Source organism: Vanacampus margaritifer, chromosome 8 (genome assembly GCF_051991255.1).
Source record: "Vanacampus margaritifer isolate UIUO_Vmar chromosome 8, RoL_Vmar_1.0, whole genome shotgun sequence".
Taxonomy (NCBI): domain Eukaryota; kingdom Metazoa; phylum Chordata; class Actinopteri; order Syngnathiformes; family Syngnathidae; genus Vanacampus; species Vanacampus margaritifer.
The window spans coordinates 6,455,001-7,006,856 of NC_135439.1; the positions used below are offsets into that span (position 1 = coordinate 6,455,001).

The 551,856-nt window shown below is 39.6% G+C and overlaps 17 protein-coding genes and 2 long non-coding RNA genes across 34 annotated transcripts in view; 10 read left to right on the plus strand and 9 right to left on the minus strand.

Moving 5' to 3' along the window:
- The window catches only part of LOC144056896 (A-type voltage-gated potassium channel KCND3-like), a 78,592-nt gene extending 8,580 nt beyond the window's left edge, over positions 1-70,012 (minus strand). Inside the window, exons 1-8 of the mRNA XM_077574023.1 lie at positions 69,988-70,012; positions 59,237-59,281; positions 56,809-56,893; positions 53,213-53,270; positions 49,275-49,671; positions 46,064-47,223; positions 5,593-5,755; positions 61-162 (exon numbers count right to left, since the gene is read on the minus strand). Of these exons, the coding sequence (XP_077430149.1) occupies positions 61-162; positions 5,593-5,755; positions 46,064-47,166 (1,368 nt within the window). The 5' untranslated portion in view covers positions 47,167-47,223; positions 49,275-49,671; positions 53,213-53,270; ... (1 more) ...; positions 59,237-59,281; positions 69,988-70,012. The remainder of the gene's footprint in view (positions 1-60; positions 163-5,592; positions 5,756-46,063; positions 47,224-49,274; positions 49,672-53,212; positions 53,271-56,808; positions 56,894-59,236; positions 59,282-69,987) is intronic.
- Positions 62,039-74,785, plus strand: LOC144056897 (CTTNBP2 N-terminal-like protein). Its single transcript, XM_077574024.1, has 7 exons — positions 62,039-62,183; positions 65,853-65,957; positions 70,942-71,169; positions 72,222-72,329; positions 73,023-73,211; positions 73,295-73,465; positions 73,533-74,785. Exons 1-7 carry the CDS (start codon positions 62,178-62,180, stop codon positions 74,346-74,348), a joined length of 1,623 nt encoding a protein of 540 aa, XP_077430150.1. The 5' UTR covers positions 62,039-62,177; the 3' UTR covers positions 74,349-74,785.
- A 2,912-nt stretch (positions 74,786-77,697) lies between these two features.
- Positions 77,698-89,653, plus strand: LOC144056292 (protein Wnt-2b-A-like). The gene is made up of 5 exons (XM_077572938.1): positions 77,698-77,825; positions 81,430-81,650; positions 84,512-84,789; positions 85,501-85,765; positions 89,210-89,653. Exons 1-5 carry the CDS (start codon positions 77,698-77,700, stop codon positions 89,437-89,439), a joined length of 1,122 nt encoding a protein of 373 aa, XP_077429064.1. The 3' UTR covers positions 89,440-89,653.
- Positions 89,654-99,006: 9,353 nt separating this feature from the next.
- Positions 99,007-114,131, minus strand: st7l (suppression of tumorigenicity 7 like). Its single transcript, XM_077572643.1, has 15 exons — positions 113,945-114,131; positions 113,445-113,527; positions 112,785-112,944; positions 112,654-112,708; positions 112,453-112,568; positions 112,253-112,331; positions 111,773-111,861; positions 110,281-110,381; positions 110,060-110,174; positions 109,910-109,982; positions 109,724-109,826; positions 104,311-104,461; positions 103,986-104,078; positions 103,464-103,603; positions 99,007-101,733 (listed from the first exon to the last, which is right to left on the minus strand). Exons 1-15 carry the CDS (start codon positions 114,111-114,113, stop codon positions 101,638-101,640), a joined length of 1,623 nt encoding a protein of 540 aa, XP_077428769.1. The 5' UTR covers positions 114,114-114,131; the 3' UTR covers positions 99,007-101,637.
- A 4,501-nt stretch (positions 114,132-118,632) lies between these two features.
- LOC144056150 (uncharacterized) lies at positions 118,633-230,522 on the minus strand. 2 transcript variants are annotated; one of them, XR_013295011.1, is made up of 6 exons: positions 230,490-230,522; positions 229,931-229,987; positions 229,482-229,827; positions 216,158-216,377; positions 172,073-172,133; positions 118,633-118,987 (listed from the first exon to the last, which is right to left on the minus strand). It is a non-coding gene; the product is annotated as an uncharacterized LOC144056150 (long non-coding RNA). The 2 variants fall into 2 exon arrangements; XR_013295010.1 differs by lacking the exons at positions 118,633-118,987; positions 172,073-172,133; positions 216,158-216,377 and adding an exon at positions 228,899-229,411.
- Positions 136,193-242,329, plus strand: tox2 (TOX high mobility group box family member 2). 2 transcript variants are annotated; one of them, XM_077572641.1, is made up of 10 exons: positions 136,193-136,333; positions 162,069-162,161; positions 182,745-182,804; positions 203,855-204,205; positions 226,052-226,345; positions 228,645-228,875; positions 234,050-234,130; positions 237,512-237,922; positions 238,156-238,295; positions 239,586-242,329. In XM_077572641.1, exons 1-10 carry the CDS (start codon positions 136,241-136,243, stop codon positions 239,626-239,628), a joined length of 1,797 nt encoding a protein of 598 aa, XP_077428767.1. In that variant the 5' UTR covers positions 136,193-136,240; the 3' UTR covers positions 239,629-242,329. The 2 variants fall into 2 exon arrangements, with proteins under 2 accessions (XP_077428767.1, XP_077428768.1); XM_077572642.1 differs by lacking the exon at positions 226,052-226,345.
- Positions 242,330-250,590: 8,261 nt separating this feature from the next.
- On the minus strand, positions 250,591-280,771 carry snta1 (syntrophin, alpha 1). The gene is made up of 8 exons (XM_077573583.1): positions 280,483-280,771; positions 274,923-275,108; positions 256,810-257,005; positions 256,556-256,745; positions 255,512-255,642; positions 255,060-255,256; positions 252,982-253,169; positions 250,591-251,981 (listed from the first exon to the last, which is right to left on the minus strand). The coding sequence occupies exons 1-8, from the start codon at positions 280,769-280,771 to the stop codon at positions 251,889-251,891; spliced, it is 1,470 nt and encodes a 489-aa protein (XP_077429709.1). The 3' UTR covers positions 250,591-251,888.
- cbfa2t2 (CBFA2/RUNX1 partner transcriptional co-repressor 2) lies at positions 280,685-345,256 on the plus strand. Of its 2 annotated transcripts, XM_077573582.1 has the most exons (13): positions 280,685-280,833; positions 282,309-282,366; positions 286,345-286,438; positions 331,535-331,705; positions 331,826-332,067; positions 332,143-332,232; positions 336,445-336,629; positions 336,713-336,966; positions 340,066-340,151; positions 341,684-341,870; positions 343,768-343,836; positions 343,918-344,108; positions 344,568-345,256. In XM_077573582.1, the coding sequence occupies exons 4-13, from the start codon at positions 331,561-331,563 to the stop codon at positions 344,892-344,894; spliced, it is 1,776 nt and encodes a 591-aa protein (XP_077429708.1). In that variant the 5' UTR covers positions 280,685-280,833; positions 282,309-282,366; positions 286,345-286,438; positions 331,535-331,560; the 3' UTR covers positions 344,895-345,256. The 2 variants fall into 2 exon arrangements, with proteins under 2 accessions (XP_077429708.1, XP_077429707.1); XM_077573581.1 differs by lacking the exons at positions 280,685-280,833; positions 282,309-282,366; positions 286,345-286,438 and adding an exon at positions 315,327-315,695.
- Positions 345,257-346,957: 1,701 nt separating this feature from the next.
- LOC144056433 (cell division cycle-associated protein 7-like) lies at positions 346,958-350,092 on the plus strand. Its single transcript, XM_077573256.1, has 8 exons — positions 346,958-347,217; positions 347,562-347,855; positions 347,953-348,045; positions 348,513-348,656; positions 348,728-348,868; positions 349,192-349,341; positions 349,614-349,750; positions 350,000-350,092. Exons 1-8 carry the CDS (start codon positions 347,110-347,112, stop codon positions 350,043-350,045), a joined length of 1,113 nt encoding a protein of 370 aa, XP_077429382.1. The 5' UTR covers positions 346,958-347,109; the 3' UTR covers positions 350,046-350,092.
- Positions 350,093-352,155: 2,063 nt separating this feature from the next.
- Positions 352,156-359,606, minus strand: sp1 (sp1 transcription factor). 4 transcript variants are annotated; one of them, XM_077573250.1, is made up of 6 exons: positions 359,496-359,606; positions 358,864-358,931; positions 356,809-358,186; positions 354,362-354,503; positions 354,070-354,260; positions 352,156-353,063 (listed from the first exon to the last, which is right to left on the minus strand). In XM_077573250.1, exons 1-6 carry the CDS (start codon positions 359,500-359,502, stop codon positions 352,768-352,770), a joined length of 2,082 nt encoding a protein of 693 aa, XP_077429376.1. In that variant the 5' UTR covers positions 359,503-359,606; the 3' UTR covers positions 352,156-352,767. The 4 variants fall into 4 exon arrangements, with proteins under 4 accessions (XP_077429376.1, XP_077429375.1, XP_077429378.1 ...); XM_077573249.1 differs by having other exon boundaries at positions 354,070-354,263; XM_077573252.1 differs by having other exon boundaries at positions 354,070-354,263; positions 359,474-359,547.
- On the plus strand, positions 354,088-365,109 carry LOC144056434 (protein ITPRID2-like). Of its 3 annotated transcripts, none has more exons than XM_077573257.1 (7): positions 354,088-354,175; positions 362,695-362,734; positions 362,879-362,929; positions 363,178-363,386; positions 363,841-364,532; positions 364,711-364,749; positions 364,859-365,109. In XM_077573257.1, the coding sequence occupies exons 3-7, from the start codon at positions 362,886-362,888 to the stop codon at positions 364,955-364,957; spliced, it is 1,083 nt and encodes a 360-aa protein (XP_077429383.1). In that variant the 5' UTR covers positions 354,088-354,175; positions 362,695-362,734; positions 362,879-362,885; the 3' UTR covers positions 364,958-365,109. The 3 variants fall into 3 exon arrangements, with proteins under 3 accessions (XP_077429383.1, XP_077429384.1, XP_077429385.1); XM_077573258.1 differs by having other exon boundaries at positions 354,127-354,175; positions 362,647-362,734; XM_077573259.1 differs by lacking the exon at positions 354,088-354,175 and adding an exon at positions 358,669-358,865.
- Positions 365,110-365,919: 810 nt separating this feature from the next.
- Positions 365,920-368,851, minus strand: tarbp2 (TAR (HIV) RNA binding protein 2). The gene is made up of 7 exons (XM_077573260.1): positions 368,640-368,851; positions 367,959-368,273; positions 367,804-367,885; positions 367,608-367,725; positions 367,360-367,487; positions 366,484-366,679; positions 365,920-366,343 (listed from the first exon to the last, which is right to left on the minus strand). Exons 1-7 carry the CDS (start codon positions 368,690-368,692, stop codon positions 366,186-366,188), a joined length of 1,050 nt encoding a protein of 349 aa, XP_077429386.1. The 5' UTR covers positions 368,693-368,851; the 3' UTR covers positions 365,920-366,185.
- A 144-nt stretch (positions 368,852-368,995) lies between these two features.
- On the plus strand, positions 368,996-389,614 carry LOC144056437 (uncharacterized). 2 transcript variants are annotated; one of them, XR_013295066.1, is made up of 4 exons: positions 368,996-369,335; positions 370,105-370,161; positions 379,208-379,327; positions 389,307-389,614. It is a non-coding gene; the product is annotated as an uncharacterized LOC144056437 (long non-coding RNA). The 2 variants fall into 2 exon arrangements; XR_013295065.1 differs by lacking the exon at positions 379,208-379,327.
- Positions 385,002-387,403, minus strand: sp7 (Sp7 transcription factor). Of its 2 annotated transcripts, none has more exons than XM_077573254.1 (2): positions 387,368-387,403; positions 385,002-386,315 (listed from the first exon to the last, which is right to left on the minus strand). In XM_077573254.1, the coding sequence occupies exons 1-2, from the start codon at positions 387,401-387,403 to the stop codon at positions 385,002-385,004; spliced, it is 1,350 nt and encodes a 449-aa protein (XP_077429380.1). The 2 variants fall into 2 exon arrangements, with proteins under 2 accessions (XP_077429380.1, XP_077429381.1); XM_077573255.1 differs by lacking the exon at positions 387,368-387,403 and adding an exon at positions 386,426-386,440.
- Positions 389,615-414,803: 25,189 nt separating the features above from the next.
- igsf8 (immunoglobulin superfamily, member 8) lies at positions 414,804-430,049 on the plus strand. The gene is made up of 8 exons (XM_077573958.1): positions 414,804-414,966; positions 415,061-415,200; positions 417,966-418,346; positions 419,769-420,230; positions 423,506-423,684; positions 425,025-425,277; positions 425,336-425,779; positions 426,694-430,049. Exons 2-8 carry the CDS (start codon positions 415,146-415,148, stop codon positions 426,819-426,821), a joined length of 1,902 nt encoding a protein of 633 aa, XP_077430084.1. The 5' UTR covers positions 414,804-414,966; positions 415,061-415,145; the 3' UTR covers positions 426,822-430,049.
- A 730-nt stretch (positions 430,050-430,779) lies between these two features.
- Positions 430,780-520,594, minus strand: LOC144056298 (kinesin heavy chain-like). 5 transcript variants are annotated; one of them, XM_077572946.1, is made up of 30 exons: positions 520,147-520,594; positions 496,124-496,211; positions 492,808-492,881; positions 492,463-492,567; positions 492,186-492,234; positions 490,744-490,799; positions 489,232-489,319; positions 489,021-489,145; positions 486,833-486,937; positions 485,375-485,523; positions 483,596-483,744; positions 477,818-478,014; positions 477,242-477,310; positions 475,168-475,374; positions 469,902-470,048; positions 469,205-469,393; positions 466,536-466,653; positions 463,015-463,076; positions 461,784-461,893; positions 460,746-460,847; positions 459,276-459,336; positions 459,122-459,193; positions 458,031-458,135; positions 455,676-455,892; positions 453,359-453,575; positions 451,286-451,335; positions 447,846-447,873; positions 447,019-447,125; positions 440,635-440,777; positions 440,389-440,447 (listed from the first exon to the last, which is right to left on the minus strand). In XM_077572946.1, the coding sequence occupies exons 1-29, from the start codon at positions 520,273-520,275 to the stop codon at positions 440,761-440,763; spliced, it is 3,192 nt and encodes a 1,063-aa protein (XP_077429072.1). In that variant the 5' UTR covers positions 520,276-520,594; the 3' UTR covers positions 440,389-440,447; positions 440,635-440,760. The 5 variants fall into 5 exon arrangements, with proteins under 5 accessions (XP_077429075.1, XP_077429074.1, XP_077429072.1 ...); XM_077572945.1 differs by lacking the exons at positions 440,389-440,447; positions 440,635-440,777 and adding an exon at positions 443,909-446,368; XM_077572947.1 differs by lacking the exons at positions 440,389-440,447; positions 440,635-440,777; positions 492,186-492,234; ... (2 more) ...; positions 496,124-496,211; positions 520,147-520,594 and adding exons at positions 443,909-446,368; positions 490,891-490,966.
- Positions 520,595-521,799: 1,205 nt separating this feature from the next.
- Positions 521,800-530,795, plus strand: dctn2 (dynactin 2 (p50)). The gene is made up of 14 exons (XM_077572448.1): positions 521,800-522,064; positions 522,343-522,411; positions 525,334-525,430; positions 525,865-525,926; positions 526,115-526,213; positions 526,301-526,461; positions 526,681-526,834; positions 527,598-527,663; positions 527,825-527,863; positions 527,973-528,050; positions 528,891-528,962; positions 529,045-529,147; positions 529,822-529,913; positions 530,176-530,795. The coding sequence occupies exons 1-14, from the start codon at positions 522,029-522,031 to the stop codon at positions 530,260-530,262; spliced, it is 1,215 nt and encodes a 404-aa protein (XP_077428574.1). The 5' UTR covers positions 521,800-522,028; the 3' UTR covers positions 530,263-530,795.
- A 3,817-nt stretch (positions 530,796-534,612) lies between these two features.
- Positions 534,613-540,488, plus strand: ddit3 (DNA-damage-inducible transcript 3). 2 transcript variants are annotated; one of them, XM_077572450.1, is made up of 4 exons: positions 534,613-534,708; positions 537,248-537,309; positions 537,991-538,201; positions 538,985-540,488. In XM_077572450.1, the coding sequence occupies exons 3-4, from the start codon at positions 538,046-538,048 to the stop codon at positions 539,732-539,734; spliced, it is 906 nt and encodes a 301-aa protein (XP_077428576.1). In that variant the 5' UTR covers positions 534,613-534,708; positions 537,248-537,309; positions 537,991-538,045; the 3' UTR covers positions 539,735-540,488. The 2 variants fall into 2 exon arrangements, with proteins under 2 accessions (XP_077428576.1, XP_077428575.1); XM_077572449.1 differs by lacking the exon at positions 534,613-534,708 and adding an exon at positions 535,539-536,162.
- A 71-nt stretch (positions 540,489-540,559) lies between these two features.
- mars1 (methionyl-tRNA synthetase 1) overlaps positions 540,560-551,856 on the minus strand; it is a 13,953-nt gene continuing 2,656 nt past the window's right edge. Inside the window, 18 exon segments of the mRNA XM_077572447.1 lie at positions 540,560-541,106; positions 542,100-542,222; positions 542,477-542,503; positions 542,734-542,805; positions 543,552-543,747; positions 543,965-544,069; positions 544,202-544,333; positions 546,129-546,342; positions 546,465-546,582; positions 546,998-547,093; positions 547,648-547,818; positions 547,918-547,992; positions 548,084-548,285; positions 550,162-550,365; positions 550,648-550,764; positions 550,835-550,944; positions 551,120-551,307; positions 551,514-551,589. Coding sequence (XP_077428573.1) covers positions 540,957-541,106; positions 542,100-542,222; positions 542,477-542,503; positions 542,734-542,805; positions 543,552-543,747; positions 543,965-544,069; positions 544,202-544,333; positions 546,129-546,342; positions 546,465-546,582; positions 546,998-547,093; positions 547,648-547,818; positions 547,918-547,992; positions 548,084-548,285; positions 550,162-550,365; positions 550,648-550,764; positions 550,835-550,944; positions 551,120-551,307; positions 551,514-551,589 — 2,376 coding nt within the window. The 3' untranslated portion in view covers positions 540,560-540,956.

Below are 551,856 nucleotides of genomic sequence, written 5' to 3' on the forward strand. Positions count from 1 at the left end.
GAACTCCTTCACTATTCTACGTCATTGTTGGTGTTTGAAGAGTCAGAGGTCATCCCTCACCGTCAGCTCCAGCAGCTCGTGTAGGAGTCCGTTGCGTTTGCTCAGCAGGAAGGCGTTTGCGCTGCCGGACTTGGCTAAATGTATACGGGCCATTCGCGCTTTCTGGACACAGTAGAAAGAAGAGAAGGTGAGCAGCATCTTACAAAGAATGATTTAGGCTTCAATTAATGGAGAGCTTCCAACTCAAGCTTTAGCTTAATAGCATAGTTGCCCAAATTATATTTGAATGTTTTGGGAAAATGAGAAAAAAAATTTTGGGGGGGAAGATTTAATTTAAAAAAATTTTTTTTTATTTTTTTTTTTTTAAATAACAGTAACTTAAAAATAACTGAAATGTTACATTAAACACTTTGTATTCCTTGAAAACTGGCTGCAGGTACAACTAGATTTTTATTTTTATTTTTTTTATTATTTTTTTTTTTTTCCTCTCCAGGAAAAAAAAAAAAAACAACTAGATATTTTTAATGGTATTTATACACTGGATATTTGCACTTGTATTTTATTATTATTTATTTTACTAATTTTAACGTGCATTCTACAGTATATAAATTGTATAAAGAAATTAAGACAAAATAAAAGGAATTTGCCATTAATTTCATGTAATTTTAAGGAAAAATACTATAACAGGATATGTATGCCTATCAGGATATAAAATGGCCTATATTGGGATATACTTTTTTCCAGATCAGACATTTAACAGTAAATATTTGCGTTAAAAACAGCTCAAAACATTGCGTACTTAGACTGAGATCACCCAGAAAAAGACGACCATGCATTTATTCTAGTTATATGTAACCAACATGAAAACCAGAGAGCTTACGTTACAATTAAACAAAATATTTTTTTTTAATGCAAAACACTTCAAGGGCCATAAGTAATAAACAACAAAACGAAAAACGGTAGGTAAAGTGCTAACTGAGCGTATTTTTGACGGTACTACGCTAACTAGCCGCTGCACGCCGTACGCAAAATCTTGACTAGATCTGTGTTTGCTGTCCATTTAAAAACACCTCACAGCTAAGCTATGACTTAGATTCCACCGCGTGACATCATTCCTCTAAAGTTGCTTAACCCGCACGCTCTCCTGTGTCCCGCGTTCTAGTCGCCGCTTTGAAGAGGGTGAAAAACGCCACCGGAGTTTTCTCTCCCTCTCGCTGTCCCGAGGGAGGCTCTGCACTAAAATAAACGAGTCAGCCGCTCGGATAGATGGATCTGATAACTGGAGGGAGCGCGATCGAGAATGATGCGGAATGAGATAGAGATGATATCGGAATGAAATTTGCTCAAATGAAGAGGACATTAGAGCAGCTGCGAAAAATAGGAAGCCGCCTTGAGTGCTTGTAAAAGTGAGCGATCTCCTCGACCCGAGTTCTGCTCCTCACGCGGCCCGATAAACCAGACCTGACATAACTCATAAAGCCACTTGAATTAGTTTGGGAACTTTTTTGAAATGTTAGCCGCCGATACCCGTAGAATGATCACAAGTGTGCGTTGCATGTGTAATGAATGGACCGTGTCCGTCTGTGTTGAGTTCAGTTAACGAGAAAATGAGTTTGACAGCGAGAATGCGGCCTCGCGCTCGTCTCGGTTGATCAAAGGTTGCGCTTGACACGGGGAGGAAGCGTGTGAGGGAATAAAACGGACTCTGATCCGGCAGGAAGTCGATGGCGATTGGCTGGGCTCGCCAGCATCTGTCACTCTTTTGACGGTCGATCGGGTCCTAATGGAGGTTGAGTTAAGTTTGCGGAGCTCTGACTTTGTCTGAGGTCGGGTTTGGTCAAAATCAACGTCATTCATGATGAGCTATAAAGATCAGTGTCGGCGAATGGAATAGTACGAAAGAGTAAAAAAGGAAAAAAGTTGTTGCATTCAGAATGTGAGAAAACAAGAAATTGGAGATTTTTTAATGTGGGCACAATACTCCAAAAATGAAGTTAATGAGAAAGATGTCGTAATGTTGTGAATGTAACGTTATTAGCTCATTTGCTCCTAAAAACGTTCAAGTTTAAATATTGTCATGGACCCCAAAAATTATTTATACAATTTTTTTTTAATCTTTAAAAAAAATTCTTTTTTTATGCTAGAGCATACAGAAGGCTTCGATGCAGCCTCTGAACTGAAGAGAACGGCCAGCAGGTAGCAACAGAGTATAAGAGATCAACCAGGGCCATGTTGCAAAAAGCTGTTTTCTTCACAGTTTTAAAAAGATTTGTGAAAAATGAAGAAAGAAGCTATATTCTTAATGCTAATTGTAGCAAAAGGGAAACAAATGGAAATATACTTTTTTCCTGATGAAAGAAGAGATTCTAATCTTTTATTTGGTGGGTTCTATGTTTTTATTGCAATAGAACACAATATTCTGTGGGCCTTGAAAAATCCGTCAAAATCCAGTAAAACAGCGAAGCGAGCGAAGGGGGTTGCTTCAGTAAAAATGGCTGGGAGGGAATGAGTTAGAAAGTTGTAAAGTTACGGGAATGAAGTTAGAACAATAAAGTCCACATCACTGAATTTAAGTTGTGAAACATTTAATTCATTAGAATAAAATACGACAAGAATGATGTTGCATGTTGTGAGAATAAAGTTGTGAGACAAAGTTTTGAGAATGAGATTGCACAATAAAGTCATAATGTTGCAAGAATGAGGTTGCCAAATTACAAAAAAAGAGACTTATGTTTTGAGAATTTGAATTTAGGAAAAGAAGACAAAAATTGTAACGTTACGAGAATGATGTCGGAATGTAACAAGAAGAGTTGTAAGTTACAACAATGAAGTTGTTCCAAGAATGTTAGGGAAAATAAGTCATAATGTTACAGGAATACAGTTGTTAAGTTGTGAAAATGAAGTTTTAATGTTACAACAATAAATGCGTATGAAATAATAAGAACAAGTTTGAACGCAAATGAGAATAACTTCCTGTTATAAAAGCAATGAAATTAATGCCAGCATTATTCTGAATGCTGTAATAAATGAATGCCGCGCCTCCGCATGTTTAATGGTGCGTGTTTGCGTTTGCCGCCCGCTGAAAGAATGTTACCAGCATCCACAGTAGTCGTTTGCTCATGACGATTGTCTCTTTACCCCTCCGTCAGGGAACGTCAACACACAAGGCTTGTTATATTCTTGTCATGAAACTTTTCAAGCTGGGAAAGTCAGCAGAAAGTCGTCTTGAGTCAGGGAAATCTCTCAAATCAGTGGCTTTGAAATAACTGACAAAAACTCAACTCTGAAATTTGAAAGCGTAATTATATTTAATGACTGGATCTTCTTCCTGCTGTGGGATTGATTGCTTGAGGGAACGCGGTAGAGAGACGGGGTTCTCAGTTCCATCCTACAGCGGATACGTAACCCTGATTTATACTCAAATCGGAACGGACACCCGTAGTCTAACACTAACGCGCTAGCACGGTAGCAAAGTGCTAATTGCGATAAAAATTTGCATGGAAAACAGCTCATAACATCAAAAGTTGGTAACTAAGGCCAAGACTACATTTATGCTAGTTAGCAGTCTGACAGGGACTACGCCCAAAGTAAAAAAAACTAATGAAACCCACATGAAAACCGACAAGCTGTCCTTGGTGAAAAACTAGCAATTGTCAAGTTTGAGTACAGCGATCTTCAGTTTACGAGAGTTCTGTTCCTTTCGAGACTATCACTAGCCTACGTGCTATCACTAGCCGATGCTAACAGAGTCATAAAGTAATAACTAGAGCTGCGAGTAGCTTTTGTGTAAGATAGATTGTTCATGACTATTTTAATTATTTGGTGTCTTGTAAGCCCATTTAAGCTGGGCATATTGCTTTATGCATGACATAATCATAAAAATGCCAACTAGCAAGCCAATCGGCATTCCGGATAGTTGCCCAATAGGATCGTTCCGGGACACTTGCCTCTTTAACGTCCGCATTCGGACTTCATTGATGTCCGCCTTTCCTGTGCAGGGAGTCCTGGAGTTTCGCCGTACGCGACCTATATTGTACATTGTATACTTACCCGTAGCAATTTATTTTTCGTTAATTTCCCACAGTAAAATTTCGCCATTTTAAAGTTGTGTTGTTTTAACCTACAGCAGCGGGCGTCCATCGAGCAGGTCGGCTCGTCACATTTAGGCGGTTTCCAATTGGTCCGCTTTGCCATCCGTCAGCAATGAACGTCCGTGCAGAAACACAAAATATTGGTTCCGGTTCTTCCGGGTCACGCAAATATTAAAAAAAAATATTTAAATTACTGTACAAAGTATTTTGATGTAAATATCGATTTTTAACGGTGAAATCCGACTTAACCCTGGAGAACCTAAGAACCCTTTTCTTCTTTGGAAAATTATGAATTATACATTAAATGACTGCTGTAAATTCACTGAACACCAAAATATATGTTTTTTCAATTAGGGAATTAAATTTAGGATTAGGGCAAAATTTGACCCATTTAGGGGTATCATTTCGAAAAATCAGAATAACAAAAACTGTCAGTAAACTATTTAGAATTTAAGAAAATAATCAATCAAATACACAGCTACATTGAACAATATAATTTTTGGGTTTTATTTGTTGCATTTTAGCCATCTTGTCACCACCACTCTGGCTCATGTAAGTGCAATATTCATCCACTAGATGGCCCCATGCAGGGGTCAGAAGTGGCACTCTGGACTTTTGAAGTTAAATTTGTAAAAAAAAAAAAAAAAAGGTCTTTGTTATTTGAGTAGCAGAATTTATAGAGGCCAAATTTGACCCGGTGGGTTCTCCAGGGTTAAGTCGAAATTCGGGTTACATCGCCAGCGTCGGGACGGAACTCGTCCGTATCTCGAAGACTCCCCGTGTATACATTGATGATGTGTTGCTCCTTACAACTGGTCGCCCCGGACATGATCGCCAAAGAGAACGAGTGGAACGTAACTGTTTATTTGCACACATGTGATCATCATTTCATATACAGGAAAAGTGGACGTGAAAGTACGAAAGCGGTCGTTAAAAGAGGCAACGGGATCGCGAAAGGTCAGGCCTACCAGGTGCGAGCAGTGAGTGGATAGCTAACATTTAACACTCGGCAAACAAAGTGCATGCGTGTGTGTGTGACACGTACAAGAATGTCAAATAAAAGGGCAACGCTTTTCTGAGATTTGGGGTGTTTGGCTAATGGTGGATTGAGGTCAAATCTTTTGACCTTGATACTTTTTTCTCATAAAAAAAAAAATCAACTCAGAGATGTAAAACGAAAACATAAATAATAATAATAATAAAAGCAAAACTGGACAAGTAAAAAAAAATAACAATTAGTTAAACCAATGAAAAAATAAATAATAATAATAATAAAAGCAAAACTGGACAATAAAAAAAAATAACAATTAGTTAAACCAATGAAAAAATAAATAATAATAATAAAAGCAAAACTGGACAAGTAAAAAAAATAACAATTAGTTAAACCAATGAAAAAATAAATAATAATAATAATAAAAGCAAAACTGGACAAGTTAAAAAAAATAACAATTAGTTCAACCTGCCATGCACTTTCCTTATGGTAGAAAATCAAATTCTTTACCTTCTGGGCACGGCGTTTGTCTGCCCTCTGGTTCTGGTGGTAGATGCGGCTGAAGTTGGAAACAATGACGGGCACGGGGAGGGCGATCACCAGCACGCCGCTGAGCGAGCAGATAGAGCCGAAGATCTTCCCGGCAATGGTTTTTGGCACCATATCGCCGTACCTGCAGATGACACGATTACAGGTTGGAATTCGTTCGGCCATAGACCACTCAAACTTGAATTAAGTCGCGGTGAGTCCTTTTTAATTTTTACGAAAAAAAAAATGCTTAAAACATTGCTAACAATTGTCTGGGTAGATTTTCAGTAATCTTCATTGATATTGACTTTTTTTTGCTGTTGCTGTCTTTATCCCTCCCCCACCACCATCCTGACGCCATAAGACTCGTCAGCCACAGGCGTAGGCAGGTGTCGGACTTTTTCCTGAGCCTTGAAGCTCTTGAGTCTCGGCGCTGAAAAGTGCACTGAGGACCGGATTATTGGATCAACTTCCTCCTGCGCAGTCTGCTGATTCCTCCAAACTTCGGCTTCATAATAGCAAATTAAGGATGCCTCTCCATACGCACACACACACACACACAGTACATTATCTCACAAAAGTGAGTGTACCCTTTACATTCCTGCAGATATTTCAATTATATCTTAAGACTGAAGATAGCAGTGTAAATGTATTGTTCTCTTAAAATAACTCAAAATATAGCCATTAACTAATTCGCTTACAGCCATTTTTACTGAAGCAACCCCCCTTTGCTCCCGGCTGTTTTACTGGATTTTGACTGATTTTGCAAGGCCCACAGAATATTGTGTTCTATTGCAATAAAAACATACCAAAAGAAAAGATTAGTCTTTTCTTTAACTCTTTGACTGCCAAAAACGTTAAATAACGTTTTGTAAAATCCTATGGAGGAGTGCCAAAGACGTTAAAAGACGTTTTTTTTTCAAAACAGAGGTGAAACTAACCATTTTCTATTGTTGATTACTGAAAAACGGAATAAGGTAGAAACAAACTTTTTTTTCTGATGAAAGATGAGAGTCCAATCTTTCATTTGGTAGTATGTGTGTTTCCATAGTCCAAACACATAATTTTCTGTGGACCTTGAAAGATCAGTCAAAAATGCTTAAATCGGCTGGCACCCACGGCATCCCTTTTCTGAAAACGTCTGGCAGTCAAAGAGTTAATCAGGAAAAAAAAAAGTATATTTCTATCTATTTCCGTTTTGCAGCAATTGGCATTAAAATATAGCTAAGTTTCTTCATTATTCACAAATGTGTTTAAAACTGTGGGGAAAATAGCTTTTTGCAACATGGCCCTGGTTGATCTCTTATACTCTGCTGCCACCTGCTGGCCGCTTTTGTAATAACTACCATTGCTTCAATCGTTCTTTGCAGTTGAAAGGCTGCATCAAAGCCTTCTGTATGCTCTATCATAAAAAAAAAATATAAAAATAATGCGTTTTTGGGAACATGATAATATCTAAAATATAACGTATTCATACGTTTTTGGGAGCAAAGGTTAATAGTTAAACTCCTGGCTACAAAAGTGAGTACACCCTTAAGGGAGAATGCTCAGGATGTGTGGAAAATTGTGGCCCTGTCCATCACAAAAGTTGTGTGGCTAAAAAATTGTAAAAAAAAAATAAATAAATAAATGGATGACCTTATCTTGAAAAGTGGGACCAAAAAAAGAAAAGAAAAATATGTAATCTTAACATAAAAAAGACATTATAAGAAATTTATGTAAATGTGCTTCATGCTTGTTAAATCCCTTCTTTTTTTTTGTCAGAAACGCGTTTGGAACAGCATGCTCCAAACGGATGATACAAAGAAAATCAAATCGAGGCGCACCGTGAAACCAAAGAAATCTATCCGTCCGATCCGCGTTCTTCTCCCAAGAGACGGGAAAAAAAGCAACAAGCCAAGTCGCACTTTGTTACAACGGCGATGAAGATCATCAACTATCGGCGTCGCAAGGGCAACCAAAGGACGATGAAACGTTTGTGTTATTGTTGCCTTGACAGGTGTAAAGATCTCACACGGTAATTTGTCACTTTTATTTATTTCACCAAGATTGATGGCTTCAACGGCAGAATGTGAAAATCCGCTGTAAACACATAAAGAAGCAGAGTTGCTGGACCCGCAAGTCATCAATCACTCATACACGCACACACACGCCGTCTTAGCGCGTAAACCTTACATCAACAACATATGAATTTTACTGAAGAATGCCTTAACAACTAGATGGGATGTTACACTTTGAGATGCATGTTTCCGTAAGTGGGTCATTTTTTACTTGAATCAATTTTTTTTTATGGAATTTTGGCTTAAAAATAATTATTTTTATTATAGCTGATTTTGTTCATGATTCTGTTTTTATTAGGGTCTAACCGATTAATCAGCTGGCCAATATTAGCGCTTTTAAAATAGTCACACACAAAAATCTGCCATTTTTACAAGGTTCTATAAATCAAATCAAAAGCTAATTTAATTAAATGATCTGTCAGCCATTTCTCCGCCACCCGCAGCCCCGAAGGCGGCCATTTTGCCACTTCTTGTCGAGTGAAAATGAAATCATTGTTGCTCAGGTCTCAGGTAACAACCAATCACAGCCCGGCTTCAGAAAACAGGTGAGCTGAATTTATAGAAACATGGTCTACGTATATAGAATTTTTTAACCTAATTCTGGTTACTTAATTCTGTCTGTTAGCGAGAGCCACTACATCGTGATAACTTACATTGATGTTTCTGCATTTGGCAATTCATTATTATATTATATTATTAGTATGGGATTTTTTTTTAATGGGCTTTAGGTGAACTGATGAATACACACACGCACGCACATGCATATGCTCACCCACATACAAAATATATATATATATATATATATATATGTGTATATGTATATATATGTATATATATTTTTAAAAAAATATATATATATTTTTTTTTTTTTAAAAAGGAGAGCAATGATGATGTCAAATCGAATGAACAATACTGAGCTCTCCTGAGAAAAAAAAAAAAAAAGAAAACATGTGAGCTGTGATTGGTCGTTTGCCTGAGCCCTGAGCAACTGTGATGTCATCTTCAGTCGACAGCAAAGTGGCAAAATGGCCGCCCCTGGAAATGGATCAAAACGGTTAGATTTGGCCGCATAACTCATATTCCACAAATGTAATATTAATCAGAATGAAGTTAAATCACATTTAACCTATTATTGTCCAAAATTGCTTTGGGTATATTTTTGAGTTTTAACTAATATTATGGGGGTGTCCATTACTGATACATTTTCCCAATAGTGCAGAATAGTGAATGGTGCTTAACTTCTTCGGTTTCTTCTTCTTCCACTACACTTTGTTCTTCAGCCAGGGCACAGACAAATTTCATTCACCATTCTAAGGTCATCATCATCATTTCTGACATCACCCTTCAACAAATAAAGGCCAAAGAAAAAAGTCAACCACACTTTCTTCAAATCTTTTTTCAGTTGACCAAGTGAAAATGTGAGGATCCACGTGACAGCGGAGGTGATAAATGGACTTGCAGTACTTGGCAGCTTGTCGACTGGATGAATATTAAGCAGCACAATGTGTGCGCTCTGGGAAAAGTTTGGCTCCAAATAAGACGAGACGAAGACAAATGTCTTAATTCTCGGCACGGACTGTTGTTCGCTTGTTGCTCTCTCAATGAGTCACGTGGCCGCATTGAGCGCTTTAAATGAAGTGTGCGAGGCTCGGGCCGAGAAGCCGACGTTAAAGCCCTCAGCCTCGGATGTAAACGCGGGTCGTGATGGATGGCGTCGGCGTCTGCGGCGGCTTTAATATCCCCGGTGTAAAAACAGCACTTTTGTTTCTTTACCTCCCCTTTAGTAAAAGCCCATTCCCTCCTTTCAGCGGCGGGAATTATATCAATGCAGCAGGTGGTGTGCGGTGCCGCCTTGTCTCCGCCCACATTTGATTGATGGTCAACCGTGTTATTACTCATGTTCACTTTTGGTGAGGTGGAGAGTTTCAAAACAGACGAGAGTAATAAACAGGTTGTGTTGTATGCAATGCAAGAATTTAGTAGAAAATTATATATATAATATTATTTTCCGTAATGTGACGATGTTTTCATTAAATTTAGAACATTCATTTCATTTAGAATATTTAAGAGAGTTTAAGAGACGTGTCCTGACTTGCTCTGGATCACTGGAAGTATGAAGTCATAGGTAGTCCATATTTGGGTATAGGGGGGAGGGGTCAAAACAGAACATGTTGGAACATGTTTAGACATGTCCCGACTTGTTCCGGATCATTGGAAGTACAACGTCATAGAAAGTCCGTATTTGGGCATAGAGGGCGGGGTCTAAATAGGAAATATTGGGACATGTTCTCAGCCACGGGAAGTATGACATCATAGGAAGTCCATATTTGGGCATAGGGGGCGTGGTAGAAAGTATGACATCATAGGAAATGTGCCCATATTAAAGGGACGGGACCAGAAGGCAAGGGGCGGGACAGGAAGTGATGTCACACCTGTAAAAAGTTTGACGAGAAGTAGATACTCTCAAATAATATTTGCTTTACATAATACAGTATATTATGATATCAATTGTTACTTTAATGATGTAGGCTACACAGTTTTATTTTGTTTTTTTTCAAACTAAAACGTAACAATATTACAGACAAAAAAGGAAATACAATTAATTTCAGTTATTCACCGATATGAATGGCTATTGAGCTGTCATTCAGATTTGAAAATGCATTCAAATGTCACAGTATAAACTATAAACATTCAAACATGGCTAAATTGGATTTCCAGAGGGTATGAAATAATGCTTTGGAGCTAAATGCAAATTTGTCCCTAGCATTTCTTTTGCCGGTAATGATCATAAAAGGCTGGCATTTTGCTTGCTTTGTTTGGCCACTCGTCGGGAAAGTGGACTGACATTCTCCAAACTGCCCCGTAGCCTTTTTCCCGTTGGCCTTATTCAACATGGATGCTGGGAGGATACCAACAGTCTCGTTCCGACTTGGAGCAAGGGATTATAAAATGTGCGTGGTTTTTTCCCTTCTTGTTTTTGAGGTAAATCCTTCAAAGAGAAGAAGAAGCGACATTCATGTTCAGTATACCTAACTGTGTCTTTCATGCGTTTACTTTGACGTGCAAAAAACGAGCTAATTAAAAGGATTTGTCGGAATCCGTCTTGTCGCGACAATTCAAACGGCCCACGAAGCGCTGCTGTGACGAAGCTTTTTTCTTTTCTTTCTTGCTGGAGTTTCAAATCTGTTGCGCCAGATGGGCATCAGAATCATCAAGGAGCATTTGAGGAAACAGCCGTGAAGTTTTTATTACTTTTGAATTTGTCAATTAATCAATTGTTTGCTTTATTTCAACACATGAGCCCCTTATGTTAAAGCTAGTGCTAATAAAAGTCACTGTTAATGAGTAGAACTAACAATTCACAATTATAGTTTATAATTATATGTATTATGTATTATAATTATCATCAATATTATCCAAAACTGCCAGGTGAGTACTTTAACAGTAATTTAGTTACTTTACTGATTGATCGATTTTAAAAGTAAGAAAGTTAGACTACAAGTTACTTTATTAGTTACATTCAACAGATGGTGATGACCCCGCTTAACATAAAACCGATAAATGGTTTTAGTTCATTGGAAGTGCATTTTTATCAGTGACGTTTGACAATAAAATGTAGTTTGTTTTATTAAAGAAAATAAAGACACATTTTAGAGAAAAAAAAATGAGTCTATGCATTTCACTGAACAAACTATAGGAGTACTTGTTTTTTGTTTACATCACTTATGTTGTTTCTAACCTTTATTCAATACGATTATTATAACATTTTATTCTCCTCACTTTTTTTTTTGCCAAGAAACGCATTCAGCTTTCAACATTCCCACGCAATTTCTGCAAAAATTGCACTTAGTCTAGTAAAAAAAGAAAGAAAAAAAAAGTTTGTTTTGAGTTATATGGCAAAATTTAAGATTTTTAATACAATGTTTATAAATATAATGATTCTATTTGGGGAGCTCATGCAGTCAACACAGCCGAGTAGATCTTTGTCTTTAAGCAGTAATGTGCTGCAATACAGTTTTTTTATGTACTGGTAATGTTTTGGAAAAAATTGTCAACAGCTTAGAATGTGCAACATACTTTTTTAAATGTTACTTTTAAGTTGAGTTGAAACAAACTCAATTAGTGATTGGAATTCCAGCTTGTAACCGTGAATATCGCTCTTTCCTGTTTTTATTTCCATCACACGGCGCATATATGTGACGGCGCTCTCCTCGACGGGAAGCAAATTGTGAAGTCCCAGAATGCTTCACTTCAAGCTGTAGACGCTGATGTTCCCCTTTCTTAACTCATTCACTGCCATAAATTCATCCCCAAAAAAAAAGATCATAAAAAATTAGGGGCGACAGACAATTAAAATTGTAATTGTAATTACTGACTTCACTAGTTAATTCATGATTAATCACAAATTTTATATCTGTTCTAAATGTACAATAAAAACAATTCTAAGTTTTCATACTCTTGTTAACAAAAGAGGGGAAATAAAGTTAAACTAATAGAATTAATCAAAAATATATTTTTTTACGTGTATAGCCGTCAATGGCAGTGAAAGATTATTAAAAATTAGGGGTGACAGGCGATACATTTTTTTAAATCATAATTAATCAGGTGACTTCATTAGTTAACTCACGATTAATCAAAAATTGTATGCCTGTTCTAAAATATAATTAAACAAAATTCTAGGTTTTCATTCTCTTGTTAACAAAAGTGGGGGAAAATTTAATAGAAATAGTTCAAATGAATTTTTGACGTTCAGAGCCGTCAATGGCAGTGAATGAGTTAAGTATTCTGTAATGTGTAGATTTTTTTTTTTTTTGCGTGATGCAGTCTTCATCATGCACGCGTGATTGTCAAATGTGACCTTTTTCATTCGTGTGCCACTTTTATATAATCATTTTTTGCCTTTCAATATTGAGTTCAATACTATACTTTGACTGACATACACCAACATTCTGTGATATTTAGAGTATGATTCAGCTTCAAGAATCTTCATAGAATCTTTGATATGTTGAACCCGAATGTTCATCAGATGAGACAATTAACCCCAGTCGGCCTCTCAGTGCATCACTGCGGATTTCTTTCTTTTCTTTCTATTCTTTGGCCATTTTGTCAGTCCATGCACTGAAGGCTTTGTCTGCTCTTGGAAAACTTTGGCTGACTTGCTAATCACGCGAACGGTGCGCTCTTTGGAGGTGAAGGCAAATTGCTGATAAATGAATGCTATCGTTCTTTTTGTGAAAAGCGGCCAGGCAACAAGACATTGAAGGTGGGAACTGTTCCGAGCCCCTTTATCTTTTTTTTTTATTTTTAATAATAATTATTCATTTTGAATCTGAGGTGGCTTATCTGAACCTTCCACAATTTATTCTGTTTCTTTTATAGTTTAAAAATGAGCACAATGACACTAAATTAAGCCACAATAATCTTAGGATTTCAAACTATGCCAATTTGAGCACCCCCCCCCCCACCCCCACCCCACGCAAAGTGAGAATTAGCGTCGCTGAATAGCGGACAGATTTATGGAGCTGAGCGGTTAACATTTCGATGTGCGTGGAACATGTCAAGATGATGAAATAATCGGTAAATTCGGAGCAATGTTCTGCAAGGTCGAAGAGAGTTTTTCAATCGGCAGCAGATGTATTTGATTGGTTGGTGACAAAGACTGACTGTTAGGGAGCCACGGAATGAAACGGTCCCGACTGGTTCCAGTGAACCCGGGCGTCTCCTGTTATTCGAGGGGGATAAGAACCAAGCCTTGTTGCGAAAAGTGAAATCCACGAGAAATTGACACCCACCCTAAAATTTGCAATTTCCTATACAAAAGCACTACTTTTGTCTAAATGAAGCTCCTCAATGCACATAAAAAATAGTTTCTCAGCGCCAAGATGCCACGAGACTGTGCCAACGCACTACTTTTGTCTAAATGAAGCTCCTCAATGCACATAAAAAATAGTTTCTCAGCACCAAGATGCCACAAGACTGTGCCAACGCACTACTTTTGTCTAAATGAAGCTCCTCAATGCACATAAAAAATAGTTTTTCATTCAGCACCAAGATGCCACGAGACTGCCAACGCACTACTTTTGTCTAGATGAAGCTCCTCAATGCACATAAAAAATAGTTTCTCAGCACCAATATGCCACAAGACTGTGCCAACGCACTACTTTTGTCTAAATGAAGCTCCTCAATGCAAAAAAAAAGTTTCTCAGCACCAAGATGCCACGAGACTGTGCCAACGCACTACTTTTGTCTAAATGAAGCTCCTCAATGCACATAAAAAATAGCTCCTCAACTCACTTAAATGTAGTTGTAGATGATAACAAAGCATGACCCGTCGAAATCAGAGTTGTCAAACGTATGGCCCGTGGGCCAGAACCGGCCCAATAGGAAGTCTAATCTGGCCTGTGAGGACGCAACACAAACTGCGTTGTTTTTTTTTTCAAATAAAATTAAATGTTGTTGCTAATTTTGTTCACTGTAGGGTGCACTGATGACCTCTTACTACTCAAATTTGGTGCAAACATTTTTATTTCAAATGACTCTTTTGTAATTGAAAAAATGGTCTAAATGAAGCTCCTCAATGCACTTTGACATCGTTCCTTGACACCAAGGTTCCACACTATGGTGGCAAAGCACTGCTTTTGTCTAAATGGAGTTCTCTACTCACTTCAACATAATTCCCCTGCACCAAAATGTCAAGAGATGACAGCAAAGCAAACTTTTGTAGTTGGAGCCCTATTTTTTTTTTGTCTAGCTGTCTCATTGCAAATCATAGAAGGGAACTTTTAAATTTGAGCTGTTAAAAGACAGACACTAGGAAATGAAGTGAGAGCTGTTTGATGGGTCCATAAAAAATGGCAGGTAACCTTTATACAAGCGACGCCTCATGAGTGAAGGCAACCGGATGACTCATTAACCACAAACTTTTGAGACTTTCTAAAATTCAAAACAACAACTTTAAGCCCCCCAAAGACAGGTGAGCATCATATTTTGGATAGTAAGGTATTTGTGCCACTCCCATGTGGCAAAAAAAAAATCCCTAAAATATGATCATATACAAGATGCTATCCCTCCGGAGGAGATGATTTTTGCAGGGAAAACTAAAAGAAAATCGAGAGTCAGGAGTTTTTGTTTTTTTTATCCTCCTCAGATGCTTTGCAGCATGACAGCATATGAATGTGCTGAGTGGTTTATTACTTTATAGTGACGCCTGTGGACAATTTAACTCTCCAAGCAGCTGTTTGAACACACGCCGTCTTCAAAATATGTGATTCTGACCGTAACTGACGATGCTAAGGGACGATCTCATCAAATCCAAGTACTTGGAGCAAAAAAGAAAATGCCTAATTCTTTCATTATTGGGATGGAAACTAATTGGGCGATGACAGGAGATGAATAATTCGATCAAACCCAGAATTTAACCCCTGGGCGTTATTTGACCATTTTTTGGCTTTTTGTTGATTCTGACCAAGCCATTTCAAAATAAAATAACGCATGATAATCATCACCTTTTAAAAGCACTAAAATTGTTCTTATTGATTTAAACTATTCAACTACAGCTTTGTAGTAATTATTGGATCTGTGTAACACAACAAAATGAGGGAAGAATATGTCACAATTTCACCCCAAAATAGCAGCTTCCAATTCACATGATTTTTTTTTTTGGGGGGGGGGGGGGGGTTGATTATATTTGTTTCTATATTAATTGACCGTTAATTTCCCCCATGGTCGACCTAGACAAAGAAATCAAATGCCCTGCCCCTATTCGAAGAATTGACATGCGAAATGACTTTTAACAAAATTGAAATTTCTCAACTGACCTTCAAAGTAAAAGAAATGATCGTTTGGATTATAAGAGCACGGATCCAATAAATATGACCAGATCTCATATCTAAGGGCAACCATCACGTTTATTGCCCCATATATAGTAGTTCACCCAGTTTCCTATCGGAGAGACAGAATCCTATTAATTTTAATACCCCACACAGGATGGCCACAGTAAAATGTCAAATCAATAGTTGAATTCCACTCTTCTGCATCTCACACTTTTCAACCAGTCATCATCTGACTTTTCGGGTTTCTCATATTTTCAGCAACAACAACAAAAATCCATTCCTGCACCATGCAGTGCAGGTGCTCTTCTGAGGTCTGTCAAGCAAAAAGGAGACCTCTGAACTTGCCCCCGTCACACCACACTCGACCGACCGTGTCTTCCGAGAAACATTTGAGGCCAATTTGGCACCCACCTGCTCTCTCGTCATGCGGACCCGTGAAGTGGGATGCCACTTCTCTGGAGCGATGCAACAGGAGCTCCTTGGGCCTCCCGAGCCTCCTGCGGCAGCCTACTTTCTCCTCTAACCTACTTAGAAAGCTTTTTAAAAGATCCCAAAGAAAGCCTTGTTCATTTCTGGCCTCATCATCTCGGGTGCTCCGGCGGAGACAGCTGATTGGAGGGTGGGACGTAAGCAGGGATAGACCATCGGCGAGGGGTAGCCCAGTGGGCGACTCAGTGGAACAGCGATACCTTTTTTAGTACAGTACAAGAGATTAAACTTGTGCTATTGTAATAAAGTAGTAAGAAACCAAATTAACAAAAATTTGGTTTTGACAGTGTTAGAAGACTATCTTTTGTCTTCTGCGTGTTCGTTGTTGTTCGGGTAGAGAGAATGTTGATTTTCTGAATACAGACTGGAGATCGGTGAACAGGTCCTACGAAGGATTTATCTTACAGAATATTCCGGACACAAGCAAGTTTACAGACAAATGGCTGCAGTTCCTCTCGCAAGTGTGTAGTTACAGCGGACTCACAGCATTCTTATACTATCTTGAAAAGCAGTATTCCAAACCCCCCAAGCCCCCAGGAAACAGCCTTCAATACACACGACGACAGCCGGAAGTAGATAAGACTTTTTTTACACTTTTACAGCATATCATCCAATACACATTGAGTTCAACCCCAGACACTGGCCCAGTGATGTGGAAACAGACGAGGTCCTTTAGACATGATGACATGAGCAGAAATTGCGACAGAACTTACAAAGACACATCCGCAGATAAAAGTTCTACTGAGGAAATAAGTCAATTAAAACACTTATGACTAAATCTATGCAGAAGATCCTCTTCAACAGTGACAGTGTTAGAATAAATGTACAAAAGTTATCCCATATTTACTCTTATAGCATTACAAAGCATGACTTTGGCTCCGGCAGATATGGGAAATGTCTGACTTGGTTTTTTACGTATTTCCCAGTTTAGCGAGCAACAGCAGCATGTAGATAATGATTTCCCCGAACATTCCGGCGACATGCAAGCGCGATTATCCTCACCTCAAGCATCCCAGACAAATTCGACATCCCCACGTGTCCTTTCTTTCCATATTTCTGCCTGCCGTAAAAGGATTTCAGCAAAGCGTATCGGCAGATCGCGCACGATCTTGACTAAAGACGGTTGTTTTTGTGACAATCACATCAAAGTATGACAATCTACATGCCCATTTTTTTTTTCTTTTGATAGTTCAACCTTGCATAATGTGAGTTCAGCGAGTCATTGCAGCCATCACGCACCGTCTTGCATCAAGATGATATCTTTATTTCTGTGAGCGTGTCATCAAAGTACACGTCGAGTGTATAATGTCGTGAAGACGTTCATCTTCTCCTTCCTTTGTAAGAATAAATCAGCATATAGTGCCTTTGTTTCAGATTTTTTTTTTTCCTCACAATTCTAATCCCCATTACAATTGAATTACGCTATGTGGCTCTGACAGTCACGAATAATTGCCTTTTCATCTCGTGGACTCCAACTCTGAAGTGCAATTTATGGATAAGCCACTTTGCTGAAGCAACAGACATAGTCAGAAATGAATGCTAAAGCTAATTTTCTATCAAAATAAACAATGTTAGAACTGTCCTTTCTTGTCCCCCAATGCTAAGAGACCACTAGTACCCTATTGTTAATCCCGTTAACGAAAACTAAACAAAAATATTTTTGTCAACACACATTTTTCACCGGACAAAAACTAGACTAGACTAAAACCTTCTTTAATAAACAATATCTGGAACTAAATCAGAATGCATTTTTGTCGAATAATGAAGACGAGACGAAAATGTACTTCACTTAATATAAACTGGTCTAAAATCTGTGCACATTTGAATTCATGAACAAAGACGAGACGAACATGATATGATTTTGTAAAATCCTGTTTCTGCTAATCGGTCACGTGACACACAGTGACACGCCCCCTTTCAAATCTGCAGCTAGCGAGTGTAAAATGCATCGACACTGGACAGACAGGAGGTGGATTCACGGTGGAAGGCTTTAAAAAAAGAAGTAAATTACAATCTTAACATTAATCCAACGGCTATAACGTTTCTACAATAATGTTAATGTGACCGCTAACTAATGCTGGCTAACGTTTTAGCTTGTAGCATGGAACCATAGTAGCCACTGAAATTCTGTGTGAAGTTGTTTTTTTTTTATCAAAAAGATGAGAGGAAATTTTATGTGAAATAGTTTTAGATCTGAAATGTTCAACATTATCTGCTGACAAAACAAAAATAAATATACAGGCGTAAAATGATTTTCCTGACTAAAACTTGACCAAAACTAGGCGAATAAAATTATGTTTTCTTGGACTAAAATAAAGACTAAAATGCTAGATTTATAGTCGAATAAAAGTTGACTAAATAAAAACGGGATGACGATAACTAACTTTGATAAAAAATTAACAAGCGTGACTGAGGCTAAATTTAAAAAATGGCGGCTAAAATTAACACTGTTAGTTCCTCCGTTATTATTTTTTTTAGACAATAACAAGTGCAAATAGTTTAGTTACATTTGAGTAAGGCTGCTTGGTTAAAAAAAAATGGATTGCTTCAGCGCAAGAGAAGTAGTCAGTAGTCAGTCTCCAGGAAAAAATAAATAAATAAATAAAAGAGAAGTAGTCAGTCATGAAGATAAATGCATGAAAATTCATTTCTGCCCATTAAACTGCTTAGTCAGCTTGATTCATTTGTTGCATCGCTCCTGCTTCTCAGAGAAAGAGTTTGTGAGGAGGGTTTAACCACAATTGCTTGTTTTTGCGAATCTGAAATAATAATTGAAGCGCATATTTGTACCAACAAAAAAAAAAAACACACTTGTCAGCCATAAACATAGATCATAAACAGACGACCCCCTGAGGTGAATGAAAGTGAATCAACGCCACATTGACGGGTTGCAACCACTCCATTTTCCCTCCATTGCTTGAAGATGCCATCAATCCATCCACTGCTCCCGCCCATCCCTTTAAAAAAACGACGACAATCATACCATTTAATCCTCGTGTTAAATTCAAATAAGCTGCCTCGAGTCTTTTCTTGGATAAGACAACTAATAAAAGGTAATGTTTTAACGTTGCTAACACGGAGCCATAAAAAGACACTCCTAATTATTGTTTTTGCTTACGTGCACTTCAATGCGCCATAAAAACCAGAGCGCCATACGAATGTAAAATCCCCCCCCCGCGAGTGAGAAGTCGTTACTTCCCACTCAAACATTAAACCTCCTCATGATTTAAAATTGTTCTTTCAATTTGATGATAGAAAGAGTAAAACAAAGGTGTTGCCAGCTGTGTCGTTCCACTTCAGTGTCGACACTCTGATTTATCACAAGGACTGTTGCTATCGCTTTAAAAAAAAAAAAGCAGCCAAGCGCTCTAGCAAAACAAAAAGATGGGCCCTTTAATGGGAGATCTTAATTAAAGTCTTGAGACAAACATGGACTCTAATTAAATGATAACAGTCTTTTTTTTTTGTGGGGGTGGGGGGGGGGGTCTTTTTATGAGGTTACAGCGCTAATGAGAGAACTACATATACACAACGGAAGCGCAGCATCGCATCTGAACGGTGCAAAAACAATGAGCTGCTTTATTAAAAGACACGACAATGAGTCGTTCCACAGGATGTTCTTTAGGTCTGTTACTCAACTGAATCAAATGTAAAATATCAGTAAATGAGGTTTGTTCTACCAAAGATGCAATAACACACTGCACCAAATAAAATACAAAAGTACAGTAGTGAATATACAAAAGTAAAAAAATATATACAGCACCTCTGTTTAGGTTTTTCTTTAGCTTTTTAACATGAAAAAAAGAATATTCACAAATAGCCTATACACATTAAAACTTTTTTTTTTTTAAGTGGTTATAACTCATTCACGCCCAGCCATTTTCTGAAGCAACCCTCTTCGCTCCCGGCTGTTATTTTACTGGATTTTAACTTTAAAAGATTAGCGTTTCTTCTTTCATCAGGAAAAAAAAGTAGATTTGTACCTGTTTTCGTTTTGCAGCAATTAGCATTAGAATATAGCTAAGTTTTGTCAATATTCACATTCCTGGTGAAAATGAGCTTGTTGCAACATGGCCCTGGTTGATATCTTATGCTCTGCTGCCACCTGCTGGCCGTTTTTTTTTTTTTTTTTTTTAAATAACTGCCATTGCTTTACGCCACCTCTTCGTGTCAAAAGCTGCATCAAATGCTCTTGCATAAATTAAAAAAAAAAAAAAAAACATTATAAAAAACAAAAAAGTGTAGACACATTTTTGGGAGAAAAGGACAAAGCATTTAAAAACGTTTTTACACGTTTTTGGGATGGAATGAGTTAATTAGAATAAATCAAGTTTTCCAAAAGCTACACTTTTTCACTTGAGAATGTGAGTGTGATTGCTTGTTTGTTTCTCCGTTAACAGTAGTTAGCCTTTATGTTAAAAAATTTCAAACGTAACAAAACATTGCCCCCACAGTTACAAGCTTTATGACGCTGACACCGCGAATGAGCGCTGAGTGTAATTTGTCTAATAAATGAAATTGTTTGTAATGAACCCAAACACGGACACAATCTCGCTTGTTTCTTTTTGTTGCTCTTCTTCTAAGCCTAAATGTGCCCACTAGCATCTGTGGAGTTCATTCACAAGAGAAACAATACCCCCTCCCTTCCTCCCAGTCCCCTCCCCTCCCCTCCCCTGATCTTCCTAATTAAGGCATCCAAGTATTTTGTTTTCCCCGTGTTACTTCAGTAAATGTAGCCCTCTAGCTTGTGGGATGAGAGGAAAGCAAAACAGGGGATCCTATTCTCTCCCTCTCACTCTCTTTTTTGAAGATTCTGTAAATGTGATAAATATATATATATATATCGGCATCATTAAAAGTAATAAGAGGAATGAGATTCATTAATGGAAATGCGGCCTCGCACTATTCATCTGCGTTTGCGCCTGGTTACTTCATATCGGCACTTTTTAATATTTTGCCCTTTATACAAGTTTGTTTTGTGTATAAGCAACTACTGCTTGTTTGCTGGTGAGAGACGGAAAGAAGAGTGCAGAGTAAGCAGGATTTTGATGATATTTTGTGAATATGGATATTAGAACTTGGCTCGCATAACAGAACGGCTAAAAAAGTCGGAGGGGCTTTTGATCGAAATTCAACAGAAAGTTGGCAATTTTGCTTGGATGCTTTTCACTGATTTTATTGTTCTCTCACTTTCCTTTCTTTTCTTTGATCCTTCCTCGGGTCTCCTGACGGCCTCACGACTCTGGCTGGAAGTGTTCGGTTTAGGTGAACGGTATGGGATTTTTTTTAATAGGTTTTAGGTGAACTAATGAATACACACTCGCACGCACGCGCGCACATACACATTTTCACCCACATAAAAAAAAAAAAAAGAGAGAGCAATGATGATGACATGTCATATCGGTAAAATTACCGAATGAACAATACTGAGCTCTCCAAAAAAAATAAAAATTGTTCTCTCACTTTATTGTGATTTTCCTCTTTTTTTTATCTTACCCTTCCTATTTCCTTCCATGTTTAGCCTAATTTGGTTAAGCTTTATTTTCTGTAGATGGAGCTATTTTGGGAGTTTTTCGGCTCCGTTCCCCCCATCTGTAGCTTCAACTTTTTTTTCTGAAGACTTCCTAGTCTAGACCTAACAAGACTCCCCTCAACTACTGATACGATTCAAATGTAGCCTTTGACACGTGTCACCCGTATACGTATGCTTGTTTACACAGCTGTGGTACTCCTCATCCCATTAGTAGAGAAACCCATCATCCGTGCAAACATGTTTTTGCCCATGCATGTTTACAGCGCAGATCATTATTTCTGATGGATAAAAAAAAAAAAAAAAGACTCAGCCAGGCATGGAAAACATGTCTGAAATAAGTAATGCAACAGTGGATGGAAAAAGGTTTATAATAATAATAATAAAAATTTTAAAAAATCTGCTTAAGTGTTTTTATGTCAAAATTAATGAGAAACATCAGTTACAACCACACTTTATCTTTGCTTTATACTAATAAAACTCTTCTGAATGATTGTATTGAAAGTATAAAATTTTTGAATGTATACTTTTTAAATTTAAAATGGGAAAAAAACATTTAATTAAGTAAAAAAAAAGCTACATTAAATACATTAATTTTTTTTATGTTTATATACATTAGGGATGGGTGAAACCAGGTATTAGTATCAGGCCGAAGGTATCGGCACTTGCGACGGAAGTTGATACCAGAATTGGCCAACTGATACGATCAGGAACTAAAACAATATCATTATTTTATTTTATAATTATTATCATTCACTGCCATTGACGGCTATAGACGTAAAAAAAAATAATTTTAACTATTTCTATTAGTTTAACATCTTTTTCCACTTTTGTTAACAAGAGTATTTTCATTGCACATTTAGAACAGATATAAAATTTGTGACTAATCGTGAGTTAACTAGTGAAGTCATGCGATTAATTACGATTTAAAAAAAATTATTACCTGACACCCCTAATTTTTAATAATCTTTTTTTTTTTTAATCGCATCAGGCGTCATAATTAATCGCATGACTTAAACTAATGAAAATAGTTCAAATGAATTTTTGACGTCTATAGCCGTCAATGGCAGTGAATGAGTTAATTTAAGCAGTGGAATAAGAAGAGTTGAAGTTGAGACGTGCATTGGGGTCATCCGGAGACAGTTTCCATCCGTTTGAGTCCGTCTCACCGCGTACCCCCCCCCCCCCCCCGACCTTTACACCGACAACAATCCTCCCGCTGCTTCCCCCTCTGTAAACATCTGCTCAGCTGCGATAGGTTTTGAAATATTCGGCAGCGAAGCCTCCCTGAGCGAGCCGCCACTTGGAGAATAAATTACATCAGACTTTTTTTTTTTTTTTTTCCCTCAGGAGCGATTGTGAGGGGAATCGGCACCGCGGGAAAACGGTTTATTTCCCGGTGTTATTTACACACCCGTTGATTACCTTGCTTGTATTTGTTCTCTCTCCATCACGCCGACTGTGATCTCTCAAGGCAAGTTGAAATGAATGAGCACACGTTACTCACCTCCCTGTGATTTTACCTATTAACTCTTATCGTATTTTTTAAAAACGTTCAAGTCATGCCTCAAGTTTAAAAGCATGACATCGTTCAACCGATGACGGTATCAATTCTGAGCTTGGACTGGAGTTTCATTTATCTTTCAATACCGTATCCAGAGAAATCACGAAAAGGATTACTGGATGGCTTGCAGTGTTAATTTTGACAAGAAATTTTAATTTGACTAAAATTAATTGTTTAAAAGTTTTAGTCATAATTCAGCCATCTGAGTTTTAACAGACTGATACTTACTAATTTGGTCTGTAACATGTCAGAGCATTACATATGAAAAAATGTTGATCGCTAAAAGCAGACGTTTGCAAATGTGCAAATGATGAGATTTAGATCATTTGAAATTAAAAACAATATTCAAACGATTAATGGAGCATCAAAAATAATTATAAATGAATTTGGCAGTTGACTAGTTGTCAAGCAACCAAATAATCGTTGCACAGAATCGAATCGAACCGAATCGTAATCCTACTGAATCCAACCAAACCGAATCGTTCCATTTTAAAATCGAACCGTCCTTGCATCGGATCGAGATGCGTATCGAATCGTCTTGATTGCACATAGCAACTGTCAGGTAATAACAACGCCTCATTTTAGCGTCTGCACAAGAACTGACAAATGCACTTGTCATTGGTGGAAAACAAAGCCGGGGCAAAAAGCATTCAAGAAAAGTCATTAATCCTGCTTCTCCACTGAAATAACTCGGTCAACCTTTGCCATTCGCCTATAGAGCAGCCGCCCTGTAATTTACACGTCACTTTTTTGTTTTGCTGTCTTTGGGCGTCATCGCCGTTGGACTGAAGAGACCTTTTTGTTTACCACAATCACCACAGAGTCCGCAAATTACTTTCAGCCACTTTCACCGTGCCTCGTTCTCCACTGGTTTGTTCTCCCCCCCCCCGACAAAAAAAGTCTCTAGTGGCTCCAGAGGACACACCTTGAATAAGTTATTCTTTTGCAGAGCATGAGCAGCAAAAATCAATGTCAGGACACAATGCATAGAGGAGGTAGAAGTCACTGTGGATTCCTTTTGCGTTCTCTTTTTCTTCACTTGCTTACCTCTGCTTCACCTTTTCTTATAAGAAGAACTTTGTGGGTGTTATTTTTTGGTACTATCTACACCTTGTGCTCCCCCTCTAACGGGTCTGGCCTTGATGTGGTGAGACGGCTTGTGCGTTCCAACGACCCTGGAGAGCGTTACGGTCGAGAGCTGGCTCCTGGTAGGGTCATCCCAGGTCTCCAGGACGGGTTCCAGACAAACCAAGACCCCAGCATGTCGGTATGCTGAGTTGGCAGCCTGCGGAGCTGGCACCAGGGAGACCAAGTGTCCTCTTTTAGGAGGACATACCATTTTTCTTATGACCTTGACCTCCAAGTGACCCAACTTTCGAGTTTTCCAAGTTACGTGCCATCGCTTGGTCGATGTTATCGCTTTGCGTTGCGAGCAGAAAATGAAGTTAGAAGCAAATTTATTTTCTTTGGTCCTTCCTCGGGTCTCCCGACGGCCTCACGACTCTGGCTGGAAGTGTTCGGTTTAGGTGAACGGTGTGGGATTTTTTAATAAGTTTTAGGTGAACTAATGAATACACACACACACATTCTCACCCACATACAAAAAAAAATAAAAATTAAAAAATAAATAAAATAAAGAGCGCAATGATGATGACATGTCAAATCGGTAAAATTACCGAATGAACAAAAAAATAGAAAAAAAAGAAGCAAACTTTTGATACACCGCTGCTTACGAGATTCTCACACTCCTTGTGTTTTTTATGAAGAGTTTAAATATGCGCTAAATTTGCTGAGGAATGTTATAATCGTCTTTGAGGCCTCAAGTCAAGGTAGCACTTACTGTACACGGTTCTTTGCAGAAATGGCGGCATTGTGTGCCGAGGCGCAGCAATCAGTCCCAGCGGTCGATGACGATTGCGCATTGAAACTTGGCCACATTGAATTCTTGGTGTTCACGGACGTCTCGGGGGGGGGGGGGGGGGGGCGCCGAACACTGAATTCTACCGAGTCATCTGGCACAAGCCTCAGCGCGGAGGCACAACAGCGTATGAAAGACGAAAGCGACGTGAACAGATGGACTTTTTTGGCGGCGGCTCTTTAGGCAATGCCATCGAGGCTCCCGGTTTTAATGTTTCATGATCGCTGCTTTGGGTGGGTTCGGGCCGTCTGTGGTGCGCGGCCGTTAAAATGTTGAACACCTGTGGTGTCACAGACAACTCAATTATTTCTAATTAAAGGTTAGGCAGCCGAGAGTTCGGGCATTTTCACAGACGTTCAACGGCAATCAATTGGATTTGATTGGAATGAACTCACTCGGGGAACTCATTCTAACTTTGCAATGTAAGATTTTAATCCTGTTAAATTTGCATTGTAAGACTTGTTTTTGCTTTCGTAAACTGTGGCATGCAAACTATCCAGTTCGTGTAGTGAGTTGAACCAACATGTCGGCGTGGCGACTTTACCACTCCGCAATGTTGTCTCTAGTTTGAAATCGATTTATTTTTTATTTTTTCCCTGGAGAGCTCAGTATTGTTCATTCGGTAATTTTACCAATCTGTCATGTCATCATCATTGCTCTCTTTTTTTTAAATTTTTTTTTATGTGGGTGAAAATGTGTATGTGCGTGCGTGCGTGCGAGTGTGTATTCATTAGTTCACCTAAAACCTATTAAAAAAATCCCATACCGTTCACCTAAACCGAACACTTCCAGCCAGAGTCGTGAGGCCGTCAGGAGACCCGAGGAAGGACCAAAGAACAGAAAGGAAAGTGAAATCCAGCACCGACCAGACGCCACCAACCAGAGTCCTTCACCAACCCCAGAGACATCTAAATTCCAACAAATCAGTGAGACCTCAAGAAACCAAAGGAGAGACTGAGGAAAGGAAGGAAGGACATACGAAGACAGTTTGAAGTCGATTAATCGCCAGTCACATTTTGGCATTAACAGGTGAAATCAACAGGTGGTGTGATTGTAAGCAACGGTGCTTCGAGTGTGCAATATTTGACCTAAATGAGATTTGTAGCGCAGTCGCTTGCAAAATATGTACAGTACTCTTAAGCTTAACCACAAATCTAATCATCGCACGGCCAACTGAAAAGGCAGCCGCTAATGCTAGCCTTGAATTGTCACGTGAGTCGTCAACGAAAATCACCAAACAGCCACACAAGACGAAAAGACAGACGATAAACTGTTCTGCTTTAAATGACGGGACTAAGACAAGTGGCGGTCGATCGATATCCTCATTATTGCAAAAAATGAATTATTAACAGAATTATTATTAAAAGAACGCCTATTCAATTACCGCTGTATTTGCTCTTTGACATGAGATTTTTTTCACGGAATGTCCGTTCATCAATGAAATGTGTCGTTTGTTTCCCCCGTCGTCCATCAAAGTCGTTAGTCTAACGCCCTTTTCCGATTGCTATATTTTCCTCCTAGTTACGGTTCTTTTCTATGATGTGCGATAATCATCATCGCTCCAGACGCACTTAACCTGCCGCATGCATCTTCATAATGACAAAAGGTGTATCGTTATTTTCTTCCCGAGTGCTGAGTTGAGATAAAGCAAGCGCAGGCCCATTGATTTTCCGCAAAGACGTAAACATTCCCTGAGGTCTATTTCCAGCTCCTACAATTAGTTTGCTATCTTCCGCCAATAAACGCTGCGTGTTGTTCACCTTAAATACCCTCCCGAGATGATAGGCCATTTCGTCATAAATATCGCACGCTTTACAATATTTGTATTGCATGCGATGTAAATGCAAATTAATTACCGGCGTGCACACTTTTAGGTTCTTATTCAAATTTGGCTCCATTTTTGATACTAGTGGACAATGTAAAAAAAAAAAAAAACATTGATTACCCAAGACAGCCGAGTTGGCTGAGTTCAAAGGTGAAATCAATACATGTTCCTTTTTCGAAAAAAATTCAGGGACGACAGATCAAAGTCGACGCAAGAACAGCACTGATTTGAATGAATATCTGAGCCAAGATGGCCGAGGTTTAATGCCAGATCGTTCTGTACATCTCGGCAGATGGTAGGCCCAATTGTCGACTAATCTTCGTCCAGCTTTAAGGAATTAATTTGCATAACATATACAAGAACCACAGCTGGGGGGAATTTTTGAGAATTATTTTTAAATTCATTTATTTGTCAATATTTTCAGGTTTTCTTATAGTCTAAAACAGTGGTTCTTATTGCGCCCTCTTGTTGTATACCAGAGAATTACTTAATCAAACATTCAAATTATGCATGATGCTAGAATAGCATACCTTTTTCTTTTTTTTTTAATCAAGTAAATTCAGTTTAGTTGTATTTCACTTTAACGTATCCCACTGAGCGGCGGACGTTTGCGAGGGTTGATTTCAGGTTCGTTCAAGGTCGCAAACAACCTATGAACGAACCCTGACGATTTTAACCCTAGAGAACCCAAGAACCCTTTTTCTTCTTTGGAAAATTATGAATTATACATTAAATGACTGCTATAAATTCACTGAACTCCAAAATATATGTTTTTTAAATTTTAACTCTTTATTCCCTAATTTAGGATTAGGGCGAAATTTGACCCTTTTGGGATCATTTCGAAAAATCTGAATAACAAAAACGGTCAGTAAACTTTTTAGAATTTAAGAAAATAATCAATCAAATACACAGCTACTTTGAACAATATAATTTTTTTGTTTTATTTGTTACATTTTAGAACTGGATTTTGAATGTACAAACACAGATGCTGGAAAAAAAAAAAGAAGGTCTTTGCTATTTGAGTAGCAGAATTTATAGGGGCCAAATTTGACCCCGTGGGTTCTCCAGGGTTAATGTTGGTCATCATGTTGGCCAAGGTGTTAAAAGTTTGAGAAAGCAAAAACTCTCGGCCCTACGGATCACATGACCCAAGTAGCTGGAGACCCTTTTACAATGTGATTTTTCCTGAATTGGCGTTTCAAGCTACGCCATGACTATTCTGTTATGGCTCTGGTTGAGCTATTTTGAAACATCTCTTTGTGAAAGAGTTTTCTTCGTCCGACTTATTTTAATATTTTACTCCTCTTACAAAAGGACTTCCTCCAATAAATGCCACTCTGTCTAATAAAGGCTTAAATGTCAAACGTATTGTGTTTCTGAACCAAGCCTGCTTTGTCCAACTGTTTGCACAACCGATCCTTGAAAGCGATGATGAGGCTTAGCGAATAAAATGGCGGCTGATTATGAGAGTGGGCTGACAAAAAAGAAAGCTGCGGAGGAGAGCTTGACGCGCTTGCTGATTTCATATGAACGCCGTGAAAACAGCGGCTGTATTCGTGTGGTCCTCTAAACAAGGCCGAGCCATTAGCGGCGACCACTCCATCTTTCACAAAGCAACCGCCTGTGTTTGCAAAGGCTCGGGCGCTGACACTCGACACACGTGAATGAGGGATGCGGAGGAGCTGTGTGGAAAAGATGGCCTGTAAACAACACTCGAGGGCTTGTTGGGTACACATGAGGACCATAAACTATTGTCTAGTGGCGAGTATTGAAGCGAGCACAATGAATGGTAAGCGCTATTGTCATTCAGTCAACGAGCAATCTAGCAGTGACAAACATGCGTTATTCAACTGTAAAATATGTTCAGTACAGTGGAGCCGAAAAACTAAAGCATAATCCAGTCTAGGATGTTAAGACCGAAGATTTGTTCAGATTTTTGCTTTTATTTACTGTACAAGGAAGAACATTTTAAAGTATCATTTTGACCATCTTAACTAATTCACTGCCATTGACGCCTATAAACATCAAAAATTCATTTGAACTATTTCTTTTAGTTTAACTTTTCCACTTTGGTTAACAAGAATATGAAAAGCTAGACATTTTTTTAATAATCTTTTTTGGGGAAAAAACAGAGAAAAAATTAGGGGCATCAGGCGATTTTTAATTGTAATTAATCGTATGACTTAGTTATAGTCAACTCACGATCGATCAAAAATTATATATCTGTTCTAAATGTACAATATTTTTTTTTCTAGGTTTTCATACTCTTATTAACAAAAGTGGAAAAAAATGTTAAACTAATAGAAATAGTTCAAATGATTTTTTTTACGTCTATAGCCGTCAATGGCAGTGAATGAGTTAATTAAGCTAGCTAGCTAGCTTGATAGATAGCTAGATAGATAGAGAAGAGGGTCTTCTGCCCAGATTTAGTCATAACTGTTTTAATTTCCTTATTTCTTCAGTAGAGCTTTGTTCTGCGGATGTATCTTTGTGAGTGTTATCGCAATTTTTGCCAGGTGCCGTCATGACTGAAAAACCTCCTCTATTCCACAACAATTGGCCATTGTCTGTGTTTGAAGTCAATGTGTTTGAATGATGTCTTTGAAGTCTTATCTCATGTCCGGTGAACTCCGGTTGGGCTGTTTGCTGGGGGCTTTGTGGTGCCGCCCTTCAAGATAGTATAAGAATGTTGTAAGTCCTCTGTAATCTTCGCACTTGTGAGAGGCTGCAGCCATTGTCTGTAACTCACTTGTGCCCGGAATATTATGTAGAAATAAAAGCTTCGAAGTAACTGTTCATCGATCTCCAGCCTGTATTAGGATAACGCGGAGGAAAAGATCTGCCTCCTCAACAATAGATAGATAGATAGATAGATAGATAGATAGATAGATAGATAGATAGATAGATAGATAGATAGATAGATAGATAGATAGATAGTATTCCTTTGTCATTTAATTTCTAAAAGTGCTGTTTCAAGGTCTGTTCTTAGGTGCCAGGTGAATAATCATGTGAGTTTATCGTGGCTAACATCCTTCCATCCATTTTCTGCGCTTGTCTTAAGAGCCCTGAGTAAGCTTGAGAATAGCCCATCTCAGACTTTTGGTGAAAGAAGCAGGGTCTTCACTGCACTGGTCGCCAGTCAACGGTTTATATTTATTGACAACCAATCACTCACTCACATTCACTGTGCATGGAGTAAAGACTGTAAATTGTACATGGGTGAGAAATTAAAAACTTTGAAATGGCTGCTGTTGTACATGAATGACGTATTTTTTCTAGCTTGATAAAGTTCACAAAATCAATTTCAAATGGGTTTAGACAAGGCTACCTGACGAAACACAAACATTTCCCAGGGTAAACGACAAAAAAAAGTCTTGAGTGTTTGTGACTATTGTGTCGAGGACGGTGAAACATTGCACACTGTCAAGGAGACTGAGGCGTTATGTTGCCACCTTTTCTTCTCCTCCCTCTAAACAGACAATGACAGAAGAGAAAAGTCTCTCTGAGTCGTGGTTGGTCCGTCTCCATGGTGATTTCTAAAGAGCTATCTCCTCCAGTGATGTGTTCAGAAAAACCCTAAACACACTGCATGGTTCATGTGGTGGTCAATGAGTTATGGGGTCATTAAGATGTTCATGTTGAAGGATTACCTCCATTGCCATCTAAGGTCAAGCACTTATTTTGATGAAGTACATATGTTTCATGTTTTAGTGCTGTGTAACTTCCTTAATGGATGTTTACATTAAATATCGGTTGGAATCAGAAAATAAATTTAAAAAAATCCCAATTGCTTATAAAGATATTGTACCTTGAGATCCAATGTTGGAATTAAGGGTGAGCCTAAAAGGTGCTATTTTTTTTTTTTTTTTTTTAACATTTTCGACTTTCTGTTCTCTAAAAAAAAGAGCTGGACAACAAAATTCACAACAGGTGTTTAATCCATGAATCGAGCAATATATTTCCTTGTTCATTTCAAATTAGTGTTTTTTTTTTTCGTCTTTTTTTTTTCTTCTTCCTGGAGAGCTCAGTATTGTTCATTCGGTAATTTTACCGATTTGACATGTCATCATCATTGCTCTCCTTTTCAAAAAAAAATTTTTTTTATTTTATTTTTATTTTTTTTTTAAATTGTATGTGGGTGTGTATGTGTATGTGCCTGTGTACGTGCGTGCGTGCGAGTGTGTGTGTATTCATTAGTTCACCTAAAACCTATTAAAAAATCCCATACCGTTCACCTAAACCGAACACTTTCCAGCCAGAGTCGTGAGGCCGTCAGGAGACCCGAGGAAGGACCAAAGAAAGGAAAGGAAAGTGAAATCCAGCACCGACCAGACACCACCCACCAGAGTCCTTCACCAACCCCAGAGACATCTAAATTCCAACAAATCAGGGAGACCTCAAGAGACCTCAAATTAGTTTTTAAGAGACCAAGACGATACCGAACAAATTATCAACAGTTCAACTGAAAAAGTTGTATTTATAATGCGTTCATCCGAAAGTGTCAAATTTGTGCGCGTAATGTATTTGTACATTTGTATGTCAGTAAAATGATACTAAAAACATTCAAAAAACAAAAACTTTATAATGGGAACTGAAGTAACTCATTGCTGACACTGTGCCTTATTAACTAGGACACTCTCTCTGCGAGCACAGCTTGGGCATTTCCATTGAAAAGTGGCCACGGGAGAGTTTTAACAGAGAGGACAGATGGACATATTAAGGATCATAAATTTCCAACTAAAGACTACAAAACCAATCAAACCTTTTTAATTAGAGTCCCGGTAATGGCGCTCATGATCACAAAGAGCCATTTGCCTGACAAACTTGAACATTTATAGCTCTGGAGTGGTTTGCATTGAAAGAGTTGTCACTTTTGTAGTTAGTACGTGAAGCTCGCAAGCATTACAAGTCATATTTATCTATTTGCTATAGCATTTGTCCTCATTAGTTTCGCCAGTGAGCTGGAGAATGTCCCGGATGACTTGATCTGGCCACCGAACCGATCGCTGTACAAATTAAAATATTGAAATGAAGTGTAGTTGCCAACTACTTCCTGTAACCTTGACACCACCAACTCTTCTAGTGGAAAAGTTAATAGATAATCAAATTCCAGTTCAACGTTCATTGCATGTTTTGCTCCTGTGAGATGCTCAGCTCAAGGTAAATCGTTTCAATCTCCCATAACTATTAGCCAAACAGTAATTTGGATTTCAGAGTTAATGGAAGTAAAGCGTACACTGTCAAAAAAAAAAAAGAAGTTATGCCTGAATGCACTCACTGACAATTTGATGTTATGAAGCGTATTAAATGTATTCAGAATAAGCAAGGGGGACCTTGGTGCCTAATTAAGGGCCTAATGGGAATATTCTGAAACCACACTGGTACACAAACAAGCAGATCAAAAACACACCAGAGCATCCAGAGACCAATAAAACACTTAAGGGTCCTGAAATCAAAAGCCTGAGGGCGATATGGGATTATTATCTCATTGCATAAAAATGCAAACTATATAGAAATGTGGTGTGAATTTTTGAAGTCATAAACCAGTATGTTGGTACTGCATTACTCCAAAATGTGCACATTTTTCAAGTAACGACGAATCTAACACGTAACTTTTTTCTAGTTAAAGTGGAAGTCAACTTTAAACATTTTTTGACAATAATATGTTATTATGTTAATATTAATTAATTAATATATTAATATGTGACCTCACTAGTCTAAACATGACATTCTGATAAATATTATATTTGTGGAATATGAGTTATGAAGCAAAATCCAGCCATTTTTAGCCATCTCAGGGGGCGGCCATTTTGCCACTTGCTGTCGACTGAAGATGACATCAATGTTGCTCAGCTTCAGAAAACAGGTGAGCTGTGATTGGTTGTTGCCTGAGCCCTGAGCAACATTTATGTCATCTTCAGTCGGCAGCAAGTGGCAAAATGTGTTTTTAAAGGTATTAATTGTACATGAAAAAAAAACGAAGGTATCAAATTAATTATAGACAACATATTAACTTTTTATTGCTGAAAATGGCAAAAAGAGTCATGTATCCCTTTAAATATTGTGGCTGGCATATGACAATAGATATAAGTAGAACAGGTAGAAATAAAACAGTCAAGAAAAACACTAAAACTAGATATAATCCAAAATCAAAATGGCCGCCACCTGAGATGGATAAAAATGGCTGGATTTTGCTGCTGAACTCATATTCCACTAACACAATATCAACCAGAATACCATATTTAGACTAGTGGGGCTGCATAGAACATATTATTGTCCCCAAAAATTGGGGTGGGGGTTGACTTCCTATTTAAATAATCAGAATAGGTTAAAAAAAAATACACAAATAGATGAATCATTAAAAAAAAAAAAGATAGCCTATACGTCACTAGTGTCGCGTAAATAAACATGTCATTTTATTTAACTTTGTTGATGGTTACAATATTTTGGGTTGAGCATCCGTTTCAAGTGCATCTAATAGGACAATTTTTGTGCCTTTATGAAGCAATCAATGGACCATGAAGTTCCAGCACATTTCGTTTAAAAGACCATCAAATTCCAGTTTTTTTTCACCGCCAAACAGAACAACGTGACACACTGTGACAAGCTGATGTATTATTTCATTGTTGGCACCCAATATTACCGCCATGACACATTATTACTCTGTTGCTCATTAGAGAAGCAATCTGCCGGTCCAGGCGTGAGAATGTAAAAATGAACAGCTGTCGCGGGCTGTTGCTGTTGTCATGAATCTCGCTAATACAACAACGCTAACCTACACAACTTTTATGTTCTCTTTTACGCTGAATCACTTCGCTTGTGATTGTGTTTTGCTCCACTTGCTTTTTGGCATTCCTAAACGGTGGGCATCGAGCAGAAGAAAACAAATGGCCGAGAGCGAGGCATAAATCACACTTTTTTTTTCCCCCGACGTGCGCCGTTGTAAACATCTCGGCGCCGCAATGAAGAAGCAATTGGAATTCATTTGTGGTTACAAGTCTTACCTGAGGGAGATTTCGTGTCCCTCCGATGAGAATTTGCTCCTTGTTTTCACACTCCAGACAGTTGAAACTCCCAAAATAGATTAGATAGTCGGTGAAGTGAATTCCACAGACGCAGTTTATCACGCGTCAAAAAATTGGCACTTTGAAGGCTTTTAAAAATTGCGGCGGATGACAAGTGAAATGGATTGCGTCTCCGCCGATAAAATAAGTGGCCAATCTTCACCACAGCTGTTTGTCAAAATGTAATGATCCCCTTGTTAAAAGTAGTCTGACTCTAATCACTACATTGACACTTTACTACAATGTTTCCCCAACTTTTTAAACCGCGCAGCTTTCAAATCACCTGACAACGATATTCTCGCTGTCTAAAATTAATGAAAAGAATTAAGTGTAAAAAAAACAAAAACACATCTATGGACAATTTACTCTTCAATTAAGTTAGCATGCCATTTTTGGAACGTGAGAGGAAGCAGGTGTCCCTCGGGAAAACCCACACGAGCACAAGAAGTACATGCAACCTTCACGCAGGAAGGCCGGACTCAAACCCGTTCCTCAGAATTGAGAGGCAGAGATGCTGACCACTAGGTCAGTGTGCTGCTTAATTGATTAGCTGACTGCTGACTTGCTGGGTTTACCTTAGACTGATTGCCAGTCAATCGCTGGGACTAATTGGTTTTAGATTCTAAATGAATTGATTGTAAATGTTCCACATATTTATAAACAAGTATATAGCATCAATAATTTGTTGAAAATAAAATAAAACATGTAACACGGTTGTCTTGTCATATGATATAATTCAAAATACAGTTCTTGCTATTTATCACATCAGTGAATTATTGGATGAAAAAGGCCCGTTGAGTGCTAACCATGAAAATGTCCTTATATGACCTCTGAATTTTATGGATTTAATTTTCTCTTCCTACTCAGACTGCAAGCGGAATAAAAACCTTTCACAAACAGCAGCGTGGATCCATTAGTTTTATTGTAGAACCAGTGTTTCCATAAAAGCCCGTTAAAAGGCCTGTGTGTCAAGGAATATGTGTTTTTAAATATTACTAGATGGACAACCTATAAATGCACTTCATGCGCTGAGTTAGAACAAACACTTTGCTCCCGATATGAAAATCTGCCGTCTGCGGGCGCACATTGCCAAGTCTTACCGCTCGAAAAACAAAGCAATTTAAAAATCAGCACAAGCAGTCATGCAAGCTGCTCTCTCCCTTCGTGCCGCTCCCAATATCTCGAGTCGCGCCATTCAAAAGCGGGACACTAAACATGAGCTTATTTTCATGTATATTCTTCAACTGTTTTTGGAAATTGTTTCATGAATTTCTAATGTCACATTACAGACACTTTACTCTTTACTGGAACAGTGAAACGGTTTTCAATTTGGAACAGACTTGGAAAGAAGAGGTATGAACTTGACGGAATGCAAGTCCTATCGTAATAAGCCGTCTGGGGTCGGGGTGGGGGGGTGGGGGGTGTCCTACTCCAAGATGGCACAGAGTTTGGGAGAAGAAAGACTTTCACATCTTTTTGATGTAGAGAGAGATTTTTTTGTGCATTCTGTTTGATAACTACATCACTGAACATTGAGACAAACTCTCAATGTAAATACTGGACAGTTGTATTATTTACGGTTGCCTGATCTGACCATTTCATAAGCAGGGCAGGGAAGAATTTAGCGTACATCACAGGATAATCGCTCAGGATAATCTTCAAGAGTCATCCGAGAAGCGGCCCTTTGCTGTCTTTGATTGAAAAGGATGGAACATGTTCAAAGAGCCGATTGTCAGTCGCCGTGCGTCTTAGGCACCGTTGTAGAATCTAATGAGAACAAATATCTAAAAACGCTGCTGGAGGTGTATCCGTGTTGCAATAGTTAGTAATGGCAGTTATAGTTTGCAGTGAGCACTGAGACAGAATTCTTCTGAGAATGAGGATGGCGTGGTTCAGGTGGTCGAGTGATCGCCTCCCAACCCAAATGTTGTCGATTTGCTCCTCAGTGATTACGTCCAAGTGTCCTTGAGGAGATGTCTTTTTCCGTCTCTTTATTTTTCTAGTCTTGCCCCTTCACCTTAAAGGTATGATGACCCGTCCGTATCTTCCGTCGCAGTACGTCGAGAGTTATCAGTCGTTTTTTTTTTCTACAGTATACCTCGTACCCAGTCAGACCCGTTGCCGTCTGTGTTGTGAGATAAGGGCCAAGCCGCTAAAAATAAGCCAGGAAAAAAGAGCATGTGGTGTCATTCAAGGTTCTTCTTTGTGTCCCGATGCTAACCCCTTCAGATAGGAAACTTTGCCAGGAGGCATTAAAAGGCTCTTACTTCCTCACAGGCCTCTCACATTCTTTATAGCCTTCATTCCACAATGCGTCTTGTACCTGTCTTTTATCAAAAGTCCTCTCATCTATATGCTCACTTTGTCTTCCTTTGCTGATTATAACCTGAGCTCGGTTGGTTTAAACAAATGTTTCTAGTTGTCAAGGTAAAACCTCAAGCACGGAGGGATCCTTCATCTTCTGAGCCAACTTCAGATTCCTTATTCACTAGGCCACTCGTGTACATATATCGGCAAGACTTAGGCTTTCATATAGTTATCTAAGGGGCAAGATGAGGAAAAAAAAGAATGGATGGACTTTATGGTGACACACCAAGTAGATTTACTGTAGAGCAAACAGTATTCAGCCTTCAAAGTACTCAAAGACCCCTCATCAATCCAGGAGAAGAGGTTTCAACCTTCCTGTCACCAGGCCAATCACCAGAACCTTAACGGCAAAAGGGCTCAAGTACTCAAAGTTGTTTTCTGTTTCTTTTTACTCTAATGAAAGATGAGCTGATTTTCCTGACTCAAGGTCCTCAATGGAGCCTCCGCTAGCATCAAACCTTAAAAATAGGTACCCTGAGATCCATCTGATCCTTAAAAAGGTAGTCGGTAATGCTCAACCACTAAGGGACTCAGGGACAGGGATTTTTATTGTCAATGTCATTAAGGAGAAACCTGAATTTCTTCGACTTTAGTTCCTCAATGGAGCATCTTCTGGCATTGATACTTAAAGGAAGGCATTGACCTTCTCGCTTCCAAACCAACAGCCAAAACATCAACCACAAAGGTAGTCCAAGTTACAAGGTTCTTATCTGAAGTCATACACCTTACCCATCAGGCCATGTACTTGACAGCAGTTTTCAACCTTCAGGGTACTGATCTCTCACATGGATACATGAAAGAGGAGGGCTGGACCTTTCTGTTATCAAGCCAATCGCTAAAACCTTAACCACAAAGGGACTCAAACCTTCAGTCTTGTTATCCAAGCTCAGAAACCTTTTCCATTAGGCCATTCGCTCACATGAAGTACAGCTCGTTGGCAGCAGCTTCTAACCTTCAGGTTACCCAAAGACCTGATCTTGTAAAGGAGGTCTGGAGCTTCCTGTTACCAAGCCAATCGCTAAAACCTTAACCACAAAGGGACTCAAACCTTCAGTCTTGTTATCCAAGCTCAGAAACCTTTTCCATTAGGCCATTCACTCACATGAAGTACAGCTCGTTGGCAGCAGCTTCTAACCTTCAGGTTACCCAAAGACCTGATCTTGTAAAGGAGGTCTGGAGCTTCCTGTTACCAAGCCAATCGCTAAAACCTTATCCACAAAGGGACTCAAACCTTCAGTGTTGTTATCGAAGCTCAGAAACCTTCTCCATTAGGCCATTCACTCACATGAAGTACAGCTCGTTGGCAGCAGCTTCTAACCTTCAGGTTACCCAAAGACCTGATCTTGTAAAGGAGGTCTGGAGCTTCCTGTTACCAAGCCAATCGCTAAAACCTTATCCACAAAGGGACTCAAACCTTCAGTGTTGTTATCCAAGCTCAGAAACCTTCTCCATTAGGCCATTCACTCACATGAAGTACAGCTCGTTGGCAGCAGCTTCTAACCTTCAGGTTACCCAAAGACCTGATCTTGTAAAGGAGGTCTGGAGCTTCCTGTTACCAAGCCAATCGCTAAAACCTTATCCACAAAGGGACTCAAACCTTCAGTGTTGTTATCGAAGCTCAGAAACCTTCTCCATTAGGCCATTCACTCACATGAAGTACAGCTCGTTGGCAGCAGCTTCTAACCTTCAGGTTACCCAAAGACCTGATCTTGTAAAGGAGGTCTGGAGCTTCCTGTTACCAAGCCAATCGCTAAAACCTTATCCACAAAGGGACTCAAACCTTCAGTGTTGTTATCCAAGCTCAGAAACCTTCTCCATTAGGCCATTCACTCACATGAAGTACAGCTCGTTGGCAGCAGCTTCTAACCTTCAGGTTACCCAAAGACCTGATCTTGTAAAGGAGGTCTGGAGCTTCCTGTTACCAAGCCAACAAAACCTCAACCACAAAGGGACACAAATATGGGTTTTCTTTTCACTCCCAGAGCTGAACTTCCCAAACCGTCTCAATGGAGTCTCCTCTGGCATCCATCCTTGAAAGAAGGTCTTCACCGTCCTGTTGCTAAGCTAACAACCAAAACCTGGCCCACAAACAAACTCAAATCCTCAATGTTTGGATCCAAAGTCACACAAAACTTGTACTTAACAGCAGCTTTCAACCTTCGGGTCTCAACCTTCCTGCTACCAAGCCAACTGCCAAACTCTAAACAACAAAAGGGACTTGGCTAATCAAAGACGTCTGGATTTTCCGTGTCTTCTACTTTCCAGACCTGCTACACTAACATACAATTATGAGTATACTTGTGAAGCTTGTGATTCACAAACTTGCTAAAAAATGCTTAGACAGATGGAAGGAGCATCAATTGAGCTGTGGTCATTTAGGTCACTTAGTGTTACAGTACCTGCAATCCTTTACAATAATTGAATTTTTTTTTTCAAATGAATTTTTGGAGTGGAATGAAATAACGCTGGCCCTGTGTTACATTACATTGCTATTATTAGAAAGGCCCATAGTGACAAATTGGCTGCAAAGAGCATCTTTGGCCCAATAAAGGCAGCAATATTTCCAATTTCCTACAAGCGGCACTCATTTTGACCTCAGGGTTCAACGAGGCGACAAAATCGCCCAATTATTCATGCCACTGAATTGCAACACAACCTCTGAGAAGAAAGAAACGAAGATGCTGTTGGCAGAATTGTTATTATCATTGAAGACTCTATTTAATGGCATCCAAATACATATTTTTCTTGTTGTAGTAGTTGTTTGGAAATGTTACTGGAACGTCAATAGACCCCGTTTACAAAAAAAAGATGGTGCAGTAAAGCAGTTAAGTGTTTTGCTTTTTGTTCTTTCATAGCCCAATAATAATTGTATTATTTTAAGAGAGGAAAAGGCAATAACAAGTTTATTATGTGTTGAAAGATTCAATTTCCCTTTTACCAGTCCAAAGCCCCCGTTGAGCGCCTCGTTGTTTACTTCCATGTTTGTTTGGCAATATCCGAAATGGCTAAGGCTCCCACCTCCTGGGAGCCAAAGGCAAGCTACATTTAAGAACAATGAGTGTCGCTCTGCCTTTCTCATCTTCCTTCTCCCGTATTCCTTTTGAATAAGGAGGTCCAATAAACGTCTGACCTCTCCCTTTTTCTGACGCTGGCCCCTGGGCCCGGTCCACTTAGTCTAATAGAGACGTCGAGGCGAACGCACACAGGGAGGCCATCTTAAAAGTCTCTCAGAAGAAAGCGGATTATATATAGCTACTGATTAAGGCAGCGATGGGAACATGACCTACATGCATGGCAACATTTTTTTTTTTCCTCACTTTGCCACTACAGAACAAACCTCACGTCCAGGATCGGGACTTTACAACTGGGAGGCTCACTCTAATTATACCAACCAAGTCAGATTCCGCTGCACACCTCATTAATATTTTCTCATTATTGGGTTAATCGTGTTTTCTGAGGTGTGGAAGACTCGGTCGAACATACGCTCTCACCGTACTACCTGCCATGTGAGTATTGTCTGGATCATGTATCAAATTAGCAGATTCCAATTGAAATGCATCACTGCCTTTCACACTGCTCTAAAATTAGCTCATTGAGAATCATGAGGAGGAAGATCAGTCTTTTACAACCAGTGATGCCATCAAGCAGGCTATCCGTCCGACAGAAAGCCGAGTGGACCTTGCTTTTGTTCAATGCAAAGCCTTTTATCAGCCACCTGAGCTTGATTTAACACCCTGGACAGACCTAAGCCTCGTTTCCACCTTCGCTTCGCCTGTCCATATCTCCCCCAGCACCGGCCCATTACCCAAGCATCGCAGACGGGGTGAGGATGCCCATAAGGACAAACAAGACCAAATTTACTATGACGGAATCTGAGAGTATGTGAGGGCATCAGCACATCTCGTGTCATGACAGCAGTTGTGGCAAACAGGGATATACGAAATGTTCTGTGACAGAACTTTAAAAAAAGAAAAAAGTTACAGTATTAAATAATGAATGTATTTCTTGATTTAAGCAAAAATAATCTGCCAATGACGTTTACATGTTTTCTGTTTTTGTTGGTTTTCTCGTTTTTACAAAATCGTTCTCCAATAGTGTAAAAATACCGTGAAGCCGGTTACACACGAGAAATTTTGAGCATACCCTGCTTCCAATAAAATTCAGCAAAGGCCCAATTGTTGGTTGTCTCCAAAAAACTATCCTGAGTGATTATGCTGTGGTTTGGTGGTGCGTTCATTGCACAGGTCTGCATTCCATCAGTCATGGCAGATGCCCGGTTTGTTGACAAATGACGGGTAACTTAGAAAAATGACAGACTAAGGCCCAATCCGATTACTTCCTCTTCACCCTGCAACCTTTTGTCTCGTTTATCTCTCCCCTCTCCCTTCTACTTCTTTGGGAACGCAAAAAAACCCCTCTAGAATTGGGAACGTACTATCGCTATCCAATCCGCTACGTCGCGACAATAGCGAGAGTTTACCAAAACACACAATTGTGCCAATTCCTGCGAAAGCATAGAACATTTAATAAAACCACTATTATTGCTATGACTTTCAATAAATATTAGCATACTTTACGTGTCTCCTGCGTTTTGTTATTTCCTGGTATCGCCATTACTCCCTCCTGTGTTGCCGAGGGGGCGTGACTGTAGTAAAGGAGAACCGAGGGAAGTTGGGATCTATCTTCGTGAAAAGGGACCTGCAGCCCTCGTCTCTAACCGTCCCCCTACATTTTACGGAGAATTGGGAAACTCCTTTGTCCGCGTGAACGCGCATTCAAAAGGGAGAGGGACGAGATGAGGGGTAAGGCACGGTATTGGGATTGGGTCTTAGTTTTCGTCTGTCACCGGAATAGTCACTAACTGGGTCAGTACCAACTCAGTTCCTGTTCTATATTTCCAATGGCAATTTTTTATGTGTATGGTCATGGTTTGGTTGAATACGGGACGACTAGATCTCATCATCAGTCATTCACTATAATAAAAAGGACAATGAGAAGAGTTTGCAACCACAATGTCGTTACCAGATAAGCTAACACTAAACTTAGCTTCTTCTATTTCTCCTTCTAAAACTTCTCTTTCTTCTCATATATATTTGTCATCTATCTGGAAGCCCTGCTGCCTCTCACAGGTCAGTCTTTGTATTATAGCAGACATCTTGTTCGGTTTTGTTTGATGCTCTGTGTTGGTCATCTCGCATACACCTAACGTTTTTTTTCCCCTCGTAATGTGTGTGCTGCTGTGATTGACAGGCAAACAGTGGGGTGTGGTTAACGTACATGTGGAAAAAGTATATAAAAAGTGAGGTATGGAAGATTTCATATGACTCCATTCAGGGAGCTAAAATAAAAACGTGATACCAGTAGCCTTATGTGGACTGTGAATTATTCATGAGCGTGTGCATAATAAACTGATAATCTAGACTTTGTTAGATACTGTATGGCCATGTTGCAGGCAGCAGGGAAAGGCAAAGGGAAAAAAAAAAAAAGGGAAAGGGGAGACAAAAGACGAAATGAGAATGTGTTATGGAAAGGAAAGTATGTGGTGTTCTTGCACAGTAATACATCGTCGGTAAGGAAGGCTTTAGTCAGGATTTATAGCTTCTTCTCCATCTGCCTGTCGCTAGCTCTCCAACTTTATCCAAGTGCAACAATATCTCGCTAAGTGTCTCTTTAAATTGCCTCTAGCTATGGTCACATGATTTGGACCAGGACTGTCAAACAAAAGCTGCTCGTTATTGGTTTCAGTATAACCTGACAATGTCATTGTCCATCCATCCATTTTCTTAACCGCTGATCTGTGAATAAATCAGCTTTATCTGGCCACTTCTCATGCCAATAATATGATTTGAAAGAGACTTGAGGAAAAACAACCAGAGACAGAAGGTGTGACTGGCGTGGTGTCACTCACAGCCAGCACATCGTGTCATGATCTGTGTTTTTGTTGACTTTGTTTAGAAGAGATTTACCAGTAGTTTCATTTCATAATTTCTACCAGTTCTCGTCAGTCCTGTTCCTTGTGTCTACCAATCAGGTCTCTCCAGCCACTCACTTTGTGTCCAGATGTACCTCGTTGTCTCATCGATTTGTTTGTATATAGTTTCCTGGTTTGTTTCATTCTGTCAGTTCATAGTAGTGATGGGCATGACAGTTCTTTTAAGTGAACTGAATCTTTAGAATCAGTTCACTGAAAAGATTTGTTGTTTTTAAACGAAACGTACGTGAACGTCACAACACTAGTTCACAGCTTTTTTCATCCTGCCTTCGGTCCTTTACTTTTTGTCACCAGCCTCACCACGCAGAGCTGCTTCTTTGACATATCCACCTCCCGAAAAAGAAAAAGAAGTGCCCATCTCCATTTGCACCCATCTATCATTTGCCAACAACGAGGCATAAGACTAGCAAACAGAAGCAGATTGAAGAGATCAACGTCTGGCAGCTAGCGAATTAATTGAACGAATTAGCAAACATTTCTGCTTGACAGTTAGGTTGATCACCTCTTATTCATTTTTTAAATGACTTTTAGCTACATTAATAAAACAGTTAAACATCTAATTGATAACATCTAATGTTATAGTAACATTCCAATACAAAGCATGACATGTGACCAACATATGGTAGCTGTCTTGGCTAACATCGGCTTGTTTACAGTGCTAATGCTAGCTTAGTATTGTTAGCGCTGCTATTATTACACATTCTCATAATCACATACGATTATATAAGAAAACAAAACATGTTTGAGAATCACACTGATTTTGGCCTTGGTCAGACTGGATGGGTAGCGGAGCTTACAGAAGTGATGCTACATTGAACAGCTAGCTCATCTAGTCAAGTCAAGTTTATTTATATAGGCAGTCATGTTAAGCATAGCCCACCAAGCTATGTTTGTCACCTCAATGTATAAAAAACATTCTCAAGGAATATACTGTATTGTAGTTACAATGAGTCCGTTCACAATAAATATATTATATTGACAGATGGGCATATTGAACTCATCCCCCGTGAGCATATGCACATGATTGGAAGGCTTGTTGTTAATTCCAAGCATCAGCCATGAATAATTTTTTATTTACACCTACTGCTGTTTTTCTTTGAACAGCTTGGCTTGGGGAGATTGGTTTGAAAATAATAAATAAAAAGACAGCAGTACAAAGTTAGCGGGGAAAAGAAGACAAGGACGTTTTAGTTATTACGATCAAAGGCGGGTGGGAGAGTAGTGGGCTGCCAGCAACAGAATAATGAGAGGATATTGCTATTATCAGTTGATGTGGAGGCTGTGCTGGAACTAAGTTTAGCATTAGAAGATGAAACTACATTAGTCCAAATAGATTCTCACCTTCAGACTATGAATACTAAAAAACAGATTGTGGTTACTTGATATGATTTTTGTCAAATTGTATTTCTTTATGCCTGAGCCTTGAACATGCATCCAGTATTATTTTTTCTGAGGATGTCCTTGGATGGCAATGCGGCTGATTTTTTTCCCTCCTTTCTCTCTCTCCTCAGAACACTTGGATAGACTCTATTGTGGCTTGGACATAATCCCGTCTCACTCACAGGCATTGTTTGCGGATCACAATTGTGCATCATACTTTCAACTTGGCATTTCACAGTTTTTTTTTTTTTTTAATGCATGATACCAAAGACTACGGAAAGGACCTTTCCGATGCAGAAATACATGCACAAATAGTGTGGAACAAGAAAAGTCAGGCAGTCTTCAACTGAAGGGAATCTCAAATTCAGTTTTGGATTGTGAATTACGATTTGTATCAACCCTCACAAATTTGCGTATAGAAAGACAAGAAAATGACAACCACATCATCCACTCTGCAGCAATGTTGATCGTGTAAGCAGTGCAAATCAGCAGGGATGTGATTTTAACTACGGAAGTTGCTAAAAAAAAAAAACAATTTAAGAAAAATCAACCTGACAAATAAACTCGGCTCAGTATTGATAGCCAGTACAGTAAATCCCGGCTAATCACCCAGCCAGCTCACTTCCATTCTGGTGAACATTAGATTTGATCCAGAAAAAACAAGCACGAGCATCGAGTACCGGGTCTGTAAAAAGTTACAAGGTCACATCATGCTTTTCATTACGGACTAAATGAGGTGCGACATGACAGATCATCCCGTCTGGACTGGTTGGCTTGAGTACAGCCCAGTAACGACTTGGACCTCCACCTACTTTTGCCTTTGTGGCTTCGGAACAGTAAAGTTAAGAGATGCTAAATAATGCAGTAAAAGTGAGGGTTGGCAAACTCCAGTAAACAGCAGCAACTTTTCCAGTCATTGCGCTTTGTGTTTACCTGGACTCATTGTTTATGGACATTAGAGGTGTTGACTGTATTTACAAATGCAACTCATACTTATATTGTGTGTGTGTGACAGGAAGCAGCAGCAGTGGAAAATCAATTGAAAATTAAAACTGGAAAAAAAAAAAATCCAGCAGCCTTTCCAGCTGCCAAGGTGGCTACAAATACAAGCCATGAATTATATTTCTCAATTTGCATACCAAGCGTGTCTTGAACTGCAATAGTAAAACCTACCTTTTGATATACAACTGATGTTTAACTAAGTTAACTGGAAACATGAGATCGATATCCCAAAATCAAAATGGAAGGACACACTTCATTAGGTTGCACCCGCACAAGCTAATGAGGTCCATTTAAAAGATTTATGGCAAAAACTGCCTTTAAAATAATCATATTGTATTGACTCTCATTAAAAGAAAGTGTAGGGACTCATCACTCATTCACTTTGCTGCCAAACTTTCGCAGCACGTTCCCGCTCGCCCCGCGGGTCACGGCCGCCGAGCTCGGCGAGCTTGTGAAATATTAAGCATGTTGAATCATAATAAATGTGACAGAAGAAGCCTCCCGGGACTCTTTGCCTTCGGGCTCAAAACATAGTGCTGTGGACTTTATGGCGCCTTTAAATCAATTGCTCACAAAGCAGTTGTTATTTTCTTACACTGAACTCCACGGCCGTAAATATGTTCCTTGTGGGAGGTCACAGGTTGGTATAAACCACAATAAAAAAACAACCACTCATATTTCATTCGTCTGTAATAGTGTGTATTAAAATGGTTGTTATTTATTTATTTATTTTGACGGTGTAAGAAAATTTGATTGCGATGTTTACGTTTACTAGTTGTCAATTTGAGGTGTAACTGCATGACTGCATTGAAAAACACTTTGAAATGAAACGTATGTGCTCAGCGGCTGAAAGCACAGATGGGCCAATTTGTGGATGAGGTTAAATTTATTTTTGAAATTATATTTATTATTTCTAATAATAATAACTAAAGCTGCAGCCCGAGCCACTTTGGGGCACTGACACATTGGATTTTGTATTTTTTTTGCAGTAAAATGTAACCTTGTGGAAAGGGCGGTAACTACCACCGAATCCTGTTCATCAAAACCGTCCCCGAGACCAGCTCAGTGACCTAGCGGTACAGTGTCCCCCCTGAGACTGGGAGGTCGTGGGTTCAATTCCCGGCCCGGGTCATACCAAAGACTATAAAAAATGGGACCCATTTCCGCTCAGCTTGACACTCAACATTAAGGGTTGGAATTGGGAGGTTAGATCACCATATGATTCCCGAGCGCGGCTGCTGCTGCTGCTCACCGCTCCCTCAAGGGATGGGTCAAATGCGGAGAATGAATTTCGCCCCACTTAGGTGGGTGTGACAATCAGTGAATCTTATCTTATCTTATCTTAGACGTGGTGGTGGTTGGAGAGTGCCCAATGGTGGCCAAGTAGCTCCACTGCAGCTCTACGTGAGAATGTCATTTCAATGACTTACCCCAGTGTGGTCATGGTGACGATGGTGTACCAGAAGGAAGCCGGAATGCTGGTAAACTTGCTGGAGCTGGAGCCTTTCTCGGCGTAGAACATAACCGTGGCGAAGATGATGATGGCCATGGTGAGCGAAAAGAGCAGGAAGCCAAGCTCCGAGGCGCAGCTCTTGAGCGTGTAGCCCAGGATGCGCAGACCCTGCGAGTGGCGCGAGAACTTGAAGATGCGAAAGACACGGAAGACTCGCAGCGTGACGAAGGCGCCGCTCACGTCCTCGTTGTCGGTCATCACCAGGCCGATGTAGTACGGCAGGATGGCCACCACGTCGATGATGCTCATCACCGAGCGCATGAAGCGGTAGCGGCTCGGTGCGGCGAACAAGCGCAACAGGTACTCCACCGTGAAGATCATGACGCAGGCCGTGTCCATGCAGAAGAACGCCACCGTGTAGCGTTCGCCGCACGGCATGTCTTTCTGGGTGGCGGTGGAGCCGCACGGCACCGTCTCCACCACGTTAGTGATGACAGAGATGGCGATGAAGAAGCCGGTGACGTAGTAGAACACCAGCGCCATCGTGGAGGTATGAGGGTTCTCAAATGCTCGCCACATGGTCTCTCTGAAGTTCATATGGGGCAGCTTGACATCCTTGTTCTCCTCCTGGTCGTCTTGAAGTCGCTCCAGGTTCTCCCGCTTCCGATCCTTGTACTCTTCGTAGCAGCAGTCGCCGATGATCTCCGGGATGATGCCAAAGAAAGTCAGCTCCTCATCGTAGGCCGAGATGCACTCGTGCCGCGGGTAGTGCAGCTTCCCGGTACGGTAGAAGTTCAGGATGCTCCGGAAGGCATCCGGGTCTCGGTCAAAGAAGTACTCCTTTGATTCCTCGTTGTAGAAGTAGTCCTTTTCCGAGCTGCCCAGCAGGGTGTCCGGGTACCTGTCCAGAGTGGTCCTCCAGGTTTGGAATCGACGGCCACTGACGTTGAGGACAATGAGTTCGTCTTGCCGGCGGCGGTGGTCGAGCGGCGCCACCGGCATGGGGCAGCTGGCGACAGGCATCCAGCCGATGGCGGCCGCCCGGGCGAAGGGGAGCCAGGCTGCCACTCCCGTAGCCATGGCGAGTCTTGGAAGAAGCGCTCCTCACCTTCAGGCTTCCTCGAAATCAGCGGACATCTTCAGGATGAGGGTGGGGGGATAAAACAGCATTAGAAGCAGCATAGTAGAGTAATTAGATTGTGTTTTTACCACTATATGTAGAGCCGGTACAGTAAAGCCCCGCTAGTGGAGGGTGACGGGGAGTGAGGCTTGTTGTGAATAGTGAAAAACCGCAAGTAATTGGAATCACTTCAGCATAGTTCCTCAGCAGCATGACAGGGCTTTTGGGGCCATCTTTTGGCAGCGTAGGGCTATTAGACGGGGCTTTGAAACCATCTTGTAGCATCTTAGAGTATCCCTTATCACTCCCCCTATTCTCGTGTGCTTCATGTTCCTGATTAGGCCAGCGGAGGCCGTCTCCATGGCAATGAGATGATATGTTTTGGCGTGGCAGCTGGGACATTTGACATGACATCATTCCACACAATGCATACACATGGCTTTCATTGGCTTTAACGCACCTTCCTTTTCCCAGTGACGGCGGTGTCTGGGTTGTCATGACCCCCCCCCTCCCCCAACTTGTGCAAGTCCTAGAGTTCTGTTGTAATGTCGTTCATTATGTGGCTGTTTGTACTGTTTTTTTTTTCCAGGTTCATGCTGTGCTCCCCCTTTAAAAGAGCAGAAGATGAGCCTTAACCCCCAGCACCCTTCCTTATGTTATCGTTTCTCATCTAAGAAATTCGGGGCGCTCATAGCGGTCCGGCAGGCTTCCCGTTCTGTCTCCCTCTGTTGGTTATTGTTAAGTTGAATGTTTCTTGGAAGGGTTGTGACTGTGAAGACAAATTCCTTGTGTGTTTTACATGGCCAATAAAGCTGATTCTGATTGTGCAAAGCATAAAATCAGTGAAGAAGCGTTTTGTTTTTGTTTTTTTAGCAAATAGGGAACTAACAAAAATCTGAAAATAGATGCATTCACAAAAATCCAGAATACAAATATTTGTCTGTTTTCAGGAGAGCACTGTGCTTTTTTTTTTTAAATAGATTTGCATCTGTGGATTTCCATCCATTTCTGATATCACTTTTCTTCATTAGGGTCTCGCAGGCAAGCTGGAGCTTATCCCAGCTGACTTTTGGCAAGAGAAGCAGGGTTCACTCTGAAATGTTTGCCAGCCAATTGCATGGCTTATAAAGGCAAACAACTACTTATAGTCACATTCACACCTATGGAGAATTTAGAAGCTTCAATTAACCTAACATTTTTATGGAACGTGGCAGAGAACCGTAGTACCAGAAGTAGAGCCAAACGGGAAGAGACATGCAAGGATGGTCGGAGCTACTTGTAGCCCTTTGAGATCTTGCGATGTAAAGGGCATTATAAATAAAATCCATTATTATTTATTATTATAGCTGAGATTCAAACCCAGAACCTCTCCACTGTGAGACAGATGTGCTAATCACTGCATCCACTGTATGTGCTGCGGCTGCCTTATTTTATCACATTCACACCTATGATCAATTACAGTCTTCTGTGAGAACCTCTTGACTGTGAGGGAGACGTTCGAACCATGATCCATGCTGCCCCATCTGGGTTGGATGAACCAACATTTGTATTTACAAGCATAATGGAGAGCATGCTAACTCCATATACAGTTGGAAGGACTGAGATTTGAAACCAGAACCCTCTTTACTGCGAGGCAGATGTGCTAACCACTATACACTAACGTGCTGCCACTTAAAAAATAAAATTAAAAATAAAAATTAAAAAATAAAATTTAAAATAAAATTTAAAATAAAATTTAAAATAAAATTTAAAATAAAATTTAAAATAAAATTTAAATTAAATTAAATTAAATAAAAAAATTGAATAAAAAATTGAATAAAAAATTGAATAAAAATGTTCATCTTCATCTGTTGAGCAGTAATAAGGGTTTCAACCCGTTAAGTCTGATTTAAATTCAGATTTTTGAAGCATAAATCATTAGATTTGGTCAATTTATTGGAGAGGAAAAAGTAAATGAGAGAATTTTTTTTTTTAATCAATTTCTTTGTTGCTAATATGTAAAGTTTCCCATCACCCTAACGCGTTCGGAGAGACGCATTGGCAGTCACAAAGAAAGCAATGATCTCACCGTCAAAAAGTGGGTGGGAGTCAAATCCGAGCTGAGATGGCGGTCCATCCAGCGGGAAGAAGCGGCGAGCAACACCTCTCCTCTGCCGGCGGATCGACAGCCTCCTGCGCCGATGGAGGAGCCGAGCGCATTCAGCTGCTGGATGGATGGAGAGAGAGAGGAAGAGAGAGACGACCAGAGTCTGTCCGGTGGGGAGGGCAGGATTGCTGTGCCGTCTACATCCTGACTTCTGGATTTTTGTTTCAAGCATCGATGATTGCAAAGTGAAGAGCACGTTGCGCTTTTCTGAAGGCTCCCTGGCCAAAGTGAAAGTGTGTGCGCTTCTCTGGATGCCTGATGGTGTCATCAGCTCCCCCTCCTCCTCCTCACGACTCAGTCCCGTGTGGCACAAATTACGCTGTCACATTTGATACATTCAACAAGTTAGTGCCCTACAACAGAACGGTTTCATACCACTTCTACTTCACTAAGATTATTATTTTTTTTAAACAAAGTTAAAACCGTGTTATAAGATGTGATTTTTTTTAAATTTGTATTGCAGTTCAGGTACGTTTGTGTTTTGGCCGCAATTTTGATAGACAACTAAAGTAGGTCATAAAAGCCAGATTTTTCCGAATTTAATAAAATAAATATGACCAAAGCAAAAAAAAAGTAGAATGTGGCATGCTAAGAAACACAAATTAAGTTTAATCATTTTAATGTACATTTTCTTTAAAAAGGACCAAAAAGAGTCATTTGTCCTCTTTTTCAAGACCTTGACCAAATCTCTCTTATCAATCAAGGAAATGTGTTGTTCTTGTGCTTGGGGAAAAAAAAGTGTGAAGTCAGAAATGAAGTAAAGTTTCAAATTAATATAGCACTACAAACAAGGGACGTGTTTTTTTTTCTTCCTTTATTTAATTTCCTCATTAAATAACTGGTTAACTGATGTAATTACATACTCTAAAAAAAAAGCTTCCAATCTAGTAGTGTTAAGCTCATATTGGCTTGATTAGCCAATAAATTGGTCAGACATTGACCATTCAGGCTGGTTTCGGGCATACCAATTTTTTGGGTTAGCCAAACAACCAATGAAATTGGTTACAATAGAAAATAGGTCTAGATAGATCACTTGGAAATATATTTATTGTATCAATTTATTTGTATTCTAAATGTATTTATTAATTATTATGTGTTATAAGTGATTCAAATAGTGTGTAAGTCAATCCCTGGCTGGGTCATACCAAAGACTATAAAAATGGGACCCGTTTGCCTCTCTTGCTTGACACTCAGCATTAAGGGTTGGAATTTGGGTGTTGGATCACCAAATAATTCCCGAGTGCGGTGATGGGTCAAATGCGGAAAACGAATTTCACCCTACTTAAGGTGGGTGTGGCAATAATTGGTACTTTTTTCCCGGGGAATCCCGTGACCCGTGGGATTCCTGAAAAAAAATGTCAGCCTCGAACACAGATTACCCGATCTCTTGGTCAGAATGACCAATTTGTATCGGTCGGCCCACTCGCCAATATAGATTTGTTGAAAACTCCTACCATTCTAGAGTGGTTGTTTTTGGTCAATTTTAACTTTTTGGGGGGGTCAATTTGACCAATCTGTTTTTAGGGTGCAGCTGTATTAGAATCTATAAGCAAGGCAGCCCATTTAAGGTATCTGATTCATCAACCATTACTTTTTTCAAACTTGCTTTTGAAACTTTGCACAACTGAGGAGGTGTTTTCCTTTTATTAGGGGGGGGGGGGGGGTGTGAAGAAAGAAATGCTAGCCCCCTTCACCAAACCACCAGCCCCGTACGGATGGTTTTGTAAAGCTTTCATCATCAAGTTAAAAGTGGGCAATGCCTGAAGTCTCTCACTTCAATCCGAGGCAGTGGGGCGAGCTAGCCAGGGACCTCGAGGGAATGCTCTTGAGGGATAAGCCCTGCCTTTGAATGGAGGGCCTTGTGTGTGTTCCAGGAGAGAAAGCAAATAAAAGTGAGAGAGCCAGCGTCATAGGACTGAAGGACCATTGATGCTCGCTGCATTGAGACGTTCAAATCAGCTTCTGGCACATCATGGAAGACGTCCGGGAATTGAGACCTGAGCTTGCGCTTCATTTCTCACCTCTTGAAGATTGATCCCAAGCTATAATATGATGACCTCCACTGATTGGTTGCTTTTTACATTAAATGACTGCTATAACTTCAATGAAAACCAAAATATATGTTTTTTCAATTAGGGAATTAAATTTAGGATTAGGGCGAAATTTGACCCATTGGGATTTAGGGGTATCATTTCAAAAAATCAGAATAACAAAAACTGTCAGTAAACTATTTAGAATTTAAGAAAATAATCAATCAAATACACAGCTACATTGAACAATATAATTTTTTTGTTTTATTTGTTGCATTTTAGCCATCTTGGCACCACCACTCTGGCTCATGTAAGTGCAATATTCATCCACTAGATGGCCCCATGCAGGCGTCAGAAGTGGCACTCTGGACTTTTGAAGTTCAATTTGTAAAAAAAAAAAAAAAGGTCTTTGTTATTTGAGTAGCAGAATTTATAGGGGCCAAATTTGACCCCGTGGGTTCTCCAGGGTTGTTAAGATATAAAATGTCGGTGGTGCAATTTTCAACAAAACCAAAAGTATCAAGAATTTTAGACACTTTTCTATTTTTTTACTTCGCTATTAATCACACAATATAAAGACAATAAAAGCATTTGAACTCGTGGATGAAGCACTTCAAATGTCTAACCGAGTGGTTCTTAACCTGGGTTTGATCGAACCCCAAGGATTCGGTGAGTCAGTCTGAAGGGGTTTGGTGAATTTGGAGAAAAAAAAAAAAAGAATTCCGAATTAAATCAAGCATCCTTGATTGATCCTTGATTAGTGCAGGTTATGTTAAACGGTGCATGGATGAATGGACGCTGCAATTAATTTCGTTTCGTAAATTCGTTTACTTGTTGTATGTTGAACAACGAGAGGCGCTTTGTGCATTTTTAGCTAAATAGAATCGTGCTTTCGACGAAAACGACATTTTCATCCGTGGCCGTGATTGGTCGAAACAAACGTGTACAAGATGCCGCATCGTCCAATCAGCTCCAAGTATTGTACAGAATGTCACGAATCAACGTGGAGCAGTCCCAGTCCCAGTCCCCCTCTAGAAAAATATATTTATAATAAGCCGTCGTATACTTGTAATACAGTATGTGGAGTTGAGATTTTTCATCAGGCTGTCCTGCACCTGAGGCCAAATGTTAACCACAAAAGAAAGTGCAGCCACCCCGTGAGAGCTCATCTGCGCCAATTTGTCTGACTTCTTGTCTTGTTTTCAATTAGAGTGATTCTCCTCGGAATGTTTATTAAACGAGACCTTAGACAATCGTTCCCTTGGAATGGGAGGGATTTTCTCTGTTGGTGGTTTTGAAGGGCTTGTGTACAGATCCGGAGGAGGCGCTCGGCAAGGAAAACACAGCGTCTTCAAAAAGACTTTTGCGGAGTTTCGTCTGCAATTTGCAATCATTCCTTTTCTTCAGTGCGTGAATAGCTTCTGTCTACACTCCCAAAGATGATGAATGCCGTTGCCGGATGAAGCCCAGCACGGCTGACTGGTTAATCAGATATGCAATTGGCATCAGGGGGAGCGCTAAAGTCAAAACAAATCGAACACAATGAATCCTGGACCTGACACGGGTGAACAAAATAAGCTTTTCACCCCTCCGACCCAAAGTGGCTCTGTTGCTATATTTATAACACGTCCGAGCAAGATCAATCTGATAACAATGCATCAGCAAACGCCGCGCCACGCAGCGTGGTCTGGTTGGGCGCCAGTGAAAAGATCAGCAAGAAAAGTCCACATCATCAGCAGGATATGTTTTTAAATTGGAGCCATCCGTCTCCAAACTTGCCACTTGCCTTCACCTGCAAGTCAATATCTTGGGACGAGACCAAAAACACACCTCCGATTGAAGATTTTTCCAGCATACTTTTTCACACTCTTCAAACGGTTTCCGATTCCTAAAAACAAGACAAACTTATTGTTACCTCTTTCCCAAAAAGTGTGTTCTTTCCTAAAAATGAAAGATTTAAAGGTGCCTTGTGCCGTTTAAAAATGTAACGTTAAAGCTTTTTCTACATCATGCATGCTCCACCAATGCCCAGATGAGTACAAAGAGCCCAGACTGTTTTACTCTGACCGCATCTTCCCTTTATAATAGAGTGTGCGGACCCTGCACACTCCACAGTTTCTTTGGGGAGGGGCGGAGTTTTTCTTTCCCCATTTGAAGTCATGTTTTCATTTGTCAACTGTGGCTGTCGCGTACTCGCACGCGCACCATGAACGAGCCTGACACACATGCTGCAGTTACGTTTTGGGCCAGAGGTGGCAGTCGTGAGTAAAAAAGTGACAAACTGCACAAAGATCCTTTAAGTGGTTCTGTATTATAAATACAAGTCACCGAAAAGCTACTTTTAGCAGGCCATTAAGGTGTGAAATACATTTTAATAAATATTTAATCTGTGTCAACCCCAAATAAACTCTACTAAGAACTATTTTTTTGTGAGAAACTTTTTTTGACATTTTGAAAAACATTAACCCTCCTGATGTGATGATTTCATTGGTACAAATAAAAATGTCATAGGTCAACCTGAACTGCTGCCTGATTAGATAAAAATGAATGCAAAAAAACAAAACAAAAACAAGGCCAGTGTAAAAATTTCAATTTTTAATTATTTCCTGTAAAACAAACCCACAACATATCAGGAGGGTTAAATGAAGCCCTCGCCACTTTTAACAAAAGCTGCTTTCAAATTCAGTTGAAAAATATTATTATTTAAAGTCAACCCACGCAACCCATGAAAAACAAAGACCGCTTACGATTCATCATGCACACATCTCGCGTGGAATCATTTTTTTGAGGGGAAAAAATACACCCCTCGCTGTGTAATCCAAGAGGATTTCACATGATCTAGTATCCTGTGGTCTTGCCGCCAGGCCACAGGCTTGTGAATATTCATCACGAGCAGGAGCAGCGCTGTAAATATTGAGTGCCGCTTTATTTGCCCTTTCATCAGCCAAACGGCATTGGCTATTTTCTTCTGAAAGTGATGACAATGCATGTAGCACAGTATTACTTTTGGTTGAACCCATGCATAGCTGTGGGTCTGTAGAGATTTTGAGTTCTCCGGGCCATGCCAATCTGCAAAGGTTAAATCAAGACAACTGGGTTATTTTTGTTCGTTGAGTTTGTTTGTTGTGAGGATGTTCATTTACGAGGGCTTTACGGTGTTTCTGGAGATTCCCATGAAACAAAAGTCACCCTGCAGGTTGGCTACTCTTGCCCCCTCCGTCTCTTTAAGAGTCTCCATAGTGTACATCATGGCAGTAGCTAGCTGTGAGATTTCGAGCTGTTTCTCAGATCACGTTATTGTCTTGCGTCCTTGTGATCTCATAATAACGGTTCAAGTCGTGGTTCAAGTACTGAACATGCACATAAAGCAAGAACAAGTGGCAACCAGTCCAGGTTGAACCCCATTTCTCTCACCCATAATCAACTAGTATATTAGCATGCTAGCCACGCGGTATTTTGAACAAGGGGTATAGAAAGTGAATTAATGGAGGTTTCGTTGGCTTGGTTGTCAGTGTGTATTAGTGTTAATTTCGTCGACAAAAACTAAACAAAAATAATTTCGTCAACACACATTTTTCACCAGACTAAAAATAGACTAGACTAAATACCTCATTAATAAACAATAACAGGGACTAAATCAGTATGTATTTTTGTAGACTAATGAAGACGAGACAAAAATGTACTTCACGTAAAAACTGGACTAAAATATGGACATTTTAGTTCATAAAAAAAAAACAAGATGAAAATGATATGATTTTGTAAAATCTTGTCTGCTAATCTGTCACTGTGACACATTCCCTTTCAAATCTGCAGCTAGCGAGTGCAACATGCACAAACAGATGGGACAGACAGGAGGTGGATTCACAGTGAACGGTTCAAAAAAAAAAAGAAGAGTAAATTATTATTATTAATGTAACATCAATCAACAGCTATAACGTTCCAACATTTATGCTAATCCAACCGCTAACTAATGCTGGCTAACTTACTAGCTCATAGCATGCAGCCATGGTAGCCACTTGTTGATATACTGTAATTGTGTGTCAAGTTGTTTTTCATTAAAAAGATTAGAGACAATTTCATGTGAAATGGTTTTAGATCTGAAATGTTCAACATTATCTGCTGACAAGATATATACAAGGGTAAAATATAACGATCCAACATTTATGCTAATCCAACCGCTAACTAATGCTGGCTAACTTACTAGCTCATTGCATGGAGCCATGGTAGCCACTTGTTGATATACTGTAATTGTGTGTCAAGTTGTTTTTCATTAAAAAGGTTAGAGACAATTTCATGTGAAATGGTTTTAGATCTGAAATGTTCAACATTATCTGCTGGCAAAATATATACAAGGGTAAAATATAACGATCCAACATTTATGCTAATCCAACCGCTAACTAATGCTGGCTAACTTACTAGCTCATTGCATGGAGCCATGGTAGCCACTTGTTGATATACTGTAATTGTGTGTCAAGTTGTTTTTCATTAAAAAGGTTAGAGACAATTTCATGTGAAATAGTTTTAGATCTGAAATGTTCAACATTATCTACTGACAAAATATATACAAGGGTAAAATATAACGATCCAACATTTATGCTAATCCAACCGCTAACTAATGCTGGCTAACTTACTAGCTCATAGCATGCAGCCATGGTAGCCACTTGTTGATATACTGTAATTGTGTGTCAAGTTGTTCTTCATTAAAAAGGTGAGAGAAAATTTTATGTGAAATAGCTTTAGATCTGAAATGTTCAACATTATCTGCTGACAAAATATATACAGGGGTAAAATGATTTCCCTCACTAAAACTAGACTAAAACGACAATTGTTGTCGCCTAAAACTAGATGAGTAAAATTTAGTTTTCTTAGACTAAAATAAAGACTAAAATGTTAGATTTATAGTCCACTAAATAAAAACGGGATGCGGTTGACTGACTATGTTAAAAACTAACAAGCGGGATTGAAAGAGAGACTACGTTTAAAAATGGCGAATAAAATTAACACTAGTGTGTATGAGTATTTACATCATCAAAGAAGGTAACTATAACACACTCGACATGAACTAAGAGTGTTATATTAAAAAAAAGTTGCCCTTTTCAACAATATTAAAATAATGCTGAATTAGCTATTTTGGGTTCTTGTTAGTAGCAAAGCACACCACTTTGAAGAAAAACACATTAAAAACACGTTAAATCCCAGGCAAGTCCTCAAGAGGCATCTTTAGCATGCAACGTCCGCGCGGCTGGAGAGATGAAAATTAAAACTACAATTTAAAAAAAAAAAAAAAAAAAAGCCTTGCTGAAGATGAGCACAATGGCCCAGATCTAGCGGTAGAGACCTTGGAGACCTCTTGCAGTCGTTCTCCAAATTGCTTCTCATGCTGCGTCATCAGACTGTAAATACGCGCTGATGAGACGCTCGGTTACCTGGCACGCTCGCTTCCGTTGATGTCATCAGGCGAAGGACGCAATGTCCACACAATTTTCTTTCATCAGGCACAGGTCGGCGGTCCTACAAGAGATGCCAGATGAGGTCAGTAATGACATTTGCGGGGATATTTTATTGGTCATTTTAAGTTTGAACGTAATTTAACGAGTGCTGTAAGACAATGTTCTCGTCAACGTGGAGGGCAAATGATTCTATTCTTGCCATTAAGAAGGTAATATTTTTACAAGTGTACTTTTCTTATCCTCCATTCTGACAAGTTTTTTTTTTAAATGTGCCATGTGAGCAACAGGTGACAATGGAGGATGTAGTGTGCCTTTTGGCTATTATCTTCCCTGCAAACCTGAACAGGATAAATGGATGTATTAGCAACATTGCCTATGAAATGAATGTATCAAATGTATTAGAGATAATGGTCAACAAATAATCAAGCACACTCCATCCTTGAGTATAGAGGGACTCGATTAAGTCATTAAATCCAATTTTCATTCATTTTGGCCACCATTATATCTCATTCGTCACAGTCGTTTTTCTTTATAACGAGGCTTTCATTTCCAGCCGCATCACATTTGAGCGAAGCGTGACAGACTACCATCAAAATACAGAAATGTTTCGTTTTGTACAATTTCCACCTGATATAAAGTACTCGAGTACTCCTCTCTGTTTGGCCGCTCTGTTCCGTTTCATGCATTTTCGTGAATTCCCTTTAATCCAGTTACAGTCAAAGGCACTGTTTTCCCCCCTATAGCTGCAATTTGTCTGTCATTTTACAGCTTCTACTGATGAAAAGAAGGAATGCAGGGCTTATCCTGGGGATTTTTTGTTTTCAGTCCAAGACTGAATTTCTACACACACAGGGCACTTCAGCGTGCCTGATCAACCCTATGAATCAGTTGGTCTGACGCAGAATCATATTAAAGCTTCGAGGAACTTGGCATGTAATTGTGATCATGCACAGAATGGTGCATAACTATGCAAATGAAAACCTCAAAGTATAAAGAATAGTTCCATTCTTTTGCCCCTAGACTGTAGCGGTATAACTCACTTGGGTCAAGAGCGGATTGACAGAAGCAATTGTCCTCATTATCCATAGTTGAAATGCACACCGCGCGCTTGTTGCATGCGAGGTCGACGTAAGGAATTATAATCCTGAAGAGTGTGGAAACCATTATGTGATTAAAGTACCTCATCATTTTACTATCGGCTGCTATAAATTCTGGATGGTCGCCCACTTGAACGCGTCACTTTGACCACCTTTGTTACGGTGGGACTATTTGAGACAATAATTTCAGTTTGATTTTAGAGCTGTATTGCTCTATTTTTTTTTTTCTGTCACGTTGTCCTTTTGTACGTTTATGACGGATCAACATAGGCCAAGAACATAGAAGGACATGTATTGTGGTGCGTGCCAAGTAAGGAAGATGAGGTTAAGTGTTTGTTACAGTTGTTTTATATTGTGCTCAGCAAAGCTCTGTTAAAGGTGACTTTTTTTTTGTCACAGTTTATAGTCTTCTCAAACTTTTGGGGTTCAGGAGATAAAAAAATAAAATAAAATTCAGGCAAGTAAACATATGCTATAATGACATTAAAAAGTTGACAATTTTGGGGTTGGGATTGCAATATTCCGACACAAAAAATACATATATTTTCTTAGGTACCAGTAATGTTATGACAATAAAATTGTATTTCTACAAACAAGACATTTGTCTAAGGTGCCTTCATATTTCTGATGTCAAATAATGTCAAATACCATGTCTAACCCTCAATACCATGAGAATTAACAAAAAAAGTTGTCTATTTTGAAAGGGAAAAAAATCACGTTATGATAAATTCCTAAAAAAAAAAAAACATACTCACACTCACCCACATACAAAAATAAAAATAAAAAATAAAAAAGAGCAATGATGATGACATGTCAAATCGGTAAAATTACCGAATGAACAATACTGAGCTCTCCAGGAAAAACAAAAAAAACAAAAAAAACATTGTAATATAAGGATAATATTTTTTTCCCCCACGGTAGGTCAGAATATGAAAGTAAAATTTTAACAAGCTAAAATTTAATTTTAAAAATACATGATTTATTTTCATACTCATACTAAAAATAGGACACCATTTGCCTAGCCCAAAGCGTAACTGCAGCATCCCAACTGTGGAAAGTTAGCAGCTCATGCGTGCGGTGTCCTACGCTAGCTAACACCACAGGCTAATGCTAGCACAATGCCACATGTCCGCTACGGCGCGGGGACGCGCATGACGTCACCCTCCACCCCAAAACCCCTCCCCAAAGAAACTGTGGAGTGTGCAGGGTCCGCTGATAGGTGCAGTCAGAGTAAAACAGTCAGGGCTCGTCGTACTCATTTGGGCATTGGTGGAGCGTGCATGATGTAGAAAAAGCTTTAATATTACCTTTTTAAACGGCGCAATGCAGGCATGTCAGATTTATGTGATGATCTGTCAATCATATCAGAGGACAAACATCAATAACAATAAAATTATGAGTTAGTTGATTTGTGTGTGTGTGTGTGGGGGGGGGGGGTGCAAAAAAATCGTTTTAGCATTTAATGGTTTGGTTTGTTGTTAAACGCCAGATCTTTTATACAGGCATAGAGAAATGCATTATGAAAAATGAAAGTTTGGCTATATTTAAGATGACGTAGAAAGTGTATAGCCCCACTGATGAATATTTGTGGGCCCCGCCATCATTTAAGTTGCCCATTCTTGTTCTAATTATTTCAAAGGAGTGCTTCAAGACCAACATGGCCATTAGCAAAACAAATTCAATTTACACTCTTTTCTCAGCTGGAAGTCAGGTGAGTAGACCGCAGAGATATCACCGACAGATTGATTGACTGGCCCGGGATATTGCAGGAAATATAAAAAATAATAAAATAGGAAATATACACATGCATCATGTGTACAGGGAATCCGATGGCAAAAAGGAAAAGGAGGAAGAAAAAGACAGATATGAAGCAATAGACTGAAAGCGAGTGGATGCATGCCAGCCAAGAGAGGCTGATAACCGTCTCAGATGAGGTCCCGGATTGTAGTCCACCGCAGACGCTATATTTACCACTCTTGTCTGATTCTATATGTGCCACCACCGCGGCGGCGATGCTGCCTTCTCCGTATTACGTCTGGCGTGCGAGATTGGTGCACCAGGTGTGAAATTGAGATGAAATATTGATTTGGAATACTTTCCCTTAAACTGGGAAACGGCACAGGGAAGTGAGAAGGGATTTATGCATCAGATTACTCCGTGGAGCGGCAGATGTTTGGCTTGAATGTAAATTGATCCGGTTTTAAGGGAATTTTAGTTCTGGGTGGCAGATTGAATCGCTTGTACTATCAAGACAATTTATTTTTCTCTTTTTGCTCAATAAAGTTGTCATTTTAGAAGTTAAGGTTTTTATACTGAGCTTCAAAATGTTCTTTGCATAAATGAATATTAAGAGTGGAAAAACCTATTAAAGTGAGTCATGGTTTTGATTTAAAAAGCTCGTTTACAAACGAGTTTCCTCCAAACGTAGACTTTGGTCTTACTACTTGCAGACACTGGAATTAAATCATATTTCCCCACTAAAAGTGAATTTTCATATCATCAATTCTGCAACATTTCTAGGAAATCACACTCTCATCATTGTTGAGCTTTTTTTAAGAACATGCCTACAGGCTCATATGGTTCTTGCTTACCCGGGTGCCATGTTGGTAACCTCCGCTGTCGACAAACTCACATCTATGGGTAATGTAGAAGTCTGCAATAAACACACTATGGCTGTTTGGGAAATTTGAGAGGAAGCTGGCAACAGGTAAACTCCATACAGAAAGGCCACAGTTGAGATTTGAACCCAGAACCTCAGAGCTGTGAGCCAATAAGCATCTAACTCACTCTACTGTCTATCATCTGCAATTTTTCTGCAGCCTTTTCAATGATTGTTAGTTACTATGCACCGTCTATTTCCATTAGGAACGTTCATGTTCTCTCTGCGACTCTGACTGAGAACTTGTAAGCGTTGCCCTCTACTGGCAACTTTGGAGTCTCCCTCAACTCTTGTGTTGCTCTCAATTGACTTGTTCAAATCTAAGCTGAACAAATGATGTTGTCGCACCGCATCAGCGGCTCAGCTGCATAATAGCACCAACATAATAACAGATGTCAAATCCAAGCGCTCAACCCCTCTGTAACTCTATGATTTCCCAGGTGAGATCACAAACTCTCTTTTTTTTTCTTCAGATGACTTCAGGCTGGATGTTGTGTCACAAGTATTTTAATAGACTATTCTGCAATAATTAGACATTCAGGCGTGGCTGACATTTGGCTCATTAGATTTATACACCATGCCATTTTTCTTTAAACATTACATCATCCATCCGTCTCCTTTATTATTATTCTTATTATTATTTTTAAAGATCCCCATTAGACTTGTGGGTGAACTGTAGCCTATCCCAGCTGACTTTTGGATAGAGAAGCAAGTTACACCCTGTACTGGTTGCCAGTCAATCTTAAGGCACATCCAAATTGGCCTTTTTCTATGTGACTTGTCCTGAATTGGGTCCTGGTTTAACTAGAGGCAATCCCGTCTGACTTTTTGGTGAGAGAAGCCAGTCAGTCATGGGGGACATGCAGGCAATCAATCACACTCACATTCACGCCAAGTGGCAATTTAGTTGTTATTAATGACCTCAAATGTATGCTTTTGGAATGTGGGAGGAAGTTGGAGCAAAGTCCACACTTAGAGGACTTGAGCTGAGATTCAAACCCGCAACCTCTCCGCTGCGAGGCAGATTTGCCAACCACTATCCCATAACACTGCTCATTGTAGTGTATTTTAGAATGAATACTTCATCGTACAGAAATTACACATGCATACATTTAAATGTGTCGATTTTTGGATTGGATTTGGATCTGATGAGTGCAGATGTACCTAATGTTGTGACCGGTGGGTTTTCGATACAGTGCCATTTGAAGTTCCCGCTTTTGTTCCAAAAAACACGTACTATGTACTCAAATGTTTGAATACTTTTCGTCAGATTTCCAAATAGTCGCCTGAAACATTAAAAGTTTATTTCTTATTAAATCTCCGAGGAGCTCAAGAATGTCAAACAAAGAACTCCAACCAAATCCAAAGGGGCTGGGTGTCATTGTCCCCGCCCATTTTCCTTTATCTCATTTCTCATTGGTTACTTCTCACTCCTGGGTTTCTCCTATTTGCTAGCACGGCTGCCAGTTAAACGACACTTCCATCCAACTCCAGGGTTCCGCTCGCTTCGGAACCAAGACGACTGAAATCAGGGAGAAAAGGAGGAGAAAAGTTCATGTCGGACTTTTTAAAGGAGCTCTAAGGACCACATGAAGGTAAATCGATGTTAAAATGTCGCGGCAGGGGACAAGCGCGAATGTTTTATCGCATGTTCGCTTCGTTTCTTTCGTTAGAAAGACTTTTAAAAATGTGTCGAATTTGTTAAGTTGGGCAACGAGGCAGGCGGAAACCGTTTGTCTGTCTTTTCAGCACATTTCCTCCGATAAAGCCGATTCAAACAACAAAAAGTTTCATTTGATTGTTTGTCTTGAAAATGCGGACGCCGCAAAATATGTGTTGTTTCTCCCTGTGGACGTTAACAAGTAGCCGTGAGAGAGTATAAGTCAATTATATTCTCTAAATCCAATTGGAGCAAGCAGACATCTGCCGAGGCCTGCTGCACATAAACAACAACAAATAATAACACAAATGTATTAAATAAAACACAATTTCTCGTTCATTACTTATTACAAAGTTACAATTGAAACGGCATCCAGACCTCTGCCAAGGCTAAACATTCCTTTTTTTTTTCTTCATGAGGATCAAATAACTAAAATACCCCCCAAAATTATTTAAAAGTAGTGAAAATAATAAGGAATTATATTATTTTAACACAAAAGAAAGAAAATAGAACATAGCTGCCTTGGCTGAGGTCATCACAACCGTGTTTTGTTTTGGTAGATCATAAAACTCACCAGGAGGTGATTATGCCCGGATTATGCAACTTTTCCTGAATGTGCCAAATGTAGAGGGTAACACGGAGGTGATGACGGTTCGTAAATTGAGAGGTTCTGGGTTTGGATTTTTAGAGTTTGCAAAAAGTGCACAGAAGTGAATGTGAATGGTTGGTTGTCATCCTCTAAGATTGACCGGCGACCAGTCCAGGGTGTACCCCCACTTCCCTTCTTTAGCTGCATCACATCGTGCTCATGTACAGGCAAAGCTTCTGCGTGTGTTGTCAGTGACCCGGCCTCAAACAAACCCCCGATTAAAAGATTAAGGGGTCACTTGGTGGAGGCTTGTCGGGCGGAAGTGAAAGCGGAGAGTGTGCGGCAATATTTGGTTTGATCTGTTTTAAAGAAAATCACAAGTTGGTCTGCCATGATCAGGGAGGCCAGTGAAATTAGCAAACAGGGCCTATAAAAGGCAAAGCCAAAGGGCCAACGCGCAAGCTGTCGTTTAATTAGCATTTCGCCTTGCGGTTCAGCTTGAGTGATGGCGAGAACACTGCGGGCCTTCTTTTGCCTTTACGGTGCAAAAGACGACCCGCAGACGGAGTGTCACTCATCGTTTTAAAGCAACTTTATGCAGTCATCCGAGCTTAAACTAACAGCCGGCTAATCATCTCCATGCTATGCTGGCTTGTAATTAGGAGCAGCTCTGTCATTGCCATGCTGGTCATGGATTGCTCAGAAAATGGGTGGGCCGGCCGGGACACGTCACCCCGAGTGATCGGCTTAATTGTGTTTCTGAAAATTTGGGGATGAAAAAAAAATATAGAAAATGAAAAAAAAAAATAGGGGGGGATTGGCCATGTCATTACATACAGTAAATAAATTTAAAAAAAATAAGAAGATAAGATTTTTTTTGGAGAGGAAAATAAAACTATGGTGTTAAACAAGAAACATTAAAAAATGTTGAAAAGAGTTTTTGTAGATGCAAAAATAAAATACTGTACACTCAAATACATTTAATTTTCAGGTATACTGTGAATAATTTAGAACATGTTTTAGGCAAGTTTTGAGTGTACACATTTATTTGATGTTTGAAAAAAAAATGGGGTGTTATGCTATGTGTTAAATCAGATTTTTCCAGCTTTTATATTAAGGGGTAAAAAATTTCAGAAAAAAATTCAGAAAATTTGGAGCTCGACAAAAATGTATATAAAAATATTTTATAAATTTTGATCGAGAATATTTTTGGGACAAAAAGAAAAAAAATGATATTTTCAGATATATTTTTTTATGTTTTAGAATTAGTGCGAATAAAATGTCAAAAAAGAAAATGAATCTGAAAATATTTAAACAAAAAGACAATGTTTCAGAAAATGTGACAATATTGAAGAAATTCTTTAAAAACAAGTAATTTTTCGATAGAATGTTTTTTTTTAAGTTTAAGATTAAATGGACAAAAATCTTTTTTTTTTTTTAAATGTTCGCATTGTAGACAAAAATACTTCAGAAAATGTTCGGACTATAAGAAAATGTTTCAAAAAATTTGATGATATTGAAGAAATTCCGATGTAAATGTTTACTATTTTTTCCATTTTTTTTCTTTTATTTTAGAATTAGGGGATTAAAAAATGAAAATGTTTAATAAAATTTTGTCCGCCCAAAAATATTTGTATGGGTATTTTTTAGGTGAAAAAATATTCCGAAACTATTTCCTGATACCATTTGTGCCCTTTTGTTTTGACATCACAATAAAAAGACCAAATTGTTCAAGTTTGGCGATTGCACCGTTGGGTCTCCTTTTACAGCCAAGCCGTTCGTCCGTTGTCGTTATAAAATATGCCTGGGAAATCTTGCAGCTTTCGTCTGAAGCGAGTCCGGTTGTGTGTTACAGGTGTCAGGTCGTTGTCAGTGGAGAAGACGCAGCTTTTGTACTCTTTAGGGGGATGGCGAGGGTGGGGGGAGGGTGGGGGAATGTCAGCCCGCACATGTTTGACGGTCTTGGAAGCGTGACGGGACATTTGCTCCGCAGAAGCAACACAGCTGTGAGATGACAGCGCGGCCGCGCTACAAAGAGACCACACGGCGTTTTTCACACACGCACGCAAAATTGTGACTGTAACCATTATGAATGGGCCGGAGAAACCAAAACGATGTGATTTACAGTATTTTCTCATACAGTGGTTGAGGGGCGTTTATTTACACTGCTGCACGTCGTGCCAGCAGGCATCTGGTTTGGGGCAAGTTGGAGGCCCGCCATAACACATTGTTCATTTAATATTTAATAACGTGTTTTTGGTTTCACCTGGCAAGTGCGTGTTGTGAAAACGGCGCTAATGGCATATTTGACGGTAATAACAGCCACATAATGGCGCCACCTGTTATTTCGTTTTCCCCACAAGAGTAGGAGAGAGCGTCTATTGGTGGCGTGGCGTGTATTTATTCAAGTGGATGACGCGTCTGGCAATTAATGCAATGCAATCTATTAGAACTGTGCATCGTATTTTCTCAGAAAATGTCTGCCGTGGCGTCTATTTGAGCGGAGCACAGAAAGCAACAGAACGGGATTTACAGTATTTTGTCATGTGGTTATTTGACTGCACAGAGGTCAAATGTCAGATGAGAGGGAGGCCGTTTTTTTTTATGCAAATAAGTGTTCATTATAATATTAAATACTAGCCATGAGGAGGATAACAACAATCCTCTTTCCTTTGGGGTAAGAGGAATGCATCGATTTGAGGTGCGGTGTTTATTTATTCGAGTGAATGTGAAGCGGCGACAATTGAGGGGATTCACAGTATTTTCTCATTTAGTGGTTTGGGGCGTTTATTTACTCAGCTGCACAGTGTCAGACATCACTTATGGCTAAGGTGTTTATTAATTGGGAGGCATTTTATTTGTGTTGTATTTCATGTGTTTGTCCCACATTGGTTAAAAGCTCTACTTTTGTGTGTGTGTTTTAAGAGGTGTTATGTTTCTTATAAAACAGGAGTATTTTCCCCATCCTTTTAAAAGTATGAGACAAAGCTGAAGTGTCTTTTCCTGTCTTCACAGTCCAAGCTGGACATGGAGAGTTTGAGCAAGCAGGAGGTGCTGATGCTTTTCAGCATCCTGGAGGGAGAGCTGGAAGCCCGAGACATGGTCATTGATGCTCTCAAGGTACGTCTGCCTCGAAAAATCGGTTTTAGATTTCACCGAACCGTATCGCTTTCGGGTTATACCGATTTATACCCGGTGCGCGTCTTATAAAAAAAAAGACCATTTGTATCTTAATTTATTGAATGCAACATGATTCAAAGACGGGCCATTTAAAAGTAGAACAATTGGATTCACTTCAATGCAATGAGATTACGATTTTATTCGATATGGCACGGCTCAATTTGAGAATGTATCATGCAATGGATTTCTTGTCATTTCACATATGAATTACTTTAAATATGGCATTTCCTTCCCTAACAACAAAATAGGATGCGCAATTTTTCAATGGCTAGCGGCCACGTGAGTTGTTTTTACTTTGGCGAGCGCCAGTTCAAGTTGAACCCGTGCGCTTTTAATCGTCCCGTTTCAAAGGCTTTGAATGCTTCTTTAAATACGTTCCAACACTCGCGTCCGGTTTATGCTCAGCCCGAGCCAAGACAATTACGCTAAGTAGCTGAATAAACTGCCCCCACTTCCTGCTGCTCCCATGCATCGCGATGTCAAGCTTGTCGAATCGAACCTGTGTGTGTGTGTGTGTGTGTCCTTTGGGATTTTGTCTCATAACCGCATAAATCCTCCTTCTTATGAGCTTTAATGGGGGAAGGTGGGCCGGCCGAATGCGATGAAGCTTCTGTCATGTTTGACGCGTAGCGGCCCGCCCTGACCTGGCTGTGTCTTACTTGACACGGGATTAATGCGGAGTTTCAATTAAAGGATTCTCGGGTTATTTCCCACAGTTCTTCGCTGCGCTGTAGGCCCGCTCGCTCGCATACTTAAGAGTTTTGTTACCTAATAAAAAGGAGCAAGAGAGTGAGAGCGATGGAATTTCCACAAAATAGTGCCCACACCTCTGCGGAAACGTTTACTCTGATGCGCCGCGCTCTGCGAAAGTGTTTTGAGCGCTCCAGAGGCCTCATGCAAAAGCGTCCCGTGTTATGTCTAGACCTCCAGAACCGCATTCCTGTCTCCCTCCCCGGGACGTGGCCATCTAAGGCAAGAAGAGATCCAGCGCGCCGGGTGTCCGATGACGCCAAGCCAGCACATAAACATCAGCCAAACTGTTAACCCATTCAGGTTCAAGCTGGCATCAATGCGCCACTGTTGACTCTACGGAGGGTTCGAATCACTCGCAAGAAAAGCTCTCTTGAGAAAAAGTAGTCACCACTTAGCCTGAGGCGTGTCATGAGTTTGGAGTTGGAGCTTTACTAGAATCTGGTTTCAACCTCTGCCAAAGCCCATTGATTTTTTTGAAATATTAAATATGGCTGCGATATGTCATAAAGGGAAAAGGAAGGTTGTCTGGGAACGGGTTCTTAACTCATTCACTGCCACGGCTATAAACGTCACAAATTCATTTGAACTATTTCTATTAGTTTCATATTTTTTTCCACTTTTATTAACAAGAGTATGAAAACCTTTAGAACAGATATGAAATTTGTGATTTATCGCGAGTTAACTACTGAAGTCATACGATTAAAAACTTTAATCGCCTGATGCCTTAAATTTTATATAAATATTTTTTTTAATTCATTCACTCCCATTGACGTCAACAATTCATTTGAACTATTTCTATTAGCTTAACATTTTTTCCCCGCTTTTGTTAACAAGAGTATGAAAACCTAGAATTTTTTATTGTACATTTAGAACCGATATAAAATTTGTGATTAATCGTGAGTTAACTAGTGAAGTCATGCGATTAAAAACTTTAATCGCCTGATGCCTTACATTTTTTATATACATATTTTTTAATTCATTCACTGCCATTGACGTCAACAATTCATTTGAACTATTTCTATTAGCTTAACATTTTTTTCCCCACTTTTGTTAACAAGAGTATGAAAACCTAGAATTGTTCTTATTGTACATTTAGAACAGATATGAAATTTGTGATTTATCGCGAGTTAACTACTGAAGTCATACGATTAAAAACTTTAATCGCCTGATGCCTTAAATTTTTTATATACATATTTTTTATTCATTCACTGCCATTGATGTCAACAATTCATTTGAACTATTTCTATTAGCTTAACATTTTTTCCCCGCTTTTGTTAACAAGAGTATGAAAACCTAGAATTTTTTATTGTACATTTAGAACCGATATAAAATTTGTGATTAATCGTGAGTTAACTAGTGAAGTCATGCGATTAAAAACTTTAATCGCCTGATGCCTTACATTTTTTGTACACATATTTTTTAATTCATTCACTGCCATTGACGTCAACAATTCATTTGAACTATTTCTATTAGCTTAACATTTTTTCCCCACTTTTGTTAACAAGAGTATGAAAACCTAGAATTTTTTATTGTACATTTAGAACCGATATAAAAATTTGTGATTAATTGTGAGTTAACTAGTGAAGTCATGCGATTAAAAACTTTAATCGCCTGATGCCTTACATTTTTTATATACTGTACATATTTTTTAATTCATTCACTGCCATTAACGTCAACAATTCATTTGAACTATTTCTATTAGCTTAACATTTTTTCCCCACTTTTGTTAACAAGAGTATGAAAACCTAGAATTTTTTATTGTACATTTAGAACCGATATAAAATTTGTGATTAATCGTGAGTTAACTCGTGAAGTCATGCGATTAATTACAATTAAAAAATGTAATCGCCTCTTGCCCCAAATTTTCTAATAATCTTTTTTTTTTTAATGAATTTATGGCAGTGAATGAGTTAATAGCTTCTTTTACTATGTGCCACCGAGAAGCGACATCATCCGTCGACAGACAATAAAAACAGCAACACCGCACGTGTGTGTTATGGAGCAGTATTGATTTCAGGATTTTGGATTCACCTTGTCTTCTCTATTTTATTTCCCCTCTACAGAATTGATATTTGCGTGACGATAAAAAAAGGAGAACACAAACTTCCTGCCCTTTTTTTTTTGTGCGCCACGAAGGAATGCTTGGCGCTCTTTGTGCTCACACTGATGATTATCAGGAGAACAACATCAGCCCAAGTTCTTCTTTCAGGCCGTCCCACACACACACGTCTGTTGAAAGCCACGTAGGTCGTGTGCAAAATGTAATCCACAAATCACCATAATGACAAAGGCTTCTTTCAGATGTTCTCGTCTTTGAATGTGAAAAAGATAAAGAGTACAATCGGGTTAATGGAATTGTGCATTAAGATTTCATATTGCACATCTATCGACGGAATTGTAAAACTATTGCTGCATTTTCTTTCCCCTTTTCATGAGTCACTCTTGCAGCTGCTCGCCTTTGAAAGGGAAGTTGTTCGGGTTTTTTTTTTCTTTCTTTCTCCTGGCAACGCTAGTCTTTGGCCCACAAATCTTCAGTAGCCACTGGGAGGGAATATTGGACTCATTTTGTGCAAAATCCCAAACACGCATATGAAATTTCACATGGCAGCTATTGCTACGAGCGATCCAGTGATGAATTGCTGCAAAGCCGTCCATTAAACTGCACTGAGGTTCAATATATAGTCGGCAAAAGTAGTAGTCGATTCCTTGTGAGGTTCCAAGAGCAGATGCACAGAATGCAGTAAGTAGCGTGTCAGCTGCTACCACTCTTTATTGCGCAGTCAATTCAAGTACGTTTTTGATGTCAAGGTTCAGATTGGTTTGTCCATGACATGTCATACTTTTCTTTTTTTCAAATACATGATTTTTTTTAAAAATATTTATGACAGTTTCTTGAGTAGCAGTTGAGCAGACTAACGGAAACGCGTGCAGACTAAACATCGATTTTCTCACTTTTTTTTTCTTTTTTTTACCCAAACCCGACCGCCGCAGTGATGAACACCGACTAAGTGTGTCCTTGTGCAACACAAGCACCCAGAATGGAAAGTCTGATCTAAGCTTTTTTGCTAAAGTGACACATAAGCACACTGACGGGAACGAGAACGGGATGCGGGATGCGTTTGCAGAATAACACTTGTAAATTAGTCATTACCTTTTTTTTTTTTTTTTAAAGTGGCCTTCTTGACTAATTGAACGAGAAAAAAAATGATGCACTCACCCTTAACTTTGACCAATCTGTAAAAAAAAAAAAAAATGGGGCAGGACTGCTCCTCAGCACCACATTTTTTCAATCACCTAAAAAAGACAAAGGAAAAGTAATCGTCAAGATCCGTATATGGTTCGATTTTTAAGGCGTGAATAGCAAAAATCTGCAATTGCCTATAAAGGCCACAAGAGGGTGACAAAACTGCTTTTGTCAAATTGAAGCACTCAACACACATCAATTGTTTCTTTGGCACCAGAATGGCGCCAAAGCAATAAATATTGTTAGGCCTAAGTCCAAAAAACAGTGAATCGAAAAGTTTGTCAGTGACTAATGGAGATAGAAAATAAGCAAATGCATAACCACAAATATGCAGGGTCCACTGTTGACATGTGGCAAAAGTGCGAGGCAATTACATTTCCTGTCTTGCGTTGAAATTGACACTCGATTATTTGGCTTTCCTGTCTGCTTCGTGCCGAGAGGCCTTACGGTTATTTTTCAAACAAACGTATGTTTTCAGTTAGTGCTTTTAGATTTATTTCTGACAAGAAACAATAAAGTTGCCAAACTATTCCGAGGTAGCATTAAAAGAACGCCACCAGCCAGATCCATAACTTCAGACGCGCCACCCACCGTCCTGACGACGGCGTGCACTTATCTAATAATCTGGCTATCAGTCGTCCGGCGCCCTGTCGTCACTCTACCAAATAGGACGGCGTTCTCTCTAATCTCTTGATCCTCTTTTGTTGAACCTCCCCAGACTCGCTCGCCCGTCCTTTTCACACCACGAAGCGTCTTGGCGCTGCGTCACTTGCCCTAAGACATCCCCTCTGGCTCTGGGCCCGGAAACAGGCCCTCGCCATCTGCCGCTTCTTCCACGTGTCACCGCTGCTCTTTCAGCCACATGCGACACAACGAACCGCGGCCTCCCACAAAGTACCGCGTCGTCAACTCTTCTGTCATCAACAGGCGCAGCGCAAAGACTTCTTCGTGCAGGAGCGCTACGGCCGCTACGACCTCAGCGATCCCTTCCTGGCCCTGCAGAGGGACGGCGAGGCGGTGGGGGCCCAGCGGGGCCAGGACCACCCGGCCACCTCCAACCCGCTGGTGGTGCTCAAGCTGGTGGTGAGCCACTGCAGGAGGATGCAGGAGAAGATGCTGGCCCAGCTGGCGGCAGCAGAGAGCAGGCACAGAACGGTGGGTTTGTGTGGATGAACAGTACGGCAAAACAAGGGAATGATACCGGCAGCTTTTTAACCCTGGAGAACCCACGGGGTCAAATTTGGCCCCTATAAATTCTGCTACTCAAATAACAAAGACCTTTTTTTTTTCTTTACAAATTTAACTTCAAAAGTCCAGAGTGCCACTTCTGACCCCTGCATGGGGCCATCTAGTGGATGAATATTGCACTTACATGAGCCAGAGTGGTGGTGACAAGATGGCTGGCAACATCCTGTTTTGTTGAGCTGGAAATCAATCCAAACAAAACCATCTTCTCAGCAAACCATCAGATGGTAAAATTGTGTTTTTTTTTTGTTAATCTATTTCATATCATGTTGCAGAATGCCTAGGAGTATGTTTTATATATAGATTTGGATAAATTAGCAACTCTGAGCTAGTTAAAAAAAAAGGGCTAAAATTGAAAAAACATATTTTGGTGTTCAGTGAACTTATAGCAGTCATTTAATGTATAATTTATAATTTTACAAAGAAGAAAAGGGTTCTTGGGTTCTCCAGGATTAAAGGGGGAAGTCAACGTTACACATTTTTTTTTGATAGTAATATGTTATATGTGAGCTCACTAGTCTAAACATGACATTCTGAATAATACTACATTTGTGGAATATGAGCGATGCAGCAAAATCCAGCCGTTTTTTATCCATCATCAGGGGGCGGCCATTTTGCCACTTGCAGTTGCTCAGGTCTCAGGTAACCAATCACAGCTCCGCTTCAGAAAACAGGTGAGCTGTGATTGGTGGTTGCCTGACCCCCCTGAGCTGCCTTCAGATATTGATAACAACTGCTGGATTTGGCTGCTTAACCCCCACATATTCTACTAGCGCAATATTAACCAAAATACTGTATTTAGACTAGTGGGGCAGCATAGAACATATTGTCAAGAACATTTTTTGGGGGGGGGTCTGCAGTCTTGGCGTAAAAGTCCAAGAAGCACAGTCACACTGAGTCCGTTCGGGGTGGTCTTACGGCAGTTTGTCTAGCCTAGTTGATCTTGGTCTCCTGTTTTTTAGGTGATCATGGATCTGGAGGAGGAGAAGAGGAAACACGCCGAGGACACGGCCGAGGGCGACGACGTCACCTACATCCTGGAGAAGGAGCGCGAACGCTTACAACAGCAGGTGCGATCTTCCCCGCGTCGCCGGCAAATATCGTCCTGTCCGTCTTAAAAGGAAACACTTTTTTCCCCCCCCTTGTTTAAAACCATCTTTAAAGCTTTCTGACGTTCTTCTGTCAAAATACCTACAAAAATAATCTCACATTAAATCATAATCACAATAATAGATTATTTTTCAAAGCTCGTTTAAACACTGAATATGCCCTCCAAAAATACATTTGCAAGTCGAAAGTTGCAAAGGCGGGGAGTTGCAACAAAGCAAGTTGCCGACTTTCTGGCTATGTCAGGTGACTTCAAATATCCCTATTTAGAAAAAAAACAACAACTAGAAACTAATCGTGGCTCATTTTGTAGTGTTATTCGAGACTCTGAGACTCCTCTCACTAGGCACGCTGACGTGCGTGACTACCAGGGCTTTTCCCTGCTAGGCCTGGGGTTCTGGGGTGTCTGAGACTCCCAGAGAGAGTAATACTGACCCATCCAGACTGCAAATTAATGTCACTTGCTCAAAAAGTGGCTATTTAACTGTATGTATCCAGATAAGGAAAGACTGACATGCTTATTTAATTTCACATTTGATGGGTGGACAGAGATGCCACTACAGTATTTGTATCAAAGCAATTAAAGTCAATTGACCATCATTTGTCCCCTTCATCAAGTTGGATCATGACGTGAGGTGACTCTTGTGTCCCCGCAGCTGGAATTTGAGCGTGGCCAGGTGCGGCGCTCGGAAAAAGAACAACGCCGCGTCACGGATCAGCTGGAGGAGGAGCGAGCGCAGCACAAGCAGCTCTCCTGCGCCCTGGCCAAAGAATGCAAGTGGGCCAGCGCCAGAGCCCTGGAGGAGGGCCACCGCCTCACCGAGGCCGGCCGCAAGCTGGACAAGGTTTTTCGCCGTTTCTGATATTCCTTGTAGGGCCCAAACTTTTGAAACCGATCTGGATTTCACTTTTACGGTTGATCGCTCAGGAGCGGGAGGCCTGCCAAGCGCTGAAGGAGGAGCTGGAGGAGGAGAAGAGGCGAGCGCTGAGGATGGAGGCCAGGGTGGAGGAGCAGCTGGCCGAGTTCGATACGGAGCGAGAGCAGCTCCGCTCGCGACTCAAGAAGGAGGAGGCGCAGTGCGCCAGGCTGCAGCAGCAGGTGGGTTGCATGATGCAGAACGCCAAAAGACAAAAAAACGTTTAACGTCGTTGTTGTCTGTTTGGAGGTGGAGGAGCTTCAGAGGAAGCTGAGTGATGTCAGCGAGGTGGCAGAAGTTCAACAGGAAGGTGAGCAGTGGGCAACAAAGGTTCCTTCAACAAAGAAGATGGCAGAAGCCAAACTGGAACACAACGAGGACGAAGGTCAAAGGGCCGCGGGTACAAAAGTCAACGGGCACCATTTTGCGACAGAGGCCGACGAGATTCCTAATGGCGGACCCCCAAACGGGTCCGCAGGTCAGCAGACTTTGAGTTCCTCCCCTTGCACGTCCCCCGTCCCAACCAAACTTGCCAACGCCCCGGCGGGTGGCAAGTCTTCCTACCAGACTGGAATTAACCAGCGTTTCCACGCAGCCCGCCACAAGTTCCAAACGGCTCCCCCTGAACCCGAGCCCACCCAGCCGTCCCCCGGCAGCTCCCCACCTCCACCTCTGGCCGAGTCCAGTAAGCAGATGGCCCGTAGCACCGTCACTCAAGTCCTGTCCCGCTTCACCACTACGCAGCAGGCACCCAAACTTTCCGCGGCCAACCACTCCCCCTTCGGGACCGACTACCGCTGCCTGGCGGCCCCCTTGTCCCCCGTGGCGGGCCGGGCGGCGGCCCCGCCACAGGGGGTCCGCTCGCCTACGATCCCCAGGGCGGACAGGGGAAACCCTCCACCCATCCCGCCCAAGAAACCTGGCTTGGCTCAAGCCCCGCCCTCGCCAGCTGCCGTCCCGAGGTCGGGTAGCCATTTTAACGACGGCCCCCTTTCGGGCAGCTGCGGCCTAACGTCCACGCAAGATGGCGTCAAAGAACTGGATGTGGTGCTGTCGTCTAATTAACATCTAACACTGTTGCCAGATTTTTGTATTTATTATGGCTCCATAGAAATATGGTTCGGCTCACATGGTCATTGAAAGAGCAAAAACATTGTAAGTTCGATTAGTATCTGCTATAATGTATTATTTGTACTCATATTCTTAATATTCAGTCTTTAATCGTCACTTTTGTCTTATTATGAAACTGTATAGTTTATTTTTTTTCTGGAAAGGTTCTTTACCGACCATATCATAGAAATATAGTTTTATACAATAATGTATAATGTACATAATGGTTATGATGAAGATCATATTGATATTATACACGGTCACAAGCACGGTACAATTATGTATTTTTTTTTAATAGATTAATATTACAGCAAAGTTGCTATTTTGTGCACTCATATCACATTCCTCTTCTGTATGTGCTGGAAGATTAAATAAATGAAACACAACAATGATGTGTAGTTCAATTGTGGTCAACATGTAAAAATGTTTTTAAAAGGCTGTTGCTAGGAAATAATATGCACTTCACATTAAATCATAACAGTCTTTCATACATATGAAAGCACTTTTAGAGAATACAAAAAAAGACAAATCATATTATAATTAATGTATTGGAATGACTTATGTAATATTTTTCTATGTACAAATATAAATGTTAAAAATACTGTACCTAATATGAAAAGCTTGGGTATACATTTTAGCTGCACCTCTAAAGAATCTCCTCTAGGAGTCACTGTTGGATTTAGTCACGAGACATTTTTGAGGCAGCCCTCAACAATGAGCTCTCCAACCACTTACCCAAATAAGGGTCACGGCTCAATAGAAGCCAATCACAGGGCACACAGACAAACAACCAATCAAAATAATAGACATTGAGAGTCTTCAATAAAGCTAACGTATGTTTTTAAAATGTGGGAGGAAGCCGGATTGCCCAAACAGAACCATGCTGCCCGACACATATTTATCTGCATAATTCAAATTAAGTGATTTAATTATGGTATGGTTCGGTTATTGATATAATTTAATTTGACGGCTATAGACGTCAAAAATTCATTTGAACTATTTCTATTAGTTTAACATTTTTTTCTATTTTTGTTAACAAGAGCATGAAAACCTAGATTTTTTTTTTAAAACAGATACATTTTTGATTAATTGTGAGTTAACTAGTGAAGTCATGGAATTAATTACGATTAAAAATTTTAACCGCCTAATGCCCCGAATTTTTAATAATCTTTAAATCGCGTCAAGCGATTACATTTTTTTAATTGTAATTAATCCCATGACTTCAATAGTTAACTCACAATAAATCACACATTTTATATTTGTTCTAAATATACAATTAAAACAAATTGTTTTCTAGGTTTCCATACTCTTGTTAACAAAAGTGGAAAAAAAAAGTTTAACTAATAGAAATAGTTCAAATGATTTTTTTTACGTCTGTAGCCGTCAATGGCAGTGAATGAGTTAAAATTGTATGCAAGAGGGTGTGCACACTTTTGTAACCACATTTCAGTTATTTATTTTTATTTCCCCTCTCAAATAGTTTTTGTATTTTCAATGCGATACAAAGTTTTTAACATATTTATGGTGGGAAAAGTTTTGAAATTGAGATTTATCTTGGTCATTGTTTTTTATATCACAAAACCCTGCCTGTTGAACAGGGGTGTGTAGACCTTTTTTTTAATCCACTGTAGAAGAATTCCCTGTGCACTCATGGGAAGCACTGATATAAATAAAGAAGACTGTCGCTGTCACCATTTTGCTTTATGACTTTGCACAATGGCCACCCTACAATGAAGATACATGATAACATGGCGGTAGAGTTCAAGGAGGGAGGGGGGGGTCATTACCGTCCTCCCCTCCGCCGTCTGACATTCCCAGCATCCGACGGGTCTCCCTCCGCCCCACAAATTTAGCTCGGGGCCATGAGAGCAGCCCAGAATAGGTGCTCGGGACCCCCCGCCCGCCTCTGGGAGCCCCTGGAAAAGCGCAGCTGGCGAACGGGCGGAATGAACCAACTATGACGTCATGACATCACGCAACGCAGTGTGAACAGAAAAACTGGGATTACATTTTTTTGGTACATTTTTTAAAAGTTATTTTGAACAATAAGTCTTGAAGGTTGCCAAAACAAACTGTACTTAGCCTACCCCCAAATAAAAAAAAGCATAAGTCCTCTTCGCCAGTAGTTGCCACTTGACTGCAACGGACACGTCAGCAAATCATCATGTGAATTTGAAAGATTTTTTGGGGGGTAACAATTACTTGCATTGTTAATTAAAATTTGATATATCAAAAGTACTAATGTGGTATCGGTACTTGGTATCGGTGAGCTTGGTACTCAAGAGTGAAAAATCATTATCAGTCAGAGAAATGAGACTCACGGGAGTATGAAAAATGCTAAAAAAAAATACAATAATAATTCATGATAAATTCAGCTTTGACCTCTCATGATTGTCATGTTAAATCATTGCATTTTGATTAATATTAATTTTCATACTACAATGTTGTTATTTTGTTTCGTCCCATTACATTAAAAACAAATATTACAGTATTACTTTTGATTTTGGAATTTTAGTTTGTAAATATTATTTGGATTAATTACTTTTTTATTCTCCATTGAGAAGGCAGAAAGACATACAAATAGATTCCGTACAGTGGTCCCTATAAAGTTAATAAGTGTATTTTGTCTTTTATTGAATCTACAAGCACATTTCCGTTTAACATTCGTAATTATTTCTTACATGTCAAGCTAATTATAGCTAGTTAGCTATATAGCTAGCTAGCTAGCACCATTTTAACATTCTTTTCGTCTAGCCAAGCTAGCTGAATAGTATCATTTTATTCTTAATTATTTTTAGCTAGCGACACAGACAGAGCGTTGAACTAAAAATAGCCCAGATGATTTCTTACTTGTACCTTTCACAGTATGAAAAAAAAAAAAAAAAGGAGGTGATGGGTGGTGGGCTTGGTTGTACAGCGGGGTGGTCGCAGCGGAAGGTGGGTGTGTCACATCCCATCACGTGCGTTTGACGCGCAGCAGGAGGGTGTGCGTGCGTGCGCGCGCGCAGAGAGTTTACGCATCTTCAGACGCGCTCTAAGGATATACAGTATATAAAATATTTTCCACAATGATATACGTTAAACGCTCCCATCGAAACAACTAACCCGATGAACGAATGGCGTTTTAATGATGATCCGGGCGTGAATGACGCCGGCCTATTCAATCGAGCGGACGCCGGGACTCACTGATGGGAGCTTCGCCACACCGCTTAAAAAAAAAAAAAAAGTCATTTGATGCTTTTTTTTTTGTTTTTTTTTGCTCATTAACGATGGACGTCGGACGTGCACCGAGCCGTGACCAAACATGAGAGAGCAATCTGCGGACTCTACGATGGGAAAGAGGACGACGCTGCGCGTAAACTCCAAAGCTAAAGTGTACATGCTCACTTGGCTGCTGCTCGTCTGCACGCCAAGAGTGGATTCATCCTGGTGGTGAGGGAACGTTGACGTTTGCTTCACATTGAACGGCAATTCATTGCATAGTATACAGTATTTTTTTTATGCATGTAGCACCCTGATGAGATACTTTTTTTTTTTTTTTTTTTTACTGCACGTGGACCTAGAATTGTCCAGGAATACTTACTGTACGTCATCCTATTTGCATGCTGAGAAAGACAAATACAGAAATGCGCACGTGGAAAGAACTGTAAATTAAATAAGATAATTTATAATATTATAAAAGGCATACGAGGAAATTAACTAATTACAAAAAGATTACAACATGACACATATTTGAAATAAATGTACAAAGGAAAATAAAATAAAATTATCCATGTTAATAGGCTATATATTAAAATTAATAATTATTAAATATTTAAACCTGTAAAAATTAACATTTACTTAAATAAGTTACAAATAAAATAACTGATAAACCAAAATACATGATCCATAATTAATATGAATAGCAAAAATTAAACAATCAAATTAATAATAAAAACAAACATATAGATAACGGTAATAAACCAAAATAAATATTTATAAAAAAACATATTAAATATATTCATAAAATTAGCTATCGTTACTATTACATAATAATGTAGTATAATAGGAAAGCAACACATGAAAACGAAACAGAACACAATTGTATTATAAATTATTCATCTTAAAAAAATATGAGAAAAAAATAGAAACTATAAGATATTACAAAATGAGTACAACATAAAGTAAATCAATGATAAATACATAGAACCAAATGAAAAACGAACGTTACCATATCAACAAAATAAAAAATGATGCAAATAAATCAGAAACAAAAAATATTTAAAAAAATAAATAAAATTGAGGGCTGTTCCTAATATATCATCGAGGGCCCTCAAACACACACGCAGCATTACAAACACATTCATAAATGTGAGGAAGAGAGTTTTCAAGCGTACCTAATATTTTGGCCCGAGCCTTGATGAAGATGAATGGTGTGGTGGAGGTTGTACATCATCTCCCCTATCCTGTCCCATCCATCTTGAGCTGCGACTGAAGTGTCAGGTGTGCGCGCGACTGCGTGAACAAATGAGCCTTGATCACTCGAACAACAACAGTTCAGTGAGCATCAAAGCAGCAACTTTTGGTCCAAATTTTCTGTAGTCTAATCACAAAAAAAAACTTTTCCTTTAGCTTTAGGTGAAGCCAACTCCCATGAAGTCCTTTTTTTTAACTGCCATTTAGTGCATCTGATAAAAATTCAATGCAGCCCTGCTTACCTTTTGACTTTGACATGATGGCAGGAGGAATGGATGGGTCATGCAGTGTAGAGTCACTTGAAAGTAGCTCTGAATCTTCACCCATCTAAGCTGACCAAGTCACGGGCAGAGAAATGCAGTTTAAAGATGTTTTTTTTTTATGTAAATCAGCCCCGATGTGCATTTTCCCGATACTGTATATAAACGATTGACATGATTGTTTAATTTCACACTTGGATGGTGGACAGGCACGTGTATACAAGCCATCCGTCCGGCCAATTGTCACCACCGTTAGGCGCCTCACTGCGTCTAAGTGTGCGTCCTCAAGTGTCTTTTGGCACAAGTCGCACCCCTGCTCAGCTTTTTTACCACTGACCACACCGTTGCGCTCTGAGAAGCCACGGCCATAACGGGAGTGGAAACTGGGCGACGCGCAGCGATCGAAGGGACTCTTGTGAGGATGTAGACTCGGGTTTTAAACGGTTACTCGTACCGTATGGCGGCATGTGATGGACCCCCTTTCAAGCATTGCAATAAAGTCAGGGGGTTATGCTATCTGAGTGAGCGAGCGTGATTGGAGCAGGTAAGCAAAAAGATTTTGAAGGCCAGGAAACACATGCACAAGGGTTCGGCTTAAAAGTCCACAATGTAAAAAGTTATTGAAGAATTGTTCAAGGGGAGATCCAAGGTGAACTATTTTTGAGCGTGGCTACATTTACACGCAGTTAAGGTCAAAATGACAGTTTCTGAAACATTTGGGATATGCCGATAATGCGTCGAAACCGCGACACACGGACATCGTTACAAAAATAGACGGCATTACCTTCGATAAAAGGCATTACATTCATGTCACGCACAACATTAAAACGCATTCAAACCCATAAATGTATAAAAAAAAATAAAAATATATATATATATTGTCCTTCACTCCCACTCTGACTTGAAGAGGTAGCTTAAAGCAATGGTAGTTATTACAAAAAAACTGGCCAGCAGGTGGCAGCAGAGTATAAGAGACCAGCCAGGGCCATGTTGCAACAAGCTCATTTTGTTTTCAACAGGTTTGTGAATAATGATGCAACTTAGCTATATTCTAATGCTAATTGCTGCAAAACGGAAAAAAGATACAAATCTAAAGCTAAAGCCAAAGCTAAATCAGTCGAAATCTAGTAAAACAGCCGGGAGCGAAGGGGGTTGCTTCAATGAAAATGGCTGAGAGTGACTAATAAAGTAGCTCCAAAATTGCGGTTTTATCCTGCGTCGACAAGTTTCGCCATTTTTGTTTACCTCTGCTTGCGTGTCCGGCGTACGGACTTATATACACACATTTATATAGGTGTGTATATATACACACACACTGCGGCATTTTTTCCATAGGAGACAAAAAATAACGTGAAAACGTAAATCATTGTATTCAAGTTAGGCTCGTTTAACGAGTGGCAACGTAAGATGGCCGCCGCACATACAAGCAGTTCAGCCTAGCATTCCTTGCGACTATAGCAGGCGTGGGCAAACCTGGTCCTCGAGGGTCCGGTGCCCTGCAGGTTTTGGGAGGTTCCCCTCTTCCAACACAAGCTGATTCCAATCAACAGGATCGTTATCAGGCTTATGCCGAGCTTGCTGATGAGCTGATCATATATCAGCTGTGTTGGAGAAGGGAAACATCCAAAACCAGCAGGACTCCGGCCCTTGAGGACCGAGTGTGCCCACCCTTGGACTAGAGTATGCGCGGAGCACAAACCAAGGTTCCGTTTGAAGGAGGTACCCCGATTTATATGACCAAATATTTGGGTCAGAAAAGGTTTTTTTCACGTTTGCATGGAATATTTTATCAATAATCAGGTTTGTTATCGACTGCATGTGAACGTAGTGATTGTGTCCGAATGCGAGCTGTTCTGCACTCTCGCCACTTTCATGATACTTACTTACATAACAACCATCTCCAAGCGCAGTTTTTCCATCCTTGACTTGGACGGGTGAAGATCCAGAGCCACTTTCAAGGGTCTACACACCAGGGTTCACCAATTCCGGTCCTCGACGTCCGGAGTCCTGCAGGTTTTAGATGTTTCCCCCTACTAGCACCCCTGATTCATATAATCAGCTCAACAGCATGCCTGATAACGATCCTGATCTTTAGCAGGACTCTGGACCTGGAGGACCGGAATTGGTGAACCCTGGTCTACAGTCTGAAACATCTATAGGCCCATAGGTGCGACCAGTATCTATATTTGATACGAATACAAACCTGATTCATTTGTGATCAAATTGAACCCATGTTTTTAATGACATAATCTTTTTCATATCTAAACATTTCAATGCTTTATGCAACAATGTATAATGTCCGCCGCCCCCCCCCCGCGCAGGTACATCGGCGCGCTGGGCGCTCGGGTGATTTGCGACAACATCCCGGGTCTGGTCAACAAGCAGCGGCAGCTGTGCCAGCGCCACCCGGACCTGATGCAGTCCATCGGCGAGGGTGCCAAGGAGTGGATCAAGGAGTGCCAGCACCAGTTCCGCCACCAGCGCTGGAACTGCAGCACGCTGGAGCGCGACCACACCGTGTTTGGCAGGGTGATGCTGCGAAGTGAGTCGGGTGCGACTGGGTCGGGGGGACGTGGGCTCTTTTCCAACGTGTGTGAGACACTCCAGTTAATCACCCTTGTAAATGTCGACGGCGCGATCAGATAAGTACATAATGAATGGATGTCTCATGAATAATTCCGCCATATAAACACAAAGAGGTGTTTTTTTTCCTCCTTCCCGGGGAATAAGGGAAAGTGGGAAAGTGGATTTTCTCTCGGAAAAGAACAAGCAGCGCAATTGAGGGATCCACACTGGTGATGTATAAACAGTAATAGGAGATGTAAATATTTGGGGAGATGTTTCTGGCAGCCGGACAAAGCTTGACGGCCTGACATATCGCCTGGGTTCTGCTTGGTTGCGTGAGCGGGAATGAGGACAAGAGTTGGGGCCCGAATACCCCCCCCCCCACCCCCTCCAAATTTCTTCTTTTCTCTTAAATGAAAACAAAGGCCAGTGATTGAGAAAGCCTCCACATGTGCACATGAGAAAAAAGGTGAAAAGAGAGTCGGCCGGGCTGTGATGTCATTGGCCTGCTACAATCCACCGTACATGGACTGTGTTTCATAGGGGCTATGAAAATAAATGTACTATAAACCAACCAAAATGAGCTATTCAAACCATTTTGACCAAAACAAACTACCAGTGGGAATGTACTGAACCAGTCTAACATAAGACTGTTCAGACTTAACTAAACTGTAGACTTTATTCTGACTGTGTCGTCAAATGTGCAAAACCAACCAAACAACAAAACTACTAGACAGTATTTAGATCATACCAAATTACAATCCTTCCTGTATCAACCAATGGTGATGTTCCAAACCAACCAAACAACTAGACAAGGGTTCACGAATTCCGGTCCTCGATGTTCGGAGTCCTGCAGGTTTTAGATGTTTCTGCCGATCCAACACATCTGCTACTAAAGATCAGGATCGTTATTAGACATGTTGATGAGCTGATTATATGAATCAGGTGTGCTAGTGGGTGAAAACATCTAAAACCTGCAGGACTCTGGACCTTGAGGACCGGAATCGGTGAACCCTGATTTACTAGACCATTTTGACCAATACTTGAAAGTCCTTTTTCTTACTGTCCTCTCTCTTTACTGTATCATGATCATCCAATGTCGATGTTCTAAACCAACCAAACAACTAGACAAGGGTTCACGAATTCCGGTCCTCGATGTTCGGAGTCCTGCAGGTTTTAGATGTTTCTGCCGATCCAACACACCTGCTACTAAAGATCAGGATCGTTATTAGACATGTTGATGAGCTGATTATATGAATCAGGTGTGCTAGTGGGTGAAAACATCTAAAACCTGCAGGACTCTGGACCTTGAGGACCGGAATCGCTGAACCCTGATTTACTAGACCATTTTGACCAATACTTGAAAGTCCTTTTTCTTACTGTCCTCTCTCTTTACTGTATCATGATCATCCAATGTCGATTTTCTAAACCAACCAAACAACTAGACAAGGGTTCACGAATTCCGGTCCTCGAGGTTCGGAGTCCTGCAGGTTTTAGATGTTTCTGCCGATCCAACACACCTGATACTAAAGATCAGGATCGTTATTAGGCATGTTGATGAGCTGATTATATGAATCAGGTGTACTAGTGGGTGAAAACATCTAAAACCTGCAGGACTCTGGACCTTGAGGACCGTAATCGCTGAACCCTGATTTACTAGACCATTTTGACTAATAAATTGAAAGTCCTTTTTCTTACTGTCCTCTCTCTTTACTGTATCATGATCATCCAATGTCGATGTTCTAAACCAACCAAACAACTAGACAAGGGTTCACTAATTCCGGTCCTCGATGTTCGGAGTCCTGCAGGCTTTAGATGTTTCTGCCGATCCAACACACCTGATACTAAAGATCAGGATCGTTATTAGACATGTTGATGTGCTGATTATATGAATCAGGTGTGCTAGTGGGTGAAAACATCTAAAACCTGCAGGACTCTGGACCTTGAGGACCGGAATCGGTGAACCCTGATTTACTAGACCATTTTGACCAATACTTGAAAGTCCTTTTTCTTACTGTCCTCTCTCTTTACTGTATCATGATCATCCAATGTCGATGTTCTAAACCAACCAAACAACTAGACAAGGGTTCACGAATTCCGGTCCTCGATGTTCGGAGTCCTGCAGGTTTTAGATGTTTCTGCCGATCCAACACACCTGCTACTAAAGATCAGGATCGTTATTAGACATGTTGATGAGCTGATTATATGAATCAGGTGTGCTAGTGGGTGAAAACATCTAAAACCTGCAGGACTCTGGACCTTGAGGACCGGAATCGGTGAACCCTGATTTACTAGACCATTTTGACCAATACTTGAAAGTCCTTTTTCTTACTGTCCTCTCTCTTACTGTATCATGATCATCCAATGTCGATCCACAAAACCAATCAAATAGCAAAATTGTTTTAGACTCTTAAACCCTCCGACAGCTATTTAGACCAGTGGTCCTCAACCCTGATCCTCAGGGAACGGTATCCAGCCTGTTTGCCATGTCTCCCACAGCCAACACAGGTGGAGATCGTTATCAGCCTTCTCCAGAGATTGCTGATTAGCTGATGATATGAATCACCTGTGTTGGCTGTGGGAGGCATGGAAAACAGGCTGGATACCGGTCCCTGAGGACCAGGGTTGGGGACCTCTGATCTAATGGATTTGCATTATTGTGGACACAAAACAAGTTACAATTGCTATCTATTACATTTGACTTTATACGCGTTTCCTGGGCTCAATAGAAATGAAAGAAAAGGACACAGAGTTGACAGGAACAGAATCATATATAAAAAAAAGGTACTCACAGGTAAATCTACTGCACTGAGTCCCACTTGTTCTTCTTCTCGCCAGGCAGCAGAGAAGCAGCATTCGTGTACGCTATCTCGTCGGCCGGGGTGGTCTACGCCATCACCCGGGCGTGCAGTCAGGGCGACGTCAAGATCTGCAACTGCGACGGGCACAAGCGCGGTCAAGCCAGCGACCACCGAGGCAGCTTCGACTGGGGCGGATGCAGCGACAACATAAAATATGGCATCAAATTTGCCAAGGCGTTTGTGGACGCTCGAGAAGGGATGGTGAAGGATGCCCGGGCGCTGATGAATCTGCATAACAATCACTGTGGAAGAATGGTGAGTCGTCGTACGGTTCTGATTAACTGTTGTATTAGCGTTCCTGCTAATACATTTGGGGTCTGTCCCAATTTAAATGACCCAATCTAATGGTCTACGTCAATGATTGCGTTTCAACCCATGTTAAGTGTGCCAGTCTAGAGTTGTTTTCCAGTTCCGACCAAACTACTAAGCTAGCATCTTTTTTTACATCTTTGAGGTCTGCCGATAGCATACTTCGGAAGGCCCGATCTTCGTGGTCTGCGCAGATGACATTGCGTGCCGTACCTCGTTGAACAGGTCGGGATAGATTTGTTGATAAAACTGCTGCTATCCTATCTTTGGACTCGACCAATAGTGGTCCTCTAAATCTGGGACGGTTATGACACATTCACAGGAACATCTGAAAAAAAGATGAATCCCTTGTTAGAACCATTTGAGAGATTGTTAGCATTAGAATCCTATGGTTTTTGCAAGTCCTGCAAATAGAACTGGCAGTAGATAAAGCGTGTTGAACCTTGTTCATCTTTTTGGTCTCATGCTTAGCAGAGTTCTTAGAGTCCCTGGTTCCTTTTACCCTCACACTCTCGTGTATATATCCCACAGACCATAATTTCCCCTCGAAAGAGACTCACTTAAAAGAAGCAGTGAGCAACCTCAGGGTCGTTCACGCCTTGGCCAATGGCCAACATGGCAGGCTTAACGCCCCGTCAACTCTGACCTCTGCTGCAGGCCGTCAAGCGCTTCATGAAGCTGGAGTGCAAGTGTCACGGCGTCAGTGGCTCCTGCTCCCTGAGAACCTGCTGGCTGGCTATGTCCGACTTCAGGCGGACGGGCGACTACCTCCGGAAGAAGTACAACACGGCCGTGGAGGTGACGATGAACCAGGACGGCACTGGTATCATGGTGGCCGAGCGCGACTTCAAAGGGAGCACCAAAAACGAGCTGGTGTACGTGGAGAACTCGCCAGACTACTGCCACATGGACCGTGCGCAAGGTATCGCAACACTCTTCATACACTTCATAGGCCGATGTTGTCAAACGTAGAGTGGAGGTGAAAATGCTCAAGTGTGGCGGAACCAATTTAGAAAATGTGCAGATTTGTATATTTGTATGGGATGAATTGTCAAAATCCTCATTTGAGTAGGGAATACCTCAAAGCGGTTGGTGGCCAGGTGGGTGGTGGGTGGTGTCTGGTCGGTGCTGGATTTCACTTTCCTTTCTTTGGTCCTTCCTCGGGTCTCCTGACAGCCTCACGACTCTGGCTGGAAGTGTTCGGTTTAGGTGAACGGTAATATAATGCAATTACACACTACAGTCCGTGCTATGCTATTAGCAATATACTGTACTTGTTGGGATTAATTGGACATATAAATATGAGATAAAAGACCCAAAATGGTGTGTGGAAGAAAACAATGGATTTCACTTTCCTTTCCTTTCTTTGGTCCTTCCTCTGGTCTCCTGACAGCCTCACGACTCTGGCTGGAAGTGTTCGGTTTAGGTGAACGGTATGGGATTTTTTAAATAGGTTTTAGGTGAATTAATGAATACACAGACACACTCACATACAAAAAAAAAATAATAAATAAAAAAATAATAAAATTATTATTTTTTTTTTTTTTTAAAGAAAGAGAGAGAGCACTGATGATGACATGTCAAATCGGTGAAATTACCGAATGAACAATACTGAGCTCTCCAGAAGAAAAAAAAAAGGGAATACCTCAAAGCGGAGATGTTCAAGCAAAAGGGGTACCCCAGGCAGTGAATCTGATATAAGTAGTACTATATAATATAATATAAGCACTGCGCAACAACCAGAGTGGATGAATGGTGTGCTGATTTAAGCAGGGGTACCTCCGAGAACGAAGCCCATTTTAGCAGAAGTACCCCAATAAGTGTCCATTGAGTTTGTCATTATTGACCAAGTTGTTTGTCAGGAATGTATTGCTACAATATGCATTCCGAGATTTCGATTGTCCGGATCTACTTTTCGCAGTTTACCATCGATCAAACAGGCACTTGCTTGATGCCATGTCGTCTTCAAACACAAAAAAACCAGAGGCGTGAAGTGAATGTTCGCATTCCATCACAGCTTAAAGTCCACCGATTTGCCCTTTCCCATCCGCTTTAATTCCTGCCATTTGCTTTGCCTTGTTAAGGATCCGTCTCCCTGCTCACATCCAGTCTCTTCAACGGAGCGTGAAGGCACTCGCTAGATGATGTGGTGCACTTTTAAACGGAATACCTTTGCTCCTCCTTGGCTTTGGGCTGATACCTGACGTAATGACTCAAAAGACGGGTTGTTAAAAAGTGATCTTAAAAAGGGAGCTTATGATGCCTCCTCGCTGCTAATCTCTATTGTGTAGGAATTCACGGCCCGGGGATACACGCAGGCTTATTTTTCAAATCCTTCCTTTGGTCACTTTTAAACAGGGATTCCTCTTAGCCTGAGGGAAATATCTTCTCTTATCCCTACTCTTTACATCAGGGACGCTTGGTCATTATTGGCGGCATTTGATCTTCACACCTGAGCACAGCTTTGGGTTCGGGTCGGAGAGTATTCAAATGACCTGTCTGGGAATGTAACCTCTGTGGGAAAGCTGATATTTCACTTGAGTCTCGGATTGAACTTTGACAAATATATTCATTGGCTGGTAGAATGATACGACATTCCATTAGAGTTTCCCTGACATTATTTGATAAACTCTCTGTAAAGCGTAGACTAAAAACACGTACTGACGTTGAGTGCTTTGATAACCTCAGCTATTTGGTGTAAGATTTCTCCAGTATCAAGGTGTCTTTGAATAAGCATTATAGTGAGATAACGCCGTAAAAGATTAAAGACTTTAAAAAAAAAAAAAAATGTGACAGTTATAGAGCACTACCTGGAGTAACGGTTTTGAAATGCCTTGCAATATTATTACACTTCTTAGTTTGACATTGCGGATCATTCCCTGACAGCCTGCAGAAGATCAGTTGAGAATTGTGGCTGTAAAGACAAGACTGGAAACACGTATGTGAGATAAAGCCATAAAAGACCATCAACTGAGATTTGAACTCCCCCGTTCTGATCTGTCTTTTGCAATAAATCAAAGTTAAGAATAGCAACTTGAACATCGACTAAAAACACAAACCAAGACGATTGCTTTCAACTACGTGCAGGGATGTGATTTGACCAAAGTGAAATTATCTGAAAATTTAGCCGGGGGTCTGGGGGCCGCTGGCACCCATCTAGGTCCAGGGCAGTGCCCTGGTGGGGGGACACGGGGGGCAAAGCCCCCCGAAGCTCATGGGTTTTCCGTGTTTTTAAGTACTTTCAATGCACTCACATGACAAAGAAATAGACAAAACAACAGCATAAATTTTCAATGTATATTGAACTATCCCATATAAAATGGCAGTTTTAGTCAACTCAAAATCAGTCACATTCAAAAACATTGGACTGTCTTTGCTTTTAAAAACTATCACTGAGAATATCATCATATCTAACTAATGTGATTACTAAGTTAACACATAAATAATGTTGAAGAGTTCAAATTTCATGAACAAATAATTGTATCATGACCAAATGAAAAGTAACTCATATTAGAGCATACCACAAATGTCTTTGTTATAGCAGAAGATGTTATCTGTCGGAGTCATGTGCATACACAATGAACTACTAAAAAAAATAAAAAATAAAATATATTTTTTTTCTTTTTTTTGGGGGGGGAGATAAAAAACGCGGAATTCCGCGAATTAGCGAAAAATCACATCCCTGTACGTGGGCTATCTCATGTAACATCTTCCAGCATGAACAAAGTTCTTAATTTGACATGAGATAATCTGACTAAACTTTGAAGAAGTTAAGACAGACGAACTGATTATTTCTTGGACTATTTGGTGTGAAATGTCTTACAATGTAAATAGGCGTCTCGGTTTGACAGTAAGTAGTTCAATAAGTGGCTGAGTCAGTTGAGACTTGCGACTGTTCAGCTACAGTATGTGAGATAAACAATTGACAAATCTGACTGTTCAAAGTGTTCACAATGAATTTTGAACTCCTCCACCTTGGTCTGTCTTGTGTAATAAATCATTTAGAAGTAAGTAAGAGTGCTTGTATGACAGACATAATTCAATTTAAGTCTCAAGGAGATTGGCGGAGAATTCGGACTCCTAGAGCACACGGTCTAGAAATACAAACTGACTTGTGAACCTCAACTATTTGTTATACTCCAGTATAAATAAGATTGTTGGTTTGAGAATTCCACCTGAGAATAGTGACTGGCAAAGTTCCAAGGTCGAAATCCCCCATTGAAATGAATGGCGGGCGACCAGGGGTCAAAATCCCCCACAATAACAAACATTGACTGACAGTCATTTTAAAACGTCAAGCTGTAGATTAAGAGGATGTGACACAGCGATAATCATCGATGCTTCTTTTTTTTTTTCCCCTCGGTAGGCTCCCTGGGCACGGCGGGCCGCGTTTGCAACAAGTCGTCGAGGGGCACCGACGGCTGCGAGGTGATGTGCTGCGGGCGGGGCTACGACACCATGCGCGTCAAACGCCTCAGCCAGTGCGAATGCAAGTTCCGGTGGTGCTGCACGGTCCAGTGCAACGACTGCGAGGACACGGTGGACATTCACACTTGCAAGCCCCATAAGCGACCCGACTGGCTGGACTTGACCTAAGGTCGTCTTCGCCTGTGTTGCATTGTGGGATTTTTTTTTTTTTTTTTTTACAATAAACATTTGGCCAAGGACGTTTACTGACTGATGCTAAGACTGGAAAATATGCCCAGTTGTTGATCATGAGCTGCTTGAATGTTTCTGACCATTTGTGGAACTTTGGAAACATTTGTTGAAAATTCTATAAATTACACGTGCTCCAGCAGACAGTAGTGTGAAGCTCCAGATAAATATATATATTTTTTAATGATAACCTTCAATGAAACAGAAATACAGTGCCTCTCTGTACTGTGTCCCTAAACATGGTAGCATAAAATAGATCGCAAATAACCATCTTTAGACGGAAACTTCTGTACCTTACATTGAGTAGCTAGCAGTTAGCATTTGTTGAGCTGGTAAATTCTACCACAATCTGTAACTTTCTCTGCGTCATCTTGAGAGGTTAACCACCCCTGTTTTCTTCGATGTCAACTCCACAAGGATCTTCGCTTGCCTCTCGGACCTCTACTGGAATCTTGCGTCACGCTGCTGCTATACACTGTGAAGCCGGCTAGCTATCAAGCACAAAAAAATTTTTTTTTTTGCCAACAGTTGCACGGTTCTATCGGAAAAAAAAAATGCAAATGGTGACTCAAGAATAGGCAAGGCTTTACTCTACTGATAATAGCCCTGATGTTTAGCAAATTCATCTTTCTTTAGGTAAACACTGACAAGCTTTTCTCCCGTTTATTAAGAGAGCTTCTTAAAATGGCTGCAATTGTATCTCCAACAAGCATGGACTTTTCTTTGCAAAAATCACCAGAGAGCGGCGGGGGGGGGGGCTGGGGAACCATCTTGTGTTGACGTTGGACACTTGCTGTTTTCGCACATTCACTTCTGACGCCTCACTGAAAACTTTGTTCATTTCTACCTCTGGTCCCTTGTCTTTGTTTCCATCTTTGCTTGTTTTGATTCGCACATGCACAACCCCGAGCCTCGTTATTTTCTTGCTCTCTCTCCATGCTTGGATGTTTTCGTTGTGGTCGCAAACTAAATTTCCAAATATTCAGAGTATTCGGGTTACGAAAAACTGCAAAGCCTTGGCAGAGGGCTAAATGTTGGCCTTTGCGTCGCAGTGAGAAAAATCAGCTACTTTTGTAACCGGCAGAGACAGAATGGTCAGTACGCTGGTGTGAAAGAAACCCACAACGGTAACTGAAATAGCTTGAAAGTGACAACTTGAATTTGAAAAAAAAAAAAAATGCATTTTGACAAACCACAACGATAAATGGGCCAAAAATGGAGCTTTGTGGCAAATTGCTTACATTCTGGGGCTGCTTTGCTACATTTGGCAAAGGGTGCCTCAAATCGGAGTACAATGAAATCTCAAGACTACCAAAGCATTCTTAACCCTGGAGAACCCACGGGGTCAAATTTGGCCCCTATAAATTCTGCTACTCAAATAACAAAGACCTTTTTATTTTTTTTTATTTTTTTACAAATTTAACTTCAAAAGTCCAGAGTGCCACTTCTGACCCCTGCATGGGGCCATCTGGTGGATGAATATTGCACTTACATGAGCCAGAGTGGAGGTGACAAGATGGCTAAAACGCAACAAATAAAACAAAAAAATTATATTGTTCAATGTAGCTGTGTATTTCATTGATTATTTTCTTAAATTCTAAATAGTTTCAGATTTTTCGAAATGATACCCCTAAATCCCAATGGGTCAAATTTCGCCCTAATCCTAAAGTTTATTCCCTAATTGAAAAAACATATATTTTGGTGTTCAGTGAAGTTATAGCAGTCATTTAATGTATAATTCATATTTTTCCAAAGAAGAAAAGGGTTCTTGGGTTCTCCAGGGTTAAGAAAAATTGGGCTGCCCAGTGTCAGACATCCTGTTCTCAGTTATGTTCCGGAGCTGCTTTGCTGCATGGAGCACATTTGTGTCTTCAGTCTGTTCGAGGTGCAACCAAAACTTGACGCTAGCAAAGCATTTCAAAGCAAAATTGTGCTGCCAAGTGTCATAAAGCTTGGTCTGGGTTGTGTCCCCGGGGCTGCTTTGCTACATCTGGTACAGGCTTGTACAATGAAATCTCAAGACCATCAAAGCATTCTGGGAAAATGTGCTGTCTGAAATATTACTTTCAATGTCAGAAATCTTGTTCTCGTTCTCATTCTGGAGGGAAATTGTCCTCCCCAGAGTCAGAAATGTTCAAATCACATATGCTCCAATCCGATCATTTTCACAAATTTATTGTCATTTTCAATTTATTTTACATGTACAACAACTATGGCTACAGTTTGAATGCTACATGGTTTTAAGAGAATACTAACAAAATGAGCAAAAATTTGGTCCTTTTGTTAATGCAGTGTACAAAACCAAAAAATGTGCCAACCAAGACTAAAATAAAAAAATATGACTCACTATTTGCCGGAATGCCTTACAGACGGCACATTCCTGCCGGATTACTTTGGTTAAATGTGACCGCTCATCTGGCAAAGGAGACGACATCTGAACTAGTTCCTGTCAAGCTGGAAAGTCTTTCGCAGTAGCCTGTTTGGGGATTTTAGACAACAAGCAAATCATTCATATAATAATGTATTTTCTTTTTCAGATCTGTAAGTAGTATGGCCTAAAATAGGCCGTCTTCATGGCAAAATCTGGTCTTTTTGTGGTAAATTAGGTTTCATTGCAATTTTTTTTTTGGGGGGGGGGGGCAAAACAAAAATCTGTATGCAAAATATTGTTTTCTGTCTGAATATAAAGATATTCTATGTCATATCGTTTTTAACGGTACAAAAATGTTATTTTGAACACAAAATAGAATGTGGTAAATTATTATATAATTATATTATTATTATTATAACTTTCCGCTATTTTGGACTGTAGGATACCTTTATATCCAAACTTGTGTTTGCTAGGTGACCTAACAACAACTGACTTACCACATAAACAATTTCAATCTACACTTGTAGCCCTTACTATCGCTAAAAAAACTATTCTTGTTAACTGGAAAAATAAACAAACTCTGAATATCGACCAATGGTCTAACCTCCTCATAAATCACATTTTAATGGAAAAAATATCTGCCTCAAATAAAAACCAAATATCAAAATTTATAGAAACATGGTCTACGTATATAGAATTTTTTAACCTAATTCCGGTTACTTAATTCTGTCTGTTAGCGAGAGCCACTACATCGTGATAACTTACGTTGATGTTTCTGCATCTGGCAATTTATTATTATATTATATTATTAGTATGGGATTTTTTTTTAATGGGCTTTAGGTGAACTGATGAATACACACACGCTCGCACGCACGCACGCACACACATACACATACTCACCCACATACAAAAAAAGGGGTATATATATATATATATATATATATATATATATATATATGTGTATATGTGTATATATATATGTATATGTATTTAAAAAAAAATAATAAAAAAATTAAAAAAAACATTTATTAAATTTTTTTTAATTGATTTGTTGGATTTTTTAAAAAAAAAAAAAAAGAAAAAAAAAAGGAGAGCAATGATGTCAAATCGAATGAACAATACTGAGCTCTCCTGTGAAAAAAAAAAAAAAAGAATGTGGTAAATTATAAGGCTTCATTGGGGGGTAAAAAAAAAATCAAGCTTTTCAAACAGTACTTCAGTTTTAGCTGAATATACAGATTTTTGAGTCGAATGTGTCGTTTATCTTGAAAAATTGAGTGTTTATGTGGAAAAATATGTCGATTTCAACGTGTTTTTTTTCCCCGCCCTCCCAGACAAGCGCAACAGAGCATACATTCCTCTAGCTCTAAATAGTGTACAAGAAATGAAGTATCAACTGAAACGGAGCCAAGATGGAGCCTCAAATTGGGACTTTCGACATCTGGTTAATGCAGCCAGAAGTCATGTTAAGCCCAACGGAGATTCTCTCGAGGGTGCTTTGACGGGGGCTACTAAATGAATGTGACAAAAAGCGGCGAAATGCGGAGCGTCGACACATTTTTTCCCCGGGAACGAGAGCCAACGTAAAGTGTGTTTTTTTTCTCTGTCATATTTTGAAGGAGGCCAAAAATGACGTGCAAGTCAATCAACACAAAGAGGATGTAAATGATAAGAGTGTGGGTTGTGTTTATTGTAGAACAAGAAGACAAACTTGATCTTGAAATGCACAATGAGAAAATCTCCCAAAAACAGTTTCAGGATGCTGTTTGACAGTTTTTCCCATGGGAAATAAAATGTTGCGAGGGTATATAAAACCAATATTATGGCAATGTTGGCCATTTTACCAATATTAACGGTCACACAAGTGTGAAAATAATTAGCTTTAAAGACAAATGACAAAGACATAAGTAATGTCACCTTCAACATAAACTCAACAACTAAACATTTTTAAGTGAGAAAATGGGAAAAACCCTGATCTAATTACGCTCTAATATCACAAATTCTTACCTTTAAGCTGACGTGTTAAAAAAATAAAATCAGCATGATTTTGAAAAAAATCGACATTTGAATGGCTTGCGCACCAAATCGTCAGGTCTGTGGAGGGGAGCTGCCGTTCTGAATTTTGACAATTGCAACATTATAATTTGGCTAAGTTACAGGGTTACACAAAAAAGGGGACAAATAGAAAATTGTAATTATCTTGTCTACAGGAGCTGGCATTTTTTAACAAAATTGTCCAATAGCGAGCAATTTTGTACTTCCGCCGTATAGTTCCGCAAGTAATTTACATAATCACCACCACACCAAATTCCTCCGTCCTTCATTTGGCCTCTAGGCTGGTTGAAGATCCCGAGCCGCTTTCAAGTGGCAGCTGGAGTCTACATGAACCGATACACCAAAGTGCACAAACACCACACACCCAATTGGTACGACGCCGCTGCTGCGATCACGCAAAAGCCAAAAGGTAAGCAGAGCTGCGAGTTTTGTTGGATGTCAAGATTAGCATTAGCTAACAGCTTCAGCTTCTGATAAGCGGCACAGATTTTCTGTAAAGTTGTCACCTGCATGACATCTCGATTGACATCATGAATGGCGACCATTTTTTTGCGGCACATTTTCCGAAACGTACAAAGCTCAGCAAGGCTTCAACTGCACTACAAAGCTGCCACTGCGCCTTCATAATAACGCTGACGAATCCGTTTCATATTTTGATGGCATGACTCTGGCTCGCGGCCTTTTGGCGGTCCTGGCCGCCATCCGGGGAGGTATTTTCACCTCGGCCAATGCAGACCTTCCTGCGTCTATATTAAACCTTGTTGATCCATCCCGTGTCGCTCCTATTGAGAGCGTCTGCCCGCTTTCTCCTCCCACTCAGCTACTACATGCCATGAATGGGATGGAGACAATGCGAGCACCTACAGTAGGTCGTGCCGTGCTAAATAAGTTCAGCGGGTTCAGTGTCAGGTGACTTTCCAGCGACACACACTGCATAGCAACAGTGTGAAAAAGTCAACTGAATGACAGGCCCCTTCTAACTTCTTAACTGTTGCAGTTACTGTTTAAGTGTTAAAAAAACAAAACTTACTGTTGAAAAGAATACATTAGATAATGAAATGTGTACTCACCCATATCTTTGAGGATGTGCGAGGAACACATGGAGCAGCCTGTACAGAGCGAACAATGGCCGCCATGGGCACAATATGTAGCTTTATATAAAAATCAAGATTTCAGTTGGAAAATATTGCTAGCCAAAAAGCACAGTCGTCCAAGGAAGATTTTTTAAATGTTTTCCATAAACAAGAAAAAAAGCTATTTCTAGCACGTTTGTTGCTATTTATTGGTTTTCTGCAATTATGCTATTAATATGTAGTTTATATGGCAAAATCAAGCATTATAGTGGTAAATGATTGTTAGTCAAATAGCATAGTAGCCTGAGTCGTATATGGTTATTTGTGGGAAAACAAGAAAAATCCCATTTTTAACTCTTTGACTGCCAAAAAACGTTAAAATAACGTTTAGTAAAATCCTATGGAGGAGTGCCAAAGACGTTAAAAGACGTTTTTTTTTCAAAACAGAGGTGAAACTAACCATTTTCTATTGTTGATTACTGAAAAACGGAATAAGGTAGAAACAAACTCTTTTTTTTCCTAATGAAAGATGAGAGTCCAATCTTTCATTTGGTAGTATGTGTGTTTCCATAGTCCAAACACATAATTTTCTGTGGACCTTGAAAGATCAGTCAAAAATGCTTAAATCGGCTGGCACCCACGGCATCCCTTTTCTGAAAACGTCTGGCAGTCAAAGAGTTAACAAGTATGTTGGTATTTATTTTTTTATTTAACATCAGTAAGTTAAAAAGTGACTTGGACAATTATGCTACAAGGCCCATGACTTGAAGTTTGTAAGGCAAAATCCTGTTGTTTAGTGGTAAATTGTGGCGTTTTCATGGCAAAAATAATAAATAAATACAAATAAATGTTAGCCTAAATAGCATAGAAGTCATATTTTAATGTTTTAGTAAAACCAAATTAAAAACTAAAATTAAGCCTTTTAATGGTAGTATATGGAGTTAATATAAAGCATTTCTCCAAATGATTGCCTTTTGGGAACAAACATGTAGTTTTTAAAGTAAAATCAGTGCTTTTATTGTTTAGCCAAAATGCTACCCAAGTCATATATATTTTTTTTTAGAATCAATAAACAAAATGAATTGCCTCAAATGCTGAATCAACCTTTGTGGATTACCATGTTGCAAGACAATTGATTTTTTTTTTTTTTTAATGGTATGACCTTAAGCTTTAAAAGGTTGTGCTGTAGTAACATTCAACACACTTCAAATCAAAGCGCTGTCTATTTGCTGTGAAAGCAGTAAAACAAATAAATCTGTCTCTTCTAAGACACACTGTGATTTAAGTGAGGGGTGTATGTGATGTCATGGGTGTCTGAAAGTTTAACACAACTAAAAAACAATCCCAGTAGAATTTATAAAGTATCTGGAATACTTCTTCATACTAAGCAAAAAAAAAAAAAAAAAGTGATAAAGTGCTGGGTCCCTTTCACAATAAACCCGAAAACGAGCATGTCCGAAGAGCCTGAACTGCAACTCTATTACATGATAAATATATGTCAAGTGGGAACAGTACTGCATATCAAATAAAGTAGTGTATATACAGCAAATGGACAAATATCATGACATCATTCGGCAAAAACGTATTGTTGCAAGTGTGTGCGGTCCGTGTGACCTTGTGATAATGAAGACATTCATTTCAGCTGTAATATAGCTATACTAGTGACTGATGGTATAGATACGGAATAAACAATACAAGTCATCGTGTGACGCACAACACATGACCATTTCGTGTTTTCTCACGTACAGACACACAATCAGGCAGTGTTCACATGTCATTAGTGAGTACAAACTAAACAGACACTACAGTGATATCGAACTAATAATAAGTCTTAGAGACATGTGATGTGTGACTGGCTTTCAAACAAGCTTCTTGGTACACTTTCAGTTCGTATTTGTTTCCTTTTTGAGACTTGAGGGAATATTAGCTATACAGACGCTCCCCTACTTACGAACATTCGAGTTACGAACGACGGTACATACGAACATGTCTGCGCGTTACAGTATGTCGAAAAAATGTTCGGAAAGAGATGCTGTAAGTTCGATTTTGTATTGCGCGTAGTGCTTCTTTCCGCCGCTAATACCGACGCTTGGCGCTGTGAGAGCTCATTGGAGGCTGAGCAACGTGGCGAGGAGGAGGAGGAAGAAAACGCCGGTCCCTATGAAGGAGGAAATAACTTTTGAAGCCGATTCCAGCGACGACGAAGAATCTCTCATGATATAAAAATCCTCCTCTTCCTCCTCCTCCATCATCTCCTTAAGCATCGAGTGCATCTTCCAAAAGTAAGTTAAACTTCATTTTATTTATCTTATTACGTACATGTACATACTGTGTGTGTCTCTCGCTCTCTCTCTCTCTAACATACGTAGTACAGTACAGTACTGTACGTATTCTCTCCATTTTATTAAAAGTTTTTTTCAGTACAAACCAATGCAGGTTACTTGTACAAGCCTTAAACATACTTATATAAACCTTCAATATACTTATATCAGGGATGTGATTTGACCAAAGTGAGATTATCTGAAAATTTAGCCGGGGGTCTGGGGGCCGCTGGCACCCAGCTAGGTCCAGGAGCTCATGGGTTTTCTGTGTTTTTAAGTACTTTCAATGCACTCACATGACAAAGAAATAGACAAAACAACAGCATAAATTTTCAATGTATATTGAACTATCCCATATAAAATGGCAGTTTTAGTCAACTCAAAATCAGTCACATTCAAAAACATTGGACTGCCTTTGCTTTTAAAAACTATCACTGAGAATATCATCATATCTAACTAATGTGATTACTAAGTTAACACATAAATAATGTTGAGGGGTTCAAATTTCATGAACAAATAATTGTATCATGACCAAATGAAAAGTAACTCATATTAGAGCATACCACAAATGTCTTTGTTATAGCAGAAGATGTTATCTGTCGGAGTCATGTGCATACACAATGAACTAAAAAAAAAAAAAATCGATTTTTTTTTGGGGGGGGGGGGAGATAAAAAAAGGCGGAATTCCGCGAATTAGCGGAAAAATCACATCCCTGTTATATAGGCTTTAAACATAAATTATAATACAAAATATAGCACTGAAGCAACTTACGAACAAATTCACCTTACGAACGATCGTCCGGAACGTAACTCGTTCGTAAGGTGGGGAGCGTCTGTATTGTATTGGTCGTCTTCACAGCAGGGATTATTATTATACAGCCGAATCTTACTATAAATCTTACTGCGGTAAACAAACCTTTGTGTATACATAGCAAAATCTAGTCTTAAGAGTGATAAAATGTGCAGTTTTTGTCACATTTTTGTGACAAGATTGTGATATTTCTACACGCGCCATGATTTAATGCTGCAATCCAATTCATTGTGCTGCTCCTTCTGGCCTGATAACCTTGGCCACCAGGGGGCAATATAATACTGTATATCACTGCTCTGATGATAAAGGATACCAGGAGAACAAAACTGCTTTTTAAGGGTGATTTGGGGAGAGCGGATTCTACACGGGTGCATGTTATTCATGGGCCTTGACCGTAATTGATTTCATAGTTTTAATCAGAAAAGATAGTATTTTGTGGCAGGACATATTCGAGCAACAAAAACAGCAGAAGAGAGGACATCAAACAGGTTGTTGTTCTGATCCTTTTTGTGAGTAGCTCGAACCACGGAGATGATGAAGTGACACAAATTTCCCGCGCTTGGGCAACAAGCGCAAACACTCGAGCAGCCTCAGGCAGCCCTCGAAGGCACAAGTGTGCCCAGTGTGAACACGGCACTGATAAGTCGGCCTAAAAGCATCCGCTGATGGTTCTCAAGTGCTATAATCGCAATGACGAGCCCGTGCTAGCGGCGACTGAGCCGCACAGCGAACAGGAAGTGCTTGAATGCAATAAACACAACCCCGTAGGAGGGATTTGACGTTTCCGACTGGTAGACAAATGTGGCGTCATGTGGATGAAAAACAAAAGGAAGCCCAGAATAACACCGGCATAATAAAAACAGCCCAAAACAAATATTCGACTTTCACAGGAGTCATTTTATTGGGAGTTTTGTTTCAAGCGCTTTTCAAACATGAGAACAGTCTCCTGTCTTCAGCATGTACTTTTGCATTTCTGCTTTGTCTTTTTGGTGAGGAAGATTTGACACGTAGATTTGACACGTAGGCCCGCTTTTTAGTGTCCTTTATCAACAATACGATTAAAACAGTGTCAGAGATGAGTCAATGCCTGTTAAGATTGTTTTAGGATGAGACTTAAAAAAAAGGCACTTTAATCAATTTTGATTGTAACCAGCTACGAAATGGTACAATATGAAATCTGGGAATTATGAACAGTTCTGATTAGCAGTCAGTGTTAGCCAGAGTGACCACACGTCCCGTTTTGACTGGGACAGTCTTGTTTTGAGACTTGGTTCCGTGTCCCGGCGGATTTCACCAACCTCATTGTTTTGTCCCATTATCACGCAGGTACCGTCCCCGGCGTCTCTTTTTTTTTTTTGCCATGTGTATGTCAATCACACAGTTGTCATAGCGATTCATAAAACCCATCAAAAGGGAATTTGACCGTTATATTTCTTCCTATTTACTTCCAAATTCACATTTAAGTTTACATTAACATGCAATCTAATCGGTAGAAAGAAGGATTTACGCAGCAGGCGTTGACAGGACCTAGAATTACTTCCTGTTTTTGCATCTAAGAATCATGGGAAATTTAGCCCTACTAGCCACTGCGGTCGCCAATCAGACAACGCAAGCGGAGCTTTCTAGCGGTATCTTTCCTTTTTTTTTTTTTTTCTGGAGAGCTCAGTATTGTTCATTCGGTAATTTTACCGATTTGACATGTAGCGGTATCTTTCCAATGTTACAATGTGTGACTGATGCGGGATAAATGGCACAGCCAGCTTCCAATATCTGTCGGGACCAAGCAAAAAAAAAGTAAGTGCATTGACTTGTTTAGCGTTGTTGAACACTCAGCCTGGATAGCATTTAGCATTAGCAATTAATGTGCATGGTTTTTCACCATTTTATAGCCTCATATTATAGACTTGGCAATTTCATATTATATACTTGGTGATTTTTTTAATGTTTCAAATTAGGCAGGGTTGTTAACAACACTCTTCGCTGTACTGTGCTAAATATACAAGATACAGGGAGTCCTCGAGTTACGTCGTATGCGACCTACGTCGTTTCGACTTTGCGGCGCCTGTGCCTCGTCCGTAGCAGCGTCTTTTTCGTTAATTTCCACTCTGCCGTTTGTCAGCAATAAATGTCCGTGCGGAAACACGAAATATTGGTTCCGGTTCTTTCGGGTCGCGCAAATGTTTTTTTTAAAATTACTGTACAAAGTATTTTAATGCAAATATCGACTTTAATGGTGAAATCCGACTTGAGTCGAAATTCGTGTTACATCGCCAGTGTAGGAACGGAATCGGCCATATCTTGAGGACTCCCTGTACTTATTTTCAATTTGCAGGAACATAGCATATAAGTCGTTTAATACTAGGAGAGAGAGAAAATTTGGAGGAATAAACAATATTTGTATTAAAGGTGTATTCAAGGACTTTCTCATTAAGTAGAAGCCAAACGGCCGTTTGTCACTTTTTAAAAAAGGCGCATGCAGAAGAACATCCTACCAGCTCTCCTGCTCATTCGGGGGAAACGCCAATTAAATGATGGGAACGTGGGGGGCTCATCTTCATCTTCATCAGTCCCTGCAGCCGGCCTCGCTTCATAGACGGATGTCCTCTTGCGGCTCTCGGCCATTTTCAAAGAATGAGGTGGAGCTACAACGATGAATGACTGAGTCCGAAGCTCACCGGCTACATGCTACAAACACTTGGGAGTACGCATACGCACTAGGAACAAGCACGCACGACATCTTTATGTCAGATTGATTGACAGTATCGAGACCCAATCGTTAAAAGATGGCCCACCCGGAAGACGCAGCGATAAGAGATCCCTGAATACACCTTAAGACCCAAGAGGAGTTTAAAATATATTTTTTTAATGTTCTATTATATTATTTACTGAACTGCAGATAAGAGAGTTAATTGTCGAGGGGTTGCATTTATTTGTACATGCACATGGTTCACATGCTTCACCAGGGGCTGCTGTTTTGGTTAGCGACAGAGTTCGAATGCTGCAAATGCTGTTCGAATTTACTTGTCTTAGTGGATGACAACCAATTAGGGCATTATTTAAAGAGTAATTTGTATTTCAGTTCACAGGTGCGCTCAAACACTGTTCCCTCTTCTTCAGTTACATCATTACTAGGATGTATTTGCTGCAGTGAGTTCATTAATATTATACTCTTCTTATCCCTACTGAGGATGACACCCTTAAGTGCTGTGCAAGACCGATAATAGCCATTTGCGACTGCACATACGATTGTGTAAAACAACTTGTTATTGTACCGCCAGCTAAAAAACGGTGTAAGCCATTTCAAATTCCCCTTGTGACAAATAAATGTAAATGTCGAGTTCTTGGACACGCTGCAGGCAGCTGGAAGAGCGAGCGCCTTAAGAGTGGTACTGACTGCTTTGTTTATACGACCCAGGCCAATATAATCAGTAACAAAGCAGCAAGTAGACAGTAATGCTGAGGACAGGAGAGCAACTTTGTTTTTCCCAGTGTGTGTGTGTGTTGGGGTCAGATCCGAGTCAGTTGGTGCCAAAAACTGGACGGCATGAAGCTTTCCATCTTGTCCGCGAAGAAGCCCAGTGGTGCAAAGAGTGTGCTGAAAAACTGCAAAGGGAGGGAAGCTGAGTGCCACTGTGTGACCTATAGAAAGTGACATTCTAACCACTAGTAGAAATTAGGCTTAATTGGCACGGCATGTCCAGGTGCCCTAATCTGATTTAATCCAGAATTTCACAAATGTGTGCAACAGTACACCCCTCACATTTTTGATTATATCTTTTCATGGGACAACATTGACAAAATGACACTTAAATGTCGTCAGGGTACACCTTGTATAATAGAGTAATATTGATGAGGTTACATACAGAACTTCTAGCAACTATTGTTAAGAGAGCCCAAGGCTAATCACACCAAATTTAACACACCTGCTCCACATTCATACCTGAGACCGTTTAACACGTATGGGTCACATGACACCTGGGAGGGAGAATGGCCAATTGGGCCGAATGAATTTGGACATTTTTCACTGAGGGGTGCACTCACTTTTGTTGCCAGCGGCTTTAACGGTCTTTTGAAGAGAAAATACATTTACAGTTAAGCTAGCAAGTAAAAACAAATCTTCAGTTTTTCAAATGATATAATTATTATCAAAAATGTGAGGGGTGCATGGAATTCAGTGAGATCCTGCTAATTATTTTTCTCCTTATTGTCATGCCATGTATCGCATAATCCAAGTTTGTATATAAATTGAAATTTGCTGTCGTAAAGTCAAATTACCCTAAATACTTGTATTTTTAAAGAAAACACACTTCTAGCCATGAATGAAAAACAATCAAATGAAAAACAGTTAGTTTGGTGGTAACTGCATGTGCCTCCTTTTGCCACTGTATCGTCAAGCCACACACTGTTGCATGCAAGTTACAGGACTCTGTACTGTTAATGCACAATGTAAAAAACAAAACAAAACAAAAAAACACAGTTTATTATAACCCTTTATACAAAAATGTTTAACTCTCACGTTAACAGACTGATGATGGGTAGCATAGTTTGATCAATGTGTGGATCATTTCAGGTACATTTCCATGGGAAAATAAATGAAAACTTTTTGGAAATGTACCCTAATAAATCTAATGTATTCTTATAAACCTCTGTTAATTATCATGGAAGGTTTCCAACTTTGAAACAGGTGAACAACGTCTGCCTTTACTTGAATGTTCTTGTCAGGAGTAAGATCTTAAAAAAAAAAAAAAAGGGGGGGGGGGGGGACTATTTTCCCTCAAAAACAGCAAACCCTCCCCCAACTCCGCCGTAGATTTTATGTGCTCATCTGAACATTTACACAAAAGTCAGGGTGCCAAATTTGAAATCCCATCTGCGCCCTATCTTTTCTCAAAACAACAAAATAAAAGTACTCGATGTTCTCAGCGACCGTGTTTCGGCCTCATATCAGTCGGACTAATAAACATGAGGGCCGTGAAGTGAGATGCCCGCCAAACAACACCTTGGTTGTAAATAAACAGCACACGGAAGTCACGCATGCAGTCTTTTAAGCGGCTGTGTTTGCATTTGGCGGCCGGCAATACCTTCGCCTGGGCTCGAGCTTGTGTTGGCGGGGGAAACGCTTTATACATTTTACGGGCCTACGACTCCCATGAGCCTGACGGTAATGCAAGGCGGTAATTACCACAGGAGGCTCACATTGCAAATAAGATTATTTAAACTTGCAAAAGAAATAAAACGTGGGGGGGGGGGGGGTGTCAAGCGGAGATAAGATGAAGTAGTCGTGATTAGCGCTGGAAGGAGCCTTTTAAGGCGAAGAACATGCGGATACTTACTGCTTTGGCGAAGACGCCCATGAGCTCGGGGAACTGATGTGTGAGCATGGCCAGCATGGCGGTGAAGGAGCAAAGGCCCGCGGTGAAAAGGATGAAGAAAGGAAGCTCTTTCTTTGGGTACACCGACACCTCGTGGAAAGCTGGAGGGTGACAAAATGGAGCCATGGTGTAAAATCCATCAAAAAATAGGGAGACATAGCGAACGACTATTTTTGTTTCACGTTTGTTAATAAAGAAAAATAACACTGTGCCGTAAAATATGAAGCATAATAAAACTTAAAAGAGAATATAAAACAAACTGGTTCTGTGTAGTAAGACAGTCACTTGAAACATGGAGGACAATTGTTTTGCACATTTGTGTCTTGTTCAATCAATCAACCCATCAAAATGCAGAACATACTTTTAGACCCATTTTTGGAAAATGGTAGCAACACTCCAAAGACACAACTATTTGCACACAAACAATTTGTTAATATGTCCATAAAATGTCCTCTAACAAGTTGCTTCGGGGCTTTTGCTTACATGGTAGCAGCTCCCGATCTGCCGTTTCTGTGCATCCTGGGTAAGGGTAAAACAGGTGACCCTTCTCCAGTGGGTAAGGAATTATCCGGAAGGCTGAAAATATATATACTCAAATCAATCACATTCAACCGCTCAATTGTATTATTATTTTTTTTAACTTCTAAGATTACATTTGTGATTCAAATTCATAGTCAGCTAGAAATGACCAAATTTGCTGTTGCTAAGTAAAAACCTTGAGAAGGATAAAAATCCAAGCCGGCATAAAAAAAAATGAAGCAATTTGTAATAAAAAGCATACAATAGAGGTAATGGAGATGGCACTTACTGCCCTCCCATGTGCAGTGGAGAAGGTTTAAGGCGCCTTCGGCCCTCTTCCAGTGCTGCAAGTGGAAGAACGCGTATGCCACCGCTTCGCTGTCACCCCTCTTCAAGATGTGCTCCGGCGGCAAGATCAGGCTCTTCATTTCTAATAAGTACTAAAAAAGAGGAAGATGACATCAAATATATGAAACATTCCTCGGGGGAACTGCTGTTTTTAGAGCAAAAAAAATAAAGGCTCAACAATGTCCACATTCAGTATGCTTGAAATCATCTAAAAACACCTAACTTGTAATGTAGGGGCATTTTATGCTTACGTATTCTATTTGTCATTTTAGCTATTTCAAATTTGCCGTAGGACATTTTTAATACACTTTTTTTTTTTCTCCATAGCAATACACGGTTATCATTTCAGTAGTCAGGCACCCTAGTGAAAAACACGAACAGGTGTAAAATTTTGCTTCATGATTTGAATGGGGAAAAAAGTAGCACTTAAAATCGTTTTTCTTTGCCTGGATGGGCGTCTAGACCAGCGGATGTAATTGATTTTTGTGAACTATGGGCCTGTGAATTGCTTTGTCTTTTATAATTGAGGGCTGTATGAATAAAATTGACAACTTAAACTCAAGAACTTTGAAAATGGTTCATTTAGAGAGCCAAATGTTTCTTTCTGATGACCTCCAAAAGTGCTTCCATATCTCGATGATATGACTTCTATTTATAAAAGAAAAAAAGTCTTCCCTTTGTGGTCAAATCAATCTCTTTCCCTTTCTTCCGCCTCACTCACTATATCCTATTGTACAATTCCCCCTGGCAAACTCCCAGCAGACTAAAAACATACTTTGCTCATGTGAAGTATTTAGCAAGAGCCTCCTTTTTCGCAAGGCGGAGGGAGGGCAAGGCTTCCCGAAGAGAGGTGTGTTATTGTTCCACTACAGCACAGGGATTCTGTGCGTGTGTAGCTTCGCACCCACCCACCTTGTTGTAACTTTGTCCTAGTGACTCAGTCGGCTCACTGGCCTGACAAACGTAAAACCCAATTCCACATGTAAGACTTCAGCCATCTGTATTAAAGACGTACCCTGTGGACTTTGATGAACACGCCAAGCTCTATCTGTCATGTCAGTGGTTTCCAATGTGGCAGGACTCCCATGTCAAACAAAACCTGCATTGCACCGCACCCCCACCCCTCGGGCTAGATTCCCGGGCGGCCAAGCTTCACAGCGCTCCGGATCTCAGACACTTTGGGAAGGTTACCCCCCTCGCCCCGTCCCGAGCTAATCCTGTCTAATCCTCTCCCATGGTCACAGGCTCATCCAGCCAACCAGCCAGCCTGGGCGACCATGCGGCCTACGCTTGGCCATCTCCTCCTCCGTTTACCATCTGACTCTCGTTCATCCATGTCAGATGCGTCCTTTCGTCTTGATTTATCCCCTACAGGAGTCCCGTGTCCAAAGTCAAGTCGAGTCAAACCGAAGTGGTACAGCAGAGCCTCAGAAGTCCAACAACACTTCAACCAGGAAACTAGGCTTCAAATAAAATGATTGTTGTGCTACAGCAGCAAATCTCGCAAGCCTTCACCTCGAGTATCTTAAGGTGCAACTTCACAAATATTTCGTTTTTGCTTTTGGTGTTCTTATGCCTCCAGAAAAAATTGATAGCAAATAATGGCTGAAATCAAGGATGATAATACGTTTCATTATATTTAGTTATATTGTCTTTTTAATTAAAATTTTGACAAAAAGCTCCAAGTACATAATTATTTATACTCTTGATATCGTTCCAACAAGTTACCCTTGGTTATTGCTTTTTAATGGTGCAAAGGTGTTGTCAAAATTGTCCAATGAGATCAAAGATTCATCCTAAAGAAAAAAATGTCTAATATCTTTCATGAATATCTCCCAAAGAGGCACAGAAGTGCTGCGATTTCGGTTTCCAACTCTTAAGTCCTGTGTGGCGTTTGCATGTTATCCCCTTGTTTGTGAGTGTTTTCTCCAGCTGCTGTGGCTGATGTTAGGTTCGCTGATGTTAGGTTCATTGATGCCTCTAAATTTCCCATAGGTGTGATCGTGAATGTGAATAGTTAGTTAACATGTGACCTGTTCAGTGCTTCTCTCACCAATAGTCAGATGGGACAGACTCCAGCTCATTGGCCACCCTAGGAAAAGTGCTAAAGAAAATGTATGGATAGATAATTATCACCATTTTTTTTTTAAATTAAAGCCTTTCATACTGTCGTCATTTTGCACTTGAAAAAATAATCACAACATTGAGGGGTGGGGGGGAAATCACAATCAGACTATTTTTCTAAATTGTTCCGCCTCAGCCAAAACGCACAGAAGAAAAGCCCACCATGCCGAGTGCACACGGCCCAAGATTGATCATTGAGAGAGGCTCAGCTGTCCCTGCTTGCATACCGCAGCATTAAACCTGGTGACACCTCAGTTCTCTGCACTGGCCTGCACCCCCGCCCTCCCTCGCTTCTCTTGTTCTCAGATCTGCCTCTCCGCTCGCTGTCGCCTCTTTGATGAAGGGATTGAGTTTCATGTGCTCTCCTTTTATCCCTGGGCACTTCTAAGCCCAGAGCATAACTCATAAGCCGCCTTCTGACTCTAATCTGCAGCCTCTTTTACAATGGAACACCCCGAGGAACAATGGAATCAGGGCCTGTAATTGGCTCTTTATGACTCGTAAAACACGCGCAAAAGTGAATTTCAGAAGTTGAGTAAACACATTTGTGTAAAGTGGCAGAAAACTGTCCTAAAGCAAAATTATTTTGCCTTGAGTCAATCTGTCTTCATTCCAAGAGTCAGACTGTTCCTCCATGTCCATCATTTCTACAAGTGAAGAAAAAGCCAATCTTTTGAAGGTAAACACATCTGAGCAGCTCTTGAATCCGGACAGGAGACGACGGTCAGCCACAATGAGGTGAGGGAAGAAACTGTCAACCAAAGTGGAGCAAACTAGCGAGGTAAACGGGGGCTGAATTGTAAACGTAAAGCAGATTGGCGAAGCCAGGACACTGTATCGATTAATCCAACAAACCGCTTCCAAAACCACGCAGACAAACAGCGACTGATTGAAATGGATGGAAGGGAAAAAAGATGAATGGAATACGGGGGAAACGGCGTCCTTTGGAAGACGAGTACATTCTGCGGTGTGACTCGACGAAGGCGGTCATCTAGTGTCGAGACAGCCGTTAAAATCATTACAATTCTCGCTCTGACGTCAAATAATCCTTGGGAGTTTGAAAGAGACGATCAATTTAAGGAGACAAGTCCACAAAGTCAAAAGAGGAGTTAAACAGGACCTATTATGCACTACACTCCAGAATGTATTCCCAGGTATCGAAATAAAGTCGTGTTTTTTGTCAAAAATACCCAGCGGGGCATTTGTTACCATGACAACCAGGAGTATAGCACCAGGGAGAGGCAACTAATTGGGAAGCAGAGCACTCATTAAACGCTGAGAGCATTATTGTATTTTCACTCATGGAGGTCGCACTTCCAGGGCTCAAAAGTCAGATGGGAGAGGCTCCAAGTCATCCACAACTCAAACAAGGACAAGCTGCATAGAAAATTGATGGATGGGACTTGGCTTCATCACTTCCTTTTTTTTTTGCATGTTTCTTAAAACAATGATACAGTATGTAAACATGTGGACTATACTTCTTAAGCCCTAAATTTATCGAGACAATAACGAGGTGGATAGATAAAATATACAAAAATTGAAGCCGACCCAAGTATCTAAACACGTCTATATTAATTAACACAATATAAATGTATAGAAAATAAAGCCTATGAACTGACCAAAATAAAGCAGAACTAGTTTCCCCCAAAATTTTTGTCTTTGCAATTTAAAAATGCAATTATACTGCACTGCAAATGTCAATTTGAATAGGATTAGTTGTTCAGCCCTACTATATGTTATCCTTATCTGAAATGATTTGTGTTTTGTTAAACAGTTCAACAGCTAAAGAAGACAAAGGGGTCATTTTGTAAAGCTGACAAGGTCCTGATGTGGTTCAGTCTCTGTCGGGACTGAGCAGGTGACGAGAGGGAGATGAGGGCACATGAGAGGCTAAGAAAGGAGATGAGGGTGTCTGATGAGAGGCCTGTTGGCTCACAGTGCTAGCGGGTGGAAAGATTATGAAGATGAGGGCCCTCACACTAAAAAAAAATCAAAAGTTGGATCAAAGCAGCACAGTGACGTCTCCAATCCTCCAAACGTACACAAATACGCCGATTACCTTTTCTCTCTCACACAGATATGATACCCGGCCTATGAAACTGTGCCGTGGTATAGAAGCCAGACCATTATCAAGTAACAGTTTATATGAAAAGATCCAGTTTCATGACTCATGTGCTTGTCTAATAAAAGTCTAACCAGTCAGGAGTGATGCATTTTGTAGTAAATAAATAAAAAAGCTAGGTTTTAGTAATCATCAGTCAGAGCGGTGCTGAACCCAGTGATGTCACACTGCCCTCTGCTGGAGTGATGGTGATAGTCTTACCTACCCTAATGTAGTACAGACGCTCCCCAACTTACGAACGAGTTACGTTCCGAGCGATCGTTAACAAGGTGAATTTGTTCGTAAGTTGCTTCAGTGCTATATTTTGTATTATAATTTATGTTTAAAGAGAATACGTACAGTACTGTACTACGTATGTTAGAGAGAGAGAGCGAGAGACACACACAGTATGTACATGTACGTAATAAGATAAATAAAATGAAGTTTAACTTACTTTTGGAAGATGTACTCGATGCTTAAGGATTTAATGGAGGAGGAGGAAGAGGAGGATTTTATATCATGAGAGGTTCTTCGTCGTCGCTGGAATGGGCTTCAAAAGTTACTTCCTCCTCCGTAACTTCAATGTAGGAAGAAGTTGAGGGTCGCGGAGAAGAAGATGAGGGTTGATGAGTATCTTCCTTGGAGGATTTACTAGAAACTGGCCGAAAGAAGCGATCTAACTACGATTGCACAGTTTTCTTCTTTTTTCATCATAAATGATGCGGTAGCACTGTATGGCATCATTCAATTCATTTGCAACCTTTGTGCAACGTTCAATATTTGGGTCTTGCTGCTCGAAGAGTGCGATGGCTTTATCTATGAGCGACAGGCGTTTCTTCTTCTTCCTCCTCCTCGACACGTTGCTGAGCCTCCAATGCTGGGTGAGCTCTCACAGCGCCTAGCGTGTCGGTATTAGTGGCGGAAAGAAGGACTACAGTACTTGGAAAAAGGTGCGCAATAAAAAATCTAACTTACAGCATCTCTTTCCGAACATTTTTTGACATGCGCGCAGACATGTTCGTATGTACCGTCGTTCGTAATACGAATGTTCGTAAGTAGGGGAGCGTCTGTAGTGGTGACAGTAAATATTTGTATGACAAACACTTCTAGCCCATACGTGTCCACTGACCTTGGGGACATGCGGATTGAACTCCACGGCTCTGTGAATGGCCTCCACGGCGTTCATCTCGGCGGTGCTGAGCCCCCGCCGCGACGCAGCCTCCGGGGAGAACCTGACGAGACAAAAAGGCACTGACGTGATGAAAACTGTCTCTAATATTTTCATCCTCGCTGTGAGAGAGAGAAGGAAACCTACTTATCTGACACGGCCCGCGCTTTCAGCAGGGCGGACGTGTAGCATATTGTGGCCGATTTCGGGAGGCTGATGTCTACGGTGGAAGCAGAGAGGACGCAAAGGAACGTAAGAGATAAAAGGAGATGACGGCGCGGTGCAGTGCGGTCATACCGTCGTATTTGGCGAGGACAGCCTGGACATCGGCATACGCCTGCAGCTCAAGGAGCGCCTCCAGGAGGTTTTCGTGTATATTTAACATTCCTAACAATGGGAACTCCTTCATTAACTGTCGGGGTGTACAAATGAATTAAACGAGACAGCACTCTTTGAAACAGCTCTTGTATTGGATGTCTTTTACAATGCCCAATGTGGTGATTGTGTTCTCCACTTACGTCTCTCATCATTTTCACAGCTTCTTTGATGCGCCCGAGCTTGCGCGCGCACATGGCCAGTCTGCGCTTAATGTAAACCAGCAGGTTGATATCTTTGCCTGCTGCAACAAAACACAACAGATCAATCGACAAAACACACGAGCAATATGTACGGTTCCCGTGCCGAAGCGTTGAATTATAGAGGTACTGAAATGGTTGCAATTAGTGTTAAATGCCATATTTTTGTGAAAAGACTTGAAAGGGACATATTCATGGAATGGAGTCAAATTAGTCAGTTGAATTCTTATTTCACAATCATAATAAAATTACTGTAGAGTACTGTGCTTTGACTAGTGCTGGCACATACAATAGAGTAAAAATAATGGGTTCATCTTTCCAGACTTGTACAAAAGATGTCCCTGCTGTAGAGATCAGATCAACCGATACGATTTTCATAGTCTATGCAAATGGGAGTCAGCATCATTTTCAAGTCATTCAACTGTTAGAGATGAATTTGAATGTTTTTTAACAAATCTCCCAATCATATATATTTTTTTCAATAATAAATAGTTTTTGTTCAAATGCACTTTTCCAAATTATTATGCACAGCAGCGTTTCAAGACATTTGATAGGTTGTAGAGAACTGAAAATTGTCTTTTGTTGAATTTGACAAGATGGTGGATGTCCCAATCATGGGGAAATAGCTGATCGGCCCTTTCTGGGTCCCTGAAGGTATGAAACTAACCCCCTGCTCCTCTTAGTACCATTGTATTACTAGGGTCTGGGGAGAGCAGTGGCTCATTTGCACGAGACAGAACTGTTCCCTTAAAACAAATGACTGATTTCAAATCCAATGTTGTGTTGAATGAAATAAAGGAAAATGGGATCAAGCAGAGCAATCCATTCAAATAACGATGAACGAACTCAGGGATGTGATTTGACCAAAGTGAAATTATCTGAAAATTTAGCCGGGGGTCTGGGGGCCGCTGGCACCCACCTAGGTCCAGGGTCTCATGGGTTTTCCGTGTTTTTAAGTACTTTCAATGCACTCACATGACAAAGAAATAGACAAAACAACAGCATAAATTTTCAATGTATATTGAACTATCCCATATAAAATGGCAGTTTTAGTCAACTCAAAATCAGTCACATTCAAAAACATTGGACTGCCTTTGCTTTTAAAAACTATCACTGAGAATATCATCATATCTAACTAATGTGATTACTAAGTTAACACATAAATAATGTTGAAGAGTTCAAATTTCATGAACAAATAATTGTATCATGACCAAATGAAAAGTAACTCATATTAGAGCATACCACAAATGTCTTTGTTATAGCAGAAGATATCTGTCGGAGTCATGTGCATACACAATGAACTACTACTACTACTACAAAAAAAAAAAAAAAAAAAAAATCGTTTTTTTTTTTTTGGGGGGGAGATAAAAACATCACATCCCTGCGAACTGGATAACTACACACAGCATACCATATGTTCAGATCCATTTCTTACCAATGCTCAAAGCTTTTTTAAAGAGGCGCTCGGCTTCTGTGATTGTTGTGGCTTCTTCCTCTGCGAGAAGCACATAGGCTGCAGCACATCTGCACAAAAAAGAAAAGCTTTCAGTTGGCTACATTCTTTGATGATGATTGCATTTCCTCAAATAGCGGGACGACTATACTTGAGCCCAACTCTGTTGCTAAACAAAACAGTAGCATCCAAGCACCTGTATGTCCTCCTGAGATTAATTCAGGCATGGAGATGTAAAAAAAGACTTCAAAAATTCTCCTACATAATGTTGGGCAGAGCGTATTAATATGTGGTCCCTCCACAATGTTGTGTGGTTTTGCCTTGTCTACCTTTCATCATACAAGTTCATTTTAATAACTGTTACTTGACATCCAATGTGATATACCACTAATGATGTTGTTATAACCCCACGCCCATCTGAAATGTATACCCACAACCATCCGATTTTGGAGTAGGACTCACTCGTGGTTCAACTCTATGGCCTGGTAAGCTGCTCTAATCCTGGCTTGAGGATTTCTCTCCCTCCAGGCCTTCTGCATGACTGTAGGGACAAAAAGAAAGTCATATCGCAACATATTCACTTAGTTATGTGTGCGGGTGTGAGAGAGGGTGTGTCTCTGTTGTTGTACGTGATGTGTGCGTAAGAATGACTTGACACTCACCCGAATCCTCAGGCCTGAACTGCTGTGTGTCTCCTGTGAAAAAGGTCTGATGGTCTTGAGCCGACAAATTCATGTCGTAGTACGTCAGCGGTTCTTTTCCCGTCACCCATGTGTACCTGAGTACAACAAATTAGGGAAAAAAAATAACTACATAATAAATAAATAAAAAGCACCTATCATGTTTTGGGCATTCTTCTTTACCTGTTGTATTCTGCTCCTCGGAACAGGTTCAAAGGATTCCTCCAGACTTTACACTCTACGAAGCGGAACACATAATATTAGTACGGTTAGTATTAAAGATATTAATGTTTAAATGCGTGTGTGTTTGTTACCCGACACGCTGGGTCGAGGCTCTGCCTCCCCGTTGACGGACGAGAACAGGCCGGTGGTGGAGCTGCTCTCAACTCCGCCAAGGAGAGGTCGCAGGTGGCTCACGGAGACCTGCTCGATGAAGGACGTGCCATACTTCCGGAAGTACCACCACTCAAATATCTGTGACGGGGAACATTTACAAAACATGTGACAATACATATTCATAGTTCGATATTCCCCAAATCGCAGATTGTTTTATTTTTAACCTACGGTCCGTGATTTGCTGAATATCTCTGCTATTGGGTATTTTTGCGCTTTTGCGCCAAAACATTAAAATATTACTTCGTCACCATCTAGTGGAATCTTGCTGTCGTTGCTCAGTTTTGTTTAGTATAAACAATATATTATTATTGCAGGAGTTGCACTGAGAATACTGGTCACTTATTTGAACTGAAGTTAAGCCACACTTTCATTCACACGTGTGCATCCGTGCATGCACTTCTTCACTGGTTGCAGAATACCGGGGTTTGCTTCCTGACATTTTATCAAACGCATTTTTTTTTTTTATTGGTATTAAATCATATTATCTATGACTATGCATGTTAATCTTAAATTATCGCCCAGCCCTACTATGTGTATATTGTACAACACAAATGCAATAATAATCACTTGTAACTCACAAGGATGAGTCCAGAGATGAGGGAAGAGGTCCCGGTAAGAGCCACGTAGAACTTGGGGGTCAGTGTATTCAAAAACAGCGACGCTGAAACAGCAGGTTCAGATAGGTGAAATTTATGACAAAAACACAAGACAAACACACATAGACATGATAAAGATGGCCAGACCGATAGAAAAAAAAGTGCACACAGAAGAAAAGCTATGATAGACAGATGTAGTACCACCCTTCAGAATAACGACGTAGCGAAATCTAAATAATCAACTACATGTCTATTATAAAGAATATAGACAAAACACACATTATAGAGCGCTACGAAAGTATCCCGGAATTCGTACCATTGACTTTAAAACGAAACTAAGCTCTTAAAGAAAACAACACAGAAAAAGCAACTAAGCAATAAAACAAGCAGGTGTCACAATACTGCAACATCTCTGTTTGATGACAGCTAGCACAAGCTAGCGGAAGGCTAACAAAAGCTAACGAGCAGAGGCGTCCATTCACCCGAAGTGAGGCTCTCCTGCAGTTTGAGCGGGCTCCACAGCACGTAGATCATGATGAGCACCATGCCAAACCACACGAAGCACACGTACGTCCAAGACCACGAGAGCCACGACTTTAACTTGTCTGTGAAACTGGGAGATTGGGGATTACTGCCAGTGGAGTCCTCCATGTTTTCTCCCCCCCTCCCCGGATGTCTGTAAACACACGACTCACGTGACCAGAAATAAAGACGGCTTCCGTCTTTCTTTACATTTGTATTTCTTATTTTTATTTCACTGAAATGGCGATACACACAAACACAAAGACACTCGATTGATTTGTATAAAACAAAAAAACTAAAGGAAATAATATATTTCTAAATGACCTATCTTTTTTTGTTTCAAATAAATTTTATTTAAACAAATTCATGTATAAGCGGTTAAAAATACACAAATTCAACTGAAAATCTTCAATTAATCTCTAGATTTAAAGAAGAAAAAATAGAAATAAATATTCACTTATATGTAGATGTTCCACTTTCTTTTTTTTAATAGCCACTTTACAATTTCAAATAATTGTAAAATAAATATAGAACACATCACATATAAGTTGTAACACAATAATACAAGTCAATGGATACAAAATAAAATACATTGATGCGAATTAAGAAATTAAATGTTTATAACGTATACATGTAAATCCAAATGCTGTATCAGATGTTCTTTTCGGGTGTTTTTACTTGATTTTATTTTTTTTAATCGATTTGAAGAAACCAAGCCATTCACTTTTGAAGTCTCAAATATTTGTTAAAATTAAAGGTTAGAAAATCCAAACAAATTCGGAATAATTTGAATACAAATGTAGCCTAGATGTGAAAAAATATATATATATTTTTTAAATATATATATATTTTTTTTAAACTGATAAATTGAGAAACTAAATATTGAAAAATGTAAATATGCAGGTGTACAGTAGTTATTAGCTATGGTGGCACAGAAATGACACTAAAACAAAAAAGGCAACATAATATTAGGTTGATTGAACATCAAAATAATTGGATACCCCATTCTATTTATATTCCATTCGGCAGAAAGCGTGAAACACTCGATGTAGTGGATGTTGAGCCCCTTTTTGCACCCCAGGATGTGCTATTATTTACAGCCAGCTGGTGGGGCTATTGCATGTTTAATATATCCAGTTTCATCTGCCCACAGTACTTCCAAATGTGTCTGAGCCATTTCGATGTTCACTAGCTAACATATAAGATATGTGTGTACAAATGAGAAGGCGGACCTTGTGGGCACTGCAAGATTTCAGTCCACTGTGGCACTTCAAATTAACAAGTTCCTGCCGTGTACTTTTATGATACTCCTTTAACTTTCTCATTATTATTTTCATTTCACGAGGTTTAATCTGGCACTGAGGGCCAGACTGAGGGAAATTGGTGGTAATTTACTAATTTTGTGAGTCTTCCACTTTAGAACAATGGTGCCAAATCGTTGTCACCTTCTCACCAGCTTTGGCCTATTTCATTTTCATTATTTAATTTTGGCCCTTTTCAAGGTGACTCAGCTGGACGCCCTCTAAAAAAGACGAGCCGCCACTGCTTCTATGACACCAATTCCTATTCTACTGTATATTCGCTTTGGATAGGTTTCAAAGAAGGGGGGGGAAGTGAATTTATGAATAGGAAGAGGTTTCCTGTGGTTTTAAAATCCCGTAGATGTTTAATATTAAAAATACCACCGCCAAGATAGTATAATGAATTTGCTACAGAGAACAAAAAGCCAACTTTGTACCATGCAAGTGCAGAAAATATGGAGCATAAATGGAAGATACTACCCGAGCACAAGGCCTGTTCCCAGTCACAAACAATTAGCTCAACATTTCCGCGCTCACCTGTGTGCTTAAGGTTCATTTACGATTTTCACATCTGGAATCTATCTAGCATTTTATGTCGTTTCTCAGCGCCTCCTCTGATCATTAATATTTGATCAGGGTTTGCACTTGAATGCATTCACTACTTAAGATGCCTGCTCTTTAAGGTGCAAAAAAGCAAGGCGGCATTGTCCGATTGAGATGTGCAGGAATACATAAAAAATGTCATGTGACTCGACTCAAGCACTGATTTTAACATTTAAGTTCCATTTTGATGAGATTGCAGCCCAAGTGTGTTGCACATGCTCATTTGTCTGCCGGTCCACTGCAGATGACGGCAGAGGTGATGAGCCGGTGAAATCAAACTTTCGGAAACTGCTTCTCGTCTCTCACAGCATTTCCACTCAGCAAGTTTACATGACTGGTCCCTCCCCGCCGCCGCTACCTCCACCACACAACTCATTTCTCTCGAAACACTTCATTTAAAAAAGGAGAAAAATGTGTGTGTTTTTTCGATATTCACCCCCACAATTTTTTTTTTTAGTTTTGACCACATCTGAGTGGAATGGTGCCGCAGAAAAATGACTTTACCCTGGGGCCTCTTTCTCTGTAAAGCCGTAAAAAAAAAAAAAAATCAAGTTTACATATGGTTGCATTGCTTGTAATTGAGCACAAGGGATGTTCCAAACAGCAGCCACACCGTTTTTATATGTGTACAGTATACTGCAAAGCTTATAATTCACAGTATTATTATTATTATTATTATTATTAGTAATAGTAGTAGTAGTAGTCGTAATTTTAAATGTAATTTTATATTACAAATGGCGTTCAAAGGGAATAGTAACAATAAATAACCGTTTTTATCTGCCTTCACAAATACATAATGATGCTTTTATTGTATATTACAATGCAATATGCACTTACAGCAAATACTGACACATACTTATACCTCTCTATTCCCTCATATACTGGAGCAGACTCATTTTGGAGAGTACCAGGTGTCCAAGGACGAACTGAACTGCCATTGCGGAATTTCGGGAGTTTCCCCAAACGGCCAGTCCATTTTTAGGCCGATCTTTCTCCCGTCAATAAATATTAATCGGCCACCGTGCGCATTTCTCCCCCCCCCCCCCAGTTACGATCAAGATTTAGTCATTTTTGGATGCCGGCTGAATATTTTTCCAGGCCGAATTTTGCTCCAAGTCGGTCCCTGCAGGTATAAATTGTAGAGCATATATTAGGGTTAAGGCCGTTATTTTTGCAAATGCATTTTATAGGTACACTTTATAACATAATGCAATATTTTATATATTTTTTCTTTTTATATAACTAATGTTACCAATTTATAATATGTTGTAACTTTTTTTTTTTTACTCTATTACCTCAGTTACTTACCAGGGGTGTTAATTGACTCAACTTCAGAGAATACCATTTGTCTATTAAGCAAGTTGTGTCTTTTAATAACATTCTCCATATTAAATACACTCCCACAATTCCCCCCCGCATTTATTTACTCAACTGAGCATTCCTTTTAAACAGTCACAGCAAAACATGGATAATAATGCACCAATTTGAGTAAATGTGGTTTTATTTACATTTTGATGTGGGCTTTTTTCTGTTGTTTGTGTAATCATGAATCATACAACAGTAATGTATGGTTATGGATGGCGATGCAGCGGGGAGCATGCTGTAACTGCATACAGTGCCCGCTAAGCATAAATGGTTGAGGCAGACACAATAAATAATACAGATACAGTACATATGCTTTACCTTTATGCAGTCAGGATTTATATTTTGCATTCGTTTTTTTTTTTTTTTTTACGCTCGCCCACTCTCTTTCGGGAGAACAATCCAATTAACAATATAACACAAAAGATCAAGACAATTCAACAGGAAGGATTTGAAAGTAAACTGCAGCAGTGGTATTAAAAAAAAGGTGTCAGAATATTTTCCAGGGCTGTTAAAACTGTTGGGGGGGGGGGGGGGATCACACACACACACACACACACACACACAAACAAACTCGCCTCTAACGTTGTTACTGTGTTAGCGACGTAAATGTTTAATATGGTTTGTTTTGAAAGTCCTAAATGCAGCACACGAGCAGGGAGGATGTTTGCTCTCTATCTTTCCATAACAAATTCCAAAGTATACAATTGCAATTATATACCGATCATTTTTTGATTCATTAAAACGTCAGCATGTTCATCTGAGCCTAATTAATAAGCTGCAAGATCACATTAATTTGTTTGCTTGCAATAGAGCATCTTTGTTGTTGGCATGGAGACCCTGAGTAGAGGCCCATAAAACTGAGGTGTGCATTCTTTATATGGCCAATCAAGCATTTAAATTATCAAGAGTCCTGTAATTTTTATTGCAAAAATGTAGCGATTTAACCTCTGAACCTACAGTATTATGTTGCATGCTAAAATGCTAGCGGCTCAAGTGAAGGCTGTAAAAGCCCTTTTGTATTTAATGCCTTATGTTTTTGATACAAGTAATGCTAAATTGAATTTAAATTTATATTTGTTTGAAATTGCCCCAATGAAAATGTTAGCCGTTATGCACAATGTGAATTTACGAAATACAAATTGATTATATTTAAAAAATTAAAAAAAAAACAAAAAAAAACAATTGGTTGTTTGTTACAAGTAAAATTTATGTAAAAATATTGTTTATCCGAATACACGATTATTCTATAGAATTTTCAATAGGATACTCAAATACTGGAATATTCTGCAGCCCTACATTCAACCTCCCGTTATACTGTTGTTATTTTTTATTTATTTAATTAAAGCCTTGCTTCAGGTCCCCGAGATTAACCTACAAAAATTGCTCCTCAAAATGAGTAATTTGCTCTTCAAATGAAGTCATTGATTAGCAAAAATGCTCCTTAAAGAAATAAAAAAAGTCATTGCAAGCTTTTTGTCTATGATTTTAAAATGTGTTTGAACGTGATTCCATAGTGTTATGCGCCTTTTAAAAAAAAAAAAAAAGTAATTTGTCATGGAATCTTCAGCAAAGACACCAGTTGAGGTTGCAAGCGTGTGAAAGCAGACGAGCTTACCATTTGTGTGGTTTGACTCGCTCGTGACAATTGGGGTGCCGGCATCTTGAGAATGGTGTAACCTTTACGGGGCACTTTCGACAGATGACTCAAGGCTGGCGTGAAGCACATGCAGCAAACTTAAAAAAAAATTAATGATCAGAAGAATTGTGTGGGACACGAATGAGGAAAGTCAACTGGCCTTAAACAGCCGATTTAACACTTTCTCTCCATTCAAAGCATGCAGCAAAACTTCACGTTTTAAATGCCTTGAAACTGAGCTTACTAAGCGTGTGTGCGAGATAAAAGTGAAGACTCACACTTGAGGTTCTAATGACAAAAAATGGGAAGCACCTTTGCAGATAAAAGTAAAATGTATTTTACACATATTATTTGCTGCATGCTTTAAATGGGGAAAACATTACCATAAATGACTGCATTAGTTTATGTAATGCCAAATGTGAGATAAAAAAAAAAAAGTACTACAGTATATACTTTATTGTATTACATTACACAACACTGTGGTTTATATGTGGTTAGTACTCCCAAAAAAAAAACATTCAAAGCATGCAGCAAAAATATGATACCTTTAGGGCTCTATTTTTATAGGTAGGCGCATGTGTACAAGGTGTAAAAACTGAAATGAGCTTGAAATGGACGCTTTATTCATATTCCACAAATGCAATATTAATCAGAATACCATGCGACTAAAGGGGCTTAAACTATATTATTGTAAAGAACATGTTTAGGTTGACTTTTTCAAGGATCAGAGAAGTTTTAAGCACAAATGCTGTTTACTTTGGCAAATTTGACCTACATACATGTCTGTGAGTGTGTGTGGGTGTGTGTCATCTTGTTTTTGTTACTTAGTGGGGCCAACATTTCGGGATTTCACAGAGTTGTGGGGCCCACCCGTCCATGTGGGGCCATTTTGCTGCGCCCCACAAGTTTAGACCTCTTTTTGAGGGTCAAGAATTGGTTTTAGAGTTTAGGTGTAAATTGGGTTATGGTTGAGGTTAGGGTAAGGAATAGGGGTAGGCAATCACTTTTGATAGTTGGCCTTAGGGTGAAGGGGCAAGGAAATGCATTGTCAATGAGATGGCCCCACAAAGATAGTAAAACAAACGTGTGTGTGTGTGTGTGTGTCTGTGTCATTCCTCCAGCTCATTTCATTTTCAGGGCATTGAATCAATCTCAACTGGAATGTTCTAGTCGTCTGAGAAGACATTTCATCTCTCATCCGATAGGCTTCATCAGTTCATGCAACAAGGCTTAGTTAGGACAACATTATCCTGGGTTATTATGGGGGGGGGGGGGCTCATGTATATCTACCGCATATACAGTTCCATACAACACTGCCAATGCTCTGGGAAAAAATGTGTTGTGGGTGATTCTTAAGAATTCTCCTACAACTAAATAGTGAACGTGAGTAGTCGTACGTAATTAAGAAGCAGCACCCAACACTGAAAATATTTACAGTACAAGGACAAGCTTTAAACCCCCAAAATATAGGTACAGTATGCCCCTGATTTATGACCCAACTTTAGTAATACAAAATCCTCGCAAGAAACACACACACACACACACGCACACACACACACACACCTTACTGCAGATATTGTACTGTTCGAAACGCAACCGTCCACATCCATCATGAAAAACACAAATATTGCACCTCTCTGATTGATGAGCCATGAACACGCGCGTGACTCGGACGCCGTGCAAGATTTATAGCCTGCACGTGAGCAAAAAATAAACAATATATGAGATTTGACCTATGTAATCATATGGGCAGGTGATAACAAGAATGTTTTTCCCCCCATTCAATGTTGCAGTTGTAACTTATGAATTGTCCAGTGACCATAAATACTTGAGAGTATCCCAGAATCTGAGAAAAGCAGTGAAATAAATACATATTTTAAAATATAGAGGCTCGATTACAGTAATATACTGTATAGGGCGTATTCTAGATAGTCTTTTTTTGTGAAATTTACATGATAGATTATGAGTAGTTGGGAATGGATTTGGGAATTCTAGAAACACAGCTTCCATGTCTGCTGCATTATACAAAATAGCAATCGTGTTAGCATAAATGGCAAGGAATGTTGGAAAGGCGTACAATTAGCTCATTAGCTCAACATGGAAATCATATTGTTTTTCACTTTGGTTTTTCAATAATAAAGTTGAATGAATTTTGTTGATACTTCATAAACAGTTGCAAGCCATTGAGATCAACAGCAAGTATTCAGTTCTACTGCTTCTACCATAGCTAGCCTAATTAGCTTAGCTGGCTAAGTTGCTAACACCACATATCGTAATTGTTTATCATGGCAATCGGGTAAGATAGCATAAAGTAGCAATATACAAAATAAAATGTAAAAAAAAAAAACGTTTTAGTCATAACATCTTTACTAGACCTTATGTTGGTAGCATAACGTTAGCATCTTGGTTGAGCTAACAGCAGCATGCCATTATTTGTACAAATAATACAAAGATTTGTTAAGTACATTGCTCATGTTGGAGCAAACAAGACAGACTTAAAATTACATTATCCAGAGCATGCTTTTATACATGTTATTTTTATGTGAATCGCTTCAACCTCACTAAATCACACAGGGCAACCATAATTGCAGTACATTTCGGGCAGAATAATTGAATAGCTTACCTTTTGGATTCTGGAAAGTTGCCTTCAACTTTGCCGAATAATGTTAGTCAACTAAAACAACAACAACAACAAAATCATAACATCATTATCATTTAATTCAACCAAATCAAGTCAAGCACATCATTCAGACAGTAATGAGAACTCACATTAGAAGTATAACATTAGCATCATGGTCGCTAATGTACTAACAACAGCATACTGTGCATTTTGATTCTTTTTGTTGTTGTTTTTTTACATCGCATAACTTTATCCACTACCTCAATTTATCCGGGTTAGCTTTAGCCTGTCTGCCTCATCACGCCGCTTAACACTTCTTATGAATGATTTTGATAGTGTTTCTTAAATAGCGAATCGTTTTGTTAATGTGTTGTTCCCGTGGAGCTGCTTGCTGTTGCTAGCATGTCTCACACTTTCATGGGAGTTTCCATTGGGGCCGGCCTGGACTGAGTGGATGTCTGTTGCGGTTAGATCATCAGTGAGGTCAGTCCAGTGAACATTACTGCATGGCTGAGTGACATCCTCTCATCAGTGCACAGCCAACTAACTGTGCTCTGACACTAATGTGTGTGCATAGTGTGTGCAGGCATGGACAATAAATCCTTATTTGAATAGAAATGGGCTGCCGGATCTAAAAACTCCATGAGTGGTCTCATTGGATTCTATGGGGAGATTCTGTTCTTCATAGTTAGGTCTTAAGCACCAAAGTTGACTCAACTCACTTCTCCTTGTCGATTTAAAAAATATATATATATTTGGGGGGCAATAAGAGATTAATTTCAATGTTAAAAATGTTATAATAAATGTTTTTTTTGTTGTATTTGTTTGTTTTGTATTCATTCAAATGCATTTATTATATGTTTAAAAAGTGTGTTTTACTGAGTTTAAATGTGTTTAAAGAATGTGGGAAAGGTGAAACTATTTAAAAATATACAACATTTGTATATGGTGTCTGGAACATGCTAAAAATCCATGTTGGGAGGGTTACTTTAGAAATTTATTTTGATATATTAAAATATGTGGTTATTAGTTATAGCTAATAATAAATAAAATAAAAAAGCATATTATTAGTAATCCATCATTTTCAAGTAATGTAAATTGATTAGTAATTAAAAGTTTAAAAAAAAATAAAAAATAATTGTGATGACAAAAATCAAGCATGTAGAGGAAAGCAACTTTTGCAACACTGTCTATTATTAATAATAATTTTTGTATTAGTGTTCAAAATCGGTAGGGCTTGATTTCTACTGACAAACGTTGTTGCTAAGCAGCATGTTTATTATGCCACAAACCATCACGTGAACTTTGTCCCAATATCCTGCCCCTATAGGAAAAGTGCACAAACTAACATACGATTTTGGACTATTTCCAAACTACACCTCATTTATGCACCGATACAGTATACGTGCCCTATGGTTTGCCGCACATGTGCTGACCTCTTCGCTCCAAACACAAGCCTGCGTGTGTTTGTGTGTGTGCGTGTGCTGCAAGCCCATGAGTGGATGTAATGGACTACATTTATCATCATCCACACAGCAGACATTATGTTAAACAAGCCGCATACTGTGTGAGTATTAGAAGAGTCGAAGCAACATGTACCTGAACGCAACGCGCGCTGGCTGTCATTTCGTCTCGTTCCAGCTTGTGAGATCACATTTATAACGCCACTAACTGCTGTTTCATAATAATTATTTTTTTTCACACAGGAAGATTAAACACCCGGCTAATTAATCCTTCCTTTGTGTCTTGATACAAAACAGACAAACACACTTCTATTGTATTCGGTGGATCTTTTCCCTTGGAATAGACAAGCTAAAACACGATTGTGTGTAAAAACATGCTAGGGCATCTTCAATGTTTTAGTGGAGCGATGGGTAACTCAAAAAGAAGAAGTTTGTTGTTTTGTGCTTGTTTTTTTTTTTTTGGGGGGGGGGGGGGGTGGTATTATTATTATTATTATTATTATTTGCAAAATTGCGTTCAATTATTTTTTTTAATCGCTAGGATTTTTCATTTTGTGTCAAAAGTGAGTGGAGATTTATTAGTGGGGGTTTTTTTGACAATTTTTAGGGTTTACAAAAAAAATAGAAGCATTTTAATGAATGTCAATTATATGCAGATTTTCACTATTCGTGGACTTATCACAAGACTTGTGCTGGGTATGAAAGAAGTGCCACAATACACATTCACTGAGAAAAAATAAATACATTTTGAATCAACATCAACTGTAGTGATTGTTCCCCCCCCCCCCCCCATTATTATACAGATATGGTAGGGCCTTGACATGAACTGACAAATGCTGTTGCTAGGCAGCATACATCAGAGTTGCATTAAAGACCATTTCAGTGGTCTTTGTCTGGGTTCCTGATCGGCGCGACAGGGTTGTCTCTCCCCTATCGCGGCTCGCAGACAAGAAATGAGCAAGTGGCTGGGAGGAAGTGATGCGACCACAAAGACATGTAAGAGACGGAACAAGCAAAATCAGCGAACATTGCGGCGGGCTGACCTCAAATGAAAACAAGTTTTTACAACATTCTAAATGTCAGCTTGTGACAATTAGCGCTGATTGTAAGTATAGCAGCTTTAAAAATAGTCGACGTAAGTACTATTAGTAATCCAACGCCGGGTTGCCTTGGGCGCTGTAATGAAGTCCGCTCAAGCAAAGCTAAGTATTTTTGACGGTTTTTCCCTCGTCCTGAATGAACTGTCACAGCAGAGGGAGGAAAGCAACCATCTTGTCACATTGACTTTATTTCAGGATTGTCCTGTCTCGTCCTGTCCGGCTCGTGTCCAAAATTTCACTCCGCCCGTGTTTCAGGATGAGTGCGTGACACCTTGGAAAGTATGACCCAGGAAGACCTCAAGTTTGAAAAGCTTGAGTCTCTACTCGGGCTCAGGCTGCTTTCTTGCGCTAGCATGCAAACAGTTAGCATGTTCTCAATTCTCATTTGATACAGTACCTGACAACACTACTACTCAGGTTGCTATATGTTGCTACATAGCATTAGTAAATTTTTTGACGGCATTGACGGCAATGCAAATAGCCTTAGTAGACTTTTACTTTGAAGTTGGCCCACGTCGCGGCGTGAAGGCTAGCTTGACTTCCCTTTGAGTTGTTTAGGCTTTCTTTACCGTAGTTTCGATCGACATTGTAGTTGCGAACGACATCAATACGCTATCCCAAACTCGTATCCAATCACTAATTTAGGACACAAAGACAACGCAAATTAATTACGGCGTCACTGTACGATGACGGCAGAAGTCTCCGACTTAAGTTGCTAGCAGCTAGCTGTTAGCATTACCTACGAGTGTCAGCTTGAATTCTTTTTCAATATTCTGGACCAAGGATACTTTTTAATTCACTCTCCATGTTTAAAGGAAGGGAATGTGCTTTGAGGTCTTTTCATTAAGGAGGAGGAAGTGATACAACCACAAATAGGCCTACATCCGTGACATGAACCTGCAGTTTGGAGCGTTTAGGTGATGTCATCAGTCTATGCTACGCACACTGCTAATTGCATTATCTGCTCATCTCGAGTCTGGACCTCATGTAATGGTGTTATGTCTCAACCTTTTACAGGATAATATTTTACTTGGAATGTGACCTTTTCTGGGAAAAATAAATACAAATGTAGCACAACTGTAGGACTTTAGGTTGTACAGTATGCCGGCTACCTCCGACGTTTGCTTCAGGGTGAACCCCGCTTCTCTCGCTGAAACATAATGAGGACGAGCACTATGGAAAATAAATGGATGGGTGTGCCTTGTGACTGGCAACCAACTGTCATATTCTAAACACCGCTCTATTATTTCTGATTTGTCAATTGTGTGAAATATTTGGAATCCAGAGTGCACAGTGAAGCTGTTAGGATTTGTTGGCGTGCTGATGGAATAATCATTTTAGTGATAACATAATAATTACTAGCAACTGTTATATTTGCAGTATTCGTGTCCTCCTTTGAGTTTATTAAATGTCTCCCTTCCTGCTACATGGTTGATACCGCAACCAAAAAAACAATAAGCTTCAAGTAGCTACAAAATGAGCCACTTCTATTTTAGAGGCTTTTTAGATCGCCCACGCAAATTAGTCATCTTGCAAATAAGGGAGCCATTCCACTAAGTTTCGCTTTATCGAGAAGACTGGCTTTTTCGATCACTCTGCGGTCGCGGCGAGCCGATGGCGCGGTTACGACGAAACAACACCGGAGAAAAATTTTCACGGCGATGACAGTTATAACTCCTACCTGGCAAATATGCATTTAAAGGAGATACATTGTCATTATTTCATAACGTAAAAACAGTTCCCAGGTGCCGTAATCCGTCAAAATGCACAAAGGATAAAGAAATACATTTAATATCCACTAGCCACATTTTAGTTCAAATCATTCTTTTGAGAGGGGCAGTTTTGTCTCATGTAAATGCAGAGTATGGTTACCAAGACAACTACTACAACTTTGTTATTTTTCCGAACTCTATAGCACAAGGGTCACTAACCTTTGGAATCGAAAGCTACTTCTTGCGTACTGATTAATGTCAAGGGTACCAGTTTGATACACACTTTTGAAATGAATTCACTTACTGGTACATATTATCATCATAGTAAGTATTAGGAAACAGACAAATATCAATATATAAAACTTTTCCCCCATATAAATCTCTGCTAATGTTTACATTTCCAAAAGATCACTTGTACAATATTTACAGGAATTCACAGTGTCCAAGTACTGGTGAGCTATTTATAGAACTGGTCCGTGGGCTTCTCATGTGGTCTTTGGAAGCCACCTGGTGCACGCGGGCGCCGCGTTGGTGAACCCTGCTCCAACGACTATAAAACGTTCAAAAAAAAAAAAAAAGAAGCCTCCCTTATGACTTGCAAATTCGCTTCCAGGCCAGAGAATCGAAATATGATTTGAGAGGGAAACATGTACTGCTGTGCAACAATGGAATAACTTGGATTTTGGAATAACCAACGTAGGGACATTGGCTGGCTTAAAAAAAAAAAGTATAAAGAACTTATATTTAACAGATAGTCTGATGAAAATCGACAATTTCTGGATATGATAACATTTGTGAAAAGTGAATGTTGTAAATAGTCTCTATGATTGTCTGAAATGAAAAATGAACAAATAAAAACAAAACAAACATGCTAGCATAATTTGGTGTTTGTCCATCATATCTTGAAATAAATCTCATAATAAAGTTTTGACATATGCTGCACACAGCTCTAAATAGTGGCATTAGCGCTGTGGCTAGTGCTAACAACATGAGAGGTGTCCTTGGCCACCTACAGTATTTTACCAACCAGTATCTCACATTGAAAACACTTGCATTTTCTTTGTTGCAAGCCCGTTGTATAAACAAGATGATTTTGAAGCGGCAGCATTTTAAGGTGCCATTAGGTGCCATATTGATGCTTATGGTGAATTAGAAAAAAATATTTTTTTATGGTGGGCAGTTCTACAATGTGACAAGAGCGTGGCTTGATTTTTCAGCATTTTGAAGCCTCATTTTCAATATTTTTAGTCATTAAAATCTGGTAGTTAATTTTTTAATTTTATATATATATTTTTTTACTTTGTATGTGCGTGAGTATGTGCATATGTGTGTGAGTGTGTACTTAATTCACCTAAAACCTATTAAAAATCCCATACCGTTCACCTAAACCGAATACTTCAGAATCCAGCTAGAGTCGTGAGGTGGTCTGGAGACCCGAGGAAGGATCAAAGAAAAGAAAGGAAAGTGAAATCCAGCACCCACCAGACATCACCTACTACCCCTCCCCCCCCCCCAAAAAAAATCTGGTAGTTAATACTGTTAATACTTTTTCCTTTGGCGCTTTACACTTATTAGACATTTATTTTCACTTTACAGGGACTTTAAGAATTGTTTTCCATACTGTATGGTGTGGGAAAACAGTGGCCTCTGAAAGCTAAAGTCACGCTGGAATGCAAAATGTGAGGTCTGAAAATGTGAAGAAAACCTGTCAATCACGTCACTCCTCTTTCAATAGGGCCATAATCCCACGCTGAAAGCTGCCACATGCAGTCGACCTGTTGCAATCGGTCATGGAGGAAATGAATAGTAATCCATTTTCCACAGACTGAAAGGTTGGGTAAAAGAAATCATATTTAGGAGTGCGATGCATCCGTGTTCAACTTTTAAAGTCTTTTTTTTCAAAGAAGCGCTTTAAGACAGACCGAATGAAGCCACATTTGGAAAAACAAAAAACAAAGACACGACGCAAATATCGTGACTGTGGACAAATACAACAGGGATCTTATGTAAGGTAGTCGTCGCCATGGCAACAGGTCGGAGATTTGTGTACGGTTGCAGCGAGGTGGTCCATTTGAATTAGGCTGCACCTGTACACATTGTCCACGGAAATAATGGGCTGAAAGCGGCTGGCGCACAGTGAATGGAAACACACTTTTTAATTTCTGATTATATCAGCTCATCATAAAAAAAAACTGTTTTAAAAGTGTTCATTTAAATTATATTTTAGTTTAATTTAATTTTGTAGTCCTAAGACTAAGAAATGATCAGCTCAACATTATACCACAAAGAAGAGTTTTAAATTGAAATTATTATTCAAAAAAACTATTAACATAAATTTTCAATTATCATTATCATTATTATCATTGGGGTGACGTTTTCTCAAATTAATAATTCAGCGTTCAACTCATTTAATTTACATTCCTTCTTTTCCAATTTATAAAATTCCAGTTTGTTTGGTTGCAAGTTTTTAAAATCAGTTTAATAACAAATAAAATAACAACATGAAACGAGAAATTGTGAAGTAAAATGAATGATATTTTATATATATATAAATAAATGATACACTGTACACAAATAGGGTGAGTTATCGAAGAAAATTTTTTTCAGCGCTTATAAACATTGTGCCAAATTAATATTTATGACAGATGCTGCCATTTTTTTTTATAAATATTTAATGCTACCTTACTCACAAAAGGTTCAAAGGGTTTAGATGTCTTCATCTTCATCATCTTCATCACTAAACTTTATTTAATTAAAGAGCACTTTTAAAAAAAATGCCACAACCACAGAATAATCACTGCGGATAATCAAAACATTTACGATTCTGGGAATGCTCAAATCCGTACTGATTGTTGGTATGTATATATTCAATTTTCAAGACATCCGACAATGGTCTCTTTGCCCAAATCCACGACTTCCTGAACTCGATACCACTCCTTCATTTCCTGGTCTTTCATGATTGGACAAACTGATTAAGCCAGGTGTGCCTGACCTCAGTAACCACGACGACAATGGCCAGACACACCTGGATTAATTAATCAGTTTGTCCAATCATGAAAGACAGGAAATAAAGGAGTGGTATCGAGTTCAGAAGGAAAAAAAAGATCACACAATTTGCTATCATAAGTATTGAACCGGTTTAATATTTACGATTTTTCAGCCCTGAGGAAGAAAATAACAAATTACACACAGCAGGAGAATTACTCAAGATCATCTTTTGGAGACATCTGACAACAAGGCCTTCGCTGACCATGATCAGAAATTGCTCAAATTCATCCTGATTATCGTTATGGCCGATGCGAAACCCGCTTAAAAGTGTATCTTGGGCTCGCGGTAAAACAGGGAGGTGAGGTGGTGGAGATAAAAGCAAAAGCCTGTAATGTGGCGCGACACAAGGCTTTAACATGTGCAGTGGTGGAAAGTCATCATAAAAAAAAAATCTTGCTCTGATGATAAAAAAAAATAAAATAAAAAAAAAAAAGCAATGCTGGCTGTCAAATATTAATGATCCTGTGAAAGGCTTTGCAGCACGTCTGAATTTATAAACAGAAAAAGCGGCAAATTACTTTCCCATCTTCTTAAGACCACACCCGAGATCGCACTCACATGCACACACAGTTTATGTTCGGCAACTATGTGCGTGCGCGCGGCCGTGCGCGCTTTGTGTTTGTGCAGCGCTTATTATTCACTTTTCCACTTCCTGCTGTGAGTCACCATCAGTGGAGGAAATACTTTACAGCTGTACCTTTATGATTTTTTTTTTTTAAACATATCATCGTGCACGCTCAGGACAAAAGCAGGAATCTGTGTGGGTACGTTTTTTTTTTTGTTTTTTTTTCCCCTTTTTACTTGAATAGTAGATTCCTTCATTTGCTTTGGCTACTAAAGCTGCATTATGGAGCTGTTACATAAGCACCTTGCTTGTTCAAATGTGGTCATGAGCGGAGAGTGGCTTATGCAACGTTTACAAGACGCCGATCAAATGTGACGCGCCTTTGTTGCCCGCTTATCTTCAAATCCGAGATGCGGCGTTGACGCTGATGAAAATTGCTCTCCGCGGGGAAGGGGGGGGGGGGGGGATCTCAAAGAGACTGTCCGTGATTGCGGCGCATAAGAAGTGGATCGCATCTCATCACACGGTTAAAGTGATGCAGTGGTAGTGGAAATCGAGTTGGAACGAGACAGAATTGGCAAGGAAAAGTGTCGTAAGGGCGTGGCCTCTGCAGAAACACATGCCGTTTAGACCGTGCGTATGTTAACAAAAGTGTGTTGCGCAAGACTGAAAAGTCAATATTGCATTGACTCATTCATGCATTCATACACTGATGACAGATATTGAGGAGCCCCCACCGACACAGCAAATCAGTCAGTGTGTGATCAAATATTGTTAGGATAAAAAGTTACACTATCAGAGTCAATTTGAGAGTGTTGAGGTGCATGTTGAGTGTAACCTGAAAAGCACTTCCTTGAGTGTTAAATTAACCACACCCTCATTTCCGGTGAAGAAGAAACTTTCCAATTTTACATCCAATCGTGGCCGTTGGACTGGAATTCAGGCCCAAACCGAGGACCGCCTCTTCATGCAATTCTGCCTGATGGAAGGTAGCGGTACACACTCGCTCCACTCCACCGTACCACCACTACCATGCAGATGACCTTTTCTATTTTCGACAGCATGTCGGATAAAGGTCGCTGCTGTTTTTGCGATTGGAAATTATACTTGCTCTCTCCTTTCAGACGTATATGTTTCCGTTACGGTTGAAAACAAACACAAATGCAAATAGAATGACAGAAAACAAAACGGGGCTCTGTTGGATTACGAGTTGGACCCGCCCGGGTCCATCCCTGCTTTGCACAAGCATGCCCGGCCTTTGTACTATCACTTGTATCATGTGTAAGGATTTTAAAGTCGAGTTTCCCACAATCAAGAAAAACTAATAACAGAATAGGTGACGCTAGGCTACAAGTTAGCTTACCTGATAACTACATCTTAATGCAAACTCTACTTGACCCATTTTTGGTTTTTCTTCCCGGTCTGCTTACAAAATGGTCGGGCCAACAATCGTTAATTGTGTTCAGTGTTTATGATCACAAACACTTGTAACAGAATGATTTATTTATCATGAATGATTTGTCATTTAGAAGGTTACTGGACTAAAAGAGCATTTGTATGTGTATCACAAGTCATACACTTCCCTTCACTGACTTTGGGAGGAAAATTCTTCAAACTGGCCCGATAATTTTCCCCATGACATCACCTACTGCCATCCATGCTGGAGGTCAAATTTTTTGGTGAGTATTTGACCAAATTGTTCTGTAGATCTCAGCCACCGATCCAAAGAGCAGTTGTAGTGGAAGCTAGGCTAACTGCTAGCTTAACCCCTAGGCGTTATTGTGACCATTTTTTGGCTTTTTGTTGGTTCTGACCAAGCCATTTCAAAATAAAATACTGCCCACGGGTTAATAGATTGCAGTTGTAAGCTTTTCAAATGAACAATGAACTGCTCATTTATGATTTCATTTACATCACAACAAAAGATAATCGCTCAGGTTGGGAAAATGCTCAAACTCTGCCACCCACGCATAATTATTTGCCATATATATTGGACAGGTTTAACATTTACGAAGACGAAAAGGAAATTGCTCTTTACACAGTCAGAAAAATGCTCAAGATACCCAAAAAGAAAGGAAAGAAATGCTACAACAGAAAATGGTTATCAGTATGTGTGTACAGCTTTCGAGATGATTTCATCACTTTTTGTTTTTATTTGAATGATCTGTGACCTTCAACTGATTCATTCAATTTACTGCAACGTTAGACTTTATTTCATTTCATCCCTCTGTCTTCCATTCTGTCATGTCTTTCTCTTTTTAAATCTTGGGCAAAAAGGGGATGAGGAAGGTCTGCAGTTAAGCTAACCCCCCCTCCCCCCACACCCCCACCCTCACAATGAGATGGAAACATTAATCAATTAGGTGGCTCTGAAAGGAGATGAAGCTGCCTCTGCTCTGAAAATGAAATGCCGTAGACTTTTAAATCCAGTCAAAGGGCGTCCCCCCCCCCCCCCCCCTCGACTCACCAGCCCCCAATCTTGTTCTCTTCTTCCAACCCCCCTCCCCTTTTTTTTTTGTTCTCCAGTCCCATATAAGTAGGTCGGCCAATGAGAATATATGAAGACGACAGTTCATTTCGGTGTAGCAGAACAATGACAACGTCATCATAATAATAATAATAATAATTAAAAAGTCTGATCAATGACGTGACTGGTACACTTGCGCATGGCCGTAACCTAATCAAACTTGCGCATTGTTGGTGGCAAAGCAGCTCATTGACAGCGCGGAATATGGGGTCAGAGGTGGAGGGGAGGGCACTTGTTTGAATAGGCCATTGTGCAGTGGAACAAGAGGCGACATAGTGTCATTATGGGAGGTCAGCAGCTAGAAAAGGTTGGCAAAGGTTCACTGCTGACTGCACCTCAACTAAAAAATGAAAAAATAATTAAAAAAGTATTATATAGTACATGATCAATGCGACCATGACATGGTCCACAAACTCTCCACTTAATTAACATACTGTAGAAAAATTGTGTGTGTTTTTACTAGAGATAGTTCGATATGTTTTTTCAGTTCCGATACTAGTCAAGGAGGCAAATACCCAATATTTGAAGCCAATATTTATTTTCAGTATATAAAAAAAAAGGGGGGGTGCGGGGGGGGGTGCTTTAGGCGTAAAAACTTTTTTTTAAATACAAATACCAATCTTGACTCTGTTGTCTTAAAGCATGTTTATTGAACAATTTTTCAGACTTTTCAAAATGTAGAAGTTTTTTTTTTTTTTTTTTTCTGGAGAGCTCAGTATTGTTCCATCGGTAATTTTACCGATTTGACATGTCATCATCATTGCTCTCTTTTTTAAATTTTTTAATTTTTAATTTTTATTATTTTTTTGTATGTGGGTGAGTATGTGTGTGTGCGTGCGTGCGAGTGTGTGTGTATTCATTAGTTCACCTAAAACCTATTAAAAAAATCCCATACCGTTTTTTTTTTAGTTTTTGAACAAAACGTTCAGGGAGCTCCCAAGGTTATCAGAACGTCTTAAAAAGTTAAATAGAAACTTGTGCAAATAAATACCATAGTTCTCTATAGTTTTCTAAAGTAAATATTTTTCCCATAATTGAATAATACTTGAAATCTTAAACTTTCTCATTTCTTTGTTTTAACGTCGAACAAAAACAAATCGTTGAGAAGCATCTCTTATTAAGTTAACTGAATATTTTAATGAATAGCTCCCTGGGATTAAAATGGTTTTAGATTTACCTTATCTTGGCCATCAGATTTAAAAAAAAAAAGGCCGATCTTCATATATATTCATTAAAATGCTCAATATCTATACCTAGTTTTTGTAGATGGTAAAGAGATGACTCATTCTTGTCCATAATCTAGAAAATCATTCAATGTGGTTCAAATTGTGTCCCCAAAAGAAGACTCGACCCCTTTTTGTCTTTTTTTGCCATTAAGGCTCATGAGTTACTGTGACTGCAAAAAGACTCATCAAATGCTTTCTGCCTTTTTTTTTTTTTTTTTTTTATATGAATGACTTTGCTTTTGACTTTCTCCGTCAATGAATTTCCCTTTATATCGTTTAAGCTCAATCAGAAGGCCATTCAGCTCTCTTTAACTTTTCACTTTCGCATTTCCGAGCGACTCCGGCGAGCTAAATGAAAAGCACTTTGGCTTGCTGAGGCCGCTCGTTTTATTCTCAACCCAACATTTTTGTTATTTCGACTCCGAAATTTCAAGCGATGACAAATTGGAGAGACAAAGTGAATTTAAATGCTAAAGGTATTGTGCGAAGACCAATGAAATGAAAGTGACCTATAAGAGGGTTCTAATGACTTTCCATTCCGGTTACCAGGAAGCCGAGAGGCTACTTCTTTGTAATGCCTAAAATAGACACACGCCAAGCACACTTTAACGAGATATAATTGCATGCTGTGTGTTTTTGTACCACTCTTCAGGTGTAATTTGAGACTAAGGTTGTTCTTGTAAGGCATACATTTTGTGATTTTTCTCCTCTACCCTGCATCAATTATCATGTAAATAGAATAGCGGTGACCCAAGACAGTGTATACCAAATTATTTGGCATTTAGCTTTATCTCACATTGGCGTGGCAGAAGAGAATGAGGGAGGGTCGAAATTCAGTATGGAAGATTGTTGTCACCTGTCGGACGCAGCAAGCGATTGTCAGAAATTCACAGCAGCCGTCTGTGGCCTCCCCCAAAAAAAAGGTATATATATATATATATATATTTATAAATAATAATAATAATAATAATTCACAGCAGTAATTTTGATGTATCAAAACTAGAGTGGGGGCAAAATTAGTGCATTAATTTTGAGTTAATTTAAAGTTCCTTTAACGCCACTATATTTTTTAACGTGCAGGAGGAATTCCAGTCGCAATGTAGCAGACACGTCAAAATTGAGCAGTAATAAATTTAACAGTAATGCATATATTTGCGGAGACTGGGGTCCCGTTGACAATTTTAAAAATGTGCAGTATTTCACAAGTTACTCCATGTTAAAGATTGGACAGCTCTTAATATGAAAAGAAAAATGCCGTCACCATCTTACGAATGCAATGATGCCATCTAGTGGCAGAAAAATGACCTCAACACAAATCAATATCCCAAAATGCAAAATGGCCGCCCCCTGAGATGGATAAAAATGGCTGGAATTTGCTGTAAATATTAAATAATATTAAATCAGAATGTCACGTTTAGACTAGTGAGATCACATACACGGTAACATAAGGTTGACTTCCACTTTAGCAATGCTGTATGCCACATTTTTTTTCCAACTGACAAAAACTTAATTAAAAAAAAAAAAAAAACTAAAATTAAAAAACTTAACTTAACTTAAACTGAACGTGTGAGGTTAACATCAGGACAGCTGAGCTACAGCCCAAAGTGCGTCCCCGTGTTGTGCAACGCAACTAACGTGTCATGGAAAAAACATTTTGGCCCTAAGTGTGTTATTTTCCTTCTCGGGGCTGTGCTCGGACATTGTTCTGCACTTACATCCTGTTGTGTCCACCCCCCCCTTCCCCCCCGTATGTGTGTGAGTCTGTTCTGTGTGTATGTGTGAGGGGTCAAGACTGAAGTAGCGTTTAAGGCACCAGAGGTCAACTATGAGTGTGTCAAGCATTCTGGTTAACTTTTTGTAGGGCAGCAATATCCACTTTTGTATCCATCTCAGGGGGCGGCCATTTTGACACTTGTCGACTGAAAATGACATCATAGTGCCTAAGGCCTCAGGTAAGGACCAATCACGGCTTATCTGTTTTTTGGGTTTGGTCATGTGATGTTCACAAGTGGAAAATTAATCAGAATACCGTGTTTAAACTAGTGTGGCCACATAGAATGTATTATTGTAAAGAATTTTTTTGTCTCGAGTTCCCTCAAGGGCAAAATCTGCCGCGATCTATCCAGATACTTTTTCATGCTGTCTAGCAAATTTGTGGGTAATAATTACTTCCAAATAAGCCCTTTATCTTTCTATTTAAAATTAAATCGTAATCTCATCTGCGCTGGACAATAACCCGAAATGATCATTGCTACTGATTTGCTCGCATTAGTCAAATAATGATTTAAACAGATATTTTATGCTCCACTCCACCCTCATTAGTCGTCTCCTCTTTTTGATTATTTTGTCTGATTGAATCAGATAGTGGTTCAATACTTGTGGCAAATAGGAGACGACATGTCCCCTTGTTTGACTCCTCTTTTAAGAGCAAAGAAGTCTGAGAAATAACCATGAACTCTTAGCTTAGAGTCTTAGGGTCTTTGTAAATTATTTTCCTCTATTGTACAGATTCCAGCAGAAATCCAAAAGTTATCAGTGATTGATGTAAAAGTTACATTTCACCCAATCAAAAGCTTTTTTCGCATCCAAACTAAGCAACACAGAGGACGGAACTTCCTGTACTTGAAATGTATGTTTAATATTTTCCTGCTGTTGTTGTTCGCTCACTGCCTACCCGCAATGTAGCGCTCATTAATATACAGTATATGCGTTTTTTCATTTGATCAAATTGTATTTTTTAATTTGTGTGACTACGTTCCTCTACTAAATAACACTTCCCAACAGCCCATTAACAACCAATAAATCTCGACTAAATGAACAGCTATCAAGTCTAGATTTTTTTATTTTTTATTTTTGCTCTTTTGGCCTCCAAATTGGATCATTTCTTGCCGATTTAACTCACCCTGCAAATCCCTATTTGGCCGCACGAGGTCGCAGTTTGCCAGGCGCGTAGAGGAGGAAAGCGCTCTCCTGCAACAGTGCAGAAAGAGAGAGGAAAGGGGGAGGGAGAGAGAGAGAGAGAGAGAGAGAGAGAGAGAGAGATGCACATTCGACTGGATCTCTACTCTCGCCAGTCCCGCGGACCCTGCTATGGACGTCAGGTTCTATCCGGCTCCCCCCTCCAGCGTGGGTGCGTGCACGTTAGCGCCTGACTCCACTTTGGACTATTACCACTCCAACAAGGTAAAAAAAAACAACTCTTTTTTTACTTTCCACCTCCTTATGCATGGCATCCATCGCGAACCGTGACAAGTGCTCCACTTTTCTTTCCTTTTCCTTCCAACAAACAACTGCGCACAGCTTGCATTGGCGCCATAACTTTGTGTTTATAAAATATAATGTAAACAAACAAACAAGCAAAAAAAAAAAAAGGGGGAAAAAAGCCAACATGCACCTGTTTTAGCGTTTATCCGCTGCGTTGTGGTTCTGGGATCGTTTTCAGCGCTGCACTCAATTTTCCCTTACAAGCCTCAATGCATATTTTTTAGTGTGATTTATAGTTCTAGTATTAAAATGCATGAAAAGGTGCATGATTGCTGGCTTTTCTAATTAACTTGGAAGTCCAATAATTAGCTATTTGCGCTATTAGTGCTGACTGAGGGACACTAAATGTATGCACTCACAAGTTGTGCTCCAGGGTGAGCAACCCATAGCTCGGGGGTCATATATGGAATTGCTTTGATTGTGCCAGTGGTGCATTGAGATACGAGTGACTGAACTTTTAAAATTTTCGAGATATGAGCCCTCATTCAATCAATTTGCCGGTTGAAGTTTACTGTCAAACTAAACAAAACACAGAATGACACATTGTGTACTTAAAACCAAAACACCAAAGAAATGCCCTGCTATCTTAACGATAATGCAAATTAATCTATGCGGCCGTTCCTTTGTCTGATAAGTAACAGCTTAAACACAAATGCATTCTTTATCCTCTGCGTAGAACCATTAATATTTGTGCCGTATTGATGAGCTGAGAGATGAGCTGTGACAATATTCCCTTGTGCGTTTCATAATAACGCCTCAATGTACAACAAATGTGTCCGTCTGTCATACAGCCTACTGCCCCCTCGTGGCCAAGTCAGGCACAACACATTCTATTAAATTATGCCATTACTGTTTGATTCTATAAAGTACAATATGGAGTGCACATCTTTTCTCGTTAAAATAACAATTTTTGTTGTTGTTGTTGAAGATTGGAATGGATTACTGGCATTTTCATTCATTTTAATGGGAAAAGATGATTTGAGATACAAATGTTTTGAGTTGCAAGCGTGGTCATAAAACATGCTAAAGTTGTATCTCAAGGCGTCACTGCATGATTTCTATTGTTGCATTTTCGCTGATAGGAGAACATTTGGCTTTGATTATGTTTTTTTTCGTGCCACATGGTTTAAGTATTAAGAGCCAGTAAACATGCATTGACTCATGTAAATATTGTTTTACTCTAAAGCTACATTGTTTATCTCTTTTGTCACTTTCACCATCTATAGCAGGGCAGTTTACTTTTTTTTTGTTATCGTTTATTAATGAGGCCGCGTAGCGGGCGGTTTCGCTCTCCGATGACAATGTGCCCTAACAGCCTTAAAGATAACATAATAGGAGATTTGTTGGCCCCATTGTGCTGATTGAGGCACGCACACAAATGTATGCACTCCTTATTTCTAGCAGTGGCTCTTGGCCAAATAATAAACTGATTTAAAAGCAAGGGGGGGGGGGGGGGGGACATGCTCCTCCTGTCTAATAATTAACATTTGTTGTTTGCATTGTTACATCATACTTTAGATTGATTTAGCACGCCGCTCACAGGAGATATATATATATATATATATATATATATATATATATATATATATATATATATATATATATATATGCTTTCATATTGACACAAACTGAAGGTGGACTTTGCATTTTGATGGCTCACAGAAGCAGAACTTTTACTTTGGAGGGCTCTATAGACACCATCTTGAGTGGTACTGACAATCACGGTATCTGTAACGGTGTTCTAAAGCACCCGGGGGGGGGGGGGGGGGATTCGGGGGTGACGGGTCGCTTGTCCCTCAATGGGAAATTCAGTTTTTGTGGCAGGGATCAAGAAGGAGCCGCGTGGTGCTCTTTCTGGTCTTCTGTTCACCTTCCGGTTCCTGAGCCAAAGTAATAAAAAGGCACAATTGCCAATATTTTTTTCTGTAACGTTGTAGTTACATAACGAGCTGTATAGTTACTGTTATGAGGCCGGCAGGTACACGGCAGTGTCGTATTACTTCAAGTAACAGCTGTGACTGTGCCTACAACTGCGTAACTGTTGAATAACGATGCGCCCCGGCTTTGTTGTGACCTTTCGGCTAAGCGGGTATCCAAAGGGGATGACGTTGCGTCAGGTTGGATTGTGTGTAAGGAATTGATTGGATTTATGAGAAAAACTTTTTGTTTTTCGACTGTAATGGGACAAACGGGCAGCTAGCGCAGTACGTGGCCACAACTGTGGTGTACCTAATGTTGTGTCTGGCTGCGTATAGTGCATGCCAACTAGGATGTGAACATGATATGGTCCACGTTCCATATGTTTATGCATGTCATAATCCATCTATAAAAGCCCCCACTTTCTGCGGTTTGTCAGGGAGCGTCTGCCAATGGGATTTTATGCTCATACATTGCGTTTTGATGTAGGAAGGCATAAAAGAAAGGAGAGCGCATGATGTCTTGATTGACAATGGATATAATCAATATGCGCCCGACCTTACTATTTTATGCACATTTTTTACAAAAAGCTGAGTTAAAAAAAAATACAAAAATGTACCTAGAGGGCATTGCGAGCTCCTCTCAGCTGCGTCCAACTTGTCCGCTGATGCTCGCACAATCACCGTGAGTCATCTTTACATCGGGCCCTGAGATCCTTCCTAATCTTTGTGAAGCCCCCGCGCGTCCTCCCCGAGTGGGAGGCTTGTTTGCCAGCGCTGAAGGCCACTTTCTCTATAAAAATGCCTGTTTTAGCAGCGGGGCTGACTATTTGTCAAATGCATTATGACTTGTGCATATACCACGACCCCCCCGTCCCCCCACCCCCCTCAGGCGCAATCACTCGGCTGCGATGTGAAGTTGGATAGATTACTGGAGCTGCTGCACCGTCGTTCTCTCGCTCTCTCCACCCCCCATCCTTCTTCAGAGGAGGCACTCTGTAATTGTGTGTGTGTGTGTATATGTATGTATATATATATATATATATATAAAATCATAAAATTGAGTTAAAATTAAAAAGATGTACTGTACTGTAAAAAAGAGTGTGATATTGATTTGTATTGAGTCATTGTTCTGCCACTAGATGGCATAACTGCAATTGTAAGACAATGGTGACCTCTTAGCGCATTTTTCTTTTCACATTAAGAGCTATCTAATCTTTAACGTTAAGTAACTTGTGAAATTCTGCACATTTTTAAAATTATAAAATATAAGTTGATACTAGCCTCCACAAATATATGCATTATTATTACATTTATTTCTGCTAAATTTTGACGTGGACGACTGGAATCCCCCCCAGTACAGGCTTTCCAAGTAAGGGGGCGGTCATTAATGGCGCGTTAAAAAAAAATTGTGGCGTTAAAGGAACTTTAAATGAACACACTAATTTTGACACCCAAATATACTGTATATACATATGCTCCTCTCTGATTGCAGCCAGGCTAATGAGAGCAGTGTAGGGATAGGGTTAGAAAAAAAGTGGTTAAAATTATATTTAAAAAAAACAATAACTCGATGAAATTGAAATGAATATCAATGAAATTAATCACCCTGCCCTATTTTAGAGCGCAACTGTAACATACAGTATGAAAGCTCAGTATCCACCAGCCTCAGTATCACCACATTAGACATGCTTTACTTGAGATTATGGCCCAAGCCAGCCTATATATGCCCGCTGAACGAGTGTGTGTGTGTGTGTTATGTTTGGAGCCCAAACATGACTGTGACAGAAACAGAAAATTCCCAGGAGCGCCTCGTCGTGTTCTCACAGATGAAGAAGTTAATTACACGGAGGCGAACATTCTTGCGCCGGCAGCCTTGGACACAGACGTTTTTGGGGTTTTCACATTGTGCCCATTCATAACATTTTGCTGACTGGCCAGGACCGACTTTACTGGCTGAATGTTAACTCATGCGTGGATTGGGATGCGGAAATGACAATGCGGTGCGTTTGCGGAGGAGTATAACGATGCGTTGATTATAGCGTTTAGTGTTTGTGAAGCTTTCTAGCAATCAGGCCCGTTTTTCCTTTACGTTGCCAGAAATAATGTGAAAAGGTCATGTCGACGGGCTGCGTGGCCCTGAGGCTCGCGGTGTCTTTGAGTTAATTAGCTGCACATTAACACTGGGAGAAAGTTGCAGCTTTTTTTTTTTTTAGATACAAGATGTCGGCTTTGAGGCTTCAAGCTGTTTTCTGCCACTCCAAGTTGAAGTTTACTGTCAAACTAAAAAATATATACAGGGTTGTATTTAAAATGGCCACATAACTTTATTTATTTATTTGTTTGTTTTAGATAAGTCCACCTTAATGATAAGAATTTAACATCATAGACGGGTTAACACTTTAGGCAACGGACATTTGAACATAATCTGTGTGAGCACCGTTCAGATTCATGCTAACAAGCAATGCTAATCCACAACTATTGTCAAATGATGTAAGAACACGAAGCTGGGGCTTGTTTCGTTCTACTGTACCCTCAGTATGCATTTGGAGTCGTTAGTCTGGGTAAAATTATTCCACATTGTTCCTTTAAGTCATCCTGAGCATAACTAATGTTTGTGGTAAACAATAACATCACTTTAGCAATTATGCTAGTGCTAAGAAGCAACGTCCTGGCTCGTCCATGACAACATTATCGATCGAAGTTCACCGTGGCAATGCGACAGGTGTGAAATGTACTATTAGCAGATCATTAGTGACAGTTTAACAGGGATGTGATTTGACCAAAGTGAAATTATCTGAAAATTTAGCCGGGGGTCTGGGAGCTCATGGGTTTTCCGTGTTTTTAAGTACTTTCAATGCACTCACATGACAAAGAAATAGACAAAACAACAGCATAAATTTTCAATGTATATTGAACTATCCCATATAAAATGGCAGTTTTAGTCAACTCAAAATCAGTCACATTCAAAAACATTGGACTGCCTTTGCTTTTAAAAACTATCACTGAGAATATCATCATATCTAACTAATGTGATTACTAAGTTAACACATAAATAATGTTGAAGAGTTCAAATTTCATGAACAAATAATTGTATCATGACCAAATGAAAAGTAACTCATATTAGAGCATACCACAAATGTCTTTGTTATAGCAGAAGATGTTATCTGTCGGAGTCATGTGCATACACAATGAACTACTAAAAAAAAAAAAATAATCGGAATTTTTTTTTTTTTTTGGAGGGAGATAAAAAAAAGCGGAATTCCGCGAATTAGCGGAAAAATCACATCCCTGGTTTAAACACAAAAACGGATTATTTTGAAAAGCGCAACTCCCTTTTAATGGTTTTGCTAAACAATAATGTGTTCAAATACATGCTTAGCAACAATGCTAATGCTAAAAGAATGAAATGCCATTGTACTATTAATATGGCATTGTTGTTGTTACGTAGCGGTTACAATTGTTGCCTTCAAATGTCTTCACCCACCTCCATGACTTGCAGGCTTGGCAGTCTCACGCGACAACCGACTGCATGCAAAAAGCGACGCGGCCACATCGCATCACATCCCGAGACGTCGGAGTAATTACAGTTTTGACGCTGATTGCGAGTGGAAGGCCGCCCCTGGCTGGCCCGACTGGTGGCCCTCATTAAATCACATTAACCCTAATTACCATCTATGACCCCCTTCCTCGAAGCCCACGTGGTACAGTCGGCCTTGACTCGTTCTCATCCCTGGCGTCCACCGTGCCATGGTACTCTTTTACAGTATATTCTTGATTGGTTGCGGGGCGGGTTTTAAAAGTGAGTCGGGAGAATGGCACGGTATATAATGTCATTCAGCGACGTGGAAAGCAAAAAATAAAAAAACAAGCCCGGCCGCCAGATGTGCGCCAGCCTCGATAAGGTCTTGAAAGACAGACGTTTATTATTCTGCTGCCTTTGGTGTGGTTCGAAGCCGACCTGCGGGGAACGCTGAGTGATGCCTTTCACTTAGCAATGAAAAACAAACAGGAGAAGTACAGTGTGCATGCTCCACTGGAGATAAGTGCTGCCTGGCTATACGCAGGAGCAAGCGACTATATACATTTATAATGACAACGTATTCAAAGTGCTCTCAATTTGTGTTAAGTAACTTTATGGCCAGCGCAGGATGGATGACCGCAGACGTTATTGTTGACATTTAGCATGCTTATAGGTCAGGAGACTTTATTATAATGTTTAAAACAGGCCTTCCCAAACCCTTTTTTCCCCGACTCAAATTAGAATTGTGGTTCCTCCCTGGGACCAGAACGACATTTGATGTATTGTCGTAACATTGACATGTACTTTACATGAACTAATGATAAACACAACAGAAAGGATTTTGCCAAGAAATTATATCAGAGTGAAGTTAATTACGTGCTTTGTCCCACACTGTGACCACGGTTGGAAACTAATCATCAATGAGGGTGGGGATGATAACGAACATTCCCGATTGGGAATACAGCACCAATTACCCCCATTTGACTTACTCAAAGCCTTTTTTTTTTTTCAATTTGATAACTTCATTATTTTTCATGTATAATTAATTCCTTTAACCCGATGAAGCCTGACACATGAAATATATGAGAGAAATTTCAGATTTTTTATAAATAGAGTATTTATTGGTCCATTTGAACAAACAATTTTATTTATTTATTTTAGCTGAAAATCAACTTCCACATACGACTTTTGATTTGTGTCATATTTGACACAGTCGGTCACAATGTTTTAAATTTGTACACTTATAACTGACAAAAATATAATAATAAACAGACATATCAAATCACGTGTGCTCAGGGCTCAAATTATGACCGATCATGCCAACGTCACGTGACCAAACCCGGAAAAGCAGGTGAGCCGTGATTGGTCGTTACTTGAGCTCTGAGCACCTGTGATGTCATTGTCAGTTGACAGCAAGTGGCAAAATGTGTTTTTTTAAAAGGTATTAATTTTACATGGAAAAAAATATGAAGGCATCAAATTAATTATAGACAAAATATTAACTTTTTATTGCTGAAAATGGCAAAGAGAGTCAAAGTATCCCTTTAAGTATCGTGGCTGAAAAACAATAGAACTCGATAGAATCCAAAAGCAAAACGTCTACTGGAAGTGTGTCCATCAACGTGTTAGTGTAAAGTGACCAAATATTTTTAGTTATTATGAAACCACCACCTTGCACATTAGCAACAATCCACAGCTAGAAATAATCATCACAGTCAAAAGTTCACTTCATACTTGATTATGTGCACGTAACAAAAGGTGCCATACAATTAATGCTAACCGCCAACTTGTACATTAGAAATAATCCACGCAGTCATAAATGACGGTTACGTCAGACCTGCCCAGATCCGACACGAGTTTACATCATGTATAGAAACAGTGATCAAAAACCATCTCTATGTAAGAATGCGCCCGTCGGGTGTTATTAGGCGCGGCTATCGCAAGCCTGGGCAAACGCCAACGGTTGTCTCAGCGTCCTCAGGTATGCCCTGTGCAAACACAAGCTACAAATCCATGCCGGCTAAATGTGCAGACTTTCTCCCAAGTAGACATACAGTACATGAGGACTTGTCTGCACATGCGTCATGTAAATTAACAACCTTCCTCGTGTTATTGCGCAACCCTGTTGTTAATGGATAACACATTTTTGTCAATAAATGAGCTGGTACTTTTTTTTGTGGCGGCTTTTGTATGAGAGTGAGTGAGTGAGTGCATATCATCACAAAGCCACATCTCGCTCCCCCCCCAAGGGCCCCTTACCGCCTGCCTCAGTCCACCAACCGCACCACTTTGGGCACTTTTGGGCTTTGTTCACAAGGTTTTTTTTGCTTGTTTCGTTGCTGCGTGAATCGCCGAACCGCGGTGTCACCGTAACTTATAGTAATAGCATCAGGAGAAGTCCAATCCAAGAGTTTTTGTCTCACTGATGTTGATATGTACTGTACTGTACATCTCAAAGCCCAAAAACCTTCTTTTCGGAGTTTTCAATTTGGTCACATGATGATATATAATCAGTAAACCAGAATAGGATTACTGTATGACTAGCCTATTCAGTATACAACGGTAATACTGTATGTATGCAGACCAAATGTTTCCACATGATCCATAAAAATGCCAGTTTGCTTTCATGAATACATAACTCGCCGGAGCTGCGTTCAAAGTCACCTCTATTTCCTGTATTGATCGCGGACGCACAAAAAACACTTTGTGTCTGTGGCGGTAACTGACGACGCGATGTGTTCCGTGTCCTCACTGTGCAAATATAGCGTTGGCACGCAGTCTGCACGGGGCATGCGGCCCCGTGTGAGTTGACTGTAGTAAAGTCATGGTCCAAATGGGACATACAGCGGAGCGCATGGACTTCACAGGAAGTGCTGACGGAGTTACAGATTGGCCAAAGTGGCTCATTTGCATGGCCCGGCTCCGCCCCTTGGCTCCTTTGATTAGTTTTCGATGAGCGATCAGGAAATGGTTGTTGAAAGCTGTTGTGAAGACTGCGGCCATTTGAAATGTTGTTAAATTTGTTCGGCTGCTAGCCAATCGTTTGTTAGGCTGCCATATACCTGTAGGCTGGATGTGGAATATTTTTAACCCTGGAGAACCCACAGGGTCAAATTTGGCCCCTATAAATTCTGCTACTCAAATAACAAAGGCCTTTTTTTTTCCTTTTTTTTTTTTTTTTTTACAAATTTAACTTCAAAAGTCCAGAGTGCCACTTCTGACCCCTGCATGGGGCCATCTAGTGGATGAATAGTGGTGGTGACAAGATGGCTGTCAACATGCTGTTTTGTTGAGCTGGAAATAAATCCAAACAAAACCATCTTCTCAGCAAACCATCAGATGGTAAAATTGTGTTTTTTTTTTGTTCATCTATTTCATATCATGTTGCAGAATGCCTAGGAGAATGTTTTATATATATTTTTTGATAAATCAGCAACTCTGAGCTAGTTTAAAAAAAAAGGGTTAAAATTGAAAAAACATATTTTGGTGTTCAGTGAACTTATAGCAGTCATTTAATGTATAATTCATAATTTTCCAAAGAAGAAAAGGGTTCTTGGGTTCTCTAGGGTTAATGTGGTGTGCACATTATCAAACTACTTCCTAGTTTGACTTGGACCTAGATTGTCCTCTAAGGAATTACAGTACAGGGCACATCCAACCATTACATTTTATTTTTATATATATATTTTTTTTATATCGCTTGTCCTCATTAAGGTTGCAGCTAGCTGGGTCTATAGATAAATTATCATATACAACTTTAATGTGGAATGCGGGAAGAAAAGTACCCTACCTGCTGACTGTGAAGCGTACGCGCTAACCACTAGTCCACCGTGCTGCCAATATGGCGCACGCTGCACAGCTTAAAATTAGTTTTTGAGGTGACTTCTGTGTTGTGGTTTCCTCGTTTGACATTTCAAAGCGACGCCGCTTTTGAAGATTTACTGCAGTTTTTTTTTTCTTTTTCCCTTCGGTAGGGTTATAAAGTCTCAATTGGCTTCCCTATGGTTGGCGGAGCGAAAAATGCTTTGCAGTAATATTTTTATAGAAATCTTGTTGTGGGGTGTACAAACTTGCACGAAGTTCATATATATATATGAAAAGAAAATGCTTTCAAATGTTCTCGAAACAGTCAACAGCAGTGAAATCTGAGCCGCCGGTTTGCACCTCAAACATCTCGCAGGGAATGTTTTCACATACATCAGCCGAAAATGGGCAGCAGATTTCACACCAGCTGCTTTATCGCTTCACGGGCAAAATAATTACAAGATGAGAAATGTGCGTTAGCGATTTAAAAAGGGTGACGGTGTGTATTCAGATTCAATTTATGTGGATAAAGCATGAATGGAGGGCCGTTTTATTTATTTATTTATTTGGTCATATTTACACTTAAATCAAAATAGGGTTATAGATGGATGGATGGATCTTAGATGATCTATCTTTCTTTAATTAAGATAGCTTGGAAGTTATCTACTTAGCTTATGTCAGTGTAGGTAAGCTAATTATCTTGTTAGCCGGCTCGCTGATTGATTGACAGATTTAACGTGTGCACAAACAAATGCGTTTTCCTTCCATTTCCACCTTAAAATTAAAAAAACACTAGCAAGCTAGCTTGTTAGCTGGCTAGCTTCTAGATGGGAAATAGCAGAAGTTGAAAATATGTGTTTAAATAAAGATAGCGTATATAGCTAGCTAGTTAGCACATGTCTGTGTAGGTAAGATATATGTAATAAGTGGCTATACATTGATAGATAAAATGGAGGGCTGGAACCAAAAACTCATTGCTGTTATTCTTTGATGCCGATTGCTGGTTTGGTTTGTCAACACTAGATATCTAGTTTGTTAGCTGGCTAGCTTCTCAATGGGAGGTAGATAGCAGAAGTTAAAATGGTATGTATAAAGATTAGCTTAGATAGCTAGCTAGTTAGCACAGGTCTGTCGGTAACACTGATCTGAATATATGACTGGATAGCTTTTGAAGTTGCGAGGCCGCCATATTGCTCCTCCCAGGAAACGTTTCTCAGGCATACGATCATATACATTTACAGTATCGAAATTGGAGAACAGTTGAGACAGTACTTAGTCAAAACAGCATGATATATGATGTTTTAAATTTGTTAACATAAACAAGAGGACTTAAGACATTTTAAAACTTGCCTCAAATACATGTATATATTACATGCTTAATGACGTTTGCAGGAGGAAAATTCGGAATATTTTTTTATTAAAATTTTAATAAAAATTCAAGAAAAGATGTCTTGAGCGATAAAAGAAAAAGGGTGTTCTTCAAAGCAGCACATACTGTCCACTTGTTAATTCTTTTTTTTTTTTTTTACTTTATACAGTAGTTTGCTTGCGAGATGGGAGGAGCAAGATGGCCGCCCTGTGACTTCAACGGCTTGCACGGGCGTGTATGGGCTATCCAGGCATATATTTAGACCAGTGGTAGATAAGCTATACGTGCTAGGTGACAATAAATTGATAGATTATGGATAGATAAAATGGAGAAGTAAAACAAAAATCTCCCTTGCTGTTATTCTTTGATCGTAATTACAGCACCACATTGCCAATTGCTGGTTTGGCATGCCCACTACAGTGCTGGTTCTGCGTGTTCAGTCCAATGCCAATCAAAACGATGATCCGATAAAAGTTTTCTAAAAATTGATCAACCTAACATAGGACCACATACTGTACGCCAAGCACAACCAACTCGGAGATAATTACTGTTGTCGTTGCGATCGTAATGTACCGTCAAATGCCCGCTCGGAATTTCTTCTTCTGACTTCCTGCCCGTGTCACTCGTTGGGATTCTCCCTCCTCTTCATCCTTGTTCTCCCCGGGCTGCTTCTCGTCAGCTCGCGTTAGTCGCCAGCGCACAACTAAGTGGCTGTGACAACACTCTCTGATGTTCCAGCTGCCGCAGATTTATGGCGTTATTAAAGCGCTTGTCGTGTGATTAAAAATGTTAATTCTTCCCCTAAGTCACACGCCGTTTTCTTGTTTCTTCTTTTTGGCGGCTCATTCAATTACATGGGAAACCTAAACGAGGATGGATTATTCAATCTTTGCAGGAGCCGTAAATAAGCAGATTGTTTGGTCATGGGGGAAAAAAATGACTATTAAGGTTTGCTTTCTTTTCACGATACAGTACTGTTTATTATGAAATTCACAACACACACAAAACAAAACAAGATTGATTGTCTTATCCATTGCGCGGATTTGATTGATTACGACGAACTTTTGAGGCAATTTGCACCATATTTGTAGGCTAATATGTACATATTTGCACACTTTTGGGCTAATCGGTACCCGAGGCTACAGATAAGGGGATGTGCAACATTACAAAAAAAATGCCTCCCCTACCACACCTGACGGTGCTAAATTGTAATGACTTCATTCATATCAATTGGTAGCACTCGCACCTGTTTATGTCCGTTAGAGAAGAAAATTAAGCTCATCGGGGGGATTTTAATGTTTCGATCACAAGTCACAGTTTTAAAATTTTACGTTACATTTAACAGGGATGTGATTTGACCAAAGTGAAATTATCTAAAAATTTAGCCGGGGGTCTGGGGGCCGCTGGCACCCAGCTAGGTCCAGGGCTCATGGGTTTTCCGTGTTTTTAAGTACTTTCAATGCACTCACATGACAAAGAAATAGACAAAACAACAGCATAAATTTCCAATGTATATTGAATTATCCCATATAAAATGGCAGTTTTAGTCAACTCAAAATCAGTCACATTCAAAAACATTGGACTGCCTTTGCTTTTAAAAACTATCACTGAGAATATCATCTTATCTAACTAATGTGATTACTAAATTAACACATAAATAATGTTGAAGAGTTCAAATTTCATGAACAAATAATTGTATCATGACCAAATGAAAAGTAACTCATATTAGAGCATACCACAAATGTCTTTGTTATAGCAGAAGATGTTATCTGTCGGAGTCATGTGCATACACAATGAACTACTAAAAAAAAAAAAAGAAAAAAAAATCAGATTTTTTTTTTTGGGGGGGGGGGGGGGATAAAAAAAGCGGAATTCCGCGAATTAGCGGAAAAATCACATCCCTGATTTAATTAAGACACACCACAACTCATGGGAAAAAAATAAACATACTTAAACGACAATGTTTAAAAAAAAAGTTTAGTATTGCATCCTGGGAACCGAAGAGTGGGCAAAAAGTACACGAACAACAGAAACATTGCTAGTAGGTTTAAAATGCATTAAGCGCAAGTAAGTTTCTCTTACTGTATATTTGACTATTTTTATTATTTCACATGGCACTTTTGCTTATTTGTACCCTTTAACGCAAACATAAAGGCACAGAAATGGTCCCACTTTGCCCATTTACAGACCTTTTCTAACCATAAACAGTACTTATTTGACTTATTTGTACCTGGGGTTTCAATTGTGAGCCCTACAGGGTACATCCCAAAAAAGTTGTACCTTTGGACAACAAAAATGGACACCCTTTCCTCTGAGAGTGGATGTGGCAAAATTCTTTGCATCTCGGCATTATTTTTGCTCACTAGCAGTGCTGGACATTCAGCCGCTATGCATTTATAACTCCATTTTCCCCTCCTTAAAAAGCAAATAGGCGGTACTAGCCAACGTGACTGTTTAGTCGATTTTCCTCGTGCCTAATCAAGTTTCAAAAAAAATCTTATTAAAATGTGTTTATTTTAATTGTAAATGTAGTCATCCACCCAGCTTGACGTTAGTGCAACTAATGAATTGTTTCCTCTCATCAATGATTCCCTTTCTCCCAAATGGCTCTCGTTATGAATTCGTTTACGTAAAGAGAAACGCCGCAGCCTGGTTGGAGCGATCTCCTTCGCTAACAATCTGTTTTCTCAGATGCTCCCCCCCCCCCCCCCCATTCCAACCAGGCTGTTGCAGTGGAATTCTTGCACACAAGTACACTTGGCCTGAGTTGAACCTCCCTGGCTGGAAATTATTCTAGCGCAAAAGTAATTCTCATTAAAGTAATGAGAGAACTAACCCCCCCCCCCTTGATCGCTTGATCTTTTTGAAGAACTCTTCTGCTGAGCTGCATATAATCGCCAAGCTGCGGCGAGATGACCAGCATGTGGTATTTTTCTATATACTCTTTAGTGTCTCCTGGGCAGCTTCTGCCAGGGATTTTGGGGGGGGCAGAGGGGGGGGGGGGGTAGTTATATGCATTGTGTAAGAATTATGAGTTGTGAATGTTTTTGTAAGTGATTTGTATTATAATTGAAGTAATTTTCATTGATAGAGTGAATCATATCTCATTGTAGTATTTTTATTTTATTTTTTTTTTAAATATAAGTTTGACAGTGCATTAGCCTCAGTGCACATCCGTAGTGTTCACATCAGTTTAGCTCCCAGATGCTGGATAATTTCACAGGCGCTACAAATGAGTCGCGCTCACTGTTATAACCACATCACCGCATGCAAATTGTGCGTAACAAATGCGCAGTGGCAGTGTTTGCAAACATACGGACGCATGTGGCTGATGTTTGATTGGAAAGCTCCCCCGTTCTTTTTCTTGTTCTTGTTAAAGTGATGATTTTAGAGCTCCGAGTAGCTTTTAAAAAAACGCACGCCTCAGCGCGAATTTCACAGGCAGCAGCTTTCATGAACATCTTCTCGAAGGAGCGCAGTGATCTGCTGAAGATTGGGTTTTTTTTTTTTCCTTCCAGAAGCTTTGATTAGGCAAAACTCATTTTTCAATTATCTGGGATTTTACTAAACTAGCATGGTTGTATGTTCGCTAATGATGTATAAAGTGTGCAGGGTGCTCCGCAGAATTTGTAGACTAATGTTCCAGTTTCAAATTGGCCTTCAGAAAAAACTTTATTAACTCTACAGGCAAAGTTACATTGTAGCATTTGTAAAATAAGATAACAGCTAGCAATCGCTAATGCTAAATGCCATCTTGGTTGGGTTTAGAGTATGAATCGCTATGGCAACTGTGTGATTGACATACACATGGCAAAAACAGGATGCCGGGATGGGACCCGTGTAATATCGGGACAAAACAATGATGTTGGCGAGATCCGCTGGGATGCGGAACCCAAGGTTCGAAAACAGGACTATCCTAGCTAAAACGGGATGTCTGGTCACCCTAGGGTTGGAAGAGGAGGCTTACGATTGTTGGTGCAGATATTGTGTAGGGTTGCTCACATTTTGGAAATGGGTTAAGATGTAAAAAATAAATAAATAAATAATCAGTGTGTTCCCCACTTAACTCATTCACTCCCATCCATTTTTCACTGAAGCAACCCCCTTCGCTCCCAGCTGTTTTACTGGATTTTGACTGATTTTGAAAGATCCACAAAATATTGTGCTCTATGGCTAAAACATGGAACCTACCAAAAGAAAGATTAGAGTCTCTTCTTTCATCAGGAAACAAAAAGTATATTTCTATCTGTTTCCGTTTTGCAGCAATTAGCATTAGAATACAGCTTAATTTTAACATTATTCACAAATCTGTTCAAAACTGAGGGGAAAACAGCTTGCTGCAACATGGCTCTGGTTGATCTCTTATACTCTGCTGCCACTTGCATAACTACCATTGCTTCATGCATTCTTTTCAGTTCAGAGGCTGCATCAAAGCCTTCTGTATGCTCCAGCATAAAAACGCACACACATAAAAAAAAAACATATAGATACGTCTTTGGGCGCAATGGTAATATTTAAAATGGAATGCATTTATCTGTTTTTGGGAGCAAAATGAGTTAATTTGCAGCATATATGTGGGGAAAGTCTGAAATCTGCACTTGCATTGTCTCGGACCCTTCTTGGGCAAGTTAGCTTATAGCTTTATCATGTGCGGTTAAGATGCTAATAGTCATGCACAATTTGGGTCTTGTAATACTAATCATTAGACAAAAAAAAAAAAAAAAGACAGCCACTTGTAGCTGAAGAAAACTCACTCATGCCTGGAGTTAATTCTTTTCTCATTAAGGCATTGCAAGATTTTCTGATGCTTGCCTGAGGTTAGCAGTCAATGTTTAACCAGCACCGAAAGCACATTTAAGTGCCTTACATTGACTTTTCACTATTTTTCTTTACGCTAGTCTGCCTTTTGCAACAGCGGATGCCCGTTAATGATGGACCTCAGACTCAGGGAACGGATCGGCAATTGTAAACTATTCAGACTGAACTGATCAGAATCCAATAATCAGCACGTTAGAATGAGTGAGAGGCCCCCCCCAAAAAAAAAAAAGCACCCAAGACTGCTGCGAGTCGAAGGGCTGCATTCCATTAACGATGTCGGGAGTGATTAGAGCTTGGCAACAAAAGGCTGCGCTGCGCAATTAGTGTTCCCAAGCGGCATCAATCCACCTGCTTTTCGTGTACGGGTGGGATGGCGGGTCACAGTGTTGTGTCTCTCGGTGTTACTCGCTGGGCTTCGCACCGTTGATGCGTTTACCTTGTCGATCAGGGAGAGTGAGATGGAAAACAGTCAAGTGTTGATAGCTTATCAGACTCATCGCGTTGGATGTCTGCACTAAGGTAAAGACTCAAATGAAATATTGATTGGTATGTCAGCAAGGTAGCGATGTATTGCACGATTGGTTTATGAATTTAACCTGACGTGCCAGATGGTTTCTTTTAGGAATCTATGAGAAACAGTTTGGACAAGTGCTTTCAAATCAAACTTGGGCGATTGGACAAACATCCTCTTTGGAATTGTTGTGTTTTGGGGGCCTCAACTTGCCCAAAAATACACCAATTTTGCAAGCATGCAGTAAGGATTTTAGGGATCCTGAACTTGACATCCTCCCAAAACTAAGTCATTAGAACCCTTGGAAAGGGGAAAAGGGAAAATCACAGACACCAGTTTCATTGATCAACCCAGAGTTGGGTCGTCATGTCCGTCAGAAGGACGCATGATGGAAACTGATCAAGAAGCCTGCCATTTTAGTTTGAAGCAGCCATTTTGGGACGAATTCCTATGTTTTGTACTTCGACCAACTCCTAGTAGGGAAGTTGCTTAAATAAGCACCAATCAGGAGCTCATGTGTGACCCTACACAGTAACTTCTATAGAGCAGGGGTGCCTAAATTCGGTCCTCGAGAGCCCCTATTCAGTCTGATTTTCATGTTTCTCTCCTAAATTTGACTCTATTTAGAGTGTGACCAAATAAGACTCAGTTTTGGAGTAATATTTACACTTGGAAGAGAGTAAAATAAAGAATTGGGAAAAAATGAATACAAGTCACTCAAGGGTGAAGGAACAAATCACGACCTTGGCTTGGGAGACAGCCGATCTACTGCCTAAGCCATCCAGCTCCTGCTGTGTGTTAGTAAAATACTCATGACAGCTGGAATCTTCTTAACTCCTGCAGAGCAAAAACAATGTCTTTGGTCTCTTGGAGATAATTAAACAGTAGGAGAGCATAGCTCAGGTGGTAGTGTGGCAGTCTCCCAAGTTGAAGGTTGTGAGTTTGTTCCTCAACCCTTGAGGGACTTATATTTCCATTTTTTTCCCCAGTTCTTTAATTAAATCTTAGCCTACTCTAAAACTGAGTCTATTTGGTCCCTATCTAAATAGAGTCAAATTTACTCTACAGAATTTACCATGTAAGGCTGTGCGAAGGACCTCTAGAAATCGTCATCATTCTTCCGGAAAATAATTTGGGGCCAAAACATGCCTGACAACCCACCAATTGTATACATTTGCGAAAAAAATCAGCCCCCTGGAAGGGTAAAAAAATAAATAATAAAAAAATAGCCCTTTCACCATTTCTTCGATTAGCAAGAAATTTGGTGGTCAGGTCAATCCTAACTGGACAAAAAAAAGTCTAAAAAAATAATTTAAACTGAAGTTGGACATTTTGGAGCCGATTCTAGGCCGCGTACAGTAACTCCCTATTAGGGAGTTTAATTGGTTGAAAATTGGGTTTGTTTGAAAAGTCTCAAACACAACCCAGATAAAAACTATTCTGTATCAGCCCCTGGAAAGTAAGAAAAAAATAGCCGCCATCACAAAATATCAATAATCCATCCATCCATCATCTACCGCTTATCCGGGGTCGGGTCGCGGGGGCAGCAGCTTTAGCAAGGAAGCCCAGAGTTCCCTCTCCCCAGCCACTTCAACCAGCTCCTCCGGCGGTATTCCAAGGCGTTCCCAGGCCAGTCGAGAGACACGGTCTCTACAGCGTGTCCTGGGTCGTCCCCGGGGCCTCACGCCGGTGGTACATGGCAGCCGAACCAGATGCCCGAGCCACCTCATCTGGTTCCTCTCAACGTGGAGGTGTAGCGGAGTCCCTTCCGGATGACTGAGCTTCTCACACTAAATAATCAATATCAATAATGACCCATCAAATTTGGTGAACATGTCTATAATGAGAGGACACCCAGATATCTCAATACCCAAGTCCAAAACTTTATTGATATCTGAATTTGTGGATGGCCCATTCAAGTAAAACCATAATAACAGACTGCACCCCTGCTATCATTAGGTCACATTTGAATATGAACACCCCTGCACCCCCAACCAGAAAGGTTATGACCTGCAAAGTGGGGACCGACCTGAGCTGGGGGAGCAATGTCGGAGGGAGAATGGCAGGAAACATGTTGGTGACAAGGGAAAAAGCTGCCCGTGGTATTCGACAGCCCCGATGAGTATAAATAGGCCATTGGGCAAGAAGGCAGGAAACCAGCAGAGCGAGGCCTCAAGTCGGAATTTCTTCTGGGGAGCGCAGATAAGGGATTTAACTCCCTCCTGTCTGGGCCGGCTGACTGCAACATGCCACATGTGATCGCTCGTCACGCATGTAGACGTTGACAGAGGAAGACCAGATTGAGGGATTGGATACACTGATTTGAGTGCTGCGACAAGTACATTGGATGTTTGTTTTCGGGTCCGGTAACTCGGACCAAAGGACCGTTAAGCAGCAAGCCACCGCACTAAAACCAGTTTTAATCTAGTTTCATTTGGGGGCAGCACAGCGGAGTAGTGGTTAGCATGTCTGCCCTCAGTCGAAAAAGTCCTGAGTTTGAATCTCTGGTCCAGGCCTCATGTGAGAAGTTTGGCAAAAAAAAGTGTTTTAGACAAGAAGAAATATAAGAATCATGTCACGTGTTTCTAGGCGGCACTCTAGCCATAACTATAAACAGATTGTGCTTGCTGCCGCTTAGTCAAAATGGACAAACTGACACTGCCTGGCACACTTTGTGGTCTGAACGAGGAGCATTCGAAGCACTTTTAGACCCTAAACACGAGATCCGTTTTAAGCGCGAGGTCAGTCACCGCATTCACAGGAAGTCTTAGAACTGACAAAAACGCTCAGTCGACCATTTGCAACGAACTGGCCCGACATCAATTCCATCACCTTAGAAATGATCACAAACAATAGAAGGCCAACAGTGCCATTAATGTTTGAAAGGAAAACAAGTCCCAATAAATAAAGACTTTTTTTTTGGGTGGCTATTTTGGCTATTGGACAAAAAAAAAGGGGAAACAAAGAAAAAGAAAATCAGCATGCGGCCATTTATTGCTCACTTTCTGCCGTTCTCTTATTCCCACCAATGACCTCTCACCGCCCACCCAAGCTTTGGTCACTCTCTTAAGTGATTGCTGCATTTCATCATCTGTTGAGGTGTCATTATGCAAATGATGGGCAATTCAATTTCAGTTGGTCGTATGAGGAGGAGGATTCTAATTATGGCGAGGCACTCAAGTTGGGGAGAAACATTGCAGAACAGAAAGAAAGAGAGATGCAAATGGGTAGAAGAAAAGCAAAAGTGCTCTTCAGGAAATGGTGATTTCAGCCATCTTGTCAGATATCACACACATCCAATCACAGTCTTGCTCTGACAAAAAAGAAATCCTCCGTGCAGAATAGTTGATGGGGGGGGGGGGGTGTCCAGTTGCACCTACTAAGACAGCAAACTGCTGGAGATTGAAGACTACATTGAGTTGAAAATAGAGTTGTCGATGTACGACAACTCTATTTTTCCAATAATTGAATCAACAATCAATTCCTTACCTCTGACACAATTGTTTACTATGAAGGATTATTAGGACCACGTCGAAAAAGAGAAAAAGGATACATTATGAGATTAAATTATTTTTTGAGGGTGAAGTTGTAAATTTTAGAGGAAAAAGTATATAGGATAACAAGTTATTTAAAAATTTTAGATGAAAAAAATGTAGTATTCTTATATTTTTGAAAATTTATATTTTAAGAAGTTAGTTATTTTCCTGTTTTTAAAAAAAAGTTATTTTTTAGATAAGTGTATTTTTTGGAATTAAGTCTTTTTTTTTGAAGATAAAAAATCGCTTTAATCTTGAAAATGATTCATTTTTTCTTTTGAAAATACAACTTAATTCTCAGTTTCTCTTTTTTGTTTAGTTCATTTATATTTAAGATTAAGATTTAAGTAATTGGATTTGGAGATTCTTAACAAAAATGCTTTCTTTTTTTCCCCTCAATATTCTTGAAATATTACAAGTTTATTATTATGGTTTTCTTTTCTTCCGGTGACCCTAACTACTCCTTTACAAGACCTTAAACTCTTGGGAGAAAAAAAATATTCCACCATCAGTCTACCATAAAAAAACGTTTCTTTCATGTATTCCTTTTCTTTATCTACATATCAGACTTTTTCCATTTTTCTTTGACCTCTGCACACACATGCTGTATTTGAGCATGTGTCGGGATATAGATGCTGCGAAGGCAGGCACGCGCGCGCAGATCGAGCAGAGAGGATTCAGCTGAGCTCAGCGGCTGCAGTCAAATCTCACAATTGGACCCTTTAATTCAAAGCGGCGTAACGCTTCTCTGTGAAACCAAATCAAGTGGCTGTCGTCAGCACATCAACGTCTTCCTCCTCCGTGTCATCTCTTCCTTTTTGCTTGTTATCTTCGCAAGGCATCTCTGTGTCGCTCCATCTCTTTTTATATGCAATTTTAATTACCGATGCCCACCACCAGCGGTAAATGTAGGCCAAGTGCGAAAGCCGCCCATATCAACAAATGATCATGAATATGTGTGCTACGCTGGTTTGTAATTAGGAGGCTGGCTGCAAAAGGTTGTCGGGCCTCTTAAAAGTACTACCCACAATGCATTTTTTAAAATCATCATAATTTACATGTTTAAAGAAAGAGTCTCAAATGATCACACGTGAAGATAGTTGTTGTTATTTGTTGTTACGTTTCTCCTCAGATGCCAAGCAAATCCTCTCCGAATGTCATTTTGGCCCCATCACGCTAAAATGCCGTACGGCGCCATGCAGATGGTGTACGATGTGTTCAAGGAAACCAGATAACATTACACTCACAGGATTTCCTATTCAAGTCGTTTTTCGGCAAGATTCATTCTCTCCAGATGCTGCAGGTAGTTAAAAAAGAAGAAACGTCGAAATCTCCTGACAGCCATCTGTTGTCTTTCGGCGCCGCCAGCCAGCCAGCCAGCGACCGAGGTTTTGTTTGGCCGCTCTGGGCGGTTGTTGCGTTGTTGTAACGCCGGGTTGTTTTGTTGTCGGCAAACCGCCTCGTGAAAAACAGACGAGCGGTTTTCAACGCCACACATGAGTGAAAATGAAAAGTCTATCTTCCTTTCTTTAGACTGTGTGGGAGAAACTTGGGCAATGAGTAGAATGTCATTCATTTCTAAACGTGTCAATTTGTTGGAAAAATCTTGCAGTTACCTTTAAGTCCTGTAGGTGGCAGTATTATGCATACCAAAACGGGGTTTCACCTATAAGACACTGCTAAGATGATAGCTAGCTAGCTAGCTAACTAACTAATGATGTTCCATTACAGTGTTGTAGGTGGCAGTTATGCAGCACTGCGAGTTTTATTTATTTATTTATTTGTTTGTTACCATAGTGCCATCTGATGGATCTGGTAAATCACTATATCTGACCTTTTGGGCCCCAGGGCAAGCGTACAGGTGTCAGATTATTATTATTATTATTTTATGTACCCAAAAATGTTCTCTGATTATATATATTTTTTGCATACAAATTAGCGATGCTATTCTACTCCAGTCCTGAAGGTGGTGATAGTTCACGACAACGTGCCATCTGCCACATACAGCAAGCTACATACAGAGAGCTTTTTTTTCTCCACCATAACGCCATCTGTAGGAACTACTGGGCCACTGCATCACTTGATCCCAATGTGACAAGACATCATAAAAATACATAAAAATATATAAAATAAATAATAACTGAAAATGATTTTGCCAAGTCACGGTTTGTCCACTTGAAGTAAAGTGGGCAATTACAGAGAAGGAAGAGGGACATCTTTTCACATCGACTTCCTGTTAATATTGTAACACAATGGTATCCTATAGCCACCATCCTGTATGTCTTTATGGTATGTATGATGGGAACCTTTGACCCTCAATATGTGCTACAGCAACTGCACAACATCCTCTGTTTGTCATATATTTTCTTATATGACATCATCACATCTGGTTACATTTAAGAACTGACACCACTCGACATAGTGAGTGTCTTAGTAGAGTGTGTAAGTGCCTGTTGTATATACACACATACTGTGAGTTTAGATGCAACTTTGTTAGCCTTATAAATAAATACTTATAAATACTTTAGATGGATGAGCACAAAATGAGGGCAAGCATTGTGCAGCTAATTTCATAATAATACAAATAGATGTTATAATTGAATTTTATAGGCATGTGTCTTACGTATAACCTAATTCTAAATATTGCAAAAAGAGTAAACAACAAAATTATAAATATAAACAAATATAATAAAATAAAATAATGATAATCATATAAAGCAGCTAAGTTTTCACATTTCATTAACCGCTTTAACATTCTGCAACCCAACTGGCAGATTAACGTGATTTATTTTCCTTAATATCAGCAATGTTTTCCACTCTTGCACTTAATGTCATTCATTGGTCATGCATTGCTGAGTGCGTACTGTACATACAAAGCAGTCTCCATAATGTATACACACAGCATGTATACACACAATCGCTGAGTGATGGGATTTCCCCTCGTCTGGGGCAGCACATTCCTCTCATCAGTACGGTGTGATGTGTGTGAGTTTTTTTTTTTTTCTTTTAGCTAAGCCGGGAAGAATGTAGCCTAAAGAAAACACATGTGTTGCATTAAGTGCGGCACATCTGTGCGCCGCATACTATAACGTGAAACGGCTAACGTTACAGGTAACTGTATCCCCTCAGCTGTGCCTGGCGGCTTTACAGTGCCAGGCAAAGCCATTGTTGGAATAGTAAAACTGCATACTAGATGCTTGGCCGAATGAAGATATCATTTGTTAAGTTACAACCAAAGTTAAGATAGAAATTGTATAAAATCAAACGCATGCTGCTGGTAAAAAAAAAATAAAAATAATTACCAGTGTAAGGTGCTAAGGCTGCTAAGAGACAAGTGTGGACAGTTAGCCTACACGCTAACAGCGCAGTACGCCGCACTAGGAATCATAAGCTTCCATTGTAAACATTTTTTTTTTTTACCAATGTAAGATGCTAAGGCTGCTAAGAGACAAGTGTGGACAGTTAGCCTACACGCCAACAGCGCGGTACGCCGCACTAGGAATCATAAGCTTCCATTGTAAAATTTTATTTTTTTTACCAATGTAAGATGCTAAGGCTGCTAAGAGACAAGTGTGGACAGTTAGCCTACACGCTAACAGCGCGGTACGCCGCACTAGGAATCATAAGCTTCCATTGTAAAAAAATTTTTTTTTTACCAATCTAAGATGGTAAGGCTGCTAAAAGACAAGTGTGGACAGTTAGCCTACACGCTAACAGCGCAGTACGCCGCACTAGGAATCATAAGCTTCCATTGTAATTTTTTTTTTTTTTTTACCAATGTAAGATGCCAAGGCTGCTAAGAGACAAGTGTGGACAGTTAGCCTACACGCTAACAGCGCGGTACGCCGCACTAGGAATCATAAGCTTCCATTGTAAAATTTTATTTTTTTTACCAATGTAAGATGCTAAGGCTGCTAAGAGACAAGTGTGGACAGTTAGCCTACACGCTAACAGCGCGGTACGCCGCACTAGGAATCATAAGCTTCCATTGTAAAAATTTTTTTTTTTTACCAATCTAAGATGGTAAGGCTGCTAAGAGACAAGTGTGGACAGTTAGCCTACACGCTAACAGCGCGGTACGCCGCACTAGGAATCATAAGCTTCCATTGTAAAAATTTTTTTTTTTTACCAATGTAAGATGCTAAGGCTGCTAAGAGACAAGTGTGGACAGTTAGCCTACACGCTAACAGCGCGGTACGCCGCACTAGGAATCATAAGCTTCCATTGTAAAATTTTATTTTTTTTACCAATGTAAGATGCTAAGGCTGCTAAGAGACAAGTGTGGACAGTTAGCCTACACGCTAACAGCGCGGTACGCCGCACTAGGAATCATAAGCTTCCATTGTAAAAAAATTTTTTTTTTACCAATCTAAGATGGTAAGGCTGCTAAAAGACAAGTGTGGACAGTTAGCCTACACGCTAACAGCGCAGTACGCCGCACTAGGAATCATAAGCTTCCATTGTAATTTATTTATTTTTTTTACCAATGTAAGATGCCAAGGCTGCTAAGAGACAAGTGTGGACAGTTAGCCTACACGCTAACAGCGCGGTACGCCGCACTAGGAATCATAAGCTTCCATTGTAAAATTTTATTTTTTTTACCAATGTAAGATGCTAAGGCTGCTAAGAGACAAGTGTGGACAGTTAGCCTACACGCTAACAGCGCGGTACGCCGCACTAGGAATCATAAGCTTCCATTGTAAAAATTTTTTTTTTTTACCAATCTAAGATGGTAAGGCTGCTAAGAGACAAGTGTGGACAGTTAGCCTACACGCTAACAGCGCAGTACGCCGCACTAGGAATCATAAGCTTCCATTGTAAAATTTTTTTTTTTTTTACCAATGTAAGATGCTAAGGCTGCTAAGAGACGAGTGTGGACAGTTAGCCTACACGCTAACAGCGCGGTACGCCGCACTAGGAATCATAAGCTTCCATTGTAGTAAGTCCACTTGTAGTGTGCGATGGCTCCGCTCCATTAGCTCAGTATCCTGTTAATATGCGCATTATTCCATCATTGCTAATAGGTTACTGTATATAGCATGCTGTTGCTTTTATCCCCTTGCCCATTATCTTGCATGCACGGTATGGGAAATAAGCTTTGGCATACATTGCTTGTGGCTTTTGCTGCACAGTAATTGCATGGTAATCACTCTGCATTCACAGCAGGCCCATAAAAACAATCTGTTTATAGCACATATAATATATACAGCGAGCGAGGCTGCTTATGCTGGTGTGTGGACTGTATTCTCACTAAAAGGCAATCTGAATGCAGATGTGTGTGTGTGTGTGTGTGTGTGTCACAGTTTGTTTGTTTTTTAAACATATTGTATGTTTTTTGTTGTGTAAGTATAAGTGAGTGTTGACCATCCACATAACGATCGGTTTACGATTGCATTAACTCATTCGCTGCCATTGACAGCTATAGATGTCAAAAATTCCTTTTAACTATTTTTATTAGTTTAACATTTTTTTCCCCCATTTTTGTTAACAAGAATATGAAAACCTAGATATTTTTTTGTACATTTAGAACAGATATATAATTTGTGATTAATCGCGAGTTAACTAGTGAAGTCATGCGATTAATTACGATTACAAATTTTAATCGCCTGATGCCCCTAATTTTTTACAATCTTTTATTTTATTTTTTTAATTTTATTTTTTTAATGTGTTTTTTTAAGAAAAAAAAATATTAAAAATGTATCGCATGGCTTCACTAGATAACTCCCAATTTAAAAAATATATATATTTAAAAAAAATAAAACATTTTAAAGAAAAAAATATTAAAAATTACAAGCGTTTGGTAATTAAAATTTTTAAATGCAATTAATCGCATGACTTCACTAGTTAACTCCCGACTAATCACAAATTTTATATCTGTTCTAATACAAAAAAAAAATCTAGGTTTTGCATACTTTTGTTAACAAAAGTGGGCAAAAATGTCAAACTAATAGAAATAGTTCCAATGAATTTTTGACGTCAATAGCCGTCAATGGCAGTAAATGAGTTCATGAGGAACAAGCAAGCTGCTTCTGTGCAAGTGCAGGATGCAGCCAGTTTGAAATGACTGTTTGTCGTTTTCGTCTCATAACAACATGAATTAAATGTATTGCATAGTCCTAGCCTCCATTCTTGGCTAATAATACTTAAAAGCTATTGTCTGTTGCTTTGTTCTCTCAGAGCAGATACAGCAGCGCAGATCGAGGCGTGAGGCTCTACAGTTCTCTGCCCATGCGCCCCAACCCTGACGGCAAGAGACTGCCATCCTCTGGGGTAAGTCTTGACACATTTGGTCAAAAATAAGAAGAAGCTAGACATAGCATATGGTCTATTTGTAGACTTCAGATCCCGACAGCAGCCAGAAATTGTAGCAAGTTTTTCAGTTTTGATGCTAAATTAAGACATTTTCTCGCTCAACATGTCAAGTTAAACAATTCCAATGAAAAAAGTGAGTCAAATATGTTTCAAAGTATTTTAACCAAAGTTTTGAGAAAAATATGCCCCATTAGTCTAACAATTTCAACCACAATCTTCAAGGAATATATGCTTTTAAAGTCATACAGTTTGAAACCAGAAATTGTGGGGAGGACTTCAAAAGTCAAACAATTTAAATATAAAATATTGGTCAATGTTACATTTCAACCAAAATTTCCAGGTAAATATACCTGGAAATAAAACATAGTTCAAAAAATAAATAAAAAATAAAAACAAACAAACAAAACATAGTTCAGCCATTTTTTGCAAGGAATATTTCCTGAATCTGCAAGCGTGGGGGAAAACGTGCCTCAAAAATCAAACAATTTCAACCAGCGTTTTTGGAGAAACTGTGTCCCAAAAGTCAAATCATTTCCATTGAATATTTTGGAAAATATTTATCCAAGTCAAATAATATCAACCAGAATTTTTGGGTAAATGTTCCTGAAAAGTAAAAAAAAAAAAAAAGGGGGGAGGGGGATAAGAAATACAAATTTTTCACAATTTCAAGACAAAATGTTTTCAAAAATGTAATTTTGATCAAAACTTCAAAGGATAAAATATCCTTCAAAGTCAAACTGTTTCAACCACAATTCTTGTAAAAAATAAAATAAAATAAAAAATAAGTGAAAACTTTTTCTAGCAAAATTTTCAGGCAAATAAATGGATGATACCCCAACTCTGACACTCCTGGACACTATTCACGGGAAGATGGCATCTACCTATGAAAAGCCACAATCGTCAGTCAATTTCTTTCTGTGAAAGTTTTGACTTCTCAGTGGGGAAACTGCAATTTGTCGTACTTTCCCACAAAATCCCACTAAACTCTCGTGGAACAGCCTGTCAATCATGCTAGCTATTTTTTAGACCGCATTGAAATTGACAGCGTTAAACTTTGTGAACTTCTCAATGGCCGCCTAAAGGCTTTCCGATAAAGCAGCCATCTTGACTTGTTTTTGGATTTGTGTGGTGTGAAGCCAAAAAGGCCACCAACTGTTACGTGGTCTCTTTTTTTTCCATCCCAGCTGTTTCGGGGGGCATCAAAGCGTGAAATATTTCACGACAGAGTTTTTCCAAAAACGGATTGTACTGCGACTAATTGAAGTTTTAGCGATGCTGCACTTGCAAATACTTTGACTTTGACAAAGTGCTGCAACGCGACTTTCCTCTCTAAACACCACCACTCTCTTTAGGACATCTTTTAGTATTGCGTGCAAATCATAATTACCATCTAGCTTGCCTTGCTTTTATGTGACAAAGGAGAGACAATGGCGGGAACAATAGAGCAAAAAGAGACAATTTAATTTCATCTGGCGTCGCACTCGTCGCGAGCGCTTTTTGAATTATCTGCCGGCTGCTTCGGGGAACGTTGGGAGCTGCGAGTGCATCAATGCAGATTGTTAGTGCTCACCTTCTTCTTCTTCTTTTTTTTTTTTCTTTTTTTAATTACAACAGAAATCGTATTGATGTTTCATGCCCTACATTATTTATGAAGCGAGAGAGCGCACGAGTGCTAACAAAGCATTTCTAAGAAAGCCACCTGCTCCATATCTAAAGCGAATATTGTTAAGTCGTTCAGCCCGAGAGACGCTCGCAAATCACGGCGATGAGTTCCGTGTCAAAGACGTGCGCCATGTTGTTAAGATTTATATCCGCTCGCGGTGGATTCTCAAACGCTCAAAGTCTGCATGTAAATCCAAGCGCACGAGTTGATCATAAAGCCAAGCATGTTCAAATCATTTTGAAAAAAATACAAATTTAGTGCAATGGTAGATTTGGGGAATCAGATGGCGCTGGTTGAAATAATCAAATCATTTCAACCAGCGCCATCAGCTTTCGGGGGAAAAAAAAAAAATACCCAAAAGTAAAACCAATTCATCTCAAATTGTGTGGGAGGGTGAAAAAGTGCTTTTAATCATTGGGAACACACAAAAAGTCAACCAATTTCAGTAAATCTCATTGTGGGAAAACTGCCAAAACCTGGTACAAAAACTTCCTCAAGTGTTTAAAAAAAAAGAGAAAAAATATATGTCAAATGTAAAATAAATAGATAAAGAAGGTATAAATTTCCACTGACAATTTCAACAATTTTTTTTATGTGCCTTAAAAGTTAAACAATTTCAACCAATTTTTTAGAAAAGATTGGTAAAATTGGTACAAATATCCCCAAAAAGTAATGTAATATATATATATATATATATATAACAACCAAAATATGTGTCAAAAGTCTGTTTTCAACGAAAACTTTTAAGACAAAATATTCCTCAAATATAATTTTTTTTTCAGCAGTATAATATTTCAAAGTACTGTAAAAACAATAACTTACAGTATATTTGAGGGATGAATAGCCACCGCCAATTTCAACCAAATTTGGGGTAAAATGTGCTTAAAAACTCAAACATGTCGAGCAAAATTTCCAGGAAAAACATCACCCAGAAGTCAAATTCTTCCAGAATTTTTTTTGGGGTGGGGGGGGGGGGGGGGAATTATGCCTCAACGAAAACTTTTAAGACAAAATATTCCTCAAATATTAATTTTTTTTCAGCAGTATAATATTTCAAAGTAAAAACAATAACTTATATTTGAGGGATGAATAACCACCAACCATTTCAACCAAATTTGGGGTAAAATGTGCCTCAAAACTCAAACATGTCAACCAAAATTTCCAGGAAAAACATCACCCAGAAGTCAAATTCTTCCAGATTTTTTTTTTTTGGGGGGGGGGGGGGATTATGCCTCAAAGTCCCAGAAATGTTTTTTAAATTGGTAAAAATATTTCCAAATAAAATAAACATGAAATAGCCTTTTAAATGGAACAATTTCAACCCATATTAAAAAAATAATAATAATCATCACCCAAAAGTGAAACAATTTTACAAATAGAGTGGCGTCTCAAAATAACAGCGTTGTGAATAGGACTGAATGCGTTTATCATTATTATTATTATTTTTGTACAATGTATGTAAGTGTCTGAATGCACAACTGTATCCTCCAAAAGTCAAAAATGTTAATTTTAGGAGAATATACCTCCAAAATCAAACAAAATGGTTTGAACCTGGAACAAATGAATCCGCTTTACTAGAGTATTCAATAGTGTTTCCCCCATTTTTGAAATCCGAACAACTTCAAAGCCAACCGGCCTCAGTGAGTATTTCGTGCTTGACATCGGAGGTTAGTGAGCGTCTCTCCTGACCCGTCCTCAGTAAATTATCAGCTTGTATGGAGTGAATGCAAAGCACTTAACATGCAGAAGGAACAGCAGACGTTTTTCCATTGCACTTATCGAGCGCTGCAGTAAGAGAGCCAGTGTCAAGGTGCACTAGCCGCACCGGGTCCCCGCCCCCTCTCGCCCCCACCCCCTCCCCCAGTCCTCCCTCTTCCTTCCCCTTTTGCATTCCCCCCCGATCTGGATCTCTGTCCACAAGCCCCAGCCGCCAGCAGTTCAGTTAAAAGTGGGCTGGGCACTTCCGCCGCAGCCGCCTACTCCGTTTCGAAAACCTCCATCTCCGACACCTCCTCATTTCCTGTCAAGGTGCGCGCGTGAGCAACCTCCCCCCTACTCGGTACAGATGACCTCGATGCTTCCTCGTGAGACAATAAGAACCTACTTGAGGGAATTAAATACGGCGGAACCTTCAAAGTCGAACTGTTCAATTTGATTTCAAATATTTGTTTTTCAATGGAAATAATGGGAACTGATTAAACCACTTACATTGCCTGCCACCAAAGAAATCTTAAATGTTTTAAGTATTATTCAACATCTTACTCCAATTAGAGTAAGATACGGTTAATGCCAGTTACGATACGAATCGCTTCTATTGTGATGTCATTCACTCCGATTACAATATTTGATTCACTCCGATTACAATACATTATAGTTAAATGCAATTGCGATAAGATTCCCTTCAATTACAAAAGGATTTGATCCGGTTACAACCCAAATCACTTCCATTCAAGAGTCAATTCACTCTAGTTCAGAATTACAATATAATTCCCATCAATTACAATGCAATTCATTCTAATTAGCAATTAGCAATTCCCTCCAACTAAGACATGAGTCATTTCAGATATAAACCACTTTGTGGGTGGTGTCTGGTCGGTGCTGGATTTCACTTTCCTTTCTTTGGTCCTTCCTCGGGTCTCCTGACGGCCGCACGACTCTGGCTGGAAGTGTTCGGTTTAGGTGAACGGTTTGGGATTTTTTAATAGGTTTTAGGTGAACTAATGAATACACACACACTCGCACGCACGCACATAAAAAATAAAATAAAAAAAAAGAGAGCAATGATGATGACATGTCAAATCGGTAAAATTACCGAATGAACAATAGTGAGCTCTCAAAAAAAATTTTTTTTTTTTTTCATTAAAATTTAAAAAAAAAATAATAATAATAATAATGCAATTGGCTCCAATTACGATAAGATATGACGCGATTCACTTCAGGTATGATGCAAAATGGTTCCACCAAAGCTACCATACTGCAATGCGATCCACTCCAATTCAGTCATATGAATCCATGTCATTCACTTCAATGACGATATCATTGCTTAAGTTACAATTCGCTACGGTTCGCTCCAGCTATGATATCAATCATATCAATTACATTGACTACATGCAGTCAAAAGTCGGGTGACGGTCAGAATTCCGGTTTTGTGAAACAACCGACTTGAGTATTTCCGGTGCGTTACACGCCAGAAGCACGGACTTACATACTTGTGTAATAGGCGCAAACAAGTCGTGACTACAAAGACCAAGATTCCTTGCGAGTTAAAATAAGCGAAGAAGACGGAGAAGAAAATAAAGATGCATGCGCACAGCTAAAAACAATGCGCCGTTAAATCGAGGTTTTCCAAATTCCAATATCAGCAATAATTTGGGTTGTGAAAGGAGTAACCCAGGGGTTTTATTCGGGTTCTTAACTCTTTAACCACCAAAAAACGTTTCATGACGTATACTAAAATCCCAATGAATGGCGGCAAAATAGTTAATTGACGTTAACTAAGTTTTTTTTTTGTTTTGTTTTTCTCAATGGGCAATGCAAGGTATTGTGCGGTGAAATCTAAAAACACTCACTAACTCACTATTTCAATGGGCTCCCCGTGTATCAAATGACATGAAAACATGGCGGATCTTAAGAAATAAAACGTTTTCAAGGATGATGTGAATGGTCAAAGCACATTAAATCTAATTCACAGAGCATCACTAAACAAAAAATATTGCTGACAAAGTCAACGTTGTGCAGAAAATGTATCTTTTCACAAAAAGCTTGTTTTCTCCTTATACATTTTTTTCGCTTGACCTATTTTCAAACGGTGATTACTAAAGAACGGAATAAGGTAGAAACATACTTTTTTTTAAATGAAAGAATGGAATCCAATCTTTCGTTTATGTAGTCATAGCACACAATATTCTGTTTGCCTTGAAAGAGGAGTTAAAATGCTCAAAATCGAAGTCGTTTTTTTGGGATAACGTTTGGCAACGAAAGAGTTAAAAACCCGAATAGGAGCATTTTCGGGTTATCGTGCACGTGGAAGTCGGCTTGGATGGCCAGTGTAAAAGGGGCGTCCAATTCCACTAATATACCCCATTGATTCCAAGGTTAGGGTTTGTATATTTCCCGGGTCCAAAAAAAGAACCTTTAAGTGTACCAGCCCACTAACAAACATTTCTTAATAGTGATAAAAAGCAAAGTTAGGCAAGTGCTAGTTTGTTTTTTGTAACCGTGTGTTGTGGAAAAACAACTTCCTACACAGGCTTTTTTTTTTTTCTTTTCTGCGTGTTTATACACTGTTGTTGTTGTTGCTGCCGTTTGGGCTTTACACAAATTTGCTAGGTAGGGGGAGGGGGGAGGGGGGAGGGGGTGAAAGTTCACAATGTGCTGTAGCGATAAGACGACGGGATCATCTAAGGATTGCTTTTCTTGCATCGGGATCCTACATATGCTTCTCTCTTGCTGTCTCTTTTCCAAGATGATTTGGAGCCTCGCATAGTCAATTATGCCGAGAGAGAGAAAGAGAGCGAGAGAGACAGTCGGGGCCAGCGTATTCCATATTTTGGTGGGATATTAATATTGCATGAGAGCTGTTCTGTAGCGAATATCTAAGAGAGAGAGCCTATTAAGGAGGCAGGAAAAAAATGTGACACGCACACACAGACACACCGCGCGTGAGTACATTCTTCCGTAGCGCCCATAAGCGGGTTGTTTTAATTAGTGTATGGCAGATTATAATAGGATGTGCCTCAATTTTACTTGGTCAGCCCGGTTGAGTGATGCGCCGCTTTAATTGTGCTAAGAATGGACGATTTCAGGCAATCAACTGTATAAACAAACAAAGCAAAAGCAAGACAATCCCACCCTCTAAAAAAAAAAAAGATCTAATTGTGATACATCAAAGCTGAAACGACGGGACGACAGGATATTTATTTCCTCTGCGTGATGAATGCGTGTCCTCCGTGACAAGCTTTGGATTTGGGGTGCTCAGTGGCGCTGAAGCTGGATGGTCAGTGATTGACGGCTCGTTTCAGGCCGAGGAGGATTGTCAAAAAGCATGGCATTGTAATTAAATGCTTTTTTCCGGAATACGAATACAAAAAAAGGTTGCAAAATCAGGCTTTTTGGTGGACTCCAACCACATCAACAGGACAGCAAAATTCGCTTTTCTACACCTTAAATATTAACTTTGTCACTATGACTAAAAAATTTTTTTGGAGTCATTTAAAAAAAATTATTTTTTTATTAATTCCGGGGAAAATATGTGTCAATTGTAGGGCTGGGTATCGATTCTAATTTACTCAATTGGATTACGATTCGCAAGACTTCAATTTTTATTTTCGATTCACTGCACTTCAGTCCGATATTGATCAATTATGGAACATCAATTCTTCTTAAATATCAAGGAAGAAGGAAACCATCTTCATAATTCTAATTCAATAATTTGCAAGTATACATTAAAAAGATTCTGAATTGTCTTAATGTGCAATAAGTATTTTCTTTCATAAATGAAAGAAAATACTTTGAATTAAATGTGAATAGTAAATTTCAAGAAAACGGTAAGATACAAAAAAATTGTCCTCTAAAATTCAATTTTCTTATGAATTTATGGGGAAAAGAGATATTAAACTAATCGACTCACGGTTTTATGAATCAATATCAGGCTCACAAGGGAAACTCGATTCGATATCAATTATTCGATTTTTTAAACCCAGTCAAATGTCAAACAAATGCCACAACAACCAACATTTTTGTGGGAAAATATGCACCAAAAGTCAAACATCAACAATATTGAGGGGGAAAATGACGCGCCAAAAGTTAAACAATGTCAAACTAATGTAAATGTCCATTTCAAACAACTTTGGGCATGTATCTTCTCTACTTAAAAATAAATAAATAAATGAATAAATAACTTGTTCTTTTTTATTTTTTGCAGATTTTAAAATTGGACAATTGAATCAGATAAATTCATTTAAAAAAATAATAATAATAATAATAATTAAATTAAGATAAATTGGTTGGATTGTAATTATTATTACAATTATTATAATTATAATTATTTTCTACATATATATTTTAATGTACAGCATTGTTTCACATGTAGTTGTAGTTAAAAGTGCTATAAAAATAAAGGTGAAAAAGTAAAAGCTGTTCAATTGACACAAAATCGCAGACTTCAAGTTTAATTTCATGTCAAGTCCTTTAGACATTTCCACCCTATTGCGATGGTCCATTCAATTTTGTGTCGACTAATCAAAATGGTGTCAGAGGGAATTTTGAAATTGGATGAGACGCATACATTTTCATCACAATAGCAATCCCGGATTGCCTGAAACCATACATACGTTTTTTATACACGTGCGCACAATGCTGTTAAAGACAATGATGTCTGTGTAAGTGTTTTTTTTTTTTTCAAACTCTAAATGCTCCATCCGGTTGTGTCAACAGAATACATTCAGACACTGAGGACACATTCGACGTCGTCTCCGGCACTGCCGCGCTCGCATCCAGCCGGAATATTCTATTACCAATCTAATTGCGCACGCCGGCCCTGACAAGAGCTCATTAAAGCGTAATTATACACATGTTGTTTTCTACAAACATCTCCATTTGAGTCTCGCTGCCTTGTAATTGTTCAGCGGGGACGAGCGGCGTAGATTTGCGCAGATTGGAGGGGAAGAGAAAAGCGCTACCGAGAGAGAAAGAGAGAAAGTGGAAGTAGGTCAGGCCTTTCCATAAACAAGGCACGGTTTCTAAAATAATATAGCCATCCAGTGGAAGTAATGCCAAACAAGTGAGCGAATGCAGAGCTCATGTAATATTTACAGAGCACTAATACATAGATGGCGGCTTTTCTTTTTCTGGGGAAGGCCCCTCCCCTTCTAAGCCAGAGGTTTCTTTCTCCTTTTTCATCATCTTTGGCTCTTTTTCTCTCCCCCCCCCCCCTCCAACCCCCCTCCCTCGCTTCTACCATTTGAATTTCTGAGAGAGCCAACTACATTGATATGGCAGGGAATGTGTGTGTGTGTACTATGTTACTTTCGGCTCCCCTCCCCTCCCCCCCTTTTCCATCCTTTATGCTCATTGGCGTCATCCATGCAGTTTCTTGCAGGGTCCTATTTGCAGCATGGCCGATGATACCGCCGCAGAGAATTGGCCGTTTAAATAAGTCTTCAAGGCCCAGCTGGTGCTGTGAGGTCACCAGGCACTTGTTCAGTGTAGGGGGGGGGGGGGGCAGCGTGTGGCCCCCCGAGTGCCGGGGCTAACTGACTGTGTCGACTCCAGGCCATGGCTCTCGGTTTTTTTCTTTTCTTTTCCAGCTGGTTATAAGGCGGATGTGCGAGGGGGGAAAGAGCGTGAAGGAGCAGGTCTTCCGTGTGTTTGCCGTGGGAAATATATCATTTGACTATTGGGGGGGGGGGGGGGGTCATCTATGCTGCTTTCCAATTAAAATGATTTAATATTGAACAATACAAAAATGCAAATATATTTCATAAAATAATACAAGTAAATAAAATGACTACATGCAAAAAACAATTATTTGACAAATAATATATTTTAATAAATAATGTTTCTGTGTATCACCTTTTTTGTTGCATTATCCGTTTAAAAAATGCTCGTGGAAGAGGAAAAAAAAAAAAAGATCCCTCAAGCTATTCTTCCTTTCAGAAAAGCATGTATCTTCGAATTCTCAGTATTCTTTTTTTTTTCAATTTTCCGTTTTTCCTGTAAGAGGTCATATTTGGTTTATTTTTATCCGCTAAACGAATGCGAAATATTTTTTAGTAAATGATTTTGTAACAAAACAATTAATATTTTTAAATAGAAACAAAGTTCTTCTATTCAAATATTGGTTTGGTTTTAAAGTTGGTAAAATAAGAAAATAATATCAAATCTATAAAGAAGTACATAATTTTTTTTGCCCTCCCCAAAAAATAATTTTGGATTGTTATATTTAGCGATTTTTTTGTGGTGTTTTTGTCTAGCTCTGTTTAAATAATAATACATTATCACATCACAACATAGAACAAAAATAATGACGCTCACCCCCACAAAATAAACAAGCAATTGTCGTTTTCTAGCAGCTCATAGTTCATAGTGTAAAACAATGGCCAGAAAAAAACATGGAAAAGTGTACAATACCGGCTGTCAGTTTTATATCCGTAAAGAAGCATGAAAAAAAAGTATAGTCTAAGTGGATGAATAATCCTCTACCTACCTTAACAGAAGCGAATGTCATCGTCGGATCCAGCAAATCTTTGTAGTCTGGGTTGTGTTTTCTGTCAAATAAGACACAGAGCAATTTGTCCGGTGAGCAAACGTTAGCTAGGAAGATGTGACATATCGTTAGCTTGCTAGCTTGTAGCTAAGTTAGCCATCTGCCACGTTTTTTTCCCAGCTTTCTCTCTAAATGTAGTTTGTCCAAACTACACTTCACATGCGTTGTTAGCGTTGAGATGGCACTAAAATGAGCATGGAAGTCATTTGCAACAGTAGGGGAGCGGCCATTTTGTTACCTATACCGGTACACAAACTTAAAGGTAATGCAAATGAAGTGATGTGACCTAAAAAAAAATCCTTTTAATAGCAATTACTATTTCTTCAAAGGCAAATTCAATGATAGCCAAAGACTTCTGTGCTGAAAATTTAAATGACTGACAAATAACGCAGCAGGCATGAATTTATTACAGTTTACGCGCGGCCAAGAAAACGTGCGCCAGCTGTACAATCAGTAAACCAACATTCAGCATTTCATTCTGACAATCGAGCGCCGAGCTCGAACGCGTGACTGTGACTTAGCAATTGGATTTCTCCATCTTGCGCTCACGTGACGACTTGAGCCCATGTTTCATTAAATCCATCCAATACACTTGCATATAACATCACACCGGGCACACAATGGGAACCTATAACCCCCCCCCCCCCTTTCTCTCTTCCCCAGTGAAGTCTACTAATTCACCCGGAGCCCCCGCATCACTTTTTGTTTGACTGCGTGCAGATCAAAGTGCAATTAAGTCACGATGAAACCAAAGCAGAATAAGAGAAGACTCATATTTCTTATATTTTTCCCTCGTCGCTTTCTCAAGGTTCAGTGAAGTCAAATAATTTGTCTTCAGGATGAAAGTGAGCAAAAGGAATGGCATTGGGGGAGCAAATGAGGGCACCTTGTTTGTATGCTTCACTGTTTCTTTGCTATACCGGAATTGTGAACATTGATGGTTATGTTACAAATTCACTGATTATGAAAAGAAAAAACAGCAAATATTGTGGCCGTCCGCAGTTTACTGGCTATGCTTTTGTTTGTAACGTTATGTTAGCATTTTGGTGAGTAGTAGCATACCATTGTTCTTCATATAATACATTGCTTACCTTGGAAGTAGTAAGACTAGCTAACGGTTAGCAAGCGTTATCGAGAGGTTCCATCGTTTGTGTTCAAACGCCCAGATTGTTGAGGCTAACGTTAGCATGTCGGCAGTGTCTTGCATTGATTGATAACATTAAGCTAGGAAAGAACGGAAGCGCCAACGTGGCGTTTCGACCGGGCTTTATCATTCAAATGTACGGCAAAGTCGTTTGAACGTATTGGTAAGTTTTGTTAAAATTGTTCAAACATCTTGGTAAAGTCGTTCAAACATTTTTGAATGAAATGTAGGCTAAATGCTAAAACATAGCATTTTTTCCGGTAACGCCAGAGGGATATTTTCCCATACTGCTACAGGGTAATGCTACATTTGCGCATGCGCAAGTCAATACCCCATGGTATTATGGGGATTTAAAAAAAAAAATGTTTTTAGCATTTAGCCTACATTGTACCAACATGTTAAACGACTATCAAAACATTCAAACAATTTGATCAAGACACAACAATTTTGCTTTTACGTTCGAATGACTTTGCAGCACGATCTAACGACATAGCCTAGTCAAATCTGTTTACGCTACATCTAAACATATTCCATTGCGTGTGTTCAAATGCCTCGATTGTCGAGGCTAACGTTAGCATGTCAACGGTGTCTTGCATTGATTGTTAACATTAAGCTAGGAAAGCATTGAACATAGGCTTTATCACTCGAATGTATGGCAAAGTGGTTTGAACGTATCGGTAAAGTTGTTTGAACGTTTTGGTTAAGTTTTGTTCAAATTTTGATAAAGTTGTTTAAATGTCTTGGTAAAGTCGTTTGAATGCTACAATTGCGCAAGTCGATACCCCGTAGCATTATGGTGCAACGGTTTTAGCATTTAGCCTACATTGTTCCACGCTTCCGTATAAACCTAATCTGTCTTTCCTCAGGCATTATGTTTCTTTTAAATGGGAAGAGCGTGAAGGAGAAAGTGTTAAATGTGAGTTTGGGGAAAGCCTGCACCTGAGTCAAGGTTGCGTATAAATGAGGTTGTTTGAAGGTGCTGGGAGGGGTCATAACTTATTATCAGCAATGCGCTAGCTTTGTTTTCATTGTGTTAACAGCAGCACAATGGTGCGATTGTGCGACAATGTGAAACACTACACCTGGGGGGGGTCCCAGGTTGGGGGGGGGGGGGGAGTGGTTGTGGGGTACATGCATATGCCTTTTAGTTGAAAGAGTCAGAAAGCATCAAATCTTCCTTCAAAATAATGTTGCCTAGCCTGGTAATTCTCTAAATATAAGCCCCCCCCCCCCCACCCCGCCTCAGCATGGGTCTGTAACCTGCCTCATTATGTCAAGGCGTCATTTGCTACCTCTTGAAAGCCCCCTCGGCGTGATGGACAAGACCATAAAGCCCGGCAATAAAGCTAAGACGAATGTTACATCTTAACACTGATAGAGGCAATTAAGTCCATCATAAGCAAGAGGGGGGTAGGGGGGGGGGGGTGCGTCTTCTCCGGGGAAGTCGTTCACTCGCTCGCCTTCTTTTCATTTCTCCTCTCAGCTCACAGCTGACAAGTCCATTACAAATGGAGCTCATGTCTTCCATTCATTGTTTGATTTCCTGTTTGTTTGCGTCTCCCTTATTTTTTTTACTTTTACTTCTCATGCCAATTTTATTAATTGTGTTTTAAAAAAAATATTTTATCACTATAGACAAAAATCCGAACCTTGTTTTGTTTTATTTTATTATTTACGTATAGAGGCAATTTTCTTATCATTTTGTCACCATTTTATGAACTTATTTGTTCGCATTAGTTAATTTTTTTTTTTTATTATAGCAGAGGTGAGTTCATTTTTTACTATATTTGGCACTTTTCTTACATTTATTTTGTACAGTATTTAATGTTATCATTTTATTATTATTATCATTTTATCTTTTTTTGTCATATTTTCTTGAGCGATTTTCAAACAAATCACTCTTTGTTGAACTTACACTTTTTTTGACAATAATTGTCATATAAAACATTTGAGGGTTATTTTTTGTTTCAATTATTTTTAGTTTTTATTTTTGTAATAAAACTAATATTTTTTGTATATTAGTCATTCCCTCCCTTTCTTTTTCTTTTTTTTTGTCACGTGAAACAATTTGTACTTTTTGTAGCTATTTGTTTTTAATTTCCATTTATTTTATCGTCTGAAGGAAGTTGTTTATTCTTTCCCATTACTTATTTACATTTTTAATATTATTTATATAAATGTACGGGTTCTGATTGAAAACTAATAAAGACCGTATTTGTATGTGCTCCGTTGGACCAGTGGGTGTGGTTTTGGCTGTGGGAAAAAAAAAAAATAGAATTCATAGGAAATGTTATCTTCATCTGGCAGGGATCAGCGCTGTGTATTATTGGTCGGGTCCTATTACACAAACAGTGCGGCGGTGTTTGCAGAGAATATATCACATTGAACATGCACATAAGGTGCACACGCAGAGGTGAAATGCAGCAGTGGATACATTCACAAAGGCAATCCATATCTAGTGTGCAGTGCACCATCCCCCCATTACTCTCGCTCCCTCTGTTTGGTTATGCATGCATTTGTGTGTGTGTGTGTGTGTGTGTGTGTGTGTGTGTGTGTGTGTGTGTGTGTGTGTGTGTGTGTGTGTGTGTGCGCGCGCAGCGCACAGTTACTGCGAATGCTCTCATGACCACAATCCTGACGCAGGTATTTGGACTGCTGTCACTTTGCATTGTATTGTCAAATAGTGGAGGTACTGCATTTGGGAGGGAGGTGGTCTCTGGGTTGAATTGAAATTATTGCACAAATCTGCTTTAACCCTGGAGAACCCAAGAACCCTTTTCTTCTTTGGAAAATTATGAATTATACATTAAATGACTGCTATAAGTTCACTGAACACCAAAATATGTTTTTTTTTCTTTCAATTTTAACCCTTTTTTTTTAACTAGCTCAGAGTTGCTAATTTATCAAAATATATATATAAAACATACTCCTAGGCATTCTGCAACATGATATGAAATAGATTAACAAAAAAAAAACACAATTTTACCATCTGATGGTTTGCTGAGAAGATGGTTTTGTTTGGATTGATTTCCAGCTCAACAAAACAGCATGTTAAGCCAGCCATCTTGTCAACCTTACTTTGAAACTCCAATCCTGATTTAAAACCTTAGTTTGAAACCCCAACTCTGTCTTGAAACCTCTACCCTAACACGAAAGCCCTTTGGGAACTCCAACCCTGATTTTGACACCCTACTTTGTAAACCCAACCCTAACTTGAAACTCAACCCTCATTTTTTTTTTCATCCTACTTTGAAACGTTACTTTGTCTTGGCTTAAAACCCTAACCATGAAACACCAACCCTGACACTGAACCCCAACCGTACTTTGAAACCCTTCTTGTAACCCCGACCCTGACTTGAAACCCTACTTTAATGCCATACGTTAAAACATCGACCCTTCTTGCAACTCCAAACCTTGGCTTTGAAACCCCAACCCTGATTCAAATCGCACACACAATAGGTTGAAAAACGACATCACTTTAACCCGGGAGAACCCAAGAACCCTTTTCTTCTTTGGAAAATTACGAATTATACATTAAATGACTGCTATAAGTTCATTGAACACCAAAATATATGTTTTTTCAATGTTTTTTTCAATTTATTCCCTAATTTAGGATTAGGGCGAAATTTGACCCTTTGGGATTTAGGGGTATCATTTCGAAAAAGCAGAATAACAAAAACTGTCAGTAAACTATTTAGAATTTAAGAAAATAATCAATCAAATACACAGCTACATTGAACAATATAATTTTTTGGTTTTATTTGTTGCGTTTTAGCCATCTTGTCACCACCACTCTGGCTCATGTAAGTGCAATATTCATCCACTAGATGGCCCCATGCAGGGGTCAGAAGTGGCACTCTGGACTTTTGAAGTTAAATTTGTAAAAAAAAAAAAAAAAAAAAGGTCTTTGTTATTTGAGTAGCAGAATTTATAGGGGCCAAATTTGACCCCGTGGGTTCTCCAGGGTTAAAATGACAATTATGATTTCCTGTGGTTTTTTTTGCAACATGTTTGACTGGTTCAACTTCCGCTCAGCAATTGTGAAAGAAAATTTCTTAACACTTTCAGTGTTAACATTTTGTGGGCGATTTCTCTACTATTGTACAAATGCGCCACTCTGTATATCATATCGGCCATTTTGTTATTTAAACCATCATATGTATTTACACTGCTCCAAATTAAAATGGAGCATTTCACCTCCATCCGTCCGTCTACAGTATCACTCCAGTCATCCGTCCTTCTCTGCGTGTCTGTTTTCTTCCTTTCCATTGTGTTGAACGCTGTGATTGATGACCACCGAGCGCGGGAAAGCAAACATGCGATGTAACGACGAGGTGCGCCGTTCGCTATTTGCCGTGCGTCAACAGGTTCACGGGGAGTGCGTTGGGACTACTGGAGAAAATATTGATACGCTTCAGGTTTTTTTTTGTTTTTTTTAGATATACACACATTGCTTCGCTAGCGTCAATAATTGAGGTCGCTCAGTAGTCGATACAATTTAGTCCGGGATTGAGGAGTCGTTTTGTGATGGCTAAAAGTTAGAATATGACAAGTAAAAAGTAGCCCAGAGTGTAAATGGAGGAAGAAGAAGTCATAATCTTATGAGGATAAAGTGAAAATATTACATATTGGGGTCGGCATGGATCAGTGGTAGTGTGATTGTCTCCCAACCCAGAGGGTGTGGGTTCGATCCCTTGTCTTTGTGACTATGTCGAAGTGTCCTTCAGCAAAATACTGAACCCCCATCTGATCCTCATGCTGCGTCATTAGTAGGTGAATCAGTGGGAAGAGTTTTGAGTACTTTGAAGTTTAGACTTTTAAACTTACAATTTTGAAATCATTGAGATATTTAAAAAAAAAAAACTGTATTCTGATGAATTGTTGGAATATTATGAAAAAAAGGAAAACATTAATTTTTTATGACCTTTTACAAAAAAATTGATACTTTAATCTCATAATATGAATTTTGTCATACTACATTTTATGTGAAAAAAAGGATAAAATTAATTTTTTTATGACCTTTTACAAAAAAATTGATACTTTAATCTCATAATATGAATTTTGTCATACTACATTTTATGTGAAAAAAAAAGATAAAATTATCTCGCAATACATTTTATAAAAAACAAAAAAATCCTCTCAAGAACTGTGTTTTGTTCCCCTCGTAATATTACATAATTTTTTTCTATAAATAATAGGATTTTATTCTTGTAGGATTACAAATGTCTTTTTTTTTTGCCCAAACAATCGGCCAATTGGGGCCGATTATTTTCCCCTTAAAAAGTTATCGAAGAAAACCGAAGTAGCATTAGCAGCTAGCAAGTGTAGCATATGTTATTCTGGTTATTCTCAAGCGTCCTTTAGGCTGTTTAATGACACCTCAGTTGGAGTTAACTGTAAAACTAAACACACGACTTTAAGAAGTAAATCCATCGTACATTTAAATACAAATGTTTCGTTTTTAAAACATCGCTAGCCTAGGGCTAATGCTAAAAGCAAAAGGAGGAGCCCATTCAAATGCTAGCAGGAAGTTAGCATCGACTTCGGGAGTGTTTTTCCTTCAAATAACGAATGTCCACACACACACATACTCGCAGGGGAGATAACACATATTTTGAAATAATGGGCAGATTGTTTCTGCAAAAAAAAACGGTATCTGCATCAACCTAAAAAAAAATGCATATCAGTCGGGCCCTAGAAAATGTAAAATTTTTACTTTTTTTCCTCGCAGTATTATATAAGTGATGCTGTTGAGCTCTCCCTTATTGAATCTGTATATGATGACATGATTTTTTTTGTTTTCAGTGTTAATGATCAACTAAGCTATTTGGAGCTTTAAGTGGAAATAAGAGAATAAGTCATCGGCCACATTGACGTCAGACTATTAAACTCAATTTAGCAGTGGGTAAACACGACTAACCTGCGAGTATGCGCAGCTTTCATTCCACGTAGAGATCCCGACTGTATTCGTACTGTAACATAATTACAGCCCACTTAGCCCAAATGACCGCTTTGTGACCACAGCGGGGCAGGCGCATTTTTTTTGGAGCCCTCAATGTAGATATTGTGTGTTATTCTGCCCTCGGTGACTCCGCTTTGCTCTTTGCCGGGCTGTATAATTATCTGCTGCTTTTTTTCCCTCCATTCTCCATTGCTCATCGAGCGCCAGTTCGCAGGTGTGAAAATGGGCCACTCACAGACACCGTCGGCTCCGTGGCCGCGCGTTAAGGACGCCGTGTGAAGTCGTTTTTCGAGAGCGACAAAGGAGGCCATTTCCTTTTTTTTTTTTGTTTTGTTTTTTTTTGCCCCTCGCACACCCGATGCAGAATGTGATGATTGTTCCCGATGCCAACTAACGGCGCTCTCGGAATGAAACCATTCGCTGTTCAAGGAACGCTTCCATCACAGGGCCAATGATAACATGGAAATGGAATTGGGTATTTTATTTGAATAATGTGGCAAGAAACTCGGCTGCTTGTTTATGGCGTTCACTGCCTTATGTATAAACACATACATATATATTCATATATATCCATTTTGACATTAACCATATAGATATTCATTTTGACATTAACCAACGAGTCCCAAAGACTTGAATGGGTTACGAAAAAACCCGTCACAGTTCAAAAAAATGACAAATCCAATTTGATCATAATGGTAAATATTAGGGGTGTAAATTGCCAAGTACCCGGCGATTCGATTCGTATCACGATTCATAGGTCACGATTCGATACCGATTAATCCCGAATCTAAAAAAATATTATTGCGATTTTTTTTTTTACTCAAATTTAGAAAATACTAATCAGTAAACTTGTACATGAACACTAAGATTTGTATGAAAATGTATTTATCTGAAAATTCTGGCTTATAACAGCCACTGCATTTAACAAACAATCTGTTGCAATCTGTTTCATGTTTGAACAGCACTGAAATAAAATATTAAGGCTTAATGTTCCATTAATATAACATTTGTAAATGCTTAATGTGTAAATCCTAATCCTAAGTAAGACGTTTTGTTGAATATTCCCATAAAAAAAATAATTATGTTTAAAAATCGATTCGGCGGCATATGGAATCGATTCGAGAATTACGCGCTGTAATATCGCGATATATCGACGAATCGATTTTTTCCTAACACCCCTAGTAAATATTATCCCGTTTCAACAGCCATATTTACTTATCTCATTCAAACGTATCAAAGCATAGCTTACCCCCGGTTTTAAGGTTTTATTTTTAGTTTAAAACTCCAATATCTACTTGGTCCCATTTTAAATCAACAAATCCTCCAACAATAACAACCGTATTGGTCGTTTTACTATGCACCAAAATACGACCAAGTGTCACATGTTCTAGTTTAGCGCCCTCTATCGGCCATGTTGAATAGCGCGAAAATCCAAACGCTAGACTCGAACACTTTGCATTATTTCCCCAAGCCGTTAGCAAACTGGCCTGTGCAGCCCTTTTCTCACAAGACGCTCCAAACCTTTCCTAACTCACCATCAAGGCAAAAAAAAAAAAGCGCAAGCAAGCCCGAAACAGTTTTGCACTTTGCCGTACGGATGACAAGAGGCCAATGTTGCTGATTCACATCTCCCGTTCAAACACAAGCGAGCTTTTTAGGTCTTCCCGAGAAGACCGAGGTGTACCCCGGAGCTAAATGAAAAACCAGCGCGTGGGACGCGGGTGAATGTTTAAGTGGGTGTGCTGCGGCAACGGAGCGGAGACCAAAGTGGCGACGGAGCCTGCGGTTTATTTGGCTGCTGCGCGATTAACGGCGAGGTCGCAGCCAGGGGCCCCGCAGCTTGAAAGACAGACCGCACCAACACAACGCAGACATCGGACCAGATGTCCGTCCGTGTGTCCGTGTCACACTTTTGGCAGCCTCCGTTTTTGAGGAAACAAAGCGCGATGGCTTGTAAGAGCGGAGATGAAATGCGGCTACTGCTGTTATGTCGCCCAACACGACCACTTTGACGCTACCTCAAACTAAAATAAAAATCTCTCTTCAAGCTGCCAAGCCATGTTGAAGAAAAAGGTGGCGTTATCTCTATAAATATATGATTGGTCTGCTAAGCCAACCAGATATATGAAAAAAAATCTCTTTTTTTTCAAGGTCCTCTTACCATATACTGTATGTTTTGATAAAAACAAGCAATAAACTAATCTGTCCTGTAATCATGCAGGACAAACTTGCTATTTTTTTGTAGTAAAATATGATATCAAATTATTTTTTCTTTTAGTGTCATATGAATGTAAAGTTATATTTTTATGAGAACTAAGATTTTTTTGGTCACACAGAATAAGATATACATTTTTATAATAAATATCATTCTAAAAGAAGTTGTTTTTTTTTAAGAAAAAGTGCAATCTTCAAGGATGATTTTTTAAATAAAAATTAATGTCAAGTGTAATCTTTGTATTAAAATGTCATGAGGTTAATTATTTATTTGAACATTTTTAATTTGACAAGAATCCGTTTTTTTTTAGAGAATAGCCAGAATGCCAAAAGAATAAAGTTATATTTTTTTAATCCGTATTTTTTAATAGAAAAAGTGCACTCTCACAAGAATGATTTTTTAAATTTAATATTTATATCAAGTGTAATATAGCCACAAGAATAAAATTACTTATATATATTTTTAATCCGTATTACAAGATAAATGTATATTTCTCTGGGAAAATAATCTCATAAGAATAAAATAATATTTAAATAAATAAATTAATTAATTAATTAAAAAACACCCCTATTTTTCCCATTACAATGTCATCTAAGAAAAAGATTGTATTTGAAGAAAATTTGTAAAATTTACAAGACTCAACTTGTATTTTTTTTTAAAAAGTAGGCTCAGAGTAAAATCATAGATTTTTTTGTACGAAAAACAAAATGAGCATTTATCATGTGACGAACGAAGTCTCTATTATAAATAGGTCTTACTAGACTCAAGTTGTGTTTTTCCGAGAAAAATCATAAGAATAAAATCATAATTTTTGTGACCATAAAAATTCAATACGAGAAGTCTGTCATTCTTTTTTTTTTTTTTTTATAGAAATGCTGTCATGCGAAACACATTTTTGAAGTAGTAACTGCAACTCTTGCGAACGAACCTGAAGTGAGAAAACACTGCAAGAGGAGTGAAATGCTATTTGACAGCTTATCACTCTGTTAGGCTTTTGTCACTTTGTAATTGGCGCACGCACACACACACACACAGTTTGAAGCTTGAGGCACGCTGCGAGCAAAGTGTGACTTACACAAGCTTTGACAAGGCCTAATTACGCGTGTCTCTAATGAACTGTAATTAGTGTCGCGCAACAGCGCGCCGAGGTCCGTAAGCCGACGACTTGTCGTCATTAGGCTGCTGCGCCGCCATTGTTTCTCCGCCGACCGACTGGAGAGCCGTTTGCAGCTCCCTGTTGGGATGCCTCGGCCTCCCGCGCTTGTCTAATTGTTTCCTCTCTTCTTCGCAGTTTGATGGTGACAACATGTACATGAATGAAAACAGCCATGAGTTCCTCCCACCTGGCCAGGTGAGTTCCCGCACGTCTCGTCTCGTCATTTCGGCATTCGCACGCAATTTCTCCCCCCAAAATTTTTCAGTCTTTTTAACCCTGGAGAACCCACGGGGTCAAATTTGGCCCCTATAAATCCTGCTACTCAAATAAAAATACCTTTTTTTTTCTTTTTTTTTTTTACAAATTTTACTTCAAAAGTCCAGAGTGCCACTTCTGACCCCTGCATGGGGCCATCTAGTGGATGAATATTGCACTTACATGAGCCAGAGTGGTGGTGGTTGAGCTGGAAATCAATCCAAACAAAACCATCTTTTCAGCAAACCATCAGATGGTAAAATTATATTTTTTTTTGTTAATCTATTTCATATCATGTTGCAGATTGCCTAGGAGTATGTTTTATATATATATTTTTGATCAATTAGCAACTCTGAGCTAGTTTAAAAAAAAAAGGTTAAAATTGAAAAAACATATATTTTGGTGTTCAGTGAAATTATAGCAGTCATTTAATGTAAAATTCATAATTTTCCAAAGAAGAAAAGGGTTCTTGGGTTCTACAGGGTTAAATGACCAAAAAACAAAAGAGGAGCGGCAACCATGAAGCTACCTCTGACGTTCACATTGACTTTATTTGAATTGTGTGTGGGCTTCACTTTTGAGTGATTCGGGCCTTATTGCAGTGGCGGTTAGAAAGGGGGAAAAGGGGGGGGGGGGGTGAAGTGGGAATAATGTGCATGGCAACCCTGCCTGGCTAGAATCTGTGCAGCAGCACAGCTGGTCCCGAACAACTGGGTGAGCATATGGTTGTGTTTGGACAGGCAGATTTGTCGGAGTTTGGGAAATAAGCCCATCTGACATCCACGGGGGAGTTGGGAATTTGTCTCTGTCAATTGTAATTACGGCGGCCGACTCACGGCCTACACGAGTTGTGCGTCTCTCTTGAATTGACGGCTTTTTTGGGGGTGTTTAATTTCTTAATGCGCCACTTTATTAAAAGCGTGGCTCCGAGCCCGGAATGAGACGAGAGTTGATGGCGCGGCTTTATTTTTTTCTTTGCGTATGATTTATAAAGTCAATTTGGAGATCTCTGGTAATAAATAGACGGATGTCAGAGAGTGATTTTATCCGACATATTTCCCTGGCTGTCAAAGAACTCTTTAGATCCTCCGCTTTTATCATCCATTTGGAAGTCAGCATCTTACAGCACTTGCCACCGAGTGATTACAAGATGTGCTGATGTGCACTCTGCGTTTTTTTGCCGTCTTACTGGCGAACAGATAAAAACCTTGCAAATGTGGCGCGGATGATTGACAGGGGCAGAAAGGTGGGAGTGCACCGAGCCAGTCAAATGGCGTGAAAACTGACGATTTTGCTTTGCCGTCTTTGTTATCCTCTATTTACTCCCGATGACCTCATATTTGACCCGTGCCTCGCTCTGTTTGCTATTTGGCCGAGTTCTGGCCTCTCCTTCCAGCTGACAGCTCGGGTCCGAGAGGGGCAAATTGCGACCAATCCATGGCGTGTAAGCTATTTGTTTGGCCGAGTGTGATGTCACATCATGCTAACGGCTAGTATGCTAGCTAACACTATTGACGAGACTCATGGGAAGGTGCTTTTGTTTGTGTTGAATCATTTAACTACCGAGTACAATATGTGACATGGGTTCGTAATTGTGTACATGCTAGATGCATGCCGTTGATGTTTTGCTGATTATTCTTTACAGTAAATAAATAAATCCAAACAGAATACTGGTGTCAGTTTTAGAAGAAGAAAACAAGTTGAACATGGCTGGTCAATCTGATTGCTGGTGGTTGTGCTATTTTGGCTTCTACGTCATATTCCCGCCCATCCGTGCAAACTAGACTTTATATACAATTGCACTGCCAGAAGCTCCCAACTGGCGTTATGTCTGACTACAGCATTAATCTTACCATGTGATCTGTAATATGGTTAGTTGTGCAATTTTTTTTTTTTTGTAGTTTTGTTTTCCCTGCAGTAGTTGCACTGCTTTGTCACATTTGTCAAAATTCCCAAACAGCTTTCTCACTGGAGCATTTTTGGGAACGGTAGCTCACAAAAAGATTGACTTTGTTGTGCAATTTCACACTTGATGAGTGGGCAGGCACTCCGGAGATCCAACTATTTGTATACAAGCTATTAAAAAAGCCAATTTTCCATAATATGTCCCCTTTAACTTCTTATTGCCTCGTTCTCATTTTCTTCATTAGCCCCATTGCAAACGGAATAAAAAAAAAATAAACACATAATGCCGTGCAAGTTAGCATACAAAGAAATGACAGAGCTATGAGGATATTTCTATAAACTCGCTTAATTCTTGAGAAAAACACTATCGCAGTGTATTCCCGACATGCTGTGGCTTAAAAAAAAACAAAAAAACAAAACCAAAATCGTAGCGCCTAAAGCTCACTTTCCTGTGTTGGCTGCTTTATCTTCTTCTGGTTCTTTGTCTCCCCCTCATTTGCTCCTTTTTCTCGCTAGTTCCTCTCTTTCTCCTTCACACCTCATTGCATTGAAATGCATTTGGGTCAGCAGCTCGGCGTGCGCACCGTGTAGAAAGTGTGGATGCGAATACGCGCGTTCGCACAGGATGTTCAAAGCTGTGAATGTGGCCACGCCCTTTTTTTTTTTTGTTCATTGGTTTTATCTAAGTTGACGCTTACTCTATATCAAAAGGGGGGAAAAGGCATTTATGGGCCATATTTGACATTAATTTCGCCTATTCTTTTTTTTTTGTGTGTGGTCATTTTATTTTATGTTTTAATCATATATTTATTATGCTTTTTTTTTTATTTTTATTACTTAATCTCATTAAATAATTGGCTGATTGACTTGCGGGAGATAGTGAGCAGCCCGGCCGACAAATTGTGAAAATCTGCGTGTTATTGAAGTGCATCATAAATGCAAAAAAATTAAAAATAAATAAATTAATAAAAAATAATTCATAAAATAAATAAATAAACCCCAAAATTCTTGAGATAAAAAAAAAATCAGCGTTTTCCCAAATATTTTTTTAAATATTGAAAAAAAAAACATTGAAAAAAAATAAATATATAAATATATAAAAAAACATTGGAAAAAAAATAGATATAAATATATAAAAAAACATTGAAAAAATATATTGAAAACAACAGGGTTGGGTCCAATCCCCCCCTAACCCTAGCATTTTGGTAATACCAAAGTTGAAAACAAAAATGGACGGACATTGGATGGTTCCGTGTATTCTATGTAGGAGTTTTCCTCAAGTTAATTCCCCCTCACGGTCATGGCTGTGACACAGATTCATGGATCCCATTCTTTGTCTTGCCCAATGACCATTCAATGTCTCCAGGAAAATACCATCCCGCAATTCCTCAAACATAAAAACCTCATCGTTGACGGTTTAATATGAGCAATGAATTTGGAGTGCCTCTTTTCTCCTCCTTGCAAGAACCTTCGACTGAAGTGGGAATTCACTTGCTGATTGTGAACGGAACAACAGGCACATTCAAAGGTTGCGTTCTCGTGGCATGGCGGGCGAACTGGAAAAGAAACTTCATCAGCACTTTACCTTGACGATTCTTCGCTTTGATGTCTTCCTCCCTGACTTATGAATCCGTTTAACGAGAGCGCCGTTTGAGAGGAATATGTCATGGGGGGGGGGGGAGAAATGAGCAAATGGAAGGGTGGAGGCTGAGCGAGTCGGATGAACTGCATGGGGGAATAATTCCGCTAATGGAGTGACTGTTTGGATATTCAGCTGAAGTAGGAATCGGAGATTATGATCTTGCAATTAGTGTAACAAGGTTTTATTGATTGGCTGCCGCTGTAGCGTCTTTGCAGCCCAAAAAAAAAAAAAAGGCTGCATGTGGTTTAAGCATGCGCTACGTGTGGCGTGTTTAGCGCAGCCAACCAGCCTCACTAGTTTCGGAGTTACCATCCGGCTCGCGGCATCAAAGCTGGCACATTATGGATTGCTGAGTTGAAAGGAATGCATTTGCATATTTCTTTCACTTTTAAGTTAATGTGTTGCCCTCCTAGTAAAACGCAGGTACAAAAAGGAAACATCTGGTTGTGAATGATGAATTTATGTTTTAGTGGCTCGTTGGCTTTGACGGATCACTTATTTGTCTTTAATTACTGCTACGTTAAGCAGATGTGGCAACTTACAGTCATGCTTTCATGTACAGCATATGAAAAGACTTGGTAAGCAATCATTTGTGGCCATATGAATTTGATTGCTCCGCTTATAGTAACAGAGTATACAGTAGGGGGCTGATCCCAATTCTAAATTACGAATTTCCATAAACAAGTGACGCACCATAAATATACTGCAAACAATGACTCCAAAACACTTGGATTAGTGAACCAACTTCAGCCTTCACACACACTAATAACCTTTTGCCTTTGGAAAATTTGGTTTAGCGGGACTAGTTTGTTTTTTTGGGGTGCTTATAGCTGAAAGTAAAGCCTGTATCTCGCTGAGCGGTGAATGCTTGCGAACAAAAAATGAATTTAGGGTTTCGTCAAAGTTCGTAAAAGGTTGCAAACATTCACAAACAGTTTTGCTTATGGCAAACAGTTTTCACTAACAGTGGCAAGCGCTTGCACAATCCACAAGTCCTCCAACAATGACGACCATATTGGTGGTTTTACCACGCACCAAAATGCAAGAGTGTCACGTATTGTAGTTTAACGACCTCTAACAGTCGTGATAGAGGTCGCTAAACTAAAATAAGCAACACTTGGTTATAATTTGGCACCTTTTCAAAACGACCTATAGTATGTGGTTGTATTTTTTTGGAGGGCTGTCTCAAATAGTCTTAAGCATTTGTAAACAGTGTTAAGACGCCAAAGTGACTTTTATTCACCAATATTAGAGACTACATGACCATGGTTCCAAATTAGTTCAACCCATTCGCAAATACTTGGATGGATGAGTTAAACAGATTCTAAAAAAATGGTGAAGAATTGAAGAAGACAAGGGGCCAATAGGTAAATACATATCCATAGTATCAAAATGCATCGGGACAGCAGAAAACAAACTAGATGCAAAGTGTGTATTATTTATTATTAGTAGTATTGTTTTGTTTTTACATTATATGCAATTATTAATACATATTGTTATTATTATTGTAGAGTGATACTTTTCTTAATAGATTTTTTTTTTTTTTTTTTTTTTACAATTTGGACCCCCAAGTGGGAATCAAATGGAGCGCGCCTTACACAGAAATTGCGTCAGCGTCATGATGTCACGTGACCAGAGCAGGAAGTGTACGAATCCACTCAGGCTCACAAACGTTGACACGAAATGGAACTTTGATACGTTTTAGTATCTTTTAACTCTTTCATTAGTCAACTACGTGTACTGTATATTCGCCATTTTTGTCTGTTTCCCGTCAAAATCCACGTCACGCGGCTGCGAAAGATATTACGTCAACGCGGAAGTAGAGTTTGACAGCTCGCAGGTGGAGTTGATGATTTCCGGTTTTGCTTTGGGGGGTTTTGGCAATATTTTTGCGCCGATACTGAAGATTTATAGTCAAGCTGTTTTTTTTTGGGTCCCTCCCAGTTGAAGTGTACTATAAAAAAAAGACGATTAATCATTGTATATCTAACCAAACCATTTTATTTGGTATCGAGTATTGGGGAAAGGTTCGTGCACATTTTCATTGGGTTGGATCAACAGATTCGCCTGCTACTGCAGGAGTTGGCAAAAGGTCCCAAAGGTTCCCAACAGTGGTAAAAAAGTGGCAAATAGTTGCTAATCTTTACAATACTGTCCCAAATAGTCGCTAATTGTCAACCATCTTTCTCCCGTGAACACTTTTCCAAACTTTCGCGCATTGTCGAAAGCATTCACCGCTCAGTGAGCTATGAGGGGAATTAACAATAACACAACAAAACAATAAAATGAATATGAATAGGTGAACTGATGAATACACACACGCACGCACATGCACATGCACACCCACATACAAAAAATATATATATATATATATATATATATATATATGTATATATATATGTGTGTATATGTATATATATTTAAAAAAAAAAAAAAAGAGAAAACAAAAAAAAAAACCTTTTTATTAAAAAAAATTTAATTTATTTGTTTTTTAAAAAAAGGAGAGCAATGATGATGTCAAATCAAATGAACAATACTGAGCTCTCAAACACACCGTAGACCGTATTTTGCCATGAATATTAAAAAAACAATATTTTTGGGATTATTTTTGCCTCATTAAAGAATATCATGAATCGGCAAATTTGCCACCTATAATGGCGGACAGCTTCCAAGAAAAAGAATTCACAAATGTCGAAGCGTGAACATGTTTGGGTCCACTTGACTTGACTTAATGGAGACATATTTCGGAACATTGACGTTTAAAAGTGCATGCAAATAGGATTGTCCCTGTGCACACATCCAACGTGAAATTAAGCAAAGCAAGAGGGCACGCGGCGTGGTGTGCGGTTTTGCTATCTTTTCCGCCACTCGAGTAGTCCAATCAAAACAGGATTGATAACATAAACTATTGATGGCTAGGAGAAAAACTAATCAGAACCACATTGTGAGGTGTACTTGTACTTGTGATTTCATAATTAATCGTGTTTTCTTTTTCTCCAGAAAAAAATAAAATAAAAATAATAATAATAATAATAATTAATCGTGTTTTCTTTTTCTCCAGAAAAAAAAAAAAAATAATAATAATAATAATAATAATTAATCGTGTTTTAACATGTGACTTACAGTTAAGAGGTTCTGTGTTTGAATCTCAGCTCAGGACTGTGTGGCATCGGCACGCTCAAAAACATGCATATGAGGTTAATTGAAGACTCATTTGTCTATAAGGGTTGCACTAAAATTCTGCTCGGATTGGTTCAGCCCAGCTGAATGACGATAAGCAGTATAGAGGATGGATAGATGGATGAGTTAAACAAACACAGAGTGTCTACATGGCTGTGTCTGCCCTCACGCTGGCCAATCGGATGCGAGGGCCTACAAAAACACATTAAGGTTGCCATTAGTTTCATCTCATCACCGAGGGCGCCGAGGGGAGGGTTCGAGAAGAGGGCCTTAAACAAATAGACGCCCATGTATGGTGCCATGGAGGACCTGTATTTTTTTTTTTGGGGGGGGGCTTTTAAATGGACATGATGCATTGAGAGAGGGCTTGTAAATGACTGCACCAAGGCCATGGAGAGAAAGCAAAAAAATGAGAGAGTGAGAGAGAGAGAGAGCGAGAGAGCGCTTTCCATCTCTCTGCCGCCGCTACAAATATGCCTGCGCATCTTTTTGCTTTGTCTCCCTGTCCCTGCATTGTCAGCAAGCGGGCTATAGAAATATTTTGGCAGGCTGCTGGTTGTTTTCGTTTTTCACAAAAGATGTATCTGAGGGGGAAGAGATGCGGAGAGAGGAGGCGGGGGGTAGGGGGGTGGGGGGGTTAGGGAAGGTGCAGTCGGTGAGAAATACGGTGTGGAGAGACCGCGTCAAGTCAGGCGGACGCTTGAGCAAAAGCGGGACGGAAAGGGGACAGGATTGCTTGCGGGGAGGAGGAGGAAAAATGAAAAACAGTAGTTGGGGAGGGAAGAGATCAATGTGCAGATGAGGTGAGTCAGGTGAAGGGAGGAATTGGGGTGAGGAATCAATGAAAAAGAGACGGGGGCAACCACTCCAGATCCCCCCCCCCCCCTCCTTCCAATCTAAACAGCGGGAGGAAGCTGTAAATCAACCTAATGTGGCCCAGCTCTAATTCAGACCAGCAGGGTCCGGACGCTGGCGCGGGGCGCCGAACGGCGGGAGTTTACAAAACGCAAGCGCTTTAATCAGCGCACCGATCCAAAGATACCGCCCCCCCCCCCACAACACCCCCACCCCAATCACTTCACTTCCTGTCAGTCACATACGGCTGAAGGTGGACCAATCGCGGAACATCGACGTATCCAGACGTCGCCGGCTTTTTTTTTTTTTTTTTTTTTTTTTTTACTCTGGGCGGCTGCCAGCAAGAGTATTACTCATCCCGATTGGAAAAGGTTGGAATGGGACTTTAATTCAGAACATGGAGGCACAAATGTGAAAGATTTGTTAAAGGTTGGACATAAAAGAGTTCAGGGATCATGTTCTACAATGGCTCATCAGAAACATATGGTGGGAAGATGAGACACACACGGGGGAGGGGAAACCTTCACCAACTCTGCAAGGGCAGAGAAACTGTGAGAGAAACAACTAACAATTGTGTCTTATCTTCGGAATCAGAAGTTGCTGGGAAGTTCTGAGGGTGAAAACTGTGAAAATGATAGTCGCAGCACATTAAATTGCTTTTATGAGTCGGGAAAGGACAAAAATAAAGAGTGAAGAATTTGAAGCTGTGTTGGACATTTTACATCACTGCCCTTAAAATAAATGGCTGTCAAGTTAAAAGATTTTGGAGGGAAAAAAAAAACACCCTGAAATATTTGTAAAAACTGGTTTGCGGTACTATAACGTAGATATTACCCAAAATGTTTAGGTTTAAAAAAAAAAAAATCCAGTGGAACCTGCGGTTGCGGAGGATGAATGAAGTGGATTTCGCAAATAGTTGCAGAGAGAAGATCAAAAAGATTGTGTGGCGGCAAGTGGTTGGGTTTGTCTCGGAGTAATTTAGCGCTACATAATTGCTAGCCTGCTATAAACGGCAGCACGCTATCCATTTCACCGGCAAAAGAGTCCAGCGGTGTCATTAATCCAAGCAACAGAAAAATCAATTCATTAGCCAGTACCTCAATGATCCGGTGGAGCCTCTAGGACCACATTTTCACCACATGTATTTTCTTTAATCAATTTAATTGTTGAAATGTAAATTATTTCTGGCGTTTAATCTCCCTTGGAACTGATTTAGGCAACTAACATTTTTGCTACGCCTGACATTTCAAAAATTTTGCAATACGTTCTATTTTAAATATTACCATGCTCCCAAAGACATAATTAGACGTTTTTTGTTTATTTTTTATGCTAGAGCATACAGAGGGCTTTGATTCAGCCTCTGAACTGAAGAGAATGCTTGAAGCAATAGTAGTTATTAAAAAAAATGCCCAGCAGGTGGCAGCACAAGAATAAGAGATCAACCAGGGCCATGTTGTAAAAAGTTGTTTCCCCCACTGTTTTAAACAGATTTGTGAATAAGATTAAACTTAGCTAATGCTAATTTTATGCTAGAGCATACAGAGGGCTTTGATTCAGCCTCGGAACTGAAGAGAATGCTTGAAGCAATAGTAGTTATTAAAAAAAATGCCCAGCAGGTGGCAGCACAAGTATAAGAGATCAACCAGGGCCATGTTGTAAAAAGTTGTTTCCCCCACTGTTTTAAACAGATTTGTGAATAAGATTAAATTTAGCTAACGCTAATTTTATGCTAGAGCATACAGAGGGCTTTGATTCAGCCTCGGAACTGAAGAGAATGCTTGAAGCAATAGTAGTTATTAAAAAAAATGCCCAGCAGGTGGCAGCACAAGAATAAGAGATCAACCAGGGCCATGTTGTAAAAAATTGTTTCCCCCACTGTTTTAAACAGATTTGTGAATAAGATTAAACTTAGCTAACGCTAATTTTATGCTAGAGCATACAGAGGGCTTTGATTCAGCCTCGGAACTGAAGAGAATGCTTGAAGCAATAGTAGTTATTAAAAAAAATGCCCAGCAGGTGGCAGCACAAGTATAAGAGATCAACCAGGGCCATGTTGTAAAAAGTTGTTTCCCCCACTGTTTTAAACAGATTTGTGAATAAGATGAAACTTAGCTAACGCTAACTGGTGATGAGAGCCAGTTTCGATGAAAAGGTTACTGTCGCTGTTCATTTTGTTCACTAGTAAACCTTTTACCGATGTCTTGATTTTGGAAAAAAATAATAATATATTTTTCGGTAAGGAAGGGTTCTGTGAATGTGCATAGGAAACTGGTGGGGTTCAGGGTTTAGAACCACTGTTCCAGATAGACAGAGTCATAACTGAACTGGGCAAAAAGGCTTTTACATTTTTTGCCCAGTTCAGTTCTGACTCTCTGGACCTGAATCTGTATGCTGTCCCGGTACCGCGGACCATATCAGCTGATCTTTCTACTCTTGTGAACACAAATATGTAAACAAAAGTCCAAGAACCGATTTTATAAATAAAAGTCAGCGCAGTGAAAGAGTGGACGAACATACGACGACGGTGGTTCCTGCCAAAACACGAGTTCATTGACACTACCGGCGAGCCGTCCCCTCCGCTCGCCGCCAGCCTCGCGGCAAACAATGACAACCAAGAACACAAGGGCACAGATGTTAGCGTCCTGCTGGCACCAGCTGTGCCAGCCTCTGATACACAGCCTCATGGACTCTCAGCCTCGGAAGGGGGGAGGGGGGGCACTTAAGAGCCCAGTGACACCAACAAAGCAGCCAAACACGGCGAGTTAAATGTATACTAGAAGAGGGGGGGGGGAATAAAAAATAAAAAATCAGGCATATGTATGGGCTGGTACACTCACAGGAACCAGCCGAGGATTTAACACCCCTCCGTTTGTTTAAAGCGCAGTTATTTGTGGGTGACAGGATCCTAACAATTCTGCGAATAATGCCGGTTTGTCTGCGTGACTGCACCATCAGCGCTCCCTTTGTTATTCTCCACATTGTTCCAGTCACTCACGCAGCGGGCTTTTTTTTTTTTTTTGTAACTTTTTTTTTTTTTTTTTGTATTCTCCATTTACCTTTTCTTGCAACAATAATTTGTTTTGTCGTGCACGCACAGCAGAGCCATTGTGCCCGTGCTAATAGCCGGTTAGGCGGTGGGAGGAAGAAAAGCCTGATGACTGAACTCGCTTTAAAAGAGAGTTGCGGTGATTTGTATTATTTTATTTGGATTGTGCGCTTGAGCGCCCGCTGTGTCGAGCAGATAGTCGCCAATACGTTAAAGAAGTGGAAGAGGAGTAAAGGGAAACGGGGGAATCAAATTGTACGCCCGCCAATGTAATCCTAAATGCGCCCTGTCAGGCAGTGACTGTGATTATGCTCCTCATTTGAAACATCCACTTCCTTCCTGTGCCGGCCCCGCTAAACACACAGCAGCTTCAACGTGACTGAATCGCTCGCGCTGGCTCGTGGTTTGTTTTCATCACAGTTATTGGGGGAGAAATACCAACTCAGAATTGGGCCAAATTTGAGCAGTTCACCCTTTCCGATCAATTAGCAAATCTCTTATCCTGAGCGATTATCCTGTCATGTCGGGTTTGTTAATAAGGATTTTTCATCACTTGGAAAACATTCAAAGGCCTAATAATCAAGGCTCGCTACAAGATTATCCAAAGTGATTATCCTGTGGTGTGTTGTCGGTTAAGTAGGGATTTTTCTGCCCTGGAGCGGTCAGAAAACGGTTGGGGCCGACAATCATACACGGATACATTTTTCACCCCTTCAGGCCAAAGTCAGCAATGGTCCCGATTATCAAATGTCTCTTGTCCTGTGGTATAGGGTGTGTTACGTTAAGAGTGCTTTTTCGTTCCCGATCTGCATGGAAAAATGGTCAGGTCACTTCTGCCTAGCAACAGACCCCATGATCGTAGATTCCACCAATCGCAATGAATCTAAGCATGTTTCCCTACTTTCTGAGCAAAGTCAGAAAATTCCTGATTCTCACGTCTGAAAGATTATCCTGAGCGATTATCCTGTGCTGTAGAGCGTGTTAGGACTGCGGATCGACAAACGTAAACCTGTTAAAAATTTACAATGGCCAATCTTGTTGTGTGTGGTAAACCCTAAATTTGAGCATTTTCCCTCCCATTAAGTCAAAGTAAGTAAAGACCTGATCATTTAATCTCTCTCCTGAAATGATCAGCAATTATCATTTGGTGTGAAATATATAAATATATAATATATTAATACACCACTGTTGACACATGGGAGCAGTGGACATGACAGTACTGAGAACGATCTCACTGGTTATTGTGTTAAAATTATGGATTGTGGACGGACTATAAACAAAATTCGGACTGGGAAAATATTTGTTGGGGGGGGGGGGACGATGGACAACATGCGGCGAATCCTATTTGTCAAAAGGTGGGTGGGTGGGTTCCAGCATCCAGCGATTACTATTCGTCATCTGTCGACATAGAAAGGGAATGCGCACGGTGGCCGGCGACATGCGGCGACGATTCATCGACGGTAGAAAAAATAACTGGAAAAATAAACAAACTCTGAATATCGACCAATGGTCTAACCTCCTCATAAATCACATTTTAATGGAAGAAATATCTGCCTCAAATAAAAACCAAATATCAAAATTTATAGAAACATGGTCTTCGTAATATAGAATTTTTTAACCTAATTCTGGTTACTTAATTCTGTCTGTTAGCAAGAGCCACCACATCGTGATAACTTACATTGATGTTTCTGCATTTGGCAATTTATTATTATATTATATTATTAGTATGGGATTTTTTTTTTAATAGGCTTTAGGTGAACTGATGAATACACACACGCACGCACGCACACACACGCACATACACACATTCACCCACATACAAAAAAAAAAAAAAATATATATATATATATATATATATAAAAATATTTAAAAAAAAATTTTTTATTATTATTATTTTTTGAAAAAAAAAAAAAAGGAGAGCAATGATGATGTCAAATCGAATGAACAATACTGAGCTTTCCTGGGAAAAAAAAAAAAAGGGAATGCGCACGGTGGCCGGCGACATGCGGCGACATGCGGCGACGATTCATCGACGGTGGAGGGTGAGCGGGTTGACCGGCACAAAACTGGACAGTCAGATCTGGAAACTCCCGAAATTCCGGTTGGCCCCTCCAACCATGGTAAGGATGCAGATGATATTTCTGTATCTCGGGAGAATTGAACAGTGTGGCCTTCTGCTACCTCTCATTTTGACATTTAATCAATTCTATTCTAAATGTAGGTCACCGGCGTTGTAGTTCTGTCATTTGACTTGGGTTCGGACATGTGAATGGTCTACACGTGCCCTGCGATTGACTTGAGACCAGTCAAGTCCAGTCCGTCTTCCTTTCGCCCGATATTAGCTAGCATAGGCTTAATAAGCTCCCCGGCAGCCCGGATCAGAACCTCTGCACGTTGGGCAGAAGTTTGGCCCATGTTGTCCCGATCCCCGCGAGAATAGATGTATGTAAAATGGATACTATAAATTTCTGTGTTCCTGCTACACACTAATCAAAGAGAAGAAGCGACAGTGGGAAGCTAAAGCAGCAACAGAAGCGCACGGGAGTTTGTGTTTATTATTTGATAAGGTCTCTCTCGTAACCTCGGTACATGTTGGGCAATCGCCCCGGCTGGGCTTCAGCTGGGCAGCGTGCCACTTTAAATTAGTTGCCGGCAGAGCGAGAGATGGCCCGCCCTCATCTTTTCGCAACATGCATTAGTACGCCACTCAGAGCCTCGTACCGCCCGAGGTTAAACACAAATTATATCATTTCTGTCGTCCAATCAAATCACGCCGACCCCTTCTGACTCGCCGGACACGTAATGAAATATGACATGGCGCAAACGCGGCTGACGCTAATCGGCCCCGACGCGCCATCAGATGGTGTGACCCCGTGAACCCGTCTGACAAGTGAGACGAGCGGCGGGAACGGGATACAACGCCGAGAAGACGGAAAGGAGACATGAAAGACAGAAAGCATTGGTGATGGAGGATGTATGAAATTAGAATGGCGTTTTATTTTTGTTGTTGCTGGGAGCTTCAGCGGACTATACGCATCCGACAATCCGATTCCTGGTGACTTGAATCAAATGTCAGCAAAGGTCCGATTGTCGGATGTCTGTAAAAGATTATCTTGAATTATTACCGTGTGGTAAGATTTTTTTTGCACTTTTGTTTATTTAGGACAAGTTAATCCTAAATCAGAGTGAGCTGTTTTATATATATATTTTTTTTTTGTTTTATTATAAACTTAAGTGCTCTATTACAAAGGGACTTTTCTGCCTTTTGTTAGAAATGAACAGTCTTTATCTAAAATGATGACATTAGTTTATTAGAAATTTCATGCAAATTTGCGGTTTGTATTGGGCGTCTCCCAAGTCAATCACTAAAATAAAAATAAGGAGAATGTTTACTACCACAATGGAGTTACCAGTTCTTCAATTTCTTCTGAACTAATTTGCTCCCAAAAACGTATAAATACGTTCTATTTTAAATATTACCATGGACTTTTTTTTTATTATTACAAACACGGCCAGTAGGTGGCAGCAGAGTATAACGATACGATACGATACGATACGATACGATACGATACGATATACTTTTATTTTCCCGTGGGGAACTTTTTCCTGGACTCCGTCCAGCTGCAGTTTGCAGTAAGGAAAAAACAACAAAATAGAAAGAGATCAAATCACAATTAAATAAGAAGTGCAGCAGTAGTTTACAGTGAGAAAAACAACGGAATAGAGAGAGATAATTAAAATAAATAATACACACACACTCCTATATATATATATTGCACCACTTAGTTAATGTCGGTTATTAAGCAATTTGATGGATGTTGGCAGGAATGAGTTCTTGTAGCGGTTCAGCCTGGTTCTGGGGGCCCTGAATCTCCTGCCGGGAGGCAGTAGCTGGCAGTAGCTAACAACTCAACCAGGGCCATGTTGCAAAAAAAAAAGCTGTTTTCCCACACTGTTTTAAACAGATTTGCGAATAATGATGAAACTTAGCTATATTCTAATGCTAATCGCTGCAAAACGGAAACAGATAGAAATATACTTTTTTCCTGATGAAAGAAGAGACTCTAATCATTTTTTTGGTAGGTTCCATGTTTTTTATAGCAATAGAATACAATATTCTGTGGGCCTTGCAAAATCAGTCAAAATCCAGTAAGACGGAGCCGGGAGCGAAGGGACTTGCTTCAGTTAAAATGGCTGGGAGTGAATGAGTTCATTGGTAAGCAAAACGGGCAAACGTGGACATCTGCATACATGAACTGTTCCCTTTAAGTATTGCACAGTTATTGCCTTCATTCTCCCTCTTATGAATCCACTCCAGCCACGGTGTCGCATCATGTCTTCACGAGACCCCGTGGTCATCGTTGGCGAGATAGCGGCTTTACCGTGTACGTCGGGCACCAGAAGGGAGGCGGGAGAAACAAAAAAGGTATAGAGTAGCTGTAAGCGGACGCCTGGCGCTCGTCACCCTTTGCTGTACTCCTGCCAAGGCAGCTTTTGTAGTGCCTCTGACATGATCGCGTGGCAGAAGATCAGCTCTGGCTTTAATTAAGCCCGACTTGACAGCGAACAGAGATGGATGGCGCTGTAGAATGGGCCTCTCTGCGTTTCATGTAAAGTGGGACTCGAGGAACACTATAAACATGACCATTTGTAAATAAACGGGAAAAAAGAGGAGATGGAGTGCGCCCGACTTTGTCTGGTTGCCTCTTTGGAAGCTGGTAGCGTAGCATCACAGGGTAATGGAAGCGTGAGTGGGGTTTGAAGTGGAATTCAACAATGTGACGGAGCCTTCCAATGGGCAGAAGAGTGCACACGAGTGTTCAGACACATCTGTCCCACTCCCAACAGAGGTAATAAAAGGGTAGGTTATTTTTTTTTCAAATGTACAGTCGTGTGCACGAAACCAAAACTGAAGACGGCGCTTGTGTCGTCACCTCACTCAATGGAAGTGGCTGGTGAAGAGGAGGGAACATACGGATCGATAATCGGACCAATTTTGATCCTGATTCATCGTTTACATCAAAGTCAGCCAAGGTTGGATTATTGGATGTGATTAGCCTGCCCTGGAGTGAGTTAAGAGTGACTTTATTTCCTCTCTGGTTTAGTCGGGAAAACAGTCAGGGCCGACAATAGCACGATTGCAAAACCTTATGTGCGCGGTCAACAATGAAATCCGCCGAGCCAGAACTTTGTTATTGTGACATCAGCCAAACGGTAGTTTGCCTGCTAATTGGCTAAGTGTGAAGTTACGTCATTTAAACTCTGTTACTTTGTAGAACAGCAGCACCTACCTAGCAACGAGTTCCCTTAGCATGATCAATGATGATCTCACGCAATGCAGAAAAGATGTTTTTTTGCCCCGTCAACAATTGCAGTTGACTATGACGTATGGTTGCTCCACAAATTTGTATTTGTTTATGTTCTAGGGAGTTAACGAACATGTTTGCTGTTTCTTTGCATTTGATAGTCTGTTTTTATTTATCACATCAGTCTATCTATCTATGAAGCTAGCAAGCTATCACGGTAGCAGTTTAGCTATTAATCTATCTAGCTAGCTAGTTTTCCAACTAGCTATGAAGCTAGCAAACTATCACGGTAGCAGTTTAGCTATTAAGCTAACTAGCTATCAAGCTAGTGGTCCATCTGTCTATCTATCTAGCTAGCTAGTTATCTAACTAGCTATGAAGCTAGCAAGCTATCACGGTAGCAGTTTAGCTATTAATCTATCTAGCTAGCTAGTTATCTAACTAGCTATCAAGCTAGCAAACTATCACGGTAGAAGTTTAGCTATTAAGCTAACTAGCTATCAAGCTAGTGGTCCATCTGTCTATCTAGCTAGCTAGCTAGTTATCTAACTAGCTATGAAGCTAGCAAGCTATTACGGTAGCAGTTTAGCTATTAATCTATCTAGCTAGCTAGTTATCTAACTAGCTATGAAGCTAGCAAACTATCACGGTAGCAGTTTAGCTATTAAGCTAACTAGCTATCAAGCTAGTGGTCCATCTGTCTATCTATCTATCTAGCTAGTTATCTAACTAGCTATGAAGCTAGCAAGCTATCACGGTAGCAGTTTAGCTATTAATCTATCTAGCTAGCTAGTTATCTAACTAGCTATGAAGCTAGCAAACTATCACGGTAGCAGTTTAGCTATTAAGCTAACTAGCTATCAAGCTAGTGGTCCATCTGTCTATCTATCTAGCTAGCTAGTTATCTAACTAGCTATGAAGCTAGCAAGCTATCACGGTAGCAGTTTAGCTATTAATCTATCTAGCTAGCTAGTTATCTAACTAGCTATGAAGCTAGCAAACTATCACGGTAGCAGTTTAGCTATTAAGCTAACTAGCTATCAAGCTAGTGGTCTGTCTATCTATCTATCTATCTATCCAACCATCCGTATGTAGCACACTTAGACAATACAGTTAAATATTTTTTGCTCGTTTCAACATGTAAATCCATTTTCAACTTGATCTTTATGTATTGTCGGCGTAACTATAACATGATAGAATTATTATACGGCGTAATCGCGTTTTGTCCTGGATGCCGGTACGTGCAAGCATCCTAACAATAATCTAATAAGGGGGGGGGGTCGGGGGTGCAGCTAATGAGCCATTAGCCACAGTCAATATCATCTCCAGAAGGCCTTGACTGCACAGGCAAGGCTACAGAGGGAGGATTAAACGCGTGCCAAAATAAAAAGACAAGCTGGAGCGCTCCCCAATCAATGATATTTCCTCGCTCGGTCCCACGCCAACTGTCTCTTCATCTGTTTCCCTCCGACGAAAGGTGCGCTGCAATGGAACTGTTACGGTCCAGAGACGCGGCGCTTAATTAAAATGTTACAGGCGGCCACCGCAGCTCCCACTGTGGGAGCCAAGTTTCCCAGTCCTTAGTCAAATAATAACCCAGATTGTATATAATTGAACGCTGCAGTAAAAATTGTGTATCAATTCTCATTTTCAGTTTGGTGAAGCATTGAGAGTATTGTTTTAAGTATATGCATTAGCCAGAGTGCAATTTTGAATGCAAAAAAAAAAAAAAAAAACATCCATAAACAATGGAAACATATGAATGATGAAACCGGGAATGTCCTTGGCATATTTATATTTTATCATCAAGGGCAATGGATGAGACTTTGTGCTCGTCCTCATCCAAAGCAGGAAACGATCGCCGCTTTTGTGGATACACACTTAGACAAACGGCAAACAAAAAGGCTGATGAACACACTCCACGATCACTCAAAGATGGCACCCGTCGGAGCACAATGGCGAGGGACGCACACAATGGCTTGGATGTTTACAGCGGACAATCCCATTTCCTTCCAACAATTATGAGGGAAATTGAATCTCAGGAAATGTTGCTTTTCTCATCCATTAGACCAAACAATAACAAGTGATCCCCAAAGGTTTGCACGAAAACCAAAAAAAAGAAGAAAAAACATCTGTCTTCAAAGGACGCGGGCCGAAAATTCATGTCAACCTTTCAAGAGACTAGAGGTGATCACCGTGTTTCTTTCTCATTGAGTGGAAGGGGATAAAAACGTCCAATGAAAAGTCTGCTTCAAAGGATTTCAAATGCATTTCAATTCTGATGAAAGTTATAACATGCTCTCACTCGCTCATGTGTAAAATGATGCGGCTGTTCTATTAGCTGCCCCCCCCCCCCCCCCAACATTGGATGGCCAATGAAACATCACAGAGAGCAATCTCTCTCAAAACACACTGTAGTTTAGTTATTTGTGTGCGTTTTTAAAAAACAGTTTTATTTTATTTATTGTATAACAATAAAGTACTGGATAGTTTTAGTTATTTCGACATATTCTATGTATATATTTAATTTGAATACACATACCTGACAAATTTTCTATTGAAAATTGTGCACCAGTTGCCACTTTAGTTCCACAGGTAGTCCTAGTTTACTTCTTTTTTTTTTTTTTTACTACAGGATTATTTTTTTTGTATTATATTTGTTTTATTATGTATTAAATTCATATTATGTAATGTTATTAAACATGCATTTTAATATTATTTTATTTGATAAATACATTATATAGCTCTATATAATGTATATGTAGGTTAAAAATTTAGTTTAAAAAAATTTAGTTTAATTTCAGATAATACACAAACCCCTTCACATATTTGTGTTTATTTTATTATTTTTTTACTGTTTGATTATTTATTTTTATTTTTATTTATTTTTTTCTGAATAACTTTCTTAAGTGTTTTTTTTTTTTTTTTTAAATTCCATAAGATTTTAATTTTAGATTGTATTATAGGTTACTACACAGTGGAATAGTTGAACGCGGCGAACAATGCGCTCACCTTGAAGAAAAATGACAACGCGTCACATTGTTCTCTCTCTTTCACTCTCTCTCTCTCGCCCATCTTCTTTTTTTCTTCTTCTTCTTCTTCTCCTAAAAGTATCTGCGGCTGAGATAAATGACCACTCTGCCGCCGAGCATGACAGCCTACACAAAGATGATATTGAATTGATTTGAGAAATGTTGCCGGACTGACTGTTTGATGTATGCCGCATGACGTGAATCATAAAAATTCTATTACAAAACCCTTGAATGGCTGACACCAGAATATTATTTGTGATGATTAATTTGACACAGTCATTACAATGGGAGTCGTTTCAGCTCGAGATTGCTTTTTTGCTCCCTGTTGACTCCCCTGGCTATTTTTTTTCCCTCTCCGGGTCTCTTTGTGGAGCTGATTGGACACGCCGTGTTAGCGTTCGAATACGTTTTGTTTTGGGTTTTTTTGCGACACATGACATGAAACAAGTTCAAAGCGGGAATAAAGGTTTTTGAGAAATGCAACAGCACTCTGCAAAATACCTCTGGGGTACGCAAGACTGATGAATAACTGAAAGAGGTAATTGCTTACGTACCGATAATCTGACCGAATTTGAGCTCATTCCAATCAAAGTCAGCAAACGCCCGATTAGCGGATGTCTTTAAAAGATTATTATTATTAAGATTATTATTAGAGGTTGTTGGAATTTCGATGTCTCTGGGGTTGGTGAAGGACTCTGGTTGGTGGCGTCTGGTCGGTGCTGGATTTCACTTTCCTTTCTTTTCTTTGGTCCTTCCTCGGGTCTCCTGACGGCCGCACGACTGACTGGAAGTGTTCGGTTTAGGTGAACGGTATGGGATTTTTTTAATAGGTTTTAGGTGAACTAATGAATACAGGGATGTGATTTGACCAAAGTGAAATTATCTGAAAATTTAGCCGGGGGTCTGGGGGCCGCTGGCACCCGGCTTGGTCCAGGGCAGCGCCCTGGTGGGGGGACAAGGGGGGCCCCGGAGCTCATGGGTTTTCCGTGTTTTTAAGTACTTTCAATGCACTCACATGACAAAGAAATAGACAAAACAACAGCATAAATTTTCAATGTATATTGAACTATCCCATATAAAATGGCAGTTTTAGTCAACTCAAAATCAGTCACATTCAAAAACATTGGACTGCCTTTGCTTTTAAAAACTATCACTGAGAATATCATCATATCTAACTAATGTGATTACTAAGTTAACACATAAATAATGTTGAAGAGTTCAAATTTCATGAACAAATAATTGTATCATGACCAAATGAAAAGTAACTCATATTAGAGCATACCACAAATGTCTTTGTTATAGCAGAAGATGTTATCTGTCGGAGTCATGTGCATACACAATGAACTACAAAAAAAATAAAAAAAAATAAAATAAAAAAATCGGATTTTTTTTTTTTTTTGGGGGGAGATAAAAAAAAAGCGGAATTCCGCGAATTAGCGGAAAAATCACATCCCTGTGAATACACACACATGCACGTATACACATATAAAATAAATTTAAAAAATAATAATTATTTTAAAAAAAAAAATTTAAAAAAGAGAGCAATGATGATGACATGTCAAATCGGTAAAATTACCGAATGAATACTGAGCACTCCAGAAAAAAAAAGAAAAGACAAGTCATTTCTATTCCCACCCTCCCAAAAATAAAAATAAAATTAAAATTGGCTGATTTTGCCCTTTTTCTCTCTCTACTGTATAGTTAAACAAATACTAAAGGACAAAGTACTGCAGTTTTACATGAACTAATGAATACACACACACACATAATCACCCACATATAAAAAAAAAAAAGGAGAGCAATGATGATGACATGTCAAATCGGTAAAATTACAGAATGAACAATACTGAGCTCTCCAGAAGAAGAAGAAAAAAAAAAGATTATCCTGAGCAATTATCTTGTGGCGCAGTGAACGTCGCTTCTCTCGGCCAAAGTCAAAGCCTCCAGCTCACCTTCATCCAGGTCAAAATGTCTCAAAATCACCCAGCGTTTCTACTATTCAAACGTGTGTCTGTCTTTCTCAGACCTACTCAGCTCAGACTGGCGGCGGTAGCGGAAGCAACGGCGGAGGAGCGGGAGGCGGTGGTGGAGGCGGGGGTGGCGGCGGCGGCGGCGGCGGCGGTGGTGGCGGCGGCGGGACGGGCAACGTCAACGGAGCCGGGGACGAAGACTACGAGATCCCCCCCATCACTCCGCCCAACCACCCGGAGCCTCCCCTCCTGCACCTGATGGAGCACGACTCCACGGGCTACCTCTGCCACTCGCTGTCGCACAACGGCCTCATCAACCCTTACTCCTACCCGGAGCTGCCCACGCTCATGATGTCCAACATGCTGGCGCAAGACGGACAGTTGGTCTCCGGCCAGATGCCCTCGGTGAGTACAGCGACTCGGACGCCGGATAGACCAGTGATTCCCAACCACATGACAGGTTGGGAAACACCGGGCTCCACCTTGGTTTATGACAACATTTCAAGATTTCTTTTGAGGGGGCGGGCCTGTCTCATGCAAATGAGTAACTGGTCACCCCATTACCCTCTACTGTGGGGTGTAGCCAGAGGGTTGGGATGAGCCAAACATTTCAGTATGTTTCGTTTATCAGAAGCTACTAAAGGCTGTCCAGGCCAAGATGTGCTTCCAACAAATTTGGCTGCAGCTCTGCTTAGCTTTTATTGGCTTGGGATCTTCCCCAAGCCTAGTTTGCAGTCATGAATATGAGAAACTTTGTGTGGTGGGTGTATTATGTTTATATTTATAGTAATAAGCAACTCGCAACAGATTGACTTGGTTAAATGTGTATAGTATCTTTCGCAACTCTGCATTTCACATTAGCGATTAGCGTTAGCGTATCCATCTCCCGATGTTCTCGCATGCTTGGTGTTGTATGTTTAGTGACTCCTTGTTCGCCTTTGGTGAAAGCAGTACTTGTTAGTAGGGTAGGTTAGTTGTCAGCACAGAGGAGATTTTTTTGCTGCTGACATATATATATATATATATATATATATATGGTGCATTAGTCATGTACTTGATAAATTAATTGCGGTTCAGGATTAAATAATGAATGGGTGGCTGCTGTGTACTGTACTGTACTACTTCCTGTTTACAATGGATTGGCGCCGCCGTACTAACGAAGAAGACGCGTTGTGGGCGGGTATCGGATTTGGCAGTCAAGAAAAGTCTAGGCAAGCACAAGACGAGTTTTTTGACGTGGAAATACTTTAGTTGAGCATAAAGGAACAGTGTATGTTCTTTTTTTTTTTTAAGTAAGTAAAGAGTTACTTTTAATAGTAACACATTACTTTTTTGTGTAAGTAATCATCATAATAATTGAGTTACTTTTAAAATGAAGTCACTAGCAACTGTAACTAGTTGCTATTTTTTTTTTTTAATAACGAGCACAACACTGGTGATGTAGGGATGTAACGATATCCAAACATAATGATATGATAAATAACATATAAACCTCATGATATGATAATTATCACGATATTGTGGGAAGGATGGCAATAAAAAAAAAAGATCATGATACTGTATAAAAACGATATTGTTAAATAAAATTTTAAAAAAAGAGCTCGTATTGGGGGAAAAAAAAGCACAACGTTGTTTTTTGGACATAAATAGTGATAGAGAAAAAGACGTGGCTATGTCTTTGTCTCGTGCCCCAATTGGCTCAATAGTGTTGGGTTCAGCTTTATTTTTTTGACAGAGATGTTGAAAAATATTTGCTAAAATGACTGATTTATAGGTGACCAAAACATCCCTAATTAAAATTAAACTGCACTCATATACTAACCACCAGAGGGGGCTAGAACTGCACAAATGGAATATAATCTCACTTCTTCTTTTTTTTACAGATAACGACAATATTGTGGCAACTTTATATTGCGATATCACGGTATTGCCGTTATCGTTACATCCCTCGTCATCCAGTCTCTCTGCATCTCTGTCATATTAGAGCTGTAACCAGAATTGTGTATAGATGAAATCCCTGATATGATGGCAGTATAAGAGCTTTAATTTCAGTATGTTTACTTCATATGCAGATTTGTCGTTGTAATATCCGGTGATAACCATCATTTGTTTGGCATTTTTAGAGATTAATCCAACTGAAAGGAAGGTATAGCTGACAGCAATTTAGATACTTTAAATAGCTTCTCGATGTTTCTTCGGTGCACACGTTTCTTTTTTTTTTTTTTGATCTTTCAAGCCTGCCTGCTGAAAATCAGAAAGGTCTAAATCAAATAGTCTTGCTGCCTGGCGAAGCTACCAAAGCGTAGCGGAGCAAGGTTCATTTGCGCGGAGAAGGAATTTCTATTAAATCTCTGCCTCACCTTGACACACTCTGTCGAACGGAGTAATTAAGCAAACTCCCAAGTTCAAACACAAGACGGCGTCGATACGAATTGCTCCACGGACAGTAAAGAGGGTTAATTCTTAATTTCGGGCTCTCCGAGATGAGATCATTTCATTTTTGCGGAGGTGGACGATGCGCCGTGGCCCTGCATGTGCATGTGTGTGTGTGTTTGTGTGTGTGTGTGCACCATAAACAATATATCTGCTGTTGAAATGGATCCACTACATCTGGAGGTCAGGGGCTTATATTCAATCTTGAGCACGTTGAAAAAAAAAAAATCCATTAGGGTTCATCTTTCCTGCATCAGCCATTCTATTGTGGTGCTGCAGTGAGATCTGTTTTCATCAGGCAGATTCAATACGTGAGCTGGGCAATGAAAAGAAGAGTGCAATAGACTTGGATGGAGAGAGTGGAGATGGAAGGGCGGGGGCGGGGGTGGGGGGGGAAGAAATTGCAAAGAGGTGACTCTTATTCTAAATGAGCATGTGTGGATTTCATCATTGTGTATTTTAGAAGTAATTCACTTGAGTGAAATAACATCGAGCTTGGTATGGCGCATGTACAAGGGCGATGAGAGTGTTTCGTCGCAGGTGCTCGCATAAAAGCATAAAGCAAATGGGCTAATTATGCGGAGAAATGAGTGGAGGAATGAGTGGAGACCTATTGCGGTGATAGGTAAACATATTCAGGGAGCTATTAGACACATAAGAGGCAGCGCGTGTTTAGTTTGCTAGTTGAGATTGAGTTTTCTCCGGTTGAATTTGCACTCCCGGGGTTCATGGCACAATCACATTTTTTCACACTCAAGTGCCTCTATTTGGATATATATTAATAGTGAATGGATGGAATGAGATATCTTCAGATCAGAACCAAGTCTCTTCCAAATATTGAGAAAAATATGATGTGTATCGGATGTCTGCCAAACAAAGTGAACGGTGAAAGGTCACACGTGCTTGATAGCTAGTTAGCTTAATAGCTAAACTGCTACCATGATAGATAGATAGATAGATAGATAGATAGATAGATAGATAGATAGATAGATAGATAGATAGATAGATAGATAGATAGATAGATAGATAGATAGATAGATAGATAGATAGATAGATAGATACATAGATAGATAGATAGCTTGCTAGCTAGCTTCATAGATAGATAGTTTGGTTGCTAGCTTCATAGATAGATAGATAGATAGATAGATAGATAGATAGATTGCTAGCTAGCTTCATAGATAGATAGCTTGGTTGCTAGCTTCATAGCTAGATAGATAGATAGATAGATAGATAGATAGATAGATAGATAGATAGATAGATAGATAGATAGATAGATAGATTGCTAGCTAGCTTCATAGATAGATAGATGATAGATAGATAGATAGCTTGCTAGCTAGCTTCATAGATAGATAGCTTGGTTGCTAGCTTCATAGCTAGATAGATAGATAGATAGATAGATAGATAGATAGATAGATAGATAGATAGATAGATTGCTAGCTAGCTCCATAGATAGATAGATAGATGATAGATAGATAGATAGATAGATAGATAGATAGATAGATAGCTTGGTTGCTAGCTTCATAGATAGATGATAGATAGATAGCTTGCTAGCTAGCTTCATAGATAGATAGCTTGGTTGCTAGCTTCATAGATAGATAGATAGATAGATAGATAGATAGATAGATAGATAGATAGATAGATAGATAGATAGATAGATAGATAGATAGATAGATAGATAGATAGATAGATAGATAGATAGATAGATAGATAACCAATATTTTTTTTAATGGGTGGACAAATCTATCATAACAGGACGCAGCAAAAAGGACTCATACCTGAAACTACAAAGAAAGTCAGCCATTTTGGTTCAAAGCAGCCATTTTGGGCGAATTCAAGGGCTTGACTTTGACAAACTACGAGGAAATTTGCCCAAATGAACCCCAATCAGAAGCAGGCATCCAAGTTAGATGCATGATGCTAAATTGACAAGCTTTTTCGCCTATGTAATCAGATGTGGGTGGAGTTTCGCATCAAATTATGACCATTTCAAAGATTCGTTTTCATAGTAAGATTGACCATTATTGTCGAATTTTGTCACTGTCTCTCCTCTGCAGACTTTCAACAATATAAAAACCAATAAATTGATTCATTTTGTTAATACTGAATCCCATTTTATATTTTGGGTGTTTCGAAGCCTCCATGACGCCCCCGCTGCACTCAACGGGGCCTCTGTGTCCATGCCCCACTGTCATTACATCTCCAGATTCCAAAACACATTTAATAGCCGCGCTCAGGTTGCACTGATCTTATCAAAGCAGCCGAGCGGAGATGCTCATCTCTGCCGGACTCACTGAGTAGCCTTGTTTGTTGTCCGTCTGTTATCCCGGACTTCGACAACAAAAACAAAAAGAAGAGAACACAAACCACATCTTTGCATGGTTGTGCATAACCTCACAATTGTGCTGGCCGCCATCTATTTGAATGGAGTGCTTCATTTTCTATTAAGCCTTATTGAAAAGAGAAAAAAAAAAAAAAGACGCCTCTGAAATTTAAATGACCTCGGCCTCTTTTGCTCAATGGCGCGGGAGATATTAGCTCTTGTCGGTGTGCCTCCAGTGTGCTCGTTTGAATACGGAAGAGATGATAAATGTATAATCATACCAGGAGACGTCCAACATAGCCTGCTACATATTAGCGTCCACGAAGTGACGTGGAGCTCACTCGCGTTTTGTTTATTTGACTTTATACAGAGATGGTAAGTGTTCCAGTTTGGCCCTATTTTATTACGAGATGTTGCCATTTGATTGAAAATATTCTGGAAATGACCAGATGACGTGCGGTTGATTAAGTTGGAGTTTATAAGTGAATCTGTAACAGGATTATAAAAGTAAGGGAACTTTCATTATAGTAAGTCTTTAAAAAAAAAAAAAAACATTTGTTTTTAAAGCAGGTTTGTTAGTATGAGGTTTTTTTTCTTCTTTTTTTTTTTTTTTTTTATCTTTTTTTTAGTTGTATCTATATTACCTTAATATTAGTTTTAGGTGTTTTTTTTTTTTAATTTAAAAATATTTATGTATATCTAGTTAGCAAGACTTTTTTTTTTTTTAAATCACAGCTAGCTAGCTAGCTAGCTAGATATTTGTAGCAACAATATGGACAATATGACCACTGTAAAGTTAGTATTAAATTGAATTTCAAATAAAATTAAAGTATTTAAAATAACTTTGTCTTTATGGTTGCTCACTTTTGTTGCCCTCCACACTGAGCTCTCCTGCATGTGCACACCACTCTAGTAGCAAGACCCCCCCCCCCCCCCCGGTTGTCATGGTAACAAATGCCAGACTTGCCCTTGGTTCAGCTGTGGGTTGTGATGAGGTTCTGTGTCACGTGCTGATTTCAGCAAGAAAAAAAAAAAGTGTGTAAAGAATGCAGTCATTATTGATCATTGTGTATTTTTGCAAAGGTTGGGAACTGTTTTAATGATAAAATTTTGAATAAACATTTTTCAAATTTGTCTCTGTTTGAACGTGAGAAATGGTTCCGTGCCCAAAGGTCGCTCATCATATTAATCCCGTCGTGTTAAATTGCCCCGCGCGTTGTTTTGTTTTTTTTTCTCCTTCTTCTCCGCAATGGCTTTGTTTTTCCTGGTGAGCAATGAAGTGCTCCTGGCAGGTGTTGGCGGCTCAGCTGAGCCGGCGCGAATGAAATTTGAGCGGCGATGTCAAGTGAACTTGTCACAGACAAGCTGCTGTGAATTAATGAGAAAAAATGGGCAGAGGTGCGTTTAAAAAGCGTTTCCCCATCGCTATCAATGTTTCTGCAAACAAGAAACATGCTGGATTTAAGATAAGCTGACGACACAAAGGAGAGCAGTGCATGCGACTTTTCCAATTTCAAAGTACAATATATTACTTAACGGACTTTCTACTTTTTGAATCATCTTTTTCTTCTTCTGGACTTTCTTTCCGCTCCTTTCAAAAGAAAAAAAAAGATTCTTTGAAGTCTTTTGGTGTCGGGGATTAGAGAGCATGTGCAGGAAAATGATGGTGAACGTTGGGTGCTTTTCTCTACAGTTCATTGAGTCTTAGCGACAGAGTGGAACTTTATTAGTTATTGCCATGTTGATTGCACAATTCCTGTAAAATAGTCATTATATAGATTAATACTTTTGATTATCATTATTAGTAGTAGCAGGGATGTGATTTGACCAAAGTGAAATTATCTGAAAATTTAGCCGGGGGTCTGGGGGCCGCTGGCACCCAGCTAGGTCCAGGGCAGTGCCCTGGTGGGGGGACACGGGGGGCTTTGCCCCCCGGAGCTCATGGGTTTTCCGTGTTTTTAAGTACTTTCAATGCACTCACATGACAAAGAAATAGACAAAACAACAGCATAAATTTTCAATGTATATTGAACTATCCCATATAAAATGGCAGTTTTAGTCAACTCAAAATCAGTCACATTCAAAAACATTGGACTGCCTTTGCTTTTAAAAACTATCACTGAGAATATCATCATATCTAACTAATGTGATTACTAAGTTAACACATAAATAATGTTGAAGAGTTCAAATTTCATGAACAAATAATTGTATCATGACCAAATGAAAAGTAACTCATATTAGAGCATACCACAAATGTCTTTGTTATAGCAGAAGATGTTATCTGTCGGAGTCATGTGCATACACAATGAACTACTACTTTAAAAAAAAAAAAAAAAAAAAAAATCGGAATTTTTTTTTGGGGGGGGAGATAAAAAAAGCGGAATTCCGCGAATTAGCGGAAAAATCACATCCCTGTAGTAGTTGTAGTTGTACTACTAATAGTAGTACTGTGTAGTTACAGTTGTTACTGTATTGAATTATCTTTATATTAAACTAGAATTATTAGAGTTATTATTTCATAGTGTACTACTTTACAATGCATAACAGTATACCATTTGAACCTGCAACCAACCTGCAAATAGCCATAATCCCCATATTATTGACAGCCATTGGGAACCAAAAGATTGAAACCCAATAATTTCTGAATAAATATTTTGGGAAAAAGATTATTATTCAATTATTTTACAAATATATGTTTTTTTGCAAATATTTGTTCTATTGTACAGTATGTGATATTGTATCATCAAACTATATATTACAAATTGTATTATATAAATATGATGAATTCTTATTATTATTATTATTATTAACCATTATATGATTTACATTATACTAGACTACTATTCTATTCTCTTTTAGATCAGATTATTAGATGAGATATTTTGAAAATGATATAAATCAGTGCTTCTCAATTGTTTTTTGTTAACCACCAAGGAAAAAGAAAATATTTCGCACCCCCTCAACCCTAAAACTTGTTTTGCAGAGGTGCTAATACTCTCTTTGACAATGGGAGCACCACTGCCACCTACTGTAGTGGATGTGCATTTACGCTTTATACTAGTACTGTCAACAAAACAAACAAAAAAAAAAGCCCCGAGGTCACACGCGCTCCACTATTTGAGTAGGATATATTTGATTGTGTTATGTATGAAATTGCATGATATATATCTTCTATATCATATTTATACATAATCAAAAATATTCAAATTTATTTTGCATAAATGAAGCCTGAGTGTCCAAACACAGAAATTGTACAACCCAAGAAAGGTTCCTTGGATTTATGTAACACAGTCATGTTTTCCACTTCCTCATTTTAGTACCGCGCTGGTAAAGCCTGGCTAATAAAAGGCTCCTATTAATATGTCCTGTTGCCTAGCGACGGCAGGCAGCGAGTAATAGCATTCTGTGGAAAAATAGATGACCGATAAGGAAGAATTCAATTCTTTTCTCATCTCCCGGGAGAAAGTGGCTTATTTTTTTTTTCTTCTTCTTCTTCTTCCCGGCAGTGTGATATGAAACTGTAGTTGTACATTAAGAAATAGCAGATATTTTCCATTCTCATCATTCGAAAAGGGATATTTATTGCCGCTTAGGTTGGCGCCTCATCTTTTTTTAGCGTTATAAAAGTCAATTAATGTCTTAAGGCAATCAGAGGATATGAGCCCCGACTTCATTTCTTCTGTTTTAATCAGAAATTCTAAAGAGGTCGTATTGAACTTTTAAATTGCATTTCCTTTCACATGGCAGGTGTAATTTCGAGCTATGTACAAACACGGGCTTCAATATGGAAGCGCCACTCAAAAAGAAGCACTTGCAATAATGTTGCTTATCTGGCCCATCGCGGATCATCTCGGCGGAAGAAAATGTTCAATTTAGATAATTCATCACATCGCATTTCAAAAACAACGGTGCGAAAGATGAGCTAGCGCACACCTGTTGTTGTTGTTTTTTTTTGCCGTCGTCGCCGTCTTCATTCCGTGCCGCAGATGTGATCAACGGCGGCACTCAAGTGAAGAAGAAACAGATGCGGCCGCGGCAGATCGCCGGCATTATGAGGCAGATACACGCCGCAGATAAGACGTCTCATATTGGAACCCGCCAAGGGCCCCTGCTGGGCGTTATCGTGCCATGAAATCATGTCCATATTGCACTGTGGCCTATCGCCTCATTCCGCTTTCATCAGCGGGAATATTCTGCCCCCGGTGGTGACGAATAGCCGGCCCATGTCGTCTCAGTCAGAAATGAGCGCCCGCCAGTCTTTCTGCTACTAGCGTCGACTACCCCCTGCTGTGCCACCAGCCGCCATCTCCACAACATGCTCAGTCTGCTCCAAAAGGTACAACATGAAGTCATGTAGCCAAGATTTTGGTACATTTAGGGGAAACCCTCTTAATTCCAATCTAGGCCTGTGAATATTATTATTCATTCAGGTCATATCATCTCAGGGCACTGAATACAGAGTTGCTAAATAAAATACAAATAATTGGTTTCTTCAATTGAGTACAATTTTGGGGTATCTATACTTTTTTTCTTCCTACTCTAGTAGTAGTAATCGTCACATTTCTTTATTTTTTTGGGGCGATTTTCACTGAAGCAACCCCCTTCGCTCCCAGCTGTTTAACTGAATTTTGACAGATTTTTCAAGGCCAACAGAATATTGTGTTCTATGGCTATAATAACATGAAACCGAGCAAAAGAAAACTTAGAGTTTCTTATTTCATCAGCAAAAGAAAGTATATTTCTATTTGTTTCCGTTTTGCAGCCATTAGCATTAGAATATAGCCAAGTTTCATCATTATTCACAAACTTGTTGAAAAAGAGCTTGTTGCAACATGGCCCTGCTTGATCTCTTATGCTCTGCTGCCACCTGCTGGCCGTTTTTTGTAATAACTACCATTGCTTTAAGTGACCTCTTAAGGTCAGAGGTTGCATAAAAGTCTTCTGTATGCTCTAGCATAAAAAAACACACAGAAACAACGTATAAATACGCTTTTGGAATCATAGCAATATTTAAAATGGAACATTTTTATACGTTTTTGGGAGCAAATGAGTTAAGGATGTTCAAGTACTCTCCGATAACGAGTACCAATACCACTAGTACTTTTGATATTTAAAAAAAAAAAGTAATTTAACAAAATGACAAAATCCCAAATTTTAATGTAGCTTAGCTTAGCTTCTCAAATGTTTACATTCCTTCCTACTGCTTTTCAGACATCTACTGTATGTTTATATTATTACCAATGACTGGGTTGACCAATGTCTTACTTTCTCTCTTGTTGCTTTCATTTGATGTATCTTAGTTTGAATAAGGGTTTGTTTTTGTTGTCTTTTTTTTCTCACAGGCGTATCTCCATTTTTCCTGTTATTTTATACAGTACATGTGCTAAATAAATACACACACAAAAATAAATAAATAAATAAATAAATAAAAATAGGGATTGATGTTGAGGTGGGGGTGTTTTGGGTGGGCAGGCGCATGTGACCAGCAGCCCCCAACCCCGGCAGTAGAATAGTCTAATTGTACATTTACTAATTGTACATCCATTATCAAAGTTTGCGTAGGCAGTATAAACATTGGTAATAATGTTATTCAGCTGCAGTTTTATTTATTTGTTATTTTTTTAGCTCTTTGACTGCCAGACGTTTTCAGAAACGGGACGTCGCCAGTGCCAGCCGATTTAAGCATTTTGACTGATTTTTCAAGGTCCACAGAAAATGATGTGTTTGGACTATGGAAACACACATACTACCAAATGAAAGATTGGACTCTCATCTTTCATCAGAAAAAAAAAGTTTGTTTCTACCTTATTCCGTTTTTCAGTAATCAACAATAGAAAATGGTTAGTTTCACCTCTGTTTTAAAAAAACGTCTTTTAACGTCTTTGGCACTCCTCCATAGGATTTTACTAAACGTTATTTAACGTTTTTGGCAGTCAAAGAGTTAGTGTGAATAAGGATTCAATATTATGCAGAAGGGTACTTAAAGCAGCTCTATAGACAAATGATATTTACAGTTGCGGTTAGTGCTGGGCGACACGACGATATTATCGTGAAGACGGTAAAAAAATTGCGCTTTCGCTCCCACGATTAGTTCGGACACGACATTAACCCGAATGAGGGCAGGTACCCAATCGGCTGTTATCACCACCCACTCAAACCAAATGTTACACTTCCTCTGTTATTTCAGGCTTGGGCTTTTGTGTCTTTTGAGGTTTGTTTACTCGTGACAAATGTGCCTACCAGAGTTCATTTCGCCAAGTCAAAATGGCTTCAGGGCTGAATTTTCAAGGAATTCCATCGGGCACTCTTAGGCCAATTTTTGCCAGTCTTACCAAATGTAAAAAAAAAAATTGAATGTGGGAAATCCCTCAAAATGGTGATCTAGTTGACCTGAGAATAATAATGAAAAAAATTATAGCCAAGAAAGCAAATAATTTGCACCGCTTGCTCAGGTCCTAAAAATGGTCCCCCAAAGGGCTGAGAATGGTCACGGGAGCGAATTGGCAGGAATGAGAAGTCGCATTCAGTATATGTGAATTTGAACAAAATGTACATTCTGGTATGCGATCACATCAGCCTACATACAAGCCTCTAGATGCACTTTTGTCTACCCTTTCTTGTTTTTCCTCTTCATTATTTCTGCATCTACGCTCACTTTTATTGTATTCGTTTATATCTGAGGGGTGATGGTGAGAGAGAGGGGGGGGGGGTGTCAAACTCAAAGTGCGTTTGACACGGCAGTGAGGAGCCTCATTATCCGAGCATCCTTTTTTTGCCGTCTGCTTGTCAGGGCTGCTGCGTCCTTTTCACAACCGTCATGTCAGACGGGACATGCGGATCTCTCCGGGAGGCGCGCCGCGCTTTTTTTTTTTACCGCGAGGTGAGCGTCGAGACACGCCCGGGCTGAGGGAGGGGCTTGGGGGGTACACAAGTAAGAAGGGGAGAGAAATAAAAGCTAAGGAGGTTCTGACATCAGCTGTAATGAGCATCATGGAGGATGTTGCCAAGGGGGACATCATGACATTACTACCTGCCTTGTTGTCACGTTGCCCTGAGCGTTTTTTTTTCTCCCCTCTCTAAAGTCTTTAGCAGCAAAGATGGTTGGCTACAACCACCTGGAGACATATTCTACATCAGTCATGGGATCAATCAATCTATTTAAAGGAGGCGTATTGTACATTTTCAGGTGTGTTGATAACATTTCCGACATGACGTCATGAAAATAACCCAAGGTTCAAGAAATATAGCACACTTGACACACCAATTTTGTCAGGTTGAAATTAGCCTGCTATCTCATGAAAGTGAGCAACTGTACTGTATATGCCTGCTTTTGTTGTCATGGCAACCATAGGCTTCAGCCTTGCAAGGAAAGCGGGCATCTGTAGTACTTGGGTGAACAGATGGGATTGATTGGCGAAAAGACAAACGCATTTTCACTTACAGAGGCAACACTTCACTGGCTACACACTCAGACACAAACACTACAGACAGGCATGTTGACGTCGCCGCGCAATCAAGAATGTGCTACTAGTCAGAAGCTAATGATGCTAGCAAACGCTACTCTGTGCCTCCTACTCAAACAATAACATTGCAGCTCTGCTTACCTTTTGCCTTTGACGTAATAGCAACAGTGTCACACCAATGGGTGTTCATGATGGTATTTCTTAAATTGTAGTCCACTTGAAAAGGGCTCTGGATCTTCACGCAGCCTGAGAGGTAACATCATGGGCGTCAAAACATGGTGTCGTGGCAGGTGTTAAAGTAGCCCCACTGTTAGTCCGTTGGTTGGTGAGCAGGCACTCCAGAGGTCCAACTATTTACTTCCTGGTTTGTGGAGAACAAAAATAAAAATGAAAAATAATTGATTTTTTTGGGGTCAGTGCAAACAATTCCTTTGTGACTCATAAAAAAAAAAAAAAGCTCAGTTATTTCAATTTTTACATCCAAATTTGTGCCAAAATGTAAGACGTTGTTTTGTGTGATCCGAACAAATGGCAATCAAAACAGTCTCTTTCTTTCTTGTTCTTGGCGGAGGAAATAAAATCATTTTCATGATAACATAACAACATTGCATCGTGATGAAAAAAAGCCATTCAACGTAGCACTGGAGCAACCAGCATTACAATAGCTGGTTAAAAAAAGAAAAAGACAAAAAAAAAACTGTATTCGGATGTCTGGCGCATCTTTAAAGCCAGCCATCTTCTACAAAATGTTGGCGTGTTATCGGCTTGGCTGTGACTACTGTTGTGTCAAGGTCCATTTCAGCAGTGTGGCTAGTTGGAGATATACTTGGACTAAATTGCCTTTTTAGTCCAGTTTTTGCTCGTTTGTTGCTTCGGTATTTCTGTTTTGCTTGCCAGGATGATGTTATGTGATCACATTTGAGCATGAGTACAATAAGTCTTTTATTACTTTGCTTGTGGCTGTTGAACGGAATTGCTGTTCACATGAAGGAAGCTCTTGCCTGCGCTGTAACCCTTTACTTCAGCCAATCACAAATTTTAAGGAAATCATTTCTGGAAATGGTTATTATGAGAAACATTTTTTTAATAACATGTTTGAGGCATAATCATAATGGACAACAAATGTTGCATTCATTGTTTATATATGTCCTGGATTTTTTTTTTATTACAATAATTTTACTAACCACCACTGTTGAATCCCTTCAAGGTAACATTACAGTAGTCTATATAGTATTTATGATATAAACTTAAGTGTAACCTAACGGAGGTATTTTATGAACTTCTGCGTAGTGAAACTAATGAAAATAAGTTGGAAGAAAAAAAAAATCGAAACCAAGACAAAAAGTGGTTTTGATAAGTTACTGTGCAGATCTCCTAGCTGACGTTTGTTAAACTAACATACCGACTCATTGCCGGTTTTCAAATATGCATGTTTTCTTCTATTATTTTCTCAATAAACACTTAATAACTTACCTTCTAACTTGCTTTTCATTGTTTTGTACTCTACCCAGTCCTGTGTGAAAAGTACTTTGCTAGCTCAGCACTTATTCTTGTTATATTAGTCTACATTTTAACGTTAGCATCATGGTTAGCATGACTTCTACATCTTCTCCTGTTACTAACTCGCTGTCCTCCTTAAGTGATCACGATACTTGTCCTAAGTCTATCTTATTGGCCGCCATTGAGGCAAGGATCAGTGGCGGCAGCATGAAAGGATACTGTTAGCCGCGCAAGCTAGCAAGCCGCAGCCTGTAGGTGTTGCGGACTCTGTGCAAGTTAGCTTAGCGTCTACTAGCTCGTTAACTGCTTCACACAGAGGCAAATACAATGACATCACCAACAATCGTGTACATATTGCCCAATGTTACTGTAAAGGAAGAAAAAGGAAGTCCACTAGATATCATATTAAGCACCCTATTATAAACAGTAACAATGAATTCAATCTTCAAATGGCCTCCAATTAAGCTACCAGCATGTGCTTCTCTTGACTCAGCATCTGTGTGATGTCACTTAGAAAGCAGCGTTCGCTCCCGATGTATGATTCATAAATCGGCTGGCGCATTAATTCAGTGTAAATGACCCCCCCGGGCACGCAAAGCTTGATAAAGCAAAGACACGATGGGGAGAGGGCGGGCAAGGAGGCGGCGGCTTGCCGTCGTTAGCGCGCCGTGCCCTCGGGGCGAACGACGAGTAGCTTGGAGGAGCTTGCGAGGGACCCCCGCCCCGCCCCACACTCACACACTTCCCCTCTACAAGCCCTCAGCCTGCAGGCTCGTGTTTACTGCGCTTTTTGAAGGATGGCTCCCGAGCGTGCCTCTAATTAAAGCTGTCACGGCTGGGTGCCTGCAGGGATAATGTTCTATTATTATAGTCATTTGTTTCAATTAAACGCTGGCTGATTTTACAATAGCGGCCGTGAACCTGCGCGAGTGAGCCATCACTCTAAACAAGATGGCTCCAGTCAAGCAGCCAGGAGGAGGCGGAGTGCGCGTTTGTGTGTGTGTGTGTGTGTGTGTGTGTGTGTAGTCACATGATCCGCTGCGTATTAAAGAAAAAAAAACACGCGGGATGGGACCGAGCTTATTAAAACAGTCCAAACAATGAATAATGTGCCGTTTTATCATGAATGGACTTCATTTTATGCTCCCATGTTGCACTTTAACCATTTTCTTACCCAGGCGTGTGTCTTTTTATTATGACAACTCGTGTGTTTTTTTCTCCCCATGATATTTTGGTAAAACTACCCACAGTGGTAGTTCCATCCAAAAGCGTTAGAACAACGAGGTCAATTACTTTGATTTTAAAGACATTTGGATTTCAGATCAAAAAATGAGTATGAAATAAATGTTGAGAATTCTAGCGTTTACATCGGCATGCAACTTGAGATGGTCAAAGCAGAACAAATTCTGAAGTTTGCACAACCATTTTGTGTGGCAATTAACAAAAAAATGCATCCGAACTAATTGGGAAAAGCTTCATCATGCAACAAAACAATGACCCAAAACACACCAAAAACACAAAAACAGGACTCAACTGGCTAAGTCAATCCTCAGACCTTAACCCAATCGAGCATGTTTTTTTTACCTCCTGCAGTAAAGGCCTGGAAAAGAAGTTTAAATGTGGAATGCATCAGTTTGGGTTATGCCACAAAATATTAAATTGTATTCACTTAACTAGACAGTTTCTGCAGAAATTGTGTGGCAATGTTGAAAAGCTGAATGCTATTAGCTGAATGCTAAGACTTGAATGCATGCGTTTATGAAGTGAATTGAAAGATAAGTTATGTGAAAATGACAATTTTTTTTAATAAAAAGAAAACTTTAACTGCAATCTGTTTTAGGTGGGATATAAATCATTTCAGGGGATCCATTTCCTGACCTGATAGTCAGTTAGTATCGAACCATCGAATGTACTAAAATGGAGTCCAAGCCGGGTTTGAACCCAGGTTCTCCGCCACGGATAGATTTGCAATTTAGTCAGAGGTGGGATTCAAACCTGTAACCTTACGGTTACCGGACAATGTACTTTCCCCAACTACGCCGCTCAGCAGTATTAGACACCTGATCAGTTATACGAATTAAAGTGGGCGTGAAAAGTGGGTGCATTGAAAATGAGTGGGAAGAAGTTTATAATTAACGTTAAATTGTGCTAATACTGCAAGTAATGTGGAATCAGACGATATATACCCCGGATGGCGTGAATTTTTGAAGCAAGTTGAAATTTGAACGGTGTAAATCGGAAGTATTGTGTGGGCAAAAAAAAAAAGTTGATGTTACATATGTGCGAATGCAATACAATACAATTAGAATGTTATAATAATGCTCTTTAGTTGTTTAACATATAAATAAAAGCTGGATCTGAAATCCAAAATTCTTTCTTTTCTTTGATCCTTCCTCGGGTCTCCTGACGGCCTCACGACTCTGGCTGGAGGTGTTCGGTTTAGGTGAACGGTATGGGATTTTTTTAATAGGTTTTAGGTGAACTAATGAATACACTCTCACACACACATACAAAATAAAAAATAAATAAAAATAAAAATTTAAAAAAGAGAGAGCAATGATGATGACCTGTCAAATCGGTAAAATTACCGAATGAACAATACTGAGCTCTCCAGGGAAAAAAAGAAAAAAAGAAAAAAAATCCATCTTGAGTTGTTTAACATATAAATAAAAGCTGGATCTGAAATCCAAATGTCTTCAGTCCACTACAAAAAAAAATAATAATAATTGACCTTGCCGTTCCAATACTTTTGGAAGCGACTGCATGCATTCTTATTAAAATGACAGGAACATCCATGCCACAAGTCACATGATCGCAGTGATATTAAAAGCCCACACAGGATGGGAACAGAGCTTATTAAAAAACAGACCAAACAGTGAATAATGTGCCGTTTTATCATGGATGGACTTCCATTTTCAGCTCCCATTTTACACTTTAATGTGGAATAAAATGATTGATTGAGGCACGACAGAAGGGACTCCAGTCAATAATGAATAAAAAAATATATGACGCTAATAAGTTGGGGGTGTGGGGGATAAAGAGAAGAAGCTACTCCTCAGGAGGACGCGCCAAGGTGAGGTGTTTTAGCCTCTGCTTTAAATCTCTCGCTCCTCCTTGTATCTGAATAGGCACCCTGAACCCCCCCCCCCGCCATCTCATCTCACTGCTGCTGGTCAAATCCCCTTAGCTAAATCAAATGGTGCAGGCAATTGGAGGTGAGGTCGGGCGCGGAGCAAAAGGGAACAATGCCTCCCTGATATTCCATCTCGGCCCTCCAATGTGCTGCGCATAATTGGAAAGCCTTTTGTTATTTGACTCCCATTTGACTGTGATGTACAAGGAAGGAATGCAAACACGACAGGCGTAAAAAAAAAAAAAAAAAAAACGGCGGTAGAGGAGGAGGGGGAACCGGCGCTCGCCGCCCGTTTCCTGCTTTGACAGCACAAGTTTAGCTGCGCCTGGACGCTCGCCAGCGCAATAGACGAACGATTCACTTAGCTAATCTTTAGGGATGGGATTTTTTTTGATTTATTTTTTATTCTTAGGAAGTTGTGTTTTAGCTGTGGGTTTGTTTGTGTCTAGACTTTGTTATATCAACTTGTGTTTTTTTTTTATTGGGGTGTCAAAATTAGTGCGAGTTCATTTGAAGTTGCTTCAAAGCCGCAAAAAAATTTAACGCGCGATTAATCGAATTCCAGTCGCAACGCAAAAGACACGTCCAAATTGAGCAGAAATTAATTCAATAATAATGCATATATTTGTTGAGACTGGGGTCAAGTTGTATTTTACCATTTCAAAATGTGCAGAATTTCACAAGTTATTTAATGTTAAAGATTAGATCGTTCTTAATACGAAAAGAAAAATGCACCGAGCTGTCACCGACGTCTTACAAATGCAATTATGCCATCTAGTGGCAGAAATATGACCTCAACACAAATCAATATCACACTAGTTTTTTTTTTTTTTTACAGTGCAGCACATGTTTTTAATTTTAACTCAATGTTATGAATTATTATGAAATTACTGTATCAATGACTAAAAGATGCAACCGTATTCCTATTAGTTAAAAAAAAAATCCACTTTTTTAACAAGAGTTTGAAACTTAGGTTTAAAAATATATATTATTGTACTGTACATTTAGAACAGATATAAAATTTGTGATTAATTGTGAGTATTCTATCATTAGCTCTTTGACTGCCAGACGTTTTCAGAAAAGGGATGCCGTGGGTGCCAGACGATTTTAAGCATTTTGACTGATCTTTCAAGGTCCATAGAAAATTATGTGTTTGGACTATGGAAACACACATACTACCAAAAAAAGATTGGACTCTCATCTTTCATCAGAAAAAAAAAGTTTGTTTCTACCTTATTCCGTTTTTCAGTAATCCACAATAGAAAATGGTTAGTTTCACTTCTGTTTTGAAACAAACGTCTTTTAACGTCTTTGGCACTCCTCCATAGGATTTTACTAAACGTTATTTAACGTTTTTGGCAGTCAAAGAGTTAGTAATTAGTAGTAATTTTGCTTAAAAAAAAAAAAAATCTTTAGTCTTTATTTTCAAAAGCCAAACAAGGCAGTTGGAATCAAGACTACTAAAGTAACGAAAGACCAAAAAGCAAACTCACCAGATCAAAAGACTGGACACATGACAGCGACTGTGAGCAAATGCAAACAAAATGATCCAACAAAGACTGAACAGAAGGAGGGAACTACATAGAAACAAACTTAACGAGACAAGGAGAAATACCTGGACATGAGACAAGTGGGCGAGGGAGCTGATAGGAAGACACGAGGGGCCGGGTAGACGAGCACAGGTGCAAACGATAGAGTGTAATAGCCAGATTGCAAAGAACTGAAAAAAATCATTCATTAAATATTTGTCTTCTGTCCCCAAACAATTCATCATTTCTCACAACACCAGTGCATTTATTGGATAATCGATTCATTGTCTACGAATCGATTCATTGCTGCGCTTCTAATTATTTTTGCAACGTGTTCACCGGCTCTCGATCTGGAGCCCTTATTCTCGCCATTCACTCAAGTGATTTAAGACTATGCCGTGTGCTCTTCATGGATTTGTATTTGACGTACGTCAAAAGAAATGTATTCAAAGCACTGCTGAAAGGGGCCAGTTTCATCCTGGGCTGTTTTGCTTCCGCCGTGAGCAAAATCATCCCCCGTGCCAAAGAGCCATTCATGCTAAAAGCAGGGAGCGCGCTGACCGATAAATTCCTGTAACTCAATGTTCTCCCTCGTCTCCGCGCTCAGAAATCAAACCGTGCCATTATGAATTAGCATACAGTACCTATGGCAACCGGCAACCTCTGTCTCTGTCTTTCATAATGTTTGTACAGTCGTCTGTGGCTGGCTTGAAATGGCTGCCCGCTCAATGCCACGATTGATCGTGACAAAGCCTTCCTTTAAAAGTAATGAAATGCAGAATCTGTTCATGAATTAATCACACCGTGACAGTGATTTTGAAGTCTGTGGCTAAATGTAATAACTCGAGACTGACCACTGTTCTCCTGTCTCCTAAATTGGCACCCACCCAACATGCAGTACCTAAAAGCAACAAACAACTTGCCAAAGCAAGAGTTGAGTTGACAAATTAGGAGTTCCACAAGGCTCCTATTGTGAGCATGTGTGTTTTTACCCACAAATGTAACATAGCAATTCCATAGCGTCATTTTTCTGAGCACGTATAGCAAACGGAATCTTGTGGCTGCTTGCCATGTTTACAAAATAAAGATTGGAAGTTTTCTGTGAAAACATGAGCTTAATTAGCCGTCCCACTAGTTCTATCGCAATTACGCGACCTGACGGTTGGTTCATGGGGCTTTGAGGTACATTTTCACACGGGAAGAAAACCGAGCTTCTTATCGGGTTAAAAAAGCACCAGCGCGAGTTTATTTTTGGCCAAACTGAAATCATTTGTTTCCCGATCAATGCCACATATCTATCGCTCGAAACTTAGCGCTCGCGCTTGTTTACGTTGAAAGCAATTGTCAGCGACGTGTGGGCCGGCGACAAGGCGCACGCAGTCTTGTTTTTTTCAGTTTCACGACGACTAACCGCTTCATTAGTCGTGGAGCACGACTCTCGACTGGAATGTAAAAACAGTGAATGCTGTGAGCTATGAGAAGCAGTATGAATGATGATGGCGGGGGGGTAGTGGGGGGGGTGGGGGGGTTGATGTATGTCCGACTCACAAACCAGCAGCAGCACAGTGAACGGGTTTGTTCTGCTTCCTGCGTGGAAAAAAAATATTGAAGTCAAACTTAATCCGGCGTTGATAAAAAGAACAATAACGTGAATATGCAGTAACGCCGATCTCCTTGTTTACATTAAACATGGTGGCGAACATTAAAGGGTGGTGACTTTTTTCTGTGCGCGCCAGGAGGCTGTTGCTATGGAAATAGAAGCGCAGCGGCTATGATAGGCCATTCATGTTTGATTAATTGGTTTTTCAACGCTTCTCGGCTTGTGAGGACCCATAAAGAGCAAGCCCGTGAAAAATGGAAAATTAATGGGTTTCTATTTCCTACTCCACCCCCCCCCCCCTTTTACTCTTTGATTCACTTATTTTCGTGAGGCTATTTCAGCATAGTGGAAAAAAGTGTTTTGAATTATGATTGGAAGTTACCCGAAAAGCAAAAGGAATGTCTTTGTTCAAACAAAATGATGAGTTTGAGCCTCACGCGGCATCATTTTGTTGTGCTTTTTTTTTTTTTTTTTTACTCAGGCAATCCGCTGGGGGCCTATTATGATTAGAGAGCCTTCATCTGTAAACCTCTACTCGTGTTTATCAAGACCTCATACACACCGCGGCCTTTTCGATTTGATCTTTTCCAGCTCTGGCATTAATGTGTAATGTATTATTTAAGTCATGAATGTTTAAAAAAAAAACAACTAAAAAGCTCTAACAAATGCTAGCTCATCACTTTCTGATAGAGTAAGTTGCCAAACGTTTCCCCATTTATGGCCGCATTAAAAGCATCTTTCTCGCGTTCAGTCTCGACGCATCTCAGAACAACGCTTTTGATGTGCTTATTGTTCGCAGCCTTTTAAAAACGCTAAGAGAGTACGGCGCGGGTGAGAGTCGTCTGCGAGCACCCTCGAAGGGACAATGGAAACGTTCTCCATTGTGCTTAAATCCAATCTGTGGACCAGAAAGTTGGGGAGGGATGATGCAACATGAGTGATGGTGATCATGGCGTAATTGAGTTTTAGATCTGTACCAGTTATTGGTGCATCCTGTTACAACTGTATATGTACAACAGCATCTTTGTATTCGGGTTTTTTTCTGACTGAATCAAGAAATGAATCAAGCAACTATGAACACTAATTCTTCTCTTTTGGAATATAAGAGAGCAGCCATTTGTTTGTTTGTTTGTTTTTGCATTTTGTTCTTTAACCCAGTATGAATTGAGCCATTACACTGATTTTGCTTTCATTTTTAACTCTTTGACTGCCAGACGTTTTCAGAAAAGGGATGCCGTGGGTGCCAGGCGATTTAAGCATTTTGACTGATCTTTCAAGGTCCACAGAAAATTATGTGTTTGGACTATGGAAACACACATACTACCAAATGAAAGATTGGACTCTCATCTTTCATCAGAAAAAAAAAGTTTGTTTCTACCTTATTCCGTTTTTCAGTAATCAACAATAGAAAATGGTTAGTTTCACCTCTGTTTTGAAACAAACGTCTTTTAACGTCTTTGGCACTCCTCCATAGGATTTTACTAAACGTTATTTAACGTTTTTGGCAGTCAAAGAGTTAAAAAGTCCTCTTTATGTGGCAATCCGCTTCTTCCTTGACAATCGCGCCATGTTTTTATGGTTCAATGAAAAAAAATAAAAAATAAAATAAAAAATACAGTCCAGTATAGTGTATGTAGGACTTCAAACAGAGATGGCAAATCCAGGTCCAGAAAGTAAAACCCTGCCACAGTTTGGCTTTAGCCCCTCGGGCTAGCTTGCTAGCTCCCTAGCAGGTAAACAAGCAAGCACCCGGGGAGCTAGCTAGGGAGCTAGCTAGCTAGCTAGCAACTGGGGCTAAAGCCAAACTGTTGCAGGGTTTTTGATTTGTGAACCTGGATTTGCCACCTCTGACCTCAAAACCTGATTGAGGTTGTGGGGAGGGAAGGAGTCGCCGACTGTAATTTTTGGGGGTAATTTCATTGCTGGTATAGATATCAACATTTGCACTCTTCAAAAACTGCATTAGGCATAATTACTACATGAACTACCTTATCCCCTAGATTAGTACTTTGTCCTTATGTGAAGGCCAATTTAAATAAATAAAAAATCAGTACCCACAGCCTCTGTTCAGCGACGCACTTACAGTATAATAAGAGGCTTTCTTCCCTCTCTAAACCCACATTATTTTTGTCATATTCATCATCTAGCCTCTCTCAAATTGACAAATGCAATCTCCTCGTCTATTTGCATATTTGGCTGATTGGCATTTGCATATTCTTGGGCTGCAGAGAAGATGATACTGTAGTAAAGCTGATCTTCTTCTCTCACCCCAGATGCACGAGATGGCTTTGCACCACCACCACCTGCACCAACAGCAGCAACATCACCACCACCACCACCAGCAGCACCACCCGGACGGCGTCCGTTACGACCCCGCCCGTAACCACCCCCTGATTAACCGCTCGCCTCCCATACTGGCCAACCCAATGAGCGCGCTGTCCCAGCTGAACCCTCAGCTGGGCCGAAGCGCACTCCCCCACGGTTCTCCCTCGCCTCCCGGAAGCAAATCGGCCACGCCCTCCCCCTCCAGCTCCAATCAGGAGGAGGAGACCGATCCTCATTTAAAGGTACTGACGTGGCTCGTGGTAGCGCTCCTGAAAATGTCATAGGGACTTTTTGTCCAATTCAGTTTTTGGGGAGGGGGGGTTCAAGCCATTTTGGATCCGTTGAATTAATAAGTCTAATTGGCCCAAGGCTATTAATGTTTTAACATTGTTAGAATTAGGCAAAGCTGCACACACACAAAAACGTCCGCTTGAAAATGTCCCGCGTTTATCTTAACTCACAGAACATTGTGTTTTCTAATTAGTATGTAAAAACAAAAACTGCCAAATGAAAGATTAGACTGTTTTCTTTCATCACAAAGAAACAAAAAAGTTTGTTCTCCCTTTTCTATTTTTTTAGTAATCAGCAGTACAAAATTGGTTGATTTCACCCAATTCTCCTTTTTTGGATAAAAAAATCGCAGGGGAAAAAGCTTTTTGTGTGTATATATATATATATATATATATATATATATATATATATATATATATATATATATATATATATATATATAATTATTTATTTATGTTTTGCTTTAGTGATGCCAGTTAAAGAGATGGCAAATCCAAGTCCAGAAAGTAAAAACCCTGCCACAGTTTAGCTTTAGCCCCTCGTACTAACTAGCTAGCTCCCTAGCAGGTAAACAAGCAACCCGGGGAGCTAGCTAGGGAGCTAGCTAGCTAGCACCTGGGGCTAAAGCCAAACTGTGGCAGGGTTTTTACTTTTTGGACCTGGATTTTGCCACCTTGACGAGCGTCCGTATTGTTTTGCTACACAGTGATCTCATCCGAAAGAGACTCAATGCTTCCCTCTGCTGGCCGTAGTTAATAACATTCATATTTTTTTTACTTTCCCAGCTTAATGATCAAATCAGAGCTGGCCAAGACTTTTTTACTACAATCCTTTTATGTCAAGATTTGATTATTTTCTCTTATTCACGAGTGTATTTATTTCACTTTGAATTTAGATCGAATTCACAATGGATACCCATTTCTAAAAGATTTTTGAAATGTCATCTTCGTTCACGAAATGAGCCAAGAATGGCATTGCTAAAAAAAAAAAAAACATTGAAAATTAATATTATCATAAACAAGTCTTTAGGTAATGATTTCAATTTGGACAGTTAGGGTTGAATTTATCTTTTTATATCCCCACCAGATGGCAGTATGTTTTCCTATTCAAAGCATGCAAAAAAAAATCCCAGCTTTTACTATTTACTGCAAGGTGTCGTTCTGCTAAATTAGTAATCTGCTGTCATTATGGATGTTCGATAACGCCATGTGTCATATGAATATATTCACATAAAAATTATGTCATTCCAAGCAGCAAAATGGCGTAGTGTTCCGCACTTCTGCCTCGCAGTCAGGAGATCCATGTTTGATTTTTGATTGTTCTTCTGGTACTCCAAACACATAACTATAAATTACCCGTACATGTGAATGTGAGCGTGATTAGTTGTTTGTCTATATGCACCCTGCAATTCACCTGCGACCAGTCAAGGGTGTCTGCCACTTTTCTCATCAAAAGTCAGTTGCGAAAGTCTCCGGCTCAGCCGCAACACTAATGAGGACAAGAAGCAGTAAAAAAAAAAAAAAAAAAAAATGGATGGATGGATGCACCCTGTGATTGATTGTCAACCAGTCCAAATTGTATCCCGCTTCTCTTGCTAAAAAGGAAGCTGAGAAAGGCACAAGCTGAAAAAAAAAATAGATTGACGGATGATGCAAAACTTGATAATATATTAATGGACCAAGATGAAGTACTTGAAATGTATTTTGCATATCGAAAGGGCTACCTCGAAGAAGGCTTCTTTTTTTTTTTGCATTCATTTGAATGCTAAATTGCAAAACTGTTGTGATAAATTGCCTATTGGCTAACACGTGCGAGTGGATGTGCTTTGTTTTCATCAGAGAAGACACTGAGCTTGACATGCGCGACCAGATGCAAATGAGCGCTTTGGCGCTCTTAACACTATTAGGAGCAGGCTATCCTGGAAAATTTCCCCTTCTCCGCCTGTGCGAATAAAAAATGATTAGCATCTCTCTCGCTCTCTCTATCGGTAAGTAATTCCATTTGCACTCTCCACTCCGCTTGTGAGACCACCATCAAAGCTGGAGCGGATCCAGCAGGTGATTTAAAATTCCTCTTGCCCAGAAATGTCCAATTTTTTTTTTTTACAACTTGTTGAAAAAGATTTAATGGATTCGCCTATTGCATCATGCTGGTAACAGCAACAGGCCGGTGCTTCTCTGAGGAGGCTTTTTATTTTTGATTTTTTTTAACTGCTTCACCAATCGCCTTGATTTTCCGCTTTTTTTCTAGATGACGGGCGAAAAACGGCCATCCTCCGAGATGATGAAGCCCAAACCCAAACCGCAGAAGAAGAAGAAGAAGAAGGACCCCAACGAGCCCACCAAGCCCGTGTCGGCATACGCGCTCTTCTTCAGGGATACCCAAGCGGCCATCAAGGGGCAGAATCCCAACGCCACGTTCGGGGACGTGTCCAAGATTGTCGCTTCCATGTGGGACGGCCTCGGAGAGGAGCAGAAACAGGTACTGTGTGTTGTTTTGGAATAATAAAGCATCCAGAACAACTGCTTTTGAACTAGAAAAAGTGCCATTTCTGCAGAAATTGCGTGAGAATGCTGAAAAGCTGAATGTGCTTATGAAGTCAATTGAAAGAAATTATGTGAAAATTGCAAAATTTTTTATTGTAGTTAAAGGATCATTTCAGAGAAATTATAATGCATTTCCTGATATGATAGTAAGCGCTGATCTCAAATTCATGGATAATGGCGTATTTATATTGAAAAGTGTCATCTGATGCTGAAAGCTAAAATGAATTAAAAACGTCGGTGAAATTATAATCCATTTCCTGATATGATAGTCAGTTGCTATCGAACCTTCGAATGTACTAAAATGTGGTCCCAAGCGAGGTTTGAACCCAGGTTCAGCATTCCCACAATTATTTTTTGAAAATTCAGCCCCCGAAGCCAGTTTCACTGGCAGTTCCACAAAAAAAAGTCTCAAGGTCAGAAAAGACCAAAATCAAAAGTTTTGAGAGTTAACCCATTCAATGAGATGAAATCCTGCAAAAAACATATGTGGTGATTTACTTGTTGACACAGACTTGCTATTGACTTGAGTAAAAGCTCTCACCTGGCTGACAAAAGGCCTCAAGTTGACTGTGTTTGTGTGCCACCCGGACTTTGGAGGCTGTCCGTTGCTTTTATTCGCAGTTAATTTTTGCCGCCTCCACCGCTTCTCCTTGCCATGAATCTTCATTTGGGCGTCTGACACGCCTGAATGTGAATTCCTCATTTCCTGTCCTTTTATTTATATGTGTTGCTGGGTGATTTGATCACGCCGGGGGAATACGAGATTAGCAATTGCATCCGCGTCCTTGGTTTGGCCTCAAGGACATCTGCTGCTGAAACGTTATTGTTTGCCGCCGCACTTAACCCGCCCCATGCCGGATGCTTTGAAGAAACATTCGCAGGGTTACCTGGGAAGAGAGAGAGAGGAAAACAAGGTCAAACATGCTATTTCGCTGCTAATTTTTGTGCCCATTTAGTTTGCTCATTTGTCAGTTTAATCTAATGTGTCACCTCGTCGATGAGCTAATGGCGAGAGAGCGTTGTGCGCTGATTGCTCCTCAGGGCTGACTAATGGGGAAAATAATTTGAATTAATAAATTGCAAAAGAGATAATAATCATTGTACTGGATGGATGTGTTGAGGATTCAACCTCTGAACTGGTTGTTTAGGATTGATTAACCACCAGAGAATGCACTTCTTCAGCTGAACTCAAACATTTAATCAACTCAAAAATGCAGACTTATTTGCATGTGCATATTTACAGTATGTGGAGAAATAAAGGAAGGAAAACAATTACATTTAAAGCAACTATCTGAGAACTTCTATCATTCAAAAGCAAATTACACTCGTAATGCAATATCAATGTTTTGGATGAAAACTTACTGTACTGTTGTTCTACATTACTCATATTAGCAAGTTACTAACAGCCACACACTAGCAGTTAAATATCAACTACTGATAACAAAGTGCAAACATCAGCCAAAAAATGAACATATAAGAGGCATTAACACTCATAGTTTCTAAGTATCAGCATGAATTAGAATTGGAACGAATCGGAATGGACACTCACTTGGAGCTGAAAAACGAACGGAGGACTGCAAACAGGAAGCGGAAATACGGCGCGGCCTTTCAATTTAAAAGTATGTGTTTCAAAATAAGACATAAGTAAACATTGCAACGAAACGACTTGAAGAATTTTTAACAGGATGGATGGATTAGTTGACTATATTAGTTACTGTTTGCCTCTATTATTGTACAACACAGGTGTTCAGAATTTACAACCCACAAATAAACCTAATGAAAATATATGCTTGATTAAAAGGATAAAATTGGTACTGTAATAAATAGAAGCACGGTGTATTAATAAATGGTAAATAATTAAATCAACACCATTTGCTCCTAATGTGGCAGTTTGCTGCGTTCAAGGACACTGTCAATTGCTCTGTGTTAACAACACTTTCCAATTAGCTGCAATGTGCCAATATTATCATTTAACCACAACACAAGTTTTCTTTGTTGTGGCCTTTTTCTATTTGCGATTGTGAAGTTGACAGTGTTGTCCTTGAGTTTTCTTTTAAGCATGTTTATACGGGCCTTTATTATTATTATTATTAATAAAACACCATATTTTCTTGCTTTTAATTCCCAGAGGCTTTGCAGTGCAAGATCAATGCTTTATTCGGGCTGTTTTTGTCTTCAAGGTGACGTCATGTTAAAGCTGCCCTAGAAACACAAAAGCACTTTGTTTTGTTTTGGGTTAAGATTAAGATTTTTTATTTTATTTTTTTTTGAAGCACAGGAAATAATGCTGCTAGTGAAATGTTCAAGGTTAAGGATAGATATTGCACAGATATTACATGTCTCCCTACTGGGTGTGTTTTCTGTAAGAAGTTTCTCCATTTTTGTCAAATTATTATTGCTGTTTTGGGGGCTTTAACTTGTCGGAAAACTAGAAAAAAAATGCCTCTAATAGCAATGTCACGGATTGACATAAAATTTGGGTACACATTTTTATCATAAAGCAAAAAATGCAACGGATTCCAGCCTGAAATTGAACAGGTCAGCCATTTTGTTTTGAAGCAGCCATTTTGGTCAATTCCAGGGGCTTGTACTTTGACGGATTGGCCCATATGAGCCCAAATTGGAGGCAGAAATCCTCGACAGATGGAACGTGCTAAATTATAAAGTTTTTGCCGATGTCACTTAATACAGGCAGAGCATTTTTAAAGCTTCGCCAAGGAAAAGCGGGTGCGAGGGCCTGTTTGTCACAGCTTTAATCGTCATTTGAGGTTGTTTCTTCTTCCCGCCCAAGGCTCATCACTCAGCTGGCTGTCAGCAGGGTGCAACATTATTGTCTCCTGTAATTAAGTGCTTATCAAACAAGCACATTTCATTAAGCTACAATTAAGGGGCTAATTCGAGCGGCGCACCTCTGTGTCGGGGTGGCGACGGCAGCGTACGCTCTCCTCTGGCGGCTTTAATTTGCGCTGACCTGCAGCCTCCCGACGTCGGCTAATGAATCCACTCTTTTTGTGGTAATTAGACATCCTTAGGCGGGGGTAATTTATTTAAAAAGTCAGTGTCGCTGTACAAATCGTTAGCGGTGTTGAAATTAATTTGAAACGAAAGCTGCTGGGAGTCATTAGAGGCGTTCGTTTTAAGTGACTGCAGCAACATTTTTTTTTTTTCTTCCCTCTCCGACGCTCCACCTACAGATGTGAAGTGTCATTTTGGAAGTGTCATTGGACACGCTGTGTCTGTACATTAACTTTATTATCATTTTTGGACAACAACTTCAGATCAGTAACATTAGCTAGCTCTGATGCTAGCGTTAGCACTATGTTACGGAGACCGCTATAGTAACGGCCACGGGTTGCCATGCTAACAACATTGTTGCTATGATGCTTCTTATGACCAAACCCATAAACTGGTAGTGAGCCATGGCCCATGATTAATCATTACCCGAGCCACCTGAGCCTCTGACTTACAGTATGGGACCTTGTGATCAGCTAGCTTACTTAGCACACTTTTCTAGAGTGAGTCTGGTTTCCACTCATATGCGTTCGCGTAAGGACATATTTTGACAGACCGTCAGCCACCACAGTTGTTCATAGGCTACTATGTAATGGTGTGTGTATTAAAATATAAATGAATACATATAAAAACAAACATAAAATAATAAAGATAGTGTACAGATGTTAGTATGCAAACTATAGATAAATATTAACATTATTTAATTTGATTAGTCTCTTTAATAGTTATACATATTGAAGAGTGGCATATAAAGTTCAATGAAAATGTTTCCCAAAAATAGTCACGTTCGGTTCATATGTCGTGGAAGGTAAAGAGTAAAGAAATTGTTTCCACCTTGTTTGCTTGCGTGTTTGTTTTTGTGTTAGTATCGGCTGACAGCCCACACAACATGTGCAGTCGTAGTACATGAATGCTTAATGGTTATTCGAGACCACCTCTTGGAAAGAAAATGACCCCCGCCACACGCAGCGCTCCGAAGGAGTGAGCATCACTACTTACCCATGACAACTTCACTTCATGGAACCACACTGGGGGGGGGGGGGGGGGGAGGGGGAAATGAGATTTGGGTGCAAATCTAATCAAAAGGACTTTTCATTTACCGCTATTGCTAACATTATGTATGTCGTTTTGTGACAGCTCTCAGAAAAATATAGCAAATATCTTAAGAACGACATTTTACATTACCTACTTGACAGTTAATTAGTCACTCATTTTAGTAGTTTTTAAGAGTCAGTTTGTTAGTGAGATAGAAAGTTATTTTGTCAATTAGTAAGTCAGCTAGTTAGGTAGTGAGCTAGATAGTTGAAACATGGCAGCATGTTAGTTATATAGCCAATTAGCAAATTAGGTAGTTATCCAGCTAATTAATAATTGTTCCATTATTTCTAGTGAGTGAGTTACCTAGTTATTAAGTTATTTTGTTTGTTGTTGTTTAGCAAGACATGTTGTTTGTTTGGAGTTGGTCACTCAGTTAAATAATTAGTGATTCAGTTAGTTAGTTAGTTAGTTAGTTAGTTGGTTGGTTGGTTAGTTGATTAGTTAGTTGGTTGGTTAGTCAGTTGTTTGGGGACCGGTTGGTTAGCTAACTAGTTAGTAATTTAGTCGGTTTAAAAAAATCTAAGTGAGTCAGTTAGTAAACCAGCTGGTTAGTCGGTTAGCAAGTGAGTTGGTTAGCAATCAGTTAGTAAGCTAGTTTGTCAGTTGGTTAAACCAGTTTGGTAGCGAGTCACTAGCAAAACTGTTAGCTAGTGTGAGTTAAAAAGTTAGTCAGTTAGATACTTAGCAAGCCAGATAATCTTTTGACAAGTGGCTTAAATACCCAGTAAGTCAGATAGTTAGTGAACAGGGTAATAATCTGATCAGTTAGGAGGCTTGTCAGTGAGTTACTTATTTACGGGTAGTCAAACAAGCTGGTTGGTGAACTAGTTCATTGGCAACTTGGTTAGCCAGTTATAGCCTCAGAAGTGTTAGCTAGTTAGTTTGTTAGTAGGATAACTAAATGTTGCATTGCGATACTTACGTAACGTCATAATTGTGTCTGACCTCCCGATGTGTGCTCACTTTGTAATCATCTGTTGTCATTGTTTGTTCCTGCAGAACTACAAGCGGAAAACAGAGGCTGCTAAAAAGGAGTACCTGAAAGCCTTGGCTGCCTACAGAGCCAGTCTGGTTTCCAAGGTAACCATGTGTGTTCGTGTGCACGTGCATTTGTGTGTGTGCACATGTGTGTGTAGGTCATGTCTTTGATATACAAGGGTCAGCAGTGATATAAAGGATGATAAAAAAAGAGAATAATTTAAATAATGTAAAAGCATACAATGTAATGTACACAAATAATTGATACAAATAATTATGTTATTAATATATTCATATTTCCCTTAATTATTAATTTTTCAAATGTATTTATCTTCAAAATGTAAATAATATTAAAAATACACTAAATACGTTTTAAAAAAAGTTAAATACTTATAACAATAAATATTTTAAACAACGAACACCAATTTTGGATTTTATTATTTTTTTCACATATTAAAGAGGAGGATTTTAGATATATTTTTGAATTATTCCAAAAATATCACATGTCATCATAACGTGTTTGTTTGTTTTTATCTGCGTTTCCACATGTGACTTCCTGACATAAATCTTGAAACCTTCCCTTCCAAAGTGCATTCATTTCTCCACGTTCCTCTAGCATTGTTTTCTTTTCAAAAGCGACTCCAAGTGCAATTTCCATACTAAGCCCCACCCGTACGCCTCGTTTCCTCTCCCCGAAACAAGCACCTTGATTGAGGCATGAATAGTTCATTCATCAGCCTCTTGACGGCGGGCGCGCTTTCGACTCAAAGCCGCTTGTCTAAGCTCAATTAGGTCTTGATTGACGCTATACATTGGCGAGATTGCCAGTCAAAAATAAAAACTTTGTCAACCAATCAGATGGCGGGATGATTGAAATGAGACTTTTGACTCGAAGTGGATGTGGGCGGAGGTCATGGTGGCTGCGCATCCTTACCGTGCACCTGTTGCCTTTTCTTTTTTTTTGTTTCGTCAACAAATGTCACTAACGACTCTGGCGCGAGGAATCCAGAGAAGAATATTTTCACCATCACATTTTTTTTTTTAAAAATGCCTCTGAGCCTCAGATGGTTTTCCTCGGATAAATCGGAAATCAATTGAATGACCGATCCTCCTTTAAGTAAAAATTCCTCTCGCCATATTTCTTAAGTCACTATTTCATTTTCCATTTGGCCCCACTATCACCTCTCCATCCATCCATCCATTCCTTCATTCCTTTGCATTGATTATTCCGAGGGAAGGGAGCGGGAGGGGGGGGGGGGTGTAAATCACTCCACCCGGCTTGACACTTAATGAGAAGGAGCGCTTGTATGTCATACGCGCACACTCAAGGAAGGTTTGAAGGAATACAGAAGAATTGACAAACATTTGCCTGTGTGTGGGTACTGCGTACGTTTGCACCTCTCTCAGTGGGAAGCCAGCTTGGTATCTTATTATCATATCTTGACAGTCTCATTATTCATACGATCACAGCCACTTTGTTGTATCTTCGGAATAAAATAAAATGTTTGAAAACAAACAACAGTTCTGGATGGAAATGTTTTAAAATAATAATAATAAAAACATAAAAATAAGCACAATTATTGATTCTCTTTATTAGCCCTTTTTGGAAATTAAATTGAATATTTTTAATAAATGTATTATTATGTCACATATTGTTATTGTTGTTACATATAGTATATACATACAGTATATACAATCACAAAAATATTTCAAGCCTAATTTAAAATGTATGTAATTTTTTTGCATAACAAATTCTCATGTACTTTTAAAATAAAACAATTTTTAACACAATCCTACCAAATAAAACTTAAATGATATATATCCATTAGTCTAATACATGCCTATTTATTTGAAATGCATATTCCTCAGGTTTATGTATTTAGTATTAATAAAGTATTATTTATTTTTTTACGTATTTGGCATGTCTGCATTCAGTTTCATCCCAAAAACATAAAAATGTAAAAATAATAATAATAATAATGACATATAGTATATTTATCGTGTATAGGTAACCTGATTATTATGCCATTCAAACAATATAATTTATGTATTTTAAATAAATACTCTCATTATTATTAATTTAGAGTAATTATTGCTAAATACATAAACCTGAGGATTATGCATTTCAAATAAATAGGCTTTATTAGACTAATGAATATGTGTCATTAAAGGTTTATTTGGTAGGTTTGTGTTAAAATTATCTTAAGAAAAAAAAGTAAATGGGAATTTGTCATGTAAAAAAAAATTAAGTCATGTAAAAAAATTAAGTTAGGCTTGAAATATTTCTGAGTGTACATTTTATTTTTACTATACATTTTTTATTTTTAGTATATGCGTATTTTATTTTATTTTTTTATTTTATCATATTTTGTTTATTTTATTTTGTACACATGCAAATTGTTGAGACAATATAGCTCTTTAATAGACCTTGTTTGTCCTCAGCAAAAATGTGCTAATTAAATATATTATGATTTAAAGGGATACTTGACTCATTGAGCCATTTTCAGCAGTAAAAAGTTAATATTTTGTCCAGAAGGAATTTGTTAACTCCATTATTTTTCATGTACAATTAATACCTTTAAAAACTCATTTTTCCACTTACTGTCGACTGAAGATGACATCACCTGTGCTGAGGAAGTAGGTAACGACCAATCATGGCTCATTTTGCTGACCAAACCCAGGAAGCAGGTGAGCCATGATTGGTCGTTACCTACTTCCTCAGCACAGGTGATGTCATCTTCAGTCGACAGTAAGAGACAAAAAAAAAAAAAAAAATCAAGGTAATTAATTGTACCTAAAAAATAATGAAGGTATCAAATTCATTCTGTACAAAAAACTTTTTACTGCTGAAAATGGCTCAATGAGTGAGTCAAGTATGCCTTTAATTATTTGAAAAACATACATCTCTTGATTGGGACCTTATTTAACGCCATTTACCAGGCAAACCATTGCAAAGTAAATACATTACAGTACTAATGTTTCATCCAGTGAGTGAATGCAGGCGTTGTATGTTTAGTTTGTGTATATATAGAAGGGGAGAAAAAGGGGTCGAGCAGCAATAGCGTTGGCAGAGAGACATGATTGTTTGTTGGAACAATGGAGCGTGCAGTTGGTCGCGCTTAGTCGCCTTATGCTGGCACGCCGCCTCACGCTGGCATATTTCACACCACTGAAACTTTGCTGTTACAATATCACACAATAGGACAGTTCTGGCTCCAGACAATGCACTCATCTACTGGCTTGGACTTGAACAGGTCGTGTAGAAGAGGCCAGAGATGCAGGATGACCTTAAAGACAGAATACAGTAGGAAAGAAATCTGGGCAACAGACGCAGAATTGTTGCATCTAAACTAAGTCATAGGGAGACTATAAAAAATATATTTGTGGAGTTGAGGTATTGGGATTTTTTTAGTCTAGTCAATGTCTCAACTTTACTTCTGATGACGAAAAGGAAACAATCCCAAGTGTTGTTGTCGTCCACAGACGTACAACGACTCCGTGGAGTCAAAAAGTGCCCAAACAAGCCAAGCGTCTCCTCACATGCTGCCCGCCAACCCCTCCCTGTACAGCGTGCCGCCCCCTCCCCAGCCTTCGTCCCCCTACCTGGGCCCGGGCGCCTTCCCCCTCGCCGACCTACAGAGCTACGCCGGCCACGCCCCCCGCCACGCCCTCTCGCAGACGCTCAGCCAATCGCAGATGCTGCCCAGCATTAGTGCCTCGCCGCCCTCCTCCTTCCAGATCAGCCCGCCGCTCCACCCGCACCAGCAGCTGTCCCTGCACCAGAGCTCGCTGCTCAACCAGCCAATCCGCATGCAGCAGGTCCAGTCCCAGCCAATCATCTCTCACCAGATGGGCCTGCAGGCCTCCCTTCACTCCCCGCCGCCGGGCCAGCAGGTAACATTCGCATCCTCGCTGACGTTACTAAAAATTAGGACCCGACTGATTTGGATTTTCTTTGAGTCCGATGAACCCATTCTAAAATAAAAGTCTGATATTCTGAATCTGCCGATTAATTAAAAAAAAAATAGGGCGATTTTAAAAAGAGCTAATGTTAGCCGTTAGCTGGTTGGTTGGGTCCTATCTAAAATGTCTCCGGACGTATATTCAGCAAGTTCCTCCTTCTTCAGGGCTTTCCGCACCTCCAGTCCGAGTATCAGAAGAGCATCGGGGGGCCGCAGTCACCAGGAGGGTCCGGAGGTCCGGGTCCGGGCCCGGGCCATGACTGGGATGGGGAATACTGCAATCGGGAGTGCGGCAACCACTGCAGGTAAGTGCAAAAGGGTGCAACAATGTGGGACGTTTCATCGCTTGTCGTTTGGGGTGACGGACAAAATCGCCCCAACTTCTCACTATCAGTTTCGTAGTGTTTATCCTTTTAAGTCAATAGGGTTCTTGCATAACCTGCACGCAGTGGTCCCCCACTAATTATATTTTATTTTTGGGGATTACTATGACAATTTTTTTCTTCTTGGTTGAAAATGACTTACCCTGCGTCACATTGTGGCCAAAGGTAGAATCCCGGACTGGTCGGTTATTTTGTCTTTTGCTGCTGTGAGGAGTAAATCCTTGTTGTGGCAGAAGCCATTAGCGGCAGCAGCTCTTCATTTATTTCTTCTTATTCTGCTAGCATTTCTTCTTGTGCTTTCTTTTGCAAATTGCCAGCCTCTTTCACCGGTTATACAGAAGGTAGCCACCGACAGAATGCTTCTTTCTTCTTCTTCTTCAATTCTTCCATTTCTTCTTCTTCTTCTTCCATTTCTTCTTTTTCTTCTTCTTTGTCCATTTCTTCTTCAATTTATTCTTCAATTTATTCTACTATTTCTTCGTCTTCTTCTTTTTCCATTTCTGCTGCCATTTCTTCTTCTTCTTCTTCTTCCATTTCTTCTTCTTCTTCTTCCATTTCTTCTTTTTCTTCTTCTTTGTCTATTTCTTCTTCAATTTCTTCTTCAATTTATTCTACTATTTCTTCGTCTTCTTCTTTTTCCATTTCTGCTGCCATTTCTTCTTCTTCTTCTTCTTCCATTTCTTCTTCTTCCTCTTCCATTTCTTCTTCTTCTTCCAATTCTTGTTCTATTTCTTCTTTTTGTTAATTTGCTTCAACTGGCTCTTTGCCCAAATCCGCTTCTTCCTGAACTCAATACCACTCCTTCATTTCCTGTCTTTCATGATTGGACAAACTGATTAATCCAGGTGTGTCTGGCCATTGTCGTCGTGGTTACTGAGGTCAGGCACACCTGCCTTAATCAGTTTGAAGATTGTGCTGCTTCTTCTATTGTGAGCATCTTGGCCATCTTGTAGCAGTTTAACACAGACATACAATTTCAGCTTCTCAGAAGCAAACCGCAGTAATATTAGTCAGTCTTTACAGAGGATCAAGAATATACGCCTCTAAGTATTGATCCCCCCCGAAAATCCCAACTCACTATATTGCCCTTGGGCGCTCATCCAAACCAGTCTTTGAGACTTGACTTGTTTTTTTTGTTGTTGTTGTTTTTTCTGACTTGTTTCTACTCGTGTTTGTCAGTCTGACTTTTGTTGCTTTTGTTGTGTTTTGCAGCGGCAGCATGATAGGCAGGGACAAGCCCCTCTACCTCACCTGAGCCCCCACCAGGACATCAAAAGCGGCCACCAATCGGCCCCCGGCCTAACCGTCTCCTCTCTCACTTCCCTCGTGTCCCTTACATACGTGTACATACGTGTACTTAAACATACAAACACGCCGCTCCACACCATCGTTTCCTCTCGTGATGGGACTTTTTTCGGAGGGACCGGGTGAGGGGTTGGGATGCGACTTCCTGTATAAGCACTTACGAGGGCCCCGTCCCCCGCCCTTTCCTTCTGGTCACTGCGTGGCAGGCTGGGACGGGCTGTGGAGCGCTCGTCCTTTTTGTCCCCTCAGGGACCCCATCCAGCTTTAATTAGAAAAACTTTGTTGTTGTTGTTGTTGTTGTTACTGGTTTTATTTATTTCTGCCTTGCTTTTTCCCCACCTCTGCTCTCAGAAGATATTTACTCCCATTTCTTTGTTTGTTTTTGCTTAAAGGGGACATATTGTGGCCATATTTGACTTATTAATGTTTGTGTACAAATAGTTGGCTCTCTGGAGTGCCTGTCCACCCATCAAGTGTGAAATTAAACAACCGAGAGAATCTTAATGATCTGCCTATTTTTGAAAATGTGCCTGAGCAAGCCCTTAAGCCCGTCTGTCCTACTGTGATGTAACAAAGGGAGGGGCTAAATTCCATAATAACCGCCGCGTCATTACGTTTGTCCGCCATTGACGTGACAGATTAGCATTAGCACACATTAGCTTCCCACGTAACCCAAGTTTGACTTTATTTTGACTCAGCAGATTGGGTTGAAATTAGGAGTTGGGCAGGCTGAAGAGTTGCACGGGAATTGCGTTCAAATACTGGTAGGGCGAACGGTAACATTCAGACTCCAAGCCACTTCTGCCTGAATAAAAATGGATGCCTTGCGTCAGGAAGGGCATCGGCTGGAAAAATTGTGCCAAACATCATTTGAGTGACTTGCTGTGCCAACACAGAAAAGTTGCTTCTTTTTCTTAGAAAATGTTGGTAATGAAATTAGTCTGTTTTTTGCTTCTTTGTTTTTTTTTTTTTACCACTGCTAACCCATTTCTTGGTAACTTTCTGGGTAAGTTTTAGTTTGCCCCTTGTTAGATCCAAATCTTGACCCAACGTGCTGGCACAAATCCTCAACCCAATGTGATGGATATAAACCCAGAAACCCAGCATTGGCTCGGTTCCGGCGTTGGGTTAGTGATTTCTCCTCATTTGGGTTACCTTTAACGCATGGTAAATAATATGCTGTAAAAATAATTGCTGTAAAAATCTGTAATTAAAGTATATGAAAAGCTTGTAATTCTCCATTCTTGGGTTACCCCCTAAGAACGGTTTGAAATTTTGTGGGGAAAAATGCATAATATGTCTCCTTTAAAGGCCCACAAATTGTTACAAAAAAACATCATGTGTCTTTATTTTCTATTTTTAATTTTTAAATATGAAAGACCCGTAGAGGTCCAATGAGCTGTCACACAGTGTGATTGTAAATACACCTTTTATGGGATCAAATAAGGAAGATCACGAAAGGTTCCTCGTCTTTAAGAAGGAAAAAAAAATTACATGTAAGTCATTGAGAGAGAGTGTGTGTGTGTGTGTGTGTGTGTGTGTGTGTGTTGCGCGCGCACGTGTTTTATTTTTTATTTTTTTAAACTGAATTCAACCCACATTTCATAGACATAAAAATAAACAATAATAATAATAATAACTTAATAATGCATTGCCTCAAGTAATTAATATTAAAGAGATTGTTTTGCGGGAAGTCAGTTTTAGAATTTAGAGTGGTTTTTTTTTTGTTTGTTTTTTTTGGTTTTATAGATTTCTGTTTGTGTTGACCTTTTTTTTAATCTCCTGTGTGATGGACAAAATGCATTTTGCTGATTTTTTTTTTTAATCCACTGACTGTTTTGACTGTTTTAAGTTGTGTAAAAAATAAATAAATAAATAAAAATAAAGACAAAAAAGCCAATTGTAGTTATATTATTTGTAAAGTCAGTAATGATAAATATTTCAAATGGTTATCAACTTTTTTGCCAATTGCCCATCAACCAATGACATTTTTTTTATTTATGAACATTTTGCTTTGTTTGTTTGTTTTTAAAGTTTTATTTTTATTTTTTATTTTGGACAATTAGTTTTATTTTATGTTGACGTTTTCCATAGTGTTTTATTGTTTTATTGTTATTTACTTCATTAAGTTTTGTTTTATAATCATTTTGTTTTCTTTTACTTTATTTTCTTTGATTTAGTTTTTTTAGATTTTAGTATTTTTGTTTCACATTACTTTTTTGTTTGATTTTGTTATTTTGATTTATGATACTCATTTGTATTTTATTAGTTTCATTCTTTTTTGTTTTAAAGTTTAACTTTATTTTTGCTTTATTTTACATTTTGTTTTATTAATTTTGTGGTGTCTTATTAATTTGTATTTTATTTAAAGGTTTAACTTTTTGTTTTGTACTTTTATTTTAAGTTTTATTTACTGCACTTTGTTTATTTTTTTTTTTATTAAAAAAATGCTTTCCCTATAATTTGTTTTTGTTTATCTCATTGGTTTGAAAAATGTTTTGATGTCCCTGACATCTCAGCGAGATGTTTCTTTTCCCTTCTTTTGTACATATTTGTGGCTGCTGCAGCATCTCTTTTGTGTCACAAGAACTTTTTATTTTCACAACCTGCATTATGAAAATAATAATAATAATAAAAATGTTGAAAAGTGACATTGTCGCCTGACATCCTTTCATTTATCCCTCTCTATTCTTTTAATCTATTTAATTATGGTATTTTTTTGTGCTTGGGAGGGCTTTTACATGGGCAAAATAAAAAATAAATAAAAATAAATAAGAGTGCTGATGTGACAAGTGGCTTAGCTTGTAAAAGATGATCATGTTGGGGCGTGACACAAGACAGCCAAACAGAACCTTGAAAAAAATCCCGCTCCAAAAAGTTGGCATGGTATTTTCCATTTTTGTAACACCGATTTCAATTTATGTCCTCGGCTGGCATCTTTTCGCGTTTTGCCATGTACACAAATGAGGTGACCAGAAGTCCTCTTTTCTACAAAAATGTCTTCTTCTTGGCATTGAAACTGATTATGGCCAGATTTTAGGAATTCATGAGCACAGTCAGCATGTATTCTTCCATTCCCCCGAGAAAAATGATCTTGCTTTATATGAATTTGAATATAACATAGCTTATTTCTGAGGGTTCTCAAACACCATTAAAGTGAATGTTAGCACCCTAAAATTTGAGAGCTCTTTGGATATATATTTTTTTTATGGTGTCCTTTTTTAACAAGCTACAAAGTGTTAACTGCAACTCATTTAAGAGTTTTTCTCACCAATTCAAGCATGGGAAAAGAAAGAGATGCTTCTGTTGACATTGGTGTCGCCTTGAAGGACTACAGCGGGCAAAACTGTTCCTGTTGCGACTTTGGTGCCGTTGCGGTGACAGCGTCATGTAGACGGAAGTGCTGGCGGCTTTGACGAAAAAAGAAAACAGGTTGCATTTGTGTGAGAAGTTTGGAACGAAAGCTCATTTTGTCAATTTGCACAAGGATAAATCTGTTATTGTGTTACGAATCAGCTAGCAGCGAATTTCAAAAAATATGATGGTGAAGTGACGTTTGATAGGGTTTTGCAGAATTAGTTGCAAATGCATCTTACATCGAGGGGTGACAAAATGTATCGCAGGACAGGAAGTCACACGAGACGCTTAAAGTACATTTGTGGTTTCACATCTCCTCATTTGACGTAACCTTCGCGTGCTGCTGCATAACAATTTCAATATTGGCACATTTGATTTGTTTTGTGTGTGTGTGTGCGTATATATATATATATATATATATATATATATATATATATTAGGAGTGTGAATTGCCTCGTACCTGGCGATTCGATCCGTATCACGATTCATAGGTCTCGATTCGATTAATCATGATATGAATCTATAAGTTGATTATTGCGATTTTTTAAATTTTTTATTATTAGTAAAAATTTTGAAAATACTTATCAGTAGTGATAGACAAATTAAGCTTCATGAAACACTTGTGATATTGTTTGACTCCTCTAGATGGCACTATTGGTTTAAATGGGCCAGCTAGCTAGCTAGCTAAACAGCTAACCAGACAGACAAATGAAGCACCTGTGATATATATTTTTTTTTACTCCTCTAGATGGCACTCTTGGTTTAAAAGCTAACCTCAAGTAAGATGTTTTGTTGAATATTTCCATCAAAAATTGATGTTTAAAAATCTATTTGGCCGCAATCGATTCGAGAATTGTGCACGGTAATATCGCGATATATTGCCGAAACGATTTTTTTTTTTTACACCCCTAACATATATATATATATATGACTTGCATTTCTGTCTAAGCTGTGGCCTGATGACCTCTTTACCAGTCTGTGGCTTACCGTTTGTGGTCTGTTGTTGTGGCATCGTCTCAAAGTAATTTCAGTGGAAACGGGAAATATGGTCAAGATGAAAATGCTAATTGCGCTTGAGAACTTACACAAGTCTCATCGAGTCAAAGGCCACATCTCGATCTCGGGTGAGAAAACCCAGAGTGAAAAGCACCAGGTGTTCTGTTGTGCTGTCTGTCTGCGTGGAAATGAAAATGGTTGCACCTCAAGCCTTTCTCCCTCTCAGCACTTGTTAGCGTGAAGTGGAGATGAGTCATATGGAGAGATCTGTTCAAGTCATCACCGCCATGTGAAAGTCACAAAAAACGGAGCGCTCCGGTTTTAAATGCCTCCCCGACCATCCGTTTGAGCCACTGACAACATGGGTGGGCGAACTCCATTTATAATAAATAATTTACTTATATGGCAATTATTACTTTTTTAGTCATCCCTCACCTTTTGGTAACAGTTTCATTGTCCATATCTAAATTCACGTCACAAAAAGTGCAAGCCGAGAGTAAAAAGTGCATAAAACACACATATTGCCCAAAGTTCAAAAATCATTTCACACTTTTACAAAAAATAAACAAAAGTTAAACGTGGCTAGCGTAAGGCAGAACTCAACTCAAGTCAACCTAACATTATTTATAGAGAGCTTTTATAAGCTAACACAACTACACGTCTATAGTAATCATCGTTAGCTAATTTAATATAGCCTACCACCGCTCATTGTAATCCCTCCACAGTTAGTCAATAGTTAGACAAAGCTGCTGGTGTGTTTTCAGTTACTTTCTTGATCAAACAGTAACAACATAAACACATAACAAGAACCTTTACGAGCTAGCGGCACAGCCGCAACTGAAGCCAAGTCACGCACCGTGCTAACTGGCTAACAGTTTAGCTACCCTAGCAAACTAGCTACCTCTTGGTATTGCGCATAAAGATTAAATATGTATATAAATAATAGAACAAATGTACATTATATGTACTTGAGGGTCAACGACAGTGAATACATTTTCAAAATAAAATAAATTAAAACATAATCAACTGACGTTTTTTGAGTACCTGTTTACCTCCAATACTCAAGTACATTTAACTCAACTACTGCCATGGAAATCCTACTGACCAGTCCGTATGCCGCAATAATCGTTTTCTTTGAAGCCCTGATGCTAACGTTAAAAGCATCAGCATCAATTCAAACCAATCCAATCGCTCATTAGCGCGCTAATTGCGTTCATGAACCGCATACCGCTAAAGGTATGAAATCCGGTTTTCCTCTCACGCCCACGCCGACTTTGTTTTTGCGCTTGTCACTGTCAAACATTCTGGAGAAGGCCCATTTTGATTATTATTATTTTATGGCCACGTTTTTATTTTATTTTATTTGAGGATTAATCAAATGAATGGAAACGGCACTGAGGAATGTCTATTCCTGTCTAATTGAATTAGGCTGTGTTGCGCGTGTGATTTTCTGTGTTTGTGTTTGGCAGCTGCCATCTGTTTGCCTGAGAGCAGCTCTATTAATAAGCCATTCACATTGAGATGGGCCTCTGTTTTTCACCCCTCTCTCTCTCTATCTATCTTATTACCATGGAAATTGTCAGAAGCTGCCAAAAGCACAGAAAGCAGAAACAAAAGAAGGCCGTTTTCAAAATACACCTGAGCCAAAAAGAACAGAACTGCGCTCTAATTAGGAAGGCGAACAATTAAGGCTGCGCATATTTATTGACGGGGGAATTCACACGGGAACGTATGCTCATGAATAGCCCGAGATAAAAACATAAAGCAAAGCGTGAAAATATCTCAATGTGACTATGATGTTATGCAAAGTTAAGTATGAAAATATGCGCGAGAGGCATGAAACGGGCTTTTGCTTTGCCCCCTTGAAAAAAAACGCCTCTTTGCGCGCTCATTTCTTTAGCCGCTTCGTTTTAATCACACATCAAGGTGATTTAAAATTGATTGACATGACGCAAATTGTGGAAAATTAAAGTTAAAAACAACTGGGTGGACTCTGCACTTCAGTCGGCATGCATTCCTCCATTGTGCCTTCACTTTTGATTGTGAGTGGGACACCCCACTCAGGTGTCATCGCCCCCTCGTCTCACCTCCTCTGCACGCCACTGTCTGTGTTTAAAGTACACTTATGCTGCATTCGAGGATTTATCCGAGTTGTTTTTTTCCCAGTTCCCACCTGAAAGCGTTCGAGGTGAAAGTAAATAAGCAAAATGGCGGATAGTGAGTTTTTATTTTGACCTCCAGCAAACTCGCAATTTTACTTCATTTATTGTTTTTATCTTATTCCATAAGCATTTCATACAGTTCGGTAGTTCATCATATAATTTAATGCAGGGAGATAGCAGCATACTGTCACGTACGTTATGTTACGTGGAGCTATGTCGAATATTAATGAATGAAATTGTGTTTTACTATTGGACACTGCGCAAACAACAAAGCAAGTAAAACTTTATATTTATGTGAGCTTTATGAAATATTTAAGTAGAAGTTTCCTGCGTATTTGTCTCACCTTGACTGTTTTGTATTATTGTTTGTTCAATAAAACATTATATAGTTATATGTATTATTTTTTTGTGGCATTTCCGAGTTCAGGGGGCGTTCCCGTACACACTTCCTGGTTTGAAGTCGGAAAAGTCCGAGACTTCAGACCATCCTCGAATGCATCACAATAGTCCTAAACTTCGCCTCATTGTACTAAGTATAACAATAAAAATTGTGTTCTTGTCATCCTGGCAGCCAATATTAACTTCCGCCATTTTTCTTCCTCCACCTTCCATGTTGACAGCCCCCCTACACACACACACACACACACACCTCACTTAAAGCCGCACCAAGAACAAGGAATTCCAATCTGGCGCTTTGCGCTCAGTATTCCGATCACACACAGCTCTCTCCTGCAGTAATACAAGTCTACTTTAAAATTCATAACTACATTTAGGAGGGGGTGGGTGGGGTTATGGGGGTGCCCTGATGGAATATTTCCAAGGAGCTTACTTGTGCGAAAATACAATTTGCTTTGGCATATTTAACAAGCCGCTCCCCATAAAGACACACGTGAGTAGTAACAAGCCAAAGAAATAGGTTAGCGAGGGCACAGGCAAAAAATATCAAACTACTGTCTTTTAGTCTGTAATTCTGGAGGGGGGCAGAAAGTTAGCCTCAGCTTTCATTTATGCCCCTTTTCCCCACTTTCTCCTGAACTTGATCCCATACACACATTTGACATGCTTATTGGGGAAGGTGATGGCAACGTGCACCTCGCTAACGGTCCACCTGCACTTAAACGCCACCTCCATTGTTGTTCCTGGAAAGTTCCCAGAATCCTGCTTTGAAGGAGACAAAAAAACATGTCAGCATGCTAGAGTGTGTGAGCGTGGAAAAAATAGATAACATTCTCTTTGAATTGGAATATGAATTGCTCATCTCATGCTTTGGTATTAATCTCTCGGCCGCTTTATTCGCTCTCGTCCTTGTGTGTTGAAGAGGGAAAAGAAAGGAGGCGGGGAGGGAAAGGAGAAATATTGGATATTGTAGGATGTCCTGTTCGGAATTAGGTCAGCTCCAATCAAATCTTAAATGTTATCCCCCTCCACCACCTCCACTGCACTTCCACTTGAAGGAATATTCATGTCTTTCTTTGTGTTTTCTCTCAATGGAGACACAGAGACCCCTACTGACTCCCACCACTCACTGACGTGCCTCTCACGCGGCACACTACTGCCACCTGTCGGCCATATCAATAAAATGCTTTACTTAATTTATAAATGAAAAGACAGAAGCTAGATGAAATATTAAAAAAAAAAGTAAAATAATGATGACAAAATAAGATGACAAATATATTAATAAATAAAATAATTAAATATAAATTTAAAAAAAATAATCCACCCATTTTCTATCTAGCCCAGTTTTTTTTTTTGGGGGGGGGGGGCAAGAGGCTGAGTACACTTTTAAAATAAAGCTTTAAAGTAAATCAAAACATTTAATTGCACTTTTTTCTTAAGTGTAAATGCAGATTGTGCTGAACTTTTGTTAAACACGACAGAAATGTACTTAGTAACTCTTTCATGTACCACTAGAGGGGGCCCGTGTCGAAACTTTAGGATTGAAGAGCAACTGCACTGTATGTGTGTGTATGTGAACGATTTAGGAGTTTGCACTACAAAGAAAAGTCCCGAAATGTATATATTTCCATCTATCCACCACTATCTATTCAAATAAAATTAATTACATACAAATCCTCTAATTAGCCTCTATGGTAAGTATACTTTCTTTCCATACCACTTCTTTATGTAGGCCTGCTCCCATAGGATTGCTTCTTTTATGTATCATTTCATGTGTTGTTATGGATCGCAGGCTTGTCTTTATTTATTCATTCATTGACTGTTTTTGGCTGATTCACAATTAAGGATAAATTTCACTTAATTATGACAATGTAGCTTTTTTGTATTAAAAAGTTCAACGCACTATAGAATAGAATAACTGGCTGTTTTTATTATTATTTATTTATCATATTTGGAAGCATACTTGATAAGTAAACCAAAATAGATGACACTATAGCTCACTATAAGGCAGTGAAAGAATTTCAATGCATTAAATAAAAAATATTATACAATATTACAAGTCTTTGAGTATTTTTTTTATTTATTAGAAATATTAAAATATATATATATTTCTTTCTTTCTAAAAAATATTAACCAATGACTAATTAAAAAATATATATATACAATGAAATGTTAATATGAACTTTAAATGTATATAAAATCTTAACATTCTATTTGTTGAGGTGAGGTATAAAAATACCAGTGGTGACATTTATACCTGTAAATTGTCAAACTAAGCTAAAATATATCGATAAAAAACAAATAAATTAAATTAATAAAATCAAAGAAAAAAAAGAAAGAATATATAAATATAGGATTTTATGTCATAATTGCCCCAAAATTAATTCAAATACGAACAAAAAAAATGTAAACATCCAATTAAAACAACTATGCCTTGTACTTCAACCTCCTTTGTGTGTGCCGAAATTTGTTTTTCTTCTTTTTCTTCTGTTCTTTTGTTTATTTACACACATAAAATCCTGAAATTCCCACACTGTTAATAGATGTCATGTTTTCTTTGATGCCTTCTTCAAAACTGGGGGGGATAAAATAAAAAAAATCCCTGCACCTTGTTCCACATTCCTCTCCATCCTACCATCGTCTCCACTGCTCCTTGTTCATCAAAATATATCCTCCCCCCACCCCCCCTTAGCAGATCTGACAGGCTGATTGCCAATTTCACCAGAGTTCAGCTGAAGCCAATGTGAGAGCACCCCTACCGTTGCCACGGTAACACCGCAACAAGATGAGGAGAGCAGAAAGGGAGGAGGTTGCGGGGGGGGGGTTGTAGATGTGATCAAATGTGATGGTTTTGATATACGCCCAGCTCGCATTGTGCGCACACACAACATCTGCTACATGCTGATAACGCGTCCTTGTTGCAGTAAAAGCATGTAAGAGGGAAAACAGTTGGTGAGCAGCAGGCCTAATTGACTCCATCACACATCCCGCTGACTTAAGCGGCCAGCATCATCATCATCATCATCATCATCATCATGGTACACATCTGTGTGCATGTCATAAACGCCCCCCCTGTTGAATAAAAGCCGCACGACAGGCGCTTTTGTTTGTGCTTGTTTACGATGAGATGGAGCATTAAAGCTTACCACTGATGCATGAGAGGAACATTTGTTAATGTGAGACAGCAGGAACACTTTGAGTGTGACTGACCCTCAAGCCGAAACGTGTTCCGATAGTCACAGGTTGCAGTATTAGTTAGACCCAGGGTGGCAAAATGTCAATGGTGGAAAAACGTGGGAGACGTTCCATCATGCTGTCGGAAAATATCTCAAATCATCTTTCCCCATTGAAATGAATGGGAAGACCCCTAATCCGTTCCAGCCTTCATCCATAAAACTAACATTTTAAGAAAAAATAGCACTACATAATACTGTACTTTAAAGTAACATTTTAATTTTATGTAAAAAAAAAATTAAAGCCTTGACCGCCAGGAGGCAGTATAAGTCATGCAGAGAAAAAAAGAATAGTACTTCTACCCTAATTGGCTCAGAAATATGCTGTGATATTCATCGACATAAATTGCTTCATTCTCTCATAAAAGTTTCTAAAACAATGACTATCCTATCCATGCTGTTAGCGTGCCAATGGTGTTTTCCATTATATGCTAGCATTGAGCTAGCAAGCCACTCTTATGGCAACATTGTTTGGCTGTTTTTTACATTTTTAAAGTTACAGCAATTTTTTCTTTTATTTGTAGTTAATATTTTTTTAAATATTAATATAATTTAATTAAATATTTTTTAACTTTACTAAAAGATTGCAAAGCAGGTTCCACCCTGGACTGGTCGCCAGTCAATCACAGGGCACATATATAAACAAACAACAACTCACTCACATTCACACCTGTGGCCAATTTTGAGTCTTCAATTGCAATTGCAGTGATGTTCACCCCAAACCTCAGAATTGTGATCGGTGCGAATCCAATAAAGAAAACAGTAACGTATGTTAAAAGTTACCAAAGTTTATTACATGTTTATGTACAAACAACCCTTAAAAGGCACACATTTGCTTGTTTAAATAGAATACATATTTTATTTTAAAGAGCGCTGAGGCATATATTATGAGTACAAGTTGGTTTTTAGTTGCAAAAAGACGACTTTTAATGTGACGTCCCATGTTTTGTGCGAAGACGAGTACTTTGTGATGAAGGCCATTCATGTGCTCCAGTGATTATAAATGAAAACGTGTATGTTTATTAAAAAAAAAAAAAGGTTCATGAATGCAGATAAGAGACATACCTTAAGCAGGTTTCACACATACTGATTTTTAACAGATTTTTCATCCGTTTTCTGTACCACTTTTTTAACAAGGGGAAAAAAAACTCCTGCAATTGTGAATAACCCGTGAGGGGAAATGTGGTACGAGGCTGACAAAAATACACACAGAAGAAAAACAAAAGTTGTAGTCCCAACTTTGTGTTTTGTTGTTCCTGTTTAACACTCACAACTGTCATCCTTGATTGTTCCATGAGAAGAAAAAAAAAAAATACCTCGCAAACTCTGCGCCACAGGGCAAGCTTTCGGCAATATCGGACCATCGGGCTTTTGACGACTTTGATTGGAATAGGTGAGAAAATATCTCCAATACGATTATCGATATGCGCGTACCCTGCTTTAGTTGAAATCCGTCAATTTACGAGGCCCTCTTTGTTAGTAGCCTTAATGGTTTTAATTTAAATCTGAAGCTAAGCTAAAATAAGTCACATAAAAATAACTTCCATTTTTCAGTCATACTAAGTCCTTATTTAGTATTATCATGAAAACAGAGAAGGGGGGTGGGGGGGGTGTTGGCGGTAGGAAGTCATCAAAAGATGTTGTTTTGTGAGAAGGCAACTTAAACATTCATAAGTTCATCGCTTAATGAATTCTTATATCCATTTTCGATCACGCAGTGATCAGACTCCCGTCATTCCGCTAAAGCTGTCTTCTTTGAATTAAATAGATGTTTGTCCAACATCAACCATCAAGACGTTCATGACACACACATCAATAAAAGGTAAAGGGGATTGCTTACCAAAATTTGCGAGGGAACAAAAAATGCAAATGGCTGCTGTATAATCAACGCGTGAATCATGAGCTGTTTCCTCAACGCCCAAATGTCCGCCGGTCTTCCACCAGAGACCAGGACGAGCCGGAAGAGAAGAGAAGAGGTTTAGTCATCGCTTGCTCTCAAGTCAGTCTGGGTTGTTGTTTTTTTGTCAATTCCTCAAATATTCCTAATGCGAACGTTGCGGATGTCATCACGCCAGGAGGCCGAGTCGCTTGACCTTAGCGGAGAGAAACGAGTGGATGATGAACACGATCGTCTTGGGGCAAGAATGGAGGTCCAGTTGCTGGGGATAAAAAAAAATAAAAAAATCCATCAATTTCATTTTCTATTGTATACTGTTTATTCTCATTTATGATCCATCAATCAATACCCTGGTGCATTGGGGGTAAAAAATGTCGCACCCCAAATTTACACCCGCTTACTCCCAACCAAAAATATGACCTAATCATCACGAGTCACATGATCATGTGTCAAACTATAGAACATAACACTAAATTGTGATATAAATTGGCATGATTAAACTTTATGACTTAATTTTCAAAGCAATATTGCTATATACTGTCTTAATGTTAATCATATATTCAGAGTATTTATAATTAGCGTAAATATTTTTTATCTTAAAATTCAACAGAATGCTGCATAATTACAGTATCATTTAATAATTGAAAAAGAAAACGCATTTGTACAAATAAAGCCCTGCTCCCTAATATATATCTTACTGCTATTAAGCACAGTTAAATGATGTTATCATCAATTTCAACTATTTGATCCGCATTTTAATTTGACTAGGTTTGCATTCTTATTAGGTGAATGATCATTTTAAATATATTGCTTTTATTGTATGTTAGCTAGTCATGCTAATACATTTATGCTATATTTTATTGATAATATTTGCTATTATTTTTCGTTATTTATAATATATATTTCAATAATATTAATATTGACGATATTTACAATTAATAAAAATGCATTTAAAAAAAAGCCGTTCTACTTAATAATGCCTCCTTACTAATAGCATGTCAGATTAATAAAAGAAAATAAATAATCAACGAATATAATGTATAATATAATAATAAAATAAAATAATATTCATAGATTAGTTGATTATTGTGCCCACGTTTTAGTTAATCAATTGAGAACCATTCCCCTTTTAAAATGACGACTTGGCAAAGGAGTAGCCGCTGACATAACAGAGACATTAATAGTCTTAATTTGAGTAACTTAACACCCACCTGGCCATTTATAAGGAAAAACAGTAGTAGCAATATGTGCGCTTGACTCACAATTTCCGCCTCGGGCCCTCCAAAATCAAGGAACATCATGCGGACGCCGTCGTCCGACGACATCCTCAGTCGCTCGAAGGGATGCTGCAGCAGGACGCTCTTGCGGACGCCCATCTCTTCGGTGAATAGCGTGAAGCCCTCGTCGATGTGCACGCCCAGGGTGCACTCCTTCCCGTTCCAGCTGCAAGCTAACGGAGGGGGTACATATGGTGTTTACACACTTTCTATGGTTTACAGCAGATTATAAACAGAAATAAAAAAACATGGTTGAATCTAGAAAGGCCTACTAGAACAGCTGGACTTTATTTGGGGATAATTAAAGACACTTTAAATGGTGAAAGTTGTGTGATGGCTGCCGGCTAACAGGACTCTTTGAATGTGATTATTTAATTTTGAACACAGCTGCAATTCTGGTTACAAGAGGGTGCGCACACTTATGCAATCACATTATCTAAAAAAGATAGAGTTCTACAAGTTATAGGTAACATTATTGGTGAAAGTGCTTCCAAAATAACATTATTGGTCTCATTTTTTATTCAACAAAAACCTAGCATTAGAACAGGGTTGTGTAAACTTGCCGGCATTGTACACGACACTCGTGTTGTTCATGTAATGAGATTCATTCAACCATTTTCTAAAGACAGTGTAGAATTTTCAGTGAACCTTAACGTGTATGTGTTTGGGATGTGGAAGGAGCCCGGAGTAAATGGAGAATTCAGATGTGCTAATTAGCTAGTTAACCACTAGGTTACTATGTTGCAGTCCCTCATATGACCACTAGAGGTCACCGTAAGGCAATAAAAGCAAGTTTCCATGAGTACGCAGTAAAAAAAAAAAGAAGAAGCTTTATCTAGAACTTTCTTCTTGTATTCACTTAAACCAAAGTAAACTATTATGTTATTTTTTGCTCTAAATTTTGCCCCAATAAAATGTAAACAACTCTTGACGTCATTATATTTTTGACCAATTCCTAACTCCGGATTGGTTGTTTATGTCTCTGGAGTGGGCATGTGGGCTGTGTCAAAGGCAAACACGATACGGATCATTTTGAACCTTTGATGTAAGGACTAAAAGTGATTATCATGAGAATCAAATGTGGGGAAATCATTTGAACGTTGCTTGACTGCCTTTGAGACAGTTCTTACCGCCACTTTTAAACCCTTCTGCATAAAGCTCAAAGTGAAAGTATGTTTCTACTAATAGCATGTAAAGTCTACCTTGCTATTATAATTTACTTGTATTCCACGTGAAAATGCCAAAACCCAAGTTAAATGACTGTACATGTTTGTTGATATTTTAGCTAGTATGCTAGCTAACACTACCAATGAGCCTCATTTGAAGGTGCTTTGTGTTAAATGATTTTACTACGGAATATGTAACATTGTTACACGATTGTGTACATAAAAGTTGATTGACGTTGGTGCTTTCTGATCCTCTTTGCTTTAAATTCCTTGCTGCCATTTTGTGGCATCTAAACAAAAATGACAAACCCCTTTTAAGGAGGGTGTCAATTATTTGCCCATTTTTGCCCCTTTCGCCGCAAGGGTTCACTGTTGTGTGTGAACTGCTACGTACGTGTGCTAAAATGCTTTTATTGACTTTATGAGTGCTCAAACCCCCCCCTAACTCGGTTGCTTCATGACTGGCTGTGCTAGTATCAATCATTTTTATTTTTATGTAACCAGGAAAATCCCATTGAGATCCACAGATCTCTTTTTCAAGGGAGTCCTGGCCAAGAGGCGCAAAATAACATAAAAAAATGTGTAAATACGTTTACGGTCATATTTAAAATAGAACATATTTATACGTATTTGGGAGCAAATGAGTTAAGGAATCAGCACGACGCAAAAATGACAGAAAGGATAATAGACAACCCAACTCAACATTACATACAGTTAAAACAGCAAATTAAAAACAGCAAAAGGCATCAAACTGAGATCTGGAAGTTGAATTGTCTTTTGCAAATAATTCCAATCTGAAGGTGCTCGATCCTTGAAAAGCCATCTTCCCTTGAGTCAGTAAGTAGATGATCATAAAACATTTCATCTTGTAAGCGGCTTTGACTATGTCGTTTCTACCTGTCGTGACCTCCTTGATGAGCTCGGCGGCATTGTGGCAGCCGTCGACCAGCAGGTGAGTCCACGCCGACAGCTCCTTGGGGGAATCCACCCGGAACACGTGCGTCTCCACACCTTGCTTGGTGCCTGAACGCAGGCCAAAGGAAAGCTCAGATTCCAGGAGCGGGGAGGTTTTCCCGGGCCCGGAGTGGACCAGCCTTTGGCAGGCGTAGAGAAGAGGAGGACAATACAGGGTTAAAAGTATAAAAAGGGCGGAACCATATGCAGTATGACTCATAAATTCTGATCTGACTCATGTTTTCCGAATTGAACATCTGCTGAGGAAGACATGGAAAGTGTGACAATGTGACTCCATCATCACTGAACTGGACTATGTGTGGGAATTTTTTTTATATGATACGCCGAAAACTGTCAGGGTTAGTGAGAAAAAATGAATGTATGTATGGGCCTACCTGGTGGTGATGAGAGGGTGACTCTTAGCGGGGCTGCTGATGGCGTCTTTGCTTTCGGGCAAGGCTGGGTAGAGAAGCAGCTCCCGCTCGGTCAGCACAGCGAGGACCGGCCTCTCCGGTCCCTGCATCGCCTGCACACCAGTGATGGGAAAACGAAGCTTCATGAAGCATTTGAGATCATATTTTACTACTGTAGATGGTGTTCTTGGTTTAAATTTAAAGGCAAGCGGAAATTGGTTAAATTTCCACTCCATCTTTTAACCATCTACAGGAGTAAAAAAATATCACAAGTGCTTCATAAAGCGTCATTTGTTCATCACTACTACACACATCAAACATTTGTTGACGGCCTCTCAACTCATTCACTCCCAGCCATTTTCACTGAAGCGACCCGCTTTGCTGATTTCGCAAGGCCCACAAAATATTCTGTTCTATTGCTATAAAAACATGGAACCTACCATAAGATTAGAATCTCTTCTTTCATCAGGTTTCCTTTTTGTTGCAATTAGCATTAGAATATAGCTAAGTTTCATCAATATTCACAAATCTGTTGAAAACAGTGGGAAAATAGATTTTTTTTTTTTTTTGCAATATAGCCCTCGTTGATTTCTTATACTCTGTTGCCATCTGCTGGCCGTTTTGTAATAACTACCATTACTTCAAACGTTCTCTTCAGTTCAGAGGCTGCATCAAAGCCTTCAAAATAACATAAAAAATGTATAAATACGTTTACGGTAATATTTAAAATAGAACATATTTATACGTACTTGGGAGGAAATGAGTTAAGGAATCAGCACGACGCAAAAATGACAGAAAGGATGATAGAGCTTTTGACTGCTTAATGTTATTTATTTTGAGTTGACTATTATTACTATCAGTTTTTTTTTTTAAATCAGGGGCGGATACGACAAGTTCCACTTCTTTCTCTCCCCTTTTTTTTTTTTTAAAGAATGAAATAAAATGTTTGAATTGAATTGAGCTTATCCTGAAATGTATTTCCCTTTCTTCCACCTCTTGTGCACTAACATTTGATCCTGTCCTCACCTGCTCGACAATCCAGCCCAAGTGTTTGACTTCCATACCAGGCTGCATTCTCTTCATCTCCTCCTTGACTTGTGGTAGAAGGTTGGCAGCACCGGCCTGGATGGCGTTGTACCAGGACTGGGCCATGGCCGGGTCTTTGGCCCGCAAGAACACAGAGTTCTTCCTGTTCGGCGAAACCACCTCGAAGTACCTGGCAAAAGGAGATAAGCCATCTCTTTTCGCCAATCAAAACTGAAACCAAATCGAGGATGTACCTGTTTTCTGTGTCGGGGGGGCATTGCTTGCGGTACACTTGGCACATTTTTAGCGGGATGCTGCGGGGTTCCTTTGCCTCGCCGGATAAGAGGTCGGCGCCTTTCTGAGGCGTTGGGGGAGGCGAGTCCCACGGGAGCGCTCCGCCAGGGGACCCTGAGCTCTTGAAGAAGGCCGACATTTCCTTGATGTACTTGACTGAAAACACAATGAGGGTCTTGTAGTGCAGTTGTTCTTTCAAAAGCTGCCACATCTAGTTACTATGAAGAGCGATTATGCACTAGGTATGAGATACATATTGGGCTTTTTGCTGCGATTTACGGGAGGCGTCTAAATTGCACTAAAAATAGGGTCCAACCGATCAATCAGTCGGCCAATTTAATCGACTGATATTAGCGCTTTTAAAAATCGGCACACTACACATTACAACATAAGAAAAGACAAGTCATGTTGGAATTTAGATGTTTCTGGGGTTGGTGAAGGATTCTGGTTGGTGGCGTCTGGTCGGTGCTGGATTTCACTTTCTTTGGTCCTTCCTCGGGTCTCCTGACGGCCTCACGACTGGCTGGAAGTTTTCGGTTTAGGTGGACGGTTTGGGATTTTTTAATAGGGTTTTAGGTGAACTAATGAATACACACACACTCACATGCACGCACATACACATACAAAATAAAAAATAAAATAAAAAAAGAGAGCAATGATGATGACATGTCAAATCGGTAAAATTACCGAATGAATACTGAGCTCTCCAGAAAAAAAAAAATAAAATAAAATGACAAGTCATTTCTATTCCCACCCTCCCAAAAATAAAAATTAAAAAATAAAATAAAATTGGCTGATTTTGCCCTTTTTCTCTCTCTACTGTATAGTTAAACAAATACTAAAGGTCAAAGTATTGCAAAACAGTCAACTATTCTTCCTGTAATCCATATCTTTATTGTTGTAAGCGTTATTCATTCTTTTAAAAACAAAGTCGGTCAACTAATCGGTTCGTATTATTTTCTTCTGCCAAATATGTGAATCGGCATCAGCCTTAAGAATAAGAAGAGAGAATACAGAGAGACTGGACGAGTCACTAAAGGTATAGAAGCAGAAATCCTTGGAATTCTTTGTGGATCAAACACCTGTTGTGGAAGTTTGCATTGGGCACCTTGAGAACGGCAAGTTGGGCAAAAGAACTGAAAAATTGAACAGTCGAGTGGTGTATATCTAATTGTTGTTGCTCGTGTTATGTTTTTTTAGTATGCCTCATGTGCAAAAAGATTTTTCTTAAATACAAAGCTGTCCCTTCTTCAGTTACATCCATATTTCATTATATCCCATAGATAGATTAGCGTAAAATTGCTTTACAGTGGAATGGCATGCAAAACATATCTCGACAGCATCCTATCATGAGCTATTTTTTTCGATTCCCACCCTTCATTTCCAGCTGTCGCCAGTGGGATTGTTCAAAAGTGAAATTCACAACCTGTGAGCTCCACTGCATTACTGACAGACAAATGGCTTCTGTGTATCCATAATTACAGGGGAAATGGAGGCCAGAGTGGCCATATCTACACTATTGGCCATATATCTATACATTTAATGTGTTACTTGCTCACATTTTCCCACGAGGACTTATTCTTGAACCTTGTACTTATAGACCTCAATTGAAAATATGTCGAATATTCTACATATTTTGAGCTTCTCTCTTATTTTCCGTTTGTTCCAGGTCTCAAATACTTGGTGCCATTTGCACAATTATTCTAGAAGGAGTACAAAAAAACAACAACCTTCTTTTAAAGCTGAACATCTACGAAAAAGCAACATTTTTGATACAGCTACATGAGATTCCTCATAAGAGTTCTTTGGAGTTTTTCTGAACCCGAGGCAACTTTTACTTTGTATCCATGACACTAACTCGTTTCTACACATGTACAGCACACACAGAGTAAACTCTGGTGCAGCAGGACGAGGTCTGGGGTACGAGTTTGGCAGGAAGTAAAAATAGCCCGCGGACTAAATCAGAAAGCTGAAGGTAGAGATCTTGTTTCACTGAAGAAGTGTGAAGTGCTCTCGTCTTGCTGAGGATAAAGAGTCATGTAGCTCGGAGCAAAAGAACCCCAGGATGGGACAACGGGAGCGAGCGAGCGAGGGGGGCTTGCACCGTTCCCAAAATAGATTGCATTCCTGCCGCTCAGTCAAGCAGTCAAGCAGCCTCTCATGCAGCTATTTTGCTTAAAACAACATTCAGCTGTAGGGCAAATGTCGACAACAGATTCAGTTGGCTATAAAATGAAAGAGCAACTCGATGGGCTTGGCTGATCGCAGGTATGGAACACGTTCCCAAACGCAATTCATTCACAGAGATGTCTTCATACGACAAGACATATAAGGTAGGCAAGTACTATCATGTGCAAGGTCCAACTTTATGTGTTGTCTTTGGCATGGAAAGTTCCAGTTCCAGTTACATCGCTGCACCCGACCAGTCGGAGTGGACATGTGGACGCCTGGACCCCGATGAGGTCCCAAAAACGAATTGAAAAGACGTGGGCTGAATATTATATGCATATTTTTGAAGCCGTGGGGCCACGAGGTTGTACAATTTGAAATTCTATCAAAATGTTCTAAAAAAGTACATTTTGTCATGCTTTTATCTCTAGCAGACTCGATTATTATATCGATCTTCTTAACTCTTTCACTGCCAGACGTTTTCAGAAACGGGTTGTCCCTAGTGCCAGCCGATTTAAGCATTTTGACTGATCTTTCAAGGTCCACAGAAAATGTTGTGTTTGGACTATGGAAACACACATACTACCAAATGAAAGATTGGACTCTCATCTTTCATCCGGAAAAAAAAGTTTGTTTCTACCTTATTCCGTTTTTCAGTAATCAACAATAGAAAATGGTTAGTTTCACCTCTGTTTTGAAAAAAAAACGTCTTTTAACGTCTTTGGCACTCCTCCATAGGATTTTACTAAACGTTATTTAACGTTTTTGGCAGTCAAAGAGCTAAAGGTTTTACACTGGCTCCCAATCAGCTGTGGAATAGATTTCAAAATTCTGCAAATGGTCTATACTTCACTGAATAGTTTGGGTTGTGAATACATTCAATAAATGCTGACTGAATATAAACATTAGAGCTCTGAGATCTGCAGACATGGAGGCCAATCAGAGTTCAAAGTAAACATGGCAAAGCTGTTTTTAGCCGTTATGCTGCACATGAATGCAATAAGCTTCCAACAGAAGTCAAGTCAACCGTGTGTTAACGCTTTTAAATACAGGTTAAAAACATTGTTTTTTTTCCTATACTTTTGATTAAGGTTTTCTAAAAATATATATATATCTTTTAGTTACGAGGGTCATTCAATAAATAAGGTGAATTTATCGGTATAAGGATTTCTAATACAGATAGAAGCTTACTTTTAAAAAATATATATTTTTTTGTTTTACTTCTTTTTCACATGGATTTAATTTCTTTAGCAGATTAAAGAAAAAGTTTTGGAGATTAACAAAAATGGCCGACCAAGAAGCATGCTCCGGGATTGAACAGCGGTCAGTTATCACGTTTCTGGTTGCTGAAGTGTGTGACAGTGCTAAAAGACTAGGTTGGAAAAAAAAAAAAGTAAGCTTTTATCTGTATTAGAAGTCCTTATACTGAAAAATTCGCCTTATTTATTGAATGACCCTCATATTTTTGAAAAAAAGTACTCTGGCCTAGAGGCCCGGAGTTACTGGTAAGTGGCAAATGGCTAACAGGTACCTGCTACATTTCTCAAGTAGCTATCAATTGGTGTACTTAATGTCTCAGAAATGACCTTCTGTCTATTTGCTCTGGTGCCAAACGATGGATGTTTGCTGCAAACATCTTCCACGCTGCAGGACAAAGAGCACTCAGATTTAATGTATGAGGTTTAAACATGGCAAGAGTGGATTTAAGTTACTTCGCAAAGTGGCAGTTATGGGTTATTTGTTATTCTATTACATTCCTCTAGTAGGAGATGGCGCCATGTAGCCAGACATCAAGGCTTGGACTCTGCTTGGTGATAGTTGTTAAAGGTTGTTGCAGTTAACTCTTTGACTGCCAGACGTTTTCAGAAACGGGTTGTCGCCAGTGCCAGCCGATTTAAGCATTTTGACTGATCTTTCAAGGTCCACAGAAAATGTTGTGTTTGGACTATGGAAACACACATACTACCAAATGAAAGATTGGACTCTCATCTTTCATCAGAAAAAAAAAGTTCGTTTCTACCTTATTCCGTTCTTCAGTAATCAACAATAGAAAATGGTTACTTTCACCGACATTCTCTGTTTTGAAACAAAAAGCGGAGAAAAAGAGCTTTTTGTGAAACGATGTTATTTCATGCACTCTAGTGAATTGTACACTTCTTTTTGTCCATGAACGATGCCATAAACACCTAAATAGTGCTTTACTTCTGTAAAACGCTTTCACCAACAATGAAAAAGTGCTTTTAGTTTGCAAAATACGTTTATTTCCATTCAACAGTGTAACAATTTGACAAAACAATTTCGCAAACTATTTACAAATGTGTGCAACTATGGTACTACTTACAATTATGTGAATGTTTCAAATACAGTTTTTCTTTCTATAACGCTCTCCTGCGTGCAAGGAGAGGGACCACGATTCGCACAACAGATCAGTTTCACTTTCGCTTTGTCCGTTTCACGTGCAAACATTACACTTTCTTGACGGCCTTTGTTTCCGGGGAATAAATAGCAAGTAGCAGACTGTACACACTCCTCCGACGAATATGCATTGGACTCGGGGCACTCTTCGTCGTCCGATTGAACGTCCGCCTGAGCGTTGTGCTCCGTGTTTTCCGGTGTCAGCATCGCTCGCCCGTGAACCTTTATAACGTCGTCATAGTCGCCGCGTCAGCGCTTCCAACTTCGGAGTCACCATCATCATCATCGATGATGATCATCGTCGTCATCAATGTGCTCTTTATCGTTGGTCGATGTCTTTGAAAAAAACGGCTCGACCGTGAGCTGCTTGCAAGCGGCCGCCATTATGGCTTCTTCAACCAATGTCCCCTCAACACTCTAGCCCCGCCTCACGTCTTCTACTGACCCCCACCCAATCTTGTCAAAAGAGAGTCATCGCTGCCCTCTAGGGGCCAAAAATAGTCATTAGGCTCACGAGACCTGCTTGAAACTTTCAGGACAGCTCCGCAAGCCTTCCCAGCAACCGTTTCAAAACAAAAAAAAAATGGGAGGACGTCTTTTAACGTCTTTGGCGCTCCTCCATAGGTTTTTGCAGAACGTCATTTAACGTCTTTGGCAGTAAAAGAGTTAATCAACTACAGTCAAATGGGTTGATTCAATTGGAAACAAGTAGAAGCGAGATCTACAAGGTGGGAGGACCATTGATTTGGTGACATACGTATATAGAGATATTTGTGTATATTCCCAAATAGCCATGAACCCCAAACATTTTCATGGCAGTTTTGGACTCACAAATATATTGTAGCAATTGCGTTAGTTGTGGATGAACTGACGAGAGGTTGTGGATGGAGGATTATGAAGGAGTAAAGGAATGAAGAGAGAGCGAGAAAGGAGAGGAAATTGAAAGTAAGAGAATTAGAAAAACGAGACCCGGTACATCCAGCAAAGCCCAACCAGAAATGTTGCCACAAATTCCAGGGGCGGCACATTCAATACAGAGGCTAAAATTAGCTGAGATGGCACTGTTATTACTTCGGCTTATCTGGCAGCCAGTGAGACCACTTTTTGTACAGCATTTGTGTGCGCGTGTGTGTGTGTACATGAGTTGCTTCTTCCACAGAATCCCCCTCAAAGCTTTCCTTGACAAATCCTGACCAGACATTTTCAGCCAATTCAGTTTAGACAGCACTCATTTAAAACATGAGTTTTTATGTCTCTTCCGCCAGGACAGTTTCCAAATAGCCAAAGCACCATGTCCAAAAACGCTAGTTGCAATGCAAAAGCACTGCCAGATGATTTGCTTTTGAATTATAATTATAAACACATCCAATCAATCACCGCCCCCCCCCCCCCCACCCCACACCACCACCACCAAGCTGTCAGTCACAGATGACAACATGACAGAATAAATACTGCCTGCTACTTTGACTTGATAAATGTCATCAGTGCATGAAAGAATGTGTGATCACACTGTCTGGTTCCGCCTTTGTGTCAAGGCAGCAAAATGAAAATAAAAACAACAGCGCGCAAGGGGCACATATATTTGCCCCCCCCCCCCCAAAAAAAAAAATAATAATTCAGATTACCAACTTGTAGTTGAGCACATGTCTACAGCTGAGTTGTGTTTATGTTAGTAATAAAAGCTAGAGCAATCACCACCCCCGCACCCCCCCCAAAAAAATGTTGACAAAAACCGAAGAAAAAAACATGTCTGCCATTGTCAATGGATAAGATTATACAGGTCATATAATTTGGAATTTTGGGGATTTTTTTCAGCCATCAATACTGAGTATCAGGATCAGCTAAACACTAAATTTATTGGAATAATATCTACGAGACCTTGGCTAAGATAGAAGATGATTTCATTTTCTTGAAAGAACAACGAGCACCCATGGTTGCTTTAAAAATAACACGTCTCAGATGTTCTCTTTTATCTTCACTCAAAATGGACTGTGCTGTACCTGAGTAGCATTGTTTTGTTTTAGTCATCCTGACTCAATCAAACTGAAACGACTACGCCCTCTGACCCAAACCATGGAAGTCAGACATAGGTTTATTCAATGTCCCATTATTTCCGGTGCAAAATCTTGTTTTGAAATCCAAACAAATTGGTTGACAAGCTGCCACAAGCATTTGCCATTAAGAGGTTGGAGGTGCCTTTAGTCATCGGTATTGTAAGAAAATTTGCTAAAAGAGCAGCCATTCCGCCCCCCTGCGCTGGTAACCGTGGGAACGGCTGGAATGTCATTGGTCAGCCAGTGACCTCAGAAGCATGCGGTTGGCTCTGTAAAGCATGCCAGGCAAACAATGTCCCAATGTTATAGCACCAACAAGACAAAAAAAAATTCGATATCTCAGGCCAAAACAACATAGTAAATTACAATCATTTGCCTTTGCCCATTCAGTGTACTTGGATCAGTCAAGGTAAAACAAGCTATTACTGGCCACAATACGTTATGACAAAGTGGAGTTTTTACATCTTATAATACAATGGTTGAAAATGAGAGCTTTTATTGAGTGATGCAAGTCCATCTCTGGAACTAGTTTGTACAGATCTCATTTTTTTATATTTATAAGCAGCAATTTGGGGCATTTTATCAGCTGGGAATTCCTGTTGTCTCAGTTGCTAGCGCCAGTGACAGACTTGCTATACAAGAGTTTCAGCTTTACAGGCCTGGCGAGCCTACAGGCTTTTCTTGTACGCCCACATCGCCTTGTGGCTGGATCGCAAACATGGCTAAACATGGTAAAAAAAAAAAATGGCTTTGGATCTGGTGTCTACATAGCATAAGGCACTCACCGTCACCTCCACGGCACTTCTGTAAGCATTTACGATGAAGACGAAGGGGAGACGGTCAAAAATGACGGTGAAAGGAAGCCATGCTAATTGCTAATTGTTACGGTTAGCTTTTTTTGGTAACTACATTGATGTTGTAAACTCCTAACGGAAGTATTGTTAAAGTGATACCGTACTAGCGCCACTGTAGAAAGTTCTTTGTAAAGTGATGCCAAGTTTAGCCATCTCTGTTCTGCTTTGACTCGCAACAAAAATCTGAGATATGAGCGCTGTGTGGTGCCAGCGAACTCAACTCACTTCACAGCTAGCAGCAGTTTGGCACTTGTAAACAACTCTTCAAAAAAAGAGTCTCAAGCTGGTTGCCACTCTCAGATGTAGTTTAAACAAAGAGAATTACACGTCGAGTATTTAAACCGCATGACTTTTTGGTCTTGAAGTCAGCTAGCTTAATGCTAGCATATAACAAGAAACAATACAGAGGGGCTAAGGAATAGCATCTTTGTAGCTGTGTTGTAATCTTTAAAGCAATGGATATTCAAACTCAAACGGTGCAGCAAGATATACTTGCTCAGCAACGTTTGTGCAACATGCAAGCCTAGCAATGCCTCGACGCGGCGCGAGCGAACATGCAGTTAATAAATAACGTGCTACCCGTGCGTTTCACCGCTTAAGGTGTGCTTCATTCAGGCACTGTCAGTCATCTGTCGAGGGCTTCTGAATGATTTAGATAAGTTCATTATTCCCGCAGCCCATCTCATCAAGATCATGGCTAGCTGCCAGCCTCGCCAAAGTACGGCAGCGAAGACGAGAACACTGAATCAGACTAGTAAACTCATTCACATTCTGTCAAAGCGCCGATGTGATTACTTTGCATAGAGTGTCAGGAGAGTTCATTATACTAATTCCGCAAAGTGAAAGTGAAGCAAACTTGAACAGGACCTGGCCTGAGGACAAGAGGGCGAGTGGAAAGGAGATCGTGCGGGCAGACTTCTCCAACATTCTGCCTGGGAGAGTCAAGCCGAGATCCACGCACGCACACACAAACACAGTATGTACTCATTCATCATGCAGCGAGATGGTTCAGCCGAGTCCACAGTGACAAAGGCCCGGCCGCTAATTTATCGGGGGCCCTGGAACAGCCAGCGGGGTGCAGAAGGGGTCCCGCTAAGCAAACGTCACGCTACAGAGGAAGACGGCCCTCCGGGCAAGAGTTGCGATTTGATCAAGCTTTGTTATTTTGTGAGATAATCCATCCCCTTGCTGTGCGTAAGCGCAATTTGCTCACGGGCCAGCAGATCCAAAGGAAAAAGAACCGAGCTTTGTGTCCAGAGGGTCAAAGCTTTCGCAGCGGGGATAATACGCACGTAAACTTGGGAAAGGACCAGAGTTGGACTGCGGCATGAGGATAACCACTGTGCGATTGTGAAAACTGGCAAGTTTTTAATGAGATGACAGCAAGAAACAAACAGTGGAACCTCTTCTCTGATCTCTGACATTTGACCTACAATTTGTTCAGTTTCTGAAGTACTTTTTCCACACAAATAATGTGTTAATCCGTCAAATTTTTGCCATAAAAATGTTGATGTACAACATTCTTAATTGTCAAGTATAAAAAGGATGAATCTCAGAAATAACATGTCCGAGATTCCCTTTAATCAAAATACTACAAGCATCAAGAATTATAGAGGTCGGTCTTATGCAAATGAGTGGCTGGACACCCTGCTGGTCAGAGGTGGCAAATCCAGGTGCAGAAAGTAAAAACCCTGCCACAGTTTGGCTTTAGCCCCAGGTGCTACCTAGCTAGCTTCCTAACTAGCTCCCATAGTGCTCGTTTACCTGCTAGGCAGCTAGCAACAGGGGCTAACACCTAGCTAGCTTCCTAACTAGCTCCCATAGTGCTCGTTTACCTGCTAGGCAGCTAGCATCAGGGGCTAACACCTAGCTAGCTTCCTAACGAGCTCCCATAGTGCTCGTTTACCTGCTAGGCAGCTAGCAACAGGGGCTAACACCTAGCTAGCTTCCTAACTAGCTCCCATAGTGCTCGTTTACCTGCTAGGCAGCTAGCATCAGGGGCTAACACCTAGCTAGCTTCCTAACTCGCTCCCATAGTGCTCGTTTACCTGCTAGGCAGCTAGCATCAGGGGCTAACACCTAGCTAGCTTCCTAGCTAGCTTCCTAACTAGCTCCCATAGTGCTTGTTTACCTGCTAGGCAGCTAGCATCAGGGGCTAACACCTAGCTAGCTTCCTAACTAGCTCCCATAGTGCTCGTTTACCTGCTAGGCAGCCAGCATCAGGGGCTAACACCTAGCTAGCTTCCTAACTAGCTCCCATAGTGCTCGTTTACCTGCTAGGCAGCTAGCATCAGGGGCTAACACCTAGCTAGCTTCCTAACTAGCTCCCATAGTGCTCGTTTACCTGCTAGGCAGCTAGCATCAGGGGCTAACCGTGGCAGGGTTTTGACTTTTTGGACCTGGATTTGCCACCTCTGCTGCAAGGCCAATAGTAAGTACCGTTTTTGTTACCCGTGTGACCGTGGGTGGCGCACCCTCGCAAGCCTGCTATAGTGGTTTGATTGTGACTTTCACTTCACATTGACAACACTAAACTGATTTTTGTTTTTTAATTGTCAAGTATAAAAAGGATGAATCTCAGAAATAACATGTCCGAGATTCCCTTTAATCAAAATACTACAAGCATCAAGAATTATAGAGGTCGGTCTTATGCAAATGAGTGGCTGGACACCCTGCTGGTCAGAGGTGGCAAATCCAGGTGCAGAAAGTAAAAACCCTGCCACAGTTTTGCTTTATCCCCAGGTGCTACCTAGCTAGCTTCCTAACTAGCTCCCATAGTGCTCGTTTACCTGCTAGGCAGCTAGCAACAGGGGCTAACACCTAGCTAGCTTCCTAACTAGCTCCCATAGTGCTCGTTTACCTGCTAGGCAGCTAGCAACACGGGCTAACACCTAGCTAGCTTCCTAACGAGCTCACATAGTGCTCGTTTACCTGCTAGGCAGCTAGCATCAGGGGCTAACACCTAGCTAGCTTCCTAACGAGCTCACATAGTGCTCGTTTACCTGCTAGGCAGCTAGCATCAAGGGCTAACTGTGGCAGGGTTTTGACTTTATGGACCTGGATTTGCCACCTCTGCTGCTAGGCGAATAGTAAGTACCGTTTTTGTTACCCGTGTGACCGTGGGTGGCGCACCCTCGCAAGCCTGCTATAGTGGTTTGATTGTGACTTTCACTTCACATTGACAACACTAAACTGATTTTTGTGATTTTTTATTCAAATTTAGAAAATACAAATCAGTAAACTTGTACATGTACACTGTAAGGTTTGTATGAAAATGTTTTTATTTATCTGAAGATTCATGGCTTATAACTGAGCCACTGGTTGCAGCCTGTTTTATGTTTGAACAGAACTGAAATAAAATATTACGGCTTAATGTTCCATTAATATAACATTCTTCCATGCTTAATGTGTGAATCCTAACCCTAAGACGTTTTGTTGACTATTTCCATAAAAAAATGTTTAAAATTCGATTCGGCCGCATATTGAATCGATTCGAGAATCGCGTGCTGTAATATCGCGATATATTGCCGAATCGATTTTTTCTAACACCCCGAGTGATTATATAATTCAGCTGAAACTTGGAAAACAAATGCTAGAATAAACTTGTGACACATTTTAGCCCCTCAACCAGCTATATGCTTTGAAAATGAAAATTAATTCCTTGTGCCCTGTTGGTAACCTCATATATCATATATCAGGACCGTTGTAAACCTAAACCCCCTGTACCTGGAAAAGTGTCAATAGCAACAGCGGTGGTGAACGGAGTCGTTTCTGATAAGTGAAAAACACAAAGGACTGAAACTGTGCCTTATTTTAATGAACGTTTGTCTTAAATACTGTATTTCCAGTAGTTGAAGCATGGCTTTATTGGAGGCAGTCGAAAGATCGGTTGCCTGTGCGTAAGTGTATATGTGGCGGAGAAACAGACAGCGAGAGATTAGATTTGGGGTTAGTGCCTGTTGAGAGTGCTGACAAAGCGTCACAGGCACAGATGAACGTCCTCAAAATCTAATCGCACCCCAGGCATTGGCCAAACACATCACTGCTTGCGCACACGGAATTTTCACACTCTTGTAAAGCGGTATTTATGTGCTTAATGATCACAGTTGGTGCGATTTTGTTTGGATCCATCTGCTCCATGATATGACACTGTCGGCGTGGTAAAATCAAGCAGAATGTGGCACAAGGCCAACCACTTGTTGGATGTAACAAAGCCGCCGTTTGTGTTCGCATGCAGCAGTCACCCGAGACTGACCAACCAACTGGGTTGCTTTGTGTCACAGGAGGCCTCTGCCACTGATTGAATCAATTAGCCACTGATAACAGCCAAAAAAGGACAAACAAGTGCCAATGTGCACAAAAACACGAAAACATGTTCCAGTAATTACAGGACTGCCTGAATATCCACACGAGTAAAATGGAGTTCACATGTGCATATTTAACTCAGTCAAACCCCAAAACGTATAAATACATTTTTTTATAATTTGTCATGCACACCCAGAAACGTATTTATACGTTTTTTTCTTCTTTCTTTTTTTCTAACGCATGAAGAAGACTTTGATACAGCTTCTGACATGAAGAGGTCGCTTAAGGCAACGGTAGTTATTACAAAGAACGACCACCAGGTGGCAGCAGAGTACCAGAGATCACCCAGGTCCATGTTGCAACAAGCTCTTTTCCCCCAGTGTTTTCAACAGGTTTAGGAATAATGACGAAACCTAGCTTTTTGCTAATGCAAATTGCTGCAAAACGGAAACAGATCCAAATATACCTTTTTTTCCTGATGAAAGAAGAGACTCTAATCTTTCTTTTGCTAGTTCCATGTTTTTATAGTAACAGAACAGAATATTCTGTGGACTTTTCAAAATCAGTCAAAATCAAGTCAAACAGCCGAGAGCGAAGAGGATTGCTTCAGTGAAAATGGCTGAGTGAATGAGCTAAAGAGGAAGTCAACCCAAAAAATTCTTGGGGACAATAATATGTTCTATGCAGCCCCACTAGTCTAAATATGGTATTCTGGTTGATATTGTGTTAGTGGAATGAGTTAAGCAGGAAAATCCATCCGTTTTTATCCATCTGAGGGGGCGGCCATTTTGCCACTTGTTGGCCACTGAAGATGACATCAATGTTTCTTTTGCTTCATAACTCATATTCCACAAATTATAATATTAATCAGAATGTCATGTTTAGACGATTTAGGTCACATATAACATATTATTGTCATTAAATGTTCATGGTTAACTTCCACTTAAAAAAAATAAAAATAATTTAGTACCTGTTTTAATCGAGTTCAGCCGAGTTTTGAAAAGATTATCCTGAGAGATTATCCTATAGTATGGTGTGTCAAAATTGATGTTTCCCATGGGAAACTGTCAAGCACATTTGCAAATGTTAAACCTGTTCAATATTGACAATCGGTAATTAACACCGAATGGTACGATAACCAGGAATAATCATTCGCACTTTTTACAGCAGTGATTCACATAGTATGGGAAAATCCATAAAATCACAGTGAGAACATGCAAAACTCATTCCAGGCAAGCAAATTCCAACCACTAATTCCACTGTGCATTTGAGACATATTGTATGACTGTATGCCTTTTAGGTTCCACTGAACATTTCTTTCCCTCCCATTGGCTTTAAAACAATTTTTCACAAATGCATGCGGCAATAGATGATGTCATTCAGGCAACAGTTCAAGATAACACAGTGACCAGCAGCCTAATTGCCGTTTCACAGCCTGGACGGGCCCGATGTGGCTGACATAACATCTCAAACGCGATCCCTGCCAGCCAGTAAAAGTTACTACAACAATGGAAAGGCTGCCGCTGCGGCGCTTCCATAACTAAGTCTGCTTAATCCATGTGTGTGTGTGTGTTAGTGTGTGTGCAGTGAGTCACGGAGCAGTGATGAAAAAAAAGGACATGGGAGAGAGAACCAGCTGTGTCCAGAAATGTCCTGGCAGAGGGAAGCAGCACTGTGGCAAACTGCACAAGGAACTCGGGGGCGGAGCTTAAGTCCACGCCGGAGTTGTGTACACTGTGTAACAATCATGTTTTATATGACTCCATTATGGCACCTCAACGAATGCGCGCTGGTGCAGCTGTGTTTGAAAATACAAACCGCTAGACAACGGAAACCAATTTGGCAGGAAGGCAAAACACGTGGTGGGGGAAAGTGAAAGCAACAGTCAGGTAATGTTCATGCACAGAGGTTCCTTTTCACAGTTTGGACTGTGGAATGAAATATTTAAAAGAACGTTTTGATCTTGAGAAGTGATGATTGAAAAGAAGAAGAAAAATATTTTAGTTTTCTATTGAAAATGGTGCTAATTGTGTTAGAGTAGAGAAATGTCTCAACCCAGGGCTGAGTTTTTTTTGGTTTTAACCCTGGAGAACCCACGGGGTCAAATTTGGCCCCTATAAATTCTGCTACTCAAATAACAAAGACCTTTTTTTTTTTTTTACAAATTTAACTTCAAAAGTCCAGAGTGCCACTTCTGACCCCTGCATGGGGCCATCTAGTGGATGAATATTGCACTTACATGAGCCAGAGTGGTGGTGACAAGATGGCTAAAATGCAACAAATAAAACAAATAAATTATATTGTTCAATGTAGCTGTGTTATTTGATTGATTATTTTCTTAAATTCTAAATAGTTTACTGACAGTTTTTGTTATTCTGATTTTTCAGGGTCAAATTTCGCCCTAATCCTAAATTAGGGAATAAATTGAAAAAAACATTGAAAAAACATATATTTTGGTGTTCAGTGAACTTATAGCAGTCATTTAATGTATAATTCATAATTTTCCAAAGAAGAAAAGGGTTCTTGGGTTTTTCAACCTATTGTGTGTGCGATTTGAATCAGGGTTGGGGTTTCAAAGCCAAGGTTTGGAGTTGCAAGAAGGGTTGATGTTTTAACGTATGGCATTAAAGTAGGGTTTCAAGTCAGGGTGGGGGTTACAAGAAGGGTTTCAAACTACGGTTGGGGTTCAGTGTCAGGGTTGGTGTTTCATTGTTAGGGTTTTAAGCCAGGACAAAGTAACGTTTCAAAGTAGGATACAAAAAAAAATTAAGGTAGAGTTTCAAGTTAGGGTTGGGTTTACCAAGTAGGGTGTCAAAATCGGGGTTGGAGTTCCCAAAGGGCTTTCGTGTTAGGGTAGAGGTTTCAAAACAGAGTTGGGGTTTCAAACTAAGGTTTTAAATCAGGATTGGAGTTTCAAAGTAAGGTTCCAAGTCGACGTTAGGGTTTCAAACTGGCAGTCAATTTTCAAAGTTATGTTTCAAACCTAAGTTAGGGATTCAAAGTAAGGTCGTCAAAGCCAGTGTAACTGGTTTAAAGTACCGGGCTGAGGTAAGGGATACTTGACTCATTGAGCCATTTTTAGCAGCAAAAAGTTATTATTTCGTATGGTAAATTCATTATTTTTCATTTACAATTAATAACTTTTCAATTTTAATTTTAACAATTTTAAAAAAATTCCCTTGCTGTCAACTGAAGATGACATCACCTGTTTCTGAGGAAGTAGGTAACAACCAATCATGACTCAGTTTGCTGACCAAACCCGGAAGCAAAGCAAGTGGAAAAATTTGTTTTTAAAGGTATTAATTGTATGTGAAAAATAATGAAATTATCTGCTGAAAATGGCTCAATGAGTCAACAGTCAAGTATCCCTTCAAATCAGGGTTCGGGTTTTAAAATAACACTCAAACAACTAAATATCAAGCAAGAGAAATTATTGCAAAAAACTATAAAAAAAAAAAAATGTACACACAAACACACACATGGTTGTAAATATAACTAAGAGGAAATAAAGGCAGCTGGGGATTTATGGTTTCATCTGGTGTTTTATATTTATCTGACCCTCTCAGGTGTTTACTGTTCCTCTCACATACATGCACACACACACACACACACATTGATTATTCCATCGCATCTTGATGCAAAGTCAGACAGGAAGAGAGGGCAGCACAGAGGTGAAGAGGGCACCCGCATGGGAATGAGAACAGCGTGCAATAGCCGCAACTTTGATTTTCTTTCAAGGAGTCCGATTGACAACACACACACACACACACACACACACACACACACACACACACACATATTTCTATTCATGGTGAGAGGTTTGGGGAGAACGGAGGACGGGAAAGTGAGTTTTGATCCAATTGGGAACACCGTGAAACATTTTCAACGCAGTACATCTGCTTAAAAAAAAATCTGTGAGTTTTCAAGCATGTTGAGGTCCCACATCAAATATATATAATAATAATAATAATAATAACAATTCCAACTCCTGTCCCGCACATGAATAAATCTTCTCTTTGCAGATACAATCATGTAACGCAAGTGAAAATAAGTGTTGGCTGTTAAAAAAAATAAACTTTTTTACTGTTAGCACCCTGGTCTCTTTGCTGCTCTACTGAAGGGAGAAGCTCCCCGGCAAGATTCCTCGACTTGATGGATCACAGAGCGGCACCGCTTGAGCTGTCCGCTATCAACACTTTTCTGCTTGACTGTGGACAAGTAAGGCAGAAGCGCTGAGCTCCCCTGTCGGCAGCCCCGCTCCGCTGGCTGAAGTCAATACAACTCGCCAGCAGAGTTGCTAATGAGCACACAAACATGGGGTGAATTTGCACCATCTGGCTATCGTTAAAATACAGTAGCTTTAGATCAGGGGTTCTCAAATGTGCATCTTGAGGCTAGATGAGACGCAAGTAACACGACTGTGGGTTATATCGTTTTTTTTATATTCTTATTAAAAAAATCGCGATTCTCATTTCGTACGATTCAGAATCGATTTTAAATGTCCCGAAATCGATTTTATTTAAATGATTTTATAATGTCTTACCTTTGTCTGTGTGTGCCTTTATTCGGAGCGCTGTTTATGTTGTACCCGATTTGGCCACTAAGGGGCAGTGTGGTTCCACGCGGTCTAATACACTGTTAAGTTATAGTCTCTTTAGAGAGTAGAAGGAAAAAAGTCACGATCAAGTTATTCCAGTAAAAGTGTTTGTTTTTTTGCAGTCTGGAGACGTTCTTTTGAGTGATAAAAGTAGTAGCGCGTCAGTTAGCATTAGCGAGTCAGACTGGAGTAGATCATTACAATTCCTTGCACATCTATAGATTGAAGCAAAAATCATTGTCAATCAAATCATTTGGAATAAAAAATCGTCCTTAATCGAAAATCGATTCTGAATCGAATCGCAGGCTCAAAAAATCTGAATCAGATTCCCACTCCTACTAAACGGCATGGTCTTCTTTGACGGTGCCGTTAATTAACAGCGTGACTCACCATATTTTGAACAAAGCATATTTAATGTTTGGTTAGTTAACGGCGGGTTAAGAAATTAACCGGCAGTTAGGGGTTAAACAGTGGTTAAAATAACCGTGAATTGAACAACCAGGCCCTGATTGATTAACCTACGGCACGGGTGTCAAACATAAGACCCGAGGGCCAGATCCTGCCCGCCACATCATTTTGTTGTCCGCAAAAAGCAATTCATGTGTCAACTTCTATGATCTTTGCTAAAATCTACAGCAAAATGTCATGTGTAATAAATAGCAAAGTTGATATTTTCCCCCCCCCAAATTTTTTTTGCATTACTCTTTTTACAGTAGCTTTTTTTATCATTGACTTGTGGTTTAAAACAACCAGTCGTAATCCATCAATTTGTTGTGTAAATGTATGATGATAGCAATGATATAATTTAACATTTATTTGGTTTCACCGTCATAACGGACCCCTGAGGGAAACCCTAACTACAAAGAGGCCCGCAACAAAAATAAGTCTGACACCCGTGTCCTAAGGTGTGTAGTATGGGTTTATGGTATGTTTAGACTTGTCCGTAAATGGTTGGACCTGAAAGTCCCACATATTAAACCCGTTCAATTTATACGATGGCAAATCAAATGTTGGTCAACACAGAGGAGCGACAGCTTGTGTTGAGTTTGTGTCTCTCAAGTCATTCGCCGCAGTAAGAATGGCAAGGAGAAGAGTTTGCAACCTCAGTGTAGTTGGAATGAGCTAGCATCAGTGATGCTACGAGATATGCCGAGTTAAAAAAAAAAAAGGAAAATCTTCTCCAATTGGACATAAAAGTTAGAAGTTCAAGCAAATGACTAAGTTTGGAAATTCATGAATATTTGAGTGCCTTTTTTTGTTTGAGCTCACACTTAAAATTCTACAATGTGTGTCACTTTCCCATTCCATTTCAAACCTCGCTACATGAGCTCTGGTGGCACAAATAATGGGAAAAAAAAAACCCTGCTGATATTCACTTTAAACATTCCACGGCATAGCGGGTGTTTCGTTGCACACAATACTTTATATCCGCAATACATCTCTTCATTGGTATTCTGTTTAGTTCTTTGGTCTGGTTTCACGGAAGCTCATTATTTGAATGTATCAGGATAAGTGCGATCAAAGTATGACTTAAGAGAAATGATCATGTGACCCTAACTGGCATTATGGAATATGTATTAAATTCCATGAAAGAGTATGTGCAAAGTCAGCACAAGAACTTTAGCGCTGTTGTAGTCCATCTGAAGTGTTTGTGTAAATCTTGTGTAAAAACGTCTTACCTTCAAGGATGACTTCCTTGCCGGTCTTCTTCAGGGCCTGCACGGCCTCGTCGTGCGTGGCCTCCCGTAAGTCGCAGCCGTTGACAGACAATATGGCGTCGCCCACATAAAGCGCCTCCGTCTGGTCGGCGGCCAAGCCCTTAAAAATCTTGGAGATGAGAATGGGCATCTTGTTCTCCTTCCCACCTGCACGACACGATGCCAATCATGACTTGGTTTGTTGGGAGTTTTCATGTTAAAAGTAGAACCAGGCTATCACGTTAACCCTGGAGAACCCAAGAACCCTTTTTTTCTTTGGAAAATTAAATGACTGCTATAAATTCACTGAACACCCAAAATATATGTTTTTTCAATTTTAACCCTTGTTTTTTTAACTAGCTCAGAGTTGCTAATTTATCAAAATATATATGTAAAACGTACTCCTAGGCATTCTGCAACATGATATGAAATAGATTAACCAAAAAAAACACAATTTTACCATCTGAAGGTTTGCTGAGAAGATGGTTTTGTTTGGATAGATTTTCAGCATGTTGCCAGCCATCTTGTCAACCTTACTTTGAAACTCCAATCCTGATTTAAAACCTTAGTTTGAAACCCCAACTCTGTTTTGAAACCTCCACCCTAACACGAAAGCCCTTTGGGAACTCCAACCCCGATTTTGACACCCTACTTGGTAAACCCAACCCTAACTTGAAACTCAACCTTCATTTTTTTTTTATCCTACTTTGAAACGTTACTTTGTCTTGGCTTAAAACCCTAACCATGAAACACCAACCCTGACACTGAACCCCAACCGTAGTTTGAAACCCTTCTTGTAACCCCCACCCTGACTTGAAACCCTACTTTAATGCCATACGTTAAAACATCGACCCTTCTTGCAACTCCAAACCTTGGCTTTGAAACCCCAACCCTGATTCAAATCGCACACACAATAGGTTGAAAAACGACATCACTTTAACCCTGGAGAACCCAAGAACCCTTTTCTTCTTTGGAAAATTACGAATTATACATTAAATGACTGCTTATAAGTTCACTGAACACCAAAATATATGTTTTTTCAATGTTTTTTTCAATTTATTCCCTAATTTAGGATTAGGGCGAAATTTGACCCTTTGGGATTTAGGGGTATCATTTCGAAAAAGCAGAATAACAAAAACTGTCAGTAAACGATTTAGAATTTAAGAAAATAATCAATCAAATACACAGCTTCATTGAACAATATAATTTATTTGTTTTATTTGTTGCGTTTTAGCCATCTTGTCACCACCACTCTGGCTCATGTAAGTGCAATATTCATCCACTAGATGGCCCCATGCAGGGGTCAGAAGTGGCACTCTGGATTTATGAAGTTAAATTTGTAAAAAAAAAAAAAGGTATTTGTTATTTGAGTAGCAGAATTTATAGAGGCCAAATTTGACCCCGTGGGTTCTCCAGGGTTAAATTAGCAAAAGAGGTAGCTTGATATTATTTCATATGAGTCTTCCTTCCGCTCGAGTTAAAAAAAAAAAAAAAGGTTAGCATGTTATCAAGTGAAGAAATATGGTCGCTAAAGTCAGCTGGCAGTTGAACTCTGGTCTTGGGCTCAGGCAGTCAATATCTATTGTAAAAAAGACAAAAGGACATTCAATTAATTTTAAAGACGTCTGGCGCAAGTTTGCTCCATGCAGGATTTATGAGTCAATGGCCTCGCTCCTCCTATCCATGTCGAGCACATTCCCAATCGGCTTCCCCATCTTTTGACCTCGGTGGCATCAGACAAGTCGTTTGCTGCATGACTAAGTATTAGAAAAATGAGGCAATGCCCAGAGGAGCCGAGTCGGTCAATACTTGGTGCTTTTAGGCGGGACGTAAGGGCAATTTCTACAAGAAAATACGATACTAATAGAATTGTGGTTACAATTAAAACGTGGACTGTTTTTACGAGTAATTCATAGAGTTCTGAAAAGCCATCCTACTGCAGTTGGCCTTGTCTTATACATTGAAGGCCTGCTACAGTCAGTCAGCGCACAATTATTATTTCTTCTCACAAGCATCCGTCCAACACTTAATCCTCACATATTCCTTCATCATCCCAACTTGTCTTCTTATGTCACGCACAAATCCGCACCTCCGAGCTGACAAAGTGTCGTTCGGACGACATGTGGTCTAGCGGGGGTGCGGTGACGCAAATGGTGACACAGGTAAATTGGTGTGAGCGCTTCGAACAACATTGACAAGTTGCAATATTTGGCAGGATTTGCACTAAACGGCGAACATATTCGGTTCTCGGCCACTTATTTGACCTTCAATTTCTTCAGAATCAGATTTTGAAGAATGAAAACAAAACTAGAAGTGCATAGTCATCGATGGCCACAATATTCAACTACTGTGAAAGGATAGAAGAGTCTCAGCTCTCCAACTGCCAAACCATTCCAGTTCCAATTTCAGAGGCCCAAATTTGAGCAAGGCGTTCAAAGGAGACTTAACGAGTCGTACAAAAATCTGTCAACTTTTTGGCGTCATCATTTTAAGTGGATGAACATAATTCCCAATTATGTTACAGGTATTTGTGTATTTCAATGATTTTTTTCCAGCACATATCAAGGCACAATTAATAAAGTAAGCATGTTGCTTCCATGTTAGCTTTGTTTTTAGCATTAGCATCTACAGACAGACAGCCAAAATTACTTCTTGAGGAGTTTGTTGTTGTTATTGTCAACAACAGCTCGAAAACGTACATTACCGTCACCTAGCAGATCACTCTGTACAGGTTAAGCTTTAACTTTCAGTCGCAGGCTGTGACTATGAACTATTTTTAACATTAAACATTAAACCGAGAAGAGAAAATACTGTACATGAAGCTAGACTAACAGTAACAGTACATCAGTTATGATTCAATTCGTATCTATTTCTGACCTACAGATTATTTTTTTGCAAATTGTTATTGTAAACAAATCTATATACAGTACTATAAAGTCATTTATTCATAACAATATAATTTTATTTATAATATATTTACTGTTTTGTTACTTATATAATAAATACAGTCACATGAATGTGTCTGTGGTTTCGTTCACTTCTAAAATGATGTTGATTTCCATACTGATGAAAAGACTGTTTCTTGGTTTCTCTCAAAGAAACAACTGCTTCCATCATTAAACCTTATTTAGGGTCAAATAAATAGATATAACAACAACAACAAAAAAAAGCTTAAACCAGACATACGATGACAAGACTTCACTCTGACCAGACACTGTCTGGAGACCTGGAAATTTGCTCTCTGCTTAAATTAGACAGCAGACAGAGTGAAAGGTTGACTGCATCCACGCTTTCTAAAAGCCGGGGTGGGCTCCCTAAAATTAACACAGGCGGTCCACTCCCTGATACATACCTTTCATCTTTGAACCAATGACAACTGCCGGCTGCTTCTCTCAGCTGTTCACTCGCCGTGGTGCCAGGAGACCAACGATCTCGCCTCTTATCTTTTTCGCTTTTGCTTTCTGTTGTCTTGTCTCCCACCCTTTTTCATCTTTGCCTTCCAAGCAAGAGGCATTGTAACAACAACAACATCAAGCCAGCGTGGTGCCAGCAATCATTTTTGTTTTTAGAACAAGCTGTGTGGCTCTCTACAAGCCACCCAGGTTCACAAAGATGGACAATAGAGTTTTGCCATTAGATTAGAGGCCCCAATGTGATGGAAGTCTCCGGAGATAAAAAGAACACGTTACCATCGGCTATAATGAGGAGCAACGGCGACCAACGACTTGTCATCGTGTGCATACTGCAGAATTTTAAAAAAAAGACACAAGAACCTTTTGCACTGTCTGGAAAAGTTGTCATTTTTGTTGTGCCTTCTGAGGCACCTGAAACAAGACAACTATGTCTTAGTTCTAAGACCCTGTCAGACCTGTCCCCAGATACTTGGTGGGCAGGCACCCATTTGGCTCACCCGTCGGGATGGGTGTGGGTCCTGTGACACCAGTTGTTGACATCTTGCTTGTAATTATTCAATTATCTAACATTGACGAATACCTACCATTTAACCAGAGTTTAGCAACACAAGTTTGTCTCAATTTGAACACTGGGGGCACCGACGCAATTACGCACTGTGTACTCAGCTGTAAAAAAAATTAAGTGAATAAATAAAGAAATATACACTGACCAAACCCGAATGTCAAGACCGCGATTCCCACCAGTTGTGAAACTCCTTGCGGCGATCAAAAGCTTCCACTTGCAGTGATCGCCACACAGTGACGCTAGATGCTAATGCTAATGCACCCACGTTCTACCCATGTCAATGCGATATGTAGTGATGAAGAAAAAGTTCTGTAATGTGTCACAAATGTGCCTTTGCAGGATCTCTGTGTAAAAGAGGCTTTACCCCTCCCTGTTTAAGATAAACCATGTTTGCGTGGATGGAATGCACAGCGGCAGCTCCGGCATCCTAAAATCCCCAGTAGTGTCCTATCCTGACTACTTTCAAACTCTGTTTGCATTTAGAAAAAATCCAACTACAGCATGATCTCTATCCATTTTATTTACAAAACTTTAACTGGCCAGCAAACTGTCCTTCCTACCAAGATCTCACAGAGGTCATGTAAACAGGATTGCAAAAGGGCTTTCAAACAGCCACCACGCTGTTGTGAGTACACATCACAGTTATGCAAGTCTGACGTTAGAATATGGGGAGGTTGTTTTCCCATTGGGAGGAACCAGTCACATAAATGTATTGAGCACTGTGCCAATTTTGAAGTAATAGCAATAAAGTAATCATCATTTAGTATAATAGATCTTCTAGATGGACGGCTAGATCTGTCTATACAGATGAAGCAAAATGGTAGGGGTTAATGTATAAATGGTTTTGAAAAAAAGTGTTGTTTAACATCTTTCATCAGCATTTCTGATTCTGATATTTCCACAATACAATGCACTTATGTTAGCCAACTAATGCTAACATGCTAGCCAAAACATTTAAAGGGGTTAGTTGTGTCCAATTTTAGCAAAATAATGTAGTTTACATTAAAAACTCAAAACAAATGAACGGCTTGAAGTGCAAAAAAACAGACATGACTACAAGAGTCATGACAACATCCATCCCCGTTAACCGCTTATCCTGGCGTTTAAGTAAATTATCTCATTAACTAAACGCCCTCTTCCTTTGATTTATTTTTAGCATGACTCAGTGAACATATTTCGAAATTAAAACACAATTTGAAAGAAGAGTTGTTGTTTTTTTAACACTAAAGAAGTTACGTGACATTGGAAAAAAATATATATTTTCGTAGTTCCAGCTAGCTTAATGACACTAATCAGGCTCCCTGCTGAGGTAAATAAAGCATGGCGGCTGTCAACTTTTGGGCCACGCAACAAGTAAACATTGCCTCTACATTCGTGCCAAAACCAATTGCTACTTTCTTTCGAAAAACCAGCGACTGACGCATTTATAAAGTTAACAGCCACGTTTTCTACGCTCGGCGACAAAAAGTTGAACTCGAACTCAACTCGGGGGCGTTTATAAATGGCGCCGCCGCTCCACATTTGCGTCCATTATATATATTTAAAAAAAAAAAGTTGATCTCACCTTTGATACTAATCCCGAGTCCTCCGACATCTTGCTTGGTGACTCGCACCGTGCGCTTCACGTTGGTGATGGTCTCCGGGACGGGACACGAGCTGAGGTTGGGGGGATCTCCGTTGATCGCCCCCGAGGGATTCGTATTGGGCTTGGCCGTCTCCTCGGCGCTCTCGCCAGGGTTGACCGTCAGCGTGTCCTCGGTGAGCGTGGCCAGCACCCGGGTCCAGCGGTCCACGGCCACTCGGAGCTCCAGCAGTCCCGTTTTCTGCGCCTTCATCGCCGCCGCCATGTTCATCGCATTCCTGGAATAACTCTAGACGGGGCTGGCGGTCCTGTGTAGAGATATGGAGGGCTGGGGTAGGGGGCACACACACACACACACTCACACACACACTTAAACGCATGCATGCTCGCTCAACTCCCTCGCACGCCCTCGCAGTATGTTGTCCCTCCAAAGAGGTTTATCCACGAGTTGTAAGAATTAAAGTTAATTGAGAGTGACACCATTGTACAATGATTGTAACACAGCCCAGTTCAAATTAAGTGTGTCTTGCTCACATACCGTGTATAAAAACTAATACAATTGCAATTCCCTCAGAAGTGCTGAAAGAACTGCAGTAGCCCAAATGCCAATGAAGAAACACATTTTAATCAGCACTAACACACATATATATAGCCTTGCTATTTTGTTTCCATTGTAACTTTATGGCACATATTTTTGCACCAGAAAAAAAAAACAGTCACACCACCAAACAAAAAAGTCACAAAAAGTGGATAAAGTGAACCTCTGCTCTTAGCAAGGACCCCAAAAAGCTTCAGATTCTACCTAAAGGCCTATAGATGCCACAAAATGCTGACTAAGTGCTAAATTTGTCTAAAATGAAGCTCCTCAGTTCACTTCAATTCCAGAGAAGAGGGGGTCTCTAAATCCACACTTCTTTTTATTTTTATTTTTTTTATCTCGGGTTGGTTCAAGTGATATAATTCTAATAATTCAAACTCAAGGCAGTGTAAAGGGGGGTGGGTGTGGGTCACACATGGTAATGGAATAAGGCCTTTTCAAAATGTGGATCAAATTCTAGGGTGAAATCAACCTACTAAGTCAAGTTTTATAAGTTGCCTTGTGTTTGATGATGTAGCCTTAACACAGAGACTCTTTTGCTTGAGACAAGACCACCAACTTGTGTTAAGTGTGATCCTTAGTAAATTTTTGACAAAAACATGTCAAACATTAAAACACACGTGAACAATTTTTAAATTGTATTTTGTCTCTGGGCAGCCAACACCAACAATTCCAGGATTACAGCAGTTGCGCAATGAAAAGCCTCATGACTGAAAGACACTGTTGTTGTCACTTCTAAATTTCATACTGCTGTGGTGGTTCAGAAAAAATGCATGTCTTCAAGAAAATGCCAAATGTCATTCAAGTAAGTTGAGGAAGTTGTCCTTGTGCTGTGTTTTTGCATCCGTGTGTGTGTGTGTGTGTGTGGCAGCTGGTGTTGCATCTGTTTCACAGCAGGTGAAATAGCAGCAAAAGTTGCAACAGCCGACAGTTGTGAGTGACCTTTGGAAGAACCCGTCCTCAAGTTTAGAACTAAAAAGTATAAAACATATTTCGGTAGTTGACTGATCTGATTTTAATTCATATGACGTAGTAAAAGAAAACTGCCCAACAGAATTCAATTTACAAGCTTGACAACTAATACTCTGCTGCCATCTGGCGGTCGAAACGCTGCACTACTTCAAAATAACATTTAACTGATCTTTCTTTCTTTCTGTCTTCCTTCCTTTCTTTCTTTCTATCTTTCTTTGTTTTTTTCTTTCTTTTTCAGAATACCTCCCCCACAATTCTGAGGCTCTACTTTAGAATCTCGGCTCAGGACCTCCTCTGTGAGTTTACACGTTCTCAATGTGCTTGCGTGAGTTTTCTCCAGGGACTCCGGCTTCCCCCCACTTTCCAAAAACATGCATGCAGGTTCACTGGCGACTAGCCATAAGTGTGAATTGTTTATGTACATGTACAGCTTCTCTTGCCAAAGGTGAGCTGGGATAGGCATCAGCTCACACAAACAAGCTAATGAGGACAAGCACAATTAAACCCCTGGGCGTTATTTGACCATTTTTTGGCTTTTTGTTGGTTCTAACCAAGCCATTTCAAAATAAAATAACGCCCAGGGGTAAAAAAAGAAAAAAGAAAAGAAAAGATGGATAGCTAGAATACAGGCAACTGACGATAAACAATAAACTAAACACCGCTGCTTGAACATAAATATGAGCAGACTGTGGCTATAATCTTTCTGACCTTCTCTGTTTTACATTACATGGAATAATCTATTCAAGATTAGATTAGATTAAAGGTGCATTTAAAGTGTCTTAAAAAATATAACCCCACAATCTGTCTCAGGATTAAATGCACCACAGGTTTCAACCCCCCAACAAAATAATGTTATTTCCACCATATGGTGCATGAAAGTGGCGTATTTGAACTTATTCAGGTCAAGTGGATTGTAAACAAATAGAGTGGAAATTGGAACATTGGTGATTGGTGGTTTGAATTTAAACGTTTTTTTGTGTCCATCCTCTCTATCCTAAAGACACATATGAGTTACAATTTGTTCTAGCAAGTGGTGGTAAGGCTATATTAAATTTGCTAACGAGGTTTATTGTCGACGTGCACTTGAATAATGCAGTTGTACTTCCCAATTGGCATATTCCATTTTAGCTTCTTTTATTAAGTGTGAAATGATCCCAAATGTTGGACATTCTGTTCTTTATGCACTCTTTCCTTCTGGATTGTTTGTTCCTAACGTCCAAAAACAAATCACTCCAGCCTGTCCTCTGAGCTCGTTGAACTGAGTTCTCGTGAGTAGTGTTCATGTTGGGTTGGGTGGGGGGGGGGGGGGCATGATGATGTTTAGCATTATGACAAAGTGCGCCATCTGACCTCCAGTCTGTACATCTGTCAGTCTTGTCCGGCTTTGTGATGTTGAGCGGCAGGTGGCCAGCAGCCTATCCTTTTTTTCTTCTTTTTTTCTTTTATTTTTAACAAAGCTGGCATGAATGGAAAGCACAAAGAATACAATGTCCGCTCATGGAAAACACATTTCTACTTAGTCAGTAGGACGTTAGCGGTGTTATGGTGGCGGCGTGTGCCTGCTATTAACATGTGGCGAGTGGGACATTGTCAATTGTTCAGTGGGCTGACTTTTGGCTTCTTCTTTATTTAAATTGCCTTTGTAGACATCATAATATGGATTGGCCCTGTTAGCCATTCACTCTTAGTACAATAGGGAAAATACATATACTGTGTATGTGTGCGTATTAATCGTATTGTTCATTAATGCAGTCCGCAGTGGTGTAATAATCAGTATTGTGAGTTGTTTCTACAATATTTTGATGACTCATGCAGGTCATTATGGCTGAGTTGATGTATATTTAAATCATAATAATTAAAATGCATATTAAATTAAATGACTTTATTAAATTATCTGATCAGCTATTGGTAACTAACAACTATTGGTTTGTTATCAGGGCCATGCTGAGAGGAATAAGTATGAATTTTACGACAATAGTGGGATGTTTGAATTATTCTTTAGACAAAAACTCATACAGTATACAAGTTGTATGTTTTTTTTTTAAGTGAAAAGTTTTATTTTTTTCCTAAATAAAAAAAAGGCTTACATTATCAAGATGGAAGTCGTAATTTTATGAGAATAAAAACAAATGTTTGGAAATTGTTTTCTCAATATTAAAAGTAGAGCCTTTTTGTGATCAAAGTCATGATGTTACGAGAATAAAGTGGTACACGTTTTAGATAAATAATTAAAATTTCAAGCCCAGAACATGTCATGTTAAAAAAAATCATAATGTGCAAAAAAAAAAGAAAAAGAGTGCAGTTACTGTACAGAAGTATAATGCAGTATGAAGAGGCTTAATATGAAATAATCATTCAACTTATCATGTTATATCATTAAAGTTGTAAAAAATAAAATTGTATATTTTTAGAGTATTTTTTAAAAGTTGTATATTTTCCTGATTGTAAAAAAAATTATGTAATATATTTTCAAGATTTTGTTTGAAAAATGTATTATGTTTGTAATCAAAAATTTTTTTTCTTAATGTCAAAATATAAGACTTCCTCAATAATATAAAAAAATTATACATTATCTCATAATATTGCTTTATATATAACTTTGACCTTTTAGTGTAATTATCGTTTCTTCAATCTTCGTACGAGTTTTTGCTCTCTCAAGCTCTCAACAATAAAATGGATGGTGACCCCCTCCGCCGAACAACCCGCGCCTCAATCAGTCACATATATGCATGTCTCAATTCCCCAAAGACAGTGGACAGTTGGGGTGTCCCACCCCCACACACCCTCCCAGCCGACCCCGCTTCCCTCTGTTGCCTCCTGCTCCTGCGGCCTTCTCTGCATCCCTCCCCGATCTGCTGAGGGCAACAGCTCCAGAGGTCTACCATATGGGCCAGTGTCTGAGCCCTGTGTGTGTGTGTGCTGTTAGCCTGCTCCACCTGTTCCACTGTGACAGCAGAGTCCACTGCTCTACTGCAAGCTGGTGGTTGCAGATGACACGCTGATGACAATAAGGCAAAAAATATATATAAATGTTTGTAGAGGATGCTTATAAATATGTGTATGTGCAGTGACATAAGAATACTGTACGTAACTCACAACAATCATCTCAAATCATCCCTTTCCAATAAAATTAAAAAACTATGTAATGTAAAGAATAAAAAAAAAATTGGGGGGTCATGATTTGAACAATTGGTTGTCACTATTTTTTAACAAGTAAAAAAATAAAAGTAGACGGCAGGCTATGCTGCTTTCAAGACCCCACTTTTTTCTGTTATCGCTCAGTTGCTTAGACCCCAATATTAGATTTGGCAAAGGCATCTTTTGTTGGATTACAATTGTAGTTCCTTAGTTTCCTCCTGTAAACATCATTAAGCATATAATTAATGCATGTATTTTAGGCAAGTTTTAAAATGTCTGAAGTCCTCTTGTTTATGTTTAACAAATTTAAGACATCATAAATCATGCTGTTTCTACAAAGTACTGTCTCAAATGTTCTTCAATTTCGATACTGTAAATGAAGAGGATCGTATGCCGAGAAACGTTTCTTGGGAGGAGCAATATGGCGGCCTCGCGGCTTCAAAAGTCTTGGCCTATCGGCTATCCAGTCATATATTCAGCTCAATGCTCAGTACACTACAGTATTGTTAGTTGTATTATGCCTGTGAGTATTGTTCAATTGGCTTTTTATTTGTGCAACTAACTATGTAATGTAAAGAATCAAACATTTTTGGGATCAATAGGATTGCGACTTCTTCTGTTGTGTGACTTGACCACCGGAGGGCAGTATTATAGTTATAAAGGCACAAACGAAGAAGACTTTCATAATTATTTCAAGCGACTCAGTACACTGCACTAATGTTAGCCGTGTTATTCATGTGAGTATTGTTATATTGGCTGTGTATTTGTGTTCAAATATATTTTACTGAACATTTTAATTAAAGCACTGCGACTATTGATGCTGTTTGTCCATTTATAGTGTTTAGTATTGTGCTTTAGCATTAAGATACTGAAAGGCAAAGCTGTGTCATTCTTTTGAATACACAAAGTGTATTCACCTAAGTAGGTAGTGTAGTTTCGATTCCCACTCAGTGGTGGCAAGAATTTGAGTTTTAATAATTGTTAACCTGTGACCGCATGGCGACCAGTCTGGGGTGTAGTCAGCCTTTTGCCCAAAGTTAGCTTTGGTAGGTTCTAGCTACTTGTGACCCTGAATTGGACAAGCAGTATAAAAAGTGGATGTATTGTAATTCTCCTTATTTTGTTTATTTTGGCAGTAAACGTCAACTTGGAGTGGAAGTAACCAACTTGAAGACTCTTCAGTATTTCGCATTCTGCCTAGATCAATACATGTAGTAATTAGCATCGATGGTGAGTATGATAGTTTTATTAAAATGTTCGTTTTTTGCATGATTTTAGATACAAATGTGGCACAGTTGTGTGCTGTTGTATTGTGTGGTGGTTTCTATAATTGTCATGTTATACAGTAGTGGTGGTGTTAAGAGTTGGATTAAGTCCCCGTTGAAGGTCCGGATACCAAACGTAAACAACTAGGGGATGCCCAATATGATTTACTTTGGTGGTCTCGGACCATGCATATCAAGCTTCCTCACAGACTTGATTCATCTCCATATTCCCTCCTGTGATCTCCGACAGCTGACACGCCAGACCGTATCTGGCGGTGACACTTCACCCCGCGAACCCACCCCCGAGCCCGGTCCGTGTCGGAGCCAGACCCCGGGCCAAGGCCAGGGCTCCTGCTTTGGAGGGGTGGGAATGATGGGGGTGGGTTTGGTGGTGAGAGGCTAGCAAGATGGCCCTAGTCATCGTAATCATTAATTGCCTGCTGGTCCTCCTCCTCCTGCTTGTCATGTCGGGGGAGGATGGGGGGGGGGCACACGACACGCGTATCAGCTGAGCCCAGGATGCTTTTCGAGTCATCGGGGTCATGTGGCAGACGCCTGGTTAATTCTCATGAGGATCCCCCAGCACTCACGTCAGCTCCGGGCTGCGGTCGTCGGCCACAATATTAGGAACACCTGCTCCAGGCTAATGAGATAGACTACAAGTCTTGTATCAAAACAGCTGACGCTAACTTTTAGCTTTATCCCTCCCACATACTTAAAACATAGTCGAATATATTCAATCACACTTTATGAACACTATAAATGTGTATGTCATCATTTCGTAACCAAAATAGCCATTTTTATTTTGAAGGAATAGCAAGACCTCCGTTGTTTGCTAGCAAGAGTTTATTAATAGCCACTCAGCAGAGTAAAAACATGCGGCCACAGGTACACTAACAACTTGGGCTAAACTTAGCTGCTCGCCAATACACAAAAATATAAGAACAACTGATATATCACCTCAACATACTTTCTTGACACCAATTTCTGCTTTCCTATCAGCTAGGGATTTGGCGGCATGTTGTATAGCATCTTTGGCCATTTCAGAAAATACACACACACAAAAAAAATAAAAATAGGGGAATTTTTCAGCAAATAGGTGAGAATAGGTTCACCCCCCAAAAAAAACACACAAATAGGTGAATTTGTTAATGGTGAACCGCACTTTAACATTTTTTACATATATATATAAAACATGAACGCTTGCACTTAAAACAAATTTAAAAATATTAAAACATACTTTGTCAACACGTGAACACACAAAAAAAATGCAATCTTAAAATGCATTAAAAAAAAATACTGTATGCATTGTGAAGTCTCTGTGCCTTTAAGAGGCGGGACCTGGTGGGTGATGTCGCTGAGTCTGCCCATTCTTTTGGCGTAACTGTGGCTCTCCTTTCCCCCATGCGAAGGCATTGTAGTTAGTAACTACTAGGGCCCGATCGATTAGTATTTTTTATTTTTTTTAGGTAGCAGATCTAGGTTCGGATATATGGTGGAATAAAATTGCGATAACTAATTAATCGACTGATTCATTTAAAAAAAAAAACTGAATAAAACAACCTTTTTGGTCCTTTAATGCTTACAGCAACAAAAATATTTGAATTACAGGCAGTACATTTTCAGTTTTTAAAATATTTTGTCCTTGAGTATTTGTTTAATGTTACGACAGAGAGAAAAATCTTTTGGGGAAAGGAAACATTTGAATGAATATTTCTCCTTTGATGTAATGAGTTCATAAACTGGCAGATTTTTGCCAATTATAAAAAAGCTAGTATCGCCCGATTCATTGATGTATAACATAGAACGTATGAGGAGATGGAGGAGGGAACGATGACAAATACGTGACCAGATGGAGAGAGAGATAGCCCTATTATGCAGATCCCTCCGTCCCCTCAGCCACACGTCCCTTCATGCATATATACCTTTACATTATTCAAGAGGCTATAATGAGAGTAACTGAACGCGGGGGTCTCGGTGGCAGAAGGTGGGCCACAGGTGTGCAAGGCTGACATGTATTCTTCTGTCTGACCTCTCATTACGAACCCCCCCCTTTCAGATTCATTACAGGGTGGCGTGTGACGGTCTGTCGTTCACATATGAGGGTAAATTATTCCATATTTTAATTTAAAAATCTCTTCTTGTCCGCTCATCTGTTGGTCCGTCGTTATCGCAGACATCTGTGTTTCCTTTGTTGCGCACCATTCCTGATCACTCGGCTCCTCCCTCCCATTAAGTTGATATGGATTATTGGATGGATTATTTATTGTCAGTTTCCAATAGGGCCACTCGCAACTTGCAAGATGAAGTAAAAGCATTGATTGGATTTTCACTTGTGGAGGCAGCACGTAATTATAGAAAATATTCATATAATAAACTCATAATATAAACATAAATAAAAAAAACAGCAAATCCGGTAGGGCCCGACCGATATGCCTTTTTTTTTTTTAAAGTGAGTACAGAAGAAAGTTGTGATTGAATTTGATTAAAATAACTCATTCATCCCACATTGGGAAGAATGTGTGCCTTTGCGTAATGTTATCTCACCTGTGGGTACGTATTCCCACAGCATTTGTGTGCGAATATTCGTTATTTGAAGGAAAAACACTCCCGAGGTCGATGCTAACTTCCTGTTAGCATTTGAATAAGATCCTCCCTTCGCTTTTAGCATTAGCGTTAGGCTAGCGATGTTTTCAAAACGACACATGTTTTGTATTTAAATATACAGTGGATGTCATTCTTTTTGTCGCGTGTTTAGTTTTACAGTTAACTCCACCTGGGGTGTCGTTAAACAGCTTAAAAGGCGCTCAGGGAGAACAGAATAGCACACACTACACACTTGCTAGTTGCTAATGCTACACAAGCAAAATGTTGCTTTCAGGGTACTTTCACAGCGTCGGAATCTTCGGTTTTCTTTGATGACGTTTTAAGGGGAAAATAATCGGCCATTTGGCCCAATTGGGTGATTGTTTTAGCTGATGTTTGAAGGGAACTAATCGGCGGCCGATTAATTGGTCCGGCCTTAAAATCTGGGTGTAGCCTGTGTATTTCTAATACTCGACTCTCCCAGCCTTCAAACAACAATGAGCAAAAGTGTTCCGGTTTTGTGGAGGTGCCAGCAGGCCCACGCAGATGGCACGACCGCTGAGAAAGTAGGCTGCCAATGACCTGGTTAGTACACCCAAGTGAACCAGCAAATAACAGCAAGCAGGTTTCCTTGTGGAGGGGGTGGGAGTTTTTTAGTCTGCCAAGACACTCACGGCACCGTGGAGAAGGTTATATAAAAGGTCATGCGTGTACGGTGCTGTCAGATCACCGAGTCATCGTCTACTGCGGGGGTCATTCAATTACATGTTTAAAAAAAAAAATGGAGTAGACTTGAGCTTGTCTTCCATGACCCCAAAATGGGGAGAAAAACGAGGGCAGCCTTTACTGATTACAACAACGAGATTGTTTTTAATGATTTGTTTTTATTTGCTACTATGGCGGTCCATCTAAAAATAGTTTTTACGTGAAGCCTAAAAAAGTTTGGGGACTGACTGTTGTGTCCATTCATATTTTGAAAATACTCCCAATCGCCACTCCAGAGACACCACAGTTGTATTTGAATGGATTTTTTTCCGGTCCAGTGTGTAAAACTTTGCGTAGGCGGTCACATGGCGTGACGTAGGATCGACGCCCCCTGCTGGACCCGAGCGAGAGGATTCCACCTTATCCTGCCGTTCAGACACTCAGTTAGTTGGCCAGCCGGTCATGTCAGCTGATTTACTCTATAACAGTCCTGCTGGTGTGATTCAAGCGGATGCGACAAAACGGGTGGGGGGCGGGGTTGCGTGGATTGGGGGGGGGGGTTGGCTCAGTGGCCAGCTGTCACACAGAGGGGCCATAATGACCACAGCAAATCCCAGCGCCCGTCTGAGCCTTCTACGCTGACTCGGGCCTCCTGCTAACAGACCAGTCATCCCTTTGTTAAGCTGTCAAGTAGCTGCTTGACAAGATGAGTTAGACAGCACATTGTTGTCACAATCAAAGCTTTAGTCTGGATTGATGTGTTGTTTGGGTCGCTCACTGAATACATGCTTGGTTTTAAAGTTGCAGAGATTGATGAGGTTGATTTTGGAAAATAACGACTGAATGGCAGTATCTTTGTAACTTTTGCTTCCGTTTACCTGGTTGGTGGGACACCCTGGCAAAATCGTTGGCGTCTTTATACTGGCGCCCGTCATTGATGGATGCCCACCTTTGCAAGCGGTGATGTCATATTTTCGATATTAGTCTGTAGGGATAGACCGATTATCGGCGCCGATATTTGGCATTTTGACAAATCTGAAGACTGAAAGCTGGGATGTATCTCGTAGCACCGTAGCAAATTTTGGGTTTTCATCAGGATTTGTAAGATGCCCACAGACAGTTTGTACTTGTCGCAAAGACATTTACAACATATTCAAATAACTTTTCACTGTATGCGAAGTAGTGTTGTTCCCATACCGGGCGCCCGATACCGATTCCAATACCCGATTTTGCAGTATCAGCCGGTGCCGATACCATACCGATACCTAGTTTGTTTACCTAGAAACAGCTGGCAGGGCCAATAGGATGTCTTGACTCGGCATGCAGCGAACACGTCACACATCAGTGAATGTCGTGCACAAGTAAGACACAACATCCAAAGTCCTATAATAGCGTTGGAAGTAATGGTATCGGCATGTTACTTGTTAGTATTTGCCCGTGCCGATACCACTGTTTTAATGCAGTATCGGGGCCTCTCCCGATATTGGTATCGGCATCGGAACAACACTAATGCGAAGATCTTTTGAAACCTTTTACGAACCCTGACGAAAAAAAAAACAAATTAGCTACATTAGCAATCATTTGTCGCTCAGTGAGATACAGGGAACTTTTCATTCTTATGGATTTATTTAAATATCTGCAAAAAAAATTAAATAATGCTGATACTGATAATGAAATTATGTTGAAAGTTTGGAATACTTGCTTAGTTTTTAATTTAGCCTAACACATGCTGATGACCCTGGAAGCTTTAATATATATATAATTTTTAAAATATTTTTTAAACAATTCTTTATTTGTTTAAAATGAAAAAAAAAAGTAATTAAAAATAATTCACGCTAATATTTTCTCTTTTACGGCAAATTAATATCGGCTTGAAATATCGGTTACCGGTCTCATTGACGAGTAATAATCTGTATTGAAAAAAACATATCGGTCGATCACTAATCGTCTGCGCTCTCACATAATTGCTAACAACGATTAATGTCTCTTTATGGAGTCTGAACATGTTAAAGTGCACGTTTGTATCACAGTAGCAATGAGGCTCGTTCCTGAAACATATTAACGGCGCTGCTTTGTCCCGACAACTGTTTACAGCGCGCACCTGCCAATAACTACATGGGTGGCTGCTCTATACAACTGCTAACACTCTCCATTAAGGCCAGAGGCCAAAAGCTTTGCGGCTACAGCTCTCCTTAAATTGATTTACTTACACATCGCCCTGCAGGAAAGCTATTTGGAATAGACGTTTATTGGACACATTAAGGAACTGCGATTTTGTTGTTATTGTTGTTGTTTGTTTTGTGCTCGCAAGGTCCCTGTATCCCGTTGCAACAGATTTCCCCCTGCACTGAGCAGCAGCCCAATCACATCTCCTCCTCCAGAACCAAAACAAGAGCAATCTGTCACAAAGTGACAATCTTTAGAGCAGCTGTGCGATTTATCGAAATTCAATTACAATTTCAATTATTACACTCCACAATTACAAAATCAGCATAATTGTATTTTTTTTAGTTAATATTAATTTTTGAGTTGTTAAATTTATACATTTGCACCTTTAAAAAAAATATATATATATATTTTAGAATAACTTATTTAATACATTTTGTTTAATCCAAAAGGAACTTGCATAATTCTAGTGTTTCAAAGAATTCTATTTTTTTAAGTTTAAACCTTTTCTTGTTTCGTACCAAAAATAAATGACGGTCCTTATTTACCAAAATAATCATGATTAATATTTTCTTTGTAATCGAGCAGCCCTAGTGTTTATTGTTAATGTGATATGCTCACAAACTGGAATGTGGAGCAACCATTTTTGTTGATGAAAATGAATTAAGGTATTGTTCAAAAGTGCTGTTGTTTCTATTTCAACTGTAAATAATTTCTAAAAAAATAAAATAAAAACAATTTACAGATAATTTTCACTGGTGATCATGTATCACCGTAGGTGATTAATTGATTAATTACTTTACGAGCTATTATTTTAGATCCCATACAATGTAGATCTGAACAGTTCATGTCTTGTAACAGTTTTTATGTTATCTGTTTTACAAATAATTTATGACGCATTTATTTGGCCCTGCACTTGTGAACAATTTACACCCCCCTACACACTTTAAAGGCTGTCCTTGCGGCTTGTGCACGCAGTAGCCGACGCTTTCCTCCGTGGCAGGAGCGCAAGGTAATGACTCCTGCCACGGTGGGACTTAATTTGTTATTGTAGCGGAGCAGCTGTGCGGCATGCTGCAGAGAGCAGGTGGCGGCCTGGCAGGAGAAGGGGACGGGGGCGGGGGGAGGGGAGGGGGCAGGCTGGAGCTGGGGGGGGGGCGGGGTATCGGTTGTAGGACGAGAGCTTGTGGCATATGTGGGTGGCTGGAGGGAGGTGGGATGATGATGATGATGATGATGAAGATGATGATAGTGGTGTGTGTTCTTGAGAATAGGGATGGTGTAACTCACAGCTCTGTCAGCCAGCATCCAAATATTATGCTAGTGAACTAATTCGAGAGATTCTCGGTGCAAGGAATGAACTGCAAAATAATTAAACAGAGGAAACTACACTGAGAGAGAACCTTTTTATTTTTCTAAAGTCATCCGAGGCCCGTGTACGAATGTACGAAAGATTCAAGGTTGAAAACAAATGTTCGTTTGAGTTCAGTGTTTCAGGGCTTTTTATAACTTTTCCTTGAAAGTCTGTCTTGGTGTGATGATCAGCCAGACTATAATTACATAGAGTGGGTTGTAATCGTAGGATTGCGATATAAACCCATTATTACAACGCCTATATGAGGGTTTAATTAGTGTGAAGCAGCAGCGACAGCCCAGAAGGCACCAAGGAAAACTCTTTGTACATGTTTTCAGTGTATATTTTCTATACGTGAGTATATTTTCCATGTATTGTACTTTGTTATTTTGTTTTACTTTTATTCCCTACTTTTAAACATAGATATCTGTACTTTCCAATCCTTTAATTAGTCAAAAATAGGCTAGTTCACTCCCAGCCATTTCTACTGAAGCAACCCCATTCGCTCAGGGGCAAAAAAAAAAAAATCTATCTGTTTCCGTTTTGCAGCAATTAGCATTAGAATATAGCTAAGTTTAATCATTTTTCATGAATCTGTTTAAAACACTGGGGAAAGTAGCTTTTTGCAACATGGCCCTGGTTGAGCTCTAATGCTCTGCTGCGCGTTTTTGTGATAACTACCATTGCTTCAAGCTTTGTCTTCAGTTCGGTGCCTGCGTCAAAGCCTTCTGTATGCTCTAGCATTGAAAAACATATAAATACGTTTTGGGGTCCATGGTAATATTTAAAATAGAACGTATTTATACGTTTTTGGGAGCAGATGAGTTGTAGATGTACCGGTAAATGGCGAGAGAGGGTAAGGTCAAGTGTGATAAGAGATCTTGATTGATTGAGAGCAGGGTGTCTTACAAGGTGTATAAAAATGGGACCAACAGGCACACGGAGGAACCAGGGAGCATTCATGACAATGGCAACAAATAAGAAGAAAGACTATATTACTTATTTAAGAGAATTGTTTGACATTGCTGGCGAATGCGTTGTGTCTCGTGCCAGCATAAAATGAGCTTCTGGCTTTCAAAAATGTAATCTGAAAATTCACATACACACAAAAATAAGGTGTATTTTTTTTTTCATTTGTTCTCATTCGCTAATTTAGCATTTTTTGTGATCAATTATTAGCAAAGCTAAGGGCACACAAGGTAAGGCGTATTGTATATAAATCGCTTTTCTACCTACACACATTTAGAAGTTTCTACTTTCTTTCTCTACTTTTACTTAAGTACTGTAGTTGAATCAGTACTTTTACTAGTGTCTTAAATATTTTTATACTTTCCACCCATTTTGGCAACATCTTTTTTTTTCTTTTTTTTTTTACTGTTATGACTGAAAACTGTCCTGTATCTTCAGGTGTGAATTCTCCAAGCTGCACACTCTGACCTCAAACAAATGTCTCCCATGTCCTTGGTGCTATTTGGTTTCTTTCATGGATACCCTGCATCAAAAGGGTCATAAAAATGCACAAATGACTAATAACCAAAGCGTTCTTTTTTTTTATAGTCTGTGCTTGAATGCGCCACAAAACAAAACACAGCCGTCCTTTTGTCGGCCAAGATCTTACGCCCATTAGGCTCCATTAAAGAGTGAGAATAAACTATGCATAACACATACTCAATTGCATTATCCAATATGTAGCCCCCCCCTCTCTCTCTCATGACAGCTATTATGCTCCCATTTGTTTGAGTAGCAGCTTTTCGGTCTATGTGTCTTTTCAGACGAGGATTTGGAAAGCCTTAATCCACCAGGCAAAGTTTTTTTTTTTTTTCCACCATCTGGAGTTTTAAAGCTTTTCAAGAGAAAAACACCAGGCGGTGAGAAACCAGGCTGGAGCTTCTGCTTGATGCAAGAAGGACTTTTCTTTCGCCTGACTTACCCCCCCCCTCCCCCCTTCCTCCGTCTTGTTTATGCCAGCTTTCATATCAGGCTTTGGGTAGTACAGTGCTGCAATGCCAGCTGGGTCTGTTAGGGTGCAAGGGCATGACTGCAAGGCCCTCCCTCTGTGTCGCTATGACCCCCGCTGAGGACTTCAGTCGCTGTTTGCACAGTAACAAGACGGCATGCATTCAGTGGCAATGGTGTTGATGATGGGGATACAGTGGCCACTAGGGTGCAGCAGAGAGTCTGACTGTAAACGGTCAATGGGTTGCATTTGTGTTCTTTGTTTTCTGTGGCTCCAGGGTGAAAGCGGGGTCAACAAAGGGTGGAAAGTGCATGGTCAATTCCCAGAAACATTCCATGGGAAAGTTCATGAGGAATTCTGACAGAATCCAAAGAGATTCGCATGGCGACTAACTTAGCGGCGGTTTTATCGGAACTGGACTGGACGAGTATTAAAAGTTAAAAGAATTTGCTTTATTATTCTTAAAGTAAGTGTAAAAAAAATGTATCGGTTTAATGAGAATGTATGGGATTTTTATTTATTTATTAATGTATTATGGATACAACTTTCACATCCCACATGTAGGGCTATGGGGCAAAATGTAATTAAAAATAGTTGTATTACATATTTATTTTTTTCAATTAATTACTTAAATTTAAATGAATTTTAAAAATTACTTTTAATTGATGACATGCATACAAACTATTACACTTATAAATATTTCAATCAATAGGTTTAATCTATTTTAATCAATCAAGTAATCAATCAATCTATATGTAATTCATCCATAAAAAAAATTCACATCCCTCCTACAAACCGTTTAAAATGCATTTTAATGATTCAAAATGTATTTAATGAACTTTAATTGATTCATTCATTAAAAAATATAAAAAATATTTAATTTGAATATTAAACTACTCTTATTATTATAATCATTATTATTATTATCACCACTTTTTTTCCCCAACCAATACCAACATAAGTACTCAACTCTTGAATAGTCACAGATACCAATACCAAACAAGTACCGTTACCACTTGTACTTTTGATGCATACCCGCCCCCTAAAAAAAACAAAACAAACAAACCAAAACAATGACCTATATAATCCCAATATAGCATTTTTGACTTGCATTTATTTGTAAGTAGCACTGTACTTAGAACAGTCATGAAACATCAAGAATGGGAAGTCTGTATTCAGTGCTCACAATTTTACAACGGGGGTCATATTGATCTAATCTTCAATTGTGCTCATTTTCAGCTTTATTCCCATACATCGATTCTCATTTGATCCTGTTACTTCCCATGGAAAGTGTTCAATTCCCATACATGTGCAGCCCTATAGGTGTAATGCAAAAAAATGTCCCCGTATGCTAGCCATGCATGACGGCAATATTAATGTGTCAACTTGTCCCAAAGCCACAAACGTGACGCTATGCAGAAAGCTAAACGGGCCCGTGGGAAAAAAAGTGTATTTTGCGAGCGAGCATGAAGGCGGGCCATTTCGCACACTCGTCAATCATTTCCATGTAGATCCCCTTGATTCAATTAGCCCCTCTTGGAAACATGTGGATCGTTTTGGATGGAAGCCCCCCCCCCACCCCCCCCCCCCCTGATCATTTTTCCCATTCGCCTTCTATTCTTTGGGCTGAGTCGGATTCCAATCGCCTGACGTGAAAAAGGGGAAATAAACGAAAAGAGGCCCTGCAGGTTTCCATTAGATTTCTAATTGGTTTTGGCTTTTGCTGGGCGGTCAGCGCCGGTGCCAGACGTCGGCCTTTTGTGTTTTGCCATGTGGGGAGAATGTTCTGGAGGTAGACGGCGGTACCTGCAGTCATCTCCTTCAAGCCTTCCCAGCCCGTCGGTTGTTTTTGCAGGAGAGCGTGTTGTTTCTGTCAAGATTTGTGTGTTTTCTGCTGGCGGCCAATATTTGTTACAGCGTGCGTCATGTGTGCGGTTGCTTGCGTTTTGTTTTTCTGCTGTGTGTGTGTGAGAGGGTTTGTGAGCCCACAAGTATCACTCTCACTCCCCGTGGTCACCGCGTGGGTCCTTTCTACCGAAACCACCACCTGTTAATGTTTTACTCCGGGGCCCCCGAGGCTACGCCGACTCCAGAACCTTCCACATTTGCTCATCGTGGTCCATCAGACCACTCAAATCTGGCTCACATTTACCATCACAGGACCCAATCTGGGTTGGATTTTGCACTTCAGCTGAGTCAAGACGCTGATCCAAGTTTGATTAATGACTCACCGGCAACAATTTTGTTCGGCGAGCTTGCCCGGCTGGATTCCCTTTTTAAGATGTTTGCAAAGTGCGGCTCTCGTGAGAATGGAGCGAATTTATGAGGTCATTTTGTTGCCCAATTCTCCCCGTGCGATCACCACAACAAAGCAATCTGGCTACTTCTGTTCAAATGATAAAGTGGCTAACCGGCAAATTAGCCAGAACTTGCCATGGGTTTGTCACGCATGTACTCTTGAGTCTTAAACAAACATTCCCAGGCAGTGGCGTATAACGCGGGTTGCCAGAACCGGGTTCAGTCAGACTATAAGGTCAAAAATTTGATGCCGGAGTCTGATTTTATGTTTTTGCTGTCTAAATCCAAGCACAAAAAAATTATTTAAACTCATTTTTTTGCAATTTACTGCCTGGTTCAAATTTGGTAACCGAGAAATCGCCAACATGATTACTTCAGACAAAATGGTTGCAGCAAACCAAAATGGCAGATTTCCTGCGTCTTTTTAGGCATCGTTTCTTGAGACGTCTTTCTGGGTCTACTCGTGATCTGTATACCACATTTCAGGGGCAGAATTAGCTAATAAAAACAAAACAAAACAATGCAACAGAGCTTTTTTATTTATTTATTCGTAGTTTACTTCAATAAATACACTCATTGTTATGTCAGTGCGATATCTTTTACGTCTTATTCACCACCATTCATTCCCTTTTATTAAATAAATTATAAAATTATAAAATCCACGGCACATTTCTTGGTTTCATCTATTTGTTTGGACAGAAAATGTAAACGTCACTTCGCTAGGGTTAAAAAATAAATGAAATAAAAATATGTGGGGACAAATCGTAGCGCACTGACATTTTTAAATGGGTAGAATGCTTTTAAGAAATCCATTGCAACTTTTAAATGATGATTTTCTATTGTGACCATTAGATTTTTTTTTTTTTTAACATATTGCACCGGTGACTTTTAGGCATGTTGATGCCACCAATAAGACAGTGAGCCAATGAATACGCACACACGCACATTCTCACCCACATACAAAATCTAAAAAATATATATATTTTTTTTTTTTAAAAAAGAGAGCGCAATGATGATGACTTGTCAAATCGGTAAAATTACCGAATGAACAATACTGAGCTCTCCAGAAAAAGAAAAAAAAAAGGACAGTGAGCCATGAATCACTAAAATGATCGTCAGGCATTAGCGGCTCATTTGGGTGACATTCCTGGTAACAATCATCAAAGTACGAGCCCTGGAATTTGCCCAAATCCAAAATGTCTGATTTCCTTTTCAATGTTGGGCATTTATGTCCACCCAATTTCATGTTCAAACTGGCATCCGTGGCAGAAAGAATTAGAATTTTCCAGAAGTTCAATTAGTTCGATTAAAATATGGAATATTAGGTCATATCCACCACCCCCCCCAAACCCAGTCCCTCTCACGGGAAAAAAATAATCTATACTACCATGAACTGGTTATTGGCGTAAAAAAAAGTTAAAGGGACAATGGTCGACGTCTAGGATACCTGCTTCTAATCGGAGCTCATTTAGACCAATTCCCAAATGGCGGACTCCCTGTTCAGTTTCAGGCATGGGTCCTTGAGACTTTTTTGTTTCGTGGGGAGGCGGGGGCATCATGTTATGACAGACATGTCCGCCTAATTTTATGATGATCAGTAAAACTGATGTCAGGGACTTTTTTTGTTTGTTTGTTTTCTTACTTTTCTCAAAATTTTCAGTCATGGCCCTAAAAAAAAATCATCTCTCTGCACTGTTGCAGAGCTGCCTGGTGTTAAGCAAAAAAAAAAAAAACAGCAACGGCCTTGTCAAGCCGATAGGAAATGTCGAGTTGCGTGTTTCGTGAGACCTTGTGCACTCTCTCCGCCGACGTCTGTTTCCAATTGAGCCTCGCTGTCTCCCCCACCTCGTCGATGACTGCAGACAGTGTGGCAACTCCAAGCGAGGAGCGAGCGAGCAGTTAAAAGTGTGGGGTAGGTGCTGGATCGAGGGGGGAGAGGGAGAAAGAAAAAAAAACGGTGAGAGAAACGAGTCGAAAGGGATTAGCTGTCAGGGAGAATGTGAGGCTAATTGAAGCCAGTTCTCGCGCAGCTGCTTCTTGTTGCCGTGCGGCGCTCTGACGGAGGATGGGATCCAGATGTGCCTCCGTGCCGAGGTATCGCCCGCCAACAACAATCCTCACAAATACCAGCCTTGCTTACAGGAGTCTATTTAGGGTGCCTTGACAAAACATAACTGCTTCCCTCGCCGAACATAACCCGAGCCCCCCCCCCCTTCGTCTTTTTGGGCTTGATTGCGGAGTCTCCGGTTCTGCTTGGCGTGCTGGTACAAAGTGGCGTAAACATCGACTTGATGCATGAGACGGTTCTTAAAGTGGACGTCAACCCCCCAAAAATTTTTGGACAATAATATGTACTATGCAGCCTCACTGGTCCAAATATGGTATTCTGGTTAATATTGCGTTAGTGGAATATGAGGTAAGCAGCAAAATCCAGCCGTTCTATCCATCCCAAGCGGCGGCCATTTTGCCACTTGCTGTCGACTGAAGCTGGCTTCAATAGTCGGGTTTCCATCCACCGATATTTTTTTTTTCCGAATTTTCAAGTAATGCGAAAATTAAACTGAATGGAAAGGGCCCAAAATGCGCAAAAAAGTTTTTACGCTTAGTGGGGGGGGGGGGGGGGATTTGGAAGCGTATCAAAAAAAGGAAAATGTGAATTTTGGCTATGGATTTTGCGAATAAACGACGCTGACAAGACGCAAGACACGTTTTGACCTGATATGATAAAGTAAGCAATTGTAACAGTTTTTTTTTTTTTTGACTTGAACACCTGTCCCTCAAAATGTCCACGCACGTGTCCGTCCCTCACTATGATCTAGTGCACTTCTGCAAACTACAACCACAATAATGCATATACGTATTGGCTGTTCTCAGAATGGAGTGTCTAGTGGATATCACTGTTCATCTGTTCTCCATTCAAATCCTCAGCATTAAAGAACTCAAGCTGAGACTTTCGCCGTCTGATTGAAAGGTCTGCCATGATAACTTGACAGAATCATTCACTTCGAAAAGGTCTCAAGCCCACCACGTCCCTTTCAAGCCGGTGTTTTACGGCTTCGCTGCTTGTCAAAAGTTGCCGTTTATCATCTTCATCGTCTTCGCCCGATGGGAAGCGCATGCAAGGATGAGCAACTCCAGTCGATAAAAAAGGAAACGTGACAAGCTAATGACCGAGATGACACGTTTGCTCATCAAGCACATGAACCACAGAGGAGCTATATTACTTCCTGGCTTGTCCCCCCCCCCATCCACCATCCAGCCAGTCTGTGAGGAGATTTATGACTTTTGTCAAGTTCACCTCATGTCGTAGTGATTCTCTCTTGCTCACTCCTGCTGGGATATATTGCTTTTAAAAAAAAAGGGCTGGATTTACACTGTAGACCAAATGCCCATTTAATGCCTATATTCTTCTTCTTTTTTTCATTCCGTGTCCCAAATTGCATTACATTAGCCAAAAATGTCCACCCTGTCATTGACCACCCTGTTAGCCAGCTCACGTTTTTTGCATTGGGAATTATTAAAGGCACTTTTGAATGCAGTTAATGATTGACACACATCTAATATAACATATTTAGATCATATTTAATTCCAATACTTTCTCTGTGGTTTGCATTTACAATGCACAATCCTCGCAACCCTCCAGTATGCTATGATGAGCTAACAAGAAATGATAAAAAAAATATATCTGGTTATATGTTTTTGTTTCTATTTACGGTGACAATACAACAATTGGGTTTTTGTCACCAGCCAAAGTTTCTGTGTGGCTCAGATCAGAGTTTAGCTCCGTATCTTCCTCCCACGGGTGGAATGTCTTCTGGCCGCGGTTGTTTATGAGTCTTGTCAATTTGTGTCTCTGCTTCTTGTCCTTGCTGAGGGGGTCCTTGTTGAGTTGTGGAGCGAGATGACACCGTAGGGGCTGCAACAACAGCCTAGCGGCGGGCGGGTGGGGGGGGGGGGGTGTAGGCTTTGGTTGCCACAGCACGCCACTGGAGGCATTTGTGCAGTGTTGCGGTGTAAAACTTGAGGGATATCAGCTCCTATAATTTTAACGTAATCGGTTATATTACAGTATTATTGTAATGTGTGATAACGTACATTTGGGGCATATTGGCAATACAATAAATAATCAAAATGGAAATTCCTAATTCATACTTTTATATTGAATTTGCACTCTGAACTGTATAACCCTAATATATATATATATAATGTGTGTGAGTGCGTGTGATTTTTTTAATGTCTTTTTTTGTGGGGCTGTGGGGAGGGCACTGGTGTCAGGTAATGTCAGCATTTTCACATTTTCGCTCCTACTACTACTCAATTTTCGTATATTATGTGAATTATTACATCATGTGGTGATTGCTTTATTTCAATTAATGATTTTGAACTGCTATACTGCACTGAAGAGATTTGGAGTTGAATGTTATCATGAAATATTATTGTTTGTAACTGTTTTTGGGCACTGTGGCTTCTGGTTTCACAGAGCTACTTATAGCCACTCAGCATTTTTGACCATCCATAATTTTAGATTGCAAGTTTTTCCCAAGCAAAATACATTTGTGAAGCTCACATCCGAATGGCACCGCCCGCCACTGATTTCGTCCAATTATAGTAATAACAGTAATGTCTGATTATGTAGGAAGTGGGGGCTTATACATTACTCCCGCTTCCAAGACTGTTAGCAGGCATACCGGTGCCAATATTTTATTAGCAAAAGCCTTACATTACAGCGTTCCAGCAAAAAAACATCCTTAGTCCCGCCACTGGAGATATTATGGGTTCTTGGGGCGGGAGGAAAAAACAGTGCAAGTCAAACTGTAAATACTCCTCTTGCATACAAAGAGGATTGTATTGCTACTGTGACAAGTCCAAACATCCCCGAGGCTCAACCTTGGGAAATACCAACACCTTCCTGCGTGTGTCTGTGTGCGAGGCTTATCTTCCCCCGGGTTTAATTGAGCCCTTCACAAACCCCCCCCCCCCCCCGTCAAACTTATACAAGCGCACACAAACAGAGTGACGGCGCCAAGCCCGAAGGCTCTATCTGCTGCCAGGCCAGGTGTTCCCCTGTTCGCTGCCAGATGAGCCACCTGCACATCACAGGTGCGACGGCCGCCGGGGAAGTGAACAACACAGCTGCTGCAGTGGCCTCGGAGACACCCCAAAAAGAAAAAAAAACACATGCAAGATGGAAAGTTTATACGGAATGGGAGCGGGAAGTATAGGATAACGCGGTGTTGTCAACGCCTGACTTTCTTCTCTTGGCAATTGACAAAGTATGCGTTGTGGTTCAAACCAGACTGTTATGACTCTTGACGCTGCATGTAAGTACATTTATTACTGATACTTAGGAAGAGGTGATATTTTTGGCTTGGGTTTCCTCTTCTTTAAGATGAATTTTATTGCCATGGTGATTAACAAAACAGATGGAAGCGTGTTTTGTTTTTTGATTTTTTTTTCTATAAATTGAGCTGAAGACAACTGGCAGTTACTTCAGGATTGGATTCCTTGTTATTTTTGTCCAATATGCTCAAAACATTCTGCGATTGGCTGGCGACCACTCCAGGCTGTATCCCGCTTCTCTAGCCAAAAATCTGTAAGGATAGGTTGAGACTGGCCCATGACTCTAATGAGGACAACTGCTATAGAAAATAGATGGATGGCATGAAACATTGACTTAAAAATGTTGGTGAGGGCCATGAAGTAAAAACATTTTATGTTTGATTGGTCAAGTATCAGCAGCACAGTTACCGAGTGGTGATCGAGGCTGCCTTGCAGTCAAAAAATCTGGGTTCAACTCTCTGTTGGACTCTCTGTTTAGAGTTTGGATGTCCTGTTGTATTGTTGGCCCGTGTACAGCGAGGGATAATGGAGGTTAAAGTAAGTTATTTTAAACTAAAAAAGAAAACTTTTCCGAAGGTTGATGTGGCTGCACTCCATTTACCATTATAATCTAATTGGATATTTCCGTTTTTGGACAATGACGTGTTTTCGGGGGAAAGTACTAAGTAACCAATTCAAGCTGATTTGGGATTCGCTGCTTCACTCATTTCACTCCCAGCCATTTTCACTGAAGCAACCCCTTTCGCTCCAAGCTGTTTTACTGGATTTTGCAAGGCCCACAGAATATTGTGTTGTATTGCTGTAAAAGCATTGACACCTACCAAAAGAAAAAATTGAGTCTCGTCATTCATCAGGAAAAAAAAGTATATTTGTATCTGTTTCTGCAGCAATTAGCATTAGAGTATAGCTAAGTTTCATCATTATTCACAAATCAGTTTAAAACAGTGGGGAAAAGAGCTTGTTTCAACAGGGCCCTGGTTGATCTCTTATACTCTGCTGCCACCTGCTGGCCGTTTTTGTAATAACTACCATTGCTTTAAGCTATTTCTTCAGGTCAGAGGCTGCATTAAACCCTTCTGTATGCTCTAGCATAAAATTTTAAAACAACTTTAAAAAAGTGTATAAATAAGTTTGTATACGTTTTTGGGAGCAAATGAGTTAAGCGGTAACTGAATAGTGAGTGTGGAACTGTGGATTTGGGATGTTTCTGTGTTTCATTTTACTCTTTATATTTTTATATTATAAAACCCATTTGATCTGTTTGCGTGTACACAAAATATGTTTTTAAAATATATATATATCTTGCCAGTGTGAATTGAACCGTGACCTTAAAACCGGGATATCTACCGAGCCATGATTTACGGCCGCCAATGCCGACATAAACAAACTTACATAAAATTACAGTTCCAGTTTCCCAAGCCAGGCACACCTCCAACACGAGGCGAGGCGAGGTGAGTGGATTTACTCACTGTATGTGTTATGGCTGCGTGTGGGCCACGGCCAAGCGTTCTCCCTCCCCAAACATGGACTTGTTTAAAGAAGCATCCGTGTTTACGTGCCAACGCGGCCATGACGCCAGCGGCACGCAGCACGTTTCTGCTATCCTTTCCAGCCCAATTACCCAAAACCGCTGCGCTCACAGCTTTAAAACTGCCGAGAGCATCCACATGGATGTCCACAGCAGCGCTTGCGGTTAGGGCTAAGGAGATCATTTAAAGCAGGGGTTCGCGTTCTTTTTACTGGGGAGATTTATTTATTTATTTATACCCTCTCATAAATTGAACTCTTTTATATTTGAATGTTTTAGCCTGAATTTAAATGACTGGTTTATGGAAAGGAATTTAATTTCATTTAAATAAAAAAAGAGTTTTCCATTGTATGTTAGCATTAAAGTAAAGAAAAAGACTCTCACGCACACAGTTCTCCAAATAAGAAGCAAAGTGTGCTTGCTTCAATCTATATATTGGTGAATTAGAGTTGAGGTTTAGTGTACAACTAGCATATAAAACAGTTTAATATTGTATATTAAATGTTCAAAGAAACCAAATCATTTTAACAAGTCTCTGCTAGCTCAATGCTAAAATAGACGGCCTAGCACAAATTAGCATATGTGCTATGAATTAGAGTTGAGGTTTAGTGTACAACTGGCATATAAAACAAAAAACTGTTTAATATTGTATATTAAATGTTCAAAGAAACCAAATAATTTTAACGAGACTCTGCTAGCTCAATGCTAAAATAGACAGCCTAGCACAAATTAGCATATGGTAGCTGGTAGTTTAACAAACAAACAGCATACAACACTACTCACAGAAATGCATTTATTCTCTTAGCGTTCTGCTCTGGGTTGGGAGCCTTCTTTACTTCTTCTTCTTTCTTAAAATTACATTACATATCTTTCAGTAGAGCTCAGTGCTGCCCAGCTTGTTGTGGCACAAAGTGGTACTACAGCAAAGCCAACTCAAAATTTGAACTAGCCAAAATAAATGATCTCTTAAAAATCGATGAGGTTTACTGTTTCTTTGTTTTATTACCGCGCCAGTCCAATATGTAGGTAGGTACATATTTATTTATTGCAAATGATTTTTGCAATTTTGAGAACCACTGGTTTAAAGGGAGTTTGGGGGGTGGTCTTTGGCGTCTGGCTAGACACTTGGCTTCCCCGTTTGGAAACTTTCGGGGAAGATGCGGCCAAGAAAGCGTGTGACCCCTCCGCTCATAAAAAAATTAGAAGGCACATGCAGCCACTCTCTCGCTCACACTTTCACACTCACTTCCACCCGCCGCTCAAACACGCCCCCGCCCCCAGCTCACCCCACCCTGCACAAAAATACCTGCACCTCTCGTATTAACCCATCTCTGTCATTCACGCTCGGGCACGTTGCGGCCACCCCCGCCTCTCTATGCGAGTGTAACAGGAGATCTGAGGGTTTTCCGTGGGTGAGTAGGTGGGTCAGGCCTTACTTAAACTAATGGCTCCCAGCAGTGTTGAATAGCCAGACACGCTGGAGCCGAGGCCTGAGGTTTTGGAATGCCACTGCCGGCTCAATGCCTGCCTTTCATCGGCACCGAGTCGGAGGAGGAAAAAGCGAGGGAGTGCATGAGAGAGAGAAAGAGAAATGGAGGGAGGAGGGACCCATTTGTTATGGGTGATATGAGGCTGGCTGAAAAGGAGGGGACAATGGACTCGGGGGGGTGACGAGAGACAGAGCGGGAGAGGCGTGATAGGGCTAGTCGGATATCAGGAGGGGGTAAAACACCAGTCGGCTGGGAGCCCCCCAGTGATCAGTCCCTCATTTGTTTTTAATGCCTTTGGGGTGGGCATCGAACGAGCCTTCAGGGAATTAAGCCAGAAACGGAGGCTGTCGTCAAAACTATTTGTTTGTCCATCAACCCATTTCATGCAGCACATGTCCTCATTAGGGTTATGAATGAGCTGGAGCTTATTTCAGATGAATTTTGGTGAGTTAAGTGGGCTCTACCCTGGACTCGTAGCAGGTTAAATTGTCCATTTCCTATAGCAGGTGTACTGGAGCCCATGCCACATGACTTTTGACGGGAGAAGTGGGGTCCACCCTGGACATCCGTCCATCCATTGTCTATACGGCTTGACCTTATTACATCACATGTACTTGATATTTAAGAAGAACTGATGTTCCAAAATTAATCAATATCGATTGAAGTGAATTGAATCAAATCGAAGTGAACTCTTGTGAATCAAAATTTAATCGGTTACGGAAATTAGAATTAATACCCAGCCCTATTATAAAAATTTTAATCGTAATTAATCAGATTACTTAAATAGTTAACTCGCAATTCATCGCAAATTTATATCTGTTCGAAATTTGCAATAAAATGTACAATAAAATAAGTTTTCATACTCTTGTTAACAACTGAAATAAATATGTCTGCATCAATTAGTCAATGATACAAAAATGTCATAATAATTCATAAAATTGAGTTAAAATTAAAAATATGTAGTAGTATGATATTGATTTGTGTTGAGGTCATTATTCTGCCACTAGAGGGCATAATTGCATTTGTAAGACTTTGGTTATAACACTTCTTTTCATATTAAGAGCTATCTAATCATTACCTTGAAGTAATTTGTGAAATTCTGCACATTTTTAATACTTGTAAAATACACCTTGACCCCAGACTGCACAAATATATGCATTATTTATCATTAAATTTATTACTATTAAATTTTGATGTGGACGTGTCTGCTGCGTTGAGACTGGAATTCCCCCAGTACAGGCTTTCCAAGTAAGGAGCAATCAGTAATCGCGTTAAAAAAATTTGTGGCGTTATAAAATTATTTAAAAAATTATATATATATATATATGCATGCACACTAGAGAACATGAAATGCTCTTGACTACCGAAGGCAGTCATTCCGACTACTAATGTGTTCCACGGAAACAACGCTGACAGCGAGTCCATTAGGTTCTGTTTCCGAGGACAACGTCACACAATTGGCAGCGCTTATAATGATCGAATTAGCCTCAAGTTTAACCAGACCAAGCAGCTTTGACACGTCATTAAACACCACGGCGGGAGTTTGACTTCAGAAAAGTCACCTTGTCGGCCAGTTCTTTGTGGCAAACATGGCGAGCTAATTTTATTTTCCAAACAACATTGGCATTGCAGTTGATAGATGAGGACCATTGAATCCACCACAGGAGCGTCCTAAATGACTTTTTATTGCCATTGTTTCGTTATTTGGTAGAAAAAGTTGTCATGCCCCAACACTGCGTAATGGCACATTAAATGGGTTGCGGCCGGTTTGGGTTTTTCTTTTTCCAAAATACAATAACAATAATAACTTAATAACTAAAATAACTTTGACTCAAATATTCACACTTGGAAGGAGTTAGGGGTGATGCATTATTTTGTATGTGGTTATTTTGCAAAACAATGCCAACTGCCATTTTATGTTACTCACTTCACAAGCTGTGTTTTTACATCAGAGATTCAAAATACAGTAGAGCCTTCAGATACTGAAACAAATACATGTCATTAAACATTAAATTCAAGCCTTCCCCCAAAAACAACAAAAAAAATGTGTAATGTGTATTTTAAGAACGATAAATAGCATTCGATAATGTCGTACTTACATACATAAAAACATACAGTTATGTCGCAGTTAAGTAGAATTGACCATTTTTTGTCACACTGCAGCAGTTGATTTCGGCTCCTTCTGCTGTGCCTGGCGGATGAGTTTGGTTTTGACCATTTTTAATATCTATGAATATATATATATATATATATATATATATATATATATATACATTATGTAAGTATGTATGAAAACCGAGTGGATTTATGAAAATGGGATACAATTTCATCCGAATTTTCTTTGGGGACAACCAAGTCATTTTGCTCATGTCACAAACATCTGGCATACGAACCGGGGTGTGTAGACTTTTTCTACCCACTGTACACTTTCGAGTGACTCGGACAGGCGTTTTCGGCTGCAGGACTAAGAAAAGTCGTTTGTGAATCCATCGGGCCAGACAGCTTACCAGAACCGCTTAGTGGTTTCTCAACTGCTCTTTAACTCAAAAGTGCAGGAGGAAGAATAGATTTTAAATGAGAGCCTTTATTTCGGGGAATCGCATTCCTTTCCTGCGTCATTTGGGAGACGAACAGTCAAATCTGTTTTGTATTTACGCCACCTATCATTTACTTCGTCCCTTAATGATGACCAAAAAAAATCCCCTTATTTAATCTCTTCTTATTTTGCCCTTACAGTAAATGGGACCTCTGGACAATTATGGGCTTTGGAAGTGATGTGTCCCTATGAGATAAACACACTGCAGAGGAAGTAATGGATAAATATGTGCAAGATCAGACAGGGAAATCTGTGGCTGCATCAGATTAGCCAACATTGAGATAGTGGTGGGAGGGAAGCCTTGCCGGTAAGGTGCTTAAAGCGAATCAAAGGGAGCAGTAATGAAGAGGTTTGATCTATAAAATCAAACAAATGTGTTGTTTTATCAGTGGAGCCAAAACGTCCGGGAAAAGAGGCAAGCGGGAAGGTTTTATGATCCACGTGACACTTTACGTGACAAACGTTGCAGGGACTGCGCCATAGCGCCGTTCTTGGTTGTTTTTTTCCTGCTTTAAATAGGAATGATACTGTACATTTTGCACAAGCACTTGATTGAGAATCAGTGAATAGAGAATTTGTTTGATTTTTAAAGATTACTGTCAGTGGTAATTTAAATTATATAACAATAGTAACAAGAATGTATTGGAAGTGCTGGAAAAAAAATACATCATAAAAAAAGTACAGCATAAATTAAATATATATATTTTTATATTTAATTACATATTTTTCATTTCTTTATTCAAAATTAAAATGGACATTTATTTATGTTGATTTGTTCTTTTATATTTAATGTCTTTATGAGAATATAAAACACTATATAATTACATTTTATTATTTATTTTTTTAAGAAATGGTGCTTGCAATAATAAAAAAGTATACATTTTAGTTTTATTCATATTGATATTATTATTATTGATTATTTTTATATATGTTTAATTAGGGGCGGGGCGGTGTCTGACTGGTTAGCACGTCCGCCTTCCAGTGCAGAGGACGTAAGCCCGAGTCAGGGCTTCGGCCTTCCTGGGTGGAGTTTGCATGTTTTCCCCGTGCTTGCGTGGGTTTTCTCCGGGTACTCCGGTTTCCTCCCGCATTCCAAAGACATGCATATCAGGTTAATTGAACACTCCAAATTGTCCATAGGTGTGATTGTGAATGTGGATGGTTGTTCGTCTCTGTGTGCCCTGCGATTGGCTGTCAACCAGTTCAGGGTGTACCCTTATTATGAGGATGATGATAATTCTAATAATGATTATTGTTATTATATAGTTTTATGGGAAATCTCTATCTTTAAATTTTTTCACCCCCTTTTTTGGATTATTATCATTACCGTTCAAATGGAGTTCTGTATAGTGAAGAAAACGCTCTGTTGGAAGCGTTAAGTACAACTCCAGAAAACAGTGGCTGGAATAAGGATCACGAGTGGCACCGTAGCAGCTTTTCTTGAGCCCATAAAAATCTCTTGTCATCTTTTTAAAGCCATTTGGCTGCTATTCTCTCAGTTAAATCCCAATTTTCAAAGGAGGGGGGGGGGGGTACCCAAGAGAAATGCTGTCTGGAAGGAAAAGGCAAAAACTGCAGACCTTTATCAAGTATTCTAGTATGAGGCTAGCAGTAGATGGTCCAAATCAACATGGGTTGAAAACTTGCCTAGTAGGGGGCTAACAAGGACCTTTGAGGTCAGTGTCCCCACAATACGACTGTGGGCCCCCGGGAAGCTTGGTAGGGAGCCGATAATGACTGCTGTAGAGATACGGTGATAAGTAATTTCCTGCCATTCTTTACATGAGAATTGGGTCCACTCATAGCAATATCGGGTTGAGTTTGAGCATTTTTCGAACCTTTACAATCTACACCAGCAGTTTCTCTTTCCTGAGATCAAAGTCAGAAAAGGCCTAATTGTCGGATGTCTCTTATTATCCTGTGGTGTGGGATGTGATTATTTTTTCTCTCGTGAACAAAATCAGCAAAAGCCCATTTGTTGGACATCTTTGAAAGATGATCTGAAATAATTATCCTGTGGTTTAGGGGCGTGTTAAGGAGTTTTCTTACCCGATGTCAAGACCGACAATCATAAATTACACATCCTGATAATTTGGCTGAATTTTAGATTATTATTTTTTTTAATCCTTTTGATCAACACCAAGTTTAACTTTTTTTTCCCTCTCCCTCATGATCAAAATCTACAAACATCCAATTGTCGGATATCTGTAAAGATTATTCTGTGTGATTATCCTGTAGCGTGTGACAAGTCGAGAGAGATTTTTCCAAATTGATCTTCTTGGAAAACGGTGGAGGATGAAAATCCTTAATTCACCGAATTTGATTGGTTTCCCTTGCAATCCCTTGTCCAGTCATCAGATCACCAGATGTCTCTAAAAGATGATCCTGAGATATTATCGTATGGTGTGGGTTGTGCTCAGAGTGATTGAAGACTCATGATTGTTAAAGGAGTTACAATTATGTGTGTGCTGTGTTGGTCATCTCGAATACAGCATAAATTTTCAGAACACACACGTTGATTTTCTCATCATGTGTGGGGTCTCCCAATTTGGGTTAAAATGTTAAAAATCAGCGTGTGTGTACTCTGTTTAAGCATAAAATCAAGTTGTTTTGGTTGCGTTTACAAGCAATCCACGTGGTGAGTCACAGAGTGTTCTGCAGGAACATCAGGATTACATTTAGCCAGAATCGCTTACTAATATGTTTACCGTCTCAAATTCAGCATTTTTAATCTTCAGCACTTTTCCTTTTTTCTCTCTCGCGCTGATTTTGATGCTTGAACAAAAAGTTCAGCCAAAAACCCAACGGACCCGACACGTGTTCTCTCTCTCGCCGTCCGGCCGGGCCGCTGATGAGGCCAGCGAGGGAGTTCTTTTATGAGTCGTTATATTGCATTCCTTCGGCTGTTGATTAAATTACAAACCACTAATGTAGATGTCAATGCAGAACCACGGGAGCATGGGAATAAAAACGCAAATTGCGTTTTAAGAGAGCCTTTGAAAAGAGTCCAGTAGTGAGCAAAGATGTTATTTTCATCCAGCGGTGACTGCAGTGCATACAGAAGCTAAACGGGTTTATCTATCCAGCCTATCCTTGGATGACATTTAGTGAAAGTTAACAGATTAGCAATGGTTCTGGTTGCCACTCAATCACAGGTCACATCCCTCCATTTTCTGTATAACATGTCCTCTTTAGGGCACCAGCTCATGCTTGACAGCATCTGTCCTGGATTTATATTAGGGATGTTTGATGCCAGCATGGGTATTCATTGTTGAGTATTCATCGATTCCGATACCAAGTATCACGGATGTATCAAATGGCTGTAATGTAGCCCCAACTACGGTAAGGAAGACTTATTTGTTGTCAGATTTCCCCCTCCCCCCTAAAGTATTGTGTGGCTGGTATCAGCATATTTCACCAGTATCTGATACATTAAAATGCAGCAATATTTTACACACATTTGAAAAATTTACCCCGACACGAGTTTCAGCAATTGTGCCATTGTGGTGCATGAAAAATCTCAAAGGCTCATGCTCTCAATTAAATTTGGGCATTTTGGTTTAAAGCAGCCATTTTTGGGGCTCTTACGTTCGTATTCGCCCAACTAAGCTTGAATCAGGATCCTAGACAGAAAAAAAAAAAAAAAATTTTTTAATTAATTTATTTTTTTATTAAAAAAGGAGAGCAATGATGATGTCAAATTGAATGAACAATACTGAGCTCTCCTGAAAAAAAGAAAAAGAAAAAAGGATCCTAGACAGAAGGGTGATGTTAAATTGCCAAGTTTTTAGGGGGCTAAACTAATGTGGAGACGTATTACGACGGCATTTTTTGTGTGTCTGTCACTTATTTAACGTGGCCTCTTATTTTCCCTCCATGCCGATTATATCAACAGGGCTGTGTTCACTTGCACTGCATTTCCATAATGCTCATTTCCTCACATCCCCTATTGCCTTTTTCTTCTGTCCTTTCATAGAGCTGTAGAAAAAAAATGACTGTTTACATTTTCTAAAAGGGGAAAATTGGAGAGGGAGCGTGTGAACAAAAACAGATGCCGCACACACTCTCTTGTTCTGTCTTCATCTGGCTGCACACATGTACATGTAGGCTACACAATGGCAAACAGCTGCGACGCCAGCAAGACGGACCAGCACGAGATTGCTTGAGTGCAACATGCGTGATTACGCTTGCTTTGGGGGGGGGGGGGGGGGAAGGGGGGAGGGGGGCATGAATCAATAGGCTTCTTGGTTAAAGTGGAAAGTAAACTGAAATTATTCCCATTTTAGGACAGCTGGAGAGGTGATGTGTAATATTTACAAATTTGATGTTCTTTTGATTAAAGTTGAAAGTAAGCCATCAAATAAATAGACTTCCTATAGGAATGTTTAAAGGGGGAAGTCAACCTTAATCATTTCTTGACAAATATGTTATAATTGACCTCACTAGTCTAAACACGACATTATGATTAATGTTACATTTGTGAAATATGAGTTATGCGGGAAAAATCAACAGTTCTGAGTCCTCAGGGGGCGGCCATTTTGCCACTTGCTGGCGACTGAAGATGACATCACAGTTGCTCAGGGCTTGGGCCACGACCAATCACAGCTCATTTGTTTTCTGAAGCCGACCTGCGATTGGTTGTTACCTGAGACCCGAGCAACTGTGATGTCATTTTCACGCGACAGCAAAGTGGCAAAATGGCTGCCTTCTGATATTGATCAAAACGGCTGGATTTTGCTGCTTAACTCATATTCCACTAACACAATATTAACCAAAATACTGTCTTTGTCATGAGGGAACATGAGTGGATGAGGGATGGTGGACCTGCTTAGCATCCACTTAAGCCGTTATGCATCAACAGTCCTCCACTACAGTAGCTTTAGAATCTCTATAGCATCAGATGGACGGCCTTCCTCATTGGCGCATCACTGACCCCCCTCGCGTCCCTCCCGCCTCCCTCATCCTCCCCCCTGCTCGCCGCCACCTGGCGCTGCCTCTGAGCCTGCTGGCTGACCAGATGCACCCTGAATAGAGGAGAGAAGGGAAGGCCAGGTTATTACGGATGATTATTCACACAAATTCTGTTTTTTTTTTGTTTTTTTTTGCTGTGTGTGTGCCATACAGTACTTGCAAGGTTGACGGGGACACATGGTTGTTATACCAAACAGGAAGTGGAGTGTGTCTGTGGGAATTTGGATCAAGCCACCAACAGTGTCTGTTCTTGTTTATCCTTTGATTGGGTTTAGGTCAGGAGTTCTTGAGAGCTGGTCTTTAACCCCCTTTTTGAAGTGACTTTTGTGAAGTGAGTACTTCTTCTTCAAACCAATCCCTCAAAGTTGGGAGCGCACATGTGGCGGACGAGTAGAGCACTTTTTTTTTAGTAGAGCACCATTTTTCTTACTGCTCTCAGCTTCGTCTTTAACTCATTCAAACCCAAAAATGTATAAATATGTTTTTAAATAATTTTTCCTTCACTCCCAAAAACGTATTTATATGTTTTTTAACTTTAAAAAAAATTATGCTAGAGCATACAGAAGGCAGCTTAATACAGCTTCTGAACTGAAGAGGTGGCTTAAAGCAATGGTAGTTATTACAAAAAATGGCCAGAAGGTGGCAGCAGAGTATAAGAGATCAGCCAACCGATTAATCAACAACTAATCGATGTCGATAATACTGTTTGATGATCAATGAATTGCTTAAATATTACTTTTAGTTTAAAATTGGCCAAATGCTCAGAATTTCAGCTTCTCAACTGTAAATATTGTCTGATTTCTGTAGTCCTCCATGAAAGCGGACTGAATATAGTTTTGTTGACCCAGCTTTCGGGAAAACAATGATCAACATTTTTGCGTATATTCTGACATGTTCCGAACCAAACCAGTATTTCAATCATAATTCATTCGTGTATTTTCTGCATTGTCAATTTGAAATAAGTAAGTAAGAAAGAAATAAGAATACCTTCTTTTTTTATATATATATATATTTATATATATATATATATATATCTGATTCATCGATTAATGGACACAATCGCTAGATTACTCAATTATTTAAATAATCATTAGTTAAGTACAGTCAATAAAGTACAGTCAATAAAGTATCGCGCACCCTCATTGTCCCACACGGTCTTTTGGTTAGCACGTCTCATTTTGCTGTGATGCGTTCAATTGATCATGTTATTCACAGTTTCCAGCGATCCCTTTCTAATATCACCCAAGCTGTAATTCCCTTGACTTTTTATCCACATAGGCTACGACATGTTGCCAGTGTCATCAAAACTGATCCATATTGTACTGTAAAAGTAATGAGTGGGGAGCTTGTGGGTGGAGGGGAGGGGGGGGCGCTGGGGCTGTTGGGGGCTCATAAATAGCCGCCATTTATCTCCACCTGCATTGTCTCTTGTGTGCATAAATCAGCTGGCGATTTAAGTTTAACTTGCGCAGGGGAGGGGCTGGTCCTCGAGTGCCCCCCCCCCCCCCCCCATCAACAGACCAACACAATAGGTTGACTGCATTAAGGGCTGAGACAAAAGGGTATCAATGAGAGAAAAAGTGGGGAGGGAGTTGGGGTCTCACATTGACAGGCATGCAGATGCGCACACTTTTGTCACCCTTGGCTCGGCCTCTTGTTTAGCCTTTAGGTGCCAAAGCAATTAGTTATGTTAATTGCAGGGCCCATCTCATGAATGAAGGCACTACTGGATGCTTGCTTGGCCAGCAGCTCTACTGTGAGGAGGAGGAGGAGGAGGAGGAGGAGGAGGAGTGGGCTTAGTGACGTCACTCCCTGTGGGAAAATGTGGGCGGGGGCTTAAGCCGCGAGAGGCAGGGTCTGCGCGGCTCTGGTGCGAGGGAGCTCACAAGCTGCGAGCGCGCACGTCGAGGTGGACGCACGGTCGAGTGGACCTAAACCACTTCAAGACTAAAAGGCTCACAAGCGAGAGAGAGAAAAAAAAAAATAGAGTGAGAGAGAGAGAGAGAGAGAGAGGGGACGTGAACGCAGCACAGCATTGAACGCATGTGTGCGCGCGTCGCTCCATCTGGGTGCCATCTGCGTCCTCACATTCGTGGGAACGCAAACACACGCGTGACACATGCGGGAGAGGCGAAACGCAGCGGATAAGAGCGAAGAAGAAGAAGCCACGAGTGCAGCTTTTTGACTTTCTCTGCAGGAATTTGAACGCGCGGACTCTACCTAGAGAGGAGGTAGGAGCAAATATGTTGCGTGTGTGTGTGTGTGTGTTTGTGTGTGCTACTTCATGTGCCTTGCGCTGCCCTGCACTGTGCAGATGGCGTAGCCTCATCCTGTCCTCTTTATCCCCCCATCCTTGTCCTCCGAGCTAATGAGGAATTAATGTACAGTGCAACACAATCTGTTGCTGCTTTATTCGTAAAGAAACACAGCAATGTCAATGGAATCAATCATCAATAATTGACTGCATGGGCTAAGCAACATATTTTAACACGTGGTCATAGAAGTGTCAAATAAGTCAATTTGCACGCGGTATTGTTCGACGTAAATACTTTGATGACATCATTGATAAACAGAAGGGAGTTAAAAAAAAAAGTTACCGGCACTATTGTGCAACTTAAAAATCGACAAGTGGCCACTCTTTAATGTTACAGGTTGATATTTTGGGGGAAAAAACACATCAATCATGTAGCCTACTTGTCCAATTTATTCACACAAAAAAAAGACTATATGATAAAATAAATACTATTTGATAGCAGATATGTGCCTAATTCTCTTCACATAAAATACAAAAAATAAGTTGCCTATTGTGCAACTTCATAGCAATAAAATACTAAATGAAACACTTGCGCTTTACCGCCTGTTTCTGGGAGGAGAGTCTCTTCACAACACAGCTCAATAATTACATACTTTTCCATCTTTGCCTTTTTAGGTCATATTAATATAAAGATGCCTTTTTTAATGAAATGTTGCTCAAATACTAACAAAAATGTATGATGTTAGTAGCATGGGAATTCTGAGATTTCATTTGCTGACACTTTCCACTGTCCACAAAACATCCCCCAAATCAAACATCCGCACCCAGAAAGAAAGCATGCAAGAAAAGCCCTCAGTTGTTACTTCCTCACAAATAGCCATCACTTTTATGTTCCACGTGGCAAGCAGAGCCGAAGAAAGCAGTCCAGGGGAAAAGACACGTGCGCATCTGTTGTATGGCGTCCAGGACATATGGACGCGGAGCCGGCAGGGAATCCGCTTTGCGCGTCAAGCTGTTACACAACGGTGATGTTTTTCTGCGATGCCAAAGGATTTGAGCTTGTTGTTGTTACTTGCATGGCATAGAGGAGGTCGTTGTGTGTATTGGGGGAAGGGGGAGGGGGTTGGAGCGAGTGGGGGTCAGATAGGGAAAACACAGAAGAGACCTGGCTAGCGTCACACCGGGCCTGTTCGGCAGGGAGATAGGAGCGCAGAACTTTCGGGCGAAGCAGAGATCCCCCGTCTGGTCTGCTGGCCAGCGTCAGATTCCTGACAGCGCCGCTCGCTGTGCGGAAAAGCAGCACAGGCAGAACGACTCGCGCCGAAATACGGATATCGACATATTTTCAACTCCGAGGAAGTTGTGTGATTCCATCATTGTAGATTTGAGATTTTACAGGTCACTCGAATCACAGTCATGCGACCTTAGGAAAAGAGCATTGGAACAAGATGGATTCCAGGGGTGTCAAAATCATGGGTGACATCGTACTCTATCCAATTTATCGACAAGTAATCGATTATAAAATGGGTAATTGTTTGAGCTGCTGTTTAACTTAAAATTTGCCCAAATCCTTTGATTTCAGCCTCTCGACAGGAATTGTTATGCTCTGATTTCTGCCGTCCTTCATGAAAGCACTCGGGACTATTTTTTGGTGTTTAATCAAAAAACACATTTGAGCACGTCTGCGTTTACTTTGGAAAATTGCCAAACCAGGAACTGATTCACTTTCATCCCTCTCATGGACTCTAAAAACAGTTGGGTTAAAAATAACCCAATTCTGGATAAAAAATGGACCGATCCACTTTATGGGTCAATGTGACCCAACTTTCTGGGTTGTATTATACAAAATGACCCAATTTTTTGACCCAAGTAAAGAACCTGACCAATATTTCTGAGTTGTTTTAAACTAAAAGACTAATTTCTTGACTCAAAGTTGAGTCAAATGGACCCAAGTAGAGATATTTTTTACCCATAGTTGGGTTATTTTTGACCTAACTCTTTTTAGAGTGTGTGATGTTGCCTAATTCTCGCTTAGTTGTTGTTTTTTAAAATCACTAAACAATAGCAAATAAACTACAAGAATAGGATAATAAACAGTAATCGGGGAAGTTCAAGTTAAAATGTATTTGTGTCCCCGTAGGGCAATTGATGGAAAATGGTTTTGTAATACACATTAATGCAGAAATAAAACCAATTATCCAATTATTTGATTAATCATTGGAATTATCGATAGAATAATCGATTCTAAAAATATTCAATAGTGAAAGCCCTACTGTGAACCTATATAAATGTAAAATTTATGTAAAGTTCTGAAATCAGAAGCCAGTAAAAAAAAAAAACATTTGTGCCACAATTACTCTATTTTAAAAGGGAGATTGTAAAAAAAAAAAAATGCTCACATTGTATCAAAGTGAAGACAATTAGCAATGTTGATACGTCTAAATTGTTCCTGTTTATTATTGTGTTTGTAGTTTTGTTTACCGTACCGCTATCATCCGTCTTGTAAGGTTCTCATTGTCTCATCTTGTTGAAGTTTTCCTGCCACGTTCCCCGCGGCAACGGCAGACCACCGCAAACCTCCCCTCTTATCAAAAGAGCCGATCTCCACATCAGCCCCCCACTACGACCCTCCGCCACCCAACGTCCCCTTTTTTTCCCCGGCAAACACAGGCGCATACACGCAGCGTTGGAGCAGCTGCTTTAGAAATGGGGATGCAGGAAGTGCTCTATTAGTTCCAGTGGCAAGGGCTGTGATATCTGAACCCCCCCGAGGATGGAGATTGGAGGGTGGGTAATGGGGGTGGGGGTGGGGGGCGAAAACGCCCTTGTCATGTCATACTCGGCGGTAGCTTCACAAAGATGAAGGCTTCAGACGGTGGGGTCGAAGCGACGGATGTGTGTCAGAGAACATCCGACAACCTCGTTGACATCGTGCACGGGGTTCCGGTGACCCCTAGCCGGCCACGACTGCCACTCGGTGACCCGGGAAGAGGTTGTAGTCGGAGCATGGACGACTCTGTTGAGGTCCAGGAGGCAGCGTCTACTACTTCCCATTTTGACTTCTTTTCAAATCAGATCATGTCTGCTGATTGTGTTTTTTTTTTTTATACATGTATATTAGTGGTCATCAAAAGTAGTTCCAGTCTTTCCCACGAGGCTACTTCTAATTAGCTGTGCTCCAGTCCAGACATCTTAAAAATGATCAACTTTTCTTCCTCCGCCTGGTGACCGATTAACCCGACACACCAGATGGTTTGCGTCACAAATCCAACAAGCCCTTTGTGAAGTTTGTTTCTCAAGAACAGCAAAATCATGCTCCTGGCTATGTTTAATAATAATCCTCAAATGTCAGGATCTCATTAGTCATTCCACTACAATCAATATTAAGTGTGTTACTTGTCATATATCATTGTTTAACTCATTTACTCTTAACCATTTTCATTGAAGCAACCCCCTTCGCTCCCGGTTGTTTCACTGGATTTTGACTGATTTCGCAAGGTCCACAGAATATTCTGTTCTATTGCTATAAAAACATGGAACCTACCAAACGTAATATTAGAGTCTCTTCTTTCATCAGGAAAAAAAAAAAATATATTTGTATCTGTCGCCGTTTTGCTGCAATTAGGATTAAAATATAGCTAAATTTCATCATTATTCACAAACCTGTTGAAAACACTGATAAAAATATATTTTTGCAACATGGCCCTGGCTGATCTCTTATACTCTGCCTACATCTGCTGGCTGTTTTTTGTAATAACTACCAGTGCTTTAAGCGACCTCTTCATGTCAGAAGCTGTATCAAAGCCTTCTGTATGCTCAAGCATAAACAATTTTTTTAAAAACGTTTGGGGAGTAAAGGACAAAGTAACTATACGTTTTGGGGTTTGAGTGAGTTAATTAAGAAAATTCTAAATGTATGCATGCATACAAATTTGGCTGACTAGACTAGGCAGATCAGATATTTAGCATTTTACGCAAAAACGGCGATGGGTTGTAATGTCAATTTGCCAGTCGATCAATGACGTCATTAATTGGATCCACAAAATAAGACATTACAGTAAACACAATCTCGTTCACTCCTACAACTTTCTGTGCTGCCGTCGTTAATAATCCGAGGTTTCTCAACACACTCACATACATTTTTTTTTTTAGATATCCCCCCCCCCCATTTTTTGTAAATTATTTGTCTTTTTAATGTTTATCAGCATTTTAGGCAGAATTTTTCGGGTTTAATTCACATTTTTTGCCAATGCATTTCAGCACTTTTACGTAAAGCATGTTAGGTGATCGGATGCATCATCCGGGTTCTGATAAAGCTGCCGCCATGTTAGCATCCGTGCTAGTCCTCCTCCCAAAGAACGCTGACTCGCCTGCTATCGCCTCGAGCGGATTTATGGGATTGGCACACCTGCACTCTCACTAATCTAAGCCTTGCAAGGACGCACTGTGCGAGTGTGAGTGTGTGGGCAGCGCTGCAACAGTCTGTCGAAGTCGTTATATCTCAGTGGCCGTCTTTTCCTTCCTGAAAAAGGAATACCTAAAAAAAAAAAAAACTGAAGAATGCATTGTATTCATGAACAGGGGAATGCACACAGTGTGTATGTATGTAGATAACACACGCACACATCCCTAACGTTCATGCTCATCCTCCACAGATGTACCCCCCTCCCCCCTAATTTTCCCGGAGCACAGCTGGCCTCTTTGTTTCACTTATCTGTCTTTCCCAGCGGCGTACAGCTGGGCTCCGCTCGCCCACCCGTCCGCGTTACCTAAAGCTCGGCCTCAACTTTTCAGTTCTGTCCTCCAAGCGGGACGCTTCTGTCCGCAATTCTTGCCCCGGATGAATGTCAAAGATGAAAAAAAAAAAAACAGAAGGGTGATGATGCGAAGTGGGTCAGAAGAGTTTTGAGTAAACATCTTCAGCGTGAGCCACGTGGTGATGGCGACATCTGGTCGGGCGCTGATTCTGGGACTGTGCGGTCCCCTGACACGTGGTCTGATTTAGGTCAGTCAGAAAACAGCATTTTCTGGAATTCTTCTTTATGAACTACTTTGGATTACCTGGATGGGTGTGGAATTATGTTTTTGCTTTGAGTGGATTTTCTAGCTTTTGAAATGCACAGGAATGCGCTTCATGGGTATTTTTGGGGGGTGAGAAAAGAAAATCGATGTTTCCGATTTTAGATGCTGGCTCACAGGAATGACAATTGATAGGCAGGATAACCAATTAGCTACGGAGAGGTGAGAAGGTTTGTAACCAGATAGGCAGTTAATCCATTATCTTGTGCATGTGTGTGTGTGCGTGCTTTGAATTATCCTCGTTATGTCGCATTTGTTAAGTGCGTGGGTGTCTGCTGGCCATTTCGCAGGTGTCTGTTTGTGACAAAGTCAGCGCACCTGCTATGTGTGGCCAATACACAAACACACACATTAAATGCACTGCCATCTTCAACATCCCAAGCCACGAGTCTACTTTCGATGATTTGGTGGTTGCTGACAGACATAAACTGATTGGTCGTCTGATTTAGGATGCAGCTTTCCAGTCATCCATTTTCTACAGCACTCGCGCACACGCCGATGGACAATTTATTGTCTTCAGTGGGTGAAAACACAGAAGCTTTGCTAGGGCATGTAAACGTGAGATTCGAACCCAGAGCCGCTCCAATGTTTGTGCTAATGATTACTCCACCACCCTGAGATTTATCAGAATACCTTGCTGCATATAATATTGTAAAGGACATTTTTGACTCAACTTCCCCTTTCAAACAACCCAATATCTTGGCCTTTCAGTCTGTTAGCATAATGCTAATGCTAAATAAACAAATGCAATAAATACGTTGAGACGTCTCAATAAACACAATTTCTGTCTTGTAGTATGCTCCCAGTTGGCCAACGCGAGCGTACACCTAGCATAATCGTCTCTCATTGTCATAACAGCTGTTTCATTTTGACTTCTAGTTTCGAAAATACCGTTTTGCGCTTCGTGTTGTACTGTTGGTAATACCTGACAATACAATAAAGACGCTGAGCTCCGTTGCAATATTTGGGGTTGACCTTTTCTAACCGTAGCATGGCTAACCAAAATCCGGTTCCTACTAGCTAAACGTAGCATGGCTCACCAAAATCTGATTCCTACTAGCTGAAAGTAGCATGGCTAACCAAAATCCGGTTCCTACTAGCTAAATGTAGCATGGCTAACCAAAATCCGGTTCCTACTAGCTAAACGTAGCATGGCTAACCAAAATCCGGTTCCTACTAGCTAAATGTAGCATGGCTAACCAAAATCCGGTTCCTACTAGCTAAACGTAGCATGGCTAACCAAAATCCGGTTCCTACTAGCTAAACGTAGCATGGCTAACCAAAATCCGGTTCCTACTAGCTAAACGTAGCATGGCTCACCAAAATCCGGTTCCTACTAGCTAAACGTAGCATGGCTAACCAAAATCCGGTTCCTACTAGCTAAACGTAGCATGGCTCACCAAAATCCGGTTCCTACTAGCTAAACGTAGCATGGCTAACCAAAATCCGGTTCCTACTAGCTAAACGTAGCATGGCTAACCAAAATCCGGTTCCTACTAGCTAAACGTAGCATGGATCACCAAAATCCGGTTCCTACTAGCTAAACGTAGCATGGCTCACCAAAATCCGGTTCCTACTAGCTAAACGTAGCATGGCCAACCAAAATCCGGTTCCTACCAGCTCTTGTCCCGCACCGCCTGACCTCATGCGCAACACCGTGCAATCCTCCCCTGCTTCCAGAACGACATCACTGTGCTTCTTTTGCCCCCCCCCCCCCCCTTTTTTTTTTGGGACTTTAATGGATAACGTCTGTGCGCCTCGCCAGTGGCCTCTCGCAGTTCCTCTCCCACTAAGTACAATTCCATCCCTGAGTTCCTTTTCTTTCCACAATACGCGGCAGGCGGCACACTGCATTACAGCTGTGTTTTTCTAATCATCCCACCGAGCGACAAGGTTACGCGAGGGCTTCTTCTCGCTCCAGGAACGCATCTGTGCTTTCTCAAATGGAAGTCGCACCAACGTTTTTATCCTGACTCATAGCCCTTTACTTTGTCTTTTTCCTCCCCTGCTCCTCTGTGATTTCTTATCCTCTGGCGCAGCCCGATACTTTTCTCACCTTTAAATATCTGGGCCGCACCGCAACGCCGCGTCTTACCCCTCCCTGGGCCTGAGCGAAGAGAGCGGCGTGTTGACGTTGGGCTGGCGCCAAATATGTAGTCGATGGCGCAGGAAGGGGGTTGCCGGAGCCAAGAAAAACAGCCTGGCTTGGAGTCTGACAGCCATGCTTGTCTTTCTGATGAAACCAAATGAAAACAGTATTTTCTAGCCTTGTTCCTGAACCCACCACCGCCTGCTCTCCATCTGCCTCTCCCCGCTTACACCTAAGCAACAAACCTTCTCAGTCTTAGGGTTAGTCAGCACGCCTGCCTGCACCTTCTAAAAAAAGGTGCTGCTGTCATGATATGATATGTCATGATATGATATGATGGTTAGTTTGTGACCAGTGGGATCTTTAAGGAAGAGTCATTTTTAAAATGTTTAGAACTTCTGGCGCCATGCTAGATTAGCAGTTAGCACCTCTGCCACGCAGTCGTCAGGTTTTGAGATTTCAAAATGTGGTGTTGTATACCGACCCCACTCACTGTGGATTTGGAGCAGATTGAATTATTTTTAAATCAGGGATGTGATTTTTCCGCTAATTCGCGGAATTCCGCTTTTTTTTTTATCTCCCCCCCCCCCCCAAAAAAAAAATTTCGATTTTTTTTTTTTTTTTTTTTTTTAGTAGTTCATTGTGTATGCACATGACTCCGACAGATAACATCTTCTGCTATAACAAAGACATTTGTGGTATGCTCTAATAGGAGTTACTTTTCATTTGGTCATGATACAATTATTTGTTCATGAAATTTGAACTCTTCAACATTATTTATTAGTTAACTTAGTAATCACATTAGTTAGATATGATGATATTCTCAGTGATAGTTTTTAAAAGCAAAGACAGTCCAATGTTTTTGAATGTGACTGATTTTGAGTTGACTAAAACTGTGGCTGACTATGGGATAGTTCAATATACATTGAAAATTTATGCTGTTGTTTTGTCTATTTCTTTGTCATGTGAGTGCATTGAAAGTACTTGTCCCTTGTCCCCCCACCAGACCTAGCTGGCTAAATTTTCAGATAATTTCACTTTGGTCAAATCACATCCCTGTTTTAAATAGGGGAGTTCTGATCAGGGTTTCATGCTGCCAATTCTGATACCGACCATCCATGAGTGAAATTGGCCGATACTGATTCCTATCACATGGATTAGCTACACTTTTTTTTTTATTGACCTTACCGTGGCAAGCCCCTCCCCGTCCACTAAATGCTGTATGCAGATTCCCAGCAACTGCTAGTTCCAAGCTTAGATTAAAGAAAAAAATCATTGGGTTGCATTAGGAAGGTGTGAAATCTGTGCCAAACATATCATGTGAGTGACTTGCTGGCGACGCCAGACAGACTTTGGGTTTGTCACGTTCAATTCTTAAAGCAGATGGATAAAATTGTTTTTATCTATATTTACAATAGGACTCTTGCTAAGTTGAGAACTTGTTGGCCCAGCCCTGACGTAAAGTTTTTATCATGAGGAGATTTGGTAAAAACTGCCAAAGTGGTCTAAGTGGAATCAACAAGCCTCATCATGGCCCAGATGAACTGATGGGCTGCACAATATGGATCTAATGTACCGAGAATGGCCAGCTGGGACCTCCCCAACAGTCACCTGTGAAGGGAGACATAAAGTGGTGGGGGTGCTCCTATAACCACCCCCCAACCCCATCCCCCTCGATTGTGAGCACATAGAAGGGTGGGAGGGGTTGGTTGTAGTCGGAGGGTGTCGTGAGGCACGAGGACGACTGAATGCGAGCGAGTGGACTTAAATGCCAAGAAGACAAAGGCCGCACCTGGTCCCCGTCCGTCCATGCACAAGCGCCACAATGCGGCGCACATCTGTTCCTCTGTCGTGTGCTCCCTCTTGACCTCCACACAAACACGCACACACACACACGTGTTGTCAACACAAGCGTCGTCGTAACCTTCGCCGCCACTCGACTTGTCGGATGAGCTCGCTGTTTTGAAAGGCTTATTTTGGATGTGTGTGGTGTCGCCTTTCGAAAATGGAGACACGTGTCGCCTTTGTGACTTTTGAGTAAATTACAGTGACCTGCGAGTGTAATTTGTTCTATGTTACCATGCTTTTAACTAAAGACTCTTTTCGCATTGGAATGAATGGAAATTACATTAATCCGTTTTAGCCCCCTTTAAAACGGCAACAAAATTTTTTAAGAATAACAGTACAGTATTTCACTCTAAAAACATGATCACATTAAAAAGAATTTAGAATAAAACAGTTAAAGCATCATGATTTCATGCCTCTATTGTGTGGCTCATTCTGGTGGTTGCGCCGTGGCCACCAGGGGGCAGTGTACTACATACATGCGTATACACACACACACGATGCTGAATATACTGGATAGGCGATAGCTGTGAGGCCGCCATAAATACATGTATAAATTATATGCTCAATGATGTTTACAGGAGGAAACTTGTATATTTTTTTAATTAAAGAATTATAACTGTAATTCAACAAAAGATGGCTCTGCCAAATCTAATAATGGGGTCTGAGGAACTGAGTGATAAAAGAAAAAGGGGGTCTTCAAAGCAGCACATACCGTCCACATTTTATTTTTATTTTTTATTTTTTTACTTGTTAATAAATAGTGACCACCCCGCCACAAAACCCCCTAACCTGCCCTTTACTAACTGCCTACAAACTGTATATGTCTAATCTGAATGTATACCATATAGTTTATACAGTAGTCTGCTTGCGAAATGGGAGGAGCAAAATGGCCGCCCTGTTGCTTCAACGGCTTGCACGGGCGTTTATCGGCTATTAGTGGCGTATACACACATAAACTGCAGTAACATTAGTCACTTTTCTCACAGTATAAAGAATATGCGATTCGATTATAATTTGTCGATGGATATCACAAAAACAGTGGACAAATAATATTCATTGCTTTAACTGTTTAAGCACGAGAGCTAATCCTCAAGACTTGTTCACAAGATGCTTATTTTATTAGAAGGTAGATCAAATACAAGATCTACTTCTCATTTTATTTCAAATCTAAAAAGTAGCCAATTTAGCAGATGGTGGAATTATTTTACCCAAAGTGTATAAAATATGTTTTAAAGACAAATGTTCGATTAAACTCCGTGTATGCGAGTCCTCCCAAGTGTTCCCATGTTGTGTCACTGATAAATGACTGGGGGCCTGCCTTGCATCTCTTCTCACCTCCTCTCCAAAGGCGGTCAAGAGATAAAGTCAATTCTGGAGTGAAAACATAAGCGTGATAAACCCCTGCACATTTGTTTACATGTCTCAATCTGTGACGTTTATCCCGACTCCTGGCGTTCTCCTCAATTAACATTGAAATGGGGCAGTCGCTCGGCGGCTCGGCGGCTACGGGTCTGTTTTTTCCGCCTTGTTCGCAATCATCAGCCGCCGAGGCAATTACATGTTTTAATGCGTACTTGCGTCACCTGAAGCTGAATAAACAAGTGGCACCTGGCTAGCAACCAGGGGACAGATGCTCGTTCCCTTTAGGTTGCCGTGGTTACGATCGTTAGGAAACTACGTTACCTCATACAAGCGCTGTTAGAAGGCAGCTGCCGACTTTTGCTTGGCCTTTTGTGTTAGAAATGAATAGAAAGAAGACAAAATCTATCGAAATAATCTGAACATGGCTGTTGCATCCTACTGTTCTCAGGTGCTCCGCCGGCCAGATGAAGTCACGTAAGCGTGCAGGCTCATCTAACCGGCGAACACCTGAGGTCCCCTGTTGTCTTAACCAATCTTCAAAATGCAGGACGAGGAAAAAATTTGCCAAGTTTGTTCTTGCTGCTTGTATAGGATGCTGTGAACTACGCATGGCCAGCACACAACACCAGATGTGAAACCTTGTATGTTGTAGTACCAAGGTTCACCTGTGGGAGGCAGCACAATGAAGTATTAGTAGAAGAAGAAATAGAAGAAGCTTGGCTTGGCTGGCAGACAATGACGTTAAAATCTGTGTTTCGCTTAATACAAAAAACGTAGTTTGGACTTGTTTTTAAAAAATTGTAAATATGTAAAAAAAAAAATAAACAACTGTTAAAAAAAAATCTCTCTCTCTATATATATGTGATTATTTTATTAAGAAAATAATTCAAATTTTGAGGTTCTATTATTTAATATTAATTTAATAACAGTTGATCAACCACGGGCCACATTTAGTTATTAAAACGGGCAGATTTAATTACAATATTTTAAAATTAATGGCGATTGCTATAAATGTAAATATTTAATACTAACATAATAGCTCAGCTTAAAATGATTTGATTCCTAATTAATTCAATTGCAATCAATCAATATTTAATAAAATAAATACTCAACTGTTATAGAGAATTGTTAATTTTATTAATTACTATTACCATTTACCACTAATTGTGTATGTAAGAGATGTAAAGTAACAATTTTAACAATAAAATCAGAAGGTTTGTGAGAAAGTAGCGAATGTTTTTTCATTAGGATTTATTCAAGGTAACAAACTTTCACTAACAGTTTTAATGGTCGCAAATAGTTTTTGTTGTCGTAAGGAAGTTTTGAACATGTTCAAAATTTCTTTGTGACAATAAAAACTGTTTTTCGACCATTGTTTGCGAATCCTGACAATAAATCAACATCGGTAACTTTGCAAACATTCACAAACCTTCATCGCTCAGTGGAATACAGATTTTAGTCAGTTAACAAATGACAGATAAATGAATTGGAAAAAACATAACCCCACATTACAGGCTAACCACTCAGAATCCTTAGCTGACTTTGATTGGAAAACACTCAAATTTGTCCTGATTTATCAGAATGTGTGCACCCCGCTTTAAGAAGTGTGTGTTCTCAGTGTTGACATGAAGGCCATATGCTCCATTGATTGTGTTATTGAGATGTCAGTCTAATTTCCTGACCATACGCAAGTGTGTCTCTGTGTGCGCATGAAGGCTGCATCCTGCTGTGCACTGGCACTGCATATACTATATATATATATATATACAGTATATATATATATATATATATATATATATATATATATGTGTGTGTGTGTCCTCCTTCCTGCACCCCTTGTTGGTGAACAGGTGGAGCGATGGCAGCCAAGCCACAGTGTGTAGTCGTAGAAGAAGCAGGATGAACAGTCAAAGATGTTTGCATGCGCGCGACAGATGGGCAGCATGCGGGGGAGGGGGGGAGTGGCAGAAATATGAATATCACAAGCTTGTGTATCCATATTTGATTATAGCATCATATTCAATAGATGCTTTCAATGTCATGCATGTTTTGCAGGGTATTGTATTCATAGTGATATGTTGCCCTAACTTTTGTGACTCATACTGTATAAATAAATTGTCAACCCCCAATTATTTTTTGGGGGACAATAATATGTTCTATGCAGCCCCACTAGTCTAAATATGGTATTCTGGTTGATATTGTGTTAGTGGAAAAGCAGCAAAATCTCAGGGGGGCGGCCATTTTGCCACTTGCTGTCGACTGAAGATGACATCAATGTTGCTCAGGTCTCAGGCAACGACCAATCACAGCTCACCTGTTTTCTGAAGCTGAGCTGCGATTGGCTGAGCCCGACAGACAGCAAGTGGCAAAATGGCCGCCCCCTGAGATGAATCAAAACGGCTGGATTTCGCTTCATAACTCATATTCCACAAATGTAATATTCATCAGAATGTCATGTTGAGACTAGTGAGGTCACATATAACATATTATTGTCAAGAAAGGTTTAAGGTTAACTTCCACTTTAACTAATACATTTATTACTTAAATACATATTCTAGGAACAGTATTAGCAAAACTAAGTATAATACAGAAATTACAAGAGGACTGTTGTGATTATTATACAGACGCTCCCCACCTTACGAACGAGTTACGTTCCGGACGATCGTTCGAAAGGTGAATTTGTTCGTAAGTTGCTTCAGTGCTATATTTTGTATTATAATTTATGTTTAAAGCCTATATAAGTATGTTTAAGGCTTGTACAAGTAACCTGCATTGGTTTGTACTGAAAAAAAAATTAATAAAATGGAGAGAATACGTACAGTACTGTACTGTACTACGTATGTTAGAGAGAGAGAGCGAGAGACACACACAGTATGTACATGTACGTAATAAGATAAATAAAATGAAGTTTAACTTACTTTTGGAAGATGCACTCGATGCTTAAGGAGATGATGGAGGAAGAGGAGGATTTTATATCATGAGAGATTCTTCGTCGTCGCTGGAATCGGCTTCAAAAGTTATTTCCTGCTTCATGGGGACCGGCGTTTTCTTCCTCCTCCTCGCCACGTTGCTCAGCCTCCAATGAGCTCTCACAGCGCCAATCGTCGGTATTAGCGGCGGAAAGAAGCACTACGCGCAATACAAAATCTAACTTACAGCATCTCTTTCCGAACATTTTTCGACATACTGTACGCGCAGAAATGTTCGTATGTACCGTTGTTCGCAACTCGAATGTTCGTAAGTAGGGGAGCGTCTGTATACAGAAAAAAAATACAAATAATCCTAAAATCAGTTTTATTGGTTATTTTTGTGACAAATATTAATTTCAAGTATATTAACTATTCAACTCTGCCTCCAATGTTATGCGTGGCCCATTCGCATCTTAAATCTTTATAAACTTGGGAACCTGTTGCACAAGGCCGCGCAGAGTTCATTGGCCGTGAAAGAGACATAAAAGGCGCCATTGAAGGCGAGGCCACTCGGAAAGAGCATGAAAGCGTATTTAAAAGGCCTTCTCCCAGGCTGAACTTCGACCCCGCCGGGCCTTGCGTGTCTATTAATCGTCCTTTCTTGAAGCACTTAGAAAAGTCTGATCCACTCCAAATGGAGATGCTGGTGGTTGAGGAGGGGGTTAAAAGGGGTTTGCGCCGCCTCCACGGAGCTGCGGGAAACAAAGGCATCTCCTTATGCCGCATAAATGACACCCCCGGTACCCAAACAAGGCCCGTGCCCCCTTATCTGGTGGTCTCATTCAGCGGCGATGGCATATTGAAAAGTTGCGTTTAACATTCAAAAGCTTTCACGATCTTGTTAGTAAAGCGTGAAATAGTCCCGGCCCCCTTTCTCTCTTTTCTTTCTCGCGGCCCACCGCCACTGCCCCCCTTGCCCCCGTCTTGGCCGCAACACTCAATGAAGGGGCATTCTTCGAGGGCACAATAGCATTCTTTAACATTTCTTCTGTTAGTGATCTGAATGGTCGAGAGTGAGGGGCTAAACTTTAGACATCTGGTTCTTTGATGGGGGGTGGGGGGGTCTGTGGGGGGGTGGTTAATGCCCGGGCATATGACGAGAACTGAAGCTTTTTGTTGTCTTTTAACCCTCCTATTACATTTGTTTGGCAGGGATGGCAAAATGTTCCCAGGTTAACTTTTAATTGAATCTAATTTTATCAATTGAATTCTAAGGGTTTTAGTTACTTAAATGTGTCAGAAACAAACCAAAACAAATCTTAGTACAGTAAATGTTGTTTTATCTCTAATTAACTCTCCTGTTACTGTTACTCTCTCAGAGACAGTATATCCTGCTATTGGGTCATTTTGAGCCGGGCGTGGTTTCTTACCTAAAAGTATAAAAATCCCAAATACACACAAACCTGTTACGGTGCAGGACAGCAATAATGTTTGTCGGTCAGCTTGACACGGGACGTATGTTTATTTAACCAAAAGTCTCAGAAACCCAAAAATATCTGAATGGACATTGTCGAGAGCTTAATTTTTAAACCCTCAGTTAAATTTATTTCCATTTAGACCCCAACATATATGTTAAATTACCCAAATGTGTCCCCCCCCCCAAAAAAAATCCAGCATATTTTTATTAGGAACACCAATCGTTTACCTGGGTCAATATGACCCGGGCAAGTGTCAAAAATAAAATATCAAATACTATATAAAATAACAGTATATAAAATGGTTTGAATCTAGCAATAAGGTTAGTGGGTCAATTTGGTCTGCGTGTATTTGATTACCCAGAAATGACAAATTTTACAAAATCCCAATTTTCCTTTTTTTCTTTTTTTTTTTACATTACAATGAATCAATAAACAAGTTTCTGACATTTCTGGGTAACACACCTGGGTCAAATTGACCCACTAACTTTATTGCTATTCCTAAAAAAACAATGAGGCGATATCTCAACTTTAAACCTTTCTCCTCAACAGCGATAATGTTAGTAAGTCAATTTGACCCCGGATGTGTTTAATTACCCAGAAGTGTCAGAAACTTTACAAAATCCCAGTCAATGTTTTGCATGAATTTTTTTTTTTTACTTTACAAAACCCCAATAAACAAGTTTCTGACACTTTTCTGATTAATCAAACACACCCGGGTCAAATTGACTCATTCATTTTATTTCTGTTCCTTAAAAAGCAATCAACTTCAAAACTCCTGTTATGTTTGTTTCTCCTTCACCAGTATAATGTTCGTGGGTCAATTTGACCCGGGGCACACCCAAACGTGTCAGAAATGTGAAAAAAAATCCCAATCAACATTTTTTATATGGCATTATTAACTCAACTACTTACAATTAGTGCAACATAATAGGAGTGCCATCTGTAGGCCTCCTGATATATTTTGTTTATAATTTATTTTTAGCAAATCGGTGGATACCAACTTTGCATAGAAATTGGCGCCTCCACTAAAAGGTGTCCTGCTCTCTTGCAGACAGTGGAGAGAAGAAGAGCCCTGCCATGCCCGGTTCTCCTGTGGATGCTAAGACTCATTCCAGATCAGCTCCCAGCAGCAGCAGCAGCAGCAGCGCCGCCATCATCATGGCCCCCCTGCCCTCCATCAACCCCAGTGGCCCCCGCCTGGCCTCCTTCTCCACCACAGCATGTACGCGCGTTTTTGACGTTCACAGGGCGAGCCCGCAAAACATAAGCAACAGATGATCTTATCTTCATTCCTCCCAGAATCCTTTGCTTCTCTCACACGCTTCTGTCGTCTTCCCCGCAGTGACCAACGGGAACCACCATTCGCCGCCGACACTCAACGCGGTGCCGTCGCCGCCGCAGCGCTACAGCAACGGGCCTTCGTCATCGTCCTCATCGTCGCTGGCCAACCAGCAGTTGCCGGCCACGTGCGGCGCCCGGCAGCTCAGCAAGCTCAAGCGCTTCCTCACCACCCTGCAGCAGTTCGGCAACGACATCTCGCCGGAAATCGGCGACAATGTTCGCAGTTTAGTGCTGGCTCTGGTGGTAGGCAAAAAAAAAAAAGTGATATCGACATCTCTTTTGAATGTATATTGACTGTTTTTTTTTCCCGGCTCGTAGAATTCAACAGTGACCATCGAGGAGTTTCACTCACGGCTTCAGGAGGCCACCAACTTCCCCTTGAGGCCGTTTGTTATTCCATTTCTCAAGGTAAACATTCACGTTCGACCTTCTCGCCCGCAAAATATGGGTTTGCTTTTGCTTGGTCTACTTCTTATTTTTAACAAGACTATTTTATGCTTTGGTTTCATTTGAAACACAAGCCCGGCACTCAAAGTTCAACTCGGCCTTCTCTGTGCCTTACAGGCCACAACATTAGGAACCTGCACCTGCACAGTCTGATGACATATTTTAGAGTTATTCTGTTTTGCCACGACCAGGACACTCTTGTAAACCTTTTTTTTTTTCAAGGAGTTTCTTTTTGGCTAAATAAAGTTTAAATAAGAATAGCAACACGATTAAAAACAAAAGTCATATAAATAAATACATATTCAGTAAAATAATACACTATTTTTATAATGGAGAGAATGATAATTATTTTTAGTAGTACAGAAGTAGTACTAATAATAATATTATTGTTGTTATTTTTATTGTTTGTAGTTAGCTATATTCAAATAACATTTTGGATACCCCATTTAGATTATATATTATCTTATGATTTTCAAATAAAAATTTGAATTAGTAATGCTGCACAGTAATACATATTTGTAGCAATAATTAAAAAAAATATTACTACAGGTATTATTTTTAAACTAAGAAAATGTTTTACTATGTTCTTATTCGTATTTGCTACTTAATAGAAAAGAACATTATGAAAGATCAAATATTCAATAAAATGAAACATGATTATTATTATTATTATTATTATTATAAGGGCTCGAGCAGTAATCTCTATGAGGTCCCTAATCACAATTGAAGAAATCATTCTTCTTTTTGTATTTTTTTAATATTTTTATGAAAATGGTGGGTGCCCTATTTAGCTACATGATAGAATTAAATTAATTAAAGATTAAAAAATAATAATTATATAAACATTAAATATTGACTACCCGAAGACAGTTGTCCCTTGTCAGGGATAAGCAGTTCAGAAAATGGATGGATTAAATATTAAATACTGAAATAACATTAATATTGAATTAAATTATTAATACTATAGAACGAACCATTAAAAATCTGTCGTTCAATTGTACACTGCTTCAAACCGTCTTTTTATGTTAGTCGTACCTAATGAAGTGTGTCCACTGTCCACCATTATTCTTATCTGCTGCCTTTTCAATTCATGGCAGCAGTGAGGCGAATGCACTCGAGCCCGTGACGCGTTCAAGTGAGCAAACGTTTCCTGAAAATGGTTTAACCATCATGATTTGCGTGCTAGCCTGATGTGCAACAGATGACGTTTTGTGTTGAATGCCCCCACGAGAACCCCTTTTTGTAACCGGGAGACGTCTCTTGGAGTGTATACTTTTCTTTTTAGGAGCACCCCTCTCGGTCCCAAAAGGAGCCCCATAAATCTTTTCCCGCAGCGGCTCTTTCCTCCACGCGTTTACCTCTCACTCACCTCCATCCGTCTGTCCTGAGATGAGAAAGCTCTGTTGCTTTTGCTAATTTATGACAAAAAAGGGGGGGGGGCTCGTGACTTCAGTCTCTTAGGAGAAAGAGAAAGGAGGCTTTCGGTGGGACAGGGAGGGGGAAATAGAAAGTCGGAAGTGTGAAACACGTCTATAAAGTCTTGCCTTCTACCCAGCCTCTTTTTTTTTTTTATGGTCTGTGAGTGCCGCTGTCCCGTGAAGAGCGCTCAGCTGCCGAGGCGCCGCCGATCTTGCATCCGCCCCGCCAAAAAAAAAGAGAGAGAGAGAGCGCTGCTTCTCAAATGTCCACTGGTTAGGGGCCCGGGTGTTAGGGCCAGGCCACCCCTTTTTTCTTTCGGTGCTTTCAACTTTGTGGGAACAGTTTGGGGAAGACCCCTTTTTCTGTTCCCAATCCACAAAAACAAGCAAGACCTTGAAAGGCCAACTTTGAGATGGACTCAAATGGAGTTTTGCACTTTTATTCCATGTGAAATAACAAAAACAAAACACTTTACTCCTGTTTTTGTGTCTTTAATACAGTACCAAGGCACATATGGTCATTTTATATAAAGACAAATAGCACAAAATGTGGATACAGTAAAGGTATCCGGACCATTAGAATACATGGACTAGTCATAGCTGTGGGGGGTGTTGGGTCATGGGCTGTTCACAAACATCTTTGGAGTTTTCATAGACATATATATTATGTATTTACTTCATTGAGAATAGATTCTTATTTGCAGTGCCGATCTGGCAACAGACAGCAAAATAAAACAAAAAATAAAATACAAATAAATCAAACTGTGTATAGTTACATAATAAAGTAAAATGCATCATAGCACACGGTGATTAAAGGAAAAAGAAAATATAAGTAAAACATAAATAAAACAAATGTATTTTTAATTATAGATTTTTTTTATTTTAATAACTTGGGTTTAGGTTTAGACTAACACATAAAAATGTGTTGGCAATATGTGTCTCGTATGTTTTGATTTTTAGTCTAAGAATCGTCTGGCAACCATCTGTAAACAGCGGGGGGGAAATTCAAGTAAATTATGCCCCTTTTAATTGTTTTATAATTGTTGAGTTTAATTGTTCAAACTGTGAAAATGTTACAAACTATCATTCCAAAACAATCCAATATCATAACCAGGCTTTTGGGCTAAAACCTCATAGTCACCATTTAGTAAACACGTGGATTTATTTATTTTTAATTTTTTTTTTTTTACAAATTATCAACCAATCAAAAGTGTTGAAAATGGCTAGCTCTCTTTTACGATGCAATGTTAATGGTTGAACAAACATGCCATGTTTGGGGTCTCTTAAAAAGCGGTAGGTTATTTTGGAGGTTTCGGCCTGATGCCAACGATATGAAACTCATCTTAAAACATTAGCCTCATTAAAGATACGACATACACAGATTTACTACTTTCCTATTAGATGGATCTTTGGCGCCATCTTGTGGCATCATATGTCCTTTCAACAAACACCAGTAGGTGAATTTTTCAATGGTGAACCGCAATTATGCTAAGGTTAAGTCTACATTCTGCCAACTAGTGAAAGAATATGCATTGTTTTGCTCTTCACTATAAATCACAGCAATACATTTCTACTAAACAAAATTTTCGTGGCAAACATGATTATCTCTCACGGCACACTAGTGTCCCAATACTTTTGAAGAACTGAAAGCATTGCTTGAGAAAAACTCCATCTTGCTAGTTTGAAAATGCTTTGTAAAATGAGAAAAAAAAAAGCAACTCTTGGGTTTTATTTACTCACCAGAGAGAGGAAGTGGTGTAATTGCAAGCACACCAGCGTCTGCTCCTAATTAAGGTCGACCAAGAAAAAGGGAGAAAAAAAGAGAAATGTTGAGGACAGGATGGAGACAGAGAAGTTCTGAATAGAAAAAAAATAGTTATCGGGGGTTGTAAGGGTTTATTTTCAAATGTTTCCAAGATTGTGTGTCAATGTGCGTGTCTGTGCTGTGACTCAGCACTCAAATGGTGTGCTTACCCAATAATGGAAGTGTCTTGCTCCAGTTGGAATGCACCACCAAATAGGCAGCAAGGATAGGCAAAAAAATTTAATAAAAATACACGTAGCAATAATGCAGAAGAGGATTCGGGTCAGTGAAGAGAGAAAAAAAAGTTTGGCAGGATTCTCACTTTATTTTCAGAATTCTCACTTTAAAGTCAGAAGTTAGAATTCTGACTTTATTCTCAGAATTCTTACTTTAAACTCAGAATTCTGATAATAAAGTCAAAATTATGACTTACTTTATTAGTGCTACTATTATTGTCACTTTAAAGTCAGAATTATGAGAATAAAGTCAGAATTCTGACTTTAAAGTCAGAATTATGAGAATAAAGTCAGAATTCTGACTTTAAAGTAAGAATTATGAGAATAAAGTCAGAATTTGACTTACTTTATTATTGTCACTTTAAAGTCAGAATTCTGAGAATAAAGTCAGAATTCTGACTTTAAAGTAAGAATTATGAGAATAAAGTCAGAATTTGACTTACTTTATTATTGTCACTTTAAAGTCAGAATTCTGACTTTATTCTCAGAATTCTTAGTTTAAAGTCAGAATTCTGAGAATAAAGTAAGAATCCTGCCAAACTTTGTTTTTTCTCTCTTCACTGGCCCTAATCGCCTTCCGTACAATAAATAATCTATCTATAAGCCTATAGCGTATGAGAAGATGTGAGTTAGCAATAAGCATCGAAAATAGTTAGCCACATTGTATGTGCCCACTATGCATTTCAAGCAGGTTTCCTCCTCTCTTAATCTCCAGGCGAACCTTCCCCTGCTACAGCGGGAGCTCCTCCACTGTGCACGCGCGGCCAAGCAGACCCCGGCCCAGTACCTGTCCCAGCACGAGCACCTCCTCCTGAGCACCACCATGGCCTCCTCTCCAGACTCCTCCGAGCTCCTCATGGAGCCCTCCGACGTCGCCGTCAAGAGGCCCAGCCCAAGCAGGTGAGCTCCAATGACCCAATTTAATTTAAGACCCCCGCCATCTGGCGGAGGCTCATCTGACCAATCCCGCTAACGACTTTCAGGGTCAAGGAGAACGGCTTCCACGAACGGCCGCCCGTAGCCATGGAGCCGGCCGCCAAGCGCATTTGCACCATCAGCCCGGCTCCCCGCCACAGCCCCGCGCACCCGCTGCCGCTCAACGCCCAGCTGCACCCGACGCCGCCGCCCCTGCAGCACTACGCCTTGGACGACATCGCCGCGCCGCACATCCTGCACCGTGAGCACAGCCAGCGCATGTTGGAGATACGAGAGCTCAAAGACAGACCCAGGCTGCCAAGTAATTAATACACGTGCCACCAACATCTTAGTGGAAATTATGAATTCAGTAATCAGGGGACATTACATAGCAAAGATGATAATAATAATAATAATGCATTCCATGAACTGATTTCTGCCTTGATTCAGAGGGTTCAATGCAATTTGTTGTCGTATTTCCACCCATAAAACTGTTTGGTCAAAAAGAATCCAAAATTGGACAAAAATTGGACCGACCCGCTACTTGGGTCAATTTGACCCAATTTTCCGGGTTGTAACTTGTTTTGATTCAAAACAACCCAAGTTCGGTTTTTTGTTTTTAAAAATACTAATAAAAAATGTTTCGTACAAAACATATTTTGACCCACCAGTTTTAGAGTGTATAAATAAAAAACAACCCAGAAAGTTGGGTAAAAAATAACCAAATATTGGTCAAAAATTCGACCGACCCGCTACTTTGGTCAATTTGACCCAATTTTCCGGGTTGTAACTTGTTTTGATTCAAAACAACCCAAGTTTTGTTTTTGTTTAAAAAAAAATACAAATAAAAAATGTTTCGTACGAAACAACCCGAAAAGTTGGCAGGCTGGTTGAATTTTTTTACCCATATTGGGTTATTTTTGACTCACCAGTTTTAGTGTATAGACCCGCTACTTGAGTCAATTTGATCCAACTTTCTGGGTTGTTTTGTACGAAACAATTTTCATTTGTATTTTAAAACAACAACAACAAAAGCTGGGTTGTTTTGAAACAAAACAAGTTACAACCAAAAGTTCAGTCAAATTGATCCAAGTTAGCAGGCTGGTTGAATTTTTTTACCCATATTGGGTTATTTTTGACTCACCAGTTTTAGTGTATAAATAAAAAACAACCCAGAAAGTTGGGTAAAAAATAACCCAATATTGGTCAAAAATTGGACCAACCCACTAACTTGGGTCAATTTGACTGAACTTTTGGTTGTAACTTGTTTTGTTTCAAAACAACCCAACTTTTTTTGTTGTTGTTGTTTTAAACTACAAATGAAAATTGTTTCGTACAAAACAACCCAGAAAGTTGGATCAAATTGACCCAAGTAGCGGGTCGGTCCAATTTTTGACCAATATTGGGTTATTTTTGACCCAGCAATTTTAGAGTGTATGAATAAAATACAATGACATCCACCACACGTGCCTGGAGCGCAGACTCTCAATCAATCAAATTCACCAAAATCGGATTGCACTACCTGCGCCAATAGTTAGACGTGGTTCCAGCAGGTGTAAAGTTTAGACTACTTTCAAGCACCAAATTGTCAGGTGTGCGAGGTGCATACCAAAGAAAACACCCTCAGGTACACCGGAACGCCCAGTATAGCAGGAAATTCGCAAACAAGCTCAATCAGAATGTCAACCAATATAGAGTCCATCATTTTGCATATCTTTCATAATTTAAACCAATTTCCAGGTGTCTTATCTGTTTTTTATTTCCTTAAAATACCCCAAACATCAAAAATTGCTGGGATTTTTTTTTACTACCCTTTTGAGGGGGAGATCCTATTTCATGCAAATGAAGCTCTAACCACCCTGCCAGTACCATATATGGATTTTGTTACCATAATGACTAAGGTTGGACAGGGTTTTCTCCAGACAAGAAAACTCTGGCAGGCGGGCCGCAGGCTAATAAAGCGCTAGGGGAAACCCTGGAGTGGAGCTACTTGTTGACTCCCAAGTAAGAAAACCGTAATTGTATTTTCACTTACAGATTCAACACTTCATCTACTGTGTAGCTCCCTTTACACCCCAAATTCTGTTCTATTCGTACCTCAAAATGATGATAAAAGTTATCAATTCTTAACTACTGAAATGAAAGATGGTCCTTTCTCTTGCAAATGAGCCACTGCTCACCCCGGCCTCAGCAGAGTGTGGCTATTTGTTGTCATGGCAACTAGTGCCAGAGGTAGGGGTGACAAAACTGTTGTCCAAAATTAAAAACTAATTTTCTCGTGAACTACTGCGCCCTCAAAAAGCATAAATTGTATTTTCACTCCTGGATGCAGCACTTCATCACCAAGCAGGCCACTCACTATCTTGTCAAATTAGTATGTAGCTCTGTTGCGATGGCAGGAAACATTTTGCCTGCAAAAAAAAAAAAAAAACGTGTACTGACTAGCCTGCTTGATTAAGGGTGGTCTCGTGTGTTTGCTTAGTGGCGCCCCCATGAATCGGGACTCAGTGTATCGCCCGCACGTCGCGTATAAACAGTGGTGCGCTGTCCGTGACCGACTGGATGGACTCTGGTGTATATCTTTCCTCCATTTCAGGGGTCTTGTCATCTCTGGTTGGAAACGGCAGTAGCTCACACACACACGCACACACCTTGATACGTTCTTGGTGGAGGTGCTGTGTTTACGATGTCTCCGTCCCTCGTCTCACAGCCTCCCGCCCGCCTGCCGCCACTTAACTGGAGACACACACACACACACGCATGGCTTTGAACTGATGAACGGCTGATGAGAACCAGGAGGCCGAGGCGAGCCTACATAGGAATCATTCTTCTTCTCAACAGGCCCAGTGTGCATGTGGCTTCTTGTCGGGCTGTTTGTTTCTGCGTTTGACGAAGATTGCCGCTTTCCTACGTCTTTGTTGTGTATGTGTTTGTGTATGTTGCGTGCACATGTGTTTTTTTTTTTATGATCGCAAACAGCACGCGGCTGGTTGTGTTTAAGTATCGGAGCCACTGCATTCAGCCTGAGTGTCTCCCTACTGGAATGCTGGGAGCTCCGCAAGGGGAGGGTGCCAGCGCAGACATTTGGCGTGTGTGTGTGTGTGTGTGTGTGTGTTTGACAGCTGACTTCCAGATGTGCTCCGGCTCCGGGTGCCGAAAGTCTGTTTTGCATCACAGGGCTTCTCTTTTGCTCTTTATTTCACCATTTTCTCATCTTCATCTCGCTCTTGTTTTTTCTTCCCCGATGATGATGTCACTTAAGTGCAAAAAAAAAATGCACACAAAATAAAACAGCGCCTTAATTACACACCGTGTGAGGACGCTGATTGGAATGATGATGAAAACGCTTACTGGCCTGCGGCGTCTTCTGCATTAAGAAGAATTTTAATTAATGGTCTCACTTGTGTGTGTTTTTAATCAGGCACTAACGGGGGCTACCGCGAAGAGCCGGTCGACCACAGGCTGACTGACAGAGAGTGGGCTGATGAATGGAGGCATTTGGACCACGTAAGTGTCTTTTGGGTCTTCTCTGATTGGCTAAGAGATGCATGTACATGGTTTTATATTTAATACAGATCATTAGTGTGTTTCATTAGCCTGACAGTGTTGTTTTCAAAATTTTTAGTGCGCGTCAGCTAGTGGGCTCGACGAGGCTGTATCCATATATTTTTTATTGGCCTATGGGGCGGATCTCACTCAGCCCCTGAACTCTGCCTAGCAACAAGGGGTGTCATTGAGGAAAATGATCCAAGCAGTTGTTTTGATGAATGCTGCTAGATAGTTGAGTTGTATAAAAGGAATACTCACAATTGTATACATTATAAAAATATAAATAATTTGCAGCATCCTACTCTAATACTAATAAAATAATGAAAAAAAATAAATAAATAGATGTTTCCTTGATCAACTGCCATATTTTACTTCCATAGTAAAGTAAAAAATATATATATTATTTTTAAAAACATATATAATATGAATACCGGTAATATGGTATATAAATAAGTGAATAATATGTAGTTTCTGTGATCTACTGCTAGATAAATTATATTTCCCCTCTTGAGGTATTTAAAAAATACTGTATAAATTACATAATCTATAATATAGTATAAAACATATGCAAATAAAAAATATAATATAAACAAAAATATTCTCCTTAATTGACTGTGAGATCATTTTATTTATTATTATTTATTATATATTATTTATTTAATATTATAGAAATTTGAGTTAAAAAGGTGACTGTGTGACTGATTTTATTTTCAATTGTGAAGTATAAAAATACATTAAACAGTATTATAGAAATACTAAAAATATTATCTATTATATAAACTGAATACAAATACATAAAATATTTTTTCAATTATTTTGTTTCCTTGATAGACTGCTAGATTGATTTTATTTAATAAATAATAATAATGCATCAAATTTATATAGCGCTTTTCTAGACACTCAAAGACGCTTTACAATGGAATGGATACATTATTCATGCACTCACACATTCACACTGTGATGGCGGTAAGCTACTTAAGTAGCCACAGCTGCCCTGGGGCAGGCTGACGGAAGCGTGGCTGCCAGTGTGCGCCTACGGCCCCCCCGACCACCACCAAAAATTCGCACCTTCCATACACCAGTGTGAGTAGCACTGAAGGCAATGTGTGTGAAGTGCCTTGCCCAAGGACACGACGACACATGACTCGTGGAGAGCGGGGCTCGAACAGCCAACCTTTTGGTCACTGAAAGGCCGCCACATTTCCATTGTGAAGTTCTAAAAAAATATTCTGAAATATATCAAATCGAAAAAATACAATCTAAATATTATATACAAAAAAGGATGTTGCGAAAAATGCTGATTATTTTTCTGATATCATCTGATGGTTTTGAACTCCCGTTTCCACCCAAGTGGCTTATCAAACAAAATAATCTTGCCTGGCTGAAGAGCGAAGCGAAACTGTTGCTCAACTCCTTACAATCGGCGCACCCACAACAATTCTAACAAAATGTAAAGAACTGCAGAGTTAAGTCAAAATTGTCGTGTGCAGGTGCTGAACTCCATCGTGGACATGGTGGAAAAGACGCGGCGGTCTGTGAGCGTTCTTCGGCGGTGCCAGGAGTCGGACCGCGAGGAGCTCAACTACTGGAGGCGGCGCTCCAGTGAGCAGGAGGACGCTCGCAAAGGGGGCTCGGCGCCCTTCTCCAAAACGCACAGCCCCCACTCTGCAGAGTCAGGTGAGGAGTTTCGATATTGTCATACCAAATCAAGAAAAACATTCTTTTGTTTGAGTTTGTCAAAGTACGAGCGGTGGAATTTGCTGCTTCAAACTTAAAATGGCGGACCTGCATTTCAATTTTGAGCATGAGTCCTTGAGTTGTTCTCTTACGTCCTTGTGACATATCCACCCAATTTCATTTCAATCATTTTTTTTCTACTTTCCAAGTATCATCTAACTTACCATAAAACTTTGGCACCAGGTTCGGTCCAAAGTAGTTGGCATAGACAAAAAAAGCTTGGAAGTTTACCCGTCCGTGCCCATCATTTGGGCAAATTGCCTAGCAGGAGTGTGGCAAACGACAAGCCTGGGAATTTGTCCGAAATGGTTGCTTCGAACCAAAATGGCTGACCTCCCGTTCAATTTCAAGCATGGGTCCTTGAGACTTCTTTTGCGCATCCTTTTAAGATAGACAAGCCCACCAAGTTTATGTGTTGGGGGAAATGCGTTTTCTTTTTTTTTAACTTCCTGCTGTGTGTTTTGAGCTCATGTATAAATCAGGGATGTGATTTTTTCGCTAATTCGCGGAATTCCGCTTTTTTTTATCTCCCCCCCCCCCCAAAAAAAAAATCCGATTTTTTTTTTTTTTTTTTTTTGTAGTTCATTGTGTATGCACATGACTCCGACAGATAACATCTTCTGCTGTAACAAAGACATTTGTGGTATGCTCTAATATGAGTTACTTTTCATTTGGTCATGATACAATTATTTGTTCATGAAATTTGAACTCTTCAACATTATTTATGTGTTAACTTAGTAATCACATTAGTTAGATATGATGATATCTTCAGTGATAGTTTTTAAAAGCAAAGGCAGTCCAATGTTTGTGACTGATTTTGAGTTGACTAAAACTGCCATTTTATATGGGATAGTTCAATATACATTGAAAATTTATGCTGTTGTTTTGTCTATTTCTTTGTCATGTGAGTGCATTGAAAGTACTTAAAAACACGGAAAACCCATGAGCTCCGGGGGGCTAGCTGGGTGCCAGCGGCCCCCAGACCCCCGGCTAAATTTTCAGATAATTTCACTTTGGTCAAATCACATCCCTGATAAATTGTCACCTAGATAATGCTGAGTTTTCTGGCATGCTATAAAACCCCCGAAAACAGCAATTCCAAGATGCCTTTAAAAGGTCAAGACTCCTGTATACCAATTCAATGCAAGACTGACACTGCCCTCTAGTGGAAGCAGGAAGAACGCCACCTCAGCCAGGCTAGCCTTGCGTTGTCCCCCTGCTGGGCCGCAGTCACATTCACAGGTGCCAGGACCGGCCTGGGCCATATCGGCCACAGAAGGGCCGTCCTGCAGGCTCAGAGAGACAAAGCTGGCCAACATGTGCGAGTACCATCTGGGCACCCGCGCAGCCGGGAAGTCAGCCCAACCACCGGGAGGACAGAAAAAAAAAATGTCAACAAAGATTGCTTGGTCTAATAAGAGAAATTCTGTAATATTAAAAAAATATTTCAGACATACCTGATATTGTGGCCTGAAAATGTATATGATGCGGAATGTAAAGGATGACACACTGTTAAGTGAAGGTGATTTGTCGGCAGGGAGAGATTTGCAGGCAGGGACAGAATGTTGACACAGCTTGTAGGCCCGCCTTCCCCCCCGTCCAAGCCAAACACATTCCTCTCGGAGGCTGTCGGATCTCACATCAGACGACGATAAACAACGATTCTGTTGCGTCTCCAAACCAGATACGAGGGCCTTGTTTGCACTGCAGATAGCCATGCGCTCCAAGTCAGGAGTGGGGAACCTTTTTTCCTTTTCGGAGGCCATTTACATTTCCGAAAAAACAAAATAACCAACGAATCTTTATGTGACGCCCCGACTCTGCTCTCTCTCTCCAGAATCTCAGCGTGAATTCGCCCCGCGAGCCGGCTCGGCGTACGTCACAGACGAGATCTGGAGGAAAGCAGGTGAGAAGTCGTCGTAAGAATGGTCTCTGGTTTTCGTCCATGTGAGCCAACCTAACGGCGTCTCCCTTTCCCACATCGCAGAGGAGGCGGTGAACGAGGTGAAGAGGCAGGCCATGGACGAGGTGCAGAAGGCGGTGGCCGAGGCCGAGCAAAAGGCCTTCGAGATGATCGCGGCCGAGCGCGCCAAGATGGAGAAGACGCTGGCCGACGCCAAGAGGAAGGCTCAGGAGGACGCCATCTTGGTTATCAATGAGCAAGAGGATTCCAGCGAGGTGAGTTCATCTCCAAGGCTTTAGATTGTTCTGAACTCCTGTTTGCTCGTAACAGAGACCATTTTTATGATCCGGATTGCTATGTGATTTATTTTTCGCAGAGTCTGGCTTGCCTGCTGCTTTTATCCATTTTAGGGCCACCACAACTTGCGAGAGCAGAGCATTTTTATTTATTGATTGCTATTAAATTATATTTATGTATATATTTATTTATTTACACATATATTTTTATTTTTTGAATCTCATTTTTAATTTTTTTTTACTTTTACTTGTATTTATATATATAATTGTTTTTATTTCCATTTATATTTATTTCTTTGTATTTGATTTTTGAATGATATTGATAATATCCGTTTTTATTTTCACTTTTATTTATTTATTTATTTATTATTAATTTAATTTAATTTAATAGTCCATCTAAACTTTGCTTTACTAACGCACCATCCTGTGTCTCCTCAGTGTTGCTGGAACTGCGGCCGCAAAGCCAGCGAGACGTGCAGCGGCTGCAACGCGGCGCGCTACTGCGGCTCCTTCTGCCAGCACAAAGACTGGGAGCGGCACCACCTCATCTGCAGCCCCGGACTTCAGGCTCAGCCCAAACCCGTTTCCGCCATCTCCGCCGCCCGGGTGGCAGCAGCCGCCGCCGCCGGGGTGTCCCCTGCGGGGCTGACGACCTCCGACGTCACGGCCTCAGCATCGAGTCCCGGCGGGGAGAAGGTCCCAGTGGCGTCTCGCTCGTCCACCCCTTCCACCCCGGCCTCGGCACCCGAGACCAATGGACATTAGGAGGAGGAATGTAGCTGAACATTTTTTCAGAGTCACTCCAGGACGGCAGATGTTTCATCATCACCATTGACAGATTATGTGGGACTCGCCTCTGACCAACAGATCCCCCTGACAGATGGAAACTTGTTTATAGTCAACCCCCACCCCCCTCAGCTTACCCATCTTTGGCGGCAGGGTGAAAATTATTATTAAACGAGAGATTAAAAATAATGTACACTTTACTCTGAAGCAGCTTTTTATTCCACGTTTTTGTGTATACATTTAAAACAGTGAGGAGGAGGCGGGTTATGTGTAATAAAACCAGCCATGAAGCAGATTTAGTGGTATGATTTACACAAAATAAGATGAGTCGCCAGATTGTGTGAATGTGTCAAACTTTTTTTTTTTGCAAAGCAATATATAACACAAAGCGTTCAGGTATCAAACTGTTTCCATGTCACCAAAGTTATTTTTAACAAGGACCTCAGGAAAACACAGACAGAAGTTTGTTTCCACCGAGGGGTACACTTCAGTTCACTTCCCCATGGTACGGTTCAGATCTACAAACACTAGCCTCTCCCTTTTAAACACAACTCTATCTGACTGCCGTGCAACACAGCCGTAGCAGCCACGCCAGCATCTGGGTTACTCGTTCAATTGCTTTTAATACAAAGGGGGCGTGGCCAGTGAGTTGTGGCGTCAATCTTTGCACACTGCTGGTCGTCCTTTGCAGAATTGGAGGTGCCCAGGTTGCCTTTATTTAGTACAAAACTGTACCAGTTGGGTGGAAAATAGCCTAAGAAGATGATGATGATGATGTTTTCTGAGTCCATTTTGGCACTTGAGCAGTGTCAGTGTTGTAGCAAATCGGTGAAAAAACCTGGTGGCAACTCCTCCCACTCGGACAAATCTCAGGAGATAAATTCACACAGCTTCAAGTCTACTACACACACACTTGCTCTCGTTTGTTGTAAAAGCTTGTAAAAATAATTATGCCGTTATTTTGTTTTGTTTATTTTCCCTGTTTGTCCTTTAAACATTTGGTACAAGTCACATGACAAAAGTTATATTGACGTAAAGTACGAAATAAAGAAATAGAGTTACTGAAAATGCTTTTTTTGTGTTTGCGTTTGTTTTTCAAATTTGATTTCAAATGTACCATCCTTCTCATTTTTACAGCTCTTCTTCTCTATCCAATCTTTTGACGAAAGAGACCGCAAATTGCATGAAATTACAATGTATAACCAAACAACAATTCACACTAAAATTCACAACCATGGACAATTGAAAGTCTTAAATGAACCTAGTTAATAAATCCCCAATTAGCGCGTGGATTTTATTATTATTGACATATATGTACAGTATATTAAATATAATATTTAATACTTCATAATAGAAATCTTTAAATATGTGAGATTAAAAAAAACATGTATAAATCAACTAATAAACCGTCTCTGTTACGGATCAAAAATTACATTCAAATCCGTCAGATTTAGTTTTAATTTGTAAAGCAACCAAGACAAAGCCTGCAAAATAGATAAGTGTACTACAAGGATTTACCAACAGGTGGCAGTAAACTGCACACTTGCACAGGGCTCCTACGGTAGCGCAACAGAAAATAAATAAATTAATAAATAACGTTTATATTTGTACACTTTAATGACAGCCAATGCATGAGAGTAATGTTCTTAAATCGAATTTTCAAGCAATGTCATAGCTATTTGCCACAACGTTTTATAATAATGTCTCTTGTTTTTAATTTTTGATATAAAAAGTCCTGCCGAAATAATAATAATAATAATAAAACGAAGATACTGGGCCCTATCATTTTGTATATGTAATACTTTTCTACAGTGCTACACATGTACCGGTCTTTTTGTCTTTCAATTATTTTCTTTTTTCTGCTTCTTTTTTTCTTTTTTAATGAATCAAAACGTCATTTTGGATCACCTGGCACAAATGTCTTCCTCGTTGGTGTATTAAAAGGAGTCTGTTTTATACGTTGGGTGATCCGAGGGGCGGAGATTATACACAGTAGTGATGGTGAGACAGCATTCGCGCTACCTTTTCCACCAAAACAAGCGCATCCTTCTCTCAATCACTCGTCTTAATTGGCGCGCAACCTTACCTACTGCACTTCCGGTTTCGTCAAAACTGAAATGGTGTCACAAACTGGATTTTAAACGTTTTGACGTTTTTGGTTGTGATTTTAATCACTTGGAAGAAACATTTTGGGATGTTGCACCTCACGAAGGAGCTGGCTGAAATTTTCGCAGAAGACTCAGACAGCGAAAAAACGTTTTATGGCTTTTGCGAGGACGAATTAAGTGACCACTTTGACCAGGTACGCCATTTTATTTTTCTCTTCAAGTTCATTTAATTAGCGTGTGGGGGGGTGCGTGCCAAGTAGAAGTTTGTTAGACATTGTTGACTAATGACACAATCTTTAAGACTAAGCGGCATTTTTTTTTTATGGTGTGATGGTCCTTTTGTGTTGAAGAGCGTGCAATGTTTGTTCTGTAAACTACAATCAAGTTTTTTTGTTTTTTTTATGTTGAAGAGCACATGAGGTCGTCAATACCTGCATTTGAAATAAAAATAAAAACGAGAGTTGTAGTAGTCAAGGCAGTTACATGAATAAGAATTTAATTAAAATTTGCTTAACCCACCCATGCACCTTCTATTTAGAAAAGTGACCTGGAAGATCAAGATGGAGGCCGGCCTTTTTCTGTTTCCTCCAACCAGCAGAACGCCAAATCTTCCAAAAGCTTCAACCTGAGGGTGGTGTTACACTCGTCTCTGACCGCCCACAACTCTAGTGAGGATGACTACAACGTTGAGGATGACACAGAGGAAGAAGAGAGGAGCCAAAAGAGTTGGGCGAAAAAAGTCAGATCAGTTTTTTCTGAAGAAGAACCTGAAGACGTGTCGGACTCTTTCTTGGTGAAGAGAGAGCGTAACATCAAGGCAAACAAAGCCATGGTAAACCACACAATTGTGCATCATGAAGTCGCTGCAGCGTTAGTAAAAAAAAAAAAAAAAAAAGCCGCAATGTTTTCTTTTCTCTGTGCTGCGATAGTTGGCTCAGCTGATGGCGGACCTGGAGAAGATGTCAGGAGGAGCCAATCTTCTGAAAAAACATAAAGCGAAGCAGCCCAAAGACAAAACCTCTGTGAGTAGCTATCAATTGTCAATATTATGGACATAATATAAGATTTGATATACAGTAAAGAGCTATGTCAAAAACACTATGCTTTTAACTACAGGTTATAATGTACAGTTTTTATTTTATTTTATTTATTTATTTATTTTCTGGAGAGCTCAGTATTGTTCATTCGATAATTTTACCGATTTGACATATCATCATTGCTCTCCTTTTTGTATATATATATTTTTTTTTCTTTTTTTTTTTTTTGTGCGAGTGTGTGTGTATTCATTAATGTGCAGTTTTGAGAGACATTACGTTATCTTGTCATTGAGTGGCAAAGAGAAAAGGCATCTTTTACAGGAAGGCCTTTATTTGTGTGCTTATTTTTTCTTTTTAGACCTCAATGGGTTGTGCAAGTGTACCTAATATTGTGGCCAGTGAATGTCTCTCAATGTCTTATATTGGATTGTATTGTACAAACCCGTTTTCAGCACCCACACAGCTCAATAAGAAAGCCCAGGAAGAACCCAGAGCGGGTGTCCCGTCGACAGACCCGCTCCATGGGTGGATGTGAAGACCTCCCTGGCCCACAGGAGGCCGAGCTCGAGCTCACCTTAGAAGAGGAACTTCTCGAGGTAATTTCTTATTTCTTGACAGTGTCCGTAAATTTGAGTGCTTTCATATTATGTTTGACTTTGGGTTCGAGGTACGGCGAGCCCCGCAGAGGCGTCTCACCCCACGGCCCAATCCCAACCCTCACGTGATCCGGCCCGTGGACGACATCACGGAGGATGAGCTCCAACTGGTGGCCGACCACATGACCGAGAAGGTCTACAACAGAGTCACTGTAAGTTCACACAGCAGTCTAATTCGTTAGTATAACATAATGCGGAATACAGTGAAAGGCAATCAGTTTCAAGATGCTGCGTCACCTTTTTGTGGCCAATATCCTCGACCCTTTGGGTCATAACAAGAACATTACATTAAACACTGACATTTCTTGCATTTGGCGAGAAACGAGGTGCATTCAAATAAATGTGACAGTTGGGTAGCACTGGTGCAAAAGTTAGACTAGATCCCTGACTGTATACAGTATATTCTAATTTACTTTGTCGGGTTTTCCTTTTGGAGGTACAGTTTCTTAGTGGAGCTGTGTTTGCTTGTTTCCAGGGCTCCACGTGTCACCAATGTCGCCAAAAGACGGTGGACACGAAGACGTGCTGCCGTAACGAGGGCTGTCGGGGCATCCAGGGCCAGTTCTGCGGGCCGTGTCTGAGGAACCGATACGGGGAGGACGTCAAGAAGGCGCTGCTGGATCCGGTTTGACCAATTTGTCTCAAATAGGGGGCACGGGCGATGACATTTTTTATTTTTATTTTTCTGTACTAGAATAAAGTGTAATTGCACACCAACTCCAGATGGTGGCAGTAGCGCTCTCATTGTGAACAATGTAGAATAGCAGCAAGAATTTGTCCAACACTACGTCTTTATTGTTACACTTTATAAACACTCACTAATTTACATGTTTGAAGTTAGCGAGATTACTACGATCACTTTGAAAGTGTGTTAAATCACTTTTTGTGTCCGCTCAGGAGTGGCATTGCCCTCCCTGCCGAGGCATTTGCAACTGCAGCTTCTGCCGGCAGCGAGAAGGCCGCTGCCCCACCGGCATCCTGTTCCCTCTGGCGCAGTACCACGGCTTCTCGGACGTCCACTCCTACCTCAGCAGGTATCTTTCGGCAGCAGAGGACAATACGGGGGTACTTGGTGAACAATGGTACACAGACGTTTTTTTTAAGGTTACAAAAAGGGCATGCGGTGATCTAGTTTGCTGGACGGCGTCAGAATGCGTAGTCATATTTTGTTACCATTTGTCTTTTTTTTTTTTAATTTATGGCCTGGAGCCCTTGTGAACTGAGGACCCCCGTATTGAGTTGAGTGAATATAAAATGTGTAACCCGTGCATTTCATCTTTCAGTCTCCGCAACAAACTGAAGTGTGATGGTGACAATGTAGATATGTGAAGTTGCTTTTTTTTTTCTTTTTTAACAAATAAAGATTTTTCCAGGGATGTGATTTTTCCGCTAATTCGCGGAATTCCGCTTTTTTTATCTCCAAAAATAAACATTTTAAATTTCCGTGTTTTTTTTTTTTTGTAGTTCATTGTGTATGCACATGACTCCGACAGATAACATCTTCTGCTATAACAAAGACATTTGTGGTATGCTCTAATATGAGTTACTTTTCATTTGGTCATGATACAATTATTTGTTCATGAAATTTGAACCCTTCAACATTATTTATGTGTTAACTTAGTAATCACATTAGTTAGATATGATGATATTCTCAGTGATAGTTTTTAAAAGCAAAGACAGTCCAATGTTTTTGAATGTGACTGATTTTGAGTTGACTAAAACTGCCATTTTATATGGGATAGTTCAATATACATTGAAAATTTATGCTGTTGTTTTGTCTATTTCTTTGTCATGTGAGTGCATTGAAAGTACTTAAAAACACGTAAAACCCATGAGCTCCGGGAAGCCCCCCCCCCTTGTCCCCCCCACCAGGGCACTGCTCTGGACCTAGCTGGGTGCCGGCTGCCCCCAGACCCCCGGCTAAATTTTCAGATAATTTCACTTTGGTCAAATCACATCCCTGTTTTTCTTTTATGGTTGTTTTTAGGCAGGACACGAGTATAATAAAGCAAGAGAATATTTGAGGTTTTAATCCAGCTGTTTTCATTTGCAGTAGTATACAATATAAAATCCCTTATTTAAAACAGGCAGGGGGACGATAAAGGCAAAGAGCACTTGTCTGTAGAGTTTGGGGGGGGGGGGGGAGCCTGACAGACACATGGTGAAATCTTTTCTTTTTTTGGCATGTACACAAAATTTGACCCGTCACAGCAAACAAACAGTTTGTGCCACACACTGGAGCAGTCCAGGGTGTCAGTCTTGCTCAGGGACACTGCAGCCACATGTCCGGGGGATGGTCTTGATGGACCCCCACAGTGGCAGGTGAAGATCTTCACCGCTGAGCCACGACTGCCCCCTAAAGGAAGACATTCTCGCAGCAGTGACGAGCATCATTCTCAATTGACCTTTTTTTTCTTTCACGAGAGCTCAGTATTGTTCATTCGATTTGACATCATCATTGTTCTCCTTTTTTTTCTTTTTTAAACAAACAAATCAATTAAAAAAAAATTTTTTTTTTTTTCCTCAATTGACCTTTTTAATACACTGAACAACTTGGCTGCTGTGTCCGTAAGAAAAACACGCATACAAAAAAAAAATATATATATATGTGTGTATATGTATATATATATGTATTTATATTTAAAAAAAAAAAAAAAAACATTTATTAAAATTTTTTTAATTGGCTTGTTTTTTTTGTTTTTTTTTAAAAAGGAGAGCAATGATGATGTCAAATCGAATGAACAATACTGAGCTCTCCTGGGAAAAAAAAAAAAAACACGCATACCTCCAAACTGCTCCCTGGGCGCTTAAGTAACCCCCCCCCCCCCACCCCCCTGCTCAAAAGGGTGCCACTACCTGTGTGTGTTCAAGGGTCAAATGTGGAGGTAAACATTTTGTGTACATGACACCAAAAATTTTTTTTTTAATCTTAAGCAAGAACCCGGCGTCTCCTGCAAATTTCTTTGTCCGGTTACAACTCAACAAAAAGACTCTTTCGGCTTATGTGTGTGAACCTTTGGTTTCAGCATATGCGCCGTATGGCTTCAAACAAAAATATTTCACAAATAAAAGTAACCCCACAAGGCCAAGTGTCGGCTGGTACCACAGAGAGAGAGGGGGGGGGGGGGGGGGGGGGGGGGGAGAGGAAAAGTTCTTGGAACATCAAGACCATATACAAATGCATCGTTCACTTGATCTACATACACCAACAATTAAGATTGTGCACGAGAGGCAAACAACTTAAAAAAGGCAACCTCTCACAATCAACAAAGACCATCCGGCCTAGGCTAAGATTGCTGGAATTTTTTTTCTCAGCAAATATATATTTATATATAGATATATACACGCACACACACATACGTTGGGTTTTGTTTGCAATGAAACGTAATGAATCATAACACTATCTTGGCTGTGTACTTAAACATGTTAAATAACCTCAGGGTTTTAGTACTTTCTTTCACTCTAATGGCTGATATACACACATCTCAAGTCACAATTACCATATTCAGATGGTGTAGAAATCCAGTTCTCCTAAAGAAAAGAAAAACCATGCTCCGTTTGGCATTAAAGATGGATTGAATGTACAATCAAATGTGTGATGCATTCAAGAAAGAGTAAAAAAACAAACAAATGTAAATCACCATAACTCAATGTGATATTTAACGTGAACCTGTTAATTCATCTGAGAGAAGGGCTTCTTAAAGAAAGGTAAAGTCAGTGACATGTTTAAACATGACTGCGTTGGGTATGACATTTTAATACCCAGGAAATTTCCCCTCTACAATTTTCTGAGCTACATGATGTATGACATTTTTTTTTTTTAAGTTATCCTTTTCATTGTGCTGAACACGCTAAAGGTTTGTAGGACATTGTTATTACGGTGAGACAATTTTTGTCATTTTATTACAGTCTCATTAGAGATGATTGATTGTAGTCGTGGGGGGCGCGTGATGATTCCTATAAACAAAAAACAAAACATTGCAACTTTTAAATCTAAATTCATAATCCTGTTTGATCAATGTCTGCGGTCCCTGAATGCGGCGCGCTCCTCTTAGTAGTTGCCGTTGATATGATTCAGGTCCACTTGCACCATGTTGATCCCGCTGCTGGCTAGCCGAGCTATGCTCTCCGGGGACAGCGTCTCCATGGTGACGATGGAGTGCTGGTCGCCGGACGACAAGGCCTCGCCCTCCGGGGACTGGGCGGCGGGAGGCGTGTCGGACGCGGCGGCCGCGCTGTTGCTGGGGAGCGCCCCTTTCTTGTTGAAGTGGGTTTTGATGTGTTTGGAGAGGTGGTCGCTTCGCATGAAGCGCTTGGGACAGTCCGGACAGGCAAACCTTTTCTCACCTTGGGAGAAAAATACAGACAAATATGCATCAGAATGTGGTTATCTCTGTAGAGTAAATTTGAATCTATTTAGAGTGGGACCAAATAGACTCAGTTTTAGAGTAATATTTACACTTGGAAGAGAGTAAAATGAAGAATTGGGGGGTGGGGGGTAAAAGTCACTCAAGGGTTGAGGAACGAACTAACTAACGACCTTCAGCTTGAGAGACTGCTACACTACCCTATGCCCCTCCTACTGTTTGCTTATATCCAAGAAAGTGAGACCAAAAGGTTGTGAACTCGTTCCTCAACCCCAAGAGGACGCACACTTTTATTTTTTTCCAATTCTTAATTTTACCCTCTTCCAAGTGTAAATATTACTCTAAAACTGAGTCGATTTTGTCCCACTCTGCATAGAGTCAAATAGGGGTGTGAATTGCCAAGTACCTGGCGATTCAATTCGTATCACGATTCGTAGGTCACGATTCGATTCGATTAATCCTGATGCAGATCTATAAATTGATTATTGCGATTTTTTTTTTTACTCAAATTTAGAAAATACTAATCAGTAAACTTGTACATGTACACTGTAAGACTTGTATGAAAATGTATCTGAAAATTCAGGCTTATAACTGAGCCACTGCATTTAACAAACAATCTGTTGCAATCTGTTTCATGTTTGAACAGCACTGAAATAAAATATTAAGGCTTAATGTTCCATTAATATAACATTGTTCCATGCTTAATGTGTGAATCCTAACCCTAAGAAAGACGTTTTGTTGAATATTCCCATAAAAAATATCGCGATATATTGCGGAATCGAACACCCCTAGAGTCAAATTTATTCTACAGAATTCACTGTGTATCCTTTGCTATATGTGAGCTCTAATAATGGCCGATATGAGCTCAATGAAACATGCATCATCCATGAAAAGAAAAGACGCATTTTGAGATCCATTTTTGGACTTTTTCAGGCCGTCGCCATGCGGACGAAAGAGGTCACGTCGCCTCCTCCCCATCCTCTCACCTGTGTGCGTCCTCTTGTGGCGCTGGAGCTCGTCGGAGCGTGTGAAGCGCTTGCCGCAGAAGGCCCAGCCGCAGACGAAGGGCCGCTCGCCCGTGTGCCAGCGCAGGTGAGCTCGAAGGTGTGACGTCTTGCCGTAGATCTTGCCGCATCCCGACATGTGGCAAATGTGCTGCTTCTTTTTGGTCGGGTCGCTGCTTTGAGGCACAGAGCACACAAACGCATACAAATTAGCTTGACGGCGTAAAAAAAAAAAAAAAAAAAAAAGGCAGTTTGCGTTGAGGTCGTAATGTACCGTGCTTCCCCATCCTTGCAGAAAGGGCAGGTGCAGGCCTCTCTGCGGTTGCGGCGTCCCTGCGACGGCGGGCTGATGTCCTCGTCGTCGAGGCCCGCGCCGTCATCGAAGCTCTCTGTGCCTGCCTGCAACGTTTGGTCTCCTGCAGAGCGTTTACACAAATGAAAAAAAAATATATATATATGAAAAAACACATTTATCGCACTTATGTTTGCAACTACCTATATCGTTATTTACCTAAAGTTTTTTTCCCACATCTCAACAGATTCAAAGATTATCCTTTAGTGTGGGATGTTATGAGAGATTTATATAACAATGTCTCACACAACATTAATCCACAATACAAATGACAAGAAGAGTTTGCAAACCGCACTACTATTACTCACATTAAAAATGAGTATCGCGTCCTCGCTGAAGTCTGAACATGCCGTTGTCTATTATAAATAGGGAAGTTATAAATAGACAAAAAAAAAATTACAATACCACTTCTAGGCTATAAATACTGTACCAAACAGTCATAATGAGAAAATAGTAAGTATGGTTGAGCTGAGCGTGAAACCAAAAGCAAATATCCAAAAGCGAGGACTCCCTCCAAGTCTTCAACTTTCTGACATGCCATTCTCAATCGAAAGGACAAGACGAGAGTCTCACGCAGGCAACTGTCGGCCTCTACCAAGGCCACACACACTTGAACTGGCACCAAATTGGACAAAAAGGTATATCTCGATAAATGAGAATATCATGGAAAACGTCATCTATTTCAGTCGCTCAATTTTAACACTTATACTGTAGTTTTCTACTGGTCGTGATTTTTTTTAAATTTATTGTTTTGATGATTTTCTAAAAAAAAAAAAACAATAATTACATTTAATTAAATAATTAATTAATAATAAAAAAATATATAATTTTCGATAGATAAATTAGGGTTTCACCCTCTGAAAAGCATTGTTCCATGTGTTTTTTTTAATCTGTGACATAAAAAAAAAAAGTTGCTTTTTTTTTTGGGGACAACTGAAATAAATTAACTCATTCTCTGGGAAATGTGCACCACTATTCAAATTTTAAAAAATCTCTGAATGAGTACTTTGTCAGCTCTCGACAGAATTATGGAGAGCACTATTGGCTGCATTTTTGTGATTAATCTTTACAAAGCTAACGGGGGAGTAAGGTTTGCGACACAGTGGCGGGAGGGGCCAAGTTACACCCCGTCCTTGTCCTCTACAGAAGTTGCGATTGAGCCTGATGACGACACGGGGCACACACATTCATACAGCCGTTGGAGCAGTCCGACTGGTTGCGCGGGTGATGTCATTTGCGCACACACACACACACACACACACACACACACACACACACACACACACACACACACACACACACACACACACACACACACACACACACACACACACACACACACACACACACACACACACACACACACACACACACACACACACACACACACACACACACACACACACACACACACACACACACACACGGAAGATCAAACAGAGATAGGGGCCTGGTTGCATTGGGAAAAGAAAAAAAAAAGTATTTTTGGATGTGCTGGATATGTTTACACACTCACTCAGCAGCACTACTTTCACTCACATATTAGATTCTGACGGTATGATAACCGTGAGAAAAAAGTATTAAAATCTCAACTCAAATGGCATTTTCTGAAACATTGTGATTAAAAAAAAACATTTAACACAATTTATTTTATTTTTAAACAAAATGTAGAATATTTGGTGCATTAAAGGGGAAGTCAACTTTAAACATTTATTGACAATAATATGTTATGTGACCTCACTAGTCTAAACATGACATTCTGATTAATATTACATTTGTGGAATATGAGTTAATCAACGAAATCCGGCAGTTTTTAACAATACCAGAAGGCGGCAATTTTGCAACTGGCTGTCGAGGGAAAATGACATCACAGTTGCTCAGGGCTCAAGCAATGACCAATCACAGCTCACCTGATTTCTGAAGGTGAGCTATGATTGGTTGTTACCCGAAACCTGAGCAACTGTGACGTTATCTTCAGTCGACAGCAAGTGGCAAAATGGCTGCCTTCTGATATGGATAAAAACTGCTGGATTTAGGTTGCTAAACTTATATTCCACTAACGCAATATTAACCAGGATGTCGCAGTTAGACTTGTAGGGCTGCATAAAACATATTGTCAATAAAAAATATATATTTAAATGGGGGAGGGGGGTTGTTGACTTCCCCTTTATGAAATGTGTACCACGTTATGTCTAAATAAATAAAGGTTAACATTCTTCTACTGTTTTAATTCTTAGTAAGTCACAGTGTCCCATCACTGGTGAGCCATTTCTCAACGATACCCTGCTGCTGGCTGCTAACAAGTTGTGAATTGCAAATATGTTGACTGTACATTGAAACGATGCGAGGAGGAGATCCCCGTGACTGACCTGCTGTGCTCGTGAGGGTGATGGGAACGCTCTGGAGCTGATGCATCTGAAGGCCCGCGCCTCCGAGCGTGTTGAGATTGATGGTCTGGAGTCCGGGGATCTGCACGGTGTTGACCGACACTCCGCCGGCGGCGGGGGCTCCCTGGGTTTGGCCCACTGGGGCCAGTGTGATCTGTGCCCCCGCCGGACTCTGAATCTGCAGGGTCTGCCAGCTGACCTGCCCGTTGGGCCCGACCGTGCGCAACAGGATGGGGCTCGTGTTTGGCATGATTTGGAGGTTCTGGAGGCCTTCCTGGCTCAGAGTCGGAGTGGCGAACACCTGACCGCCTGCCGTTGTGATGGTACCAAGCTGAATGGTTTGGAGGGGCGTCGCCCCCTGAAGGACCTGCTGGGGCTGGATGAGGATCTGCTGTTGCTGCTGTGGTTGCTGCTGCTGCTGCTGCTGCTGCTGCTCCCTGTTGTCCGGCTGTATGGGGACACCAAGAGAAGCTACGCTCTGTTGGTATGCAGCTCCATTACTGCTCTGCGTCATGCCGTATGAGGAGGAGGTCTGCGTAGTGACGGTGGACACGCTGGTCATGTAACCCGCGCCACCGCTGGAAGATGTGGCCTGTTGCTGTACGAGCTGGCCTCCGCTCACGTCGCCGTCCGCCGGTGTCACGCTCGCTCCAGTGCTGATGGGCAACAATGACGGCAACGTGATGTTCCCGTTGAGCGACACGGGCATGTTTGCTAGGAACTGCGTCTGGTTTTGCAAGACGCCATTGCCCAGGGTGATATTCTGGAGGGGGATGGGGCCCTGAATGATGCCGGGCATGGTGATGATGTTTCCTGCCCCGGCTCCTCTGTTGGCAGCGGCTATGATCTGCTGGCCATTGGCGGAGGACACAATCTGGAACTGCTGTCCTGAAGCAGCGGCTGTCGCCACAGTGGAATCTTGCTGGGTATGTGCAAACTGCAGCGGCTGACCGTCCACTGTCTGGAACTGAGGAATGACCTGATACTGGATGTTGGGCATCACACCAGGGATGGCGGCCAGCACCTGTTGGCTCTGCATCGCCGGCGCCTGAGCGACGACATACTGTTGTTGCTGTTGAGTGCTCACGGCCACCGAGGACGATGGGGACAACAACATTCTGCCCTTGCTGGCCTCGCTGATCGAGTCGGTGGTAACAGTGTTGCCGCATGATGACCCCTGCACGCTGATGGGGACAGCCTGCCAGCCATTGGCACTAGAGGTGAACACACCCATGTCCAGCTGCTGCTGCTGCTGCTGCTGCTGCTGCTGCTGCTCTCCGGGAGAGTCATTCTCTCCCGGGGTGTCAATGCGACTGCAAGTGGCCGCCAGCATGGCCAGTGGAGATGGCTGCTGAGAGTCCTAAATGAGGGTGGTGGTGGTGGGGGGGGGATATACAAAATAAACACAAAGAGATAAAGGAGTCAGAGCATAAAGCTGTGTAAATGAGTGGTTATCAATAATTGTACAGTGGGAGGTTTTGTAATTTGCCAAGTTTTTTTTAACAAAGTTGTTGCATAATGTGTAGCAAATGTTGATTTTTTTTTAAGCTAAAATATTTAATATTTGAATGAAAATAATATATGTAGGCTACATCCAACCCATGCCATACCTATTTTTTTTTTAATTTAGTATTTCAAAGATTAAATGTTAAGTTAGATACATGATTAAAATGACGATTAATAATCAGATATAGAGGAGATGAGTGGGCGATTAGGGGGGGCCATTTCTTTCCCCTCTCCCACTTCCCACAGCAACGGCGGGCTCGGCTTCCCCTCCCCCCCAATCCCACCCACTTGCAATGCGGCCCTATGAACTCACACGGCTCCAGTGGCCACCCCCACTCCTATGCCAGCCAAATGGGCCGAGCGAGAGGCGCCGCCAGCGCGGGGGTTTGCCGGCAACACCCCGTTTGTGGGCGAACTTTACCTGCCCACGTCCCACCCAGTGACATGTGCTCCGCGGAGAGAAACAACACACGGCGAAACAATGAAAATCCACACACAAGAATAACCACAGTTGAGATGTGATTGACCTACTTGTGAGTTTCGCTTTTGACCGAAGCCTCCGCCGCTCTCCACCGCGGCCATTTCACCCTGCTGCAGATCTGCGGAAGAAGACTTTTTTTGAAAGATCACTTAAGACTTTTCGCCCCGTCGTCTCGAGAGTGCCATTATATCGGCAACGACGTGGCACCGACCCGCGTTCGATTACCCCAAAATACACGGTTAAAACTTTACGTGGCAAGCAACGAGACGATAAATGAAGCCATACATGCCACAAGTACTCGGAGGGAGGGGGGGGCTAGCCAGCTAGCGTATTAGCAACGCTAACGTGAACTTAAGCTACACTGATCAAGTAGAGCATTTACCCACGGATCACTGCGCACAAACTAGTTCCCAACTAGGATAGAAAATCAACACTAACCTTTGAACAGACTAAAGTGAAAAAAAAAAAAACGTAAGCCCAATTCGCGACAGGGGCCAGTAAAGTAGTTGTGCTTAGCAGCAGAAGTATGAGAGCCGAAAAAAAAAGGAGAAAAAAAGCCAAACGGTTTTTTTTTTCTAACTGCATAAAACTTTTTAAACGGTCGTACTTTCAATCCGCTATCTATCTGGTGGGTCGACGCTGCGCCGTGAGAATACTTACTGCTTTAAAAAAGTTGACTTACTGCTCATAATGTTCAGGACGGGAGGAGTTTCTTCTTTTTCTAGTTGACAACTTTTTCCAACTTCACACAAACTTGTTGCCACCCACCCCACTATGAAGGAGACCTGAGAGGGTGCACTTGATTTAGATAACAGGGACGCTTGGTTAGCCTCTATTTAAAGTGACACGCATAACAAATTCCCAGTGATCACATACAATTAATTGCTGTAAGTTTCATGTACCTGTACTTTGCTAAGTATTCATTTTTCTGACTTTTTATTTTTGCTACCTATATTTGGGAAAAAAAATTAACTTTGTACTCGTAACTTGTTACTTTGTCTCCATTGCTCCCCCCCCCCCCCCCAACTTCAATAACGAAGTAAAAAATTAAAAAGCGTGTTTGTTATAATTGTTTCACATTTCACAGTCTGTACCTTTTTATTTTTAATCAATTAGTTAGATCACTTTATTTATTTTACTTAATGAGTTAAACCAGCACGTTTGAAGCATTTACTTTAGCGTTTAAATAGAAAAGAAGCGCACCTCGAGTGCAAATGATTGCCTTTTACACCAATGGAGATTGTTCTTTCAAGTCGTTTCCTTAACAACTCTAAACCCGATAATCTTATTGGCTCCTAGTCGAGAGGAGGGCGGGTGCAATAGGCTAGGTTGCGCCTCTTGAGTAAGCCAGACGTGGGTTTTCTTGTTTTTCGTCTCGTAGAAGGCGCCATGTTAATTGGTCACACTTAGTACATCTAGCTCTCCCCCTTACGCCAATGTTTTCACATTTTCACAACTAGATAACGATAGGTAGATAAGTGCATGTAAACACGGAATTGGGCGGGTGTGGAACTGTAGAAGGCGGGCTGGTTATTTTCAGTCTTGCCTCCGTGGCTGCTAGCCACTCCCTTGGTGGCCCTGTGGGTTGGGAAAGAGCGCAGAGGCGGGCGGGGGGCGGCCATGGTGGAAGAGAGAGGACAGGCCCGAGCCGCGCCGGGGGCAGGGAATGTCTCTCTTGTGGGAGGGTTTTTGGATGATTTCGCCATGCAAGGGGGCTGTCAGTGTAGAAGCACATGTGCCCACATAAACAAAAGCCATTGATGTACACTGTCACTTGAGGTAGGCAAAGAGTTGCAGGGCAGGTCACGAAGAGATACCATCGCGATATTGTGCCGCTGCCAAGACAGGAGTATTGCGATATGATTATTGCGCAATAGTCAAATCATAATAATAATAATTAATATAGCCATAGACAACACTGAAGAAACTAGACCTTTTTATTTAATTTTTTTAAGTCAGTGCACATCTTTTATTGTAGTGTAAATTTACAAAAGTGTCCAAATTGGGCTATCAACTTACATCAGGGCCTGCAAGGCCTTCCTTGCTGGCCTAAACACTGTCAGAAGCATTGACCTATATTTGCAACCTAAATTCTAATATTTCATTTAATTTTAAGTAGTCACCCTCTTAAAAATAATTGTCTGTCTTTTTTTTTTTGCACAAAAAAACATGCGGTGGTGGTGAGTGTCCCACGCCATGTCAGTTTGAGATGTTCACAGTCCTTTGTCTGTTCAAAGTGATTTGTGACTTGAGTCACCCAGCATTAGAGATGTTGTTTATTTATTTGTTTTTAAACAAAATCAAGTCATGTTCCCTTTCATGTTCTCATAAAGAAATGACAGTATTGGTGTTGTTTGGCGCCCTCTAGTGGCATCTTATTGCCAAGGGGAAAAATCGAATGAGTTAGTAAGTCTCTCCCAAGTACCAATTCTAGTGTGCGGGCTTTCTCTAGTCACTAGAGTCAAGTAGGAAGTGGAGGGATCACTGAATTTAAAATACCAACAAAAGATGCAATACCATTATTATAATGAAGCTGGTTTGCATACACCTGTTAAAACGTTTTTTGAAAATCCATTAAAGTACATTTTTACATTCTCAAGTACGGTACGCCTACAGTTTTTTTTGTTTTTACTTTTCATATAAAGTAATGGTACATGTTTTTGTTTTACTTTTCAAATAGCCCACCCAGAGCACATTTTTTTTTTTTTAATTGTAATTTTCTTTAACTTTTATGTATTGTATTTTTTTTTAGGTGTTACTTGATGGAAAAAACAACAATATAATTATTGCAAAAGGTAGTCTTTTGGTATCATGTGGCATCTAAAGGCAATTTTACTACCAACATTTTCTAAGAAAAAGCAACTTCCCCTGTGAGCAGTTGCCACAGCGAGTCACTTGCATGATATAATTTGGTGCCGTTTTTACACCAGCTTCCCTTCCTGATGCAACCACTGATCTGTATGTTTAACTGGATAGCTGATAGGCCAAGACTTTTGAAGCCGCGAGGCTGCCATATTGCCACTCCCAAGAAACGTTTCTCGGATGACAATCCTATGCATTTACAATCTAGAGATTGGAGAACATTTGAGACAGTACAGCATGATTTTTGAGCGTTTTATATTTGTTAAACATAAACAAGAAGACGGCAGCACGGTGGCTGACTGGTTAGCACGTCCGCCTCCCAGTGCTGAGGACGTGAGATCGAGTCCGGGCTTCGGCCTTCCTGGGTGGAGTTTGCATGTTCTCCCCGTGCTTGCGTGGGTTTTCTCCGGGTACTCCGGTTTCCTCCCACATTCCAAAAACATGCATGGCAGGTTAATTGAACACTCCAAATTGTCCCTAGGTGTGAATGTGAGTGTGGTTGTTCGTCTCTGTGTGCCCTGCGATTGGCTGGCAACCAGTTCAGGGTGTACCCCGCCTACTGCCCGAAGCCAGATGGGATAGGCTCCAGCACCCCCGCGACCCTAGTGAGGAAAAGCGGCCAAGAAAATGGATGGATGGATGGATAAACAAGAAGACTTCAGACATTTTTCAACTTGCCTTTAATACATGTATAAATTATATTCTTGCTGATGCGTACAGGAGGAATTGTTTAAATAACTTTTATTAAAGAATTATACCCGTAATTCAACAAAAGATGCCTCTGCCAAATCTAACATTGGGGTCAAAGCAGCACATACCGTCCACATGTTATACATTGTGACCAGGAGGCAGACCGATAGATTGTCACTATAATCAAAAAACGGGATAATTGTCATTTTAACCGAGAGACTTGAACTTTAAAATCTACTGTCATTGAATGTTAAAGTGACACTCACACACTTATCTTACAGACGCACATTGACATTCCTTCCTTGTTTGCGGTCCAAAATACATTTCAGATTCGACGTTCAACGGTGGAGAAGTGACATCCAAAGTCGGGTGAGTGACAAATACAGTCTTGTTTTTAACTGTGATGCCATCATGCTTGGAAGAGTTTTCTTATTGAACTCAATCAGTCCTCGTCCTCACTTTGAGGTACCAAATGTGTCTTTCTCTTCTCTTCATTCCATGCCAACTCTGAAGACTCGCAATGCACCCTGCCAACAAGGAAATCCACAATGGCCTCACCAGCAAGTAAGTACTAAATCTGTTTGTCTAAGCATACTGAATTAAAATCGATATTTAGATTAATTCCACAAAGTATATACGGTATGTATTGTAGCTGTATAATTAATTCTGAAAGCTACAGCCACAATAATGAGCGTATTGTTAAATTAATACTTCTTTTAAGATAGTCTTGTACCTAATGTTGTGGCCTGTCACTTTATATCCAAGCACAATTTGATCACTTTATAAGTTATCCCTCCTTTGTCTCACATCAGTGTTCCAGAGGTGCTCCAGTGGCGTTCGGAGGACGCCGAAGAGACCCTGTGGCAGTTGGGTTTCGGCTGCGATGACCCGCAGATCACTGTGCGCATCCCCCCGCGCTTCTTGTCCTTCCCCTCTCAAGCGCGGGGTATCGACTTGCGCCTCTTCCTGGAGTCGCAGGTCCGACGGATACGTGAGGAGGACCACAGCCTGTGCATGGCAGGTAAGAGGGGGGAATCTACGCAATAGTCAATTTCATGGGTTGGACTGTTGTGAGGGGTCCCCATAGAGACAGTATTGCCCTCATAGTAAGCATCATAAGGAAAAATGCGGATTAAATTAATTTTTTATACTTTTTCTTTTGGTTTGATGTCACTTGAAATGTGATGACAACAGAAGCAGTAATATAACTTTTGTATGGCTTTATGACAGCCAAGAATGTTAAAATAAAGTAGTAGTAAACTTAAAGTTATTACTGTATAGACATTTTTACATTTTACATTAATATTGTATTATTTGTTTTTAATTATATTATTAAAATATTAAATATTTATTTAATTAAATTATGTAATTAATTCATTTAAAATGAATCTAATTGTAATATTTTATTATTATTATTATTTAAAATGTATGTATAGAAAGAGCTTGTTGACACGTCCTTGCCGTCTTTCCCGCAGGTCGTTTCCGACAAGTCCAAGCACTGACCGCAATGGCCAACACGTTCTGCTCTCTGTACTCGCATGTGTCCCGCACCCCCCTGCGCAAACTCGGGGCCCCACAGTTCACCGTGTCACTACCGCACACCAAGAGCGTGAAAAGCAACCTGAGGAGCAGTGCAAGGAGCGAACCGCGCTCCCCCGCGGAGAGGCTGAAGGACACCGTCTCTAAGATGTGTCTCTACACGTCAGCCAGCAGAAGGTCCAGCCTGCCTGATGTGGCCCATCTCGTACCCAAGCAGGACAAGACTGAGACTAATAAGATATTGGAAAAAGAAGAAAACGGTATAGGAACACAAGTGATGTTAGAAACTTATACCAAGCAAAATGATAGCATCGCAATAGCGGATCAATTGAAACCGGTTGCCACGGTAACCTATGAGCTTATCAGTCCAAAGATAGTGGAGCGTGTTCACCAGGCAAACGTCTTACATCACGTCTTTTCGAAGATGAAAGGCAAAGACAAGTCAAGCCATGGAGTTCAAAACAAGTCCACTGTCTCCGAGTCTGCATCCAGACCACTTGGGGTCCAGACCCCCGCAGTGTCTTCAGACGTTTGTCAACATTTCATTTCAGATATTCTCCCTGCGAAGCCTCCAAGATGCATCAACTACGTCAAAAACTGCGACAAGGAAATTTTACATTTGGAGGAGGTTAGTAGAGTTTCTTCGAGGGATTCGAATTTCTCCCACTTTTCATACATGTTGGGTTCGTTGAAGACAAAAATGTCCATAGGTGCGAATGTGATTGTTCCCTACAATTGACTGCTGTGCCGCCCGTGCGCACTTCACTAGATCCTTGACTGTATATTGATGTGTTTGCTGCCAACAGGTGGATAGTGCAGAGGAGGAAGAAACAGCAACACAAAAGGTACAATGAAATTTCAAATGCAGGTTTGTTGCATTCTTCACAATTTCACACTTACAAAAGGTGATGTTCTCTCCCATGACTGCTTGGTGTCCTGGTCTGCATACTGCAGGTGAGGTTGGCCCGGGGTGGCGGCACGCCGTCAAACAGCAGCGGACTCGCGGTTAAAGACACTTTAGCACCTCTACAGATGAACACAACAGACTGCTAAACTCCAACGAGGCCATTTAAGAAGAAAAACAGCAAGAATGCTCCTGATGATTGACAGGTGACTTCACCCAAGTTAAATGACTGAAGTTTGTGAAACAATTGAACTAGTGCAAGTTTTTAAATTATTTTAACAAAATTTTTTCTCTCTCTGGATTTTCGAAACACCATAACATAGTGCACAAACTGTTGTAACAGTTTTCAGGCAAATATATTTTTTGTTGTTGTACAATACTGTTTAAAAAAAATCCACACATTGTACAGCGCACACTAAGGTGTCTTACAAGTTTGCAGGAAAATATATTAATTTAATAAATATGAAATTAATACAATTTTAACCATTTCATTTCTACCGTCTAATTAATTAGTTTCCGGGAGGGTGCGGACATGAAATGAACTTTCCAAACAATTTTGATTGTTTGCATAAAATTCTCCAATTTATTGTAACAGGTTGCAAAATAGTTAAAAGTGCAACCAAATTCTATCAGCTATTCAACAAACTCGATTTGGCTTACTCTTAAGTTGTCCACAAGGTCGATATATAGGACAACACATTTTTTTACTTGGTCAGGAGGGAGAGCAACTCTTTAATAAGATATTTCTACAAAGATCCACATGCCTGCATATGGCTTCATACACAAGTGCAGCGGCACACAAAATACTGGAAAAGTCCAAACAAAAACTAAAAAAGAGAGACTATAGATTATAACTTGTTGAAAACTATAATAAAAAGGAGTTTCCTTCCAAACACAAGCTTCACATTGAGGTATTTCACCTTTTTTCAACACTAGCAACAAGGTGTACATTATTATTGGCATATTAATTATTAGGAACATTCTACATTATTGTCATTCATAAAGTAAGGATTCTATTGTTTATAACATGGCCACTGACCGTTGTGCTGATTTTTAAATTAGCTGAACGTCTTAAAAATCATTAACACGACAAAAAGTAAATAAATATATATAGTTTAAAAGGGCTAAAATATTTATTCAGTCTTTTGTGTGTGTGGTGATCTTGCTTTAATCAGAATGCCGTCATCCTTGATAGCTCCTTGATTGAATTATGGACTTGTATCTGAATAGGTTTGTAATGAAATAAATGAGAGAAAATTGACATTTGGGATGATGTAAATCCACATGAAAAAAGCGCTTTTTTTTCTTCTTTCTTTCTCTTTTCACAGAGTTTGTCTTTTTGTTAAAAATGGAGGTATATCGAGTTGTCGCCATCCTTCACTTTGCCCCGGCCATGATTTTGAGATACTGCAGTGCGTTGTGGGCGGCGTTTGCGCGAGCATCCTCGACGTTCAGGGCAAAACCGTGGCACACCGTGATTGGTTGCGTGGACAGCTCCACCAGACACTGGCACCGGCCACTCAGGCTTCGCTCCTCTAAAACCAAAGACAAGGAAAATTCATCTTATAAAATGGATTTTGTCTAATGTTAGGGATTTTTCTTCTATTTTAGGTTTTCATAGTTATTACATTTGTACAACATTTAGCATGCTAAAAAGTATCAAGGAGAGGAGTACCTAGGTCTAGGTAGCCGACGTCAAAACACTGCTCGGCCGACAGATCGTCCAGCAGCGAGCAGAAGTCGGAGTCGTCGGGCATGCCCAGCGGGTTACTGCGCAGCTGCAGGATCTTCTCGCCGGCCGAATTCCTCAGCGTGTCCCATGTGCAGCTGTAGCTTTTACTCTTGCCCGACTCCGCCCTGCCCCCTGCATGCTGTGCGGCAGTATGGATCATAATATAGGTGAAAAATACAAAACAAATGAAAAACCAAAAGTATGGTGGTAACGGAGCATGACGACACATTACTGGTTCGTTGTGCACTTTATATTTAACCCTGGAGAACCCACGGGGTCAAATTTGGCCCCTATAAATTGTGCTACTCAAATAACAAAGACCCTTTTTTTTTTTTTTTTACAAATTTAACTTCAAAAGTCCAGAGTGCCACTTCTGACCCCTGCATGGGGCCATCTAGTGGATGAATGTTGCACTTACATGAGCCAGAGTGGTGGTGACAAGATGGCTGGCTTAACATGCTGTTTTGTTGAGCTGGAAATCGATCCAAACAAAACCATCTTCTCAGCAAACCATCAGATGGTAAAATTTTGTTTTTTTTTGTTAATCTATTTTATATCATGTTGCAGAATGCCTAGGAGTATGTTTTATATATATATTTTGATAAATTAGCAACTCTGAGCTAGTTCCAAAAACAAGGGTTAAAATTGAAAAAAAAAAAACACATATATTTTGGTGTTCAGTGAACTTATAGCAGTCATTCAATGTATAATTCATAATTTTCCAAAGAAGAAAAAGGTTCTTGGGTTCTCCAGGGTTAAGTAGGTTACGTGCATGCCTTTTCTTTTCTTTTTCTTTTTATATAAAAGAGTGTCCCTCACCGTGTTGAACGTGTCGTCTTCTGCGTCGCAGTCGTTGCTGCTCCTAAGATCCACCGGGACATCGTGTATCCGTGCTAGCATTTTGGCAGCCGCATTTCTCTTGGCCAGCTTCTTGGACGTACCACTTCCTGATTCGGAAAATGGCACGCAAGTTTTAATAACATACAGGATGACCACTCACTGGCACATATTTACAAATTGAATGAGATCATAATGGCCGGATGAAATGTTGTGTTTGCTCTTTGTACCAATCTCCATAAATTTCTCCACTCTACAAGTCATGGTGAATTCCTTGCGATGCGCTGGACCAGATTCTTGTGTCACTGTGTACTCTGGTAGACGCCATCCCTTCTGCACCACCAGTTCCTGGTGGACAAACACAACATAATCACACAAGTGTTTGAATGTATTGATCATTATCATCAATCCAGAAAGGGGACAAACCTGCAGAGCTCCAACGGGGTTACATTCTGATTGCTGCGACGTACCTAAAGTCTTCATCTCGCATGGGGAGCTGCACATAAGACTGCAATGCCAGAACCAGACATTTAGGCGAATGGAATAATTCAAGCGGGTTGAGGCCATAAATTGTAACTGACCTGTCTTCATCCGCAGGCACATCAACCCCGATAAATGAGTCTCCTTCTAGATTGAAATCTATAGGACCTGCCAGGCCCCCTTTGAGCATCTTCAGTGCCGCCTCGGCCGCTTTGTGCTTGGCCGCCTTCTTGCTGGGACCCTGGCCCGTGCAGCTGATCTCTCCTACGGAGACGCGGAATGTGAAGTTGGGCTGATGGGCCTGTCCCTCGGCCTTCAGCAGGTCGTACACCGGGGTCTTGCCTATCCGCGTTCCATATTCCTGCAGCAGACTAATCGGCGTCTTTCCGGGATTCACAGCCAGCATTTGCTCAATACTGGATATAAAGAAAAGATGATAATATTAAACAGGGTGATCCAAAAGCAGCTAAAGTAACTTTTGAAATGAACTTTTTCTATTTACAGGTACCTTAGAGAACAGCATATCATTTGAGCCAAGAACAAACAAAGTGGATTCAAGCAACACTCACCGGGTACCAAAGGAAATACAGTAAGTAGTTTTAAGCAAAGGAGGAAATAATGCAAAATGAAAAGTAAGTTTCAGGAAAGGAAAGAAGGAAGGAGGCATGAGCCGATATTAGTTTCGGATAATATGAAACAACATTTTAACAGTATACTATTTTCTAATCGCCTTGGCTACCAAAATGCTAAGCTAGCCTAGTCTGAATGCAGTTAGTTTTCACCTGGAACACCCGGAGATTCTGTTCCAGCTGTCCGAGGCTGTCTCGTCGTTCATTCCCTAATTCAGACGGACAGCCGGTAGGATTCGGATGGCAAGCCCCCCCACCAAAACAAACGCTTCCTTTCATTAGACGGGTTTTCCCCACAAAACATGTAAAAACGCAGCCTTTCTCCTCTCTGGCGGAAGTTGCATGGCAGCACAAATATGACGTAGGCAGAGCACAGCCTTCCAGAGTACTGATTGGTCGGAGGGCTGTTTTTTTTGTTTTGCTCACGGGGGCTTCTCGCGAGAGGTGACGGTAGGTGAGCCCTAGCGTGACTTTTGTTTTTGTACAAAACTAAGCACTTTTTTATTTATTTATTATAGTTTTCCTCGTTCAATACATTCGAGTAATTATTATTCAGTAGATTGGGGACAAAATTGGATGTGGCCATGGTTCCCATCGAACCAGAAGAGGGCGACATTTATTATATTTACAGAAGGTAGCGTGGATAGATGGAAGCTGGCTGAATAGCAAGCAAGCATGTCTTCGAATCTTGTCTCCGGTTGGTCTGTGTGAGGTTTGTATCTTCTCGTCTTGCTCTGGCCTCCAAGTACTACGTTCCAGAAATCACTTCAATCAGTTCATTGAAGACTCTTCAGTGGCTCTCAAGCTTTTCACACTAAGTACCACCTCAAACCATATTTGGCTCTCCAGGTAACACCATAATAACCAACATTATAATACGGAAGCGTAGTAGTAGGCCCAAGTGTTTCACAGAAAACAAAGCAGATGTTTTATTTCCCCTTTAAATTAATATTCTTGCAAGCGACTGTAAACTGATGCACAGCGTGGACATTAACATTGCACTTAAATATAGTGACATTTAAAAATGCAGTTCAACAATGATTCAATTCAAATGTTTTATACGTATCTAAATGAATGTTTGAAAACAGACTGTTCTATGCAGATGTAGCCTATCTAAAATACTAAATATAAATGAACTCTACTTCATGCATGTACTATATTGTATTTAAAACAAACAAACAGTTTAAGCCACTGAAACAGTATGCACTGTGTGAACTTTTCAGCGATTTATTTTTCTAAGTCACGTACCACAAGAGGGAGCCTGGAACTACACTTTGAAAATCACTGTTCCATTGCTCTTCTTTTGAATGTTAATGTGTTTGTGTTTTGTGCACTGTAATTGATTGCGCAAGAGGCTGTGTAATTTAAATAGCTTCTCCAAGGTCATTATTTAAAAAAAAAAAAGAGTTATTGCTCATGATACAAAAAAAAATCACTAGCTAACTTTCTTCCAAGTGTTAACTTGCATTAACTTCCCTTTTGTCAAAAGAGGTGTGTAAATATGATCCTGAATAAATTAACATTTTAAACGTTCAAGTTAATCACATATAAACCACGTTGAAGATTAACGTCGCATCCCTTCAGTTTTCTCACGGTCCTTTCTTTTTTTCCTCCACAGAACTTCCTTTGTGTCATACAGAAAACAATGTGAAAATGATTCTGCTTGTCGAATTTGGTAAGTTTCATATATTTTTTTCAAAAATCTATACTATTGGTCAGTCCACACATGTGTGTATTATTATTTATTTATTTTTATTTTTTTACAAATAAGTGACCAAACTCAAGTGTTGAAAGTGTTGAAGTGCTCTCTGTGATGATGTCATTTTAATGATTGAACAAACATGTCGTTTTTGTGGTCTCCTAAAAAGTGACTTTTAAAGGTACAATGCGAGTTTTCCGCCTGACGCCAACGTTGTGTTGTCTGTTTTGTGATTTTTTTTTAAAGCAGTAAAGTGGGCAATGTTGACTACTTTTGTAAGATAGCGCCTCTCCGTTCAAAGCCATGTTGTTAGCGTTAGCATAGCAATTCATGTCAGCAGGGATGCACTACAGAAGTAAAAAAACCAAAAACAAATTTACCTTAAAAACGATCTTAGTATAATCAAGAAAATCATTTTGTAGTATTTCTTCACTTGTGTTTCCACAGGTCACTTTTAACACTGGATTACCAATGTCACTAAAAAGACGTAGCTAGCCACGCTTCCCTCCGCCGATTGGCTGACAGATAATCATCTCTTTCCGTGTGTCAGCGGGAATGGCGCGTGCACTAAATTGTGGATTCAAAGCCATTTGTGTTTCTTGTTCAAAATCTAGTTTCTTGTAATTTGAGCAAGCAGGAGCTGATTTATTGATTATATACACAAATCTTCAAGTGCTGTATTATTTTCCCCTTTCAATTTTGGTACTTTGGACGTGTTTGTCAGTGCCGAGGTCCCCCACAAAAATTCCCACAAGTTTGCCGGCTCGGGCCCAACTGTTGTAGCAGCATTTCCATGAAATATCTCAGCTGAAAATTTTCCGCTTTTCCGTCTTTACTCCTGCGGTTCGGGCAAATTAATCCCGCGACACCGTCGAAACGGCGCTGTGCTTTCTGACGGCTTTATCCGTCGGCGTCGGCGCGCCACACACGCTCTGCCAAGCGCAACACCAAAAGCGAAGCAGCCGTGAAAACCGGCAGCCCTTACGGGAGACAAACCGCTCGTTATTTATCCTTTGTGCTAATCGTTCGCCTTGTACGCTCATGTTTCACCGAGGCTTAATTTGCTGGCCCGCTCATGTTTTTATTGGGTCGGCGGTTAGATCATCGACGGAATGAGATCAGGAATAAATGCTTGTCTCGCTGTTACGTTATGCCTCATCCAGAATGCACGCACGTGTCCACAAACACACTTTTCCTCCAGCTCGCCTCGGGTTGCTGCACAAGTACGTCTGCTTCCTTTTGTTGCCAAAATCATCAGCAGATATGGCCCCCGCCCCTCCCCCCTTCCCCCCCCCTTCCTCCCCCCTACCGCCCCCTTCCCTTCCTCAATATGATGCGTTTCCTTTTTTGTGTGTGTTTTGATCCCTCTCTTGCGGCCTAGCTGCGCTTGTGGCGAGGCTCGGGGTTCGAGTGGCGCTCCCGTATTATTTTTGGCAGCGGCGGTGGTTGGTGGCTGTTTGAGAGGCGGGGAGGGGGGCAACCCCCCAAAACCAAGGCTGTTTAAGGGATTTGTGTCTGAAGGAATTGCTTTGTTAATGATCATAGTCGCAACGGGGATGTGCGCAGTAGCACACACGCGTGCTAGCATTTAGAGGAAGATAAACGTGCACGTTTCTTCATTTTCACCATTTCTATGCACATTTCCGTTTTGCAGGCCACACACTAAAACATGCTAAACATTTTAACATAAAATGAATTTGTGCAATGGCATTAACATGGGCACTTAATTTTGGCTAGCTATACAACAGAACCTCGGACTAGTTCATATTTCCACCAACATACAACGCGGTTACGAATTAACCATACTCAACAAAAATATAAACGAACTCAAAGATCTAAAACTTCTTCCACTTACACAATATCACCATTTCTCTAAATATTTTTTTTTGTCTAAATCTGTGATAGTGAGCACTTCTCCTTTGCCGAGATAATCCATCCCACCTCACAGTGCACAGATGTGCCAATAAAAGGCCACTCTGAAAAGTGCAATTTTGGGTTTTTTTGGGGGGTCAATTTGGGGGACTCAAAATTTTCTGCGTCTCCAGAGAACCCCTACCTGATATTTTTGTTGAGTGTAGTTTGCACAACGCAAAAGTTAAGGTTGCTGTGGCCTTTAGGGGGCGCCACAAAAAATCGGGGTGGAATAATCACCGGCAGTCTAATTGTATTAAAACTAGTACTTGTTAAATCTTTAAATGGCTAAGCTAACATAGAATCAAATGTGAACTAATGCATATTTAAATGATGTGTAGTAGTAGTAGTAATCATACTTTTATTATTTGTTGTATTTACCGCTGGCTAGCTAATGTTTTTCTCGATCAAAATGTGATTCATTTGTACCTCCATTATTTATATGTGAGACTTTTAATCCGAATTTTAAACGTACGAATATGTTACAACCCTTTGTTAAAAGCAGGGTGAAAGGGGATACCATAAGCCTCTTATCCACACAGATCCGTGCAATTAGCCCCATAGAGCTGTTGGGTTATTAAAAACTCATTCACACCCAAAAACTTTTTTAATACTTTGTTTTGCACTCTCATAAACGTATTTATACGTTTTTTTTAAAAATTTTATTTTATTTTAAATGCTAGCACATACAGAAGGCTTTGATACAGTTTCCGACATAAAGAGGCGGCTTAAAGCAATGGTAGTTATTACAAAAACGACCAGCAGGTGGCAGCAGAGTATAAGAGATCAACCAGGGCCATGTTGCAACAAGCTTTTTTTCCGGTGTTTTCAACAGTTTTGTGAATAACGATGTAACTTAGCGATATTCTAATGCTAATTGTTAAACGGAAACAGATACAAATCTACTTTTTTTTTCATGATGAAAGACGAGACTAATCTTTCTTTTGGTAGGTTTCGTGTTTTTTTATATATATATTTTAATTTTTTTTTTATTTTCTGGAGAGCTCAGTATTGTTCATTCGGTAATTTTACCGATTTGACATGTCATCATCATTGCTCTCTTTTTTTTTTTTTATTAAAAAAATAATAATAATTTGTATGTGGGTGAGAATGTGTGAGTGTGTGTGCATGTGTTTTTATAGCAATAGAATATTCTGTGGACCTTGAAAGCAAAGTACAGTAAAACAGCCGGGAGCGAAGGGGGTTGCTTCAGTGAAAATGGCTGGGTGCGAATGAGTTAATATGCCCTTGCTTTTTACACATAGGTGGGATATTGTTGCAAACGTGTGCGCTTTCAAACAGCAACGATACATCTCACGATCAGTTGATTAAATGTCTGCTGGGACTTTGGGGAGGCTTGGTCACCGTACCTAGAAAGTGGAATACTGGGGCGCACCCCATTTCGCGCCTGTGTCCTTTATACAGAACAGTGACACAAGGGGGGAAAAAGCCGGAAAACTTCGGTTTGAGTGGGGTGCGTGCCAGGGAATATTCTTTGGAACGAGACGTAGCGCTTGCTGAGGTAACACGCAGTGTCAGACATGTCACTCCTCCATTTGAAAAAGGATTTTCTCCAATTCTATTCTTGGCCACAGATCAAGAGAACGTTATTACCCAACCTTATTTATTTATATATGCAGGGCGGCTGTGTGTGTCACTTGTGTGTGTGTGCGTAGGTGCTGCTGAGTGGCATGTAATTGTGTGTGTGTGTCAGCCGCAAAAGATATTTCAATTTCTTGCGAATATTAAATAAACACAGTAAAGCGCAGGCTGCCAGTGGCTTCGGGGGTTAGTGGCAGGGTCCGGTGGTGGAAGGGGGACGGCCGGGGGGGTGGAGGTTGCGGCCGTGGCTCAGGGGGGGGTTGAGGCCGCTCATGGTCCGGGCCCCCGCCGGACACACTGGCGCCTCCTCGCGCTGGAGGACTTCAGAACCACCACACGGCTCTCCACCAAAACCCTGCCAAGCCCGACTCCCCGCTCCCGCTTCCAACCGCGCTGCTCCCGTTCCAGAATTTGACTCTCTCGCTGTCGCTTTTTTTTTTCTCTCTCTCTCTCTCTCTCTCTCTCGCTCCTTCTAATTGCTTCAAACCACCATTCTGTTGTCGCTCTTTTTATTTCGTTAGTTTATTTGTCAGATTATATCATTGTAGCTAATTTCTAGCTGCAGTGCAAATAAGAGAACATAAAATGTTAAAAAAAAATGAGTAGAAAAGTTCAAGTAAATTAGATTATGCACATGCAGTGGATATTAAAAGTCTACACACCCCTGTTCAAATGCCAGGCTTTTGTGATATAAAAGTGAGACTGTGATAAAAAATAAATAACTTTTCTCACCCTTAATGTGACCTTTAACCTGTACAACTCAATGGGGGGTAGGGATAAAACATATTCTTGAGAGTGTCAATCTCTTAGTATGTGGCTGAATTAACCAATCACATCGAAGCATGTTAAAGCTACTGAACGTAGAATATTCAATTTCGAATGGCTACTGCCACCTGCTGACAGAAAAATTAAACTGCACATAGCCTTCTTCACATACACACACCGCGCACATTACGGTGCGTTACATTTGCAGGACAGGGCGCGGAAAAATTCGAACCCGGACCCACTCTAAACTATTGGCCAGAGGCTTGCAGGAGTAAATAAATGGTCGAATAAAAAGATAAAGATATTTTTGGGGAAAAAAGTTCCATATCGCAGCTTTAAATGGGAGTCAACATACACTTGCCACCATTTAAAGTGCCTTTGACTAACACCAAATAAAGTTTAGCTGTTCTAGTAGGCTTTTCCAATTTTTTCAAAGTTTTGTGCTGACATTGAATGCTATTTTCGAACCGTTCACAATTCCCTCCATTGTGACTAAGGCTTTTTTTGGTCACTTGAATTGTAAAGGCAATTCACATTAATGATGTCAAATTGAAAATGATTTATCTTGGTCTCTTTATTTTTCAACACAAAAACCTGGCATTTGAACACACCTTTTAAACAGTATGCGCTTCATGTGTCAAAAGTTTCTATCCCTTTTTTTTTCGTTATATTTCTTCATCCATCAGCCCTCTTAAATCCTCTCTCTTGAAATGTTCCACGGAAGTATTTTGCGGCTTGAGTGTAAGAAAGAAAACAAGAGCCGTTTTAGGCTGCATGTCACTCAGAATCCAGTCAAGATAGTACTTTTTTTTTTTCTTGCAAAGGAAAGAACATTTTATAGCCGTGCTGTAAGGATATTAAGTCAGAATGGTCCAAAAACGTTCTTAAGTGTTTTTCCAACCATGAGGGAGGGAAGAGAGGATGAAGGGGGGGGGGGGGGGTCTATTGAATAAATAAACATTATGAATAGAGATAAAGAAATGATGAACTAATGTAAGACATTTAAGGAAATGCAATGTGAGGTTTAATATGACAAAAAAAAGTGTTTAAATTCAACATTTCTAGCCGCCTTTTAGACTCGGTGTCACCGTTTTCCTCATATAACTTTGATCCAAGTTCATGTCTTTCCCCCAAAACGTAAATTATGATATTAATGAGTGGTTTCATTAAAATCCTGTGATTCACAAGAAATACTGTTATGGCCAACAAAAAAAAAAGGAGCCCAAAGTAGCAATTATAGACGATAAAATAACATTCGAAATGAATATTTGTCATCACATTTATATTACTAGATGGTAAACGTAAAGGAAATACTCATGCATGGATCACGGCTCATTGGCAAAAATGCTTCTGCTGCCTCTAATTAAATTATGGATGTTCAACATGGCTACATGTCTCATGTCGTGTCACATGCTGCAATTTCCTTCACTTCATTTTTTTACTCCCTGGAAGTAATTTGTCATCCGGAGGCCATTAAATGGAGAGCGCATTATCTTTTAAAGGGGAGCCGAGTCGGCCGCAAGCCTCCCCACAGCCTCTTATAAGCAAAATGGCCTTGTTTAGTGTCGCGTTTGGTGCAAGGGGCAGTGAGGGAGGAGCTCCCTTTTCAACTTTAAAGGTGGCTTTAGTGTAAAAAAAAAAAAAAAAAAAAAAAGTGGTTACATGTGTATGATTAGTGTCGAAAATGTGAACAGCACTTAATGATTGGTGGCGCACACCCATATTAAACTCAATGATTTATATGTAGATATAAAAAGCTTTACGATAAACGATTGTTGGTGTTTTCTGATGTTCTACTACTGATTCAGTCTGGGACACGTGAGGATTTGTCAAATCTTAAAAGACTTTTATTTATTTATTTATTCATTTATTTATCAAGAATTTTGTGCAACCGTTTACTTATCACGTTCCTTTCTAAAGCATCTTCTCTTCGTCACTGACGGTTACCTGCTCCTTCGTCCGCTATTACTTTTCACTCATCTCATTTGTCAAACACTCATTACGTTTTGATAATATTTAGTTCAGATGAGTGCGACCGAGAATTTTGTTATTCAAATTGACATGGGGAAAAAAAAATCAGGTAAATGTCTCATTGATCGAAGAAAACGGAATTGGTCTTTGGCTTGGAGCCTCTTTTTGATGAATTGTTCAACTACTTGCCGAGCTGCTGCTTATTTTGAAGTGGAGTTGAACTGAGTTAATCCATCTCCATCCTGCCTTTTCATTTTATAAACAGTGTTCCATTAACCACCGACAAATTCACACATTAGACTATAGCTACGCTGCGTGTATTTGTCCTAAGTTTCTGTATCTTTATAAAGTGGCAAATTTGCGACTTTATAAAATGGCAAATTTCAGATTTTTTTTTTCTGAATATTACCCCCCCATCCTGAAAAAATAAATAAATAATTATATATATATATATATATATATATATATATATATATATATATATATATATATATATATATATATATATTAGGGGTGTGAATTGCCTAGTACCTGGCGATTCGATTCATATCACGATTCATAGGTCACGATTCGATTCCATATCGATTAATCCCATACGAATCTAAAAATTGATTATTGCGATATTTTTTTTACTCAAATTTAGAAAATACTAATCAGTAAACTTGGACATGTACACTGTAAGATTTGTATGAAAATGTATCTGGAAATTCTGGCTTATAACTGAGCCACTGCATTTAACAAACAATCTGTTTCATGTTTGAACAGCACTGAAATAAAATATTAAGGCTTAATGTTCCGTTAATACAACATTCTTCCATGCTTATTGTGTGAATCCCAACCCTAAGTAAGACGTTTTGTTGAATATTGCCATAAAAAATTTATGTTTAAAAATTGATTCGGCTGCATATTGAATCGATTCGAGAATTGCGTGCTGTAATATCGCGATATACCCCTAATATATATATATATATATATATATATATATATATATATATATACGGCGCCCATCTAGAAAAGCTCATAATTCAGGTCACTCATAAGTCAAAGCAGCATTGTCCAACAAAATGAGAGACAATGAAGACATTGTCCATTTTTCACATCACTGCCGTTTGTTTCCTCTCTGGTCGACCTCTGTGATGTCTACACTTGATAAGGACATGACAAACAAAGGATACTTTTTCCCATGGCTTGACCTTTCTACTGCTCTTCTCGCTTCGAGGTTTTCCTCTTAAAGCCCCGTCGCATATTGGGCCCGGGGTCACATTACATTTCCCCTTTGCTGGGCAGTCTTATCTTGTTGTAACTTACGGCCTCGCCGCCGAGCCCCTCGGGCATTGCCGACATTCCAGCGTTTTGCCGCAGAGTTGCGCTCACACCTGCAGACACCTGTGCTTTTGTCCTGCTACTAACCTCTAAACCCCCGACTTTGCGTTGCCAGTGGGGAGCGGTGTGCACCCGTGCCTGTGGCTATGAGAGCGCACGCAGCATTCTGTAACTCCGCTATTCAGACCAAATAACAAGGAGGGAAAAGGACATTCATTATCAATTTGTTGTTCAAGACTTAAAAGCTGACATTCCCCCCCCTCGGTGTTAATTATTGGGTGGACATCCAAACAAATAAGCATGATAAGAAGATGTTTGTTTTTTTAACTCATTCACTGAAATTGACAGCGAGACGTCAAAAATTCATTTGAACTATTTCTATTAGTTTAACATTTTTTTCCCATTTTTGTTAACTAGAGTATGAAAACCTATAATTTTTTTGTGTACATTTAGAACAGATATAAAATTTGAACTAGTTAACTAGTGAAGTCATGCGATTAATTGCGATGATAAATTTTAATCACCTGATGCCCCTAATTTTTAATAATCTTTTCTTTTAAAACTTTTTTTTAAAAATCTTTTTATTTTATTTTTTTTAAAGAAAAGATTACTAAAAATTAGGGGCGTCAGGTGATTAAAATTTGTCATCGTAATTAATCGCATGACTTCACTAGTTCAAATTTTACATCTGTTCTAAATGTACACAAAAAAAATTCTAGGTTTTCATTCGATTACAATTTTTAAACGTAATTAATCACACGACTTCACTAGTTAACTCACGATTAATTACAAATGTTATTTTTGTTAGCATATAAATGTCTTTTATTTACTTCTTAACTCATTCACTGCCATTGACGTAAAAAAAATATTTTAACTATTTCTATTAGTTTAACATTTTTTTCCCATTTTTGTTAAGAGTATGAAAACCTAGAGATTATTTTTTTGTACATTTAGAACAGATATAAAATTTGTGATTAATCATGAATTAACTAGTGAAATCATGCGATCAATTACACATTTTAATCGCCTGATGCACCTAATTTTTAATCATCTTTTCTTTTCTTTTTTATATATATATATTTAAAAAATAATAATAATTTTAAAGAAAAGATTATTAAAAATGAGGGGCGTCAGGCGATTACAATTTTTAATCGTAATTAATCGCATGACTTCACTAGTTAGCTCATGATTAATTACAAATATTGTATTTGTTCTAATACAATAAAAACAATTCTAGGTTTTTATACTCTTGTTAACAAAAATGGTAAAAAAAATGTTAAACTAATAGAAATAGTTCAAATTAATTTTTGACGTCTTTAGCCGTCAATGGCAGTGAATGAGTTAATCACCATGGCTCTACAGCGGGGTAAGCACATGTCAACAATCGGATCAAGTTATTCTTCTATTTCTTCTTCTACTACTGCGCTCTCTTCTTCTTTGCATTTTCCAGCAGTCTGGATGTCCTGTGCCCCCATGCTGCCTCTCACAGGTCAGTCTTGGAACTACAACCGGCAACTTGTTTGCAGAGGAGACTCGTGAATGTCGAGGAGATACACCCACTATAAGATCAGTAAGCTGCTCACATTTTAGAAATGGGTTCACTTCTTTATTCAACCAAAGGGGAAAAATGCATATGAGGTATTTTATCAAAATTCTTTAATATTGGACTTTATCCTGACAAAAAGTACGTGATGGCATTGCATCAAAGCACTTATTAAACATTATTTGTACAGGGGCGTACTTTATGATAAAGTATAGAAATTCACAAAATAAATGTATGGGTAACTCCACACTCTAAAAACAGTTGGGTCAAAAATAACCCAACAATGGGTCAAAAATGGACCGATCCTCTACTTGGGTCGATTTGACCCAACTTTGAGTCAAGAAATGGGTCTTTCAGCGTAAAATTCAGATTGTCTACTTGGGTCCAAAAAATTGGGTCATTTTGTGTAAAATAACCCACAAAGTGAATCGGTCCATTTTTGTTATCCATAATTGGGTTATTTTTGACCCAACAGTTTTTTTGTGTTTTCATGCCAGCAAACTAGTTGACAGCTGTCGTAACAATCAATCAACATACTAATGATTTATTTGTTTGTTTTTTTTGCTCATTCTTAGCAAAAATGTGATATTGCTGGCATGTAGGACACTTTATTGCTTATTCAATCCGTCTTGGACTACGGTGGCCATTTTGGCTGCACAATCGCAGTACAATTTCACAGAGTCATGCAAGCATGACCACAACCACCAAATTCTACAATGGAGACCTAACCAATAAGTATTACATTTACCATGACAAAGTCAATATGACAAGTAAAATGTTCGAATTAGGCATAAAACGTGCTCTGTGGTACTGCTGTAATAATGTTAGTTATTAAGTTATATATCACTGTTTATAATTAAGTCAAATAACCTCAAGAGGCGTGTTTTTGTGTTAGCCAGCATTTCCGCTCTTCAAGTCATTTATTTTGACATCTGCTGCTATTTCCAGCGTGACTCCATTTTTGTTGTTCGGTAGGTTCATGAAAGTCTTTAGGTGTCAAGACTAAACGGAGCGTTTTGAAAATAAATGAAACGTTTAACAGGTGCTCCTGGGATCTAATGACATAATGTGTTGTTAGTTTCTTTACAACTCTGTTTTATTTTTAAATGAAATGGAGCGGAAGTGCACTTGCGGCTCAAACATATGGAAAGAGCGTCCATCTTGTGGTTTTGCCTTTGTGTGTCCCGGCGTGATTATTTTCCTCCTTATGGTTTACACTTAATGTTTCCTGGCCGTTTTTTAAATAAAACGAGTAAAAATAAAGCTCGGGCCCGCCGCCACCGCCACTGTCGAGGGGAAGCGCATGTTTTAAAAATGTCAGAAAATACCTGCGGTGCTGACCATCTTGTCAAAACCCCCCCACTCTTTGGCCTGACACACCCAAGACCGAGCCATCCTCAAGCCCCCCCCCCCCCCCCACCCCTCCTGCTTGCCTTTTCTTCTGCGGATTCAACCATGCGCCCACTTCAGACCTCCATAAACACGGCGCTCCCTGATGACAGAGTCGGCCTCGGGACGTTTTATATAAATTGACCTCAACTACAGCTCATTAGAAGCCCCAAATTGGAACCATGCAGCCTGCTAAGTGTAAATGTTACAACGGGCGAGTTGGTGGCTTCTGGGGGGGGCTTCACTGTAAAAGGAAAATTACAATGTTTCCTATTGTAACAGAATAAAAAATACGATAGTACAAGCAGGAGGTGAATGATTTTATATTTGGAATCTTACCTGTTAACTCTACACTGCAATAATTGTTTCTTTTTCTTTTCTTTTTTTTTTTGCTCCCATGGGTCACAGTTTGCAAATGTGTCATGGATAAAAAAAATTCCGATTGATACCAGTATGAATTTTCAACTCTTAACTCATTCACTGCCATTGACGGCTATAGACGTCAAAAATTCATTTGTACTATTTCTATTAGTTTAACATTTCTTCCACTTTAGCTAACAAGAGTATGAAAACCTAGAAACAAATTATTGTAAATTTAGAACAGATATAACATTTGTGATTAAAGGTTGTGAAGTCATGTGATTGATTACAATTAAAAGGCCTAATTAAAAAATTAAGGGGTGTTTAATCGTAATCAATCGCATGATAATTTTATATCTGTTATAAATGTACAATAAAAAAAACTAGGTTTTCATAAAAAAATTAAATGAAATGGAAAAAAAAAAGTTAAATATAAATAATTCACATTAATTTTTGACGTCTATAGTCGTCAATGGCAGTGAATGAGTTAATAGTCACTAAGTACCAATACCACCAGCACTTTTGATACATAAAATTTCCCCCCAAAAAACAATGACAGCTCATTTTAAAGAAAGACCTACATACTAATATAGAATTTTCCTTTAAAATTGCATGAAATTCTTCAAATTTCCATTTCCTGATCGTAAAACGCTCACAAGAGGATGACGCGAGTCGTGCGTACCAGTACCTTGAAATAAGGCTCGGTATAGGCCCGATACCAATACCTGGTATTGGTACCCGCCCAGCCCTAAAAACAAAAAAGTCAAGGAACTGGATGTCCACAGCTTCAAACCGGGCCTCTCCCAAATGCGAAGGAAAATCGGATATGAATCAAACATCTGGCAATTCAACTGCAGCGGAAACGCACAACTGGATGTGAGCTAGCGTCATCACAATACGCCGATCGATCAGGTAACAGCTGAATTCCAATTTCATGGACATGAAGCGTAGCCAAACCCCACAAAACAGAATAACGGATGTCTTCTGACGGAATTATGTTCATAGTCAATATTTGTATGATGAGCACTTCAAATGTTTTTTAAATCATGCAGACAATTTCAACCAATACTTCACTGTGCTGCCCGAAGAAAACCAGACAATTGAAACTCTAACCTTTTGTATAAACCATAAATATGGTACAAAAATAGGATGTAAGTGCACAGACCATTAAAATAGATATTTTTTAAAAGTCAGTTCAGGCCAACTAAATTGTATGTAATGTGATTTGTTGATTAGAGCTTATGTGAATATCAACTCATTGATATTGAATCGGTGTCATATGAGAATTCATGCAAATAGAGAATTAAGTCAATGTATGTGCATATTAACTAAACACTGGGAAATGCAGTGTCAATCCAGATACTGTACTATTTTTGACCTCATTGAGTCACCATGTGGGGTCATCGCTATTAAAACGCCCAGCACCGCCCACCTCAAGCATTTATTGCGTTGCGATATAAAACCGGCGCAGCTACGGCAGCTTCATGGGGTCAAATTGTAGATATTTTATTTTTAAATTTTTTTAAATTTATTTTCCTTTTTTTTTTCTTTCTCGTTTTCCTGAAATTGGAGATATTTTATTTTATTTTATTTTATTTTTTTTCCCTTTTTTTTTCTTTTTCTTTTTCCTGAAATTGTAGATATTTTATAACGCATTACCCTGACTTGACTCGTATCTGCACATCACATCTGTCATCCCCGCATCCTGCTCTCGAGTAATTGCCTCCTTTTTGTTAGAGCACACGAACAATGCAACCACTTGCCCTCAGTCCTAATCCTCCCACCTTCTGTTTTTTTTTTTTTTTTTTTACACTGACTAATAATTACGCCTCTTAATCTTAAGAGTGGTGCAATTGTTGTTAACTACAGTGCAGGTCTTTGTGTGCCGCTAAGAGCTTTTGTCCTTACAAGTGACAATGAAAGCAGGTGAGGTGGAAACAAGAAAGGAAGTCAAAACAAAACGTTTGTAAGGATGCAGTCGGCAAAGAAAAATGCTTTGAAATATCTTTACTTTTTTTTTTTTTAAGCACCATAATTGTCACACATCACTCTGTACAATATTTCCTTATTTCACATCCCAAAATAGCAAACGCTGAAAGTTCCAACAGCGCTCACTGTGCATTTTCTTTTTTGCCCGAAGCGCAAGGCTTCGTTAGGAACGTTACAGTTTCTTTCAATGGAAAACATAGAAAATAAAAACAGCTAAAAACATCTATACATTGTTGAAAATATATAGTGTGTAGCCCTTAATTCATCATTTGTGTGGAAGACTTCACAATACAAAGAATACATACATAGAAATAGTCAATGTCAAGATCTTTAAATACATCTTTAACTTCCTTGTTATAGCTAATAAATAGTCTTAAATTAAGGCATTTTTATTTTATATCTGGTTGCCTTCAATTCATCTTGCAATCCTCGCTGGCGTTACATTTCCCCGCAAAAGGCGCAACACAACCGACAATGTTTATAATTTAAGACATAAATTAGATTATTCATGTAAATAGGAATTTAAATTACACACGCCAGGAAGCACCAGGAAAGCCTTTTTTTTTTTTTTGACACGACAACAATCTTTTTGGCAACGAGAAGTGTCAAGTCCCCGCCGCTGCGCGTTGATTGTTTCAAGAAGAGCGATGACTGAAGTATCAAAGTCCAGCTGCGAATGAGATCTGTGCGGAAGGCTCCGTTCAAAAAAAAAAAAAAAAAAGCTCGCCGTCCTAACCAAAACGCCCCGCTCTCAAAACGACTCGTCTTGTGGCTTCCGAGCTGCTTTTCCCTCTGCCTGTGCAGATTCAATTTCCTCAGTGGTTGCGCTCATTTGAAAGGCCCAAAAAAAAAAAAGCATGCTGGCTTCAGAAACGTGGACGTACGTGTGAGCCTTCATTGTTCTTCTGCGCGCGTACTTTTTTGTTTTGTTCTTGTGTTTGCTTGTAAGGCTTGCTTGTTTTTATATGGAGATGCTTGGAATGAAATGATGATTGTAGTGGTAGGTGGTCAAGGCCGAAACACTTTCAGAAGCACTGACCTACATTAGCAACCGATATTCTGCACTGCTTCTAGTACACATGTAGATGCTATTTTTATTTTTTTTTGAGACAATCATATTTTAGCGTCTTGTCAGTCTAATTAGCTTAGGGACTTCAGAATCAGTAGTGATGGCCGATGTAACTTAACAGGAAGTTACGCAAAACGTATTTTTTTTTAATTTTTAATTTTTTTTCAATATGTTCTGTGCAGCCTTCTAGTCCGAACACGGTTTTCTGCATAATACTGCGTTTATGGAATATGAGTTAAGCAGCAAAATCGATTCATTTGTATCCATTTTGTCACTTGCTTGTGACTGAAAATAGCATCACTTGCTCAGGGCTCAGGTAACGACCAATCACGGCTCAGGTTGTGAACGTCACGTGACCAAACAAGATGAGCCACGATTGGACGTTACCAACTGCGATGTCAGTACGTGGCAAAATGGCCGCCCCCCCTGAGATGAGTAAAATCGGCTGGATTTTGCTGCTTAATCATATTCCACAAGAACAAGATTTAGATTAATGGCGGCACATAGAACATACGATTGTACAGCAAATGTTTTTCTTGCCTTTAACTCACTATATCAGAAATAAATCCGTTTCTTTAACCAATCAGATTTCAAAATCATCCTCACAAGCGCATCAACAAAACTTGTTACAGCCAACTTTGACGAGCTAAACATGTCGATGGCCATTTAATAATCAGCATCTCTGGTATGATGCAGTTGATTTAAAGTTGTTATGTTTTGTCATGTTACTAGTTATTGATTCAAAACTGCTGGATTAAGTCAGGTGAGTCCTGAAGGCCCAGGAGCCAAATGCACAGCCCGCCACTTCGCAGTCATTTAATGCATTGATGTCTTTGGCATGTTTCTAAAAAAAAAATTAAAAATATTAATAATAATCTGGATGAAATCCAGATTTCAGATCTCCAAAAGTCCGCTGCTGTTCTCCACTCCGGCGGGCACCCCCGTCTTCTCGTCTCCGTTGGCAATCGGCTCTCCGTTGGCAGCGTTGATCTCCGCCGTCTCCTCGCCCCGGTGGTCCACGTCCCCCTCGGCGGCGGCGGCGGTTTTCCCCTGCAGCGCGGACTCGGCGTGGGTCTTCTGGTGCTTGGAGAGGTGGTCGCTACGCGTGAAGCGCTTGTTGCACAGCAGGCACGTGAACTTCTTCTCCCGCGTGTGGGTGCGCACGTGGCGCTCCAGTTCGTCCGAGCGGGTGAAGCGCTTGCCGCAGAAGAGCCAGTTGCACACGAAGGGCCTCTCGCCGGTGTGCCAGCGCAGGTGGGCCTTCAGGTGGGACGCCTTGCCGTACACCTTCCCGCAGCCCGGGATGTGGCAGCTGTGCACCGGCTTCTTCCTAAGGGATGCGGCCGAGGCCCCCAGTCGCTCCAACTCCTGGCAGTTGGGGCAGTCGCACGAGGACCTTGTGGGGGTCGAACCTGTGCTGTAGCCCCCCGATCCCCTCGCTGGCTTTAGGCCCATCGGACTCTCCATGAGCCCTCCGCTTTGCACCGGCTTGGGCTTGTACATGTCCTGGGGCAGCATGTGCTGGGACGGCTGCAGGAGATGTGAGGAGGATCCCAGTCCCACGGAAGGGTAGGGAGCCGGGTTCAAGGTGGTGAAATCGGTGCTGTAACTAGGCAGCTGGGGGCTAAGGGAAGCCTGCGGCGCCACAGGCTGAAGAGACGCCTGGATGCCCCCGTCCGACTGAGGCTGGCTCGCCGACAGCCAGTTGGAGTTGGGATGGACGTCCCACCAAGACGACGCGGCGTTGGCCGGGGCGGCCGTAATACCGGGATGGATCCCCGCTTTGTACCACGAGCCGTAAGGGTGCGTCATGTCCAGCGAGGTGTAGACGCTGGTGAGGCAGTCTGCCGTAGCGTGCGTTTTGGACACTAGCAGGGACGGGTCCTGGGAGACGGACGTTTGGAAGGAGTGGGAGAAAGGGTTGTACTCTGTGGCGTAGCCTCCGCTCGTAGGTGGGGGGCTTCCGGTCGGGGTGAGCAGTCCGCCGCCTCCGGCCGTGGTGAAGGAGCCGCCGTAGGAGTCGGCCAGGCCGCTGCCGTCGGCGGTGCGCGCGTTCTTGGCCGTCTGAAGGTCGGAGGCCATGTTGTAGGGCTTCTTGAGTGGAATCTTACCGGGTGTCGCTGAGTCCCTCACTGGGCTGGTGCTGCCAAACTTGTTACAGGTCGCAGTTAGCATAGCCAGAGGACTGGAGCCATAGCGCGCTTCTTCCTAGGGAGGAGGAACAACATGAGACTGCGTGTCGGACTCGTGCAGCTTCTGTCAGTGTCAACTCTAATACAAAACGTGTGCCTCGACGCCACCGCTGGCTCTTCTTGTGCTTGCAAAACGCTCGAGGCTACGGCAGGCGGCACGTGTTTATGCTTGTGGAGGTCACGCACTGCACCTTTAGTTTTTTTATGTTTTTTTTTTTGTAATTTTGACTTAAAACCTCATGTTTGTTTGCGATAAAATACATTTTGTATTAATCAGATTGGAATATTTGAGCTAACCATTCATTGTTTTTCACATTCACTTCATCTAAATATGGAGTTAAATCATTCATTAAATCACTTCTTATACTCTTATACTCTTTATTCATATAGTTTTTGTTACACAAAGTGCTTCTGACTATTCTTGTTGCTATTCATGTTTACATCTCAGTAGGAAATTAACATCAATATCTGCTGGAGTTAATTTCACTCCCATCTTCTTATTCAGAACATTTTTCATTCAAAAAAGTTTTTTGCTGCAAACACTCTAAAAGCAGTTGGGTCAAAAGTAACCCAATTATGGATCAAAAATGGACCGAACCACTTTATGGGCCAATTTTTTGACCCAAGCAGACGATGTGGCCAATATTTATGAGTTGTCTTACGCGGAAAGACACATTTCTTGACTCCAAGTAGAGGATGGGTCCATTTTTTATCCATAGTTGGGTTATTTTTGACCCAACTGTTTTTAGAGTGTAGATTATTTTGTGGCGGCTATACATATAATATATAGTATGTAAATATATATCGATGTGAATGACAAGCTTGTATATAATCAGAAGTTAATGTGAACAGCTGTAAGAATAGTCAGCAGCGTTGTATGTAGCAAAAAAAGAAAGAAAAAAAAGTTAATTAAGTATAATACGAATTCTGTCTTGTATCATGTGCTGTTGCTCCTCATCACAATAAATTGTACTCTACTATAACTGAGAGTAGTAAAAGGGACATACCAACCACTTCAACAACATTGACATCAAATTGAAAAAGGACAAAAAAGCGCTCCATACTCACAATGAAATTCCCTCCCTCCAGAATAGATGCGGCCATCCCTGAGAAACTAAATCCGAGAGGAAACTGGAGTGGCAGCTCAGAGTCCCGGGACAGTTTGGAAGAAGTTAGGAAGCAACGCGTGGAAGTGTTTTGAGTCTCCGCGAGCCCGCCCCCCCCCCCCTCCTTCCCCTAATTACAGGCTTGGGGCTCTCGTGGAAGAGGCTGAGCTTGAGGTAGGGGGGGGGGGATGAAGGGAAATGGATGCGGATTGGTGGACGCCAGCGCACAATCCCGCCTTCCCAAACACAGACGCATGAATGGGTTTCTCGTCAATCACCATGTGGACGTCCATTTCTGTAGATAGTCAACAAGCGTCCTTTATCATCCAGTATTATCTAGCACAGTTTTGCCATTGAGATGAATGAGCGAGTCTGGCTTGTGGTTTTTGAGTCTAGATTTTTATTATTCTGGTTTCAGGAGTTCTCTCTGTTTCCAACGCACTGGAAGTTTTGACTTGACGGCTCGCTTCGACTGAGCGGCTCAGACAGGCGAGGAAAAACAAGATCAAGTCGTTAAAATAAGGAGTAGATTATCACATCACATAAAAGCCATTTATAACGGGGGGGGGGCTGATGATAAAAGGGAACAAATGACGAATGAACTGTTGTGAAGCTGAATCAGCAACTCATGGAAATTGTTGGTAAAGAATAGTTTGTCAGCTTGTGTGCAACTTTTAAGGATATTGTCGCTTGAAGAAATCAAACAGCGATAAATGGGTTTTCGTGCCAACTTTTTCAAGGCCGGGACACAGATATGATGTCATCAACATGCGCCATATAATGACTTTTTCTTTCTTTCTTTTTGCAAACAGACAACACAACTTTCTCAAATATCAACACCAAAAGACAATCACTCAAGACAGCATAAACAAATACAATTCAAAGGAAAAAAAAAAATTGCGCCATATAATGACATCATCAACATGCAATATGCAATGACGTCATCAACATGTGCCACCCCGGTAAGACAAAATCTCTACCTTCGGCAAAATTTCTAGTTTATATTGAATATACCGTTTATATTGCCCAGCCCTATGATCAAAGCAGCCGTTTAAATTTGTACTAGTAGCCTTGTTGGACCAGCCGAGTGGCCCGACGGTCACTTTGAGTGAGTTGAATGAGTCCTGGTAAGTATGAGTTGTCAAACTCATTTTTATCGTGGGCCACAATCGTAGTCACTGTTTCCCCTGAATGGTGCGTTATTACTGTGGAAATGATATAGTGCACTGTGTATATATCATCACATCATATTGTTGCATATATACACGTATCATTATTATATATTTTTAACTATAAATTGAGTTTGAATCCAGAAATGACAGGAACTAGGTTAAATTTATGTTTAGAAGAGAAAAAAGGTTTGTTATATGTGTAAAAAGTGGAAAAAAAAAAGTTTTTTGGTTCAGATTTTCAATTTGTAAGAAAAATTAAGTATATACTTTATTTGCTGCACCGCAAAAAAATGATGTGGCTTTAAGTTTGACACCTGTGGTGTAGGTCTAAAATGTGTTTGGGTAGAGAACAATATGTACATTTAGTTGCCATCAACCGAGTTCACTGCTCGAATATCAGTTGAAACTTGCAGTCACATTCTTCACTGTGCTTGTTTCTACTTTCCATTAAAGCTCACATTGTCCGTTTAATGTGTTTGAAAAAAAAAAGGACAGGCATACAAGCATATTGTTATTTTCCCAGCTGGGAATCTATGTTTGTTTGCCTTATTTCATTTGTTGGTCAAAAAAACGGACCAAAAAAATCCCTCTCCACTTTGAGTCAGAAAGGCAGATTCTCATCTCCTTCTTGTGGGCGTCTCATTTTTTCGTGAAGGCGAGCACAGAAGATTAAAATTGTTGTCAAAAATAAACATATAATTTGGGTCCTTATTTTCTCCTCAATTACAGGGCACGCTCGGAGCTGGGCTTGTCGTTGGGGAGAGTCTGGCCCTCACAAGAACACAGCGGCTATATTTGGGAGTCTGCTCTCCGGCTAACCTCCGTCGCTTTTATTTTCCCATTCCAAGAAAGGCTGCAAGTGGGAGAACAAAGGCAAGTGCTGTCTGTCAATCCGTCCGTCCGTCCGTCCGTCTGCACCAGGGATGTCCAAAATGTTTCCACTGTGGGTCAAATGCAGGAAAATGGAAGGAAGGGACGGACGGACGGACGGCGGGCGCTCAACCTTGTGCTTGTGAAATACGTTCAGTATGCTGTTGGTCAACATATGCTAAGCAGTTAAACATATTTAAAGACAAAAAAAAAAATTGATAAAAAAAACAAAACTTCAAAATATAAATTGTGATACCAATGACTTTTAATTTTTATTTGGACTTATTTTTAATTTAATAAAATAGCTTTTAACATTTTAACTTTTTGCTGTAACCTTGTGATGTTGAGCATCTCAATTTCTTTTATTTACTTCTTAACTCATTCACTGCCGTTGACAGCTATAGACGTCAAAAATTCATTTGAACTATTTCTATTAGTTTAACATTTTTTCCCCCATTTTTGTTAACAAGAGTATGAAAACCTAGAGATTAATTTTTGTACATTTAGAACAGATATACAATTTGTGATTAATCATGAGTTAAACAGTGAAGTCATGCGATTAATTACAATCAAAAATTTTAATTACCTGATGCACCTAATTTTTTTAAATAATCTTTTCTTTTCTTTTTTTTATATATACTTTTTTTTTTTAAAGAAAAGATTGTTAAAAATGAGGGGCGTCAGGCGATTACAATCTTTAATCGTAATAAATCACATGACTTCACGAGTTAACTCACAAATTTTATATCTGTTCTAATACAATAAAAAAAAATTCTAGGCTTTCATACTCTTGTTAACTAAAGTGGGAAAAAAATGTTAAACTAATAGAAATAGTTCAAATGAATTTTTGACGTCTACAGCCGTCAATGGCAGTGAATGAGTGACAGTTTGCAACTCTTAGAAGAGAATGACTGTCCGAAGGAGGTTGTCCTATAGAGTGGGATTTTGCAATTTTGTTTTGCTGAGCTTCTAATACATATTGGTAGCTAACTGACCGCATATAGATCAAAAGCCAATTAAAAACATTTATCAAGTGGCCCCACATCGACTCATCTGATTGCATTACAAAAGCTTATCAAATCTCTCAACGCACTCTTGAGGGATTTCCAACCCTTCTCATTTGGCATGATGCCCGCTACAGGTTGCAGTCATTAAAAAAATGAAAAAAAAAAGTCCCCCCTCTCCTTAACGTTAATGTTTAATTTTTACATCCAAGTAAAAATGACAGGGCAGGTGAGGCTAAAACGGCAAAGAGCCGCTTCGCCCAAGCTTTACAAGGATCGGCGTGCTCTGAATCTTTGGCGTGTTCCCCGTTTATAGCTGCCATCAAAACGAGGGCAAGCGAGAGGTGTAATTAGGGAAATGCGTAAAGCTCTTAACAGGCCTTTTAGAAGGCTTTGCCCTGCTGCAGTTCCAAGTTGCAGCTCACTTTTTTTTATTTTTTTTTTACATGAAATCTGATGCAGCCATGACACATTTTGTCTTGACAACGACCTTTCCCTCCTTGAATGGCGTCCTGTGCAAAATGTCATGAGAGATTATCAACCATTTAAAATGAGAAACTCTCCCCATTACGAGTCATTGAAAATGCATCCATACCTTCCAATCTTCTAAATTCACCAATCAAACTTAGAGCCTCTTAGTTCGTTTTAGACATCCATCACTCAATTTTTTTACAGCGCTTGCCATCATTACACTGCAAAAACTGAAATCTTACGTATGATATAATTTCTTAAATGTAACCTAAATTTGCTTATTTTGCTTTGAAAAAGTTATTTTTACGTAAAATAAAATTGTCAGACAAGATCATTCTACTTATTTTAAGATACTTATTACTTAGTTATCTTATTTGATGAAGCAGCTTTAAATACTATGAGACTTAAAACAATTTTTTTCCACATTTCAAGATGACTAACCAACATCAACGGCCTTGAACTGGGGTTTTCAATCAAGAGTTTGCGTAATCTAGTAATAAGATCAATGGAAAAATAAAAAGGGTGAAAACAATCACACAAAAGTGCAATATAGCTTTTTATTGTAAGCATTTTTTTTCTTGTAAAAATCATTGTGGCTCGTTTCGTTAAATTTGCAAAGATCGTTTTTCCTCGTTTTACAATAAATGTACTACCAGCTCTGTGGTCTAGTAGTAGAGTGTCTCCTCTCAGACTGGGAGGTTGCGGGTTCAATCCCTGGCCGTGTCATGCCAAAGACAATAAAAACAGAGCCTGTTTCCTCCTTGCTTGACATTAAGGCTAAGTTGGCCAACCGTAAATGAAGATGTATGCGTTTTAAGAAAATAGTTTTTAATTTTTTTTTTAATATTACTTGTTTTTAGTCTAAAAATATTATTTTCAAGACCGCTGTGGTTGTTATGAGCCTAGTATTATTTTCTTATTTTTCAAAATCTTACAGGTATATTTAAGTCAAATTTTCTTGTTCCGTTAGCAGATAATTTTGCTTATTTGATGTAATAGTTCTGTAAAAGTTTTCTTCAATTTTCTACTGTCCTTTTTGCAGTCACTGGTAAATTGGAGGCAATCTTAGCTGAAAAGAAGCATCCAATCTTAGACCAGAACACACAAATATGAAATCAAATTTTTCACTTGCATTTGAATCGCTTGATGTACTTATCAGCCACTTCAAAAGTTGTTTTTGTTTTTTATCGGCTTGATTTTTCGAGAGGACATTCCGAGGACCGCTCGCCAGTTCTGCATGCATCGCCACTTCCTCAGCAAAGGTCATCCAGCAGACTTCTCCTCCGAAATAGTCCCGGAGAGTTTTTGCCACATTGATTTACATGGCGTGCTTGTTTATAGCGCACTTCTCGGAAGATGTAAATTGGCGTCCGCTCTCTTCATCCGTTTTGTCCTTCGCCGTTCATCTATGGAGTCATCGTGCCGCCAAAGTGCGCGGTGACTGATCGATGGAATATCTTGCCGTGAATCCAAATCCACTGTCAGGCCTCAAGAAAATTAACAATGTTCATAATACTATGACGGCAGGGGGGGGGGGGGGGGGTCATAATGATTAGATGTGTTTGACTTCTTTTCTTGATGGAAATGTGGTGAGAGGGAATCAGGGTCAGGGATAGACTTGCCTTGCAGCATGACTCTGTGCTATTTTTCCAGGCCGTGTGGTCAAAGATTGAGAGCGCTTGTCAACGGAAAATGAGAGCGAGTGAGAGAAATGTGTGTGCGTGCATGCGATGCGGGGTGTATAGACGGACAGACCGGGGGGGTGAGACAGAGTGGTGGGTTCCATTTGTAGATGCATCCATGCTGTTGATTGTGGCTTCACATCTGAGTCACGTTTGCCTGTTTTTTTTTGGGGGGGGGGGGGGGGGGGGGATTCAAACATGAGACGTGATGACGTTTTGTTTTTTTTGTTTTTTTCTGGAGACGTTGGTTTTTGATGAAAAAAAAAAAACAACAAAAAAAACACCTGGCCTTCCTGAGTGTTCCGCTTCTCGGCTTCAGGGCAAAGATGGCGGTTTTGAGTCATGCGACCGCCAATAGACTGCCTGGTAACCAGTGGACAGAACAGATTCAGGCAGCAGACATGGCGGTAGGCACGTAACGCTTCAGTGCCTGCAGATTTTTCCGAACGCCACAATGCAAATGGGGAGACGACTTCCATTAAGATGTAGACTAAAATCCCCTTTGTCGGTTTCCAACGGTATCAAGTCTCAGGCGTTGGACTAATGCCATGTCCGCATGAACATGGCTATTTTCTTTATGTATTAGCTTTTTTTTTTCTTTTTTTGCCCTGGAGGCTTTTTCAAAACTTCAACATTTGTGTGGACATGTCATGTTTTTAAGGAGACATTTCATCAGGTCTGGGCAAAGTACTGCCCGGGGGGCCACATCCAGCCCACCCACAGTCTCTGACTGGCCCTCAGAGTGACTATTGAAAGGGGAAGTCAAGTTAAAAAAATATATATATCTTTTTTTTAAAAGACCGTCTTTTAAATGTTATGCTAGAGCATACATGAGGCTTTGATGCAACCTCTGACCTGAAGAGGTAGTTTAAAGCAATGGTAGTTATTACAAAAAAAACGGCCAGCAGGTGGCAGCAGAGTGTAAGAGATCAATCAGGGCCATGTTGCAAAAAAGCTCTTTTCCCACTGTTTTAAACTGATTTGTGAATAATGATGAAATGTAGCTATATTCTAATGCTAATTGCTGCAAAACAAACCTATTAAACTAAATGCATAAAAATAAATTAATCACAATTAATTAAATATATTTAGAAAATAATAAAATCAAAATAAATCAAAAATAAATAAGTAAATAAATAAGGGCACATCATTTGATATTTCACTTATTACTCGGCCTCTCCAAAAATAAAATAAAAAAATAAAATAAAAAAATAAAATGAAAAGACAAATCCTGCATTGGACACATAGAGTATAAGAGATCAACCAGGGCCATGTTGCAAAAAGCTATTTCCCCACAGATTTGTATATTCTAATACAGAAACAGATCGAAATCTACTTTTTTTTTCCTGATGAAAGAAGTGACTGTTCTTTCTTTTTGGTAGGTTCCAATGTTTTTATAGCAATAGAACACAATATTCAGTGGGCCTTGCAAAATCAGTCAAAATCCAGTAAAACAGCTGGGAGCAAAGGGGGTTGCTTCAGTGTCTTTTTTCGGACAATTGATAAAGAACATGGATGAACGTATGTGCTGTATGGTTGATCGGGTGGTCAAAGGTTAACTGCGATAGGCTCCAGCTTACCAGCGACTCTCCTACAAAATTCTGGAGAGAAGGCCCGTTCAAGTGCTCCCAGACAAGTGGCGGTCCGCAGATTTCTCTCTGTACACAAGTCGCCGTCCTGGCCTGTAATCTGGCTGCGTGTCACCCAGACCTGTGGCCACCTACAATAAATGACCCCCAGCAAGGCGTCAATGGTTCAGGGTGGTGCAATGACAGTCTGCTTGACTATCTCTTTATTTGGACTGTGTGAAATGACTGTGCCTGGGGGGTTGGGGTGGGGTGGGGGGGGTACTTTTTCTAGATGAATGAATGAGTGACTTGTGTTTTATACCATCCACTTGGCTCCTTCTTGTGTAATATTTTTACACGGCAGAAATATTATACCCCAGCAATTGTCTAAACAATCGAACTGAAACGGGCCTTGTTTAAAGTAAAAGAAAACAAACCCAAAAATGGAAAGCAGCAGCCGAGGCTCGGTGCCATACATCTTCCCAATGAAGGTACGAGCCAACTATAACATAATAAAGTGAAAAGTGTTTTTTTTTTTTTGAAATACTGTAGGAGTGTGTCAACTTATCAAAGCCACTTAAATGTACGGCAGACTTTGAGGCACGAACCTCACGCCATTTGCGTTGTAGGTGAATACCCATATTGCAATATACAGTAAATAAAACAAAAATGGACATATTGTAAATGCCCACCCTCAAAATTGTAATAATTTTCTAAATTAATTAGGGGTATCAAAATGAGTGCGTTAATTTGAAGTTCTTTAACGGCGCTATTTTTTTTTTTACGCACAATTAAGGTCCGCCCCTTACTTGGAAAGCCTGTACTGGGGGGAATTCCAGTCGCAACGCAGCAGACACGTCTATGTCAAAATTAAGCTGTAATAAAATTTGTAATAATGCGTATATTTGTTGTGACTGGGGTCAAGTTGTGTTTTACAATTTAAAAAAATGTGCAGAATTTCACAAGTTACTTCATGTTAAAGATTAGATAGCTCTTAATATGAAGACGAATTTCACCAGCGTCTTACAAATAAAATTATGCCATCTAGTGGCAGAAAAATAACCTCAACACAAATCAATATCACACTCGTTTTTTAACTTTAACTCACTTTTATGAGTCATTATAAATTTACTGTATCAAAGACTAAAAGATGCAGCCATATTTCTATCTAACATTTTTTTTTCACTTTTATGTTAACAAGAGCTTGAAAATGTATTATATAATAACAATAATAATATTGTATTGTACATTTTATTGTACATTTAGAAGATATAAAAATTGTGAGTTAACTATTGAAGTCAGGCGATTAATTACGACAAAAAAATTTAATCGCCTGTCACCCCTAAAATTAATATCATACAACCCTAAAAATACCCCAAATTATGACTCCAAAAATACTATCTCCATAACCTTTGATTTTCTTTCCTCCTTTGCAGTGTGCTACCGTCCCGAACACAAGACTTTGGACACCTGTGTTTTACACGATGACGCAGGCAACTTTTAAAAGTCTCTTTTGGGGGCCTGAGACCCACGAATATCAAAATGACAATAATTGTTCCCTTTGACAGTAAACTCGGTGGGCTGCACTCGCTAAGTCAGACACACAAGAAAACCACCACATGAGTAGTCAAGTCAGTGTAGCTCGTGAAGCTGAGTGCGGCGGGGTCCTGTGGGCGACCATAACTCATCTGCCAGTTAAGCGGGAGAGACACGTGTATGTTTCCTTGTCTTGATTTGTGTCATGTTCGAATTGCACTTCATCATATTTCGAGGCATTTTCATTCGCTCGTTTTTCATCGCATTGGTATGAATGGAATAGAAAAGAATACGTTGATATTTATCCATGGGGAATTCCACGTATGTGGCGCATGGATTAGACATCACCAAATGCAAATACCTTCTTACCATGTTGACAAATTCACAACACTGCAGCTCTGCTTACCTTTTGGCTTTGACATGATTCTTTGCGGGTAGGCCGCCTGTCGCATGAAAATGCTGGTTCTTAGCTTCCAAGTCATGCGGGAACTCGATAAGGTGGGAGGTATTATGTGAATTAGCTACACTTTATGGATTGTTATGTAAATGAGCTACACTTTTAGTTCGCACTAGTAAACAAAAATTTACTTTAGGGGTGAACCGATCGATTGGCGGCCCCGATTTCCTTAATTTTGAAAGATCGGTGATCGTCCGATCCCTTAAAAATATAACGATCTTAATTAATTAATTAATTAATAAAAAAAAAATATATATATATTAAAAAAAAATATATATAAAAAAAAGAGAGAGCAATGATGATGACATGTCAAATCGGTAAAATTACCGAATAAACAATACTGAGCTCTCCAGGAAAAAAAAATATATATATAAATTTTTTTTATTTTTTATATATATATATATATATATATATATATGATATAACGATATTTTCCACCAATCTCATCTCGTTCCTTAGAGTTCTGAAAAAGTCAGCCAATGTCCTCTTCTGCTGAGATGACTAATAGGATTTTCATTTTTTTTTCGAGAGAACTTCTTCATGTGCAGTTAAAACAACCCATTTGTATTATTTCACCGATATTGTTCAATGTTTTCCAATAAAGCGAGACTGGAACACTGAAGGTATATGCTGCTTGTAATGGGGGGGAATCGGTATCGGCAAAAATCGGCATCGGCAGGTTAGACTTTTTAAAAGATCGGGGATAAGAAAATTGTAAATTTACTTGTTTGTTAGCTACGCTTTATGTCTTATTATGTAGCTTAGCTACATTTTTATACTGTATCACAATAGGACAAAGTTAAGAACAGAACAAATATTTACTCGGTTGTTTAATTTCCCACTTCACGGACTCAACTATTTGTATCCATACAAGCGATTCAAAAGTACATTTTCCATAAAACACCCCCCCCCAACCCCCCCCCCCCCCCCCCCACCCCCCCCGTCCCAGCAACATAGTATGCCCTTAAACACCCTCCTCTGATGGGACCTCCAAAGGCGGAAAATTGCCAGGCTGACTGCGTGCCCCTCGTTTCATGTCAGTGCCGTTTATACCAAATAGGAATAAAGGCGGAAAAATGCCATCTTTTACGGGTGGGTGAGCTGCACCTTCCCCTCTTGTCTAACTTAAATATATTTAGTCAGTGCCCCCAGACCCTGACAGCAGCTGCTGCTGAGGTTTGGGTGGGAGCTCATTACTCCGCGGTGGAGCCCAGCCAAAAGTCGGGGAGGCTTACTTTTTTTGGGCTGCTTTATTTCATACGGGTAAATCTTAACGCTATACACGCCGTGATCTGTTCCATGTGTGGAGCGTGCGGCAGTCTTCTTTACGCCCCCGCCCCTCCACAACCCTCCACCCCAACTTAACTCAAATTGACTTCCGTTTTTTTGAATCCTGGATGCACCACAATTAGTTGAAAGGCCTGACTTTTCTTTCTTGACACATTTATCCACTCTCTTGTCAAACAATTGCCTCGTGTAGAGAGCCTGCTCCTTAACTCATTCACTGCCATGAATTCATTAAAATAAAATAAAAGATTATTAAAAAATTAGGGGTGACAGCCGATTAAAATTTGTAATTGTAACTAATCGCATGACTTCACTAGCTAACTCATGATTATTCACAAATTTAATATCTGTTCTAAATGTACAATAAAAAATGTCTAGGTTTTCATGCTCTTGTCAGCAAAAGTGGGAAAAAAAAAGTTAAACTAATAGAAATAGTTTAAATGAATTTTTGACGTTTATAGCCGTCAATGGCAATGAATGAATAAAAAAAAATAAAAAAAGAGAAACATTATTACAAATTTGGGGCGTCAGGCGATTAAAATTTGTAATCATAATTAATCGCATGACTTCACTAGTTAACTTACAATTAATCACACATTTTATATCTGTTCTAAATGTGCAATAAAAAAATCTAGGTTTTCATACTCTTGTTAACAAAAGTGTATATGAAAATAGTTAAAATGAATTTTTGACGTCTATAGCCGTCAATGGCAGTGAATGAGTTAATATTCTCATAAGTAATTGGCACCAATCAAAATTGCTTTGTAATTAGAGATGCCACACGATGGCAGCAAAGCACTCCCCCCCCTTTTAGACAAGGCTATGTCTTAACTAAATCAAGCACCTTCATTGGCCCAAAGAGGCCACAAAATGGTTTAAAGGTGCTAGCTAGCTAAACAGCTAACCAGACAGACAAACAGACAGACGGACAAATGAAGCTTCATGAAGCACCTGTGATATTTTTTGACTCTTCTAGATGGCGCTCTTGGTTTGAAAGCTAACCCCAAGTAAGATGTTTTGTTGATCAACATCAAAATTTGATGTTTAAAAATCGCATATTGAATCGATACGAGAATTGTGCACGGCAATATCGCGATATTTTGCCGAAACGATTTTTTTCAACATACCTAGAAACTGTTTTAAATTGTGGGGAGAAAATGGCATAAAGTGTCTCCCTTAACTCCTCCTGTCTGCACTGCATATATTTCAACCCTCTTCAACTCTGTGGTCCAAAGCTCTCAAGACAAAAAAATGTCCGTCCCTCAAGCGCCTTTTCTGTTAATCGAGGATCTTTCAGAGCTTCGCACTCGATGCCTCCTCGCACCCACAATGGTGCGGTTTGGGGAGATCTTCGGGGAGCTGTCGTTTATTTATCAGAGACATATTGAGCTGGCGGCACCAGGGGATCTTCAAGCGCGTCAAGTCTCCTCGTCTCAGGAGTCGGGTGACCGAGAGTATCGCATGTCCCTGTCTTTTATTGAGTGATTGGGTGCAACCCAAGTGAAGTGTGCTTGATTTGTATTTCCTTTTGAGGAGAGGGGACTGATGTGTGGCCACTTCCTGGTCAAGATGAGAAAAGGGGATCAAGATGAACAAAAATTGGAGAGGCTGTCAAGTTCAAGAAGCTCAGATTGGGAAAAAAAAAAAAAAAAAAAAAGCCAAGGCGGGTGGGGTAGGAACACAGTCGTGAAATAGAAATGGTCTTATAAGCAAGGTAAAATAAGCATATAGCTCATGGGGACTTTTATTACTTATAACCTGAAACCCCAAAAATCAAAACAAACACAAAAAAGGCCAAGCTGCGCCATATGTGTGTGCAAGAGGAAGCCTGACTTCTTTTCGTCAGACCACCCAGCGATCCCGCCCACATGCTGCCTCCTCAAATGAGACTGTGCAGGACCTAACATGGCGGCCTTCACAAGATCCCCAAAATGAATCCTTTCAAAAGGAGCGACAACCAAACAAACGTCTAAACGGTCACTTTTTTTTTGAAGAACTCGACAATGTAGTATTGATCCGAGAGTAAATTTAGGACCAGTATCGCTGATACCGATACTTTTTAATAATCAGACCGGGTGCGTCAAATTAAGAACATTTGAATGAATTTTCATAAAACAAAAAACAAAGTAGCCTTGGTCCGGACTATTGAAAAAGAATTCAAGTCAGCTGTCAAACTTACTTACCAGCCGGCAGCCAGACAGTCATTGGTCATGCTAACAGGTAGCCGCTAGCCACTTTCGTCTGCGACTTCTGCTGTATCACACAATGACGGCGTAATTAATTAGCGTCCTAAATTAGCAATCGAACATGTGTTCGGGATAGCGTTGTGTTGATGTTGGTCGCAACTACAATGTCAATCAACTACGATAAAGAAACGTCTAAATGGGAAGTCAAGCTAGCTAGCCATCACTCCACGACGTGGGCCATCTTCAAAGTAAAAGTGTACTAAGGCTATTTGCTTTGCGGTCAATGTATTACATTATTTGGTCAACTTTATTGTGAAGTTAGGCTTAGCGTCAAAGGTAGCAAATCCAGGTCCAGAAAGTAAAAACCTTGCCACAGTTTGGCTTTAGCCATTGGTGCTAGCTATTTAGCTCCCTAGCAGTTAAACGAGCACCATGGGAGCTAGCTAGGTAGCTAGCACCTGGGGCTAAAGCCAAACTGTGCCAGGGTTTTTACTATTTGGACCTGGATTTGCCACCTCTGAAAATGAAACCTTGGCATCGACTCTGTTAGGATTAGGGTTAGATTTATAGGATTAGTTTTAGGGGTTAAGGTTTGCCCGTAGGGAAGGAATGTAAATTCCACTGCTCCCAGAAAGTAAATACTCTGCCACAGTTTGGCTTTAGCCATTGATGCTAGCTAGCTAGCTCCCTAGCAATTAAACAAGCACAATGGGTGCTAGCTAGCTAGCTAACTGTGGCAGGGTTTTTACTTTCTGGACCTGGATTCGCCAGCACTAGTATTACTGAGCCCTGAGCAACTGTGATGTCATTTTCAGACAACAGCAAGTGGCAAAATGGCCGCCCCTGAGATATATAAAAACGGGTGGATTTTGCTATTATTTTTCCACAAACACAATATTGATCAAATTGCCGTGTTTTGACTAGTGTGGCCGCATAGAACATATTGGAAAGAACATTTTTAGGTTGACTTCCACTTTAGAGTGCTTTTTATTCTAAACTCAAACACCTCATCCTAGACAAAAATACCTGTTACCCTAACAACTTGTTAAACACTTGAATGTGATTTATTAACAACAAACCCGTTGGCCTCATAATACTTCTTTTTTTTTCAATCTTCTTTCAGCCAGACAAAATGGCGCTGCTCATACTAGAACGGTTGACACTAATGTGAGCGTGAATATACGTTTTAAAATCATCCGGAAGGAATTTGTTTTTAAGCACTCTTGCGTCTACACTGAATTAACAAAAATACATGAAACATTTTCATATTCAAAAAAATGTGCAGATTAAAAAAACGAGAGGAACAAAGAGTCAACCGGAGTGCAAATGTCGAAATCCTCCCCAAAGCCCTTCGATGCTTTGAGTGAAAATAAAGAAAGTGTCCTTCCCCCCGCTAGCCCGAAGCCACAGCATGCGGTCTACTTTGGTGCTGCGCTAAAAATGGCAGTCGGGCGGCCTCGGGTGAAGCCCAGAACAGCCTCCACCGTAATGGCCCCGCGTGGGTGTGGCCCCTCGTAGATGGCTTTTGAGGGGGCCCCTCCCGGACGCCCGCGCCCCTTGCCAGCGCCCAAGGGCTCCAGGCTGCCTGACCAGAGACACCGCGATGCGGCCCACGCTGAATCCGGGCCCAGCCGGGCCAGGGTGGGTTGGGCTTAGGTCAACGCCGCTGTCGACAGGGCTGTCAAGGTTTTTGCAGCAGGTCCCTGCACTCCTGCCCTCTGCTGGGGTCACAGGGCAGAAAGAAGGATCAACACAAATATCGCATGGGAAAATATGACGCTCGCTCCTTTTTTGTTGGTTCGACAGGCACATTGTATCGTGACTTGAAGCATTTGTATCGGAGTTTTCGGCAACACTTTTACTGTATGGTGGTTCAAATGTTTAGCATTACTGCTAATTACCATTATGGTAAATTTTGAAATTACAACTCAAGCGTCAAAAAACATAACATTATAAAAAAAAAATAAAAAAAACATTTTCTTTTGGTAGCATTGGAAGAATAAGAATAAGAAAAGGTACTCTATATTCATTATAGCTGGCTTAAGTTTGCAAAATGCACCAAAAATTTTATGATTAAAAAAAGTGACTTTAAAAGTGACTTTAATAGAAATCAAACTAAGCAAAAGTGTCGTAGTAGCCTTTTAAAATGTAAAAAAAAAAAAAAAGTTTCTTACTGGTACTTTAAAAAGATTAGACACGTTTTTACATCGTCCTAGTCCTTTTTAGAGGTGTTATTTAACTTTATTAAATTTTTATTTTGTTGTTTTTGTTTTAATTTAACATGTAACATTCAAAATCCAATCAGTCAATCGCACATAATGATAAACACATAAATAAAATCAAATTAATGAACATAAATCAAATGCATCTATGAAACTAAATACATGAAAAGTAAATGAAGCATACAAATAAATGAATCACAATTAATTAAATATATTTAGAAAATAATAAAATCATAGTAAATCAAAATTTCATAAGAAAAAAAAACACACACCGGTAAATAAATAAGGGCACATCATTTGATATTTCACTTATTACTCGTCCTTCCCAAAAAAATAAAAAATAAAATGAAAAGACTAACCCTGCATTGGACACACAGAGTATAAGAGATCAACCAGGGCCATGTTGCAAAAAGCTATTTCCCCACAGATTTGTATATTCTAATACAGAAACAGATAGAAATCTACTTTTTTTTTTTCCTGATGAAAAAAGAGACTCTAATCTGTATTTTGGTAGGTTTCATATTTTTATAGCAATAGAACACAATATTCAGTGGGCTTTGCGAAATCAGTCAAAATCCAGTAAAACAGCCGGGTTGCCTCAGTGAAAATAGCTTGGAGTGAATGAGTTAAGATAGAACCCAGGGGCAGCAGATACAATGAAAATCGCAGAGGCCCCAGAATTGAACCCTGTGGAACACCGTACATTCTGTTATACAGTACATCCGGAATTGGCCCATTACCAATATCTGGTATCGATTCCCCGCCCATCCCTAATAATAAATGCTGATGGTCAGAAAGCAGTTTATAGTATTTTGGTTTGGAGAATCTGCTCTGTTGAATGGCGCTCCTGTCACTCTTCAATCAAGCGCCACATCTTCCGATCATGTCGACTTTTTACCCCCGCCGCCTACTCTGGACGTGCGGGTTAACTTCTCCATGTAAAACGCGCACATGTGATAGTAATGCAGCCCGAGAGGCGATAGTAAACGATACGGCTAAGAAGGCAAGCCACTCACCTTCTGGTTCGAATCAGCCGGGGGGAAAAAGGGCTCCGAGGGGGTTTACTTTTGGATAGGTTGGCTTTTATTGCTTCGCCCCTTTGGTTGGGGCCTGTTTGTGGAAGTGTGGCTGGCGGTCGGCCCCTCAGCTGGCAGCGCGGCGGCGTTTAATTGCTCTTTGTTGTGGCGGGCTGATGGGGGAGAGGAGGAGGCGGCCCTGTGGTCGTCCCTGCACAATGGGGCTTCGGCCTGCCAACTCACACGCACACGCGCTGCCTATACACCGACACACTGCTTGGAATTCATCTCCATTTATCAGCGGTGTCAAAATGCAACACATAATTCCTGTCATTTGAACGTAACTAGTTGCACACATGGACAAAATTATTGGTGTGCCCTTTCGTTAAAGAGAGGAAAACCTACAACGGTCATTGAATAACTTGAAGCTGACAAAAGTCGTAATAATTCAAACTGGGCCCTCCTCGCAACCCCCTTCTGCTCATGGCGAATCCTCCAAATGATCATCATACTTTGACACCTGCACACATTAGATGGCACAGGCAAAAAAAAAAAAAAGCTGCTCAATTTAGTTTGGCGCATCTGGGTAGGATACCTGCTTCCGATTGGGGCTCATTTGGGCAAATTCCCATGTTAGAGATCATCAAAATAGATTTGAATTTGAAACTTTGAGCACAAATAGTCGACTTCATCATTAATTTCAGGCAAGGCTCCTTCAGACTGCTAAATTACATTTTGATCAGTGCGCAGGTACTAGTGTGAAATTATTATTTTTTATTTTTTGGGGGGGGGGGGCGCGCATAACATAAAGATATTTTAACAGGTTATAAACATTTGCAAAAACTGGTTAAGTTTTTGGGTGTTTTAGGCAAATAACTTTTTTAAGAAGAACAATAATAAGCACAATGATGCCGAGAAAATGCACCAAATATAACAGATATTGCGTTATTTTTATGGTCTAACAGAATTATTATAACGTTTTTACCGCCAAAAACGTTTAATGACGTATACTAAAATTACATGAAAACATGGCGGATCTAAGGAAATAGAATGTTTTCAAGGATGAGCGTTTGTCACATTAAATCTAATTCACAGAGCGTCACTAAACAAACATTTTTGGTGTCAAAGTCACTGCTTGTTTTCTCCTTATTTTTTCTGTTTCTTGTTTAATTGACTCGTTTACGTTTGCCGCACGCTTAATTGCCTCAATAACGTTTTCTAGCTGCGGTGCTATTAATAGAACGGTGCCGTTTTACGGCTCTCACAGGCGCTAATTATAGCTCTTACATATACTACATATTTGTAATGTGGCTTTTTCATTTCCCTTTGGGTTTTATGTATATAACCACATATTTTAATTGGGACTTTTTTTTCTGGCCACTGGATTATTTGTTTCATCTTTTAAATTCATTTTATTGTGTGTTCTATGCAAAATGACTTTTATGAGCAAATTGAAAAAAATATAATTGCCATTAATTTCATTAAATTTTAAGGAAATTTGCTATAGTTGGGATATATATGTCTTTTTTTTTAATTATCTGTCGCTCTTATTAAAAAAATATTTATATTTATTTATTATCTGTCATTGTTTTTTTTGGGGGAAATTTTTATGTACCATAAGCACTAATGGTATTGGCACTTGGTATCGGTATCTGTGAGTACTGAAGATTTGAGTATGGGTATTGGTATCGGTCAAAAAAAAAAGCGGTATCGAACATCCTTACCCCCCCCCCCCCATTTTTTATTTTTATTTTTACAAATAGGCTTAAATAACTTCTTTCTTTTTTAAAAAATAGTCTGATTTACTGTTCCATAGTGCTGTTATAATGATTGGCCAGTGGCTGGCGCTTCAGTCACACAGCAAGGCTGAAGAATAAAGACAGAAAAGGCAGTGCTAGCGATGTCATAGTTTGTATAGTAAAGAGCTTACTGGTCTTGGCAGACAGCAGAGTGTTGGGGGAAATGATAAATGTACGTATAATTATAATCTATATATAATAATAAGGGATGGGATGAGAGTAAACAGAAGCTACACGCTTAGTGTGTCGGTGCTGTTTTGTCAAGGGCCAAAGCCTATCATTATCGCATTTGTGAGGAACAGTTGCTGAATAATGGGTCGCGTGTGTGTTTGGAGGGGTAATGCGTCGCAGTGATTGGGCCCCTCCCAGCATATGTGCGTGTGCGTGCGCAAGGGAGAATCCTGACGACATCGAACATAATTCCTCTTTTATGCTTTTTATTGGAGTGATGACATATGAACAGAGACTCTTTCTATAAAGCAGGACTGCGCAAGGACTGGATTGAGAATGTAACTGTAAAAAATAATGGTGATTGCTTTACAAAATGAAATGCAGTTTAATTAATAAAAGGAAAGAAAAACCGGGATACATTTTGGGGGCTTAAAAATGTTTTTTTTCTTAATTAATGAAAAAAATATTAAAAATTTATATTTTATGGGGGAGGGGGGAACTTTTGTTCCGGATTTGTTTAATTTAATTATAAAAAATTTTAAATGGTTTTTTTGGGGCAGAATTGACCTTTTCTTAATTACTTATTTCTATCAAAAATGTTTTTTTTTTCAATGTCTTTATAATACAAAAACATTCCCCTTTTCAATGCAGTGTTTTATATATTTTTATTTTTATATATTTATATTATTTTTTTTATAAATATAACTTTCCCTGAAAATTGTTAACTGATTCCCAAAATATGACTTAAAAAAAAACGTTTTTATTGTTAAATGAGACTTTTTTAAATTACTTTTTTCTTTAAAAAAATATTTAAAAAAATAATATATATATATATATATGAAAATATCAGGTTATTCTTTTATAAATGTGTTTTTTCCTCTAAACAATGGGATTTAAGGAAAAAAACATGCCTTAAATAAAATTATACGTGACTAAATATAACTTTTTAAATCTAAAAGTAGCAAAAAAAAATCTAAAGCTATTTATCTAAAGCATCTAAAGCATCTATCATAATAACTATATTCTTCTACTTTTTTTAAATCATTATTTTCAGTGTAACCCTATTGTAAAGAGTAGTAGTACATTGTTGACAATAAATAAATAAAAACATTTCCACCATGTTGCGAGTTTTGAATGTCCAATCGCAACCGTGTCTTTGCATTGTTGACTTTTCCCGCATCCCTTCACGTGTGTTTTTACCGATTCTTCACTCTGCTCCTCCGTCACGTTGGCTTTTGTGCTCACTTTGTGGTGACTTTTGTGTATTCCTTGTGTGATTTACTCCGCAACTGGAGAAATATGGTGATCTTCTTCTTCTTTTCCACTGATGCACTTACTGTAAAAGTGTTCCCCCTGCCCACAATCGCTGATGAGTCAGTGCACGCACGTAAACAGAACAAAGCACAAACAGTCTGGGAATATGTTTACATATGCAGCACAGTGGTGTGTGTGTGTGTGTGCACGTGTGTGTGTCTGCTCCTGATATCTGTGTGCGTGGATGTGTGCGGAAAAGAAACCCGCCGCTGCAAGTTTCTGGAAATGAAAATGGAAACTGGCACCAATTAGGGAAACCAATAAAGTAACCTCAGTTCTATACGTTTGCCAAGTGGTGAAGGGAATTGGGACTGGAAACGGCTTCAGTTACATTCAGGATCCAGTTAACGTACAGATAACATCAGACAGTGTGTTTTTTTTTAAAGCGTGCGCTATTGTCCTCTTTGACCCTACACAAGCCGGACTTGGTGTAGGTACCATTTAGGAACATGTTCTGATTCAGTTGAACACTTAATAACTGTGACCCCTGCCTTTAGAATACCACAAAATGGTTCCACATTCGTCCACAAAATGTTCATTCACGAGACATCTCATTAGGTTTACCTACGGAACTGAGAGGTGTGAATATTTTTGCTTCATGATGAAGGAACAAATTAGCTCTTAGTATGATGAGTTGTACGTCAAACTACAAGAACAGGAATAAATATATTGCTGAAGTCCACGTGTATAAACACTTACCACTTGAGTGCTTGTTTTTATTTCATCAAAAATAACCAACACTCTAAAAACAGTTGGGTCCAAAATGGACTGATCCTCTACTTGGGTCGATTTGATCCAACTTTGAGTAAAGAAATGGGTCTGTCAACCCATAAATATTGGTAATATCTTTTACTTGGGTCAAAATGGGTCATTTTGTATGAAACAACCCAGAATGAAAGTGGATCGGTCCATTTTTGATCCATGATTGGGTTACTTTTGACCCAACTGTTTTTAGCTCATTCACTGCCATTGACGGCTATAGACGTCAAAAAAATCATTTGAACTATTTTTAAAAGTAAAACATTGTTTTCCACTTTTGTTAACAAGAGTTTGAAAACCTAGAATTGTTTTTATTGTATTAGAACAGATATACAAATTGGGATTAATCGTGAGTTAACTAGTGAAGTCATGTGATTAATTACGTTTTACGATTTTTTTTTTAGAAATGAAGGTCCTGTTTTCATGCAAATGAGCCACTGCTCACCTCGCCCACTTCTACTGCATGGCCATGACTACAAGTGCGGTGCCGTTACCATGACGATTAGGAGAACAGAAAAATAATTCATTTTCCATAAAAATTATTATGTCTCGAAAGTGGAGCTTTTTTTTCAATATTTAAGAAATATATACAGTATCTCCTTAAAAATATTTTTTTAATATAATTTTTTAAATATTTGAATCTCAGAAAAAAGTCCCATAAAATTACAGCTATAGTCTTGTACTTATTTACAATATTTTTTTCAGTGCTTGTTATCAGAAGCTGGCCTTGTTAGCTAATTCTATTCCATGCAGCTCTGCTTATATTTAGATTTTTGACATTATCATGTTTTTATATATCAAATATATATCTCCTTAAAATATTTTTTTTAAATATATAAATCTCAGAAAAAAAGTCCCATAGAATTACAGCTATAGTCTTGTACGTCAATATTTTACTTTCAGTGCTTATTATCAGAAGCTAGCATTGTTAGCTGTTGCTATTCCGTGCAGCTCTGCTTATATTTTGGCTTTCACATGATCATGTTTTTACATTCAGTTCAACCTTCGCTTGAAAACGTCAACTTTTCTTGTGTGGAGAAACGCCACGTCAAGGCGATATTATGTAAATTAGCCGCACTGTTCCGGAAAATTAAGAATAGCATATAATAAAAGATTTACTGGTTGGTTAATTGCAGACACTCTAGACATCCAATTAGGCAATCCTTCCGTTTTCAACAGCTCTTGTTGGTGGGTGTGCTGGGGTCTATCCTATCTGGTCCTCCCAGGACTGGTCGCCGGCCAATCGGACGGCACATACAACCAATCATTCACACTCATATTCACACCATCGAACAAGGTCGAGTCCTCAATGAACCTCAAAGGCCCCCAACAGATGCCAAGCCGAGATTCTAACACAGAACCTCTTGACTGCGAGGCAGACATGCTAACCACTCATTCCGTTGACAACATCGCACTTGGCTAGCAAACGAAACTCGGGAAGAAGCACGAGCTTCCAGTCCGCAGCTATGCAAATATATGCGCAGTCACAGCATTCTTGTGTGCTGCCTTTTTTGTGCGTCTTTTATCAACCCCACGCTCGCAATGACTCATGCGTCCGCCGAAATACTTTTGGACTGCGAAAACAATTCTCCGCTCCAGACGGCAGTTTGTTTTTTTCTCTAAAGGAAGAATTGCAAACTATTTCTCACTGTGGCTTTCAAGTTTTATTTATATATATATCCCGACATTTCCTTTCCCTTATGGCTCTTTTCTTTCCGCTGGTGCCGTTTGAAAGCTTTCTCGTCTCTGGACTCTTTTCCTGTCATCTAACACCCCCCCCCCCCCCCACAAAGTTTCTCTCCATCCCTGCCACTACCCCCTCTGTCTGCCTTCCACAGTCTCTTTGGCATCTGAGTGGGACTCATGTGGGACTGATTGAGGCTGGAGGATGCAGACCTCATCAAAGCATCAGTGTGGTCGAACGCGAGTGAGCGACGGAGGCTCCAATCTCGCGCTGGTTAATGAGTGCCCCCCTCCCCCCCACCACCACCCCCGTCCCTCTCCTCCTGTTCCTCCTTCCTTCCCCCTCCCTCCAGCCGTGACATCCCTCCAGCGCCCATTGCAACACATCAGTTTAATCTTTCCTTCTCTTGTTGCGACCCCCCCCCACTTCCTTCCTCACCCCCCCCCATCCTTTTGACACCCCAGTATTCAAATCCCCCCCCTTCTACTCTCTCATTTAGTCCACTCCAATAGATTTAGTTTGATTCACACGTGCTTGTGAAGACGCAAACGTTTTAGATAAAAAAAAATAAAAAAAGTCATGACTAATGTATGAACTCCGCCTTTGGTTACACTGCGGACAAGCATGAAAAATGCCACAACATGAATACAGTAAGCAAAGCCACTTGAGAAAAAAAAAAAAAAATCAAAAATCCAGATGGCAACTGTTAAAAATCATCAAGCACTTCTACACCATTGCACGGTCATCCCTTGCTATATTGCACTTCGCTTCATCACGGACTTTTCACTGTGTCACAGGGTTTTTGCTGTGATTATTTTTCTCAATATACTAGAGATCCGAGATCGGGAAATGGCTGTGCACAGACACGCCCCATCCAACCTGATGGTGCTTGAGGGAGGGGCTGCAAAGAGGAAGCGTGTGGCATCATATTTAAAAAAGGCTCGAGGCGGTAATTACTGCCAAAAGTGCATCGACAAAGTGTTGAGCCAATAGCTGTGAATGGTTAACCAGTGAATTATTTCTTCTTTTCTTAAAAAAAAAAAAAAAAAGCAAAAACATCAAAACTTTTTTTTACGTCATTATGAGGTGTTGTGTGTAGAATTTTAGTGGGGGAATATTTTTTTGGGGTCATTTTTGGGATGAGGCTATAACATAACAAAATGTGGAAAAAGTGAAACGCTGTCAAATTCTTTCTGGACGCATTGCACTTTTGTGTACTCCTTAATACTCGAAAATGCCTTCGCACTTGACCGTTTTGGTAAAAATGTGTTTTATTTTAATTAAATATTGTTGACAAATACACATTTTATCAAACACGGCATAAGTTTCACTGAAATAAAACAGTCACTTCAATGTAGCTTATACTGTAAAACTAAAGGCATTTCAGTCTCGTGGTGTCACAGTCTGAACACTAGGGGGCACTATGTAAAACAAGTAGATAGAATACATAAGATATTATGAAGAATTGACACGAAGAAGAACTAAGGCTTGTGAAGCCATTTGACTCTATTTTGTGATTTAGGGCTATACAAATAAACTTGAACATAAAATAAAGTTATAAAATAAAACTTTGACAACTAGCAGGAGAAGAGCAGCTAAGACAAAATATCAGCTGAGTGATTTTATATCGCCAAAAAAACTAACAAGTTGAATACCTTCTATTCCAAGGTACCACTGTACTTGTATTCTTTAGCAAAAAAAAAAAAATCATCTTAAATCTAAAATGAAATATTATGTTTGACGCATTTGGGTATAGAAAGGTGAATTCAGCGTGAACGGGCCATTTGGAGCCTCTCGTTTTACATCCTGGTCTTAACGACACGCTTCGAAGCTTAGCTAAACATTTGCCGTCGCATTCTTTTAATAAAGAGAGGAAACCAAAACCCTCGGAGAGAACATCGCTAATATAGTTCCAGCAGTAAATTAGCCGTGTCCTCGCTACCCCCCCCCCCCCCCCCTTCGACCCACTCTCTTTATTTTGTCTAGCAGCCTGAGTGAGTGTGTGACTGCGATATTATGTGTATATTGTCACTGTGCATTGAGAGGATGACAGCTTCAGGATGTGTTTCTATACATGAGGAAAATAGCCAGACAACGTGTTCGTGGATGTAGATAAAGAAACAGTGAATGCCACACACGGGGAAATGGCATGTGGGCGGGGGGGGGGGGCCGGGGGGGTTCATGTTTTGTACTGTGTCTGTCTGACTGTAGCCGCTGTAACAAAGTAATTAGAGGCAATCTCTAGCAGGTCACAGTTTAGTCTATAGCGGCTTTACAAGAGACAGAGTGGGAGTAGTGAGCATGTAATGTACGGTTTAGCCACATTTTCACCTAGCGTTTCAGTTTGGGTCCATTGGGTTTCGTTTTTAATCAACGAACCCAGATTGGCCTGTACATTTGGCTCCGCAAGCTAAATGCTGTATTGTATGTATTACTGTGTTGTTTAATTTCAGATTTGACAGGTGGTGGAACAGACAAACAATTGAAGAGTAACTTTTCTATAGTATGCCATTATTTAAAAGATACACAACCGGCAGCTTTTTTTTTTTAGATTGAGAAAATATGAACACAACAGGAGTAGTTAATAATAATAATAATTTTAACTCATTCACTGCCATTGACTGCTATAGACGTCAAAAAAATCATTTTAACTTTTTCTGTTAGTTTAACTTTTTTCCCCACTTTTGTTAACAAGAGTATGAAAACCTAGATTTTTTTTTTATTGTACATTTAGAACAGATATAAAATGTATGATTAATCCTTAGTTAACTAGTGAAGTCATGTGATTAACTACAATTAAAAAGTTTAATCGCCTGACGCCCTGATAAAAATAATAATAATAATAATTAGGGGTGTAAGACGATTAAAATGTGTAATCGTAATTAATCGCATGACTTCAATAGTTGACTCACGATTAATCACAAATTTTATATCTGTTATAAATGTACAAAAAATAATAATTTAAAAAAAATATATGAAATAAAAAAATGAAATTAAATTTAAAAAAAGTTTAACTAATAGAAATAGTTCAAATGAATTTTTGATGCCTATAGCATTCAATAGCAGTGAATGAGTTAAATTATCAGCGCCTTTCATGACACCGAAGGACACTTTACAGGGCAGACTAAACTAAACTAAGACAATTAAAAGCAAACCCCAAAATTAGGGCAGAGAAAAATAAATAAATAAATAGATAAAAAGGCGTAAAATCAAGACAGTAAAAGGAAAGTGCTGAAACACTCCATAAAAGACAACCACAGATTAAAACTGCACTAATATTCAGTGTCACTCTAACAGTGAATAAAATTGTCCATTTGGTCTTTCCACCCTGCAATTCTTCCGTATGGTTTTGGTCCGCAAGCACCACCCTCAATAAACTATTTCCAGTGCAGCAGTTAGCAGCTTTTAAAGCTTTATTTTTGACTACCTGCACACTCGACACTGAAGAGGTTGATCGTAGAGTACACAATCAACTCAAATCAAGCACCAATGATTTAGAAAATATAAAATACGCACGCACACATGTTAGCTTAATGCTGACAAACAACACAAAACGCTATTGACATGCTAATAGTTAGCATTTCAATGGCCCTGTGTTTAGGGTGTTAAAAATTAGTATATGTTATCCCACTTTTATAGTGTTTGTCCCAAAAGGCAATGACTGTAGGAAAGATGAACCTATTGAAGTTTTATTTTTTTTATTTTTTTGCGTGTTCGTACAAGTTACTCGACTCTGCACGAGTGCCATCCCCTTGTGCTGAAGTCTGCATATTCCGCCAGCCGCCTCGTCAACCTGAGAACACCCTAATGACTTCCTCGCTCACTGCGCTGAGTGAAGTCATCCACTTTTCCATGTAGCTTCAAGTTTGAAGGCTTGAAGGAAGAGCGAGAGCGTCAGAGATTGGGAAAGTAACGGAAAGGGAGCAAGACAAAAGCGCTAATGAGGTATTCTCGGGTGGCGTTCGTCCTCCTTGAGAGAACACATGAAGCGTGCGCTCATTCAGTGCTCTATATGAAAAGCTGTAATGGAAAAGATCTGTTCCTGGGTTGATTCACTGTACCGTGGAAGCTCCACAGTGGAAACAACACGGAATTTGTACAATTTGGAGTTTTTGCTGGAAAGATTAAAAAATAAATAAAATAACATCACTGTCAAGCAGTGTGTCCAAATTTGGTCAATTTCATAATTTCCACAAGCTTATAGTCTTGCTTATCCCCCACATTTATTTATTTATTCATTCATCACAAATTATTAACTCATTCACTGCCATCAATTCATTAAAGAAAAAGATTATTAAAAATTCAGGGCCGACAGGCGATTAACATTTTTAATCGTAATTAATCGCATAACTTCACTAGTTAACTCACGATTAATCACACATTTTATATCTGTTCTAAATGTACAATAAAAAAAATCTAAGTTTTCATGCTCTTGTTAACACAAGTGGAATTTTTTTTAAACTAATAGAAATACTGTAGTTCAAATAAATTTTTGACGTTTATAGCCGTCAATGGCAGTGAATGAGTTAACCAACCCAGGGAGTTGAGAATATCTTGAGAACGTTAATGACGCAATGAGTAATAACGCGAAAAACAGTTTTTCCAAATGCGAGGATTCTTCACCGTAAACAAGCCGACGTTAGCCACGGCTGCTACGATGGTAGCATGATTTATTTATTACAGTAAATGTTATTGGTTTGTAGTTTTACTTTCTTGGAATATTGCTTACAATCAATTACAACAACAAAAAACAATTGCCATAGCTGTGCTGCTTCTGAATCCTGTTTTAAGACCGAATACTCATAAATAAATGCATGGCAAATGATTGACACCTCATCAGTCATGTCTTCTGCCTCTATTTGGTTGCTCTTCCTCGGGCGTGGCTGGTTGAAAATGGCACACTCCTCCCTGAAAAAAAATGCTAAAATGTTACAGTCACTTGTTTAGCTAAAGTATACTGTCACTTGTTGTCATGGTAACAAAATCCATACTCGCCATTGGCCTACCAGGATGGGATGAGGGTTGGCTCACTTGCATTAGACAGGACCTTCCTCTCAAACTGGCTAGTTTTATTTATTTTTGTATTATTATTATTTAATTATTGGGGTATTTTGACAAAGGCTTGTCACATATATGTTATTAGGACACCTGGGAACTATTTTAAATTATGAATAAAAAGTGTTCTTTAATAAAGGCTTAGGTGAACGTCCACCTACAGTTGTGAAATGTCATTTTTATGTTGAATGCATATATGAAGATAGATATGATTATAAGATATAAGAAGGTCGTTACTACAGTTGCCTGTATGTATTTCTGTGGGTATAGATTAGGTTATTTGAATGACTAGTGTTTTGCTGCCCTCTCGTGGCAAGCATATAGACACACAGTTGCAATGAGGACCTCTTACATCAAGCGCATTGAGCACATAAATAGCACAAATAAGACAACATTAACATTGTATATAACATTGTATATAACATTGTATATAACAATGATAACATTGTAATAGCATTTTCGGATTGAAATCATCCATATAAATGTATTCATCTTTTTAAAACGACAACTGAATGTTATTTAAAAAAAAAAAAAAAAAGCTTGAATAAAATACAAAAAAAGTAAATTAAAAAAATACATTAAAAATAAATAAATAACAAGCTTCTATTGTACTTAGAGCAAAACAAATTTTAATTCATTCTTAATCTTAAAAAGTACATCTAAAAGAAAGTAAAAAGTGTTGTACCGCTACTCTTGAGTTGTTTTTCTTTTTAAATGAATCTTTGTTGACAACTGCTCGCTCCATGTTTAAAGTACCCCGAGAGAACTTCTGTTATGATTTGGCGCTGTATAAGTAAATAAAGTCTAAATTAATAAATTAAAAATAAATAAAGGAAAGAAAAGGGGGGAAAACACCGTACAATGGAACCTGAATGAAACGTAGCGGGAATATTGACTCTTTTGTGTCAATGAATTAGAACCATGTAAATAATAAAACATTAAGTCTTTATTATTGACCGTAATATGATAAGAACAAAAAATACAAATCGAAAGTGAAGGGAGGGGGCGGATGAATCTGCTGCGGAAGTGGTAGTAAATTACTTCCGGTGGCTCATGTAAATCCCATTTTAGCCTTAGGGCGCCCCCTGCGGTCGTGGATGATCACTCCTCCAACCAATGGTTCCGGATTGTCGTCTTTGAAGCTTGTTTTGGCTCCTCCCCTCCGTCAGCCCAACTGAAGATGCGAACCACTTTGAGACGAAACCACACATATCAAAACTGAAACATACGCTAACTTTTTGGGATTTCGACTACTTAATTCGGACGAGTGTTTATTTCGCCACATCTACACGTCGGCGCGTTACTCAGGTGATTGGCTTTGTCAAAATCAATGAAAACGGTGCCAATCAGAAGGCGCCAATATATTCATGTCATTCATTTTTTTTTGTTATCTGGTCAACAGGCGGTTCGGGAGCTTCGCGGCGGGATGAGCGGCGACGAGACGCTGGCGAAGGAACACCCGAGACGGGAATAATCCGCGGAGGAACATGAAGAGCGCCATGACTGGGATAAAAAGCACTTTATTCGTCTGTCTGCACTGTGGTGAGCTACGCTACTTCGAAATGCATTATTGAGTGTGTATGTGCGTGCACATCTCACCACTCATCGGACACGCGCATTTGCATGGCGCTGTAATGATGCACTTGTCATATGATGCAGCCATCTTAATGACAAGGATGCTTGTTGTCCAAGCACTGGCGTGTTTGTTGCGTGGATTATGCAACAATTACTGAGCCGAATTATGCCGAATTTGGTGGACGCGTTTAACAAGGGCCAGAGTATGATCAGTTAAAATCTGAGCCACATCTGTGACTCATAGCACGAAAGTACTTATTTTTTGGCAGGGAATTTGGGCCAAGATCTTCCTGCGCTCATTGAATTAAAAAACACATTTTCACGGTGAAAAAGCTAGTTGCTTATTCTTATAAGGTCCTGTTAAATTGCTTGAAATGTTAATGACAACATACTTGTATGGGAATACGTTTGTGTTTTGTTTTGGAAAGAAATTGTATTATGAGAAAAAAAAATTTAGACTTCGACTTTAAAAGTCACATTGTCAGATAATGAGAATGAAGTTGTGTGTTTTAAAAAAGAAAGAAAGAACTAATCTGTAATATTTACAAAATAAAATAAAATTTTATTAGATACAAGGTTGGAATATTGCAACAATAAACTTTTTAAAGAACAAATGTTAATGTTTCAAGATGAAAAAAAAAGTCAATATTGAGATTCAAGTGGCAGTATTTCGAGATAAAAAATTGCAATGTAGCGAGGTCCATTTTAATTTATTTTAGAGAATAAAGCTGTATATTAGCTTTTTAATTGAGTAAAAAGTCTTTAGAATTTTAAAGTTGTATTTTTAGTTGGATTACAGAATGTTATATTGTTTAGGGATAGTTTTAATATTTCAAGAATGAAAACATATTTAGTGATAAAAAGTTAGAATGTTAAAAGAGTTGTTAGTGAAGTCAAGATAAAAACTTGAAATATTATTAATGGATGTCAATGTTTTTTCGTGATAAAATTGTGTAAATTATAAAATTAGATGAATATTTTACCTATTAAAAATGGCAATTTATAGTTCTTAGTTTATAAAAAGGTGGAATTTGTTTGAAATTCGGCATTCCTTTTTTCCTTAGTTTAACAACTCACTGAAATCGTAAGACTCTGCATTTAAGCGCTTTATGGATAGTGGTGGGAGCAGCATGCTGAAAAATCTCATTTGGAATACAAAATGTGTAAATTGACTTTTGGAAAAAAGCATGGTCTTCAACCCAAATTGAGCTTTGTGATGTTTACGCTTTCTCCTTATAAAAACGTAGCTGCCCCCTCGCCCTCCATCTTGACCCGTCCAGACAGTGTTGAGCATTGTCACAAACTGCGGCGTCCCTATCAGTCCCAATCCCTGAGTTTCATGTTAATTAGGTCTCTATCCGCTTAAGCCTCCCCAGTCAGCCTCTATGTTATTATCCATGGGCGTGTCGTCGTGACGCAGCGGCTCGCCCAACAGTTGCTGCGTGTGTAGTAAGACCACACACACTTGCACACACACGTCCAGTCTTTCAGGTTTGTTCAGGTTGTAATCCATTTTAGGTTAGGTCTAAGGTAGCATTTGGCATCCACTGATGGTGAATTTATTCCTCCGCTTTTGACACTGATGACAGATTAAGACAGATATCCCCTCCAGGGAGGAGAGCCAACGTTAAAAATGTGCGGCCCTCTAAACAATGTGAAACGATCATTGTTGTGGTCGGGGGAAAAAAGGCTGTCGTCACGAGAGACGTGGTGCCAAAATAGATTTATGGCAGGGAGAGTTGCAGGTTTAGATACACTTGGTCTATCTAGAATGAGAGCCAAAGCAATTAAAAAATTAAACACATAAATATTAAGAAAAATGAATAAATACTTGACAAAAATAATTAAAAAAAATACTAGCATATAGTAAAAATATATACGTATTAGACAACAAATAAAGACATTTAAAAAATATCCTCAAATACTTAGACAAAATTAATAACTAGGGGTTAAATCGATTTGGCAATATATCACGATATTACAGCGCACGATTCAATATGCAGACGAGTCGATACATATTACATATTAGACAAGAATATAAAAAATAAAAAAAAGCATAGTAATATATGTATTGGACAACAAATAAAAAAAAAAATTTTTCAGTACTTAAATACTTGTTTTTTATTATAACAGTAGACAAAATAACATTATGTTAAGTGGGTCAATTTGAGACAAATATAAAAAGAAAAGTACAATAATATTATTCCCAAATTATCCCCCTAAAAACAAATATTAGCGGAGAAATACACAAATGGTATTTAAGGAAAAATACTAAAATATATTTAAAAAAAAATACGAAGTGTTTTAGAGGGGTAATATTTAAATGTTGGCGTAAAACTAATAAAACCTAAAGAACATTTTAATAAATTAAAACATAATACACAATTATATAAAAAAAAAAACGGGTGAAAAAGTGTGAGAAAAAAATAAAAAGCGTAACCCATTTCATAGCACAGTAGCAACTTCTTTGATGTCTTTTTCTTTGTTGTCTTTTATGTTTTGCAGCATTTTTATTTATTTTTTTACAAGATGAAAGAAGCCAAAAGACTACTTCTGAGATGCTAAATACATTATTAACCACATTTACAGATATGAAATTATGATCATCCCTTCATTAGATGTTTATCAACTGTACAATAACACTTATAAGGTGTTGCCGTTTGAAAGTGCAAGTTTGCTGAGTTCTTCGCGGCCTCACAGTCCTCTCTGTCTCCTCTGTCTTGCGTTCACAGTGCTCCAGTACGTGGCGTCCCGCGAGGTGACCGTCCCCGCCGGACCCTTGTACCGCGTGGCCGGCTTCTCCCTCTCCGTGCCCTGCGCCGTCTCCGGCTACGAAGGCTCAAGCACGCAGGACTTCGAATGGTTCCTGTACAGGGACGACGCGGGCGACAGGCAGATGGGAGTGGTGTCCACCAAAGACAAAGACTTCCCTTACGTCCCCTACCAAGTGCGGGTGAGGACCGGGGAGGTGAGGGTTGACCGCGACTCCGGTGACCGGGCGCGGCTGGTGATGCAAAGGCTGCGCACGGACGACCAGGGCAAATACGAGTGCTACACGCCGAGCACGGACACCACCTACCAGGGGTCCTACAGCGGCACTGTGGTCGTCAAAGGTAAAGGGGCAAAATAGCACACCATCTGCTCATAGTGTTTGCCACCGGACACTTTATTAGGGACAGCTGTTCAATCTTGTGTAGGCCAGTGAGATGACCCCAAGAGGTCATGCATAAAATACTCAAAAATATTGGTTGCAAAGTACATCAAGATTAGAGCAACAAAACAAAAGCTTCAAAATATTAGATGGAAAAATAATAAATATTAGAGTAAAAATGTAAGAGCATGAAGGGGAATATACACAAGTAGAAGAAAAATAAAATAGTTTCCGTTAGGAATTATTAGGAAAATGCAAAAATATCAAAGTATTAAATGAAACACACAAATTTAGATTAGTTATGCATAAATATTAGAGGAGAAAATAATCGTATTAGACAAATAATGTCAAACACTAAAGTAGACAAAATACACTAATATTAGAGGAAAAACACAATTCTGAGAGGAAAAATACACATTATGAGGAATATGCACAAACAGAGGAAAAATACAAAAATATTGGAATTGCAAAATATTAGACAAAATTATCATACAATAGAAAAATATTGCATGAAATGCACACAAATTTGAGAAAACATTAAGATAAAATAAAAATATAATTAAAATACATGAGACAAAAATAAAAGGTATAAACAATATTATTATTATTAATAATAATAATGATACATAAATATGAAGGGAACATTTTAAAATAAAATGTAAAAATATTGGACAAAATTGAAAATTGTAGAAATAATTTTTTTTTTTTAAATACACTTAAAGATAAGATGTAAATAAACAAATGTTTAAAAAAAAATTAAAAAGTGTACAAAAGATCTGAATATAAAAAAGCATTACACAACAAATATTGAAAATAAATAGATAAAAATACACTAATACTAGTAGGTGAGACTGAAGTCAGGTGACGTGCAATATCTGCCTGTTAGTATGCCGCTGGCTACTTCATTATGTCCAACTGCATGAAATTGTGTCGGACAGTGAGTCTACCACCTGAAATCCTTTCATAGTTGAAACCCTTCAGTTTTGATTGACACTGTCAGAAAGGTATTGATTTATTAACAACAGGCACATTATTGTGGTTGTAATGTTAAGTGGAGAACAAATCTCTTGGCGCGTTGAATTCTACATGATGTGACATTTCTATAGCGCAGTTGAAACCAGGAAGTCCACATTGCTACCAAGATGAAATCATCGTCCTTGTTGAGCAGCAGCCAAACTGGTTACATTTTTTTTTTTGCACCGGACTGATTGCATCACTGAATGTTATGCATTGCAGCTCAGAATCAAAATGGCACAATGGAGACAAACCCCGGATCTCCAGACCGTGCTACTGACCACGCTGACACTTCACAGCTCATCTAAATATTGTATTCTTCCTGTGTTGGCTTACTGGAATCAAATGCCCCTCATTTGTCCACTTACAGTGATCCCCGACACGCTCCAGATCAGCTACAGCCGCTCCCTGACCGGGCAGCCCCTCCCGGAGGGGGCCGAATTAACTCTGACGTGCTCGGCCAGCATCCGCTCGGAGCAGCTCACCCACCTGTCCGTCACCTTCGGGAAGCGCGGCGGCCAAGCGGGCTCGGGTGGCAGGACGGCGCCGGAGCTCAGCACCGTCCGCGAGATCATCTCCATCGATAAGCTGCTGGGCGTTGTGCCCGGGCGCGCCTACAAGAAGCGCTACGACGACGGCGACATCACGTTGGAGAAGCGCAACGGAGAGGACGGCCAGGACCAGTACATCATGAAGATGAAGGTGCTGCGCCCCAACGACACGGGGGCTTATTTCTGCGAGGCCGCGCAGTGGATTCGGGACCCGGACAGTTCATGGCAGAAGATTGCTCACAGGACGCTGGACATGGGCAACCTGACTGTGAAGCAACTCTGTGAGTACGATCGCATCCTTTTACTGGAAGTGCTTCTCAGCAAATGGGGTTAGCCGCCACTTACTTTATTTTAATTGCTTATACGGCGTTACATTAACTTACATGTGCCCCAATTTAAGAGCTTTTACAAACATATTAATATGATTTGAAAACCAACATTATCCTTAAAACTAAAGCTTGAAAAGCCATCAAATGGATTTTGTGAAAATTAAGGTTTTAAATGGCATTAAATAATTAATAATAATAATAATAATTAATTTTATATATATTTGTGAAGACAGGGGAAACACTAACAATCAACAAAATGGACAGGAGTCCACATGTTCCTTCATTTTCCAGTTATTTTGCTCTTAATTTTAAAATAATTATATTTGTGTCATCAACGTCCAACATGAAATGCTAATGCCACCTCGTGACAAACACATTTGTCAAAAATAAATCTCACTCCCCAAAACTCACTCTTTTACACTCCGTTTAAAATGTAATCTTTTTAACTTCAAATAATTGTGTAAATTACTATAAGATACTATGTCATTGAATTAAGTTACAACCATGCTCGTATTAAGAATTAAAAAAAAAACTTGCAAAAAAATTATATTTTATTGTACATTTAGGACAGATATAAAATAAACAAATAATTAGCGACCAATTGCGAGTTAGCTGTGTAAATCATGAGATTAATTATGATGACAACATTTAAGGGCGTGGCCATAAATTTTTTTTTAGGTTGCATTAAAACCGCAAATTGGACCCGGAATGAGTAAAAAAACATGAATAGGTGACTTTGCAAATAATTAAAAAATATTAAAACAGCTCTGAAGGAGAGGAGCCACAGTTCCATTTCAGTCACTACGAAGTGGCTGGGGAGAGGCAAGTCTGGCGCCCCCCCACGACCTGAATCCCGGATAAGCGCTTGTAAATGGATGGATGGACGGACAATGCCACCTCAAAGCACTATGAATTTAGAGTGTTGTTTTTTTATTTGAACACTGCACCGGTTAAGTGACTTTGAAGTTGTTATTGACCGTTGTTACCAGACTGGGTGGTCTGAGTATGCTCGAGAGTTAATTGGAAATGGTTGCAATAAAATTCCGCCGTGGTTGGACCGGATACAAAAAAAAGAGCAATTGCGAAGCCACAAAAACCTCAAACCTTGATGGTTATGAGCAGCAAAAGACCTCACCAGGGGCCATTCGTGCAAGTTCCGTACGGGAAATCGAGGCCGCGGTTCACACAGCCTTGCAAAAGCTTTTCCTGCTCTCGGGTTTGAGGCGCATGTTCAGGTGGTAGGGTCAGAATTTGGGAGGGGATATTTTATGAATATATTCAAGGCATTTTTTTTTTTGTAAACCAGATGAAACCAGTCCATCCAAACTTCTTGCTCTAATAGTATATTCGAGCCTAAAAAGGAATCGATACCTTGTTTGGATGCTATGTTGTTAGCATATTTACGTTTCAAAGTCTCCAGCAACAGTCAATAGCGAGCTAATAGAGTTGACTTAATAATAATTTCACAAGAGTACCGACAGCTCTGACGACACCAAAAGTGCAAAAGGAATGTGTTTTACTAACAAGTCACGATTTGTATTTTGGCATAAGTCAGCCTGGGCTTGTAGCGCTAGTGGCTACACTGGACTCTTTCCAGACTTCCGAGTGCTTGGATTCTTTTTTTTGTTTGTTTGTTTATTTAGTTTTTGCCTAGCGCTTTCTTGGCAGGCAGCCGTAAAACCCGTTGACAGCTGATTGGTTTTCTGGCTGCTCCTTCAGCTCGTTGCCCACCTGGCCAGTTTAGGGGGCTCATGAAATGCCGGCGTGATTCTCCTGACACGCTCCAAGCTCAGCTCTTTCTCTCTCGTTGATGATGAGCCAGCCGAATGTGGTGGGTCGATACCAGCTGGCCGCCGGCCAGTTGCCTCGCAGCCCGGCTCGCTTTTTTTTTACGCCCCTGAAAGCTTTCACGCCGATCCAGAGGATTCAATATTCTTTTCATCCACCTTGCACTTATTGACACTTGGGATTTGTCCTTTCCTCAAGTTTTGTAGTTAAAGTACTAGGAAGTTAAAAGGCAACAAAGCAAATTTATGTGTTCTTGGAACGTAACAGCCTTTTTTCTAGTTTAGTATTCAGTAGATGGTGGCTGTAAACACACACACAATTGTACCCTCCTTAATAAATTCTACTGAATGGGATTGGAATCAGGAACAATGCATGCGTTATGTTGCATGTGTTCGCTCAGCACCTTCCCCTTTTGTTTGTAAAGACAATGCATCTATTGTGATTAGTGAATAGTGAGCACGGAATATCTGTTAACCAGGATGCATGTATAGTCACAACAAGCCACTTTCCATCAAAACTTAATTTTGAACTACAAATGTTTGGCCTGTGAGCACATGAAACCTGTGTGTGTGGCGCATGTAGTGGACACGTTGCTAGGTGGATTTTTTTATTTGTTTCATTTTTTACAAAAGCTGAAATGGATTAACGGCATTTCCATTCATTTCAATGGGAAATGATGATTTGCAATGCAAGAGTTTTGAGTTAGGAACATGGTCGGAAATGAATTAAACTCGTGTCTCAAGGCATTGCCGTTAATGTTAATTTAGTGTTTTAATATTTTAGATGACAGATAATATGTAGGAAAAAAGTGTTTCCATCGTGATGAGCACGCACGAGAACAACTAAGCAATGAGGCAGACAAGTACAGTCAAAGCTAACTGCGCTAGCCCATATGCTAACTATCGTAAACTCCGGCCCAATCCCATTACTTCCTCTTCACCCTGCACCCTTTGTCTCGTTTATCTCTCCTCTCTCCTTTCTACTTCTTTGTGGAGGCAAAGGCAAAAAAAAAAAAATCCCTCGGAATTGGGAACGTACCGCAGCTGTGTGCTTGGTTGTGACGTAACAGACGTGACAATAGCGAGCGTTTACAAAAAAACACAATTGTGCCAATTTCTGCCCAAGTATCATTACTATAACATTCAATGTCTCCTGCGTTTTGTTTTTTTCCTGGTGCCGCCATTGCTTCCGCGGTGTTGCCCAGGGGCGTAAGGGAGAATTTAGGGACGTCGGCATCTATCTTCTTGAAAATGGACCTCCAGTCCTCGTCTTTAACCCTCCCCCCTACATTTACGGAGAATTGGGAAACTCCTTTGTCCGCGTGAACGCACATTCATAAGGGGCAGGGACGAGATGAGGGGCGGTACTGGGATTTGGCCTTCATCTCATCACTCATTAATGCTGCCTGCGCTGAAGCCGTGTCCTCTCTCGCCCTACAGCCGAGTCTCTGAGCGTGACGTCATCGCCCCAAGGAGAGGTGACCCTGCAGGTGGGTTCGCCTCTCCTCCTGACCTGCGAGGTCAACGGGCTGCCTTCCGACGTCAACTCTGGCCTGCAGGTCCAGTGGATGAAGAGGGGCTCTGCAGGTGGCGAGTTAATTGGCTCTGGAGGCGTGGAGGTAAGACTCTTATCTCATGAGGGAAGTAATGAATGAAACTGGGTCATTGTTGTATTCCCTTTCACAATTTACCGAAGACTTGATTACTTCCTTGATTACTAACAGAAACATACATAACTGTTTTGTGTCAACTGAAATTTCGTTTTCGCATTATATTACTGGAATGATTCAAAAACGGTTGCTTGTCGTTCTTGCGTTGACGCGTGTACTCACCAAAATGACGTATTAAATTCTAGGGACGTGTCACCCTACTAAATTCATTGATCTGTATAGTAGTTCTTATTTAGCAGCAAACAAACAGAAAGGACCCCTTGAAATGGTGAAATTGACTCAAAAATTGCTGATTCAAACCATTATAAGCTCTCAAGACTTTTTTGGGGATGGTTTTCTCATGTCCTACCAAATTTCATATTGCTAAAATACTTGCTTCCAAGGCAGAATTAAAAAAATATTGCATAAAAAAAAAATTATATTAAAAATAACATTAAAAAAATCTCTCTTGACAAGTTTGTCTGGAAGTATTCCTGCACATGGCCCAAATGTCTCCGCTTTGAACCAAAATGGCTGACATTCCTGTGTCTCTTAAAGCAGTGGTTCTTAACCTTTTTTCAGTGACGTACCCCCTGTGAAACATTTTTTTCAGCCAAGTACCCCTTAACTAGCATTTGGTATATAGAGAAAGTTTGGCCAACTCGGTTTCAGCAGGGTAACAAGTTGGCGTCCATATGTCATGTGACCAGCAGTTGTGATTGTTGCTATGTGTCCCCCTCCCTTTAGAGCAGCAACGTTTTTGTACCCAATCAGAGCTGTATATAGAGAGAGTTTGGCCAACTCGGTTTCACCAGGGTAACAAGATGTCATGTGACCAGCAGTTGTGATCGCTGCTATGTGTTCCCCCTCCCTTTAGAGCAGCAACGTTTTTGTACCCAATCAGAGCCGTATATAGAGAGAGTTTGGCCTGCTCGGTTTCAGCAGAGTAACGGGATGGCGTCCTTATGTCATGTGACCAGTAGTTGTGATTGGCCAACTGCTGGTCACATGCCAGTTGTGATTGGCCATCTGCTGAAACCGAGTAGGCCAAACTCTCTCTATATACGGCTCTAATTGGGTAGTTACTAGTGACAAAGCGTTGCTGCTCTAAAGGGAGGGGCAACACACAGCAGCAACCATCATGGATATGAGTCATTGTGCAGATGATTATACAGACGTGTCTTTCTTCAGCGCTGAAGTCTTCAACAGCCAAAGTTCAACAGTTCATCCGCATGCTTTGTTATACTATAAGAGTAAATATGGGATAACTTATGTAAATTTATTCTAGTTGTTGTTGATGGTCTTACCAGGTGGAGGTGGCCAGGATGAGCCCAGACGGCGTAGTAAGTTGGGGGGACGACGTCAGCCGAGCCAGCGGCGGCTCGATGGAGAAAGTGGCGGAGGCCAGGTACTCCCTCAAGTTGTTCTCGGCCCGGCCATCCGACTCTGGCGTTTATCGCTGCGTGGTGAGCGTGTACGCCGGACGCAGGATCCCCGCTCCTTCTACACCGGCGACACTCACGCAGAGGTCCGAGGGCGTCACGGTCAATCTCAAGACCAAAGGTGAGACGCCGCAATCGCATCTACACCACCTCGCTTAATACATGCTTCTTTTCCGTAGATGTTGTCGTTTCAGCCGAGGCTCAGCTGGCCCGAGGGCCTCTCCTGAAACGGGGCAGCACCATCACCCTCCTTTGCACCGCCACCATCACAACCACGGGCCCCGCCCAAGCTCAGCTGCAGTGGCTGCGTTGGCCCATCCCCGAGCGGCAGATCAGCTCGCCCAAAAGCCCCACGCCAGAGCCGGCCCCCCCACCCGAACCCAAACTGGTAGCATCTCTCAGGTACGACGGCGTGGTGGACATCTACGTCAACGGCAGCGAGGTCAGCGTGGACCGGCTGTCCGCCGTTAGCTACCGGCTGCGGGTCCACGCCGCCACCATTGAAGATCAGGGCATGTACGCGTGCCACGCTGAGGCCTGGGGGCAGGATCCGCACGGAGGCTGGTACAATTCTGGGGTCAAGGCTGAGTCCAATGCAGTCACGGTTTACTTGTATGCCCGAGGTAAGACGCTCGCTCGCTCGCTCGATCAATCAATCAAACTTTATTTCTATAGCCCCTTTCATTCTGCAGAATCTAAAAGTTCTAGATAGATACTTTTGAAACCTTGGGGAAGTGGTAGTCCTAATTTAAAGTAGCTCATTTAAAACAAAAACAATTCTCACAAAGTAATGTAAAGCAAATTAATTCCAAACTAATAGAGTGGCACTGTCACGAAATCTTTATTAACTTCAGTCAACCGCCCCAAAAAATATTGACAATATGTTCTATGCAGTCCCACTAGTCTAAATACGGTATTTTGGTTAATATTGTGTTAGTGGAATAGTTAGGCAGCGAAATCCAGCCGTTTTTATCAATATCAGAAGGCGGCCATTTTGCCACTTGCTGTTGAGTGAAAATGACATCACAGTTGCTCAGGTAACAACCAATTACAGCACAGCTTGAGAAAACAGGTGAGCTGTGATTGGTCCTTGCCTGAGCAACTGTGATGTCATCTTCAGTCGACAGCAAGTGGCAAAATGGCCGCCCCCGGCTGGATTTTGCTTCATAACTCATATTCCACAAATGTAATATGAATCAGAATGTTATGTTTAGACTAGTGAAGTCATATATAACATTGTTGTCAAGAAATGTTTAAGGTTGACTTTTTGGTTGACATTTACATAGCATTATAAAGAGCTATCTTTTCATTAGACAACACTAAATCGCAATTTATTAGTCCACAAAGTAGTCATTGTAAAGCTAGTCGATTTACTGCCTCCTTAAAAAGTTCCATACCAAAACCATTGATAATCTGAACTGTAGGCAACAAAAGTGAGTACACCCCTAAGTGAAACTGTCCAAATTGACCCTAATACAAGTTTAAGGTGGAATTAACACAAATAAAGCTAAAACTAAAGTGAAACTACTCCCTTTAGTTGCTGACCTCCTCCTCATCCCCCTGGTGGCCGGCGTGTCGTCCGCCCTGCTGGTGGGCATCGTCATCATCGCCACGGTGACCTGCTGCTTCATGAAGCGTCTGGCCAAACAGCGCGTTCGGAGGTAGCCGCCGTACTCGCCGTAGCCGCCGCCGGGATGACCTTGCGCTGGCCCAAGTGGATGCCAAACCTTTTCTACATGTTTTTTTTTTTTTTTTATAACCGTGTTAACGAGGTCACCAGCGCCGCTCACTGTTCTCAGCTCCTCCTCCATTCTCCATCAGTTGTTGTTTATGCTTCGGTGACCAGATTTTGATTTCCCTCATGAACTCAAATAGTTGCTCTTCATCGACATGCTGTTTCTCTAAAAAGCCACGTGAGCATTTGCAGACTTGACGCAACGGGTATGGAAACAAAGAGACTTTTTGTTGCTTATTAGGTGCTGACTGGTAGATTTGGAAGCGCTACATTAAATGCACTAAGCTAAAGTGTGTTTAATGTTGTTTGCAAATAAGCTCATTCTTCAAATTCTTTGTCAAGCACTCAGATGACAAAAAAAAATAAAAAATATGGGACCAAAACCACTTAGCGTACAGTATTTGCTCAAGTAGTGGCTGTTTATTTGCAAATAGTGTTAGCTGTGTATTTGAGAGGAGGCCTAAAATAAAGCTGGAGTTTGAACACGTCTGCCTCATAGCAAACAAATGCTTTGCTCCATTTGAAGTTTGCACTTGACTAGCTTCTGTTGGTTTGACAAAAAAACGTTTGTCTTTTTGACATTAATGACAGCCATTATTTGAGGCACGGCATCAAATTTTATTTCTTCCGGGGAACAAGGCAAATTTCAAAAAAAAAAAAAAAAAGACCGATCTCGTATTATTTTTTTCTAAACATACTACTATATTCCCATCTGTATACACTTTTTCTTGAAAAAAAAGTAGTCACATAATTTTTACATTTTTCAATCCAACTTCATTCTCGTAGAAGTCAGACTTTTTTACCCTCTTAAACACACATTTCACGTATTAACATTTTTTTTATCTGATGTCATATTACTTTTTATTCAGATAATTTTTTTTAATTCAATTTGATAACTATTTTCTGTATATAACTTTTTTTTCGTTTTATATTACAACAAATACAACTTTGATGTTGTAACATCTGTTGTTAAAAGAGTAAAAAAAAAATCCAATATTATAAAAAAAAAAAAAGAAGAATATTAGGCCTCTTTTCTCCCAAAAATCTGACTTTATTTCGATGCATTAAAAACAAAGTTTGTCTTTTTTTTTTTCTTGGAAAAGTGTGACTATTCTTTTTATGACTTTAAATTTTTTCAATCTTTTTTTTTTTTAATAAAAAGGCTATTTGTTGAAATATTGAAAAAAAGTATTTTATTCTTCCAACGTCATGCCTTTTTTTTTCCCCTTGGAAAAAATAGGACTTCTTTAATCTCATAATATAATTTCAGGGAAAAAGGTACATAATTAAAAACATGAACTCAGCAAGTCTGTCGTAAATAATTCTCATGATGCACATTATTTTCTCAATGCAGCTGACGTGCATAAGGCCACTATTTGAGGAAATATGTTTCTTTGTGCTTACTTGAAATTTTCTTTCTCCCTTTTTTTTTTGTGTGTGTGTTAATTTCCGGGTATCTTCATGTGACTGAGGCGGACAAAGAGTGCTGTGATTTCCCTGAATGTTTATGTGTGCGTGTGTGTGTTGTCTTGCACTGAAAACTTGTGTCAAAAGTCTCTCTTCTGTCGACGCTTGAAAACATGAAGGAAGAAAGTGAGCCTCCATTAGCGAAACAAACAAAAAAAAGAGGTCCTCTCTGCTTGCGCTGTATATTTTTTGGCGTCCCTTCCTAAAGCCTGATTATAAATGTTGCTCACGAACATTGGGGGTAAAAAAAAAAAAATGCTGCATTCTGAGCCACTTTGCTCCAGATCAAGCACTCAAAGCTGATTTTTCACAACCCCCCCCCCTGAACCCCCACCCCCACTGGCACAGATGTGTGAGCACGCACAGCACAGCCTGGCAGGATGGTGGGTGATAATCCCACTTTAGAACGGTGCAGCCACAACCCCACCATGTGTTTAAAGCATCAAACCCTTTGCTGAGTCCTTTGCATGGTGTTCGAACACTGTCCCTGAACGCGTCCTTAAAAGGTGCTTTTTAGAAATAAAAACAAAAAACTGTCATGCGTTTGTCACTTTTGCTGTCATGTCTCACTTCATTGGTGTTCGACGCTGAGAGTTGCTGTTGCAGAATGTTCCAGAGACAAAAAAACACAAATGGTGGACGCCTTGTGCATCCCGAGATTATTGAGTCTAGAAAAATTTGACTTTTGCTTTAAGTACAATGTGGCTTTTTTTCTTACACCTTGTAAAATTTGAAATTTGGATTTTAAAAAATAATGTAAAATTATAAATATGGATTTAAAACATAATATATCGTTTCAACCATTAAAAAAAAAAGTTTCAATTCAAATTTATTATTATTTTTTTTAAAAAACACACAAAAATTGTAATATGGGGAAATTACGACCTTTTTAGATTGTCCTTTTTTTCAGATTTTTTTTTTATCTGGTAACATTTAAAAAAAAAAAAAAAAAACTAAAACAAACATCCAATATAATGAATTACAATGTTTTCTCAAAAATGAAAACAAAATTTGGTCAAATGGAAAAATGTGATTTAATTAAAACATTTTTTCTTATACCTAGGTTAATGTTAATTGTAAGATAGAGTTGTTTGTTTTTGCTAATGAAAAAATTGATTTATATTTTTTGTGAAGTCTTGTAAATCACAACTTCTTTTCCTCTCCAGAATCCCACTTTAGTCTCGTAAAATTCTGACTTTTTATCTTGAAATGGAATGTTGTTAATCGTGTGAAACCACAACCTTTTTTTCTTGAAAAATTTGACTTTAACGTTAAAAGGATCTATTTTTTTCCCTCCCAAAATTGAGTTTTTAATCAAGTAAAATAATGTTTTAAAAAATGTTATCTGGGGGAAAAAAACTTTATGTAATTTATTAAAACTGCTATTTTTTTTTTAAATGTCAGTAAAAAGTTTAATTTTGATTTTTTTTTATACTTTGTCGAGTAAAAACATGCCTTTAATCTGATAGTTATTTTTCAAAGACAATATAATGTGGTGAAATTGCATCTTAAGATTTTTCTCAAAAAAAATTGCCTTAAATCTTGTAAAACGCAGACTTATTTCCCCCCCAAAATGTTACCACATCTAACCCTTTGCGTGGTGTTGTTGCTCTGTCCCTGAATGCATTTTAAAACGTCTTGTCATGGCGCTTTTACTGTAATGAATAATAAAGCACTCTGCATTTGTCACATGCTGTGACGTCTCCTTTCTGAGTGTTCAACCCGTGATGTTGCTTGTGTTGATTCCTCATCCTGCCCGAGGCTTTTTCGTGGGTTAAAAGCAGCCCGTGAGGCGGAGGAGGTTTTTGCGTTTGGGCCGGAGCGCTGCGGGATGCTGCTTGGAAAACATTGCATAGGGGAGAGAGAGGGGGGGGGGGGGCATCTTCCAAAGCCAAACCCGAGTCAAAGATTAACTGTTGTATTAGCGAGCAGGATTTAGCGGGAACTCAAGACACAAACTGTCGCTCAGCAATTAGTGGACTGCTTTTTGTTATTTGAAAAAATCTGGTTGACTTGGAAATTGGGTACAAAACACGAGCCCCATTCATTCCATTTATTTTTTATCCCCCAAAAAATGTTGGCGACAATGTAAACGGTCCTTAACTACTTTAATCCTAATATTGTACATAGAATGCAGTGAGACGCCGTGTGTTACAGTACATGGGGAATTAAGAGTGTATCGGTGTACATAGCATTACATCACTAATACAAACAGTGCACCAATGCTAATCCTGCTTTTCCTGTATGATGACATCACACACACACACACACACTCACAGAGGCTTTGTGACGGACGATAAGAAGGTCGATACCGCAACGTTGCTCGACCTCCACCAAGCTGGGATTAAAAACGCAAGCGCGCACAACACGCAGCAGGTGTGTGTATGTGTGAAATTGGTCACCAGATGATTTGGACTCGAATTGAAGTAGGGAAACGATGGCATGTCATGTTTTATTCTCACAATGTGCTTTGAGAATGAAAAGTACTTTTCCGTGCACTTTTTTGTACTCGATGACATGATGGGAGATTCAAGTATATACAGTAGAGTACAATTGGCTTGCGTAAACTTAAAACACGGAAGTCTTCATGCCTTTTCTTAAAAAAAAAAAAAAAAAGACATTTAACAAAAAATTGCGACACACTCTCATGACATTGCAACATTTTTTTTTCTTGAAAAATATGACTTAAATCTCATAAAAAACTATTATTTAAAAAAAAAAAAAATCCCCAACTTTAGTCCCATAAAATGGCAATTCAATATTGCATTAATGGAAAAATAATACTGATGTGTCATTGAAAAAATCCCCCCCAAAAAGGAAAATAAAAACAACTATATATATATATATATATACATATATATATATATATATATATATATAAAATACACAACACTCAAAACATGATTGCATTGCATCATGTTTTGAGCAATCGGAACCTTCATCATGCATTGGGTCCTTCTTGACCCTCGTTGCTTGCCGTCCCCCGTCGTTTATTTTTAGTAGCCGCATGACCAGGAGCGAGGCGTCACCAGCTCCCAAAAGCTATTCTGTATCAAAAAAAAAAAAAAGACTCTTTCTAGTAACCTCATGCACACATAATCCCGCTTTTGATTGTTATTATTTTACAGTATTGCCGTTGTAGGGACAGCGAGTTGTTGAATGGCGCCGCTGGACGCCTCGACCATGAATTGCGGATCGGCTGTACTTAAAACAGTTTAAGTACGCCAGCTGTCCGCTAAATCCTCTACTTGATCAAACGCTGGAGGCTTTCCAAGGTTAAATACCGGACATGTCGTTGTATTCCACAGACGCATCATTTGCCAATAGAGGCTCTTAAAATATAGCAAGATTGATTATTGGACTTAACAATAATCAATAATGGAGCAAATTCAGATCTCAGAGCAGTGAAAGGGATTAATTACCTCCACAGGTGTTTACTGTTATTTGATGTTGCCAACACAAATGGGTACAAGTAAAAAAAAAAAAAACTTAATTATAAATTTAATAAAAGAAAAACATTATATAAATATGATTGACCGCATAAGAAAACTTATTTTTAAGGAAAAAATGTAATTCAAATTTGGATTTTTGTAAAAAAAAAACAAACACTTTATTTAGATTTATTTATTTTTATCCCAAACAATTTCCTTCAAGTATTTGTCTTAAAAGTATGACTTAATCTTATATTATTATAAAAACATACATTAACTTGCAAGACAGCAGCTATTTTTATTCCCCCATAAAAATGCAAATTTGACCTGGTAAAATACTGACATTTTGTCCATAAAATCTTGAATATTTTAAAAAGAAAAAAAGAAATTGAAAAATGTTTAACTTTAATTTTGTTAAAAAAAAATATTGTATTCTCCCAAAAATGTGATGATAATCTCCTACATAATTGTTAAAAAACAAAATATTACTTTAATCCAATGACGCCCACCCCCCCCCCCCCCCCCAAAAAAAAAATCTGACTTTACTTTTAGAAGATTATAACTATTTTTTTTCTTACATGATTAGTTTTTTGTTGGTTAAATATCTTAAGAAATTAGTTTTCCCCTCAAATAAGTCCATTAATATTGTATTATTATTTTTTAGGAAAAAACTAATCTAATCTAATCACGTACAATAAAACTGGAATCTTGTAAAATTCTGAAAAATTTTCATTAAAAAAAAAAGAAACAATTTAAATTTTGTAAAAAAAATAAAAATAAATATGACTTAAGCTTTTTAAAGATTCACTTTATCTGACAAAAAAAATGCAATTAAGAATACTTAAATGTAGTTTGTTAGCAGATTACGGCAGGATGTACTGTACAGTTGGTGTGCGTGCGTTTCATACCCCGGTGCGAGGACAGCGTATTTGCGCGTACCACTCCTGACAATAGAGGCACACCTGCACGCCCTGACCCAGGAAGAGACACGCCCACATGATGATGTTGAACACGGGGCTTTGACGCTTGTCGTTCATGGTGAAGTTAAAGACAACTGTAAGGATGACGACAACGTGATGATCAAGACCAATCAAAACAGCCTTTAGCAATGAAATAATGATAATAGGCTTAGAATGCATATTCTCCTGAACAGTATTGTACCAATGATAATTTATTAATAACTTCAAAACCTTCAATGTGATGCTAAAACGCAAAAAGATATTCCTAAAATGAATTAGTGGGTTACCTCCAAAGATGGCGAAGAGGCAAAACATGACAGGATAGAAGAACCCGAAGCCCATGGTAAAGGCGTACTCGTGCACCACGGCCGACACGATGAAGACGGACAACATGGCGGCTGTGCGGAACTTCCTTTTCGACAACTGCGGGCATCGCAGGTGGAAAATAAGAAACTTTTGTTGTTGTTTGTTTTTAATGGTGTAGAATAGTGGTCAGAGGTGGCAAATCCAAGTCCAGAAAGTTAAAAACCCTGCTACAGTTTAGCTTTAGCCCCAGGTGCTAGCTAGGGTGCTAGCTCCCAGGGTGCTCGTTATCTGCTAGGGAGCTAGCTAGCATTGGGGGCTAAAGCCAAACTGCGGCAGTGTTTTTACTTTCAGGTGCTAGCTAGCTGGTGCTCGTTTACCTGCTAGGGAGCTAGCTAGCTGGCATCAGGGGCTAAAACCAAACTGCGGCAGGGTTTTTACTTTCAGGTGGTAGCTAGTTAGCTAGCTCTCATGATGCTCGTTTACCTGCTAAGGGAGCTCGGTAGCTAGCTGGCATTAGGGGCTTAAGCCAAACTGGCAGGGTTTTTACTTTCAGGTGCTAGCTAGCTCCCTAGCTAGCTCTCATGGTTTTGTTTACCTGCTAGGGAGCTAGCTAGCTAGTTGGCATCAGGGGCTAAAGCCAAACTGCGGCAGGGTTTTTACTTTCAGGTGCTAGCTAGCTAGCTCCCTAGCTAGCTCTCATGGTCTCGTTTACCTGCTAGGGAGCTAGCTAGCTGGCATTAGGGGCTAAAGCCAAATTGTGGCAGGGTTTTTACTTTCAGGTGCTAGCTAGCTAGCTCCCTAGCTAGCTCTCATGGTCTCGTTTACCTGCTAGGGAGCTAGCTAGCTGGCATTAGGGGCTAAAGCCAAATTGTGGCAGGGTTTTTACTTTCTGGACCTGGATTTGCCACCTCTGGTAGTGGTGGTGTGCCTGACCCAGAGGAAGTCCCTGTAGCCGTAGTAATAGAGCCAGTCGTGTACCACCACGTTCCATGTGCGGTAGTAGTTTGCAAACGACGTCGAGTTCCACCAGTCCTGTGGAACAAGATGACCAAAATCAATTGACGGAAATGCCAACAAACACTAGCATGACCCACAAATGGCTGCAGTGTAAACAATTACTCAACCGATGACGATACTCTCTTTTTAGAACAATCAAAATCAATAACATTCTTTCGAACAACATTTTTTTTTTTTTAAGAAACATGTTTACTCCCTGAAAGAGGTCACAATCAATAATGCTCTTTAAAACAAAAACAAAGGAAATGTTTGACAAGTGACATGTTTTTCTTCTCATTTCATTCAACAATTGGACAGCAAATAAAATGTTGCTCTTACATGCAGCCACACTCCCCAAAGGCGCCAAAATAAATTGCGTTCTTTGGAACCAAAACAAACAGTTTCTTGTCAACTGCATTTAGAGCAAGCAAATAAAAAAAAAGTCAATTTCTTGTGCTCAAATCCAGCATGGTTGAAACCCATGAGGAGGATTTCTGATAGCTATTGTTTAAGTGCTGGTGATTTGAAATTGAGCCAAGAAAATCACTGATCTTCTGGTATTGATCACAAAGATCAGGTTAGACTGGTCGCTCAAACCAGTTCTTCACATTGACTGAAAGTGGAAATGGGGTCATAGCTTGTTTATCAGATGATTCAAAGATTGGTTTGATGCGATCTTTTTTTCTTTTTTCTTTTTAAATAGATGGTATTGCTGACCTTGTAGAACATTCTGTCGGCAAATCGCAGAAGCTCCCCAAAGAGGTTGAGCCAGCAGTGCAGGAAGGCAAAGAAGCACAACAGCAGCAGCATAATGCCTGCAAACCGGAACGCAATTATGACTGCTTCTTTTTTTTAAACAAGCAAACAAAAAAGACTAATTCCATAAATGTACTTTAAACTCGTAATATATCAACATTGTTTTTGGAATAAATACAACAAACAAATGACTGCAAATGACTGCATTTGTGAATTTATATATTTTTTATCTAGCAAAAGCGAAAGCAACTTTAAATTTGTAAAATTAGGACTTTGACTTCTCTTGTAAAAATTCAACTTATTGTGACATGAGATGTGATGTTAATCTCATAAAATCTATTTTTTGCATTTTCTCTAACAAAAAAAAATTACACCTTTAACGTTGTCAAATTATGCCTTGTTTTACTAAATTTATTCAGGGGGGGGGGGGGTCATTTGTTAAAATTATGCCTTTTTGTGTCTATTATAGGATTTTGTTAAAAACAAAATCTTCAATTCGGTAAAATTTGGGGGAAACGACTATAAAAATATAGACTTGAATTGTAAAGTTAAAACTTTCTGTCTGTCCAAAATACAATTGAAACCTTGTGCCTTTTTGTTCCATAGAAAAAAATGCTTTAATCTTGTACAATTTTGACTTTTCTCTACAAAAAAAATGCAACTTTAATTTTATGAAATTACAACTTGTAGTAAAAATGTAATGTTAATCTTACAGAATTACCTTTTTTTCCTTATTTATAAAAGTACTCTGGTAAAATTGCCCTTTAAAATAGAATATATTAATATAATTTTTTTTTTTAATCTTCAAGAAATAGTACTTTAATTTAAATTTAAAGTACTTTAAATTAATTAAATCTTTAAATATTAAGCCTTTTTTCCTCCATTAAATATTTAACCCTCAAAAAAGGAAGAGTTTTTAAAATAAAGTACAATTTTTTTTTTTATACCTTTCTAATTCTCAGAAAAAACGTTCACCATTCACACCTAAGGACTATTTAGAGTCTTCAATGAAGATAGTGGAGTATCATGCTAACTCTACAGGAGATTCAAACCCAGAACTTGTTGATTGTGTGACATATAATTAACCGCCTGGTTCCCGTGCTGCCCCCCTGCTGAGCCCTGTGACGTAATGCTCGTAACGCTCATGAAAAGAAAATATAACAAGGCCTTGGTGCGCTGTTGACCTGATCTACTTGTATAACGACACAGTTAAACATTGACTGACTCACTTTGATAAGAGAGAATGCAGAAATTGTTACTGTTTGGCCTTTGGAGGAATGTGGAAGTTTGTGTGTGTACACGATGCTGCTGATAATAAGCAGAAACCTGGTAGTATGGAGTGGAAGACGGCGAGGACCATGGCTCGCTTGCTAAACGGCTGCTGGCTCTCCGACGTGAAGACGGGCACGCACAGGCGCACCAAGATGAAGTACCCATAAAACAGGCAGCCCAAGATCTGCGGGGAGAGAGAGAGAGAGAGAGAGAGAGAGAGCGTGCCGACATCAAGCGCGGAGGCAATCACACTTCAAAGGGGAAGGGAAACAAACGGCATGCTGGGTAATGAACGCAGCTCACCATGGTCAAAGTGACGCCGACGTATTTCCATCTTATATGCGTGTTCCTGGAAGGAAATACAAAAAAGTCATTCATAAATGAATGTCACAAGATGGCGCCAAGGCACTACTTTTATATTAGACAGAGCTTGGATGCCATCTAGGGGCAATTGAGAAAGAGCACGCAAATAGGTGAAATATTGCATCATCCATCTTACCTGGGATACGATTCCCTGTAGATGAGAGTAGGACAGAAAAGGAAGTAGAGATAACTGGAACATGTTGGGAAGCGAACTTTCTCGCCTGAAAAGCAGTAGATCAAACCATCAGAGGGTGCTGATGATGCTTTAAAAAAAACAAACATTTCTAGACGCTTCGGGGTGTCGTAATGGGGAATTGCTCCCCAGATTGCCTGGCTTTATTGTTGCAACTAGCGCCACCAAAACTACAGTACTGGTGTGAAGTTTCCCACCTTAAGGGCTTTAATGTCTTTTGTGAAACAGTTTGCTATGTTTCTGTCAACTTTTATCTCGTGCACCTGTGGATTTTTATGAGATAGACGCTTTATTTGCTAATGGAAATAGCAAATCAAATGTTCATATAGGTTATGTTAAAATGTGGAGAAGATTGTGATTGTGACAACGGCTAAATTGTCTCACTAGATAGGGTAAGATGTCACACCAGAACTAACTATGGAGAAGATTGTGATTGTGACAACAGCTAAGTTGTCTCACTAGATGGGGTAAGATGTCACACCAGAACTAACTATGGAGAAGATTGTGATTGTGACAACGGCTAAGTTGTCTCACTAGATGGGGTAAGATGTCACACCAGAACTAACTATGGAGAAGATTGTGATTGTGACAACGGCTAAGTTGTCTCACTAGATGGGGTAAGATGTCACACCAGAACTAACTATGGAGAAGTTTGTGATTGTGACAACGGCTAAGTTGTCTCACTAGATGGGGTAAGATGTCACACCAGAACTAACTATGGAGAAGATTGTGAGTGTGACAACGGCTAAGTTGTCTCACTAGATTGGGTAAGATGTCACACCAGAACTAACTCCAGCCTGGTTCATTGTATCATGCGTCTGTTTTCATGAATACCTCGTTTTGGTGCGTTCTTGATAACGACGGGGGCCGATTCCCTCATGAATGAGTAGCTTTTCATCAGGAATCGAATCTGAAAGCAAAATATTTTCTCTTAAATTGGACAAGAATGTCGACACTATGGAATCCATTTTATCACTTGTCTGCCTGACCCTGATGACTCATACTGCATATCAAAGGAAGTGCGACTAAAACGTCCCACTGCATCATCACGTGTAGCAAAAACATAAACGAGTAGATACGATCTGAATGATCTCTTATGTCAGTCTGACTTGCCTTGCTTGTTATGAAACACTGTACTAAAATGACCTACTGCACCTATCTCTTAATCTCGCTTGCTCATCCAATATTTGTGCACTGACCTGCTCGAGTATAACGATGAAGCGGGATGCCGGCGGCAGCTGGTGCCGCACCACCACGTAGACAGGCAACAGTCCCAGAACAGAAGTCTGGAGGGCAGCCAGGACCAGAACTGTTCCCACAGACAGCCCCAGCTTGGAGGTGCACTGGTGGTACAACGAAGCCCAAACGCGCAGCCCGTAATAGGGAACAAACAGCGAGTAGGCCAACATGAGCGCCCACACCCGGACCACCGTTCCCAGCTTGCCAAAGGCGTAGAAGAGCAGGTCAAACTCCAGGACCAACCTGCCCATTGGGGGACACAAAAGTCACTACTAATTATTTTGCCATCTAAACTTCAGCTAAATGAAGTGAAGTTCATCTAAACCAAGACAAACTAGCTAAACTAAGACTTTAAAATATGCTATGCTAAGATAGGCTAAGCTAATCAAGACAAAACAACCAAGTTGAGCTAAACAACATATTAGGGAGAAACTAGCTAGCTCAAATCTAGAGGAATAAGCAAGAAAAGACAAAGCAAACTAAGCTAAGAATCTACGACAAACGGCTAAAGTAAGAAGCCTAGTTTTGGGAGGACAGACCATTTTCTTACATCCTGTTCGGGCGTCCGGGGATTTTATAAATTCATGAAAATGTCTGGTTGGCGTTGCGCGACTAATAGGCGGTAGAAGTACACTGTGTGTGCGACTGGTACCACAATTTCAAGGCCGGGGCAAGTGTCCTCTTTTTGGGGGGGAAATGGGAATACGGTCACCCTAAAATAAACTAAGGACAGACAAAAGATATATAAGAATATAAGATAAGAAACTTAAACTAAGCCAAGATGAACTAAACATAAAATAAATGCATGGCTAGATTACTAGTTAGCTTAGCATTTAGATGACTAAGACTAGCTAAATATAGACAAAGTAAGATAAATCAGTGGCGTAGTGGTAGAGTGTCCGCACTGAGACTGGGATGTTGTCGGTTCAATCCCCCGGCCAGGTCATACCAAACTAAAATAAAATAAAAGAGTATATATAATTTGAACTAACAAAACTAAATTAATCTCATATGATACAGTATAAGACAGACACATGAGACTTTGCGGCATTGCTAAAATAGCCCCCCCCCCCCCCCCCCCGCATACTGTCATCTAGTCCTATACGAAAAGCGCCCTTTACCCCACAAATAACATATTTACTCATAGCAGCCGCAGCATGCCAGAGGATGTGTTTTAATCCGTCAAGGTCATCTCCCATATTTTTTTCCCACATCACAATCAATAATTTCATGGTGAGTATCGAACAAGCCCGTGGGTGAGCAAAACCTTTAATCCGCCAATAGAATCTCAACCGCGGACTATACTCAGATGGATTGATATCCCCCTTTAAAAAAATAAGTATATTTTAAACAATGCAAAATTGAGAATTATTTTTTTTTTTTACTCTTCAGCTGTGTTTGTTGGTCTCACTGACCTGCCCTGGTCGATGTAATCCACAGTCAGCGTGCTGACGCAGAAAATGAGCAGCACAGCTACAAACATGTGGTAGATGGTCCTGATGTGGTTGATCTCAAACAGCTCGCTGGTGATGAGAGGGGAAAGGTCATTTTACTGATTTACACATCTAAACATGTCTCAAAATACTTTTTTTTTTTTTTAAATCGATTTAAAAACTATGACGATGAATTAAGAGTAGTTTGTCGTTTATGTCAATGCAAAATACGGCCGTTTTTACCCATCTCAGGGGGCGGCCATTTTGCCACTTTCTGTCGACTGAAAATGACATCCCAGTTAGTTGCTCAGGTAGCGACCAATCACGGCTCCCCTGTTTTCTGAGTTTGGTCATGTGACATTAGCAAGCTGAGCCGTGATTGGTTGTTACCTGAGCAACTGTGATGTCATTTTCAGTCGACAGCTAGTGGCAAAATGGCCGCCCCCTGAGGGGGATAAAAACAGGTGAATTTTGCTCTTTAATTCATATGCCACAAACACAATATTAATCAGAATGCTGAGTTTAGACTAATGGGGCTGCATAGATATTGTAAAAAAATAAATAAATAAAAAAAAATTAGGTTGAATTCAGCTTACTCTAGCAGTGATGCTCGGTCCATAAACACTTTGCCGTCGTCCATCCTCTGAGATCTAAAACTAAAAACACGGCCACATGTCTGAAATATGTACGAAATATCTCAGTTAAGCTTGACTTGTGTTTAAACCTTGGGATTTATTGTAGAAAAAAATCTTACAGCACAAAAATAAAATGAAACAAAAATATCACAAAAAAAAGTACGTTAGAGTGAACCATTGCATTGACCTATTGGCAGATTATTATTTATTTATTTATTTATTTGGCAACCTACCTACTGGCAATTATTACCTGGATGAAGCAACTTTATCCGCCTTCCCATTGACTGATGCGTGGACAGGCTGCGTCAGCGCCTTGTCGAGAATGTCATTCAGCTGATCCTGGATCTGCTGCAGAATCGTCACCTTCACCCTCTGCAGCAGAGTACACTTTCATATTTAAAAAAAAAACAAATACGTGTATAATAATACTACATGTTTTGAATATACCTGCGCATGTTTGTGCCACTGGGCCGCATCGTCCATCTTTGCACCGTCACCACTACCAGCTGTGGGAGCGCATGTTTGCTTATAAAAAAAAAATACCAATGCTAATATGCTTACATGCTAAATGCTAACACAACTCAATCCATTTATTTTCTAGTTTCCAAACGTCATGTGTATATTAAACGATAAGAGTGTGTTATTATCACCTTTCTCTTCTGGTATCATATTTTTCATAAACTACTATCATACCAGGATTGGTCATCTCATCCGGCGTATGGGCTAAGATGCTCCTGTGTCTCACGCCGTTAGCATTAGTTGGCTGCTCGGTTGCCATGACGACCAACTCCAGGCAAGGTCTTCGCCGGTGGATTCGGTTCACGTAAAAGTAGAACCTGTACAGTAATCACAGGATAAACTTAAATCACGCGTCATTGTCGGGACCGGGACTCAACATAGCAAGTAATCAGTGTCCTAACATGAAAAGGTCGACGGTTGTTGAACTGAGGTAACCTCCGGTGCTTTTTGCGTAGATAACAATTGTTGTTATCAGGAGTCGACTCGAGTCTCAGCTAAATAGTAAACACACATTAAAGACTGTAGATATTCATTTATCTAATAAATGAGGACAAATAAAATGCTAAAATTACAATGAACAAAAACCTATGACAGTATCAAATGTGAGTATTGTTAAAATACAAAGCCAAGTAGACGTGCTTTTATTTTGTTTGTTTTTGTATTTTGCTCTGTGTCCACTTTTGGAGTAGCAACATTACAGCCAAGTAGTTTCTTATGCAGGTAAAGGAAGATTAAATCATGCAGCGTAAACATCAGATTAAAATTGAATATCTGTCAGTATACAAAATCAGCTGTCCTCAGCCAAACTAAACTTTTCATATATTCGGTGCAAATAGTCCTCCGAAAATCGGTACAATGAGGCAAGTGGCATTTTATTGAGTTATACACAAAATCGATGCCAATCTCCCTGTTTCAGAAAACGCTTTTAAAGTGATGATAGCAGCATCATGTGTTACATTACGGATGCTAGTTTTCTTCTCTACATCAATATGTCATCATTTTTGTACAATAGAAATACTCACAGTGCTCGGTTGTGGGAGACGCCTTTTCAACCGGCGGCTCCTGCACGCAGCTTTGCCAGACTGCAGTGTATTAAAAGTGGATTTCTCGGCTACTAGGTTGCACTTTGCCCTTTCGGCTCCTGGCTCCGCATCCAGACACACACCCCTCGCTTCCCTTCTTCCCCCGTAGGTGCTGGTAGGATGAGGTCATTGGGAAGTAGAGGCCTGAAGGACTTATATATAATGTGCGGTACCGACAACAATGGATTGGACCGCTATTCTGGTATTGTTAAAAGTGGAAGTCGACGTTCAAAATTTCTTGACTATAATATGTTATATGTGACTCATGAGTCTAAACGTGACATTGTGATTAATATTAAATGTTTTAGTCGTTGGAAATTAATTGAAGACATGAGCCTTTGGGGATGATTACAAATGTGATTTTAAGTATATTTATTTTGATATTAACTGGAATAAAGACATTTGAAAGTGTGCCACACACGAGTGACGTCGAAAATTAATTTGAACTATTTCTATTAGTTTAACATTTTTCCACTTTAGGGAAAATAATATTGTACATTTAGACCAGATATAAAATTTGTGATTAAGCGTTAATGATTGAAGTCATATGATTAATTACAATTAAAAAAAAATAATCACCTGACGCCCTAATTTTAATAATATTTTCTTTTCTTTTTAAAAATAATCTTTTTTCCAAAAAAATAATTCTTTTTTTTATAATCTTTTTTCCAAAAAAATATTCTTTTTTTTTATAATCTTTTTTCAAAAAAAAAAAAAATTTTTTTATAATCTTTTTTCAAAAAAAATTATTCTTTTTTTTTATAATCTTTTTTCAAAAAAAGAAAAGATTATTAAAAATTAGGGCGTCAGGTGATTAAATTTTAAAATTGTAATTAATCACATGACTTCAATAGATAACTCACAATTAATCACAAATTTTATAGCTGGTCTAAATGTACAATATTTGTTCCTTAGGTTTTCATACTCTTGTTAACAAAAGTGGGAAAAAAATGTTAAACTGATAGAAATAGTTTAAATGAGTTTTTGACGTCTATAGCCGTCAATGGCAGTAAATGAGTTAATTAAATCACATGTTTAGTGCATGTTGAATGTATTGTGTATTTGTAAACATTGCAACTCTTATCTAAAAACAAAACATCATACATAAGCACCCTTGCGTATAAGTGTTGACATTTTACCTTTATCTAATTAACACAACTAGCTCATGGGTGCAAGTACATCAGCAGCTAATTACAGCCACCAGCGGCTAGAATTTATTAGCTTGCCCTACTTATCGATTTGTTTGGTTGCGGCCGGCGGCTGGCAAACAGACTACAATCGCACTGTATGCACTCTCAGTCCTTTTTTTTTTTTTTATTGAAAGGAGATTGAATTGGAGGACAAGTGTGTTTGTCAGCTTCTGCTACAAAGGGAAAGCACCGCATGCACAACATCACACGCCGGAAAAGAATGCAACAATACACCATGATACAAACATACAATTTGTCACCATTTTTTTTTTGTTGTTGTACTTCCCCAACATTCATGTCATTCTTCTAATTCTGCATATTTAACACGACGGTAGAACATCTCGGTGACTGTGACGCAGTATTTTCATAGAGATAAAACAAGACTGAAAACAAATCAATGTCATTTTCACAATCACAGTCATGTCAGGACGCAGCTTGTTTTGATTATTTTTTTGTTGTTGATGGGAGGTTGTTCATTCAACTTATGGTAGCAATAGGTTGTGTCAACACATTGCAATTGATTAAGCAAAGTTTGCTTGAGTTCACTTTGGGTAGTGGACAAATACAACCAAACTGAAATTGAAAAATTAAATAATATCAATGTAGTGGAATGAATAGTTATCGAGCCATCCATCTTGCTTCACTGAACCTAACGAGCATGTTTTGGGGATGTGAGAGGAAACGGTGAGGCGGAAGCCTGGGTTCAAACTCCCAGCCTATAAATTGTGACCCGGCTATCCTAACCACTATTCCACCATGTTGTCAGAACTACTCGGCGCAGTATCAAGTAAAATGAGTGATAATAAAAATTAAAAAAAAATTCAATACATAAAATTGCATTTTAATGGTTAGTTGCTCAAGCTAAATAACAATTTAATAAAAACACCAATTCAATCAAATAAAAATGTAATTGAGTCAAATAAATGACAAAAGTATAAATTAAAAAAGAAAGTCAAGAATAAATAAAGTGAAATGAATAGGTAAAATAAAAAAAAGAACTAGATACAGTAAAATAAAATCCAAACTAAATTGCTGCAAATAAATTAAAACAATAAAACATTTATATTATATTATATATTATTATATATACAATATATATATATATATATATATATATATATATATATATATATATATATATATATATATATATATATATATATATATAGTAAATTATATAAATCAATAAGTAAAATGAAAATAAACTACAAACAGAAGTAAAATTAACTACATAAAATAAAAATAATATACTTAATTTAATTGCAGAAAACAAATTAAAACAATAAAAAGACTAAATTGAATTCATAGAAACAAAATTAGCATAATAAAAATTAATCAAACAGATATATTTGTTTTATTGTATCTAAAATCTGTCAAAAAATAAATCAATACAATTGAAAAGAAGTCCAATTAATAAAAACAACTAAATAAAATAAAAAAAACGGGGGGTGATGCTACTTAAGGGTCACAGTGTAAAGGCTCACAAAGTGTAGAATCGAGTCACAAACATGTCACAATAATATTAATAATAAAGTGCTTCATGCAAATGTTAAGCCTCACTAGTCTTGTCGAAAAAGTCAAAAGGTGAAGACAGCTTGCTAAACATTCAGGAGCTCACCACCGTTTTTTTTTTAATATATATATACATACACGCGCACCCCTCGCTTCCTGACTTGTTCATCAGAATGGCAAAAAGAGCGTGTGACGATGACAGTAATCAATAAACTAATCAATCATGTAATGTGACTCATTCAGGGTGGACTCAACTTGCATTTGAGGTCCAAAGTCAACAGACTGTTGGGTGAGGTCATTATAGTACATATGAGTGTGCGTGTCTAACCTCAGTGTATCATCGTCCTAAACTAACCAATACTACCAGCAAGCATAATGATCATTTTAAAAATATTTTTTTTGTCAAGTTATATTTAAGTAACACAAAGCCAATGAAAACAAATGTCACATTCAACAGTGGCTAAAAAAATAAAAAGTAGCAAAATAAATAAGGTAATACGTTACTCTCAAAGTGGACTTAACACAATTATAAAAATAGTTGCTTCACATCTTTGTCTTCCTGCTTTCGCATCATGGCATCATCTTTAAACCCTGACTGATACCATTCAATGTGATACAATTACAATTCCGCCTCTGACAACCAAAGTGGGCTAACTCCATTTTCAATGAAAGTCGTTGCTCTGATGAATCAGAAAGTGCTGAGTGCAATCATGGACTTTGTCAAAGTTGGAACTCAACCGTGATTCAGTCACGCATTCGAATAAATGACATATCCTGCCCTTTTCTTTTCTCCTTTAAAAATGATAAAACTCAAGTCAAAACTTTGAAGTCTCTTTTACTAAGGAAGTTAAAGTTATATAAAGTTGTTTAATTATTTCATTTAGGAAGTGGTGATTTCGCATTAGTAGTAAAAGGGGGGCAGTGCAGCACTCCATCCAGCAGATGGCGCTGTGGTGAAAAAAGTGGCGTAAGTATACAGAATGGTGAGTTGATTTGATTTTTGTTGTTGTCATTTCTAACTTTGTAGTCACATACATTATATATATATATATATATATATATATATAGTGTAGATATGGATTTTTTTTAAATATTCTTCTTAAGAAAACAGTATAAAGTAATGCTCTATTGTAAAAATAAAAATAGAAACACCATCCGTTTGCGGAAAAAGAAAAGGTCATTTGAGAACATTGTGATGGACACTTTTGGCGAAGGTGAGTGTTGTGGACCTGGCAACATTTCAAAATCCACATTCGGGAATAAGCCTGATCCCATTTGATATATTATGTATGGATATATTCTTTGATCCTCCTGACAAGGTAGTATAAACACAAATGTGCGCGCACACACAGGCACACACGTATGCACAGTGCTGGGAGTACACTCTAAAACATGCATTCATTCAAGGCTAAAAATAGACCTAACAGATGCATAATTCACTCCTGTCTGAGTAACCAGAATGACAAGGTCCAGCAGTGGAACAGAAACTACCGTATTCTCAGATATTTTTATCCTTTTGCATATATTTAAAAATTTTGTTGTTTTTAATTTTCAGTACAGGTTTAGCTTTACCACCTGCTGGGATTTTCAGAAAATAAAGACAATGTTGAGTCAAATAAATCAATAACAGTACAATAGTACCATATTTCCTCACATAGTGACCATGATTGGGTAAGCCCACTATTATCAAGTAAAATGGGAAGTTTACAACGAAATAGAAATCACTATTATGGAGAAATGTCAACAAACGAGCCAGACTGGGCCAAAGTTTATTAGCTCCCTGGAATACAACATCTTCACAAGTCAACATCTCTTGCATTGCTAAATGTTTACATGCTAAGGCAATTGCTGCTGTTTTGCTTAGCAACACAGTTAAAAACAATAAACAAGCCAACTATTTGTGGGAGGTGCTTACTGTAGGAGGCACTATTTGAGGAAATATAGTAAAACAATAATTAAAGATTATGACAAAACAGCACCAGCTCGTGGTCACCTCCAGTACTGCATAATTCCATCCATGTTTCAGTCACATCACACGCAGTCCTTTGACTTTAGAAAATAGGAAGAGGAAGATGGAGGCGTGTTACAGCAGGTGAAGACGAAGCTACAAAGACGACTGATCAGCTGCATACAGATTTAGGGAAAGCGAGAGAAGAGAGAAAAGGGAAAAGAGCATCAGCGAGCGACATGGGAGCAAAGCAAAAGACAGACGGCAGAGAAGAAGCGACGAGACCAAGTGAGCTCACTTTGCCAGAGGGAACGTGTCAACCGTCATTTGTGTTTGCCGGGAAAATGCTGAGGTGTGTTTGGGATATGTACGGAGCGCTCCGGGGGAGCCACATGCGACCTCCGCAAATGTCAAATGCAGCAGAAAAACTTTGACTAACATCTTAAGATAAGTTCTGCCCCAAAACCCATGAAATGTGTGAAATGGAGTGTGTACCTTAAAGAATCAAAACCAATCAATTGATTCTGAAAAGACATTCAAGGTTTTCTAATAAATCTGTTGGGAGGGTACTCATTCATGTTGAGCACTGATAATCAAAACTATAGTTATAAATAAATAAATAAATTTAAAAAAGCAGTCCTGTCAGATTTGGATTTTTTGAATATATATTTTTTAAAGGTTTTGTTTACACTCAACCTATTTTTGGGTCTAGATCTGGATGACCATTAAAAGTTACTCACTTTGTCCTTTGCTTGTTTGTAAAATGATGACGTTGCAGGCAAATAAATGGTGAAGGCATTATTGGGGAGGGCTAAAGCTTTCTTACCTGCTAGCTTTTCTATGAGCTGGCGGTGGCCTCCCGAGTGCAAGCTCGCCAGGTCGCGATTGTCGCACACGTCGCTGGTGGACACGCCGTTGTCGTTCAAACACATGCTGGCACAAAGACAACAAACACCAATCATCATCATCATCATCATCATCATCATTATTATTATGCGATGGAGCTGGAAGTGAACCCAGTGAGAGAAGCAGATCAGTGATGGTAAAACACAAGCAGTGCATGCTGGGTAAATGTGATTATTTTAGCCTTTCAGGTTAGGCTAGCATTAGCTCAGTTTGTTTTATCTTGACTCTTCTTAGTTTAACTTGGTTTGTTTTAAGTTTAGCTTAGTTTTTCTTTTTTGTGGTTTACGATTTGCGCATCTTAGAATGTCTTGTTTTGGTTTGGTTTATTTTAACCTGTCTGTGTCTGTTTGTCTAGCTAGCTAGCTAGCTAGCAAGCTATCCATTACGGTATCTATCTTTGTGCTAGCTAATTAGCTAATCAAGCTTATGATTTTGGAGGGCCTTAAGCCATCTGTTTATCTTACATTTTGTTTTTCATTATCTTATCTTGGTTAAGTCAAGTTTGTCTTGTCTTGGCTAGCCTATATGAATTTAGCTAAGCTTAGCTTAGTGTAACAAAGACGATCCTGCGCTGTCTCAGCAGCCAGCATCTTCTTTTGAAGTCTCCGAGGAGTGATGTCTTAGGAATGCGCACTTGAGCAGCACAAGCTAGCGTCCGTTACATTAGCTACGTTTGACTTTAATTAAGGAATCAGAAAATGACTAAGGATTTCCTTTAAGGGTGACATAATGTCCTCTACGTCTTACCTGTTGTCATTGATGTCTGTGGCGTTTCCTGTGGACACAGAGAGGTGTGTGAGGGGAGGATGCAGGCTCGTGCACAGTGAGCAGTGTCACATGCATTTAACACCAACAAACTGGCAATGTTATCCTCGAACAATCCCTTTGGGAGAATTCAGATGACTTGATTCAACACTTGAATGAGTGGATTACTGTACACGACACACAGAGACATTGACTGATGATTCTTGATTGTGGAGTGAAATGCAGCCCCACAAGCAGTGTGTGACCAGTATGATGATGTGTGACGAGTATGATGTGCCAGGCTTTTGTGACTGTGTATGGTTCATCCTCAAGCTCTTGAAATTCTTGTACTTGGCCATGCTTTTGGTGCTACAGTGATTGGTTAAGTGAAATAACAAGCCACTTATTGCTTTTCTATTAAAGTCCGTTTTTAGATAATCATCCACACTTTTAACTAATTTGCTCCCAAAAACGTATAAATATGTTCTATTTTAACTATTACAATGCTCCCAAAGACGTATTTATACAATTTTCATGTTGTTTTTTTTATGCTAGAGCATACAGAAGGCTTTGTTGGTCTCTGAACTGAAGAGAATGGTGGAAGCAATGGTTTCAGTACAAACTTTCAGATATGGCAAACAATTTTGGCCTTTTAGTTATATAGTAACTAACTCACGAAAATAGAATGTTACACTACCAATTATTATTTGGAGTGAGCGAGCGAGCATCCCGGCGAGCAAGAATTAGCTGGGGCGCCTAACACGAGCGGCTAGTGGGAGAAGCTAGCAAAAGCTAGCAAGAGCAAAGCAGAGAGAGACAAGAATGTACTTGATGTGATGCAAATATTATTGCAATTAAGAGTGAGTTTTTTAAATAAATTCACTCACTGGCGCCCTAAAACGTTCTATTTTAAATATTACCATGCTCCCAAAGACATATTTATACATTTTTTAATGTTGTTGTTTTTTTGTTATGCTAGAGCGTACAGAAGGCTTTGATGCAGCCTCTGAACTGAAGAGAATGGTGGAAGCAATGGTAGTTATTACAAAAACGGCCAGCAGGTGGCAGCAGAGTATAAGAGATCAACCAGGACCATGTTGCAAAAAGCTCTTTCCCTACTGTTTTAAACTGATTTGTGAAAAATAATTAAACTAATTGCTGCAAATCAGAAACAGATCGAAATACTTTTTTTTTTCCTGATGAAGAGACTCTAATCGTTCTTTTAGTAGGTTCCATGTTTTTATAGCAATTGAACACAATATTCTGTGAGCAAAATCTGTCAAAACAGCCGGATGCGAAAGGGGTTGCTTCAGTGAAAATGGCTGGGAGTGGTTAAAGGTCATTAGTCGTTTTCCACATTTGCACAAATGATCACAATGACATTTTCCTCCTGAAATAACACCCTTCACACAATCCGCTAACATTATTATTAACTAGGCACTAAGAGAAAAGCACTCCCAAGTCATTATGGCTGCAGTCTGTGGAGAACATTTTGGTCAATTGAATTAGTCGGGTGCTTGAAGGAAAGTTAGCGACTGAATTTCTGCTTCATCTTGTGTTCCTAAACTCCTCAGGAGGTGCAATAATCACCAATTTTGGCTTCTCGTCGACTAGGAAAGGAAAAGTGCACTTTATTAGGAACACGTATCCCATTTAGCTTTTTACAAAGATAACAATGCTTAGTTTAGTACGATAAAACATTCTTAGAAGTGATTTTGGTACTCTCGTAAACCTTTCTCGTAGCTAAATAAGGTGACTGTAATGTTATGACATTGCGCAGGTGTACCTAATGTTGTGGCCAGCGGTGGACAACAATAGACTTAAGCTCATTGTTATTCACGTCTGAAGCCGTCGTAAATTTCGTGGCACTTTGCACAAATGTAACGACGCGGCTATTGTCAGGGCAGCTCACGGGTGTCCAGATTGTTCGAGTGTCCAGGCATAGTGAAAATATATGGCAGATGATGAAGCTATGAAACCCAGCTGGAAGCCTCGTTTCAAGAAATCGAGCAAAAGAGTTAGACGTTATTCACAGTTTTTACGGCGCTTATTGAAATTCACGGCACACGAGTGGAAATATATGCATCCGAGGGAGTGGAAAGAACCAGCAGACTGCGCCACAGCTACTTTTTTACAAGCTGTGTCAAAAATGTCACATTTACAACGAGATTAATCCCGACTCCCTTTTTTTATGGATACTGTCAAGGAGGTGTTGGTTTGCATTTTCTATATCATTACAAGTTTCAAAACATTTTTGCCATCTTTGAGGTGTTCAACTCAACTTGTGGCTATTGTCGTAATGCACTGACACACACTGAGGGCTACTTCTAATATTGCAGCTACACAAAAGAAGCTAAATCCAGTTGTAGCCTCGCAGCTTTGCTTCAGTTTTGACTGTTTCCGAGCAACCGCTATCATTTGCTCCGAGGCTGACGTGGACCGAGACAGCCATTCTTATCTGTCTCCTCCAGAGGCTTTTTACCAACCTCACATTATTGGACATGTCATCCGTGGCGTGTGGCGGGGTGACGTTGCATGTATGATGAGAAAGTATGGACTCGTCGCAACGTTGCGACAAAGGCCACCAAAAAAAAGGAGGCAACCTTGCTGAAAACAACTTCCTGAGATGACACATGGAATTAAATTAAAAGGGAAAGCAATCTATTATTTATTTATTTTTTGACAATAAAATGTTCTATGCAGCCCTGCTCGTGGTATTTTGGTTAATATTGTGTTAGTAGAATATGAGTTGAGCAGCAAAATCCATCAGTTTTTATCAATGGCAGAAGGCGGCCATTTTGCCATTTGCAGCTGTCACAGCTTAGCTTAAAAAAAAACGGGGGCTGTGATTGGTTGTTGCCTTAGCAACTGTGATGTCACCTTCAGTCGACAGCAAGTGGCAAAATGGCTGAGATGGATAAAAACATCTTGATTTTGCTTCAAAACTCATATTCCAAAAATGTAATATTAACTCATTCACTGCCATTGACGGCTTTAGACGTCAAAAATTCATATAAACTATTTCTATTAGTTTAACATTTTTTCCACTTTTGCTAACAAGAGCATGAAAACCTAGAATTTTTTTTTTGTAAATTTAGAACAGATTAATCGTTAGTTAACTAGTGAAGTCATGTGATTAATTAAAATTAAAAAAATTTAATCGCCTGATTTTTAAATTTTTAAATTTAAAAATAAGGGGCATTTAATCGCATGCTAATTTTCTATCTGTTATAAATGTACAATAAAAAAATTCTAGGTTTTCATAAAAAATTTAATGAAATGAAAAAAAAAAGTTAAACTAATAGAAATACTTCACAAGAATTTTTGACGTCTATAGCCGTCAATGGCAGTGAATGAGTTAAATGAGTTTAGACTAGTGAGGTCACATATGACATATTATTGTCAAGAAATGTTTAAGGTTGACTTCCCCGGTCGGAGCTCACCGTTTTCAGAATCCAGCATCTCGGCAGTGTCGGCTTGGCGCGGCGGAGGCCTACAAACAGCGGCAAGAGAGGCCCGAGAGAAGCAATCAAGAAAGTCTTTAGTAGATTTGTGCGTCAGCAGAACATCAAATATGTCACGGCAGGCCAAAAATCACGCTTTCCATTCTTGCACAGTCAGAGAACAAAATGCAAAAACATCAAATTGCTTTGCTTTTGTGTAAATGGGAACATATTTAATGACATTCAAAATGAAACTGCTAACTGCAAGCAGTAAATTCTCATATAAATAAAAGATTCTCTACATACAGTATATACTACTGATATTGATATTCAATTTTTCCATTTTGTTACATTCAAAAAATCACTACTCCAAAATATAATGAATTTATTCATAAAATAAACACCGGACTAAGCAATTACCTCATGTTTGACTAAGTCTGTACACATAAAATATGAAAAGGTGCAGCACTGTAAACACTTTCTAGATGCACTGTAACAGTTTATACCTTTTGTGCAACATCAATAGTTTGTTTCCTTATTAGGAACTGAATGAACGCACAAGAGTTCAACAGTAACAGTTTAAACAGTGTGAATTATTATGCTATAAAAACACTTCATGCATTTGTTATTGCTCTGGCTCCATTTGGAGAGTTTTTTTTAAAGGCTCTTGGAAGTTACTTTCGCACTTTATTTTAGTCCAAGAAAACATCATTTTATTCGTCTAATTTCAGTCAGCAGAAACTGTCAACATTTTAGTCTAGTCAGCACTTTGTGTAAAGCAATGCTTGTTTTAAAGTGCTTTATAAATAAAGTTGAGTAGTTTTAGGTAGGACAATCATTAGACCCTTTTACTATTTTGTCAGCAAATAATATTGAACATTTCCATCTAATATAAACGACTTCACATAACATTTTCTCTCGTTTATTTATTTAAAATAACTCCAGCATATCAACAAGTGGCTATTATGGCTCCATGCTACAAGCTAGTAAGTTAGCTAGCATTAGTTAGCGGTCAGATTAACATTGTTTGAACCACTGATGTGAATATATGACTGGGTAGCCGCTAGGCTAAGACTTTTGAAGCCGCGAGGCCGCCATATTGCTCCTCCCAAGAAACGTTTCTCGGCATCCGATCCTATACATTTACAGTATCGAAATTGGTAAACATTTGAGACAGTACTTAGTAGAAACAGCATGATTTATGATGTTTTAAATTTGTTAGACATAAACAAGAGGACTTCAGACATTTTACTCTTTTTTTTAACTTGCCTTAAATACGTGTATAAATGATATGCTTAATGATGTTTACAGGAGGAAACTTGTATATTTTTATTAAAGAATTTTAACTGTAATCAACAAAAAATGCATCTGCCAAATCTAATAATGGGGTCTAAAGAACTGAGCGATAAAAAAAAAGGGGCTCTTCAAAGCAGCACATACCGACCGTCACACTTGTTAATTAGTTGGTTTTTTTTAAACTTTTTTTTTTTTTAACTTAAAAATTAGTGACCACCCCGCCACAAAACCCCCACCCCTAACTTCCTACGAGCTGTATATGTCTCATCTGTACATATACCATATAGTTTATACAGAAGTCTGCTGGCGAGATGGGAGGAGCAAGATGGCCGCCCTGTGACTTCAACGGCTTGCACGGGCTTGTATGGGCGGCTATCGGCTATCCAGTCATATATTCAGATCAGTGGTTTGAACGTTAGCCTGTAGTTGTTGCACTCGCTAGCTGCAGATTTGAAGGGGGGGGGGGGGGGGGTGTCACTGTGTGTTATTGACAAATTAGCAGAGACAGGATTTTACAAAATATTAATTTTTGTCTCATCTTTGATTGTGATCTAAAATGTCCATAGATTTTAGTCCAGTCCTTATTAAGTGAGCTAAATTTTCATCTCATCTTTATTAGTCGACGAAAATTCATACTGATTTAGTCCCAATTATTGTTTATTAATGGTAGTTTTAGTTTTTGGCCGGTGAAAAATGCGTGTTGACAAAATTATTTGTATTTCGTTTTCGTTAACAAAATTAACACTATTACACAGCAAAACAAAATGAGCGACTCACATGTTCTGAGCGTTGTTTAGGCGGTCCAAGCGTTCGGCGGGTTGGTTGTGGTTGGTTCCGGAGGCGGCGTGATTGCTTTCTGGTGCCGGGTCGGCGGCTTGTGGAACTGGCGGGTTGCTGCGGGGAGCGGCGTCACTCACTGAACGCGGGTGCTCGCTGAGGCCTCGGGTGAAGACGCCGTGCGTGGGCGAGGGGTGGCCAGGACGCACGGGCTTGGCTGTTAAAGACGAGAAACGCTCAGGTGGAAATGCTTAAAAACCAGAAATAATCAACACAGCACATCTGCTTAACTCATTCACTGCCATTGACGGCTATAGACGTCAAAAATTCATTTGAACTATTTTTATTAGTTAAACATTTTTTTTCTACTTTTGCTAACAACAGTATGAAAACTTAAGATTATTTTTATTGTACATTCAGAACAGATATAAAATTTGTGATTAATCGTTAGTTAACTAGTGAAGTCATGTGATTAATTACAATAAAAAAAATATATCGCCTGACGCCACTAATTAAAAAAAATAAATGAATAAGGGGCGTCAGACGATTAAAATTTGTATTCGTAATTAATCTCATGACTTCAATAGTTAACTCACGATTAATCACAAATTTTATGTTATAAATGTACAGTAAAAAAAAAAATCTAGGTTTTCATAAAAAATGAAATGAAAAAAAAATTTAAACTAAGAGAAATAGTTCACATGAATTTTTGACGTCTATAGTCGTCAATGGCAGTGAATGAGTTAAATAGATGCCCTGCCTCCATTAATAACGTGGTGTGTCAATAAATAAATGCCTTACCTCAAATAAACACATAGTCCATATACATAGTTAAAAGAGCATTATTCTCGTTTTTGACATGGAAACAGTGTTTTTGCTCTTGCACTCGTTCCCGCGTGGCCACATTGTCAGACCACAGGAAATAAAAGCCATGATGGATAACATCTTAAAATAAACAACAACACTCAAGTCTATCCTTGAGCAGTATCGACAAAAAGCAATTTGGAGTTTTGCCCCCTTTCCTGGCAAATCCGTTTGAAATTCATAACAAGAAGTTGGTCCGAGATGGAATAACTACAAGCACACGCACGCACATCACAGCGGGAACATGCGGGAGCTTTCTCACGGTGCAATTCGAGAGCAATTATCAGCTGTGAGGGTGATGAAACACACAGACAGCAGGCGTCACGTGTGAAAAGTTAATAATGACACGTCCTCTCTTGTGTTCTATTAAAATCGACATAGCAATTAGATGAAGCTCTCTACATCCGTTTTTTTTAATGTGTATATTATTTACACTGTTAAGCGCCTCTTACTGTATGTAAGTACACTTTGGAATACAGTAGAACCTCTAAAGCAGTAGTCCACCGAAGAAAGGAAAAAGATTAAAAATATATTTTAATTAGGGGTGTGAGGTAATTAAATTTTTTTAACGTAATTAATCGCATGACTTCAATACTTAACTCACGATTAATTGCTAATTTTATATATGTTCTAAATGTACAATAAAATAGTTTTCATGCTCTTGTTAACATAAAAGTGGGAAAAAAAAATTAAACTAATAAAAATATGGCTGCATATTTTAGTCATTGATATAGTAATTTCATAATAATTCATAACATTGAGTTAAATAAATTCATTTAAAAAAAGAGATTATTAAAAATTTGGGGCAAGAGGCTATTTTTTTAATTTTTTTTAATTAATCGCATGACTTCACTAGTTAACTCACAATTAATCAAAAATGTTATATCGGTTCTAAATGTACAATAAAAAATTATAGGTTTTCATACTCTTGTTAACCAAAGTGGGGAAAAATGTTAAATTAATAAAAATAGTTGAAATGAATTTTTGACGTCAATGGCAGTGAATGAATGAATAAAAAAAAAGATAAAAAATTTGGGGCGTCAGGCAATTAAAGTTCTTAATCGTAATTAATCGCATGACTTCACTAGTTAACTCGCGATTAATCACATATTTCATATCTGTTCTAAATGTACAAATAAAAAAATTCTAGGTTTTCATACTCTTGTTAACAAAAGTGGAAAAAATGTTAAACTAATAGTTAGACTAATGTCTGCGACTGGAATTCCCCCAGCAAAGGCTTTCCAAGCAAAAGATGGTCATTAATCGTGCCTTTAAAAAATGAGTGGCGTTAAAGGAACTTAAAATCAACTCAAAATTAACACTCTAATTGTGACACCCCTATTTTTTATATATATACAGTATATACACATCTGGCCACTCGGACCTACAGCGTCAACCCAGCGTTAAACTCATCTGACTGGACGAAGCTCGTTCCCACGCTAAAGTGTGCTACCTATATGAGCAGCGTGAGGCCGGCGGAAGAGATTTCGAGCCCTCATCATGACGTCCATGCGCTCCACTTCCTGCTGGTAGCGATGCCGGTCCTTCATGGCTCCCTCTTTGGCTTCCTTCAGGGCGCCCTCCAGCGCCTTGACTCGCTCGGCGGTGGACCGAAGACGCTTCTCCAGCTTTGGGAGCTCGCAACGGAGGTCGGAATTGTCGCGTACTAGCTGCGATAAAAAAACAAACAAAGCCAAGCTAGTTGTGGCTATTCAGTAATATTTGGTGGAATACATTTGATTTACTTACACTACTCGTTTGGCTACGTCACTACGGACAGGCCGATTATCGACCCAGCCGATTATCGGTGCCGATATTTGGCATTTTGACGAATATTGGTATCCGTCTTTTTAAAAAAATTTGACGTCTGATAATAGACCCGTTTAAAACTGTGTTGATCTCAGGGAAGTTTTTATTTAGATTTTCAGTTAACTTTATGAGATGCTGCTGACCCAAGGAACTTTCTGCATCTTTTTGTTTTTGTTTGAAAGTAAAACAAAGATACATGAAGGTTTAACATTTCAGTTATTTTGAAATTTTGGCAAAATGTACTTACTGTAGAAAACTATATGGAGCTATGATATTTACTTGTGAATTATATTTTCATTTAGTTTTTTTACCCTGGGAGCTCCCTGAAATTTGTGTTTGAATTTTAAAACAGATTGTGATTGTCTACGATTTAAAAAGAAAAAAAATCTTGCAAATCTGAAGAGTTGTTCAATACACATATTTCAACAAAGTTAAGATTTGGAATTTGTATTTTAAAAAATATTTGACACAAATATTTTCTCCCTTTTAGTGAAATTGAATATCAGCTCCAAATATCTGTCTCCTTGACTAGTAATAATCGGTATCGGCCCTGAAAAAAACATATCGGTCTGTCTCTATACTTCACCCACCTGTAGTTATACTTTCCCGACTACCCTTACTACAGTATATTATTAATTATAAAGTAAATTACTATAGAGTCTTGGAAAACACATTAGAAACATTTTTGTTTGTGTTTTTGGGGGGGCCGAGAACGGATTAATGGCACTTCCATTCATTTCAATATGGAAAGATGATTTGAAATACAGAATGACTTAAACCACTGCATAATACTTCATAATAATTTTGCAGCAGTTTTTAGAAAGGCGACATTTGTCATCGTTTCAATTGAGTGAGGTTATCCAAAGGACTTTCTGAAGGTTACATTTGTTAAGCAGACTTTTACCGGATACTTTTATGCATTTAAGTACACGGTCCATGGTGCAAAAAAAAAAAAAGCTGACATTTTGGCTCTCTGTGATTTATTGCAGTGTCGTTAAAAGAGCAAATGGGGATTATGCAAGATATTGTCCAGTTCTGGTATATGACCTACGGTAACCTCCTTTTTCATACAGTATTGAGCCACCACACATTGTGGGTTCGGATAGCGCAGCCTCGGTGTAACTGCAGTGCGGAGACCCTCGGCGCTTAGTCCTGGAGTTTGTTGATTTATGAGCGCTGAAGTTGTGCTCAATTCTTCCAGCATCAGCAGGAGGCGAGCCACGGTACGATTAGACGGCTGCAGCAGTCATTAAAGAACGACCCCGGGCTCAAGTCCACTACATTTGTTTACGCCAGACACGCTAGAGGCAAGTCGGACAATTTGGGATTTCGCCGAGTCATAAAACGTACGTTGGAACTTGCTTATTCTTTACTTTTTTAATTTTTTTTTTTTACATATTTATGTTTCTGCAATTGCCTGACAATCAGTCCAGGATGTTTGTTTTCTAAAAAAAAAAAAATATTTAGGTTCCTGTTAACCATAATGAGGATAAGTTCCGAGAATGACGGACTCTTGACTTTGTCCTTTCTAAAAGTTTATTGAAGGTATCCTCATTTGCATAAATTCCCAGGAGGAGGAGAAATTGTCTCGTCATTTTATGCGTGCGCCTGCATGAGGATGAATCCATTTGAGTTCACTAAATTCCAAACAACAATTTTCCGCTGTGCCGCTCGTTTTCCCTGAAGGCACCTTGCTGCTCCGATGCTTGCTGCTGCTTTTTTTTTTTTGGAGAGGGGGGGGGTATGTAATAAATGAATTTATTTATTTTCCCATGCGCTGCGCACGGCTGATTGATGATCCTGAGAGATGCGATCACCCGAAGGAGAACGACAACAACTTTTAATTTATTTGTCTGTTTTTTTTTTCTTGCCTTCCAAAGGAGTCGCAATGCAAACAGGACGTTCTGTTCTCAGTTTTAACAGAGGAGAGCTAATGACTTTGTTACTTTAGGTTTTGGTCCATGCTTGGTGTTGCTTGGCATGTGCCGGTCGGGATTACCTGCTTGTGGACTTTGGTCAGCTGGTCAAGGTTGTTCTCCAGAAAGGAAATCTTTTGCTTCTGCGTGATGTAACCGCCGCTGCTGTCGCGCTCCATCGCGGCACTCTGGCAGCAAAAACAGCAACGTGTGGCTTCGTATTCAGTACAGGCTCATTTGATGGTGCTTACATATTTATGGCATTTACTAAACATGGTTTAATCGGGGGATTCAAAGCAGGATTAGGGTTTGAAAATAAGGTTTCTAACCTGGGTTAGGGTTTGTAGTTAGGGGTTCAAATAAGGGATATGGTTTCAAATTGGGCTTTCAAGGCCAGTCTTTGGGTTTGTCTGAGTTGCCTTAGTAGAGACTTTAAAAGTGGTGGCCAGTTCCTTCCTTCCTTGCTTCCTTCCTTCTTTCCTTCCTTCCTTCTTGACTTCCTTGCTTCATTCCTTCCTTCTTTCTTTCCTTCCTTCCTTCCTTTTTGACTTCCTTCCTTCCTTCTTCCCTTCATTCTTTCCTTCCTTCCAATGTTCCTCCCAGCTTTCCTTCCCTACTTCAATCCCTCCTAGCTTTCCACCTTCTTTCTTTCGTTCTTCCTTCTGTCATTCCTTCCTTTATTCCCTCATACTTCCTTTTTTTCCTTTTTTCCTCTTTCCTTTCTTCCAGCCAGCCCTCCTCCCTTTCTTCCTTCCTTCCTTCGTTCTTGACTTCCTTGCTTCCTTCCTTCTTTCCTTCCTTCCTTCATTCTTTCCTTCCTTCCAATGTTCCTCCCAGCTTTCCTTCCTTACTTCCATCCCTCCTAACTTTCCACCTTCTTCCTTATACCATTCCTTCCACTTTTTCTTTCTCTCTTCGTTCATCCTACCTTCCTCGCTTCCCTCATTTGATATCATCCTTTTTTAACTCTATTCCTTCGTTCCATCATCCCTTCTTCCAGCATAGAACAAGAAAGGAAACTTAAATAGGAAAGCGTCTGGTATGAAGACGATCGGCTCCGCAAGGGTTTTGCTTCTTTTTTGGCTTTTTTTTTAATTGGCCATGTAACTTTAAATTGTAGTTACTGCGACAACATGAGCAATACAATTAACACAATCTCACTTGTGAGGTTTACCTTTCGAACGCGAGTGGTGAGGTCTTGGACAAAAAACTTGCGCAGGTTGTGGAGGGTGTGCAGCTCGCGAGCCTGCAACAGGAGCAGGAATGAAGCGCGATTAGCAGCATCTGGTCAGCCCGTCACATCACAAGTGATGCCAATAGCGACTTACCACCGTCTCTTCCAGGCACTTCAGGTCCTGCTTGGACTGCTCGTGTCTCTCGTGGAAAAATCTAAACGTTGACAGCAAGATGGAGAATTCACAATCAACTTCCAGAGTGTGAGCTGCACTTGTCTGGATTTTTTATTTTTTTGGGGGGGGAAGAAATGAACAAATCTGACATGTGATGCAATGTGCTGCAAAGGTCAGTGCAGATGGGGGGCGGGATCCCTGACTTCACAGAGAGGCAATATTAAAATAAGCGACTGATTGCATCAGTGTGTCTGGAACACCGGCCATTTCATTAGGTACACAAGGCCTCCATCAAACATACTGTCCATACAAGCGTTGTCTCATAATGAACAGCTATTTCTACTAGACTGGATGGATGGTGTTATGGAAAATAATAATTTAGCACGTATTAACATAAGTTTGTACTGTATTGTGGACACCTGTATTTTCTTTAACAATGGGCTTTTCACTTCTTGCACATGAAGCGATATCAAAGTGACCTTGACTGATTAGCCTGTCTAGCTGACCCTCCCCTTTCTCCTCCCTAAACCTAACCAGGCTGCATAAAGAATGATAATTTACTGCGCACACTCTAGATAGAAAGAACACTAAACAAAACAGGCCGACTTAAATTTCAGAAAGAATAGGAGGTCCTTTGCGTATATTGATTAAAGAATGTCCTAAAAACTTTGCAACTATTCAGGAAAGGCAAAAAAAAAGTGTATTTTAATGAATGAGTAATAAATCCTATGACAAAATTTAATTGAGGCGGTAGCTCAAGAATCCTTGCTATTGAAAACGGATGAAAGCCATTTATAACTGTTATTAATGTTTTACAACATTATAAACATCATTATTCAGCTACTTACCAAGGGCGCGCTTATTGTAAAGTGGTGTCGTAACATTTTATTATTTAGCTACATGAGGGGGTTGTTTTATGCCACTTGAGACTACAGCCACTGTAATCATTAAAGCTGCAAGCAGACATTAACGGGCCCTTGCACCCTATTTTTATAGCGAATCCTCAAAATGTTCATCAAACGTTGACTCCGAGCTCCGCCCACATTTGTGGGCGTAGACAAAAGTTTGGCTAGTTATCATTGCACATCTGTCTTAGATTAATTTGGATAAGTTCGCTCATAGGAGTTCTTCAAAGTACAAGCCCTGGAATTTGCCCAAAATGGCCGTTACAAACCAAAATGGCCGACTTCCTGTTGCATGGGTCCTTGAGATTTTTTGAATCCTGTCATTTTAGATAATTCCCACCAAAGTACATGTTGATCGGGGAAACTACCAAAAACTGCTAAAGAAAAGATAGGGAACATTTTTTCCTTTTGAGAAAATGACTGAAAGATCTAAAAATGAATGGGAGCAAGATGGAGGATGAAACAAAAGAGACAGTTGGCCCGCAGGCTTTCCCACGTGGGCGCGAGTTTGAACAGCGGCCAAGAAAAGAAAGCGGCGACTCACGTCAGCTCTTCCAGTTGTCTGCTCTTTTGATGCTCTCGACCGCGGAGGCGCTCGTAGTCGCCGTGCAGTTGCTCCAGCTCCAGCTCCTGCTTTTGGGTCCAGCTGATCGGAGGCGCACGCAAAATGACATTTTGACATCACTTATGCCAATTATATACGTACTTGCACGTGTCATGTTACTTCTTAATTTGTAGTCTGTATATGCAGAGTGTATCTCATTTTTTGGCGTGGTTATTTTGTGCAATTTTCTTTTCTGTTAAATTTTTTTAATATTGTACTTTAAAAGGGCATTTTGCAGTTCTAATTAAGTTTCGAAAGGTGTTTTCAAAGGCTATTTAGGAAAAAAATAAAAATTAAATAAGGTAAAAATAAAAATAAATAAATATAAATAATAAAAAATAAATAAATAAAAATAGGATAATAAATAGGATTTTTTCATTACAAAAAAAGAATTATTATGAGTTAATGCTAGATACATATTTATAAAGAAAAGATAAAATATATGATTACATGTTAATTTTTTATTAATAATTGTTAAAATAATAATAATTGAATGAAATAAGTAATCAAATTATTAAAAATAGCGAATAGAAATGTTCAGGTTTTTACAATAAGTTATTAGAAATGACTAATTATTACATTATTTTAGATTGAATTAAATAAAAGGCAAATTTTTTAAGAAAAAAAAACAAATCAAATCAACTCAAGAGCAATTTGGGAGAAATATATCAAAGGGTTTTTTTTTGTTGTTTGGTTTGGTTTGCCTTACAAAAATGTATGTGTGGGTTATTTTTAATGGCCATGAGAAAATGTGGCTCCAAGCTAGTTATGACCCACTGATGTAATCGTCCAAACTAGTTGTGACCCACTGATGTAATCGTAACGGGCCATAAACAAATTCCTCCCATGACCCCCTTTTACCAACATTAATCACTTTAATGACTTCAAATTCAAAGATGACTTCTCCTTCTATTAGCACTTCTCCTACTTTCCATCACATTACAAAAATGCGATGAATGTCATGAATGAGTCACCTACTGGGTTAAGTCGTTGATGATCCTCTGCTGTTCATTGATCTTGTCTCGCAGGTGGCGTAGCTGCTCGTTGTGCGCCGCGCGGTGCGACTCCATCTGCTGCTCCAGAGCCCTCTGAGGAAGGAAAAAAAATTAAATTCCCTTACCGACTGTCAGTTGGACATAATGCAGCGGGATATTGACTTGTGTATGCACAAGTAATACCCCATGGCATTATGGTAAAATATGCTAGGTTTGTAGCATTTAGCTTACAAGTACGTTTGAACATACAACGAGTATGTTCGAACATAATTGCGAGTACCTTTGTTTGAACTACAGGTGTAAGGCAATAAAAAAATGTAATCGTAATTAATCGCATGACTTCAATAGTTATCTCATGATTAATTGCAAATGTATTTTGTACAATAAAATGTTTTCATACTCTTGTTGAAATAAAAGTGGAATTTTTTTTAGACTAATGGAAATATGGCTACATCTTTTAGTCATTGATAAAGTAATGTCATAATAATTCATAAATTTAACTTATTACAATTAAAAAGATGTACTGTACTGTAAAAACAAGTATGATATTGATTTGTGTTGAGGTCATTTTTCTGCCACTAGATGGCATAATTGCATTTGTAAGACGTTGGTGACAGCTCAGTGCATTTTTCTTTTCATATTAAGAGCTACCTCATCTTTAACATGAAGTAACTTTAAAATTGTCAAATTCAACTTGACTCCAGTCTCCACAAATATATGCATTATTATTAAATTTATTACTGCAAAATTTTGACTGGAATTCCCCCAGTAAAGGCTTTTAAAGTAAGGGGTGATCTTTAATCACGCGTTTAAAAAATTAGTGGCGTTAAAGGAACTCATTTTGACACCCATAGTTTGAACATATTTACATAAAACTTGAATTTAAAAGAACATACTCGCCAGTCAAATTTGTTTATTACACATTAAAAATCGGTTAATGTGAAGAAAAAAAAATCGGCATGCCTTTATGAACCCGTGTCTTTGACACAACATCGAACAAACAGTGAATCAGTTTCGATGAGCACAGAAGCGACACAGATCACGCATGGAATACAAACAACTCCCATGCAGCTGCAATCAAACAAAGCACGCAACCCACAAACACGTAAACTCACACACACACTTATAAACACTGGCAGTCTGCAGTTAGCTGATAGCGATGTGAAAAATGGCCGCGGCATGAGGTTACTTTCTCTTGTTGTTGTCATGGTTACCTGCATGTCACAGCATCCCTGGACAGAGCCATTCTCCTCGCTGGCCAACTGTGACACGCTTCCTGCAAGACGCACACACACAATAATAACATGATTGGATTTTCTGGCTGTTGACATGGCTGCCGGCTTCGGGTGTGTATCTCCGCCCCTTCCCACCGTGCAGCGTTTATCTTCACGTTTCTGGGAGGGATTCTGGGATTTTCCTGTCACACACGCATGCACGCGTGTACACGCACCATTCCGAATTCCGTCTAGTGGGTTAAAGAGGTCAAATCAAGCTGGCTGACGACCATTTACACCCGCAAGCACACCTCCTGGTATGTGGAGTCTTTTTTTACCTAACGGACCGTTCAAAAAAAAAAAGTATGTGAACCCTTTAGAATAACGTTGATTTCTGTATAAAATGATGAAGTGTGGTCTGATTAAGTATAATAGACCGTTAAATTAATTCCTTTTCAGATATTAGCTTTAACCAACATCTCTAATCTCGCCACATTGATTGGATCTAGGTTGGTGACTCCTGATTAGCTCCACCTCTAAAGGTTTATAATTACCCGTTGATGCGACACGATGATGTCAAAGCACTACTTTTGTCCAAATGAAGCTACATGAAGTTCTTCAACTAACTTCCACATTCTTTCTTTGCAACAAGGTGCCACAAAATGGCGCCAAAGCAATGATTTCTTGCTTATATTATTATAGCCAAAGTTGTTGCTTTGTCCATAGCACAAAAAAATTGATGAGTTCGTTTTTTAGCGAATAACAGATGATCCAAAAGAATGTGGCCTGGCTGATTCGGAGAGACACAAAAATTGCACTATAAAATGTCATGGATGTGTGTAGTATAAACTAGGGGTGTCAGGTAGTTAACATTTTTAATCGTAATTAATCGCATGACTTCAATAGTTAACTCACGATTCATCACAAATTTTATATCTGTTCTAAATGTACAATAAAATTTTTTGTCTAAGTTTTCATACTCTTGTTAACATGAAAAAAAATGTTAAACTAATAGAAATATGGCTGCATCTTTTCATCATACAGTAATCTCATAATAATTCATAAAATTGAGTTAGAATTAAAAAGATGTGATATTGACTTTTCTGCCACTAGATGGCATAATTGCATTTGGAAGACATTGGTGACAGCTCAGTGCATTTTTCTTTTCATATTAAGAGCTATCTAATCTTTAACATGAAGTAACTTGTGAAATTCTGCACATTTTTAAAATTGTAAAATACAACTTGACTCCAATCTCCACAAATATATGCAATATTATTAAATTAAATTTTGATGTGGACGTGTCTGCTGCATTGTGACTGGAATCCCCCCCAGTACAGGCTTTCCAAGTAAGGGGCGGTCATTAATCGCGCATTGAAATATATATATATATTTTTTAAATAAAAAAATAGTGGCATTAAAGGAACTTTAAATTAACTCAAAATAAATGCAGTAATTGTGACACCCCTATAGTATAGACTAAATTCAGCAACAACAAAAAAAAGGCCAATTAAGAAACAAAACATGTCTTAAATGATGACCATTTGAAGTTTTATTTGATCGTTGAGGATTTGTTCTCTACTTGACACCAGTTAGCAGCTACCATATTGATTTAGCTGCTCTTCTTGAACTAATCCACCAGTTGAAGCCCTCAGGAACAAGCGCTTGCATTGCCTCAGGCGCGTCGAGCTGTCCAGCTTTTTCCCCGTCACCGTTCTATTCATTGTCCTGACTTTTGTTGCCTTCTACATTTGATTCTGTCCGCTTTGACAACAGCATGCATCTAATTGACTAGTAAGGATGTCACACATTGTGCTGTACGCTAAGCTATACTATTCTGTGCGAAGTCCTGCCTGGACTGGATTTGTTCTCAGCTCAGATTTATCACACCTTAAATCTGCACTTGCACTCGACAGATATCGATAAGACCCTCCTTCTCCGTAGAGTGTAAATACGGGTTTGATGGCTCCTCTGTCGGTTCTTATCCGTCAACCTGAGCCAGCAAGAAAGTAAGATGTGTAAACACAGCACTGGTAAAGTAAATGTTGATATGCCCTCGTGTTTAATTATGTTTGCTTTTCAGGGACTAATGAATTGCCGTGTTGTGCTTTAAATGTCACTTTTTAACACTCACTGGCATTCTGTATGAGGCGCACCATTTATTGAGCACCAATAAGATGAAATATGGCGTTAATAAGTATAATAATGTCCAGTTTTGCTTTAGTTAGTGTAACATTTTTAAAAATATATATTACGTGTATAAGCAGTGCAATTGAAGACTAGATTGAGAACAACGGGTCGCTGTTTTTATTTCATCGAATGGAGGACCACAATTATCAACTAATGGAGGTTCACACTTTACAGACTTTATTTTCAGTACAAACTTTCAGATATAGCAACCAATTTTTGCCCTTTCATTCTCATCGTAACTAACTCACGAAAATAGAATGTTACATTAGCGATCGAGCATCCCGGCGAGCAAGAATTAGCTCGGGCGGCTAACACGAGCGGCTAGTGGGAGAAGCTAGCAAAAGCTAGCAAGAGCAAAGCAGAGGGAGACAAGAATGTACTTGATGTAATGCAATTTTTTTTTGCATATGATGCCGCCTCTGAACTGAAGAAAATGGTTGAAGGAATGGTAGTTATTTCAAAAACGGCCAGCAGGTGGCAGCAGTGTATAAGAAATCAACCAGGGCCATGTTGGAAAAAAAGCTCATTTACCCACTGTTTTAAACAGATTTGTGAATAATGATGAAACTTAGCTATATTTTAAATGCTAATTGCTGCAAAACGGAATGAAAGAAGAGACTAAACTTTCTTTCGGTAGGTTCCATGTTTTTATGACAACAGAACACAATATTCTATAAAACAGCCAGGAGCGAAGGGGGTTGCTTGAGTGAAAATGGCTGGGAGTGAATGAGGTAATTATTAGTTCACCACTAGATGGCGTAAACAACACACTTTCCCTTTAAACCACTGAATCAAAACCAAACATTATCTTTATAAAGGCAGCTTTTGAGGAACATTTATTGGATTGGATGTTACCACACAACGTCCAATGCCAACGTTGTGGCCTGTGAAGGGAAGTTTGGGAGAACTTGTTTTACATTTCCACACTGTGATTTTTCCAAGACCAACTCAAAAGTTTTCCTTATGAAAGTGCAGTTGGAACCTTAGAAATGGAACATCCCAAAAGTGGTGCAATTCTGACTTTAACAAAACATTTTCTCTGGGAAAATGATGCCTCAAAAGTCAAACAAAACTTGGGATTTAAACCACTGTCATCATCGTCAAAGATTAACTGTACACAGAGCGGAAAATCGAATTGAATGCGCAATTAACAAAATTAACTTTAACTAAAATTAGCATTGCCTCTAAATAATAAATACCCCAAATGGACAGTATCGTTATGCCTCTCCATTCCGTGTCTGTCGGGCGTCTTCAAAAGCAGAAGCATTGGATTGTATTAGATGGCAGGTCCAACATTCATCTTTGTCAACGTGAGTACAACATTGCCGTACCTGCAGCTTGGACCTCTGCCAGCTCGTCCGCTAGGGAGTCGTAGCTTTCCTCGAGCTGCCTCCTCTTACGTTCCACGTCCTGAGCGTACTCGGTCAGCAAACTGATCTTGGCCTCGTGCTGGGAAGGAACAGAAACGGGCCGTTTGAGGCGCTCCCAAGAGAACAATTACACTCTCACATCCTGACAGCCATGTTATGACAACTGTAAATACGTACTGTACGGTGGAAAGGAGGAGAAAGTGTTTATCTTGGAAGGACGGGGGGGGATTAACACATTTTAATGGACCAATTTCAAAGGGAAAAAATGCCTAAAATCATTGTAACAAATTATGGGACAGTTGGAATAAACAACAGTGAACATGCCCATACTTTTCCTAACAAATTTATTAAACCATCCAGCAATATGATGTGCAACGTGCAATGTGGACTATTTCCATTTCAGTGAGCCCTCAGTGCTTTACTATTTTGAACAGGAATGAGGCATAAAGGTGTCCAATAAATGTGTACTTTACATGATATGAAATACAGTCAACCTCGGCGTCCAATAACGATCCCAACGGAATGTGCAACGCCATAATGAGCAGCCTATTTAGTCGACCGCCGAAAAGTGCAAAGCATTTATTTGAAGTAGGCATGAATCTGAGGTGAAGTGTCCAAATGTTCAAGAGGATAATCTACCTGGCAATAAACGGAAGCGAGGCAACTTTTACAGCGGAGGCCACTATTAGTGTAGATTGTAACTTGCAAATGGACTCTTTTTCTTTTTCTGACTGTGACCAACACACTTTTTTTTTTTTTTTTTACTTACGAAGACACTTAGGCCTGTCACAACGCAATCGTTTGTTACGCCTGCGCTGCCAAACATCGTCAGCGTTTCCCGTGCATTAGCCACTTTGCGGAATTATTTTGGCCCAGCCTGAGGCGGATGCTGCTTGCTCGCACTCAGCATGATGGAGCGCTGATTTATGTTTGACACATGGACACGCAAGACTGTTACGTTCCTCCATTCTGCTGAGAGGAGACCATTAAATATGGAAAGTGATGCATATGCATGTTTGTTCGCTTCCATGGCCGCGGCGTGAGCTGCCCATGCCCGGGGCGAGCCAAACATTAGCTTGCCTCGCCCTTCAACTCTAACCCAGCATCTCAACATTATTTACAGTACATAGATTTAACCACAATGGTAATCTTAAACTATAAGAAAAGGTCTTCATGCCATAAATCGAAATGAACAGCATTGAAATGAAAATTCCCTCTGTGACTGCTGAATACAGTTTTTTATGTAACATGGGTTGATGATTGTGTACATGCTAGAAAAATTGCATTGGTGCTTTATGAGCATTTCTGTTTTAACTCTCCTTTTATGTTGCGGGTCAAACTGACCTAATTTGAAGTTTCTCTAAAAGTAAGTCACTTCTAAATAAAATTGTTGCATTAAATTAAATTACTATTATTATTATTATTATTATTTCAGTCCTTGGGTCAAATAAAATTGACACATTTAAAGTACAGCACCAAAATATACAGTATATTGTGACAAGTGTGAGAGCTTAAGCGTAATTAACAATAAATATGAATTGTAATGGTTGTTCATTGGGTTATATCATGCGATATACCAAAAATTGTGCGACCCTTGTGAGGAATAAGCAGTTAAGAAAATGGATGGCTGGATATTTTTTCCCCGATACGTTTGGTCTGGGTTAAATTGACCCATTTTAAAGCAAACCCATATAAATATGCACAGAAGTTTTTCATAAAAAAAATAAAATAAAAAAATAAATCTATATGTATATATTTACTATGTTACAAAGTTTTTTGTAATTAAATATTCTTGGATTAAATTGACACGTAAACAGCATAGCTGTGCCTAAGAAACAAAATATAGATAATTTTCTTGTTTATTTTAATTTTATTATTATTAATATTAATAATAATAAATAGGGGTGTCAGAATTAGTGCGTTCATTTTGAGTTAATTTAAAGTTCCTTTAATGCCACAAATTTTTTTAACGTACTATTATTGACCGCCGTTACCTTTACTTGGGAAGCTTGTACTGGGAGAATTCCAGTCGCAACGCAGCAGACACGTCCACGTCGAAATTTATCAGTAATAAATGTAATAATAATGCTTATATTTGTGGCGGCTGGGGTCAAATTGTATTTTCCAATTAAAAAAATGTGCAGAATTTCACAAGTTACTTTATGTTAGATAGCTCTTAATATGAAAATAAAAATGCACTGAGCTGTCACCAACGTCTTACAAATGCAATTATGCCATCTAGTGGCAGAAAACGTCCTCAATACAAATCAATATCACACTCGTTTACCGTACAGTACATCGTTTTAATTTTAACTCAATTTTAATTTTATGAATAATTATGAATTTACTGTATCAATGACTAAAAGATGCAGCTATATTTCTATTAGTTTAACATATTTTCCACTTTCGTGTTAAGAGTATGAAAACTTGCGATTAATCGTGAGTTAACTATTGAAGCCTTGCGATTAATTACGATAAAAAAACATTTTTTAATTCAATAGAGTGTTTTATCCACGATTTGCACTTGCTGCATGCAGATTGTTTCAGATAAGTGAAAGTATCGTAATTGAGAGTAGACCAATGAAATTTTGCAGTGTAGTACTATGCGGCGACATTTACTCGCATCCCACCTGTGCGACAAGAAGGTGGCGTGACGACAGCTCCCTGCCCGTCTCCTCCATCTTGCGCTGGCACTCGGCCTGAAGGCTGCCCAGGTGGCGGCAGCGCTTCACCATGGACTTCACCTCCGACTTGATCTTGCTGATGTAGAGGCGGGCGATGGTGAACTCCTCCTCGATGACGCCCGTGATCTCGGTGGACTGCGCACGCAAGCGAAGGTGATTGAGTGAGAATAAAGTTAGGAGTTTAACGGACGGTTTGAAATACACCACTGAGGAAAGATAAAAATCAATTTTCACATGACAGCGAGTAAATTGAGGGAAAAATGTATGGCTTGTGCTCAGCTTTTATATTGAGTTTAATCTGTGTTGCCTGAACGCAAAGACAAGCACTTTGGGCTCAGTCCACTGAGCAACACACAGGTGGCCATTTCCTTAACTCAAATAAAATTTGAATCTAGCTTAACAAAAATTATACTATATTGTGACTTTGAAGCTTTGTTGTGCACAGTATAGTGTTCATACGCTGGAAAAGAGAAGTACAGTATGTTAAATAATTAAAACCTGTGCAACTTTGATACAACTGCTTAACGTGCATGAGGCTGATGAATATTTGAAAAGCGCGCCTATAAATATGAAACATGATTGAGAATTTTAAATGTGCGTGTTAGCCTTTCATCCTCCGATGCACACGCACATCCGCCCTCACCAGTCTGATGTCCCGGGCGCCCACGATGGCCCCGAACTCGCTCAGGTCCCTCATCAGCCCGTTGAGGACGTCGGCGATGCGCTTTCGCTGGTTGCGGCTGGCATCCTGCATGTGGGAAAGCTCCGCCTCCAATGCCACCAGGTGCGTCTGCGGGGATAGTTATTATTATTTTTATTGTTACTATTAATGTATTTTTTTATATTTATTATAATTATTTGCCCTAAATTATTTACTAAAAAAATAGATATTATTATTAGATATTATTAAATATTATTATTATCATTGATGTATTTTTTATGTTTATTATAATTATTTGCCCTCAATTATTTACTAAATAATAATAATAATAAAATACACTGTTTCAAATATAGCTATAAACAATTGTATATTTATCATCACAGTCCCAACGCCTCATGTACAGCATTCCATGCATCTACTACTCTGCCTTGCTTCCGGTGGGAAACCCGACAAGAGATTAAAATAAGAGCAATCACTTCCTAGAAATGTGAACTGCCAAAGTTTACGACAGCTAAATAGAAAATCAATACGTTGAGCATGCAAGATAGCGAGTGATGTGAGAGGTTTGGCCGGCTTATACGCAGAGGCGGACATACTATGAGGCAAACACGGGCAATTGCTTGGGACCCCCAGATTTCCAGGGGCCCCTAAATGTCTCATGAAACTCATTATATTGCTGCCTTGAAATACAAGCGCAGTATGGTGCCAGCGAACTAAAAAAAAAAAGAGGCTTCAAGATGTTTATTGACACTTTTATATATATATATATATTTATTTTTTTAATGTATGACGTTGTGCATTTAAAACAACCACATAGCTTCACCTTTCAGCTTGCTAGCTTAATGCTAATGTTCATCTATTTTTCAGTGGTTTGACCCTTTCAGCAATTCACTGAAAACAAATAGTGCAGCAAAAATATACAACATAAACACTATAATCTTTATCCTCCACATAGAGCAACTAGTCAATGACGCATCACTATGAATCCCACTGGAGTTCTAGGCAGGAAATGCCCTTGCTGCAATATGATTGGCTGCTGCTGTTCTGGATAGGAATCATATAGCAAATTATCTTTCCCATTGAAATGAATGGAAATGTCATTAATCTGTTCTAGCCTATTGCAAAAAGACAAAATGGTTGTAACTGTAATGTGTATTTTCACGAGGATAAATAGTACTTTTTATTGCCCGTATTGTACAAGTGCATTACAAAAACATTCAGTAAGATCATATTTTGATATAATTAAAAATAATGAAACAGTTTATGTCAAACTGCATCATTTTGCATTGGCCACATGGATGCAGCATAAGGCGGAAAGACGGAAATATTCTCATTGAGATGTTATGGATCTCGCAGCCTCTTTGCAAGCCAATCATATTGCAGCAGGGCGTGTCCTGCCTAGAACTAATCTACAATTCATAATAGCATTGTCTCATAAAATAATATATATAATTAATATACTAATGTTATATTAAAATATAATATCCTAATATAATAATGATACCAATATGCAAGTGACTGCACGCAGCCTTGTTCCAATTGCATATACTTGATGAAATATGTAGGCTGCGCCGCCAATTCTCTCAGGACCAGATTACATGGAAATAAACAAATGATTTGACCCAACAAACAACAGCTCACGTGATGAAGGAGGCTGGCTGGAATAGGGTGTTTATCGCCTCACCGTGGCCATTCTACCTCCTTTTATTGATGGTGTGTCATTTAATCTGGAGCTGGGCATCAATTACGGCAGGATTAATGGATTTAAAAGGTTATTCTGTCATTTTTTTTACATCCCAAAGCATCATCATCATCCGTTTGAAGCAATGTTAACCAAACCCCTTAAAAGGCAGCATCATTCCAATTCATCTCCATCATGATTCTTTTTCTCAGGTTGCCCGCCCATTATCGCAACATGAGGACAAACTCAGCAGGTTGATAATTAACTGAAATTGAGAATATTGTATTAAAAAAAAGGGGGATTCATGGAAGTTGATGCAAGATTAGGAGGATGATGAATGAGGTGCGCGTCAGTGCGGATTGGAGGTGCAGCCGAGCGGCAGTGACACTGAGTGATGGCAAGGCCTCCTGCACCAGAAGACGTCCCGTGAGAACAAGATGGAGTCAGCGCGGGTGACAGCGGCAGGTGGAGATAGCGATGACGAGCACATTAATATTGCAGACAACAAAATGCGATTGTAAAAATGCTACACGATGGGTACAGAAGTGCGAGTAGGGTAATTTCAGGGGGGAATCCTAAATATGTGGAAATAATATTTTTTCAAAAATGTAAATAATTGGTATATTCCTAATATTTATATACAGTAAGCATGCAATATACATTTTCTACCTACATGAGGTGTAGAAGAACATAATTGGGGTAATTCAAAAAAAAATAAAAATGAAAAAAATACAGTATATATTTGGAAATTGAATATTTAAAAAAAAAAGTATCATGTTTTTATTGTTATACAAAAGTAAGATAATTTCTTTAAATACTTAAATAAGGTGCAAAAGGAGCTGAAGAGGGGTAACCCAAGCAGATAGTATAATAATAATAAAAAAGACACCTTAAATACCTACAAAACTTCAAAAATGTTTTTAAATTTTTTATTTATTTAAAAAAACATTTTTTTTTATTATGTGTTACTATTTTTATGTTTTTTTACATAAAGTATGCTACTTTTCTTAACTAAAAAGCAACTGGAAATTTTTAATATTTGGAAACAAATAAGTAATTGAATCAATTATATATGAGTGTAATATACTTAGCAGCTAAAACTTCTAGAAATGGGGGGGGGGTCATTTTAAATTAACATAGTATACATTTCTATGCAAAAAAAAAAAGAAGGTCAAATTTCTTAATATTTGAAGATGGAAATTTGTAAAATGTAGTATTTACATTGAACTCATTTGCTCCCCAAAACGTATAAATGCGTTCTATTTTAAATGTTTTAAGTGCCCCAAAGATTTATTTATATGCTTTTTTTATGCTAGAGCATACAGAAGGCTTTGATGCAACGGGTGAAGCAATGGTAATAATTACAAAAACAGCCAGCAGGTGGCAGCTAAGTATAAGAGATCAACAAGGGCCATGTTGCAAAAAGCTGTAAAAAGATTTGTGAATAATGATTAAACTTATACTTTTGTCCTGATGAAAGAAGAGACTCTAATTTTTCTTTTGGTAGGTTCCATGTTTTGATAGCAATAGAAAACAATATTGTGTGGGCATGGCAAAATCAATCAAAATCCAGTAAAACAGCCCGGGAGCGAAAGGGGGTTGCTTCAGTAAAAACGTCTGGGAGTGAATGTAAGAATTCTACATATATTATAGGCTACATTTTTTAATAATTAGAAATACATTTATTTTCTAAAATAGTGACAAATGTTTAAATAGACAAAGATGTCTAGCGTTTGGGCTCGCTTAAAGATGAAAAAGGACCAAATTGCATATCTATGCTGACCAAAATAGTGCAAAGTATATTTGATTTGAAAAACACTTCATATTGTGTCAAATATACGTACTCAATTAAAAAGTGCTTAACTAAGCCTCTAATTATTTCAATACCTTTGTTTTAATCGCGTCCCAGCACTAGTTTGGTCAAGTCAAATGGTAAAATATTACACACAGCATTTAGAGAATACCTTAAGAAAACGTTTCTGTGAGCATAATAGGTGAGAAAAGAAAATAGTGGGTCCATTAAGACGGGAGCTGTGCGGATGGTGATGTGGCCGTCAATGATATACAGTATGAATGTCACTTTGAATGGATATAAATGTAATGACTGACTCTTTATCACCCAACTGTGAGGCGAGGACATCCTTTGCAGAATGCATAAAAGGAGCTCCAACAGGTATTCAAAGGCTTGGTGTGAAATGTGAATAATAGCGAACGCTCAGTCAGGCCTGACCGGCTGTGACGCTTTCCCATCCATCAGCGTCTTCAAAACGCAGCAATGGCGTTCAAACCGAGCCGTCCCGTTGTGAGTTTTTCCCATTATTGGTGTCCTATTTAAGCCCTGATGGGATGAGAGCGACTATCACTGCTCATTACGCGGAAATAAAGGCAGAAAAGCCTCCTCTCGTGACAGCTGGGTATTGTTCATAATTGCGTTCGGCAAGCTGCGAAGAGATAAGCGGCGGAAAAGTCAAATTAAGAGCAGACTCATACTGCACTTTTGCAAATAAAACTTTTCCAGCAAGATGAATTGAGTTTCGGTGGTTTCATCTACGCCTCGCTGCACAACAGAATGACAGCCAATTTAAGAGTGGACGCATTTTTACAACAGCTCTTTGTGTGATATGGTGTCTCCACGCCACTGCAAAATACAAGCTAAATAAAAAACACATTACAGATGTGGGTTTATTTTTATTAAATAAGCAAAATGTCTTGATTGAGAATGAAAAATTTACAATATTTTCATTTAGGTATTTTATGTTTTTTTAAACCAATTAAAAAAAAAAAAACAACTATTTATATATATATATATATATATATATATATACATATATATAGTGTTTTTTACAACAGATCTTTGTGTGATATAGTATCTCCATGCCACTGCAAAATACAACCTAAATAATTAAATAATTTATTTTTATTAAATAACAAAAATGTTTTGATTGATAATGAAAAATTCATGATATTTTACGTTTTTTTACCAAATTTTTTATTTCTATATATTCTGTATTTTTTGCCTTTTTTTAAAATTTTAATTTTTTTTTTTATTCATTCTAATTATCTGTACTTCAGATTTTATTTATAAATTGCATTATATTTTCATGGGCTTCTTGAATTTTTTATTTTTATAAAATTATTGTTTTGTTTTTTTAATATTTATCATCTATATATGATTTTAATGACAATACCTTTTGGGCAGTTCAAGCGGAAATCACAATAACTATTTGTGATTAATTTTTCATATTACTATTTTTGAAAAATAGAAAAATTGAAAACACAATGTTCTGAACACCTGTTTCCAGGCCAGCTGACGTCATTTACAGTACTTCTTTAGACACCAATCTATTGGAGCGTCAAGCAACAGCGCCTCTACAGGTTGCAACCAAGTATTGCGCTTCCATCTAGTCTCAAATCACTTCAAGACCTCATTGGCTATCAATTCAACACATTGATCATTGATCCTCCCGCCCAGATATCCTTTCTTTTGGCTCCCTCAACTTGTGTAAGCGTAACTTTCAATGAATTTCCTCCCACTCACTGCGAGGTCAACGCGAAGATTCCACCCACCATTTTCTTGGCGAGCTCCTCAGCCAGCAGCTTGTTCTGCACGCTCTTCTCCTCCACCTCTACGCTCTTCTGGTCGTAGTTGACCGCCAGCTCCTCCAGGGCCTGCAGCACCTCCTTCACCTCCGCCTTGGAGCGCTCGTTCTCCGACTGGAGCCGGCACAATTCGGACTGCACCCTCTCGCCGTCGCCCCTGGACGACGCCAGGAACTGGCCGACACACACACACACATAAGTGTTGGTTAAAATTGCACTGGCGGTCAAACAGAAGCTTTGAAACAAACTTTTTATCTGGTGTTTTGGATTGTGCGGATTTTTAGGCTCTGCTATTTTGAAACGTATAGTTAAAGGCCTTTATTATTCACAAGGCATACCCGCTGGCGTTAATGATGCGTAATCAGAAGGTTTATCGTGTATCTGGCAAACTATGGCAAGGCTTATATGCAAACACAATCGCACGGCCATTTAACATTCCGCAAACAGACATTTGCCGTTGTTTGCTTGCAGCCCTGCAGAGAGGCCTTCGAATGAAAGCATATGCGGGTGCGTTTCGCTTCCCGGAAAGTAGTTTACTGCTTGTTTGTGCGGCCAAATGGATGGAAATTGAAGTTAATGTGGACGGTTTGTCAGCCTGAGCAGGGAGGAGTTGCAGCAGGCTGTGATTTTGTTGTCTGGCTGCAATGTTCATCAAAGCTGCGACAAATGAAGCGCTGCCATTTTGGAGACGTTGGGCGCTGTGTGTATTTATGTATGAGTTTATTTAAAGGGGACATCTACTCGCAAAAAGTTACAGTGAAGTTGGAGGATGAACTTAAATTGCACGATAACAAAGTTTTCATGGTTTCATGCCCATTTGAGCAACTTGCTGTTCTCTAATAAGGAGCTGAATGGCAAAGAAAAAAGTGCTTATTCTATGAATTGAGCAATAAATTTACAAGGACATCAATTCTATTAATTTCTGTCATTCTTCTAGACTCTCTTTATCTCTGCTGCCTTGAATACGACAAAAAACTATAAATGAAAATGAAACATTATAATACAAATATTTCAAATTATACAACTATTCATGTTGGACAGGGACCAGTCCAGTCTTTGAAGAGTAAAAATCCGCAAATAATTAACGGCCAATTAAAATTACAAACACTTGGGGATGAGTATTTTTTTTTTGTTCTTTGTTTTTTATTTTTCTAAGGTTTATGGACGTTTTTCCAGTATTTTCTTTTTTATTTATATACCGTATGTATATATATTTTTTTCTGTCAAAAAATAGATGTTCCACAAAACAGGAAAAAAAATCAAAAAGAAAAAAAAAATCCCCAAACGACCAAAAAATATTCAGGAAAAACAAGAAAACATTTTTTTACATAACAAAAGTAGAACATATTTCTGACAAACATAAAAAATAGAAAGAAAAAAATACAAAAAAAAACAAGGAAAAAATAGTCCATGAAATTAAAAAAAAAACGAATAATTTGAACAACAAAAACAAAAAAAATAAAAACAAAACTCTGAAAAAAATCCTAGAAAAAAAAACTTTTTTAATGAATGCAATAGGCAGTATGTAATGCAAAACGCTGATTAGCATCCAATATATGTTTTCCACAAAAAAATGGGGGGCGGACAAAAAAAAATAAAAAATAAGAAATGTCAAAGCATTTTTTGAAATACTAGAAATATTTGGAACAATGTTTGGATGCCAAACTGCATGTATGTGGGGGTGGGGGCTGTCTGTATATGTATTGTTAGTGAAGGATAACAGTATATAGTTGATGAGTAAAATTGTTTTTCTTCATCAGTTGTCTCATTTTGTGATGCCCTTCCAGTTTGGGGTGCAAAAATGTTTTTCGTTTGAGCCACACTAAAAGTTTGTAGCAGTGGAAAAAATATGACCGAGGCAGGGTAACTTCCTTCTGCACTCCCGCCCTACTAATACACAACAACGGGGCAAATTTACATAATAATTGACATTCCTCCGCAAATGACATTAGAGACAAAATGCCTAATATGTCTGTAACAAGCCTTCAAGGGAACATTCATCCAAACTTTTGATAGGAGTGAGTATTTTCCTTTGTTTTACCTCCTCTTGCTTCAGCATGTCCTCCTTCAGCTTCTCCACCATCTGACTTTGGTAGTCAATCTCAGCATCCTTCAGTGGGAGAGACACAGAACGCATCAATATTATTTCACACTGTTTTGTATAATCAATGCACATTATTGATATGAGATATTTGCAACGCATCTACAGGATCATTGAAAATAAACACCCATTGGACACTTTATTAGGTACACCTAATGACCATATTAATGCAATATGTTTTATTGATGTGGATAGAATTTCCAGTGATGATACTGCATCATGCTGAGAGCTACTGCGGCTCTCACTATGACGCACATGTGCTATTTTTATTTTGAATTAATGTCAAATCATGTTTTTTGCATTTTTTTCCTCTTTTTCTTCCGGGTATGATATGCAAACGTTTTTAAGGTTCTAAATCTTTCACTCTTAATACTCATTATATTCCCCTTACTCCATTAAATTCCTCTTATTCTTACTGATTAACATGAATAATGCACACGCACTTCTTCATATGTGCATAGTATGAAAGTCATTACTGCAGCCGACGGTGCGTAATCGTACTGCCCGATTGGTCACCTTGTCATCCAGCTGCTTGTAGAGCTTCCGGATCTCCTCCTCGTACTTGTGACGCTCCTCCTCGGAGATGTGCACCACGATGGAGGAGGTCAGGGAGCACGGGCTGCATATGTCCAGCACCGGCTTGTCGGAGTCCGGCGGCAGCTCCACCTCGTCCTCGTCCTCGTCCTCGTCCTCGGAGCCTCCTCCAACCTCACCTGGAGGGATGAAAGAAGGAATGTTTATTAGTCTGTGGAGGAATGATGGTTCTACAGCAGAAAAGTGGACAGTAGAAGCACACAATAGTAACCAAATCAAATAATAATAATCATTTAAAAAAACTTCACAAATATTAATGTATAATTTTTACAATATGAAGGAATGAGCAGCAGTGTATGTTGTAACCACAGCCATGATGTAATTAAAAATATTTTTTGATTTTCTTGACTTACACTTATTTTAATTTGGATGTTTTTATGTTTTAGTTCAAATTATTTTTTATTATTTTTACATTTTGGAAAATTTTAAATGAAAAAAAAACCCAATTATTTAAATTTTTTAAATTTGATTAATCTAATTTAGGTTTCAGTTTATTTAGTTCTACAATACAGGGGAAAATTGGTTACATAGGTTTTATATTTAGATTATAATTAGTTGGTTATAAAATAATTGTACGAAAATATTTTTTTGTTTTCAATTTTGAAAATGATTTTCTAGTATTTATATTTTGAAGAAAATATATATATATTTCTGAAGATACACACACATGCTTAGTTTTAATTAGACATTTTCCATTTACATATTTTTTATAATTATTTCTATTAATATTTTCTAGAATCAGCATAATTTTTAGTCGTTTTTTTTTTAGATTTGTGTGTGTGTGTGTTATATTTTAGTCATTTACAAATGAGTTATACAAATATTTGAGGCGGATTTCTCTTTACATGTAAAATATCTTTGTTGGAATTAAAGACAATCAATATCTAGGAAAATAAACAATAGAAATAAATAAATAAATGCATTAGGGGTGTGAATCTCTCTAGTCTAAATAAAAGCCAATTCAATATGCATCTCGATACTTGGGGTGCAATAGAAAAGGACGGTTTATTTGAACGATTCGGTTCGATTCAGCAGAATTACGTTCCGATTCGATATTGTATGGCTGAGTTCAAGAGGGTATGATGCAATGAGTTTCATGTTGTCATTTTACTCTATGTTCTTTATTTTTCAACTGACACTGAGGCTTACATTCAATTGTTCAGCAGTCACATAATTAGCCCTAATGTCACATTGGTGTTGTCTTCCTGAGAAACGGCCCATCAGAGTCTCCATTTCCATTAGGAGGCTCTAATGGCTTCTTTTTTTGTATATCCTTCCCTCTTCTCTCTCTCATTATTGTTCTTTTGGCCACCTTTTAAGCAGCCCTTAGCTGTGGCCTCCTTCTTTCGAGGCATTTGATTGATATCCAATGTGGCCGATCGATGCGGGAGTCGCCGCGTGAGATGCGCTCAGAGCGATCGATAGCGATGACAATACACCTCGGGTGACACCTGTCGCCGACCGGTTCCCGCTGTCCGCTGAAAGGTGGCATCATCAATAAAGAGGTGACAGGTCGACGGGTGATTTTTTTTTTTTTTAGCAAAGCGCTTGAGGATGGAGGTCAAAAGTAGACACAGATGACGTTTATGTGGGGAGGAGCCAAACACTGTCAAAATGATCCATTACAGAAATTAAAAGTGTACCTATTCTGGAAGGGACATGTAGGAATAGGATGTACAAAAAGATGCAGTAGGTTCTGTGATTTATTACCTCCGCCAAGGAAAGGTAATGTTCTCTGTGCCTTTTTTTTTTTTTCATTAACAATATAGCCCTGACGGTATGTCAACATACTTTTTTCTTTTACTTGAGTATTGCAAATGTCGTAATTGTCGGCATTTCAGCCTACACTCTAATAAAATGATTTAGCCTCGACAAAGGTCTGACAACTTATTTGAACAAACAATATTACTTTGGATGAAATAGCTTTTCCTCTTCAGTAAATTATTATCAAGTACTGCTTACTTTTGATATCTGTTATCATAAGGACACATTTTTAAGTTGGCAACTCAAAAAAATGCGTTACAACAACTGACTTTTCCACTTTGAAGTAGGCTAAGTTACTTTAGCTTTGAAGTATATGCTAGGCTACTTTAGTTTCTTGTCTTAATTACGAGTGAGAGAGCTTTTCCTCTTCAGTAAAAGATTATCACGTACTGCTTACTTTTAATATTGTCAGATCTCGCTAACCCTGTGATCATAATAACACATTTTTAAGTAGGCAACTCGGCTAAGCTACTTTAGCTTTAAAGTAGCCTATATGCTAAGCTACTTTAGCTTCTTGTCTTACACGAGAGTGATATCTTTACGCTTTGTCACGTAACTTTCTCCAAACAAGTAATCAAACTAGCACTACAGTTGTAATTAAAATGATTCCATTAAGTTACACCGCCGGACACATGCGCTTCTACGTACAAGTAAAGACCGCGTTCCAAACACGGAAGCACATTACCACACCATAAAGAGCTGCCCTCCACTGCCTGCGGGGGGCAGTAGTAAACAAACTCTTACGTAAACAGCAGACACTTTTTAGTAATGGTGCGACCCTCACGCATGTGTTTTAATGTAAAACTAACAAATAATAAAAGAATACAATATAAAGAGTAATAATGGAAATGTTTTTTACTCAAGGCCCCCCATGCCCCCTTGCTTTTACTCTCTCCTCTCCTTACTTAGGACACCTCCATGCCGATGGGACAAGGGATGCAAATTAGTCGGCTATCATCGCATACATATTTACACTTGTAAACGTTCATTAATATGTTTTGTCCCATTTTTAAAAAATACACCAATAAATTAAATGAACTGAAAATGGAAAATCCCCCGATTCCTAACATTATAGTAATCATATAGCCACTACGCAAATACAAACAGAAAGGGAAATCTGGTATTTACATGATGAAAGGCATTGTGGGAGTATTCAAATCATCAAAATGGAGTCAAAGTTGAGAAAAATTAAGTTATCAAGCTAAGTTTATTAAGTTATGACAACTTGAATTATGTTTTCAGCCGACCAACAGGGAATTTTGAGTGTGCATGACAGGCTAAATCAAGTTGATATAATTACCATCAAGTGGTGTTAACAGATCCTCCGAGTTTTTAGATTGTAGAAGAACTCCACAAACAATTGTCCTAATTAATGTAAGTGCAATTTTTGGCCACTCTCCCCATGTCTGACTAGCACGATAGAAAATGGATGGCTGTGCCATGAAATTGACTGGCAACCAGTCTCGGGTCGACCCAATTTTTCTCAGCCAAAGTCACCTGGGACGCACTCCAGACAAGAGCTGTAGACAAGGAATTTGGCATGTCCTTGGCACTTCCTAAAAACTTTCACGAGTTACGTTCAAATACTCACAAACAGCATCGACGCACACGCCAGCTGTATTGATGACGGTGTACAATTAATTTAGCGCTGATTATTTCTCATTGGCAGTGATTAAAGATGCGACGTGCGCAGCAGCTGGAGCGTAGAAAGAAGGCACGGGATTGATTGAACAATCTGGATGTGGAGCCAACCTAACTACCACGGAAGACTTCCGCACAGTCATTGATTTTAAGTCAACAGTGTGTGCGCGAGGGTGTAAATAAATAACATTGTGAGTTTGACTGTGTGTGCGTGCGTGCGGTGCGTGGGGGAAATGTAACGTATGACTTTTCTGTAGCGGCGATTGACCTCTACAACTCTGTGAAGCATAAACATATCATTAATAAGATGTAAGAATGCAACCTTACAAGCATGGTAGGGTTCACTCCTGTCGCAAGCTCACTATAATTGAAAGAGTCCGCAGTAAAGTGCTTGATAGGGGATGCATTCTTGTTGTTTTTTTTATGACAGGCACTCTAATCAATTTCCTTTAGCACTGTCTTTATGCTTTATGCAGTGCTTAGCAAATTTACTAGACCAGCCGTCGTAAAAGAAAGAATCCAGTTTCATGGAGTGCTTTAATGTGTATCCTTTTAGTTTTACAAATTGCAGTGGCGCCTTGAAAAATCACCCCCCAAATTTTTTTTTTTTTAAATTCGGAATTAATAAAATGTACATTAAATGGAATTAATCAGTTTTGTCAGACTTTCTTCTTCACTAAATACTGTATAAAATTGCCCTTTTGTGGGTGTCAAACACACCTGAAAACACACCAATTTTTGTTAGCGTGTGCATCCTGGTGAGAATGTACGTACTTTAGGGGTCCTGAAAATCTCCCAAAAATTCCTTCACTAGCCCCACTGGAAAATCAGCCTGTGACGCGTTTCACTAATCAGCACAAAATTGGATAGAGATAGATGTACATTAGTGTCTCAAGGGCCCGTGCACAAAATGGAGTCGGCCATTTTGTTTGAAGCAGCCATTTTGGACTCATATGTGTAAGATAAGGGCGATTTGGTGTGCAACGGTGACTCACAATCAAACACAGAAAAGCAAACAATAAACATATAAATAAATAAAAAATAAGAATTAAATAATAATAATAATAATAATAATAAAAAAGGCAATTGGCAAGCTCCTACTAGTAAATTTGCCCAAGTGAGTCCCAATCGGAAGCAGGTGTCCTCGTCAAATGTGCCATACTAAATTGCTAATGTTTTTTTGCCTATGTGAACTAAAGTAGGCGGAGTTTTTACGTCAAAGTTCGATTAAATTTAGAAAAACGAGTAGGGGCTGTGTAGGTGTTAGAAGCAGTAGTTAAGGATCACTTACAAGTTTGGTCAGTCTAGTTGAGTTAATGTTACTAAATGACATAGGTCCCTGAGAGAGAACAGCTGGTGATTGGTGGAGAACCAGGAAGTGAAGGTAAGAACTGCATATTCAATTACAGTATAACATTACAGCATAATATTAGACACACACTAAAATGCTGGGTTGTTTTCCTAATCAGTCGCTGCTGTGGCTTTTGAGCAGATTGGGTTTTGTTGTGTACTGAAGTTGAAGTAAATTTAATGTAACATTCTTGGAAATAAAATGGCCCACTCACACAAAATAGGTGGGTTGCAGTGATGGATAAATGAAGCTTCATGAAGCACTTGTGATATTTTTTGACTTGTCTAAATGACGCGCTTGGTTTAAAGATGCAGTAAAAATGTAGTCAATTTCCATTGCACTAGCCTTTATCTTAAAACCAAGAGGAAGACCTAGAGGAGTAAAAAAATATATATATATCGCAAGTGCTTCATGAAGCTTCATTTTCTCATCTCTAGTGGGTTTCATCGAGAAGGCATCTGGTGTCAAAACTGTGCCGAACATATCATGTGAGTGACTTATTGCGGCAACCCCTCAGAAGGAAATTGTTTCTTCTTTGGTAACAAAATTAGTAATCCTTTAAAAAAAAAAAAAATAATTAAAATTTTTTAACCACAGCAACCTGGTGACCCATTTCTTGTTAGCCTTAACTTATCATTATGCTTATGCTTAACATGCTGGGCCAAAACCTCAGCCCAATGCGTTGGGTATAAATAACCCAGCATTTGGACCCAATGCTGAGTTAGCGATTTTACCCAATTTTGGCTACTTTAGACCCGACAGTCTTAAGACTGCAATATATTTGTCCATATAGTGACCAGCCTCAAGGCCAAGATAATCCCAGAGGAACATGAAGTGAACGGAACTATACATCATTGTACATTATCGCACGGGCAGACATTTTCCAGCCTTTTGCATTATAGGAGAAATGTGATGATTTTTATGTGATAGAAGTCCAGCATTACCGTTCCTCCAGCAGCTCAACTCAGTCTCAAGTCTGTGCACGGTCTCCTTCAGCGACCTGTTCTTCTCCTTCTCCTTCTCATACTTCCTCTTCCACTGCTCGGCGGTGAGCTCAAGGTTCACTGTCACCGTGTTTCGGATGGTTTTTGCCCTAATTGGACGGACGGATGGTGTTAAAAAAAAAAAATGAGAGAGAAGGGGATGGAGGAGGGGGGAGAGCAGAAGATCAGAAGCGAACAGAAGAGCAAGGCTATTCCATCTTGAGCCGTTCAATTAAAATGAGCATGCATGGCTTTAATTAGCATGCAAATTGGCTTTCCGCCCGTCGTGTTTGACGGTGCATGCCGGGTAGGGGGGAGGCAGACCGAGAGAACAAAAAAAAAAAAAGAAAAGTTGGCCGTGAGAATGTTTAACAGAGCCTGTTCAACGTTCCCTCATTAATAAACAACTAGTCAATAAGGGAGAAAATACGAGACACTTAAAGGGGAATTAACTCATTCACTGCCATAAATTCTTCTTTTTTTTTTTAAGAATAGGGGCGACAAGCAATTATTTTTTTATTGTAATTAATCACATGACTTAACTAGTTAACTAATGATTAATCGATTTTTTTTATATCTGTTCTAAATGTACAATTAAAAAAAATGTAGGTTTTCATAATCTTGTTAACAAAATAGAAAAAAAAATTAACTAATAGAAATAGTTCAAATGAATTTTGGACGTTTATAGCCGTCAATGGCAGTGAATGAGTTAATATGGAATATTGACTTTTTAAAGTTGGTCTACAAAGAGTTGGGTCTTCGCAGTGCCAGGCCAGCCGTCAAGTGTGAAATTAAACAACCAAGTAAATCTTTTCTTCTCTTTCTGTGTCAACACGCCGATTCAAATGTTGCCAGATTGTGACGCAACAATGGAGATAGATTAGATTTGAGTTTCACCACTCACGATTTGACAGCTAGGCTGGGTGAAGACACACCATTTCCAAGCTATGTTCTGGCATATTTTCAGCATTAGCTTCCAGTAAGCGACATACTCAAAAGTTTGTCAAAGCTTTCAACATGGTGTTCTGTGTTTACCATGCCTGCCACACAATTGGCAAATATAAGACAGTGACTTGATGATGAAGTGCTGCATCCACGAATGAAAATACAAATTATATTCTACTTTGTGTTTACAGCGGCTTGCTTTTACTTTCAGACTCTGGACTGCTTGAGAAGCTGTAATTTAGTCAACTTGTTTTAAAACCCTAACTCCGCCCCCAATCGTCATGGTAACAAAAGCCGCATTCTGGATTGGCTTAGAATTTGAATTATTTGCTCATTTTTGACTGAAGGTCAGAGAACTTTTATTAAGACAGCAATTTAGGGGGGAAAGGTCTAAGGGGGTTGAAAAAAGGAGGCTGGCTACACTGCTTTAAACATTTCTCACCACGCAATAAATATCGCACATACCCATTAAATTAATGACGGGGGAGCAGCGGTAGATGAGAGTGCAAGTCTTGGAAGAGAGTTTCTGCATGTGAAGCCAATTTTAAGATTTGGGACTTGGTTGAAACTTAAGAAAGACTTGAACTAACTTTGACTAGATATTCATGAGGTTCGACGTGACTCAGACTTTAATAGTCAATTCCTCAAGAGTTTAGTCGTGAAGCCTCTTTTAACAACCTGAGCCACGTTGCAATGATCAGCAATCCAAAAGCTTTGGCGGCAATCACACGCTAGCGGCATGTCAAACGGGCGGCCAAGCGAGACACGGCGGCCAAGTTGCTCGCTGTTTGTTACCTTTGGCCGAACATGAGCGTGGACTTGGTCTCGACGTCGTTGTAGCTGGAGGGGGAGCAGCAGATGAACATGGTGGTGCGACAGTTGCCCCCCAGCGAGTCTTGTAAGATGCGCGTCATTTTGCTGTCACGGTACGGTACGTGGGACTTCTGCACAGACGGGAGGGAATAGAGAGGATTGCGCTTAAGAGAGCCAAAGCGACTTTTGTGCCAACCTTCCATTCATTTTGTGCAGATTTTTTTTTAGGGTCTTATTGTAATCGTTGTTCATTAAATTTGCCTGAAATGTCAAAGCGACAAAATATGACACATTTTTACCACATAGTACCCACTGAAAAACAATGATTATACCACAAAGTCATGCAATTCTTTAAGTTGATGATTGCCAACCACTGTACTGTAAGATCTTTTCACACTTCATCATCTCGTATTTATGCATGACAAATGCGGGGTCTTTGCTCATCTACTCAAGCTTATAAAACGATAATGCATGTCAAGATTAAACCATTTAAGGTTATGGTTAAGTTAGGACTGTGCAATTAATCGAAATTGAATTACAATTTCAATTATTGCACTCCACAAATACAAAATCAGCATAATCGTAAAAAAAAAAAGGATTATTAATACAAATTTCTGAGTTGTTTAAATTTATACCTTTGCACCTTTTTTTTTTTTTAAATAATTAATTAAATTTAAAAAAAATCATCCAAAAGGAACTTGCTTAATTATAGTGTTTCTAAGAATTTTGTCTTGTTTTTTTACGTTTAAACATTTTCTTGTTTTGTGCACAAGCTGCACTCCAAATTCGTTTTTGCCAACATAAATAAATATATATTATTATAAATATATATTATTATAAATTCTGTTTGGTCCAAAAGGAACTTACATAATTATAGTGTTTCTTTTCTTTTCTTTTTTTTAAATTGGTCTTAATATTTTTAAATGCTTCAAACATTTTCTTGTTCTGTACCAAAAAAATAAATAATCATTTGAATAATAGTGATTTCAATTATTGCCAAAATAATCGTGATTATTATTTTTTCTATAATCGAGCAGGTTATAGTAGCATATTTTAGTAACTTAAAACTGCTGAACCCAGAAAATTGAATTTCGAATCGCTAACTGCCACCTGTGGCCCAAATAAATGAAACTACAAACCCTCTTATTCACGTACATAAATACGCGGGAAATTCAAACCCGGATCCAGCCTGAAAACTATTGGCGCGAGGCTTGCAGGAGTACCCATTGTGAACAGCTAAGGTGTTAGTCTACGAATTAGAAAATGTTTGTAAAGACATTTAGTGCTTTAATTGTTACCTAGAGCAACTTTAAACTGAAGCCAAAATGGATGCGAGGCTTCATTGTTGGGGTGTTGAACCACGCGAGAAAGAAACAATATACAAATAATTCAAGTAAACGTAGCTCAATTTTCGTAAAAGAAAGCGTCCCCCAGTCATACCGTTCCTTCGGCCAAAGCCGCGATGACGTTGCCGAGGGCCGACAAAGACCTGTTGATGTTCTTGGCCTCGTCCAGCACGGCTCCCTCGGCGCCCGTCTTGCTGACCTAACACAAATAGTCATATTTGATTGTCAAATATTGCCCACCTAGGTATCATAATTAATTTCACGGGTTGCATGGTTTCATATATATTTCAGAAAAAAAGTAATTGTAAGATCTTTGTTTATTTTCCATTTAAAACTAAGGACTCTAGTGCCACAACAAGGTTAATTGGCCAGTAAACATTTTAATAACAAAATGTCAAGCAGCTTTTCCGTGTTTCTGCAGGACATTTTCTATTTATCTTTAATTGGGAAAGAAATATCTCATTATGCCACATTGGATACACTTAATGAGAGGCTTCTTTTTTTTTGCCAGATAACGAGGCAGACCGGCAGCTTCCTGTAAATGTAGTCCAATTAATTAATATTTACATCTGATGAAAAGACCCGCTCGCTCGTTCATTCCCAGAGGCAACCTAAAGGTGCAGCGTCAGCGCTGATTTCCTACATGGGGGCTTGTATGACTACTTTACGAGCAGAAAGAAGATTTTTTTTTTTAAGGGTTTGAAAAAATCCAATTCCCCTCCGAAAAGGAGTCGTTTTGTCTCCAACAGAGAAACCGATTGGATTGCTAAAAGACTGAACATGATATTGCATCACAGGGAGGCATTAGCAGCCCCTCGCTAAAAATAAGAGACAGTCAGTCCTGGGCGTATGTGTGAGAGCAAAGAAGAAATGTTGTCATTCGTAATCCTTTTGACAGCGCCGCTGCAAAGTCTCGGCTTTCTCGAGGTTGAAGTTCAGAGATGTTTTTCATCTGTGTGTCGATGTCAGAACATACAAAACGAGGCAACATCTTGTGAAAAAAAACATGTTTTCTCATTTGCACTTAGATAGAAAATACAGAAAATGGTAAGTAAGCCAGTAAGCGAGTCATTTAAAAAAATATCAAACAATTTATATTGGGGGAATTATTCATTGAGTCTCTACTGAATTTGTAAGTTTGCCCGCTTATGAATTTTTTATGGTTGTTTATTGGTTGTGGTAATAGACACGCAACATGCATGTCATGAAATGCTGTGCATTTTATTGAGTGAACTGAGTGAACTTTGATCATCTACAACTAAACCAAAATTCTGCCTCCAACTGATTAGCTGGTGCCAATGTGGCAAAAAGCTATGCGCAATCCCCCAGTTACCAATTTTCCTGTTCTTAACTAATCATGTGTGCAAACAAAGGCAAGACTCAAATCTGTCAAATCATGTCAGGGAAGACTTGGTGGGAAAGTGAAGACTATTGAAGTCAATTGTGGCTTTAGTTGGTAACAAACACTCTAAAAACAATTGAGTCAAAAAAGAACCCAACTGTGGGTCAAAAATGGACCGATCCTCTACTTGGGTCTATTTGACCCAACTTTGAGTCAAGAAATGGGTATTTTAGTGTAAAACAACTCATAAATATTGGATAGGTCGTTTACTTGGGTCAAAAAAATTGGGTTATTTTGTATTGAAAGTTGGGTCAAATTGACCCATAAAGTGGATCGGTCCATTTTTTATCCATAATTGGGTTAATTTAGACCCAACTGTTTTTAGAGTGTAAAAGGCACATGTACATAAAACACAATAGACAATGTTTTTAGTCTGCTAGCTTAATGCTAATGCCAACATAGTACTACTGTGTATCCATCCATTTTCCGTATCTCTTATAGTCATATTCCAAAAATGTCAATATATATTCTACATGTTTTTTTAACACATAAGAAAAAAAATAGATAATAAAAATACTTGTGAGCTGAGCGTCAATAAAAAGTATCCATATGCCTGCCAGATAGCGCCGTGGTCAGACGAGACCAAAGTTGAAATGGCATCAACTCGACCCACTGTGCTAGGAGAATTAATTTTGTTTTGGGGCCAATGAATTGAATGTGTATTCTAAAATATTGGATGAAAAGATGGGTCATGGATGAGTCTTCCAACATGAAAATGACCCAAAACTTAGCATTACGCATATTGAGGTCATGGAGTAATCACAACAATCTCCAGATCTTAACTAAATGAAAAATCTTTTGTTGTGGGAGCTGAAGATCAACCCGATAGTCACTTCCGCCATTTTACATGTGTCCCGTGTAACACGTCCACACGTCCTACCTTCTCACTCCCGGCCAGGTCCACCAGGTAGAGCTTCCCAGTGAGCTTCTGCTCCGTCTCCACGTTCTCCTGCTTGATGCTGATGAGGAAGATGCTGTGACTGCGCGAACTGTGCTCATTCATGTCTGAGGAACGACACCAGTTGACCGTCACGTCTTTTCACGGCTTTTCACGGCTTTAATTCAACAACAATGGGACAAGTACAACTCACTTGTGACGGCGACGTGGCGGTTGACCTTGCCCTCGTCTATCACGTCCATCACCTCGTCTGGACTGGTGACAAAGCGTTCAGTGCAACCCTTGGGGAAGAATGGGTTCATAAGAAAACACACAAATGGAATAAACCGTGCAGGATAGAAATGTCTGAAGAGGACTTTTTGAAGGTAAATAAGTGGAATATTCTTCCGTGGCCAAGTCAGGTCTCAGCCTAAAATGTTTCTTACTAATTGAAGAGAGAAACAAAAGCAGCTAGAGACCAAATAAAAAAGGAAGGGTAGACATTTTGAAGGCAAAGAAGAATATTCCTGAATACAAGACATTGACTTAGAAGTGCAGAAGTCACAACTGAAAGCAGCAAGAACTGCAAACAAGCTGCATGTGAAGACTTTTTGAAGGCAATAAGGAAATAGCCAAGTCAGTGATTTAATCTCAAGCCACAGAGCATGATTTCCATATTAAGTGAAGACTTTCTGAAGGCAAAGGAGAGGAATCTTCAATGGCCAAGGCAGTGACAATGAAGACACAAGTGAAGGCAGCACAAGCTGCAAATAATCACCAAAATGAGGACTTTTGAAGGCAGAGAAGTGGAATATCCTTCATGGCACATATTGAAAACAAGTGAAGGCCACAAGACCTTCAGATCAACTTGGATATAAATTTTGTTTAACTATGTTGTCCACTTTTTGGAAGACAAGAGCAACAATTGAAAATATTTTGAAGCCAAATAATTTGAATATTTTTCAGTTAATTCCCTTATACACAAATGAAGGGACCAACTGAGGATTGTTTGAAGGCCTCTCACCTCCCTAGTGGCCAAGCAAGTGACCTAATCCTAACCCAGTGTAGTATGTTTTCACTCACTGACGACAACGTGAAGACAATAAAGGGCACACGCTTTTAAATTAAGGCTTTTTGAAGGCAATAAGGAAATAGCCAAGTAAGTGACATCAACAGAGCATGGTTTTCAAATTAAGTGAAGAGTGAAGACTTTGTGAAGGCAGAAAAGTGGAATCTTCAATGGCCAAGACAGTGACACTGAAGATGAAGAAGTGAAGGCAGCATGAGCTACAAACAATCAGCAAAATGAGGACTTTTGAAGGTTTGAAGGCAGAGAAGTGGAATATCCTTCATGGCAAGTCATTTGCCTTATTTTAATCAAATAGATGTTTTCACACATTGAAAACAAGTGAAAGCCACAAGACCCCCAAATAAACAGCAATTGAAGACTTTTTGAAGTCAAACAAGTGGGATATAAGTTATTTAACTATGTTGTCCACTAACGGAAGACAAGAGCGAAGACAGTAAGAGCAACAATTGAAAATATTTTGAAGCCAAAAAAAAATGAATATCTTCCGTTAATTCCCTTATACACAAATAAAGGCAGCAATTGAAGACTTTTTGAAGGCAAATACATCAGAATATGAATTTTTATACAAGACAGTACTGTACACCTGCGTGATAAAGAGAGTAACAACCACATTTGAGTGAGTGGAGGATGACTCACCTTCACATAAGGGACTCTGTATTTGTCTTCGTGCACTGACAGATTGGTTTTGGTCACTGCAGGAAAGTGGAGCGAGTGAGTGCAAGGTCATTGGATTGCATTCTTCTCGCATGCATGCACACAGAGCGAACAAAATGTTAGGCATACCTATAGCGTGAATTCAAATGTCTACAATTATGGTTGTTGATTGCTTTGTGCTGCCTCATAGCGAGTCTGATTCAGAGTGTGGTCTTGTTAGAGGGAGTGTGGCTTTCCTTATTAACTTTTTTTGTGGAGGGGCAAATCACAAGAGGTTAAGTAGAGTCGCTGTGCTCATTTCCACACATTCCTGGCTCACATTCCTTACTCGTGATTACCATTTCACAGCACAATGATGCTCGCATCAGCCTGTGTTTGTGTGATGATTGTTAATCCGTCATTTGGGTGCCACTTCTTTTTATAATCTGCTCCTCCGTATCCTGATTGGGCTTTCTGTCCAAGAATGAGTCTGTCTGGGTCTCCGTCAGATGGAAATAAAGTGCAGTGATGCCTTGAGGTTCTTTCGTCTGTCCATCCAAGCATCCTTTTTTCTTTTTTCTTTTTTTTACAGCGCTCGACCTGATTGTGGACGAGACGACTTTTGGCCAAAGAAGTGGGGTACCAGTGGATTGATAATCAGTCACCAGTCCCGGTGGATCCCCTTCTCTAGCCAAAAGCCAACCGGGATTGGCTCAAGCTCACAAGTGTATAGAAAATGGATGACAGAATGTTTAGCTTCTATTTCATCCTGACTGTAGTTACAGTTGTTCTCTATAGGTTTGGCACATTTTTTTGAAACTGAAATTACATTTTCGCAACTGCAAGCTCATTTGGCCAATCAGATACATTTGTGCACAAATCAGTTTATTAGCAAAAGCACATATCCATCCCAAAACTGGTCACAAATGCTTCACTCTAAGTTAATTTCCTAAACAAAGAGTCGGTACTGTCACAACTGCAAAGATCCTTCTCAATTGCTTTGGCTCATGGGTATTTACTTAGTGTTTTTGCCAAACAGAACTTGGATGATTTTGCTCAACACCACGGATCATCTGCAAAAGCTCATATCTCTCTCAAAACAGATTACCTATGTGTCAAAATCTAATTTCTATGTCATACAAGTAGTCTGTGCCCCCACCATTCATTGTCCCTTTGGCATTGCGTGAGCACTGCAAGTCAAAATGATTGAGCAGAGGTGCCGCTAACAAAATACAATAAAACATAAGACATTTTGGCAATTTAATGAGAGCAATGAGGAACGCCATTTAGTTGACACCAATTGTAAGGTGGTTTTGGGATTTGTGAGAATGTCATTTCAGTTTCAAGAAATGTGCCAAACCTATGGAGAAAAATTGTAATAAAGGTTTTATGATGAAAAAAAAAAAGTTTTCCTTTCAATGGTTAAAAACAAAATCTCCACACACCATCTAGCAGGTCCCGAATCTTATCCATGTAGATCTCAAAGTAGGATACCTGCAAGTGTAAACACACACAAAAAATGCAAGTGATACATGCACATTGATGCCGGATTCATCTGTTCTGCCATGGCCTTATCCTCGAGCGTAACAAATACTGGGGGGGATTACAGCACACTAAACATGGTGATTTATTGATGCTTGGCTGACTACCCCGCATTTGGATTATTACATCACAGGTCCGAGCACGTATTTGTCCTGTTCGTGTGACGAAGCAAGAACCAACCTTGATGTGGAATTCCAGATTCTCGTCCAAAGCAAATATGTGTTCGAAAATGTCTTCCGCGATCCGGGGGATGATGCCCATCCCCTGGGGGTCGTGAAGGTTTCCCTGTAAGAGATGAGATGAGATGTGAGTGAAGAGGAGGTGGTAGAAGGTGTGGGGGGGGGGGGGGTCCTTTGAATGGCTTCCCATAGGGACTGGGAAAAGTGGTTCCCCACAGAGTGCTGGAAAAACGAGATGTGATGGAAGCGGCAATACAGTCGGCTTTAGTCATTAAGAAATATTCTGCTTCTATTTGCCGCTCCGAGGGATTTAAGTTTTGAATTATTGATGAGCTTGCTACTGTACCTCCATAGTGTGAGTCTTTCCCGAGGCCGTCTGGCCGTAGGCGAAGATGGTCCCGTTGTATCCGTCCAGGACATCTGAGAGAGGGAAATCAGAGGCGCGGGAAAGTGGGAAAACTGTACAAGTGTGACTTCAGTTCATAGAACATTTAAGGATTCATTAAGGGACTAGTTTTGCTTTTTCTTGTGCTTTCAGGATTTTTTGGGCCCAAATGGAGGACCCGGATGATGTTTTTGAAAAGCATCAACGGATTAACACAGTATGTGTGGCTTTGTTCCGAGAAGCCAAAATGTAATGAGGTCCTACACATGTTACAACATGATCTGATGAGATTGGAACGCGCTAAATAGGATTTTTTTTTTTTTTTCATATTGTTGTTCAAATCTGGCCCAAATCCGGATTAAGCCTGGTTTGATATTACACAGCATCTGACCCTTCATAAACAAGGAATACACAGCAGCTGACCCTGCAGACCTAACGGATATCCTTGACAATACTTGATAAAAACAGGTCACGTGGTGTTAAACAAGGTTTCCCCGAATGACCTCCAGCTCGTATACAGCAGTGAAAACCAGTGAAAAACTGCCTGCCTAAAACTTATACAAAATAGCAATTAGCAACACGCAGTGCCGAACTTCAAACCGCTTCTAATAAATCCCAGTGGTAACAGCCTAACAAGAGTCAAAGAAGAAGATGAAGAAGCTTGTCACCTTGAACTGCGTCGTCACCTCACCTAAGACTAATCAGATCTTTTCTCAGTAGACATTTTTCTCTTTCATCATATCTCCTCTTTCATCATCTATTGAGTTAAAAATCAATAGATCTTTTTTATCCAGTTTCCTGAATCTTACTTGAAATATGGATTTGGAAAATGTGGTATGTTTAAAAAATTGCACTATAACTTGCTTCATCGCTGTATGGTTATATGCTCGGTGATGAAAATCTAGCTCCACTGTAATTTAATGTTAACGATTTCAGTCCAGTTGAGGCAAAAGTCTTTGGAACGTCATTAAGTAAAACACGGATTATAACTGAAAGGGGGGGGGGGGGGGGGGGGGGTGTATCGAATTCTATCATCATCCAACTATTTATTGCTGATTTTCACACTGAGCAACAACTCTAGTTCCTCCATTTCTTATTGGGTGGCGAAACTACAACAACTAATAGTGAACAAACTAACCAACAAACTGACTGACTGACTGACTAACTGACTAAAGTGGATATTATTTAAACAAGACCCTTAAAGAAATGCAAAGATCTTACTCGCCTGCCACTTCTTAGGCACTACCGTGCGCTAAATCCTTTATCTCACGTCGTCTGACTTTTATGCTCAAGTTGTGTTTGCCTTTGCATTCTATCTTCCCCGAAACGCCGTAGAATTAATGTAACTTGACAAATCAATCCCTTCCACACTCTGTCTGCTTTAAACGGAGCGCCCCACTTGATGCGAGCGTGGCAGAAAAATATGAGCCTGAAGGTGGAAAATTTAAAGAGAGATGCAGGTTGTTGGGAGAAAGTGACGGATGAAAAGACTGTCATGGATAATAGCTGACTGTGATCAACGCTGTGTGCTTTTTGAAACGCGCGTGTCGCTGGAATTGTTTTTTCTCACATCCGTTTGGAAGAAGCTGTTCATTCCCGCAGCCAGTGAGTGAATGGATTCTGCAACTCAGCGGAGTGCAGAGCTCTGCCAAGGCAGAGCAGCCATAATGATGTGAATTACAATACTATATATATTGGTCCACTGCAGACCTGGAGGCAATCATGTAATTGCGCTAACATGATTGTTTACTCTGCTGATGTCTTTCAACTCCGTCAGTGGACGGAGGAGCTATAATGTAAACAGAGACGGAAGAAGGCTGTAGATAAATAATTAACTAACATGCAGACTAACTGGCAAAGTGACTAACAAACAAAAACAAACTGACTTAGTCACTAACAAACTAACTATTGACTGGATTAGCTCAGACTATGGATTGACTAATTGACTGACAAGCGAACTATCCTAGCCAAACTGACTAACAAAATGGCTGGTCAACCGATGAACTGACTGACCAACTGGCTGATTGGTTGGCTAATTAGTATGCACTACTTATTGACTAACCTACAAACTAAGTAGATAGCTAATTAACTAAGTGAGTTGACCAACTAAGTGGCTGAGTGACTGGCTGACTAACAAAATGTCTGATGACTGATGGACAGACTAACTGACTGACTGGTTGGCTAAGTACTGACTAAACAAAATGACAGAGTGACTAACAAATTGGCTGAATATTAGGTGGGTTGAAAAAATGCCTCGGATTGAGGATTCACTAAAAAAATGACGGATTGATTGCCTAACTAATATGCATACTTAGTAGCTAATTTACTAACTGACTGACAGAGAAACTGACCGACTGACCAACTAATAAACTGAGTGTTTTACTGACTGTTGACTATCTAACAAAGTGGCTGACTAGCTAAATAACAGATTGACTTGCTAGCTATCAGATTGACTGATTAGCTAACTAACAGATTGACTTGCTAGCTATCAGATTGACTGATTAGCTAATGAAGACGGTCTTCTGCCCAGATTTTGTCATAACTGTTTTAATTTCCTTATTTTCTCAGTAGAGCTTTGTTCTGCGGATGTATCTTTGTGAGTGTTATCGCAATTTCTGCCAGGTGCAGTCATGACTGAAAAACCTCCTCTATTCCTCAAATGGGCCATTGTCTGTGTTTGAATGATGTCCTTGAGTTTTATCTCATGTCCGGTCAACTCCGGTTGAACTGTTTACTGGAAACTGTGTGGTACCGCCTTTCAAGATAGTATAAGAATATTGTAAGTCCTCTGTAATCTTCGCACTTGTGAGAGGCTGCAGCCATTGTCTGTAACTCACTTGTGCCCGGAATATTCTGTAGAAATAAAAGCTTCGAAGGAACTTTTCATCGATCTCCAGCCTGTATCCAGATAACTAACATTCTCACTACCCGAAAGAAAACGAACACGCGGAGGAAAAGATCTATTCCACAACACTAACTACCAGTGACTAATAAACTGATTGACTTACTATCTCACTAACAAACTGACAGACTGATTACCAAACAAACTGACTAACAATAATAACCAAATAACTAACCAAACTCACCGACCAATAATGTAGCCAAATCACCCAAAACTGGTTGACAAACTGATTAACCAACCAACTTACTGAGTGACTAACTGCAAACAAAACATTACCGCCTCCATGTCTCTTAAAACCACTCCCAATTATTTCCAAATCCAGATCCTTGGGGGCTGAGCCATCCCAGAGAAGAATCAAGTGGTTTGGGGACTCACCTTTGACAATGTGCTTGGCACAAGTGTTGTAGACCTGCTCCTGGGTGGCATTTGTGGGGAACACCTGGTCAAACACATAGCACCTCCCCTGTAAAAGACAGACACGCCGTTTTTGTTATATTTCCAAAAGAAAAGGTCGCCCCATCATCAGCCATCATCAATAAAAGATGTTTCAATAAAAGTTGACAGCTTATAAATATTGCCTCTGTGCCCACTAGACATGCTTTATGGAGGATGTATCCTGTGGCGTCCTGTCGACACACACTGCGCTTGTGTGTCTTTTTTTCCTTTATCGCTGCGAATTGTGAGTCCACACAGAGCGAGAAGGCATGGAGGTGAAGCCATTACAGGCAGCAGTCAAGGACTTGACCAGCCAAGTCAGGCGAGGACGACAAATCGTGTCGGGAGGAGGGGGAACGCATGCAGCCAAACAAACTACAGACATGAGCTGCAGGAAGAAACCAAAATGGGTCTCTTGTCAGACCAAAGCCACTAAAGGAATAGTGCTTCCATTTCCTTTCAACCAGTTGAGCTCCCCCCACCAATTTAGTTATTAAACATTCTGAAAGGCCAAAGAATTTGACCTTTAAAGATAAAACAATACAACATACAGTACACACTTAGAAGAACCATCTGTAGTGTACTGACCCGGACATAAATCTGCTTCAGTCAGTGCTTAACTCATTCACTCCCAGCCATTTTTACTGAAGCAGCCCCCTTCGCTCCCAGCTGTTTTACTGGATTTTGACAGATTTTGCAAGGTCCACAGAATATTCTGTTCTACTGCTATAAAAACATGGAACCTACCAAAAGAAAAGGGAGCCCTCAAGTTACGGCAGAGTTCCGTTCCTACGCTGGCAATGTAACCCAAACTTCAACTTAAGTCAGATTTCCTTGTAAAAGTCACAGTAAATAAAAAAACAAACATATTTATGCAACCTGGAAGAGCCGGAACCAATATTTCGTGTTTCCGCGCGGACATTCATTGCTGACGGAAGGCCGAGCGGAGCTATAAACACGGAAATGTGACGCACCTGTAGGTATAGATCTTTAAATAACTTTAAAATGGCGCGATTACTGTGGGAAATTAAAGTCAAAACGATGAAACAGCGTTTCAAGTTTATGGTCAAAATATACAGTGTGTGAGCGGCATATAACTCAGATACATTCAAACGAATGGAAGCGAGCCCCGAATAAACAAACTCTGAAATAAACAAACTCTGAATATCGACCAATGGTCTAACCTCCTCATGAATCACATTTTAATGGAAAAAATATCTGCCTCAAATAAAAACCAAATATCAAAATTTATAGAAACATGGTCTACGTATATAGAATTTTTTAACCTAATTCCGGTTACTTAATTCTGTCTGTTAGCGAGAGCCACTACATCGTGATAACTTACATTGATGTTTCTGCATCTGGCAATTTATTATTATATTATATTATTAGTATGGGATTTTTTTTTAATGGGCTTTAGGTGAACTGATGAATACACACACGCTCGCACGCACGCACGCACACACACACACACACACGCACATACACATACTCATCCACATACAAAAAAAAAGGTATATATATACAGTATATATATATATATATATATATGTGTATATATGTATATATATATGTATATGTATTTTAAAAAAAAAAAAGAAAAAAAAAACATTTATTAATTTTTTTTTAATTGATTTGTTGGATTTTTAAAAAAAAAAAAAAAAAAAAGGAGCGCAATGATGATGTCAAATCGAATGAACAATACTGAGCTCTCCTGTAGAAGCAAAAAAAAAAAAAAAAAAAAGGAAGCGAGCCCCGTCTTTCAATATATCCCTCTTTTTTTGTCTTTATTCTCACCCACGTCCTTTTTCTGAAATAACCGACATCTTCCTTGACTTTCATGCTATCTTTTTATGGATTAACAAAAAGTGATACGGTACAACATATTGTATGAGGTGCCTCAGGACGCGATACAGGCTTGACAGCCAATGTGCGGAGGTGAGTGGCCAACTGTCATTTTTTATGATGGTCATGTTTTAGTCGGATTTGGAAGCATCTTCAAATAACCAGTCACGTTTTATGGCTAGTGGAGGTAAATACATAGCATAGGCAACTGCTATGGCCATGAATAACTATAATGTTATACTGTATTGGTATTGGCTTTATACCGATTATCATAATGAAGGGAGTGTCATGAGAAAGGCTAAAAAGAAAAACGACTTCCATCTTGTTCCTTGGGCGTTAACGAGGGAATGTTCCTCCATTGTTAATGTAAAGCGCTTAAATCCCCAACATAATCCTCATTATATAGGCCTTGCAATAATAATAAAATTATGCTGCCACTCATCCAGCGTAGATTGATTTAGGCATGTACTATACATCCGCAGCTGTTCCACCTTCTTCGCTGTTACATAATCTGCCATATAAATAAGCATTTTCATGCGCTTTCTATAAAGGCCATACAATCTGCGGGGACGCTGTGAGCCATGATTACGTCCTTTGAGATAAAGCGCACGAAATAATCCCTTGCAGTACTACTACAGAGGAGCTCTGCTGCTTTTCAACCTTTTTTTCTTCCTTTCCCTGCGACAGGGTTGACAAAAAGCAGCATGTGGCAATCGTGCCTCACTTGTGATTTGTAATAATAATAGTGAGATTTAGCCTTTTCAATCACAAAGTCTTCATTTATCAAATTTGTCAGAAGAGACATTTGTCTTGTCACAATAAAAGCGGCCGCCGGCCTGGCATTGATTCATGTTGAAGTGACAATTATTTTGAGTCAAGTCGGCAAATACTGAATCTACAACATCATTTTATCTAATAAGTCAACGTGAATGTGGGATTCCCAAACATATTTTAGCCTGTTTCGCTATATATGTCTCACAAAACTTTATTTTAGCGAGTAACAGGATGAATTTTTACTTGGTATCAAGATCGAGTTGATACCAGACCTTATTTCAATGTCTTGTGGAATCTCGGCCACCCCCTTTTTTACAATCGGGAACTAGAAATTAGAAAGTAGAAGAATAGAAAATTGCCATTAGTTTCACACAATTTTAAGGAAAAATTGGATGGATAAATGGAATACTGTATATAGGTCTTTCTTTAAAATTATGGTTATAGTTTGCAGTGCCACTTTCTTAACTCATTTGCTCCCCAAAACGTCTAAATACGTTCAAGTTTAAATATTACCAGGCTCCCAAAGACATATTTATACGTTAATGTTTTTTTTTTTTTTTTTTTTTTTGCTAGAGCCTAGAGAAGGCTTTGATGCAGCCTCTGAACTGAAGAGGGACGTTTGAAGAATGGTAGTTATTACAAAAACGTGCAGCAGGTGGCCGCAGAGTATAAGAGATCAGTCAGAGCCATTTTGCAACAAGCTATTTTCCCCAGTGTTTTCAACAGGTTTGTGAATAATGATGAAACTTAGCTATGTTCTAATGCTAATTGCTGCAAAACGAAAACAGATAGAAATAGACTTTTTTTTCCCAGATGAAAGAAGATAATCTAATATTTCTTTTGGTAGGTTCCATGTTTTTATAGCAATAGAACACAATATTCTGTTGGCCTTGCAAAATCAGTCAAACTCCAGTAAAACAGCCGGGAGCGAAGGGAGTTGCTTTGGTGAAAATAGCTGGGAGTGAATGACTTACTGACATTGTAATCTCCCTGACCACATAATCACATTATCAAATATATTCCTGTCTGCCAAGAAAATAAGTTTCTCTTGCCACCGAGCGATTCTATATTGACTCTGGCAAACGTTCAGCAAGGGTTGCTCTCAACGCTGTTTGTTACTTAATCTTACCAATCGTCTCTTTTCCCACGTTCCCTGAACCTACGAGATTCTGTTTGCCGTTCCTTTCAATATTGCCCGACGTTCCCTGAAGAGCCACTTGGCTGCTCCGGTTCCATGACGCTTCCTGCTTTCGAGGTTCCACTCGATAGATATCACTTACACACTCCTCCTACTGTACAGCTCGACAACCGCAATCGTAAGCACGTTGTTGAATTAATACATCAAAAATGAGTGTATTTGTCTTGATACAGGCAGCATCTCTTTGTGTTGCATCGGCTTGGGACTAATCTATTACATTTCCTGAAGAAATGCTGACACCAAGCATTAGTGGAGGGGGGAAAAAAAGAGTAATTTGTTCCACTCAGCTGAATGCGTTAGACATAGAGTCGGAGCAGCATAACACAATGACCTCCCACTTTACAGCTGCCGCGTTGCATAAAGGGATTTGATGCTCGTGACAGAGGGAGGAGACGAGAGGGAGGAGATGGATTTTCCTTACAATATTATGGCTGTAGCTGCACTTGCACAATCTAATGAGAGCCGTTGTATCAAAAAGACTCCCTTTACAAATATGAGCATGCTCAGTTTCAATTGCATAAAGCAAAAAAAAAAAAAAGGTCTTTATCCATCTGCATCAGATTCCAAGCCAATCAAAGGGCACATTTACACCTACAGACAATTTAGAATCATCAAATATATCACTGGTGTCAGGCCAAAACCTGGCTCAACCATTAACATTGCCTCATCAAAGAGAACAATCCATTTTCAACCATTTAGATTGTCCAATAATTTAATATAAAATGACACAGACAGAAAGTAGAGATTTGTGAAAAATATGAAATTTGCCCAACCGTGACTTGAGGTTTCAGCTCGACGACAGCGATATATAATCGCCCATTTTACGTACTATTAAAATATTGTTTAAGATGATAATGAGAACAATTTGTCGACCTGCGCCTCATTTAAATCCACCAAAATCACAATCCATCACCTGCGCCACAAGTTAGACCTGGTTTTAGGTAGTCTAAAAACGAGTCTAAATTTGGTCACGAAAATCATTAGATGCACCGGACCGCTTTTCCACTTTTGCCAAATTCACAAACACACTAAACTAGACTTGCCCTGGCACAAAAATGTTATTTTTTTACGAAAATAGCACCCAAAGTCTTCAATCAACCAAAGAAGCTGAAATAAAGTCCTTTAAAAACAGACTCTTGTATATGTAGAAAATGTCCTATAACTACTGTATGTGTCACCATATTAAAAAATAGACCCGCGGCATTTATATGGAGAGGTTCAAATAAACAGTAAGCGCCGTGCCAAACGCCCACATGGACCAACAATCTGCTACTGTCTGCCACAAGACGTGTAAGACTACATGCAAGGAGAGAGAGAGGAGGGCTAAGGGAAAATAAGAAAGCAAAATAGAAATGCTTGATGTGGGAGGAGAGAGAGAGGAAAATTTAGATTTCAGGCATAAAACATGAGACATGATGACATGAAGCGCCAAACATCAAACTTACGATATATGAGACATTTGAGAAAGTGTCTGACACAAAAAAACAGCCGTTTTTCATTTTCCTCAAAAAATGAATGAAATGTCTAAATATGCCTGTGGATCACCTTTCCCCTCCACGGGAGCTTTCAGAAACCACAGCCTGCTCGTTTCATTCTTTCTGCATAATCTCGCTGAAGTGATTTTCTTGGGGGAGAACGTCCCACGTGAGAGGAATAATCAATACAATTTAAGAGCACGCCGCTGCCAAAAAGCGAGTGAGGAATCATCAAGCTGGAGAAAAAAAGGTGGAACACAGCACTTGAGCTTTATGCTGTAATTGAAGGCATTACAGGTACTTATGATTAAAGAATAATATTGGACCTGTTACAATCGCGGCGAAGCACGCTACAAAGCAGTTTAACCATATTTTTGTTGGTGTATTTAGGGCAGGGCTGGACTGGCTACCTGGCATAGAGGGCAGATGCCCGGTGGGCTGGCGTCTTTTGGGGCAGATGCGCCGATATTACATTTTTATTTTCCTCCATTTTACACCAATTTAGAGGGAGCAGCCCATTAATCCAATTAACAATATAGACAGACAACAAAGTGAACCAACGTCAATGGCGGAGCTATGTGCTAGAAGGAGTGGTCAGGAGTCGGAGGAGGAGTTTGCTTTTATGGAGTACTACAAAAATTAGAGGATATATATTGCTGAGAAGCTAAAATGATGAGTCTTGGACAATTTGGACAATTTAAATATGTTTTTTTTAATCCATTTATTTGATAGTTAGCTGTCGATTCATCGAATAATCCTTGCACCTCCAAATATGTCCCTGTTGCAATCTCAATTAAGTTAAAATGCGTATTATAGCATGGAAGTGACTTTGCTCATTAAAAATGAGCCTAGTCAGAATCTGCTTGCCAGTTATTTTCCATCTGTACAGCCACGAAAGGTCACTTATCAACAAAAGGCCAACGTGTCATTTTAAATGGGGTGACATATTACCCGAGACTGAAATGCCACTTAAGTAAGCACACATACACACTCACACGCGCACACGCACCGGACAACAATACCTGCGTGTATGGTAAATATTAGCCATGTCCCTAATGAAGATACAGTATAAAAATTAGATGGCTAGGGAAAAAAAGTGTCCTGAAATGAACTTCTAGTTCACCACGGGAGGAATGTTTCAACACAAAGTGTTCAACTCCTTCCACTTTCCTCAAGACATATTGCTAAATATTTGAAAGGCTGAGCTGCGTTAGATAAAAAGATTAAACCGCCCACACATCTCGAGGCAGACGAGGAGGCCGCCATTTAAGCTCAGCGGCTCGTCTCCTCGTCTTGACCGACTGCCGCTCTTGTACGTGAGCGTGCAACGCTTGGAAGAGTTCACGCTGCATATAAAATACACGTCATCAGGCTTGCACCCAACATCATTAGCAGATCTCCTCGTTACGACTGCATGTCAAAGTGTATTAGCAAAACAGTGGGTTTTTTTCCCTCCTTAATTCACTCCTCTGAGAGGTCCAACGAAGCACAGTTGACTGGCAAACAGCCTTCAGGGCAAAGTGCGTAGCAGTGGTGATGCATGGTGCAAAAGAAAATAAACTGGTGGTGATGCCTCTTGGAATCTGCGTTTTTATTATTAGCAAGCTGATGAAGGGTTGAAAAATGGAAAAACAACCTGCACTAACATCATTAGCATTAGCGATCAGTCTATCCTCATTAGAGTGAGTTGTATTTTTAAATGTGTTTTTTTTTATTAGGGGTGTCACCGTGTTTTTTTAATTTATAATTAATTGCATGACTTTAATAATCAAATTTTATATCTCTTCTAAAATAAAATATTTTAAGTTTATATACTCTTGTTGACACGTTACACTAATAGAAATATGGCGGCATCTTTTAGTCATTGATACAGTAATTTAATAAAAATTCATAAAATTGAGTTAAAATTAAAAATGATGTACTGTACTGTAAAAAAAGTGTGACGTTAATTTGTGTTGAGGCAATTTTTCTGCCACTAGATGGCATAATTGCATCTGTAAGACGTTGCTGACAGCATATTAAGAGCTATATAATATTTAACATGAAGTAACTTGTGAAATTCTGCACATTTTTTAAATTGTTAAATACAACTTGACCCCAGTCTGAACAAATATATGCATTATTATAACATTAAATACTTCAAAATTTTGACGTGGACCTGTCTGCTGCGTCGCGACTGGAATTCCCCCAGTAAAAGTAAGGGGTGGTCATTAATCGCGTGTTAAAAAAATAAAAATTAAAGCACAAATTTTGACACCATAGTTTTTATCCATGTCTATGTCAATCTAATGAACAACTGCACTGTGTGGAAAAAAAACAAAAAAACAATAGTCAGGTTTCCATCCAATTGTTTCAAAATTTTTAAGCCAATTTACTGAAAATGCGCAAAACGGACATGCGACTTATGCCCGTTTGCATCTGTTGTTCTTTTGCGAATATTGAGAGGGGACTCCACCGCTGTAGGTGGCGATATACACCATAGAGATGCGTCCACCAGTAATTTAAAAGAAGAAGACCAGGAAGCGACTGCACCGTGTGATGACGTCGTATGAGATTGCTTCTGTAATTCTTGATTGTAATTCATCTAAAATAGCATTAATATTCGCTTCTTTAATTAATCCCCAAAACATTTCTGTTTCGTCCCCCCAAACATGTCTTACTTTATCGTCCGACATTGCTTTGGGACTACAAACGTACATGTGACGTAAAATCCGGTCAAAACGTACAACGTGTATCCGGTCTCGCCAGCGGTTATTCCTGTTTTCATAGCCAAAATGTGCATTTTTTTCGATACACTTCAAAATCCAACCCCACTAAGCGTAAAAACTTTTTTGCGAATTTTGGGCCCTTTTTTGAATTTCTAGCATTTCCATTCAGTTTTATTTTCGCATTTCTTGATATAAAAACGGGTGGATGGAATCCCAAATATTGTCGTCAATGATGAATTGACTTCGACTCAACTTTCATCATGGTATAGTCAACTGCAAAAAAATATTAACCGATATTCGCAAGATGGGTGACAGTAAACTGCCAAGCTTTTTGGCCTACGCCATTTAATGTGATCATTTCCAGGACTCGTCATTAAAAAGTCAGCTCGCAGCTTAAATTTGATGTCTTATCTCACATTTGGTGTTTTTTCCCTGATGACAATCTACAAGCGAGTCCATCGGAGCAAAAAAATACTGCATAATTCATCAAGGTAGGAAATTAGACTTAGGGAAGAAAAAAACGCAAGAATTGGTTCTTATTAACTTTTCACACAAGAAATTGAGCTTAATGTTAGCCAACATATGGATTGGAGAGGACGGCGGAGAGAATAATTAGAAGGCATTCAGTCAGGCGAGACAAGAAGAAAAAAAATGAAAAGATTGAAAAGCTGGGTTCATTTGCCCATCTGCCTCTTTTAACACGCATCATCGCATTAGGGCAGCACAGTAAAATAGTGGTTGGCATGTCTGCCTTACAGTCAGGAGATCTGAGTTTGAATCTCTGTTAGGAAATCATTAAGTAGAGCCTGCAAGTTCTATTTGATAAAAACTACAAACAAGGGTCTTCTCCAAATAAACATTCCATACTGGAGTACAGAAATGCTCCAGGCAAGTTAATGAGTAAATGTGATTTTAAAAACAAATCAAGGCCTCACCCCAAATAAACATCTCAAACGTATTAGAGCCCTGAAAGTGTCAGTAGCTTATTAAGTAAATGACATCCACACGTTATGAGGTAAACAAGAGCTCACTAATATACGTGTTTAAAAACAAATAAAAGCCTCACCCCTAATAAAAATCTTAACTATAATAGACATCTGCTAATTTCAGCAGTTGAGAAAATAAATGGTTTACGAGGTAAGACAAAGTCATCAACAAGATCTACAGAGCCCTTAAGTATCAAAATATTTCATTACAAATAAAGGCATCCCCTCTAATAAACGTCTTACCCCAACTTGACATCTGATACTTTTTGCAGTTGAGTAAATTAATGCCCTCGGCAACTATATGACAAATACAAGTAGGCTAAGAGCAATTTCTGGAGAAATTGTGTGGGAAGCTGCTAATAGCTGAATGTTAATATTTGAATGCATGTGGAATACTGATGAAGTCAATTGAGAGATAAATTATGAAATGATGACCTCCTGGTTACTGGACAATGCACTTTGCCAACTGTGCCACTTAGCAGTTTAGACATGTCTGGCGCATTGAAAATGAATGGGGAAAAGTTGATACTTAACGGTAAATTGTGTGAATACTGTAAGTAATGTGGAATCAGACGCTATATAATATGTGGGAGTTGTTATGCGGCAAAAAAGCGTGGAGGAAAAAAATCGCAATAACAATAAAAATGTCAACACGAGATCCTTTGTATGCCATTTTTTTCCATTTTAAATATACAAAAAAAGGCTTGACCGCAACTAAATGTCTAAGCCCTAACAGATGTCCATCCATCCATCCAAGACAGTGGTGAAGAGACAGACATGACTAATACGTTTCGTTATGAAAAGTGACAACGCTGCAGAGGTTTGCCCGCAATGTCACATTTGATGGCGCCCTCCGGCATGTACGCACCCACATACATACACAAACAGTTCGAGATGCCTATAGGAATCGTACACAAAGTGTTATTTACCACAGAAGCAAAAGAGTTGCTCTCTATGCTGCCCAATTGATTACAACCCGAGGCGCCCATGAGAGGTATTCCGTATCGGATGTTGACACACCGTTAAAGCATCTAACATATCGAACGGCTAATGGCTCCACTGTATACTTTTCATCCCACACCATATATCCACTAGATTAATTTAGTGTATGATAAAAGGTTGTTGTTTGTAAAGCTTGCAGCTGTTTTTTTTTTTTTTTTTACGCTCCCGCCCCCTTATGTTTTCCTCTTTCATCTCGACGCGCTGATGTCGACCCACCAGGCTTCCCGTTCTGCATCCCTCTGTTGGTCATTGCGTTTTTATGTTTCTTGGGCATCTTGTGACTGTGAAGACAAATTCCTTGCGTGTTTTACGTGCTTAGCCAATAAAGATTCGGATTTTACGGTTGTGATTTTCACTATTTGCATCAGGATTCTGACCCTTTGCCTGAGAAATCAGTGTATTTCAGATGATAGTTTTTGATGACATTTTTTTGTTTGGTGGTGCGGCGGGAGATTTTGCAAATGTAAATGTTGGCTAAATAAAGGTTGGAAAAATTGGTTGTAGTGTATCAACTGCAGCTGCCACCGCGGGTTGCTGGGGGCAGTACAGCATAGCATAGCATAGCATAGCATAGTATTGTATTGTGTAGGATACCATAGTTTAGTAGAGTATACCATAGCATAGTATAGCATAGCATTGTATAGCATAGTATTGTATTGTATAGGATAGCATAGCATAGTAGAATATAGCATAACATAGTATGTATTGTATAGGATAGTGTAAAATAGTAGAGTATTACATAGCATTGTATAGCATAGCATAGTATTGTATTGTATTGTATAGCATAGCTTAGCATAACATAGCATAGTATTGTATTGTATTGTACAGGATAGCATAGTAGAGTATAGCGTAGCATAGTGTTGTATAGCATAGCATAGTAATCTTTCTTGATCCTTGCGGTATTTAATTATGAAGACACCTGGCTTTAAAATTGTTATTAATGTAATTAAAAAATGCATATTGGGTCTCCTTTAAGAAAAGCATCATTTGTCCTCGACTTTTAATTCAATCAGCGTGGCAGCAGTGACTAATGCGGGCGATCGATAATGCAAAACGTTCAAACTGCTCTACGTGAGATTTAAACAGTGTGAACGTGTGGTCCTGTGATAGTGTAGTGAGGAAAACGCATGCCTCCTGCTTTCAGAAGGGAGGCTCCTGCTGATGACCACATCTGACTCGTAATGAATAATACAAAGACCATCAAAGGCTATCATCAAATAATAAAGGTAGCAGTCATTTCTAGAAGCCGTTTAGGTGGCTAGTCAGGGAGAAATTGCTGGCGGTGCTGGAGTACTCCAAGAAAAAGCACTGCAGGCTAGATTTGTCAAATTTAGCATTGGGATCATGTCTGTTCTTTTGTTGTAGTCATTGAGCCGTGACGTGAGTTAATTTGGATTATAAGGAGCCTCGGGGGAGAAGAAAAACAACACGCATGCAGTTTGAATTAGCATAAAATGAAAATTGGTTGAGAAAAAGTCCTTACAGGTGAAGTGGAAGAGATGCGTTCACTCCTCGGGGGCTTTTAGCTTCTTATTTTTTCTTTCTTTTTTTTTTTTTAAAGAAAATGTTGGACTGTGTTTGCGGGAAATCCCTCCTCAACAAACTCCTCATAGAAAAGGACATAAGAAAATGGTTTCTCCGACATCCACTTCACCTGCAGACAATGAGTGCAAGTGATATCAATAACAAAAATGGATTTAAGTGCCCTGTGACTGATTGGCAACCAATCTAGTGTTGATTCCGCTTCTCTCACCAAAAGTTGCAAGCGCTGGAGAAAAGGGATGAATGTATTGTATAATGTAGACAATATTGGTTATTGGTAGATAGATACAGATGGAATATTTTAATCCCCACAATTATCTGGCCAGTGCAGGGTGGACCCCCACTTCTGTCACCAAAATTCAGCTAGAATCGAATAATGGGTAACCCACATCTTTAATGAGGATAAGTGATATAGAAAGCTGAAGATAATAAAAATCTTTGTTTGACTGGCAAGGAAGGGAGGACCCCGCTTCTCTCGCCAAAAGTAATCTTGAAAAGGGCTGTTTACTTGGCAACGTATTGAGGACAATCACTCTTATGGAGGGATGTGTCCTCCGATTGAGTGGTAAACATCCAGTGTTGGTCCCGCTTCTCTCACAAAAGTCAGATGTGATAATGTTCTGTTCATCTGCCACCCTTGGGATGACAAACGGTAAAATGGATGGATGGTTTGATACAAGGTGTGCTCCACTTCATTCACCAAAAATCAGGTGAAATAGACTCCTGCTCACCGGTGACCCACATTACGACAACAATACTGTAGATCGACTATAACAACAAACCCTGTGATTGCCTGGCAAATAATCTTGGTGGTGCCCCACTTCTCTCACCAAAGTTCAGGTGTGACGGCCCAAATGATAGCAAATACTATAAAAATGGATGGATCAGTAATAAGAATAATCACTGTGATTGACTTCCAACCAATGTGTACCCCACTTCTGTCGCCAAAAGACAGCTATGATAGGCTGAAATTCACCTAATGTGGATAAGCGGTAAATAAGGATGGATTTATATCTCAATGATGACGATAATCTACTAGTGACAGTCTTGGTGTATCCCACTTCTCTCACCAATTGTCAGGTGCGATACACTGCAGCTCACACGCGACCCAAATTAGGACTAGCATTATAAAAATGGATAGATGGAACGACACCAGCGTTGCCTGCGATTGACTGACGACCAGTAGAGTGTTACCCGCTTCTCTCGCCAAAAAACATCTGGGATGGAATCCAGTTGACACGCGACCTTAATGAGAACAAGCGGATTAGAAGACTGATGATCATCGATCCTTGAAAGTGAGGTCATGTGGCTCATAAAAGGCCAAAAACAAGCATGGCATCATACATTAGCATAATATGAATTAACAGAAGAGGTGAAGAGGTACTTTTAAAAAAAGGCACTCACACACACACTCACTCGCTTCTACTTGAATATTCTGCATGCCAACCGGGTGCCGCACCACATCAGCATCACGAGCTCGCAGCCTGCAGGGGTGTCGATTGGGACCACGGATTAAAATAAATATGTGATACAAGATTTTTTCTAAGGAAACATACAAGACAAGACAAATGTTAACTAAAAGCAGTATGGATTTGGATTTTAAAATTTAAATAAAAATAAAAAACAGAGGCAGGAATTAAGTTTAAAAGCAGCGCTCTCAAGTGCGGGTTCAACACATTGATCTGTGATAATTTAAGATCACTTGACGCTGTCCACTTTGACCTGATGCCAAGCTAATGTAGCAGACATGCGAAAAAACCATGTGCTTCGCCGCAATGCACGAGTGGTGAGAGGATGCTGCATTAATGTGCCCGAAAGCCCGAAAGCCCGAAAGCCTGCTAGTCATGCCATCTTCCGCTTTGCAAGGAGTGATACGGGCAGTGGACATGTTTACACAAGTGGCACGAGCTTATCTAAGCCTGGCACGTGTGCGGGCGGAATGACTGCAAAGATGAGCAAAGGAAAGTGCCGGATGTTGGAACGTAAAGTGAATATGCAAATATTTATTAATGGAAGGAGAGCGGGTGCTTGCAACCCAATTTATGTGACAAAATGTGTTTTTAAAAGGAATTAATTTTACATGATGAAAATAATGAAGTAATCAAATTCATTCTAGACAAAATAATAACTTTTTAAGTATATATTGTTTAAACACGAGGTCGCAAAAATTTAACCTTGTTTAACCTTCTTATTTTCATGAAGTCAATGGAAATGCCATTAATGTGTTGCAGACCCCCCCTCAAAATTTAGCACTGTATATACAAAATGCTATTTATCATTCATGTTAGCTTAATGTTATCAAGGCTAAGCTATGTGGTTGTAATCACTGATATGTATATATGACTGGGTAGCCGATAGGCCAAGACATTTGAAGCCGCGAGGCCGCCATATTGCTCCTCCTAAAAAACGTTTCTCGACATTCAATCCTATACATTTACAGTATCGAAATTGGAGAACATTTGAGACGTTTGATGTTTTAGACGATGTTTTAAATTTGTCAGACATAAACAAGAGGACTTCAGACATTTTACAACTAAATACGTGTATAAATTATATGCTTAACAGGAGGAAACTCGTATATTTCTATTAAAGAATTATAACTGTAATTCAACAAAAGATGCCTCTGTCAAATCTAATATTGGGGAAATGAGCGATAAAAGAAAAAGGGAGTCTTCAAAGCAGGACACACCGTTCACTTCATCTGTACGACGTATACATACAGTTTATATAGCAGTCTTCTCGCGAGATGGGAGGAGTAAGATGGCCGCCCTGTGGCTTCAACGGCTCGTATGGCCTATTGGCTCGCCAGTATTATATACAGATCAGTGGGTTGTAATTCTCTGTGACAATAAATTTCAACTACGCGTGGCATTAAACAACATGAAGCCTCAAAGAAAAGCAACTGATTGGCAACAAGTCCAGAGCGGACCCCACTTCTCTCGCCAAAAGTCAACCGAGATACGCTTCAGCTCACCAATGAGGACAATTGGCACAGAAAACATTTGGACGGATGTGCCCCTGTGACTGATCGGCAAACAGACCCGCTTCTCTCGCCAAAAGTCAGCTGGCAAAGGCTCCAGCTCACCTGTGACCTTAATGAGGACAATAAAGCTGTAGAAAACGCATGAATGGACGTACTCAGCGATCGATTGTCAACCGGTCCAAGGCAGATGTCTGCTCTTTACCGAGTGCATCTTTCCCAGACACCATCCGCTCGTACTCGTAATAATCACAAGCGTGATGGATAGGAGTGTCGCCTTTGGAAGCTTTGAAGCCCAATAACACTTCATTTACGAAAAATGGCCACCTTAGCGTCTTGGCCTTAGCGTCATTATGCTATGGAATACGGCAAAAATATATAGCGGTGTGGTACGAGGTGTTACAGAGAGAGATACGGGGCCGTAAATCGGAGGAAGTGGATTAGCCGCGATGCCAAGCAGCGGCGGTGGCATCCAACAGGAGAAATGAGCTCACGTCTTGACCCGGCACTGCAATCCCATTACAGTTTCCTAATTGAATCGGGTGTGCGCTGCGTAGCGAGGGCATTAGAGCACTTTAGCATGCTCAGGGGAGACCTTCGGACATTCCATTTGTGATTCTGCTCTCGGTTTGCAGACACCGCAAGGCAGGAGCAGTGGTCGGATGCGAGGTGATGCAGATGGCAGATAATCTACACTAACACAATGATGGACTAAGGCAGTAGTTCTCAAATGGGGGTATGTGAAGACACTCCAGGGGGAACATGAGATTTTAAAATATATTTTAAAAGTATATGTAAATATTTCTAAAAATGTATATATATAAGTTCATAAAATTATTTTTATATTGAGTAGGCAATTGAATGTCAGTGTCCTAAAAACCCAGCAATTCCCCCATACCAGAATGGTTTGACCCAATTTATATGCTACCTAGAATCACCTGTCAATCACTTGAAAACTTTATTTAAAATTCAGTTAATTGTTTCTTTTTTTAGAACAGAGCTTTACTATGATCCCAAAAGATGACACTTATAATAATTTGTATGTGCACAAATCTTTAGTTTTAATTAAATTATTGTATTTATTTTTAGTCATATGTTTTTACTATTAACTCATTCACTGCCATTGACGGCTATAGACGTCAAAAATTCATTTAAACTATTTCTATTAGTTTATCATTTTTTCCACTTTTGCTAACAAGAGTATGAAAACCTAGAAAAAAAATGATTGTAAATTTAGAACAGATATCAAATGTGTCATTAGTCGTTAGTTAACTAGCGAAGTCATGTGATCAATTACAATTAAAATGTTTAATTGGGCCTAATTAAAAATATATATTAAAAATAAGGGGCATTTAATCATAATTAATCGCATGATAATTTTATATGTTATAAATGTACAATAAAAAAAATTATAGGTCTTCATAAAAAATGGAATGAAATGAAAAATTAAAACTAATAGAAATAGTTCACATGAATTTTTGACGTCTATAGTGGTCAATGGCAGTGAATGAGTTAATAGTTCAAGAGACCACATAAATACAAATAGACTTCCAAAGTTTAATAATAGATCAGACAATGATGTCACAGCACTCGGTTTTAGTTAAATTTTTTTTTATTTTACTTCAATCAGAAATGCTTTGCAGAGGGTGTGGCTTATGAGATGGCAATCATTTAAATTAAATAAACAAATATGACCAAAAGTGATTTGTTTATTTATTTTTGGAGTGGGAGAGGGAATTACAAACTCCAACTTTAAGACACATGCTTCGTGATCAACTATGGCATTTTCCCACTTCTGTATATATCCAGGTTACGTTGTTGCGTGGAGACGGAACACATAAAAGCCAAAACGTGTATACCAACAGAGTGTCAGCTACATAACATTACATCGCCACACCACACCTGTACATCTATGTGATAACTCCAAGCCATGTATACCTCAGTCAATTACCACCATGAGTGAACATACAAACTTTTAAGACTCGTAAGCACATTGGGGAACGGCGGCCACGGAGAGCTAATCCATAGAATTGTAAATAGTGTGCAGAAAATAGCGGATCGATAACTCTCTTTTGTGCACATTTAGAGTGGACCAGTTAACACGGCTGGGGGATGCAAATTCAGCGCAAAGAATTCAGCAGCACCTCACAATCACTTCACATCCTCGCCTTAACATCTCTGACAAATTGACAAGCCAATAACGTTCACGGGCAGCACTTTATTGTTTAATTGGGTTTCAACACTGGTCAGACTGGGACTATTTTGTGGAGCGATTGGATTTATTGGGTGGAAACCGGCGCAGTGGGGTGGAAAGAGAAGAGGGAATCCTTTTATGTACTGTACAACTTTTTAACATCTAGGTGGTTGCGACGAGACAAGCGGCTGCTACTTGCGGGAGCAGGAACAGATAATGTAAAGAAAAAAGCAAGCCCCCATTAAAACAACTGAAGCTTGGATTGTGATTTCACTGAGTGCAGCAGCACTTCATTACATAGCTGTTGAATATGACACGTACACAAATAGAAACCTTTTTTGCATATAATGTATGTGTTTAAGAACAAGATATTATATGTGTATATTAGATTGGGCCCTGGAATTAACTTGCAAATAGTCCAGGGTGGATCCCACTTCTCCTACCATGAGTCTGTTGGGCTAGGATCCAGTGGAACTGTGACTCCACTGACGATTAAAAAAAAATGCATGGATGGATGTGCCTTGTGATTGAGTGACAACCAGTCCTGTGTGGATCCCACTTCTGTCATCAAGGATGCACGCTGCAGGGCTGGGCTCTAGCTTATCGGTGACCTAACCGAGGACTCGTGGTATAGAAAATGGATAGATATATTATGTAATTGATCAGCTACTACTCCAGAGTGGATCCCACTTCTCTCACAAACAGTATGCTGGGCTAGGCTCCAGCCCATCTGAAATTCAACTGAGGGTAAGTTGTACAAAAAAATGAATGGATGGATAGGTGTACCCTGTGATTGAGTGACAACCAGTCCTGGGTGAATCCCACTTCTCTCATCAAGGGTCTGTTGCAGGGCTAGGCTCTAGCTTATTGGTGACCCTACTGAGGATAAGTGGTACAGAAAATTAATGGCTATATGCATTTTGGGCTACTTACTAGTCCACTGTGGATCCCACTTCTCTCACCAAGAGTCTGCTGGACCAATCCTCAGCTCTTTGGTGACCTACTGAAGTGATACACAGTTGGTTCAAAAGTAAGGATGGATCAAAAATGGACCGATTCACTTTATGGGTTGTTTTATACAAAATTACCCAATTTTTGAACCAAGTAAAGGATCTGACCAATATTTATGAGTTGATTTACACTAAAAGACCCATTTTTTGACACCAAATTGGGTCAAATTGACCCAAGTAGAGGATCCATTTTTTACCCATAGTTGTGTTTTTTTTTTTACCCAACTGTTTTTAGCGTGTATAGAAATTGGAGACGTATTATGGAGTTGATCGGCTACTAGGCCAGGGTGGACCCTACTTCTTTTGCCAACGCTCAGACGAGATAGACTACAGCTCACCCATGATCCAAATGATAAATGTGGTCTAGAAAATGGATAGATGAATGTGCCCTGTGAATGACTTGAGTTAACCCCACTGCTCTCACCGAAAGGGGACAGGCTCCAGCTCACCTTTAACGCTAAAAGGTAAAGAAAATGGAAATGTGCTCTATGATTGGAGGGAAGGAGGATTGACCCTGCTTCTCTTGCCAAGTAAGTTGGGATAGGCCCCAACTAACGCTATAAAATATGGATGGACAGATGTTGCGAATGCATTTATGTGCATGGAAATAATGCTATTAGAAGTTTTGACCTTTTCTCACTTTTATTTTTGAACACGCCGTTATTATTCAGAACAAAACATACAGTACCTGAGAATGTGGATTTATGGGAGAATCATTTTCAAGAGGTGAGGGCGGTCCTCGGGGGCATTAAAAATAAGCCACTAAATTGAGGAAGTAATGGCCCAAAGCCGCCGCCGATGAACGTCCCCACAGCCGGTGACCTATATTTTAAAAGCGCCACCAGAGTCACACCACAGTGGAAGGTTAAACGTTGGCCAACACTTTCACCATCTTATAAATTGCGAGGGAAAAAAAAAAAAGATGATGCCACTTCAGTTACACTCAACTCAAGCACTTCTCTGGAATTAAATCACGAGGGTCTACAACAATTGCCAGGCAAATGAACCATCGAATCACTTCGTTTCCCAGCAAAAAGACTCCAGAGGATGCTGACATGTAGCGACAGTTAAAAAGTCTGCCGGGAAATAACACTCATCTCGGTCCTAAATCTTGCCGCCGTGTATTGCTCCAGGTGTGATGCATGCAATCCATTTTCATAGTGTGGAGCCACTCACATGGTGGCGAGCATGCGATAGCGATAAATCAACACCAGAAAAGGAAAAAAAAAAAAACTTGCTATCTAAAGGCGGCCATTATTATTCATTCTGCTTGAAGCATGGTACCCATCTCCCTTCACCCACCACCCCCAACTCTTTTTCCCAGCATATTAGAAGAAGGCCCCACGTGTGATGCTGCATCATTGCAGACAGTGAAATAATGCTGACAGCTGTGTCGCTACACAGCCGAGTGCAGAAAAAACAAAGGCTGAGCCTGAGGGCAGTGTGGGTCGAGTGCGGCTATCAGAACGACTGCCATGCACCGGGACCAATAATAATAATAGAAGCGCATTCAGTCTTCTTTTGTCACATAGGTAGGGCCTAACAAATGACCGGTTTCATCGTCGTAATCACTCACGGCCCAAGTACAAAAAAGCACATTTAACTAAGCCACGAATGTGATTCACTTATGTAAAATAGCTAGCTAGTAGCTAGCTATCTAGCAGCTAGCTATCGCTATATATTGCTAGCTAGCTAGCTAGCTAGCTATGGATAGATAGATAGATAGATAGATAGATAGATAGATAGATAGATAGATAGATAGATAGATAGATAGATAGATAGATAGATAGATAGATAGATAGATAGATAGTGAAGACATTTAACATTTTCTATGCATATTTTTACTGTTTATGAATTTACTTATAGTATATAGATGCCATATAACTGTGATCATGTTTGTGTGAAATATTTTGGACATATTAACTGTATTGTAATGAATAACACTTTTCACTCCCTTCCAGCTGGTGAGATAGGAATGTACATGGGAGTCAAGTTCTCAAGTTCTCATGGTGATAACACTGTGGGTCTGAGGGAGTCTAGGTCGCATGGCATTACCTTTCTAATCATATATTTCCGGCTTTGGACGGGGAAATGGAGTAAACATGTCAGTAAATCACTTGTCTGTCTATTATAATTACTAACCCTTTGTCCAGCCTCAGAGGAGGAGTATGCTTTTTTCATCTATAAAACGACTGTGTGTTTTCATATTGACACACTCGAGGCTTAACATCACTTTGGAATGTAAGCATTTACTCTTGTGTCTTTTAAGAGCTCTTAAAATAAATTCTTTATAAAGAAGGCTTCTTCATCAGATCTCATTTTTCAATTATTTTTAAACACGCAAAGATTACACTTAATATAGTAATCAAATAATACCTTCAATAGATAGATCCTATAGTAAAATTTCTTATATTTTAGTTACCTTATCCTGTGACTATATTATGAATACCTCTCATCACAGCAAATTACAGTACTATACTATAAATGTCATGACTGGTGATTGTCAATTCATATTCAATTCTACCGCTACTGAAAGGTTACATGGGAAGGAATCAACTGTGGCATTTCAGTGTCTTTTCATCGCTGACCTAATAAGACTTGCTTTGTGTACACTACATGGAATAGAGCCACTGCTGTGGTCTGGCAGGTTTATTGGAGGAAATAAGAAAGGCTCGGCCAAGTCTGATGATCCTACTTGAATGCGACACGCTGTAGATGGTATTGAGGCCACGGTGCGAGCTGCATGAACAGGTCATGCCGCTTGTTAGTCCCCTCACAAATGGAAAGGTAAAGCTTAGATTTGAAGATGTCTTCGACACGTAGCTTTTATGTCGCAATATTAGGGACACCTGCACAATCTATAGATCCAATACTAAAACTGCATGTATGGAAGGAAGAATCAGTTCCAGGGTGGAACTGATCACCATACAAAGGTGAGGAGCGAGCACATTTGCCAGATTTAAAAGGAAATATTAATTATAATTTTTTTTTTTTTTTAAACTGTAACAGTCTACCTAAACTATAATAACAAGTGAGGCTGCTTTTAGTAATCACATAAAATGCCAAAGATAAGATCATTCTTGAAGGAGCCCTGGAAATGTCCGGGACGGCCCTAAAATGGCTGACTCAAACCAAAATGGCCGACTACATAGATTCTTGAGACTTTTTTGTGGGTCAAATCATGATAGACAGGTGTAGAAAAGTTCATGTTGCCAAGTGAAACTGGCTTCAGGCTGAATTTTCAAACTCGATGAGGTTGCCTTATTTAGCTACACTGCATGAAAGACACCAAAAAAAGAGAAACACTTGTCACTATGACACTATGAGTATGCCAGTAAATAACTGCAAAGGTACATCAGTCAAGCATCACCACTTCCTCATGTTCTCCAAGACTCTCCCACCCCCTGAGATGTTCTTCCATCCATTCCGAGCACAACAACAAGAGTCCTCTTCACATCTCCTCCAAGCCTGCCATCAACAAATCAGATCACTGTCTCCTAAACCTCTTAAACCTCCAAGTGGATTCAGAGCATGAGCATGTGCCTGCCTGAATTTTTTTATGATTTTTTTTTTTAACCCTGATCTAATCTGATAGCAGCTGCATAAAACACATTCGGGGAATTTCTCTGAGATTACACCAAAGGCTACAGAAGGCATGATTTACTGAGTTTTATTTATTTATTTATTTATTTTGCAGAACTAAGCACATCTCACACTCAACTTGCCCCATTAAAAAGTAATTACGAGAGCAAAAAGATCAACACTAGAAATGCCTTTGTGATTACTTTTGTCAGAACGGAGAAGAAAGCGCCAATTTGTTAGCAGGCTACTTTGCCTTTCACAAGTCATTTGGCTCTGAATACTAATAAATAATACAGCCGGCGCCTCGGATTATAAAACCATTTTTATAGTAATAGCGAAAGGAAATGGAAGTCGTCTGTTGCAGGGTCAAACTGTCGTCATTATAAAACCATTATTAACTGTCCAAGCACTAGTTTAAGTAGCGTTTCTGAACTACAGTTAGATTTAAGTCTTAAACAAGACATATATGCCACTTTTTTCACTATTTAAAACAGTTCTTAGGTGTCTTGACTCTTAATAAAAGGTCTGTAACATCCATCGATCAAACTGCAAGTATTTAGTATTCTTCTGTGTCACAAAGAGAATAAAAAGCCAAAGATAGGGCTGCTCAATTATTAAGAAAATATTCATCACGATTATTTTGGTAATAATTGAAATCACGATTAGGACAATCATTTATTTTATGGTATAAAAAAAGAAAGAAAAGAAAATGTTTAAATGTAAAAAATATTAAGACAAATAAAATTCTTCCTTTTTTTCTGAATATTTTTTTTAGGAAACCTTGTTTTTTGGAGTATTTTTTTCAGATTTTTTTTTCTGTTTTTTCTGAATTTTTTATTTGGGTTAAAGAATATTTTTTTCTGTCATGAAAAAAAATATTCAGAAAAACAGGGGGGGGGGGGTTATTCAGAAAAACAGGAGGAAACGTTATTCAGAAAAACGGGGGGGGGGGGGGGGGTGTATCATTCCAAAAAACTGAGCTGGTGCTTCTGTTTTTCACAGTATTTATTTATGTTTTTAGCTCTGAACTCCAAGTGACTTGTTGCAGACTCGCTAATAGTGGAAGCGGACACTTTCCCGCATACCTCCAACGTACCTTCTAATGTACCGTAATTAGTAACACACACACTATTATTAATGTTTTAGTGTAAGGTATTCAGAAAAAAAAATCTGAAAAAAAAAAAAATTATAAAACAGGGAAAATTTGTCAGAAAAACAGAAAAAAAAATCTGAAAAGCAGGGACTCTTTTTAACACAAAAAAGTACTCAGTAAAAAAGGAAAAAAATATACAGAAAAACAGAAAATTAAAAAAATATACAGTTTTTTTTTTAAGTGAATGCAATATACTTCCTATTCATGCAAGTTACTTTTGGATGAAACAAAATGTATTAAATTTGTTATTTTAAAATAAAACAAAAAAGTGCAAATGTATACATTTAAACAAATAAAAATTACCGTAGTATTAATAATCTTTTTTTTTTACGATTAAGTTGATTTTGGGGAGTGAAATTGAAATTGTAATTGAATTTCGATTAATTGCACAGCCATAGCCAAAGAAAAAGCAAAACAGTCAAATAGTGTTAAAAATATGATCAAATGTTAGCATAGTTATCTCACAGAAAATAGATCGGCAGAACAGTGACCTAGTGGATCGCACAACTGGCCTCCAAGCTCTATCCCCCTTCTGTTGCCAAAATGTAACTGGGACAGCTGTAGCTCACCCCACCGCGACCCTAATGAGGACAAGCGCTATGGAAAATGGATGGATAGATGCCCCCTGTGATTGGCCGGTTACCAGTTCACAGTGGACCCAGTTTCTCTCGCCAAAAGTCAGCCGGGACTTTTTAATTGTAATTAATAAGGACACAAAGTATAGAAATTGGATGACTGGATGGAGGTGTACCCCACTGCTCTCACCAAAATTCACCTCGGTCAGACTCCAGCTCACCTGCAACCCTAATGAATGAGATCAAAAATGAATGGCTGCATGTTGATTGCTAATACTATCACTGAGGGGTATACGTGAGGGCACTGTTGGCAATTTTCTGCAGTCTCCAAAATCAATTCCACTCAAGCCTCACACCAGATGGGTGTGGATTTAGACCTCCCATTCAAACAATGAGAACATTTGCATTTCCTCCACCTGCTGCCTGCATTGTCACATGGGCAATCCCCAGTCCCATCAACCTCAGGTATACGAGCATATCTCCATGTAATTGAACATGTGTGCGGCTTCCTGTGGCTTTTCCATCTGCTGCTCCAAATCAGCGTGCATAATGGACAGCCGTTAAAAAAAAAGAAAAGAAAAGAAAAAAAGCACTCCCCGGACAGAAAGGACCCACACGTATAATCAGGACTCCCATTTGACTGGCAGCAGCTCGTAATTTACAATAAGGCGTTGCAGTGTGGCCGTAGTTAGATCAATTCTGACACAAGAGGAGGCTTTAAAGTGTGACATTTAAGGTCAGAGCGAAAAAAATTCTAAAACGTGACATTCACGTTCATTTAGAATTTGTAGATTGGAATATTGACCCATGGCTCCTTCAGAAGCTTTTAAGATGCCAACAGTGTGCATTAGCATTAATTGACATGGTGAGAATGAGGAGGCTCATTAAAGAGAGAGAGAGAGAGAAAAAAAAATCATATCATCATCATCATCAACTTACCCCAAGGAGAACAGTGTCTTCACCTTGGAACACTGGGATGAACTTATCTCCACGTAGGATTTCTGACCGGTTGAGTGGACGGAAACGACACAGTACCTTGATATTGCATTCTGCATTACTGTCAGCCATTGTTGTTTAAAAAAGAAAAAGAAAAAGTCCAGCCTCCCCAAAAAATGGAAAAAAGCAATAAAAGAATCTCCCTGCAACCTGTTCCCAAGTGGATGCTGGCTTATGCACTCACGAGGCAGTGCATTTGCAAGATTGGACTATATACTACGTGGGGTTTTGTGGCATTCAAAAGCATGGAAGAAAAGAAGAAAAGGGGTTAGAAAAAGAGAAAGAAAGAAGGAAAACAACCCCAAGGCTCAATTTGGTGGTGAACAGATGGCGGAGTTGCACTGGGGGAGAACAGTCCAAACTGGTCCGGTCGACAGCGTCTGCAAAAGCAGCATGCTCTCGCGCTCTCTCTCTCTCTCTCTCTCTCTCTCTCTCTCTCTCTCTCTCTCTCTCTCTCTCTCTCTCTCTCTCTCTCTTTCTCTCTTTCTCTCTTTCTCTCTAGGAGTGGGCAGGGCATCCGACATCCTTTCATCAGCACCACTAGATGAAGAAGAAGTGCTGTGACACCATCCGAGCCCCCATCCACCATCCCCACCCCAAACTGCCAATTCTGCCATTGTTGCAGGTTATTTTATCGGAAAGTTCACCACTGAAAATCAGAAACAAATGTGTGTACTCGACCTAAAATGGGTTGCCAGGTCAGGTCCTAAAATACCCTTATTTGGAACACCTGCACAAGATTAGTTTTGCTCTCTGTTTAGGTTTTGTTGTTGGAGCACACATAAACACCTGGTTGTCATCTGTGCATGTTTTTTTGTATTTGCTGCCAGGTCGGCATTGTAAATGTGAAACTGTTTTCATTGTGTGTTTCTGTTTATCTCTGCTTTTAAACATGTTAAATTATGTTGTTTTTACAAGCATTTAAATTTTTAATTTTTAATTATGTGAAGCACATTGAGCTACCTTGTGTATGAGATATATAAATAAAGTTGTCTAAAATAAAGCTGCCTCAATTGTCTTATTGGGATTACTGTAGGTTAAATAAATAAGACATTTATACTCTGGTCTCCAAAAATTTAAACAAAAATGTCACATAAAACTCACACACAAAATAAAATATAATGGTTATATTCAAAGGGGCATCTTAGCATGTTAGCACAGAATTCTTAGTTAGGTTCTTACAGTAGCTACATATTATTTGCTTTCAGGCGCACGCAATCTTTTGGCGTTAATTGAAATACAGTACAGTATTTATGGACCTAATCTGAAAGGGGGCGGGGCGTCAAATCTGGCAACCGCTACTGGTTGGTCTGAGATATTTGCTTGGATCTTTGGCACCATCGCCTGGCTACTTTTGTTACAACTCGTGCATATAAATTGAAAAGTAACTTCAAATATTTTTAATGATAGGGGGGGGGACAAAATTTTTTTGGGATTTGACTTTTGACACTGGCTAACAATAAAAGTTGATTATTTTAACGCTAAATCCGTTTATGTCTTAGGTAAACACTGCGCACGCGTATAAAGGCTACGCGTTGCTTGTTGTTTGATTTGTGTATCGGGATGAGCCGTCTTCGTCGCTTACGCCTGGTGGAGCCAAAACAACACAGCCAATGAGCGGAGTCGACACGTAAACCGAACGCACAAGCTGTCAGACGAAGCCAAGCCAGTGAACAACTCAGCCTGCGAGGCGTCCGCTAGTCGCTCCAGCTCGGCTCTGCCAGCGGTCCATTTGTTGTCACGTTTAGACTCACCTAATCGATAAATAACACTTTTAGTGTCGTCTTTCGCGTTGAGTCGGTATCGCGTTTTGTTTTCACGCACAATGGCTGACCCCAAATACGCAAATTTACCAGGAATTGTAAGTGGCCATTGCTTTAGCAGGTTAGCCTAGCTTCGGCTAAGATAGCTTTTGCTAACATTGACTCAGCTTTTTTATTAGCGTTATAAAGATATATAAATTGCATTAATACAAGAGTCTAACTGCTAAATGATGTACTTGTGGTGCGCTAAAAGCCACCATAAAGGAAGGAGTAGACAAATTTGTATCATGTTTGAATGAGCCGGGGCGTTGGCCAGGCTAAAAGATGCTGCTGGTCGTCTATTTATTTTCTAAATGTTATTTTGTTCTTTAAATAGGCTTTTAACGAGCCGGATGTGTACGAGACAGGAGATCTACCAGAAGATGACCAGGCTCAGTTCGAGTCGGTAAGTTGTTTGCTGTATTTTTTATTTTTTTTGCAACCCAATGACGTCATCATTGGTGGACACATCCTAATTTGAGGAAAGATTGGCATTTAAAAAAAAAAACATAAAGTAAGTTGAATTTTAAAGTGATAGAAACCAATCTAACAAGCTTGAATGGACTAATGGAGTAATTGCAGCTAAGCCGTATTCGCCATGACTATAAATACTGTATCCTATTTTCTCAGATAGTGGTCTTCCTCAACTGCAAAATACCAATAATTTACCAGTCTACGTTCCTAGGAGTTGTCCATAGTTGTGGATGTGAAAATGAATGTTTGTGCTCTGCAACTGATTGGCTACCAGGAACGATGGATGGACTACCAGGAACGATGGATGGAACCCATTTTTCTCACTAAAAGTCAGATGGGATGTGCTCATCCATTGTGACCCCAGTGAAGGGCAAGTGGTATAGAATAATGGTTGAATGTGCTCTTTAATTTACTGGTAACCAGTCCAGAGAGTACCCAATTTCCCTTGCCAAAAGTAATCTGGATTTTGGAAAATTTCAAATGGAATTGTCAGATTTCAAATTGTCAATTGGTGATAATGTGAGTGTCGATCGTTAGTCTATATGTGCCCTGGCAACCAGTCCAGGGTTGACCCCGCTTCAGTCAAAAGTCAACTATGATAGACTCAAGCTCACACATGACCATCATGAGGACAAGCACTATAGAAAATGTTTTGACTCCTAACTTGAAGAGGAAAAACCTAATTGGCATTTTCCCTTCCATGTCGGTCTTCCCATCCCAATGCCCTTGTTGTTTTGACTCTAACCCACCTCCCCTCGGATCCTAGCTTTTGCAAGTAAGCTTGACCGTGTTTTATTATTTTATACTCTCAGTGGGCTTCAGTGCTGTGCTTTTACTTGCATGTTTTTATCTAATCACACTTCCACTTTTCCTACGTGCTCATTTGAAGGGAATTAGGAGACTCAAATTGTAATAGCAAGGGCTCAATAGTTTTCTCAATGTATACGTTGCTATTTTTAAACTTCAGAAAGACAGGATGAACTTCTTGCCTGAGTGTGTGTTCAAAGAAAGGAGTGTTTGTTTGTATGAAAAATGTATTTCCACCCCCTCTCTAACGTATCATGCTGTCTAGCAGCTGCTTCACGGCTAACCTCACTCCTTGCTCTGACTAACTCCACGTGCTCCACATCTTAATAGCACCTTATCTTAATACCAGGCTTTTTGCATGTGACACAAGTATTTCCCACCACAAGCTATATCGAACTATACGAGGAAAATTTCCACATCTGGTGTCACAAAATACATTTTTAATTCAAACGGCAAGTTTTCAGAGATTGATCGTCTGACGCAAACTGAAGGGGTAAACTTGTCGTTTGGGTTTGAAACATCTTTTCTGGCACTATTCCTGGAACTTTTCTGACTCACTTGTTGGGGATGATCAAAGAAATGTAGCAATGGGTTTTAAATTGTGGGGGAATCATGTTGGTTGTTCCTAAAAAATTTAATGTTGCAGTTGCCAAACGTGGAGATACTACAGGGGGTCCTCCTTGGTTTACGACAGAATTCAGAATCCTAAAGCAACAACGTAACCCGAACCCAAGGAGTAAAAATGGGTTTAAAAAAAAATAATTGATTGTGACGGTTCTTGTCTATGTGCACCAGGAGCTCATTCCATTGTTTAGGAGCAGCAATCCAAAGGCTCTTTCCCCTCTGAGCTTCCACTTATACTCTGCTAAATGAATTTGACAACAAATAAATTGCACCGCTCCACTTTTATGTGTGCAAATGCATCAGAAAATCTTTGGGATTTCCTGTTCGGGTATGTCACGGTTGTCCATGGCCATGCATTTGTAGTGTGAAAGAGGACCCCACTCAGACTGTCACAAGTGGAGGAAGAGAGAAAGAACTGGAGACATCCGAGAAGATTTCTGGGTGCTCAACTCCAGCATTCACTGCTTTCTTTCTGATCTTCTTTCCCTGATCCCAGTCAGCTGACCCTGCTCTGAGTGTGCGTGTTTGTTTGTATGTGTGTGATTGTGATAACCGCATTAATACGTGTTGTCTCTCTCTCCCACCCCCGCAACCGTTTTATGCTCTTTCTAACTCTCTTTGGAAACCCAAGGAGCTGGTAAGAGCCTGACTAACCCTCCTCGTCTCCATCCCGCCCCCCCCCCCCCTCCCTCCATCCGTGTAACCTTTTCCGACTGTCACCTCGTTTGATATTGTCTTGTCTGTGTCAGTGGTGTTTTAATCCAAAGTCTTCAGTTAATCGTCATAATTATCAAGCAGTCAACACTACCGGTTCCTCGTTCCATTCACGTACCGTAGTGTACTTGATGTTCCATTGAGTTCATTATGAGTTTGGAAGATGAGTTTTAGCGCGACACTGCTTTTTAATCATACTGAAATCACCAAGGAAATCCCGCCGCAAACTAATTTGCATCGTTTTAATGTTGTCATTCATTTATGATTCATTCATGACAATCATTTTCATTTGAAAGGAAATTCCGTCTAATGGGATTTTGTTGGGTTGTGGTGATTTTCATTTGTTTCTTAAATACAAGGGGGGGTCCTTGGTTTACAGCGGTTACAAAGTCCCATTCCTACGTCGGAAACCTGAATGTACACACATGCTGGAATGCAGCGTGCATCTTATCTCATACACGAATACGGACGCCATAATTGCAGTAACCAAACACATCTATGCCATAACTATAAAACAATCCAGTGGAAAAACACAAAGTATGGCAGTAAGTGAGCGTGACGACGTACGCACAAACTTGCGCACCTTTCATAGCCTCAGATCGTTGTATATGTCTACTCTGGACCCTAGTAAACTCGAGGACCCCCAGCATATATGTATTGTGCACACACACACACACGTCTGACATGTTTTGTCGCCCCCCAATAACAGGAGGAACTGTGCAGCGACAGTGTGGAGAGAATCGTGGTCAACCCCAACGCTGCCTACGACAAGTTCAAGGACAAGCATATCAACACCAAAGGACTCGGTCCGTTTCGATACGCTTAATGGATCAAGAAAGACCACTTAACTCTTTGACTGCCAAAAACGTTAAATAATGTTTAGTAAAATCCTATGGAGGAGTGCCAAAGACGTTAAAAGACGTTTGTTTCAAAACAGAGGTGAAACTAACCATTTTCTGTTGTTGATTACTGAAGAACGGAATAAGGTAGAAACAAACTTTTTTTTTTCTGATGAAAGATGAGAGTCCAATCTTTCAGTTGGTAGTATGTGTGTTTCCATAGTCCAAACACAACATTTTCTGTGGACCTTGAAAGATCAGTCAAAATGCTTAAAATCGGCTGGCACTGGGGACAACCCGTTTCTGAAAACGTCTGGCAGTCAAAGAGTTAATGCTCAGGCGTTTCATTTAGACTTTGTTTTTGACTGTTTTCCTCGGTCTGCTTGCTCTGATTTGTGCAGACTTCTCAGACAGAATCAGTAAAAGCAGAAGAGTGGGCTACGAGTCTGGAGAGTTTGAAATTGTGAGTACATTCACACGCTTAGGAGGCATTCCATCAAAGAGTAAAATATTGAAAACTTGATAAAGTTCTAGCAATTTTTTTGGGGGGGGGCATGGATGTCCACTTATAAACAAACAAAATATGTATGTATGATACCCTTACCCCTAAGCAACCATATTCTCTTATGTTCTTGCCTTGTTGTGGTGCAGCTGGGAGAGGGCTGCGGTGTCAAGGAAACGCCACAGCAGAAATACCAGCGCCTGGTGAACGAGATCCAGGAGCTCTGTCAGGAGGTGGACGCCATCCAGGTAGCCTGTCCCTCATACACACACACAAAAACTTAGTTGAAGTGCAGATGACCCGGTTCAAACGTTGCGCGTTGACTGCGTCGCCAGGCCGTCACAAAGGAAAGCAACGCGGAGGAGCGCCTGACCCCAGTGGTCCTCGCCCAGCAGGCGGCCCAGCTCAAGCAGCATCTGGTTTCCGCTCACCTTGACTCGCTGCTGGGACCGCAGGCGCACATCAACCTGGCGGATCCGGACGGAGCGCTGGCCAGGTGAGCTGGAGAATGAAGTTGTGGCTTGTTTTATAGTTGTGGCTCTAGATTTATTTTTTCATACAAATGTTTACTTATTTTACTACTGTTAGTGATGTGACTACATGGTTTTCAAGCTTACGTGCAAATTCGTGTGACGTCGTCGCCGTAGGAGAAGAACTCCGTCGCAAGTCAAGGACCCCCCCCGTAACAATTTTGCGGCCTCTCCTCCTTCCTCAGGCGCCTGCTCACACAGCTCGAGGCGGCCAAAGGCAGTCGCAGCTGCTCTGCGGGAGACGGCAAGGCGCAGACGGCGGCAAAGGGCCCGGATGGGGTGGTCCTATACGAGCTGCACAGCAGGCCCGAGCAGGAGAAGTTCAATGAGTCTGCCAAGGTAAAATGAATTAATACAGTTGAAGCCCAGTTTATTGGGAGGGGTGAATTTCCAGACTCAACCACAGTCAGTGAAAATCTGCGATTAAAAAGACCATATAAAAAAATATTATTTGTATTATTTTTATGTGCATTTATTAAAACACTCTTTGTAAACTAATTTGAAAACATTTGTAAGATTAATAATGTGTTATGTGCAAAGATTACCCCTAGATGGCAGTAATGTGCAAGAATGCACAATGTTACCAACAACCAATCAGAGTTGAAAAGAGAGAAAAATCCAGCCAAACTGCTTAAATATTCACAATTTTTATGTATGTTTATTTTATGTATGTTTTATTTACAAAAACACATATACTACCTACCTATTATATACTTGTTACTGCATTTTATTCAATATTTATTTACATTAGCGGTTCTCCCAACTTTTTGCACCAGTTGCCATTCCCCAAATATTCTGAGCTTTTCAGTAGTAAGTAGTAGTAAACCCTGGTAGAGGTTTTAATCCAAAAATGTAAATTTAACATTGTAAACCACTGTAAAAAAATTGGAAGATAAAAAACAAAATAACGATTCAGTTAGAATTTGTTTCAAAATACATTTCCAAAAGGTTAAATGGGTGGGGGGGGGGGGGGTGAACATTTAATTTTGTAGTTTATATACCACACTTAAAGAGAATTTCTCACAAAAAAACATTTACTGTGCTGGCTAAACCGCTATATAATTTAAGTGTATTTAATTGCGCTACCTCGTTCTCTCTGTAGATGGCAGAATTGGAGAAACGTCTGGTGGACATCGAGATGGCTGTTGGCTCAGCATCAGACAAACAGGTACTGGCACTAATTCCATCCGTCTGCTTCAGACCTCACACACACACACACACACGTACGCAGTGTATTCATGCTCCCGTTGCTATGGAAACATAACCTCCCACCTTGATTTATTTGACCGCGTTTAACCTACGTTGCTGTCCTTTGCGTTTCCACCGCAGGGCCCTCTGAACGCCGGCATGCAAGGAGTCAGTCTGACAGTGAGTCGTTCACTTAATTGTCATCTTAGCCAAAGAACGAGATCACACTTCAGTGATGACATCACTTCCCGTCACATTTCCTTTTGAACTTGACCTGTTTTTGCTTCAGGATACTTTGGAACTCCTGCAGGCCAGGGTCAGTGCGCTGGACTCGGCTACTTTGGATCAAGTGGAGGCCAGGCTGCAGGTACAGTTGACATCAGATGTGCAAACTTTTGGGGACAGATGGGAAAATCAAAAGTTAAAACTATTATTTTTAGTTGGTTATACTTTTGTAACCATCTTATTTTCTTCAAATTGTTCATTTGCAACACGTGACTAACAAACAGAAAACACAACATTGATGAATGAACAAACCAAGGGTGGATTTTGTTTTCCCCACCACATGACTATATTTCTTTCTCACCAAGTTGGCAACAAAGTACTACTTTTGTCTAAATGAAGCTCCTCAACTCACTTCAACAAACTGATAGGCGAGTTTTTCAATGAATAACAGAAGATGCATTCCAAAATAAATTCTGGATAATAATAGTGAATTTGCTGAACTGTTGGAGGTATTGTTATTCTATATGAACTCATTTACCCCCAAAAACGTATAAAAACGTCCAATTTTAAATATTATGGTTCAAAAACGTATTTATACGTTTTTGAAAATGTTTTTAATGGTAGAGCATACAGAAGGCTTTGAATGCAGCCTCTGACCTGAAAACGTTGCTTAAAACAATGGTAGCTATTACAAAAAAGGCCAGCAGGTGGCAGCAGAGTATAAGAGAACAACCAGGGCCATGTTGAAAATAAGATCAAAAGTTTTAAACAGATTTGTGAATAATGATGAAACTTAGCTATATTCTAATGCTAATTGCTGCTACTGTGTTACAAGGCATTTAGAAGCAAGCACCAAATCTTTGCCATTAGCAACGAGTCTTGAGATGATTCCACAAAGTACAAAAAAAATTAATCTTTTTCACATTTGACTAAATGTGTGTCCATTATCTTAACACGAGCGCAATGCCTTCCTCCATTTTAGAGCGTGCTCGGCAAGATGAACGAGATCGCCAAGCACAAAACGGCCATCGAGGACGCCGACACTCAAAACAAGGTCGGCACTCGCCTCGCTTTCAATTTCCTGACATGCGCGTCAAGTTTTTGCCGTCGTTGGCTAAGCTGGAATGCGTTTGCAGCTGTCGCAGCTGTACGACGCGGTGCAGAAGTGGGAGGCCATGTCCACCTCCGTGCCTCAGGTGGTCCAGAGGCTGGTCACGGTCAAGGAGCTGCACGAGCAAGGTGACGAACTCGCGAGGCTCAACGCCGCACGTGATATATGCCAAGGCGCTGGCGTAGTGTTGCTCGGAACCCCGATACGAGCTGACGGGGGAGGTTTTGAGGTTAGGGGGGGTGGGGGGGGGTTGAAATGTCATCATTATGTGTAAACGGAGTGTAACACTTGACAATGGGAGAACGAGATGATTATATCACATCATCTTTTTTTTTTTTTATATGCATCAAAGCAGCCGTGGATTTGATCCTTTCATTGTAAAAAAAAGCCATTTTATCATCATGGATTTTTAACATGAGCCACTTGATCAGTCAAGATGATGCTAACTTGTACACTCAAGACATAGATTGTGTTTTTCACCGTTTTGAAAGACAAATGACTAATAGGACAGCATTCACACTCGTCGTTTGTGTTTGCGTGACTGTGGCCACTAGAAGGAGCAGCACACTCATTTGGATTGCAGCATTAAATCATCATGCCCAAAGTATTTACATTTTTTTAATTATGCTATTACTGTTAAGTTTTTCGGGGGAGGCTGGAACAGAATTTGTCTAAGGAGAAATATGATTTGAGATATGAGCATAGTCGCATGTCAAGGCTACGCTATATTTACATATAGCAAAGTCGGTGTTCCATAATATATGAATTTTAGATTAACATTTTTTTTGTGTTTGTGTCACAGCTATGCAGTTTGGCCAACTGCTCACACATCTGGACACCACTCAGCAGATGATCAACAGCTCTCTGAAGGACAACACCACCTTGCTGACACAGGTAAAGAACATATCAGCTACACGTAATCCTCACCGTCCCACAGATGACAGCAAAAACTTCCAAATGGGACTGAAAATATTTACGGTACATTTAATCAAGGTTTTGTGACGATGACTAACCAATTCAAATGCAGGCAAACGCGTAATTAATTAAAAGACATTCTGATAGTCAATGAAAACCAAGCATTGCCCTTATTTGGAAGAAAAAAAAATGTGCTCCTTCTCACCTCAAATACATCCTCTTCCCCATCTACTCATGTCAGGTCCAGCAGACGATGAAGGAAAACCTGGTGGCCATAGAGGAGAACTTCGCCACACTCGACCAGAGGATGAAAAAGGTGTCCAAATAAAGCTGGAGGGGACAAAAAATATATATAAGAAAACAAAGCGTTTGGACATGAACATGGACAAATGAGAGTTCCACATCGACTCTTTTGACCCCCGCCTCACCCCCTTCTCTTCTTACTACTGTTCTCTTCCTCTCCACCTCTGCCTTCTTCACTAAGTGGAATGTTGGGAAAGATTGAAAATAAGACCAAATTTGCTCAAGTTAATTTAACGAACCGTTTGTATTTTAGGATTATTAGTAGAATTGAAGACAAGACTGGATTTGTACTGTTTACATGTCCAATTAAATGGTTGACGGTAATGTTGGAAGGATACCTTAGAAATGTGTATAAAAAATAAAACTGTGTGGCCTCCAAAGAAAAAATGTAAATATGCCTACATTACCTTATTTGTTTGCGCTCGGTCACTCACTTGTATTTACTGTATCTTACGACTGGGAGGGACACGCCACACACACACACTTTTAATTTGCTTTGGCGTTGCATTCAACTGTATCGTGGTCATGGAAAATGATCAATAAAACACACTAACTTGACTTGTTTTGAAGTGTTCAGATTCCCAACTCATACAGACGGAGTCGTTGGGAAGCAGTAGGTGGCAGTATAGCACCTGATGAAAGACACAATGCGTATATGGAGGGGAAAAAACATCCATACACAACTTTTTATGCATGTCTAAAAAATTATGTTTATTAATAAAGGAAGTCAGACTTGCGTGGTATTCCATAGCTGCAGTAGACAAAGAAGGGCGTGTCTCCACTGTACATAGTTTGCCATATCATGTATGTGTCCTCATCTAACGGGCTGCCAGACCATCTGCACTCAATTAGGTCACACAACACTGTTACTGTCGAGTAAATGGAGAAGGACTGATGATGGATACATCTCGATGAGTTGGCGTAAGTATTGGGACACTTCCGATGCTACATTGCTCATGTTTGCCTCCCAAAAACCAATGTTGCTGCTACATTTACACAATTTCCTAATCACGACATAGGTGTTGATTATTTACCTTGTCAAAAAGTCTAGCTGTTTTACTGAAATTCTGACGGAAAAAAAAAACTATATGCCGGATTCATAAAATTAATCACAGTATTAGAAGTGAAAAAATAAATATTTTTTTAAACATACATTCAAATAAGTTACTGTATATTTAAAATCAAATTAAAAATAGATATACATTTAAAACATATTAAAATATCCACATTCTACGAATAAACCACACAAAAAAATACATTCAAATAAAGTTATTTGGGGGAGAAAAGGCATACAAAGAAAATCCACATAAATGAAAATAAAAACTCAAAAAAACAAAAAAATCAATTAAAAATCAAGTAAAAAAACAACACATTTAAATAAATCTATTTCAAAGAAATAGACATTCAAAATTTAATCCACACAAAAAGTGACCAAAAAACAAACAAACTGAATCTTATTTTATAAAACACATTGAAAGAAAATGAATTTTTTTATTTGTATTTTTTTAATCACATTGCAAAAAAGTAAACATCCACATTAAGATATCAAATCCACAAAAATTACTATTTAAATAATTTTTTTGAAAATATATTAACATAAAAATAAATACACATTTGAAGTAAATCGCCTTTTGAAAAATCTAATTTTTCATTTTCAAACGCACTAAAAACAAAAATATATCAAAACACACAATCCAAGAAAAAAAATTCTAAGAAATTATTTTTTTTAATTACATTGAAATATAATATACATTCACGTGTGATTGTAAGGAGACTACATCTTGAATGAAAACAAGAATGAATGAAAGCTTAGCAATTCTTGTGCATTCTCAAGAAGGAGCTTCGGGGCAGAAACAACAAATACAAAAGCAGTGGCCGTAAAACAGAACCTTGCGGCGCCCCAAAAGACAAATTGTACATCAAAACTTACTTTTTTTTTTAAACACTTTGAAAATGATTTGATCTGGTCTCCTCAAACGTTTACCTTGTGAGGCCAAGTTAGACTTAAGGCTTTATTCTATCAGCACATTAGCAGCTGTATCGCTCCGTCTCGCCTCAGAGCCGGCCGGGATGCTTTCCGACAGCTGCTGTGTTAGTGCGTGTGCATGCCTCTGTGTGTGAGTGAGTGTGTGTGTGTGTGTGTGTGTGTTTGTATAGGGTGAGCTGACTGGGTGTGGCGTGAGTCTTGACCGAGGCGGTGTGGTGTGCTTGGTTGGGAACAGGAAATGGAAGTTACTGCAATGCAGGAAATCCTCCGGCTGCTCAGTACAACATCTATAAAACGCAGCTCAACTTCGCAGGTTCCACTTGGATCTCCTTTTACTTCATTTTTGTTTTGTTCACTTATTTTCATACTTATGGCATTTTAGAATGTTATATTATGCCACTTTGAAAAAAAATGAGTTTTTATAACAGCTTGATCCTGGAATGGATGAATTCACATGACAGTGTTGAACTTTTATTCTATTATTTTATTTTATTTTATTGATTTGCACGATGGTGTTAAATTTCAGAGGTTTCTCAGGGAATATTTAATTTTATTTTTGTTTTGTTTACCAGAACCAGATTTGTTTTTATACTTGTGTGACAGTGTGGAATGATGCAATGTTACTTCAAGCATAAGGTTTGATGAGAGTTTGACATTTGAACGGGTGAATTTACTCAATTCTATTCAACTTATGAGGTTTCGTAGGAGTGTTTTTTTTTTGCAATTTTATACAGCACCACAAAGGTCAAAATACTAGAAACAACTCTTGGCAAAATGCAAGAACTAAGCTATTATTAAATTAATAAATCTATGGTGACGTCTTTTTTTTTTTTTACTTTCATGAGTTTGAAGCTTCAAGGGAAACCTTCATTAGATTGTATTCAACTTGAGAGGTTCCAAAAGGGTGTTTTTCCACTTTATTTTAGCTACTGTTTGACCAAGGAACTTTAGTAGTTCAACGAGATGTTTTTTTGTTTGTTGTAGTTTTATTGTACACTTTATACACTTGTAAGTCTTCAATAACAAAGCTCTGGGGCCCGCGGTCGTGTCAATAAAATGTCTTATTTGTGTTTTCTTTGAATCAGAATCGATAATCGAGTCCCTTCCTTTTCCCTTGGATGTCACGTGCACGAATAATGAATGAAGTAAACAACGTGTGTGAGTGTTAAACAAATGAAAATGATGCAAGCCGGCTTGTAAACAAGGCCGGGCTAATGAAAAGAGCCCATCTTGACAAAGTCAACAGACAGCCGGGTGGGGGTGGAGGTGGAGGTGGAGGGGAGAAGGAGCGTGGGTGCGGGGAGGGTGGTGGCGGGGTGTTGGGGTTGTGGCGGTCCAAGTGTGCCGAACTACTCAGCAACAGCCACCCGAGCCGTGACGCGTTGCCGGTGCTGTAAGCCGGTCCTGGAGACAAGTGTTTGAGCTCGCGATTCGCTGCTCGCCGCTGTTGCTATGAGGGAGCCGTGCGCGCGCGCCGCCGCCGCCGCCGTCACGCGAACGCGCACGGCTTTGGCTTTGCCTGGCGCGCAGCCGCGCACCGGGTTGTGGGGCGTGAACGTCTTGTTTACGTGACGCTTTGTTACCAAAAATGTCGTACAAGTTACATGAACTCTTTGACACGCGTGTATTAAGCACCGAGAGTATTATCCGTGGATGTTTATTTATCCGCCAGTGGCTATAAATAACCATGTGGCCGAAAGCATCGTATAAACAGGCAAATTGTGATTGCTAATAGCTAGACTAGCATAGGTGGGCAACCTACGGCACGTGGACTGTCAAATCATTTACTCCCTATTCTAAAACCAAAGACTCAGCTATAAAAGCATTTAACCCACAAAAAAAGCTACAAAACAATGAATATTAGTCTTGCATCATATTTGTTTTTGTTTTTTACAGCCCTGGGACAACAATTACGAGTCTCCGACTGAAATCTCTTTTGTGTCATTATGGGGATCACATGTGTTTGTTTATACCACAGAATAAACAAAGTACTTTAAGAATTAGTCAAATAATACTACAAGACGGGGAGAAAGTAGGTCTGTGTACACGTCTTCAAGTTAATTTATTTAAAGAAGTGATGGGAAATGACAGAAGGGAAGACTAAATGAATAAAGCGTGTTAGAAAGGAAGAAAATGATAAAGACAGCAACGAAACAAGGGAGAAAGGCAAGAAGAAAAGAAGGGTGGAAGCAAGGGATGGTATAGGGAAGAATGAAGGAAAAAGGGATGAAATGGACAGATAAAGTAAAGAATGATGAAAAGAAGCAAAAATTAAGAAAATGATTAATGAACAGGAAAGTAAATAAACAATGATGGGAAAATGCGCAAAGGAATGATGGGAGGAAGAAAGGAAGAGAAGAGTAAAGGATAAAAGGAAGGAAGAGTACAGCCCCCCAAACAAGTGCCACCTTTCAAAAAGGAAAGAAGAAAGAAGGAATAAATAAAGGAAGTTGGACTGCAAGGAAAAGCAGCAAGGAAGGAAAGGTAGGAAAATAATGGTGAAAGGAAGAATGAAAAAATAAATGAACAAAACAATGGTGAATGGGGGAATTATGGAATAATTTATTAAAACAAAATGTCTATATTTAAAAATAAATAAATCTGTGATTAGGTGAATCTGTGGATACCAACCCAAGAGTATGCAGAGATACTTATTTTCATATAGTAATGTCATCATTCCTATAAATATCTTTGTTTCCTTGTTTTTGTTAGAATGTAGTGTGAAGTGCAGTACATTTCTACATTGCTGCAAACTGATACAGAATTTAAAAGATGGGTTTATCATGCAGTCTCATTTTTTTTGTAAATAGCAGGCATAATGCATGCTCTCGTGTTTAAACCAGAAGGTGGGTTTGGCCAATCTTCCTCTTTTTGCACGATTAACTGCTTTTTTTGTCCACTTTGTAGTGATGTTGGTGTCTGTTTTGACTTTTTTGTTTTGAAGAAACTTATTGCAAATTTGTGAAAAATTAACAACTGAATACAATAACAAAGACACTAGTTAAAAATCCGTAAAAACACCAATATATCCTCACCACAAGTACAAGTTTCGTCGTTGTCAATTGAAAACAAACATTTACGTGCAAGTCGCATCCGTGCGCGCTCCCGCTTGTTTTGATACCATCCCGGAAGTCAGTCTCAGAGACCGCGTGCGCGCGGCCGCGACGTGACGAAGCTTGAGCGGTCCCAACGTGTGTTGTTTACGCGGTCATCATATAATAAGAAAATACAAACGCTGAATTGTCCACTCGCTACACGCCACGCATTCGTTTATCCGTGCAGTTTCTCCTTTTGTGACGTGTAAAAAAAAAAAAAAAAAAAAAGTGTGGGGGAGTGGGTGTGGAACGTCACGGCGTTAAATATCAAACGACAATTCTTCGACATTGACTCGCCGTGCATATATGTATATTTTTAGATATATTTTTTTGTTCGAGGCAACGCTATTTAATAAAACATGTTCGGATTCTGCCGGTGTTATCCCCGGCTAGAAACTGGTTGCCAAGCATTGCATCATTCCTTTCATGTGACTCCCATACGCCCCAAATTCGTCCTGGCCGTCTTATGACTGCATCACAACTGCGCCTCGTACAAACTATACAGACAAGAGGAACGCATTCAACCTTGCTTGTCAAAAAACCCCACCAACCTTGCATGAATCTCCGCCGCTCTCATTGGATGTCGTCAAGGAAAACAGATTACCTGCGTCCTCGTGATTGGCCCGCTCGTCTGCCACACGTCGACCATACACGGCAGGCCCGCGTCGCCTGACATAGTTCGGTTGGCCTCGCTCTTTATAAGCACCGCCGGGAGTTTCCGTTTAAGCACATTCGGCTGTCAAGTCTTGAACAATGGTTAACATGAGCTATCATCCATTTTCACTAAAATATCTACATTCGAACCAGCGACAGTCGAGAAAGCGAACGAATAAAAGGAAGAGGGTAAGTGACAACTTTTGACATTTAGTTTTTCTTTTCTTCTTTCTTTTTTTTAAGGGTCTTTCCAAGTCCTGGCCACAGTCAAGCGGAAAATATACTTTTTTCCCCCGGTGATCCCGCTTTTTTTTTAATTGTATTGTTTTTTTATTATTAAAGAATAACAAACGTTGTAAACGTTGCCACTCACATTTTACAAAGCTGTCAGGGTTTTTTCTTGGTAACTTTCTACCGAGGTGTCGCACGACTCGAGCAGAAGTTTCAGCTTTGACGTCCGCGTGTCGTCAATGTTGTAGAAGAGACAATTGAATGAACTTTAGGAATTTTATATACGAATGACATTGATATTAGAGACATGTTGCTGAAATAGCCGCAAAGTAAATTAATTCACCTTTTTTTTAAAAGAAAAATTAATAACGCCGAACTACGCCATACACTCATTTGAAACTAAATACAATTTAATATTTATACAGTCAAATTTATTTAAACGTTCTTTTTGTTATCCTCTTGCGTTTTATAGTTTTACCCATTAGAGCCACAAGTCTTTTTTTTCTTCTTTTCTTTTCCATGACGTAATTGTCTTAGCTCATAGGGGTCAGTCTAACAGAACTCGGACAACTAGAATAACACACAAAAAAGACCTCTATGACGTTTCTAACGCAACTAAAGAATGTAATAAGTGTTCGTCACAAACTAAATATCATGATAGCCTGTGAAGGAATGTGCAATTGATGTTATTTTTGGCAGCGTCAAAAACGGAACATGCCATTCAAAGTGATTTTAAATATACGATTAAAAAAAAACATTATTTCGGTTTTATTCGTATTGTTTTTGGTTGTGGTTGCAGTGCGCGTTTAAGGCATGCAAGAGGTAAGACTGTCAGGGCCGAGAGAGGTTGAAATCAAAGTCTGGTTCGCCGTTGTTCTCGTCTTGTTTATCGATCACGAAGGCTGCTGTGAAGAGCTTTGGAGTGTAGGGGGCGCAGTTGAGAGCCGCTCGCTCTTTGTTTAGAGTTCAGGGAAGAACGTCTGTCTTTGAACACGTAGTTTTCCCTTTTACCCTTTGTAATTTATGACATTTTTTTCTTCAAGATTTGTAGGGGCAAAATATCTCAAACTGATTTGCAGACTTGATTAAGGGAGTCCTTTTTAAGGTAAGCTTAATTTTCTTATTTTGTTATACATACGTTTTGCATTATTAACTTGTAAATGCTTTGATTTTCAATTTTATTTGACTTTGTGCGTGTGCGTTTTTATTTTATTTTACCGAATGTTCAACTTTGTGTGCTTGTCATGTTTTTATTTTGAATTTTTAAATGTACAAACAGCTTTGATTTTCAGTAGATTTTGTGTGTTTGTTTTTTTGCATTGTGCATTCTTTAGTTTTTCAATGTAATAGATTTTTCAATTAAAAATAGCTTTTTAATGCTTTGTGCTGGTATTTATTTTTTTACATTTTGCATCTTTTTAACTCCAGATTTAGCTTTTAATCCAACTTGAATTTCCAATTTAATTAAACTACTTTTTGCTTGTCATGTTTTACAAACATCTTTTAAATCGAAAATGTTGTTTTAACTCACATTTTAATTGAACCGCATTGTGCAGTTTTATTTTGTCACAATTCCATATAGCTTAAATTTTCAATTTAATTCACTTGTGCTTCTACATTTTTATATGCCTTCAGCATTTTTAACTTAATAAATGAAGCCATTAATCATTGTATTTTTTGCATAATTAAACTGTTCTCAAAATGTGAATTGGATATAATTTTTTTTGTTAGAATTCCAACAGCAACAAACTTGCCATTTAACATTTGTGCGCTCTCGTGCCGTCAGGTCCCGAGTGAAGCGTGTGGCCGAGTGTGGAGTGCGTTGCGAGTTGACTGGCGAGATGACTGCCGAGTGGCTGCACCTGCCCCCGCCGTACCCCCCCGGCGTGGGGCCGCTGTGTGGCGCAGAGTTGGAGGCGTGGTATGAGGACCTGCAGGACATCCTGGGCTCGGATACGGGAGGGGCAAAGCTGGCGCGCGCCCCTTCGTACGGCGAGGTCAGTTGTTTAAAAAAAAAAAAAAAATTATTGATTGTGTGTTACTTGTGGAGCAGAGGTGTCCAAAGTTTTTCTTCCAGGCATCACAGAGAAAAAAGGGTAGGGAGTGTGGGGTGGGTTAACCTAGTTTTTCATCCGTTTTCGACCACCAGTTTTAGAATTTATGAAACGCGCTTAAACGTTTAAGTGTAATAAGAATAAATTGACTTAATCTTACGTTTTCGGAAAAAAACAAATTCATCCAGTTGCCTAAATTCAACCTTTGCACAATTCCATTAAGTAGATGACTGAGAATCTACACAAAGAAAAAAAAAATTAACAAGTGAATGGATATATATATTTTTTAATATAGGGACACTATTAAAAAATGCAATTCTGTAATTAAGTCAATAATGATAAATTTGCGAAGTTATTTGTGTGATACATACCTACCATTAAAAAAATAATCTTGTAACACAAGTTTAAATAAGTTGATTAAAAAAAGAAAATTGTTAATATACCTTTTCAAAAATCTGAATCTTGTAAAATACAAATTTAAAGTTACACATTCCTATTAACATAAACTTTCATTCAACAAATTTTTAAAGCTCTGATGCTACATTTTTATTGTAAAATGTAAACAATTATGGACTATCTTCGAATATATATATATTTTTTCATAACTTCTGATGAATATGTGGCAGGCCATTAAAAACATGCAGTGGGCTGCCAAATGGCCCCCGTGACTCGTTTGCACAACGGTAGTATAGAGTGGCGTCATTTATGATGTTTTTGTACTTACAGAAGGAGCCCGAGTTCCTGGATGTTCTGGAGAGTTGCTCCCTGACGTGGCTGACGGACGGCGGTCAGACGTGGGGAGAGGGCGTCCAAAGGGCGACAGAGCAAATCCACAACGCCCAGCCTCTGCATCACACCTCAACGTCCTCCTCGTCCTGCTTGCCTCCGACAGAAGAGCGGAAAACGGAGGCAAGGAGCGGTGACGGTGACCTGCTGCCTCCTGAGTTCTTTGAGTTCCTGAGTGAAGGCGGAATGGTTGATTCAAGTGGTAGTTATTATTACCATCATCATCACCACCACCACCACCAGCCGCAGGTCAACAGCGTCCGTCCAGCGTCTCCATCAGCCAGCGAGGAGGAGTTGCCCTGCGTCCCCGATTCGCCGTCCTGCTCCTCGTCCTCCGCCTCGCAGTCGCCTTCCCAGCGCTGCTCTTCCCCGTCGTCACCCGTTTCGTCCCCGTCCATCTACTCGCCCTCGCGCCCGACCAAGCGGCGGAGGAGCGAGGGCCCCGACGGCGCCGCCTCGTCCCCGGGCGAGGCCTCCTCCCAGTCGCAGCAGCGCGCGCCATCATCGTCGTCGTCGTCGTACTTGTCCGCCAAAAAGAGTCGCAAGGAGAGAGAGCAGGAGAACGAGAGAAAAGTGCAGGAGCTGACGGAGCAGAACGAGCGCTTGAAAGCGGAGATCGAAAGGTTGGGCGAGGAGGTGCAGCGCACGCGGCGGGCCCTCATTGAGAGACTTGTCAACACCAAAAAATGAGCTGGTAGATAGAAGTGAAGAAGAAATGGTCTGTGTGTGTGTCGGCCCCTTAGATTGGAAGGTATGAAAACCAAAGATTTTTTAAAGATGATTGGAAAGGGTAATGAAAGTCAAGGCAGAGTGAAGGAAAAGCTGCAACATGACTGCGGCAAACTGGAAAGACAAAGCATGTGAAATGCAAAAGAACAGCAAGTTCTTTAAGTGCATATCATACAGTGGTCGCAATGTTTGTAACAATGAGTTACTCCGTTAAGAAGGGTTTGATGATTTGTAGGTTGCAAAGGAAGGAATTCAATTGAGGGCATTTCATAGTTGTCCTTTCCCGCCAGTTTGCAATAAATTGTAACTCCTCGTTAAAGGGCTGCAATACGGCTAGCAGAGATTATTTGCCCCAATTTGTGGAGAGACAAGGAGCTCAGGAATGTTTTTAATATGCCCCCTCGCTTTGAGTATGACTTTTTTTTTTCTTTTTTTCTATAAGCCGTTGCTTGTATGTGTATTTAAAATACAGCAGGTTGCACCCCAACTTTTTATAGGTGACTGTTTTTTAATCAATGCCGGAACTGGTGGTATATCCACATGCTATTTTTCTATAACTGTAATAACAAACTACAATTTTATACTGTTCATTTCTACTTTGTTATTTGTCACCTAAATTGATCATTATAAAATGGATAATGCATGCTTTTTTATTTTAATCAATATCTGTCACTGTAACCTCAAATTTGCAATAAATGTTTTTTTCTTTGCTTAATGCACAATTTGTTTTTATTAAGTGTTCACATGATAGGAAGTACAGCAGGGACCATCATTTTCAGCTTTCCATATGGTTAAGCAAAGGTTTTATTTAATGGTATAAAAACACTTTGAAATGCGCACCTTGCGAGGCTGATGCTGAATGTATCACAGGGAGAGTATCAAATCAGTTTCTCTTGGTGTAGGGATTGTTCACAAATCCCTCCATTCTGTAGCAGAATTCATTTGGCTCCCTTTGTGCGTTTCATTTCCCCGCCGGCCTCGCTAGCATTTCATTAGCCCTCGGTGCCAACACCGCGTTAGTCTCAGATCCCGTCACGGCTTTGCCTGTGGCTAACATCCTCATCTCGCCATGTACATCTTGTTCCCCTTCTCCCGCTATTGCACCTCCAATCTTGCCCCCCCTCCCCAAGTCTACTACTAACAACCACCACCTCCATTTGTGACTTTTTCTCCCCAACGTGTCTCACTTCTTCTTGCCCTTGACTGGTGTGGGCTCGGCACTCTTGCCCTCTGCCAGGGCCAGCTGCTTCTTCAACTCCAACAGTTTGGACACCTCGGCTGTAATGGCTGCCTTGTCGGCCTTCTGCGCTTTCAGGGCGCGCACCTTTTCTCCCTGACAAAGAAAAAAATAACGCAGTTACAAAAGTGCATTCTTTTTGTAAAAAAAAAAAAAAAAGATTCCCTAGTTATTTGCAAAAACGTGTAAACTTTACTACTATGTAAATAAATACAATTTACATTGTGGTAGTGCAACGGTATCCCATCCCTCCATTGGCATTACCTATTATGTGATGAATAAATCTAAAAATATATTTTCATTTGTTCATTGACTTAAGAATTTAACGGCATTGGAGTGCATTACTTTGCGAGAAATCAGTGTGTAGTATTTTTCAATAAAAAAAAAAATCCAAATGGTTTGATTTGCATCAGTCCACCAAAAAAAAAAAAAAAAAACGTGAGGGTACACTCTTTAGAGTCTTACAGTAAAATTATACTCATTCATAATTAAGTTGAATCAATTTTTGGAAAAAAATATATATATCACTGATCACTGACGAGGGAAACTAGGGATCTTTTATGCTATTATAAAAAATGTAATGTATTTTTTTTTTCATTTAACTCATTCGGCTTGGCTTGGGGAGTAATGGAATACACGTACCGACATTTATTTATTCAGGATACAAAAAATGGCAACTGCCTTCTTGTACAGTAACAGAAAAAAAACACATAAGATTGCCGGTACATTCATTAAAAATGGGGATTCATTTGCAGGATTACAATTTTTGCTAATCGCAGGCTGACCCGGGACCGATCCCCTGCAAATAGTGGGGGTCCACTGCATACAAATATACATTTTCTGTTATGATATAAAATTTATGTTGTCTTCATTAGCATATTTCGTATTGGAGCAATCTAAATGTAATTAAATTACATTACTTTATGATACCTGGATTACATTAATAACAGGTAACTACTAACTGTTATTGGAATATTTTTTTTACAAGTAACCCTCACAATTCAATTAATCAATACACAATAATTATTGCAAAAAAAAAACAAAAACGGAATTGTTGTTTGCAGGGGTCTACACGCGTCAAAACATTACCTGCTCAGCCACAGCCTGCGTCAGCTGCCGGGCTTTTTCCGGGTCGGCTCCAGCGTTCACTTGGATTGCAGGGGCGGGCAGAGTAGCAGTCGACTGAAGGCTGGCAGCGTTTTGAGTCGGCGTCTGAGGGTGCAATCAGAACACGTCGTGTTATTATTTCAGAGAGACGACTGACTTCATTTCAGACAATAGCGGTTCTCAGTCAAAGTGTCGTCGGGATTTCACGAGTGGTTGATGAATGAACAGACGTGAGGACACACTGCACTAACGGTGATAAGACAAAAGTTGAAATGAGCTGCTAGTATTAGTGAAAGCATGCGGTAATCAACGGTGACAAGCACCACCGTGCACGCTCCACAAACAAACACCGACGGTACCTTCTTGTTTGGCGGTTCATCTTCAGGCTAGACGAAGGCGGTTGACGAGAAGGTTTAGACAAGGATTATTCTTCATTTATTTTATTAATTCATAATATACAAAGCACGTATTGTCGGGTTGCTATGTATCACATTTGAAAAGACACGCTGCAAGCAAGTATTTTGTCTGCCTGGGCCATTTGCACGGCTAGACATCACCGCTATTGCTATTTTCCACCACAATAGAACAGTCAACCTGCTTCTTGGTTATCACACACCTGCTGTCCACCAAATCTCTTCTTCAAAGCTTCAATCTGCTCCACCTCCAGTTTCTGGAACAATGGACTCACCTGAAGGGGGGAAAAGGGAGTTAATTAAAAATACATGTCAGGTATGATAAATATGCAGCAGAATCAGCCTGATGGCTTTGGAGATGATAAAAAAATTTACCCAGAATCTCGATGCGGTTGTACAATTAAGAATTCAACCAAAACCATCATGTGTATCATAATTGGACTCACAAAGAAATCTCAAAGACCAATGCTGGAAAATGAACAGCCATTTTGAACAAATTCCAAGAATCCTCGTTTGACAAATGGCAGCGTTTACCCCAGTGTTTTCTTAGGGGGAAACCCTGTGAATGCCTGAAAAGGAATTCCCCATTCGGAAGCAGATGAGCAACACTAAATAGCCACGCTTTTTTTCCCCCCTTCACCATCTAATGTGAGCAGGGCATGATGTTTTAAGTTTGGTGATAATTTCAAGGAAGAGGGTGCCATGACCATTATTATTCATATTTATCCATTTTATTTAACCTTTATTTATTCATTATTTCTTACAGGGAGAAATGTGGTTTGAAGTGTACTGGATCGTATTGTTCAAGTAGCATGTTTAGTGCAACTTGATGTGCAAAGGACGAATGGACACATTGACTTATTTTTTGTTTGCACTAGTATGCAAAATAATCACTAAAATAAATGTACTCACTGTGCCTAATCCTACAGTGGTTTTATTTATTTTTTTAAACATAAATACAGCACATTAAAAAAAAGATGTATTTGACAAAAAACACGATGTACTGCACACTCATACTCACGGTGCCAATTTGGTGGCCAGCGTCGAGGACGCGTGCGAAGGCGCCCGTGTCACGAAGCATGGCACTGATGCAAGAACGAGGTGCGTTGAGTTGATCCCTGATGGTTTGGCTGACCGCCGGCATGTATGGCAGCAGCATGACGGACAGCAAGCAGGCGACGTTGATGGACACGCCAGTGACAGTCCCTGCACGCTGCCTGGAGGGGAAGGATAGATTCTTATTACCGGTCCTGTAAAATTGAATTTCACAATTCCAGGATCATATTAGAATGTGACTGAATGGTCAATTTTTGTATCTTTATTCAGAGCAGGGATTCTCGGTTGTAGTGTGTATGTATACACATATGCAAATTAGCCCAACTCTGCCTGATATTACAAACAGGATTTGGCTCGAGCTGGTCATTGTAATCTCACCGTTCTGCATCTCCACCCTTGATCTTCTTCCAGGGTTCATTTACTTGGATGTACTGGTTGCCATGGCGAGAGATGTTGAGGATGTGCTTCAGAGCGTCACGGATTCTGGTGGAAATATTCACGCGCCACTTCAGTTCCAGCGCAAATAAGTTCTCCATCACAAAACTATACGCACACATGGAAAAGCAGACACTCGTGCTAGATTGAATGTACTGTATAAAATTCAAGTGGTCTTACTTGACTTTGTCCATGAGCTGGATGTACTGTTGCAGCTCCCAGCCCACTAAAGCCAGGAGCTTCTTATCTTCCTGCAGCAGCACCATCGCGGGCACACAGCCATCAAAGAACTTTGCAACAAACATGCCGGCTCTAGAGGATCGAGAAGGGGGGAGAAAAGAGAGCGGAGGGGTTGAAGGAGGGTGAAAAAGACAGAGAAGCAAAGGGGGGAAAACATAGGGGTCATCAAGAGAGTGAGAAAGGCAGCAAAGAATCAGTGGGGAGAAAGTGCTACATGAGAAAAAAGGCCTGCTAGCCGCCACGCTAATTGATGATAAATTATAGATTGTGTTGCTATATGTAATGCACTCTGCTGATGTAAATGAACATAACAGCTCTCCCTTTGAGGCTCTTCACTGCAAATAATCGAGCAGAGTTGGATGCGCGCATCAGCGGGATGCTCGTGGTAAGAGGCTGACGTATCTGACGCAACACGCCCATCCTTATTTGACCGAATTCCGCCCGACCAAAATGCTTTGACAAGATTGTCATATTTACAATGAACGATGGAGTTTGATGTGGGGGGTGGAATGAACTTTGCATGACCCGCACTCTTCAATTTACATGTGCTCATATTACTCACAAGGTGGACATCCTGAAACTAATTATGTTGTGGTTTGAGCTCTGGCTTTCGGGCTACCGTCTACCTCCAAGCACCTCCGTCTGGATGCAGTTTAACATCTTTTAAAAGCAATTACGCATCAACGGTTGCTGCCCGAGAACAATTTTGGAAGATCAAGGTGCTTTGAAAAGAAAAATCAGAGGGAAACATCTTTGATGTGGGATTCAACCCCAAACGTTTTTTTTTTTTTAAGTCATTAAGAGGCAGTGTAATTGGGCGTGATATTACACCATCCCAAACATATTTACAAAACGCGAGGAGAATCTCTTGAAATAGTTACGTCTCCAACAATCTGCGATCCTAATTGGACTGGATGTTTGGGGCGAATTACACGCCTTTTGATTTCACGTCGACTGAATGAAACAGCAATGGATTTTAGCAAAAAGACAACATTCGTGTAATTTCATGTTGTAACTGACATGATCTCGCTCCGTGAGGCTGGAGAACTACAACACTCCTGTGCTAGTTCGGTGTTGTCAACGGACAGAGACGGGTGACGACACGTTTTTGGTCATGTCTGTGATGCCCGTTTTTTGTGTGTTGTGACAGAATTATATATTTTTTTGTTTACATAGTCCTGGTTTAGCTTGTCTGTCAGATTGTTTTGTTTTTGTTTGGTTTATCGGGGTTTGTTGGTTATGTTTGTCTTTTGTGTTATTAAAAAAAATGAGAAAAAGTGTTTAAATAAATAAACAAAATTTAATTTTTTTAATTTCAAAACATCTGCATTCGCAATGGCAACTGACGCCAGTATCGGCTGCCCTCTTGTGGCCTTTTTACGATCAGGAAATAATTTTTAAAAAAAAATTAAGCAAAAATTTTCATTAATTTCTTGCAGTTTTAGAAAAAATACAATTTAAAACTTTCAAATGATCTGTTATTGTTCAGTGGTTCAGAAAATGGATGGATGGATAGATGGATAATTTTTCTCTAACTCATCTACAAATAACTCAACCCATCTGTCCGTTTTAAACGAAATTTGGACCTTGAGCCCATAATTTTGCCCACCTCTGCTCTGCCCTATTTCTCTTTCTCTTCCTCCTCTATCACTCAATCTAAACCCAATTTGCAGCTTTCAGCGCCACACTGAGCCTACGGTCTGTTTGAGGTTTCTTCCTTACAGGAGTTTTCCCACTAGCCTCTGTTTCCTAATGCTTGCACTTGCCTTGGTTTCTTAATGTGCCAGGAATATGCTACCAGATCTGCTCCATACATGGAGTCCTGTGAGATACCACAATGTCTTCATTCAGCAGTTCAATTACCAACCTGTTAATGAAGTTGCCCAAGTTGTTGAGTAGCTCAGAGTTGTTCTTCATAGCCATGTCGGCCCACGAGAAGGCCGAGTCCTGTCCCTCGGGGCGCACGAAGAGCAGGTAGAAGCGCCACACGTCGGATGGGATGCCCGTGTCTTTGGCCATGTCGCCGAACACGCCGACGCCACGGCTCTTGGAGAACTTTGTGTCTTCATAATTCAGATATTCTGCACACAAGTCAGAATATTACATGCCCGGTGTGATTGTAGCATGAATAATTCACCACACTTCTGAATCATTTATGATACAAGAGATACAAGTATTAATGGTAGCGATTATAAATGTGTACCAGTGGCAATCAAGTGATTGACCAATGTGTAGTTGTCCTGAGCTCCCAGGAGGGAGCAGGGAAACACCACACTGTGGAACGGCACATTGTCCTTGGCCATGAAGTTGTACATCTCCACCTGGCGGCACACAAACAACACTGCAACGTGAGGATGACATCATATTAGATCATAGTGAGATCATCCCGTTCAAAGAGGACTTATCAGCTCTTACCAGCCCCCACCCTAAACACACTGACACACACACACACACAGCTCAATCCTGGGGTTTTAGATGGAGCGAGATGAGATGAGTCGATGTGAATGAAGACATTGCCTACGAGCGCAAATGGTGGATTTTTCCTTTTTTTTTTTTCTCCATCTGTTGGATCTCATGTCTTTTTAATGAGGGTGTAGATTGTAGCTAACTTACACTCAAAGCGTGATATTTACTGCATTCTATCTGTACGATCTTGTCTCCCAATTCAATACAATGAGAAGCTTATCATTAACTAGCCGAATCAAGACAAAGTCCAAGTACATTAGACTGTGTTACCTGATCTGGATTCTTCCACCACTGTTCCCATTTGTCTGTATAGTTGGCAGTGATCGAAACATAACCGATCGGAGCATCGAACCACACATAGAACACCTGTGGAAGGAGTGAGCAAGAGAGCCATGAGTGGCCAGAATCACAACCATGTATGAAGAGGCTGGATTTACACTGCATGGTTCAAGTGAGTCAGATACTTTGCTCCTATGTGACACAATTGGGGACGTGCGTCATTGCAGCATGAAATGAAAATAAATAAATACATGGCCTTAAATATCTCCGGATTGTAGTCAGGCTTCTTCCAAATGTGGATAAAAATCTAATCAAGATGAGATATGTTCCCATGCAAGTGCAGCGCAACGGCACAGATCAGATATATCTTGCCAAAATTACTACATTACAAGTGTGTCCGTCATTAAATAAGCAAAGTAAGTGGAGGCTGCCTTCATTTAAATTAATGGGTGGAAAAGTCAGCCTACGCCAATTAAACGATATCTAATCTTCGGTTACTGAGAATTACTGTCTATTTCCATGCTGTGTTGGCCCTGTGTCAATGCAAGTAGAATAATAAACCATATTGGAAATATATTCAGTCCAAAAAATTACAATTGGACCTGCAGTGTAAATCCACCCTGTGGCGAGAAAAAGCAGACCTTTTCTTTAAAGTCTGGGTGTGGTACTGGTGTTCCCCAGAGCAGGTCTCTGGTGATGCAGCGAGGTTTGAGACCATCTCTGAGCCAGGAGCGAGTGATCTGTTTGGCATTCGCCGTCCAGTCCCCGCTGCTGGTAGACTTGGCCAGCCACTGCTCCAACTGAGCCTCTAACTGGAGAATAGACAAATAAAAAATTTTTAAAAAACATTTCGATTTGCAGTGCTCACACTGCCTTTACATAGAAAACTGGGTGGATGATGCAATTTGTACCTTTGGCAGGTCCAGGAAAAGATGTTTAGAGGAGCGGATGTCTGGAGTCTGTCTGCAGACTTTACAGTGAGGTGCCTAAAGGTGACGGACAGACAGAGCTGCGTTAAATACATAGGCAATCACTCTCCATAAGCAAAGTCTCAAAGTCATGAGCACAAGAGGCTACCTTGAGTTCCACTGCGTTGATGAGTCGCCCACACTTGTCGCATTGGTCACCGCGGGCATCCGGGTAGTTGCAGTGGGGGCAGGTGCCTTCTACAAAGCGGTCGGCCAGGAAACGCTGGCATTTCTCGCACCGTAGCTGCTCCACCGTGTCTTCCACCAGGAAGCCATTCTTGTGGAGCCTCCAGAAAATATTCTGAGCGATCCTGGGTGACAAAAAGTTGGGTGGATAAGTTGAGAACAAATTCAAACACAACAAACACTGACCCCCCCGAGTAAGAGGGATCATTTTTGTGACAGACAGAAAACATTAAATAAAAGAAATATGGAAGGGTTTGCACTGGCGATCATTAAAATGTTACTGGGGTGGGAGTTGGGGTGGGGTGGGGTAAGCTTATGTTTGGATCAAAACATGAAAGCTCTTTACATGAATCCACTCTGGTTTCAAGTCTGTGGGCTGTTCTCAATTTCACATAGTGCCCTGATGTCTTCTGTGGTGCTGTTACAGATCAATATGTCTGCTCTTGATGGAAGAAGAGTGTCTCATTTTTGTTGACAATGTTGCTGTATAGATAAAGTTTCTCTAACACCACACAAATGCAGAAATGCAGCTACAGTTAAAGACAAGTTTTTAAAAAAAAAAAGTGAGCTAACTTGGAGAAGTTGTAGAGTACGACTGTGCTCTGAGATTTAGTTATTAAGTAGATTTCATGGCTTAGAGGACTCGACGTTCAACAGCAGAATCTTGCCAAGATGACTCTAATCTTCGATTACATAATGTAAATACTCATGGAAAATGTGTTTGCCTTTTCATACCTGAGCCAAGTGATGTCAAAATGGCATCCTACAGGGTGTCACAAAAAAAATTTACATTATTTGATACATGCCTATCTGAATAGCTATGTTCTAGGCAAACTCAATAAATGGGCTTCAGTTGGAAAAATATTTGTTTTCAATATATTTTTTAAATATTAAGAAGGATATAGATAGAATTTAAAACCGATTTCACCAAGCTTTGCCAGTATGCACGCCACCTAAGACATATGGCACATGTTAATTTCTGTTTCTTAAACGTCCTTGAAAGTGCACACTGCACACACTTGTTTTACTTTTGACTGAGCATATTTCAACACACGAAAAGTATTTTTATTAATGTGACTCTTCACCTTGGAAAAAAATTATATTAATGAGATTGGGGGTGGGACTTGAATACGTTTTTCTTCCTCCTACCCCTTTTCAGGCTAGGTTTAGTGGAGTATTGTCTGGAAAAATGGATGTATTGTTGATGATTGCTGTCTAAAATAAATGAACAAATGAAATGAAATGAAAGAGAAAAAAAAGGAAAACAAAGTGACAATAACTTAAACATAATTCAGGGATGTGATTTGACCAAAGTGAAATTATCTGAAAATTTAGCCGGGGGTCTGGGGGCCGCTGGCACCCAGCTAGGTCCAGAGCTCATGGGTTTTCCGTGTTTTTAAGTACTTTCAATGCACTCACATGACAAAGAAATAGACAAAACAACAGCATAAATTTTCAATGTATATTGAACTATCCCATATAAAATGGCAGTTTTAGTCAACTCAAAATCAGTCACATTCAAAAACATTGGACTGCCTTTGCTTTTAAAAACTATCACTGAGAATATCATCATATCTAACTAATGTGATTACTAAGTTAACACATTAATAATGTTGAAGAGTTCAAATTTCATGAACAAATAATTGTATCATGACCAAATGAAAAGTAACTCATATTAGAGCATACCACAAATGTCTTTGTTATAGCAGAAGATGTTATCTGTCGGAGTCATGTGCATACACAATGAACTACAAAAAAAATAAATAAATAAATAAAAAAAAACGGAATTTTTTTTTTTTGGGGGGGAGATAAAAAAAAGCGGAATTCCGCGAATTAGCGGAAAAATCACATCCCTGATAATTTTAACAAACTTCTTTTGGGTGAGAAGTGACTATATCATTAGACTATAAAATGATGTATTTGTTGTAGTTGTTTTTTGGACATCCTATATAATTTATTCTATGAAGACAAATCTCAGCAATCTGCAACTTTGTAACTTACTCCGTCTGCTTCTCGGTGGTGGTCCTGCCGAAGAAGTCAAAATCGATCTGGAACCACTCGTAGATGCTGGCGTGAATGGCGTGGTATTTGTCGCAGATCTGCTGCGGTGTCAAGCCTTCTTCGCGGGCTTTGTTTTCCGTGGCCGTGCCGTACTCGTCGGTGCCGCACACGAACAGCGAGTTCCAGCCTCGCAGTCGGGCGTACCTGGTAAATGACAACATTAAAAATGAGAGTTTAGTTTCTGAATAACGTGGTAGTGCATATGTGATATACAGGATGCTGCAGCAATTGGTTTTTGTATGTAAAACACTTGCATGCCATAAATATAAAGCAATCAAATGAAAAACAGCAGGTGCCGCTGTAACTGAGCGCGCCTCCTTATATCGCGGACGTGACCACGTACGTCGCTGCACAAACTAGTTGCTAACTATTTGCCGATACAGTCTTAAACCCGAGGACCCCCTGTACGCGTTCCCTGTTGTGCACCTGGAGAAGACGTCAGCGCTGAGAACGCAGCCAATGATGTTGCCCAGGTGGGGTACGTTGTTGACATACGGCAACGCGCTGGTCAGCAGAATGTTTCGTTTGCCCTCCTGTGGCAGACTGAAGGAAAAAAAGGACATAAATCATGGCCGAGACCTTACAGAATTATGGGATAAATGTGATAACATACATCGGGTGGAGTCTGTCAGTGGCTGCTGGGGAGGCGTTTAAACCTTTGTCCCAGGTTAGAGCGGCAGCTTCCATTTCTTCCTGTGACACCGCACGTTCCCCTTCCTCATCCTAAACAAACACAATTATAAAAGACAACTAAATACCTAGGAGGCTAACGTGCACATTTTCTATCTGCCCTTTTCAATTGGTCAGATAATGTTGGCACTGTGGCACAGAGATACCACGAGAGCACCTCCCAACTCCTTGAAGTTTAATGGTTAATTTGCGCTGATCTGGCGGATACCTCAGCAGGGCCGCCGTTGCACGGCTGCGTGCCGCCTCTGCTCTGGCCGCTCTGCGGCGCAGGCTGCCTCTGCATGAAGCTCTTTATTGCCTGCAGGCCTTTTCCCTGCAGCACTTTGTGAGACGCCGACACGCAGCTCTGCGAGGCGGCCACGCGGTCGAACCAAACCCTCACAGACTTGTGTTCACCTGGGAAAAGCAGGGACAGAGATGAAGACATGTATATTTAACTAAGTCAGGGAAAAGCATAGCTAACACAACTTTGAAACAAAATTAAACATTGAAGAGCTATCGAAGGTGAAATTTCAACCAGATGCTCTGAGGGCGGTCATAATCACAACCTGATTTGAAATACTGAGATATACACACATTTAAACAGACTGAATTCTTCTTACCTGAAGCGAGCGATGGTGCAGACAAAATCGGATGCAGCGCGGCACACACGACAAGATCAGCGACCGAAATAACATCCTGAGATAAACATAAACAAGATGGACTGCAATGAAAGCACACAGCACACCGGGACTAATAATTTTAGAATCACCAATTACAAACACGCGTGTACATATCTCGGCAAGTATGGAAAGAAAATTGCAAGCACTTAATAGGTGGAGGCCATTTTTGTCCTCGTCCAATTTTATAATATTTTTTTCCCGACAAATAGTGATGTTGGCGAGATCATGGTGTACTCATAGTTAGCACGTCTCTCTCTCTCTCTCTCTCTCTCTCTCTCTCTCT

Bases quoted from the DNA above. Each gene is read 5' to 3' on its own strand.
- LOC144056292 (XM_077572938.1), top strand. From the start codon at position 77,698: ATGAGAGAGCAATCTGCGGACTCTACGATGGGAAAGAGGACGACGCTG. The intron at 84,790-85,500 runs GTGAGTCGTCGT...CCTCTGCTGCAG, and splicing joins ACAATCACTGTGGAAGAATG to GCCGTCAAGCGCTTCATGAA. The intron at 85,766-89,209 runs GTATCGCAACAC...TCCCCTCGGTAG, and splicing joins CCACATGGACCGTGCGCAAG to GCTCCCTGGGCACGGCGGGC.
- snta1 (XM_077573583.1), bottom strand. From the start codon at position 280,771: ATGAACATGGCGGCGGCGATGAAGGCGCAGAAAACGGGACTGCTGGAG. The intron at 257,006-274,922 runs GTAAGACGTTTT...TTGTGTTTTCAG, and splicing joins CAAGGAAGTCATCCTTGAAG to TCAAGTACATCAAGGAAATG. The intron at 251,982-252,981 runs GTGAGTCAAGCG...TTTTATCCCCAG, and splicing joins GAGGGCCCGAGGCGGAAATT to CAACTGGACCTCCATTCTTG.
- igsf8 (XM_077573958.1), top strand. From the start codon at position 415,146: ATGAAGAGCGCCATGACTGGGATAAAAAGCACTTTATTCGTCTGTCTG. The intron at 418,347-419,768 runs GTAAAGGGGCAA...GTCCACTTACAG, and splicing joins CGGCACTGTGGTCGTCAAAG to TGATCCCCGACACGCTCCAG. The intron at 423,685-425,024 runs GTAAGACTCTTA...TGGTCTTACCAG, and splicing joins TTGGCTCTGGAGGCGTGGAG to GTGGAGGTGGCCAGGATGAG.
- cbfa2t2 (XM_077573582.1), top strand. From the start codon at position 331,561: ATGCCCGGTTCTCCTGTGGATGCTAAGACTCATTCCAGATCAGCTCCC. The intron at 332,068-332,142 runs GTAGGCAAAAAA...CCCGGCTCGTAG, and splicing joins GTTTAGTGCTGGCTCTGGTG to AATTCAACAGTGACCATCGA. The intron at 343,837-343,917 runs GTGAGAAGTCGT...CCCACATCGCAG, and splicing joins CGAGATCTGGAGGAAAGCAG to AGGAGGCGGTGAACGAGGTG.
- LOC144056897 (XM_077574024.1), top strand. The intron at 65,958-70,941 runs GTACGTCTGCCT...TGTCATCAACAG, and splicing joins TGGTCATTGATGCTCTCAAG to GCGCAGCGCAAAGACTTCTT. The intron at 73,466-73,532 runs GTGGGTTGCATG...GTCTGTTTGGAG, and splicing joins GCGCCAGGCTGCAGCAGCAG to GTGGAGGAGCTTCAGAGGAA.
- ddit3 (XM_077572450.1), top strand. From the start codon at position 538,046: ATGACTGCCGAGTGGCTGCACCTGCCCCCGCCGTACCCCCCCGGCGTG. The intron at 538,202-538,984 runs GTCAGTTGTTTA...TTGTACTTACAG, and splicing joins GCGCCCCTTCGTACGGCGAG to AAGGAGCCCGAGTTCCTGGA.
- tarbp2 (XM_077573260.1), bottom strand. From the start codon at position 368,692: ATGAACGACGAGACAGCCTCGGACAGCTGGAACAGAATCTCCGGGTGT. The intron at 367,488-367,607 runs GTACAAAGAGCA...TTTCCGAATCAG, and splicing joins GGAGAAATTTATGGAGATTG to GAAGTGGTACGTCCAAGAAG. The intron at 366,680-367,359 runs GTGAGGGACACT...ACTGCCGCACAG, and splicing joins AAGACGACACGTTCAACACG to CATGCAGGGGGCAGGGCGGA.
- st7l (XM_077572643.1), bottom strand. From the start codon at position 114,113: ATGGAGGACTCCACTGGCAGTAATCCCCAATCTCCCAGTTTCACAGAC. The intron at 112,709-112,784 runs GTAACAAACACA...TCCGCTTCGTAG, and splicing joins GCCTCGACCCAGCGTGTCGG to AGTGTAAAGTCTGGAGGAAT. The intron at 111,862-112,252 runs GTGAGTCCTACT...TTTTTTGTGCAG, and splicing joins GCCATAGAGTTGAACCACGA to ATGTGCTGCAGCCTATGTGC.
- LOC144056298 (XM_077572945.1), bottom strand. From the start codon at position 520,275: ATGGCTGACAGTAATGCAGAATGCAATATCAAGGTACTGTGTCGTTTC. The intron at 483,745-485,374 runs GTAACAAACAGC...CCGTCCAATTAG, and splicing joins ACGCTCATGTTCGGCCAAAG to GGCAAAAACCATCCGAAACA. The intron at 453,576-455,675 runs GTAGCACACTTT...CGTCTTTAACAG, and splicing joins GCCTCACGCTGCTCATATAG to CCAAGCCCGTGCGTCCTGGC.
- dctn2 (XM_077572448.1), top strand. From the start codon at position 522,029: ATGGCTGACCCCAAATACGCAAATTTACCAGGAATT. The intron at 527,864-527,972 runs GTGAGTCGTTCA...TTTTTGCTTCAG, and splicing joins TGCAAGGAGTCAGTCTGACA to GATACTTTGGAACTCCTGCA. The intron at 529,148-529,821 runs GTGACGAACTCG...TTTGTGTCACAG, and splicing joins CAAGGAGCTGCACGAGCAAG to CTATGCAGTTTGGCCAACTG.
- LOC144056433 (XM_077573256.1), top strand. From the start codon at position 347,110: ATGTTGCACCTCACGAAGGAGCTGGCTGAAATTTTCGCAGAAGACTCA. The intron at 349,342-349,613 runs GTTTGACCAATT...GTGTCCGCTCAG, and splicing joins AGAAGGCGCTGCTGGATCCG to GAGTGGCATTGCCCTCCCTG. The intron at 349,751-349,999 runs GTATCTTTCGGC...TTCATCTTTCAG, and splicing joins GTCCACTCCTACCTCAGCAG to TCTCCGCAACAAACTGAAGT.
- sp1 (XM_077573249.1), bottom strand. The intron at 354,264-354,361 runs GTACATTACGAC...TGTGCCTCAAAG, and splicing joins TGCAAGGATGGGGAAGCACG to CAGCGACCCGACCAAAAAGA. The intron at 353,064-354,069 runs GTGAGAGGATGG...TTTTCTCCCAAG, and splicing joins CCACAAGAGGACGCACACAG to GTGAGAAAAGGTTTGCCTGT.
- sp7 (XM_077573254.1), bottom strand. From the start codon at position 387,403: ATGGCCGCATCTATTCTGGAGGGAGGGAATTTCATT. The intron at 386,316-387,367 runs GTGAGTATGGAG...CCTCCTCCCTAG, and splicing joins TGGAGGGAGGGAATTTCATT to GAAGAAGCGCGCTATGGCTC.
- LOC144056434 (XM_077573257.1), top strand. From the start codon at position 362,886: ATGCACCCTGCCAACAAGGAAATCCACAATGGCCTCACCAGCAA. The intron at 363,387-363,840 runs GTAAGAGGGGGG...TCTTTCCCGCAG, and splicing joins CCACAGCCTGTGCATGGCAG to GTCGTTTCCGACAAGTCCAA. The intron at 364,533-364,710 runs GTTAGTAGAGTT...TGCTGCCAACAG, and splicing joins AAATTTTACATTTGGAGGAG to GTGGATAGTGCAGAGGAGGA.
- tox2 (XM_077572641.1), top strand. From the start codon at position 136,241: ATGGACGTCAGGTTCTATCCGGCTCCCCCCTCCAGCGTGGGTGCGTGC. The intron at 234,131-237,511 runs GTAACCATGTGT...TGTCGTCCACAG, and splicing joins GAGCCAGTCTGGTTTCCAAG to ACGTACAACGACTCCGTGGA. The intron at 237,923-238,155 runs GTAACATTCGCA...CTCCTTCTTCAG, and splicing joins CCCCGCCGCCGGGCCAGCAG to GGCTTTCCGCACCTCCAGTC.